General features: G+C 38.4%; 4 protein-coding genes, 2 long non-coding RNA genes, 1 other non-coding gene and 3 pseudogenes across 32 annotated transcripts; 6 read left to right on the top strand and 4 right to left on the bottom strand.

Annotated features, from left to right (window-relative positions):
* The first annotated feature begins 24,171 nt into the window (after positions 1-24,171).
* LOC147820880 (uncharacterized) lies at positions 24,172-32,641 on the top strand. Its single transcript, XR_015448039.1, has 3 exons — positions 24,172-25,410; positions 26,456-26,535; positions 27,596-32,641. It is a non-coding gene; the product is annotated as an uncharacterized LOC147820880 (long non-coding RNA).
* A 9,761-nt stretch (positions 32,642-42,402) lies between these two features.
* Positions 42,403-50,171, top strand: LOC101717904 (importin-7 pseudogene; annotated as a pseudogene).
* Positions 50,172-111,433: 61,262 nt separating this feature from the next.
* Positions 111,434-369,164, top strand: Ankrd31 (ankyrin repeat domain 31). The gene is made up of 25 exons (XM_021252381.2): positions 111,434-111,882; positions 128,211-128,284; positions 134,500-134,609; positions 143,345-143,385; positions 146,730-146,806; positions 156,405-156,448; positions 159,186-159,749; positions 161,751-162,025; positions 162,631-162,728; positions 165,008-165,163; positions 170,223-170,365; positions 222,783-222,927; positions 255,382-255,434; positions 256,566-258,063; positions 258,581-258,751; positions 270,289-270,453; positions 271,278-271,420; positions 297,221-297,383; positions 299,021-299,136; positions 304,750-304,837; positions 308,877-308,973; positions 317,836-318,820; positions 328,329-328,469; positions 346,705-346,807; positions 368,839-369,164. The coding sequence occupies exons 1-25, from the start codon at positions 111,779-111,781 to the stop codon at positions 368,982-368,984; spliced, it is 5,700 nt and encodes a 1,899-aa protein (XP_021108040.1). The 5' UTR covers positions 111,434-111,778; the 3' UTR covers positions 368,985-369,164.
* Positions 253,497-253,603, bottom strand: LOC147820879 (U6 spliceosomal RNA). The gene has a single exon (XR_015448082.1). It is a non-coding gene; the product is annotated as a U6 spliceosomal RNA (small nuclear RNA).
* Positions 300,335-303,772, bottom strand: LOC147820878 (uncharacterized). Its single transcript, XR_015448038.1, has 2 exons — positions 301,133-303,772; positions 300,335-300,675 (listed from the first exon to the last, which is right to left on the bottom strand). It is a non-coding gene; the product is annotated as an uncharacterized LOC147820878 (long non-coding RNA).
* Positions 333,304-335,706, top strand: LOC106008666 (signal recognition particle subunit SRP72 pseudogene; annotated as a pseudogene).
* Positions 369,165-371,197: 2,033 nt separating the features above from the next.
* Positions 371,198-372,460, top strand: LOC106009404 (endogenous retrovirus group K member 5 Gag polyprotein-like). Its single transcript, XM_087203173.1, has one exon. The coding sequence runs from the start codon at positions 371,198-371,200 to the stop codon at positions 372,458-372,460; it is 1,263 nt and encodes a 420-aa protein (XP_087059299.1).
* Positions 372,461-394,489: 22,029 nt separating this feature from the next.
* LOC101715387 (WASH complex subunit 2) lies at positions 394,490-415,191 on the top strand. Of its 15 annotated transcripts, none has more exons than XR_015448054.1 (9): positions 396,518-396,647; positions 396,731-397,164; positions 399,115-399,279; positions 403,455-403,517; positions 404,442-404,591; positions 408,669-413,702; positions 413,944-414,060; positions 414,141-414,211; positions 414,657-415,191. XR_015448054.1 is itself a non-coding variant. In XM_021252376.2 (4 exons), the coding sequence occupies exons 1-4, from the start codon at positions 396,567-396,569 to the stop codon at positions 403,473-403,475; spliced, it is 369 nt and encodes a 122-aa protein (XP_021108035.1). In that variant the 5' UTR covers positions 394,490-396,566; the 3' UTR covers positions 403,476-403,518. The 15 variants fall into 15 exon arrangements, 2 of the variants coding, with proteins under 2 accessions (XP_021108035.1, XP_004875121.1); XR_015448051.1 differs by having other exon boundaries at positions 396,519-396,647; positions 408,669-408,726; positions 413,594-413,702; positions 413,944-414,211; XR_015448053.1 differs by having other exon boundaries at positions 414,141-415,191.
* LOC101702041 (ankyrin repeat domain-containing protein 26) lies at positions 410,033-446,635 on the bottom strand. 11 transcript variants are annotated; one of them, XR_015448048.1, is made up of 15 exons: positions 446,496-446,634; positions 442,405-442,444; positions 441,431-441,573; positions 437,217-437,331; positions 436,885-437,058; positions 431,220-431,326; positions 426,822-426,894; positions 424,136-424,196; positions 423,877-424,034; positions 417,162-417,217; positions 414,612-414,705; positions 412,710-412,766; positions 412,104-412,132; positions 411,939-412,011; positions 410,033-410,307 (listed from the first exon to the last, which is right to left on the bottom strand). XR_015448048.1 is itself a non-coding variant. In XM_087203169.1 (13 exons), exons 2-13 carry the CDS (start codon positions 442,426-442,428, stop codon positions 410,279-410,281), a joined length of 1,080 nt encoding a protein of 359 aa, XP_087059295.1. In that variant the 5' UTR covers positions 442,429-442,444; positions 446,496-446,633; the 3' UTR covers positions 410,033-410,278. The 11 variants fall into 11 exon arrangements, 4 of the variants coding, with proteins under 4 accessions (XP_087059295.1, XP_087059298.1, XP_087059297.1 ...); XR_015448043.1 differs by lacking the exon at positions 417,162-417,217 and having other exon boundaries at positions 412,685-412,766; positions 446,496-446,635; XR_015448044.1 differs by lacking the exon at positions 417,162-417,217 and having other exon boundaries at positions 446,496-446,635.
* Positions 446,636-456,890: 10,255 nt separating this feature from the next.
* LOC101715789 (glomulin pseudogene) lies at positions 456,891-461,736 on the bottom strand (annotated as a pseudogene). Its single transcript, XR_015448037.1, has 2 exons — positions 457,333-461,736; positions 456,891-457,207 (listed from the first exon to the last, which is right to left on the bottom strand). The product of XR_015448037.1 is annotated as a glomulin pseudogene (transcript).
* Positions 461,737-485,147: the final 23,411 nt, after the last annotated feature.

Below are 485,147 nucleotides of genomic sequence, written 5' to 3'. Positions count from 1 at the left end.
AGGAGCCTGGGATGGAGGCAGGGAGCTTCCTTCTGGGTTCTGGGACCAGCTGAGCTTCTCTCGAGATTAAGCAAATTTTGTAAGACAGTTATTTCTCGCAGGAGTGAGCTGTTACACAGCAAGGTCACCTCATGTGCTTAGTCCTTCCTTCATGCAGCTGGCTCCCTTTCCACTTCTCCCCCATATTGTGATGTATCCAGAATCAGCCCCCTGTTCTTTAGACTTTCCAGCTACCAAGATCATAAGCCAATTAAACTTTTTTTTAATATATTATCTAATGTCATGTATTCTGTCACAGCAATACAGACTGGCAGGAGGCACCCTGATTTTGTCAGGCCTTAAATGAAGCATCACTTTTCACTTTCTCCCCCATAGACTATAGGTTTTAGTCTTCTCTCCAAGCAGGGCTGAGTGTAAAATTTCAACCTATTTCTTTCACTGATTCTATTAGTCCTCTTGCATGAGTTGTACTGTCTTTTTTGGGTTCCCCCAAAATCAAAGAATGAGTTTAAAAGCTAGGGTACAATAGTTTATTTGAGAGATAATCCCAGGAAGTTAGAATAATAATTCAAAAAAGAGAAAGAAAACGGCAGAGTGGTGATCAGAAGTAAAATTCAGCCTCTTTCAAATCCAGAATCCAAACACTGGAAAATAACAACTTGTCAGTGAGCAAAAGAGCAGCAGATCACTAGGAATCAGAAAGGAACTGACAGGAAAAATTAGTTGCTACAGAGAAGTTGGAAAGACAGTCCACAATGCAGAGAAATGAAACAATTTGGATTCTCTCTCTAGGTCTTAGAGCTTACATGGAAGAGAACCAAGCTCCTTAGAAACAAGGTGAGCACACAGGACTGGAAGATCCAGGGAGAAATGGCAGCAGAGCCCACAGCCTTTATGAACTGCAAAAACAGCATGGAGTTTTGCTCCAAGGGCTCTCCTTGCAATGCAGGCAAGAGACTGGTAGGGATTCAAGTGTGGGTGCCAGCCATACCACCAGAGAGTGGTTGATCATGTCCCATTTGGGGAATGGGTTGATTATTTAAATTACTTCAGGACTCTCAGTATTACCCTCTCACAGTGTGACTGGGTGAGAAACAGGAGATAGCCATGGACAAGAGGTGGGCTAGAAAGAGATCCACTGAAAAGTTTAAACTCAGGACAGAAGAACAAGGGTGCCACACCCCACAGTGAGAATCCAGCCCCAGCTTGAGTTGCACTCAGAAACAGCTGGCTCTGAAAGTGTCTTCTGGCATTAGTAATTTTAATGCCATTGCCCTGTTACCTACATCCAGCACCGATCTGAGGTCTGATTGCCTTCCATATCCACCAACTTGAGCAAGGACATGTCTCAGCATAGATATTGCCACAGCCTAAGTTACACAGAGGGGCTTCTGAAATAGTTGGTGCACTTTGCAAACTGACAGGCCATAATATTGGTGGGAAAGACCAAGACTTGCTAGACTCCAAAATTGTGGATCCTAGAAGGAAAGCACTCACTCAAAACATTTGTTTCTTTTTTCTTGGACTCTTATCTTTTTTTATTTCTTTCTTTTTATTACTCCTTTTTTTTCTTTCATTATTCCTTTTAATATTTTCTATTTTTATTCTCCATATTATTTTTTCTCCTTTTTCTCTCTTTTATCTTCCATTTCTCATTGGTTTTTTTCTCTTACCTTTATCTAATTCTATAAATCTATTTTACTCTAATAGCAACCTTTCTGTCAGTTTTCTCTCTTTCCCATCTCCCATTGTTCAGTTTTTCAAATTTTTCTTTTTTCATTGTCCTATTTCCAGTACCCTATATCTTAAATAGCATAACCATTAAGCTTTATTAATCTTTATATAGTTAACTCTGTGTTACTACTTATTTTCTTTCACTAGTGAAGGTATAGTTATCACATTTAGAAAAAATTAAAATACTGATATTTGCAGTATGTCAAATTTAGTTGTCTTAGGATTTATACTATAATTGTAGAATTCTAAGGTTATGGATGTTACATTATTAGTTCTTATGGTATGTAAGTATCCAGTTTGTCTTGGATGATATTACTGTTGCTGATTTACTTGATATTGCCAGGGATGCAGGAATGTTACTATTAACAGATTTTCTCTGTATGCCAATACCTGCATTACCTTTATGACATTAACAGTACTGTGGTGCATCCCTGGAGAAATGGGTGCTAGGTCAACTACACTACATCCCTGCCCCCATATTAATAGGGGTGATTAGATCTTAGGACACAGGTAGAGGACAATGGTTAGCCATACCCTGAGTGCATCACTGCAAAGTAGACTAAAGAGATCTCCATACTATCAATAAGGTATCTGCACTGTGACCAAATATGTAAACACAAAACAAATAAACAAAAAACAACAGAAACATAAAAAGACAAGGCAACAAAATGCCTCCAAAAATTCTCAACTCCCACAAAGATGATCTATAGGCTATTGAAGGGGAGGAAAGCAAAAGCCACACAGGTGAATTTTTCATAGGATAACAGAGGAGATTTTTTTAAAAACCCAGATTACTAAAGTGCTTTGTTGGCTCACAGAAAATATAAGTAATCAGATAAAGGAGGTAATAAAACAATCAGTGAGTTAAAAAAAGGACACTAATACAAAGCACTGAGTAAACAAAATGACACAAAACATTAATGACCAGTTAGCAAAGAGGAGTACCTGAAAAGGTTCCAAACAGAAACCAGGAGATTAAAAATTATATTGAAAGTATGAGCAGCAGAAGTGACTAATGTGAGGACAGAATATCAAAATGAAAAGATAGGGATGCTTTTAAAAACCACTCAGAGGTACCTTAAGAACAAGAGAACATGAAAAATGGATTCAACAGCTACTGGATGATGCAAAGATGACTAATCTAAAATTAATTGGAATTAATGAAAAATCAGAAACAGCACAAATGGCATTTTAAAAAACTGCATACAAAAGTAATAGCAAAAAACTTTCAAAATACTGGGAAATAAGTATACAGATAAATGAGGCATATAGAACCCCAAATAGCCCTGCTTAAAAGAGAACCTCTCCACATCACGTCATAGTCAAAATCCCAGAAGTCTAGTACAAGCACAGATTCTTAAAATCTGTCAGAGAAAAGCAATGAGTCAAAACTGTAATCCTATTAGAATTAAAGCAGGCTTCTCAGCAAAAATTTTAAAGGCCAGGAGAGCTTGGAGTAAAGTATTACAAGCCCTAAAAGATTGTAAGACCGTGGGGCCTTACCAAACGCTCCGAGGAGCTGACTGTAGTGAAGCACACCCAGGGATCCCAGCGATGCCTCCAGAATGTAAGACCAAGAGCCTTACCAAACGCTCCAAGGAGCTGACTATAGTGAAGCACACCCAGGAATCCCAGCGGTGCCTTCAGAATGTAAGACCAAGAGCCTTACCAAATGCTCCAAGGAGCTGACTGCAGCGAAGAACACCTGGGAAGGAACACACCGGACAAGTTGGAAAATAAAACAGACCTTTATTAGTCTGGCCAGACGGCACTCCCAAAGCGAAATAGCTTAGAGAGGCAGCTAGCTCAGAGTCTGAGGCTGTTTTTATAGGGGTTGAGGGGGAAGTTAACATATAGAATTAAAGAAAAGGGGACAAAGGTTAGTGGTCGACTGTCACATATTGATGGTCAGCAGACATTTGCAGCTCGTTCTAAAAATTGTGGTGCCTGGAACATCAGTTCCGGGCAAACAAGGAGTTGAGTAGTTTACTTTGGGATTTTAGGTCTGTTACAGATTTTTATCTAGTGTCCCAAAACTAACAAGCATCTTTATCCATTAACTCACATTTAATCACAATGGGGCTGGAGAAAAGGAACAAAGGTTATGCAGTCTCACAAGATAATAACTTCCAACCCAGATTATATACCCTGAAAATTTTTCTCAAAATTGATGAAGCAATAAGGTACACTGGTACCTCAGTTCATGAACTTATTAGTTCATTTCATCAATTCATATTCATATGGGAAAGATGGCTGCAATTGTGTTTGCCACCCAATGCAGAATTTTAGAATGGAAATTTTAGAATGGAATCTCTTTTTGAACTGAATTGTTTGTGAGCAGAAGCATTTGTGAACTGAGCTGTTACTCTATTTCTATGACAAAGAGCACCTTAAGAAATTCATGACCACCAAATCAGAACTACAAAAAATTCTCAAGAATATCCTAGAAAGAAACAATGAAGCTCCAATGCCAGTACTCTTCACATTCTTTAATGAAGCTGAAAGGGAAAGAGTACTCCCAAAGTCATTCCTACAAGCTAGCATTACCCTGATTCCAAAACCAGACAAGGATCCAACCAAAAAAGAGAACTACAGGCCAATTTCTTTAATGAACATAGATGCAAAAGTTCTCAACAAGATGCTAGCAAATAGGATGCAACAAATTATCAAAATATCATGCATCATGACCAAGTAGAATTTATCCCAGGGATGCAGAGATGGTTCAACATATGCAGATCAATAAATAATCACATAGAAGGAAGGACAAAAATCACATGATCACCTCAATGGATGCAGAAAAAGCCTTTAACAAATCTAATATCCATTCATGATTTTTTAAAAACCTGAAGAAGATAGTTATAAGAAATAGAAGGACCTTATTTCAATCTGATAAAAGCCATGTTTGACAAACCAATGGCCAATATCATCTCTCTCTCTTTTTTTTTGGTGCTGGGGATCGAACTCAGGACTTTGTCCTTGTGAGGCAGGTGGTGGCACCACTGAGCTAAATCCCCAGCCCTGGGCAATATCATCTTTAATGGGGAAAAGTTGAATCAGAAACAAGGCAAGGATGTCTGTGATCACCACTACTATTCCATACAATTCTTGAAACATTGACCAGAGCACTCAGGCAAGATAAAGAAATAAAAGGGACATTTATGGGAAAGGAAGAAGTCAAGTGACCATTATTTGCAGATGACATAATTCTCTACCTAAAACACTCATATAATTCCACTAAAAGTCCCTAGAATTAATAATAAAATTCAGTAGTGTAGCAAGATAGTCATCACTCAAAAATCAATAGTGTTCTTGTATGCTAGTAATAAAATTACTAATAAAGAAATTAGGGAAACCATGCTTTTCACAATAGAACCAGGAAAAATTTAAATACCTAGGAATTAACCTAACCAAGGAAGTGAAAGACTGCCTCAAAAAAGCTACTGTCAAAAAAAAAAAACTACAGTCAGTGAACCCTTGACTTATGAACTCAATTCATTTCCAAGGGTTGGTTGTAACTCAAGTTGGTCAATTGCCTTCAAAGTCTCTCTCATATATAAATTTAGGCCATGCCTTCTTCCAGGTATATCTCAGTGTCCTTAGAGTGACATTGGCCCAGGATTTCTCAATTAACCCCACACAGGAAAGGATGTTGAAATGTTCCTTCCAGAGCTCTTTAAGGGTTAAACCTGTATCAGACCATCTGGAAGCACAAGTGACCACATTCTGGTCATAACTCAAGACTTTGATCATAAGTTAAAACCAAAATGTTGGTCATTACCCAAGTTGTTCATATGTCAGGCCAGTCATAACTTAAGGGTCTACTGGACTCTGATAAAGGATATCAAAAAGGACATTAGAAAATGGAAAAATATCTCCTGTTCTTGGAAAGACAAAACCAATACAATGGTGCTTCAGTTCACGAACTTAGTTCTTTCCATGATTCTGGTCAAAAATTGAATTGGAGGAGAACTGAATCAAATTCAATGGTTAGCTTCAATGTTGACCTTATGCAGAAATTTGATCAAGAAAATCAAAGAAATAAAAGATAATGACTGATTGCCTTGAACCCACTCTGATAGAAGACCTCAAGCTGTGCAACAGCTCCCCTCCACAAGAGGCTCAGATCAGTCACTAGGAACCTGACATGTGTCACATGGGTCAAGACTTGCCCATGTGCTAACTACCAAAAAATGAAGATATCCTCCAGTTCTCAGAGATTGCCCTGATGCTTAAGGAACAGGAACTTGATGAGATGGGAAGCTAGGCAACTAATAACCAAAAAATAAGCTTTATGGAGACCTCCTGAACTCCATCAGCACAGCTTGAGGAGGAACACATGTCTTCCAACACACAGACCATCACCTGTGTGAACTTGGGGCAGGCCCTCTACCACCTGTGGAAGGAAGTCATTTTTGACTCTGTGAAGGAGTGAGGACCCCAAGCAACCCACCAAGAACCACCATCAGCCATTACTAAAGAGAAGACAGTGTCTTAGGAATAGGATCCGACCTCAAGAACCCCTTGAATAATTAGGAAAACCAGATTTTTAAAATATTTGCTAGTCCCTCTTCCACAATTTGCATGGTTTTATTTTTTCTCAATAAAACAAATGTACTTGTTTTAAAAATGCAAATAAAATGTATGGGAGAAGAATAAACCATTATAGGATATATTACAGCCAGTTACCATGTGGGCAACTGGGCCTCAACTCTGCACACCCTGAAGAGCACTGTAGAATGCATCTGAAGGTTGAGGGAGGGGTGAGATAGGACATCTACCCAATCTCTGTCCCTCTTGGATTCAGAAATGCCTTTTTGGGCATACTTCCATTTTTATGTGTGCAAGGGCTGAGATACTGAGGCAGGAAGGCTGAAAGACATTATAGTGAGCACTTGAATGGGGGAGCCTTCAGTTGACCAGTAACTGTCTACCACACCGGCAGTTGAAGATGAGGCATGACCTGGAGAGTGGCAAAGGGGCACCTTTTCTGCTCTAAGGACAGCATTATGGCTCAGTGTGTCACACTCCTTCCCTTTGGGTCTTGATACAGGAGATAGGGTGAGGCAAAGCTGGCTGGGAAAACAAACAGGACCTGTCAGTCACAAGATCCCAGGGCAACTCCGGGACCCTGTTATGTAAAACTCACAAGTTCCCAAGAGATATGGAATGCATAAAAAAGAGCGGCCATCATGGAAAGCTGCTATCATGTGTGAGTTTGCATGGTAGCCTGTGCCTTGTCTGAACACCATGTGTACTTTTCCTTTTACCCTCTTTTTCTCTTTGTCCACTCAAGTTAGCTCTGCAGAGCTGGTTTCTGACATACCTGTTTACCCCACACTTTTCAAATAAAATTTTTGGCACTGTTATTGACTTGTCTGATCCAATTCTTTGTTTGATGCAAGAAGAACCTGGGATACTTTTGATTGTCAAGCTGTTTCTAAAGAAACGACTCTATAACAGTTGGCAAAACAGTCAAGAATTAACATTTTGGTGTGGCCAGGCATCAGAGTGAAGCTCAGGTAACAGAGAATAAGGTAAGACCTATATGGGCACACTTTTTGTTTTTCTCTCCAAGATTTTTTCTTCTCTCTCCTTCTTTCCCTCAATCCTCTAGGCTGGGAAAGCAGGGGACTGTTCTCAAGGGAGCTATTCACTGCTTTTCTTGCTGTGAAGATGGAGGAAGGAAATGTAAGTTTTTGTTTTTCTTTCTAGCTGGTTGCGGTCACTCCATAGGTATGCCTTGTCCAGAGCATTTGTTTATTGTGTATTTTGCTTAATTAGCCTGGTCTCCTTGTAACGTACTTTGTAAATGGCTTTTTTTTTGGTTTGTGTTTTGGTTGGGGATGCTTCAGTGTTACCTTGCTGCATAGCTAGCAGCCATGTTACCTTGCCAGTCGGCCAGTCACCATCTTGTCTTAAGTCACTTCGTAACTTTTAGGTAGAGGTGCATCATCAGGTGCCACCATCCTTTTTTTCCTACTCTTTTTTTTTTTGTAACTGACTCACAAGCTATGCATATGAGCTTCTGGGTAGCAAGAGAAAGAAACTTTTTCTTTCTTCCCACACAAAAAGTGAAAATAGTGTGCTATCCCTTTAAGCACTTTTATGGCTGGAGGACCCAGCTGCATCCTTCAGCCCTGGGCAAGTGTGGATTGTGGAGGGGTGGATGCAAGTCTGCAGACAAAATGGAGGCCTGCTTACATCCCAGAGGGGCATTTTAGTCTTACCTAGCTCCATGGTGGGGGAAATGGAGACTCAAGAAAAAAAAAATTGTTCATTTTAAAAGCAAAACTCAGGGCCAGCAACACTGCACTCTGGTCCAAAAGCCCACCTGAGGCCATCATCACCTAGCTTTTATACTTCTGTTCAAATACAAGTAAGTGAAAGACCTATGCCCGATGCTTAAACTGAACAGCTAATTAATGTAACTAAAACAAAAAACAGAGCCATCCCAAATCTTAGTACAGTACTTCTTCTGTCAGAGTAAATGCAAGAGGTGCTTTTCTCATATGGTTTCTGAGTGCAAGTTGGACTATCAAGAGGTTCAATGAGGTGGTTAAAAGAACTTTGCTTGGGAAAGTTCTGCCATTATCTCACAAAGTTTGGATTAGATAAGGCCAACCCAGCCCCCTTCTCCCTAATGAGTTAATGGTTCCAAAAGGGGGGACAAAAGCCCCTGGATGGCGGGGGGGGGGGCTTTCTTCTGTGGTCCAGGGTAAAATGATGCCAGCATCACTCTAAGGTTCTCAGATAGAAACAGCTATCTAGGTTTTGTAAAGTTGCACAAGGGGCACCTTATGGACTTCGGGTCTCCTCTTTTGCGTGGGACACTGCCTTAAGGAGCAGAGACCTAGTTGTTTCCCTTCTCTCTCTAGGTCCCAAGACAAGCAGATGGAAAATTGATTGGATCTCATCACCTGTAGATTTCAATAACTTCACCACTAGGTCATATCTTCGCTGAATGGGACAGATCTGATCCTGACAATTTGAAACAAGAATAGCTTATCTACTATTGTAATATGGCCTGGGTTCAATATGAACTGGGAGGTGGCAAAAGATGGGTATGGGATGGCACTGTAGACTATGAGCTTACTGTCCAATTACAGTGTTTCTGCTTGAAACATGAAAGGTGGAGTAAGATGTCTTATGTTCAGGCTTTTATAACTCTTTTTAAATGTGTGAGACAGGGTCTTGCTGTGTAGTTCAGCCAGGCCTTTAAATCACTATGTAGCCCAGCCAGGCCTCAAACTCATGGCAATCCTCCTGCCTCAGCCTCCCAAGTGCTGGGATTACAGGTGTGCACCAGCATGCCCAGCTATAACTCTTAATCTAAGGGAAAGTTCAAAACTATGGTAGTTAGTACAGGCTCTGAGGAAGACAAAGGTATCCTGGATGAACCTGTTCTAAGACTCCCATTTGTCTCTCAGGAGGATATGGGTCTCTGATCTGCCTGATGATATGGGGAATTCTCTTCTACCTCCTCCTTAAAGTTCCCAGGCTAATAAATCAGCCTCTTCTTTAGTTACAGATGTACAAGAGGCTAGGAACTGTGCAAATGAACAATGTTTTTAAAATGAAAGGAAACCACCTTAGAAAGGTTATTCCCCCTTCAACAGAACCAAATGGACTATAATACTAGTCACAGACTAGAAATGATATCTGATATGCTAGCTGCTCTTACCAGGGAAATAAAGAGGGTATGTTGAGTCTTTTGTAAGTATACTAATATAGGTCCATCTTCTAGGGAGGGAGAGGCGACAACATTTCATCTGTCAATCAGCTCCAGATATTCAGCATAAGCTACAAAAACTTCAGACAGGGCCTCAGACACCTATAACCGAATTGCTAGATATGATCTTTTTTGTGTTCAACAGTCAGGACCCAGAGGAGAGAAAACAGAAAGTCTGGTTATAGCCATTGCAATTGGTAATGCTTTAAACCTACCCAGGTCATCTAAGGAAAAACCCAAGGACAACTAAGAAAATGATTCCTGTTTCAAGAGTAAAAAGACTAGATACTGGGCACAAGATTACACCAAACTTGCACCTAGGCCCTGTTCCTGTGTCACTGGAGGTTTGACTGTCCCCTCTCCCAGACAGGGGCTAGGCCAACCAAAACCCTCATTTCCTGCTCAGGACTGAAGTGGCCCAGGGGAACCTGCAATGCCCTTGTCCATAGATATCACCATCTCCTCTGAAGAACTCTGGGTAACCTTAGATATCATGAGTGAGCCAATTCAACTGCTTATAGTTACAAGGGCAGTTCATTCTGTTTTGATTTCCTTCTCTGGAAAACTCTAAGTCCATATTTGGGCTCGAAGGAACCCCTAGTCGGAGATTCTTTACTCCTCTGATGTGTCACTTTGAAGGTCAAATGTTTAACCTTGAGTTTCTAATTGTCCCACAGTATCCTACTCCCTTGCTAAGAAGAGGTTTATTAACAAAATTGGAGGCAAGTCTCAAATTCCAGCTAAGGCCAAAATGGAGTTTACTTGCTGGGACTACAGGAGTTCTCCCTGACCAAATTAGCCAACAGGTAAATTCTGCGGTATGGTATAAGGGAATTGCTGGTAGAGAAAATTCAGCTATGCCAGTAATTATAAGACTAAAAACCTAGAGGTAGTCCATCTTCCCAGACAGATTGCAGTTATGCATTGTAAAGAGGACACCAGAGAGACATGTCTACAATCTCCTTAGAAAACCAAAAGGCTGGTAGGCAAAAAGGGCAGGCCTACAGCCCCTTAAGACTACCCTTATTCTCAGTTCCTGAAGAACCATTAAAACCAGTTAAACCCCCTCCCCCAGAAAGATAAATGGGCTTTAGGACAAGGAGGAATTAAAAAGAGACTGGTGATACTTAGGAACAAACATCCTTCCCCAAGGGATACAGTGAAAAGCTATAAAAACACTTCATGATTCCTTCCATATGGAAAGAGATGCTGCATTGAAAATGGTCACTTGAGTTTACACAGAATTAAGACTAGTGGCAACCACTAAACAGGTCTGCAAAGCTTGCCCACTTTGTGCTTACAACAACCCAGGCAAACCCAGACTGCCTCCTTTATTAGAACCTGTACAGAGAAGGACATACCTTGGAGAGGACTGACAATGAGACTTTATGCATATGCCACCATGTGAAGGATTTAAACATATGTTGGTCCTAATTAACACCTTTACAGGCTAGATTAACCTTTCCTACCCATTCAGAAAAGGCTACAGAAGTAGTCAAGAAGACTTCTTAAAGAAATTATCGCCAGATTTGGACCTCCCCAGTCTCTCCCGAGTGACAATGGACTTCTTTTACCTCACAAGTAACTCTGGGAGTGGTAAAGGCTTTAGGAATAAAGTACCATCTTCATTCCACTTGGTGGCTTCAATCTCCTGGAAAGGTAGAGAGAGCCAACAAGACCCTAAAGCAAGCTCTAACAAAACTTTACCAAGAGATTTCTGAGTCCTAGCTTCAATTGCTGCCAGTAGCACTCATGAAGGTTCATAACATACCCAAAACTGGGCTAAGTTTGAGCCCATTTGAAATGTTACATGGAAGGACATTTGCATCCTCTGATACGACAGTAGACCGGAAGACCATGAGAGTCTTACAATAGCTCATCAATCTGGGCCAAGTACAACAAGCTATCCAAATATATGGGAACAGAGTCATGCCAGCTCCTGGCCAAGGAAGATGACCTAGTGTCCACCGTGGAGACCAAGTGCTTGTAAAAACTTAGAGAAAACACCAGCAGACCAGTTAAAGTTAAAATAAAAGGGCCCCTTTTCAGTGATCCTGCAACAACCACTGCAGTAAAGATGACAGAGATAGATAATTACATTTATCTTTCTAAAATAAAGCCAGTCCCACCCAAACTGTCTAAATAATAAGACAGGACAAGAGACCTAATGGGTGGGTTAGGTAGGAACTGATGAAGCTTCTATATATAGGTGGAGTTACTATTTCCAGTGTCTCACATCTCATTTTTGTCGGACAGAGGAAGCATATTGTTTTCAGGAGTTAGGCTCTAAAATCAGGGTAAAAAATGGAACTCCAGCAGGATCTCAAGACTTTTCTTAAAAAAAAGAAAAAAAAAACCTAAGGAGAGAAAATGTCAGAGGTAAAAATACTCCTGAAGTCTCTTTATATTTCTTAAAATAGAGTATGCACATTTTATTTGTAGAGATTAGACAAAAACTCATGCATGGCAGGTTTGAAATCTCATGATAATTGGAAAGAGTCTCTGTAGATAGTTAAGTATTCCAACCTTCCTGCTGTTAAGATTTAATTGTTAAGTCCTAAAATGAATGGAGGCTAGATAGGTTGCTAACATATTCCTGCTTCTAACAGGGTTGCTATGATTGGTGTCACTATGATTCTTCTTTTTACTATTAGATTGAAGATTTCTGTGTTATGAGCCCATTATTTATGAAGTTTTGCAAATATTTGTCTCTTGTCTCTTTTAGCTGGCTGAGGAGTGGGCTGGTTGTGGTGTTGGAGATGGAATCCAAGGCCTTGTGCATACTAGGCAACCACTCTATCACTGAGCTACACCTTAGACCCATGGCAGTGAACCTATGGCAACCGTGCCAAAGTGGGCTATTTGTATCATTGAAAGATCTAAAAGGTTTGCCATTACTGCCCGCCTAGACTGTTGTCTTTTGACTATGCTTGTGGTAATTTTTGCTATATAGTAGTAGTAGTAATAATAATAATAATAGTAGTAGTAGTAGTAATTGTATTTGAAATTTGAATTATAGTTATCCTTTTCCTACACTCAGTTTGTAAAGAAATTCACCTACTTTCTTTTAGTACTTATTTGATTTCACTCCTTAACATCTCTAATCCCTTTAGTCTATTCTTATGAGATATAGGTCCAATTTTATCTTGTGTCAAATGGCTTTATCCTGTTTTTGTACACAGCCCACTGTGTTCTCTGCTGCCACACATTTATACTCTCTCATGGTGAATCACTTCTCTCCATACTGAATCACATTAGTGTTTTTGTTTGTTTGGTTTCAAAGGGTACTATTTTCTGAAACTGTTTATAGATTCTGGGAATGTACCTTATTTGGAGCCCTAAAGCCTCATGAAAAGAATACTGTATTTAAAAAACACTTTTCTGATTGTCCAGCCCTGTTCAGGGATTGTATTTTAAATAAAGTAGATGATTTTCTTCCCTTGATGAAGGAGTTCAACTTGTGGAAGTGTATGGACAATAATTTTTAAATGTTTTAACGAGCATAAAACTAGTCAAATTTACATTTCAAGTTACTATTTAAAAACTGGCAAGTATTTCTCTGGACTAAGGCAATCAGGCTTTATGGAGGAGTTGCTTTTGAATTATTCATTTCAGCTGCAAATACTTGAAAACTTAACTGTTCCTTAAACCTTCATTTCACTCTCATATCATGAAATCTGGAAGTAGGTTGTTCCTGGGAATGGTTCAGCAGTTAACAGTGTCAGGAATAGCACCTCTACAGTTCTGTTGGTCTTCCCCACATGGCTCCAAGATGGCTGCAGAAGCACCAGCTACTGCATCTGAGTTTAAAGTAGGAAAAAAGTGAAGGAGCGGATAATCTGCACCTCTCTCATTTATCAGCAAAACAATTTTCCCCCACACTTCTTTAGAAAACTGCATATGTCTCCTTGGCCAGAACTCTGTCATCCCTAAATCCAGGAGAGGCAGGGAAATAGAATATTTAAATTTTCTAGTCCATATGAGGTGAAACAGCAAAGGGTAGAGGACTGGGAATAGTGATTCATTCAGCCAGCCAGTGGAGTGTGCCACCTGAAAGTGTGCCACAGGAAAGTGCCTTGTTTCTGCTTCCTGAACACAGTGCCTGGTATGGCATAAGACTGAAAACAGTAGGGGCTGGGGATTTAGCTCAGTGGTTTTGCCGCCTGCTGTGCAAGCGCAAGGACCCGAGTTTGATCCCTGGTACCAAAAAAAAAAAAAAGACTGAAAACAGCACATGATCTTATGTAATCTAAGGAAAATGCATCATAAGATCTGACATGAGCTTATGTATCAGGGATGGTAGGGACATAAGACTGTGAGTTTAGAGGCATTCAGGACCAGAGTCAGTCTCCAGAAAGATCATGCTAGATAGAGAGGTATGACTAGAGGGTTGGATTAGACTCCAGTTTCCAAGCTCTAGGCAAAGAAGAGCCAGTGGATATTGAGTTAATCACTAGTGACCAATGATTTAATCATTATGTCCAATTAATGCAAACTCCATAAAACCTGCTAAACAGTGGACTTTGGAGAGCTGCTAGGTCATGAGCATGTCAATAAACTGGGAGGGTGGTGTGTGCAGAGAGCATGGAATCGCTATACTCCTTACCACATGCCTTGCCCATGAATCTCCTCTGTTCAGCTGTTCCTGAGTTGTATCCTTTATAATAAACCAGTTATGGTAAGTAAAGCACTTTCCTGAGGTTTTTTGAGGACTCTAGAGATTTATCAAACCTGATGAAGGGATATGGGCACTCTTGAATTTATAGCCAGTGAGTCAGAAGTACCAGTGTCAACACAGGGCTTGTGATTGGCATTTGAAGTGGAGGCAGTCTGATGGGATTTAGCCTTAACTGGTGCAATCTGAAGCTAACTCCAGGTAGTGACAGAATTGACTGGAACTGCAGGGTATCCAGCTGGTGTCAGCTTTGGTAGGGTGGTATAGGAAAAGACAACAAACATTTGGTGTCAGAAGTGTTAGGAATAAAAGCATCTTGGAGGTCCCAACAGAACAAAATGAGGAGACATTGAATTACAATGACAGCCACCTTACTCAGGCAGAGGGCAGAAGAGTGGACCCAGAAGAGTAGAGAAAAGAGGCAGGTATTGATAGAACTAAGATCAACCATGAGTATCAAGGAAGAGAAAGACAGTGATCCAGAGGGACCCAGGAAGATAGCTATGGATAAAAAAGGGTTTAGAAGGGCTTACAGCATGGCAGACAAGTTGACGAATGACTGAGGTAGATGATTTTGGCCAGCTGTTGGGCTGTCAGTGGCCTGAAACATAGACTAGGTGCTAGGACAGCTTAGGAGCATCAGAGCCCAGGGTGAGTGACATCCTAAGGGTTGGAGTAGGTGATGAAGATCCAATATTAAGGACAGACCCATATTGTGGTTCTGACCATTTAATTTAGCCAGATCTTCTCAGCTACTTTGAGTGAGTTAGTCACTTACTGAACTTCAAGACATGTGTAATGGCAAAATTATTTTTTGACCAACTGATGCCAATTTATACATATTGAGAAATTCACAGAATTTCTTTAAATTTTTGGAGCCAAGTAGGAAGAGGAGTGCTTATAAGATGCCTGAGGAGAAAAGCGCTGATGCATTTCCTTCCTCTTTATCTCCACTCCCTTGGCCCACACCCCCACAACTGTCTATCTAACTGTCTAACTGTCTATCTGCCAGCGTTACATTCCCTCATGAGCTACAGCTGTGGAGGCAAAGCCAATAAGCCAGAGGCAGATATAGACTGGCACTTGTGGAGTTGGCCCACGGCTGGCTGTGGAAAATGGGTATTTATGTCTGGCTGCTAGCTCTGTTTACTCAGTCTAGCAAATTGCAGAGAAGTTGCAAATGCAGTGTGCACAGAGAAGACAGTGTTTTTGTGGCTTTTTCCTCTCAGGACATTTTGGCTCTTACTGGAGGTGTCTGTTAGGCATCACTCTCCTCAGCCTTCTTTCCTGGACCACTATCATGAAGACTGCTTGTTGACAAAGAGTGCCCTCAGTACAAGATTGTTTGTGAATTTGAGTGTTTGGAAGGTACAAAACTCTCATTGGTGACCAAAGCATGCTGTTTGCCATGCATGTTTGAAGGAAAAAAGATTGGATTCTGAAGTACAGAAATTTGTGGGTTCCTTTGTGTGTTTTGAAAACTATGAGAAGGATACTGATCAGGAAGAGAACACAGTGAGCTGAGAACAGAGACCCATACCCACAGAAATTGAGGAGCCTAATGAGCAAGGCAGAAAAGGCTTAGATTCAGACATCTTTCGCCCTCCTCTCATCCAATGTCCTTGCTCTATAAATAGCTAAGAAAGCTAGATGGAATTAGATAAGGATGATCTCAGAAGTAGAATGGATTACAGAAGGAGAAACATTGAACACAATCTCTGAAGTAGCTATGAGCTAAGGGTCAATCCCTAAAGGCCCTATTTCTATTTCTCACCCCAATTTACCTGATTGCTTGGACAAAAATCCCATCTGACTCATCTGTTTCAACATTGATTTCATCCATTTCTTCCTGGTTAGGTGATACTTATAAGTTCCTTCTAGGAATCTCTTCATCTGATCATGATTGTCGCTGATAGCCCTCCTCATGGTTACCTGTGGGGAATTTCCTCAACCTAGTGTTTCTTCCTTGCTCTGACTTTGTAATCATCTAAAATTAATAATAAATAGCCAGGAAATAGAATATTTGGTCTGGGATATTCTAATACTTATTGCAACCAAAAATGTCTCCAGACATAACCAAATATTGTTTGTCCAAGGGCAAAATCACTGTAAGGCAAGAATAACTGCTTTAGAAGATAGACATATTGAGCCCACTTTAGCTATAAGCAAAAATCAAAGAAATGGCAGGCCAGTGAGATAAACATACAATACTAAAACAACAGGTGAATTTAAAAAACAAAGTGAGCAAGCCAACAAAAAGTGGGCAATGACTGTACTCTAGAAGAACTCAAGGACATAACTCAAGGACAAAGAAAACTTCAAAGTCTATCTCATTAACTAATTTAAATATTATAAATTCAGCACAAGTGTAAAGGCTAGGTGGTAAAATAACAAAATGGATTGAAGAGAGAGATTTTTTGTGGCTGTGTTGTGTCTTGCTGCTTGCTTGCTGTCTTCTCCCTGTGCTGCTTTGCCATGAGCTGTTTCTCCTCTGCAATGCCCCTCTGCCATGCCACCTTACTTGGAGCCAAGTATGAACTGTATGCCAAATAAACCTTTCCTCCTTTAACTTTGGGTGTTGGGTATTTTGTCTCAGCAATGAGAAAAGTAACTAAGACATGCTATTTTGGATTTTGATTATGCTTTCTTTAGTATTGCCTCTGTATTCCTTTAGTGTTCCTTTAGAGTCCAAGGACCAGTCCACTTTCACTTGAAATTTTCTGCCAGACCACACTGGTTTCAAATCCAACTGCCAATGGAGTCCTTGTTCCCAAATGAAACATGAGTCTGGTCTTTATCATCTGCATTTATGTCAGCATTCTGGTCTACTGAGCTCTTAGTAGAATCTTCCATCAAGCTAGACTTATAGCATTCTAGGGATTCTTTACCTAGCATTTCCAAACCTTTTCAGACTCCTCCCATGAACCAGTTCCAAAGGCTTCTAAACCACATGGTTAGTTATTCACAGCAAAGACCACACTCCTGCTACCAAAATCTGTCTTAATCACTTTCTCATCACTGAGGTACAATACTTAGCGTGTGTAACTAAAAGGAGGAGAGATTTATTTGGGTTCATGTTTGTAGTCCATAGTTGGCTAGTTCCAAGGCAGACATAGTATGGTGGCAGCACCAGGAAGAGGAAAGCTGCTGATGTTATGGAGGCCAGGAAGCAGAGTGTGAAGGGAAGAGCAAGGAAGGGAAATATACACTTCCAGATCACACCTCCAGTGACTCACCTCTTCTACCAGGTCCTACCTCCCAATGGCACATTTAGCTCTAATTGGAGAATGTAAAACCTGGAGGAAGGAGTGGAGAATAGGGAGAATTGTCCTCTAAACCCTAGGAAAAGTAATACCATTTTGCAGTGGACTGCTGTTTAGCTGCCTGGGGGGACCTGTGTGCATAACATGTTCATCCATCATGGTGGGTTGATTGTGCTTGCAGAGATTGACAAAATTCCTGAGGATGGGATGGTAGCATAATACACTTAACTTCTCAGGGACTTGTCTTTGATCCTGGTTTTTGCTATTTTAACAAGAGCTATAACACAGTAGGTTAATTAGTGAAGGTAGTGAGATCAATAGGACAGCTGGCCCTTGCTCCATAAGTAACCCCTAGTAAACCCACTAACTTGCCACACTGGACTTGTCATTCTTGCTCTTTCAATGCCATCCCAATTTGAAGGTAGACATTTCTTTTACTTCTCCCTAAGAAATTACAGACCTTATCAACATGCAAAAGAATGAATTTGGATACCTACCTCATATAATACAATAAAATTCACCCAAAATGGATCAAAGTCCTAAATGTGAGAGCTAAAAACCATAAAACTCTTCAAAGAAAATATTGGAGTAAAATATCTGTGGCCTTGGGTTAGAGCACAAGCAATGTTACAAATAATAATACATTGTTATTTGGAAACAAATATAAATATATTTAGAAAAGGCTTTAGACATGTGCTTTCATTTCTCATAAGCAGAAAATGTCTGCTAGCACATGGTTGAGTCATATGGTAGACAAGTGCTTAACTTTTTAAGAAACTCAAATTGTTTTCTAAGATGGTAGTAATATTTTATATTTTCATCAGCAGTGTTATAAGAGTTCTAGTTCCACTTCCTCACCAATCAGATATCACTTTTTAAAAATTTAGCCATTTTAACAGTATGCAATGATTTTTCATGGTGGCTTTAATTTACATTTCTCTGATGATCAGTGATATTGAATATCTTTTCATATACTTTTACTCACATATAGCTTCTTTGTAAAGTGTCAGTTCAAATATTTTGCACATTTTTATTGGATTGTTTTCTTAGTACTAAATTGTAGCAGTTTTTCTTTTAAAAATCATATTCAGGAAAAATAAATAAATAAATATCATATTCAGAATATAAGCACTTTGTATGATACATGTGTTGCAAATAGTTACTTCATGTTTGAGGCTTGGTCTTTCATTCTTTAAAATAATGTCTTTCAAAGAGCAAAGATTTTTATTTTTATCTCTCTATATATTTTTGCTTCATGATTCTTGCTTTATGTGTATATTTAAGAAACTTGTTTGCCTCAAACTGGTAAAGATTTTCTCCCTTAAGTTTTATAGCTTTAGAATTTAGTTGTAGGTGAATAACCAATTTTGATTTATTTTTTAAGCACAATATTCAGTTTTTCCAGGCTTATAGCCTATTGATTAAGTATTTGTTGACAAGATATTATTTTCCTCCATTGAATAATCATGTTACCTTTGTCAAAAATGAATTGATCCTACATGTGGAGATTTATTTCTGGGCTTTATTGTTATATTGGCATCAATGTTTTCACCAGTAACCAACTCTCTTTATTACCATAACTTTATAGTAAGGTTTGATAACAGGATAAATATGACAAATTCGTTGTTCTTCTTTTTAGTTGCTTTATTTGGGACTTTTGAATTTCCATATAAATATTTTTTCCATATAAATGTTTGCGTTAGCTTGCTGGTTCTAATTTTAAAAGCTGGTGGAATTTAGGTAGATAAGGGGTTGTGTTAAATCTATAGATCAACTTGGAAGAATTTTCATCTTGACAATAGTATAATCTATGACTATGATCATTCTACTATGTACTTTAGGTCTTTAAATTCTCTTAGCATTGTTTTGTAGTTTTCAATGTTGAGACCTTTTCTATTCTTACCTCTGTCTTGCTTTCTTTATCTCTCTTTCTCTGTTCTGTCTTTCTCTTTCTTACAGTACTGGGAATTGAACTCAGGGCCTTTGTATTGCGCTATACCCTCAGCCCTTTTTTTTTTTTGTATGGGGGATCAAACTGGGGTCCTTGCGCTTTCAAGGCAGGCAGCAGAACCACTGAGCTAAATCCCTGGCCCAACCCCCAGCCCTTTTTTAAAAATGTTTTTTTAAATCTTGAGACAGAGTCTGTTATTGCTTGTGTCTAGATGTCCCCCTAAAGCCTCGTGCAGTCTTAGGTGGGGCTTTTTCAAGGGTTGCTGGATCTAGAGTATGTGGCTGATTCATGCTGCAATGCTAGGCCCTAGAGCATTAGAAATAAGGGTGTGAATGCTACCTACCCTAAGTAGTCTGGATAAGATAAAAGGGGCAGAAAGATGCTGTTAAGGTCTCTTGTTGCTTTTGCTGTCTTCTGCCATGAACTGTTGACCCTTTGCCGCCCTGCCTTGGGGCCAGCCAATTATGGACTAAAACCTCTGCAAACTGAGCTGAATAAACTCTTTCGCCTTTAACTTTGGGTGTTGGGTATTTTATCTCAGCAATGAGTGAAAAATAACTAACACAGGGTCAAGGCACTAATTTGCCCAGGCTAGGCTGGTGTTTCCATTCCTCCCACCTCAGCCTCAGTGCAAGGATTACAGGCATGCATCATATTTGACATTGTTTATTACATTCATTCCTAAATAATCTTACAGTTTTTGAGAATTAAAAATTTTCATTTTCCAGTTATTTTTACTGTAATAAAAATACAATAAATATTTTTATATTAACTTTGTATTTTTGGACCTCAGAGTTCATTTATTCAGGAGTTGTTATAGAGTTCTTGGGATTTAAAAAATATAAACCACCATATTATTTCTAAATGGAGATAATTGTACTTCCTTAGTGATTATTAATGCTTTTTAAATCTTTGTGTTAGTATCTGCAACAAAATGTTAATAGAAATGGAGAAAACAAACATTTTTGCCTTGTTCCTTCATCAGCATTAAATATGATATTGTAATTTTCATAGATATTCTTTATCCACTTAAAGCATTTCCTATTGATTTCTAGTTTGCTAGGAATGTTGGTATAGTTTTGAAAAATAAGAACGTATATCTCCTTCAGCCCAGAAGTTCCACCTTTGGTAATAAACCAAAGTTATATACATGCATATGAAATTATCTGTGTATGAGGTTAATCATTGCATCATTATATTTAATAGCAAATCATTGACAAATATATCCACTGTTCCGCCCACAGAAAACAATACTGTGTGAATGTCTGGAGAGGAGAACAAGGTGTGCTCTACATACTGAAGAATATTATCAGTTGGTTTAATGTAGCAATTTTTGCTTGAATTCTGGAGCCAGATTACCTGGTTTCATCTACTGACTCCAATACTTAGCCTCAGTTTCCACCTCAATAAAATAAGGAGCATTTAGAAACAGTTTCTGGTATCAAATAAGCACTATATACTTTTGTGTGTTAATGTTATAGTGTAGCAAGATATCCAATATATACTGTTAAGTAACCTCAAAACAATCAGTGGAAAAACTGCTAGAAATAATAGAATTTGGTAAAATGGTTGAATTTTATAAAGCATTAAAAATAACTTTCCTCTATAAGAAAATACAAATAAAAGTAATTTTATTCATGATAGTAATGAGGCAGGCGGCAGAACCACTGAGCTAAATCCTCGGCCCCATCTTAAGTAATTTTTAAAAGATGTGTGCTATGAAGAAAACAGCAAACTTCAGAAATTATACAAATTATAAATAAATATCTATTATTTTCCTTATGATAATCTCCTAGTTTTTCAAGATAATACAAATAAATCTTTGCTCCTTATAACTAAGTCCTCTTGATATTCATGAAAAACCTGAAAGGTATATAAATATGCTAAATGCAGCCTACATTAACATGTAACCCCTATTAAATTTCCAACAGGAGGGCCGGGGATTTAGCTCAGTGGTTCCGGCGCCTCCCTCGCAAGCGCAAGGTCCCAAGTTTGATCCCCGGTACCAAAAAAAAAAAAATTTCCAACAGGAATTGTTTGGAGAAGGGAGTACTTGACAAAGTAATTCTAAAATTCATGGGACAGAACTGGTAAGACTGGCAAGAAAAATTTTATAAAAAACATTTAAGGAGACTAGGAATTCCAAATATCAAAATATAGTCACAATAAAAGTTTATAAACAAGACAAGATCCCATTCTTACGTGGTCTCTTTACTCTGTTGGTTGTTTCCTTTGCTGTGCAGAAGGTTTTTAATTTTACATGATCCTATGTGTTGATTCTTGATGTTATTTCCTGTGCAGTTGAAGTTTTGTTCAGAAAGTTCTCGCCTACACCTAGTCTTCAAGAGTTTTACCTATTTTATTTTGCAGTAGATTGTGTTTCAGTTTTAACATTTAGATCTTTGATCCATTTTTATTTTAGTTTAATATATAGTAAGAGATACGAGTCTAGATACAATCTTCTCTATGTGGATAGCCAGTTTTTTCAGTATCATTTATTAAAGAGGCTATCTTTCCTCCAATGTATGTTTTTGGGCCCTTTGTCAAACATTAGGTGGCTGATGTGCCTAGAGTTGTTTCTCAATCCTCTATTTTGTTCCATGGATCCACATATATGTTTTTGTGCCAGTATCATGCTGCTTTTATCACTGTAACTTTGTAATATAAAGTGGACTCTCTAGTTAAGACCAGCCTGACATATGAACCACTTGGGTTATGAATGGAATTTTTAATTTAGCTTACGAACAAAGTCTTGAGTTACAAACCATATGTCAGCAGCTTGTGCTTCCAGGTGGTCTCAGATACAGATTTAACCATTAAAGAGTTCTGGGAGGAACATTATAATATCATTTCTTGTGTGAGGCTAATTGAGAAATCCTAGCCCAAAATCTCTCTAAGGACACTGAGATCTACCTGTACATAGGAAAGAGACTTTGAAGGCTATGTAGATGAGCCTGAGTCTTCAATTGACCAACTTGAGTTACAACCAGTCCTCAAGAATGAATTGAGTTCATAAGTCAAGAGTCCACTGTAACTTGAAATTCAGGATGGCAATGCCTCCTGTTTTGCTCCTGTTACCTAGGATTGCTTTTGCTATTCTCGTTCCATATGAATTTTCAAATTTTCTCTACTTCTGGGAAGAATGTTGTTGGTACTTTATGAGATTGCATTAAATTTGTGTATCAGTTTTGGAAGTATGACCATTTTGACTATATTAGTTTTATCTATCCAGGAACAGGGAATATCTTTTCATTTTTAAATGCCCTCTTTGGCCTTCTTTTCCTTGTAAAGGTCTTTCACTTCCTCAGTTACATTAATTCCTAAGTATGTATTTTTTCTTGATGCTATTATGAATAGTATTGTTTTCTTAATTTCTTTCTCAGTGAATTCATTATTGGTGTACAGGAATACTATTGATTTTTGTGTGTTTGTTTTGTATCTTGCTACACTGCTAAAGTTTGTTATTAATTCTAGGAGTCTTTGCTGGATTTTTTGGGGTAATCTATGTAGAGGATCATGTCATCTGCAAACAATGATAATTTGACTTCTTTCTTTTCTCTACATACCTCTGTCATTTCTTTCTCTTGCCTGATTGCTCTGGCTTATCTTTCAAGGGCTATATTGAACAGGGCTGGTATGAGTGGACATTCTTGTCTTATTCCTGATTTTAGAGGGGAAACGTTCAACTTTCCCCAATTTAATAAGATGTTGGCAGTAGATGTGTCATAAATGACTTTTATCAGATTGAGTGTCCTTCTATACCTATTTTCTTCAGAGTTTTTATAATGAATAGATGTCGGATTTTGTCAAAGGCTTTTTCTACATTTATTGAGATGATCATGTGATTTTTGTGCTTGATTCTGTTTATGTGGTGTATTACATTTATTAACTTGCATGTGTTGAACCATCCTTGCATCCCTAGGATTAAGCCTATTTGGTCATAATGTATGATCTTTTCGATGCATTCTATTTTCCAGTATTTTGTTGAGGATTTTGGCATCCATGTTCATTAGAGAGACTGGTCTGTAGTTCTCTCTTTTGGTTGGATCCTTATCTAGTTTTAGAATCAGGGTAATGCTTGCTTCTAGGAATCACTTTTGGAGTACTTTTTCCCTTTCAACTTCCTTAAAGTGTTTAAGGAATATTGGCATTGGAGATTTCCTGACATTCTTATACAGATTTGCTGTCCACTAATATGTCTGCTTTGTCAACCAATATTTCACCACTATTATTCTAGGATTTATTAGTGTCTCCTATAATGTAAGCTCTCAAAAGTACATATTGAATAAATAAATTATCCAAGCATGACTTAAAACAGGATTCTAGAATATACAAAGATTTTAGTAAGACCAGGTATGTGGTATAGAGCCCTGAACATCCCTTTAAAGCTTATAAAGAGACCCAAAGGCAATCTTAAGGTCTTAAAACATGTGCCCTCATAATTAGGAGTTTATATTTAAGAAGAATTTCACCAGACATACAGAATTCCACAGTACAGTTGCCAAAGGTTATTCAAGATGCTTGGGAAAACCTACTACATGGAACCTAAGACCCTTTAATATCAACTTGTAGTCATTTTATTGTTTTCTGTGAAGCAAGTGGACCAACATTATCTGCTGTTCTTAAGCAAAACATGTTAAAGTCTATGTCACTTTGCAGATGGATAAGTAGGAATGCCTACAAATCCCCTGCTAAAAATCTTTTTGTTGAAAAGTCATACTTCATTATTATTATAGAAACTGGGGAGGAGCTTGACTTTCAGTCTCCTAAAGTAAAAAAGGATATCCTTGGATGTAATCATGGGTCCACATTTTATGCTATGTTTGAAACTGTGTTTATTTATTTAGCAAAGCTGAGAACTGGTGCAAGGGCCTTGTGCATGCTAGCCAAGTGCTCTATCACTATGCTACATCTCTGACCCTGAAGCTGTGTCATTTGACACTATTGCTTTTGGAATATATGGCTGTCAGATTAAGTTCAAAGAGTTCAGCTGTATAACAACTAACTTTGGGGTCTAAAACAACTCAAAATTTGAAGAACCACACCTTCAGGCAGAAGGCAAGAATAATGTGAATAATATCTAGGTTTCACTTGACACTGCATTTAATAGGGAAAGGATAATAAAACCTTACAACAACAGATCCCTGTCATTTAATCCTAAAACTTCTATCTTATTGTGGTGAGAAGGCTAGCAATATGGTTTTGCTTACAGAATAGAAGCCTACTTAATTTTGGTGGTGTTTTTTGTTGTTGTTTGTTTGTTTGTTTGGTACCGGGGATCAAACTCGAGACCTTGCACTTGCAAGGCAGGCAGTGGCACCACTGAACTAAATCCCTGGCCCCAAACCTCCTTAATTTTGGCAGGTTACAAATAATATATCATTAGGAAAGCAGCAAGCAAGAGGGAAAAATAACAAGCATAGGGTGTGTAGATGGGCATAATTTTAATGTACTTAGAAGATTCTTTGATTTGGGGTTTGGAAGGAAAATATACTCATTGATTTTTTTGTCACCCAATCATATGACCATGTAAACATTACATCTCTTGAGCAGAGATGTTGCTTTCACATCCCAAAAACATTTAATACTGCACCCATCCTGTTCAAAGCACTTTACAGAGTGGTGTAAGGACACCAAAAAGCAATAATTTAATTTCACTAAATTTACAATTTAGTGAGAAGACTAGGTATAGGTGAAGGACAAGACAAATGCAGTAATTGAAGCACCTCATGTTTATCACCTAAGGCAATAATGCATTATGACTAATGCAGACAGCATGTACGCATGCCTTAGTTCTAGCAAGTCCCTTTATCAGTCTTGAGATGTATTTAATTTCAGTTTAATACTGATTTTTAAAAGGGGAATAATAAATTTCACTTACCTCAAAACATTTTTTAGAAATGAAAATAATGCAAGCTGTGTGTGGTGGCGCACACCTATAATCCCAGCACTTGGGAGGTTGAGGCAGGAGGATGGCCATGAGTTTGAGACCAGCCTGGACTACACAATGAGACCCTGTCTCAGAAGAAAATAAAGGAAGAAAAGAAATGAAAATTATGTAAGTAGAGCACTTAGCATAGCATCATATATTGAATTCTGCATTTATGTTAGCTATGTATATACTTTTTTTGTTTTTGGTACTGGGGATTGAACTCGGGTCCTTGTGAAACCACTGAGCTAAATCCCCAGCCCTATATACTTTTTTAACAAGATGAGGGCAAAGGTGGAGTTCAGTGGTAGAGCACTTCCCTGCCATTCATGAAGTCCCAGATTTCATCCCCAGAACCACAAAAACAAAAAACAAAATACAAAAACAAAGAGCAGTGAAGGAATTAATTCATCTTAGCTGGTAGGTCTATTAGCACTAATATAGAAATTCATTTATCATACATTAATTTTTCTTTTAAAAAGCAAGTCTCAGGACAGTATATATAATTGTAGTGTGCTCTAATTTCTAAATTTAAAAATATCTGTCTAATTTATATATACAAAACTGTTATCAATGCTTATCTGTGATTAAATTGTGAGAGTTTCACTTTGTAAATTGCATTTTCTTAAATAGTTGAATTTTTAAACAAGCTTATGTTAAGTTTATGGTTAGAAGGATACAAGATTTTTGGAAATCCACTACACCAAACAACTAGGAGCAGCTCACAAATACCAGGTTTGAGATTCAAGGCTGAGCTGCCTTTGAGCTTTAAGGAATACAAGTTACCCTTAACAAAAGTGATAATGTTACCACCCTTACTCTAACACTTGGGAGTGATTCTGTCAGAAAGATTATTTCCTCTACTCTGGGTTTTTCTTTTTAGTGTCAGGTACCAGATGACTTGTGGGACACTTGTGTTTGAAATTCAGGGAAATACCACACCATAGTTTAAAGACAGTGTTAATAAAATCAATATTAGTGAAGCCTCAAACATAAGAAAATGAATGTACTTGGAATTATCTAAAAATATAACACAGGGTAACAAAAACAAATTTTACCTAAGATATTGATAAAAATTTCTAAAACATAAATTAGATGATTAATTTTTTTTGGCTCTCAGAAGTACAAAAACATGGGAATGCTATACCCCAATATAACACTGATTTTTTTCTAGGGGAATGAAGGGGTCATCTCATGTACAGATAAGAATTCAGGATGAAGAGGTGATGCGCCAGGAAGCAATGTTAAAGGGAGGTTAGTTACCCTCTCAGGCAACTTGTGATTTCTAGGCCTGCTTAACTATTGTTTCTTTCCCTCCCTTCCTTGCTCCTTCCCTCCTTCCTTCCTTTTTTGCGTCCTTACTTTTTTCCTTCTTCCCTACCTTCCTCCCTTCTAGTCAAGCTGATGTTGGAGTATGTTTTTCTTTTTATATTTTGCTTACAATGATATCTTGTTACATCTCTTGATATACCAATTATATCAGTAAGAATACTAGAATATTAAAACTGATATCTGTTTTTTAAATTTTCTTTTTGTTTTTTGTTTTGTTTTGTTTTTGAGACAAGGTCTCACTATGTACCCTAGGCTGGCCTTGAACTCATGATTCTCTAGCCTCCATCTCCTGAGTGCTGAAATTATAAATGTGCCTTGTTATGCCTGAAACACTGATATCTGCATCACCCATTGCATTCAAATTCCTACATCCTAGCTGGGCATAGTGGCACATACCTATAATCCCAGCATTTGGCAGGCTAAGGCAGGAGGATCACCACAAATTCAAGGGCAACCTGGACTACATAGTGAATTCAAAGTCAGTCTGAACTACACAGAGAAACTCTGTCTCAAACAAAACAAAACAAAACAAAACTCACATCCTTGCAGTAGGGATATGTTATTAATAAATTACCATAAATTTAGTGGTTTAAGACAACACTCATTTATTATCTCATAGTTCTGTAGGTCAAAAGTTTGGATCAGCCTTAGCTGAGATTTCCTTTGGGGGTCTCATAAAACTAAAATCAAGCAGCAACCATGGATGGGCATTTATCTATACTGTGGAAACCTCTTCCAAGTTCATTTGGGTTAGTATCATTCAATACCTTAGGGTTGTAGATATCTACATTCAATACCTTAGGGTCCTGGATTTCTTGCTAGCTTCAATTGGTGGCCATTCTCAGTTCCTAAAGCCTGTCTGCTATTCTCTGCTCTGTGCCTTCTATAACATGGCAGTTTGTTTCTTTAAGACCCTTAGAAATATTTACTACAGCTTAAAATCCTGTCTTCTTGCATCACTGATTATTAAGACTTCTCTCAGGGACTTCTGGGAAGATGGCAGAATGGTAAGCAGTCACAAAGCAGCCTCTCCAAGATTCAGAATGCAGACACTGGAAAACCTTAGAAAGAAAAGAAGAAGAGAGGTGGATCTCCGGGACCCAGGAAGAATCTGGAGGGAAAATTGGAGCCTGCAGAGAAATTGAAGAAACTGACCACAATGCAGAAAAAGGAAGGGGAAATCTGCACTCTCTCCCCAGCTCTTGGCTCATGAGAAGGGAAGATTGACTCTACAGAGACATAGTGGAAGTGGGGAACTCCAGAGGCCTTCAGGAAGAAATGCACTAGTGGAACAGAGCAGTGGATGCTGTGTGCTACAACAGTTGGTAAGTGACTCCAGTTCAAACATCTGGTATATCCCTGGAGAGGGTTCTTGGTTGGATTCCACTTTAGGGAGTAACCAACTGAACCTGGGACTCAGAGCAGCTGCATGTTGGCTTCATTTCAGGGGTTAAACTCTCACAGTGACTAGGTGAGGGCCAGCCATAGAAGACATCCATGGTTAGGGACCTGTGGTCAGGCTGGCAAGAGATACCCAGAGTGGTATAAGCTAAATGACTCATGCCCCACCCCCATGACCAGAGAGGTCAGGTTCAACCTGAACTTCTGTGGATTTGAAAGTCCCAGAACTGGCACCATGCCCTAATCTTTCTTACTGTGGGTTTGCTGCTGATTACTGAGCATGAATCTGAGCTTTGGCTGCCTACCTTGTCTACCAGCAAGAGCAGAGTCACTCCTTGAATTGGACATTGCCACAAAACTGTAGATTCCAGGAGATAACCATAAAATTGAAATCACAGAGAATTTTTTTCTTTTATTTTGATTTTTAAATTTTATTTTATTTTTGTTAAGGTTTTTTTTTTTTTTGACTGTTTGGTTTTTTGTGAGTGTGAAAATTGATTTTAGTTTCTTTGTTTTGTTTTCTTCTTTTTTTCCCTTCTTTTCTTCCCTCTTGTCTTTCTCACCAAGTTTTCTGAGGCTTGGGAAATATTCCTTTGTCCTTCAGCCTCATTTCTAATCTCTTTTTGCTCTTTCATTTCTCTATTTTTTTCTTTTTTCCTTTTTAAATTTTCTTCTTCTAAGGTAAACTTACTCTATGGCGTGGATATTTACTGTATATATTTTTTTCTGATTTGTCTTAGATTTTTTATATAACTATGAGTCTTGTACCTTTGGTTAAAGGTGGCAAATTATTAGCTTTTACAGTTTGTCATTTTTCAGTCTGTGTTGGATGCTATTGTTATTACTGATTGTACCACATTAGCCAAGGTGACATAGTTGTTCTAATCAGTTGATCTTCCTGTACACCAATACCTAGGTTGTCTGGGGGTCATAAATAATATTATAGTACAGTACCAAAGAACTGTGTGCTAGACCAAACAGACTGCAACTTGCATCCCTAATGAACAGAAGAGGCAGGATCCCAAGAGATACTCAAAGGCCAAAAGTCAGCTACACCTAGAAGACATCTCTGAAAAGAAGTCATATCCTAAAAGTAGTCATATACTATATATAAAATATCATAATAAAGCTGCACACCATAAGCAATTTATAAGCCTCAAGGCAGGAAACAAATATTCACCAAAAATAATAATAATAAAAAGAGAAAGGAAAGAAAATGAGAAAACATGGAAGCAAGATGCAACCCAACAACCCCAACTTATCCAAGGCAAAGACGGGGCATTGATATGAAAGAAATCAAAAGCCACCCAGCTGAGTTTTCTGAAACAGGAACAGTGGAAGTAACAAAACATAGGAATAAGTCTCCTAAAAAAGCCAAAACAGAAACAATTACACAGATGATTAAAAAGGTGCTAACTATAATAAAAGAAATGATTAGTGAATCCAGAGTAGATATCAATTAAAAAATAGAGGAGCTTTTATTTAAAAAAGCAAAAACATGGAAACAACCAAAGCCCAACATAAAAAAGAATTGGATTCTATAAAACAGACTCAAATACAAATCCAGGAGGTTAACATTTCTATTGAAAATATACACAGCAGAATCAACCAATGTGAAGATAGAATATTAGATCTAGAAGATAGGGCTGTGCTTAGTGATTATCAGATGAAAGACTTCTTTAAAAATACCAAGGGACCACTGTACCACTACCCCAGAGCACCAAGGAGGTGAGCCACTCAGGCACCAGGACATCCCCCCCCCCCCGCCACACCCAGCTGTGCCAAACCATTACCTGGATCCACACTGCAGAGTTGCAGGGGTCATAAAGGACACTGTTCTGAGCTTGAGAAGATAGAATAGAAGTGAACATCAGAAAGAGGGCCTCTCTGAGGCCCCTTGATGAAAATTAAAGCCCACCGGAAAAGTGAAGAAAATCTCTGCAATAAAGGCACACCAGACCACCTTAGTTGGGGGAGCAGAAGTGTGGACCAGAGCAGCGCAGCTGCAAGCAGATCCCAGCTAGGGCTCTGCCCTGACCCCAGAGGCTGGGGCACACCAGCCCAAGCCAAGGGCCTGCCTGAAAAACAGCTGCACAGGCACACAAGCAACAGCCAGAGGTTCACCCCAATGCCATCAGTAAGTGCATGAGACCCTAGCCAGAAGCTTGCTCACACAACAGGAACTGGGGTGCACAGCCCCCAGCCAAAGACCCTCCAAGACAACAGCTACATAGGGGCCCTAGCCAGTGGCACACCTAGATATCACCCCAAGTGTTCACAGGCCCCACTCAGAAGCCCACCCAGACAACAGGTCAGCTCGGGGATCCAGAAGGCCACCTTTCTTAACCCAGGAATTAGTGTACTGGTCAGCAGTAGAGTAAAGGCAGCTCTGTGGCTTGCTGAGAATTGAAGACCACTGGGTGAGCAAAAAGTTGCCTCAACAAAGGCATAGCAGGCTGCATCTGTTGAAATGCAAGTCTCAAAACCAGACTTCCAGATCACCTAAGGCAACCCCAAAGGGTAATGAGATGGAACAATCTGGTACTCAACCACCTGGACTCCCAGAACTGGCAACAAAAGAGGATCTGGAAAAAATGAAATCACGAAAACAAGTCTCAAAACCAGACTTCTGGATCACCTAAGGCAACCCCAAAGGGAAATGAGATGGAACAATCTGGTACTCAATCACCTGGACTCCCAGAACTGGCAACAGAAGAGGATCTGGAAAAAATGAAATCAGAAATAATTTCTCAGATAACAGCAGAGATTGTGCCCATAGTGCAAGACATGATTAATAAATCTAGAGAGGACACCGGGGATTAAGCTCAGTGGTTTCGCCACCTGCTGCGCAAGCCCAAGGACCCAAGTTCGATCCTTGGTACCAAAAAAAAAAAAAAAAAGAATTTGGGCTGGGGATTTTTAGCTCAGTGTTTCCGCCGCCTGCCTTGGAAGCACAAGGACCTGAGTTAGATCTCCAGTACCAAATAAATAAATAAATAAAAATAGAGGAGCTGAGGAACATGATGGAATCCTAACATAGGAAACAAATGGAACCATAAAACAGATGCAAACAGATCTCCAGGAGATTAAAAACTCCATTGAAAGTTTATGCAGCAGAATGAGCCAATGTGAGCACAGAATTTCAGATACAGAAGATTGCAATTAGTAACCATGAAAAGAAAAATTTCTTTAAAATACTAAGGGACCATGATAAATCAATCCAGCAGCTGCTAGATGATGCAAAGAAGAATAACATAAGACTGATCAGAGTCCATGAAGAAACAGGAGAGTGCAGATGACGTAAAAAAAAACTGTTCACCAAAGTGATGGCAGAAAACTTCCCAAGGAGGGGGGAAAAACTTGACATACAGATAAGGGAGGCATATAGTACTCCAACTATCCATGATCAAAAAAATCTACACATAGGCCTATAATTGTTAAGATTCCAGAAACCCAACAGAAGAACAAAATTCTACAAGCAGTTAGAGAAAAGAAACAAATCACATACAAAGGAAAGCCCATCAGAATCACAGCAGACTTCTCAACTCAAACCCTCAAGGCAAGAAGAGCTTAGAATGACATATTTTAAGCCCTGAAGGAAAACAACCTCCAACCCAGATTGATGCAAAAATATTGATGCAAAACTATCTTTCAAAATTGATGGAGAAATAAGATACTTTCATGACAAAGAGTACCTTAGGAACTTCAAGAATACCAAACCAGCACTCCAAAAAATTTTAGACAATATCCTAGGAAAAGACAATGAGGATCACAACCCTAGGAAGCCCAGAAGAATGAATCCATTGGGCATGACAAGAAATGAAATGCAAAGGGGGAGACTCTAACAAAAAGAAAAAGTCATGACACTGATAAGTCAATATGTATCAGTTATAACTATCAATGTTAATGGTCTCAATACACCAGTCAAAAGAAATAGACTGGCAGAATGGGTCAAGAAGCAAGATCCAACAATATGCTGCATACAACAAACACACTTAATTCAAAAACTCATAGACTGAAAGTTAAAGGATGGAAAACAATACTCCATGTGACAGGAACCTGAAAAAAAGCAGGAGTAGCTGTCCTCTTTGCAGATGAAGTGGATTCCAACCCAAAATCTGAAACACTTCTGGTCCCAAGAATTTCAGATAAAGGATAGTCAACTTGTATGTGCAAATCTATTGTGAACATGTGTTGTCATTCCTGTTCAGTAAAAACTTAAGAACAGAACTGTTGGTTCTTAACAGTAATACAAGAAATTTCTATATTGTTTTCCAAAATGGTTTTATCATTTTATATTCACATTAGCAGTATTAGAAAGGTCTAACTGGTTCACACCTAAGCTGACATTTGTTCTTTTAAAAGCTTTAACTTCATCTCCCTAATGAGTGTATAATATGATCTTGTTATTGTACTGATTAGTATTTTTCTGATTCTAGTGTTGCACACCTTTCCTTGTGCTGTACTGGCTATTTATCATCTTCTTGTGTCTACTTTTTAATTGGGTTGGCTATTAATGAGCTGTAAGAGTTCTTTATATTTTCTGGTCATAGGTTATATGTATTATAAATATCTTCTGGTTACGGACTACTTTTCATTTTCTTAATGATGTCTTTTAAAGTTCTAAATTTTGATGGAATCTCATTTATCATTTTTTTCTTTTATACATCATGTTTTTGTATCCTAGCAAATTCTTGCCTATCCTAAATTCATGAACATTTTCCCTTATAATTTCTTCTTAACGTTTTATAATTTTAGTCTTTCATATTTAGGTTCATAGATCCTTTCAAGTTATTTTTATGTATGGAAATAAAGGGTTGAGGTTAATTTTTTCCATACGGATACCAGGTGTTCTTGTTCCATTTGTTGAAAACATTATCTTTTCCTCTGCTCTTGAGTTGAATTTATGTTCTATAAAATGCTAATGTTAAATAATCTTTCAAAAATAAATGGACCAAGGGCCAGGGATTTAACTTAGTGGTTCTGCCACCTGCCTTACAAGCGCAAGGTCCTGAGTTTGATCCCCGGTACCAAAAAAAGAAATCAGTAGACCATATGTGTGGTTCTATTTCTAGATTCTCTGTTTTATTCCATTGATCTACGTCTTTCCTTTTGCCAACATTGCCTTGATTACTGTAGCTTTAGAAGAAGTCTTAAAATTAGGTAATAAATGTCTTCTAACACTGTTTTTTTTTTTCTTTTTAGTTTTCCAGGCCCTTTTTACTCCTACATAACTTCTAAATTTCACTATCCAATTCTTCACTTATAGCAAGTATACATAGATCTGAATTTTTTTATATACCTTGTGTTTTCTAATCCTGCTAAATTCAAATACAAATTCTAGGGTCTCTTAGAGATTTCTTAGTATTTTCTCTGTAGATGATCATTTCATCTACATATAAAGATTTTACTTCTACCTTGCCAATCCTATGCTATTTGTTTATTTTTATTGCCAGACTATTTTGGTTTGGGCCTATGTTTCAAAGTTTAATGGACAGATGAAGAGTAGGCACATCTTCCCTCATTCCCTACCTTAGGGAGAAAGCATTGTATCTTTTCCATTAATAGAAGGTGTTTTTGCTGGAAGTATGTCTTATCTGTTGAGAAGGTTCTGTTCTACTTCTAGTTTCCTGATAGCTTTTACCATGAACAGCTATAGAATTTAGTCCAGTACTTTTTCTGCAGGATCATATGGTTTTTTCCTTTCCTTTGTTAAAATGATGATTTATGGGGGTGGATCTTCCAATGCTGAACCAACACTACCATCCCTATAATAAAACCACTTACTACATACTGCCAAAAAAAACCCCAAGGGGCCATGAAAAATCAATCCAACAGATGCTACACAATGCTAAGAACTATTATAAGATTAATTGAAATTAATGAAAAATCAGAAGGCAGCACAAAAAGGATTAAAAAACCTATTCACAGGGGTGGGGATTTAGCTCAGTGGTTCCACTGCCTGCCTCAAAAGCACAAGGGCCCGAGTTAGATCCCCAGTACCAAAAAAACCCCAAACAAAAAAACCTATTCATAGAAGTAATACAAGAAAACTTTCCAAACATGCAAAAGGAATTTGACATGCAGATAATTGATGCATATAGAGCTCTACCCAGCCATGATCAGAAAAACTACACCAAGGCATATAATAGTCAAGATTCCAGAAGTACAACACAAGAACAGAATATTAAAAGGTGTTAGAGAAGAGAAACAAGTCACCTATAAAGGAAATCCCACCTGAATCACAGCAGACTTCCCAACACAAACCTCTAAGTCTAGGAGAACTAGAAGTATTTCAAACCCTAAAAGAGAACAACCTCCAACCCAGACTGATGCATCCTGCAAAATTATCTTTCAAAATTGATGGAAAAATAAGATACTTTCTGGATAATACCTGAAGAAATTCAAGACCACTAAACCACCACTCCAAAAGGTTCTGAAGAATATTCTAGAAAAAGAAAGCAAAGACAACAATTCCAAGTATTCCAATAGAATGAATCCACAAGTCAAAGAAAGCAATTAAATAGAAAAGAAAGAAAGAGAACCAACAAGAGGAAAATAATATAATGACAAGGACAAGGCAATACATATCCATTGTAAACATCAATGCGAACAGTCTTAATTTACCAATCAAAAGAAACAGAGTGGCAGAATGGATCAAGAAACAAGATCCAACAATATGTTGCATTTGAGAAACACATTTAACTCAAAAAGAATTCATAAACTGAAAGTCAGTTAATGTAAAACAATACTCCATGCTACAGGAACCTGGAAAAAAGTAGGAGTAGTTATTCTATTTGCAGACAAAGTGGATTTCAAGACAAAACTCAGCAGAAAAGACAAAGAAGGTCACTACATAAACACATGGAAATTAAATAATTCCATCCTGAACAACCAATGAGTCAAGATGAAATTAAAGAATAATTAGACACTTTATACAGTTACATGATAATGCCAGTATAACACACCAGAACTTTTGGGACACAATGAAAGCAATCCTATGAAGAAAATTTATGGCAGTGAATTCCCACATCAGAAAAACCAAGTGAGCTCAAATAAATAACCTAATATTGAACCTGAAGGTTTTAGAAAAAGAAGAGCAAGTTAAACCCAAAGTTTGTATGAGGAAGGAAATTATAAAGTTCAGAGAAGAATTTAATGTGGTTGAGATTAAGAAAATGATACAATGAATCAAAGAGTTGGTTCTTTAAAAGGTTAGACAAACCCAAACATAGCTAACCTTATCAAAACAAGGAAAGAAAGAGACTATGCAGTTAGGAATGAAAAGGGTGAAATTACAGTGCATCTTGCAGAAATCCAGAAGTTCATCAGTACCTACTTTGAGAAGCTTTACACTAATAAGATGGAAAATTCAGAGGAAATGGGAAAATTCCTAGATACATATAAATTATAAAAGCTGAATCAAGAAGATATAAAAATGTTAAATAACCCATATCAGTCAATGAAATGGAAAAAGTAATAATAAAACCTACCAACAATGAAAAGCCCAGGTCCTAATAGATTCACTGCTCCTGAATTGTACAAGCAGTTTAGAGAAGAACTAATGCCACTACTCCCCAAACTCTTTAATGAAATTGAAAGAGAAGCAATACTACCAAGTCTATCCCTGGAAGCAAACATTATCCTGATACAAAAAACATAGAAGCATGCAACCAAAAAAGAGTTCTACAGGTCTATCTCTCTAATGAACATAGATGCAAAACTCCTCAATAAGATACTGGCAACCAGAATTCAGCAAATCATCAAAAAGAGTATATACCAAGTAGGATTCATCCTAGGGATGCAGGGATGGTTCAACAAACACAAGCCAATAAAGGTAATATACCGCATGAACAGAACTAAGGTCAAAAATCACATTATCATCTCAATAGATGCAGAGAATCATATGACAAAGTTCAACACCTACTCATCATAAAAACTCTAAAGAAAATTGGAGCAGAAGTTCTTTATCTCAATCTGATAAAAAGTCATCTGTGACAAACCAACAGACATCATACTACATAGTCAAAAACTGAAATCTTTCACTCTAAAATCAGGAACAAGACAAAGATGCCTACTATCACTACTTCTATTCAATACAGTTCAGGAAACATTAGCCAGAACAATTAGACAAGAGAAAGAAATAAAAGGAATATGGATAGAAAGAAGTTAAATTACCATCATTTGCCAATGACCTGATACTCTCCATAGAAGACCCCAAAAACTACACCAGAAGACTCCCAAAGTCAGAAGCATAGCAGTATACAAAGTCAGTACTTGAAAATCAATAGCATTTTGGTACATAAATAACAAACTCAATGAAAGAGAAATTAGGGAAACAGCACCTTTCACAATAGCATCAAAAAAAGTGGAATACTTAGGAATCAGTTTAACAAAAGAAATGAAAACTCTTACATTGAAAACTACCTTACTCTGAAACAGACGATCAAAGAGGATATCAGAAAATGGAAAGATATCCTCTGTTCTTGGATAGGCAGAACAAATATAGTTAAAATGGCCATACTTCCAAAACTGTTATACAGATTTAACGCAATCCCCATCAAAATACCAACAACATGCCTCACAGAACTAGAGAAAACAATCCTAAAATTTGTATGGCACCAGAAGGGTTGCTTTTACAATAGTAAAAGCAATTCTAGGCAACAAGGGCAAGGGGGGGGGGCATCACAATCCCCAATTTGAAGTTATAGTACAAAGCTACCATGATAAAAACTACATGTTATTGGCAACAAACAAACAAAAAAGACCCAAGAATCAATGAAACAGAATAGAAAATACAGAAACAACCCCATGCACAATCAACAACCTTATTTTTGACCAAGGGGCCAAACACCTTCACTGGAAGAAAACCTCTTTAATAAACAGTGCTGGGAAAACTGGCTTTCCGTATGTTAAGATTGAACCTAGATCCATATCTCTCACCATGCACTAAACTAATATTAAAATGGGTCAGAGATCTAAGTATAAAAACACAAACAATCTGCTGGAAGATAGAATAGGTAAAACTATTGAAGGTATAGGCAAAGACTTTATGAACAAAACCCAGATTACACAGAAATACTACAAAGAATCAATTGAAAATTAATTGAAAATTAAAAAGCTTTTTCACATTACCTATTATACATTTTAGTCCTTATTTACACTTTCAGTTTCTCACACCAGAGAAACTATTCGGTATTTATACATGTGTGTCCTATTTATTTCACTTAAGAGTATCACCTCAATGTGCATCCACTTAGCTATAAATGTCTCTAATTTCTCACTTTTTTTTGATAATGCAAAATAGGAAGAAAAGGTCCAAAGGGGTAGGGGTAGTGGGAGGGGCAGCGGAAAGGAAAGAAGGGAAAGGAAAAATGATGAGAAATGGAAAAATGGAAATAAAGTCTTTGTAAATAGGGAAGGGTGGAGGGGGTGAAGGGAGGGCTAGGAATGGGGAAAAAATAAGAACCAAGATGCATTATGTAAAGGTCCAATTCCCAATGAGAAATGTAATTGTGTTGTATACCTACAATGTACCAATAAAAGAAAAAAATTAAAAAGCTTTTGCAAATTAAAAGAAATCACCAATAGAGTGAAGAGACAACCCACAGAATGGGAAACAATCTTTATCAGTTATTCTTCAGACAAAAGATTAATATCTAAAGTATAGAAAAAACTTTTTAAAAACTCAAATCCCCCAAATTTAAAGACCCAATCTAAAAATGAGCATCTGAAATGAATACACACTTCTCAGATGAAGAAATACAAACAGGAAATAATGTTGAAATATGAAATATGAAAAAATGTTCAACATCACTGATTATTCAAGAAATGCAAATTAAAACAACTCTGAGATTCCATCTCACTCCAGAAAGAATGGCTATCATCAAGAAATTAACCAATAACAAATGCTGATGAGGCTGGGAAAAGGAAGCCTTCTCCATTATTGGTGGGAGTGCAAATTGGTACAACCACAATGGAAATCAGTATGAGATTTCTCACAAAACTAGAACTAGGAATTCCATTTGACCTAGCTGTTCCACTTCTAGGTATCTTTCCCAAAGTGTTAAAAGCATCATACCATAGTGCTATATGCATACCCATGTTTATAGCAGCACAATTTATAATAGATAAATCTTGAAAACAGCCTATATGTCCATCAAAAGATGAATGAATAAAGAAAGCGTAGTATTTACATACAATGGAGTGCTTCTCTGCCATAAAGAAGGATAAACTTGAGTCATTTTTAGGTAAGTGGATGCACATCAAAACCATAATTTTAAGTAAAATAAATCAGAGGCAAGATTAAACAAAAAAAAGCATTTCTTTCAATAGGGATTTGCTTAGATTCACCCTTATTAATATCCATTTTCTCTAACTGAAAGTCAATTGATAGGGATTCTACACCTGAAAAATTCATTTCACCAAAGTGATAATATTATCATGGAGTGCTATTCCAACTTATTCACTAATTCTTCCTGTAGAGGGGAGGGGTTTATAAGTGCCATATATACACTAAGCAGTAAGAATATATGGGCCATCTCCAAATTCTATCTTTCATAGTCCATCCTCTGTCTCTAGTGATATGCTTCCTCCTCAAACACTAAATAGATTCATCTTTTCCCAAGGTTCCCAAGAGTATCAGTGACATTAAGATGTCTAAAGTATAATTATTAAGGTACAGTTCTTCATTGACCCTATTTTTATATGTCATTTCACTTAATGATAGATTGCTGCCTCACATCTATGGCTTATTAATACATCTAAAGAACTTGCTGCTTCTTTTATGTCAGACTAATAAATACAATTACTGTGGTGGATTACAGTGATGTTTTATGAAATTCAAGACAATCAAGTTCTCCGCTAATTTTGGCAGAGAACAAGAGAGTTGATACAGCCATGAGGGAAGACTGAGAAGGTATACTGCTAGTCCTGCCAGATAAAAGCAAAGTACTTCTTATAGTACTTGTAGGTTATTTTTTAAATTTGTAAGATTAATCACTGCGTACTAGGTACAGTGGCTCTGTGATTTATTTTAATGAAGGTACTACATTAGGAAGTACCTGCAACTGAAGTCTGGTTAATTGCTTGATTAAGTTTGTGACAGTCCATAGACATTTTCTGAGATCAAATAACTGTTTTTTTCACTGGCCGTACAGGTCAATGGTAAGTATCATCACCTATGCATTATTTAAAATTTTAATGATAGTAATGCATTAGATCACTCTCTACAAAAGCATGTTGTTGCTTTTGTTTTCCTATAAGAAGGGAAAGTTCCAGGGGCTTCTGCTTGATCTTTCCTATTACGATGGGCTTTTTTCCACAGGTTAGAAAGCCAATATGGGAATTCTTCCAGGGTCCCAGTGTGTTTACAATTTTAGTATATGTGCTGTCGTAGTGAGCACAACAGAGTGTTTATAATTGCATATTCAGAAGCCATGGAAACATCACATGGTAGGTATGTGGACCTTCTAAGGACATTGTAATAAGAACCTGAGCCAAGATTCTTTTTATGCTCCAGCTGTATAAGCACTCAACAGTGGCCCATAGTGGCATTTTGAGTCTCTTCTTGATATCATATCTGAGCTGGGTCTTTTAATCCCTGAAAAGTCTAGCCATTTCTTATTCCCAAGTGCAGTCACTCTAGTCACAGATCCCTTTGGGAGAAGTTTGGCAGAAGACTTAGAATACAAACTCATGGCTGTGCTGCAGTGTCCTTCCTCATACAAAGGGGGCTATTCTTCAGCCAAAAGGTTCTTAATCTATGAACTAATTTAGATCTGAAAAGTGGGAAATAGGTGACGACTCCTCATTGTGGCAGCTAAAATCAGGTCTGTGCCCACCATAAATGGAATATTTCCTGTTTCACAGGTCAAGGAATATGTCACAAGCTGTCTGTCAACTTCATTCTTACATACAGGTTAAGTATCCCTAATCAGAAAATTTAAAATCTGAAATACTCCAAAACCCGTAACTTTCAACATGATACCACAAGTGGAAGATTCCACACCTGACCTCATAAGGCAGGTCACAACCAAAACATTAGCATACTGTTATGGTTTGTGTCTAGATGTCCACCTAAAGCCTCATGAAATCTTAGATGGTTCTTTTCAGAGGTGGCTGAATCTAGAATGTGTGATGCTGGGATTAAGGGTATGTGATTCCTAAACCAGTGCACTGATTGGTTTGGCACTGCCCTAATCTTGGTAGTCTGTATAAGATAAAAGGGGCAGAAAGATCCTGTTAAGGTCCCTTATTGTTTTTGTTACTTTGTGCATGCCATGTTGTTTTTCCTCTGTGATGCCTGTTTGCCATCCACCCTGCCTTAGAGCCAGCTGATTGACTGAAACCTGTACAAACTGTAAACCAAATAAACCCTTTCTCCTTTAACTTTGAGTGTCAGGTATTTTGTCTCAACAATGAGAGGAAAGTAAGTAAGACATGTACTGAAAGTGTTATACAAAATTAACTTCAGTCTATTGTGTAAGTCAGGGATCTCCAACCCCCAGACCATGGACTGAAATTGATTTGTGGCTTGTTAGGAATTGGGCCACATGGTGAGATGTGAGTGGCAGGCAAGCCAATGAAGCTTCATGTGTATTTACAGCAGCATTGCCACATGAGTTCTGCCTCCTGTCAGATCAGTGGTGGCATCTGATTCTCATAGGGGTGCGGATCCTACTGTGAATTGTGCAAGTGTAGGATCTAGGTTGTGTGTTTCTTATGACAGTCTAATATCTGATGATCTGAGGTGGAACTGAGATGGTGACAGCACTGGGGAGTGGCTGCAAATACAGATTAACATTGGCAGAGCCAGATACCAGAATAAATCAACTGCTTGTAGACTCATATAAAAACCCTGTCAATGAGTGGCAAATGATACTTAAGCTGTACTTGATGGTAGGCCTTGTAATGGCAAGTGAGTTGATGTACTTCAATTGTACAGCTGCACTTGGTGGCAGGCTTTAAGCCAGAATATAATACTTATTTTAGTCCATGTGTGGCCTACCCATTGTTTTATTGACTATTTCCATCTGCGCCTCTTTCCCACACTGTGCATTTGTCTTAGTCACAGCTTTGGTGAGCCTGCAAGTTAATCCTAGCTGAAATGAGTGAAAAACAAATGTCACTGGAGAGCTTCTTTGAAAAGGGAGAAAGACCCAATGAGATAGCAAAAGACTCTAAGACTGCCAACAAAAAGAAACCTTCATTCAAAAGAAAATACCAAGAGTGCTATTTAAATTACAGGTTCACTGAAACAGGTGATTTACATTCTCCAGGCCCACACTGTCTAATATGTGGTGACTGGCATTCCATAGAAGCCATGAAACCTTCAAATCTGCTTTGCTACATGGAGACCAAGACCCTGCCTTTGGAGTTTAAAAAAAAAATGTGACCATGAAGAACAGAAGCAACTATCAAAGGCCACTTCTTCATCAAATATGTGTTTTCACTGAGAGTATCATTCTTAGTGGCCAGCTTCATAGCTAAAGCTAAGAAGCCAAACTGAAATTATGGGAGTGATGAATAAACATTGGAATTTTTGACACATTTCAAACATTACAAGACATTCTGAAAGAGACTGAACTAAGGCCTTTTTTCTCCTAGCTGGTGTATGACTATTGATCTCAACTTGCAAAAGAGTTTAAGCATTACTTCCCAACCACAAAGATAACTGAGTTGGGAAAGGATGGATCTGTGACCCATTTATGACTAAGCCAGATGAATGGACTTTGTGCTAGAAGAGGATTAAATGCTTGAGACAGAAAATGATGGTGGCCTTAAAAGTATGTTTGATATAACTTCAAGTCTCTATTGTGTTCTGGATTAAAGTCAAAGCAGAATATTCTGAGATTGTCATAAAAGCACTGAAAAGCCTGCTTCCATTTCCAACATCCCATCATTGTGAAGCAAGTTATTCTACAGTGACATCAAAATGTGATTACATGGACATAAGCAACACATTTTGGGTGTCACTGTCTCCCATCGCGCCCAGATAGGGCCATCTAGTTGCAGGAAAACAAGCTCAAGGCTCCCAGTAATTCTGTATTATGGTGAATTGTACAATATATTTAATGATATATTACAATGTAATAATAAAAACAAAGTGCACAATAAATGTAATGTGTTTGAATCATCCCCAACCCACCTGTCATCTCCCACCTCCTACCTACTCCACCTCTGTCCATGGAAGAATTATCTTCCATGAAACCAGTCCCTGGTGCCAAAAAGGATGGAGACTTCCAGTATAAGGCATATAAAAAATATAAATGAGCCTTTTCGCGCTGGTTGCCACTGCGGAGTGCAGCAGGTCCATGTGCGCAGTGTGTGGCGCTGTTCCTGGCCCAGTAGCACCCGTGTCCCGGGTTTGAATAAATCCGCGCCGCGATGGGCCCCGCCACCATTACCATAGACCCAGCCCCGCGCGAGGCTGCGGAGCGCCAGCTCAATGAAGCACACAAGTCTCTGAATTTTGTTTCGGCACTGCTCCAGATTACTATGTCAGAATAACTGAATTTACCTGTAAGACAGGTAGGTGTTATCTATTTGAACAATATGATAACACAGTATTGGCCTGATCGGGAAATAGCACTAGGGGATATATCGCCTTATACTATACCAGAGGAAGATCAACATTACATTCGAGAAAATATTGTAGAAGCTATTATCCGCTCTCCTGAGCTCATGTATTCATCACATCATCAAGCATGATTATCCAAGCCGCTAGACTGACATTGTGGACAAGATTGGCTTTTATCTCCAGTCTGATAACAGTGCTTGTTGGCTAGGAATTCTCCTGTGTCTTTACCAGCTTATGAAAAATTATGAATATAAGAAACCAAAGGAGCGGAGTCCTTTGGTAGTGGCAATGCAACATCTTCTGCCAGGTCTAAAGGATCATTTTATCCAGCTTCTTTCAGGTCAGTCTGATCAGTCTGTTCTCATCCAGAAACAAAGATTCAAGATCTTCTATGCTCTCGTTCAGTATACATTACCACTGAGCTGATAAATCAACAGAACCTGACAGAGTGAGTAGAAATTTTGAAGACTGTTGTGAATAGGGATGTACTTAGTGCAATACTTCAAGTTGAAGAAGATGATAGACCTGAATTACCGTGGTGGAAATGTAAGAAGTGAGCTTTACATATTTTAGCCAGGCTTTTTGAAAGATATGGAAGCCCTGGCAATGTTTCCAAGGAGTATAATGAATTTGCTGAAGTATTTCTGAAGGTATTTGCTGTTGGTGACCCAGCAAGTTTTATTGAAGGTGTTATATCAGTACAAGGAGAAGCCATATATGGCTCCTCGAGTTTTACAGCAAACATTAAATTACGTTAATCAAGGAGTTTCCCATGCCCTTACTTGGAAGAATCTGAAGCCTCACATACAAGGCATTATCCAAGATGTTCTTTTTCCATTGATGAGCTATACACATGCTGATGAGGAACTTTGGCAAGAAGACCCTTTTGAATATATACCCATAAAGTTTGATGTCTTTAAAGATTTCATTTCTCCAACCACTGCTGCCCAGACACTTGTTTACAGCCTGTAGTAAGAGGAAGGAGGTATCGCAGAAGACTATGAATTTTGTTACCAGATTCTTACAGAATGAAATGCTTATCCTCAAAAAAAACAGATGGACCCTTGGATATGATTGGCTCTTTAGCTGAATACTTCTGAAGAAAGAGATCTATAAAGATCAGATGGAATACATGTTGCATAATCATGTGTTTCCTCCCTTCAGCAGTGAACTAGGCTACATGAGAGTAAGGGCTTGCTGGATACTTCACTATTTTTGTGAAGTGAAGTTCAAAAGTGATCAGAACCTGCTCAGTGGTTCCGCTGCCTGCCTCGCAAGTGCAAGGTCCCAAGTTCAATACCCGGTACCAAAAAAAAAGTGATCAGAACCTATAAAGAGCATTAGAGCTGACAAGAAGATGTCTGATTGATGACAGAGAAATGCCTGTTAAAGTGGAAGCTGCCATTGCACTCCAGGTGTTGATCAGCAATCAGGAGAAAGCTAAAGAATATATCACACCATTTATCAGGCCTGTAATGCAGGCTCTTCTTCATATTATAAGAGAAACAGAAAATGATGATCTTACCAATGTAATTCAGAAAATGATCTGTGAATATAGTGAAGAGGTTATTCCTATTGCAGTAGAAATGACACAACATTGGCAATGACATTTAACCAAGTAATCCAGACTGGGCCAGATGAAGAAGGAAGTGATGACAAAGCAGTTATGACCATGAGAATTCTTTTTTTTAAATTTTTAAATTTTTACTTTTTTTATTTTTCCCCATTAACTTTATTGGTACATTTTAGGTATAAAATACAGTTACATTCATCATTGGGAACTTGTACCATTACATGAGTATCTTGGTTCTTATTTTTTTCCCCTTCCCCTGCCCTCCATTCACCCCCTCCACCCTTCCCTATTTGCAAAGACCTTGTTTCCATTTTTTTTCCTCTTCTCATACTCTTTCCTTTTCCTTTTTTCCCTTCCCCTAGCCCTCCCAATTCTCCTGCTCTTTTAGACCTTTTCTTCGTGTTACACAATATCAGTTATACATTTTTTAAATTATAATATTAAGATCTAGGAGACATTACCACAGATTTTACAGAATTTAAAAGGATATAGAAAGCATATTACAAAAATAGTTTTTGAAATAAATTTGACAACTTCTAAGAAGTACCTTAGAAGACAAATTAATGAAACTAACTATGGAGGAAATATAGAATTTGAATAGCACCTATTAAAGAAAGTATATTCCTAGCTTGAAAACCTACCTACATGACAACACCAGGCTCATAAACATTTTAACTGATAAATTATATCAAACATTTAAAGCAGAAAAAAGAAGGAACACTTCTCCCCTCATTTTAGGAACTCAACATTGTGCTAATCCTAAAACTGGATAAAGATAATAGGAGAAAAAAGTATGAATATAGATAGAAATTTTTTAACAAAACAAACTCTTAGAAGTCAGATCAGGCAGTATGTAGAAAGTGGTTTTATTATAGGGATGGCAGTGTTGGTTCAGCATTGGAAGATCCACCCCCAAAAGTCATCATTTTAACAGAGGAAAGGAGAAAGCCATATGATCCTGTCACTAGTTGGAGAAAAAGTATTGGACTAAATTCTACAGCTGGTCATGGTAAAAGCTATCAGGAGACTAGAAGTAGAACAGAACCTTCTCAACAGATCAAAGACATGTACTCCATACTTCCAACAAAAACTCCTTCTATGAATGGAGAAGATGCAATGCTTTCTCCCTCAAGTGGGGAACAAGGGCATATATGCCTATTCTTCATCTGTCCATTAGACTTTGAAACATAGGTCTAAACCAAAATAGTCTGGCAATAAAATGACACAACTAGGATAGGATTGGCACAGCAGAAGCAAAATCTTTATATGTGGATGAAATGATCATCTACAGAGAAAATACTAAGAAATCTCTAGGAGCCCCTAGAACTTGTATTTGAATTTAACAGGATTAGAAAACACAAGGTATATATAAAAATTCAGGTCTGTGTATACTTGCTATAAATGAAGAACTGGATATCGAAATTTAAAAGTTATGTGGGAGTACAAAGGACCCAGAAAAGCCAAAAACAAAAACAAAAACAGTGTTGGAAGACGTTTAGCACCCAATTTTAAGACTTCTTCTAAAGCTACAGTGATCAAGGCAGTGTTGGTGTAAGGAAAGACATATAGATCATTTGAATAAAACAGAGAATCTAGAAATAGAACCACACATATGTGGTCCACTGAGTTTTGAAAGATTATTTAACATTAGCATTTTATAGAATATAAACTCAATTCAAGAGCCGAGGAAGAGACAGTGTCTTCAGCAAATGGCACTAGAACACCTGGTATCTGTATATAAAAAATTAACCTCAACCCTTTTTTTCCATACATGAAAATAACTTGAAGGGATCTATGAACCTAAATAAGAGAGCCTAAAAGTATAAAACTTTAAGAAGAAATTATAAGGGAAAATATTTATGAATTCAGGGTAGGCAAGAACTTCCTAGGATACAAAAAACATGATGTATAAAAGAAAAAAATTGATAAATGAGATTCCATCAAAATTTAGAACTTTAAATGACATCATTAAAATGAAAAATAGTCCTTAAACAGACCATATTTACAGTGCATATAACCTATGACCAGAATATATAAAGAACTCTTACAGCTCATTAATAGACAACCCAATTAAAAAGTAGACACAAAAAGATGATAAATAGACAGTACAGCACAAGGAAAGGTGTGCAACACTAGAATCAGAAAAATACTAATTAGTACAATAACAAGATTTAATTATACACTCATTAGGGAGATGAAGTTAAAAGTTTTAAAGGCCTTGTCATGACTTTTTCTTTTTGTTGGTTTCTCCCGCTTTGTGTTTAATTTGTCATGCCCAATGGATTCCTTCTGCTGGGTTTCCTGGGGTTGTGATCCTCATTGTCTTTTCCTAGGATATTGTCTAAAATTTTTTGGAGTGCCGGTTTGGTATTCATGAAGTTCCTGAGGTGCTCTTTATCATCAAATTATCTTATTTCTCCATCAATTTTGAAAGATAGTTTTGCAGGATACATCAATCTGGGTTGGAGGCTGTTTTCCTTTAGGGCTTGAAATACATCACCCCAAGCTCTTCTTGCCTTGAAGGTTTGCATTGAGAAGTCTGCTGTTATTCTGATGGGTTTTCCTTTGTATGTGATTTGTTTCTTTTCTCTCACTGCTTGTAGAATTTTATTCTTCTGTTAGATTTCTGGAATTCTAACTATTATATGCCTATGTGTAGATTTTTTTTTGATCAAGGCTAGCTGGAGTCCTATATGCCTCACTTATCTGTATGTCAAGTTCTTTTCCCCTCCTAGGGAAGTTTTCTGCCATCACTTCTGTGAAGAGTTTTTTTATGTCATCTGCACTCTCTCCTCTTTCTTCATTGACTCCAATCAGTCTTATGTTATTCTTCTTTGCATTGTCTAGCAGCTGCTGGATTGATTTCTCGTGTTCCCTTACAATTTTAAAGCAATTTTTCTTTTCCTCCTCACTAATTGCAATCTTATCTTCTATATGTGAAATTCTATCCTCACATTGGTTCATTGTGCTGTGCAGACTTTCGATGGAGTTTTTAATCTCTTGGAAATCTGTTTGTATCTGTTTTATGGATTCCATTTGTTTCCTATATTGGGATTCCATCATGTTCCTCAGCTCCTCTGTTTTTTTATCTGTACCCTCTCTAGATTTATTAATCATGTCTTGGACCATGAGCAAAATCTTTGCTGTTATCTGAGTAATTATTTCTGATTTCATTTTTCCCAGATCCTCTTTTGTTGCCAGTTCAGAAAGTCCAGGTGGTTGAGTATCAGAGTGTTCCATCTCATTTCCCTTTGGGGTTGCTGTAGGTGATCTGAAAGTCTGTTTTTGAGGCTTGTTTATGTGTCTTCTCATTTCCATGGGGAGTGGGGTGCTTCTGGTGCCCATGCGGCTCACCTTCTCTGCCCTAGGAGCTTGGGATGGCAGTGGAGGAGCTTCCTTCTGGGTGCTGGGACCAGCTGATCTTCTCTCGGGAATTCTTAATATAATCGACACGCTTCTTAGTGTAGTTGAAGATCATAAAGAGATAACCCAGCAGCTTGAGGGAGTCTGCTTACAAGTCATTGGCACTGTCTTACAACAGCATGTCTTAGAATTCTATGAGGAGATCTTTTCATTGGCACATAGTTTGACATGTCGTGTCTCCACAGATGTGGCAGCTACTGCCCCTTGTATTGGAGGTCTTTCAGCAAGATGGCTTTGATTACAGATATGATGCCTCTTCTGAATAAGTATGTAACAGTTGATACAGACACACTTCTATCTGATACCAAGTATCTTGAAATGATATACAGTATGTGCAAAAAGGTTCTTGCCAGGGAAGATGCAGGGTGTCATGCTGCAAAATTGTTAGAGGTCATCATTCTACAGTGCAAAGGGCGTGGCATCGATCAGTGCATTCCCTTATTTGTGGAAGCAGCTTTAGAGAAACTGACGAGAGGTTAAGACAAATGAACTTTGAATGGTGTGCCTGCAAGTTGCAATTGCAGCTTTGTATTATAATCCACACCTGCTACTCAATACTTTAGAAAATCTTCGCTTCCCTAAAAATGTTGAACCAGTTACAAATCATTTTATTACACAGTGGCTTAATGATGTTGACTGTTTCTTGGGGCTTCATGACAGAAAAATGTGTGTTCTGGGTCTCTGTGCTCTTATTGATATGGAACAAATACCACAAGTTTTAAATCAGGTTTCTGGACAAATTGTGCCAGCTTTTATTCTTTTGTTTAATGGATTAAAAAGAGTGTATGCCTGCCATGCAGAACATGAGAATGACAGTGATGATGATGATGAAGCTGAGGAACTGGTGAGTGATGAAGACAATATTGATGAAGATGGACAAGAATATTTGGAGATTTTTGGCTAAGCAAGCAGGTGAAGATGTAGATGATGAAGCTTGGGAAGAAGATGATGTTGAGGAAACTGCTCTATTCCACAATCATTGATGATTGAAGACAACCCTGTTAATGAGTATCAGATATATAAAGCTATCTTTCAAACTATTCAAAAATCATAATCCTGTGTGGTATCAGGCTCTGACTCATGGTCTTAATGAAGAACAACAAAAACAGTTACAGGACATAGCAACTCTGGCTGATCAAAGAAGAGCAGCTCATGAACCCAAAATGATTGAGAAGCATGGAGGATACAAATTCAGCGGTCCAGTTGTACCAAGTTCTTTCAATTTTGGAGGCCCAGCATCAGGGATGAATTGAGTTATCATTTTCTTTCCTGCTGTGTGGTTGTAGTGAAGAGCTTGTGTTCCTCCTTGTAGTGGTTCCAGAACTGGTTCGTGTTATCTACTCTAAACGAATTGATCAATAGATGGACAAAAAAAAAAGAAGAAGAAAGAAACCCAGGAGTTGGGACCTGATCATGCAACCTGGCACTGGATGAGAGACCCGAGGGATCAGGGTGGGGGGTAACTAGTGAGGTTTTTTTTTTTGGAAGAAAGTAAGATCCTGACTGAAGCCTCAAGTGACACTGTGGAAATCTGAAACGAGGGGATGTCATGAAGGCAGCTTTTCTTTTTCTAAGGAAATAAATAGGCATGGGCTACAGGACTATTTCAAATGTCTCATTTACAGTATAAAAAAGCTCAAAGATAAATGTAATTTTTACACCTATGAGCATTTGTCCAATTTCTGTCTCCTCACCATTGGATATCCTTTATATGTAAATAAGATAAGGTAATGATAGCCTTATTCAGTCTTCATCATTTTCATTTATCAAAGATTCCTATATAGATTATTGGACATTTATTGTAGCACTACATAACTGATTTAAAAATCTGTAAATGAATTAGCACTTTCATATTGTAACAAACCGGCTAGCCCATGTATAAAAGCAAAAATGTTTGCTGTTTATAAAAGGGATATAATGGGGTGGGGGCAGGGGTAATTTCAAGTCATTAATTTAAAAATGAGCTAGCAATTTTGTACCTAGTGATTTTGTGGTACACTCACCTCTGATAGTGACTTGAATTCGGTATGTAAAAAGGGGTTAGTGATATTTCATTACTGCTAAAAATGGCAACTCCATTTCCTGTTTTTTTTTCTTAAAGCTCTCAGTGTACAAGTGGATTTTTGGATGCAAAACCTTACTGTAACAAATAAGAAAGGTGGTATCTAAAACACGTAAATTGGATATAAAGTTCTGCATTTAAAGAGTTGATCTTAGAGGATGGCTAAACATCTATATATGCAATCTATTAAAAAGAACTTAATTTGGCTATTATGTCTTGATGTGGTTACAGCTTTGTTCCTAATTATAATTTCCCCCTTCATTGGCCTGTTTTTATCCTGCACCTAGAAAGAGTGCATAATGCACACTTAAAATTTGATATTTTAACACCTCCCCACTCTCCTTTCCCTATCCCCTCTACCCTCTTGATGATTGTGGTATCTGATCATAACTAGATGGGCTGGAAGCACATGGTTCCTTCCAAAAACCACTGTTGATACCACTGCAAAAACAAATCAGCAGCAAGACAGTATAGAGAGGTTGGATTGCTTCCCTTTCTTCCTGACTGCATATTCAAAAACAAACCTTTATTGATCTTTAAATGTTTATCGGGTTATTTTTTTATACACATGTGTTCACAATATTTCAAATTAAAAGCAACATTTCAATCGATTGAAAACTATTACATGCTGTTGTCTAAAACAGAAAATTTATAACTGTAAAAATTAAATGCACATATTGATATTTAAAATGCATAATTAAGAAAACCTGTTGGGCCCGGGGATTTAGCTCAGTGGTTCCAGCGCCTGCCTCGCAAGCGCAAGGTCCTGAGTTCGATCCCCGGTACAAAAAAAAAAAAAGAAAACCTGTTGGTGTTGTGTTTTTCTTGTATACTAATAATTAAGCCACTATTGTTGGCACTGTTCTGTTTTCTATTTTAACACTGAAGAAATGAAAGTATTTCTTAATTTATGAATTTATTACTAAAATCTCAGCAAAAAGAAAAAATTGTCTAAAATGTATGGGTAAAAAACTGTTAATCAAGTGTTTCTACTCCTTCCCCCCATGCTGGAGACCAACTGTATATTCTAGGTTGCTTAAAGGGATTTCATTATTATACAAAATCAATAAAATAAAAATGGAGTAGTTGTATATATACAACATTGTGTACAGAGGGGAACTATTGAATAGTATTAAGATTCTTGTCTTCCCCTTCTTTTGGTCCCATAATAGTCTACTTTTAAAAATTTCAGACTTCACTGCTCTTTGAATTGATGCTTCCAATTTTCACATTATTGTTATTTGAAAACCATATCTAATAAAAGTTTTAGTTATTCCCATGCACAGAAAAAAAGAGAAATATAAATGAATTTTGCTTTTAGAGTTGAGTCCTATCCCAAAGATAGCTTATCATGTATATGTAAATATTCCAAAATCCAAAAAATATGATATCTGAAACAATTATGATTCTAAGTATTTTGGTGAAGGGATATTCAAACTGTACTGTAATTCATTAGTCATCACTAAAGATCCTTGTAGATAAAAATATTTTGATATCACTTCTTCGTTGGTACCTATGTGGAGAACACCTTGTGTTTAGCCATCAAGTGCCTCCACTTGGTCTGTGCTACTCCAGGATCCTGTTATCTTCATTGAATCAGGAAACTGATCTCAATGGTAGCATTTGTTCTATTCCTATTTGACCTTCAAAGGATGTTTTTCAAAGATACTTGTGCTCCCTACAGTAATCTATTTCTCAATGTCTCAGAATTTGGTCAGCTTAGAATTCAATATCTGAGTCCTTTTAGGGCATGAAAAGGGAAGGGGTTGCGGTTAATTTTGCACATGATAATTAATTCTAACATCTCTCCAATCCTTCATATACTTTCAATATGTCAGGGAAGTTCTGGCATCCTAACCTCATTAAATGTAGGCCACATCCTGGAGTGAAATTATAGTCAGCAAATCCAGTGAACTGTTATGACAACTTTTAGCAGAATATGTTAACTCAATAAATCCAAAATTCTTATTAAGTATACCTCTATTATTACATTTAGTCCTATCAAGGGTTAGTAATTTATTCTCTTTTGTGAAGTACTCTTAGAACCCATCCACCCACATATTCACTAGTTTTGCCAATATAATGTGGTAAAATTTGGCAATTATTTTGAAGAGTAAGCTATTCCCCTGAAGTGGACTTTGTGCTTTCTCCGGAAAACTCTAGGTGTGGATCTTGTGGCAACAAGTCTTAGAGCAGATTTAGACGTGAATGGGCTTCTCCTTGCCAGGCAACTGTTTCAGATCAAATTATTACAGATTATTCCAGTAAGAAAATGCTACCTTTATTTAAAATTGAAACTTTACAGAAGCAGAGAGGATAGTGATTGTTGCTATGTGTGGGGGTGGGGAAGTTGAGATATGTTAATGAAAGCCCAATGTTTCACTTGAGTACAAAAAATTGGCATAAATTTTATAGTGACTACAGTGAATAATGCAATGTCACATCAAATTACAATTTGCTAAAAGTTGTATTCAGTCTTTTCCCATATATCCAAAAGATAACTGTGTTAGGTGATGCAAATGCTAACTAGGAAGAATGTGATAATAATTTCACAATATAAACATAGCAACAAATAGTACTGTACACTTTCAATACATGATTTTGCTATTTTTTTGTTTCGTGAAATGAATTCAATTAAATTTAACAAAAATTTAAAACATAATATGCTAGCTTCCCCAAACAAAGGAGAACAAGCTAAGAGGTGGTGATTTTTTTTTTTTCGGTATGGGGGATTGAACTTGGGACCCTGCACTTCCGAGGCAGGTGGCGGAACCACTGAGCTAAATCCCCGGCATGAGGTAGTAATTTTTGACAGTCACATAAGGTCATACATCAGAACTGCAAATGTCAGAAATGCATAAAGTTAACAGCAAGTCAGTAACTTATTAATTCTTGCTGCCTTTTCCAAAAGGCTAAAAGTTTCAAGACCTCAACAGAGTATTCCTAGTTTTGTTCATTTTGTTTCTTTTGGTTTATCTTCAGGTGCAGACTTTCTGCCTGAATGTAAAACATGATATCAATATTTACCCCTAGTGGAAGTAGCCAAGTGTGTCAGTTTTGCTTCCAAAAGGAAAAGTTGATTAACATTTCATTGTTTAGAGAGCTAAGGAAACCTACAGTACTGTTCTTCAGTTTTCTTTCTTTTACTCATCTCCTCCCCTACCAAAACAAAAAGGAATTATTTTTTGTTGGTAGAGGCCAAGTTTGTCTAAATAATAAAGGAATGAAAACAGTGGTGTAGTGGGGTGAGGGAAAATAAAGTCATTCAGAGCTAGGACAGAGAGTGTCTGGAACTTTCTCAGGATGTAAGCAATTGCAGAGTGGAGAGAGCCGAGAAGGGTCATGTGGATTATGAATTGGGTCCTATTAGTGTTCTTCAAACACCTGAAGTAAATAATTGAATCCCTTATTAATCATGTTTGGCTACTTAACAGTGATTCTTTAAATGTGACTCAAGTTTATAGAGGTTGATAGGGGTCCCTATAATTTCGGGAGTTGTACAACTTTGTTCACGTACGTCAATCCTAAATTGGGTTCTCACTTCCTTAGGCTCTTTGGACCTGTGATTGTAATTCTCCAAGACAGATTATTGCAGTCACCTGTTGTAACTAAACTGTCTCTTCTCACACAACTTGTAGCTCTTTGGAAATTAAAATAATTACTTTTGCAAGCAATGTATTAGGTGAGGTAAGTAGAGCAGCTGCTAGCTATTCTGATGAAGCCAGTGTGATTATAGGGTGACCTCTGCTTCAGTTCTTTCACAATACCACAGTCAAAGCGTCAGGCTGTAGTTGGCTAGGAGGAATCACTTCCAAGCTCACTCTATACTTGCTAGCAACCTCAAGCTCCTCCCTGACTGTTGGTCTGAAACCTTAATTCCTCTTAAGGTGCTGGCAGAAGACCTACTTCAATTCCTTGCCATGTAAGCCTTTCCATAGAGCACTTCACAATATGGCAATGGTGTCATCAGAGTGAATGAACAAGAGGCAAGAGGTGTAGTCTGGCAAGAAAGTAGTCTGGAGCCGGGGATTTAGCTCAGTGGTTTCGCCGCCTGCTGAGCAAGCGCAAGGACTCAAGTTCAATCCCCGGTACCAAAAAAAAAAAAAAAGTCTAACCATGAAAGTGACATGCCTCTGCTGTTGCCATAATTTACCCATTAGAAACAGGTCCCACTCAAGGAGGGGTCCCTCTCACATGGAGGGCATTCACAGGGACAGGAGTATCAGGGACTAGGGATCACTGAATGTCATTTTAAAAGCCTGCTTCTCACAGTGGGCTGGAGGAGGCACAGACAGGAGGCATAGGAGGGAAAAAGGAGCAAGGGCAAGGGAATTCTAGTTACTGAAACTCCTTGTCTTGTATCTGTGATAATAACTATTGTTAATTATTATAGATAATAATGACCTGACAGAGTAAGATGAGGAAATTAAAAATTAGGCTTCATCTCATAAAAATACTGATTATTACAACTAAAGTGAATTACTCCCATTTATGCCTAATTATAATCAAGCCTAAAAATGAGTATGATTATCATACAGATGTGATTTTCATTATGAGTTATTTTATTGAAATCATATTCTTTTTGTAATGTAGATGTCAGTAATGAAGACTGTTCATGTAATTGTAACAGAGAGGCTCTTATCATTAGTTTGGTATAAAATGAAGTGAAAAAAATCAGAAATTTGGACTACTATTTTGTGGCCTTTTTTTTAGGCCCCAGAAAACCTACCCCAGGCTCAATTTATAAAAATATTTTTCGTGTGCGTGTGTGTGTGTGTGTGTGTGTGTGTGTGTTGAGACTGATGTATTGGAGAAGTAAGGGAAATGTTTTCTTTGTTTATGATATGCCCTTCCTTGTAGAGTCATTTTTATTAGAATAATATTTTTGGCTCTTTCTGTCCCTTCTTTTGTTCCTGGATCCAGTAGCTTGGTAGGATGGGAAGTATAAATTGTTCATGATCAGCTACCAGCCTTTCCCTCATGGGAGGAAGCTGCCCACCAGAAGCATAAATTCTACCCTTGTCCCTCAATCCATATGTTTACTGAGGGACTGGAGGTGGGTAGGGGAAGGATGTTATAGGAATCCAGTGCTTGATGAGTAAGCCCTTTTATTTATCTGGTTCTGTAGTTGGAATTTTCTTTGCTAGTAGCATCCTAATACTAGTTTTATCACTTAAAAAGTGGTATGTGGCGTATAGCTCCTAATTGCTAATTAGCAGAGCACCTGCTTAGCATGTTTCAGGCCCTCTGACATATTCTTTAGTTTTATTCTTTAATTATTCAGAATATGATTAAATAAGACAGAAATGTTTTACTGAGCTCCTTCAAATTCTAATGTTAAGTTTACTTTCTGAGTCTCATAACCTTCTTGTGAAGGAGTCAGGGGTACATCTTAAGCTCCAGTTTACAGAGGAGAAAACTGAAACCCAAAGAAGTCAAGCCCATGCTCTAATAGAATGTTTTTTCCCTTAGAATTACAGTGGAATTGGGCAGTCAGAGGCAAGGCCAAATATAAATAAATCCCCAAAAACCTGATTCTAGAGACTTAGGATAGGAAGTAACCCATTCAGTGGCATGATTGTTTATGTTTAGCTCATCCCTGTTAATCTTGTTACTGCTTACTTTTTTTTTGCTACTGGGGATCGAACTCATGTCCTTGCGCTTGTGCAGCAGGTGGTGAAACCACTGAGCTAAATCCCTGGCCCCATTACTGCTTACTTTTTTCAATGACACATTTAAAGAACAGGTTTCTAACATGACTTTTGTCCCTATTTATCAGTAAATATTGTAGGCTTTGAGGTGCAATCATACCACTATTTCTCAAGTCCAAACCCACTGATAGGGAAAATTCAGAAGATATGTCAGTAAATAACAGCAGAGCTTTATTTATTTCTAAAACAATTTTGTCAATGAGAGATTTCAAAATAACAGGTGGTGCTCAGAAAACAATTTTCTAATGTATGGCATTTTGACATGCTGGGTTACTTTGAAGTAAAGAACTAAGGTCTCTAACCTATGCCTGACCTCCAGCCTCTCACTTTTCTTGCTGCCCAAAAGGACAGTAAAATACAGTCTTGATCCATTGGGACCTCAATTGCTTAGGTCTCTTAGAGCCTCCCCTTCCCCTTACTATCTCTATGACTGCGGGCAAGTTGCCTACCTCTTCTGAGTCCTTTTCGTCATCTGAAATTCAGATGATTTACCTTACAACATCGTGTAAAGCAATTGGCATGTGTGTTCAGCAAATATTGTTAGCTATAACCATCTTAGAACATTTCTGAGAAATATCTTCAGGATTTTCTACAATCTAGCTACTTGGCAGCTTTCAAACAATGTCTCTAACCTTTGCTTCAACTTCAAGACATTTCATGCAGTGGCAGACCCAGTAGGATAAGTAGATTTATTTTCATGTTCAAACAAGTTCTATTGTGGTGCAGCAGAGGACCTTAGGGAACTAAAGATCTGTGGCAAAAATAAAACAACTCCTCCTCAACCTAAGGAGTTAGGGCACCAAAGCTTGTTCTGGAACTAGGCCTCTTAGGAATGGGCACTTCTTTTTCTGTTTCTTTTTTTTTTTTTGGTACAGGGATTGAACTCAGAACCTTGCTCTTGCCAGGCAGGCATGGTCCCACTGAGCTAAATCCCTGGGCCAGGAATGGGCAATTCTGAATTCAGCAGATGTGCTAACCTGACCACTTCCAAAGACTTGTGGAAGGATGGTAAAGGAAAAAACAGTGCTGTTTTAACCTAAATGTCTCTCCCAAATTTATAAAACATTAGGTGAAATGGAGTGACAGTTGGGGTAGTGTCAAGGATAGAGGACATGACAGTTGAACAGTGGCTGTGACATCTACCAGAAACCTGAAAAGGCCTCAGAGACCTGGGGTGGACACAGTGGGAGATGATGTCAGGAATGGCCTAGGATCCATCAGCCCACAGCCCAAGATGATGCTCTATACTATTTGAAGGGCCTTTTAACTGATAGAAGAGAATAATTCACCCAATTAACCAAAGAGCCAAATGGAGGACTCCTGTTTGAAATCATTTTGGCATTGCTCCTAGCTAGCATGATTTGGAGAAGGTGGGTTTCACCATCAGTAGATAAAGACACAAGTGCAAATAATCCCATGGCTGCCCATTTCTTTATCATGCTATAAATCTGACTTGAAAATAGCACACAAATGTACAAATCTCTGTTGCAATGACAATTTGGATACCTGCCTTCAGTTTTTACCCAGATAAATGTTGAAATAATAATAAACCTGGTAATTTACCTAACTGTCACATCCAAATTTATAAAACATTAAGTAGAATGGAATGACAGAGGTAGGGTAGTGTCAAGGACAGAAGACATGCCAGCAGTGATTGGGACATCTGTGCAGTGAACATCAAAAACCTGAGAAGTTCTCAAAAACCTGAGAAGAAGCCACATGGTGGCAGGCCATGTCAGGAAGTATCTCTTTATATAACTATATATCTCTATACAGTGGTAGTTTGGTAATCATCGTTAATTGTTTCCAGAAGTCATGAAGAGTCCTCAAAATAATGAGTACCAAACAAATTGTTTTGGTTCTAGGAGGCATGACAAGTACTAAAAATGATGATTACCAAATTGTTTTGGCCGGAAAGGATAACAAGTTACAAAACAGATTGTCATGCAATTGTCATGACCTGACAAATTCCAGCTTGCATGTCCCGTACCAAACAAACGATGAGTACTGGAACAAAATTTTGCATTAAAATGTGTTGAATGTCAAATTCAAGGAGTTTCAAAGCAGTGAAGTACTAAGATATGACAGTATATAGTTTATTTTCTTCATCAGCTTTTTCATGTTTAGGCCGGAATTGCCTAAACTACCTGATGATAAAATTCATTTAGAATGTTTGCTAAAAAGGCAAACTGTTGAGCCCTGGATAGTTAAGCCTTATTAGCTGACACAGGAGAACTAATAATTATATATTATAAATGCTTTACTAAAACCTAAGGTATATTTTATAACTGGGTTGGATCATACAAGCTACCAGGAAACAAAAAACTCTAGAAAAATATCACCACCACCCCCACTTCACCCTTTTTCAAAGATTAAAAATTATATTCCATCACATGATATCTTAATGTGGGAAGAGGGGTAGAGAGAATGTTTCTCATTTCTTTTTGCCCCAGGGTGGGAGTGCCCTCTACTTTCTATATCTTTTCTTGAACAATGTATCAAAAATCTACTTGGTATTTCTACATTCATTTTCTTTGACCCTCTATTTCTTTCATACTTAGGTCATATGATTGTCAAAGGACTCTCTCCTAAAAAGATCAAATAGAGAGATATATGTTATGATGTCTACAAGGATCTGGATTTAAACCAGAACAATTAGAAACTGAATCTTCACTATTTTGGTCTATTGTTTGAACCAAAAAGGCCCCAGTTCTATTCAACTTGTCCAAGATCCAGTGTAAAACTGTAGCACTCAAAACTGGAAGCAAAGTTTCCTACAAATGACTCATAGTGTTAAATGAAATAAGTCAGGGGCTGGGGATTTAGCTCAGTGGTTCCACCACCTGCCTCACAAGTGCAAGGTCCTGAGTTAGATCCCCAGTACCAAAAAACAAAACAAAAGTAAAATAATGAAGTCAGACACACAAACTTAAATATCACATTGTTTCTGTTGTATAAGAAACCCAATATAAATAAAGACTAAAATAAAAGATAGATGATAGGAAATAGGGAGATAGATCCTTTTCAAATGGGAAGAGGACCAAGAGATGGAGGAGAGGGGGAGTAGATGGAAAAGGGATGAAAAAAGATGTGTTATGTATATGTACAAATTCAACAAAAGAAATGCAAACATTATGTACTGTAAATGTGTACTAACAAAAATTAAGAAAAGAAGACCAAGTTTTAGAAGACCCCCATTTGCCTAACTTCTCATAGCCACTTTCAACAGAAATCTCTTTGACTGTATGTGCCTACATTCATGGCGGGTAGAGGTGGGAGCTATTTGAGTCATGCTGAAAATAGCAGGGCTTGGAATTGGTAGTGTAGCTCAATGATACAGCACTTCCCTACTTCCCTGGTATGCACAAGGTCCAAGGTTTAATCCCCAACGTCATTTAGAAAAAACACAAAACAAGCTTGTCAGACTTTTGTGTGTCCAAGAATATGCTAGAGAAGAGTCATTTAATATGCAGATTACTGGCCCCTACTCCCAGATGTTGGCTGATTAGGTCTAGAAGGATCATGAATAATTTCCATTTTAAACAAAATATTACCAATGATTTTAGTACTGGAGATCAATGGACCTCAGCACGGACCAGCAGTCCTGACAGAATGCATGGACCTGTGGGCTGGTCCCCGACCAACTCCACAACTGTGGATTCCATGCTTGGCTCAGCCACCACCAACTTGGAGCTAATTCTACATTGTTTCCCCACTCCATGAGACAGCAGAAGTGCCAGCCAAAAAACGGACCCGATCTTAGACAAGGCAAAAGTCTGAATAGGGCATTTAACATGCCTGAGTAGAGGAGAAATAATATCATAGAAGCTGAGGAAAAATCCACTGAAAAGGAAGATACAAAATGGCTGATTAAAGGAGGAGCCACATTGGAAAGATTCAGAGAACTTCAACTAAAAACACAGAGAAAATTCTATCATAAATGGAAAGAGACACAAGAGATGGATTAATCAAACATAATGTGGTAACCATGTCTAAATTCAGATTTGAAGATTCTAATCTGAAGAACACTATTCAGAGACAACTGTAGAAAATTCCACAAGGAAGAGAGAACCATATAGGGACTGAGAGATTCAGCAGCAATTGGAACCTGAAAGGAAAATGCAGGACGCTACTTCCAGACTATCCTTTCTTAGTCGATAGTTGGAGAGTGACCTTGGTCCAGTGTCCACTGCCACAAATATGGAAGAAGAGCTAGCAGGAACACCATTGTAGGGAAGGGACTAGTGTTCAAACCTGGGTCACAGAGCAGACCCTTGGCTCCAAGCCCTGTCAAGTTCCCAGAGTGGCTGAGGAAAGGATAGTCATTGAAAAAAGTTGGCAATTGGAGAGTACCAGGGACCCCTGCAAAGGATCCCAATCTTCTACTTGGTGCTACAGTGTAAGGCAAGAAAAAACAAACAAACAAACAAACAAACAAAAACCCCTCAAAAACAGAATCAAAATGAAATGGGAAACTGGGATGGTCAGAGCTGAATTAGCAGCAAAGACCCTGAACAGACAGAACAGCTGATATTTATTGGTTACACAATCATTAATTAAATTGTGGTGAGGGGGCTACATGTGGTTGCTAGAGATAAAATTGCTGACATAGACAAAGCTTGTAAAAGAATAAACAAAGCATTCTTTTTTTGTGTACCCTTTTATTGGTACATTTTAAGTGTACAATATAATGCCATTCATCATTGGAAATTTGCACCTTTACATACTCTCTTGGTTTTTATTTTTTCCCCCTTCCCCAGCCCACCTTTCAAGCCCTCCATCCCTCCCTATTTACAAAGACTTTTTTTCCTTGATTTTATTTTCTCATATTAATTCCATTCCCTTTTTTCCTTTCCCCTACCCCTCCCATTTCCCCTTCCCCTTTGCCCCTTTTCTTCCTATTTCACATTATCTATTATACCTTTTAGTCCTTATTTACACTTTCAGTTTCTCACACTAGAGAAACTATTTGGTATTTACACATGTGTGTCTTATGTATTTCACTTAAAAGTATCGCCTCAATGTGCATCCATTCAGCAATAAATGTCACTAATTTCTTCTTTTTGATGGCTGAGTTGTACTCCATTTTAGAAAAAAAAACCCCAAATTTTCTTTTTTTTATATACTGGTGCATTTTTATTTTTTTTGTATATCCTTTTATTGGTACATTTTAGGTGGGCAATTATAATGCCATTCATCATTGGAGATATGCACCTTTACATACTCTCTTGGTTCTTATTTTTTCCCCCTTCCCCTGCCCACCCTTCAAGCCCTCCATCCCTCCCTATTTACAAAGACTTTGTTTCCTTGTTTTCATTTTCTCATATTAATTCCATTCCCTCCTTTCCTTTCCCCTACCCCTCCCACTTCCCCTTCCCCTTTGCCCCTTTTCCTATTTCACGTTATCTATTATACCTTTTAGTCCTTATTTACACTTTCAGTTTCTCACACCAGAGAAACTATTTGGTATTTACATATGTGTGTCCTATTTATTTCACTTAAGAGTGTAGTCTCAATGTGCATCCATTTAGAAATAAATGTCTCTATTCTCATTTTTGATGGCTGAGTAGTACTCCATTTTATTTAAAAAACCACATTTTCTTGATCTAGTCTCTAGTTGATGGGCATTTGGGCTGTTTCCAAGTTTTAGCTATTACAAATAGTGCTGCTGTGAACATGGGTGCACATATATCACTGTGGTATGATTCTTTTAATTCTTTGAGGAAGATACCCAGCAGGGGAATAGCTGGGTCAAATGGGACCTCTAGCCCTAGTTCTTTGAGGTATCTCCATACTGATTTCCACAGTGGTTGCACCAGTCTACACTCCCACCAGCAGTGGAGCAGTGTTCCTCTTTCCCTACAGCCCTGCCAGCATGTTATTGGTTGATTTCATGATAGCAGCCATTCTTCCTGGAGTGAGATGGAATCTCAGCATTGTTTTCATTTGCATCTCTCAAATGACCAGTGATGTTGAACATTTTTTCATATGTTTATTTGCCATTTCAACTTCTTTGTCTGAGAAATGTCTGTTCATTTCAGATGCCCACTTTTGGGTTGGGTCTTTAAATTTGGGGGATCTGATTTTTTAAAGTTCTTTATAGATTCGAGATAGTAGACCTTTGAGGAAAAGCAGGTGAAAATTTTTTCCCACATAATGGGTTGTCTCTTCACACTGCTGGTGGTTTCTCTTGCTGTGCAGAAGCTTTTTAGTAAGAAGAGATCCCACTTGTTGATTGTTTGTGCTAGTTCACGGGCAACTGAGGTTTTGTTCATAAAATCTTTTCCTACACCAATGTCTTCAAGAGTTCTACCTAACCTCTGTTCCACATGGTTCATCATTTCTATTTTATTATTTAGATCTTTAAACCATTTCAATTTTAGTTTAGTGCATGGTGAGAGATGTAGGTCTAGTTTTAATCTTTGGCAAGTTGAAACCCAGTTTTTCCAGCACCATTTATTACAGAGGCTGTCTTTCCGCCCGTGAGGGTGTTTGGCTCCTTTGTCAAAGATGAGGTGGGTGAGTGTATCTGGAGTTGTTTCTGCATCTTCTAATCTGTTCCACTGGTCCTCAGGTCTGTTTCTTTGCCAGCACCACCATGCTGTTTTTCATCACAGTAGCTTTGTAATATAGTTTCAAGTTGGGGGTTGTGATACCCCCTGCCATGTCTCTGTTACCTAGAATTGCTTTTGCTATTCTGGGTCTCTTCTTGTTCCAAATGGATTTTTGGATTGTTTACTCAAGGTCCATGAAGTATGCTTCTGGGATTTCAATTGGGATTGCATTGAATCTGTATAGCAATTTTGGCAGGATGGCCATTTTCACTATGTTGATCCTTCCTACCCAGGAGCAAGGGATGTCATTCCTTTTTCTGATATCATCTTCAATCTCTCTTTTCAGAGTGCTATAGTTTTCAGAGAAGAGTTTTTTGATTTCTTTTGTTAGGTTGATTCCTAGGTATTTCAGTTTTTTGGATGCTATTGTGAAAGGAATTGTTTGCCCTATTTCTGTCTCAGTGAGTCTGTTGTTCGTGTAGAGGAAAGCTAATGATTTTTGTGTGTTGACCTTATATCCAACTGGTCTACTGAATTTGGTTATTAAGTCTAGAAGACTTTTGGTGGAGTTCTTGGGGTTTTTGATATACAGTATCATGTCATCTGCAAATAATGACAATTTGACTTCTTCATTTCCTATATTTATTCCTTTTATTTCTTTCTCTTGTCTAATTGCTATGGCAAACGTTTCCAAAACTATATTGAACAGGAGTGGTGATAGTGGACATCCTTGTCTCGTTCCTCATTTTAGTGTCAAGGATATCAGTTTTTGACCATTTAGTATGATATTGGCTGTTGGTTTTTCATAGATGGCTTTTATCAGATTGAGGTAAAGACTGTCTATTCCAATTTTTTGTATGGTTTTTATCATAAATGGGTGTTGGATTTTGTCAAATGCTTTTTCTACGTCTATTGAGATGATCATATGGTTTTTGTCCTTGGCTCTATTGACATAATGTATTACATTTATTGATTTGCATATGTTGAACCATCCCTGCATCCCTGGGATGAATCCCATTTGGTCAGCGTGCATGGTCTTCTTGATGCTCTTCTGCATTCTATTTGCCAGTATCTTATTAAGGATTTTTGCATCTATATTCATTAGTGAGATTGGCCTATAGTTCTCTTTTTTCGGTTGTGTCTTTCTCTGCTTTGGGGATCAAGGTGATGCTTTCTTCCAGGAATGAATTCAGGAGTATTGCTTCCTTTCAATTTCATTGAAGAGTTTAAACAGTAGTGGCAGTAGTTCCCCTCTAAATGTCTAATAGAATTCAGCAGTGAAACCAGCAGGACCTAGGCTTTTCTTGGTAAGTTTTTAATTACATTTTCAATTTCATTGATTTATATTGGGTTGTTTAGAATTTTTAGGTCTTCTTTGTTCAACTTTGGTAATTCATACGTGTCTAGGAATCTGTCCATTTCTTCTGTGTTTTCCATCTTATTGGCGTATATGCTCTCAAAGTAGTAATGATAATCCTCTGGATTTCTGCTGGGCCTGTTGTAATTTCACCATTTGCATTCCTAATTGCATGGATTTGGGCCTTTTCTTTCCTTTTTCTGATAAGGTTGGGTAAGGGTTTGTCGATTTTGTTTATTGTTTTGAAGAACCAACTCTTGGCTTCATTGATTTCTTGTATCATTCTCTTAGTCTCCATTGCATTGATTTCTGCTCTGATCTTTTTAATTTCCTCCTTTGTATGAGCTCTGGGGTTGTCCTGCTCTTCTTTTTCTAGAAGCCTGAGGTTCAGCATCAGGTTGTTTATTTGGGCTCACTCTGTTTTCCTAATATGAGTATTCACTGCTATGAATTTCCTTCATAAAACAGCTTTCATTGTGTCCCATAGATTCCAATATGTTGTACTGTCATTGTCATTTAATTGAAGGAACTGTCTGATTTCTTTAATTTCCTCTGTGACCCATTGGTTATTCAAAAGTGTGTTGTTCAATTTCCAAGTATTTATGAAATTCTAGTGGTTTCTTTTGCTATTGATTTCCAATTTCATCACACTATGGTCTGATAATATACAGAGGATAACTTCCATTCCTTTGCACTTACTTAAACATGTTCTATGAGCGAGATTGTGGTCTATTTTGGAGAACAACCCATGTGCAGCTGAAAAGAATATGTATTCTAATTTGGTGGTATGGAACACTCTGTAAACATTTGTTAAGTCCATTTGTTCAAGAGTTTGATTGAGTTCTAGTATTTCATTACTTATTTTTCATCTAGTTGATCTATTTATTCATGACAGTGGGGTATTGAGGTCCCCCACTCCAATTGTATTAGTGCATATATGACTTTTCATGTCCATTAGTATTTGTTTTATATAGTTAGGTGCACTAGTGTTTGGTGCATAGATATTTATGATTGTCATCTCTTCCTCTTGGATTGTTCCCTTTACAAGGATGTAGTGTCCTTCTTTGTCTCTCTTAATTAGTGTTGGTTTGAAATCCACTTGATCTGCAATGAGGATAGCTACTTCTGCTTTTTTTTCCGGTTCTTGTCACATGGAGTATTGTTTTCCACCCTTTAACTTTCAGTCTATGAGTTTCTTTTTGAATTAAATGTGTTTGTTGTATGCAGCATATTGTTGGATCTTGCTTCTTGACCCATTCTGCCAGTCTATTTCTTTTGATTGGTGAATTGAGACCATTAACATTGATGGTTATAACTGATATGTATTGACTTATCATTGTCATGACTTGTTCTTTTTGTTGGATTTTCCCCCTTTGCATTTAATTTCTTGTCACACCTGATGGATTTGTTTTGCTGTGCTTCCTGGGGTTCTGATCCTTGTTGTCTTTTCCTAAGATATTGTCTAAAATTTTTGGAGTGCTGCTTTGGTATTCACGAAGTTCCTAAGGTGCTCTTTGTCATGAAAGTATCTTATTTCTCCATCAATTTTGAAAGATAGTTTTGCAGGGTACATCAGTCTGAGTTGGAGGCTCTTTTCCTTTTGAGTTTGAAATATGTCACTCCCAGCTCTTCTTGCCTTGAGGGTTTGCATTGAGAAGTCTGCTGTGATTCTGATGGGCTTTCCTTTGTATGTGATTTGTTTCTTTTCTCTCACTGCTTGTAGAACTTTGTTCTTCTGTTGGGTTTCTGGAATCTTAACAATTATAGGCCTATGTGTAGATTTTTTTTGATCATGGCTAGTTGGAATCTCATATGCCTTGCTTATCTGTATGCCAAGTTCTTTTTCCCTGCTTGCAAAGTTTTCTGCCATTACTTCTGTGAACAGTTTTTTTATGTCATTCACACTCTCTTCTGTTTCTTCGTTGACTCCAATCAGTCTTATGTTATTCTTCTTTGCATCATCTAGCAGCTGCTGGATTGATTTCTCTTGGTCCCTTACAATATTAAAGCAATTTTTCTTTTCCTGGTCACTAATTGCAATCTTATCTTCTATATCTGAAATTCTGTCCTCACATTGGCTCATTCTGCTGTGTAGACTTTCAGTGGAGTTTTTAATCTCCTGGAAATCTGTTTGCATCTGTTTTTTGGATTACATTTGTTTCCTATGTTGAGATTCCTTCATGTTCCTCAGCTCCTCTCTAGATTTATTAATCATGTCTAGATCTATTAATCACTATGGGCACAATCTCTCCTGTTATCTGAGAAATTATTTCTGATTTTATTTTTTCCAGATCCTCTTTTGTTGCCACTTCAGGGAGTCCAGGTGGTTCAGTATCAGAGTGTTCCATCTCATTTCCCTTTGGGGTTGCTTTAGGTGATCTGGAAGTCTGTTTTTGAGGCTTTTTACATGTATTCTCATTTTGACAGGTTTTGTGTGTGTGTGTGTGTGTGTGTGTGTGTGTGTGTGTGTGTGTGTGGTGCTGGGGCCTGTCTGGCTCATTTCCTCAGTGCTTGGAGCAGGGGTACGGTGGTCCAGAAACCTCATCCTCTGTGCTGGGAGTGGTGCTATGGCTGCCTGGGAGCCTCCTCCCCTGCGCTGGGACACTTGGCCTTTTTCTTGAACAAGAACTTTAAGTCTTCTATGGGTTCACAGCAGTATTCTGATGGTTGTTTACATTTATCAACTGTCTCTGATTCCCAGGGCTTGAGTCAGGTGTGATGTATCCAGGAGTCCAGGCCTGCTCCTTTGATAGCTGATGGAGTTGACAGGATCATGGTATATGGTCCTTCCCCAGTTTGTCTTAGGTAAGGAGATGAGGGAAGAGACTTTATGAGTACTAAATCTCTGGATTGGAATATAGGACTTCATTTTTCTGTAGGCTGAGCTTCTGGTAGCTGTTGAAGTGTCTGTTGGAATTTAACCAATGAAGTGACATCTTTTAGTAAGGCATCTGTTTCTCTATCAATAAGAAAATCATTAGTGAGAAAAAGCATGTCCATAAAGCATTTTGAATGAACTTGAGACCCAGAATTTGGAATCTATTTCTTCTTTTGATAAGAGCTAATGGTAGCGAGGCTATTGTAGGTGAGTTTCTTGAGCCATTTTGTGAAGATGTCTCTTTAAGATCTCATTTTTTTCCTGCCTTTCCAGATGATTGTGGCCTCCAGGCACAATGGAGGTGATAGAGGATTCCCAGTGCCTGAGAGATACCTTGGGTGACTATTGCTTTAAAAAAAAAAAGGCTCATTATCACTCTGTAAGCTCTTAGGAAATCCAAATCTGGGGATAATTTCTGAGACCAAAATCATTGTCACCTCTTGAAACTTTTCTGTTCTGCAAGGAAAGGCCTCAACTCAGTTTGTGAAAGTATCTACCCAGATCTGTAAGTAGGAGTCCATTATTCTTTGGCATATGATTAAAATTGAGTTGCCTGTCTTCTCCATGATATTTACCATGTCTCTGTATACCTGGAGGGACCATGGTCCAGTTGAGAGGATTGTTCTTTTGGTAGAGCTCACACATCTAACTATAAGTTGTATTGTCTGAGAGAGTCCTTTTCCCGAGGCTATTTGGTAGGGTTTTTTCTCTCCCTAAGTGAAAGGTTTAATGTCTAATAACTTTCTATTGACTAGAACCAAGAAGGTACAATTTACCATCATTTGTATCTATTCTAATAGAAGAAATTAGCATCTATGAGAGAGAGCCCACTGGACTTCTGACTGAGAATATTTAGGTCGAGCATGATTGAGGAGTCCTTCCCAGATCAGGGAAGCCTCAAGGAGGGTCCCTTGAGCAGCTTCTTTTGCAGCTGCATCAGCCAGTTGATTACCTTGAGATACTATGTCAGTTCCTTTTTGGTGTCCTCTACAGTGAATTACCACTACTTCAGAGGGCATAAAGACAGATGATAAAAGTTTATCTATCTCCCTATGATATTTTATGGGAGATCCACTGGCTGTCAGATAATTTCTGTTCTTTCATATGGCTGCATTTGCTTGTTATCCTTGGAAGGCATACTTTAAATCAGTATAAAATTTTTTTTGAGACAGGGTCTTGCTATATAGTTCAGTTGGCTCTGAGCTTACTACAGAGCCCAGGCTGGCGTTGAACTTGTAGCAATCCACCTGCATCATCCTCCCAAGTCCTGGGATTATAGGCATGCACCATCATGTCTGGCTTTGAATCAGTATAAATATAGACTTTTGACGTTTACTGAGTTGTAAAGCTCTGGTGAGAGCTATGATTTCTGCTAGCTGAACACTAGTCCCAGGTGCAAGTGAGGAACTTACAAATATCTTGTGTAGAGTTACTACCACGTATCCTATCTTTCTAGTCCCATTTTCCATGAAGGAACTGTCATCACAGAAAAGGGTTAAATCAGGGTCAGTAAGGTGAGTATTTAATAAGTCTTTTCTGGCTGTGTATGTATGGAGAATTACCTGTTCACAGTCATGTCTGTCAGTCTCAATTTCCTCCTTTTCTGGTAGAAAGGTGGCAGTGTTTAAGGAGAAATATGTACTTATTTTAATGGCTGGTCCTTCTAGAAACAGAGCCTGGTATTTAAGATGTCATTTTTCTGAAGACCATAGGCTCCCTTTGGATGAAAGAAGTCCTGCCACATTGTGAGGTATATATACAGTGAGATCTTTGTCTAAAATCAGCTTGGATGCCTCTGGTATTAGGAGAGCTACAATGGCTATAGCTCTAAGGCATGCAGGCCATCCCTTTGCTGCAATGTGCTAATTCATGACTCAGATACCATACAGGCTGTTGAGCAGGTCCTCAATCCAGTGTGAGCACTTCCAAAGCCATGCTCCATCTTTTATTAACAGGTAGATTGAAACAGTTTCCTGTTGGGAGGTTCAGTGCTGGGGCATTTAGAAGTGCTTGTTTGAGCTTCTGGAATGCAGTTTGGGAACCAAGTTCCCAGGTTAAAATATGAGTGTCTACCTTTTGGGCTTCTTTTATAAGCTGATAGAGAGGTCATGCAATCTCACCATACCCTGTTATCCAAAGGCAACCAAAGCCTGTAATTCCTAGGAATCCTCTTAACTGATTTAGGGCCTTGGGGTCTGGTAAGGAAAGTATTGGTTTAATTCTCTCTTCCCCTAGTCTTTGGATTCCCTGACATATGATAAGGCCTTGTTGTGCCAAGTGAGCTGATAAATCACCAAACACTGGGACCAACGACAAAGTTAAACTGAAAGGAGTTTATTCACATGCGTGGACTCCACTCTCTAGGAGAAGTGAAGCCCCGAAGCAGGGGACAGTACAGGTTTATAGGTAACTCAAACAAAGAAGTTCAGGGAGAGGCCACTATGTCCTTCATCCAGCTGTGAAATATCTTTCACAACCCAGTTCTTTTTCATCCCACCTATCTTGCCAAGATAGGGCCTTCTGTGGCTACAGGGTTTGGTGGTTACAGGGAGGCACCGGGCACCATCTGTTTCAGGGGAGCAATAAAGCATGTTTACAGAAGCAGAGCAAGTGGCTGTCTTGTGGGGAATTCCAGCACTCTATAAGGGGAGAGGTATGAGGGGAGTTCATTTACAAGCCAAGATGGCCTTTCTTAGGTTCACTTTGGTCTCACAGGCCTAAATATTTTATCTCAAGTCTACAAAGTTATGTCTTAGATCTAGAAACCTTATAACCCCTGTCTGCTAGAAAATTCAGCAGAGAATGAGTGCCTTCACTAGAGAGCTCTTCTGAGGGGGAGCATAACAGTAATCATCTACATACTGCAAAACTGTGACCTGGGAAAATTCAAAACAACAAGGTTGTGGGAAAGTACTTGTCCAAAAAGGTGAGGACTGTCTCTGAACCCTTGAGAAAGTACAGTCCAAGTGAGTTGAGAGGGCTGGCCACAAGAATTCTCAAAAGAAATTGAGAATCTAAGTGCAAAGGAATACAAAAGAAGGTGTCTTTTGGATCTAACACTGAAAACCAATCGAGATCTTCCAGGCTTTGAGAAAGGAGAGTGTGTGGGTTAGGTACCACCAGGTTAATTGGCACTACTGCCTTGTTTATCAATCTAAGGTCCTGTACTAATCTTCATTCTCCATTGGGTTTCTGAACTCCCAAGAGTGTAGTGTTGCATGAGCTATTACAGACTTTAAATTTGTGCTCTTAAGTTGTCAATTATAGGTAATAATCCCTTTTTAACTTTAGGCCTTGAGGGTATTGTCTCTGGTGAGGAAAAATAGTAGGATCTTTGAGATGTATCTCTATTAGGACAGCATTTGTTGCCCTTCTTATTCTATTTTTAGTCACTCATACTTCAGGATTTGTTTCCACAAAAGGGAGGCAGCATACCTGACCAGGGTGCATGTAGATTATGGTATTTAACAAGACATCTACCACCAGGAGGGTGCTGGGATTTTGGATGTAATTAAAAAGGAATGGGACTGGGGATTTAGCTCACTGGTTCTGCTGCCTGCCTCGAAAGTGCAAGGTCCTGAGTTTGATCTCCGGTACCAAAAAACAAAAAAACAACAAAAAAACCCCAAAACAAAACCAAAAAAAGGAATGAGTGAAGAGAAAGCCAACCAGCTACAGCCTAAGGGTTGTAAAAGTAATGAGTTACCTCCTTTCTAGTGATTCCTTTTACTGATGTATGGTGGCTGGAGGGAAGGCCAAGATTGAAAAGGACTGAGAGACAGGCACCAGTGAGCTATCTGGAGCAAAAACCATCTTGTGTAACTTTTTTCTAATATTTGGGGCTGACTTTAATAAACTTGTATTTAAGAATAATCTGTCTTTCTATTGAATCAGGAGCCAGGAATGTATGCTTTACCAATTCCTCTTGTAAGCAATCCAAAAAGGCAGAAGGGTTTTCTATTTCCTCCTCTTGAATAGTTGATAATTTAAAATAATTGAAGGATTTTGTTCTTGTTCTTAGACCTTCAAGAATATACATCTGGGCCGGGGATTTAGCTCAGTGGTTCCACCGCCTGCCTCGCAAATGCAAGGTCCCAAGTTTGATTCCCAGTACCAATACACACACACACACACACACACACACACACACACACACACACACGTATATACCTGAAAATGCCTTTATTCCAATCTCCTATCTGGTTAGTAGGCCAGTAGGGATCTTGTGTAGGGACTGCTTGGGCTCTGGTAGGAACCAGGTGTTTCCTAGGCTGCCCGTTTTCTAGTCTTTTATTTTGTGTGTGTGTGTGTGTGTGTGTGTGTGTGTGTGTGTGTGTTAGTACTGGGAATTGTACTCAGGACCTCGTGCTTGCCAGGCAGATGCTGCACTGCTGAGCTACATCCCCAGCCCTTCTTTTCTAACCTTTAAAAATTAACTATGATATTCATCTCTAAATGTAACCAAAGCTTATAATGCTGCTTGTCTTTCATTAGCAGTCAATGTTTGATTTAGGAGTAACGTTACAGCTTTCCAGTATAGTTCATAGGTTTGAGTAAGTCTCCTAAAGACATCAATGTTCTTATCAGGGTCATCTGAAAACTTTCCCAGGTCTTGTTTAATTTGTTTGAGGTTGTGGACAGAGCATGTCTGAATTCATTATTTACTTCTTGTAAGGGATATTGCCCTCAAAGGGCTTGAACAAAATTATCTACAGGTGGATATAGTCCCATAGGGGCTTTAATTATAGCTAGCTTAGAAGCCTCACCCCTAGACTCTAAAGTGTAAGAGGGAGGGGCCTCAGACTCCATAGGGCAAGTGGGGAAAACCTTAAGCTTGGTAGGAGGTGAGGCTTTGATTAGGGTTGCCTTGGAAACTTCATCCTCAGGATCCAAGGGTTATCTCTTAATGTAAAGAAGGGCTGAACATAAGGCAATTCTGACCATTTCTCCCTCCCTTACAGTACAATTCTCATAGTGAAATAGCATCATAATCCATTCTTCCCTCTGCATTCTATTTTGGCTCTAGAGGATAGGCAGGACATGCACAGGTATAGAAGAATATTAAGCTGCTTTTCCTCAATACATAAGGGTCAAACCTTTGCCAGTGTTTAAGAATGTATTCCAAAGGAGTAAGATGTTTTGATATTGAGTTCCCCATGTTGAAATGCAAAAAGAAAGAATCAGCATCCCTATAGTTTCTGTTTGCTTTTGGAACCCTGAAGGCTTTGGGGACCTTAAGTTGATTCTACTCCAGGGCAGGTGGCTGCTGTCTGGAGAGAGAGCAAAAGATAAACCCAGCCAGACTATCCACTGTTGTACTGGTGCACAATCTTATCTTTGATCTTGTCTTCATAAGGAGCTTGTGTTCTTACTCCCATAGGTATTTTGAAAAGCACAAGTTAAAACTGATTTTAGCTGTAAGGTCACATTTTAAAGATGGAAACATTGCTAGCCAAACCAATAATCAAGAGATCTAAACCATTGCTTTCTAAATCCTTGAGAGAGAATAAGGCAGATATATCAAAGGGCAGCACTTTTCATCTTGCAAAAGAAATCATTTCTAGAGATAGGCAGAAGCAAACAAATGGCTCAGAGAAATTTTGCTTTCAACGAAGCCTCTAAGACACCTGTGTTATATGCCTAGTCACTTAGGCAACCTTCATTAGCAGCAAAACAAGACTACACATCATTCAAAGTCCATTCCAAGTCTCTGAAGCAGTTTGTTATAAGCTATTTCTGTCTGAGGCCTCCTAGAGTGGTGTTATCTAGTAATAAGGTAGCCAAGGAGTTCTAAAGTTAACTCCCAATGAGCTAGAGAAAAGCTTGGAGTTTTTAACCTATCAAGGATTGTCAAAGCATCCAAAGAGTCACTGTTTCCATTTGTGCCTGGTCAGGGGTCTACCTTACTAGCAGAGAGAGAGAACAGTCCAAACCTATAGCTCAACTCTTAACAGAGGCTTAAGAAAGGGTCTTATCAGCATTGTTTTACATCTCTCTGAGACAGAGTGATCACTGATAATCACTGAAAGAGTTACCTCTCACTTTGCTGAGGAGTGCAGGTAGGGATGATAGATATGTGGAGATTTTCTTCTGATTACTTGATTGGGGCATTGGAACCCAGCTTCCACTGGAGGATCTTTTGGTATCTGCCAGAAGTAGTCCTGGACATGACCCTTCAGTTGTCACTTCAGTTTTCAATAGTTCCACACAATCAGAGATCTGTCTCCGAAAATGAATCTACCTGCCATCTGGTCAACATTCAGTCTATAATTTTTTTAGTGAAACTATTTTCCTACACATATAAATGATAAGAATCAGACCAATGGTGGGGGAGTCAAGAGGTTGGAGATTCTCCCTTAAACTAAATGTGTTTTGGTCCCTTAAATGTAGCGTTTATGGAAATAGCTCCTCCTAGTTTCACCCAGAAGTTGGTTCTTTCCACAGGGTCTCAGGTTTAGTCTCCCAAGGAAAACTGTTGCCAGAGCACTAAGTGGGGACATCACTTTCATGTGCTCTCCTGGATGGGCAAAATCTCGATGTCTCATCAGACCATCCAGGGGTTCTTAGGAGGAGAAGGTTGGGACACTTTAGAGATCCTTCTTTTTCTAATCTTACATGCCTTTATAATGTGACAGAAAAGATCAGAAATGAGATAAGTTTGTCCTTCCTTCTCATATTCACCATGAGGTATTGAGACAGCTTGTCCCTGAGTCATCACTCTCATCCTAGGGAGGTAAGCATGGGAAATCTCAAGAGCTAATACTGCCTCCCCACCAATGGAAGATCAGACCAGAAAGGAAACTGAGGCAGAGCAGGCTCAACATTTTCTCTATAGAGAAGGATTGGACCAGACTGCTCAGTGAAACTTGTCCACCAAGTCTTAAGAATGACAACTGACCTATCATCTTTTAATTGGTGGTTGGGGTCCTGTGGTTTATTAATAGGCATGTATATTTCTCAAATATAAACAATAAGACCTATTTTACATTTTCTAAATTTACTTGTAGTTACTGGTACAGTCCACTAGAAGGCACTTTAATACTACTTTTCCTTAGTACTGTCTAACCTAATCTGTAAAGTAATTAATATAGAACGGAAACATAAAACTTTGTCTGCAAAAGTAAAATATGCCTTTAAAAAAAATCACAATCATTTTAACAAAAGGCAATGTGTAAGAACCCAAGTCATAAAGCAATTCCAAAAGGCACAAGCAATGACAATAAGAATGACAATTTTGGTTACCCGATATAATTCAGCAATCAAGAAACAAAAGCAAACTCTTACTTCCTGTTAATTATTAATCTTGGTAGGACCTCCAATAATGATACAGGAAATGATACCAGAGATTAAATATGTTTTTGTTTTGTTTTGTTTTGGTACTGGGGATCAAACTTGGGTCCTTGTGCTTGCAAGGCAGACGGAGGAACCATTGAGCTAAATCCCTGGCCCCAACCAGAGATTAAATATGAAATATTATATCTCCCAACCTGTTAGATGTCTGATATGCCAAAATCGTGTTCGCTAAAAATTGAAGAATGAATTCTAGGAAAAATGGAGGTTAAGAGCACTAAAATATTTATTGATAGGATAGCTCCTTGAGAGGATCCAAATGGATAGCCAGGGACTCTACTTTATAAGAGAGTTTTGTAGAACAAAACCCATCATGAGTACAACATAGGCCACAGCCATGATCAATCAATAAGGTTACAAGCATAGTCACTTAGATAGTAGTGGTCCATTTGAGAAACAAGTCATGTCATAAGTGTGGATGGAAAGAACAAAGACTTGTAGGAAATGGAGGGTCCAGAGGTCCTGGTCACCCACCAAGGCTGCTAATGTCTATCTAGACTTCATTAGGCCCAGTGTTTGTCCTTCAAGGAAGTATGTAGGTCTGATCATCTTGTCTTTATCTTGAGCCTTGGTCTCTAACAGATGTGTCTCCAGCTGCAGTTGTGATGTGTTTCACTTTTGTCCTGACTTTCTCAAGGACTTAGCCCTATTGAACTGCGTGTAATATTTCTACCTAATTCATCTCTCTATAATACAGTGGGGAAGCAGGTCATGTAGGAAGTGTACATGGAAAGGACAAAGACTTTCTTTAGGAAGGGATGGATCAGAGGTCTTGGTCAACCACCAGGGTGACTGATGTATATCACGACTTTATTGGACCAGGTGATACCAATCATCCTATCTCCTGGGATAAGGTATGTAAGCCTGGTCATTCCATCTTTATTTTGAGGCCTGACCTTCAACAGATGTGCCTCCAGCTACAGTTGTAATGTGTTCTCATCTTTTTTTTAGTATATGTGCTGCCGAAGTGAGCACTGTGTTCTCATCTTTTGTGTTGACCCCTTGAAGGGTATCTGATTCACTATAATATTTCTACCTGACTTAGCTGTCTATAATTCTGTGATTGTCAATAAATGGAGCTACTTACTATGTACTGTGGGGTGTATACTTGGCATTAATTTCCTTCTCATACACAAGAACCTGGACTATTTTTGGCCCATTCAACTGTAATGACTGATGAGCCAAGCCAGCAGGACTTTACCAAACCTCAGGAGACCTCACTGGACCACAAGCCAAGGGACTTCATTGCATACCAGCCTAGAGACTTCACCAGACATCAAAGGCATCAGCAACTCAGAGACCTTTGGAGTCCTCAGCAAAAGTGGGTAATCAGACAACCCAGTCATCAAGGAAGGTAACTCCCCACTTCTTGGGGGAAACCCTCTCTCTTCCCCTTCCCTGGTGAAAAATGGATTACTGGGAGGAGAGGAGAATCAGTCGCCACTTGAGAAGACTAGGTTGTGGGACAAAAGGCTGCTATCTTTATGGGGGACAGGCAGGACCCCACCAATCAGTTGGGCTTATATTCTGTTTTTGATCCACACAATGTGGAAAGTCTACCTTGGAGGCTGTGACACATGCCTTAGCAGAGATAGGTGTAAGCTGAGTGGAGCAAGGGAAAAGGCCACCAGAGCAGGGGAGAAGGCTGCCAATAGACAAATGCTTTGGCATAGCTGCCCACAGCAGGGGACCAGGACAATAACCTACTGATATTGGTTTGCTGTCCTTTTTACTGTTTTGCTTTTCTTGCAATAACTGTGGCTTTAAGTTTATACTGCTGTCTAAATAGGCACAATGCCTGACTTTTGAGATTCTGTCATCACATGTGTATGTTGTATGGCTTAATCTAGTGAGTAGAGTTTTCTCTAGGGATGGGTCTTGTTCTCTTTTAATTGATAGGATAGCCTGAGATGCAAGAGAGAACTTGAATAGGTAGCCAGGAACCCCACTTTACAGAGGAGTTTTATAGGGTGAAACCCACATGGATACAATGTGGGCCACAGCCATGATCATCCAATAAGGTTACAAGTATAGTCACTTAGGTAATAGTGGTCCAATTGGGAAACAAGTCATGTAACAAGCATGGATGGAAAGAACAAAGATTCCCCTAGGAAGTGGTGGGTCCAGAGGTCTCTGGTCACCCACCGGAGTGGTTGATGTCTATCTAGACTTCATTACACCCAGTGTTTGTTCTTTGAGGAAGTATATAGGTCTGGTCATCTTGTCTTTATTTTAAGGCCTAGTTTTCAGCTGCTGTGTCTCCATTGCAGCTGTGGTGTATTTCACCTTTGTCCTAACCCTCTTGAGGACCTAGCCCTTTCTGACTGCTTATAATATTTCTACCTAACTCATCTGTCTATAATATTAGCAGGTTATAATTGGTCCAAGCTTCTTGTCCCTACATAATTTGGCTATATTGCATTAGAAGTAGCAGAGCCTTGCTAAGTTCACATCCAACCAAGGTCAACTTGACTCCAACTAAATTATCTTCCTCTAAATTACCTGTTTGTTCTATTCAGTAAGAAATGCTAGTGCATTCCTTTTATAGTCCTGCCTGCAATACTCACCAGCAGCAAGTGTCCAAGCTCTACCCTGCTCCCCTCCTTCCCACAATTGTTTTTCTTCCCCCCATTAAGTTTATTGGTACATTTTAGATATAAAATACATTTACATACATCATTGGGATCTTGTACCATTACGTGAGTATCTTGGTTCTTATTTATTTTTCCCCTTCCCCTGCCCTCCCCTCACCCCCTCCACCCCTCCCCATTTGCAAAGACGTTGTTTCCATTTTTCTCCTTTTCTTATATTTTTTCCCTTCTTTCCCCTCCCCTACCACCTCCCCTGGCCCCTTAGACCTTTACTTCCTATTACACAATATCAATTATACATTTTTTAAACTAAAATATCAAGACCTAGGAGACATTACCACAGATTTTACAGAATTTAAAAGGATATAGAAAGCATATTTCAAAAATCTGTTTTGAAATAAATTTGACAACTTCTAAGAAGTATCTTGGAAGACAAATTAATGACACTAACTCTGGAGGAAATATAAAATTTGAATAGCACCTATTAAAGAAAGTATATTTCTAGCTTGAAAACCTACCTATATGACAACAACAGGTTCATATACATTTTAACTGATAAATTATATCAAACATTTAAAGCAGAAAAAAAAGGGAACATTTCTCCCCTCATTTTAGAAAATCAACATTGTGCTAATCCTAAAACTGGATAAAGATAACAGAAGAAAAAAGTATGAACATAAATAGAAATTTGTTTAACAAAACAAGCTATTAGAAGTCAGATCTGGCAGTATGTAGAAAGTGGTTTTGTTATAGGGATGGCAGTGTTGGTTCAGCATTGGAAGATCCACCCCCAAAAGTCATCATTTTAACAGAGGAAAGGAAAAAGCCATATGATCCTGTCACTAGTTGGAGAAAAAGTATTGGACTAAATTCTACAGCTGTTCATGGTAAAAGCTATCAGGAGACTAGAAGTAGAACAGAACCTTCTCAACAGATTAAAGACATGTACTCCATACTTCCAGTGAGAATGCCTTATATGAATGGAGAAGATACAATGCTTTCTCCTTAAGGTGGGGAACAAGGACAGATATGCTTACTCTTTATCTGTCCATTAAACTTTGAAACCTAGGCCAAACCAAAACAGTCTGGCAATAAAATGACACAATTAGGATAGGTTTGGCAAGGTAGAAGCAAAATCTTTATATGTAGATGAAATGATCATCTACAGAGAAAATACTAAGAAATCTCTAGGAGCCCCTAGAACTTGTATTTGAATTTAGCAGGATTAGAAAACACAAGATATATGTAAAAGTTCAGGTCTATGTATACTTGCTATAAATGAAGAATTGGATATCAAAATTTAAAAGTTATGTAGGAGTACAAAGGACCTAGAAAAGTTAAAAAAAAAAAAAGAAGTGTTGAAGACGTTTAGTACCTAATTTTAAGACTTCTTCTAAAGCTACAGTAATCAAGGCAGTGTTGGTGTAAGGAAAGACATATAGATCATTTGAATAAAACAGAGAATCGAGAAATAGAACCACACATATATGGTCCACTGAGTTTTGAAAGATTATTTAACATTAGCATTTTATAGAATATAAACTCAATTCAAGAGCCGAGGAAGAGATAGTGTTTTCAGCAAACAGCACTAGAACACCTGGTATCCATATATAAAAAATTAACTTCAACTCTTTACTTCCATACATAAAAATAACTTGAAAGGATCTATGAACCTAAATATGAAAGACTAAAACTATAAAACTTTAAGAAGAAATTATAAGGGAAAATGTTTATGAATTTTGGGTAGGCAAGAACTTCCTAGGATACAAAAAACATGGTGTATAAAAGAAAAAAAATTGATAAATGAGATTCCATCAAAATTTAGAACTTTAAATGACATCATTAAAATGAAAAGTAGTCCTTAAACAGACCATATTTACAATGCATATAACCTATGACCAGAATATATAAAGAACTCTTACAGCTCATTAATAGACAACCCAATTAAAAAGTAGACACAAGAAGATGATAAATAGCCAGTACAGCAGAAGGAAAGGTGTGCAACACTAGAATCAGAAAAGTACTAATTAGTACAATAACAAGATTGAATTATACACTCATTAGGGAGATGAAGTTAAAAGTTTTAAAAGCCTTGTCATGACTTTTTCTTTTTGTTGGTTTCTCCCCCTTTGTGTTTAATTTGTCACACTTAATGGATTCATTCTGCTGGGCTTCCTGGGGTTGTGATCCTCATTGTCTTTTCCTAGGATATTGTCTAAAATTTTTTGGAGTGCTGGTTTGGTATTCATGAAGTTCCTGAGGTGCTCTTTATCATCAAATTATCTTATTTCTCCATTAATTTTGAAAGACAGTTTTGCAGGGTACATCAATCTGGGTTGGAGGCTGTTTTCCTTTAGGGCTTGAAATACATCACTCCAAGCTCTTCTTGCCTTGAGGGTTTGCACTGAGAAGTCTGCTGTTATTCTGATGGGTTTTCCTTTGTATGTGATTTGTTTCTTTTCTCTCACTGCTTGTAAAATTTTGTTCTTCTGTTGGGTTTCTGGAATCCGAACTATTATATGCCTATGTGTAGATTTTTTTTTGATCAAGGCTAGCTGGAGTCCTATATGCCTCACTTATCTGTATGTCAAGTTCTTTTCCCCTTCTTGGGAAGTTTTCTGCCATCGCTTCTGTGAAGAGTATTTTTTATGTTGTCTGCACTCTCTCTTCTTTCTTCATTGACTCCAATCAGTCTTATGTTATTCTTCTTTGCATCATCTAGCAGCTGCTGGATTGATTTCTCATGTTCCCTTACAATTTTAAAGCAATTTTTCTTTTCCTGGTCACTAATTGCAATCCAATCTTCTATATCTGAAATTCTATCCTCATACTGGCTCATTGTGCTGTGCAGACTTTCGATGGAGCTTTTAATCTCCTGGAAATCTGTTTGCATCTGTTTTATGGATTCCATTTGTTTCCTATGTTGGGATTCCATCATGTTCCTCAGATCCTCTATTTTTTATCTGTGTCCTCTCTAGATTTATTAATCATGTCTTGCACTATGAGCATAATCTTTGCTGTTATCTGAGTAATTATTTCTGATTTCATTTTTCCCAGATCCTCTTTTGTTGCCAGTTCAGAGAGTCCAGGTGGTTGAGTATCAGAGTGTTCCATCTCGTTTCCCCTTGGGGTTGCTTTAGGTGATCTGGAAGTTTGTTTTTGAGGCTTGTTTATGTGTCTTCTGATTTCCACGGGGGGGGGGTTGCTTCTGGCATCTGCGCGGCTCACCTTCTCTGCCCTAAGAGCATGGGATGGCGGCCAGGGACCTTCCTTCCAGGTGCTGGGACTGGCTTAGCTTCTCTGCCCTAGGAGCATGGAATGGTGGTGGGGGAGCTTCCTTCTGGGTGCTGGGACTGGCTCAGCTTCTCTGCCCTAGGAGCTTGGCATGGCAGCTGGAGAGCTTCCTTCTGAGTGCTGGGACTGGCTCAGCTTCTCTCCCCAGGAGCATGGAATGGTGGTGGGGGAGCTTTCTTCTGGGTGCTGGGACTGGCTCAGCTTCTCTGCCCTAGGAGCATGGAATGGCAGTGGGGGAGCTTCCATCCAGGTGCTGGGACCAGCTCACCTTCTCTGCCCTAGGAGCATGGAATGGCGGTGGGGGAGCTTCTTCTGGGTGCTGGGACTGGCTCACCTTCTCTGCCCTAGGAGCATGGAATGGTGGCGGGGGAACTTCTTTCCAGGTGCTGGGATTGGCTCAGCTTCTCTCCACAATTGTTATGAATAAACACTGGATATCCTTGGTGCCTTTTGCCTTTGCTACCCAGCACAGCTTAGATCAGCCCCAAGACCCAGCTTCTTCTCTCAAGCCTCCATATCTGTGTCTTTGTTCTCTCTCTTTCTCTTTCTCAGCTTGTGTCATATTGTCTCACAGGAGATTAAGACCCGTTGCAGGGCTCATCGATAATGTCTCACATAATATCCTAAAAGCCATCATTTCTTAGCTGCTGTTTTTGTTAAGGACTCTCTCCTGCTAGCTCCTCCTTCTCACAGATTATCTCCCCAATAACCTGCTCAGTCAGTATCCTCAGGAGATAAAGGCCTGAGTCCACCCTCTACTAAGTCTGGGTCAACTTGCCATAGGACTATAGACTCAGGAACCCAACATCTAAGCACAGCACTGCTCTACACCTTTGAGGAGTGGCAAGCACTGATGGTACAGCCCACTTGGTAATTCCTTTTTCATTTATGGATATTCACCAATGCAAGGAAAAATTGGGTAGATTCTCTGAGGATCTTAAAAAGTTTGCTGACAGTTTCTAAACCCTAATGATAGCTTTTGATCTGACCTGGTGAGATGTCTAATTCATCCTTATTTCTCATTGCACAGCAGTAGAAAGGAAAGGGATTATTCAAAGCAGGTCAATGATAAAGCTTTTGCAGCTTCACCCTCTGATAATCATCCAACTGTGGCATCATTCGGGTCTTAACACAAAGCAGAGATGGGGCCGGGGATTTAGCTCAGTGGTTTCACCACCTGCTGTGCAAGTGCAAGGACCTGAGTTTGATCCCCAGTACCCCCAAAAAAACACAAAACCACAAATCAGAGAAGCTAAACAAAAGTTATACATCAAGGCCATTTTAGCTGGTATGTGTCAAGGGATGCCCAAACCTGTGAACTACAATAAGCTCAGGTCTGTTAGTTTGGGCCCCATTGAGAACCTAGTTGGTTTTCATCTTCGGATTGAAGAGGCCCTCTGTAAAAACACTAATTTAGACTCTGAGTCTAGAGAAGGTCAGATTATCCTAAGACAGTACTTTATCAGTCAGTCAGCTCCAGATAGATATTAGGAAAAGGCTCCAAAATCCCCAACTGGGCCCATAAACTGAAATAAGTCAATTGGTTGATGAAGCTTATATGGTGTTCAATAACCATGATGAAGTGGAGAAGAAATGAGAAGAGCAAACCTGGGCAAATCCCTTTCCACTACAAATGGGTCTGCTTACTTCCTCTTACTTGCAAATAATCCTCTTTCACCCATAAATGGACCACCCATTTGGGATTTTCCATAAGAATAGACCATTATCTCACAAGGGGTGGGTTATCCTCTCCCACTTACTAAGACTGGACTATAAATTATTGAATTCCACAGATTTCCACCTCCTCAAACACATAAAGTTTCCCCCTTTCTAAACTTGCCTCATTTCTTTGAGCACCAGCACTTCACTCTTGAGTGCATTCTCTGTCTACTTCCAATGTATCTTTCTCATGTCTCTTTCACTGATGCATCCTAAAAATTCTTTTTCCATGACAGGAGTCATTGTATCTGCATACATATTCTAAAGGGATTGGTTAAGTTCCTTATTTCAGCCTTGGGGACCCTCAGACCCAGGCCATGGGAGAGCCTTAGGAAAATATTATTAATACAAAATCTCACAACCATATTAACCACTTCTGTCATTAAGATACAGGAAGTAGTTGGATTCACCTTTACAGAGTAAAACTCAAACTGTCTGAGACACCAAAAGATGAAGAAGGAACACAAACTTCATATATACATGAACCAATAGACAACCTCAAGTTTATTTTCAGGAGAGAAAACACTGATCACACTAGTGAACCAGAAAGATAAAATGGTTTGAACCTTCTAAGCAGATTTTGTGAACAGTCTCATTACTGTCTTGCTTACCACACTTACTAAAATAATAGTTTTGCCTGATTCATAAAAGGGCTTATGGCCAGATACATCCAAATGCATTCTGATTTATAAACAATTGTATTATGTGTGCTGGTCTGGCTGTCTATCCAATTTGCACAAATGACCAAATGCAACACCTATAGCTGTTTTGTTTGAACTCAACCATTTCTTTTTTCTTCTTTTGGCTTTTTTGAGATTTCCATGGAAAACAGTTTTTATAGGTTAAAATATTTATGTCTACAACTTAAGTCAGCTTATAGAAAAAATAAATATCATTAGAGTTAAGGACATGCTTCCACCCAGGTTGCCAGCCAATCAAAATCTTATCAAGACTGGTTTTACAAATGCAATGCCTATTGCTGTCCATGTACAATAACTTGGGAGTCTTTCATTGGTAAGAAAAATATTTATTATGATCCAGTTCTCATACATCATCTAAAAACAAAATATTCTGTTAAGATAATTAAATGGGGATCCTTTGGGCTTGAGAAAACTGCTGGATAAGACTCCTATTGGTGAATAAAGGCATGACTGCCTGGAGACATTTATTAGTCTTCATTCACTAATGGAACCTCCCAATAATTTTCACTACCTTATGGGAGACACACCCCAAATAACATTACTAAACACACCCCAAATAAATATTGCTAAATATATTATTGTGATATGTTTACATTGGTTATATCAAAAGGTAAAATTTTCTGTGAGTAAAACAATAAAGTTTTCTTATTAAAAGATGCTCTTGGATTAAAAGAATCATACCACAGCGATATATGTGCACCCATGTTTATAGCGACACAGTTTGTAATAGCTAAAACTTGGAAACAGCCCAATTGCCCATCAACTGGAAACTGGATAAAGAAGATGTGGGGTTTTAATAAAATGGAGTACTACTCAGCCATAAATAATGAGAAACTAGAGACATATATAGCTAAATGGATACACATTGAGGCCATACCCTTAAGTGAAATAAATAGGACACATGTGTAAATACCAAATAGTTTCTCTGGTGTGAAAAACTAAAAGTGTAAATAAAAGATCAAAATGTATAATTGATAATGCAAAAAAGGAAGAAAAGGTCTAAAGGAGTAGGGGAAGTGGGAGGGGTAAGGGAAAGAAAAGAAGGGAAAAGAAAAAATATGAAAAAGGAAAAAATGGAAACAAAGTCTTTGTAAATAGGGAAGGGTGGAGGGGATAAAGGGAGGGAAGGGGAATGGGCAGAAAATAAGAACCAAGATTCATCATGTAAAAGTACAAAAATCCCAATGATGAATGTAACTGTATTATACTGTATACCTAAAATGTATCAATAAACTTAATGAAAAAAAAAAGATGCTCTTGGTACAAAACTAAATTAAGGGACAAAGGTTTCCAAATAGCTGTGACACTCATTGTTGCTGATTTCATGGTGTACTAAGTATATTTGTGCTTTCTGGGTATACAGGTCTTCAAAGATGTAAAACTAGGGTTGTTTATGGTGACAGACTTTTCTTTTAGACTCAGATATTTGCTTTTCTCTTATTTGTGTTCAAGCTACTTGTCATAAGAGGTGCATGTCAAGCCAACAGGAGACCATCAATCATGAACAATGTTATACATGTGTCCTGTCATGTACATATGGTTTCTCTAGGAACAGAGTACTGAGTTGTAGGATGCATTCTCAATTTCAGAACCATTGCCATTAATCAGTTGATGGGCATATAGGCTGCTTCCAAGATTTTGATATTATGAATTTTGCTGAAAAAAAGAATTCAAAATGAAGCCTTAAAAATAGCCTGTATATTCCATAGAGATTCAACATTATATTTAGAAGAATCACTCTCAATCTGAATATTTAAAAAAGCATTAGGTTAAGAACAAAAATGCTGGAAGAGTTTTTTAAAAGTCCTGTTTTATAAAAAATTGCTAAGAGTAACCATGTACAAAAGAAATCATTGTCCTTTAGTATTCACTGAGCATCTATGACATGTTTGGCACTTTGCTGGCCACCGTAGATAGTAAGGTGAAATTAACATGTCCAGGTTCCTTAAAGAATTCATCTCTTCAGAAGACAAAACTGACCCCATAAGGCTTTAATGATATTATGTCACCCCAATTAGCTTCTGTCTCAAGTGATGTGGAAGTTTGGAGATGTAAGTGTTCAGTGAGAAAAGCCTCTGCCTTACTGTGGATTTGTCTACACATGGTATTCAAACCCTGAGAAATGTGCTTGGGGGAAAGGGGTCCCAAATACTGACTGACTAACTCAATAAGTCTCTACTATGAAATCCATGTCAATCATGTCTTCCTGATAGAGAAGCGCTATACAATAAGACAGGCCCTTGCCTTGCCTCCATTTATTTTTTCCACAGAAATGTTTTGTTTCGGAAACCTAAGTTTGTGCTGATGGGCTGCTGCCCAATGTATCAAAATGGTTTGTTGCCACATCCTGCGCGGTAAGGGTCAGGGGTCTGAGTAGGGCACTGGAAGATGCAGAAAACAAAAGAGAGCTAAAGCGGGACTGGGCGGGGCCTCCCTGCCTGCTGAGCAAGGCCTCTGAGGCCTACGTGTCACTTTATTTAAGGCATGAGGAGGGGAAGCACAAACAAGGAGATGGGGCAGTGTGTCCTTGGTAATTTATTGTTCTAATACATTCTGAGAATAGCTGAGTGATAAGGCTGGTGGGAACAGGGACATGCAAGTTTGCTGTTCCTGGGACCGTGTCAACTAGGACTACAATAAACAAAGTACAAGGAAGAGGGCTATTTTGGCAGGGTAATTCAGGGCACAAAGGGAGGGAAGTCATGAAGTGCAGGAGGTGGGCAAGATGCTTCCTCATTGTGGTCTGATCCTGAGCTGGCAGCAGACAGTTTGTGACTATTTGAACTGCATGACCTTTCAGGAATGTTCTGTTAAGCTCTGCCCCCTCACAAGAAGGTTCTGTCAAGCTCCACCCCCTCTCAGGAATGTTCTGTAATTCCACCCCTCTGCTTCAGGAATGTTCTGTAGCTATATCCCCCTTGCTTCAGTGAGCATGCTCACATGACGTGTTTCAGGAATGTTCTGTTATTCTGCCCCTTTGCTTCAGTGAGCATGCTTGCCTACCCTGTAGATTCCTATATAAGGAGGCTCCCATTTCTCTCCCTTTTTTTTGGTACCAGGGATGGAACTCAGGACCTTGGGCATAAATCCTTGGCCTTAGGCTCTCATTTCTGTTAGAGTGCTAAAACTCTTCTGAGCCCGCTGGGGCTTGAGGTGTAATAAAATTTTTTTTCCACCTCTCCAATTGACCATCAGATTCTTGAGTCTTCAAATTATGAGAACTGTGTTCCAGAGCTGTCACACTGAGCTGTAAAGGTCAGCTGTGCCTCTGAGCTGTGGCACTTAGCTGTGACACTGAGCTATAACACTTGGCTATAGCACTGAGCTGCTCTGCTCTGCTGCAACATTCTGGGAGTTTCCTACTTTTAAGACAACGTTCCCAAAGCCTGGGGATGAGGATGTGGCCACCACTCAGGTTGCAATCTCATATATCCCCTCATGGTCCTTCTTGCCCCAGAGAGTGCTCTTTCTTTATTCAGTAAACACATGATGAGACCTACTAGATGTGTGTACTCAGAGACCCATGGTCTGGCTCATAACCTAGGAGGAAAATAAACACATTAACTACAGTACTATATGAAGCAAACTAAGGTGGGGGATGAATTCATGCAAAAGTCCTTGGAAAAATGAAAGAGCTTTCTAAGAATAAATATAATGGAAGATAATTTTTTGAGTGATGATTGAACTTGTGGTGATCCTCCTGCCTCAGCCTCCTGAGTGCTAGGATTACAGGCATGCACCACCATGCCTGGCTGATGGAAGATATCTTTAATGAACAGGTATGACTTTAAATGTTTTATTTATGAAAAGTTTATATAATAAACATATATCTATCAAATTGCACTAAATAAATATTTGTATTTGACCACATAAGACAATTTAAACATCTCTCCATCAGGAATTGTGCCAAGCAAAATTGATATCAAAGATAAAGAGTGCTGTGGAGTGTCCCTCAGAAACTCATACTGAAGGCTCCATGCCCTGTGCAGCACAGTTCAGGGATGGGGCCTGGGAAATCGATTGTAACATTTCCATTCATGAGTGGATCAATCCGCTGTGAGGTCATAATTGGATGGCATTACTGGGAGGGATGGAAACAGAGGGTGGCACCTTGCTGAAGGGAGTGGGTCGTGGAGGCCGGACCTTGAGGACCACATCTGGTTCCTGGTCCCTTCCTCTCCATCTCTTGCTCTCTTTGCCTCCCAGATGCCGTGAGGGGAGCAGCTTTCCTGCACCACCCCTTTCCTGCCTTTCCACAAGCCTAACACAATGGAGCCTTCTGAAGATGGACTGAAATCTCAAAACCGTGACCCTAAACAAACCTTTTTTCCTTTAAGTTGTTTATCTCAGGTATTTGCCACAGAAATGAAATGCTAACACAAAAAGTAAAGTATATTTTCAAACCAATATGATAAAAGGTTTATATTCTTTTAAAATTATTATTTTAATTGCACAAATGTAGAAGATACAGAGTAATGATTTAATATGTATCTACAATGTGTAATGACCAAATTGGGGTAGTTAACATTTCCATCTCCTTAACCATATTTTAAAATTTTTTGAATAACACATAATTGTACATCTTTACATAACAGTGTGATACTTCAGGGCATATGGAGACTATGCGCTGACTGAATCAGGATAATCAACATTCTCATTGAAATGGCAAGGTTTCTGTTTCATTGATAAAACTCCTTACTACTAGTCGGAAAAGATGGAAGGCACACCAGGAGCCTTGGAGACAAAGTAAAGCTTTATTTACTAGGGCGGGCCAGCCTGTGTTCGCACGAGGGAGACTGGCCCCATCCAACGCTTGAACAAAGTAGATATACACTTTGGGAGGGGGCGTTACAAGTGAGTTACTCTCAGTATACATTCATTGGTTACAGAATTTGATTATGCATTAACAGGCAGAATCAAACACAGCGTTGGCTCACATATAATACTGGCAGCAGGTTCATTGGGTAATTTAAAATATGGGGGTTAATACCTGATTTGTATCTAGGCAGAAAGACAAAACTACTTTAGAGACAAAGATATTCCTGAGATGCGGAATTTGGCTCGGGCATGTCCAGGCATGTGAGGTGGGACAGGCCTGGACATTTTGAACAAAGAAAATTTTAAGTAGGGAATTTCCAGTAGTAAGTCCTGCTTGAACTATGGAGGCAAAATTTCCCTTTCATCATCTTCTTATCATTACTTTGTGTTTGGAGACTTTGAGCTCCTCTGTTCTACTTACTCATAAATTACATAATAGGTTATTGTGAACACTAGAACTTATTTCCCCTGTGTTCAGGTCCAACCTGCACTTGTCCCCTACTCTTTCCAGCCTCTAATAATTACTATTATACACTCCAATAGACTCTTTTTAACATCTGCATATGAGAGAGAACATATGGTATTTGTCTTTCCATGTCTGACTTATTTCACCTAATGTAATGCCCTCCAGTTCCATCCATTATCCTGAAAATGATAGGGTATCATTTTTAATGGATGAATAATATGCCATTTTGTAAACATACTACATTTTTTATTCAAGAATTTATAAGTATCTAAGTTGATTTTTTGTTTTCTATTGTGAAAAGCAGCAGCAATAAATATGGTGTGTAGATGTTTCTTAATATGTAGAGTACTACAAAGTAAGGAAAAGAGTAACATCTAATACAAAGTTAGGCATACACAATTAGACAATTTTCAGAAAAAATTAACTGATTATAGGCACATTAAAAATTTTTAGCTTTATTAATTACCAGTAATTAAGCATAGGTGTGCAAATTAGATAGCAATGAGCCAACGGGATGCCAGAGAGAGTCACAAGGGGCTCTTCCCCCATGATTACAACCTTATCATATATCTCAAACATGAAAATTTTTTTTCAATTTTCTTCTCTGGTTGTGGATTAAAATATGTCCAATGCTCAGTGAGGTATTTTCTTTTATTACTTCTTCCACCCTGGTAGCAGCTCTGTAGCAGAATTCATGCAGGATTCTCTGTCATTCTCTGCCTTCCAGCTACTCCTTCCCAAGGGCTACACTCATCCACATTCACAGCCTGTGTCTCACCTGGGACACCAACCAGGGCTCTCAGGTTGAGGCTGGACTCCTGAGCATCACTGGGCAGCAGTCTGTGTCCGAAGGGAGAAAGATCACCTGAGTCCCATAGCATTCCTCTCTCAAAGAGGAGAAGGAGAAGGAGGAAGAAAAATAGAAGAAGTAGGAGGAGGGAGGAGGAGGAGATCGAAGAAGGGAAAGAGAAGTGAAGTAGTAGTATGTTGGTTGGCTTAGGAAGAATGATAGCACATCAGTGTGTGGCCCTAGGGGTAGAGGAGCCAAGTGTGCAAAGCTAACGCTTCTGTTGCTGAAGTCCCTAAAGCAAATCTAACCAGAATCAACCTTCAGCTCAAGGCCCACAGAGCCCCTCTCACTATGGCTTTACTCTTGGCTTCTGTTGCTTCCAATGTCTTCCCTGATCTCCTGACTCCTGATCCCAGCCTCTGCTCACAGTCCCATGCGGGTGTCTACACGGTGACAACCAAACTCCTGATCTTCCATTTAAACCTGCTCCTCCTGAGGTCTTTCTCATTTAGTCAGTGGCCACCCTTCCATTTTGATTGTGTAGGCTGAAAATATGGAGTCTTTCCAAATTCCTGTCTCTCACACACACTCCCATTTAAATAGTTGGCAAACTCTTCTGGATTTTACCTAGGAGATCGACACAGGTGCACCCTTTTTAAGCACGTGTACTACTAGCTGTCTGTCCCAACCATGATCATCTCTCAAAAGATTGTGTCTCTAGTCTCCTAATTGGCATCCCTGATGAGTCCTTGCCTCCAACACAAGTCAGACCATGTCACTCTTGCTCAAAACCTTCTATCAGTTCTTTATCTCCCTCAGAATGCCAAGTTCTTATCTTGGCTCACAGGGCCCTACAGGATTTGCTCCACTTCCCATCCTCTCTTCCATTCCCCATCATACTCTCCACCCTCTGGTCTCATTTCATATCAGTCTCCCTACTGCTTGCTCATGTTCAGCCACTCTGTTTCTTGAACACACACCTCAGGACCTTTGCACTTACTGTTTTTTCCATCTGGGATGCTAGTTATCTAAATATCTGGATGTCTCTTTCACTTCACTCAAATCCCTGTTCAAATGTCACCTGTGAAAAAGGCCTTTCCTGACCCCCTTATCCAAAATAATGCTTTGGCTGCTTCATTATCTGTTGCCCGAGGAGCGACCATGTGCCATTCAGAATGTGCATTGTGTGGTCATCAATGTCTTGTTATTAATTAAGACACTTCCGCCAATAAAGTACCAGGAGGAAGAGGTATCTTTTTTAAGGTGTGCAAAGGTGCTCTACAGGGTAGCAGCAGCATGGCCCCCTTTCTTCCTTTGTCATCTTTTCAGGTCTTCTCACCCGGAAGTATGCTGGCTGCCTCACGTCCACTATGCTCTGTGTGATCAGGCACTGTACCCTGATCTGTCCCCCACTATTTCCAGTGTTTAGAGCAGTGCTCAGGATATACTGAGTACTCAAGATTTTCAAATGAATCAAACAACCATTATTAATTAATGATCAATTGATACTATGCTTTCAGAGAAAACTCCCTTTTTCAGCTCCCTTGAATGAGTTTATCATCCTTACATCCACAAAATCCAGAATCATATCAATAGTAAGCTAGGCTGGTGTTACATATTTTAAAAATTGTGTTCCTAGATGATCAATAAACTGCCCAAGGTCTGACAGCTAGTAAGTGGGTCCTACTGCTCCAAAGGCCACTTTTCCTAAACACTATCTTACCTGGAGAGAACAACTACAAAATAAAAAGGAAGGAACATTTATTAAATAATGAAGCTTAACACAGAGAAGAAATTACATGCTTTAATGTTTTGCAGCAATAAATCACAACATTTATTAATAATCATTCCTTCATAATGGAGAATTACAGCAATCTCCCTTTTAACATTGCACCAGAGGAATAAAGAAATCAACTTTTATTTTAAATGAACTGATGGAAAATGTGTCAAGAAAGGTAATGTTTACAAGTGAAAAATAGTCACAGAGAGCCGGGGATTTAGCTCAGTGGTTCCGGCGCCTGCCTCGCAAGTGCAAGGTCTGGAGTTCGATCCCTGGTACAAAAGAAAAAAAAAATAGTCACAGGGAAATTAAAATCTGAAGATTTATGTATATATTAAAAAGAAGTGGAGGAAATAAGCAATTATAATAGAGAAAGCTCAGATGAGATAATGGTAGATGGCTTTTCCAGCTATTTATTTAGGAGAAACTGCAGGCTACTAGAGCTGTTTCAAAGCTCTGCTGAATACAAATGAGGATGGCACATTACAGCACTGTTGATCCAGCAGCATAATATTTCAGTATTGCCATTTTCAAGGGACGGAGGAACTGCTTTCCAAACACAATGACATGCCACTCATTACCATGTGGATGTCGTACACCCTCAGCTTTGCAGAGATTGGGAAAGAACCTCTGAGCATGGGAAGCAAGCACAGTAGCCAAGGGACAGAAGCCAGGCTGTGAGTGACATGCCCACTCCTACAAAGGCTCCTTGCTGGCCTAGCTGGGAATGATGACAAAAACCAGCATCAAAAACCTATAAAAAAGTGAAAACAGACTGGGAGATTTTGTATAGACACTGTCAGTACCACCTGAATAAGTGAAGGAATACACACCAAGGCACATGCACACTTGCACATTATAAACATAATTGTTTTCTCTCAAGTCTGGAACAAGTGATCTCTTCAAAATTACAATGGAATCACATAGGAAAATGAGTTTGGCAAACACCGTATGTATCCATCTGGAATCTCTTTAGGATAAGAAAGTCCCTTAACAAAGAAACGTACTTACCATAGTTTGTTTTTTGTTTTTTGTTTTTTTGGTACCGGGGATTGAACTCAGGTCCTTGCACTTGCAAAGCAGGCGACAGAACCACTGAGCTAAATCCCCAGCCCCTACTTACCATAGTTTTATACTCAGTTGTTATTGACTGAATTATATTCTCCCTAAAATTCCTAGTTGAAGCTGTAACCTCAGAGAGACTGTATTTGGAGTAGGGTCTTGAAAGAGGCAATGAAGTCATAGGGTTGAAATCACTGAAGTCATAGCACTAATCCAATAGTACTGGTGTCCCTATAAGAACAGAAACACTGGGATTGCAAACACCCATAGGAAAGTCCATATGAAGACACAGGGAGAAGATGGCCTCTTGCAAACCAGAGAGAATGCCCTCACCAGAACCCAACAATGTTGATACCTTAATCCTGTATTTCCAGCCTGCAGAGCAAAGAGAAAATGAATCTGAGGTGTTTAAGCCATCCTGTTATGAGAGCCCAAACAAACAAATACACCAGTATTTCCAAAACTATCTAAACACAGGACAAACAGGTCCTCTAGCTCATAGTAGTATCTTTCAAAATGGCTCAGAAAATGTTATCTAGAATAAGTCAAAGAATGAGCTTGCAGCTGTGCCTACACACCCTGGGAGTAAACAACTGAGCCTTCGCTCCTTTTAGAGTTTAACAAAATCTGATACTATTGTTTTCTCAATGGCACTCCATTATGAAGGCAAGTAAGAAAAGTATATCTCAGAAGTAGGGTTTGGCTTGGTTTTGTTTTTTGAGAGGGTTTCCCTAAATTTTAGGACTTGAACTTGCATTCCTCCTGCCTCAGCCTCCCAAGTTCTGAGACCACAGGTATGCATAACCATGTCCAGCTAGAACAGTTTACTTTTTACAGCAATGCTTATAAACAATATTTATTTATTTATTTTTGTTAAAATCTTTTATTGGTACATTTTAGGTATACAACACAATTACATTTCTCATTGGGAATTGGACCTTTACGTAATGCATCTTAGTTCTTATTTTTTCCCCATTCCTAGCCCTCCCTTCACGCCCTCCACCCTTCCCTATTTACAAAGACTTTATTTCCATTTTTTCCATTTCTCAGCATTTTTCCTTTCCCTTCTTTCCTTTCCCCTGCCCCTCCCACTACCCCTACCACTTTGGACCTTTTCTTCCTATTTTGCCTTGTCGATTATTCATTCTAATCATTGGTACATTTTAGGTATACAATATAATGACTTTCATCATTGGAAATTTGCACCTTTACATAATCTCTCTTGGTTCTTATTTTTCACCCTTGCCCAGCCCTCCCTTCAACCCCTCCATTCCTCCCTATTTACAAAGATTTTGTTCCTATTTTTCCATTTTCTCATATTAATCCCATTCCCTTCTATCCTTTGCCCTAGCCCTCCCACTTCCTTCCCCTTTGCCCCTTTTCTTCCTATTTCACATTACCTATTATACATTTTGGTCCTTATTTACACTTTCAGTTTCTCACAACAGAGAAACTTATTCGGTATTTATACATGTGTGTCCTATTTATTTCACTTAAGAGTATTGCCTCAATGTGCATCCACTTAGCTATAAATGTCTCTAATTTCTCATTTTTTATGGCTGAGTAGTACTCCATTTTATAAAACAACCACATTTTCTTTATCCAGTCTCCAGTTGATGGGCATTTGGGCTGTTTCCAAGTTTTAGCTATCACAAACTGTGCTGCTATGAACATGGGCACACACATATCACTGTGGTATGATTCTTTTAATTCTTTGGGGAAGATCCCCAGCAGTGGAATAGTGGGGTCAAATGGGACTTCCAGTCCTAGTTCTTTGAGGTATCTCCATACTGATTTCCACAGTGGTGGCACCAGTCTACACTCCCACCAACAGTGGAGCAGGGTTCCTCTTTCCCCACAGCCCCGCCAACATTTGTTATTGGTTGATTTCATGATAGCAGCCACTCTTTCTGGAGTGAAGTGGAATCTCAGCCTTTTTTTCATTTGCATCTCTCAAATGACCAGTGATGTTGAACATTTTCTCATGTATTTATGAGATTTCTACTTCTTTGCCTGAGAAATGTCTGTTCATTTCAGATGCCCATTTTCGGATTGGGTCTTTAAATTTGGGAGGTCTGATCTTCTTAAGTTCTTTGTAGATTCGAGATACTAGACCTTTTTCTGAGGAAAAGCAAGTGAAGATTTTTTCCCACATTGTGGGTTGTCTCTTCACACTGCTGGTGGTTTCTCTTGCTGTGCAGAAGCCTTTTAATAAGAAGAGATCCCACTTGTTGATTGTTTGTGCTAGTTCACAGGCAACTGAGGTTTTGTTCATAAAATCTTTTCCTACACCGATGTCTTCAAGAGTTCTACCTAACCTCTGTTCCAGCTGGTTCAGAGTTTCTATTTTAATATTTAGATTTTTAATCCATTTTGATTTTCGTTTAGTGCATGGCAAGAGATGTAGGTCTCGTTTTAATCTTTGGTAAGTTGAAGCCCAATTTTTCCAGCACCATTTATTAAAGAGGCTATCTTTCCTCCAGTGAGGGTGTTTGGCTCCTTTATCAAAGATGAGATGGCTGAGTGTGTCTGGCATTGTTTCTGCATCTTCTAATCTGTTCCACTGGTCCTCAGGTCTGTTTCTTTGCCCATTCCATGCTGTTTTTATCACAGTAGCTTTGTAGTAGAGTTGCAGGTTGGGGATTGTGATACCCCCCTGCCATGTCTCTGTTACCTAGAATTGCTTTTGCTATTCTGGGTCTCTTTTTGTTCTAAATGAATTTTTGGATTGTTTTCTCAAGGTCTATGAAGTATGCTTCTGGGATCTCAATTGGAATTGCATTAAATCTATATAGCAGTTTTGGAAGGATGGCCATTTTCACTATATTAATCCTTCCTACCCAGGAGCAAGGGATGTCTGTCCATTTTCTGATATCATCTTCAATCTCTCTTTTCACAGTGCCATAGTTTTCAGAGAAGGGGTATTTGATTTCTTTCGTTAGGTTGATTCCTAGGTATTTCAGTTATTTGGATGCTATTGTGAAAGGAATTATTTGCTCTATTTCTCTCTCAGTGAATCTGTCATTTGTGTAGAGGAAAGGTATTGATTTTTGTGTGTTGACCTTGTAACCAGCTACTTGACTGAATTTGGTTATTAAGTCTAGAAGACTTTTGGTGGAGTTCTTGGGGTCTTCTATATAGAGTATCATGTCATCTGCAAATAATGACAATTTGACTTCTTCATTTCCTATCTTTATTCCTTTTATTTCTTTCTCTTGTCTAATTGCCATGGCTAATGTTTCCAGAACTATATTGAACAAGAGTGGTTATAGTGGACATCCTTGTCTTGTTCCTGATTTGAGTGTGAAGGATTTCAGTTTTTGACCATTTAGTATGATATTGGCTGTTGGTTTTTCATAGATGGCTTTTATCAGTTTGAGGTAGAGACCATCTATTCCTATTTTTTGTAGGGTTTTTATCATAAATGTATGCTGGATTTTGTCAAATGCTTTTTCTGCATCTATGGAGATAATCATATGATTTTTGTCCTTGGCTCTGTTGATAGAGTGTATTACATTGATTGATTTGCATATAGTGAACCATCCCTGCATCCCTGGGATGAATTCCACTTGATCAGGGTGTATGATCTTCTTGATGATCTTCTGCATTCTGTTTGCCAGTATCTTATTAAGGATTTTTGCATCTATGTTCATTAGTGAGATTGGCCTACAGTTCTCCTTTTCGGTTGGGTCTTTCTCTGCTTTGGGGATCAAGGTGATGCTTGCTTCCAGGAATGAATTTGGGAGTATTGCTTCCCTTTCAGTTTCATTGAAGAGTTTAAACAGTAGTGGCAGCAGTTCCTCTCTAAATGTCTTGTAGAATTCAGCAGTGAAGCCATCAGGGCCCGGGCTTTTCTTAGTTGATATTACATTTTCAATTTCATTGGTTGATATTGGGTTGTTCAGAATTTTTAGGTCTTCTTCGTTCAACTTTGGTAATTCATATGTATCTAGGAATCTGTCCATTTGTTCTGTGTTGTCCATCTTATTGGCGTATAGGTTCTGGAATTAGGTATTGATGATCCTATGGATTGCTGCTGGGTCTGTTGTAATTTCACCCTTTTCATTCCTAATTGCATGGGTTTGGGCCTTTTCTTTCCTTTTTCTGATAAGGTTGGCTAAGGGTTTGTCAATTTTGTTGATTCTTTTGAAAAACCAACTCTTGGCTTCATTGATTTTTTTGTATCATTCTCTTAGTCTGCATTGCATTGATTTCTCCTCTGATCTTTATAATTTCCTCCCTTGTATGAGCTTTGGGGTTGTCCTGCTCTTCTTTTTCTAGAAGCTTGAGGTTTAGCATCAGGTTGTTTAATTGGGCTCATTCTGTTTTCCTAATATGCATATTCACTGCTATGAAATTCCCTCATAAGACTGCTTTCATTGTGTCCCATAGATTCCAGTATGTTGTATTGTCATTGTCATTTGATTGAAGGAACTTTCTGATTTCTTCTTTAATTTCCTCTGTGACCCATTGGTTATTCGGAAATGTGTTGTTCAATTTCCACGTGTTTATGAAATTTTTTGAGTTTCTTTTGCTATGGATCTCCAATTTCATCGCACTATGGTCTGATAATATACAAGGGATAACTTCAATTCCTTTGCACTTACTTAAACATGTTCTATGTGTGAGTATGTGGTCTATTTTGGAGAATGACCCATGTGCCGCTGAGAAGAATGTGTATTCTGATTTTGTGGGGTGGAAGACTCTGTAAACATCTGTTAAGTTCATTTGTTCAAGAGTTCAATTGAGTTCTAGTACTTCATTACTTATTTTTAGTCTAGTTGATCTATCTGTGACAGTGGGGTGTTGAGGTCCCCCACTACCATTGTACAGTGCATATATGACTTTTCATGTCCGTTAGTATTTGTTTTATATAGTTGGGTGCACTAGTGTTTGGTGCATAGATATTTATGATTGTCATCTCTTCCTCTTGGATTCTTCCCTTTACAAGATTGTAGTGTCGTTCTTCATCTCTCTTAATCAGTGTTGGTTTGAAATCTACTTGATCTGCAATGAGGATAGCTACTCCTGCTTTTTTTCGGGTTCCTGTCGCATGCAGTATTGTTTTCCACCCTTTAACTTTCAGTCTATGAGTTTCCTTTTGAATTAAGTGTGTTTCTTGTATGCAGCATATTGTTGGATTTTGCTTCTTGACCCATTCTGCCAGTCTATTTCTTTTGATTGGTGAATTGAGACCATTAACGTTGATGGTTATAACTGAAACGTATTGACTTGTCATTGCCATGACTTTTTCTTTTTGTTGGGTTCTCCCCCTTTACATTTAATTTCTTGTCATGCCAGATGGGTTCATTCTGCTTTGCTTCCTGGGGTTGTGATCCTCAATGTCTGTTCCTAGGATATTGTGTACAATTCTTTGGAGTGCTGATTTGGTATTCACGAAGTTCGTAAGGTGCTCTTTGTCATGAAAGTATCTTATTTCTCCATCCAGTTTGAAAGATAGTTTTGCAGGGTACATCAATCTGGGTTGGAGGCTGTTTTCTTTTAGGGCTTGGAATATGTCACTCCAAGCTCTTCTTGCCTTGATAGTTTGTGTTGAGAAGTCTGCTGTGATTCTGATGGGCTTTCCTTTGTATGTGATTTGTTTCTTTTCTCTAACTGCTTGTAGAACTTTGTTCTTCTGTTGACTTTCTGGAATCTTAACAGTTATATGCCTATGTGTAGATTTTTTTGATCAAGGCTATTTGGAGTCCTATATGCCTCACTTATCTGTATGTCAAGTTCTTTTCCCCTCCTTGGGAAGTTTTCTGCCATTACTTCTGTGAAGAGTTTTTTTATGTCATCTGCACTCTCTCCTCTTTCTTCATTGACTCCAATCAGTCTTATGTTATTCTTCTTTGCATCATCTAGCAGCTGCTGGATTGATTTCTCATGTTCCCTTATAATTTTGAAGCAATTTTTCTTTTCCTGGTCACTAATTGCAATCTTATCTTCTATATTTGAAATTCTGTCCTCACATTGGCTCATTCTGCTGTGTAGACTTTCAGTGGGGTTTTTGATCTCCTGGACATCTAGTTGCATCTGTTTTATGGATTCCATTTGTTTCCTAACTTGGGATTCCATCATGTTCCTTAGCTCCTCTCTAGATTTATTAATCATGTCTTGTACTAGGAGCACAATTTCTCCCATCATCTGAGAAATCATTTCTGATTTCATTGTTTCCAGATCCCCTTTTGTTGCCAGTTCAGTGGATCCAGGTGGTTGAGTATCAGAGTGTTCCATTTCATTTCCCTTTGGGGTTGCTGTAGGTGATCTGGGAGTCTGGTTTTGAGACTTATTTACGTGTTTTCTCATTTCCACTGGGGTTGGGGAGCTGTTGGCACCTGCATGGATTACCTCCTCTGAGCTGGGAGAGGTGGGACAGGGGCCGGGAGCAGTGGTAGGGATGGTGGCCCAAAAGCCCTTTCCTCTGGGCTGGGAGCAGCGGGAGGGATGGTGGCCGGGAAGCCCCTTCCTTTGGACAAGGAGCAGTGGCACAGCAGCTCAGAAGCCCTTACCTCTGGGCCGGGAGCAGCAGGACTCAGTACCGAGGTCTGGTGGTCTGGTGTCCTCTGCATCTTTGTAGTGTGGAACTAGGTGGCTGTACAGAGGACTGGGCGGGGGGGGAGGTGTCCAGTGGATTGTTGCCAGGGCATGGGCTGATTGGGCGTATTCCTTGTGACTTGCAACATCGATAGGGCGTCTGCAGACCTGCCTGTCTGCAGCGGGCTGATTTGGCATGTTCTGCGTGACTCGCGACCTCAGTAGGGCGTGCGCAGAACTTATAAACAATATTTATAAGAAAGGACTTTCTTATCCTAAAGAGATTCCAGGAGGATACATATAGTGTTTTCCAAACTCATTTTTCTATGCGATACCTTTGTAATTTTGAAGAGATTGCTAGTTACAGACTTGAGAAAAAACAATTATGCTTATAGTGTGAGAGTGCGCATGTGGCTTGGTGTGTATTCCTTCACTTATTCAGGCCAAAATGAAAGGGGTGTGCAAGTTAAAGGATGATCAGGTAAAGTGAGGGCCATGAAGGAACTGAGACTGAATTCTATAGGTAATGGGGAAACAGGCAAGGATTTAAGGAAGGAAAAGAATAGCTTGATCATATTTATGCTTCCAAAGTTAGGCCAGGCATAGTGGCACACGCTTGTAATCCCAGAACTCTGGGAAGCTGAGGCAGGAGGATTGAAAGTTTGAGCCTACCCTGACCAACATAACAACTTAATAGAATTATAACAAAAAGAAAAGACTGAGGATGCACTCCATGTGAAGGCCCTGGGTTCTATCTCCAGTAGACATAAAGTTACTTAGTGCAAGGATTTAATTATATAAAAACAAAACCATAAATATGCTAGAAAAGATGGGTAAACAGATAATTTTAGGGAAAAGCTATCAATGAACGGCATAAAAGTAAAAACCATACTGAAAAAAGGCAGATAGAATTGCATATAGATTTAAAAGTATGCCACAAAATGATATTCAAAGTTCAAAGTACAAAAGTTTCTTTAAAAAAACTTTTAAGATGTTAGGACAAATTATGAAAAAGTTTATTTTAAAAAAACTTTTTAGAAGTTAGGACAAATTGTGGAAAATTTAAAAGCCTTGATCAACAAAAAACTGTCACACATAAATAAGAAAAATAATACCATATAGAAAATGGACAAAGAACATGAATAAGACATTTGTAGGAAGAGGCACTCAAATGTTAAAACAAATAAAGGTGAAAAATGTTCAAATTCACTAGCATTCTAAAAAAAATTTACAACAGATAGATAGCTATCCTGGAGGTTGAGAAAGAAGACTGCAAGTTTGAGGCCAGCCTTGGCAATTTAACAAGACCCTATCTCAAAAAACAGAAAAAGCTGGAAGTTTAGCTCAGTGATAGAACCTTTTCCTGGCAGGTGGAAGGTCCTGGTTCAATACAAATAAAAACAAATGATTAATTTTTTACTTGCCAGATGGAATACAGATTTTAAAAAGTAATAATGCCAGTATTGATACAGGGATAAAGGAACAGGGATAATGAAACACTCCTACCTTGATATTTTATACCATGCATCAGAATTTTTTTTTTAGAAATAGCTCATTTAATGAGCTGCCTGGATCACTGTCTGTCCCCACATTAACCACGTCTCACTGTGAGTGGCTGTGATCCAGACAAGAATACAGGGAGCAAGAACATCAACCAGAGGTGGACAGATAAGGTTTACAGTCAGCACCACAAGTCCATCCAGAGCTGGTCACCCTCAGGTTCACTTCATATAATGGGAGACTGGCACTTTAAAAATTATCAAATGAAAGTAATCTCACCAGTCTAAATTGCCATCAATAAAATACTTTTCTGAATTACTAAAGGAGTCTTTTTGAAAGTACTTTGCCTTAACAAATTTTTCCTGAACATGTTTGCTTCTGCAAAACCAAATTATCTCAGAAGAACCACTTCTCAGCTAACATTGTTTGTGCCCATAAGGATGAGAGGAGAACTTTCCATATCCTGAGTAAAGGATGTTTCCATCTATTCCTATTTGATTCTCTCTCTCTTTTTGGGGGGGTGGGGGTACCGGGGATCGAACTTGGGTCCTTGTGCCTGCAGAGCAGGTAGCGAAACCACTGAGCTAAATCCCCGGCCCCATCTATTCCTATTTGACCAGTAAAATCAATAGGTGGTTTTTTCTGGAATACTCTTGTCCCAATTCATTTTTATGGTCCCAAAGCCCCAGCATTCTGGAAGATATGGACACCACCCCTCCATCCAAGGCCATCATCTTCTGGTCTCCTCCCATCTCCAAGGTCCACCTGACCGGACACCTCCTGGTCCTGGGCACCCACCACCCACTGGCAGCACTGCCTGGGCCTAAACCTGTGCCCCTCCACAGGCCCATGTGGTTCATGGACCATGGGCAACTTTACACGATCCATACATGTTACGCCACATCAAGGGCCCCAAATGGGCAGCAAAATGCCAGGTCTTCCTTAACTTTCCAGTTTATTGACCCCACTCCAGGCCCAGTTACACCTCTGCATGAGACGCCCCACTGTGGGGAGTGGACTAGAGCTGCTCCATCATCAGCCACCTTCCCCGGCCTGACCGCGAGCCCGGGAGGACCTGAGTTCTGGGCTGCTTTTCTCTAGCTTGGACCTAGCCTGACACCCACCACTCCTTCCCAGTGACCACTTTCCCCTACCTCTTTGCCTCAAGGGCTGTTATATTCCTCCCATTATGTACATAAAATTTGGTTTTTAAAAAATCTGCCCATGTTCACATGTCTTCTTTGTCTTTTTTCCAGATATTTTTTATATTACTACATGCTTGCAGTACACAATGTTTACACTCCTTGTGGCAAGTTGGTACATGTGCATAACACATCCCAATTCCTTTTTCATCCCCTTTCCCTCCCCTGCCCCATCCTTCCATCTTTTGGTCCCCTTCCCCTTTGCGAAAGGACTACCCCACACTTCTTAGTATCTATTTTTTATTTTGCTCTTTGTTAATACTTTGAGTTTTTCATATAAGTGTTTTTCATGTGGTATTTAAGCCTGTGTGTCTGATTTATGATCCTTAACAGTATGGTCTCAGGCATCCATTTTCCTAGAAATGCCTCAATTTTATCCTTCTTTATGGCTGAGTAGTACTCCACTGTCTGTGTAAATACCACATTTGGTTTTTCCATTCATCTGTTGATGGACGTACAGAACACTTCCAAAATTTAGCTATTATAAATTATGCTGCTATAAACATGGGTATACATGTATCACTGTAATCTGAAGTCTTTAACTCAGTAAGATACCTAGAAGGGGAATGGGTTGAATGGAATTTCTAGTTTAAGGTTTTTTTGTTTGTTTGTTTGTTTTGTGGTACTGGGGATCGAACTCAGGACCTTGTGCTTTCAAGGCAGGCAGTGGAACCACTGAGCTAAATCCCTGGCCCTCTTATTCTTAATGTATAAAGACATTCTCTTGTGTCAAACTAGAAACTTTGAATGGGCAGGCCAAAATATAGATGTTATATATTATAATCCCTTGTGAGATCAACTACTTTCTGGGAGTTTAATGCAGGATGGCCACCAACCTTATCTACACAGAGGGTATTAAATGTTTAAGAGAGAAGTGGGGTGTACACAGGATTTTTAAGAAAATAATTTCTGAGGCTGTTGGTAGACTACAACTCATCTTTTTCTTCCAAATAAGACTAGAAAGAGGGGTTTCAGTGGGGCTTCTTGAAGGGTTGGCACATGTCCTTTGCACTTAGGGCCATAGAAGACTGGCACCTAATTCATACTCAGTGTATCTAATGGGTGAGAAATTCTGATTGGCTCTGATGGTAGAGCAAAGGGAGTGATCAGTATGAATTATCTGAATTTGCTCAGGAAAAAAGTTTTTCTTAGGAGCTAGGTATGAGATATTCTCAAGAGAAAACCAACCTGGTTAAATCTTGTCCAAAGGGCAGTCTAACAGTATCTTAGTTACTTTCTTGTTGCTGAGACAAAATACCCAATACTCACAAGTTAAGGGAGGAAATTTATTTAGCTCACAGTTTGTAGAGGCTTCAGTCCATAATTAGCTGCCTCCAAGGCAGGGTGGATTGGCATAGGAGCATTGCAGAGGAGAACCAGTTTATGGCTAGCAGAAGATAGCAAAAGTAAGCAAACAAGGGGCTTAAGAGCATCTTTCTGCCCCTTTTATCTTATCTAGACTACTTAGGGTGGGTAGCACTCACACCCTTAATAATAGTGCCCCTGAGCTTAGCATTGCACCTTGAATCAATTCCAGCTTCACACATTCTAGATCCAGCCACCTCTGAAAAAGCCCCACCTATGACTACATGAGGCTTTGTGGGGACATCTAGACACAAACCATAATAAATAGGTAAACAGTCCTCGGCAGAGAAGATGGAATAGAGTTTTATGCTTTGTATTCCAAAGATGAAGGAACCATGGAAATAGGGTAAATTCTTCCGTATTAAGGGAATTGCAGGTAAAGGATCACCAGGCATGGGTCAGGTCTCCAAAACAAGACAAGATCACATAGGAGAGAACTAACTTTAAACAAATGACAAACCCAGAGGGTGCAAAGCTGCCTTAGAGCTTAGATCTAAACTAAGCTCTGCACTTAGCTGTGTACTGGTAAATATTTAACCGCCAGCCACTGAGGGTGAAGGTGGAAGGTGTTAAAGAAAAGCATTATTTAATGGTACTTGTTAAAATACAATAGCAAGTAAACATTTTTTCAAGACCTGATGTTGATAGGTATAGGAACCATTGCAATCAAGTCTTTCTCTGGGGAAGAGAGACTGGGCTGAACTCGAAGGGTAAATTAGAATTTATCACCAAGAAGCAGTGTGGGCATCAGTGGACAGAAAATTACTGAGAGATAAAACATTAGGAGTAAGAGGGATTTTGGCTAAACTAATTTAACAGTATTCTTGTTGAAGACAGGCCAGTGTGATCAAATACCATCCTGGAGGAAGGTAAAGGATGAGAAATTTGATGAGATATTTAGTGTGATCAGATATGCTTTTGAGGGTTCTTGCTAAATTAGGCTCTTTGCTAAAACTGGATTTTTCAAGAGAAGGTTAAGAAGCCCAACTAAAATTTGTCCAAGTAAAGAATCTGTCAGAGAGAAAGCCTTGGCTTCCAGATTTTGAAGATTTTGCTATGGAAATAACTTATCCTAAAACTTATTCTACATATTGTTTTATTCTTTCTTGCTTCTCCTCTTCACTGAAGTTGTAGTAAAATGTAGCAAAATAGGAAGTGCTAAGTTTTTAGTGTGTAATTTATTTTAATGTGATTTGTTTAATTATAAGTTTATATACTTTAATGGGCACATGTAATAAGTGAATTTTAAATTCCAGAAAATCTAATAATTGCTCTTGCAAACTGGTAAGAGCTGGGTCTAGTACCACATCAACATGAGTATAGGAAGAAATTTCCTGCCTCTCTCTCTGTCTTCCTTGCACATCAGTCCTCAAAGGGTCAGATTTTGTAGTTAGCAAAATAGAGAAGGAAAATTAAGCTAGAAGAAATCATAATAATGTGTCAAATGAGTTTTTGGAAGTCTCAGTTTAGAGAACTGGCTCAGTTGAAGGAAAGTGTTAGTCTATGCAATAATGTAGGCTTATTAGGGAGAACACATAAAAAGTGGAAGACTGAAGGAGGGTAGAAAAAAGAAAAATACAAGGTCAAATGAATGTTGAAAGAGAAAGATGACAAATGAAAACTGAGTACACTCTAGTTGGGCTTATATTCATTATAATTGCACTGCTTATGAATGACCTACCTCAGCCAAAGCCCACCAAATTTTATCAACTACTGCTTTTTTTGGGTGGTGGTGGTGGTTGTACTGGAGATTAAAACCAGGGTCTCTGCACTGAGTTATGTCCCAGTATATTTTTCTTTTTTATTTTGAGACAGGGCCTCACCAGTCACCTGTGATGTTCCTGCCCCAGCCTTCCAGAGTGTTGGGATCTCAGGTGTGCATCCCATCCCTGGCTATTGCTTCTTAACTCAGGTAACTAGCCTCTAAATGATTAATTAGACCTCAACTTTGCATTGCCATAAAGAAATCACATTATTTTTCTCTATGCTAGCATATACTACTAAAGGAAAAGCCAGTTTTAGTTTGCTAGCATTTGGTGCTTGTGCCATCACAGTCACTCTTAGTTATATGTTGCTCAATAACAGGGGTATTTTGCAGGTGCTTTCTCCACTGTTTGAATATAACATGGTTGCACAAATTTCAGTGGTATAATCCACCACACTGAGACTCTGTGGTATGGCCTATTGCTCCTAGGTACATGCTTGTATAGCATGTTACTTACTGTACTGAGCAATGCAGGCAGCTGGAACAAATGCTAAGAATCTGTGTGTCTGAACTTATCCATCTAAACATAGAAAAGGTGCAGTAAAACATGATATAAGCCATGTAAAAGTGTGCCTACATAGGCTACTTCTCATGAATGGAGCTTGTTCGACTGGAAGTTGTTCTGGGTGAGTCACTGAGTGGGTGGTGAAGGAATGTGAAGCTGAGGATGTTACTGTGCACTACTGTAGACTTAAACAATGTACACTTAGGATACACTAGATTTATACAGATATTGTTATTTTTTAATAATAAATTAACCTTAGGTTATTGTAACTTTTTTCCTTCATGTGGTGGATTAACTAATGGTCAACTTGGAATACCCAGCTGAACTGAATCAGCATGGTTTGGGGATGGAAGACCCACTTGGGGATTGTCTCCAATAGCATAAAAAGAGAACTGGTGGGAAAGATTGTTGGCTGTTTATTTTCTTGGAGAGCTCACCGTGGGTGGTTTTCCTGATGTGAACTTGGTGTTCTCTTATCCTAGGAGGACCTTGGTCCTTGCCATTGTTGGGAATGCCTGCTGTTCTCATCAGGGGAGCTCTGATCTTTGCTGTGAGCACCACTTCCTGGCTCCAGATCCCTCAGCCTGGGGGCACAAATCCTTTACCCTGCCAATGCAGGCTTTCTAGCTTCCACCACTGGCCTTTAGGCCTTCCTGGTGCAGATCCTCTATAGGGATAAGTATGAGACCTTGTCTTGGGCTCTAGGCCTTCAGCTGGACTTGTACAGGACACTGCTGTGGGATCAAGGCCCTTGACTGGATTCTTTGGGTCTCTAGTGTGGGGCTAGATCTCTTGCACTCCTCTGCATTTGACTTTTAGGGTGACTATTATACAATAATCCTATAAATTATGTGTCCTGTGTTAAATCTATTTCCCTTGTAAACCCTGGCCACAACACTTCATAAACTTCAATTTTTAAAAACTCTTGACTCTTGTAATAACATGTTGCTTAAAACACACAGTGTACAGCTCTGCAAAAAATATTTTCTTTCTATATACGCTTACTCTGTAAGCTTAGTTCTACTTTATTTATTTTTTGCATTTTAAACTTTTTTGTTGAAAATTTACGATGTAAACACCTGCATTATCCTGGGCCTATACAGGGTCAGGGTCATCCATTTTACTGTCTCCCACCTCTACATCTTGTCCTTCTGGGTATCATCAGGGGCGTGACATACATGGTCATCTCCTGTAATAATACTGCCTTCTTCTAGAATCCTTCCTGAAGGACCTGCCTGAGGCTCTTCTTGAGATGTTACTCTTATCAGAAATTTGCCCAGGGTGATTTTCTTGGTTTCTTTTTTTCCTTCTAGATGTGCTTGTGATGCACCATGAACATTCCTCTCTATTAGTGAAAGTCTCTCATTAATGGATACCCAGTTGTTCCAGCACCTTGTGTTTAAAAAAAAGTGTTCTATTGGGCTGGAGACTTAGCTCAGTTTTCCCAAATGGAACTAGGCTGATCTCATCGGAGAAGGAACGTGGGGCCTCAATGCTGCTGGGAATGGCTGCTGTTTTCATCAGGGGAGCTCTGATCTTCACTGTGAGCATCACTTTGACCAGGGTAGGTTTTCTGGCTTCCACCACTGGTGTTTGGGCCTTCCAAGTGCAGATCCTCAATACAAACAGGCATGAGAGACTGCTGTGGGTTCTAGGCCACTGGCTTGACACTTGGAGGATATTGTCTTGGACTCCAAGCCTTTAGCTGGACTTGTGTGGGAAACTGCTGGGATCCAGGTCCTCAGCTGGATTCTTTGGGCCCCTAGTGTGCGGTTAATCTCTTGCACTTCTTTGCCTTTGACTTTTTGGATAATTATCATAAAATAATCCTATAAACTATGTGTTCTGTAGTAAATGTATTCTCTTGCGAAAACTGTGACTACAACAAAATATGACCTCAAAAGAAGAGGAGAGACAGAGGAGAGACCCTGAGAGAGAACACCAGGTAATGATGAAGGTAGTGGTCAGAGTGGGAGATCTATAAGCCTAGGAATGCTAAGAATTGCTAGCAATGGACAGCAGCCTCATATATCTTATGTTCTCGGCACTACTGGATTTCATCAAGAGGGCACACTGAGTGATTGACTAGAATCATAGTGATTGATGTCTAGGTTTGTGTAAGTACATTCTATGATGTTTGCAAAATGATGATATAAATCTCCCAACTGGACATTTTTCAGAATGACTCCCTGCTCTTAACTGATGCAGATTATACTGTCAAAAACCACTGAGCTGTGTTATTTTACTACACCAAAACTGGTTGGGCTGGGATATTTTAATTTCTTTTTCTACATCTGTATACCTACAAATACATTAGGTCTCACTAAGTCACCCAGGGTGGCCTCAACCTTGAACTTCTCTTGCCTCAGCCTCCCAAATAGCTGGGATTACATGTGTGTGCCATCGTACCTGACTGAGCCATGATATATTTCTGTATATATTTCTTAAACTAGCACACATAATCCTACAGCAGGAGAATGAGAATTTTAGGTGGACAAAAGATAATGTACACACAGCAGTTTGAGCCTTAAAAGTGTGATTGACATAAATACATAATACTAATAAAAATTGAAATTTTAATGGTTTCTGTTGATTGCCAAAAAATGAGACATTTGTATATAGCTAAAACTCCCATGTAAATATGTTTAAACTAATGTATTTGTAGGTGTACAGATGTAGAAAAAGAAATTAAAATATTCCAGCCCAACCAGTTTTGGTGTAGTAAAATAATACAGCTCAGTGGTTTTTGGTTTTTTGTTTTTCTTTTTGGTACCGGGGATCGAACTCAGGACCTTGTGCTTGTGAGGCAGGCAGTGAAACCACTGAGCTAAATCCCCAGCCCTAGCTCAGTGGTTTTTGACAGTACAGTTTGTATCAGTTTTCCTACTTATACGCAAATGAAGCAGTGTCTTGAACCTTAATAACAATGTGTGACAAGATTCAACTTGTTTGGTGCAGTTGGTTGTTGAGCTACAACTGTTGTGTTGTTTTAAAGTGTGCCATAAATCACAGATCGTGAGCAACGCATTTCATAGAAATTGTGAGATCCAGTCACTTCACATTCTGTCAAATAAAAACATTATGGTGTGTCCTCATCCACCTTATTCATTGGATCTGGCACCCTGTGACTTCTGGCTCCTCCCAAAGTAAAAATGACCATGAAAGGTAAATGTTTTGAATCAGCTCAAGACAAAGAAGCAACCTTGACAGCTCGACTAAAGACAAGAAAGAGAACTTCCAGAAATGCTTCAAAAGTGGCAAGAAAAATGGGAAGAGTGTGTTTGAAGCAAGGAGAGTATTTTTTTTTTTTGGTACTGGGGATCAAACTCGGGACTTTGCACTTGCAAGGCAGGCACTGGAACCACTGAGCTAAATATCTGGCCCATGAGGGGAGTATTTTGAGGGGGGTTAATGACAATGTGTCTTTTACTATAATAATTTTTAAAAGGTTTAAATAGTCACTGTATTTTTAATCACAAATCAGTTTTATGTATTTATAAAACAAAAAAATATATTTTAAATATATATTTTATACATTTGTAAACCACACACATATATCAAATTGAAAATTAGTGATTTTCCATTTCATTATATATGAAGTATACCTCAACAAGGAGAAGCATTGTAAAAGATGATGCTATTATTCAATAGCTGGTTAGGTACATCTTGATTTGTGTGGAGGATTTTATCCATCCTTATTTCCTTATCTCTCCTAAAAAACCCTGTAAAAACTACAATCCAAGGTAAAGCCACAAATTCACTATGTAAGCAGCTAACAGAAAACAGTGTTTGCTATCCAAATGCAGTCTTTATGGAGGTTCCATAGCGTTCACTTCCAAGGATAGTTCAGGTATGTCTCTGCTACATGAAATTCCAGAGCTGTCACTGCGGTTCCACTTTTTACTTTATTCTATAAACAGTGCTGCACAGCTATACATTCGCAAGTGTAGAGCTAGACTTCATGCTTTTCAATAACGATAGAATATTTCATTGCATAATCTCCTAGTGATGGATATTTAGGTTGTTTATAGCTTTTTAAAATTCAGTGAGGCATGATGCTAATACAGGAATAAATTCCTAAAAGTGTGAAATATTTTATTAAGTGTTGCTAAACTGTCTCCAAAAAGAAACTGAACTAAATCTATTCTCCCTCCAAGGATGTATGATAGCATTTATTGTCCCCATTGAATATTGTCAATTTTTTCCCCCCATTTTTGTCAAACAGACTATACTAACAAACCTGCAAACAGCTCACTGGCTTTATGAACTAGGTTTAACATCTTTTTTTTTTTTGGTATTGGGAATCGAACTCAGGACCTTGTGCTTGTGAGGCAGATGGTGGCACCACTGAGCTAAATCCCCAGGCCTAAGTTTAGGATCCTTTAAAATCTTGTGTTTTAATAAGTTATTACTACAGAAGCGGGGAGGAACAAGCATGGAGAAGAGAGATGAAGAGACAGACATATAGACTTCTTAGCATTTGAGCCATCGTTGAGTGCTACAGTACTTGTCTTGAGGCAGGCAAGAAGGAATTTGTCAAACTAGTTGATAAAATCAAGGTCATCTCCACAAGGATGTTGCATTTGAGTTTCTAATTCTTTTGAGAGTCTGTCATGGCCTTATCTATTACTTTAATCATCAGTTTTTGATACCAATATTATACTGTGTTTACAGGGGGAAAAACCCTTAAAAATCTTTACAAGCCCTTAATGATACATGATAATAGCTCAATATGTTTCCAATATTGTAGCTCTTTTCATGTCTTCATAATTTATAAAACATTTGAATGCATTTCCTCTGAGAAAATGTATATGGTTGCCTCTTACCTAGGACCTTTTGTATTTCTGCAAATACATTGCAGTGCATTATTTAATGTCTAACAGACTAAACCATGAATAACTATAATAGCAAAGATCATACAGAATAGCAATAACATCTTGCAGGCAACCTGGGAAAATGGGCTACAGAGGGCTATTGAAATTGTATTTTGGCGAGTATCGTGTACTGTCTTATTTTTCCAATGCCAAGTGTTTTTGTAATCATCTTCTGCTGGTTTCATAGACTTCATTATATCTTTTTATCAATTGTCAGAATAAGAGGCTATTAGCTACTCTTCAGAGTATTAATTATATAGTAAAATTATTATACTTTTATATTAATATAATTATATATTAATTATGTAATACGCTACCATCTTAAATTGCATGCATTGGTGCTTGATAGTATCTATCACAAAAAACTGCCGGAACCACAACTTTGCACCAAGGCAACTGCAATCTTACACAGAACTAATTCTACATCCATCTAGGAACTGTTCAGTTTTGATTGGCACCACCCTCATCATTGGTTCTTGTGACCAAGGATTATTCTTTTAAAATATGTAATCCTCCTCGGTTTTGCCTTTAAAAACTTTCTCTTACCTCAATCTTTTAAAATATGCTCTTTGTTTACTATGGTGTATTTATTTCCATTGCAGCGCTGTGCCATTCCCAAATAAGTATTATTATTCTTTGAGAAATCTCTCACTGATAGTTATTTGGGTTGTGGTGTAAAATGAATATAAATGCTTTTCTCCCAGTTTTTTGACTAATGCATTCTTTATTATTACATTATTATTTTATATTAGCTATCAATATACCTTTCTAACTACTTGAATTTTTAAATTTTCTTTTTCTAAGAGTTCTCATTCTATTATTTATCCCATGATAAATAATTGTCAAAAGAAACCAGCTTATTTGTCCTATGAATCTCCCACATTCTGTATTTGGTTAAATTTATCCTTTTGATGTTGTTTTATAGACTCTTCTGCATTCTTTTCCCATATAAATAACCTGTAGTTAGGTCTAAGATTTGCTTAGACACAGGTTCTTGGCTTATTAATCATAGGCAATACCATGTATATATCTCTATTGTATCATTCCAAGAAAAACATATCTGGTTGTCTCACTTTTAGGAAGATTCAGATTGATCGGTGGGTTTAATTGTCTGATCATTGTAAAATTTCCACCATCCTTCTGACTAATGATTTAGCAGCTATGACAATCATTGCCTAGATTGACTGTTTCATGGGTGAAAAGTGATTTTCTAAGTCTACCACTTCTCTTAAATTTGTTAGTTGTGATTTTTCTATAAAAATATGTAATATATATACAAAATATAATATTTTCCTCATCAATTCTGGCTATCCTGAATGGATAACCATTCCTGAATGGATAGGAATGGCAGGAAAAATGGTTTATTTTTCTCCTTTATTAATTTTAGAATAAAATTAATGGTGCCTAGCAACCTCCAAAACTACTTAATTACTATTTTTAGTGAAATACTAGGTTTTTAATATTTGACGTGTTTCAACATATTAAAAAAATTTTCCAGTTAATTAAAAAGAAAAATGAGTTCTATTTCAAACACTGAAACCTGAAATGTCTGGGTAGCCTGATGGTTCAGTTTCATAACTTAACACATCCTGGTTAAAATAGTTTGAATTGGACTGGAGCCTACATTCCTAGTAAAGTTGCCCTATCCATTTTTCCATCTCAGCCCTGAACTGAAATTTTGAATTTTGTAAAAACAAATTTTTCTTTACAAATTAATTTTTTCAATTGTGATTTTTTTTCCTTTTAAAGTCAGACTGGTATTATGAGGTTTATCTCTGAAATTCCTCCTTTATGCTGGGACCATCACCAATGTGGATGAGCAGGAGAGCAAATAGGAATTTTGGTGCGATTTAAATTTGCAGGATACAGTATAGGTGAACAAGTGTGACAAGAACAGAGGTTCTTTGCCTATTTATTATTGCTCTGCTTACTTACAGAGTTGAGGTGAAGAATGCTTTACTAAGTTTAAAAGTCAGGAACTACTAATCATGTGGTTTTTGTCTGACCATGTGTTTTAAACATCAGTGACTTAAATAGGATTTAAATGATACAAAGAAAAAATAATGAGAAAGTCACTCCAGGCAATGATAAGGGGAGTGAACCATGGAGTCAGAAAACCCTAGTTGTATTCACTTACTTAACAAAACTTTAAAGATTGTAATATGTGCTAGACACTAGAAATTCCAAGGTGAATACTAAATACTGGCTACGGGAAAGCAGCCCAGTCTTGCCTTGATCTTTCTCTTCCTTGTCAAGTTGAAGCTCACCTGGCTTTGTTTTAAATTAGTGTAACGCAGGAACATATGTTCTCTTGAGCGATTTCGTAGATGCGTTGCACTTACACATTTAAGACATCTGATGACACTAGGCAATTGAAACTTTTATTGACTGAAATGTCCTTATGCGAAGCTTGAATATAGTTTAAAAACTTTCAAGTAGATTGAAACACATCAAATATGCAAAATTCTAGTACTGCATCAAAAAATTATTACTTTGGAGGTTGCTAGGCAGCACTGTTATTTCTAAAAATTGATAAAGAGGGAAAATAAAGCCATTATACTGTTTTCCCGACATAATATGGGTTTCAGGATTGAAGAGAGAAAAATACAAATGCACCCATTAGATTAATTAGTTTGTCTACCTTCTCAGATCCTTGGGGATGAAGTGTCAAAGGTATTCAGGTGGAAGGAAGAACTCGGTGGATTGGTGGACTGCAAAAACATTTTGGGTCTACCACTATATTCTGCCTTTAGAAAGCCTAAGACTAGGGCTGCCAGAGCGAGCAGGCTGACAGTCCTAGATCTGGATCACAAGCACCAGGTAGGTACACTACAGGTGATGTGACATCTGGGTTTAGCCTGGGGTATGACTGAGACACAGCTGTCTTTCTGGTCCCTTCGACAGCAAACCCGGTTCCCTTGTCACCCAGAGAAGAGGGCAAAACAGACCGGGAACCACAGAGCCATCCCCAGAGGTGGACCGGAAACCCAGAGCTCAAAACCACCAGCCAATTCCGGCTGCAGGGGCCAGAGGGCGGAGCCTCGTGTAGCGAGGCTCCGACGTGCGGTGCGTGCGCTGCTGCTGCTGCTCCCTGCGGGCGATGCGGGCGACGCGGGCGACTCTGCAGAGCAGGAGAGCGAGGCCTTCGACCTCTTGACGCTTTTGGTCAAGGCCTAGCTATTGCCACGAGTTTCATTAGTATTTTTAAACTCTGAATTCCTGCTGGCCCGCAAAGCATCCTTTTGTTTTCAAGAAAGGGGAAATTCAAGGAGAGTTTTAAAAGACTTTGAATTCGAGGCCAAGATGGAGGAAGACGCCCAGGCTCCAGACTGGGACAGTGATGAAACCGTGATTGAGGGGTCGGTGGCAGAGAGCGACAAAGAAGACGAGGAGCTGCCCTGGACAAGGTGACTACTGCTCGGCTGTGGCCACGGCACCGAACCTGACCCTGGGATTTTGGGGTTGCGTGGAGGCGGCCTGCAGCGTAGGGACGGGCAGTGTCTGCACGTGGAAAATGTAAAGCAGCAAGCACTGTTGACCCTCATCCTGGTGAGGAGGGACGACGTGAGGTACACAGTGGGTGGCTTTTTGGCGTTAACGAAAAGCCTTTACTCGTAGGTTGGGCCCAGGAGTCCTGCTGCACAGGCAATCTTGGCTCTAAATTCCTAAAATACATGCTGCTTCAAGTTGATTTACAGAATTTCTCTCAGGGAAAATGTGTGATAGTGAAACTGGTTCCTACCACTCTATTATGGATGTTGTATTCGATTAAAGTTGATATTTATTGAGTATGTTCTCTGGGATACATGAAGGAAGAAAATTTAAACGCTGAGGTTACTACCTCCGAGAAATGTTGAGGACAGGAAAAAATACTTCAGCAGATTATTTCAGTATAATGTGGGAAGAGAAGTGTGCTCGGGCTTCTTTGGGAGCCCGAAAGGACTCTTAGTTCAACCTAAGTGGTTGTCAGAGTTTCCTGAGGTTGACTTCTGAATAGAAGCTAAGAGGTGGGTCAGGAATTAGCCAGAGGAGGAAGAGACTGTGTTCTTGGACAAGAAACTACATGGGAAAAGGTATAGAGGTGAGACCAACACTTAAAGCCTATAGATTTGTAAAATGTGTGGTAGGGAGTAGCAAAAGAGAAAGTGGGGTGAAAATGTGTTTGTGCCACTTCTTCATACTCAAGCTTCACTGCACCATTTCATTTGAATTACTGTTCTCTTTTTTTTCCTCTGCTTTAAAAAAAATTTTTCTCAGACATTTGATTAGGATGGGCACAACTTTCTTTGTGTTTTTCCTCCTTTCATGGAGCATGTTGAATCTGTAAATTCACGTCTCTCATGTCAAGTTTAGGAAGTTTTCTGTCATCTTTTTTTTTCTGTACCAGTTTCTCCTTTCCTTCTGATACTTCAGTGACATAAATGTTAGATCTTCTGACATTGTTCGCCAAATCACTGAGTCTCTATTTACTTAAAATTTTTTTTCTCTCAGTTTATAACTTCTAATGCTATATTTTCAAGTTCACTTACCCTGTCCTTTGTCATTTCCATTTTGTTGTTGAGCCTGTTTGACAATTTTTTTTTTTTAATTTCTGATGCAGTTTTTTTTCTTCTAAAATATCCATGTAGTTCTCTTGGTTTAGGGTTTATTTCTCTCCTGAGAACCTCAATATTTCCATTTTGCTAATGCTCACTTTTATCCTAAGGAGGATAGTTATAAAGCTGCTTTAAAGTCTTTGTCTTGTAAGTCTGACGTCAGGGATGTAGGTTAGGGGATCTTTTTCATGTTGAGTAATTTTGGATTGTATCCTGGAAATTTTGAATTTTATGTTGTGGATTCTTGGCCTTGTTAAAACCCTTGCAGGGACGTCTAACCTTTAGGCTTGCCTGGGCTACACTGAGTGAAGAGGGATTGTCTTGGGCTGCAAATAAAATACATAATATAGTTAATGTATATAAGTAACAAAATTTTCTTTTAAAAATATTTGTTATACAACGTTAAAGAAAAAGAAGACCACAGGTTTCGCATGCCTGCTGGATAGAGTGTTGTTTTTGTTTTAACGGGCAAGTCAATGTGACTAGGTTCAGACTGTACATTTTGTTTTGCCTTCTGTGTGAGGTGGCTATGTCCGTCTTCCTTATGCTGTTTGAGCCTGATGCTTATACTTCTCAGGGATTTTAATCCAGGTCTTGGGCAGTAGATAATATCATAGTTCAGTTCCATAAGCCTTTGTTATATTTCCTTGGCTGCACTACATGTGGACAGCTCAGAGTTTTGCTTAGGACTTTTCATTGGTTCCCTTTTCTTTTGCCAGGATTTTTTTTTTTTTTTTTGAGACAAGATCTTACTATGTAGCTAAGGCTGGCCTTGAACTCACAGTGATCCTTTGGCCTCTGCCTCCTGAATGCTGGGATTAACAAGCATGTGCCATGACAGCTGGCTTTTGCCAGGATTCTTCCTACTGATATCTTCTCTAGGATTCTTATTTCTCCTTGTACCCATTTGCTGTTTCATATGATCAGAAAGACCCGTTTTTCTCAATGTCAGCCTTCTCATTAGAATAGTTCCCTAAACCTGGAGCAACCTTCAGGGCAGTGTTAGGAAAAGAGGAAGGAGAAGGAGATTCTTGCCATGTTCTTTAGGCTACACAGACTTTAAACTGCTGTGGTTATTGGCAGTACAGCTTTGATGCTGGCAGTAGCCTTAGGCAGGGTTGAAAGGTAGGAGAAGAACAAAAGAAAACTTGGGATTTTTTTGCATGCCTTCTAGCAGGCTCCCCTTTCCTTAGTCTTCTGGATAGAAACAGGCTTTTCTTTTTGTTTTCTGTGTTCTCTGTGTAGTTCTGGGATTAGGCCTTCAATCAAACCTAAAACACAGAAAAGGGAACAAAAGACAAAACAAAAAATAAAATGAAACTCACATCTATAGATGGTTATTCAGATTTCAACTTTGGCCCTCAATCTACCTGTTTTTTACTTTTCAGAATTCTGAGGTAGCTTTTAAGACATACTTCCCCGAAGTATTTAGTTGTGAGTGGAGAATTAGGCTATAAGTGGTTCACTTTGTCTTGACAGACTAATCTTTTTCTTTTATTGATTTTTAAACACTTGTTTGCAGTGTTGTAAAACATTATTTTTTAGACCTTACAGCCCCAAGTTAAAAATTAATGTTCTTTCATTTGCACTGAAATACAGTCAGAGTCTAAGCCAGTGCTTTTAGTTTTTGTTTTCTTCATCTTCTTTGTTAACTTGTATGTAGTTCATTCTGTTTTTCATGTGTAAGTTCTCAATTTTGGAATGAGAAATGCAGTACAGTAGAGCTCTCCAACAGGCAGGATATTATATAGTTGGATACAGCTAAACAATCCTTAAGAAGTATTGTAGCTACTAAGATCTTTTTGCAGAGAACTGAGAATTGGTGCCCTTTGGGAATAGAAAGGGCAAGGCTTTCAGAGACTCAAGATGCAAGGTGTTAACTTTGTGTGAGGAAGTGCTCAAGAGCTTGCACTTGGTTGTTTTTACTGCTGCTTCTGGAAACCTTGTTCATTTAGTCCACAGTGGGGTTCTGTAGGTGTTGCTACAAATCTTCTGTAAATATTCAAGTGGGTAATACTTTTTAGGGGGATGGTTAATGGGAATTGAACCCAGGGAACTCTACCACTGAGGTACATTTCTGGCCTTTTTTATTTTTTTAACTTTGAGACAGGGCCTTACTAAGTTGACCAGACTGGCCTCAAACTTCTAATACTCTTGCCTCAGCCTCCTAGATCATTGGAATTATAGTCACTATACCAGGCTAGTAGGGTTTTGTTTGTAATTTATTTTCTAAGAGGCAGGATTCATTTTTCTTAGATGTCCTCTAGGAATTTAACTACCAATCCTTATTTTCTGTCTTAACCTCTGGTGATGTTAACCACTTAATAACATTAAGACATATGTTTCAATTTAATCTCATTGAGGATTAACTGAACTACTTCATTGTTATGTGGATTTGAATGTATGTTAAGGTCAAAGGTCTTCTGAACACTATAATTGCATAAATAAAAAAGGCTAACTCAACATAATTACCATGAAAAGTGCGAAGTCTGACTCTCAAGAAAGACTAACACTGTACACATATGAATTGTTTAAAAAGAAAATATCTTACAAAGGATATAAGATAACTTGAGCGATGATAGGAATAGAAGGCAAGGGATGAGAGATACAGAGTTAATCATCAAATTATCTAATAGAAGCAACAATTTCAGAAGGAGCTATGTTGAAATAGAGGCTTTTCCCTAAGGTAGAAGGTGCCAAGTACTATGTTTAGAACCAATATTTGGATAGGATATTTTAAATGGATTTTTATGAGTCAAAGGCTTAGCATGACATTAGGACCTTGTTGCTGTCAACATTTTGATCATGTCAAACAGAAATCCTAATTGTCATAAAACATTTAATTTTAGGGCTGGGAATTTAGCTCAGTGGTTCCGGTGCCTGCCTCGCAAGCGCAAGGTCCCGAGTTCGATTCCCCGTACCAAAAAAAAATTTAATTTTATTGGGCTGAGGATTTAGCTCAGTGGTTCTGCCACCTGCCTCGCAAGTGCAAGGACCTGAGTTTGATCCCTGGTAGCAAAAAAAAAAAAAAATTTAATTTTACTTTTAACAAAGCAGTGAAAACTGCTTCAGGTCTTAAATCATATTTCACCTGAAGCTTTTCCTTTTAATCCAACCAGTTAATTTCCCTTCCCTGTTTCATAGTTAATACTTCTCAATATTTCATCTTCCTAATATTCCAAAGTTATAGTTCATGATTGAAGTACTGAACCCATCAAAAGTAATCAGTGACTTTTGGGGTATTAGTTATTGATGTAGAATAATGGTTTGACTAAGCATCAGTAAATTAAGGTTGTGTTTTTAGTTGGTTTGTTGACTAAACATGAATAAGTGATTTTTCTGGATCTCACTTATTAAGGGTTATATCTGGTTGTCTCCCCAAAGCTTCGTGCACATGTAGAAGGTGATTGAATTGTGGGGCGCTACGCCTGCCTTGGTGTCCACAGGTGAGAAGAGGTGGGTCATTGTCAGTGTGACCTAAAAGGGTTTATCTATCTCCCTGGCTTGCCCTTCCTCTCTGCTTCCTGTCCACCATGCCCCTCTGCCATGCTGTCCTGCCTTGGAACCAGCTGACTATGAACTGAAAAATGAGCCAAAATAAACCTCTCCTCCTTTAAATTCTGGATGTTGGGCACGGTGTTTCAGTGATGAGAAAGTGACTAAGGTACCACTCTTCATTTTCCTTTAAGGACTAAATATAGCCCTAACTCCTTCTTTAAGAAAATAGTGAAAAAAGCCCCAATAATTTACATATAAGGAAATTATCTCAGAGATAACGTGCAAAAACAAGAATTTAAAAATGTATACTAATTGAGAATCATAATGCTGAAATTATCATATAGTCTTCTGATCAGTATATCAATATTTAATGCTTTGGGGAGGAATTTTAATAAGAAGACACACCAGACCACTTTAGTTGGTAAGTTGGAGGGATCAACACCCCCCATCTGAACCTGGACTATCTTCAGGGGAAGGGCAGCTGGAACCTGCAGTAGAACCTGGTAGAGTTCACCCGTACAGGAGGTCAGGGAGCTCAACTTGGGCCTTGCAGCCAGAAATCAGCCTGAATCTCAAGGGTCTGCTACTGGCTTGCTGAGACTAATTGACTTTGATCTACACACTGCAGCTCACGTTGTCTATTGTGACGGCAGAGACATACCCTGAAGGAGACCCTTCATTTTTATTTTTTTATTTTCAGAATTATTTTTTTCTTATTTTTATTTATTTTTTATTTTTATTTTTTATATTCATTTTTTTCTCTACTCAATTTCTTTCTTTCTTCTTTTTCTTTTCTTTTTTTTTTTTACTTTTCTTCCTCTCTTCCTTTCTTGCTCTCCCACATTGTTCTTTATCTCCCTTTTTGTTACAGTTTCTAGCTTCCCTATTGCTGTTGGTTGTTCTGTTCTTGTCTTTGTGCTTTCATTCTGTCTTTTCCTCTTGTCCTCCACAGTTCCCTGGAGTTTGTGTGATCTACTTGTATCCTCTGCCCTCACTTCTAACCTTTCCCTATCTTTTTTTTTTTGTTAAATTCTTTTATTGGTACATTTTAGGTATACAACACAATTACATTTCTCATTGGGAATTGGACCTTTACATAATGCATCTTGGTTCTTATTTTTTCCCCATTCCTAGCCCTCCCTTCACCCCCTCTACCCTTCCCTATTTACAAAGACTTTATTTCCATTTTTTCCATTTCTCATCATTTTCCTTTCCCTTCTTTCCTTTCCCCTGCCCCTCCCACTACCCCTACCACTTTGGACCTTTTCTTCCTATTTTGCCTTGTCGATTATTCATTCTAATCATTGGTACATTTTAGGTATACAATATAATGACTTTCATCATTGGAAATTTGCACCTTTACATAATCTCTCTTGGTTCTTATTTTTCACCCTTGCCCAGCCCTCCCTTCAACCCCTCCATTCCTCCCTATTTACAAAGATTTTGTTCCTATTTTTCCATTTTCTCATATTAATCCCATTCCCTTCTATCCTTTGCCCTAGCCCTCCCACTTCCTTCCCCTTTGCCCCTTTTCTTCCTATTTCACATTACCTATTATACATTTTGGTCCTTATTTACACTTTCTGTTTCTCACACTAGAGAAACTATTTGGTATTTATACATGTGTGTCCTATTTATTTCACTTAAGAGTATCGCCTCGATGTGCATCCACTTAGCTATAAATGTCTCTAATTTCTCATTTTTTATGGCTCCATTTATACTCCATTTATACTCCATTTTATAAAACAACCACATTTTCTTTATCCAGTCTCCAGTTGATGGGCATTTGGGCTGTTTCCAAGTTTTAGCTATCACAAACTGTGCTGCTATCAACATGGGCACACATATATCACTGTGGTATGATTCTTTTAATTCTTTGGGGAAGATCCCCAGCAGTGGAATAGGGCAGTCAAATGGGACTTCCAGTCCTAGTTCTTTGAGGTAGCTCCATACTGATTTCCACAATGGTGGCACCAGTCTACACTCCCACCAGCAGTGGAGCAGGATTCCTCTTTCCCCACAGCCCCGCCAACATTTGTTATTGGTTGATTTCATGATAGCAGCCATTCTTTCTGGAGTGAGGTGAAATCTCAGCATTGTTTTCATTTGCATCTCTCAAATGACCGGTGATGTTGAACATTGTGTCATGTATTTATGTGCTATTTCTACTTCTTTGTTACTTTTCAGGAAGTGCAGTAGAAAAGTTAAGAACCAGAGTCTTTTTATTGTTAATTTGTTGTTCCTGAGACCTTTTAAGAAGTTTTTGGATTTTTTAAATGGGGACTTTTTTCTAAGTAACCTATTTTTTTTCTAATTTATGTGATGTATATTTATGTTTGGGAATGGAAAATATAAGATTTACCTCTATAAATTTTCATGTCCTGGAAATCTATTTGCATCTGTTTTATGGATTCCATTTGTTTCTTATGTTGGGATTCCATCATGTTCCTCAGCTCTTCTGTAGATTTATTAATCATGTCTTGCACTAGGAGCACAATCTCTCTTTTTAGCTGAGAAATTATTTCTGATTTTATTTTTTCCAGATCCCCTTTTGTTGCCAGTTCAGTGGGTCCAGGTGCTTGAGTATCAGAGTGTTCTATCTCATTTCCCTTTGGGGTTGCTGTAGGTGATCTGAAAGTCTGGTTTTGAGACTTATTTATGTGTTTTCTCATTTCACCTGGGGGCGTGGGGGGTCCTGTTGGCTCCCATGCACCTCACCTCCTCTGAGCTGGGAGAGGTGGGACAGGGGCCGGGAGTGACGGTAAGGATGGTGGCCCAGAAGGCCCTTCCTCTGGGCCAGGAGTGGTGGGACAGAAGGTGGCCCAAAAGCCCTTTCCTCTGTGCTGGGAGCAGTGGGAGGGATGGTTGCCGGGAAGCCCCTGCCTCTGGACCAGGAGCAGTGGGATGGCAGCTTAGAAGCCCCTTTCCCTATCCTTCTACCTATCTCTCCCTCCCCAACTTCTTCTAAGCCCCTATCTGAAGGGTGAAGTTACTGTAAGTTTATTCATTATAAACATTTTGGGCTGGTTGTCAATTTTGATTTAATTCACATTTTTTTTTTGGTACTTGGATCAAATTTGGGACTGGGGACCTTGCCACTTGCAAAGCAGGTGGTGGAACCACTGAGCTAAATCCCTGGCCCTAATTCACGTTATTAATGGTGATAGATTAACAACTACCAGAAATTATCATTTTCTAAACTGCTTGGTACTATTGTTGTTCCTAATTTTATCACTTGGGGTAAGCTGTTGTGATTGATCTAATCAGTTATCCTTCCTGATATAATAAAAATGAGATTGCCTCAGAGTCACTGGAGACTGAAAACCTACAGACCAGCTATATCTGGAAGACAACTCTGAGAAGCAATCATCCCATAAGGGTTCTAAATACAAGCAACAAAGATAGTTACAATAAGCAATATCAAAGTATCAACCCAGGAATTTAACCAAGGACAATACCAACAACAAAAAATAAAAATGAGAAGACTTCTAAGCAAGGGACAATGGCAGACTTCCAGCTCAAAGGCAAATTCTGGGGAAATGAGGTAGAAAAGTCTGTTGATCAACCACCTGGACACCCTGAACTGATAACACAGGAAGTAACAAAACAGATGAATGAGACTCTAGAAAAATTCAAAGCAGAAATAATTTCCCAGATAACCACAGAGATGGGGAGCAGAATGAAAGACATGATTAGAGACTCTAGAACAGAAACAGATAAAAAAATAGATGAGTTCAGGACCATGATGGGAGACATGAATGCCCAGCATAGGAAAGAAATGGAATCTATGAAACAGATTCAAATTGATATACAGGAGATTAAAAACTCTATCAAAAGTATACACAGCAGACTGAGCCAGTCTGAAGATAGGATATCAGATATAGAAGACAGGATGGCAGTCAGTGACCATGAAAAGAGAGATCTCTTAAAAATAGTAAGGGACCATGACAAATCAATCCAACAGCTCCTAGATGACACAAAGAAGAATAACATAAGACTGATAGGAGTCCATGAAAAAGCAGGAGAACATACAAATGACAAAAAAAAATGTTCATAGGGCTGGGGATTTAGCTCAGTGGTTCTGGCGCCTGCCTCGCAAATGTAAGGTCCCAAGTTCGATCCCCGGTACCAAAAAAAAAAAAGTGTTCACAAAATTAATGACAGAAAACTTCCCAAACAGACCAAAAGAATTTGACATACAGATAAGTGAGACATATAGGACTCCAACTAGCCATGATAAAAAAAAATCTATACCTAGACATACAATAATCAAGATTCTGGAAACCCAGTAGAACAAAATATTACAAGCAGTTAGAGAAAAGAAAACATCACATGCAAAGGAAAGCCCATTAGAATCACAGAATACTTTTCAACACAAACCCTTGAGTCAAGGAGAGCCTGGAGTGAGGTATTTTAAACTCTAAAAGGAAACAACCTTCAACCTAAACTGATGTATCCTGCAAAACTATCTTTCAAAATAGTTGGGGAAATAAGATACTTCCATGACAAAGAACACCTGAGAAACTTCATGAATACTAAACCAGCACTCCAAACAATTCTAAAAAATATTGTAGGAAAAGACAATGAAGTTCACAACTCCATGAGGCCCAACAGAGCAAATCCATTAGGCAAGGCAAGAAATTAAAGGAAGAGGGGAAAAATATAAAAGAGTCAACAACAGAAAAGTAACATGACAATTATAAGTCAATATATATCAATTATAACCATCAATGTTAATGGCCTCAATTCATCGATCAAAAGGAACAAACTGGCAGAATGGATTAAGAATCAAAATACAACAATATGCTGTGTAAGAGAAATGCAACTAGTTTAAAAAGAAACTCATGGACTGAAAGTAAAAGGATGGAGAACAGTTCTCCATGCGACAGGTACCCAGAAAAAATCAGGGGTGGCTATCTTATTTGCAGACAAAGTAAATTTCAAACCAAAACTAATTAAGAGAGACAAAGAAGATTACTACATCCTTGTAAAGGGCACAGTCCAAGAGGAAGAGATGACAATCATAAATATTTATGCACCAAATACGAATGCTCCCAAGTATACAAAACACATATTAAGGAACATGAAAAGCCAAATAAGCACTAATACAATTGTAGTGGAGGACCTCAGTACTACACTGTCACAAATAAACAGATCATCTAGACAAAAAATCAACAATGAAATAATAGAACTGAACCAAGCTTTTGAACAAATGGACTTAATAGATGTCTCTAGAGTGTTCTACCCCACAGAATCAAAATAAACATTCTTTTCAGCTGCACACAGGTTATTCTCCAAAATAGACTACATACTAGTGCATAGAACATGTTTAAGTAAATGCAAAGGAATTGAAGTTAACCCATGTATGTTGTCAGACCATAGTGCAACTAAACTGGAGATCAATAGCATAAGAAACTGCAAGGACTTCACAAACACATGGAAAGTGACTAACACTCTCCTGAACAACCAATGGGTCACAGAGGAAATTCAAGAAGAAATTAGACAGTTTTTACAATTAAATGATAATGCCAGTACAACATACAGGAATCTATGGGACACAATGAAGGCAATTCTACAAGGGAAATTCATAGCAGTGAATGTCCACACTAGGAATACAGAGCGATCTCAAATAAACAACCTAATGCTGAATCTTAAGCTCCTAAAAAAAGAAGAGCAAGAAAAACCCAAACCTCATATAAGGGAGGAAATTATAAAGATCAGAGGAGAAATCAATGCAATGGAGACTAAGAAACCAATACAAAAACATGAATGAATCAAAGAGCTGGTTTTTCGAAAGAATAAATAAAATTGATAAACCCTTAGCCAATCTTATCCAAAAAAAGGCAAAAAAGGCTAAAATCCATTCAATTAGGAATGAAAAAGGTGAAGTCACAATATATTCAGCAGAAATCCAGAGGACCATTAGTACCTACTTCGAGAACCTGTATGCTAATAAAATGAAAAACACAGAAGAAATGGACAGATATCTAGATACATATGAATTGCCAAAGTTAAACGAAGAAGATATAAAAATTCTAAACACCCCAGTTACAATCAGTGAAATTGAAAACATAATTAAAAATTTACCAACAAAGAAAAGTCCAGGTCCTGTTGGCTTCACTGCTGAATTCTATAAGACATTTAGAGAAGAACTATTGCCATTACTCTTTAAACTTTTCAATGAAATTGAAAGGGAAGCAATACTTCCAAAGTCATTCCTGGAAGCAAGTGTTACTTTGATTCCAAAACCAGAGAAAGACCCAATCAAAAAAGAAAACTACAGGCCATTTTCCCTAATGAACATAGATGCAAAAATCCTCAATAAGATACTGCCAAACAGAACACAGAGGGTCATCAAGAAGATCATATACCATGACCAAGTCAGATTTATCCCAGGGATGCAAGGATGGTTCAACATATGTAAATCAATATATGTAATACTCTATATTAACAGTCAAGGACAAAATCCATATGATCTCAATAGATGCAGAAAAAGCATTTGACAAAATTCAACATCCATTCATGATAAAAACCCTGCAGAATATTAGAATACATGGTCTTTATCTTAACTTGACAAAGGCTATCTATGAAAAACCAACAGCCAACATCATACTAAATGGTCAGAAACTGAATATCTTGACACTAAAATCAGGAACAAGACAAGGATGTCCACTATCACCACTCCGGTTCAATATAGTCTTTTTTTTTCCCATTAAGTTTATTGGTACATTTTAGGTATAAAATACAGTTACATTCATCATTAGGATCTTGTACCATTACATGAGTATCTTGGTTCTTTGTTCAATATAATCTTGGAAACATTAGCCCCAACAGTTAGAAAAGAGAAAGAAATAAAAGGAATAAAGATAAGTTAAACTGTTATTATTTGTTGACAATATGATACTCTACATAGAAGACCCAAAAAACTCGGCCAAAAGACTTCTAGACTTAATTGACAGATTTAGTAGAGGAGATGGATAAGAGATAAACACTCAAAAATCAACAGCCTTCTTGTACACAAATAACGGACTCACTGAGAGAGAAATTAGGGAAACAATCTCTTTCACAGTAGCATCCCCCAAAAATGAAATATCTAGTAATCAGTCTAACGAAGGAAGCAAAAGACCTCTCTCTACATTGAGAACTACAACACTGTGAAAAAAGAGATTGAAAAGGACATAAGAAAATGGAAAGCCATCCCTTGTTCCTGGGTAGGAAGAACCAATATAGTGAAAATGGCCATAGTTCCAAAACTGCTATATAGATTCAATGCAATCCTGATTGAAATCCCAACAGTATATTTCACAGAACTAGAGAAAACAAACCAAAAATTCATTTGGAACCAGAAGAGACCTAGAATAGCAAAAGCAATTCTAAGCAACAGAGACAAGGTAGGGGGTATCACAATCCCCAACTTGAAACTATACTTCAAAGTTACTGTGATAAAAACAGCATGGTACTGTCAAAGAACCAGACCTGAGGATCACTGGAATAGATTAGAAGATGCAGAAACAACTCCAGACATACTCAGCTACCTGTCTTTGACAAAGGAGCCAACCATCCTCACTGGAGGAAAGATAGCCTATTTAATAAATGGTTTTGGAAAAACTGGATTTCAACTTGCCAATAACTAAAACTAGACCACTATCTTTCACCATGTACTAAACTAAAATACAAGTGGATTAAAGATCTAAATATTAAAACAGAAACACTAAACTTGCCAGAAGCTAAGTTAGGTAAAACTCTCTAAGACTTTGGCATAGGAAAAGACTATGAACAAAACCTCAGTAGCACAGGAACTAGCAGAAAGAATTAACAGCTGGGATCTCATCTTATTAAAAAGCTTCTGCAGTGCAAGAGAAATCACCAACGGAGCTAAGAGACAACATACAATCTGGGAAAAAAATTTTTACCAGCTGTTCCTCAGACAAAGGTCTATTTTCTAGAATATATAAAGAAGTCAAAAAATTCAGACCCCCCCCCAAATATAAAGACCCAATTCAAAAATGGACATCTGAAATGAACAGACATTTCTTAGGCAAAGAAGTAAAAGCAGCAAATAAACATATGAAAAAATGTTCAACACCACTGGTCATTCGAGAGATGCAAATGAAAATAGTGCTGAGATTCTACCTCACCCCAGAAAGAATGGCTGCTATCAAGAAATCAACCAATAACAAATGCTGGCAGGGTTGTGGGGAGAAAAGAACCCTTCTTCAATGTTAGTGGGAGTGCAGACTGGTGCAACCACTGTGGAAATCAATATGGAGATATCTCAAACAACCAGAATTGGAAGTCCCATTTGACCCAGCTTTTCCTCTGCTGAGTATCTTCCCCAAAGAATTAAAAGAATCATACCACAGTGATATATACTCACCCATGTTTATACTGGCACAGCTTGTAATAGCTAAATCTTGGAAACAGCCCAATTGCCCATCAACTGGAGACTGGATAAAAAAGATGTGGGTTTTTTATAAAATGGAGTACTACTCAACCATAAAGAACGAGAAACTAGAGACATTTATAGCTAAGTGGATGCACACTGAGGTGATACTCTTAAGTGAAATAAATAGGACACACGTGTAAATACCAAATAGTTTCTCTGGTGTGAAAAACGAAAAGTGTAAATAAGGATCAAAATGTATAATTGATATTATAAAATAAGAAGAAAATGTCCAAAGGAATAGGGGAAATGGGAGAGGTAGGGGAAAGGAAAGAAGCAAAAAGAAAAAATATGAGAAAAAGAAAAAAATGGAAACAAATTATTTCTAAATAGGGAAGGATAGCGGGGGTGAAGGGAGGGGTGAGGAATGGGGAAGAAATAACCAAGATACATCATGTAAAGGTTTGAGATCCCAATGATGAATGTAACTATATTGTATACCGAAAATATACAATAAATAAACTTAATAAAAAAAACCAATTCCCTATGTGGGAAACTATAGGAAAAGCAACTCAGTTTTATCAAATAAATTGCAAGGAAGAGGGAAGGAAAGGTAACACATTTTTAGAGACTTAAAAGATATAAAAATCAAGTGTAAGTGTATGCCTTGGATCATGAATTGAATAAAATAATTGTAAGGAGAGAAAAACAGAAATATGGATTTTCTTTTTTCATATGCAGTTCATTTTTTACTTTTCTATTGCTGTGTAACAACTTATTTTTAAATTCAGTTTCTTAAGCCAATAAGCACATTATCTTGTATTTTCTTTGGGTTAAGGATCCAGGCATGGCTTGAGTTATCTGGCTCAGGATATCTCATCTCTCAAAGGTTGTATTCAAGATATTAGTCAGTGCTGAATTCATCTCCAGGCTTCACCAAGGTGGATCCACTTCCCATGTGGTAGTTGTAGGATTTAGTTCTTGCTGACTGTTGTACCGAGGATTTAGTTTATCTCTGGCTGTTGAGGCTCTTGAGCTTCTATACACAGCTTGTATACTTTTTGTGTATACTTTTCCATAGGACAGTTCACAAAGTGGCAAGCTGGCATCATCAGAAGAAAAAATTGAGAGAGTAAGAGGGAGAAAAAGATAGAAGCTGATGTCTTTTTGTGATATAGTCTCAGAAGTAATATCCCACCATATTTGCTGTGTTCTGTTTATTAGAGATATCAGTGGATACAGCCCATACTCAAGGGTATACATACCAGGAGTTATTTTAGAAGCTGCTTGCCAAAGACTAAATTTAATATTATTAAGGGATTATTGACTTTTAGGTGTAATAAAATATGATTATTTTGAAAGATTTGATGGTTATATTGCAAAACAGTTTTATATTTTAGAGTTATACCAACATATTTCCACATAAAATGAAATAATGTCCAAGATTGGCTTTAAAATAATTCAGTGAGAGACCAGCAGGAGGCAGAGTAGGTGCAGATATTTGAAATTTTCCATAAAAATCATGAAAAGAAATATGAATAGGTAAATAAAAATTCTCAGCTCCAAAGTATGTATTACTTAGTATAGATGATTCATTTTTACATTTTGGATTCTGGAAAATCATTTATATTTTCATTGTAAAATTTGCATAAAATTTACTATTTTAACCATTTTTAAGTGTACAGTTTAGTGGCATTAAAGACATTCACATTGTTCTGCAGCCATTACCACTATCTCCAGAACCTTTTCACCATCCCAAACTCTGTGTTTACTAAACTATGAGGAGTCACTCCCTTATACCTTTGCCTATGGTATCCCCTACTTTACCTTCTGTCTCTATGAATTTGATTAGTCTACGTATGTCCGATGAATGGAATCATGCAGTATTTCTCCGTTTATGCCTAGCTTATTTCACTTAGCATAAGGTTCATCCATGTTGTAGCATGTATCTCTATTTCTTTTCTTTTTTTTTTTTTTTTGGTACCAGGGATTGAACTCGATACCTTGCACTTGCAAGGCAGGTGGCAGAACCACTGAGCTAAATCCCCGGCCCTATCTGTATTTCTTTTTAAGGCAGAATAATTTTGCATTGTATTGGCCGGGGATTTAGCTCAGTGGTTTTGCCGCTTGCTGCGCAAGCACAAGGACCTGAGCTTGATCCCCGGTACCAAAAAGAAAAAAAATTGCATTGTACATATATATCATATTTATCCATGTGTCCATTGGTGGACTTTTGGTTTGTTTTCACCGTTTGGCTGTTGGGAATAATTCTATGAACATAGGTTTACAAATTCTGTTCAACTCCCTGCTTTCAATTCTTTTGTGTATATACCCAGAAGTGGGATTACTAATTCAAATGGCAGCTCTGGTTAATTTTTTGAGAAACAGCCATAAATTTTTTTAACACCATTTTACATTCCTACCAGCCATGATATGTGTTCCAGTTTTTTTATATCCTTACTGAAACTTGTTTTTCTATTTTTTAAAAAATTAAAAAAATTCATAATAGTCATCTTAATGCATGGGAAATGTTATCTAATTGTGGTTTTTATTTATGTTTCTCTAATGATTAGTGATGTTGAGCGTCTTTCCATGTATTTACTGGCCATTTTCACTTCCTCTTTGCAGAAATGTCTATTCAAGTCCTTTGCCTATTTTCTAAACAGAAAGATAAAAAGTCTGTTGGGTGGCATATTCATCACAGAGAATCATTGCTATTTCTTAGTTCTGTATCCCTCATTGGATATGAAAAGCCTTGTGAGGGCCAAGACAGTGTTTCTTCTGTCACTTTGGTGTTGCCTTCAACGTAATGATAAGTAAATTTTTAAAAATTAAAGGAATTCTGTTTGTTCTTATATGTTACAAAAATATATACTCAGCTTTAGTCCTGGGATTTTAAGCTAAGTTTTCTGTGGTAAAGAGAAATACAAAGGAAAAAACCACCGCCACTAGTCCCTCAGATAATCTCATTTCATCTCTATTAAACAAAATTAAGGATATTTTATCCTTATCTTCAAATACTAAAAACTAGTAACAGAATACTTAGAAAAATGAATATAATTTATATTAATGAGTTTTTTCTTAGATAAGTTTTTAATTAAAGTACATTTCTGAAATAATACTTTTAAATAGAAATATTAATAGTGATGTAACTAAGAATTTCAGAAAGTCAAGGAATAATAAAAAATGACACTTAAAATGTTAGTTTTTGTTTCTGAAACCTGATAGCAATCTGTGCCCTTTTTTTTGTATTTGAAAGGTTGCTGTTTGATCAAGACAAATCTCTTACATCTGAGTTTTATCTTCAGCCTGGTATAAGTGCTATGTGCAAAGGTGAGAATGATTCTCTTCACTATTCAATTTTTATTTCTATTGGTGCTTGTTTGCAGTACATAATAATTACATTTGTCATAGGAAGTTGGTTACATGTACATTACATTTTAATTCTTTTTATATCCCCTTCCCCTCCTTATAAATATCTTTCTTCATAATTGGTATCATGCTACATATGTTTCTTTCTTTGACTATATTCATCTAGTGTGATTTTTTGTTTGTTTGTTTTTATTTTAAATGAGTTTATTTAAACAAGATGCCTGACTTGAAAGGAAAGCTAGTATTTTTAAAAGGATAACTTAGTCCTACTTAATGAAAGATTGCCCTATATAAAATAGCTACATACAAAAAGTTATAAAATTATTCTTGGTTTTAGAATGACAAATGAAAAACATCAAAATTCTCCAATCAAACAGGGGTACAATAATTTTTATGGATTTTTTTGGTTAAAATGGTGAAAACAGATTAACTTACTAAAATATAAAAATGGAGTAACATGCCACTAACTTAGGAGAAAGTGAGTTTTTTTTTTTTACAAAACTAGTACTTTTTCCCATCCTATCAGTGGTAGGTAGGGTGGAGTTTCAACTTGATTGGCTTTGGGATCCATCTAGGTAGAAATTGGTGGAACTGGCTTCTAGGTTTGTCTGGGTGAATCATGGAGGCATTGCCTTGGGGTCTGTGTCTAATTCCTCTATGGCTTAGCCTATTGATGAATTCATAGATGAATGGGCTCTTAGGAAGTGGTGTCTAGTTGAAGGAAGTAGGTCATGGGGTCATGACCGTGGGGTTTAGATCTGATCCCTGATCCTTCTGCTCTGGTACTCTTTCCCTGCTCTGCTTCTCAGCCACAATGAACTGAGCAGCTTTGCTCTGCCACACCCTTTGGCTGTGATGTCTCAGTCTTGGAGCCAGCCAATTATGGACTAAAACCATGAGCAAATTAAATCTTTCATACTTTAAGTTGTAGGTGTTGGGTATTGTATCTTAGTGATGAGAAATCTGACTAGTACCAAAAAGTGGTGCCCACAGTGGGGTCATTGCTGTGGCTATACTTGATCATGTGTTTTAGAAACCTTTGGAACTAGTTTGCTGGAGGAGTTGGGAAAGGTTTGGAGATGTGAGCTAGAGAAACTATACAATGCTGTAAATAGAGTCTGATGGGTGATTCTGATCAGAGATCAGAACACAAGAATTCTAATAGGAATGTAGACAGTAAAAGTCAGGCTCAAGCAGTTTCAGTTGGGATAGGAGGCCATGTATATTGCTCTGTCGCAGAAAATTTGTCTACATTTTTCCCCATGTTCTGAGACTTTGTGGGAGACTGAGATGAATGAAGAGCAGTGGCTTAATTAATCTGAGTGAGGAAATTTCAAACCTAATATTCAAACTGTGGCATAAGTACTGGCTGCTTTTATCCTTCTTTGTAGTGAGAATCAAGGCAAAATGAAGAGCAGAAAAAATTGAAACACTTAAATTTTGGCTCAGAAGGAACCATGAATAAAGTTGAGATCAAAAGAAGCATGGCTGCTGAAGACATTAGTACCATTAAAAAGAAACCAAGGCTTTGTACAAGGACCAGAAGAAAGATGCCTTGAGTGTATCTCAGGAATCAGAAAGCCTCCACCTATTGCAGGCTCAGGATGTAACAGTGTCAACCTTTCTTAAGAAAAAAAGAGTCCCTGGGACGCCTGCTCAGAAGAAGAAGGGCCCCATAAGTTATTGGTTCCCTGGGAGTCATTTCACTGAGCTGTCATCCAGGCACTTAGAGGCCACTGTAGCTATGGTCCAAAGGCGCCTCAGTACTGCTTCAGCTGACAGTACAGCTTGCCATTGTCCACATGATGTTAATTTTACTGGCTTGTTGAGTCCGGAAGGCTTTCATTCAGATTTGAAAGGAAGAACTCGCTGGAAGCAGCCTGTGAGAAGGTAGTGCATAAAGCTATGGAATGCAACCAGTGGTGCAGTGGAGACCTCAGGAAGTTGGATATGCCAGAAACATGAGAAGCTGCATGCTGTGAAGAGAGTCACCCCAAGAGAGAGGCCATGTGTGCACCAACTGGGAAGGCTTCAGGGATCAGGCGCCTGAGCCCTTTGGAACTCACATTTTACCACTGTATGCCCTGGATGCCAGATGTGGAGCTACAGCACTTAATGTTTGCCCTGCTGGGTTTCAGTGTTGCTTTGGTCTGATTCTTTTCTATCCACCTATTCATCCCTTTTGGAATGGGAATGTTTACCCTGTGCCATTGTATCTTGGGCTTATGTAACTTGTTTTGGATTCTACATAAGTTCAGGGCTAAGAGTTTGCCTTGAATCTCAGAAGAGATTGGAGTTTTGGAAAAGGTTGGAACTATTGACCCTTTGGTGAAGGGATTATTGCTTTTCTAGTTGTATGCAGGACAGTTGTGTTTTGTTAGGTGGAATTATGAATTTACCATTGTCTTTATTTGGAGCTTAGATATGGTTTGAGATGTGTTTGTGTACCAGATTGAAAAAGGATGAAATGTGGCAGTTAGGGTTGAGTTTCAACTTGGTGTCTTAGTTACTTTCTTCATTGCTTGGGCAAAATACTGAACACTCATAGCTTAAAGGAGGAGGTTTAGTTTGGCTCATGTTTTAGAAGTTTCAGTCCACTATCGGCAGGTTGAAATGCAGAAAGCAGCATGGTGGAAGGGCTGGCTGAGGATGAAAACTGCTCATGTCATGGCAGCCTAGAATCAGAGAGAAAGGAGCCAGGGAGGGAGGTATACCATCCCCCAGTAACTTGCCTTTTCTGGCTTTCAGCAACACACTCAGCTGCTAAACTCACCACTAGATGATTCCACTGATGAGTACAGCACACCCATGAATCAGACACCTTCCACAAGCTGCACCTATGAGTGTGAGACCTTTGGGGGACATTCTTAATCTATACCATACAATTAGCTTTGGGATCTATCCTGCAGATTGGTGGAACCCACTTCTAGGTGTGTTGGGATGGGTCTTATTAAGTGTGGCCTTGGGGTCTGTGTCTGGTTCCTCACCCCTTCTGCTCTGGCACTCACCCAGGTCTTCTTCCAGAATGCCAAGAACTAAGCACTTTTGTTCTGCCACACCCTTCTGCCATGATGCCGTTGATTGGAGCCAGCCCATCATAAGTTGTGGGTGTTGGGTATTAGATCTTAATGATGAGAAAGCTGCCTAATACACCAATTCCATCTGTTTTTTATCAAAGTACACATTGGCTATTTAGTTAAGAAAAACATTATGCTTCTGTATAGGCATCAGTTACTTTATATACAGTAAAGGATTGGAGAAGGGGAAAATGAAAACCAAATTTTAAAGAAAATTATAATGTAATTGTCAGGATGTGGTGCAACAAAATTGCTTTTTTTGAGGGGGAGCTATTAAGGATTAGACCCAGGGTCTTTGCACTGAGCCATATCACCAACTCTTTTTTTTTCTAGAATTAATTAATTTTTGTTTTTTTGAGATACGGTCTGACTTTGTAGCTCAGGCTGGCCTCAAACTCACAGCAATCCTCCTGCTTTAGTCTGCTTGGATTACTGGTGTGTGCCACCATGCCTGGCATTTGAGGCACAGTCTCACTAAGTTGCCCAGGCGGGGCTTGAACTCACCCTCTTCCTGCCTCAGCCTCCCAGAGTGCTGGGATTACAGGCATACACCACCACACCCAGCCAAATTGTTGTTTTTTAAAAAAATTAACTTTATTGATACATTTTAGGTATGCAATATAATGACATTCATCATTGGAAATTTGCACCTTTACATAATCTCTCTTGGTTCTTACTTTTTCCCCCTTCTCCTGCCCTCCCTTCAACCCCTCCATCCCTCCCTATTTACAAAGATTTTGTTTTCATTTTCTCATATTAATTCCATTCCCTTCTTTCCTTTCCTCTACCCCTCCCATTTCCCCTTCCCCTTTGCCCCCTTTTTCCCTATTTCACATTATCTATTATACCTTTTAGTCCTTATTTACACTTTCAGTTTCTTACACTAGAGAAACTATTCGGTATTTACACATGTGTGTCCTATTTATTTCACTTAAGAGTATGGCCCCAATGTGCATCCATTTAGCTATAAATGTCTCTAATTTCTCATTTTTTATGGCTGAGTAGTACTCCACCAAATTGTTGCTTTTTAATTGAGAAGTACATTCTTAGTCTGTAAGAGTAGTGTTGTATAGTAAAGTAGCAAGTTTTCTTTTAAGTAAACTCTTCCTGTCTGCCACTGATATTCAGTTGCATCTTTATCCTCCACTTGTACCAGTCCAGGTGTGCCTCTTTCATTAAATGGGTGTTTGAATGTCTACCCTGTTCAGAATAGGTTTTCATGAATTTACTAGGTCAGGTATACTTTAAGCTGCATCACAGAACCATCCTGTTCCACCAGCATCAAATTAGTAAGATTGTGGTTCTTACTCATGACGCCTTCCTTGGGCTTTTTTTGCCATGGCAAATGGCATATTCTCCCCAGTTGCTGCTGTATAAAAAAGGTACCAGGGCCAGGGATTTAGCCTAGTGGTTCTGCCGCCTGCCTCGCAAGTGCAAGGTCCCGAGTTTGTTCCCCGGCCCCCCCACCCCCCCAAAAAAGGTACCATTTCTGCCATGAAGGACCAAAGGAGTCTACCTCAACTTTTAAAATGGATTGTACCAGCCTATGATTGTACCTTATTTAATGAATTAATGATATTTATGTGTTTCCCAAATATCTCTATCCTAATACTTGTACTGTTGCTTACTTTTCTGATTATTATCATCGAATAACCATCTGAAAGATTTGCTGTTAAGGGGTATAAGCATGGCAGCTTTTAATATATATGGCCCCTAAAACGATGGCTTTTGATTCCCTATGTCCAACACCAGACATATTCATGTCTATCAATATATTATTTATAGTTTTTTGTATTTCAATTGCCTACATCTTTCCTAAGTATTTTCACTTTATTATTGATTTATAGGATCATTTTATGTATTAAAGATAGCAAACTTGTGTCATGGTTTATTGTAGACACAGTAATTTCCTGGTTATCTTTTAATGTTATGCATGGTATATTTTATTGTGAAGAAATTTTAAGTATTTACATAGTCTAATCTGTTTGTCTTCTCTCTGAAGTTCCCTTGGTTTTTGTCAAACAAAACTATTTTACCCACTTCAGAAACATAAAGTATGTTTTTATTTTTATTTTCATTTATTATACTTATACATTTTACATTTATATCTTCAATGTGTTTGAAATAGTTTGGCATATGGGAAAGGCAAGGCAATGGTTAATCAGTTACTTCAGTATTACTGAGTAATCCATAATCTGTCTAAAATCCCATTGTTGTCATACATTACATTCTCAGATGCACACACACATGTAAACACACTTGTTTTCCGAGTTATGGAAGCTGGGAAGTGCAAGATCAAGGTGCTGCTGAGAGTTTCAGTTCTTTTTTTGTTTTGTTTTGTTTTGTTTTTGTTTTTTATTTTTGTACCAGGGATTGGACTTGGGACCTTGCACTTGCAAGGCCAGGCTACAGAACCACTGAGCTAAATCTCTGGCCCAGTTCTTTTTTTTTTGTTTGCTTTTTATTGAAACAGAGTCTCACTCTGTAGTTCGGGCTGGCCTTGAACTCACTGTGTAGCCCAAGCTGGCCTCAAACTTGCCAAGATCCTCCTGCCTCAGCCTCCCAAGTGCTAGGATTACAGGCACGCACCACCACACCCAGTTCAAGATTGAATTCCTTTTGTTTTTTTGGTACCAGGGATTGAACTCAGGACCTTGCACTTGTGAGGCAGGCGGCAGAACCACTGAGCTAAATCCCCAGCCCCTCAAGATTCAATTCTTGATGATGACCTTTCTGGTTTGCACACAACTGCCATATTGCTGTACGCTCACATGATCTCTTCTTTGTGCTAACAAGAGAGAGAGCTCTAGCCTTTTCTTTTCATAAGGATACTAGTCCCATTATGAGGGCTCCATTCTCATGAACTCATCTAAACACAATTACCTCTTCAGCCCCTACAGAATTTTTTTGTGTGTGTGTGATACTCAGGATTGAACCAGGAGGCACTTTACCACCAGCTAATATTACAGGCATGCTTCATTGCACCCAGCTACAAAACAATTTTTAATGACATTTTGCATTGCCATTTGAGTGTCACTGAGTCATTGTAAAAGCCCATCAATAAAACTAGTGCAAGTTTATGATTATATTTCATTCTAGGCACACCTTCTCCTGAGATTCAACTTGGATGCAAACTCAGAGAGGACTCACAAGAACAAATTAATAAAAGTAAAATGATGCCCATTCTTAGTGAGGATTCAGGATTACAGGTATGTAGCATGTTGGCTGAATAAGTATAAAAAACCAGAAATGGTGTTTCTCAATGTGGCAAATTATTAATGATAATTCTTTTTGTCTAGTATTTTTTTTCTTGTCAGTTTTTTACCTCTGTTTCTTTGCTTTACCTTGATAAAGGCTAGTTGTTTTAAAATACCTCCCTCCCGAATGGCTTTCTTTTTCTGGTTGAGTTGTGAAAAGGAAAAGAACAGAGGTTAAAATATTATATGATAATTGTGGTTTTCATCCTCATTTTATGTCAGAAATCATCTTAAATTTGTGAAGAAGACAAAGCTGTGTGGTATAATTTGAGATGTGGGCCACTAAGTTGTGTGAGTATGTGTGAATATAGATACACACATGACTTAAAAATTTTTGTTTCTTTTAAATGCAAACACTATAGAGAAAAGTAAGATATGTTACATATGCCAGTTAGCACTTTAGCATAATTTTGTTAGCCATCCAGAGATATGTACTTAACAAAACTGAGAGCAGTTCCATAGAGTGACTCTGAGAGACTATTTAATATCATAGCCAGGAAGGTTTATCACATGGGTATCTCTGATAAAAAGGAAAAATTCACCAAGTTTAAAAAAACCTGATATTTATATTTGGCTTCTAATAGTATGTTTTGCAACTCTGTGAAGATAAATATAACATTTTCCCTCTGTCTTCAGTTACTGTATCAGTCAGTATAGGCCACCTATAGAGTCAGGTGTAGAGGAATGCAAGAAAGCCATCTGTGCACTGGAGAGCTGAAGGATCCAGTCAAAAGTGTAGGCCTGCAGCTCACTTCAGAGTCCTGTGTGAGTCTGTATCAGGAAGCCAAAGGATCTATGCTGAAAGGTAGAAGAGTCCAGGCTGAAAGCCCGCCTATAAGTGGACGTCCAAAGGAAGTGGCAAAGACAGGCGTTCCTCCAAAGAAATAGAAGCAAGACTTCTTTCCTTTTTTATTCCATCCAGGATACAAGCCTTTTGGTTAGTGCCACTCATACCCCAGGGTGGCTCTTCCCTTTTTAGTAAATCCATTCAGTCATGCTCTCAACTATGCTAAACCAATCAGCTAGGTGGTCTTTCTTTTTAATTCATGTTGACACCACAGTTAATTATCACAATAACTAAAATGAGAAACATTTTTCCATGTGTTTTATAAGCATTTGCCATGTAATTATTGTACCATGCTCTCAGTTGCCCCTCAGAAAATGGTTCTGAATACTGTCAAACTGCTTTGGGTTACTTTTTTAAAATAAGGATTCCCAGATCTGTACTTGGATAGAACCTAGGAATGTCCATTTTTTGAAATCCTCCCAAGTAATTTCTAGTGATGGGTCAGTGGGAACAATTGTCTGGATTATTGAAGAGTTAATGAATTTATCAAGACAACTTGAAGAGTAATGTGTCTTTCAGAAGTTTATCAGCAGATAGTAGATAAGTTATCTGGTGTGTTATGGCTAGTATCTAGATGTCCCCCCAATGCCTCATGGGCTCATAGGTGTGGCTTTTGGGAGGTGGCTAGATCCAGGTTATATATTTTAGTATATGTGCTGCCAAAATGAGCACAATCCAGGGTATATAAATTGGTTTAGCACAGTTCTGATCTGGGTGTGGCTAATGGAAGGCCCAACCTGGATGTGGGTGGCACCAATCAATAGGCTTGTAGATTGAATGGAATATAAGGGACCGAAAAGAAGGCAGACTGCTGCTTGCTGCTTCCTACCTAACCTATAGTAGATTGTTTCCCCCCTGTGATGCCCCTCTGACATGCCACCCTGCCTTGGAGTCAGCCAACTATGGACTAAAAACTCTACAAACTGTGAGCTAAAATAAACTTTTCTTCCTTTAACTTGTAGGTGTTGGGGGTATTTTGTCCCAGCAATGAAGAAATAACTAAGAATGGTGATTATGGGTTTGTTGTAAAATTAGAATGAGAAGTATAAATGAAGCACTTAAAGTTTGTCCCTCTTTTTTTTCACTTTCATTGGGAAACTAGATACATCATTTAACTTTCCCTTATACCCCTGTTTTCTTTTCTGGCTACAGTAAAAATTAGTGTAATAGTGTTTAAACATCTGTAACAAATTTTAGTATTATTTTCTAAATTGACATGTTGTTACTTTCACCCACGTTTTACTTTTATTTATGACAATAAACCCTTTGAAGTTTATATGAGAGATATTGATCTTATCAGCTATGGAAGTGGAAAACTCTGAGATGGCACTTTTTCAACAGTTATTTGAAGGAAAAGATACATCTTTATAACAAACCAGATTTCTAAATAAATTCAGTTACTAAGATTTGTAAGTAAATTCTGCCTAACTACTTAGATACCAAATGACATTTCAACCTCAAAATAAAGCATTTTTAGAAATAATGTGCCATTTTAAGTAAGGATAAATAAGAAGAAATTGGGGATCTTTGGCTTGATGTATACTATGCTAATGTCTTAAAATTCAGGAAAATGAATTTCATATTCATTATTTTATTTTGGGGATCTTGCAATACCTTTTCTAGTTTTTTTTACATGTGCTATATATAGCAAACAGTTTTAAAATTTTATGTGGATAAATTTAATTTTCTTTGCAGAGTTTAATGATATGTCTGGACAGATAATTGGAAACATTGAATCTATCAAAATAGTGTATGTGATGGTTAATTTTTTGTGTCAACTTGGCTCAGCTATGGGATATCCAGATAATGTTTATACAGATAAACATTCTGTAAGGATGTTTTGGATGAGATTAACATTTAAATCAGTGGTTTTGAGTAAAACAGATTGCCCTCCATCTTGTGGATGGGCTTCATCCAATGTGTTGAAGGCCTGAATTGAACAAAAAGACTTGCTTCTTCCAGGGAGAGAGAATTTTTTTGAAAACTGCCTTTATACCTCATCTGAATCATCAGCTCTTCTGGGTATTTTTGAATGCTGGTCTTCAAGCTTCATCTATCATCAGCTATTCTAGTTCTGTCTGTCAACCTTGAGATTGTAATGCACCTTTGGCTCTGTGGATCTCGAACCTAACAGCTTACATGGCAGATTTGGGCTTAGAATCCATAATTGCAAGAGCCATTGCCTTATAATAAATCTCTTTTTTTGGGCCAGAGGTTTAGCTCAGTGATGCCGGTACCTGCCCGGCAAGCGCAAGGTCCTGAGTTCTATCCCCAGTTCTGCAAAAAAAAACAAAAACAAAAAAAGAAACAAAAACTTTTTCTGTATATACATATCCTGTTGGTTTTGTTTCTGTGGAGAACCCTTAATAAAAGTAGATATTTCTGGTCCTATAATCAAAGATTATCTAAAAGATAATTGTTTGGCAGGGAATAATGATTATTCAGTCCTGCAGTAATTACGAGCAGGCCATTTCTTCCACCTTATACTCTCTGAAACTCTGAAATACAGGACTTTTTTTTACCTGAGAGATGTGAATCCAGGTTGAATTCTTTCTCTTTCTGGAGCCTCTTTTATTCACCCTTATTAGTTGTGAGGTTGGAATCACTTACAATAAACATTAAAGGAAACATGAAAAGGATAATCAGCAACCACAGACTTGTTTGATTAGTGTGTAATGGAAGAAGGATCAAGGTTAGAGAGGCCAGAGTTTGTGAAGAGCTCACATGTATATGCATAGCATATATCTTAACATACCTACTGGTATGAGTATCTTTATTTAGTTGTACTATCATGGCTAACTTGATGTCCTACATCAGTTCAAAATGTTTACCTTTAATGGTTATTTTGACTTTGGGGAAGAGCCAGAAGTTGCAAAGTGGCAGATCCAGTGAAGAAGGTGTGTAAAGACACACTGTAATGTTTCTGCAAGCCTCCCTTTCTGTTGAATGGCACTTGGCAGCAGCATTCACTTTATTTTGAGCACACCTTGTAAAGATATTTATCAGAGACCCCTTCAAAGGATCCTGATCTCCTGCTCAGTGCTATGACACAAGGCAAGAAGAAAGACTGATGCCGGGGATTTAGCTCAGTGGTTTTGCCGCCTGCTGCGCAAGCGCAAGGACCCGAGTTCGATCCCCGGTACAAAAAAAAAAGAAGAAAGACTCAGAGACAAAATTAAAATGAAACAGGGAACTGGGATGGTCAGAGCAGAGGAAGCAGCAAAGACACCGAACAGCCAGAACCACTGATATTTATTGGTTGTACAGTCATTCATTAAACTGGTGAGGGGGCTATATGTGGTTGCTAGGGATAAGTTGCTGACCCAGGCAAGGCTTGTAAAAGTATGAACAAAGCATTCTTGCATTGGGAACAGAACAAGTATAGATTGTGGTTAACAATTAACCTGTCTTTTCAGTTAAAGAAAGTTTCAATTCTGGGAATGGAGTTTGGGTATGAGTCATTCTGACCTAAGCTTTTATGTTATCCCATATCAGAGCCCCACAGCTTTATGGACCATATCTCTGACCTCTGCTGTGTCGACTGGTGAGAGGATAATTTCTAAAACGCATGCCACCACAATGCCCCTATAAGTCACATAGGCTTCAGTCAAACTTACTTTTTAAAACAAGCCAATTGTGAAGTTAACTCTTTACAGCCTGCACTGCTTAGAGCCTGCTTTGGGCATAATCAACAGGGTGGTCTCCCACAGATACTTATGAAAGAGGACTTCCAGAACTGCTTCAGAAAGTGGCAAGAACAGTGGAATAAGAGTGTTCAAAGTGAGAGGGTATATTTTGAGGGGAATTAATGGCATTGTGTCTTTTACTGAAATAATTTTTTAATCTAAACATGGCATTTTTTTTTTTGGTACCGGGGATCGAACTCAGGACCTTGTGCTTGCAAGGCAGGCAGTGGAACCACTGAGCTAAATCCCCAGCCCACACACCATATTTTTGATAGCCCTTGTAAACCCTGTTGGATTAATCTTTGGGAATTTCTAGGTTTATTTGATAAATTTCTTATCTGAGGGTCTCTTAAGTTTTGTGACATCTGAGAGTAACAGGAGTAACAGTTCTCTTAAAAGTGATGAAAGCTAGTATGCTTTGAAATTTTAAAATGGAAGCATTGGGCTGGGGATTTAGCTCAGTGGTTCCGGCGCCTGCCCTGCAAGTGCAGGGACCTGAGTTTGATCCCTGGTACCAAAAAAAATAAATAAATAAAATGGAAGCATTTTATCAGTGAATTTCACATTTTTTGGAAAGAGACACAACAACTTGAGATTTTTTGACATGATTTGAGAACTTGGCAAAATTAGTTTATCATTTAATGCTATTACCATTAAGGTGGTATAATATCTGATTCTTAGAAAAAGTATTAAACTTGACAAGAATGGCTCCTCAGAATTATGCGTCACGAAGAGAGGAAAAACTAAGAATAAAAAAGGAACACTTAACTTTCTCTTCACTTGAGTCACAACTTTTATAGAAAAGAGTTAAGACAAAGACCTAAGAGGCAAAAATAGACAACTCTTAGAAGAAAACGTAGGGGATAAGTATCATGACATTGAACTTGACAATGATTTATTTCTTCAATATAATACCACAAGCAGAGACAATAATAAAAGAATAGGTAAGTGAGACTTAATGAAAATGAAAAACTTTTGTGCACCAGAGGATTCTATCAAGAGAACAAAAATGTTTCCATGGTATAGGAGTAAATGTGTGCAAATATACCTGGTAAGAGATTGATATCCAGAAAAAGCATTTTTATAATGCACCACAAAAAACAAATCAACCAAAAAATGGACAAAGGAGTTCAATAGGTATTTAACCAGAGAAACCATACAAATGGCTAATAAACACAGGAAAAGATGCTCACCATATTTAATCATTAGGGAAATGTAAACAAAACCACATTAAGATAACATTTTGCACTTTTTTTTTTTAAGGATGACTTATTTAAAAAGGAACAGAACATAAGTGTTGGCAAGTGGGAGAAACACACTCAACCAATTTTAAAGAAGGTACTTGGAGACAAAGAATGCAGTGAAAGTGGAACTTTAATCTCAGTCTTGCAAGGCTGGATGTTCACCATACTGCAGGCACACTGGAAGGGTTACAAGCTTTTCATTCATAAAGCGCAGGTCTCTCCCCTAGTTCCTCATTAGCTGAGTACTAGTAGTGAACAATCTTCCCAGACATCTTCTAAATCCCCTTGTCTTCCCTTATCCCCTCCCCACCTTTACCTCCTTTGGCTAATGGTTGTATTTTTCAACAGAGGAGACTTTCTTGTTCGTTTTATCCCTACCCCATTATTCTCTCAAGGTGCGTGAACTATGCAGTTTTTCCCATCTGCAGTCTGATAGCTACTAATCATTTTTCACTCAGAGCTAACTATGTTGCCTTGAAAATGAACCAACCACATTAAGTTTCTTACAGCAAGGATGTGGTGAAATTGGAACCTTTGTGTTTCAGAGGTAGGAATGTAAAATGGTACAGCCATTGTGGAAAATATTATGACAGATTCCTCAAAATATTAAAATAGAATTACCATGTGACCCAGCAGCTCCATTTCTCAGTATATACTTGAAAGAAGTGAAAGCGTGGGCTTAAAGAAGTATCTCTACACTCATACACACAGCTGTATTATTCACAACAGCAATAAAAAGGGCAGAAATAATGCAAGGGTCCCTCAATGATGAATGGATAAATAAAAATGTAGTATATACCTGCAAAGGAAAATTATTTGGCCTATAAAAAAAAAGAAATACTAATACATGCTACATATGGTTGAATCTTGAAAATGCAGTTTTACCTCAGTTTGTGAACTTAATTTGTTCCACAATTCTGGAAAAGATGACCATGTTCATGTTCATGCAGGAAAGATGGCTGTGGTAATGTTCATCACTTGATGCAAAGTTCACAAACAAAATTTTGCCAAAAGCCTCTGTTTGCAAATCAAATTGTTTGCAAACAAAAGCATTCACAAACTGAGGTACCACTGTATGTACTATATGAAATAAGCTAATCAAAAAATGATGAAATAGCATATGATCATCTTACATCTATTTTGCTAAGGTTAGATTGCTCTTTGTTAACCAAATCAAAGGAGGCTATTTATTTTGGTAAAAAGGAGAAAGAATTTATTCAAAGCTACCTGCAAGGAGATGGAGGGGCCTCATTACCCAAATCACCATATCAAGGTATACAGGTGTGTTAAAGTCTTTTATAGCAAGGAACAGTAGAAGAGATGAGGAACAATCGGGGAGGGAAAACAGTGAAGCAGTAGATTTGTCCAAGCTTATTTCATCCCTTCCTGGACCCAGGTCTCCTCTTTTCCCTGTGGAAATGAAACTGGACTTTTGATACCACATGCTGGATCCAACAGATAGGCTCTTGTGTATGACAAGCAAGAAATTGCAAGTGTAGACCCAATGGTAAAAAGCAGCTACATTTGTTGAAAATAATGGGAAGATTTCCTCAGGGCAGGTCCATGCCAGCAGAAACAAAAAGGATGGCATGTACAGAAAAGTGGTATAAAGGGCAATAGAATAAAAAGCACAGCACACAGATAAGTCAGGCTTTTGGATTTTAAAAGATGTGGGTTCCTCTCATTGGGTGTCTAGGAAAGATTGACAGGAATGATTGCTGAGGTGTTTAGTCATCTCAGGGGCTTTCAGCCAGCATGCATGTCCCAGAGTTCACAGAATCTAATCAAATTACTTGTATGAGATGCAGTCTATATTAACTTTTAATAAGGTTAGAGTGGGGAAGGTTACTGAAGGTTAGGCGAGGAGACCTAACACATACGTCCCTGGAGCCTCAGAGATTTCCCCGTCTTTGTTATTGTACAGTAAGTCCCTGACTTATGAACATTCAGGTTGTGAACTTTCACAGATACGAATGGACCCTGCATTACAAACATTCATAGATGCAAAGAAATTTAGGAACCAGCTCATGTGTCTGCCAGACATTGTCACAGTTGTGCTGCCATGTGCTTACTTATATAGTGTAATGGTGTACAGTAATACAGTGCTCAGTTAGGGCCCAGGATGAAGATGAAGCAAGGAAGAGTATTGGTAATGTGGAGGGGACTGCTAGGAAGCACAAAGCAATGTACATTATATGTTTGTGTCAAAGATGTATAAGATTCACTTTGTTGGACTTAGGAACGAATCTGACTTACAAATGTCCCAGAATGGAACTCATTCATAAATTGGGGACTTAATGTATTTTCTGCTTCCTTCAAAACAATAGAAGGAAGATTGGCTCTGGGCTGTTGCCCAAATTCAGGTGGTAGAAGGGAGTGACCTTCCAGCCCCCATTGTGCTACCTGTACTACCAGATGTTGTCAGCACCAGCATATTCTGTCCATTCATCTGGGCTGAGGAGAAGTAGGCGGGACAGTTTATACCCGGTTTAAGGAAGTTTGAAGAAGCCACTTATCTCTAAAGGAAAAAAAAAAAATCTAGCTTTTAAAGTTTAATTTTTCCGTGCTGGTTACACTCATATAATATTCCTAGAGACACAACATAGAATGGTGGTTGCCATGGGTGAAAGGTAAAGGTAATGGGTATTTTATGTTTAACCTGTATTGAATTTCAGTTTGGGAAGATGGAAAAGTCCTGGAGATGAATCATGGTAATGGTTTCACAACAATGTGAATTAATGCAGTAAAACTGTACATTTAAAAATAGGTAAGATGCTAAGTTTTATGTATATTTTACTGTAACAAAGAAGCTAAGTGACACATGAATAATCTTAAATGTTAATTTTTTAGCCTGTTGCATTAGATTAGCATGTATTGATTGGAAAAACAAAAAACTGTTTTTCTTCCTAGCAACTTCAAGATGAAACAGCACAAAATCAAGGTGTGTTGCAGTAAGTACACACATTTTTGGCTTCATTACATTGTGAGGTTTTTTTGGTTATAAAATTATTGTCTATTTTTGAATACCTTTAGTAGCATAAGTATGTGTTGTTTTACAGATGTTCTAGATTAGTTTCATTCATAAGAAAGATTGAATCAGTAAGTTGATTCTGTCTATTAATATTACTGAAAGAACAAACTTAGAGTACAGCATAAAGGAAGAATTTGTAGAGTTTACTGAAATTAGACTTAGTGCACCCACTATATTTCAGGAGATTTTATTCTTTCAGTTCTTTTAAAAACAATGTTTTTCAAAGTATAGTCTAACATTCCCTGAGATTCTTTTAGAGCGCCTATTAGGTCTAAACTATTTTCATAATGATAGTAACATTATTTGTCTCTTTTCATGGTGTTTACCTTTGCACTGACGGTATAAAGCAATGATAGGTAAATTGCTGGAGCTTTACTAGGAATCAGGGCTGTGGCACCAAACAATACTAGCAGTCATCTTCTTCTTCACATGTACTGGCAGTTTAAAAAAAAAACAGTTTCACTTAAGGATGTGTTTGATAAAGCAGAAAAATTACTGGTTTTTCAATCATTCACTTTTGAGTATGTATCTTTTTAATATTGGGTGTGATGAAAAGGTCCTTTTGTTGTTAGCTTGAGGCCTAGCCTCCAGCTGATGTATCTCTGGCCACAGTTGTAGTGTGTTTTTACCTTTTGTCCTGACTTTCTCAGGGCTCAGCCCTGTCTGACTGCCTATTATATTTCTGTCTAACTTAGCTGTCTATAACATTTCCCCCTCTGAAGAGGTAATCCTGAACTGCTGTGAGGGGGCTACTTACGGCAGAAGGGGGTCATTGTTGTGATCAGTAGTCAAAGATACTTTCCAGAGGGTCTATCTAAAGGCCCTTGATAGACATCAGTTGTTCTTGTCATGGGTGGACCTATAGCTTTAAGTCTGGAGGAGACAAAACCAAAGAAACAGTTAAGTATACATGGAACAAACAATAAGATCAACAAGGCTATTATGAATACAACCAACAACTAGCTCTCCTATTTTCACCAGGAGAGCCAGTAATAGCCTCTCACAAAGAAGATAAGGAGAAGGCCCAGGGGATTTTAGAATCTGACATGGCCTTAACTTGTCCTTTCCTAAAAAGCCAAAGAGTTATTAGCAGAAGTATCAGGAGTGTATACACAACCTTTAGCTTTTAGAGTTGCATAAGTATCCCCTTGTGCTGCTGTCAGGATGTCTAATGCCATCCAATTTTGAAGGGTGTCTTATCAGATTAACTTCACTTCTTTATTTAGGAGAGAGAAACCAGTTGAGGTGTTGTTTAAGGCCCATTGAGTATAGTTAGTCAAGGCCTTGATATATTGTATGACATCTTTTAATCTTAGGGAAGGGACAAAGATAGAAGCCAAATGATTATACCAGTGAAACATACTTTTAGACCATTGATATAGACAGGGTAATTTTGCAGGTTTGTTGATATTTTAATACTCCTGCCTTGTAACCATGTATGTCTCTCTAGTTTTGGTTGTAAGAAGGTAGAGAATTTAGTGTTTTTGTTTTGGGGGGTTTTTTTGGTACCAGGGACCAAACTCGGGACCTTGCACTTGTGAGGCAGGTGGCAGAACCACTGAGCTAAATCCCTGGCCCCTGAAGGACAATTTTAAATGAAGAACTTAAAGGCTCTTATTGAGGTTTTACAGCTTTTATCATAGTTTTTTCTCATTGAACCATAACAGTGGTCAGCTACCAGTGTGGCTGGAAACTGCCAGAAGGGATCAGTGATTGGAGCCCCTTTTTATATCTAGCTTTTAGTACTGTGATATTGTTTTTATATCTCTTTTGGTTATACTTTTGTCCTGGGTGTTTAAGACCAAGTTAAAATGAGACCTGTGTTAATTAAAATTAACCTTTTGCTATCTATCAAGGTCAGGTAGGTCTCCTCAGGCATTACTTTTGGAACTATGTACAGAGCTGCTCAGCTCCTCTGACACAGTCATCTCAGGGGGATCATAACATGCATGTGTGTTCCAGAGTACACTCTGATTCAGTTACATACATGAGATGCAGTCCATATTTATGAACCTTTGACAAATGGGAAAAACTTACTGAATGTCAGGCCAAGAGCTCCAACAGGCTTGTCCTCTACTGGAGCCTCAGAGATTTCCTGGGTCTTGGTTATTTTCTTTTCTACTTCTCTCAGAACAATGGAAGGAGGATTGGGCCTGGGGTATTGCCCAAATTCAAGTGAGTGGAGGGGAGTAGCCTCCCACCCAGTTGTGCTACTTGTACTAATTGGATTTCATAACTTGTTTAATCATTCATCTCTAATTGGACATTTAGATTATGTGCAGTCTTGTCTACTATAAGTAACTATTTAAAATGATTTGGATAAAGCTTTGCTGTATTTTTAGACATATCTTAAATTGAAATTCAAGAAAAAAATTCTTTCATTGATTTATACTGTGCCTTTATTTTGTTTTCGATCAGCTTGTGGTTTTCAAAGAATCACATATTAGGAAATGGTCAATGTTGTTTCCTGTTTGCCTCAGAGGCAGATCATTCTGTGTGAGTGATTTCATTTCAATTTGCAAAATTAGTTACATTGATCACTTTTCGTTTTGGACAGAAGAGAATGCTCAGTTTATTATTCTTGCTTAGGATTTAGGTGTCTAAGACTAGTGCACAAAAAGCTATTTAAAAAAAAATAACGTGTCTTAATTGCATTAATGCAGTAAATTAGGCTGAAAAAATAGCTGATTGTCTTTCTTCAATAAACTTATAATTATCTAAAGATGGTGGATGAAAATTACAGATTAGGCATGACCCTTGTTTTGCTTTCAGCCTCTTTCTTTTTGTACTTGTGCCTTTTCTTTGCCTGCTGTGAAATACAATAATGATAAATTAATATCAGAAATTTCTTATTAGTGACTTTCACTTATATCTAAAACTATAATACTTATATACAAAACTGTGACAGCAAGCTGTGTTTGAAGATATGGATAGCCAATCTACATTATTCAGTACTATTTTCTCTTTGATCCCACTACTGCCTGACAGTCATTTTTAAATTTGCTTTGAGACATACAGCTTAGCTTGTTTCTACACTTGAATTCACCCATTCGTTTTTCAGCTATGTCTTTCATTTTTGCAGTCATTTGAATCATAATTGTTAACAAGTTGATACTAATCAACGTTCGAATGGTGTAGCCAAAAAAAAGGTCTGATTTGAAAAGGTCTTAAATTAAAAAGTGGTTTAAATTGTACTTCAATGAGAAGTAGTTTTTTTTCTTTCTATTTAACAGTTTATTTTTATTAATTATTTTGATTTTGTAGGACTAGAAAAAATTTTGCAATGTCCCCTGTGTCATTTCCTCAGGCTGGATTTTCATTGAACCAGCAAAACATTGGAGGTAAGTGTGTACAGTAGAGGTGTTTTAGGAGATGAAATAGGACCTCTAAATGATACAAGGGAAATATTATAACCCTCAACCTGTTTGATGTCTGATACGCTGAGTTCATGTTCTCTAAAATCGAAGAATGAATTCTGGAATAACAGAGTTAAGAATAGGAAAATATTTATTGAGAGGATAGCTCCTGAGGCAGGAAGGGTCCTGATTGGATAGCCAGGGACCCCACTTTATAGGGAAGTTTTATAGATCAAAACCCATGTGGGTACAATGTGGATTATAGCTATGATCAACCAATAACGTTACAAGTATAGCCACTTAGGTAATAGTGATCCAAAGGGAAAGCAAGTCATGTAGCAAGAATACATGGAAAGAACAAAGAACTTCTCAGGTAGGTGATGGATGTGGGGGTCTTGGTCACCCACTGAGGCAACTGATGCCTATCTAGACTTTACCAGACCAGATGTTATCACTTATCTCTTTCCTTGAGGAAGTATGTAGGCCTGGTCCTGTTGTTGTCATCTTGAGACCTAGTCTCCAGTTGATGTGTCTCTGGCCAGTTGTAGTCAGGACCTTTTGTCCTGACTTTCTGAGTGCTCAGCCTTGTCTGACTGCTTATAATATTTTACCTAACTTGGCTGTCTATAATAGAGATATGGAAAGAAAATTATTTTTGCATAAAAATAGATTAGCCAGACGTGAATTGGTTGTTTATTTATTAAGTAGGCTGGGCTACTGTACATTTAAAATATGAAATCAGTGTTGCTTTTGACCTTGGATTGTGCCACATGGAGTTACCCACGGGAGAAATAGGTCATTTGCAATCAGTACCTGCTACTCCAGATGTCTACTCTTTTCATTTGTGACTTAGGGGCTAAAATTTGAAAAAAAAAAAGTTTGTTTTCTCTGTTTATAACATTAATATGACTGTCATGCTCCTCTTGACTGGTAGTCACACAAGTCGTTTTTACCTTTGTTTTAGTTTTATTAGAGAAGCACTGCCTTTTCTTTGAGGTGTCCTGTAGTGGCTCCTGCAGAATGAGTTTTTGTGTCACAGTGTAGTAAATATTCATAGTTGTCAATGAAGCCTTGTATTATAAGGAAAGGGTGCCAGGACATGTTAAAAAATTGACAAACATAAAATTTTAAAAGCTCTACTTTCTGTTACCACTTTTGTCCATCATCATTCTTACACGCACTCCTAATTAGGCTTTTGGTGTGAGACAAGTTCTTGCTATGTAGTTTAGACTGGCCTTAAACTCACAGCAGTCTTCCTGCTGTAGCCTTCTGAGTACTTGGATGACAGGCATGTGCCACCACATCTGGCTTTTTTATTTTTTAACAAGTACTTATTGCACATACTATGAACCAGGTGTATGAGTACTATGGTTGTTTGAGTTCTAAATAAACCAGGGATTCTTAAAGGATAGCTGATCTGTCTTGTAGAATCAAGATATCAGGATAAGTCTGAACCATCATATCATTTCTGAAAAGCAAGAACTTTTTCAATGTCTAGGGCACGGCTGACAGAATAAAGTGCTAGCTCATTGTTATTTTTACTGGCCAAGCTACGACACATTAAGTAGAGGGAAAAATAAGTTTTAGTTCATGGAAATAGTTGTGAAAGGATCATGTGTTCATGATAATACTCAACAAATGTTAAAAATATACAAAAGTTTATCTTGATAAAAAAATAAAATGACTTTTAAAAGAGGGAACCTGTTAATATATGTGCATTTTATTTTTTTCAATATATGCCTGTATTTAAAGCATGGGATATTTTTGTTTATCATTGTATAAATATAGATAAGAAAACAGAGAACTATAAGTAAGTCAAGTAGTCTTCGAAGAAGTAAGAATTGTACTAAGGAAGGGAAGGACTACCTCTGCAATACCAGCAGTGACACATAAAAAATATGTAAGCAGTGAGGTCTGATATGTCCCAAGATTACAAATACATGGTATGATATTGGGTACTCTGGCCTTGAGCCCTGATCTCCTGCCTAGGTGATATGATGCAAAATGAAAGAAAGACACTGAAACAAGACTTAAACAGAAAATGAGGATCTGGGACAGTCTGAGCTGAGCTGGCAGCAAAGACACCAGGCACCCAAAGAGCTCCAGAATTTATTGATTACACAAGCATGGGAAGAAATAGGGCAGAGTATATGTGAGACATCTGGTGATAGAGTGTGAGGCATCTGGCAGTAGGATGCCAACACAGGCAAGGCTCGTAAAAGGGGGACAAGGCATTCCTGCAGAAGGAACAAAGGGAGACCAAAACGAGGTCATAATTAACCAGTAACCCATCAGGACAGTGGGGGGAGGCCATAATTCAGGGAAAGGTATTTAGTTGTAGCCACACTGTCCTCAGCTGTGATGTTATCTCAGTCAGGGCCCTGCAGCTGCACAGACCAGGACTTAAGTCTCTGGTACAGCTGTTGGTGAGGGGGAGGATGGCTGTGCTCACCCACGTGCCATCCAGCATGCCCACACAAGTCAAGTAGGCTTTGGTCAGACTCCTAATATAATACAGCCTAATCATGGGGAAGCAAGAAGCCTGTGCCACTTAGAGCCTGCCAATTTGGACAGAAGGATCAGCTACAGTGTCCATTTATGGAAAATTTTCTGTAGTGGCTAGATCTTGTAGCTCTTAAGAAATAAAAGCCTTAAATGGCTCTGCTTATCATGATAAAATACTAGTGGGAGGTATAAGTTTACAATAATACTAAGAGAACAGATCAATGTATGATAAACGAGACAAAAGTTTTTCTAACAGTGGTCAAGTAAAAGTTAAAGATGGAATTCTGGGGCAAAATATTAGGTTATAAAAATAACTGAAGTTTTGTTTGTTTTTTTTTTTTGGTACCGGGGATATGAACTCGGTTCTTGTGCTTGCGCAGCAGGTGGTGAAACCACTGAGCTAAATCCCCGGCCCAAAAATAACTGAAGCTTAAGGTGTTAACTTTTCAAGATAGCTAGATAATTGGCTACTCAGGTCTTAATCCTCTTGGGAGAAACAGTCCCATGTACCACTGAAACATCAGATAGTTAATAACCCACCTCCTATAACCTCAGTTGGTCAAAAAAATTACTTGTTTTACGTGGTGATATAATTTCTGTAATCCTGGGAAGGTATCAAAATAAGTAGTGGTTTATTTTTTATGGAAAAATATATATTTAGAATTAGCCGGCTAGACTCAGTTAAATGGTGCTAGTTTTGTTGAAACATCCAGAATATCATGATCTGAAGCCAGTTGGAAATGTGCCATCGTTTTTTTTTTTTTTTTTTGGTACCAGGGATCAAACTTGGGACCTTGTGCTTGCAAGGCAGGTGGTGGAACTACTGAGCGAAATCCCTGGCATGCCATCTTCTCTTAAACAGGCCTGATCAGAGTATTAACCTTGGCCATGTCAATATCATAGAGCTCCTTCACAACCTGTTTGATCTGAGGCTTGTTGTATATTGTTTTCTTCTACCTTCTTCATGGCAGAGTCAGTAGTTGGGAAACTTGGTGGTAGTATAGTGGTTAAATTTGTTTCCCCAGGAGGTGCTTTCCTGAGTATATTTGGGCTTCCTCTCTTGCTGTAGTGTCTGTATTGCTTGGAATGTGGGTGGATCATTATTTGTTTCTTCCCTTTGACTGCTTTTCAGCACTGTATTCTTGACCTTCAAAGCTTTGGCTTTGGGAGGGGCAAGAGCTTCCTTCTTCATTTCTGGTGATCTCTTGGTGAAAAAGAGCCAAAATAAGTATAACTTCACTCTTTAGAAGTTATAGGAACAAGAATAAAAGTAATTAAGAATGAATCTCAATGTGCTATTATGAATTGATTTATTAGCAGTAATAAATTTTACAACTATTAGGGTGTGCTTTTACAGAATTTTTATTGGTACATATTTACAGTGCATAATGATTACATTCATTGTGGGGAGCTGGTACATGTACACAACACATCTGAATTCTTTTTACCTTCCCATCTCCTCCCCTTCCTCCATCTCTTGGTCCCCTTCCCATTTATAAAAGATCTATCTTCCTTTTTTCATTATTTGTCTTTTATTTTGCTCTTTAGATTAGGTATACTTTGAGTTTCTTATATAAGAAAAACCATGTGAAATTAAGCTTGTCTGATTTTTTTACTAAGCATTATTGTCTCATGGTGCATCCATTTTCCTTCCAGTGTCTTAAATTTCTTTCTTTATGTTAGAGTACCATTGTGTTGTGTACAAATACATTTTCTTTATCTATTCATTTGCTAATGGAGATAAAGGCAGCTTACAGGATTTAGCTATTATAAGTTGTACTCCTATAAACATGGATATGCATTAGTATAATGTCTGTGACTCTTTCAGGAAGATACGTAGTAGAGGAATAGCCAGGTTGAATGGAATTTCTATTTTTAGTTTTTTGAGGAATATCTATACTGATTTCCATAGTGGTTGTACTAGTTTACATTCAATTCCTACCAACAATCTACATGGCTTCTTTTTTTCCCCATAGCTTTTTCGGCATTTGTTATTTGTTTTTCTTAACCACATAACAAGAGAAAAGCAATAGTTATTACACTGTGTATTGTTATCTTCAAAGTAGTTGCTTAATACAAGACATAAACCAAAAAGATTCTTCACAAAAAAGAAACATAATAACACAAACTTTCTTTTCAATGAACTAAAATAAACAATTAGTATAAGTGAAACAAATTAGGATATATACTGAAATATTTTTAAAACAATGGAGTATGTAACTTGGGGAAGTATTCTAACTTTCCTCTATTTTCTATTTCTCTCCTATTTTTCTCTCTCTCTCTCTCTCTGTATGTGTGTGTGTGTGTGTGTGTGTGTGTGTATGTGTGTGTGTATGTGTATATATGATTCCTCATATAAGAAAACCAGGTGATATTTGAGCTTGTGTGGATTATTTTACTTAACATGTTCTCAAGTTGCATCCATTTAACTATAAATGTCCAAAGTTTATCTTTATGGCTGCAAAGTACTCCATTATGTAAAATAACACATTTTCCTTATCCTTTCATCTGTTGATGACCATATTCCCTATTTCTAAGATCTTGCTCTTATAAATTGTGCTGCTATAAACATGGATATGCATATATCCCTGTAATATGCTGATTTTAACTCTTTGGGGAAGATACCCAGGAGGTGGATAGCTAGGTCAAATGGAATTTCTATTTTTAGGGTTTTTTTTTTCTTTTTTCTTTTTTTGGTGCTGGGGATCGAATTCAGGACCTTTCACTTGGGAGGCAGGTGCTGGAACCACTGAGCTAAATCCCCAGCCCTACTTTTAGTTTTTTGAGGAATCTCCACATTAATTTCCCACCAAAGAGTTCCTTTTCCCCATATCCTCACCACCATTTGTTATTATTAGTTTTTTGAGGATAGCCATTCTTTCTGGGGTAAGCTGAGATACCCCCTTTCTGGACTATCTCAGTGTAGTTTCAATTTGCTTTTCCCTGGTGGCCAGTGATGTTGAACTTTTTTAATGTATTTATTGACCATTTGTACTTCTGAGGAGTGTCTATTCATTTTGGTTGCCCATTTTTCGATTGAGTATTTTATTTAGGGGAGTCTAATTTTTTTGTTTTTTATATATTCCTTATACTAGTTCTCTGTGGCAAAGCTGGCAAAATTTTTTTCCTTTCTGCAGGTTGTCTCTACTCTCTTGATTGTTTCCTTTTTTTTCTTAATTTGGCATGATCCCATTTGTAGATTCTTGGTATTATTTCATGTGCCATTGGAGTTCTGTTCAGAAAGTCCATGCAAAACTATCTTTCATAATTTATGGCCATACTTACAAAGCTGATACATAGATTTAATGTAATCCTAATTCAAACACAAACAGCATTCCTCACGAACTAGAAAAAACAATCCTAGAACTCATGTAGAACCAGAAGAGACCCCAGAATAGCAAAAACATTCCTGGGCAAGAAGAGGCATTATAATCCGGGATATATCAAGTCTTACTACATGTCTATTGTGATTTCAAAAAAAAAAAAAAAAAAACCCCAGCATGTGCTGGCGCAAAAACAGACATGTTAATCAGTGGAACAGAATTGAAGATGCAGAAACAACCCAGGGACATTCAGCCATCTGTTCTTTGACAGAAAGGCCAAAAACATGTTGGAGGAAAAGATAGCCTCTTTAACAAATGGTATTGGGAAAACTGGCTACCCATGTGCAGAAAATTTTTATCAATTATGAAAGATACTTTTGCAAGATGTATTAATATGGGTTGGGAGGTAAGGTTTGTTTTGTTTTGTTGCCAATCTCTTCTAGCCTTTACAGTTTGTGTTGAGATGTCTGTTGTAATTTTAAATGATTGGCCTATTAAGTGATTTGTTGCTTTTTTCTAAAACTTTTAAGATTCTGACCTTGCATTGAACTTTAGGGATTTTGACTACAATGCATGGTTGAAAAATCCTTTTCCAATTGTGGCTATTTGGAGTATATGCCACAGTTTCCTATATTTTAAATTTTTCCTCATTTGGAAAGTTTTCTGTTATGATTTCTGTACATAGATTTTTCATGCTGTCTTCCGATTTTTCACTAATTTCAATTTTAACTTAGTCTTCCTTCCATCATCTGGCAGCTATTGGATCTATTTCCCATGATCTCTTGTTATTTTTAAGTTATGCCTAAATATATTGTCACTTGCATCATCCCTATACTTTTATTGCTATTAATTGGCTTTTAACATATGCCAACATATGGTTTGTCTTTTGTGTCATTAACATTACTGTAGTTCTTCTCCAGGGAATTGGATGCTGGGCCAGTTACACTGTACCCTCCCTCTGTTCTCAGATTGGTCACTTTTGCTGCCCATACTCTCAATAGAATTTTTTATCTCCTGGATTTCTGTTTGGTACCTTTTCATGGACTCTCATTCTTCACTAAACTAGTCATTTATGTTTTGTATTGTTTTGATTAGCTCAACTAGCTTTTTATTAGTGTCTTTTATATCTCACTGATTATTTTATTTAGTACATTGTCTGCTTAGTTATATCAATTTTGAGCTCCCTGAGCACCTTATCAACCTGTTTTTTTGTTGATTTCTTCCTTTATCACTTTATATAATTCATTTGTTTGGCTTTTGATTTTTCTTCCAGTAGATGGCCCATGGATTAGCTTTGGGGGAATTTGGAATTTTTGGAAGCATCTTGTTGCCTTGTCTTCTCGTGGTTCTATTATAGTTTTTGTTTTTTTGTGTTTTAGGGGCTTGGGGGTTGATAAAAATTGGAAAGACTTTTTGGTAGTATGGAGATCTCTTTAGTCAGTGTTTGCTCTCCATTGTTGTACTCTGGATGTTTCTAACTAGAGGCCTTTGCCTCTGTCCTATGATGTGGCCACTTCTGTTAATTTGCAGAGGGTGGGTATAGTTTAATTGGCCCAGTGCCCTGTTCTCTGTAAACAAACTGCAGTAATGTTGATGACACAAAGACAAATCATGTCTTTGCACACAGTGAAAAACAATAACAACTATGCCACCACTGGAAATAACAAAGAAATCAGCAGCAATAATAGACTCAAATACAAACTGTAATCAATGTTTAAATTTTAAAGTAACAGTTTTCAAGTTTTTGTGATTAGATATGGAAGTTTAATAAAACAAATAGAACTTTTATTTATTTTATCAAGCCATTAAATATAAACACAAATGGTAATTGATGTTCCTCTCCAAATTCAAAAGATTTTAAGCTGTCAAATAAATATCAGTATAAAATTATATTTCAGATTATACCAAATTCCAAACTTGGAAAAAACCTATTTAACATCTTTCATAAGATACAGTTATTAATAAACCAAAAGAGTCATGTTTATAAAGCTGTAGAGTTTACCATCTTAGAGATTAAAGTCCTTTTTTTATAAGGATATCTTAAACAAGTTGATACAGATGTCTTAGGTGATATGTCTTGGACATTTCTTTTCTTCCTTGGATCTTAACTGTGATAACAGGTGTCAGCAATAATACATAAAAGATCCATTCCCATTTTTGTTGTGCCCAATCCCAATATTTGTAGAACAATAAGGTTTCAGAAGGCCTTGCATTTCTTTCTGCCTGCCCACATGGCCATCTGAGAGTCAGTAATCCTTTGTGATGCTGTTGGCATCTGTGTACTGTTGTCACCACCCTCATTGAACTTCTAAGTCACAGGTCTTGTTGGCTGTTGCTTTAAAAGTACCATGCACACCAGGGTTAACACTGTGGTGTTTCTTGCTGTCCTGAAGCTGCTGTGACTAGAAACCCATAGAATTGGTAGTTCCCTACACCTCTGGTACTTCATTGCAACTCCTTCTTGCTTTTCTTTCATCCAGAATGTTCACAGTAGGAAAATTATTATCCAGTACTCTAGGTTAAATCTCATATAAGTAAATTGTTAAATTGTTAGCTTTTGTAGTTGACTCTGTTCAAATATAGTCCTTTCCTTTCCCAATTCAAAGGGTAATTCCAAATTATGGTACTTTGCATTGGTACTTTAGAATTATTTTTTATATATATCATTATATTTTGTCTCTTTCAAATGATAAGTAGAAAATATACCAAATTTTAAAATAATTTATTAAAGGACAGTTAAGAATTCAGGAAGGATTCTTTGTGTAATTGTAAATTTAAAGAAAAATTTTAAGTTAGAAAATGAAAATTCCTTCTAAATGTTTATTTTTAATGCAGTAGTTAAATTGTAAAATATTTTATTAATTTATCAAGTTTTAAAAATAATGTCTACTGCCATAAAAGTAATCATTCTGATAATGAAGTTGTTAAAGACAGTGTGGGAAAAGAGGTCTTCGAGGGCTCTTTCTTTACATTTCAGAGGAAGAAGAAACCGAAAGAAAGACTCAAATGTTCTTGAAATGCCAGTGAGTCCTAAATTCCTACCCAAGTATGTCAAAATACCTGGGTCTTTAAGGTGAAGGTAGAAGGCAAAAGGAGAGTAGAGTAGGAGAAATGCCTTTTTTCCCTCATCCTTCCCAAGCCCAACTTTATATAAAGTGCTGTAACCCACCTCAATTCAGAAGGGTAGAGTGAAAACAGTGGAGTTGAAGACGCAGAGGTAAGGCAGCAATCTTCCCAGTTCTCTAGGCTGACCTCCTGATTTCTGGCCCTAGATGGAGTGTTCATGCCGAACTTTAGGTAGCATGAATTCACTTAAGGTCTATTGCTTGTAATGGAGGAAACAATGACATTGTATAGCCACAAATACTTAAAATAAGAAATAGATATTAGCCAATATAGTTAAATTGCTTGTTAGCTAAACTAATTCCAAATAGTAACAATTTTATTTAGGCTGGTATAATTTTTTAAATGAAAGAATTTTATAATTTCATCTCCAAAATAATATTTTTGTGTCAATAAATTGTTATAAAATATTTGATATGTCACTTGAATTGTCTGAGGGAGTTCAATTTATGTGATTATAAAATGCTTATTGAGGGCTGGGGATTTAGTTCAGTGGTTCCACTGCCTGCCTCGCAAGCGCAAGGTCCTGAGTTCGATCCCCGGTACCAGATAAATAAATAAATAAATAAATAAAATGCTTATTGAAAGGGTATATTTCTAGTGCTTTAATAAAACATATTATTTTCTTCTAGGGCCTGAAGCTGAAAATACTGAAGTTTTGCCATACCTAGAAAAGGTTGGTATGTATAACAGATTAGCTAGATTAGCTATGTGGATTTAGATTTTTTAAAAATCATGCTGATTAAAGTATCAGCCTCATTTAGACTCCCTCCTGGGAAGAAATAAGACTAATTATTTCAGTAGATAGAAGTATTTTCTTTTTTTATTACTATATGTTTGTAAAGCATAATAAATACATTATCATGGAGAATTAGTATAGACAGACACATATCACATCTTTTTTTTTTTTTTTTTTTGGTACCAGGGATTGAACTCGGGTCCTTGTGCTTGTGAGGCAGGCAGCAGAACCCCTGAGATAAATCCCCGGCCCTCACATATCACATCTTGATCCTCTTCTCCTTTCTATCCTCTCCCACCTGTCTCCCCCTCATTCCTAGATCTCCTTCCTAACTCCACAAAGACTACCTCTGTGTTCCTTGTATTTTATTTTGCTCTTTAAGTTGTTTATACTTTATGTTTTTCAGATAGGAGGAACTATGCAATATTTAACCTTTCTTTATTTTGAGTAGTATTAGAGAGTATTGAGAGTAGTATTGAGAGTAGTATTTTGTTTTTTGTAAATACCACATTTTCTATATTCATTCTTTCATCTGTTGATAGACACATAGGCTACTTCCAAGATTTATTATAAATTGTGCTGCTATAAACATGGATATACATGTATCACTGTAATACAGTGTCTTTACCTCTTTCAGGAAGATACTTAGAAGAGGTATAGCTGGATCAAGCAGAATTTATACTTTTAACTTTTGAGGAATCTCCATACTGATTTCCATAGTTGTTGTACTAGTTTACATTCCCACCAATTATGTAGGAGGAAAGGTTCCTTTTTACCCATAACTATACCAGTATTTGTTATTTTTTGATTTCTCGATGATAACCAATTTTTTCTGAAGATGGAATCTCATTGTTTTATTACATTTCTGTAATGACCAACTATATTGAACATTTTTCATGTATTCATTGGACATTTGTATGTCTTCTGAGAAGTATCTGTTCATTTCAGTTGCCAATTTTATGATTAGGTCTTTTATTTTGTGTGGGTCTAATTTTTGAGTTTTTTATATATTTTAGATATTAGCCCTATGTCCAAGGAGTAGCTTGGAAAACATTTTTCCTGTTCTGTAAGTTGTCTTTTCCCTCTGGTGTTTGTTTCCTTTGCTGTGCTGGATTTAAATTTTATATAATCCCATTTGTTTATTGTTGGTATAGTTTCTTGTGCAATAGGGACTCTTCAGAAAGTCCTTGCCTATGCCCATGTCTTCAGTCATTTTGCCTATTTTATCTTCCAGAAGATTGTTTCCATTTTAATATCTGGTCTTTGATTGATTTTAGTACAGGGTGAGAGACATAGGTCTAGATTCATTCTTCTGCATGTGGATACCCAGTTTTTTCAGCACCATTTGTTAGAGACTGTCTTTTCTCCAGCATGTTTTTTGGCCCCTTTATTGAAGACCAGATGGCTGAAGGTGCATGGGATTATTTCTGCATCCTCAGTTCTGTGCCATTGATCAACATATTTGTTTTTGTGCTAGTATCATGCTGTTTTTATCACTGTAGCTCTGCAGTATAACCTGAAATCCGGGATTGTGATGCTTTGTGTTTTGTTCTTGTTGCCAAGGAATGTTTTTCCTAGTCTGGGTCTCTTCTGGTTCCATATGAATTTTAGGATTTTTTTCTGTTCAGTGAAAAATACTTTGGTATTTTGATTGGGATTGCATTAAATCTATGTATCAGTTTTTGTAATATATCCTTTGACAATATTGGTTATTGCCTGTCTAGAAACAGGGAATGTTTTTTCCTCAAGAGATAGAAATATATTCTTGTCTAAAACTTCTTGGAGAATTTACTCTTTCTTATCTTAATAAATAGTGTTTTCTTGATCTGTGTTTCATCTTCTTATGCACATTTCCAGGCTTTTTTGTTGTTGTTCAAGTTAGGAGTCAGAAAGCAGGCAAAAGAGCATAAAATTTGGAACCAGATCTAGGTTCCAAGGGTAACTCTGTTTCTTATATCTGTGAAATATGGACAGTGTTATCTGTTTCACACAGTTATTGTGAAGACTGAGAGCAATGATGATTCATGGTATGTGGCACCTAATGGTGCTAAATAAATACATATTCTTCCATTCAGTCCTTCAGAAATCTTTTAAGGGCTGGCTAAAGTCCTTTCTCCACTGTGGATTTGTTTCAGATGACTCTGATAATCTTGATGAAAGTAATTGTTCCTTTTCTAGCATTCATTTTTCACTAATTATGATGCAGTATTTCCTAATCACTTGCACTTTCTGACATTAATAGATCTTCTGAGGAAAAGGACTATTTGGATAAAAAGTTCAGGGAGCACTATATCTTATAGGATTCCCTCTTCTGTTAACACAGCTTTTCCTTTTTTTTTTTTTTTTTTTTGTGGGACTGGGGGTTGAACTCAGGACCTTGCGCTTGCAAGGCAGGCATGGCACCGAGCTACATCCACAGCCCCCTGCACAGAAATTAAATACAGTTGAACGGATGATTTACTATCTGTAAATATGTTGCAGCCAATGTTGTTCTTGGTTCACTGTTAATGTTTAACCATATATCAGTCACTGGTGATTTGGTATAGGAAAGAAAGTTGATGAAAACTTTTTGAGGGTAAGCTACAAGCAAAATAAATTTTTAAAACTAGTGGTTCATTTTACAGGTTTTCTTATTTATACTACAATTTTGAAATTTCTCTTTGGAAATATACAGGAACTAAGTGAAGACAGAGACTCCCCTGAAATTAGCCTGCTCTCAAATATTGCTACTACAGTATCTGGTATGGTTGCTGTAGAAGAGAAATCATTAATAGAGACAGAGAAGATCTCAGCAGCACCAAAAAAATCTTACCACCCTGGAAAGGAAGTCACATTGACCATGATTTCTAAAGAAACCAACAATGAAGAAAGCTCACTTGAAACTTTTGTGTCTGCTTTAGAAAAGTTACTAAGGTCACCAGAAAGCACCCAAGAAAAAAGACTGTTTAAAACAATGAATGATTTTGATACTGGAGAATTGATGAACGCATTGAGCAATTCATCGAGTTCCATGTCAGTATCTTTGAGTGCTTTGTCACCATATTGTAGAGATTTACTAGAAAATGCAGAGGATGATGCATTGCCACCTGAGTTGTTGGCAGCCCTGAACACATTGTCAGAAGACAAGACAGAGCTCATCTGTCACAGAAAAAAGGAAGGTGGCAGTCTCAGGGGTAGAAATGAATATTTGGAGCCTGATTCATCTCAGACAAATGAAGATTGTACGCAAATAACAGAGGTGAGTTTTGAGTGTCTTTGTTCTCCTTGACCATTTAAACACAGTTCTAACTTAGCTGAGCTGCAGGACAAAAGTGTTTTCAGTAGAACAAGTAGGTGCAAGTATGAGTCTGATTGTACCACTGATAGTAACTTTTAATGTCTTCATTATATTAAATTCAAACCTTCTATGCAGATGTCAAACCTGAAGCATTCAGTGATCTTTATAGAAGTTCTTGGTAAAGGTTTCAAAAGGTCATAAAGTTAAAATAAGTTTTTCTCCAACAGACCTGAGAAGTTTGCTTGTATGCTAAGGAAAAAATTCTTTACCAGAATTTTCTCTGATAGCTCAGAAAAATCACTTTGTTTCCCTGGGTGCAGAACAGATATGGGATATCTCAATTTATAGTTGTAAATAGAAAATATGCAATTGGGGCTGCCAGATAAGGGAAAAATTTATGCCTAGCTTAGACAGAACTTTGTATCTGCACCTGAGAATGCTGCCAGATATAACTCCTGGGTTTAGAATTCCTACAGCAGTATGCCTGGAGGCCCCGCTGGACTTACAATGTGCCAAGTTCTTTTTCATGTTGATAATTTGCATCTTCCTTATAAAAAATTCAAACATTATAGAATTATGTAATAATCAACAAATAAATTGACATAATAAGTAACAAAAAGTACCCCTCATTTCCACTCTCAAAATAACTGGTAACATTTGGCATATTTGTCTCCAATTATTTCTGTTATATTCTATGTAAATTTATTTTATTCAAGTAGGATTATGTTATACAAGATATTGTGCAACTTATTTTTTAAAAATAATATATCTTGATTATCTTTCAGTATCAGGAAATGTAGCACTACTTAAATCTTTTAATTTGATGAATGGCATTACAGTGTATAAATATACTTTAACTAACTCACTAATGATGATTATTTGGATTCTTTTCTCCCCTCCCCTCACTGCTTCTCTTCTCCCTCCTCCAGTCCCCTCCCCACCAGTCTCTTTTCTTTCCTTACTTTCTCCTTTCTGCCCTTTCTTTACCTCTCTTTTCCTCCCCTCCCCTTCTCTGTTACCAAATGCTCCTTTGAACGTCCCAGAGAAGATTAAAATAACATGATGCTGAGCTCATGCAATATACACATCTGGAATAATATTGCATGCAGTTCTGGTTAACAAATCTCAAACAGATGTAACAGGACTGAAAAAATTCAGAAAAAGAGACAGTAATCATGGATATGAGCATGAAGATTAAATATTGCAGTGTTCTAATCTGGAAAGAAGGAATGTGGATAAAGTGTAGGAAATTATGATTGGCATTAATAAAGTAAACACAAATTTAGCAAGTCTTCAAATAAAAGAAACCTTTTTAGAAGTAGAAAGATTTACTTAGATCAAGTTAAATGCTCTTACTCAGCTGTGATAAAATATGGAAACTTAGCTTGAGAAGGTTTGAAAACTGGATACATAAATCAGCTAAAGAAAGTTTCGATGGAAGGTGAAAATATAAGTATCTTCATGGAAGTTAAATCTGTAATGGATTACAAAGGGTAAATTAGAGCAATTCATGATACTATTTACCTTTTAAAATCAATATAATGGAGGTTATAATCTTGTCTCAAAATATCACTTATTGCTTCTGTCAAATAATGAAATAGGGTGAGTAGACCAACTAACTGGCCTTGTATGACATTTCTAATGTTTTTATGGGTCTTATTATTCTGTACTACCTGTTTCCTGCAAAATTAAAGCACCAGGAGTGACCGTATGTTTTCCCTTGAATTTTTAAGGATAAAATTATTTTTGCTAATGATCTTCTTAAGATTTTAAATATGTGTTTTCTTTTATTAGAATAATTATTATAGAATTTTTCATTATGGCCACATGTTTTTGAATTCATTTATTTTCATTTTATAAGAGGCACTTTTCGTTTCATATAAGAAAAAAAAATTTAATTTCTTCTAGTTTTAATATTTTTTATTGCTATAATTCTTTATGGATGTATTTACATCTTTACAGACTGTAAAAGACTCAAATCCATTTGAATCTCCAAGTTTGGCTCGTCAAAATGTCACCTCTTGTGATCCACTAAACAATAAGAATCCAAATCCCATGGATAATGGTTCTGACCAAGAAACTCCATGTGTGTTGCGGAGATCATCTAGACTGGAAGAACTGAAAATAAGCCGAGATGCAGAGTGTACTGATGACATGTATAAGATGCCAGAAAAGATTGTACCAAAAATGCATAGCTGTGAGGATCAAATAAATAATAAATCAATTGAGAATTTCAGGTATGCATCAAATTACATCTTTCTCTCTAGGCATTCTATAGACCTAGCAGATAATTATATGCTGGGGATGATAGGGTCATTTTAAAGTTACCTCTAAATAAAGAGCTTTTTAAACTGGCTTTTTTTTTTTTTGTACTGGGGATCGAACTCGGGTCCTTGTACTTGCACAACAGGCAGTGAAACCACTGAGCTAAATCCCCGGCCCAGGTTTTTTTTTTTTAATCTACAGTTTTTCACTAGTGTCATGCCATATCATAAACCCTTTATTCTCATGAATAGCTTGCCTCTTTTTCCCTAGTAGATGTATAGGATGGATAGAAGTGCACCAACTTGGGGAGTGAGGAGCAGGAGTCTCATAATACCCATAGCTGTAAGTGACTACACCTAAGGGAGAGAACCACAAAGAGCTAGAAGCCACCAACACTGGGCATGTCTGTCACAGAATTATCTACAGCTTACTCTGTGTTTAAAACTACTTCACCCCTTGAGAACAGTTCAGTAAAATAGCTTTGAGTTTTAAAAGCTTAGTCAAAATTTGGTAGGGTTCTCCATGAATGTTCGTAAAAAAAAATTATAGTTATTTTAAAGTACATTTAATTTTTAAGAATGCAGGATCCTGTTTTAATGATTGAAGATAAAAAGAATATATCCAGATTCAAGGGTAAACAGATCAGGAAAAATGAACGACTTATACTAAAAAAAGGTGAGGCATATTTTAAATATTTCTCTATTTCTTTGAGTTACTTATAGAAACAGAATTTTGGTAGAAAATGTTCAAAGGTTATCTGTTCTCCTTTACTGATAAGGAAATGGAACTTCAGAGATGATAAGGTTTTTACCAACATCACACAGCTTATTAGCAGCATAACTGGGATTTGATCCTGAACTTCTGTCTCATAGGCTGGTATTTTTTTCCATAATTCTATTTTGGAGAGAGTAGCAGTAGAATTCTTTTCAAATTTAGGTGTATGAATAACCTAACAAAAAGTTCTAAGAAACCACAATGAACACTGGAGGGAAGAATAAAACCGAATTATTTTTACGTCTTATTTCTGTTCTTATAAAACCTAGAAGATTGAACTAAAAACTCAGTTATAATAAGAAAATCTAGAAACGCTGGCTAAAAAATAATTTTGAGACAGTGGTGACAATTGAAATATGGACTATATATTGTATTATTGTTAAATTATCTGAATTTGATGACTAATATAATAATATTTTTATTCTTAGAATATACACACTTAATGTTAAAAGGACATATATAGAGTTATTCATTTTCTGTACTTACATTTATATGTATGTGCTGTGTATGTGTGTGTATATATATATATATATATATGTATAAAGAGAGAGGTGGAAGGACCTAAAGTTATGGCAAAAATGTGAACAATGAAGGAATCCTTTATTTTTTTATCTTACAGTACTGGGAATCAATCCCAGGGCCTTGTATATGCTAAGCAAGTACACTACCACAAAGCTATAGCCCTGCCCACTTTGTTTGTTACAACTTTTCTGTAAGACTGAATTTATTATATAGTAAAATTTATAAAAATTCAGTAAATCAAAAGAAAAGTTTTAAAAGTTAATACGTTTAATATATAAATATAAACTAAATGATATGAGAAGCTCTCATTCATAATTGTTACAAAAGAAAAAAATGTCTACTTTTATAACTAACAAAAACCTATAAAAAGAAAGTTTAAAATTTCTGCTGAGGGACATTTTTAGAAAAGGAATAAATGAACAACTGAATAGAAGAAACTTGTTCTTGACTAGAAATATTTCAGCATTGTAAGCAGTTCACTTCTCTTTATAAAAAAAGATGTTTATTCATTTTTTTTTATAAGGCTGGAGGATCAGTATGAGAATGTTATAAAATGACACTAAATCATTTATGTAAAGCCTGTTGTGATGATGCACTCCAGTACTCTGAGCTATTTAGAAGGCTGAGGCAGAGGATTACAAGTTGAAGGCCAACCTGGGCAATTTAGTGAGACCCTGAAATAAAAAATAAAAAGGGCTGAGGATGTAGCTCAGCGCAAGGCCCTGGGTTCAATCTGCAGTACTGCCACACAAAACAAAGTTAAAAAAAAAAAAAGACAAAAAATGGTTAATTTAATTTACTAATATTTAAAAACTAATTACATTTATCTCTTTGTGGTGGATTAACTGTAATGGCCAACTTGTAACACCCAGCTGAACTGAGTCAGCGTCTTCTGGGCATGGAAGATCCACCTGAGGATTGTTGCCAATAGCATAAAAAGGGAACTAGAAGGGAAGATCGGGGCTGTTCTAGAAGCTTGCAGTGATTGGTTTTCCTGATGCGAACTTGGCTGTTCTCGTTGGAGTGGGAGTTCAGGTCCTTACTGTGTTTGGGAATGTCTCCTGTTCTCCTCAGGGATCTCTGATCTTCATGGTGAAAGTCTCTTCCTGGCTCCAGTGTAGATCTTTCAGCCTGGTGGTACAATTCCTTCACCCCACTGGCATGGATTTTCTGGCTTCCACCACTGCCTTTGATCTTTGCTGGAGCAGATCCTCCTCGATATGGACAAGCATGAGACATTGCCATGCGTCTAGGCCACTGGCTGGGCTCGTGGAGGACATTGGCTTGGACTCTAAGCATTCAGCTGGACTTGGTGTGGGACATTGCTGTGGGATCCAGGCTCTTGGCTGGATTCTTTGGGTCTCAAGTGTGCAGCTAATCTCTTGCACTTCTGTGCATTTGACTTTTTGGGTGACTATTATAAAATAATCATATAAATTGTGTCCTATATTAAATCTATTCCCTTGCAAACCCTGACTACAACACTCTTTCTACTTTTTGTATGTAAATAACATTATAGTTGGATTAATAGATGAAATACTCTCTCATAATATAATACAGTATTTCTTCCAGAGTGTTGACTGGATTTATCCAATTACTTCTCTTCATCCTGGTTTTCAAATAAAAATTCTTGTCTTGTGTTTATTTTCTCATTTCAGAAAAACTGAAGATTAATAAAATGCCTCTCTCTGGTATAAACCGGAGAAACGTTTTTGGAGAAACCTTGCTGTATAGGGCTGCTCTATATGATGATGCTGATCTTGTTCAATGTTGTATTAAAAAAGGTGCAAATGTTAATCAGCCAAGTTATGCCGGTAAGTTAGGGTTACCATCCATTGTTTTATTGAGATGTGGTTAGCTGAATCACCCTTATGAAAGTATGGCACAGTGGGCCTGAAGTAAGTTCCAGACAAAAAGCTTTTGGATAATTTTCCTGCTTAAGAAGCTCTTCAAACATTACTATTATCTATCTCTCAGGGAAGAGATAAAGAGGGTGGTGGGCAGCAGGAGAAGAACATTATATTTCTCCTTCAGAGATTATGCCAGATGGGCTATGTATAAGACGCTGCAGGAAGGAAGGTGGTTCCTGGGGATAGCATCACATGGTCATTATTTGTGAAATTCAACCTTAAGTGGAGGAAGAAACTGATGGTACACAAGGGAAAATTCATGATACAATGGGAGAACTTAACTCTGAGGTTATACTGTATAAGCAAAAATAATGGCCAGGGAAATGGAGAGAATAGAGTATGAGGTAGAAATGGTGGGACAGGGAGCTCAGAAATAGAGCAGTCTTTCTTTAAGGGTGTATCTCTGGTATAGTCTGCCTTGTGGGAAGAACCTCACATGTTCTGGAGAAGAGGAGTAATTCCTTAAATATACTAAAGTACTTAAATGCATTGCACTTCACTGAGCCAGCCTGGACATTTTTTCTTTTATTTCTAGATTTTCTCACTTTGTAAAATAGTGCAAAAAGTCTATAGCGCAGAATTGGTATAGCACAGTCCCTGAACAAGTGATTATGGGTGTTCTTCTAGTACCTGTGTTAACAAGACTGTGTTTTACACTATAATTAAGGTCTTATCAGGATGTTATTTTAAATCTACATGTGGCTACCACCACCGTCCTACAATGCTCACTTTGAATACTTATTTGTAACCAGAGCATTTGCTCCTTTGATTTTAAGAACTTTGTATTTCTTTCTGTTAGCACTCTTTGTCTGCTCATTGAGTCCAGGAGTTGTTCTATATGCAGCCAGCTTTGATTATGGATTTCCTAGTCATCTCAAAGTACTTCTTTTCATTAGCTTCTGTTTTTCTGTGCTAGTTTTATATCCTCCGTAGCCATTCCTTGCTTGTCTTTAGCCAATTTTCTCAGTGTTTTAGGTACTTCTGTGACCTTCATGAATTCTCTATTCTTATTTCCCAGGCTTTTTGAACTTTCTTAGTCTTTACTTTTTCTTCTCATTTTGGATCTTACCTATTTTTTCTTATTTCTAGCTACTTCCTCCTTCACAGTTACAGAAGGCAGTCTTCCACAGAAACATCTGCAAACCATTTTCATCAGAATTACCTACAGAGTTTGTATAAAATGCAACCATTGTTTCACCTCCACATACACCTGTATATGTGTGAACATATATGAACATACAGTCAATCAAAATCTATAGATTAAAATGTGGAAATCTGTATTTTAACAAGTTTACCTAGTTGATTTTTATGCTCTTGAAACTTAAACTACTGATAAGAGGTATAAAACTTTCATGTAACATATCAGCTCGATATAGTGAGCTTTTTTGTATTGTTTCCTATGTGCCAGATGCTTTATCAACAACAAGATTAAGAATTTCTACTGAAAAGGGTTAAACATATTTTTACTATACACCTCCCTTCCAGAAAAGCTAAATACCTTGTAAGAAATGGACAAAATATAGTAATAACAAACTCACTACCTTTTCATAGGTACCATTTGTATTTTATAGATACTTACTTACTTTTTATAATATCTTTGCTTTTTTTGACATAGATCTGTGTTGCCTAGGCTGATCTCAGACTTCTGGGCTTAAGCTCCCTGGTTCACTCTCCTGAGCAGCTGAGACTATAGTTGTGTCCCACAGCACCCAATTAATATTTTTCCTTCTGATTAAAGGTTTTTTGAGTAATTCTTTACTTATCCAAAAACAGAGGTGACAACCAGGAAATTGGCTAGAACAAAACTCTAAATACTCAAAATGGATCTCATAAAGCCTCTTTACTAAACCCCCCTCAGACTAGTATGCTGAGCTTTGTTTTATACAGAATTCTGTTTTTTACACTTATAACATGTTAGGACTGAAAGAACAAGAATTGACACAGTACATGACATTGATAAGTTTAAGCCAATACCAAAGCAAGAACCAGGTAACAAAAAATGGGGAGTAAAATTTTTGTGGACCATGTGTTATAAAAGATAGTGTAGTTCATACTTTTGTGAGTATTGACAGTTGCTTGCATTATGACATATATCAATATTGGTTTTCTTTGGATTTTTTTTGGTACCGGGAATCGAACTCCAGACCTTGTGCTTGCAAAGCAGGTGGCGGAACCAGTGAGCTAAATCCCCGGCCCCTATGTATCAATATTGTAATCCTGCATCTTTAAAAAATTTAAAAATTTTATTTCTTACTTTGACAGATCACATTATATGTACTTATTTTGTAGAATGCAATGTTTAAAAAAACATTGGTGGTTATAACTGAAAAAAAGAATGCAGTGTTTTAAAATATACATACATTGTGGAATGAGTAATTGTAGCTAATTAATATATGTCATACCTCACATACTTATCATTTTTTGTGGTGAGAACTCTTTATACTCTCTTTATTCAAGAGTACATTATTACCTATAGTCACCATGTAGACCCCTTGAACTTAGACTGTCATACTGAAATTTTGTATTCTTTGACCGACATCACCACATCCCTCTCTACTAAACACCTCAGCCCCTGGTAATCATCATTCTATCCTCTACTTCTGTGTTATAAACCTTTTTTGATTCACATAAGTGAGATCATGTGGTACTTGTCTTTCTGTGCCTGGCTTATTTAACTTAACATAATGTCCTCTGGATTCATCCATGTTTTCTCAAATGACAGGACTTCATTCTTTTTATTGTGGATGAATTATATTCTATTATTAGAAATATAATACATATATATGTATGTATATTCTTGCACATTTTCTGTATCCGTTCATTGATGGCCACTTTGGTTGATTCTATATGTTGGCTGTTATGAATATGCTACAGTAAACATGGGAGTGTAGCTATCTCTTTGATGTGCTGATTTTGTTTCCTTTGGACATATACCCAGTGGTTGGATAGCTGGATCATATATTAGTTGTGCTTTTCATTTTTTTGAGGAACTTCCATTTGTTCTCCATAATGGTTATACTAATTTACATCCCTACCAGTAATATATAATAGTTCTCCTTTCTCCACATCCTTGAGAGAATTTGTTATTTTTGTCCTTTTTGATTGTCCATTATGACTGGAGTGAGATTATATCACGTGGTAATTTTTGACTTGTATTTCCCAGATGATTAATGATGGCTGAACATTTTTCACCTGCCTCTTAGCCATTTGTCTGCCTTCTTTTGATACATGTTCATTCAGAGCATGAGTATGTGTGTGTGTGTGTGCACGTGCACATGTGGGTGCATGTGCATTTGCTGAGGATCAAACCTAGGGCCTTGCAAGCACTCCAGTACTGAGCTATATCCCAAACCCATCATTTGCCAATTTTTCTTTTGTCAAATTTTGTGATAAAATGATTCTTTTCATCATTGTGAAATGTCTCTCTTTATTGCTAGTAAGTACATTTTTGTCTTGAAGTCTGCAATGATATAAATACAGATATCCTAGCCATCTTGTGTTTATAGCTTGTTAACTCTTTTCATCCTCTTATTTTCCACCTGTCTTTATATTTAAAACGTTTCTTCTCATTAACAGTTTTGCTTTTTTTATTCATTCTGCCACTCTTCCTTTTAATTGAAAATTAGTCAATTTACATTTAATATAAAAGGTTGGATTTAAGACTGCCATTTTACTAATTGTATCATATATGTTTATTTTGTCTTTGCCTTTTCCCTCTGGTTTTTGTAAGGATTATATATATACCTCTAATATTTCAGCCTTCTTAGAATTAATATTATAATAACTTCATTATAAAATGAAGAACATTGATTCCATCTTATCCTTTATGCCATTAACTATTATATGTATGGGACCTCTATATGGTATAAATACCAAAGCATAATGTTACAATTTCTTTCGTGAATAGCCATATGCATTTAAAGGAACTGTATAGGGAAAATAAACCTCTACTAACTATATATTTATCATTTTGGTGGTTTTCATTTCTTCTTTAAGACTTTATAAACAATCTTGTAGCAGAAACTCCTTCAGTATTGTTTTATGGTAGTGATTTTCATCTAGATTGATTTTGCCCTCCAGGGAACATTTGGATATATATATTGCATTGAGGCCAGGGATGCTGCTGAACATTCTATGATGCTCAGAACAGCAAATGTCATGCAGTCTAACATGTCAGTGCTAAGATCAAGAAACCTAGAAGAAGGTTGTGAAAAGACCAACTGAAATATACTTTTTTAGGTTCTCATATCTATCATATTATTTATTAGAATTTAACAATTATCTGTACCTTATATCATCTGTGGGTAACAAAGCAAAGGATATTTTATATAAGGACGAAAGATTTTCTTGGAGCAATTTATGGTTTTTAGTTGAACTATATAAATATATTTACAAATAAGGAGAAATAAAAATAATATACATTTGAACTGACTCATAATGTAGTCTTTCTACCTCAGTTACTTTAATGGAAGTACAATGAAGTAGAAATAAAGCCTTTCCCTTTTTCTCTGCAGAAAAGTAGCCTGCAGCCAGTATACTTTATTAGCTAAAAATTGACCTATACAGCTTTTTATATGGCAGTCAGGAGCACTTTAAATATTTGACTTGTTTTCATAGTTTTTATAATGGAGATTAGGGTTAAGAATTTGATTTGTTAGGGTGGGGATTTAGCTCAGCACCACAGTACCTGCCTGGCAAGTGCAAGGTCCTAAGTTCGATCCCCAGTCCCCCCCAAAAAAAAAAAAAAGAATTTGATTTGTCCCTCAGATTTATTGAATCTACCAAATTATACAGAGTGCATTCATGGTAATATTATATATGATATGTAAATATACTTTTTATATTTTTATATAATCAAAATATTTTTAAAGAAACCTTCTAGAATTAAAGTTTTTTAAAGGGTAAGTACAAAACAGTGTTAAGATGCCAAATATAAACAAATATGATTTACTTTTTTGTATAGGTTGGACAGCACTTCATGAAGCTAGTGTTGGAGGATTTTATCGGACAGCAAATGAACTATTAAAAGGGGGAGCAGATGTAAATATCAAAGGAATGTACCAGATCACTCCCTTACATGATGCTGTTGTAAATGGACATCATAAGGTATTATAATGCTTTTGTTTGCAGGAAAAATCCTATATTCTGTAAATATTGGATAATACTAGGACTACACAATAGAAAAATATATAGGAGTTTCAGTTTCAGTTCATTCTGGTAATGAATACTCAGAATTTAAAACAAAATTTACAGGGTGATAGCTTTGTCATGCTGCGCCTAATATGGTAGATGCTTTTATATTTTCTTTGTTAACTTGCTTTTTTTTGAGGTGGGGTCTTGCTATGTTACCCAGGTTGGTCTTGAACTCCTAGGCTCAAGAAATACCCCTGCTTCACCCTCCCAAGTAGCTGGGGCACATGTACATACCACAGTGCCTGGCTTGTACATGCTATTCTATGTATTATTTTTATTAACTCTACAGAGTATCTTTGTTTAAATATATTTTTCAACTTGTCCTTTAATACTCTTCATATGGTGCTTTATAGGCTTTCGAAGAATATTTCCCCCTTATGTAGAGTGTTACACAATGATGTCTGGTCGAATAGGTTTATAGCCTCCTGGAGTTTAGTGTCATTTTCAAAATCAGCATTAGTCATCATGAAGTACATATCAGCATAGCTGTATGCCTGGTTAAAATACGACTATTCCATATAACTATAAAATAAATTATATCATGAAATAAGATGATGAATTCCAGTATACATGATTTATCTCAGAAACCATATATGCTCTGAGCTTCCTGCATATTTTTTCTTGTCCAGGCACTACATTGCAAAACTGAGGCACTTGCTAAAGACTCCCCTCCTCTTCCATCTCTTTTCCTCTGCTGTGCTCTGCTCCCCTTCTCTCCCCTCTTGGGGTACTGGGGATCCATGTACTTGCTAGGCAGGCATTCCCCCAGTTTCTAAAGAAATCTTATTGTTTATTTCATATATTAGAAATTGCTTGTCTGTTCAAACTAGGGTGGAAAAGGAGGTTAATCAGCTGAGCTCAGGAGTTCTGTTCAGAAGAAATACATAACATTGGTACAGGTGAGGAAGACTTCTGGGAGCCTTGGGCATGGACAGGGCATATTTCTTTGTAATATGGAAAGTACTTTAGGAGAGTTTTGACAGTTCTGCTTATTTTGATAATGTATTGTTTTGTGGTAGGCAGAGATACATTTTATAGAGGGCTGCAGGAAGAGATTCCTCCTGGGACCCAATTTAATGGCCAGAAGAGTGCAGAATCAGACGAGTGATGTGAGACAGACTCTCTGTCCTTTTCCCTCTTTTAAGATCTAACCTCCATCAAAGAAACCACGTGTCAAAGCACTTCTTTCCTGTCCTTGTTGTCATCTGCTCCCTCACTTGCCAGGGCTGCCCTATTTTAGTCAAGTCTTTTTTCCTTTTAGGTAATGTAACCCTGAGCACTTTACTTTTTCTTCTTTTCTTTCTCTTTTCTTCTTTGTTCTCCTTGGTAACTCTACTCAGTTTTTCCCTTACAGGCTAACACTGCTATCTACTCTCTGTCTACTATTTATTCATATATGTCCTTCTCTGGTTCCCTCAGTAAAGTAAAATGGATCGAAGACACAAGCCTCCTGTACCAGAGTCCAGCTTGTGTGTCTCCCTCTCCCTTGCCAACCCCCAGTCTCCCTATGCCTCATGTACTCCTGGCACCAAGGCATATCTTGACTAATGATGGGAGAAAAGAAAATCATTAGACTGGATGACTAGGCAACAGTAAGGAGAATTAAAAGCTGAAACCCAGTGGATGTGGCGGGGGTGGATCACAGTATTTTTTAGCTTCTCTTTCTGCTTAGCTGAGAAGAACCACCAAGTAACTTCACCTGGTCCAGGAGAGATGGATAAAACCCCATTCTGAAACTGTCTTAGCAAACAGCCTTCAGAGTCAAAGGGGGACAGGATGTGATTTGGGAGGATGGAGTAGGAATGGTGATAATGTCACGGGAAATATGAAACATTATATCTCTCAACCTGTTAACTCTATGATACGCCGAGTTTTTGTTTTTCAGAAATTGGAGAATGAGTCCTAGGAACAACAGAGGTTAAAAACAGGAAGATATTTATTGATAGAAAAGCTCTTGAGGGGCAGGAGGGGTCCCGAGTGGTTAGCCTAAGGACCCCACTTCACGGAGAAGTTTTATAGGGTGAAACCCATGTGAGTACAACGTGGGCCACAGCCATGAACATCCAAGAAGGTTATAAATATAGTCACTTAGGTAGTGGTGGTCCAGTTGGGAAGCGAGTCATGTAGCCAACGTGAATGGAAAGAACAAGGATTTTTCTAGGAGGTGGTGGGTCCAGAGGTCTCTGGTCACCCCCAGGGTGGTCAATGCCTGTCTATACTTCACTAAGCCCAGTTCTTTGAAGAAGTATGTGGGTCTGGTCATCTTGTCTCTGTCTGGAGGCCTGGTTTTCAGCCAATGTGCAACTGTGGTGTGTTTCACCTTTGTCCTGGCCTATGGAGGACTTAGCCCTATCTGACTGCCTGTAGTATTTTTACCTAGCTCATCTATCTATAATAGAAGCATCAAATGAAGAGCTCAACCTATCTTGGGAGTCTCTTAGTTGAGGCTAAGATGGTCAGAAAAATGGTCTGGATCCTGGGTATTGATCTGATGCCTTAGCTATTAGGACTATGGATACTGACAGGGAAGCCCTGAGAGTCTGATCCTGGCCTAGCGAGTATGAGCTTCCTTGAATGTTCCAGCTACTTGACAGGACCTCTGAGATATGAACTTTTTTTTTTGGTATCAGGGATCGAACTCAGGACATTGTGCTTGTGAGGCAGGCAGCGGAACCACTGAGCTAAATCCCTGGCCCTCTGATATATTATTGTATAAGAATTCACTATGCTTGTGGAGAAAGAAATACTAAAAGCTAAATAACTGTATTTTCTAAAAAGTGGGAAAGTATCCAGCCTCTGCACAAAATTATTTGATTCCATTTATTTGAAATATGGCTGTTACGGCTTGAATCTAGATGCCCCCCTGAAGCCTCATGTGCTCATTGGTGAGGCTTTTTGGAGGTGCCTGTGATATAGGGGGAATAGATGTAACTCCCAAATCTGCTAGATATCCAAAACATGAGAGAAATATGAATTTCTCTAAAATTGAAAAATGAATTCTAGGAACAACGGAGGTTAAGTGTAGGAAAAATTTATTGAAGGATAGCTTCTCTCTAAGAGAGAGGGGGGACCTGAAAGTGGCTTGCCTGCACATCCCAGTTTTCAAGGCATTTTATAAAGCCATGAGATGAGGTGGGTACAAAGTGGAACAAAACTATAAGACGCAGAGGGAAATTTCAAGGTGGGTATGAGGTAGAACAAAACCATGATCACCCAAGAACAGTACCAGTACAGTGACCCAGGTAATATTTTTTTTCTTAAATTCTTTTATTGGTACATTTTAGGTATACAATACACTTACATTTATCATTGTGTGCTTGTACCTGCACATGATGTATCTTGGTTCTTATTTTTTCCACATTACCCGTGCGCCCTTTGCTACCTCCACCCTTCACTATTTACATAGACTTTGTTTCCGTTTTTTTCTTTCTCACAATTTTTCCTTTCCCTTCTTTCCTTTCGCCTTCCTTGCCCACGTCCCCTACCCCTTTGGACCTTTTCTTGCTATTTCAAATTATCAATTATTCGTTTTAATTATTTTAATCCTTATTTACACTTTCAGTTTCTCATACCAGAGAAACTATTCGGTATTTACACATGTGTGTCCTATTTATTTCACTTAAGAGTATGGCCTCAATATAGATCTATTTAACTATAAATGTCTCTAGTTTCTTGTTCTTTATGGCTGAGTAGTACTCCATTTTATAAAAAAAAAACCCCACATCTTCTTTATCCAGTTTCCAGTTGATGGGCACTTGGGCTGTTTCCAAGTTTTAGCTATTATAAACTGTGCCGCTATAAACATGGGTGCACATATATCACTGTGGTATGATTCCTTTAATTCTTTTGGGAAGATACCCAGCTGGGAAATATCTGGGTCAAATGGGACCTCTAGCCCTAGTTTTTTGAGGTATCTCCATACTGATTTCCACAGTGGTTGCAACAGTCGACACTCCCACCAGCTGTGGAGCAGTGTTCCTCTTTCCCCACATACCCACCAGCATTTGTTATTGGTTGATTTCATAATAGCAGGCATTCTTTCTGGAGTGAGGTGGAATCCCAGAATTGTTTTCATTTGCATCTCTCGAATGACCAGTGATGTTGAACATTTTTTCATATATTTATTCGGTGCTTCTACTTCTTTGTCTGAGAAATGTCTGTTCATTTCAGATGCCCATTTTTGAACTGGGTCTTTGAATTTGGGGGATCTGATTTTTTCCAGTTCTTTGTATATTCTAGATAGTAGTCCTTTGTCTGAGGTACAGCTGCTAAAAGTTTTTTCCCAGATTGTATGTTGTCTCTTAGCTGTGTTTGTAGTTTCTCTTGCAATGCAGAAGCTTTTTAATAAGATGAGATCCCAGTTGTTGAATCTTATTGTGCTAGTTCCCGTGTTACTGAGGATTTCTTCATAGTCTTTTCCTATGCCAATGTCTTCAAGAGTTCTACCGAGCCGGGGATTTAGCTCAGTGGCTCCGCTGCCTGCCTTGAAAGCGCAAGGACCTGAGTTCGATCAGTGGTACCAAAAAAAAAAAAAAAAAAAAAGAGTAAAGTCTTAGGCCAGGGATTTAGCTCAGTGTTTCTGCCACCAGCCTCACAAACATAAGGTCCTGAGTTCGATCCCCAGTATCAAAAAAAAAAAACAGTTCTACCTATCTTCCAGTAAGTTTAGTGTTTCTGTTTTAATATGTAGATCTTTAATCCACTGCAATCTTAGTTTAGTGCATGGTGATAGATATGGGTCTAGTTTTAATCTTTGGCAGGTTGAAATCCAGTTTTTCCAACACCATTTATTAAATAGGCTATCTTTCCTCCAATGAGGGTGGTTGGCTCCTTTGTCAAAGATGAGGTGGCTGGGTATGTCTGGAGTTGTTTCTGCATCTTCTAATCTATTTGACTGATCCTCAGGTCTGTTTTTTTGCCAGCACAATGCTGTTTTTATCACAGTAGCTTTGTAGTATATTTTCAAGTTGGGGATTGTGATGCCCTCAGCCATGTATGTCTCTGTTGCCTAGAATTGCTTTAGCTGTTCTAGGTCTCTTCTGGTTCCAGATGAATTTTTGGATTGTTTTCTCTAGTTCTGTGAAATATACTGTTGGGATTTCAATCGGGATTGTATTGAATCTATATAGCAGTTTTGGAAGTATGGCCATTTTCACTATATTGGTTCTTCCTACCCAGAAACAAGGAATGGCTTTCCATTTTCTTATGTCCTCTTCAAACTTTGTTCAGAGTGCTGTAGTTTTCAGTGTAGAGGTCTTTTGCTTCCTTCATTAGATTGATTCCTAGATATTTCATTTTTTTGGATGCTATTGTAAAAGGAATTGTTTCCCTAATTTCTCTCTCAGTTTGAGTCTATTTGTGTATAAGAAGGCTATTGTTTTTTGAGTGTTGACCTTGTATCCAGCTACTCTACTGAATCTGTCAGCTAAGTCTAGAAGTCTTCTATGTAAAGTATCATCTTGTTAGCAAATAATGACAGTTTAATTTCTTCCTTTTCTATCTTTATTCCTTTTATTTCTTTCACTTTTCTAATTGCTCTGGCTAATGTTTCCAGAACTGTATTGAACAGGAGTGCTGATAGTGGGCATCCTTGTCTTATTCCTGATTTTAGTGTGTAAGTTCAGTTTTTGACCATTTAGTATGATGTTGGCTGTTGGTTTTTTATAGATAGCCTTAATCAGGTTGAGATAAAGACCTTCTATTCCAATTTTATGTAGGATTTTTATCATGAATTGGTGTTGGATTTTGTCAAATGCTTTTTCTGCATCTATTGAGATGATCATATGGTTTTTGTCCTTGACTCTGTTAATTTAGTGTATTACATTTATCGATTTACGAATGTTGAACCATCCTTGCATCCCTGGGATAAATCTGACTTGGTCAGGGTGTATGATCTTGATGATCCTTTGTATTCTGTTTGTCAGTATCTTGCTGAGGATTTTTGCATCTGTGTTCATTACGGAGATTGGCTTGTAGTTCTCTTTTTGGGTTGGGTCTTTCTTTGGTTTTGGAAGCAAAGTAACACTTGTTTCTAGGAATGAATTTCGAACTGTTGCTTTCCTTCAGTTTCCTTGATGAGTTTAAAGAGTAATGAAGATAGTTCTTCTTTAAATGTCTTGTAGAATTCAGCAGTGAAGCCATCAGGACCTGGGCTTTTCTTTGCTTGTAAATTTTTTCTTACATTTTCAATTTCACTCATTGTAATTGGGGTGTTTAGAGTTTCTATATCTTCTTCATTTAACTTTGGCAATTCATATGTATCTAGGAATCTGTCCATTTCTTCTGTGTTTTCCACTTTATTAGAATACAGGTTCTTGAAGTAGGTATTGATGATCCTCTGGATTTCTGCTGAATATATTGTGACTTCACCTTTTTCATTCCTAATTGAATGGATTTGAGCCTTTTTTTCCTTTTTTTTTTTGATAAGATTGGCTAAGGGTTTATTGATTTTATTTATTCTTTCGAAAAACCAACTCTTTGATTCATTGATATTTTGTATCATTCTCTTCGTCTCCACTGCATTGATTTCTTCACTGATGTTTATAATTTCCTCTCTTGTATGAGTTTTGGGTTTGTTATGCTCTTCTTTTTCTAGGAGCCTGAAGTTCTGCATTAGGTTATTTATTTCAGTTCTCTCTGTTTTCCTAATATGGGCATTCACTGTTGTGAATTTCCCACATAGAACTACTTTCATTGTGCCCCATAGATTCCTATATGTTGTACTGGCATTATCATTTACTTGTAGAAACTGTCTAATTTCTTCTTTAATTTCCTCTGTGACCCATTGGGTGTTCAGGAGGGTGTTCTCAATTTCCATTTGTTTGTGTGGGTTTTGGAGTTTCTTATGTTATTGATCTCCAATTTTATTGCATTATGGTCTGATAATATACAGGGGGTAACTTCATTTCTTTTACTTTTACCTAGAGATGTCCTATGAGCTAGCATGTGGTCTGTTTTGAAGAGTGACCTGTGTGCAGCTGAAAAGAATGTGTATTCTCATTTTGTGGGGTGGAACACTCTATAAACATCTGTTAAGTCCATTTGTTCAATAGATTGGTTTAGTTCTAGAATTTTGTATGATAGTAGGGTATTGAGGTCCCCCACTACAATTGTATTAGTACTTATTTGGTTTTTCATGTCCATTAATATTTGTTTTGTATAGTTGAGGGCATTCGTATTTGGTGCATATATATTTATGACTGTCATCTCTTCCTCTTGGATTGTTCCCTTCACAAGGATGTAGTGACCATCTTTGTCTCTCTTAATTAGTTTTCCTTTGAAATCTACTCAGTCTGCAAATAAGATTGCTACTCCTGCTTTTTTCTGGGTTCCTGTCGCATGGAGAACTGTTTTCCATCCTTTTACTTTCAGTCTGTGAGTTTCTTTTTGAGTTAGGTGTGTTTCTTGTATATAGCATATTGTTGGATTTTGCTTCTTAATCGTTTCTGCCAGTCTATTCCTTTTGATTGGTGAATTGAGGCCAGTAACATTGATGGTTATAATTGATAGATATAGACTCATCCTTGTCATGATGTTTTCCTTTTGTTGGCTCTTTTATTTCTTATTTTCCCCCCTTTCCCTTTAGTTTCTTATCTTGCCTCATGGCTTCCCTCTTTTGGGCCTCATGGAGTTGTGACCTTCATTGTCTTTTTCTAGGATATTGTTTAGAATTGTTTGGAGTGCTGATTTGGTGTTCATGAAATTTCTCCTGTGTTCTTTGTCGTGGAAGTATCTAATTTTCCCATCGATTTTGAAAGATGGTTCTATGGGATACACCAGTATGGGTTGGAAGTTATTTTCTTTTAGGGCTTGAAATATTTCACTCCAGGCTCTCCTTGACTTGATGGTTCATGTTGAGAAGTCTACTGTGATTCTGATGGGCTTTCCTTTGTAGGTGATTAGTTTCTTTTCTCTAACTGCTTGTAGGATTTTGTTCTTCTGTTGTGTTTCTGGAATCTTGACTATTATATGTCTAGGCATAGTTTTTTTTTTTATTGTGGCTACTTGGAGCTCTATATGCCTCACTTATCTGTATGTCCAATTCTCTACCTCTGTCTGGGAAGTTTTCCACTATTACTTCTGTGAACAGTTTTTTTTTATGTCAGTTGTACTTTCTCCTGTTTTTTTGTGGACTCTTATCAGTTTTATGTTATTCTTTGCATCATCTAGCAGGTGCTGGATTGTTTTCTTGTGCTCCCTTACTATTTTTAAGAAATCTCTGTTTTCATGGTCGTTAACTGCAATCCTGTTTTCTATATCTGATTTTCTGTATTCACATCCCCTTAATCTGCTGTGCATACTTTCAGTGGAGTTTTTAATCTCCTGAATATCTGTTGGAATCTGTTTCATGGATTCCATTTCTTTCTTATGCTGGGCAATCATGGTTTCCATTTCTTTCTCATGCTGGGCATTCATGGCTTCCAGCATGTTTCTGAGTTCATCTATTTTTTGATCTGTTTCTATTCTAGAGCCTCTAAATCATGTCTTTCATTCTGCTCACCATTTCTGTAGTTATCTGGGAGATTATTTCTCCTTTGAATTTTTCTAGAGCCTCATTCATCTGTTTTGTTACTTTCTGTGCTATCAGTTCAGGGTGTCGAGGTGGTTGACTATCAGACTTTTCCACCTCGTTTCCCCCAGCATTTGCCTTTTGTGGGGTGGAAATCTGAGTTTGTGCCTTGCTTAAATGTCTTGTCAGTTTTGTTTTTGGTATTGTCCTTGGTTTAATTCCTAGGTTGATACTCTGAAGTTGCTTATTGTAAGTGTCTTTGTTGCTTGTATTTAAAATCCTTATGGAATGATTGCTTCTCAGAAGTGTCTTCCAGATATATCTGGTCTTTAGGTTTTGAGTCTCTAAAGACTCTAAAGCTATCTCATTTTCATTATACCAGGAAGGGCAAGTGATTAGCTCAATCACAACACCTTAGCCCATGTGATAGAATCAGCAACACCATAGCATCAAGTACATCTTAGAAAATGACAATTTGTGGTAGTTATTAATCTATCACCTTTCACTGTGTGAATTAAATCAAAATCGAGGACCAACCCAACATATGTTCATAGTGAACAAACTCTTCAATATAGCAACTTTACCCTTTGGGATGGGGAGTTAGAAGGAGTTGGGGAAGGAGGGATAGGTGGGTAGAAGGCTAGGGGAAATTTAGCATTGAGGCCTGAGGATACAGGTGAGAGAAAGAAAAATAAAGAGGAAATATGAATTAGGGCCAGAGCAGGAACACAAAGGGAGATGAATAACAATGTGTGTCAGAAAGGGAATGAGTGAGAGAGAGAGATAGAAAAAAGAAAAGAAAGAGAAAAATAAAAATTGGATGAGTACAAAAAAATTAGAAATAAGAGCAAAAAAATACTAATAATAATTGTGAAAATAACAAAAGATAAAAATGAAGGGCCTCCTGCAGGGTATGTCTCTACTGTCACAATAGACTATGTGGGCAGCAGTGTGCAGATATAAGTCAGTGAGTCTCAGCAAGCCAGTCACAGACCCGTGAGATTCAGGCAGATTTCTGGTTGCAAGTCCCAAGTTGAGTTCCCTGTCCTTCTGCAGGGTTGAACGCTGCAAGGCTCTAGTGCATGTTCCAGCTGCCCTCCCCCTGAAGATAGTCCAGGTTCTGGTGGGAGGTGATGTTCCCTCCAACTTACCCACTACGGTGGTCTGGTGTGCCTTTATTGCAGAGATTCTCTTCACTTTTCCAGTGGGCTTCAGTTTTCATCAAGTAGCCTATGAGAGGGCCTCTATCTGTTGTTCACGTCTGCAGCTCAGGACAATGGCCTTTATGTCCCCCTGTGGCTCTGTGGTGTGGAACCAGGTAGGGGCACAGCCAGGCCAGAGGGGGGAGGGGTGCGGGGGGTTGCAAGCGCCCCTGCTTGCCCATGTGCATGCCAAGAGTCCTCACTATCTGGCTAGTAGCAGGTGGGCATGGGTGTGGTGAGCCAGATGGAGTGGAGCTCCAGAAGGCCAGTGGCCTCTCAGCCTGCGAACCTAGCTGCTTCTCACCCAGACAATATTGATTAAATGGGGGTCAAATGGGAAAACAAGTCATACAAGGAATTTCCCCATTTAGATTATCAATCACTGCTATTCATCTATAGGGGAAGTATCTCTTTATAATGGTAACCTTTTTTTATAATGCTAACCAGTGAATGTGCCTCAGTTGATCTCTATAGTGGCTCCTTGATTGTTCTCCAAGTTGGACAGACCTCTGTGTTGCCTATGTGAGGGTGGCCCTGTCTAACTGCCTACAAGATATTTAATTAACTTACCTATCTACAATACCTGGAGCTAAGATGTGTGGGTATGGATTGAGGTTGTGTTAATATAGATTAAAGGTATGTGATAACCAAATCAGCACACTGATTGTTCAGCATCGTTCTGGGTGTGGATAATGGAAGGCCCACCTTGAATGTGGGTGGCACCAGCAAATTGGCTTGTGTCCTAGCTGGAATGTAAAGGGAAAAATGGAAGGCAGGCTTTCTTCCTTCTGTCTGCCCTACTATGAACTATTTCTCCACTGCACTGCCTGTCTGCCATGCCACCCTGCCTTGGAGCCAGCCGACTATGGATTGAAACCTCTATAAACTGTGAGCTGAAATAGACCTTTCTTTGTTTAACTTTGGGTGTTGGGTAGTTTCTCAGCAACATGAAAAGTAACTGAGACAATGTATGAGAGATCTACAGAGACAGATTAGGGATGGGAGGTAGAAGGTAGAGAATGAAGGGTGACAGCTAGTAGTTAAAGGATTTCTTTAAGGGAAGAATGAAAATATTCCAAAATTAGGTTGAGGTGGTAGTTGTACCACCCTCTTAATATACTATAAAACATTGAATTATATTCTTTAAATAGATGGATTGTGTGGGCTATGAATTATATTTTAATAAAACTTAAAAATAAGTACAATTTTTAAAAAGTAGAAATTTTGGGAAACTACAGATGATCAGCTCAATGTGATTCCTTAAAATAATCTGCAACAAATTATTGTAGTAAGTGTGTGGTTGGGAGATACAGGGAAGAATGTAGTGATCTTTGAGAAGCTATATGCATCACTAAGAACAAGTCATGCCAGATTTAACCTTTGTTCCTTTTATTAGGCTTATGTCGTTACTGGGTGAAAGAAATGGCATTGATATAAGCTATCGGGCTTTTAACAGAGCTTTTATTCAATGAAGTATCCTGTGGTGTGTGTGTATAAGATGTTCAATTGGAGGTTTGTTGGCAGTGTTCTTGGGGATTCACGTATATTGAAAACATATCCCTTACAATGATGATTACTTATTCTGTGTACGTCTGGAGTAAGCCCTTGGACAGAGACTGATTAAAATCCTCTCAATGCTGTAAAATGTGGAAAAATACCTCTTTAGGTTGAAAAACAGACCATTTTGTTGTTGGAGGGTTTTTTTGTTTGTTTTTGTTTGTTTTGTTTTGGTTTTTTTGCGGTGCCTGGGATTGAACTCAGGACGATGAGCCTGCCAGGCAAGCAGGGTGCCCCTGAACTACATCCCCAGCCCATGTTGTTGGAGGATTTTTAAGAAATCTCAGATATCATACCATTTACCCATAAATACTCAAGCTTGCATCTCTAAGAGATAAAGGTTTTTCATACCCACAGGATCATCTAACCTAATAAAAATTAAGTTTCTTAATACCATATGCAAAATTCCCAGTGTTTTATAGCAAGGGTTTGTTTGAATTATGATCTGATGTTCATGCATTACATGTGTTCATTATGTCTCTTAAGGATATTTTAATCTAAAACATTCCTTCCTATGTTTTATATAGGATTGTTTTCACGTCTACTATTTGTTGAGGAAACTGCTACTGACATAAAATAACAACTCTGCCTTAAAAGAAACAGGAAAGTGCTCGCTTCGGCAGCACATATACTAAAAAAGAAACAGGAAAATAGTTTATTCTGAACCAAACCTTATTGGGCTCGAAACACAGATTCAAGTTACCCTGAATTATAAGTTCTCCTAAATGACATGCATTATCTGGGAAGCACTTACACTTACATGAGCTTTTATAATTACACAACAAAAGAAAGTACTGTAGATGGTATTAACAAGTAGCCCACCTACCAACAGGTGAGGAAATCTCACTCAGGTGTTTTCCTTTTTATACAATCTTAGCTTTAGGGTTAGTGGAGTCCAGAGGTTTGTCAGCCTATGTACTAAGAGGCTGTTTGTTTTTAGGGTATTAGGAATTGAACTCAGGGCCTCAGGCCCACCCCTCCTTTTATTGAGACAGAGTCTCACTAAGTTGCTAAATTTTCCAGCCTAGGCTGAACTTGTAACTCACCCACTTCAGCCTCTCAGAATGCTGGGATTACAGGTTTTGCCAACATGCCTGGCTTCCAAAAGTTCTATCTAGTAATCATAAGGATGATGGGTCAGTTAAGAAGTTGGTAATAAATGGCTAATAAAAGGGACTAATAGTAGCCCAAGATAATTTTGGCTCTTTATGTGCAGCATTCCATCTGCTAGTCAGCTAAGGTCAGTTTACAGGATCTAGAATGTAGATGTGGCTTCTTCAGAAATCTTCAGTTTACACTGCATTATTTGTCCTATGGAACTTCCCAATTCTGGATTTGGCCAGTTTTATCATTGTGGTATTGATTAGTTTTTTTTGCCCCGTATTTTCTGTAAATGGTCATATTTTAATGGAAAATTTACTTGGAAACCACAGGCTCTGTGCTAGGTATGATCATTGCTATTGGCTATCATTGCTTTTAAGCATTTTCAGCAGAATACCTATTTTTAGAAAGAAAAAGAAGTCATGAGTCATATAATATTTAAATAGTATAGATTTATACTTCGTTTTTTATACTTTTATCATTTTTTCTTATGTTAGGCAGTTTTCTTAATACATTAGTTCTTTATCATATAATATACTTAAAATACTACTACCAACAGTGCAGATAGTATCAACAGTGAAACTACTGATGACTTTTTTTTGGTAATTCTTTTTATTCTTAGGGTATATCCTGTTAGGAATGAATAGTCAAAATACTATCCTGTCTGGTATTTAAAGAATTTTATTTTCTGTCCTGCTGGTTTCTTAAACAGCACATCATCTGATTCTAAAGTAAGGAAAGTACTTGATTCAATAGTGTGAATAAAAGTGAATAATCCACAGGCAAGCTGTAAAATACGTCTGCAAATTCTTTAACATTCCTTCCTCAAAAACTGAAGCATGATTTCCCCTGCTTGGGAGTGTGAGCAGAAGTTTTAGTGACTTGCTTCTTATAAATAAGATATGGCAGAAGAAGTGACAATATGTGATTGCTAAGACTAGGTTATAAGTTATTCTATCTTCCTTTTCGTTCTCTTTCTTGTTTCACTAACCTCTAAGGAAAGCCAGATGTCATACTGTGCAGACACTCAAGCATCTCTCCATTGATCATGGTTCCTGCCTACAGCCATGTTAGGGAGCCATCTTCAAAGCTATCCATGGCCCTCGTCAAGCTTTTAGTTGATTGTGGCCCCAGCCAGCATCTTGACTACAATTTCATGTGAAACCTTCAGAGAACCACCCATCTATGCCATTTTCAAATTCCTGACTTATAGAAACTGTGAGATTACAAATATTTGTTATTGTTTTAAGCCACTAAGTTGTAGACTAAGTTGTTAAGTAGTGGTAGTTAAATAATACATAACCTAAATGTGGGTTTAAAGTATGGGTGAAAAACTCAATGAAAGTCTTTTATTTACTGCTTTGATGAGAAAAGCACTTTTTAAAGTTAGAGGGTTTACATAAGATAGCTTCAGAATCCCTAGTATTGAGTGGGGGGTCCAGCTCAGGGGTAGAGCATTTGCTTAGAATGCATAAGGCCCCGAGTTCATTACCCAGAGGGAATTGATATAGTTGCCTATTTGGCAGTGCAGACTATTGGCTATAACAGAGACTGCAGAGTATGCATTCAGACCCTTGAGATCACTGACTTGAAGTTCCAAAGGAGTAAGGCTCTAGCTTCTGCCTTTTCCCCTTTTCGAATTCTTTTCTTATTCTCCTTTATTCTGAGCCATTCTCATACTGCATGATTTATTACGTGATTTATTATTTGACACAAAACAAGAGTTAAACACCATAGTCTTTTTGGCCGATTGCCTATAAAAATTTTTCTGAAAAAAAGCACATTCCGTATTTTCTTTGCTAAACAAAATGTGAAGATCCTGGTATAAATTCTGTATGTTCTTGTGTGTGACTTGTGTATAAATTATAGATCTAATTGTACCCACTATTGCTTTCTGCTTTCCTGCCTGGCATTAATATCCCATTATAAAGTAGTTTGAAAAGCAGAAATTGGAGCCAGGGATATAGCTCGGTGGCACTGCCCCTTTCTGGCAAGCCCGAGGTCCTGAGTTCAATTCCTGGTACCGAAAAAAAAAAAAAAGCAGAGATTGTTGCTAAATCTTTAGAACATTTGACTAATGTCTCTGTGTGTGGTATGGCATTTTTCTCTTCTACACATTATACCTTTTCCAATTAGACTGTATCCTCTGTTGTAACTCAAATGTTATACTTTCAGGGTTTTAAGTTTTTGTACCACTTTCACAGTATGGACCATTTGATTATAAAGTCTTGAGGTGATGACAGACATAGAGTTGGATAGATAAATATTGGCAGAGCATGGGGTTGCCTAAATTTTCTAGAGCCAGACTTTAGAAAGTCAGATTGGTTTGCAAGAAGAGTGTTTATGTTTTTCATTGTAATCACTGTTATAAATGCTATTACTGCCATCATTTTGTTACCTGTAGCACATGTGCATCTGATGATACCATTATTTGAAATAAGATAATTATTTTCTTTGTTTAGACTAAACAGAGAAACTTCTCTTTTTACTTTGGGTTGATACTGTCAACCCTTATATCTCTTCATAAATCAAAACATAAAGGCTAGTTTTTCTTTAAGACAAATATGAGGTATAGATCACATCTATCTAGCCACTCCAGCCTAACTTCCACTTTACAGGAAAAACAACAAAAAAGTTAAATGTTCACAGAAAGAACTGATCAGCATTCAGAATGTAGAACATTCTATAGGAAAAATTGGCCTGGAGTCTACAAAAAGTGAATACCTTAAAAGAAAAAAAAGTGGGAAAACAATATGTGAGCTATGATTGGATCTGAATTTCCTCATAATAGCAGCTATAAAATGTTTGTGGACAATTCGGGAATATGAATATGGGCTAGATATTGGATGATACAGTATTGTGTAAGTACAGTTAATCTAAGATGTGATGATGTTATGGTTAGTAAAAATATATTCTTAGGAGGTGCACACATATATTTCGGATGAAGTATCATTGGATTCATACTCTTTTCAAATAGTTAAGCATTTTTGTTTATACATGTATAGTCAGACATATTCCTGTATGTATATAGAAGAAAAACAAATGTTAATTGACTCTAGGTGAAAGTAAATAGGTGTTTATTATATTCTTTCAGCTTTTTATATTTTGAAAAGTTTGCTTTGTTTTGTAGTACTGGGGATTGAACCAAGGGCACTCTCCCACTAAGCTACATCCCTATCCCTTTTTAAATTTTGAGACAGGATCTTTCTAAGTTGCTCAGATAAACTTGAAATGTCTAGTCCTCTTAGCTCAATCTCCTAAGTAGCTAGGATTACAGGGATGCACCACTGTGTCTGACATGTATTGGAAAGTTTTAAAGTAAAAATTTGGAAAAAAAATTAGATATGAAGAAAAAACTATTGGGATTCATTTAAAGATGTATTTATATAAATCATGTACCATAAAATTCATTCATGTGAAGTATACAATTCAATTATTTTTATGTATTCATATAATTATGTAACCATCAACATAATATACTAGACATTTTTATTATTCCTAAAGAAAAATCATACCCATTAGCTGGCAGTCCCCATTGGCTTTCAACTCTTTCAGTCCTGAGATACCATTAATCTACTTTTGGTCTCATAATTAGACCAAGGTTGAGAGTTTGAGGGAGGAAGACTACACAGGTAAAATGGCATTCTCATCATATCATACATATCAAGGGTACATGCTGTCAACATGACTTTAAAATTTGCACATAATGGATATTTAATGAATGCTTACATAAGAAAAATATCTTGACTTGCAATAGCAGGTCAAGGAGCATTGCATTTGGTTTTAGTAAACATTAGGGACATGGGTTTTACATTCAAATTCCCTCAAAGCAATGAGCTAAGTTTTTAGTTTTATATAACTATAGACCAGTAAACTTATTTAGTAGCCAATTACTAGCCTAGTGTTAGAAATATGAGGACTTTAAAAATCCTAATTGTTTTAAAGAAATACCTTCTAATTTCTTCTACCTTATTTCCCATGAGACATTTTAACTAAGACTTCTGATGTTCACATTTTAGTATTCTCATTATTTAAAATGTAATCAAGCACAGAAATATATAACCATAATCTGCTTGAAATTTTTGGTTGATCATTTTATGTGGTTTTTGACGATTAAGGTAAGTTCTTTTAGAAAACCAAGAACACGTATGTATAGAATAGGCTGTGCCCTGCTCTTGATAAGGGAAAAATAATTTCTAGCCTATTAGATGTCTGATGTGCTGAGCCCATGGTCTCACAACATTGAGGAATGAGCAAAAGGAGAAAGGTGAGTTTTATTGGAAATGAGGAGAAGAATAGCTCCTGGATTTCCAGGAAGTGTTTCAAGTGGGTGGCCACCATGGCTTTTTGTTAGGGGAATTTATGTAGCAAAGGCACAACATGGGTACAACCTGGGTTAGACTACAATTAACCTATAGGATTACAAGTATAGTCCCTTAGCTAATATTGATCCAGTAGGGAAACAAATCACTTAGCAAGGATATGGGGAAAGAATAAAGGCATTCTTGGAAAGGGATAGCTGGGTCCAGATGTTCTGGTCACCCACCTATGCATCTGATGCTTACCTGACCCCACTGGACCAAGTGGTGCTAGTTACAGTATAATCTCAAATTGCTACTTATCTTTAGTGTTACTTCCAGGAGTAGACAGCTTGCCACATGTGCCATGCCATGTCACACCATGCCATGTCACGCCACGCCAGGCCATTCCATTGTTCTGAAAAAACAGCTCCCAACAATCCTAAACCTGGCACTAAGAACTAAAAAAAAAAGGGTAAAGTTTAGTATAATAAAAGGTAGTTTATTTTGAAGAAAAGATGGAAAAGAAAGAGGAGAGACAGCTGCCATAAGGTGATGGGGGGCTTCAGAGCTGAAAGCCCACGAGCTCTTTTCCCTGGTTCCTTTTATTGAGCACTGGTGTCTTTCCCATCCCCCAGGTGAGCATCTGATCTGTTCTGTTGACTGTCTTTGGTCCTCTAGGCATGTCTGCCTACATTCTTTCTGGCCATTTGGTTTCTTCTTGTCCCTGTGTAATGAATAAGTGAACGGAGAGGGTCTATTAGGAAGGCATATTATTTAATGATTAAGTAAAGGGGACATGTGTACATGTGTATATCTGGTGTACTATTATACTGGTGTTAAAGTGATAATTGTGTGTGTGTGTGTGTGTGTGTGTGTGTGCGCGCTTTACATATTAACAGACCTTAGGTGGCCGTCTCTTATCACCCTTGCATTTTGTCAGGGAGTTGTGGGGAGCTGGCTTTCCTGGTCTTTCATTTTTGGCTTTTTCATTGTTATATATATATATACAGGAAAACTGTATTGAGAGAGATAGCTCCTGAGAGACAGGAGGGGTTTTTTTGCTTAAATTCTTTTCTTGGTACATTTTAGGTATACAATACGTTTACATTTATCATTGGGTATTTGTACCTGTACATGATGTATCTTGGTTCATATTTTTCCCCATTCCCTGTGCTCCCTTCAGTCTAATTTTAATCTTTGGCAAGTTCAAACACAATTTTTCTTTTTGTATATCCTTTTATTGGTGCATTTCAGGTGTACAATATAATGAAATTCATCATTGGAGATATGCACCTTTACATACTATCTTGGTTCTTATTTTTTCCCCCTTCCCCTGCCCTCCCTTCAACCCCTCCATCCCTCCCTGTTTACAAAGACTTTGTTTCCTTGTTTTCATTTCCTCATATTAATTCCATTCCCTTCTTTCCTTTGCCCTACCCCTGCCACTTCCCCTTCCCCTTTGCCCCTTTTCTTCCTATTCACATTATCTAGTATACCTTTTAGTCCTTATTTACACTTTCAGTTTCTCACACTAGAGAAACTATTTGGTATTTACACATCTGTGTCCTGTTTATTTCACTTAACATTGCCGCAATGTGCATTCATTTAGCTATAAATGTCTCTAATTTCTCGTTTTTGATGGCTGAGTAGTACACCATTTTATAAAACAACCACATTTTCTTTATCCAGTCTCCAGTTGATGGGCATTTGGGCTGTTTCCAAGTTTTAGCTTTTACAAACTCTCCTGCTATGAACATGGGTGCACATATGTCACGGTGGTATGATTCTTTTTAATTCTTTGGGCAAGATACCCAGCAGGGGAATAGCGGGTCAAATGGGACTTCTAGTCCTAGTTCTTTGAGGTATCTCCATACTGATTTCCACAGTGGTGGCACCAGTCTACACTCCCACCAGCAGTGGAGCAGTGTTTTTCTTTCCCCATAGCCCCACCAGCATTTGTTATTGGTTGATTTCATGATAGCAGCCATTCTTTCTGGAGTGAGGTGGAATCTCAGTGTTGTTTTCATTTGCATCTCTCGAATGACCAGTGATGTTGAACATTTTTTCATATGTTTATTTGCCATGTCTACTTCTTTGTCTGAGAAATGTCTGTTCATTTCAGATGCCCGTTTTTGGATTGGGTCTTTAAATTTGGGAGGTCTGATTTTTTTAAGTTCTTTCTAGATTTGAGATAGTAGACATTTGTCTGATGGACTGCTGGTGAAAATTTTTTTCCACATTGTGGGTTCACACTGCTGGTGGTTTCTCCTGCTGTACAGAAGCTTTTTAGTAAAAAGAGATCCCACTTGTTGATTGTTTGTGCTAGTTCACGGGCAACTGAGGTTTTGTTCATAAAGTCTTTTCCTACCCCAGTGTCTTCAAGAGTTCTAACTAACCTCTGTTCCAGCCAGTTCAGCGTTTCTGTTTTTATATTTAGATCTTTAATCCATTTTGATTTTAGTTTAGTGCATGGTGAGAGATAATAGGTCTAGTTTTAGTCTTTGGCAAGTTGAAACCCAATTTCTCCAGCACCATTTATTAAAGAGGCTATCTTTCCTCCAGTGAAGGTGTTTGGCTCCTTTGTCAAAGATGAGGTGGCTGAGTGAGTCTGGAATTGTTTCTGCATCTTCTGATCTATTTCACTGGTCCTCAGGTCTGTTTCTTTGCCAGTACCATGCTGTTTTTATCACAGTAGCTTTATAGTATAGTTTCAAGTTGGGGGTTGTAATACCCCTGCCATGTCTCTATTACCTAGAATTACTTTTGCTATTCTGGGTCTCTTCTTGTTCCAAATGGATTTTTGTATTGTTTACTCAAGGTCTGTTAAGTATGCTGCTGGGATTTCAATTGGGATTGCATTGAATCTATATAGCAGTTTTGGAAGTATAGCCATTTTCACTATGTTGATCCTTCCTACCCAGGAGCAAGAGATGTCTTTCCATTTTCTGATATCCCCTTCAATCTCTCTTTTCAAAGTGCTATAGTTTTCTGAGAAGAGGTCTTTGATTTCTTTCGTTATGTTGATTCCTAGGTATTCCAGTTTTGTGGATGCTATTTTGAAAGGAATTGTTTGCCCTATTTCTGTCTCAGTGAGTTTGTTATTTGTGTAGAGGAAAGCTATTGATTTTTGTGTGTTGACCTTGTATCCAGCTACTTTACTGAATTTGGTTATTAAGGCTAGAAGACTTCTGGTGGAGTTCTTGGGGCCTTCTATGTAGAGTATCATGTCATCTGCAAATAATGACAATTTGACTTCTTCATTTCCTATCTTTATTCCTTTTATTTCTTTCTCTTGTCTATTTGCCATGAGAAACGTCTCCAAAACTATATTGAACAAGAGTGGTGATAGTGGACATCCTTGTCTTGTTCCTCATTTTAGTGTTAAGGATTTCAGTTTTTGACCATTTAGTACGTTGTTGGCTGTTGGTTTTTCATAGATGGCTTTTATCAGATTGAGGTAGAGACCGTCTATTCTAATTTTTTGTAGGGTTTTTATCATAAATGCATGTTGGATTTTGTCAAATGCTTTTTCTGCATCTGTTGAGCTGATCATATGGTTTTTGTCCCTGGTTCTATTGATATAGTGTATTACATTGATTGATTTGCGTATGTTGATCCATCCCTGCATTCCTGGGATGAATCCCACTTGGTCACCGTTTATGATCTTCTTGATGATCTTCTGCATTCTGTCTGCCAGTATCTTAGTAAGGATTTTTGCATCTAGATTCATTAGTGAGAATGGCCTATAGTTTTCTTTTTTGGTTGGGTCTTTCTCTGCTTTGGGGATCAAGGTGATGCTTGCTTCCAGGAATGAATTTGGGAATTTTGCTTCCCTTTCAGTTTCACTGAAGAGTTTAACCAGTAATGGCAGTAGTTCTTCTCTAAATGTCTTGTAGAATTCAGCAGTGAATACATCAGGAACCAGGCTTTTCTTCGTTGGTAAGCTTATAATTATGTTTTCTGTTTTCTTGATATTTAGTTGTTTAGAAATTTTAGGTCTTCTTGATTCAACTTTGGTAATTCATGTATATCCAGAAATCTGTCTATTTCTTCTATCCTTTCCATCTTATTGGCGTATAGCTTCTCAAAGTAGGTATTGGTGATCCTCTGGATTTCTGCTGGGTCTGTTGCAATTTCACTGTTTTCATTCCTAATTGCATGGATTTAGGCCTTTTCTTTGGTTTTTTTGAGAAGGTTGGCTAAGGGTTTGTCAATTTTGTTTACTGTTTCAAACAACCAACTCTTTGCTTCATTTATTTTTTCATACTGTTCTTTTAGTCTGCATTGGATTGATTTCTGCTCTGATCTTTATAATTTCCTTTCTTGTATGAGCTTTGGGTTTGCCTTCCTATTTTTCTAGAAGCTTGAGTTTCAGCATCAGGTTGTGGAACCAATCTTGCTCTCTGTTCCTCATGTGAGTATTCAGTGCTATGAATTTCCCTCATAAGACTGCTTTCATTGTGTTCCACAGATTTCCATATGTTGTGTTCACATTGTCATTTAATTGTAGGAACTGTCTGATTTCTCCTTTAATTTCCTCTGTGACCCACTGGTTCTTCAGCAGTGTGTTGTTCAATTTGTGTTGTTTTTTTTTTTTTGATGTTCTTGTGTATTCTGTTGATCTCCAATTTCATCGCACTGTGATCTGATAATAGACAGGGGATAACTTCAGTTCCTTTGCATTTACTTAAACATGTTCTATGAGTAAGTATGTGATCTGTTTTGGAGAATGACCTGTGTGCATCCTAAAAGAATGTGTATTCTGATTTTGTAGGGTGGAACACACTTTAAACATCTGTTAAGTCCATTTATCCAAGAGTAAATTGAGTGCTAGTATTTCATTGTTTATTTTTTGTGTGGTTGATCTGTCTATTTGTGACAGTAGGGTATTGAGGTTTCTCACCTCTGTTGTGTTAGTGCTTATTTGATTTTTCATGTCCATCAGTATTTGTTTTATATAGTTGGGGGCATTTGTATTTGGTACATATATATTTATGATTGCCATCTCTCCTCTTGAATTGTTGTCATTACAAGGCTGTAGTCTTCTTTGTCTCTCTTAATTAATCTTGGTTTGAAATCCATTTTGTCTGCAGATAGGATAGCTACTCCTGCTTTTTGGGGGGTTCCTGTTGCATGGAGTATTGTTTTGTACCCTTTAACTTTCAGTCTATGAGTTTCTTTTTTAATTCAATGTGTTTTTTGTATGCAGCGTATCCTTGGATCTTGCCTCTTGAGTCATTCTGGCACTCTATTTGTTTTAATTGGTGAATTGAGACCATTAACATTGATGGTCATAACTGATATGTGTTGATTTATTTTTGTCCTGACCTTTTCTTGTTGTTGGATTTTCCCCCTTTGCATTTAATTTCTTGTCTTCCTAATGGATTCATTCTGCTGGGCTTTGTGGTGTTGTGACCCTCGTTGTCTTTTCCTAGTATATTGTTTAAAATATTTTGGAGTGCTGGTTTGGTATTCATGAAGTTTCTCAGGTGCTCTTTGTAATGAAAGTATCTTATTTCTCCATCGATTTTGAAAGATAGTTTTGCAGGCTACATCAATCTGGGTTGCAGGTTGTTTTCTTTGGGGGCTTGAAATACTTTGCTCCAGGCTTTTCTTGACTTGAGGGTGTGTGTTGAGACTTCTGTTGTGATTCTGATGGGCTTTCTTTTGTATTTGATTTGTTTCTTTTCTCTAACTGCTTGTAGTATTTTGTTCTTCTGTTGGGTTTCTGGAATATTGATTATTATATGCTTAGGTATAGATTTTTTTTTGTTTTGTTTTGATCACAACTAGTTGTAGTCCTGTATGCCTTACTTACTTGTATATCACATTCTTTTTCCCTGATTGGGAAGTTTTCTGCCATTACTTTTGTGAACAGTTTTATTTATGTCTTATGCACTCTCTCTGGTTTCTTCATTGACTACAATCAGTCTTATGTTACTCTTCTTTACATCATCTAGCAGTCACGGAATTGGTTTCTCATGGTCCTTTGGTATTTTTAAGAAATCTTTCTTTTCCTGGTCACTAACCACAATCTTGTCTTCTATATCTGATATTCTTTCCTCACATTGGCTCGTTCTGCTGTTTAAACTTTCAGTGGCGTTTTTAGCCTGCTGGATATCTGTTGGAATCTGTTGGAATCTGTTTTATGGGTTCCAATTTTTTCTTATTCTGGGATTCCATCATTTTCCTGAACTCCTCTATATTTTTATCTGTTTCTGTTCTAGAGTTATTAATCATGTCTTTCAGTATGGTCACCATCTCTGTTTTCACCTGAGAAATTATTTCTGATTTCATTTTTTCTAGATCCTCTTTCATTCCCAGTTCATGGGGAGTCCAGGTGGTTGAGTTTCTGATTGTCCCATCTTACCCCCTGGATTTCCCTTTGGTGGTCTAGAAGTGTGGGTTTTCATCTTGTTTAGATGTCTCTTCATTTGTATTTTTTTGTTGATGTTGAAGTTTTTTTGTTGGTTTTATTTGCTGCTTGTATATTGGTTATTGCAAGTATCTTTATTGCTAGTATTTTGAGCCCTTATGGAATGGCTACTTGGATTGTCTTCCTTGTATAGTTGGCGTTCGGATTTTGAGTCTGTAATGGCCTTTTAGTGAACTCAGCCTTGGTATAACAGTAAAGACAACTAACTAGAACAATCACATCACCTTGGTTAAAGTACTACAGTCAACAACAACAATAGCATCAATCACAGCTTAGAAAATGACAAGTTGTGGTAGCTACTATTCTGACACCTTTAATTGCAAAAACTAGGCTTGTGGTTATGTATCAAAATCAAAGACCAACCAGAAACATGTTTACAATTAATAAACCCTTCAATATAGTGGCTTTACCCTCTGGGAAGAAAACATAGAAGGAATTGGAGGAGGGGTAGATAGATAAAAGGAGATGTGACAAGTAGGGCTAGAGGACATAGGAGGATCATGCAAACTTTGGGAAACTGGTGAAGACAGGAGGAAAAGAGAGAAGAAAGAAACAAAAACAAGAAGAACAAACTAACAGCAACAGGAAATCTAGAAACTATTCACACTCTTTTAACATTAAGAACAATCAAAAAACAAAACAGGACAAAAACATGAATAAGAAAGGAGAGAAATGAAGAAAAGAGAGGTAAGAGAAAAGAAAAAAGGAAAAAAAGAAGGAAGGAAAGAAAAGAATGAATGAACAAAAGAAAGAAATGGTTTGTTCCCCTTTGAGGTGAGACTCTGCTATTGGTGGTACACAACGTGGGCAGCAGCGTGCAGTTGATTAATCTCAGTAAACCAGCTGTAGTCTAGTGTGATTCAGGTTGTTTTCTGGCTGTGGGGCCAGAATTGAGCTCCCTGACCACCTGTGGGTTAGAATTCTACAAGGTTCTCCTGCAGGTTTGAGCTGCCCTTACCTTGTAGCAGGCCATGTTTGGTAGGAGGTGCTGGTCCCAGTAACTCACCAATTGCTGTAGTCTGCTGTGTCTTAGCTCTCCCAGTGGGCTTAAGTTTTCTACAACAAACCTCGGAGAGGCCCTCTCACTGCTCCTCATTGCTGTAGCATCTTCCCGAGCTCATAGTAATGGCTGTCTGGCCCCAGGTGCCTGTGCTGCCCAGATCCAGATCCCCAGGATGCCCTTGCAGGCACGGGGATGCCACATGTCTCACAGGGTCTGGGAACCAGACCTGTGAGTTTGTCAGACACATTAAACCAACAAATGATGTGAATCTCTCACCTGGATCATATATTGTAGAAGAAGTAGCACCCAACACTGGGTTGCAGTAGTGACACACATGCTGAGCTGTCATGGTGAATGAATCAAGAAATCAACAGATAACAAATGTTGGCTCTCTGTCCCTGGCTTCAGCTCGGCTTAATCTCCCTGCTTGATGTGGTTCATTCAAACTTCCTGCCATTAGAACCTGGACTTTGAACTATCCTTGGGCTCTCAATAAGCCCTGTGTCTCAAGTGGGGCCCTGCCTTGTCTGTAATCTTAACTGGGCATTGCTGTATACTTTTCCAGGTGAAATGGCTCTAATGAAGAGTCCAGTCTTCACAAAGATGGTCACTTGTAGCATGGGCCCAGAAATAACAGTTATGCCCTGGAGGTAGTCTGCACATGGCTGACAAGCAACAGCAGACATCTCTTGAGATGTTTTCTACCCCCTCTTGCCCAGTCCCTGTTGAATAATAGGATACATCAGTGTCTTTCATTGGCTTCATTTTCTCCTGTCATTATGAAGGCCCTGGAGTTTCCAAAACAGGTCACTCTTTCTTGAGAACAGTGGGCATAAATAGCTGTAAGTGTCTGAGGATTCTGTTTGCTTTGCTGCAGATGAAAGTGCAGATGTAGATGTTTGCAATCTCCCTGGATTCATTTCCCTGGACTTCTTGACAGCCAGATTCCTCTTGATACATACATAAACAGATGGTTCCTCCAGTGTGGACTAGGTCAGATCCATATGTTCCTCAAAATTGGGCCTCAGCTCAGCTCTTTTCCACAGGCCACCTTCCTCTGAATATGTGGTACTTTGAGGGTGAAGGGATATTTCAGACATTTCAGTAAATAACAACATTCTTCTGTCCCCCAAGAGGCTCGATTCTATCTCATTATTCAAAATGTATTTAGTCCTTCTCTAAAAGTTGTCAAATTCTTCACAGTTCCAGCATTGCTGAAAAGTCTAAATTTAAAATCTCCTTTGAGACTCAAGACAAACTCTTAGCTGTGAGACCCTCATTGCATCCTGGGAGCAAAGAACTAAAGACATTTTTATCTTTGGGTTTCAATATTCTGACTGGTATGTCCATCGATGTTTGTCCTCTTTAGGATTTGTTGAACTTTTTAGATGTTTAAATTCATGCTTTTCATCAAATTTGAGATTTTCAGCCATTCTTTTCTCTTTCTTTCTTCCTCTCTCCCTCCCTTCCTCCTTTCTTCCTTTGTTCTTTACTTTTTCCTTCCTTCCTTCCTTCCTTCTTTCCTTCCTTCCTTCCTCTCTATGGTAGGGTTCAAACCCAGGGGTTCACATGTGTTAAGTAAGCATTCTACCTCTGAGCTACATCCCCAGCTCAGCCATTATTTTCTTGAATATTTTTATGCCCCTTTTGCTCTCTTCTCCTTCTGAAACTTCCATTCTGTATATATAAATATCCTACATTTTTCTGATCCTCTGTTCTTGTGATTGTATAATACTTAATAATCTCCTGATTCTTTATTCTGAAATTTAAACCTACTATTGAGGTCTTGTGAGTTTTTCATTTTGGTTATTATAATTTTTAACTCCAACATTTCCATTTGGTTCTCTTTGTTTGAAATTTGTCTCTTGAAATTACTCTTCTTTGATGAATTGTTGTCACTGTCCCTTTTTTATGCATGGTTTCCATAACTCTTTTTTTTTTATAGTGCTTCTTGGTAATACAGAATAATGAAGTTTGTTTTGGTATTTTGGCACATGCATACAACACATTTTGATTATTCTCATCCCATTACCTCAGTCTCCCTTTTCCCTAACCCTCTTTACCATCTCTAAAAATCTACTTTCTCGTTTCCTGTCATTCCTTCTTTATTTTACATTCCTCATATAAGAGAAAACAACTGGGCTGGGGATTTAGCTCAGTGGTTCTGCCGCCTGCCTCGCAAGCACAAGGTCCCGTGTTCAATCCCTGGTACAAAAAAAAAAGAAAACAACTTTCTGAGACTAGCTTAATTCACTTAACATGATGATCTCCAGTTTTATCTATTTTCATGCAAATGGCATGGTTTTTTTCTTTATGGTTGAATAATATTCTGTAGTGTATATATATCTCATGTTTTCTTTATCTGCTGATCTGCTGGTAGACATCTAGGTTCTTTCCACAACTTAGGTATTGTGAGTTGTGTCACTATAAACATGGATATGCATGTATCACTATAGTGTGCTGTCTTTAATTTTTTCTGGAATACACCAGGGCATAGGTGGATCCAATGGAATTTCTATTTTTAGCTTTTTGAGGAATCTCCATACTGATTTCCATAGTGGCTGTACCAGTTTACATTTCTACCAACAGTGTAAAAGCCCCCCATGCCACCATTATTCACCAGCATTCATTGTTCTCTTATATTCTTGATGATACCCCTTCTTCCTGGAATCTCAATATAGTTTTCATTTCCCTAGTGGCTAAAGACATTGAACATTTTCCCCTATACTTTTTGGCCATTAGCATTTCTTTTGAGATGTGTCTATTTAATTAATTTGTCAATTTATTGATTGGGTTTACTTGCTTCTTGGAGTTAATTTTTTTAGCTCTTTACATATTGTAGATATTTAATCCTCTATCAGAATAATAGCTTGCAAAGATTTTTCTCCTACTCTGTGAGTTGTCTCTTAATGCTGTTGTTTTATTTGCTCTTCAGAAGCTTTTTGATTTGATGCAGACTCATTTGCTTTTTTTAATATTATCTGAATAGGGCTATTGGGCCCTATTCAGGAAGCCTTTGCCTGTGCTTATGGCTTCAGGATTATCCCTATGTTTTCTTCCAGCAGTTTTGCGGTTTCAGATCTTATATCTAGATCTTTGATTTTATTTTAGTATAAGGTGATTGAATGATAGGGATGTAGTTTCCATCTTCTGCTTATGGATGTCCAGTTTTTCCAGCACTATTTGTTCAAGATGCTCTCTTTTCTACAGTGTATGTTTGTGGCCCCTTTGTCAAAAATTAAGTGGCTATAGGTCCCTGGGTTTCTTTTTGTGTCTTCCATCCTATTGTGTTTGTTATGGATTAGATGTAGGATGTCCTCCTAAGATTTTTATGCTCAGAGGTATGGCTTTTGATTAGATCACAGGTTGCTTTACTCATCAGTAAATTTGTCCACTGAGTTTAGTAGCTGAGTATGCTATTAGGAGGTGTAGCGTTGTTGGAAGAGGTGATTGGAGGGGTGTTTGACCTGGAAGGGTATCTCTCCATTCCCAGCTCTTCTCTCTTCTCTCTCTCCCTGCCTCCTGGCCATCATGATGTGAGCAGCTCTTCTCTGCCCAGGCCCTTCCATCATGCCCTTCCTGCATTGGAGCCAGTTGACTAAGGACTAGAATTGTAAGCCAAAATAAACCTCTCCTCCTTTAAGTTGTGGGTGTTGGGTATTTGTCCCAGTGTTAAAGAAATTGACTGAGACAATATTGACTTGTCTGTTTTTGTGTCAGAACCGCACTGTTTTTGTTAATAGGACATTGTAGTGTAGTTTGAAATCAGGTATTATGGTAGCTCCACCATTGCTCTTTTTTGCTCAAGACTTCTTTGGCTATTTTGGGTCTTTAGTGCTTCTGTATAAATTTTAGGATTGTTTTTTCTAGTTCTTTGAATAATGTTACCTTTTTTTTGGTACCAGGGATCGAACTCAGGACCTTGTGCTTTTGAGGCAGGTGAGGAGCCACTGAGCTGAAATCCCCAGCCTTATTATTGGTATTTTTTGTTGTTGTTGTTATTGGTATTTTTAATAGGGATTGTATTGAAACTGTAGCTCACTCTTGGTAAGACATATTTTTACATTAGTTCTTTTGATCCATGAAAAAGGGGGTTCTTTCCTTTTTTATTGTCTTTAATTTCATTCTTTAGCATTCTATAATTTTCACTATAGAGACCCTCAACTTGATTAGATTGATTCCTAGGTGTCGTTTTTCTTTTGAAGCTATTGTGAATGTAATTTCTTTCCAGATTTCTTTCTCAGCAGTTTCATTATTGGTGAATAGCAAAAAAAAAGAAAAAAAAAAGCTACTGGTTTCATTTTCTAGATTGTCTTTTAATTTTGCCCTCTTTTCATCTTTAATTTGTATCTTCTCTCTTGATAAGTTTGGCTAAAGGTTTACCAGTCTTGTTTATCTTTTCAAAGAACCAACACTTTGATTCATTAATCCTTTGTATGTTATTAACTTCTGCTCTCAGCTTTATTTCTTTTCTTCTACTAGTTTTAGGTTCAGATTGTTCTTGTTTTTCTAGGACCAAGATGCATCATTAGGTTATTTATTTGGGATCACTCCCATTTTTCTAGTGTAGCTACTCATGGATATAAACTTTGGTCTGAAAACTGCTTTCTAAGATATGTGCCCCTTAGATTCTGATGTTATAATTTCATTATTGTTTGATTCTAGAAATTTTTAAGTTTTTCCTATGAGTTTTTTCAATAACAGTGATTTTCAAAAGTGTATTTTTCTCTTTTTTTTATTATATTGAACTTTTTGTGAGCAGATATCAGTCACTTATTAGTACATGTTTGCAGCACATAATGATCACATTCATTATGGGAGATTTGTACATGTACATAACACATCTTGATTCTTTGTTTTTGTACTATTCTCCTCCCCTCTCTGCAACCCTTCTTCTGCCTTCCCATTTGCAACAGCTCTATTTTTATTTTTTCCTCAAATTCATTGTATTTCTTTAAATCCCTTTTCTCTTCCTTCACTTCCCCTCTCTCATCTCTTATTCTTCACATTTGAAAAAGTTCTTCCTAATTCCTAATATCTATCCTCTGTTTAACTACTGATTTACAGTTTGGATTTCTCAAACCAAAGAAACAATGAGATATTTAAACTTGTGTGTCTGATTTATTTTACTTAAGATTATGGTCTCAAGGTGCATCCATTTACTTAAAAAATGCCTCAAATTTACCTTTCTTTATGGCAGAGTAGTAGTACTCCATTGTATATAAAAACCAAATTTTTTTTATCTATTCATCTGTTGATAGGCATATGGGCTGTTTCCAAGATTTAGCAATTATAAATTATGCTGCTAAAAAACATGAATATGCATGTATCACTGTAGTGTGATGACTTTAACTCTTTAGGAAGACCTCTAGAAGAATAATAGTTGGGTCAAATGGAACCGCTAGGTTTATTTTTTGAGGAATCATACTGATTTCCTTGGTGGTTGTACCAGTTTGCACTCCCACCAACAATGGGGAAGAGTTCCTTTTTCCCCACAGCCTCACCAGCATTTGATATTGGTTGATTTCTTGATGATAGTCATTCTTTTGGGAGTGATATGGAATCTCAGTGTTACTTTAATTTGTATATCTCAAATGGCCACCAATGTTGAGCATTTTTTCATGTACTTATTTGCCATTTGGAATTCTTCATCTGAGAAGTGTCTGTTCATTTCAAATGCCCATTTTTGGATTGGGTCTTTAAGTGTGGGCATTCTAATTTTTTTTAACTCTTTCTATAGCCTGGGTATTAGTCCTTTGAGGTGTAGCTGATGAAGTTTTTCCATTCTGTAGGTTGTCTCTTCAGTCTCTTAGAGATTTACTTTGCTGTGCAGAAGCTTTTTAATTTGATTAGATCCCATTGGTTAATTCTTGGTATTAGTTCTTGTGCAACTGGGGTTTTGTTTATAAAGTCTTTGTCTACATGTATGCCTTCAAGATTTTTACCTATCGTGTCTTCCAGCAGATTGTTTCTGTTTCAGTGTTTTTGTTTGTTTGCTTTTTGAGACAGGGTCTCACTGTGTAGTCCATGGCTGTCCTTGAACTCACTATGTAGCCCAGGCTGGCCTCATATTCACAGCAATCCTCCTGCCTCAGCCTCCCGAGTGCTGGGATTATAGGCATACACCACTACACCTGGCTGTTTCAATGTTTAGATCTTTGATCAATGTTGACGTTAGTTTAGTGGGTGGTAAGAGATGAGTCCAGGTTCAGCATGTAGATAGCCAGTTTTCCCAGCACCATTTATTTTCTCTTATTTATTTATTTATTCATTTCCCCTATTAAGTTTATTGGTACATTTTAGGTATAAAATACAGTTACATACATACATACAGTTACAAGATCATTGGGATCTTGTACTGTTACATGAGTATCTTGGTTCTTATTTTTTTCCCCTTCCCCTGCCTTCCCTTCACCCCCCCCCACCCTTCCCTATTTGCAGAGACTTTGTTTCCATTTTTTTCCTTTTCTCATATTTTTTTCTTTTCCCTTCTTTCCTTTCCCCTACCCCTTCCCCTACTCCTTTAGACCTTTACTTCCTATTATACAATATCAATTATACATTTTTTAAATTACAATATCAAGACCTAGGAGACATTACCACAGACTTTACAGAATTTAAAAGGATATAGAAAGCATATTACAAAAATCTTTTTTGAAATAAATTTGACAACTTCTAAGAAGTTCCTTGGAAAACAAATTAATGAAACTAACTCTGGAGGAAATATAAAATTTGAATAGCACCTATTAAAGAAAGTATATTCCTAGCTTGAAAACCTACCTATATGACAACAACAGACTCGTATTCATTTTAACTGATAAATTATATCAAACATTTAAAGCAGAAAAAAAAGGAACACTTCTCCTCTCATTTTAGGAAATCAACATTGTGCTAATCCTAAAACTGGATAAAGATAATAGAAGAAAAAAGTATGAACATAGATAGAAATTTGTTAAACAAAACAAACTCTTAGAAGTCAGATCTGGCAGTATGTAGAAAGTGGTTTTATTATAGGGATGGCAGTATTGGTTCAGCATTGGAAGATCCATCCCCAGAAGTCATCATTTAAACAGAGGAAAGGAAAAAGGCATATGATCCTGTCACTAGTTGGAGAAAAAGTATTGGACTAAATTCCACAGCTGTTCATAGTAAAAGCTGTCAGGAGACTAGAAGTAGAACAGAACCTTCTCAACAGATTAAAGACATGTACTCCGTACTTCCAGCAAAAATGCCTTATAAGAATGGAAAAGATGCAATGCTTTCTCCTTAAGGTGGGGAACAAGGACAGATATGCTTACTCTTTATCTGTCCATTAAACTTTGAAACCTAGGCCTAAACCAAAATAGTCTGGCAATAAAATGACACAATTAGGATAGGATTGGCAAGGTAGAAGCAAAATCTTTATATGTAGATGAAATGATCATCTACAGAGAAAATACTAAGAAATCTCTAGGAGCTCCTAGAACTTGTATTTGAATTTTGCAGGATTAGAAAACACAAGGTGTATATAAAAGTTCTGATCTATGTATACTTGCTATAAATGAACAATTGGATATTGAAATTCAGAAGTTATGTGGGAGTACAAAGGACCTGGAAAAATAAAAATTAAAAAAAAACAGTGTTGGAAGACATTTAGTACCTAATTTTAAGACTTCTTCTAAAGCTGCAGTAATCAAGGCAGTGTTGGTGTAAGGAAAGACATATAGATCATTGGAATAAGACAGAGAATCTAGAAATAGAACCACACATATATGGTCCACTGAGTTTTGAAAGATTATTTAACATTAGCATTTTATAGAATATAAACTCAATTCAAGAGCCAAGGAAAATATAGTGTTTTCAGCAAATGGCACTAGAACACCTGGTATCCATATATAAAAAATTAACCTCAACCCTTTATTTCCATACATAAAAATATCTTGAAAGGATCCATGAACCTAAATAAGAAAGCCTAAAAGTATAAAACTTTAAGAAGAAATTATAAGGGAAAATGTTTATGAATTCAGGGTAGGCAAGAGCTTCCTAGGATACAAAAAACATGATGTATAAAAGAAAAAAATTGATAAATGAGATTCCATCAAAATTTGGAACTTTAAATGACATCATTAAAATGAAAAGTAGTCCTTAAACAGATCATATTTACAACGCATATAACCTATGACCAGAATATATAAAGAACTCTTACAGCTCATTAATAGACAACCCAGTTAAAAAGTAGACACAAGATGGTAAATAGCCAGTACAGCACAAGGAAAGGTGTGCAACTGTAGAATCAGAAAAATACTAATCAGTACAATAACAAGATTGAATTATACACTCATTAGGGAGATGAAGTTAAAAGTTGTAAAAGCCTTGTCATAACTTTTTCTTTTTGTTGGATTCTCCCCTTTTGCATTTAATTTGTCACGCCCAAAGGATTCATTCTCCTGGGCTTCCTGGGGTTGTGATCCTCATTGTCTTTTGTTAGGATATTGTCTAAAATATTTTGGAGTGTTGGTTTGGTATTCATGAAGTTCCTAAGGTTCTCTTTACCATGAAAGTATCGTATTTTTCCATCCATTTTGAAAGATAGTTTTGCAGGGTACATCAGTCTGGGTTGGAGGCTGTTTTCCTTTAGGGCTTGAAATACATCACTCCAAGCTCTTCTTGCCTTGAGGGTTTGCATTGAGAAGTCTGCTGTGATTCTGATGGGCTTTCCCTTGTATGTGATTTGTTTCTTTTCTCTCACTGCTTGTAGAATTTTGTTCTTCTGTTGGGTTTCTGGAATCCTAACTATTATATGTCTATGTGTAGATTTTTTTTGATCAAGGCTAGTTGGAGTCCTATATATGCCTCACTTATCTGTATGTCAAGTTCTTTTCCCCTCCTTGGGAAATTTTCTGCCATCACTTCTGTGAAGAATTTTTTTATGTCATCTGCACTCTCTTCTGTTTCTTCATTGATTCCTATCAGTCTTATATTATTCTTCTTTGCATTGTCTAGCAGCTGTTGGATTGCTTTCTCGTGTTTCCTTACAATTTTAAAGCAATTTTTCTTTTCCTGGACACTAATTGCAATCTTATCTTCTATATCTGAAATTCTGTCCTCACATTGTTTCATTCTGCTGTGTAGACTTTCAATGGAGTTTTTAATCTCCTGGAAATCTGTTTGTATCTGTTTTATGGATTCCATTTGTTTCCTGTGTTAGGATTCCATCATGTTCCTCAGCTCCTCTATTTTTTTATCTGTGCCCTCTCTAGATTTATTAATCATATCTTGGACTATAGGCACAATCTTTGTTGATATCTGAGAAATTATTTCTGATTTCATTTTTGCCAGATCCTCTTTTGTTGCCAGTTCAGGGAGTCCAGGTGGTTGAGTATCAGATTGTTCCATCTCATTTCCCTTTGGGGTTGCTGTAGGTGATCTGAAAGTCTGTTTTTGAGGCTTGTTTATGTGTCTTCTCATTTCCACGGGTGTGGGGCAGTGTTGGTGGTACCCGTGCCACTCACCTCCTCTACCCTAGGAGCGTTGGAATGGTGACAGGGAGCCTCCTCCTGGGCGCTGTGATTGGCTCACCTCCTCTGCCCTGGGAGCGGTGGAATGGCTGCAAGGGAGCCTCCTACTGGACCCTTGGATTGGCTCACCTTCTCTGCCCTAGGAGTGGTGGAATGGTGGCAGGCGAGCCTCCTCCTGGGCGCTGGGATTGGCTCCCCAACACCATTTCTTAAAGAGGGTATCTTTTCTTCAGCAAAGATGTTTGGCCCCTTTGTCAAAGACAAGGTAATTGAGCATGCCTGGAGTTGTTTTTGCATCCTCCATTCTGTTCCATTGCTGCAGAAATCTTTTTTGGGGGGTTTATTTTCTCCCTCCTGCAGTACCATGTTGTTTTTGTCTTTGTAGCTTTGTAGTATAATTTAAAGTCTAGGATTGTGATTCCCCCTGTCTTGCTGTTGTTGCCCAGAATTGCTTTGTCTATTCTAGGTCTTTTCTGGTTCCATATTAATTTTAGGATTGTTTTCCCTAGTTCTGTAAGGAATGGCATTGGTATTTTGATGGTGATTGTATTAAATCTGTGTAACAGTTTTGGAAGTGTGGCCATTTTCACTGTATTGGTACTGCCTGTTGTCCAAGATCAGGAGATGTCTTTCCATTATCTGATATCTTTGATTTACTTTTTCGGAGTACTATAGTTTTCATTGTAGAAGTCTTTCACTTCCCTTGTTAATTTCTAAGTACTTCATTTTTCTTGATGTTATTGTGAAAGATGTTGTTTCCTTAATTTCTCTCTCCATGAGTTTATTATTAATGTTCTGGAATGCTATTGATTTTTGAGTGTTGACTTTGTATCCTGCAGTGCTACCAAATTTGGTTATTAATTCTAGGAGACATTTGGTGGATTTTTTTGGTGCTCTATGCAGAGGATCATATTATCAGCAAATAATGATAATTTAACCTCTTTCATTTCTTTCCATATTCCTTTTATTTCTCTTGTCTTATTGTTCTGGTTAATGTTTCAAAAACTATATTGAACAAGAGAGTGGCCATCCTTGTCTTCCTGAAATTAGAAAACTTTCAGCTTTCCTCCACTTAGTATAATGTTGGTTGTAAGTTTACAAAAGTGGCTTTTATCAGATTGACATAAAGACCTTCTAGTCCAATTTTCTTTAGGGTTTTTTTTTTTGGTACTGGGGATCTTTAGATTTTATCATGAATGGATGTTGGATTTTGTGAAATGCTTTATCTGCATCTATTGAGATGATCATGTTTTACCTTGGTTCTATTAATGTAGTATATTATTATTGACTGTGTATGTTGGACCATCCCTGCATTCCTGGAATGAATCCTACTTGGTCATAGTGTATAATCTTCTCGATGATTTGCTGCATTCTCTTTGCCAGTATCTTATTGAGGATTTTTGCATCTGTGTTCACAAGAAAGATTAGCTTATAGTTCTCTTTTTTGGTTGAGTCCTTTTCTGGTTTTGAAATCAGGGTAGTGCTTGCTTCCAGGAATGAGTTTGGGAGTACTACTTCCCTTTAGATTTCATTAAAGAGTTTGAGGAGTATTGGCATTAGATCTTTTCTAAAGTTTTACAGAATTCAGCACTGAATTATTTGGGACTGGGGCTTTTTTCTTGGTTGTTAGCTTTTTTTTTATTACTTCTTCCTTGGACTGATATTGGATTATTTAGGATTTTATTTTGGTACTGGGGATCGAACTTGGGTCCTTGCGCTTGTGCAGCAGGTGGTGAAACCACTGAGCTAAATCCCCGGCCCAATTATTTAGGATTTTTATATCTTCTTCATTCAGTTTCAGTAGTTCTTATGTATCTAGGAATCTATCTATTTCTTCTGAATTTTCCATTTTATGAGAGTATAGGTTCTCAAAGTAATTACTAATGATCTTCTTATTTATGCAGAATCCATTGTGGTTTCTCCCTTTTTATTTCTTTTTTTTCCCCCCATTAACTTTATTGGTACATTTTAGGTATACAATGGTTACATTCATTATTGGGATCTTGTACCATTACATGAGTCTCTTGGTTCTTTTTTTTTTTCCCCTTCCCTTGCCCTCCCTTCACCCCCTCCACCCTTCCCTAATTGCAAAGACCTTGTTTCCATTTTTTTCCTCTTCTCATATTTTTTCCTTTCCCTTTTTTCCCTTCCCCTACCCCTCCAAATTCCCCTGCTCTTTTAGACCTTTTCTTCCTGTTACACAATATCAGTTATATATTTTTTAAATTATAATATTAAGATCTAGGAGACATTACCACAGATTTTACAGAATTTAAAAGGATATAGAAAGCATATTACAAAAATCTTTTTTGAAATAAATTTGACAACTTCTAAGAAGTACCTTAGAAGACAAATTAATGAAACTAACTCTGGAGGAAATACAAAATTTGAATAGCACCTATTAAAGAAAGTATATTCCTAGCTTGAAAACCTACCTATATGACAACAGCAGGCTTATAAACATTTTAACTGATAAATTATATCAAACAATTAAAACAGAAAAAAGAAGGAACACTTCTCCCCTCATTTTAGGAACTCAACATTGTGCTAATCCTAAAACTGGATAAAGATAATAGAAGAAAAAAGTATGAACACAGATAGAAATTTGTTTAACAAAACAAACTCTTAGAAGTCAGATCTGGCAGTATGTAGAAAGTGGTTTTATTATAGGGATGACAGTGTTGGTTCAGCATTGGAAGATCCACCCCCAAAAGTCATCATTTTAACAGAGGAAAGGAGAAAGCCATATGATCCTGTCACTAGTTGGAGAAAGAGTGTTGGTCTAAATTCTACAGCTGGTCATGGTAAAAGCTATCAGGAGACTAGAAGTAGAACAGAACCTTCTCAACAGATCAAAGACATGTACTCCATACTTCCAACAAAAACTCCTTCTATGAATGGAGATGATACAATGCTTTCTCCCTCAAGTGGGGAACAAGGGCATATATGCCTACTCTTCATCTGTCCATTAGACTTTGAAACATAGGTCTAAACCAAAATAGTCTGGCAATAAAATGACACAACTAGGATAGGATTGGCACAGCAGAAGCAAAATCTTTATATGTAGATGAAATGATCATCTACAGAGAAAATACTAAGAAATCTCTAGGAGCCCCTAGGACTTGTACTTGAATTTAGCAGGGTTAGAAAACACAAGGTATATATAAAAACTCAGGTCTGTGTATACTTGCTATAAATGAAGAACTGGATATTGAAATTTAAAAGTTATGTGGGAGTACAAAGGACCTGGAAAAATAAAAATTAAAAAAAAAACAGTGTTGGAAGACATTTAGTACCTAATTTTAAGACTTCTTCTAAAGCTGCAGTAATCAAGGCAGTGTTGGTGTAAGGAAAGACATATAGATCATTGGAATAAAACAGAGAATCTAGAAATAGAACCACACATATATGGTCCACTGAGTTTTGAAAGATTGTTTAACATTAGCATTTTATAGAACATAAACTCGATTCAAGAGCCAAGGAAGAGATAGTATCTTCAGCAAATGGCACTAGAACACCTGGTATCCATATATAAAAAATTAACCTCAACCCTTTTTTTCCATACATGAAAATAACTTGAAGGGATCTATGAACCTAAATAAGAAAGCCTAAAAGTATAAAACTTTAAGAAGAAATTATAAGGGAAAATATTTATGAATTCAGGGTCGGCAAAATCTACCTAGGATACAAAAAACATGATGTATAAAAGAAAAAAATTGATAAATGAGATTCCATCAAAATTTAGAACTTTAAATAATATCAGTAAATGAAAACTCCTTAAACAGACCATATTTACAATGCATATAACCTATGACCAGAATATATAAAGAATTCTTAGAGATCATTAATAGACAACCCAATTAAAATGTAGACATAAGATGATAAATAGCCAGTATAGCACAAGAAATGGTGTGCAATTCTAGAATCAGAAAAACACTAATCAGTACAATAATAAGATTGAATTATACACTCATTAGGGAGATGAAGTTAAAAGTTGTAAAAGCCTTGTCATGATTTTTTCTTTTTGTTGGATTCTCCCCCTTTGTGTTTAATTTGTCACGCCCAATGGATTAGTTCTGCTGGGTTTCCTGGGGTTGTGATCCTCATTGTCTTTTCCTAGGATATTGTCTAAAATTTTTTGGAGTGCCGGTTTGGTATTCATGAAGTTCCTGAGGTGCTCTTTATCGTGAAAGCATCTTATTTCTCCATCCATTTTGAAAGATAGTTTTGCAGGGTACATCAGTCTGGGTTGGAGGCCGTTTTCCTTTAGGGCTTGAAATACTTAACTCCAAGCTCTTCTTGCCTTGAGCTTTTGCATTGAGAAGTCTGCTGTGATTCTGATGGGCTTTCCTTTGTATATGATTTGTTTCTTTTCTCTAACTGCTTGTAGAATTTTGTTCTTCTGTTGGGTTTCTGGAATCTTAACAATTATATGTCTATGTGTAGATTTTTTTTGATCAAGGCTAGTTGGAGTCCTATATGCTTCACTTATCTGTATGAGAAGTTCTTTCCCCCTGCTTGGGAAGTTTTATGCCATCACTTCTATGAACAGTTTTTGTTATGTTATCTGCACTCTCTTCTGTTTCTTCTTTGATTGTAATCAATGTTATGTTATTCTTCTTTGCATCATCTAGCAGCTGCTGGATTGATTTCTCTTGGTCCTTTACAATTTTAAAGAAATTTTTCATTTCCTGGTCACTAATTGCAATCTTATCTTCTGTATCTGAAATTCTATCCTCACACTGGTTCATTGTGCTGTGCAGACTTTCGATGGAGTTTTTAATCTCTTGGAAATCTGTTTGTATCTGTTTTATGGATTCCATTTGTTTCCTATGTTGGGATTCCATCATGTTCCTCAGATCCTCTATTTTTTTATCTGTGCCCTCTCTAGATTTATTAATCATGTCTTGCACCATGAGCAAAATCTTTGCTGTTATCTGAGTAATTATTTCTGATTTCATTTTTCCCAGATCCTCTTTTGTTGCCAGTTCAGAGAGTCCAGGTGGTTGAGTATCAGAGTGTTCCATCTCATTTCCCTTTGGGGTTGCTGTAGGTGATCTGGAAGTTTGTTTTTGAGGCTTGTTATGTGTCTTCTCATTTCCACGGGGGACGGGGGTGCTTCTGGCACCTACGCGGCTCACCTTCTGTGCCCTAGGAGCTTGGAATGGCAGCAGGGGAGCTTCCTTCCAGGTGCTGGGACCGGCTGAGCTTCACTGCCCTAGGAGCGTGGGATGGAGGCGGGGAGCTTCCTTCCCAGTGCTGGGACCAGCTGAGCTTCACTGCCCTTGGAGCTTGGGATGGAGTCTGGGGAGCTTCCTTCTGGGTGCTGGGACTGGCTGAGCTTCACTGCCCTAGGAGCCTGGGATGGAATTGGGGAGCTTCCTTCCGGGTGCTGGGACCGGCTCACCTTCTTGACCCTAGGTGCCTGGGATGGAGGCGGAGGAGCTTACCATCCCTTTTTATTTCTAATTGTGTGGGTTTGCAGGTTTTCTCAGGTCACATTTTTGGTTGACTGTCGAACAAAGTTACAAATACTGAGCAGATTTCTTTTCGAACTTTGCCAAAGTTTGGGCTTGGAGCTTTCCGACAACCAAAGTATCACTGTATTTAAGCATCTACAGATTCATAAAGGTTAGTGATTATTCTAGTAAGGATACTGGTGTAAGAATGGGAGCATGAAAAAATAGAATTTGAAAAATTAGGTAATGGAAATGAGGTGACAAAATTAAAATAAAAGGTTCTATTAAGTTTACAAAAGAAAACTATTAGTATTAGGTCACTGTAACAGAAAAAATCCAACTAAGAATAGGGTAAAAAGCAATAGAGATTACAATAGAGGGGGAAAAAAGAAAAAATACTAAGAAGACAAATTGCAGGTTGGATAGCAAAAAAAGTGAGAGGAAAAAAGGACCAATCAAATCAATAAAAAAGTAATATTAAAAAATGAGGAACAAGCAAATGGATGATAAAACACCAAAGTGCACACACAGACACACAAAACATGAAAAAAAAAATACCAAGAGAGGAGAAAAACAGAAAAATGAGTTAAAATAAGGGAGAAAAAAATTTTTCCTAGGTATTTCCAGAAGAGTTTTTAGCAAGTCACATTCCCCTCCACCCCTCTTTATAGTCTGTGGGCTTGTGTGGTGACCCCTCTGTTCAAGGGGTGCCCCCATCTGTAAACCCATGTCCATGGCATTTACCCAACCTGGAACACAGGCCTGGGAAAGGTGTGGGGCTTTGGATTCTGGGGGAATGATCTAGCAGGCTTGGAGGGTCTGCCATGGATTCTGGCTGGTTGGGTACCAATGCCGTGTACCTGATGGTTACTCCTGTGTCCATGTGACCAGCTCAAAACACCAGATAGAGTCCAGCCTGGGGCGCTTAGTGGAAAACTAGGTGTATCCAAAGCTGACATGGGGGAGATTCTGGCAGGCCCAAGGGAAACACTGAGTGCTGAGTGGAGTCTCAACATAAGTCCACATCACCAGAGAAATTGGGCAGACCTTTAACCAGTGCTGACATCCGGACATAGCTCCAGTCTGCATGGGACTGAGTGGGGCCCCTGGCAGGCCCAGGACTCCATGCAGAGACCCATGTGGGACTGGGGCAAATTATAGCAATGAGATGTGGATTCCAAAGGGCTTGGGGGGCCCTGTCCCTACAGCATTGCCTGCCAGTGGCTGCAGCTCTCTGCTCACTTCCTGCAGCTTTCCTTAAACATTGCATATTCCCGACTTCAACTCCTTAAGGGTCTCCATTGAACTTTCAGCTTTACTGTCACAGCTTCTCTAAGGGTACATTGCCTGGCCTCCCAAGCCTTCTGAAATCTGGGTAAATACCTCCTCAACCCCTCAATTCTTGGATTTTGCAGACCTATAAAACTAGCACCATGTGGATGTTGCCAAGGTCTGCTGTCAACTTGAGGAGTAGCCAAACCCTTTTACATCATGACTGCAAGGACCTCTGAGTGCCTGGACGGCTGAGCACTGTGAACAGAATTCCAGGGAGCCAATTTCCTAGGAGACCTTTCACAAGCAGCATACCCTGGGACTCACTTCTTAAAGCAGAGTCTTAATTTTTTTCTCTAGAGTTCAGTGAAGGGTGGGGGTCTTCCTTTCATGGAAAGGTATGCTTTCCATGCCCTCGAGCCATTTTTCCCATTGTTCCTTTATAAAGTACTTAGCTTCTTTTTAATGCTGATATTTTTAGCAGCCAAGATTTCTTCTGCTCCATCATTGCAGGCCCCAACTTTGGAGCCCCCAACTTTATTGAAGCTTCCTTTTTGGCCAAACTCAAAACTTTAAAAATTATTTAGTTACGGTCTTTGCTTTTGATTTTCCACATAAAGCTGGCTCAAAGCCCCCAGCAGTATCCATACCATAGCCTGAATGTTGGGTTGCCTCAAAATTCCCTCTGCCAGATTAGTCTTCTACCTTTAATTTCAGTCTTCAGCAGAGTTGCCCCAAAATGTAGACAAACTTTGTGCCTGAGCATAACACACATGACCTGGAGTAAAACTTCCAATGGAGTCTTCTCCTGAAATCTCCTGAGCCTTGTTTTTATAGTCTGTATTTGTATCAGCATTCTGGACTGAGCTTCAACCATAATCTCCCATCATCATCAGCTAATTGTCTCTTAGGGCTACTTCTCCAGCTGGCATCTCCAAATCTTCCCAAACTCCTTTCATGAACCAGTTTGGAAAGCATTTAAAACACATGGTCCAGTACAGTCACAGCAACAACCCCACTTCTCTGGTACCAAAATCTGTCTTAGTAACTTTTCTGTCCCTGAGACATAATACCTGACACCTGCAGCTCAAAGAAGAGAGGTTTATTTATGCTCACATTTGAGATAGCTGGCTCTATGGCAGGACAGCATTGCAGAGGTGCACGCAGACAGGAAGCAGAGCATCAAGGGAGGAACCAGGAAAGAAGAGATAACAGTGACCTGTCTCGTCCAACTAAACCCACCCTCCTAACAGCAAGTCAGCTGTAATGGCTCTATAATTCCATCACCTTCCAAAAGCCATAGCTGGGGTTCCATGAGGCTTTAGGAGAAGATCTAGATATAAACAAAAACAGAAAACAAATTGTTTAGGGTCATCTAAAGGCTGAGTTCCACCTCTTTGTCATCACAGATGTCAGTGGTGGGCCTCAATCCACACCTAATATCTCAGTTGTATTTTTTTCCTGTACTTTAAAATGAGTGCACAGGTAGAGTTGGGCTTTTCTATCAAACTTTTTGTTCACTTTGCATGTGGAGAGGTCTTAACTGTGGGCCCCAATTCTAGATACTGTTAGTATGTGTTCTTGGAGGTGTGCCTGGCAGCATATATTCTAAACATTTCTGAGCAGGGGTGAAGGACTGGGCATACAGGATCTCTGTTGTTGATTAGGATCAATGTACCAGAGCAACTAATCTGTGCTGCTGCTTGTAATCTGCCATGATTAGGAGCCACCAATATTCTCAGGACAATGCTGGAGTGCTTACATGGCTCCCTCCAGTCAGTCTTAGCCTTAGGTTCCTGCACTGCACCTCCACTGTGGCCTCTGCCACCAATAGCATCCCTGACCCCACAACTCTCTTTGCCCTCAGTGCTTCCAGGCCCCAGCCTAGCCTCAGCAGACTTGGTCTCTTTCCAATTTGCAGTTTGAGCAGCACCCAGGTTATGGAGGTAACATCCCTTCCCTGGCAAATACCACAGTCCCTGCCTGGCATGGAAGATGGTGGTGACTAGGCCAAGTGCCAAGTGGTGGCTGCACCCCCTGACTTCTTTCTGATAAGGCTTTTTTTGTTAGTAGTACACATTTTTGATTCATAATGAATATGCATTCATCACAGGAAATTGGTATATATACATGTCATATCTTATTCCTTTTTACTTCTCCTTCCCCTCCTCTTCTTCCATGGTGCTCCTCCCTAGATTCCCTTTCCGTACCCACAAAGTACCTCCCTGTTTCCTGTCATCTTTGTTCTTTAAATTATTTATGTTTTACATTTCTCATAAAAGAGAAAGCAATGTTTAACCTTCTGTGTCTGATTTGTTTCACTTCTCATTATGGTCTCAGAATTCATCCACCTTCCTACAAATGCATATTTATCCTTATTTGTGGCTGAGTAGTACTGCATTGTGTATCTGTACCACATTGTCTTTATCCACTCATCTGTTGATGAGCATTTAGGCTGCTTCCAAGAGTTAGCTATCATGAGTTGTACTGCTATAAACAGAAGTATGCATGGATGGCTGTAATATGATGTCTTTACTCTTTAGGGAAGATACCCAAAAGAAATATAGCTGTGTCAAATGGAATTTCTATTTTTAGTTCTTATGAGGTTTTTAATAATTCTTGCAGGATGTACTCAAAACTTGCACATCCAAAAGTCCTGGGGTAGCAGTGGCAGCTTCACTTTTTCTAAATACCAATATTTCTGGGTTTTACCTGGTCACTGGCTTACTACAGTGATTGTTCCCCCATCTGAGACCTCAAGCAGCTAGCTGTACTACCAACTTGGATGAGTATCCCAGAGCAGCTTGTGAGTGCTGCTTGTCTCTAGTCCACCATGATGAGCCCCCTTCTCTTAATGCTTTGAACATATTTGGCTGTATTTTTGGAGTGCTTGTCTGCAAATAGAAGCCCTCTTTAAGCAGCTTTTAATGCTACTTTTTAATCCTGTATTTGAGCCATAGTTTACTATATATAGTGTCTCTCTCTCTCTCTCTCTCTCTCTCTCTCTCTCTCTCTCTCTCTCTCTCTCTCTCTCTCTCTCTCTCTCTCTCTCTCTCTCTCTCTCTCTCTCTCTCCTGAAAAGTGGACATTTTGAATAATGTAGGATAACAGTTCTGGGTAGAAATTTCCCCTAAATCATATGCCTAGCCAGGCCTTTTATTTGTTTACTTGTCTAGTGACTAAATAAGGGCTAAATCAGTGCAGTGTATGTCCTCCACATTCTGAAGCCTTATAACCCTATTCAAAATGTTTTCTTATTTTTATCTTCGACCTGACTTCCTTGGGGACATTTAGTAGTCAGTTATTGATTTGCCAAAGGTTAATGTTTAAACTCTCTGAACCAGGAAGGATTTCACATTTTATTGTTGAATCTGGTGTGGCTATGTAGACTACATGCACTTTTCAGGAAGTTTTTTAGTTTGACCTGCATTCAGCTGATCTCTTTTCTTATGGAGCACAGGAATGACTTACCATTTTGGCCAGACGTTTTGCCTGTCCTATCCCCCATCTCCCTATTAAGCTTCTGGCTAATCTGCCTCTGTTATAACACAGCCAGTTAGTTTCCACTCTATACTAGCTGTTGACCTGAGGCTCTGCTTTTGGTGTTATTCTTCCTTTTCTTCTAAAAGGATAACTAACATATTTGCAGATGTGTGGTTTTATTAATCTATTTTCCATCTATAGAATTTTGACAAATTTTCATTTTATTCTGTCTGTTTCAATCTAAAGGTGCAGTGTTTCTGCTGATAAAGCATTTCGAAAAGAGCTTTGTGAATCTCCCAGTTTCCAGTCACTTTGTGAATCAGTTTTTCCAATCAGGATAGAATTTCCCAAGTTATGAAATGCTGCTTCCTTTTTGCCTACCAGTTATTTGCTTAATTTACCTTTTTTTCCTCATACTTTACTACTGTAAGCATCAAGAAGAAACTAGATTGTACCATCAATACTTTACTTGGAAATCTTAGCTAAATATCCAATTCATCACTTGCAAGTTATACTTTTCATATGTTATAGTTTATATCTAAAGTCCTCCAAAAGTCTCATGTGTCAGAGGTGGAATTTTGAATAATTGAATTATGGAGGCACTAAACTCATCAATGGATTAGTCTGTTGATGCACTCTTAGCTAAATGTAATTTAGGAGGTGGGACTCAGAAGATGAGTCACTGGGGGCATGTCTTTGGAGAATATGTGTCTCTCTGTGGCTCTTCCTTATTCTCTGCTTCCTGGCTGCCATGGATTGAGCAGCTTTCCTCTGCCAGACCTTTCTGCCATGCCATTTCTGCCTTGGAGCCAACCAAACATGGACTGAACCCTCTAAAAACATGAGCCCAAATAAACCTGTCTTCAAGTTGTGTGTTCCACGTTTTTGATCCTAGTGATGGGAAAGTTGACTAATATGCCACACAACTGTAATTCCTCTAGGCACTTGATATATATAGATATAGATATAGATATAGATATAGATATGACATATATGTGTATATCATATACATATATATATATATATATATGATATACATCCATCTGGTTTCTAAAAGCATGCTTTGTTTCCTTCTGAGCCCTTTTCAGAAGGGCCCTTCCTTCAGCCCTTTTATGTTTACTTTCCTACTTCAGCATTTTGTTTATGATGATATATGCATTCTTTAAGATGATGCAGGTTTTCTCTATTGCACTTCTCTTGTGCCATCACTGGCAGAGCCTTTAACATCATATTTCTACCTAATAACTTTATGGTAGTCCAGGCTTTTTTCAAATTCTTTTAGTCTATATCTATTCAATTAGTCTAAATCCATCCAATTCAAAAAACATTCTTCATCTTAGGTACATGTTACAACAGCACCTCACTTCCTGGTACAAAAATTTCTATTGGTTTCTCTCAACTGCTGTGATTACCACGGGTTAGGTGACTGAAAGCAATAGAAGTTTGTTCTCTCACACTTCTGGAGGCCAGAAGTCCAAAATAAGTACCACTAGGCTATGATCAAGGTGTAAGTAAGGGTTTACTTTCTCCAGAAGTACTTGACGCTATGTCACTCCATATTCTTTCTTAGTCTTCACATCACCTTTTCCGTTGTGTGTGCTTGTGAAATCTCCCTCTACCTCTCTTATATAAAGACATCTGTGATGATATTTAAGATTCAGTCATATAATTGAAAATAATCTTACTGCCAAATTCTTTTTTTTTAAACAGGAAGTTTATTTAAACAACAAGACACTTGACTTAAAGGGAAAACTATCTAGGATTCTTTTTCTTTTAAAGAGTAATTTACTCCTACATAAAGACAGATTGCCCTACATGTAAAAGCTACGTACAAAAAAGTTATAAAATTGTCTTTGCTTTTACAATGATAAATGAAAAACATTAAAATTCTCCAATCAAACAAGGTACGCAAGGATTTTTATGTTGTTGTCTTTTCTGTTAAAACAGTGAGAGCAAAATAACTTACTAGAATATAAAGATAAGAGCTGATGAGCATGCCACTAATGGAGAGAAGGAATTATTTTCACAGAACCAGTATCTCCCCATCCCATCTCCATCTGATGTCAATCAAAACATATTATTGGCCATTTAGTTAAAAAAAAAAAAAAAGCAATATGTTTGTGCACATACACCAGATACTTTATGTACAATAAAGGAATGGGGAAGGGATAAATGAAAGAATAGAGAAAACTATACTGTAGTAGTCAGGATGTGGTGGAACCAAATTGCAGTTTTCTAATTGAGAATGTATTCTTGGTCTGTAAGAACAGAGTTCTGGAGTAGAGTTGTTGTAGGTTCCCTTTTTAGTAGACACCTCCTGTCTGCTTCTGGAACACATCAATTGTATCTTTGTCCTCCATTTCCAACTGTGCAGGTGTGTCTGTTTCATTGATTGGCTGTCCATCAAATCGGAATCTGATCTGCCTCATTGACAAACTCTGTTGTTCACAATAGGCTTTCATTAGTTTACTAAGTGGTGTATGCCCCTTAATCTTAAACTGCACCACAGAACCATCCTGCCCTGCCACCTTCAAATTAATATGATTGTTGTTCTCAGTCTTGACTCCTTCCTGGGCTTTTCTTCGGCCATAGCGAGTGCCCGAGTCTTCTCAGCTGCCGCTTCACAAAAGAGGTACCAGGTCCACACTGAACGAGCACACAGGCAGCTCCAGGAGTGGCAGAAGGAGGCGGCCACCAAATTCTTAATGTAATCACATTTACAAAGATTTTATTTTCAAACAAGGTAATATATATAGGTTCTGGGAATGAGGACATGGATATCTTTGGAGAAGGGAGCTTTTTTTTTTTTTTTCCTTACCAAGGATTGAACTGGGGACCTTGCATTTTCGATTTTGAGGTAGGTGGGAGCGGCCCCACTGAGCTAAATCCCCTGCCCGAAGGGAGCATTTTTAAGCCTACCTTCATAAGTATGTAAAAGATTTTTACTTTCCACTTAATACTTTCCTGTAATTTTAACTTTTTTGTAACATGCAAGTATTGCTTGTATGTTTTTCAGACCTTAACATTGATATGTTAAAGGAGCACACATGTATATCCCCATACACAAACACACAGCCCAGAATACAGACATGATTCAAAAGTAGTATAGAAAGAGTTGTATTATACCTGAGATCATGTGCTTATAACCTTAAAAGAGAGATTGGTAACCTCTTTAAAAGGCTGATATTTATGATTATTATGAGACCAAGAAATAGAAGGGAGATAGGCAGATTAGGGTAGATTAGGGTAAAAAGTAAATAAACTAGGGCCGGGGATTTAGCTCAGTGGTGCCACCGCAGCCTCACAAGCACGAGGTCCCAAGTTCGATCCCCAGTACCAAAAAAAAAAAGTAAGTAAACTAAAAAAGTGAGTAAACTAAATGTTAGGACCTAAACCGGCTAAAGGTAAGCCTTGGGAAAGTAGGGTGCAAAGGACAAAGAAGGAGTTCCTGACTAAACTTTAAAAAGCCCCAGAGTGCTGGAATGGAAAGAACAAAGAAATAATGCAGGCTGCTTTCTGGACAGCAAAAGCCTCGAATTAGTAGCTGCAATTGTTTACTTGCTTCGTGGATATTTTCCTGCATTGTTCTGCCAAAGACTGTATAAAAGTCTCTGGATTTAAACGTCTGTGGTATTTATCTTTTGGCGCCCCTCTAGACAGCAGGAGCTTTCCTTTTTGTTCTAATAAGCCACACCCAGTTGTTTCTCACTGCTTGCTGTGTCCTCTTGCCTCGACATTTATCACCCTCAGGACAAGAACCCAAAGGAAGGGAGCTGGCTACAATTATCTAATTATTATAGGAAAATGGCAAAAGGATACCTGTTGTGTTTGTGTATAGCACACATTTGGGTGGCTCACTAATATCAAAGGTGAGAGAAGATTCAAACTGTTTTAGTCAGAATATTTTCTTATAAAAGGAAAATGAATATATTTCTAAGGTTTTTTTTTGGTACCAGGGATTGAACTTTGGACCTTGCACTTGTGAGGCAGGTGGCGGAACCACTGAGTTAAATCCCAGGCCTTCTAATTTTTAAATACAATACAATTTTAAATACAATAAACAGAAATTTAGATCATCTCATTCCAGACATTATCATAGAAATTTCGTCTTCTTTTATTGTAATGTTACACTTCGTACCTGCTTCCCACATTCTCCCTGTCCTACAGCCATTTGTTTTATTAAACAACACTTTTGATCATTTACTCTGCACCAGATACTGAGACAGATACTAGGAATATAAAGACAATTAAGACATTTATCTGTAGCTAAAGATTTGAAGCAAATTAGCATTCATCAATAGGGTACTGGTTAAATAAATTATAATACATATAATAGACTTATTCAATTGCTAAAAAGAATGAGGAAGTGGCCAGAAGGTCCCCCCCCCACACACCATCAGTAAGGGCACGCAGTTCCCAGCCAGAGGCCTGCCCAGATACCATCTGTAAGTGTGCAGCCCCCAGCCAGAAACCCACCCTCTTGACACCATCAGAAAGGGTGTGCAGGCCCCAGTGAGAGGCCCCTTAGGCCAGCAGCACAGCACGGGAATCCAGAAGGCCATCATTCTGAGCCCAGGAATTGCCACAGTGGTGAGCAGTAGAGAGGCCTCTCTGAGGCTTGTTGAGAATCAAAGCCCACTGGAAAAGCAAAGAGTCACCTCAATAAAGGCGCAACAGACTGCAGTGGTTAGTGAGTGGTTGGGGTCAATACCTCCTACTGGAACAAGACTTGTTTTGGGGGAAGGGTGGCTCAAACCTGCAGTAGAATTGTGCAGAATTCAAACCTGCAGAAGGTCAGGAAGCTCAATTCCAGCCTCACAGCCAGAAACCAGCCTGAACTTCAGTGGACTACGGCTGATTCGCTGAGATCAGTCAACACAGATCTGTACACTACCCATGTTCTCAACCGGGGGCAACAGAGACATTCCTTGAATGGGACATTTTTTTCCTTCTTTTCTCCTTCATTCCTTGCTTTTGTTCCTGTTTTTGTTGTGTTTTTTCTCGATTGTTATTTTTATAGAAATAGAATACAGTTTCTAGTTTTTCTGTTGCTGTCAGTTTGTTCTATTATTGTTCTATTCTTTGTTCCTTCCTTCTCTCTTTACCTTCTGTCTTCGCGAGTTTCCTAGAGTTCTCATGATCTTTGTCCTCTAACCTTATTTCTACCCTTTCCCTCTCTTATTTTTCTACCCCCCCCAACTTCTTCCAGATCTCCCCAGAAGGCAAAGATAGCCTCTTTAATAACTGGTGTTGGATAAATTGGGTTTCAACTTGCCAAAGATTAAAACTAGACCTACATCTCTCACCATGCACTGAACTAAAATCGAAATAGATCAAAGATCTAAATATTAAAACATAAACACTAAACCTGCTGGAAGAAAAGTTAGGTAGAACTCTTTAAGAGATTGGCATGGAAAAGACTTCATGACCAAAACTTCAGCCACATGGGAACTAGCACAAAGAATCCACAACTGGGATTTCATCTTATTTAAAAGCTTCTTCACAGCAAGGGAAACCACCAACAGTGTGAAGAGACAACCCACCATGTGGGAAAAAATTTTTACCAGCTGTTCCTCAGATAAAGGTCTAATATCTAGAATGTATAAAGAACTTTAAAAAATCAGACCTCCCAGATTTAAAGACCCAATCCAAAAATGGGCATCTGAAATTAACAGACATTTCTCAGACAAAGAAGTAGAAATGGCAAATAAACATAATGAAAAAATGTTCAACATCACTAGTCACTGGAGAGATGCAAATGAAAACAATGCTGAGATTCCACCTCACCCCAGAAAGAATGGCTGCTGTCAAGAAATCAGTAACAAATGCTGGCAGCATTGTGGGGAAAAAAAGCAATCCTCCACTGTTGGTGGGAGTGTAGACTGGTGCAACCACTGTGGAAATCAGTATGGAGATTCCTCAAAAAACTAGGATTAGAAGTCCCATTTGACCCAGCTATTCCCCTGCTGAGTATCTTCCCCAAAGAATTAAAAGAATCATACCAGAGCAATACGTGTGGCACAGTTTGTAATGGCTAAATCTTGATAACAGCCCAAATGCCCATCAACTGGTAACTGGATAAAGAAGATGTGGTTCTTTTATAAAATGAAGTACTACTCAGCCACGAAGAATGAGAAACTAGAGACCTTTATAGCTAAATGGATGCACACTGAGGCCATACTCTTAAGTGAAATAAATAGGACACACGTGTTAATACCAAATATTTTCTCTGGTGTGAGAAATTGCAAGTGTAAGTGAGGATCAAAATGTATAAGAGATAATGTGAAATAGGAAGAGAAGGTCCAAAGGGAAAGGGGAAGGGGAAGTGGGAGGGTTAGCAGAAGAAAAGAAGGGAAAGGAATAAATATGAAAAAAGAAAAATCAGAAACAAAGTCTTTGTAAATAAGGAGAGGTGGAGGGATTGAAAGGAGGATAGGGGTATGGGGGAAAAATAAGAACCACGATATCTCATGTAAAGGTATAAATCCCCAACAATGAATGTCGTCATACTGTGTACCTAAAATGTACCGGTAAACTTAAGGAATTAAAAAAAAAAGAATGAGGAAGTACAATCTACATTAATATGAAACTAGCTGTAAGGACTGTTGTTGGGAGGATGGGGGAAAAGAGGCAAGATACAGTGTGGTGTGTCTAACATATGACCACTTGTGTAAGAAAATCTGTGTACATGTATGTGATACATACATATATTCATACTTGTTGGACTAGACTAATGCTGGAAAAATTCAGAGGAAACCATAACCAGGGCTGACCCAGGAAAAAATAAGATTTCTGGAGGACAGGCATGGAGGAGGCAAATTTACTTTCACTACATACTTTTTTGAGCTCTTCTGAGCTATCAGGTGTCTGAATTTGAACTATATCCATTAATTTCCTATTCAAAAATTACAGATTAGTATGAAAGGAAAAACAATTCCACCTTCAAGAAACTTAACAGTGCAATAGGAAAAACACAAAAGTGTAATATAGAGTTTACTGGGTTTTATAATAAAATACGTACATTAAAGAGGGAAGCCCCATTTTACCTGGGGCAGCAGTGGGTGGAAAGTGGTCAAGAAGAGCTGCATTGATTAGATTATTTGAAAATGAGAAGAGTAAGGATTGACCAGTTTCTTTCTGATCATCTGAGGAAGAACAGCAGTATCATATGTACCTATACACAGATAGAGAAGATGTAATTATCTACTGGAACCTGTTAAATTAATTTGCCACTGTAATGGCCATTTCTGTACAAACCGAGCTTGTTGTCCCATGAACAATGAGGAAGGAAGTCCTGAACCCAAGGAAGAAGTAATTAGTTTTATTGGCAATAATGTGAAGAGAAAGCCTTTGGTGAAGATGAATCAAGAGGGGAAAAATGTCCAATATACTTTCTTTGTCTTAGCCTTATATACATAGGGAGAGCCTGAGAACTTGTTTCAAAGATGATGAATTCAAAAGAAAACTAGTTATCTTGCATTTGTTTGCCTGGGGTCCAGAGGCAGAGGAGACATGTAAAGCTGTTAACTGGATAAGCCTTCTTCCTGAAAGGGAATAGTCCTTATTTTTCTAGTCTCATCCTAACATCTTATTCTCTCTTCTTTTGTTTTCTTTTATATTTCTAAGCTTTAGTGGCTGCTTGGTTAACCAGCTATTGATTAAATTAGTTCTTTTATCTGACCCTATTGTTAGACTGCTCTAAGTGCCTACACATAATAACTATACTAAACTACCACACTACTGCAGAACCCAATCCTAATTCCTATTTGCTAGCTTCAGTTCACCAGCAGCTGAGCTGCAAACATTTCTAGCCTCTCTCCCTTTCTTTGTCCTTTCCTCCTCTCCCATTCCTGCTACTGGGGATCCCAGTGGACTGTATTCAGTCATCTACCACATTGGGAGTAAGAGAAAAGAGAATGATGAAAGGAAAATGGATTTATTTACCGTTTGGCCAAATTAGAATGACAGCTGGTCTGCCTCTTGGAACCCTCAGAAGCAGTAGGATAAATGGGAGAAGAGTAGAAACAAGAAGCCCAGAGATATGCATATGCATCAAACTATGAGGGGTTACCAATCGTGTTTTGTTTTGGTTTTGGTTTTTTGGGGATCTTCCTGGTGCCAGGGCGCCAGGCCTTTGGGGGACTGTTGCCATTCAGTATCAGTTTTCAGCATTACATGTTGCCTGTTGGAACCTGGGATGGAGAAATAACTTAAAAACAAGTGAGCTAGGCAATGGTTTTGTCTCCTTTAAATTTTTCAGTTAAAAAAGGGAACTGCTTCATTCTCCCTTCCTTTCTTCTTTTCTTTTTCCCCCTTCCACTTTTTTTTTGTAAGAAAAGGAATCTGTTTTAAGGGATCTGTTTTAAATTAAGTTTGAGTAGCAACTACATTAATTTTTTTGTTGGCTAAAGATGTTACAAGTAATCCTAGAGATATTGTTGAAAGCACACATTTAGTGTGTGCTAGCACTTGTTTGTCTGGACTTTCTTACATAAACAATCTTTTTCTAGGTTGCAGAGTTACTTCTTTTGAGTGGAGCTGACCCACTATTTAGAAGTGACAATGGAAAGTGTGCTTTGGATGAGGCCAAAGATTCACGTATGAAACGTCTCCTTGAGAAATATGTTCCTCAGTGTCAAAAACATCTTACGTCAGGTAAGATTAAAGTTCCTTGTTATAGTTGTTCATTATGTTGGTAGAAAGTTATAGGAATTGAATTTAGAATTCCAGAAATTCAATCTTTTTCTTGTAAAGATAAATTCTTATAAAAAGCCAATTCAGTAAAGTCTTTGCTCCATTCTTTTAAAAAAAAGCATACTGACTTTAGTACAGTTAGAATCGAAGGAGCTGAGTGAGTCACTCCCTTCCCTCATTTGATTGTAAACAGCACCCAGTGGTTACTCCTGCTTTCTTTATCCTAAGAGAGGTAGAAAATAAAATAACAAAAGTCAGTGGGATCACAGATAGCTTAGGGGAGAGCACATGTGCCAAAGCATTTGCTGACTAGGGAGATTCAGTGGGAGGCATCTAAAGGAGTGGTGTCTGGTCTTTAAATTCTGAAAGCCTCAGTTATTGATCCTTTTTCCTGTTGCTGCTGCTACCTTTGACCTGTGTGCAGGTCACCCTTTTTCTTTCACCACGGTACCTTTCTTGGCCTATGTTATACCACTGTTGGCATGGTCTGGCCCTGAGCACAACTTCCTGTGATCTTCAGTAAACTTAGTACTACTACTTACTACTGGGTGTACACTTGGGAATTCTTTGTTCCTCATATACAAGAACCTGGACTATTACTGGCCCATTCTACTGTACAATCTGGTGAGCCAGCCAGGAGGATATCATCAAACCTCAGGAGACCTCATTAGACAGGGAGCCAAGGTACTTTATTGCACAGCAACCTAGAGACTGAACCAGACACTGTAAGCTTCAGTAGCCCAGAGACCTTAGAATACCTCAACAGAAGCAGTCAGCCAACAACTCAGCCAGCAAGGAAGGTTAACTCCCCACTCCCTTGGGAGACTGTTTTTCTTCCCCTTGCTGTGCAAAAACCCAGATTCCTGGGAGGAGAGGTAGACCAATCACCACTAGATTGAAAAACAAAAGGCCCTTATGGAGACAGTAGGACCCCTACCAATCAACTGGGCTTATATTCTGTTGTTTGTCCACACAAGGTGGAAAATCCTATCTTGAAGGCTATGACATAGCCCTCAGTGGGGGCTGGGCCTAAACTGAGCCAAGCAGAGAAGGTCACCACCGATAAACAAGTGGTTTGACATAGCTGCCTATAGCAGGGGACCAGGAGACATGGACCTGGCCCACCTGAATTGTTTCTTTTCTCTGTGGAGTACTTGGTAATTTGCCTGGACTCAGGCAGCTTTTGTTTAACACCAAGGATGTTTGTGCTTCCCCATGGGTCATAGGCTCTGAATAAGTGTTTCCTTTTCATCCATTTTAGCTTTTTTTCCTCTCCTTATCTGATTCCCCCTCCCCTTCAACCTTTCAGCTATCAGAGTGTTTCATTTGTTTAGTTGTTGGTTCTGGATTACTCAAAAAATAGAGTTAAGAGGTGCAGTGTCTTCTTACACAGGACTAAAAAAAATTTGTGCATTTTAAAACTCCTGCTGCTGCAGCAGCCACTGGCAAGAAGCACCCAGCTCTAGTTGACTCGATTTCCTCGAGGTTCTAAAGCCCATCTGAAACTGTTGCTTCCTGAAGTAGTTTGCTAATATTGGTTTACTCTTCTTCTTACTCAGTTTTACTTTTGTTGTAATAATTGTGGCTTTAAGTTTTTGCTGCTGTCACAAAGGATGTATAACCTGTACTTGCTGACTGAATTTACATGGTGCCTGACTTTTATTTTGAGATTCTGTCATCAGATATGCATGCTTTATGGCTTGATCTAGTGCGATGAGTTTTCTCTTGGGATGAGTCTTATTCCTTTTCAGTTGGCTAAAGAATATCCAACTAATAAGACATCCTAGTTCTGCAATCTTCAACTAAAAGATGAGTTGTGTTTATAGGAAAAACTCCAATGGATCCAAAGAAAGTAACACTGGTGCTCACTGAAGGCTGGAGACATCCAGCCCCAAAAGGTCCAGCTCTACTAGGGGACACCTGACACAAGAGCTAGACAGGATCTCCAGGAGATACCCTGCCAGGTTCCCACTAATGGAGACTGAACCAGGGAGAGGCCTGCTAGCAGGAGATGCACTGTCAGATCCCAGCTATTGGAAACCAACCCAAGGACAGGCCTATGGAATTCTAGAACCTAATTTTTACTCTTCCTATCTGCAGATGGGAACAACCTCATCTATTCTTTCTGAGTGCCTGGTTGGATTTCTTCTTAACCTTTGGGAATAGTTCCACACTAAGACCCTTCAAAGAGATCCATCTTATATTCCTGTGTAATAAAAAAAATGATCCACTTGGAGAAAATGAGATGTGGCCACTCCTGGGCAGCCTAAAATATAATGCCATATTTCAGTTATATCTTTACTGTAAGAATAAAAGTGTCAGAGGTGCCTTATGTTCAAGCCTTTATGGCCCTCTACCAGATGCCTCATCTATAACCAAGAAGTCTGCAACCCTCAGGAGAGGATTCCCTCCTGTCAGCTTCTCCTCCTCACGGGCTATGACTTTAGGATTCTGCTCAGTCATCACTCTCAAGATAAAGGCCATCTCCTAAGTCCACTCTATACTATGTCTATGCCCACATACTGTAGGGCCCTGGATTCAAGGAACTCAACATCTAAGCCCACCACTGCTGTATTCCTTTAAGAAGTGGCAAGCACTAATGGTATTATCCAAGTGCTAGTTCTCTTTTCAGTTATGGATATTCAGCAATGCAAGGAAAAATTGGGTAGATTTTCTGAGGATCCTTGAAAGTTTGCTGACTGTTTCCATGCCCTAACAATGGCTTATGTTCAGGCTTTTATGACCCTTTATCTCAGGAAATGCCCAGAAACTGGTATATAGAGGGGCCTCTGAGGAAGAGAAAGATATCTTTGATGATCCTGTCCTCAGAGCCCTACCTGTCTCTCAGGGTCTCTCCAGGCTGTTTAATGATGACAGGTCTCTTTGACCTCCTCCTTATAATCCTCAGGCCAGTAAATCAGGTCCATCCCTTCCAAGTGAGTCAGGAACAACACTAGAGTCTAGTGCCCCAGAGGAACCCAGTATTCCTCAGTCCTTTCATCATGTCCTTCAGACAGCCTTAGGTCGCACTGATTGCACACAGATAGCTGTAAGGCCCACAAGACGAACCTGAAGTGGTCCTTCTTACTCCCCTAATTCACAACTTGCCCTGCCCTAAGAGAGTCCCAGAAGTAGAAAGGAGTACTTCGAGTTCAGGTCCCTTTTTCAGTTGCAGATATCCAGTAGTGCAAAAAACGGCTAGACCAACTATCCAAGGATCCTAGTAAATTTCTAGATGGGTTTTAAACTTTGATCCTTGCTTTTGACTTATCATGGCAAAATGTCCAGTTCATCTTGGCCACTTGCTATACCCAGGATAAAAGTCAAAGAATCCTACAAGAGACTATGCAGATGAGCATATGCTTTAAGAAGGTTAAGAAACCACCCTGAAGAGGCTATTGTCCTTTTAATGGAACCAAACTGGAACTGTAATACTAGAGAGGGACTAAAAATGATGCATGATATGACAGCTACTCTTACTATGGGGATGAAAAGGTGTATTAAGAAATCTGTTAGTTATGGTAAGTTGAGTGGGGTCATACAGGGCAAAGAGGAAAGTGCAGCTGTTTTCTGTAATAGATTAGTAGAAGTCTTTCATAAATATACTAACAGATCCATCTTCCATGGAGGGAGAAGCAGACATTGCATTTGTCAGCCCCAGATATTCGTTGTAAATTACAGAAACTTCAGATGGGGCCACAGGTACCTGTGACCTAATTGCTGGACATGGCCTTTCTGTCCATGTTCAGGATCCAGAGGAGGGTCAAAAGAGAAAGGCAAAGATTATAGCTGACACAATTGGCAGTGCTTTAAACTCACCCAGGTCATCTAACATAAACCCAACGACAACCAAGGAAAGAGTTCCTGTTTCAAATGCAAGAAGACTGGACACTGGCACACAACTGCACCAACCACCAACTGGGCCCTGCTCCAAATATGAGGCTTCCAGTGTGCCCGAATCATGGTACTGTAGGAGTAACTCTCCCTGCTCCCAGAGAAGGGACTATGACAGACAAAACCCACATTTCCTGCTCTGATGATTGAAGAGGCCCAGGAGAACCTACAGTGCCCATGTCAATGGACATCACCATCCCCTGCAAGGAACCCTGAGTGATCTTAGATGTCATAGGTGAGCCAGTTCAGTTACTTATTGACACAGAGGGAGCTCATTCAATTTTGACCTCCTTCTCTGGAAAACCCTCCTCTAGACCTATAACCATAGTTGGAGTTGAGGGGACCCTTACTCAGAGATTTCTTTACTCCTGCTCTGACGTGTCACTTTGAAGGTTACATGTTTAACCATGAGTTTCTAATTGTCCCACAGTGTCCTACTCCCTTGCTAGGAAGAGATTTACTAGCAAAACTTGGGGGAAATTCTCAAATTCTGACAAAGGCCAGAATGGATTTTACCTGTTGGGACTATACCAGGTCTCCCTAACCAAATTAGCCAACAGGTGGATCTTGCTGTATGGTGTAATCACATACTTGGTAGGACAAATTCAGCTCTGCCAGCAGATATAAAACTAAAAGACCCCAGCTAGTTTCCTAACCAGAGGCAGTATCCAATCAAAGAGACACATAAAGGCCTCGAGCCCATCATGGACATTTTCTCAAATACGGCTTTCTGAAGCCTTGTCAGTCCCCTTGAAATATTCCCATTCTCCTTGCAGTAAAGTCCTAAGGAGAATATAGGATGTTACAAGCCCTCCACCTCATTAACGAAGCTGTCATCCCAGTGTAGCCTCTGATGCAATTCTCTCCCAAATTCCAGGGAACAGTAATTGGTTCTCAGTCTTAGATTTAAAAGATGTATTTTTTCCATTCCCCTACATTCAGACTCCCACTTTCTGTTTGCCTTTGAATGGAAAAGTCGCATTTCAAGAGAAAAGCAGCAGTATACTTGGACAGTTCTTGCACAGGGGTTTAGAGACAGTTCTCACCTTTTTGCTTCAGTACTAGAGAAAAACTTAAGAATCTAGAGCTTAAACAGGAAACCATCATACTATATGCAGGTGATATTCCAGTTTGCAGACCAACTTGGGAGTTATCCAAATATAATACTATACAAACTGTCAGATTTCTAGCTAAGAAGGGATATAAAGTCTCCAAAAAAAAAAGCTCAGATATCCCTCCAAAAAGTTCAGTATTTGGGACATGTTCTTACACCTGGGGAACGACAGCTATATAGGGACTGGATCCAGGCTGTGATCTTGGGCCTCCTGCCACCAAACAACAGCTTTGTTTCTTCCATTGAATGTCTGGGTTTTGTAGAATCTGGCTACCAAATTTTGGACTAATGGCAAAGCCTTTATATGAGGCTGTCAAAGGCCCTGCATCTGTGCCCTAGAATCAAAAAATGTGACTGACAATGCCTTTAGAAAAATAAAGCATACTCTTACTCAGACTCCAGCGCTGGGAATACATTGCTTTAAAAACCTTTGTGCCTCTACATATCAGAAGAGACAGGAATTGCTTTGAGGGTTCTTTTTTTTAAATTTAATTTTATTGGTACATTTTACGTGTACAATATAATGACATACATTATTGGAAATTTGCACCTTTACATAATCTCTCTTGATTCTTATTTTTTCTCCATTCCCCTGCCCTCCCTTCAACCCCTCCACCACTACCTATTTACAAAGACTTTGTTTCTATTTTTTCATTTTCTCATTAATTCCATTCCCTTCTTTCCTTTCTCCTACCCCTTCCACTTCCCCTTCCCGTTTGCCGCTTTTGTTCCTGTTTAACATTATTTATTGTACCTTTTACTCCTTATTTACACAGTTTCTCACACTAGAGGAACTATTCGGTATTCACACATGTGTGTCCTATATCAGTTAAGCGTATCGCCTCTGGCTCGGGATTTAGCTCACTGGTTTCGCCACCTGCTGTGTAAGAACAAGGACCCGTGTTCGATCCCTGGTACCAAAAAAAAAAAGAGTATCACCTCAGTGTGCATCCATTTAGCTACAAATATCTCTTAATTTCTTTTTTTGTATGGCTGAGTATTCCATTTTATTAAAAAACCACATTTTCTTTATCCAGTCTCAAGTTCATGGGCATTTGGGGTGTTTCCAAGTTTTAGCTATTGCAAACTGTGCTGCTATAAACATGGGTGCGTATATATCACTGTGGTATGATTCTTTTAATTCTTTGGGGAAGATCCCCAGCAGGGGAATAGCTAGGTCAAATGGAACGTCCAGTCCTAGTTCTTTGAGGTATCTCCATACTGATTTCCACAGTGGTTGCACCAGTCTACACTCCCACCAGCAGTGGAGCAGGGTTCCTCTTTCCCAGCAACCCAGGCAGCATTTGTTACTGGTTGATTTCATCGTAGCAGCCATTCCTACTGGGGTGAGGTGGAATCTCAGCATTGTTTTCATTTGCATGTCTCAAATGACCAGTAATGTTGAACATTTTTTCACATGTTTATTCGCTCTGTCTACTTCTTTGTCACAGAAATATCTGTTCATTTCAGGTGCACATTTTTGGAGTGGGTCTTTAAATTTGGGAGGTCTGATTTTTTAAAGTTTTTTATAGGTTCTAGGTAGTAGACCTTTGTCTGAGGAAAAGCAGGGGAAAATTTTTTCCCACATTGTGGGTTGTCCCTTCATTTTGTTGGTGTTTTCTCTTGCTGTGCAGAAGCTTTTTAGTAAGAAGAGATCCCACTTATTGTTTATGCTAGTTCATAGGCAACTGAGGTTTTGTTCATGAAATCTTTTCCTACAAAACTGTCTTCAAGAGTTCTACCTAACCTCTGTTCCAGCCAGTTCCACGTTTTTGTTTTAATATTTAGATCTTTAATCCATTTTGATTTTAGTTTAGTGCATGGTGAGAGATATAGGCCCAGTTTAATCTTTGGCAAGTTGAAAGCCAATTTTCCAGCACCATTTATTAAAGAGGCCATCTTTCCTCCAGTGAGGATGGTTGGCTCCTTTGTCAAAGATGAGGTGGCTGAGTGTGTCTGGAGTTGGTTCTGCATCTTCTAATCTGTTCCACTGGTCCTCAGGTCTGTTTCTTTGCCAGCACCATGCTGTTTTTATCACAGTAGCTTTGCAGTATAGTTTTAAAGTTGGGGGTTGTGATACCTCCTGCAATATCTCTGTTACTTAGAATTGCTTTTGCTATTGTGGGTCTCATCTTGTTCAATTGGATATTTGGATTGTTTTCTCAAGGTCCATGAAGTATGCTGCTGGGATTTCAATTAGGATTGCATTGAATCTATATAGCAGTTTTGGAAGTATTTTCACTGTGCTGGTCCTTCCTACCCAGGAGCAGGGGATGTCTTTCTACTTCCTGATATCATCTTCAATCTCTCTTTTCAGAGTGCTATAGTTTTCAGAGAAGAGCTTTGTAATTTCTTTTGTTAGGTTGATTCCTAGGTATTTGTTTTTTGGATACTATTTTGAAAGGAATTGTTTGCCCTATTTCTGTCTCAGTGAGTCTGTTGTTCGTGTAGAGGAAAGTTATTGATTTTTGTGTGTTGACCTTGTATCCAGCTATTCTACTGAATTTGTTTATTAAGTCTAGAAGACTTTTGGTGGAGCTCTTGAGGTCTTTGATATACAGTATCATGTCATCTGCAAATAATGACAATTTGACTTCTTCATTTCCTATCTTTATTCTTTTTATTTCTTTCTCTTGTCTAATTGCCGTGGCTTACATTTCCAAAACTATATCGAACAGGAGTGGTGATAGTGGACATCCTTGTCTTGTTCCTGATTTTAGTGTGAAGGATTTCAGTATTTGACCATTTAGTATGATATTGGCTGTTGGTTTTTCATAGATGGCTTCTATCAGTTTGAGGTAGAGACCATCTGTTCCAATTTTTTGTATGGTTTTTATCATAAATGGGTGTTGGATTTTGTCAAATGCTTTTTCTGCATCTATTGAGCTGATCATATGGTTTTTGTCCCTGGTTCTATTGATATAGTGCATTACATTGATTGATTTGCATATGTTGCACCATCCCTGCATCCCTGGGATGAATCCCGCTTGGTCAGGGTATATGATCTTCTTCATTCTGTTTGCCTATATGTTATTAAGAATTTTTGCATCTGTTTTCATTGGTGAGATTGGCCTATAGTTGTCTTTTTCAGTTGGGTTTTTCTCTGCTTTGGGGATCAAGGTGGTGCTTGCTTCCTGAAATGAATTTGGGAGTATTGCTTCCCTTTCACTTTCACTGAAGAGCTTCAACAGTAGTGGCAGCAGTTCCTGTCTAAATGTCTTGTAGAATTCAGCAGTGAAGCCATCAGGACCCGGGATTTTCTTAGTTGGTAAGTTTTTCATTACATTTTCAATATCATTGATTGTTATTTGGTCGTTTAGAATTTTTAGGTCTTCTTCATTCAACTTTGGTAATTCATACGTATCTAGGAATCTATTTCTTCTGTGTTTTGCATCTTATTGGCGTATAGGTTCTGGAAGTAGGTATTGATGATCCTCTGGATTTCTGCTAGGTCTATTGTAATTTCATCCTTTTCATTCCTAATTGCATGGATTTGGCTTTCCTTTTTCTGACAAGGTTGGGTAAGGGTTTGTCAATTTTGTTTATTGTTTTGAAGAACCAACTCTTGGCTTCATTGATTTTTTTTGTATCGTTCTCTTAGTCTCCATTGCATTGATTTCTGCTCTGATCTTTATAATTTCCTCCCTTGTATGAGCTTTTGGTTTGTCCTGCTCTTCTTTTTCTAGACCTTTATGTTCATCGTCAGGTTGTTTAATTGGGCTTGCTCTGTTTTTCTAATACGAGTATTCACTGCTATGAATTTTCCTTGTAAGACTACTTTGTGTCCCATAGATTCAGATATGTTGTGTTGTCATTGTCATTTAATTGAAGTGACTTCTTATTTCTTCCATAATTTCCTCTGCGACCCATTGGTTATTCAGAAGTGTGTTGTTCAATTTCCATGTGTTTATGAAATTTTTGCAGTTTCTTTTGCTGTTGATCTCCAATTTCATCACACTATGGTCTGACAATATACAGGGGATAACTTCAATTTCTTTGCACTTACTTAAACATGTTTTATGAACGAGTATGTGGTGTATTTCAGAGAACGACCTATGTGCAGCTGAAAAGAATGTGTATTCTGATTTGGTGGGGGTGGAACACTCTGTAAACATCTGTTAAGTTCATTAGTTCAAGAGTTTGATTGAGTTTTAGTATTTTGTTGCTTATTTTTTTTGTCGAGTTGATCTATCTGTTTGTGACAGTGGGGTATTGAGGTCCCCGACTAGTATTGTATTAGTGCTTATTTGATTTTTCATGTCTGTTAGTATTTGCTTTATATAGTTGGGCACACTAGTGTTTGGTGCATAGATATTTATGATTGTTATTTCTTTTTCTTGGATTGTTCCCTTTACAAGGATGTAGTGTCCTTCTTCATCTCTCTTAATCAGTGTTGGTTTGAAATCCACTTGATCTACAAAGGGGATAGCTACTCCTGCTTCCTGTCACATAGAGTATTGTTTTCCACCCTTTCACTTTCAGCCTATGAGTTTCTTTTTGAATTAATTGTGTTTCTTGCATGCAGCACGTTGTTGGATCTTCTTCTTGACCTCTTCTGTCAGTCTGTTTCTTTTGATTGGTGAATTGAGACCATTAACATTGATGGTTATAACTGATACATATTGACTTATCATTGTCATGACTTTTCCTTTTTGTTGGATTCTACCCTTTTACATTTAATTTCTTTTCATGCCCGATGGGTTCATTCTGCTGTGCTTCCTGGGGTTGTGATCCTCACTGTCTATTCCTAGGATATTGCCTAAAATTTTTTGGAGTGCTGGTCTGGTATTCATGGAGTTCCTAAGTTGCTCTTTGTCATGAAAGTATCTTATTTCTCCATCAGTTTTGAAAGATAGTTTTGCAGGGCACATCAGTCTGGGTTGGAGGCCGTTTTCCTTTAGGGCTTGAAATATGTCATTCCCAGCTCTTCTTGCCTTGAGGGTTTGCGTTGAGAAGTCTGCTGTGATTCTGATGGGCTTTCCTTTGTATATGATTTGTTTCTTTTCTCTAACTGCTTGTAGAAGTTTGTTCTTCTGTTGGGTTTCTGGAATCTTAACAATTATATGCCTATGTGTAGGTTTTTTTGATCACAGCTAGTTGGGAGTCCCATATGCCTCACTTATCTGTATGAGAAGTTCTTTTCCCCTCCTTGGGAAGTTTTCTGCCATCACTTCTGTGAACACTTTTTGTTATGTCATCTGCACTCTCTTCTGTTTCTTCTTTGATTTCAATCAATGTTATGTTATTCTTCTTTGCATCATCTAGCAGCTGCTGGATTGATTTCTCTTGGTCCTTTACAATTTTAAAGAAATTTTTCATTTCCTGGTCACTAATTGCAATCTTACCTTCTATATCTGAAATTCTGTCCTCACATTGGTTCATTCTGCTGCATAGACTTTCAGTGGAGTTTTTAATCACCTGGATATGTTTTATGGATTCCCTTTGTTTCCTATGTTGGGATTCCATCATTTCTTCAGCTCCTCTATTTTCTTGTCTGTATCCTCTCTAGATTTATTAATCATGTCTTGCCCGATGGACACAATCTCTGCTGTTATCTGAGAAAGTATTTCTGATTTCATTTTTTCCAGATCTTTTGTTGCCAGTTCAGAGAGTCCGGGTGGTTGAGTATCAGAGTGTTCTATTTCGTTTCCCTTTGGGATTGCTATAGGTAATCTGGAAGTCTAGTTTTGAGGCTTGTTTACATGTTTTCTCATTTGCATGTGTGTGGGGGGTGTTGCTGGTGCCTAGGCGGCTCACCTCTGCACTGATAATTGTGCTATAGTGGCCTGGAAGCCCCCTCCTCTGCTCTGGGAGTGGTGGTATGCCGGCCGGGGAGCCTCCTATTCTGCACTGGGATTAGTGGTAAGGTGGCCCAGAAGCCACCTCCTCTGCACTGGGAGTGGTGGTATGGTAGCCCAGAAGCCTCTTTATCTGTGCTGGAAGTGGTGCTAAGGTGACCTAGGAGCCTCCTCCTCTGTGCTGGGTGCAGTCACTTTGGGGATTCTTAACCCAAATGCTAGGATAATAACCACCCAGTGGCATACTTTTCAAAAAAGTTAGATGGAGTGGATGCTGGATGGCCATTCTTCCTGAGAGTAGCAGCTACAGCTATGCTGACAGAAAAAGCTTCAAAATTAACTTTGGGACACAGATTAGAAGTATTGACTCCCCATCAGGTCAGAGCAATTCCAGAGACAAAAGATTGCATGTGGTTAACAGGGGAATGAGTTATCAGTTTTCTGCCCATGCTCTTATACACCCCTGAAGTTCTTATAAAAGCTTGCACTACTCTTAATCCTGCCTCCTTTATGTCTACATGCACAGAAATTTAGCTACCCCTATGAACAAGTGATCTCCCAGGCCTATGTAAGTAGGCAGGACCTCAGTGACCTGCCCTTCCAAGACCCTCAGTAGTTGTGGTTCACTGATGGAAGTAGCTTTGTCTAAGAAGGACATTGAAATGCAGTTTATGCAGTTGTCAGTTCATAGTAAGTCATTGAAGCCAAACCTCTTCCCGTTATTCAAAAGGCAGAGCTAATAGCTTTTATTTGGGGATTGATACTGGGAAAAGGCAAAAAGCTAAATAGCTACATAGACTCCAAATAGGTCAACATGTCCATGCAGCAATCTGGAAAGAAAGAGGCTTACTAACCAATAAGCAATCATTTATCAAGCACAGGCAGCAAATTCTGCAACTTGTAGATTCAGTTCATCTTCCTAAGCACGTCACAGTCATGAACTGAAAGGGGCACTGAAGAGATATTTCTGAAGTCTCCTTGGGAAATTAAAATGCTGAAAGGGAAGCAAAAAGGTCAACCTTACAGCTCCTTAAGACTCTAGCCTTATTCCTAGTTCCTGAGGAACTATTAAAACCTATACTCCCCGGGAACATAAATGGGCCTAAGGACAAGAGGAAATTTAAAAGGGACTCTAGTGGTATTTAGAAAGCAAACTGGCTCTTCCTCAGGGGATACAGTGGAAGGGCATAAAAACACTTCATGATTCTTTGCATATGGTATGAGATGCCACATCGGAAATGGTCGCTGATTTTTTTTACAGGACTAGAACTAATGACAGCCATGCAGTAGCTCTACAAAGCTTGCCCACTCTGTGCCTACAATAACTCAGGCGAGCCCAAACCACCTCCTTTATTAGAACCTGTACAGAGGAGAGGGACATACCCTGGGGAGGACTGGCAATTAGACTTTATCCACATGCCACCATTTGGAGGATTTAAACAAATGTTGGTCATAATTGACACCTTTACAGGCTGGATTCAAGCCCTTCCTATCCATTCATAAAAGTCTCTGGAAGTAGTCAAGGTGTTTCTTAAAGAAATCTCCTGATTTGGACTACCTCAGTCCCTTCAGAGTGACAGTGGACCTTTTACTTCTCAAATAACTCAGGGAGTGGCATAGGCTTTAGGAATAAAGGACCATCTGCATTCTGCATGGAGGCTTCAGTCTTCTGAGAAGGTTGAGAGACCTAACCAGACCCTAAAATGAGCTCTGGCATAATTTTGCAAAGAGATATTGGAGTCCTGGCTTCAGTTATTGCCAATACCTCTCATACGAGTTCAAAACACACCTAAAACTGGGCTAAATTTGAGCCGATTTGAGTTGTTATGTGGGAGGACATTTCTATCCTCAGATGTGATAGTAGACTTAGAGACCACAAGACTCTTATAATATTTTATTAGTCATGTCCAAATACAACAGGCTATCCAAATGTATGGGAAGAGTCCTGCCACCTCTTGATCTAAGTGGACCACCTAGTGTCCACCCTAGAGACCAAATGCTCATAAAAACTTGGAAAGAATAGACTCCTGCAGACCAGTTAAAAACAAATGGAAGAACTCCATTTCAATGATGCTTGTCATACCCACTGCAATAAAGGTGGTAGAGATAGATAGCTGTATACATCTTTCTAGAATATAGCCAGTTCCACTTCAACTGCCCAAAGAAGAAACCAACCAAAAGGAAAAAGCTACTCCTGTGAGCCTCTGGAAGACTTGAGATTTCTCTTCAAAAAGCAAGACTCCAGTGCAGGATAAGTAAACAGGATCTTGCTAAGCCATGATTCTCAGGCTCTTGATAATTTATCTGACATACCTCTCTGACATACTTTCTCCACAGGAGAATATGCTCCAGATATTTTAGCTAATAATAGTTTCTTTCTTCCATCACACAGGAAGCACAATGGTCACTGATTCTTTTCTCATTGTCTCTTAATAGTTTTTCTCTTCAATCCAGCCAGTGAGCCACAATACCCCAAGGTAATTGGAGAGCCTATTTTCCGCAGTAGGTAGGGTCTAAAGCCCCTTCTGGCTGGAAGAATATATGGAAGACAGAGACCTCTACTCCCTCCACATCCCATAAAGAATTATGGAGATTTGTGTCTCTCAGGGGGAAATGAGATAGGAAGTTAGGATGTATCGAAAACTAGCTGGGAAGGAGCTGACAGGATCTTGGAACATGCGTGCAGAAGAGTTCTCAGAACCTTGCATGTGGACTTCTTTCGAGAACTCAAGCAGGTTATTAACAAGATGACCTGGATGTGATGTAAGTACGAGAAATATGAAAAAGAAACAATTGCCATTAAGAGCTTGCTATTGTGGCTCCTCATAAGAGCCTACCATATGATCTATGGTATATTTTTATTTTTCCTCCTCTTTCACCCAGCCCAAATTCACTCTGCAGAACTAGTTTGTCCCCTACCTTCTTTTTATTTTTCCTATCTCAAATAAATGTGAATCATTGCCACCATTTTTGCTTGTTTTATTCAATTCTTTGTTCAGGACAGAAATCACCTCTAAGCAAAGACTCCAGTGTCGCAGAATCTGGTAACACAATTACCCTAATATTTAGTAGCTTAAAACATCAAGAATGTATTATCTCACAGTTTCTGAGGGTCAGTAATCTAGGAGCATTTTAGCCAAATTGTTCTGGATCAGGGTCTCATAAATTGCAGCTATCTCAATGCTGGACTAGGGCAGGTAAATTGACTTTCAAGCTCACTCACATATTTGTTACAGGCCTCTGTTCCTTGTTGATTGGTGGTTGGAGACTTCAGGTACTTGCAACATGAATTTCTCCATAGGACTACTAATGACCTGCCTGCTAGCTCAAAGCAAGCATCCAAGAGAGAATACACTCAAGACAAATACTAAGATGTTTTATAACCTAATCTTGGAAATGATATACTGTCATTTTTGCCATATTCTGTTTGTTAGAAGTGAGTCAGTCGGGCCAAGGATTTAGCTCAGTGGTTTCGCCTCCTGCCTAGCAAGCTCAAGGACCCGAGTTCGATCCCCGGTACCAAAAACAATAAAAAAAAAAGTGAGTAAGACTCATACCCACTGAATGAGAGAATTAAGCTCCATTTCTTGAAGAGAGTATCAAAAATCTTTTAAGAAGGCTCCAGGCCACCACTGTCCCACTGCTACTGGCCCAGAGGAAGGGGTTTCCGGGCCACCACCCTCCCACTGCTCCCAGCTCAGAGGAGGTGAGCCGCACAGGCGCCAACAGCATCCACCCCTCAAAATGAGAAGACACATAAAAAAGTCTCAAAACTAGACTTTCAGGTCACCTATAGCAATGCCAAAGGGGAATGAGATGGAACACCCTTATACTCAACCACCTGGACTCCCTGAACTGGCAACAAAAGAGAATCTGGAAAAAATGAAATGAGAAATACTTTCTCAGATACCAGCAGAGATTGTGCTCATAATGCAAGACATCATTAATAAATCTAGAGAGGAGCTGAGGAACATGATGGAATCCCAACATAGGAAACAAATGGAATCCATAAAACAGATACAAACAGATTTTCAGGAGATTAAAAACTCCATTGAAAGTCTACACAGCAGAATGAGCCAATGTGAGGACAGAATTTCAGATATAGAAGATAAGATTGCAATTAGTGACCAGGAAATGAAAAATTTCTTTAAAATTGTAAAGGACCAAGAGAAATCAATCCAGCAGCTGCTAGATGATGCAAAGAAGAATAACATAACATTGATTGAAATCAAAGAAGAAACAGAAGAGAGTGCAGATGACATAACAAAAAGTGTTCACAGAAGTGATGGCAGAAAACTTCCCAAGGAGGGGAAAAGAACTTCTCATACAGATAAGTGAGGCATATGGGACTCCCAACTAGCTGTGATCAAAAAAACCTACACATAGGCATATAATTGTTAAGATTCCAGAAACACAACAGAAGAACAAACTTCTACAAGCAGTTAGAGAAAAGAAACAAATCATATACAAAGGAAAGCCCATCAGAATCACAGCAGACTTCTCAACACAAACCCTCAAGGCAAGAAGAGCTGGGAGTGATGTATTCAAAGCCCTAAAGGAAAACGGCCTCCAACCCAGATTGATGTACCCTACAAAACTATCTTTCAAAATTGATGGAGAAATAAGATACTTTCATGACAAAGAGCAACTTAGGAACTTCATGAATACCAAACCAGCACTCCAAAAATTTTAGGCAATATCCTAGGAATAGACAGTGAGGATCACAACCCCAGGAAGCACAGCAGAATGAACCCATTGGGTATGAAAAGAAATTAAATGTAAAAGGGTAGAATCCAACAAAAAGGAAAAGTCATGACAATGATAAGTCAATACATATTAGTTATAACCATCAATGTTAATGGTCTCAATTCACCAATCAAAAGAAATAGACTGGTAGAAGAGGTCAAGAAACAAGATCCAACAATGTGCTGCATGCAAGAAACACACTTAATTCAAAAAGAAACTCATAGGCTGAAAGTGAAAGGGTGGAAAACAATACTCCATGTGAAGGGAACCAGAAAAAAAGCAGGAGTAGCTATCCTCTTTGCAGATCAAGTAGATTTCAAACCAACATTGATTAAGTGAGACAAAGAAGGACACTACATCCTTGTAAAAGGAACAATCCCAGAAGAAGAGATGGCAGTTATAAATATCTATGCACCAAATATTACTGCGCCCAACTATATAAAACATACTTATGGATGTGAAAAGTCGTATATGCACTAATACAATTGTAGTGGGGGACCTCAGTACCCCACTGTCACAAATAGATAGATTAATTAGACAAAAAGTAAGTAATGAAATAGTAGAACTCAATCAAATTCTTGAACAAATGAACTTATCAGATGTTTACAGAGTTCCACCCCCACCAAATCAGAATACACATTCTTCTCAGCTGCACATGGGTCATTCTCCAAAATAGACCACATACTCACACATAGAACATGTTTAAGTAAGTGGAAAGGAATTGAAGTTATCCCCTGTATATTATCAGATCATAGTGCAATGAAATTAGAGATCCATAGCAAAAGAAACTGCAAAAACTTCATAAACACATGGAAATTGAGCGACACACTTCTGAATAACCAGTGGATCACAGAGGAAATTAAAGAAGAAATCAGACAGTGCTTTCAATTAAATGACATTGCCAGTATAACACATTGGAATCTATGGGACACAATGAAAGCAGTCCTATAAGAGAAATTTAGAGCAGTGAATACTCATTTCAGGAAAACAGAGGGACCCAATTACACAACCTGATGCTGAACCTCAAGCTTCTAGAAAAAGAACAGGACAAACCCCAAGCTCATACAAAGGAGGAAATTATAAAGATCAGAGCAGAAATCAATGCAATGGAGACTAAGAGAATGATACAAAAAATCAATGAAGCCAAGAATTGGTTCTTTGAAAGAATCAATAACATTGACAAACCCTTAGCCAACCTCATGAGAAAAAGGAAGGAAAAGGCCCAAATCCATGCAATTAGGAATGAAAAGGGTGAAATTAAAACAGACCCAGCAGAATTCCAGAGGATCATCAATACCTACTTCCAGAACCTATGCGCCAATAAGATGGGCAACACAGAAATGGACAGATTCCTAGATACATATGAATTACCAAAGTTGAACGAAGAAGACCTAAAAATTCTGAAAAACCTAATATCAACAAATGAAATTGAAAACGTAATTTAAAACTTATAATCTAAGAAAAGCCCGGGCCCTGATGGCTTCACTGCTGAATTTTACAAGACCTTTAGAGAGGAACTGCTGCCACTACTGTTTAAACTCTTCAGTGAAATTGAAAGGGAAACAATACTCTCAAATTCATTCCTGGAAGCAAGAATCACCTTGATCCCCAAAGCAGAGAAAGACCCAACCAAAAAAGACAACTATAGGCCAATCTCACTAATGAATATAGGTGCAAAAATCCTTAATAAGATAATGGCAAACAGAATGCAGAAGATCATCAAGAAGATCATACACCCTGATCAAGTGGGATTCATCCCAGGGACGCAGGGATGGTTCAATATATGCAAATCAATCAATGTAATACACTGTATCAATAGAGCCAAGAACAAAAACCATATGATTATCTCCATAGATGCAGAAAAAGTATTTGACAAAATACAACATTCATTTATGATAAAAGTCCTCCAAAATTTGGAATAGATGGTCTCTACCTCAAATTGATAAAAGCCATCTATGAAAATCCAACAGCCAATATCATAATAAATGGTCAAAAACTGAAATCCTTCACACTAAAATCAGGAGCAAGACAAGGATGTCTATTGTCACCTCTCTTGTTCAATATAGTTTTGGAAACATTCGCCATGGCAATTAGACAAGAGAAAGAAATAAAAGGAATAAAGATAGGAAATGAAGAAGTCAAATTGTCATTATTTGCAGATGACATGATACTCTATATCAAAGACCCCAAGAACTGCACCAAAAGTCTTCTAGACTTAATAACCAAATTCAATGGAGTAGGTGGTTACAAGGTCAACACACAAAAATCAATAGCTTTTGTCGACATGAACAACAGACTCACTGAGACAGAAATAGGGCAAACAATTCCTTTCAAAATAGCATTCAAAAAATGGAAATACTTAGGAATCAGCCTAACGAAACAAATCAAATAGCTTTTCCATGAAAACTATAGCACTCTAAAAAGAGAGACTGAAGATGATACCAGAAAATGGAAAGACATCCCCTATTCTTGTGTAGGAAGGATCAACATAGTGAAAATGGCCATACTTTCAAAACTGCTATATAGTTTCAATGCAATTCCAGTTGAAATCCCAGCAGCATACTTCATGGACCTTGAGAAAACAATCCAAAAATCCATTTGGAACAAAAAGAGACCCAGAATAGCAAAAGCAATTCTAGGTAACAGAGACATGGCAGGGGGTATCACAATCCCCAATCTGCAACTATACTACAAACCTACTGTGATAAAAACAGCATGGTATTCACAAAGAAACAGACCTGAGGACAAGGGGAACAGATTAAAAGATACAGAAACAACTCCCGACACACTCAGCCACCTCACCTTTAACAAAGGAGCCAAACACCCTCACTGGAGGAAAGATAGCCTCTTTAATAAATGGTGCTGGAAAAATTGGGTTTCAACTTCTCAAAGATTAAAACTAGACCTATATCTTCCACCATGCACTAAACTAAAATCAAAATGGATTAAAGATCTAAATATTAAAATAGAAATGCTGAACCAGTTGGAACAGAGGTTAGGTAGAACTCTTGAAGACATTGGTGGAGGAAAAGATTTTATGAAAAAAACCACAGTTGCTCGTGAACTAGCACAAACACTGAACATGTGGGATCTCTTCTTATGAAAAAGCTTCTGCACAGCAAGAGAAACTACCAGCAGTGTTAAGAGAGAACCCAGAATGTGGGAAATAGTCTTCACGAGTGGTCCCTCAAAGGCCTAGTATCTCAAATCTATAAAGAACTTAAAGAGATCAGACCTCCCAAATTTAAAGACCCAATCCAAAAATGGGCATCTGAAATGAACAGACATTTCTCAGACAAAGAAGTAGAAAGGGCAAATAAACATATGAAAAAATGTTCAACATCACTGGTCATTCGAGAGATGCAAGTGAAAACAACACTGAGATTCCACCTCACTGTAGAAAGAATGGCTGCTATCATGAAATCAACCAATAACAAATGCTGGCGGGGCTGTGGGGAAAGAGGAACCCTGCTCCACTGCTGGTGGGAGTGTAGACTGGTGCAAGCACTGTGGAAATCAGTATGGAGATACCTCAAAGAACTAGGACTGGAAGTCCCATTTGCCCCAGCTATTCCACTGCTGGGGATCTTCCCCAAAGAATTAATCATACCACTGTGATATGTGTGCACCCATGTTCATAGCAGCACAATTTGTAATAGCTAAAAGTTGGAAACAGCTCAAATCCCCATGAACTGGAGACTGGATAAAGAAAATGTTTTTTTAATAACATGGAGTACTACTCAGCCATACAAAATGAGAAATAAGAGATATTTATAGCTAAATGGATGCATATAGAGTTGATACTCTTAAGTGAAATAAATAGGACACACATGTGTAAGTACCAAATAGTTTCTCTAGTGTGAGCAAGTGAAAGTGTAAATAAGGACTAAAAGGTATAATAGATAATGTGAAATAGGAAGAAAAGGGGCGAAGGGGAAGTCAAAGGGATAGAGGAAAGGAAAGGAGGGAATGGAATTACTATGAGAAAATGAAAAAATGGAAACAAAGCCTTTGTAATTATGGAGGGATGGAAGGGGTTGGAGGGAGGCCAGGGGAAGGGAGAAAAATAAAAACCAAGAGATACTATGTAAAGGTGCAAATTTGCAATGGTGAATATCATTATATTGTATACCAAAAATGTACCAATGATTAAAATGAATTAAAAACAATTTCACCATCTACATTCTCTGGGTAATGCAGAGCACAAAAGTAGTATTATGGATTTTAAATTATCCATGATCTCTGGGGCTGTTGGAGTTCTTTGGTAGAGTTTTGCTTATAGTTCTGATGGCCATCGGATCGGGTTAACTCCCTCTGGAACTCAGACTATTTGCTTTATGAAATAATAACTAAAAGATCTATGTGGTTACAAACCTTTTATCAATCTGAGTCAACCTTGCTTCATCAGATATAATTAGATACTGTTAAAAACTAACTCATCTTTAAGTTCAAAAGCCTTCTCTAAAAACTCACTCTCAGAATCTCTCCCCTCTTTCAGCCTGAAGAAAGACTACTCTAAAAAATACATCAATAAAATTCTTTAGAACTTTCTAACAAATGACCCTGCAGTTAAATTTTGAGGTGGACCTTTGAGTAAAAAGAAGCTCATAGAAGCTCAATTCTTAGCATAGAATTCTAGGCTAGCAATTATTTTCTCACAATTAATTTGAAAAGTGCATTGCACTATCTTCTGGTATGATTGCTACCATAGATATCTACTGTTAAACTATTCTTTTGTGTATAGTTTTTCTCTCTAGTAGCTCTCAAGGTCTTCTTTTTATCTTCAGTGTTCTTGAGATTCACTATGATGTTTTTATGTTTGGATTTACTTTGACTATACACCGTAAGGACAAAGATTTTGCTTTAGTTAACTGAAAGTGTAAATAAGGACTAAAAGGAACAAGAGATAATGTGAAATAGGAAGAAAAGGGGCAAAGGGGAAGGGGAAGGGGGAGGAGGAGGGAGAAGGAAAGAAGGGAATGGAATTAATATGAGAAAATGAAAAAATGGAAAACAAATCTTTGTAAGTAGGGAGGGATTGATGTGTTGAAGGGAAGGCTGGGGAAAGGGGGAAAATAAGAACCAAGAGAGATTATGTAAAGGTGCAAATTTCCAATGATGAATGTCATTATATACCTAAAATGTACCAGTAAAATTCATTTTAAAATCTTTTAAGAAATATTTTTGGAACCACTGCACTCATTCCAGCCCTTTCCTATAACATTTAGTCTGTTATCACAGTAAGAAATTGACTTAATTTTTACAGTAGTACCTCGGTTCATGGATACTTTTGTTTGTGAACAATTTGGTTCACAAACAGAAGCATTTGACAAAATTTTGTTTTTGTTTGCAAACTCTGCATTGGCTAATGAGCATGACCATGACATTCTTTGCCACATGAACACAAATGTGGCCAGCTTTTCCTGAATTATGGAACAAATTAAGTTTGTGAAATAAAGTATCAGTGTATTTTCTGAAACATAAGGCAAATTTTTTATTTTCTGTCTACTTACTATAAAATTTAAGCTCCATGAAGGAGAGGTTTTTTGTTTACTGATAAATACTGAAGAGACTTGTGCATTAGGCATCTCACATGAATAGATATATGTCACTTCTCTTAAAAACACCAAATTCTTTCCATTCAAGAGATACATGTGGGTTTATTCACTTTTATTAATCATTTTAATTTTCAAATGTCTCTATGTGTGTTTACAAAGACTTTTGAGTATTATCTTTAACAACAGAGGCTTCTACCTTTGGAATTTTCCTTTTTTGCACAGAGAAGTTTACTCTGACAATCCTTCTAGATATATGGTGAGTGGGTATCCCTGCAAGTCCCTGAAATTCCCTCCAGTGGGAACCAAATTTCCCTGGTAGTGGAAATCTATCCTCTGCTGAAGCTTAGCATCTTCATGGGAACAAATAATACAACTGTTAACAGGTTTTGGGGTGCTGGAGTTTTCTCTTAGAGATGATTTCTAGGTCCTTTCTGTTCTGGACAAAGAATTGAATCAAAGAAGCATAAATGGTGGCAAGGTTTCAAATTTATTAAAGGCAAAAGAAAAAAACCAGAAAGGTAGAGGGAAAATCCAGTCTGCAAAGTAAGTTTGGCCTAAGTGAAAAAGGAGGAAAAATAAAAAATAAAAACACACCCTACTCTAACCCTAACCCTAACCCTAACCCTATTGTGCAGAGGAATGATAGCAAGTGTTTAATGGTGATTGTCTCCCTTTTTATATTTCCCACACTAGCATCATATGAAGGTCAACGTGTCAAAAACCTACTCGAGTTTTCACGAGAAGTCCACATGCAGGGTTCTGATAACTGTTCTATGCATGTGTTCTAGGGTGTTGTCGCACCTCATTTTCTAACCAGTTTTTTTGTTTTCGGTACTGGGCATCGAACTCAGGACCTTGGGCTTGCGAGGCAGGCAACGGCACCACTGAGCTAAACCCCAGCCCCCTAGCCAGTTTTAATCCTGCCCTACCTTCCTGCCTCACAGCTGTGCCTGATATTCTTTGATACAGCTATAGGTGTTCTGTTTTAAGAATTCTTTGGTGGCAAGAAATCAGCTTAAGGCAGTAAAGGGAATTTCTGGGTATGGCATTTTAATAATTAAAGGAAAAGGTAAAGATCCAGGCCCTGCCTGAACAGATCCAGAGTAGAAGCAGCCCCAGGAATCTAGGCAGGAGGAATCAATAGACTTTCTTTAGAGTCATACCTATTAACATGAGTGCTGGGCAGGCAAACAGTGTCCACTAAACCACTCCACTGAAATTTATTTGCTTTCTGTGAAGATTCATTCATTCAGGGACTGCTGATACAAGCACCATATAGTACTAGAGCCTAATAATTCAAAATGAGTAAGAAACAAGTTTAGCAGTTACAATTAAAGTGATTTTTAAAAAATGCTTAGGCCCTATGGGAATACCTAAAAGATAGGTAACCAGGCTTCTTCAAGTCCAAGAGGGTAACATGACAGTGGATGTTACATGTATATCATGGGTAGTAATTATCATCATAAGCTCTTTGATAACTCTGTTGGGAGAGATCTTTTCCTAACCTTAATAATTTTAAGTAAAGTTTTAAACACACCCTTCTCCCAATTGGGTTTTATTTAATTTCAAACAGTTCTTCCAATTATTATTGACCGTATTGGCTACTGAATATTAGGAACAATATAGAAGTCTGACTGCAGGGTCATGAGACTGGTTTTCCTTTATGACCAATAGACGTGTTATGGCTTATGTCTAGATGTACCCCCAAAGCCTCATGAGGTGACTGGATCTAGAGTATATGATGCTGGGATTAAGTATGTGATAATGAGATCAAGGGTGTGTGGTTACTAAATTAGTGCACAGATTGTTTGGCATAGTTCTGGATAGGATTAAGGGTATCCCACCCTTGCTATGTGTGCTGCCTGCCCTTAGGGATGAAATACAAGGGACAGAAAGAGGGCTGCTGTTGTTGCTTGTCACTTCCTGCCTTGCTTTCTGCCTTCTGCTTGCCACAAACTGTCCTCTACCATGTCCCTGTGCTATGTCACCCGCCTTGGAGCCAGCCAACTGTGAGCTGAAATAAACCTTTCCTCATTTAAGTTTGCATCTCAGGTATTTTGTCTCAGCAATGGAAAAGTAACCAAGACAAAACCCATTTTGTATTTCATAATGACTTATTTCTATAAGCCATTTATTTGCTCAAGAATTATAACTGTTTGAAAGATACTAACAACTAAGACCTAGATCAAAATATCCTACCTTTGTAATAAAGAGAGAACCTCACTGATTTTTGTTGTTTTTGAGATGGGTCTTACTCTGTTTCCTCAGCTAGTCTCAAACTCCAAGGCTCAAGCTATCTTTTGGCTTTAGTCCCATGAGTAGGACTTACATGTATGCCACAGTACCCATCTTTCATTAATTTTTAAAAGCCTGTAAGAAGCAATGAAAAAAATTTCTCCTCTAGAAGCCAAATTATACCAGAAGGAAGATAAGAGATAAGCAATAACTTGTTGAGGCCAGACCTATAAAAGCACATTGAAACAGATTATTAAATCAATCAGTTTTACATTTTAAGCTGAATAAAAATTGCAAATAAAACATCCCATTGGAGGCAAAAGCTTATGTATGTTAGATTTTTTGCTTTGATGATCTGCTTTATTGCTTAAATTCTCTATTTTATGACGACTTCCATTGTTTTGCTCTTCTGAAAGTACTTTTTCTAGCATTCTCTTTCTCCCAGTTCAGAATCTCTTGTTCAGTAATGGCAACTTCTAACTTGTAACATACTCAAGGCAATTTCCTTCTTGGAAAGGAATTCCAAACATTTCTTTTTTTTTTTAATTAAATTATTTTATTGATACATTGTAGGTATACAACACAATTACATTTCTCATTGGGAATTGTATCTTTACATAATGCATCTTGATTCTTATTTTTTCCCCATTCCTAGCCCTCCCTTAACGCCCTCCACCCTTCTTTATTTACAAAGACTTTATTTCCATTTTTTCCATTTCTCATCATTTTTCCTTTCCCTTCTTTCTTTTCCCCTGCTCCTCCCACTACCCCTACCCCTTTGGACCTTTTCTTCCTATTTTACATTATCGATTATTCATTCTAATCATTGGTATATTTTAGGTATATAATATAATGACATTCATCCTTGGAAATTTGCACCTTTACATAGCCTCTCTTGGTTCTTATTTTTCACCCTTGCCCAGCCCTCCCTTCAACCCCTCCAGTCCTCCCTATTTACAAAGATTTTGTTCCTATTTTTCCATTTTCTCATATTAATCCCATTCCCTTCTGTCCTTTCCCCTAGCCCTCCCACTTCCTTCCCCTTTGCTCCTTTTCTTCCTATTTCACATTACCTATTATACATTTAGTCCTTATTTACACTTTCAGTTTCTCACAACAGAGAAACTTATTCGGTATTTATACATGTGTGTCCTATTTATTTCACTTAAGAGTATCACCTCAATGTGCATCCACTTAGCTATAAATGTCTCTAATTTCTCATTTTTTATGGCTGGGTAGTACTCCATTTTATAAAACAACCACATTTTCTTTATCCGGTCTCCAGTTGATGGGCATTTGGGCTGTTTCCAAGTTTTAGCTATCACAAACTGTGCTGCTATGAACATGGGTGCACATATATCACTGTGGTATGATTCTTTTAATTCTTTGGGGAAGATGCCCAGCAGTGGAATAGGGTCAAATGGGACTTCCAGTCCTAGTTCTTTGAGGTATCTCCATACTGATTTCCACAGTGGTTGCACCAGTCTACACTCCCACCAGCAGTGGAGCAGGGTTCCTCTTTCCCCACAGCCCCACCAGCGTTTGTTATTGGTTGATTTCATGATAGCAGCCATTCTTTCTGGAGTGAAGTGGAATCTCAGCGCTGTTTTCATTTGCATCTCTCGAATGACCAGTGATGTTGGAACATTTTTTCATGTATTTATTTGCCCTTTCTACTTCTTTGTCTGAGAAATGTCTGTTCATTTCAGATGCCCATTTTTGGATTGGGTCTTTAAATTTGGGAGGTCTGATCTTTTTAGGTTCTTTATAGATTCGAGATAGTACACCTTTGTCTGAGGAAGAGCCGGTGAAGATTTTTTCCCACATTGTGGGTTGTCTCTTCACACTGCTGGTGGTTTCTCTTGCTGTGCAGAAGCCTTTTAATAAGAAGAGATCCCACTTGTTCATTGTTTGTGCTAGTTCACAGGAAACTGAGGTTTTGTTCATAAAATCTTTTCCTACACCGATGTCTTCAAGGGTTCTACCTAACCTCTGTTCCAACTGGTTCAGAGTTTCTATTTTAATATTTAGATCTTTAATCCATTTTGATTTTAGTTTAATGTGTGGTGAGAGATGTAGGTCTAATTTTAATCTTTGGCAAGTTGAAGCCCAATTTTTCCAGCACCATTTATTAAAGAGGCTATCTTTCCTCCAGTGAGGGTGTTTGGCTCCTTTGTCAAAGGTGAGGTGGCTGAGTGTGTCTGGCTTGTTTCTGCATCTTCTAATCTGTTCTACTGGTCCTCAAGTCTGTTTCTTTGTCAGTACCATGCTGTTTTACTCACAGTAGCTTTGTAGTAGATTTGCAGGTAGGGGATTGTGATACCCCCTGCCATGTCTCTGTTACCTAGAATTGCTTTTGCTATTCTGGGTCTTTTCTTGTTCCAAATGAATTTTGGGATTGTTTTCTCAAGGTCCATGAAGTATGCTGCTGGGATCTCAACTGGAATTGCATTGAATCTATATAGCGGTTTTGGAAGTATGGCCGTTTTCACTCTATTAATCCTTCCTACCCAGGAGCAAGGGATGTCTGTCCATTTTCTGATATCATCTTCAGTCTCTCTTTTCAGAGTGCCATAGTTTTCAGAGAAGAAGTCTTTGATTTCTTTCGTTAGGTTGATTCCTAGGTATTTCAGTTTTTTGGATGCTATTGTGAAAGGAATTATTTGCTCCATTTCTCTCTTGGTGAGTGTGTCATTTGTGTAGAGGAAAGCTATTGATTTTTGTGTGTTGACCTTGTAACCAGCTACTTGACTGAATTTGGTTATTAAGTCTACAAGACTTTTGGTGGAGTTCTTGGGGCCTTCTATATAGAGTATCATGTCATCTGCAAATAATGACAATTTGACTTCTTCATTTCCTATCTTTATTCCTTTTATTTCTTTCTCTTGTCTAATTGCCGTGGCTAATGTTTCCAGAACTATATTGAACAAGAGTGGTGATAGTGGACATCCTTGTCTTGTTCCTGATTTTAGAGTGAAGGATTTCAGTATTTGACCATTTAGTATGATATTGGCTGTTGGTTTTTCATAGATGGCTTCTATCAGTTTCAGGTAGAGGCCATCTGTTCCTATTTTTTGTAGGCTTTTTATCATAAATGCATGCTAGATTTTGTCAAATGCTTTTTCTGCATCTATGGAGATAATCATATGGTTTTTGTCCTTGGCTCTATTGATATAGTGTATTACATTGATTGATTTTTGTATATTGAACCATCCCTGCATCCCTGGGATGAATCCCACTTGATCAGGGTGTATGATCTTCTTGATGATCTTCTGCATTCTGTTTGCCATTATCTTATTAAGGATGTTTGCATCTGTGTTCATTAGTGAGAATGGCCTATAGTTCTCTTTTTCAGTTGGGTCTTTCTCTGCTTTGAGGACCAAGGTGTTGCTTGCTTCCAGGAATGAATTTGGGAGTATTGCTTCCCTTTCAATTTCGTTGAAGAGTTTCAACAGTAGTGGCAGCAGTTCCTCTCTAAATGTCTTGTAGGATTCAGCAGTGAAGCCATCAGGGCCCATGCTTTTCTTAGTTGATAAGTTTTTAATTATGTTTTCAATTTCGTTGGTTGATATTGGGTTGTTCAGAATTTTTAGGTCTTCTTCATTCAAATTTGGTAATTCACATGTATCTAGGAATCTGTCCATTTCTTCTGTGTTGTCCATCTTATTGATGTATAGGTTCTGGAAGTAGGTATTGATGATCCTCTGGATTTCTGCTGGGTCTGTTGTACTTTCACCGTTTTCATCTCTAATTGCATGGATTTGGGCCTTTTCTTTCCTTTTTCTGATAAGGTTGGGTAAGGGTTTGTCAATTTTGTTTATTGTTTTGAAGAACCAACTCTTGGCTTCACCGATTTTTTTGTATCGTTCTCTTAGTCTCCATTGCTTTTTTTCCTGCTCTGATCTTTATAATTTCCTCCCTTGTATGAGCTTTGGGGTTGTCCTGCTCTTCTTTTTCTAGAAGCTTGAGGTTCAGCATCAGGTTGTTTAATTGGGATTGTTCTGTTTTCCTAATATGCATATTCACTGCTATGAATTTCCCTTGTAAGACTGCTTTCATTGTGTCCAACAGATTGTGATATGTTGCATTGTCATTGTCATTTAATTGAAGGAACTTTCTGATTTCTTCTTTAATTTCCTCTGTGACCCATTGGTTTTTCAGAAGTGTGTTGTTCAGTTTCCACGTGTTTATGAAATCTTTTGAGTTTCTTTTGCTATGGATCTCCAATTTCATCACACTATGATCTGATAATGTACAGGGGATAACTTCAATTCCTTTGGACTTACTTAAACATGTTCTATGTGTGAGTATGTGGTCTATTTTGGAGAATGTCTCATGTGCAGCTGAGAAGAATGTGTATTCTGATTTGGTGGGGTGGAAGACTCTGTAAACATCTGTTAAGTTCATTTGTTCAAGAGTTCGATTGAGTTCTAGTATTTCATTACTTATTTTTTGTCTAGTTGATCTATTTGTGACAGTGGGGTGTTGAGGTCCCCCACTACAATTGTATTAGTGCATATATGACTTTTCATGTCCGTTAGTATTTGTTTTATATATTTGGGTGCACTATTGTTTGGTGCATAGATATTTATGATTGTCATCTCTTCCTCTTGGATTCTTCCCTTTACAAGGATGTAGTGTCCTTCTTCATCTCTCTTAATCGGTGTTGGTTTGAAATCTACTTGATCTCCCAAGAGGACAGCTACTCCTGCTTTTTTTTGGGTTCCTGTCACATGGAGTATTGTTTTCCACCCTTTAACTTTCAGTCTATGAGTTTCCTTTTGAATTAAGTGTGTTTCTTGTATGCAGCATATTGTTGGATTGTGCTTCTTGACCTATTCTGCCAGTCTATTTCTTTTGATTGGTGAATTGAGACCATTAACATTGATGGTTATAACTGAAACGTATTGACTTGTCATTGCCATGACTTTTTCTTTTTGTTGGGTTCTCCCCCTTTACATTTAATTTCTTGTCATGCCAGATGGGTTCATTCTGCTTTGCTTCCTGGGGTTGTGATCCTCAATGTCTATTCCTAGGCTATTGTGTAAAATTCTTTGGAGTTCTGGTTTGGTATTCACGAAGTTCGTAAGGTGCTCTTTGTCATGAAAGTATCTTATTTCTCCATCCATTTTGAAAGCTAGTTTTGCAGGGTACATCAATCTGGGTTGGAGGCTGTTTTCTTTTAGGGCTTGGAATACGTCACTCCAAGCTCTTCTTGCCTTGATGGTTTGTGTTGAGAAGTCTGCTGTGATTCTGATGGGCTTTTCTTTGTATGTGATATGTTTCTTTTCTCTGACTGCTTGGAGAGCTTTGTTCTTCTGTTGTGTTTCTGGAATCTTAACAATTATATGCCTATGTGTAGATTTTTTTTGATCAAGGCTATTTGGAGTCCTATATGCCTCACTTATCTGTATGTAAAGCTCTTTCCCCCTGCTTGGGAAGTCTTCTGCCACTGTTTCTGTGAGGAGATTTTTTATGTCATCTCCACTCTCTCCTGTTTCTTCATTGAGCCCAATCAGTCTTATGTTATTCTTCTTTGCATCATCTAGCAGCTGCTGGATTGATTTCTCATGTATATTCCCTTATAATTTTGAAGCAATTTTTCTTTTCCTGGTCACTAATTGCAATCTTATCTTCTATATCTGAAATTCTGTCCTCACATTGGCTCGCTCATCCTGCTGTGTAGACTTTCAGTGGAGTTTTTCATGTCTGGAAAATCTGTTTGTATCTGTTTTATGGATTCCCTTTGTTTCCTATGTTGGGATTCCATCATGTTTCTGAGCTCCTCTCTAGATTTATTAATCATGTTTTGGACTAGGGACACAATTTCTCCTGTTATCTGAGAAATTATTTCTGATTTCATTGTTTCCAGATCCCCTTTTGTTGCCAGTTGAGTGGGTCCAAGTGGTTGAGTATCAGAGTGTTCCATCTCATTTCCCTTTGGGGTTGCTGTAGGTGATCTGGAAGTCTGGTTTTGAGACTTATTTGCATGTTTTCTCATTTCGACTGGGGCAGGGGCCTGTTAGCGCCTGCACAGATTACCTCCTGTGAGCTGGGAGAGGTGGGACAGGGGCTGGGAGCAGCGGTAGGGATGGTGACCCAAAAGCCCTTTCCTGTGGGCTGGGAGCAGCGGGAGGGATGGTGGCCGGGAAGCTCCTTCCTCTGGGCCAGGAGCAGTGGGATAGAAGGTGACCCAAAAGCCCTTTCCTCTGGGCTGGGAGCAGCGGGAGGGATGGTGGCCGGGAAGCCCCTTCCTCTGGACCAGGTGTAGTGGGACAGCGGCTCAGAAGCCCCTACCTCTGGGCTGGGAGCAGTGGAACTCAGTACCGTGTTCTGTTGGCCTGGTGTCCTCTGCGCCTTTGTAGTGTGGAACCGGGTGGCTGCCTGTCTGCAAAGGGGTGATTCGGCATCTTCCGCACAACTCGGGACCTCGGTAGGGCGTGCCCCAAACATTTCTCATGAGGACTTAGATCCCACTTTTCCTACGTGAGAGAATTTACTAAGCTGAGTTGCATTATTATGCTTTACTAGATTGTTTAAATATTTATGAAGTTTAAACATTCAGTTCTATATTTAATTATAAGCCTACTTTTGAATATAAGTGGATTTTTTATTTTACTTAAAGATTAATACATCATATTCATTTTAAAATTTTTGTTGAAGCACCTCTTTCCTTTTTCTGAGGTGTTAGGGATAGAAACCAGGGCCTTGTATATGCTAAGCAGCATTCTGCCACTGAGCTACACCCCTAGTCCTGAAGAGCTTTAGGGATAAGAATTATGAATAAGAAACTTTCTTCATATAAAATATACTTGCTGCTTTCTCTCTTAGATTAAAATATATCTACTTTGGTGTTAGATGGGGGATTATTCTTACAGATTTACAGCCTTGGGTAAATTAACATCCTCAATTTTGTCATCTATAAATTTGGGATTTTTGTATCTACTCATTTAAGTCCACATCTGTGGGGCTGTAACTGTGAGGACTGGAATTTATTTATATATATATACCTCAGCACAGTACCCGGCACATGACAGGAGCTCAGAGTGAGAGAGGAAGAAATACAGCTGTTTCCCAGAGCTCACCATCTCATAATGTATATCAGTCAGTTGGTTTTACTAGAAAATGGAGTCTTAAAACTGAGAGGAAATAAAATCATCTTCTTTCCATATTCTTTTTTTTTTTTTAAATATGGAACGCTTCACGAATTTGCGTGTCATCCTTGCTCAGGGGCCATACTAATCTTCTCTGTATCGTTCCAATTTTAGTATATGTGCTGCCGAAGCGAGCACTACATATTCTCTTAAGAACTATGCCTGGCAGGAAAATAGTACTTTCTGGAAAATAGTACTTTTTGCTCTTTAAGTGCCAAATTTTAGAAAAAGCAGTGTGCCATATGCTCTTAATAACTACAGTAGTAATAATGGAGTATTTTCTCTTTGCCAGAAACTCCTCTAAACTCATTACATGGATTTTGTTGTTTAATCTTAGCATTTATAGAAGCCAGGAACTATTATTAGCATTCATTTATGGATATTTTATAGAGGCACAGACATTTAAAAATTTGTCCAAGGTCAGCCAGCTGGTAAGCAGATGAGTCAACATTAAAAGTCAGGAATGAGGCTTCAAAGAATGTACTTCTAATCCCCTTTGTTTGATAAAATGACATTCTGTGCCTTTCCTCACCTCAATGAAGTAAATGATGCAAATAATAATTTTATTGCTATTGTGAAAATTATTTCCAAGAAATAAGTTAAATCGCTCCCAATTATATCCTTGTTAAAGTATTTTAAACCTCTAATATATAATAAAATCAAGGATATTTTTTATTTTTTGTGTATCACATCTAAGATATTCATTTATTCATTCATCTATCAACTAGTCACTGAGTGCTTTCTATGTGCAAACATTGTTGCTAGGCTTTTTTTTCATGGCTAAATGGATATATAGGTAATTATAATTTCCACTTTCAGTATTTAAAGGATGCAATGAAAGACTTACTAAAAACATTTTTTTATTACCAACCTAAGTGTTCTGGAAATCGTGGAAAGAAAATACACAGAGATACAGAATTTGGGTAAAATAATGAAAGTTTTACTTGCAAGCAGGTGGGACCGCCAGAAACTGATCTGGTCAGTGTCTGCCCTGGTTCTCCTTTGGTCCCCTATTTTATACCTTTGTTAGTCATTATCTCATCCCTAGTGGTCTTTGATGTGTAAATACAGTTCCAGTTCCTATTTACAAGACACAGACACAAGATAAGCACATATACATTGTAAATTTACCCAGGCATTGTAACTTTATTAAGTTAAAATGTTATCTATAATGAAGTTACTAGTTAAAGAGTCAGATAACCCTCACCTTATACAACAAGAGTTACAGGAAAAACAAATCTTAAAGGAATACATTACTTATTTTGCTTCTACAACTACCTTAATATTCAGTGTATCGAGTTATCTAGAACTTTTCCCTATCATTAGCTTTTTAAAAAAAAAACACCATTGTCCCCCTATACATTCATAATGTGATTGCCTTTTCCATGCAGATATGTTTTACTTTGCAGAAAATGCAACAACCAAACTACTATATTATTAATCAGACATATTAGAAAAAGATGATAATATAATTGATTGAAAAAATTTTTTGTTGACTGAGGATTTAGCTCAGTGGTTTCGCTGCCTGCCTCGCAAGCACAAGGCCCTGAGTTTGATCCCCGGTACCAAAAATAAAATTTTTTTTGTCTTATAAGAAAAGGTTGCATAATCTACTGAATGCAAAAAGCTTACCTGGATATACACATGGAGAAAATAAAAAGTACTGAGTTCAGTGCTCATCTTTTAGTATTAGTTATTTTGTTGGATCTATTTGCTTTTCCTATAGAAATGTTACTATGCATCAACATAGCATTTGGTTCCTAATAAATGTGAAATATAAGAATGATATTGTACCAATTTTAATATAATGATGCATAATTTTACCTGTTCCTCTTGGTTTTTCTCGTGGCAAACCTTGGGAGCTTTAGATGTCTAGAATCTGAGCACTAGAAGCTATTTTCTCTTTTTGTTTATAGATCAAAGGAAAAGGATTGACACAAGAGATGTAGAGGATGTACACCAGCACAAGGTATATCTATGTTTAGTAATAAATATTTTTATAGGATGGAACTACTAGCTATTTGTAGATTATCAGACAAAAAGAAAGGCTTTTGAAGCACTAGCCAGGAGCAGTGATTTTTCCCTGTGGTTTTAAGACACCATAGAATAATTACATGAGAATGAGAGGGTTCTAGGCTGTTTATTTGAGATGCCACTGAGTAAATGTAGCATATCTGGGCTCACTAATGTATTGGTAGTCATTTCCTTTCTCTTTTTCTTCATCGAGCTTGAGGTTTATTGACCATATCAAATTTCCTCTGGTGTAAGCACAGTATAAGAATAAAAGATATCATTCCATCCTTTCAAACTTTACATGGTGGGTGGTTACTCTTTGTCTGTGACAAGTGATAGGAAGCAGTGTTACTGTAATCTTAGCAGCCCACAATAAATTTTCCATACACATCGATTTAGGAGTATATCTGTCCTGTACTTATTAAATTCCTTTTTCATTTTTCTACCTGTAGTTCTCCTGGATAACAGAGGAAGAAACTCTCCTAATTCTAGCTATCTAACAATTGGTAGAGGAAAATACTTCCAAAGCATTTTTAAGATTTTTTTTTTTTTGGTACCAGGGATCGAACTCAGAACCTTGTGCTTGCGAGGCAGGTGGTGGAACCACTGAGCTAAATCCCCAGCCCTACAAAGCCTTCTTATAAAGCTTCCTTTTAAAGGAAACTTTGGTCTGATTTAGTTTTAAAGACTATAGAAATCAAGTAGCTGGGGCCGGAGATTTAGCTCAGTGGTTCTGTCACCTGCCTCGCAAGCGCAAGGTCCTGAGTTCAATCCCTGGTACCAAAAAAAAAAAAAAAAAAATCAAATAACTTACAATGTTTTATTATATATTTAGTATTACATATTAGTGGTGCTAAAATGCTAGCAAAAAGGAATTAATATGTACAGTAAAAGATAAAGATTAATACAGAGACTGAATCTAATTCCATTGTATTTTTCTTTCTTCTATTTAGTCTCCTTCTTTGAAATGTCAGTTTGTATATACTCCAGCAGGCCCTGCGTTGGAGAATATGATAAAATTGGATGCAATAATAATTGTGGATCTATACCTGAAAATTAAAGCTAATTATATATTTTGTCTCTATAGAAAACAAAATTCAGTCCTAAAAATCGCACTGGGTTTGTTTGTAATGAAAATTCCAACAGGCAGAAGCCAGAACATGTAGAAGTCAATAAAAGAAGCAAAGAGGGTTTCTTTATAAATGAAGATATATATGAATGTTACCCCCAAAATTCCAAAATCACAAGATTTGGTAAATCCAAGCATAAGCAATCAACTCTTTACCAAACATACGCTACAGGACTCAAAAAGGGCAATCTCTGTAATATCAAAGATACTAGTACAAATGTGTCTGAAGGTAAAGGAAGAAAGAACACACAAGATAAAAGGACTCAAGCAAATGATGGAGACTGCACTTCAAGACAGGCAATAGCTATCTCTTCTTCCAAGAGAATAAACACATTGGTTACTTGTCAGCAGCATATTCTCCAAACCCTTGATGACCTTTCAGAAGAGTCACATGAGCCCTCCAGCCCAACTCTGTCAAGCCTGAAAGATGGATTAGTTAACAGTGTCGCGATTTGTTCAGTTTCCAAAGAGGCACATACCCGCCATCTCGATTTATCAGAGGGTCAAGAAATGCAGTTCTTTGGGTTAGAATACATTGGCCAAACTGAATCTGGTTCTTTCTCTACACCTTCATTACATAAAGAAGTCAAGTTACCACTTGTTTCTACAGATCAGCCTCATGTTTACCAAGAACAACAGTGTAGTCCTTATATATCTCATAAGAATAGTAACTCTGGTAAAAAAGTTAAGACCTTTAATAAATGGGAGAATTCTTTCCTGTCCTTTGTAAAGGAACATTCCTATAATTATAATGGTGATTTCTGTATCGCCGAGACAGCTATAACATCTGAAATGGTGACATGTTCTACAGAATGCAAAAACTACTATCAAGAAAATTTAAGAAATAGAGAAGAAAGGGATTTTCAACAGCTTTTACCTTCTGAAGACCATTTTTTACAGGAAAGTGAATTAAAAGAAAGCAGCCTAACCACATTTCCGCAACAGGAAGCTGTTAATATTTCTAATTCAGATAAGGCTGTAATTTCTGAACAACATGTTGCCAATTATGAACAATGCATATATGGAACTTCTTTTGACCACTCATTTGGCAATCGTGAGCAAACTTCTCTGGCATGTACAAGAACAGTGTCAACACATGAAGTGTCAAAGTTGACTAGTCATGTGGAGAAATTAAAAAAGCCCCAAGATAATAGCCCCAGAGAATCAACTCCTTTAGTGAATCAAATAGATACACATATTATGGAAAAAGTGTATGTGGAACTGAAAGAAGAAACTGAAAGGAATTCCAGTGACAAAGGCCAAAAACCGAGGCTTTTCCCCACTGTTGTTCATTCTCAAAAAATAGAAATAATTAATGTTGAAAAAAATAATGAATACCTTCCAGAGAATGAGCTGATACCTAATAAAAATTTTTGTTCTACTAAGAATATGAATAAAGAATTGACTAACATCTCAGAATTTAATCAGCAAGAGAAGGAAATTTCTCACAAACCAGGTATTCTTAGTATTGCTCAATCTGTATCTTTCCTATAAATTTTATTATTTAAATTTATTTTTATATAAATTTTCAACTGAATCCCAGTTAGCCAATGCCCAAACTGACAGCAATGAGACCATGTGGGTCATGATTTAGGATTCCACTAAGCCTAGTTAGTAGTTAAGTAATAATATTTACTTTGAAAATCACTTATTATAAAAATGGCTGCTCAACTGATAATGTATAGAAGCTAGCAAATAGGATATCTATTAATTTTATAATTCTTTTTAACATAGCACTTATTTAATATTAGGAAACCTTACAATATTTTCACAGTAGGAAATTGTTAGCCATGTTTATTTCAGCTTTGCATTGCAACCAGCAAACTTTGTTATATAAAAACATTTTAAAAGTTTCCATTCTCTTAAATAGTACAATTTGAAACACATTTCTAAAAATGTTTAAATTTTCTTTTTTAGGTTATATAACCATTAAGGAGAGCTACAACACTGATACTCTAAAATATTTGTTTCAGATGAAGAATTGCCTAATATTATCATTGAAGATGAAAACATTGTAAGAAATTGTGAGGAAAAAAAAGAAAAAATTGATTCAGAAATTTACATACCTACTAATACCCAAGAATACAGAAAAGATCAGAATTTCGGAAAAAGACAAAGTTTCTCAAAAGCTACTTGTAACCAAGGTTTGTGTAGTTGTTTAGGTAAAAGGTTTTTGTGAAACCCAATGACTCAGTCTCTCTTTGAGAGAATTTCTAAACTTTCCAGTTGCACTATTTTTTTTTTAAAGTCATTCTCTGTTATAAGATTATTTTAGCTATATTTGTTGTTCGGGCATTAATTGAGAACCTGTTAGACTTCAGATATGTTCTTGTCATATTGCTGACTATGATTTCTAGTTTGTTATGTTAGAGTAGGTAAGATAAACAGCAGAACCATCAAGACTATTCATTAGGAGTAATAGTGGTGAACTATCTCAGGTTCTTTAGGTACTTCCATTCACCCATTTTAACATAAGGAATATTAAAGAAGCATGGCCACTAGATTCTTTGTGTCAGATAAATGATTTGCAGTATGGACAAGCTAATTCTCATTTGATGGTCTTTAGAGCTGGTTCTGTGTTGAAAAATAAATCTGATAAATAAAATAAGTAAATTTTTTAAAAAAGAAAATAAACCTGGGCCACTTCAGGTTAAACATTAAGTGATGAAAAGTTGATTTACAGTGTTTGTTAAGAGGTAGGAAAGCCACTAAATTAGGCGTTCTCTGTGAACCTTCTCCTGAATTTCCCCTTTTATGTAAATGGAAGCCCTTCTTACATATCCTGTAGTGGGTTGAATGATGGCCCTCAAAACAGGTCTACTTCCTAACACCTAGAACTCATGTGTATTACTTTATATGGTAAAAGATTAGATATTAACATTTTTTGGGAAAGAATCCTTGCATATGTAATCAATTTAAGTACGTTGAGATGAGGTAGATCATCCTGGATAATCCAAGTCATGCTAAATTTAATGATAAGTAGCCTTGTTATAAGAGAAAAATAGAGGAATATTTGAGATATAGAGATGAGAGAGGCAAAGGAGTGATGTAGCCATAAGCTAAGGAAGCTGAGGAATACTGCCAGTCATCACAAGCTGGAAGGAGCGTGGAGAATCTGTGAGTGCTTCTACAAGGTATGCAGCCCAGCTGACATCTTGGTTTTGGACTTCAAATTTCTCCTAATTGTCACAAAATAAATTTCTGTTTAGGCCACTCAGTTTACGGTAATTTGTTACAGGTGCCACAAGAAATTAATATACATCTCTAATAGCACTTCATCATATTTAAGTGTAATTTTTTTATATGTCTGGCATTCCACTAAGCCACTTAAGCAGAGAATTGAACTTCCTCAAAAGTAACAATTTGAGATATGATACTGGGGCATTCCATAATACAAAGGTTAATTTATTTCCTTATAACCCAACAGAGAATTCAACCAGTTTCTGATCTCTGTTGCATTCCCCTCACCCTTTATAGATTTACAATCAGTATTTCAGTTTCTCTCATTGAAACAGACACAGCCAAAGATCAACAAGTATTTGTGGAAAGCCCCAATATGAAAGAAAGGTAAAAGTAAGCTAAACAGACCAAAGGAATCCAGAAAAAAGAAATGAAAGGATAAGAAAGTTGGGAGATCATTCACTCCAGTAAATGCAGGGAGAACAATGAAAAGAAGAAATCTTCAAAGAAATAATACAAGCACCGAAGGACTGGAGTTTCTATATTTAAAAGCCTATTAAGCATCCAGTATAATGAACTATGTACTTCACTATAGAATTTCAGAACAAAAATTAAAAGGAGATTCTAAAACCTTCCAGAGAAGAAAAATAGATCATAAATAAAGAAACAAATCATAGTATTTCTTAATAGCATTGTACTTATTAATAGCACAGTGTGAATCTAAACTACAGGAAACTTTACAAAGAGGTTCAGTGTGAGTACTATTTCCTTTTGAGTTTCTGCCAGATTTTTTTTAAATTTCAGTTAAATCCTGTGAAGACTTGATTATAGTAACATTCAGTAGTTTTAAAATTTTTGCTCCAGAATCTTAATCATATGGCCATCCTCTTTGCTGCATATATACCAGAAACAAGGTAATAGGATTTGTAGGATCAATAAGAATTTCTGGGAGAGATTTTCAATGTAAACTTGTAATAAGCAGGCCTGCCATCTTCGATATTTTCTAATTTTAAAATATATTCTCTCTCTCTCTGCCACTTTCTCTGTCTCACTCTGTGTGTGTGTGTGTGTGTGTGTGTGTGTGTGTAGTATATCTTCTTCCAGTAAAGAATTTGTGTGATTGTGTGAAGAATTTGTGAGTGTGATTGTGCAGTTCTCTTTTTTTTTTCTTTTATTGGTACATTTTAGGTATACAATTCGTTTACATTTATCATTGGGTGTTTGTACCTGTACATGATATATCTTGGTTCTTGTATTTTTCCCCATTACCTGTGTGCCCTTCACCCACTCCGCCCTTCCCTATTTACATAGATTTCATTTCCATTTTTTTTTCTTTTCTCATAGTTTTTCCTTTCCCTCTTTTCCTTTCCCCTTCCCTACCCTTCACTTTTTCGTCTTTGGACCTTTTTTCCTATTTCAAATTATCAATTATTCATTTTAATCATTTTAACCCTTGTTTACACTATCAGTTTCTCACACTAGAGAAACTATTCGGTATTTACACGTGTGTCCTATTTATTTCACTTAAGAATATGTCCTTGATATGCATCCATTTAGCTATAAATGACTCTTAGTTTTTCTTTCTTTATGGCTGAGTAGTACTCCATTTTATAAAAAAAGCACATCTTCTTTATCAAGTTTCCAGTTGATGGGCACTTGTGCTGCTTCCAAGCTTTAGCTATTACAAACTGTGCCGCTATAAACATGGGTGCACATATATCACTGTGGTATGATTCTTTTAATTCTTTTGGGAAGATACCCAGCAGGGGACTAGCTGGGTCAAATGGGACCTCTAGTCCTAGTTCTTTGAGGTATCTCCATGCTGGCTTCCACAGTGGATGCACCAGTCTGCACTCCCACCAACAATAGAGAAGGGTTCCTTTCTCCCCACAACCCCGCCAGCATTTGTTATTTGTTGATTTCTTGATAGCAGCCATTCTTTCTGGGGTGAGGTGGAAGCTCAGTATTGTTTTCATCTGCATCTCTCGAATGGCGAGTGATGTTGAACATTTTTTCATATATTTGCTGCTTTTACTTCTTTGTCTGAAAAATGTCTGTTCATTTCAGATGCCCATTTTTGAATTGGGTCTTTGAATTTTGGGGGTCTGATTTTTTTAAGTTCCTTATATATTCTAGATAGTAATCCTTTGTCTGAGGTACAGCTGCTAAAATTTTTTTCCCATAATGTAGGTTGTCTGTTAGCTCTGTTGGTGGTTTCTTTTGCAGTGCAGAAGCTTTTTAATAAGATGAGATCCCAGTTGTTGATTCTTTCTGCTAGTTCCGGTGCTGCTGAGGTTTTGTTCACGAAGTCCTTTCATATGCCAATGTCTTCAAGAGTTCTACCTAACTTATCTTCCAGCAAGTTTATTGTTTCTGTCTTAACATTTATATCTTTAATCCACCTTGATCTTAGTTTAGTGCATGGTGATAGGTATGGGTCTAGTTTTAATCTTTGACAGGTTGAAATCCAGTTTTTCCAACACCATTTATTAAATAGGCTATCTTTCCTCCAATGATGGTGCTTGGCTCCTTTGCCAAAGATGAGGTGGCTGAGCATGTCTGCAGTTGTTTCTGCATCTTCTAATCTATTCCACTGATCCTCAGGTTTGTTCCTTTGCCAGACCATGCTGATTTTATCACAGTAGCTTTGTAGTATAGTTTCAAGTTGGGGATTGTGATACCCCCAGCCATGTCTCTGTTGCTTAGAATTGCTTTAGATATTCTAGGTCTCTTTTTGTTCCAAATGAATTTTTGGATTGTTTTCTCTAGTTCTCTGAAGTATATTGTTGGAATTTCAATTGGCATTGCATTGAATCTATATAGTAGTTTTGGAAGTATGGCCATTTTCACTATATTGATTCTTCCTACCCAGGAGCAAGGGATGTCTTTCCATTTTCTTGTATCCTCTTTGATCTCTTTTTTCAGAGTGCTGTAGTTTTCAGTGTAGAGGTCTTTTGCTTCCTTCGTTAGATTGATTCCTAGATATTTCATTTTTTTGGATGCTATTGTAAAAGGAATTGTTTCCCTAATTTCTCTCTCAGTGAGTCTGTTTGTGTATAAGAAGGCTGTTGTTTTTTGAGTGTTGACCTTGTATCCAGCTACTCTACTGAATCTGTCAATTAAGTCTAGAAGTCTTCTGGCAGAGTTTTTTGGGTCTTCTATGTAAAGTATCATCTTGTCAGCAAACAATGACAGTTTAACTTCTTCTTTTCCTATCTTTATTCCTTTTATTTCTTTCTCTTTTCTAATTGCTATGGCTAATGTTTCCAGAACAATATTGAACAGGAGTGGTGATAGTGGGCATCCTTGTCTTGTTCCTGATTTTAGTGTGAAAGTTTTAAGTTTTTGACCTTTTAGTATGATGTTGGCTATTGGTTTTTCATAGATAGCCTTAATCAGGTTGAGATAAAGACCTTCTATTCCAATTTTCTGTAGGGTTTTTATCATGAATGGGTGCTGGATTTTGTCGAATGCTTTTTCTGCATCTATTGAGATGATCATACGGATTTTGTCCTTGACTCTGTTAATATGGTGTATTACATTTATTGATTTACAAATGTTGAACCATCTTTGCATCCCTGGGATAAATCCAACTTGGTCAGGGTGTATGATCTTCTTGATGACACTCTGTATTCTGTTTGCCAGTATCTTGTTGAGGATTTTTGCATCTATGTTCATTAGGGAGATTGGCCTGTAGTTCTCTTTTTGGGTTGGGTCTTTCCCTGGTTTTGGAATCAAAGTAACACTTGCTTCCAGGAATGAATTTGGAAGTATTGCTTCCCTTTCAATTTCCTTGATGAGTTTAAAGAGTAATAGCATTAGTTCTTCTTTAAATGCCTTGTAAAATTCAGCAGTGAAGCCATCTGGACCTGGACTTTTCTTTGTTGGTAAATATTTTATTACATTTTCAATTTCACTTATTGTAATTGGGGTGTTTAGAATTTCTATATCTTCTTCATTTAACTTTGGCAATTCGTATGTATCTAGGAATCTGCCCATTTCTTCTGTTTTCCATTTATTGGAGTAGAGGTTCTCGAAGTAGGTATTGATGATCCTGTGGATTTCTGTTGGATCTGCTGTGACTTCACCTTTTTCATTCTTAATTGCATGTATTTGTGTCTTTTCTTTCCTTTTGTTGATAAGGTTGGCTGAAGGTTTATCAATTGTATTTATTCTTTCAAAAAACCAACTCTTTGATTCATTGATTTTTTTATATTGTTCTCTTAGTCTCAATTGCATTGATTTCTGCCCTGATCTTTATAATTTTCTCTCTTGTACGAGTTTTTGATTCGTTATGCTCTTCTTTCTCTAGGAGCTTGAGGTTCTGCATTAGGTTATTTATCTGAGTTTTCTTTGTTTTCCTAATATGGGCATTCACTGCTATGAATTTCCTGCATAGAACTGCTTTCATTGTGTCCCATAGATTCCTGTATGTTGTACTGGCATTTTCATTTACTTTTGGAACAGTTTAATTTCTTCTTTAATTACTTCTGTGACCCATTAGTTGTTCAAGAGGGTGTTATTCAGTTTTCATGTGTTTGTTGGGATTTTGTGGTTTCTTATGTTATTGATCTCCAATTTTATTGCACTATGGTCTGATAATATACAGGGGGTAACTTCAGTTCTTTTACATTTACTTAAACATGCCCTATGAGCTAGCATGTAGTCTATTCTGGAGAATGACCCGTGCGCAGCCAAAAAGAATGTGTATTCCGATTTTGTGGGGTGGAATACTCTGTAAACATCTATTAAGTCCATTTGTTCAGTAGCTTGGTTCAGTTGTAGAATTTCCTTGTTAACTTTTTGTCTAGATGATCTGTCTATTTATGATAGTGGGGTATTGAGGTCCCCCACTACAATTGTGTTAGTGTTTATTTGGTTTTTCATGTCTATTAATATTTGTTTTGTATAGTTGGGGGCATTCGTGTTTGGTGCATATATATTTAGGATTGTCATCACTTCCTCTTGGATTGTTCCTTTCATAAGGATGTAGTAACCATCTTTGTCTCTCTTAATTAGTTTTGGTTTGAAATCTATTTTGTCTGCAAATAAGATTGCTACCCCTGCTTTCTTCTGGGTTCCTGTGGTGTGAAGAACTGCTTTACATCCTTTTAGTTTCAGTTTGTGAGTTTCTTTTTGAGTTAGGTATGTTTCCTGTGTACAGCATATTGTTGCATTTTCCTTTTTAATCCATTCTGTCAGTCTGTTTCTTTTGATTGGTGAATTGAGGCCATTATCATTGAGGGTTATAATTGATAGATATTGATTTATCCTTGTCATGATGTTTTACTTTTGTTGGCTCTTTTATTTCTTCACTTGATCTTAGCCAAGAGGCCGAGAAGCGATCTTTTTTTCTTATTTTTTCCCCCTTTCCCTTTATTGTCTTACCTTGCCTGGTGGCTTCCCTCTGTTGGGCCTCATGGAAATGTGACCTTCATTGCTTTTTTCTAGGATATTGTTTAGAATTGCTTGTAGTGCTGGTTTGGTGTTCATGAAATTTCTCAGGTGTTCTTTGTCGTGAAAGTATCTAATTTTCTTATTGATTTTGAAAGATAATTTTGCAGGATACAACAGTCTAGGTTGGAAATTGTTTTCTTTTAGGGCTTGAAATACTTCACTCCAGGCTCTCCTTGATTTGAGGGTTTGTGTTGAGAAGTCTGCTGTGATTCTAATGGGCTTTCCTTTGTAGTTGATTTGTTTCTTTTCTCTTAACTGCTTGTAGGATTTTGTTTTTCTTTTGGGTTTCTGGGATCTTGACTATTATATGTCTAGATGTAGATTTTTTTTGATCATGACTAGTTGGAGTTCTATATGCCTCACTTATCTGTATGTCCAATTCTCTACCTCTGTCTGGGAAGTTTTCCACTATTACTTCTGTGAACAGTTTTTTTATGTCAATTGTTCTTTCTCCTGTTTTTTCATGGACTTCTATCAGTCTTATGTTATTCTTCTTTGCATCGTCTAGCAGTTGTTGGATTGATTTCTCATGGTCCCTTACTATTTTTAAGAAATCTCTATTTTCATGGTCTCTAATTGTGGTCCTGTCTTCTATGTGTGATATTCTATCTTCAGATTCCCTTAATGTGCTGTGGATACTTTCAATGGAGTTTTTGATCTCCTGAATATCTGTTTGAATCTGTTTCATGGATTCCATTTCTTTCTTATGTTGGGCAGTCATGGTTTCCATTCCTTTCTTATGCTGGGTATTCATGGCTTCCAGCATGTTTCTGAGCTCATCTATTTTTTGATCTGTTTCTGTTCTAGATCCTCTAATCATGTCTTTCACTCTGCTCACCATCTCTGTAGATACCTGGGAGATTATTTCTGCTTTGTATTTTTCTAGAGCCTCATTGATCTGTTTTGTTACTTCCTGTGCTGTCAGTTCAGGGTAACCAGGTGGTTGGTTATGGGACTTTTCCATCTCATTTCCCCCAGGATTTACCCTTGGTGGGGTGGAAGTCTTGAGTTTGTGCCTTGCTTAAATTTCTCCTCATTTTTTGTTTTTGGTACTGTCCTTGGTTTAACACCTGGGTTGATAGTTTGAAATTGCTTATTGTAGGTATCTTTGTTGCTTGTAATTAGAACCCTTATGGAATGATTGCTTCTCAGAGGTGTCTTCCAGATATAGCTGTTCTTTAAATTTTGAGTCTCTAATGACTCTAAGGCTATCTCATTTTCCTTATACTAGGAAGGTTCATTGACTAGAGCAATCACAACACTTTAGCCCAAGTGATACAATCAGCAACACCATTGCATCAAGTACATCTTCAAAAATGACATTTTGTGGTAGTTATTAATCTATGACCTTTAGCTGTGTGAATTAAATCAAGATCGAGGCCCAACCCAACATATAGTGAATAAACTCTTCAATATAACAACTTTACCCTTTGGGATGGGGAGTTAGAAGGGGTTGGGGAGGGAGAGACAGATGGGAAGAAGGATAGGGGAAGGTTAGCAGTGTGGCCAGAGGACACAGGTGAGAAGGAAAAAGAGAATAAAAAGAAAATTAAGAAGAATGAGGACCAAAACAGGGACAAAAAGGGAAGATGAACAATGTGGGAGAGCAAGAGAGTGAATGTAAGAGAGAGAGAAAGGAAAGAGAAAAGAAAGAAGAAAAGAAAAGAAAAAAGGAGAGAAAAATATTTGCAAAGAGTAGGAAAAAAATTAAAGATAAGAGGAGCAAAAGAAAAGAAAGAGAAAAAACCCCAAACTAATAATACTAATTTTGGGAAAGTGCAAAGACCCGAGTTTGATCCCCGGTACCAAAAAAAACAAAACATGAAGATGAAGGGCCTCTGTCAGGGTATGTCTCTGCTGTCACAATAGACAACGTGGGTAGCAGTGTGCAGATATAAGTCAATGAGTCTCAGCATGCTAGTCGCAGACCTGTGAGATTCAGGCAGATTTATGGCTGCAAATCCCAAGTTGAGCTCCCTGTCCTCCTGTAGGTTTGAACTTTGCAGAGTTTTATTGCAGGTTCCAGCTGCCCTTCCCCTGAAGATAGTACTGGTCCTGGTGGGAGGTGAAGATGACTCCACCTTACCCAATACAGTGGTCTGGTGGACCGGTGTCCTCTGCGTCTTTGTAGTGTGGAACCAGGTGGCCATACAGAGATGAGGCCAGGGGAGTGGGGCGGGGGGTGGTAAGTGTTCAGTGGATTGCTGCCGGGGTACAGGCTGATTTGGTGTGTTCCACATGACTCGTGACCTTGGTACGGCATCCCTGTGCAGTTCTCTTTTAAAAGCAGTGTCTTTTAAAAGCAGTGGAAGATAGCTGTAGTCTGCCCTGTGATTCTCCATTTTTTTGTCTCTTACCCTAAAATTGTATGTGTGGCTTCTGGCATTTAGGAAATACAGTAAGAAAGTTTTCATGGTTTAATGCAGTGGATTTCTTTTCATCTGAGGTGGAGTGGGTGTCCATGCTACCCAGGTTGGCCTTGAACCCAAGATTCTCCTGCTTCAGCCTTTCTGGTGGCTGGGACTACAGGTGTGTGCTAACACACCCATTTCAATGCAGTGGTTCTCAAACCTTATCTTGTGTCAAAATCATCTGTAAAGTTTAAACACAGATTTCTGGGCCCCACCCTCAGAGAGTCTGATTTAGTAGGTGTCTTAGTTGTCTCTGTTGCTACATGACACATTATCACAAACTTAACAGTTTTAAAACAACACCCATTTATTATCTCATGATTTCTGTAAGTCAGGAATTGAGTATGTCTTAACCAAGTAATCTACAGGTTCTCAGGTAGGTTGCAGTCAAGGTATTGATTAGGACTGCAAGCTGGCCTGGGGAAGGATATACCTTCAACCACATATTGTTGGGAGCAATGCTACATAATTCTAGGGATAAATCATTTGGTTAGCCTAGTTCTCTTGCCTACAGCCCAGCTACAGAATAACTCCAGTTTGGCCTCCGGTCACAACTGAGACTTCAGTGATCCAGTGATGCTGTGATTCTCCAGGACAAGAAACATCCTGGGAGAACAAACATCTGCTCAGTTCCTCATTGTTCTTGGACTGATTAACATCTTGTTTGCCGGAGATGTACTGAACTCTCTGCAAGCCTTCCCTTACACCTTGTTTATCCCAATGTGAACTATTGAACTCTCTGCAAGTCATTTGTTACATTTGTTTCTCCGGATGTACTGAATAAAAGGTGTGGTAAGCTGGGGGCTTTGTCTTTGCCGCCCAGAGCAGCACTGATCAGACCCAAAGCTCAGCTTCTTCTCGGTCTCATTTTTCTACCTTTCCTGTAATTCGCCGTGTGCCGCCGTGGCTCGCAGGAGACCAGGACTAACTGCAGAGGTTCTGGTAACGTCCCCTTCCCCTGTCCCCTACAACATATGGTTGTTCACAAGAACTTACTTTCTTGAGGGTAGTTGGCCTGAGGGCCTCAGTTCCTTACTGATCATTCTGCAGGGGGTTCTCCATCATCCCTCCATGCATTATCAAAGCATACAAACTAAAAGCAATAGAGCAAGTCTGCAGCCAGAGGGATGTGTTAAAATTGATCAAGGAAGTGAAATACCTTTAATATTGAGGTAGTGTTGGTTAGAAGCAAATTATTCATGAAGCCACAAATACCAAAAAGTGAAGATCATTAGAAGCCATTTTATTTATTTTTTAATTCATCCTCCTGAGGTGTTCAGAAGCAATTTCTTAATTCAGCGCCAAGACCACAGAAACAGTTTATGACTTTAAAAAGTAAAATGGCTAGAAGACCCAGCATGAATATGCTGACACATCCTGAGATCCTAATTAATGAGTGATATAGGTATTCAGGAATAAAAGATGGTATTTCAAGTTGTTACCTTAAAAGAAATTATTTTTTAATAGAAATATGAAATTTCATCCTATAATACTTAAATGATCACTTGGCATTTCCTTCTAGTCACTTATGATTTCATCCCTTATTTCCACGCAATAAATACTGTAATCTGGCAGATGAGACTTTTATCCTTCAAGATAAGTTTCTGCATTGGTAGGAGCCATTTTAGAGTGTGCCTTCCAAAGTAGGTTTGGGGCGAGCTGGGAAATTTGCATTTCTTGGAAATTTGCTAGGTGGTACTGGTGCTGCTGATTTAATGAATGTTCTTTTCTGTTTCATTACCCTAACTCTGTTTTGCCTTACATCTCAGTCCAAATCTTCTCTGATGCAGCTCCTACAGAAAATAAATCTCCATGTCCCTAGCTTTGGGATGAGGATCTGGAATAAGAGAAGTGATTGCCCGTCAATTCAGAGCTGGGAAAAGGAACTTGGAGTGCTAACATTTCTATATATAAATTTTAATCAGTCTCTCTGCTCTGTTCCACACACTTGCCTTTCAAAAGTGCCGACTGCCTGGGATTAGACTGGCTCTCTTCCTTTTGTAGACACTTACGTTGGAGTATTCCACACTCTGTTAAGTCAGTTCATACTCTGTTCACCGGTGACTTTTCAACTCCCCCCAAATTGTTGAAGTTTGTCTTTTATTCTTTCCTTCTCTATTTTCTTTATATGATTCTTTAAATATATATTGTACTATCCTTTTAGCAGGGATCAGGGAGAAAAATGGGGGAGGGTATATGATCTGTTCATTGCTTTAATGTAAGTTTCTCTAAGTAGCACTGCAAAGAAAAAACTAAAAAAAACCTCTTTGGACAATGCTATTGTACTGAAGTTTTTGTGAAAAAAAAATAGAGAACCCAAAAGACCCATGTTTAGTATTTGGCACCTTATGTGATAGGAACACACCTCCTGAGGTAAAGACTAGCTGTATACAAAGGATTTTTATAGTATCATAATTTGGATAAGAAAACTTTTAGCCATTGCTGAAGGACTGCTGAGAATGAGATGACTGTATAACTGAAACAAGTTTATCAAGTGTTTGACCAACTGTTAGAATGAATCCAAAGTATGTGCTTAAATACTCTATAATTTTTTTACAAGTTCTAGTGAACAATAGAGCAGTTACTATTAACTGATGTGATGTGTTTACACTATTTTGGGGAAATTGTTCCAGACTCAGTTTTGCTTGGCAAATTTGCTGAAATGAAGACAACTGGGATCAGTAAGAGGAATGCCAGAGGGGAAAGCCAGCTTCATTCAGCTGCCAGAAGAGGAGATTTGTCCCTAGTTCAAATTCTGATAGAATCTGGAGCAGATGTGAATCTGAAAGACAATGCAGGTTTGGATACTTTTAATCTAATTGTTTATATCATTTGACCTCCCTGAAATTAACATTTTATCCCCTTCTCCAATTTCCATCCTGGCTGATATAACTAACTTTGAGCAATCTTTTTAACACTATGTATTTTTCAATTTAATAGTATGATTCAGCATTGCTAAAGTAACATCCTTCTTTGAAATAGCTTTTGCATCCACTTGAGAGCATTCAAAGGGGGATAGAGAATGAGAAGTAAAAGACTTAGACCTTTTGCTTGGGAAGCTTTAATTCCATTCCCAGTTTGAAGCTGATGCAAAATATTCTCATTTTCCTATCCCTTCCTTTCCTTCTTCCTTCCCTTATAGTGTTCTTTTTTTCTCTTTTCTCTCATTTTTATTCTAAACTACCAGTTTAGAAATTGATCTTCTAACATTTTGCTTATGCACAAAAATCTTGTATGATGAACTCCAGAGGGAAAACACAATGGTTAATAGAGCAAGATGCCATTTTTAAGAGCAATGTGACAGTGCAAAGAAATGAATATGAAAGCCATTTTAATAGCTGTGTTGAAACAAATTGAAATGATTAGCATTTACTCTGGTTCCATTATATCTTATATCCTTTTAATCTTTTTCATCAATATTTATGAAGAGATCAATTAGTTTTTAAAAATGAAACTGACACATTTTAAGGCTATGGTTTTCAATACTGTATTATTTCTTGTCAATACTGGGATATACATAAAGATTAATTCCACTGATGCAAAAAAATTTAATAATAAAGACATTACATGAATGTGGTAAGGAACAGCTTGTTCTTTTATTTTTCTCTTTTTCCCTTTTTAGGTTGGACACCACTTCATGAGGCATCTAATGAGGGATTTAGTGATATAATTGTAGAATTATTAAAAGCTGGTGCTAATGTTAATTGTGAAAGTATACATGGAATTCTGCCCTTACATAAGGCTGTTGCAAGCAATCATTTAAAGGTTAGTACATGATAAATTAGGTGCTTATTACTTTTCTTAGGAAAATGAGCAGAGAAAATGTAGATATTTTAAACTGAGAACTAAAGTGATTCCTTAAATCAACAAATGATTTTGATGCCTGCTAAAATTACAGATGCAAGTATATTGTGTATGGATTGGAAAATCAATAATATATATCTTGATGAATCATTTTTCATGGTTTTATGATATAATTAATATAAGGCAAAAAAACCCCACATTCTATAAATCTGATACATTCCATCTTTACTTATATAAAATGACTTTTCTGGTTTGCACAAAAGAACCTGATTATAGTGATTATACGTGTACCAGCTAGATTTTCTTATAATTTCCCAGTGGGTATGGGGTAGAAACATGAGTTCCTTCTTCAGAGTTTTTTGCATATTGCTTTTCTCAGGTGTAGTCATAGTAAAAACTAGCACAAGAAAAGATACTAAGGTAATTTTTTCAGTAACACAATTCCAAATATGGACTTTAAAACTCTTCAGAGTTTTAGACTCACCTTTTTGTTTGACAAAGCTAGGAGGAAATTTATTGTTATCAATAGATAATGTAGACTTCAGCAATAATTATTCATCTTGAAAATCAGTAAAGGAAACCACCAAAAAACAGTATAAAGTCAAGTTTCATATTAAAAAAATTCCTTGGATCTCTCAGTATTTACTTATCTGTCTTAATATTTTTAAGAGCCTACTGAATTTTACTTAATTTTGTGTCAGTATTCCTGCAATTTTTAGCCTACATGGAGTCATGCGATGGAATAATGTTACTGATTGTATAATTTACAGATATAAGAGATATGGACTAATGATGAAGAATAACACCAAATGGATAGTCTAATAATGTTCATTGTAGCTTATCTTTGGCCTTTAAGATATTTAAATTAAAATAAGGCACTATTTTATAAAATTAATATATACTAAAATTAACATATACTAATAAAAATATACTTAATAGACAAATTGTCAAAGTTCTGTGGTTCTGAAATGGGAGAAAGCAAACAAAGAATAATTAAAGTAATGAACCTACTAGTTATTTATACAAGGAAAATGTCATTTAACATGAAATCACTTAAGTGAAGGCAAAATTTCATTGTGGAAAAATCACGCTTTTGGACATTATCCTGGAAAATGTCCCATTGAAAAAAGTTAGATCTTATATTTGTGTTGGGAATCACCATCATCAAGACTTAGACAACCTGAGTTGCACTGAAAACACCGAATCAGCCAGCTGCAGACAGGCAGGTCTACGGGATGCGGTCCCAAGGTCCCCAGGTTGCCCGTTGTGCTGAAACCACCGAATCGGCCCACTGCAGACAGCCACCTGGTTTCACACTACAAAGACACAGAGGACACCAGACCACCAGACCACTGTACTGGAGCTAACCAAGTTCTCAGCATTTAAAGAATTCCTGCCCAGAGGTAGGGGCTTCTGAGCCGCAGTCCCACTGCTCCTGGTCCAGAGGAAGGGGCTTCTGGGCCTCCATCCCGCCACTCCTGGCCCAGAGGAAGGGGCTTCTGGGCCACCATCCCTACTGCCAATCCCAGACCCTGGCCTACCTCTCCCAGCTCAGAGGAGGTGAGCCTTGTGGGTGCCAACAGCACCCCCCTGCCCCCCAAGTCGAAATAAGAAAACACATAAATAAGTCTCAAAACCAGACTTCCAGATCACCTACAGCAACCCCAAAGGAAAATGAGATGGAACACTCTGACACTCAACCACCTGGACCCACTAAACTGGCAACAAAAGGGGATCTGGAAACAATGAAATCAGAAATAATTTCTCAGATAACAGGAGAAATTGGGCTCCTAGTGCAAGACATGATTAATAAATCTAGAGAGGAACTCAGGAACATGATGGAATTCTAACATAGGAAACAAATGGAATCCATAAAACAGATGCAAATAGATTTCCAGGACATGAAAAACTCCATTGAAAGTCTACACAGCAGAATGAGCCAATGTGAGGACAGAATTTCAGATATAAAAGAGAAGATTGCAATTAGTGACCAGGAAAAGAAAAGTTGTTTCAAAATTATAAGGGAACATGAGAAATCAATCCAGCAGCTGCTAGATGATGCAAAGAAGAATAACATAAGACTGATTGAAGTCAATAAAGAAACAGGAGAGAGTGCAGATGACATAAAAAAACTCTTCACAGAAGTGATAGCAGAAAACTTCCCAAGCAGGGGAAAAGAGCTTGACATACAGATAAGTGAGGCATATAGGACTCCAAATAGCCTTGATCAAAAAAAATCTACACATAGGCATATAATTGTTAAGATTCCAGAAACTCAGCAGAAGAACAAAGTTCTCCAAGCAGTCAGAGAAAAGAAACAAATCACATACAAAGGAAAGCCCATCAGAATCACAGCAGACTTCTCAACAAAAACCATCAAGGCAAGAAGAGCTTGGAGTGACATATTCCAAGCCCTAAAAGAAAAACAGCCTCCAACCCAGATTGATGTACCCTGCAAAACTATCTTTCAAAATGGATGGAGAAATAAGATACTTTCATGACAATGAGCACCTTAGGAACTTCATGAATACCAAACCAGCACTCCAAAGAATTTTATGCAATATCCTAGGAACAGACATTGAGGATCACAACCCCAGGAAGCAAAGCAGAATGAACCCATCTGGCATGACAAGATATTAAATGTACAGGGGGAGAACCATTAAATGTAAAGGGGGAGAACCCAACAGAAAGAAAAAGTCATGGTGATGATAAATCAATACATTTCAGTTATAACCATCAACACTAATGGTCTCAATTCACCAATCAAAAGAAATAGACTGGTAGAATGGGTCAAGAAGCAAAATCCAACAATATGCTGCATACAAGAAACACACTTATGTCAAAAGGAAACTCAGACTGAAAGTTAAAGGGTGGAAAACAATACTCCGTGCAACAGGAACACAAAAAAAAGCAGGAGTAGCTATCCTCTTTGCAGATCAAGTAGATCTCAAACCAACACTGATTAAGAGAGATGAAGAAGGACACTACATCCTTGTAAAGGGAACAATCCAACAGGAAGAGATGACAATCATAAATATCTATGCACCAAACACTAGTGTGCCCAACTATATAAAACAAATACTAATGGACATGAAAAGTCATATATGCACTATACAATGGTAGTGGGGAGCCTCAACACCCCACTGTCACAGATAGATCAACTAGACAAAAAATAACTAATGAAATACTAGAACTCAACCGAACTCTTGAACAAATGAACTTAACAGATGTTTACAGAGTCTTCCACCCCACCAAATCAGAATACACATTCTTCTCAGCTGCACATGAGACATTCTCCAAAATAGACCACATACTCACACATAGAACATGTTTAAGTAAGTGCAAAGGAATTGAAGTTATCCCCTGTACATTATCAGACCATAGTGTGATGAAATTGGAGATCCATAGCAAAAGAAACTCGAAAAATTTCATAAACACGTGGAAATTGAACAACACACTTCTGAATAACCAGTGGGTCACAGAGGAAATTAAAGAAGAAATCAGACAGTTCCTTCAATTAAATGACAATGACAATACAACATATTGGAATCTGTGGGACACAAAGCAGTCTTACGAGGGAAATTCATAGCAGCGAATATGCACACTAGGAAAACAGAACAAGCCCAATTAAACAACCTGATGCTGAACCTCAAGCTTCTAGAAAACGAAGAGCAGGAAAACCCCAAAGCTCATACAAGGGAGGAAATTATAAAGATCAGAGGAGAAATCAATGCAATGGAGACTAAGAGAACGATACAGAAAAAAATCAATGAAGCCAAGAGTTGGTTCTTCAAAACAATAAACAAAATTGACAAACCCTTAGCCAACCTTATCAGAAAAAGGAAAGAAAAGGCCCAAATCCATGCAATTAGGAATGAAAAGGGTGAAATTACAACAGACCCAGCAGAAATCCAGAGGATCATCAATACCTACTTCCAGAACGTATACATCAATAAGATGGACAACACAGAAGAAATGGACAGATTCCTAGATACATGTGAATTACCACATTTGAATGAAGAAGACCTAAAAATTCTGAACAACCCAATATCAACCAATGAAATTGAAAACGTAATTAAAAACTTATCAACTAAGAAAAGCCCAGGCCCTGATGGCTTCACCGCTAAATTCTACAAAACATTTAGAGGAACTGCTGCCACTACTGTTTAAACTCTTCAATGAAATTGAAAGGGAAGCAATACTCCCAAATTCATTCCTGGAAGCAAGCATCACCTTGATCCCCAAAGTAGAGAAAGACCCAACCGAAAAGGAGAACTGTAGGCCAATCTCACTAATGAACATAGATGCAAAAATCCTTAATAAGATACTGGCAAATAGAATGCAGAAGATTTTCAAGAATATCACACACCCTGATCAAGTGGAATTCATCCCAGGGATGCAAGGATGGTTCAACATACACAAATCAATCAGTGTAATACACTATATCAATAGAGCCAAGGACAAAAACCATATGATTATCTCCATAGACGCAGAAAAAGCATTTGACAAAATCCAACATGCATTTATGATAAAAACCCTACAAAAAATAGGAATAGATGGTCTCTACCTCAAACTGATAGAAGCCATCTATGAAAAACCAACAGACAATATCATACTAAATGGTCAAAAACTGAAATCCTTCACACTCAAATCAGGAACAAGACAAGGATGTTCACCATCACCACTCTTGTTCAATATAGTTCTGGAAACATTAGCGATGGCAATTAGACAAGAGAAAGAAATAAAAGGAATAAAGATAGGTAATGAAGAAGTCAAATTGTCATTATTTGCAGATGACATGATACTCTATATTGAAGACCCTAAGAACTCCACCAAAAGTCTTGTAGACTAAATAACCAAATTCAGTCAAGTAGCTGGTTACAAGGTCAACACACAAAAATCAATAGCTTTCCTCTACACGGATGACAGACGCACTGAGACAGAAATAGGGCAAACAATTCCTTTCACAATAGCATCCAAAAAACTGAAATACCTAGGAATCAACCTAACGAAAGAAATCAAAGACCTCTTCTCTGAAAACTATAGCACTCTGAAAAGAGAGATTGAAGATGATATCAGAAAATGGACAGACATCCCTTGCTCCTGTGTAGGAAAGATTAATAGAGTGAAAATGGCCATACTTCCAAAACTGCTATATAGATTTAATGCAATTCCAGTTGAGATCCCAGCAGCATACTTCATGGACCTTGAGAAAACAATCCAAAAATTCATTTGGAACAAAAAGAGACCCAGAATAGCAAAAGCAATTCTAGGTAACAGAGACATGGCAGGGGGTATCACAATCCCCAACCTGCAACTCTACTACAGAGCTACTGTGATAAAAACAGCATGGTACTGACAAAGAAACAGACTTGAGGACCAGTGGAACATATTAGTAGATACAGAAACAATGCCTGACACACTCAGCCATCTCATCTTTGATAAAGGAGCCAAAGACCCTCATTGGAGGAAAGATAGCCTCTTTAATAAATGGTGCTGGAAAAATTGGACTTCAACTTGCCAAAGATTAAAACTAGACCTATATCTCTCACCATGCACTAAACTAAAATCAAAATGGATTAAAGATCTAAATATTAAAATAGAAACTCTGAACCAGTTGGAACAGAGGTTAGGTAGAACTCTTGAAGACATTGGTGTAGGAAAAGATTTTATGAACAAAACCTCAGTTGCCCGTGAACTAGCACAAACAATCAATAAGTGGGATCTCTTCTTATTAAAATGCTTCTGCCCAGCAAAAGAAACCACCAGCAGTGTGAAGAGACAACCCACAATGTGGGAAAAAATCTTCACCTGCTCTTCCTCAGACAAAGGTGTACTATCTCGAATCTATAAAGAACTTAAAAAGATCAGACCTCCCAAATTTAAAGACCCAATCCAAAAATGGGCATCTGAAATGAATAGACATGTCTCAGACAAGGAAGTAGAAATAGCAAATAAATACATGAAAAAATGTTCAACATCACTGGTCATTCGAGAGATGCAAGTGAAAACTATGCTGAGATTCCACCTCACTCCAGAAAGAATGGCTGCTCTCATGAAATCAACCAATAACAAATGCTTGTGGGTCTGTAGGAAAAGAGGAACCCTGCTCCACTGCTGATGGGAGTGTAGACTGGTGCAACCACTGTGGAAATCAGTATGGAGATACCTCAAAGGACTAGGACTGGATATTCCTTTTGCCCCAGCTATATCACTGCTGGAGATCTTCCCCAAAGAATTAAAAGAATCATACCACAGTGATAATATGTGCGCCCATGTTCATAGCAGCACAGTTTGTGATAGCTAAAACTTGGAAACTGCCCAAATGCCCATCAGCTTGAGACTAGATAAAGAAAATGTGTGTTTTTAAATAAAATGGTGTACTACTCAGCCATAAAAAATTAGAAATTAGAGACATTTATAGCTAAATGGATGCACATTGAGGTGATACTCTTAAGTGAAATAAATAGGGCACACATGTTTAAATACCGAATAGTTTCTCTGGTGTGAGAAACTGAAAGTGTAAGTAAGGACTAAATGTATAATAGGTAATGTGAAATAGGAAGAAAGGGGGCAAAGGGGAAGGAGGTGGGAGGGGTAGGGGAAAGGAAAGAAAGGAATGGAATTAATATGAGGAAATGGAAAAATAGGAACAAAATCTTTGTAAATAGGGAGGAATGGAGGGGTTGAAGGGAGGCCTGGGCAAGGGTGAAAGATGGGAACCAAGAGAGATTATGTAAAGGTGCAAATTTCCAATGATGAATGTCATTATATTGTATACCTAAAATGTACCAATGATTAGAATGAATAATCGATAATGCAAAATAGGAAGAAAAGATCCAAAGGGGTAGGGGTAGTGGGAGGGGCAGGGGAAAGGAAAGAAGGGAAAGGAAAAATGATGAGAAATGGAAAAAATGGAAATAAAGTCTTTGTAAATAGGGAAGGGTGGAGGGGGTGAAGGGAGGACTAGGAATGGGGAAAAAAGTAAGAACCAAGATGCATCGTATAAAAGTACAAGTTCCCAATGAGAAATGTAATTGTGTTGTGTACCTAAAATGTACCAGTAAAAGAATTTAAGAGAAAAAAAAAAGACAACTTGATATACAGTTGTATGCATGGCTAAGATTTTTTATAGCCAGTATAGTAAGGACACACACCTGGATCATTAAGAGAAAAATACTGCTGGAATTTGGAGGAACCCAAGTGAAAGTTTTCTCTGCTCTCTTCCTAGTGACAGGTCACACAGAGCTTATTCTCTGTACCATTTCATTGTAGTACGAGTGATACATATATATATATACACACACACACATATATATGTATATATATGTATATATATATGATGTATGTATGTGTATGTATATATATGTGTGTGTGTATATATATATATTTCTGCCCAAGGAAGCCCTTTTTACAGACTCAGTGCCCAAAGTTTTTGTTTTTGTTTTTGTTTTTGTTGTTTTTTTGGTACTGGAGTTTGAAGTCTGGACCTTGTGCTTGGGAGGCAGGCATCAGCACCACTGAGCTAAATCCTGGGCCCTGAGAGTATTTATTGTAAACACCTAGGCTTAGCACATACCAAAATTCCAGACTCCCTGAAACCACATAACATAAACCACATTGTTTGAATAGATAGTTTAAGTGTAGTGAGTGCATCAGTTTTATATCAGTTGCAGAATACTGCTCAATAGCCAAGTTCACAGATGCCAGCTTAAGTCCAACCAACATTTTTTTTTTGTACCGGGGATCAAACTCAGGACCTTGTGCTTTCGAGGCAGGCAGCAGAACCACTGAGGTAAATCCTCGGCCCCTAACCAACTTTTTGGATAGTAACTTTAAGCCTGATGGGTTAATACTTTTCTAAACACTATTATACTGACAATTCCTGCTTTATGATTTGTTGACATTATAATGGTTCAAAAACAATATATGTTCAACAGAAACAATATTAATTCCAATTTTTATATTTTCTTGGAATAGAAATTGTCCTGTCCCGCGGGTAAGTCAACGGAGACCCTAGAGGGGGAGTGAGAATGACAAAGGACAGGGGACACGAGAGATGGAGACAAGACAGGTTTCTGATCAAGTCTTGTTTATTGCGGAAGCTGCTACAGCATATATACCGTAGGGCTAGAGGGAAGGAGCAAGGGGAGGGTACTGGGGCTACTTCCTTGTTGCCGGGTAGACTTGCAACAGGCCTAGACTTGCAACAGGCCCAGACATGCCCGTAAAAGGCACTCAAGAGTTCTAGCGGGGGGGGGGAGGCCCCCACAAGAAATATGTAGTATGATATGCTTGTTTGAAGCAGCAGCAGCAGTGAGCCACAGTTCTATCAGCTACAGGATCACAAGCGTAAACAGTGGTACTGTACAGTGTACTTTGTTGCTGAGCTGTGATGTTTGTACAATTAAGTGTGTTAAATGTATTTTGACATAGGTATTTTCAACTTTACAGTGGCTATATTGGCAACTGTAACCCATCATAAAACAAGGAATGGGCATATTAAGGTTCTAATCAAAACATACTAATTCCTAGAGCTGCAAAAATGGAATGGAGTGGGGTTCTTTTGCTTCATTTTTATAGCAACGTTTTGTTGCAACACATAGGACATCCTTTATCTCACAATTGATTTTTGCATCATGATCTCAAGGAGTATCTTTCTGAAAAATTGTTAAGAGGCATCACACGTTTTCTTTAGGTCCTGTACTAATCTATTCATATGTGATTCTGCCAAGTCATTAAGTTGCTGAGTTGTCTTGATTGGGCTCAGACTTGCACACTTCGTACCTCAGACTCCCAGACTGTTGAGATATAGGTACCACATTATTTTTTTTAATTTTATTTTTTTATTAGTATGTTTGCTATATATAATAATCACATTCACCACTGGGAATTTGTACCTATACATAATATTACCCTGCTTCCTTTTTTTCTCATTCCCCTCCCTTCAATCCTCTACCTCCCCATTTACAAAAGTTTGTTTCCATTTTTTCCTTCCATTTCCCTTTTTTAAAAATTCATTTTCTCTTCTTTCCCTTCCCCCTCCACCCTCCCTTGTTCCCCTTCCCATTTGAACATGTTCATCCTACTTCTCAATATCTTTACTCCATTATGCTCCTTGTTTACCTTTTGGGTTTCTCACACAAGAGAATCAATGCCATGTTTAAACTTCTGTGTCTGATTTATTTCACTTAAGATTGTGGTCTCCAGGTGTATCCATCTACCTAAAAATGTCTCATTTATCCTTCTTTACACCAGAGTAGTATTCCATTGTGTATTAATACTATATTTTCTTTATCCATTCATCTCTTGATGGACATATGGGCTGCTTCTAAAATTTAGCTGTTATAAATTGTGCTGCTATAAGGGGAATGCATATATCAGTTTATGATGTTCTAGCCAAATACCTAGAAGGGGGGGGGGATACTCCATCAAATGGAACCTGTAGTTCTAGTTTTTTGAGAAATCTGCATATTGATTTCCAAAATGGTTGTACCAATTTACACTCCCACCAACAATGGAAAAGGGTCCCTTTTTCACCTCAGCCTCACCAGCATTTGTTATTGGTTGATTTCTTTTTTCTTTTCTTTTTTTTTTTTTCATTTGGTACTGAGTATCAAACTCAGGATCTTGCACTTGGAAGGCAGGCATGGTGCTACTGAGGTAAGTCCTCAGCCCTGCTGATTTCTTGATGATAGTCATTCTTTCTGGAGTAAAATGGCATCTCAGTGTTGTTTTAATTGGCATTTCACAATTGACAAGTAATGTTGAACATTTTTTCTTATATTTATTTGCTGTTTGTACTTCATTTTAGAAGTGCCTATTCATTTCAGATCCCCAATTTTGGATTGAGTCTTTAAATTTGGGGTGTGATTATTTTTTTTTTTAGTTCTTTTTATATATTCTAGACATTAGTCTTTTATCTGAGGGGTAGCTGGCAAAATTTTTTTCCCATTCTGTTGGTTCTTTCATTCTGTTGTTAGTTTTCTCTTTTTTTTTTTGGACCAGGGATCAAACTTGGGTCCTTGCACTTGGGCAGCAGAAGGCAAAACCACTGAGCTAAATCCCCCGCTCTGTTGGTGGTTTTCTTTGCTGTGCAAGAGCTTTTTAATTTGATGTGATGCCAGTTGTTGATTCTTTGTAATATTTCCTGTGAGATCAGGGTTTTGTTCATAAAATCTTTCCCTATAACTATGTATTCAAGAGTTTTACCTGTTCTGTCTTCCAGCAGATTAAGTGTTTTTGTTTGATATTTATTTTTTTGTTTTAAATTTAGATATTTAATCCATTTCTATTTTAATTTAGTGCATGGTGAGAGGTATGGGTCACATTTAATCTTCAGCATGTGGAAAGCCAGTTTTTCCAGCACCATTTATTAAACACCTGTCTTTCTTTCAGTTAAGCTGTTTGGTCTCTTTATCAAAGATAAGGTAGCTGAGTATACTTGGAGTTCTTTTTGTATCTTTTGTCTGTTCCACCGAGCCTCCAGTTCAGTTTTCTTTCTTTGTTTCTTTCTTTCCCAGTACAATGCTGTTTTTATCATGGTAGCTTTATAGTGTAACTTCAAATCAGAGATTGTGATGCTCCTGCCTTGCCCTTGTTGCCCAGAATTGCTTTTGCTATTCTAGTTCTCATCTGGTTCTATATAGATTTTAGGATCATTTTCTCTAGTTCTGTGAGATATGCTATTGATATTTTGATTAAGATTATATTAAATCTGTATAACAGTTTTGGAAGTATGGCCATTTTCACTATATTGGTTCTGCCTATCCAAGAACAGGGATATCTTTCCATTGTCTGATATCCTCTTCAGTCTCCTTTTTTAGAGTACTATAGTTTTCAATGTGGTATTTCACTTCCTTTGATAGATTCATTCCTAAGTATTTCATTTTTCTTGATGCTATTGTGAAAGGTGTCATTTCCCTAATTTCTCTCTCAGTGAGTTTGTTATTAGTGTATAGGAATGCTATTGGTTTTTGAGTGTTGACTTTGTATCCTGCTATGCTGCCAAATTTGGTTATTAAATCTACAAGTTTCTGTGGAGTTTTGGTGATCTCCTATGTAGAGCCAGCCACATGATTTTTAAGTACTCACAGACTATTGACCAGTATAGATCATATCCTGGACCATAAGACAAATTTGAGTAAGTTTAAGAGACTTGAAATTACGCAGTTTATTCTCTAAACAAATGTAACTGCTATGTGCAATTATTACCAAAAGGTATCTGGAAAATCCCCAAATATTTAGAAACTTGACTGTGTACTTCTCTATAATTCATAGTTCACAGAAGAAATCATTAGAGAAATTAGAAAATATTTTAAATGAATTTTAATATGAATGATATTTAATGATGAATGATTTAATGATGAATTAAAATAACCCGTGCATTTTTTTCTTTTTTTTGGTACCGGGGATCGAACTCAGAACCTTGTGCTTGCAAGGGAGGCGGCAGAACCACTGAGCTAAATCCCCTGCCCTCCCATGCATTTTTGACATATGGTATTTTCAACTTGCAGTGGATATCTTGGGATGTATAACCCATCAAAAATCAAGAATGCAGCTAAAGCAGTACATAGATAGCAATTCAAAACTTAAAATCCATATGATATCTTGGGATGTATAACCCATCAAAAATCAAGAATGCAGCTAAAGCAGTACATGGATAGCAATTCAAAAGTTAAAATCCTTATGTTAGAAAAAATAAAAATACTAATTCATTGATTCCAGATCCTACCTTGAGAAGCTCAAAAAACAATAAAAGAGCAAAGTAAATAAGGATAACAAATCAATGAAATATAAAATAGATAATAAAGTTAACAAAGACAAAAGTTGAACTGAATAAGCCTATACCAGATTTTTAAACAAGACATGAGGAGAAGACACAGTTCCTAATATCAGGAATCAAGGGACATCACTATAGATCATATAGACATTAAAAGATTGACAGGGACTATGCCAGTAAATTCATTAATTTAAATAAGAGAGACAGTTTCTTTTTAGTATATGTGCTGCCGAAGTGAGCACAAGAGAAACAACTTCTTTTAAAGAAACTACCAAAACTTACAAAGAACTGACCCTCATAACCCAATATGTATGAAAGAAAATGATAAATTTTACCAAATATTGTAGGAGAAAAAAATCCAGCCGTATGTGAACTCTTGTAAAAAGAATATTCTTAAGCATTGATACCAAGATCAGGCAAAGGGAGTTGGAAAAACGTTATCACCTATTTGTGATTTAAAAAGCTCTCAAGAAACCAAGAGTAGAAATGAACTTCTTCAGTTCAGATCAGTTCAGTGATAAAGTTGACCCCTCAAAAAACCTGTGTGTAACTTCGGACTTCATGGTGAAAGACTGAATTTTTTCTCTTAATATTAGGGACATAACAAGATACCTGGTTTTAATGATTCTAAATAACATTGTACTGAAGGGTTTAGCTATTACATTTTAAAAAAGGCATACATCCAATTTTCAGAGGAAAATGTAAAGCTGTCTATTTCATATAACATGACAAAGAAAATTGTTCCATAGGATATGATTTTAAAAACCATGAGAAGTATAAGTAATTCTAACAAGGATTCAATTGTATTTCTGTATACTTGCAGTGAAGAGTTGAAAGTTTAAAATAACATTCATGATTATATAAAAGTATTAAATGTTTGGGAACTAATTTTGTAAAATGTATCAATACCATTACACCTTTATAATTCATACTACAGAACATTGCTGAAAAAAGGAAGACCTGAATAAATTGAGAGATATACCGTACTCATGGCTTGAAAGACTTGGTATTGCTTATATGTTCGTTCTAACCAAATTTAACTGAAAAATTCAGTGTAAATTCAGTCAAAATATCGCCAGGAGTTTTTGTAGAAATTGATAAGCTGGTTCTAAAATTTATATTGGAATCAAAGAGCTTAAAATAACTAAGAATATATTTAAAAGAACAGTTTAAAGGACTTACCACTACTTCAGTGAATACTTATTCTAAAGCCATACTAATCAAGAAGTGTGTTACTCTAAGTTAGACCATGGTTTCTCAACATTGGTACTATTGACATTTTAGACTGGATGTTTCTTTGTTATGGATTGCTGCGCTGTATAATTTTTAGGATATTTAACCACAGCTCTGACCTCTGCCCACTAGATGCCAATAACACCCTCACTTCTCATTTGTGACAACTAATAACATTTGCAGTCCATTCATTGCTATAAATGTCTTGGAGGACAAAATAATCCCTGATTAAGAGCCACTGAGGGGTTTTTTGTTGTTGTTTAGTTCCTTTCTTCTTTTAAAAAAATTTTTATTTTATTGGTATATTTTAGGTATACAATATAATGACATTCATCATTGGAAATTTGCCTTTACGTAATCTTTCTTGGTTCTTATTTTTCCCCTTGCCCAGCCCTCCCTGTTTACAAAGACTTTGTTTCCATTTTTCATTTTCTCATATTAATTCCATTCCCTTCTTTCCTTTCCCCTACCCTTCCCACTTCCCCTTCCCCTTTGCCCCTTTTCTTCCTATTTCATATTGTCTATTATACCTTTTAGTCCTTATTTACACTTTCAGTTTCTCATACTAGGGAAACTATTTGGCATTTGCACATGTGTGTCTAATTTATTTCACATAAGAGTATCTCCTCAGTGTGCATCCATTTAGCTATGTCTCTCATTTCTCATTTTTTATGGCTGAGCAGTACTCCATTTTACTAAAAAACAACAATTTCTTTATTCAGTCTCCAGTTGATGGGCAATTGGGCTGCTTTGAACTTTTCGCTACTACAAATTGTGCTGCTATGAACATGGGTACACATACATCACTGTGGTATGATTCTTTTAATTTTTGTGGAAGATTCCCAGCAGGGGAATAGCTGGGTCAAATGGGACTTCCAGTCCTAGTTCTTTGAGGTATCTCCATACTGATTTCCACAGTGGTTGCACCAGTTGACACTGCCACCAGCAGTGGAGCAGGGTTCCTCTTTCCCCACAGCCCCACCAGCATTTGTTATTGGTTGATTTCATGACAGCAGCCATTCTTTCTAGAGTGAGGTGGAATCTCAGTGTTGTTTTCATTTGCATCTCTTGAATGACCAGTGATGTTGAACATTTTTTCATGTGTTTATTTGCCCTTTCTATTTCTTTGTCTGACAAATGTCTTTTCATTTCAGATGCTCATTTTCGGATTGGGTCTTTAAATTTGGGAGGTCTGATCTTTGTAAGTTCTTTATAGATTCAAGATAGGCCTCTGTCTGAGGGACCACTGGTGAAGGTGTTTTCCCACATTGTGAGTTGTCTCTTCACAGTGCTGGTGGTTACTCTTGCTGTGCTTATTCTTCTTAATAAGAAGAGACCCACTTGTTGACTGTGCAAGTTCACAGGCAACTGAGGTTTTGTTCATAAAATCTTTTCCTACCCCAGTGTCTTCAAGAGTTCTACCTAAGCTCTGTTCCAGCCAGTTCAGTGTTTCTGTTTTAATATTTAGATCTTTAATCCATTTTTATTTTAGTTTAGTGCATGGTGAGAGATACAGGTCTAGTTTTAATCTTTGAGAAGTTGAAACCCAATTTTTCCAGCACCATTTATTAAAGAGGTTGCCTTTCCTCTAGTGAGGGTGTTTGGCTCCTTTGTCAAAGATGAGGTGGTTGAGTGTGTCTGGAGTTGTTTCTGCATCTTCTACTGTGTTCCACTGGTCCTCAGGTCTGTTTCATTGCCAGTACCATGCTGTTTTTATCACAGTAGCTTTGTAGTATAGTGTCAGTTTGGGGGATGTGATACCTCCTGCCATGTCTCTGTTACCTAGAATTGCTTTTGCTATTCTGGGTCTCTTTTTGTTCTAAATGAATTTTTGGATTGATTTCTCAAGGTCCGTGAAGCATGCGGCTGGGATTTCAGTTGGGATTGCATTGAATCTATATAGCAGTTTTGGAAGTATGGCCATTTTCACTATGTTGATTCTTCCTACCCATGAGCAAGGGATGTCTTTCCATTTCCTGATACCTTCAATCTCTCTTCTCAGAGTGCTATAGTTTTCAGAGAAGAGGTCTTTGATTTCTTTCATTATGTTGATTCCTAGGTATTTCAATTTTTTGGATGTTATTGTGAAAGGAATTGTTTGCCCTATTTCTGTCTCAGTGAGTCTGTCATTCGTGTAGAGGAAAGCTATTGATTTTGGTGTGTTGACCTTATAACCAGCTACTTGACTGAATTTGGTTATTAAGTCTAGAAGACTTTTGGTGGAGTTCTTGGGGTCTTCTATATAGAGTATCATGTCATCTGCAAATAATGACAATTTGACTTCTTCATTTCCTGTCTTTATTCGTTTTATTTCTTTCTCTTATCTAATTGCTGTGGCTAATGTTTCCATAACTATATTGAACAAGAGTGGTGATAGTAGAGATCCTTGTCTTGTTCCTGATTTGAGTGTGAAGGATTTCAGTTTTTGACTATTTAGTATGATATTGGCTGTTGGTTTTTCATAGATGGCTTTTATCAGATTGAGGTAGAGGACTGTCCAATTTTTTGTATGGTTTTTATCATAAATGCGTGTTGGATATTGTCGAATGCTTTTTCTGCATCTATTGAGATGATCATATGGCTTTTGTCCTTGGCTTTATTGATATAGTATATTACATCAATTGATTTGCATATGTTGAACTATCCCTGCATCCCTGGGATGAATCCCACTTGGTCAGGGTATATGATCTTCTTGATGATCGTCTCCATTCTGTTTGCCTATACGTTATTAAGGATTTTTGCATCTGTGTTCATTAGTGAGGTTGGCCTATGGTTGTCTTTTTTCGTTGGGTCTTTCTCTGCTTTGGGGATCAAGGTGATGCTTGCTTCCAGTAATGAATTCAGGAGTATTGCTTCCCTTTCAATTTCATTGAAGAATTTAAATTGTAGTGGGCTTTTTCTTTCCTTTTTCTGGTAAGGTTGGCTAAGAGTTTGTCAATTTTGTTTATTCTTTTGAAGAACCAACTCTTGGCTTCATTGATTTTTTTGTATCCTTCTCTTAGTCTCCATTGCTTTGATTTCTGCTCTGATCTTTATAATTTCATCCTTTGTATGAACTTTTGTTTTGTCCTGCTCTTCTTTTTCTAGAAGCTTGAGGTTCAGCATCAGGTTGTTTAATTGGCCTCGCTCTGTTTGCTCATATGAGTATTCACTGCTATGAATTTCCCTCATGAGACTGCTTTCATTGTGCCTCATAGATTCCGATATGTTGTATTGTCATTGTCATTGAATTGAAGGAACTGTCTGATTTCTCCTTTAATTTCCTCTATGACCCATTGGTTATTCAGAAGTGTGTTGTTCAATTTCCATGTGTTTATGAAATTTTACCAGTTTCTTTTGCTGTTGATCTCCAATTTCATCACATTATGGTCTGACAGTATATAGGGGATAACTTCAGTTCCTTTACACTTATTTAAACATGTTCTATGAGCGAGTATGTGGTGTATTTTGGAGAATGACCCATGTGCAGCTGAGAAGAATGTGTATTCTGATTTGGTGGGGGTGGAACACTCTGTAAACATCTGTTAAGTTCATTTGTTGAAGAGTTTGATTGAGTTCTAGTATTTCATTACTTATTTTTCATCTAGTTGATCTATCTGTTTGTAACAGTGGGATATTGAGGTCCCCCACTACTATTGTATAAGTGCACATATGACTTTTCATGTCCGTTAGTATTTATTTTATATAGTTGGGCACACTCGTGTTTGGTGCATAGATATTTATGATTGTCATCTCTTCCTCTTGATTTGTTCCCTTTACAAGGATGTAGTGTCCTTTGTCTCTCTTAATCAATGTTGGTTTGAAATCGACTTGATCTGCAACGAAGATGGGCACTCCTGGTTTTTTTTGGGTTCCTGTCGCATGGAGTATTATTTTCTACCCTTTCACTTTCAGCCTATGAGTTTCTTTTTGAATTAAGTGTGTTTCTTATATGTAGCATGTTGTTGGATCTTGCTTCTTGACCCATTCTGCCAATCTATTTCTTTTGATTGGTGAATTGAGACCATTAACATTGATGGTTATAACTGATACGTATTGAGTTATCATTGTCATGACTTTTTCTTTTTGTTGGATTCTCCTCCTTTGCATTTAATTTCTTGTCACGCCTGACGAATTCATTCTGCTGTGTTTCCTGGGGTTGTGATCCGTGTTGTCTCTTCCTAGGATATTGTCTAACATTTTTTGGAGTGCTGATTTGGTATTCATGACGTTCCTGAGGTGCTCTTTATCATGAAAGTATCTTATTTCTCCATCAATTTTGAAAGATAGTTTTGCAGGGTACATCAATCTGGGTTGGAGGCTGTTTTCTTTTAGGGCTTGGAATATGTCACTCCAAGCTCTTCTTGCCTTGATGGTTTGTGTTGAGAAGTCTGCTGTAATTCTGATGGGCTTTCCTTTGTATGTGATTTGTTTCTTTTCTCTAACTGCTTGTAGAACTTTGTTCTTCTGTTGAGTTTCTGGAATCTTAAAAATTTAATTTTTTGGGGGGGTACCGGGGATCGAACTTGGGTCCTTGCACTTGCACAGCAGGCGGTGAAACCACTGAGCTAAATCCCCAGCCCTGGAATCTTAAAAATTATAGGCCTATGTGTAGATTTTTTTTTTGATCAAGGCTAGTTGGAGTCCTATATACCTCACTTATCTGTATGTCAAGTTCTTTTCCCCTACTTGGGAAGTTTTCTGCCATCACTTCTGTGAACAGTGTTTTTGTGTCATCTGTACTCTCTCCTGTTTCTGCATTGACTGCAGTCTGTCTTTTGTTATTCTTTGCATTGTCTAGCAGCTGCTGGATTGATTTCCCGTGGTCCTTTACAATTTTAAAGCGATTTTTCTTTTCCTTTTCACTAATTGCAATCTTATCTTCTACATCTGAAATTCTGTCCTCATATTGGCTCATTCTCCTGTGTATACTTTCAGTAGAGTTTTTAATCTCCTGGAAATCTGTTTGCATCTCTTTTATGGATTCCCTTTGTTTCCTATGTTGGGATTCTCCATCATGTTCCTCAGCTCCTCTCTAGATTTTTTAATCATGTCTTGCACTGTGAGCACAATCTCTGCTGTTATCTGAGAAATTATTTCTGATTTTATTTTTTCCAGATCCTCTTTTGTTGCCAGTTCAGGGATTCCAGGTGATTGAGTATCAGACTATTCTATTTCATTTCCCTTTGGGGTTGCTGTAGGTGATCTGGAAGTCTGGTTTTGATACTTGTTTATGAGTCTTCTCATTTTGACGGAGTTGGGGGGGTGGGGAGGTTGAAGAGGGATGTGTGTGTGTGTGTGCTGCTGCTGCCCACATGGCTCACCTCCTCTGCACTCGGAGTGGTGGTACGGCAGCCTGGAAGCCTCCCCTGCACTGGTAGTGGTGCTGTGGCAGCCCGGAAACCTCCCCTGCTCTGGGAGCAGTCACCACTGAGTTTTATAAACAGCAAAATAAAGCATCTAGAAATTGACCCACAAATACATGGTCACCTAATTTTTGACAACACAACAAAGGCATTTTCAATAGAGAAAAGGTATTCTTTCAACAAATAGAGCTGTAGTCTTGAAATTTCCCTTTGTAAAAATATAAATCCTTTTCACCATATATAAAAGTTAATTTAAAATGAATCATAGACCTCAATGAAAGAGTCAAAACAGTATTCTACAATACAACTTACTGAATTTTGAGGTATGCAAAATTTTCTTAAATAGAACATAAAATACATGAGTTTTAAATTGCATTATTAAAATTAAAAAGCAAGCCTCTCAGACTGGGAGATCATATTTCTCCTAAATCATTTATCTGGTAATAGCTTGTATCTTGCATGTATAAAGAATTCTTTGAACTCAAGAATCAGATTAACAGCCCAATAGAAAATAGGCAAATGATTTCAGCAGGTGCTGCACCAAGAATATATATGATATATATGATGGCAAAAAAGTGCTTAGACAGATACTGAGCACCATTCAGCATTGAAGTCATGCAAACCAGAACCACAATCAGATGCCATTGCACACCCACTGGAATGATTCCAGTTAAAAAGATTGTTAGTGCCAAGTGCTGAGGAGACTGTATAACAACTACAAGTATGATATAGATTGCTGATAAAAATGCTGAATAGTACACTTGGCAAAATAGTGTGGCATTATTTTCTTACATTAAAAATACACTTAGTGGACTGGGGATGTATTTCTTTGGTAGAGCACTTGGCTGGCAAGCATGAGGACCTGGGTTTGATCTAAAATTCACTGAAATGCACACACACACACATTAAAATTTATACATATAAAAATATAACATGAATTATTGGTCAACTCCTAGCTGTTTACCCAAGAGAAATGAAAAATTTTTTGTTTACACAAAGGTTTACACTAGAATGTGCAAGCCCCAGACTTTTGGGAAGATGGCAGAATGGTAAACAGAAGAGAACGAGGCTCTTTGAGATTTGGTGTCCAGATACTGGACTATATCAACATGAGAAAGACGGAAGTGGGTCCCCGGGACCCAGGAAGGATCTGAAGCAAGAATTGAAGCCCATGAGGAGATTGAAGAGAGATTTCAATAAAGAAGAAGGGGAGATGGCAAGCAGTGCTTTCCTCCTGAGCCCTGACTCACTGCATGGTAGAGGCGCCTAGATGTACTATGACTACTGGCGACCCCTGAGGTTTCCCCAGAGAAATGCACCAGTGGAATGGAGCAGTGGATGCAGTAGACTGTAGTGGCTGGTGAGGTATTTGGATTCAGATGCCCTCCCCACGAGAGGGGTCAACTGGTAGCCATCTTGGGGAGAGGGAAACTGAGCTCAGAACTCTGAGAAGCTGAGGGCTAGCTCCATCTACCAGCTGCCAGTGTCAGCTAGAGCTTGCTGAGTTCAATTAGGAGGAAATGAAGGAGCTGAGTTCCAGCCAGAAAGGAGCTGGGTTCCAGCTAGCAGGAGGCACACACAGTACCTGGAACAAATCAGGTCCCAGCCTCATAGCCAGAAACCAACTTAAACTTCAGGGGAAATAAAGATGCACACTTGCTGGGACAATCCACTAACCTGGCATAAATCTACAGCTGGTTTATTTGGATTAATCAACATGGATCTGGACTCTGCTCATTTGTTCCACTAGTGATAGCAGAGACACACCTTGAAGTGAACATTTTTTTTCTTATTTTCTCTTCTTTTTGTTTTGTTTTGCTTTTTCTTCATCGTTCTTGTTTTTATATGAATGTGAACATTCTAGATTTTTATTGTTCTTCTGTTTTTATTTCTTCTTTCTCTTTTCCTGCTGTTTTCTTCACCAGTTTCCCAAAGTTCTTCTAATCTTCCTGTGTCTTCCAGCTTTGCTTTTAATCTCTTCCTCTATTTTTTCTCCTTAACTCCTTTAAAATTTTCTTACCTGAGGATAAAATCGCCATACTGGGGGCTTATTTGCTATATACAATTTTCTGGTTTGTTTGTTAAATTTTTTTATATAACCATAAATCTAGTTCATATGCTCATAGGTGGAAATTAATAGTTACCATAGTTTGTCATTTTTTAGGCTGTGTTTGATGATATTGTACTACCTTAGCCAAGGTGACATAATTGTTCTAATCAGTTGCTCTTCCTGGTATCCCAAGATTGCAATTGCCTAAGGGTCATAAACAATACCAGTGCCAAAGAACCAGGAGCTGGGTCAAGTAGGCAGCAACTTCTCATCCCCAGTGAATTGAAGAGATAGGATCTTGCAACAGACTCAAAACCCAAAACCCAGCTATACCTGGAAGACATCTCTGAGTAGTCAATTCCTAAAGGTTCTAAATATTAGCAGTAAAGCTACTTACCATAAGCAGTTTATAAGCATCAACCCAGGAATTAAACTTTAAAAAAAGAAAGAAAATGAGAAGTTACAGAAGCAAGATGCAACCCTAGATTTCCAGCTCACCAAAGACATATCCAGTGAGCAATGAGGTAGAACAATTTGAAAGCCACCCACCTGGACTCTCTGAAATGATAACAGCAGAAATAACAAAGCAGATGAATGAGGCTCTAGAAGAATTCAAATCAGAAATAATTTCTCAGGTAACTACAGAGATGGTGATCATAATGAAAGACACGCTTAGTGACTCTAGAGCAGATACAGATAAAAATAGAGGAGCTCAGGAAAATGATGGAAACCATGAACACCCAGCATAGGAAAGAAATGGAATCCATCAAACAGATTGAAACAGCTATCTAGGAGATTAAAAATTCCACTGAAAGTATACACAGTAGAATGAGCCAGTGTGTGGACAGAATATCAGATATAGAAGACAAGATCACAGTTAGCGATCATGAAAAGAAAGATTTCTTAAAAGTATGAAGAGACCACAAAAAATCAAACATTTCCTTGATAATGCAAAGAAGAATAACAAGATTGATTGGAGTCAGTGAAAAAGCAGGTGATCACACAAATGACATAAAAACACCTGTTCACAGAAGTAATGGTAGAAAACTTCCTAAGCATGGAAAAAGAATTTCACATATGGATAAGTGAGGCATATAGAACTCCAATTAGCAATGATCAAAAAAATCTACCCCAAAGCATATAATAGTCAAGATTTCAGAAATTCAACACAACAGAATTTTAAAAGCTTTTAAAGAAACAAATCACCTATAAAGGAAAGCCCATTAGAATCATAGCAGACTTCTCAACACAAACCCTCAAATCAAGGAGAGGTTGGAGTGAAGTATTTCAAGCCCTAAAAGAAAACAACCTCCAACCCAGATTGATGTATCCCACTAAACTATCTTTCAAAATTGATGGAGAAATTAGATAATTCATGACAAAGAACACCTGAGGAAATTCAGGACCACCAAACCAGCACTATAAAATGTTCTGAAGGATATTCTAGAAAGAGATAACAAGGATTACAACTCCATGAACCCCAACAGAACGAATCCACCAGGCAAGGCAAGCTATTAAGTAGAAGTGAAAAAAATGAAACCAACACAAGAAGAATAGCATGACAAGGATATTCAATACATATCAGTTATGGCCATCAGTGTTAATGGTCTCAATTCTCCAATCAAAAGGAACAGGTGGGCAGAATGGATCAAGAAGCAAGATCCAACAATATGCTGCATACAAGAAACACATTTAATTCAAAAAGAAATTCATTGACTGGAAGTCAAAGGATAGAATATTCCATGAGACAGGAAGCTGGCAAAAAGCAGGGGCAGCTATTCTCTTTGCAGACAAATTGGATTTCAAGCCAAGACTGAATAAGAGAGACAAAGAAGGTCATTACATTGCTGCTCGGCCTATTGGCAAAGATTAAGTGTAAAGAAGGACAGTACATCTTTGAAAAGGGAACAATCCTAGAGGAAGACATAACGATCATAAATATATTTGCACCAAATACTAGTGCTCCCAACTATATAAAATATTAACAGACATGAAAAATTAAATAAACTCTAATACAGTTGTAATAGGGACTTCAGTATCCCACTGTTATAAATAGATCAACTGGACAAAAAAATCAACAATGAAATACCAGACTTTTGAACAAATGGACTTAGTAGATGTCTGCAGTGTGTTCATCCCACAACATCAGAATACACATTCTTCTCAGCTACACATTGGACATTTTCCAAAATAGACCACATGCTAGCTCATAGAACATGCTTAAGTAAATGCAAATGAATTGAAATTATCCTATACATATTATCAGACCATAGTGCAATGAAATTTGAAATCAGTGGCAAAAGAAACCACAAGAACTTCATAAACACATGGAAATTAAATAACACCCCCTTGAACAACCAATGGGTCACAGAGGAAATTAAAGAAGAAATTAGTTTCTACCATAGGACATGCGAGCTCCCAACTAGACCCCAAACATCTGTCACCTATAAATTAATTAAATTGTTTAAAAAAAAAAGTAGACTTTCACACATCAATATGGGTGCATCTCAAAAGCATCATGTTAAGTCAAAGAGACCAAACACAAAAGAGTACATTATAGTGCAAATGGAAAATTTTAAAGTGATAGAAACTGATTATGGGTTGTCTGGGACTAAAAGCTCTCGTAGGGGTTGGATATGGGATTTGACTACAGAGAGGCAGAGGAATTTTTTTGTGCTGAAGGAATGTTTCTAAGTCACATTTGTAGTTATCACTTCGGGAAGGCTGAGGTTTTTTGCTTTTTTTTTTTTGGTACCGAGGATCGAACTCGGGTCCTTCCACTTGTGCAGCAGGCGGAGAAACCACTGAACTAAATCCCCGGCCTGGCTGAGGTGTTTTTTTTTAACAGGCTTAATTCTTGGTCATCTAATCTTTGCCAAGTTTTTTGGCCCTTAGGTCTACTTCATCATGTTACCTGGACCTCTCTCCCAGATTAACTTTAGCTTTTCCTGTTTAGTACTTTGCTGCCCTAGACAGCCTTGTTGTTCTCCTAGAATTTTTCCTACTAGTGAATATAATAGAAAAACAGTTTAGGGTCTCAGAGTCTCTGACATAAGTTCTTTGTGTCTTCCAAAGTAATACGTTCAATAAATATATCCATGTTAATAGTTTTAAAGGCAAGACCCAGAGAAGGCTTCATCCTAACACATTGGCAAATTAATATGGGCTAACTTTTAAAAGTACAGTCAGGCTTCCTTTTAGGAAAATAACACTCTCTATCTCTCCCATATAATGCTGGAAATAAATTTCTGAAGATTAAGGTCTAGATCTCCAGTTTGCAAAGTTAACCTCTGGGGATGGTTTAAAAAAAAATCTGTATTTTTAAAAACTCCACAAGTTACTTTAGTGATGAGTCAAGCTTAGAAACAACTGGATTAAGGTACTGCTAACACTCTTTCCAAGCAGGTGAAATTTCCTTTCATGCCTTTAGACTTCACTAAGGTATGTATGTGCTGGTTTAATCAGAAGTCTTTACAGGAGAATTTTTCATATGCTCCAGTATGTCTGCCGTATCCACAGTTGGTCTTTTCACTTCTCTAAAGGAAAAATGAGAAGTTAGCTAGTTTTACTAAAACCTTTCTGTGTGCCAGATACTATATAAGAGCTCACATTTAGTCTTCATACATGATTTTTAAAAATGAGATCAGAGGTAGTAAGAAACTTCCCTAAGGACAGACCTACTAAGTGGCAAGAGTTTTGTATGTTTGACTTTAAAACAAGGGACCTACCTCTAGATAAAATGAAGAGCTGTCCTTTGTCTTTTCTGATGGCTCATTTGCTCCTGAATTTCTCTTCCTCTCTATCTCTGGACACAAATAGGAAAACAAAAAATGTACTGGTATGCTAGGCATACCTATAATCCAGGTGAGGCTAAGGCAGGAAACACTCCTATAATCCAGGTGAGGCTAAGGCAGGAGCATTGCAAGTTCAAGGCCAGTATGGGCAACTTAGTGAGGGCCTGTCTCAAAAACAGAAAAGGCTGGAACATAGGTCAGTGCCATGGGTCTTCATTCAGTCCCCATTACCATGAGAAAACAAAACAAAAACTACTGGTACATACTATGCTTGGGGTAGGTAGTTTCTAAGTTTTTCTGTATCTTTAGTATCATGTGACTATTATTTAGAATATATTTACATAGGAAGAGTATTAGAATGAATATTCAGTTGCTAGGTTGAAATATGTCCAAATAGAACGATGTCTCATGGTATGTTAGTTTTCCATCACTATGACACAATACCTAATATAAATCAAGTTAAAGAATGAAATACTTATTTTGGTTTATAGTCACAGAAGTTTCAGTCCATGGTCATCTGGCTCCATTGCTGTGGACTTAGGGCAGTGGTGGCAAACCTGTGGAAGGTGCTGCAGCTGGCTGTTGTCACTGAAAACTCTTAAGAAGTGTGCCATCACCTATGGCAAGGCAGAATATCCTAGCAGCAACCAGGAAGGAGAGAGAAGGGCAAGGAGTTAGAGAGGAAGGAGCAGGGACTAGCTATAGTCCCCAAAGTTACACCCCTATGATCTGCTCCCTTAGCTAGGCCCCATCTCCTGTTTCCATCACCTCCCGTCAAATTATGACCTTATTAATGAATCAATCCACTTGATGAAGTTAGATTCCTTGTGATCCAATTACTTCCCCCAAAACCCATTAGCTGGCAACTAAGCCTTCACCACATAAGTTTTAGGGACATTTCAAATACAAACTGTAGTACTAATTTATAATACAGTTCATAATAGAGTCCTGAAGCAGTTCTTGCCTTCTTTATCCTGTCCACTAGCAGCCTGGAGAAGGACAAAATTCTCTCTTAATGAGATAGGGTAAATAACTCTGGGCATCAGCAATTCTGCATTTGCCTACAGGTGGCTGAATCTGCACTGCATCTAGGCCTGTACTGTACAATAAGCTAGCTGTAGGTTAAATTTTACTATTTAAAGTTGAATTAAGTAAAATTTAAAATTTAGTTCTTCAATCACCATGGCCACATATCAAATGCTTCATAGGCATTTATGACTAACAACCACTTTATTAAATAGAGCACATAGAATATTTCATCATCACAGAAAGTTCAGCTGTGCCGAACTGATCAAGAAGAAGTGGACCTGCCTGTGCACAACTGTTACTGGGATGAAGGCAGCACGTTGGGCTTTCATGTTAGTATGTTTTTATGGGTTCTCTTATGAGGACCAATCAGCCCAAATCAATGGATCAGTTTACCATTGATATATCAAATTTAACTTAAAAATTTTTTGGCCAGAGTTTAAAAATTTTTTTTGATAATTTCTAATGCTTAGTAGTGGTGTCTTGAGACAAAAACATGTATAGAGATAACTTTGAAAAACTACATTGTAGGCAGCTGAGATACTACTACAACATGGAGCAAACCCTAATCAAGAAGATCAAACACAGAAGACTGCTTTGGATGAAGCAGATAATGAAAAAATGAAAGAGTTGCTAAAATCTTATGGTGCTATTGAGACCAATAATAGAGATGAGAGTAATGCTGCAGTCACTGGTATGTATGCCAGTATCACTTGCTACTTTATCAGATGTATTTCTCTTCTTAGAAAAATAAAATCTTCACCATTGTATAAATTGTTTCAAAACTGGAGAGATATTTCTTAAATTCTTGAAAATCCATTCTGTACTGTTAGAAATTAGCATTTTCAAATTTTGTTTAATTTATAGATTATATGATCCTATTGGGTTGCAATTGCATGTTGAATTGATATCATTTTATTAAACATTAATCTCCCTATGTCTGAGATTGAGATAAAAACTTAATTGAAACCAGGCAGATTAGTTTACTTGTAGTGGGACTAGAAAAATGTGACCATTATGCTAATGCCTTTGCAACTAAGATTTTATTACTTCAAAAATCTGTAATGACACATACATTTATTGAGCTCATGTCAACTTTTTAAGAATCTAATATTCTAATATTAGAATATTAACTTGTAAAGCAAATATAGTTGTATATATGAGTGATATGTATTATAATTTCAAAGAAATGTATAGCCAGGCAAAATTTTATGGATTTTTTTCTAGCAGTAGTTTGCATTTCACTAAGTTTTGAGGAAAGGGAATTGTTCTTCCTTTTTTCCTCAAGCTTGAGCCTTTGCTTATAGAAGCAGCAGCCCAAGAACATACCTGCCTTCAGTGTGAAGGAAATTGCTGGGAATGAGAACCCCTGTCATGCTCTGCCCCCTCAGCCTACCACCCTCCTCACCAACCTGTTGATTTTCAAGGGAGGATAATTACTGATATGACTGGACAGACCAAAGATATTTATTGTGTGATATTTCACTAATCAGCTAGATCACATGGCCAGGGTCAAAACGGCGAAAAGTTTTCTTTATATTGGTTGCCACCATATACTAAATATATAGGGTCAGGGCCTTTCTTAGGGTCACAGCCATTTCTTTGTCCCTCTTCAAGCCATACATGAAGGAAAGTGCAGGTCCAATATTTAGCTGATCTCACAGTGTTAGAGAAATCTTGCATTTGGAGTTAATAGGACTCTGTTATAAAGTGCTATATTTGTTTTCGCATGCATTTTGTTTCTTACATGTACATTTAATTGGTCAGATATCCTAGAAAGATGAGGGGTATAGAATAAATGGTATTATGGGCCAGGGATTTAGCTTAGTGGTTCTGCCTCCTGCCTTGCAAGCGCAAGGTCTTGAGTTCGATCTCCAGTACCAAATGGTATTATGGAGAAAGAGAATCCATAAAAGGAGGATTCAAGAATACTTTACAGAGCAATGAATCATAGTTATAGAGGTTAAGGGCATAGACCTACAGTCAGTAAGATCTGGTTTCTGCTAGCCATGTGACATTGAGCAACTTCCTGAACTTTGCTGAAGGAAGCCTCACTTTCTTCTATAAAATAGTTGTAATATACTGCCTACCTCAAATGATTCACAGGAAGATTAAACAAGATGATTCACAGAATATGTTTGTCAACTAGCATGTGGTAAGTGCTTAGTAGATGTTAGCCATATTATTCAGTAATAACAGTGAAGTACTAATTAGCATTGATATAATTGTAGACTTAATTTATCCTTCCCATACCTGTCATCATTAAAGCTGATAAAATGAAGCTAAATTTTTGCACATTCTTACTGTATTTTCTAACTTTATTTTTTCAAGTAAAAAGTCCTACTGTTTGGTCAAAAAGATACAAACAGTGTTTGGGTGTTGAGGACGAAACTGTTGATCCACCTACTCCTTCACACCAAGAAGAAAGAAGAGAAAACTTTCCCGTGGTGAGTGAAATTGAAATTCTTTCATTCTTCAGTCTAGAAAATGCCATTCGTTGAGCCAGGCAGCCATTGGCTCTTTGCAGCACTTTCCATTTTAAGGACACACAGATTGACAGTGTTTTTTGTCATAAAAAAAATAAGATACCATAATTGAGCAGAATAAACCAAGAAGATATACTATGTGGTTAACTCTCAGTTATGTGCTGGAACTATCTATGGAACTATTTCTGCTGAGCTTAACACCTAGTTTGAGTTGTTTGGCTATTTATCCCCCAGACACTGCCGCTATCATTGAGTGTCTTCACTCACTCCCAAAGTGTCTAAGCTAAGCAGTATATAGAAAAGACTCTGGATCCCAAGCAGAGAAAAGGAAACCTGGTTTAGCTGTCCTGGACCCCACTAGATTTGTAGTAACAAAGTTTTCTTTTTCTTTTTATTATTCCTTAAGTTTATTGGTACATTTTAGGTATATAGTATAACGGCATTCATCATTGGGAATTTCTACCTTTATGTGATATATCTTGGTTCTTATTTTTCCCCCATTCCCCTACCCTCCCTTCAACCCCTCCAGTCCTTCCTATTTACAAAGACTTTGTTTTCATCTTTTCCTTTTCTCATATTCCTTTCCCTTATGAAACCATCATGTAAAGGTAATTTTTGTAAAAAAATACCCTAGTAATTAATTGCTCAATAAATTACATATTTATTGGTAAGATATTCTCAGTTTGATAAAAAGACACAGCTTACTAGACACAAACTTCTTAAGGTAGAATCCTTAATGCAAAACTGTTTTGAGTAAGTCAGCACATTGTAGTTAAAATTGAATACATCCACAATATAGGCAAGACAGAAAGAAAGTTGGCACCAGAAGATATTTTCTTTATCCTAACTTGTAGGTAGAGCCTTGGCCTAGGCCCAAGTTTAGCCTTTAGTTTTCTTTTATAACTTTTCTTTTTTGTAAGCCATGCACTATATAAAGAAGTAAACCTTAGGGGTTTTTTTGTATTTTAAGTTTCACTTTGATGTATTTAATAAATGACAACATAAGGTTGCTTTACCAGATAATTAGGTGATTTTATTGTGTGCATTTTCTTATGATCATCAAAGTAAAATTTCATAGCCATGTATTTCAGGTTTTGAGCACCTACACATTTTAAAGATGAATGTATATTGAGACTTTATGAAAGGATAGATAAGTCAATCCATCAGTCATCCTTTATTGAAACAACTGTGTACCTAGCAATGTATAAATCATACACAAATATGAAAACTGGTCCTACCTACAAGACCTCATTGTCTTAATGAGGAAAAATATAATACAACATATATATTGTTATGGGTTAGATCTGAAATGTCCCCCAGAAGTCTTGTGTTCAGAGGTCAGGGTTTTGAAAGGTGACTGGATGATGGAATGGTATACTCATTGCGGTGTTAATCTGTTGATGAGCTCATTGCTGCATGCTGTTAGGAGATGGGGCTGAGTTAGAGGCACTGGGTAACTAGGAGCATTGATGGAGCCAGCTGTCACTTGTCGAACAGTACCTGAATGGGGGAGTGAGGATGAAGAAAAAGAAAGACAAAGAGATAGAGTCAGGAGGGCTCCCAGAGACCGAGCGCCCAAGTTTATTTTTCTCCTCTCTTTTATACAGCAGGTGAGTTTGGTTGTTAATCATGACCCTTATCCAGAGACACCTGCTTCCTTGTTCTCTAGTTCTTTGGGAATTCCCCACCCTCATGGGCTTCCTTGTTTCTCGGGGTTACAGAACGTTCATCACGTTCCAGGGCAATCTAATTCGGCAAGGACGCAGTTCCTCATAACATAGTCTCCTTGCTCTATACAATGGCGTGTGAGATTCAAAATGGAGCCTCTTTGGCTAACACCGCTCTCCACACACCGCTCTCCACATCTCCCCCTGTTTTATATATTATGATCAAGGTCCCTTGATCACGCAGATAGACTGTGCCTGTCTTAGGCGAGGAATATAAAGAAATCCCTTACCTGTCATGGAGTCAAGAGCATCACAGTACTCTTGCTTTGTCTTAGGTTGGTGATTTCCTATACTCCTCTTACCCGTCATTGACTACCAGCCTCTGCAGGGAATTACACCATGGGTTTAGGCGGTGTAGCATGTGATTATAGACCATGAATACTTCCAGCCATCCACATTAAAGAATGCACAAACATCTGCAGTAGAACCGGTAGGATCATGCATCTAAGAGGCAGCCCTCCTCCAATAATTACTATGGAAATGAGTTACCACATAAATGCAGATGTAGATGGCAGAACTTTTCTAATTTGTTTGATAAAATCCTGTGCAGCCTGGGTTGCATCAAATTCCAGGGGTTCTGCATTTGGGGGATCTATAATATCCAAATCTAAGAACACATTCGCAGAACCATTATCTGATTTTCTGTTCGGGTGACACAACTGCTTATTTGACAATTAAAGCAAATTACACTATAATAATCATAACCTTTCTGACCACTAATATTTCTTACAAGCAATACATAAGAGTGCATGACACATGCAATGACATTTCTCTTGGGATGACAAGAATTTTCAAACCCGTCTAAAACATAAGTATCAAGTCCAGTAATATTATATCTCACAGAGGCATCTGCCACACATCTCTTCCATGGAATAGTCTTATTGGAGCATTAAAAGTTGGAGGCACTACACCAGTGGTCTCTATACCCACAGGTAGATGTAGATGGACTCCAGTGATCCCACCTTTGCATTGGTCTACCTGCCTTCCTGTCAGGGTGTGAGCACTCAGTCTTATACAATCAGTTCTGTTGATTTTGAAGAAACATATGGGGATTCTGGTTTCTGATCCCGTACAGTTGAACAATCAGACCTCGTTCTTATCAGGTGCCACCGGCTCATCCAACAGCCTGGTATTTTTCACCCATACCATTACTTCTCTATTTTTTCAGCTCGTTGGATGTACAACAGGTGGGTCAGGTACATAAGTCCAATAAACCTTCTCATTAAGCGTCATCATTAGATTTATCAGCAGGACAGTTGTCAGGATCATCCTAAGGGGCAGGAGAATTTCCCACAAAACGGACCAATCTTTCAGGCAGCCACCTGGCACCTTCAGCGTCCTTCGGGAAAACACAAACATGCCCTCGTCCCCATATTAATACCGGGTCAGGGCCACTCCATACACCCGTGAGGGGATCTTTCCACCTCACTTGAGCATATGATGATTTAGTTTTAGGATGCCACAGCTTTTCTGCTGCAGTCAATCCATAAGCATCCACAATTTCCCTTTGCCAGGGGTCCAGGAAGCCCAGAATGAGCCCTAATGTGACCCACATAACAAGGACAGGTCCGGGCATGTATGCACTGTTGTATCTGAGCAAAGTAATTGATTGGTGAGGTCCGCATATTGCCCTTCTCCTGCCAGCATGTCATGATCAGTATCATTTCTATTAGCCCGATTTAATTCAGCTGTTCTTTGACACTGCTCAGAAAATTCTGTTTTCCAAAGGAGGTAATCTCCCCCAGACAGGCATGCCTTAGCAAGCTGTTTCCAGTCTCCGGGAGGCAGCGCCTCCGTGCTCAATGATTCTAACATAGCCTGAGTAAAAGGTGCGGTAGGGCCATATTGCGCACATGCCATTTTTAACACCTTAAGTTGCTTAAAAGATATTGGCCGATGGATTCTGACCATATTCCCTTGAGCGTCAGCTTCCTCAAATACTGGACAAGCTAAATGAAAGCCCTGGGTATCTTCCCCTCTGTCAACCGCATGTTGCAGGGTAGCTTGTAATGGCGACAGAGACCGAGAATTGACAAAGGCCTGAGTCCTGGGGGATGTTTAATCGTGGCTATAAGAGGGTCAGTTTTTTTCATTAATCTTGGACCTGCAACCGGCAGGGGATCAAAACCAGCAATTATACTAGGAACTATTCCTCCCTCGCCCTGAGTCTTCTATAGGAGGCAGAGGGACAACCTCGGGAACACCAGCCTTGTCAGGCTCCTCCGAGGAAGGACTTGAGGAGGGTCCTTCAACCCTCTCTCCCTCATACCGAGAATCCAAACTATCTCTAATTAAAGCCCATAAACTAAAAGCATCTATAGGGATTTTAGTGGGTCCATGACCATCGTAACAGTCCTGAAGTCGCTTTCCCACCTTATTCCATACTTCTAAATCTACTGTGCCTTCTTCAGAGAACCAAGGACAAACTTTCTCTACGAATTCTAAAAATTACATAATTATTGATGCCCTACCTTTGCTCCATGAGACCGAAGCATTTTTTTAAGCATATGTACAAAAAGCAGCCAGCTATTACCAATACCCATCTTGCTACTCCCGAGTGCATTCACCGCCCTTAATTTACTTATCCAAGCTCACGATCTGTGGTGTCCTTCACTATGGTCCCCCGTATTCAGGTCCCTATTCGGGCACCACTCATGACGGAGACAGCCGTCACTTGTCAAACAGTACCTGAATGGGGGAGTGAGGATGAAGAAAAAGAAAGACAAAGAGATAGAGTCAGGAGGGCTCCCAGAGACCGAGCGCCCAAGTTTATTTTTCTCCTCTCTTTTATACAGCAGGTGAGTTTGGTTGTTAATCATGACCCTTATCCAGAGACACCTGCTTCCTTGTTCTCTAGTTCTTTGGGAATTCCCCACCTTCATGGGCCTTCCCGTTTCTTGGGCTTACAGAACGTTCATCACGTTCCAGGGCAATCTAATTCAGCAAGGACACAGTTCCTCATAACATAGTCTCCTTGCTCTATACAATGGAGTGTGAGATTCAAAATGGAGCCTCTTTGGCTAACACCGCTCTCCACACACCGCTCTCCACAGAGCATGATCTGGAACGGTCCCTGGCTCCTCCTTTCTTTCTGCTTTATGGCTGCCATAGGCTGAGCAGCTTGCCTTGCCATGCCACTCCACCATGCCATTCCACCATGCCATTTCTGCCTTGGAGCTAATCATGCATGGACTGAACCCTCTGAAATTATGAATCAAAATAAGCCTCTCCTGGTTTAAGTTTCAGGTATTGGGTATTTTGTCCCAGCAAAGAGAAAGTGAGTTAATATACATATTAATACTTACAATACTGAATTACACAGCTTTGAAATTCTTATCTCTGAGAAAAGAAAAATCAGTGTGTATTAATCAGAGGTTTCATATATGGAATGAGTTTTACATAACAATAATAACCAGTATTTGTTGAGCTCTTACTTCGTGCTGGCATTGTCCTTAGCACTCTGTATGTGTTGCTCATTTCAGGCATAGTAAGGGTAAGTAATTTGCTGGAATCACCCAGCTAGGAAGAGTTGGATCCAGGATTACAACCAAGTGATCTGGTTCTTTAGCCAACTCCATGATTTTCTCTCACAACAAAGAGAGGTATCTGGGCAGAGTGAATTAAATCCACTGTAGACAAGAAGAGAAGTATGAACACAGCATGAAGGGGTGGAATATATCCCCTTGGTAAGTTTGCAGTATTTATAGAAATTATACAAAACATGAATACATTTTGACCATATGGAGAATTGAGCATTTTTAGCAATTATTTACTGTATGTTTGTCAGTGACGTATCAGGGAGCACATCTACCATAATAATAAAGTTTTTAATATTTTTATCTGATAGCATCAGACCATCAGTGCTATTTTACAAGATATAGAGGAAAACCAAGAAACATTATTAGAGTTTGAAATAAGAAACTCTAAGGATGCAGGTAAGTATGTTCTTATACTCAAGTGTGGTTGTTTCAGGGATTGAGGGTCATTGCTACCTCATTCTTAAGGTACATGTTTATTTTAAAGTTCTCAATGCCTGAAAAATGGTCTTTTTTTATACGAGAATATTTAAGGCATGAGGAATTATTAAGTCAGTGATACAAACCAATAGTTGTGTAATTGTTAACAAAGATCTATATTCAAGATGGTATGAATAATTTGAGGTTCACAGCTGTGATCAAAGATAAGCAACTACAAGTGATATATGTAGACATATATGTGACAAAAAGTGTAGGATAATGACTAGAGATGAAATTGTGTTGCTCCTTGGCTCCTTAGCTTCATTCAGCTATGGCAGCCTTTAAAAATAGATCAAAATAGCAGTGTGTAGTGATGACACGGACAGAGCAGATCCTCATACTTTTTAGATGAGCACATAAACCAGGTGGATATCTTACTGCAAAACACTGATTAAAAATAGCAAATTAGACTCTGATTTCTAACCCAATAATCTTAATTTCTCAAAACTTTAGCAAACATTATTTATAAACACTTGGTGGTTCATAGCTATATTTTCTTCAGTTGTGAAACTCTGATGGAAAGTAGCTCATAATAGATTCAAATCTGAATTTTTAAAATTTTTATAATTAGTACAGTGTTTGCAGTACATAATGATTAAATCCATTGTGCAGAGTTGATATATGTATATAACACAGTTTAATTCTTTTTACATCCCTTGCCTCCATCTCTTCATTCCCTTCCCATTTGCAAAAAAGAAAAGAAAAATAAAAGATTATAGGAGTCATATCTATATCTTAAAAGTTAAAACTAGTTTTAACTTTTTGTTATGGTAATAGGGATTGAACACAGGGCTGACCTACATCTTCAGCCCTTTTTATTTTTTATTTTGACAAGGACTTGCTACATTACCCAGGCTCGGCTCAAACTTTCAAGCCTCCTGCCTTAGCTCCTACAGTGCTGGGAAAAGATATGCACCACCACACCCAGCCTCATCAGTCATTTGTACAGCAGGATGGAACCATTAGTTCACTTCTTGTTGGTTGTGTAGCCTTTTGAAAAAAAAAATCATTTCATTTTAAATTAGATCCACCTACTTTTTATCCTGACCTAAAATGTGATACATATTATATTTTGAAGAAAATGATATAAAATAATTCATATTCCCAAGCTCATAGTGTACTGTGTATTTTACTTATAATACCTTATGCATTTAAGATCATTTTTCTAATTTTGTAGTTTTTATTATAAAATACGTACAGAGTAGACATACCAAAACTAATATAGAACAAAAAAAGTTAAAATTACCTCCTGTCTCCCACTACTTTTTTATGTCATTCTTAATGGTTACATGGTATACTGTTCAATAAATGTTTGTTTACTAAATTTTCCCTTTTTGTTGAACATTTAGATTATTTTCAGTTTTTTGCTATTATGTTACAACATGTAGCTTTTTCTAGGTACATGATTATCTTCTTTGGAAAGATTAACAGAATTAGAATTAATGGGCCAAATTATATAAACATTTAAAGATTTATTGATTTATATTGACAAATCTCCTAAAGAATTATGTACTAATTTTCACTTTGACCAAGACATTCTAGTGGCTTTTGTGTGTGAGTGTGTATGTAGTAGCATCAATACTTTCATTTAAAATAACCTTACTAGTTTAATTTTAAAATGCCTCATACTTTTGCTAGCCTTGTGATTTTTTTTTTTTTTTTTTGGTACCAGAGATTGAACTTGGATCCTTGCACTTGCAGGGTAGGCAGCAGAACCACTGAGCTAGATCCCAGGCCCACCTTGTGATTTTTAATGCTTTTTTTTTTTTAATGCTAGGAATTGAACTCAGGGCCTTGCACTTGCCAGGCAGGAGCTGCACCACTGAGCTATATCCCTGGCTGTTTTATTTCTTATTTTGTGAATTGACTATTCTATGCTTCATTTATTTATCAGTCAGAGCCTGGTTATATAATAAAATTATTGATTCCTTTTTCACCACAGTTGCTACAAATACTTTCAGCCACTTTTTATTTGTGATGAATGTTCATTCAGATTTTAATACATACATTTAAAATTATGGATAGTAAAAATCTATGAGCCTTTTTTTGCATTCCTATTTCTATGAATGCTTCTAAGATTAGAAACTTTTCTTCCTCCCTCCCAGATTTTATCATTTAACTTTATTGTTATAACTTGTATACCAAGTAATCATGACCCCTTTATTTTTGTTTCACTGCCTCTTAAGGGAAGAGAGGTAAGGTGATGAAACTCTAGTGTTCTTGGCCTGTGACTAAATGCTAACTATGCTTGGCCCTGTTCCTCTCTGATGGATGTTCGAATCTCAGTCTCTTGAAAGCAGTTTTCTGAGATTCTTCTGAAACTTCTATAATCCTGTCAGGCTGGAATGCCTATGTTGCAGGCAGTGTACATTTCCCTTTCTCTCTGGCCTCTTAGTCTTCTCTTGGCTGCTGTTTTTTATTGTTGGTGGTGTGCTGGTGGTGGTTTGTTTGTTTTTCCTGGAAGTACATGCTATGCAGAGGCTTTCAGGCAGAAGCCTTCACAAGCAGACCACAGGGCAGGACAGATTAAGCCATTGTAGGCAGACCACCCTTCCACCTTGGACCCAGGCACAGGGTACACAGTTACTTTCTGCCACAACAGTGACTTTCTCTTTACCCTGCTTCAGAAGTTCCTCACTCATGACCCACAGATGTTCAGGGAGAAACCCAGATACCAATTCACTGTAGATCCCCCCTCAGCGCGCGCGCGCGCGCGCGCGCGCGCGCACACACACACACACACACACACACACACACACACACACACATTCTGAAAAGTAGTATGCAGATAGGTTTTGGCAAATCCAAGCATTTAAAAATTACATAGGGTAACATTTTTATTTAAGGAAATTAAATGATTGGTCATTTTGTTAAAAGAAAAAGAGGAAGGGAGGAAAAGAAGAAAGGAAGGAAGTACAGAAGTGAGAAGAAGGAACGAAGGAAGGAAGAAAGAACTGGAGTAAGAGAGATGGGAAGGAAGGCAGGGTGAGAGAGCAAACTAGCTAACCGTAGAGGTTGTAGAGGTTAATCCAGGCTCCCAGAGCTTAATCAGTGGAGCAGAACAATTAGAATTTAGGTGGGCTGCTCTTTCTGGTGCATTGTTCTTACCTATACTGTAGGAGACATCCCTGCCCAGTACTAGCAGGCTATAAGTGGCACATACTTCTTGCCTGCCCTAATTCGGCTGTATTGTTTTATATCAGGAGTCAGACCAAACAGGCTCAAACAGGCATGTCAGCTAGCAGAATTGGGCTACTATTGCTCCTTTGCTAATGGCTGTCACCGAGGCCTAAGTCTTGGTCAGTGACGTGGCAGGGCCCTGCTAAGTAATGTGCAGCTGAGGTCAGCATGACCCCAATTAAAATTCTTTTCCCTGAGTTACTGCTTCTCACTGACCTTGTGGGTTGCTTGCTAATTGTCCATGGTCCCAGTACCAGTTTCTTCTATCCCACCAAGATGAGCAGTGCCTACTCCCTGACAGCCTTGGCTGGTACCATCATGCCAGGTGTTCTGCAGTAGTTCACTAGATGACTTCAAAGCTCCCTTCCTATGCCTTCTCACGATTGTTTACAATAAATACTGGAAGTGCTTGGGGTCTGGGGTCTTTGTTGCCTATAGCAGCATTGATCAGGACCCAAGACTCAGCTTCACTATAAGTCTTGTCTCTATTCTTTAACCTTTCACTGGTGCTGTGGTGGCTTATAGGAGGCTAGGACCTACTGCACAGGTCTCCAGTGACTTTCACTTCTCCTGACCCTTACATTATACTATACCTTAGGGCATTTCCTTAGAATTATGTAATTAAATAAGCCTTATTTAGATATCTGAACCATTAATATTAGAGAAGTGAGTAGGTAATAATGGCTTTTTAAAATTCATCAGTAAGGCAGACCTGTGTGGCTGAATTTAAAATTCGTTATTCTTCAGTTAACTAACTTATTAATTACCATCTTTGTAGAGCAATACATTAAAAGGATGTTGGAGATAAAAGAGATTATGGATAATGTACTTTCCAAACAGAAAGCAGAAAGGGATGATTTGGCTAAAAAATACAGGTGAGTAAAAAAAAAATTGGAGTGCTTGAGAGTTTCTATAGTGAATCCATTTTTAATTACAATACTGCTGTAGTTAAGATCGGGAATGTCTCCCAAAGTCACATGTGTTCAAGCCTTAGTGTCCCAGTGGGCAGGGTTGGGAAGTGGGGGAAACTCAGAGGTGGGGCCTAATGAGGTCTAGTCACTGGGGAAACTGCTCAAAGGGATGCTAAGACCTTGGTCCCTTTCTTTTCCTCTGTTCTTTCATGGCTTGACCTTGAAACAAATGGTAGCTTTGCTCAATCCCCTGCTCTGCCATAATGCACTGCCTCACCACAGGCCCAAAGCACTGAGATCAACTGACCATGAACTGAAGCCTCTAAAACCATGAGCCAAAATAAACCTTTTCTCTTTAAAAGTTGATTATCTTGGGTATTTATTGCAGTAAAAGAAAGGTGACTAACAAATAGTTAGACCTAGGATTTCTTAAGAATACAAACATTGCTAAGGACCCAAAAATGACTTCATGTGGCTGTCTAATCTGTTACATCTATGGGGAACTGTACTTTCCAGAAAGATATTTTTCTACTTTATTACTTAAATATTCATAAAAGAATATTTTAATATCTGAAAAAGTTGTCTACAGTGAAGAATTTAGTGAAAGCCTTCCTAGTTCTGAATCTCACAAATAAATGTGTCTTTAGCACATTCAAGTTTTCTACATTAATTTTTTTTCTTATTATTACAAATGTCCTAGGAAGTTAATTGGTATATATGTGTGTAGTGTTTATAGTGTGTGTGTGTGTCTGTGTGTGTGTACGTGCACGTGCTTTCAATATTATTTTAGGCTCCTTTAAGAGTTTTACCCTGATAATACTGTATTGGTTATATGCCTCTTCTCATGCTTTTTTTTGAGAAAATTGTTCTGTATCTGTTTCTGGTTTGGGCATGTTTTATTAGTTTTTCATAGACTTAGTTACATACGTACTCCATTATTTGTTCACATTTAATTTTTCTGTTTTCTTTATATTCTTGTCTGATGATCACTTAACATTTAATACATAATTTTTTTCTGAACTTATTTGAAGATCACTTTTAATTTTTATTTATAAACCCACTGTCTTTCGTCTTCATTTTGCCTTTCTCTGCAGTGAGTAAATATCTTAAGTTTCTTTTTCCTGAATTGTTTTTCTGGCTCCATCAAGTGAGTGAGCATTTATGAGCTACTAATAGGTAATTGGCCGTAGAATACTTTGTAGGATTTTTAGAGAGTGTAGCTTCAATTTTCCTTTATTGTCATTCTTTTGTTGTTGTTGTTGTTAAATTCTTTTATTGGTACATTGTAGGTATACAACACAATTACATTTCTCATTGGGAATTGGACCTTTACATAATGCATCTTGGTTCTTATTTTTTCCTCATTCCTAGCCCTCCCTTCACACCCTCCACCCTTCCCTATTTACAAAGACTTTATTTCCATTTTTTCCATTTCTCATCATTTTTCCTTTCCCTTCTTTCCTTTCCCCTGCCCCTCCCACTACCCCTACCCCTTTGGACCTTTTCTTCCTATTTTGCCTTGTCGATTATTCATTCTAATCATTGGTACATTTTAGGTATACAATATAATGACATTCATCATTGGAAATTTGCACCTTTACATAATCTCTCTTGGTTCTTATTTTTCACCTTTGCCCAGCCCTCCCTTCAACCCCTCCATTCCTCCCTGTTTACAAAGATTTTGTTCCTATTTTTCCATTTTCTCATATTAATCCCATTCCCTTCTATCCTTTGCCCTAGCCCTCCCACTTCCTTCCCCTTTGCCCCTTTTCTTTCTATTTCACATTACCTATTATACATTTTATTCCTTATTTACACTTTCAGTTTCTCACACCAGAGAAACTATTCGGTATTTATACTTGTGTGTCCTATTTATTTCACTTAAGAGTACTGCCTCAATGTGCATCCACTTAGCTATAAATGTCTCTAATTTCTCATTTTTTATGGCTGAGTAGTACTCCATTTTATTTTTTAAAAACACATTTTATTCAGTCTCCAGTTGATGGGCATTTGGGCTGTTTCCAAGTTGTAGCTATCACAAACTGTGCTGCTATGAACATGGGCCCACATATATCACTGTGGTATGATTCTTTTAATTCATTAGGGAAGATCCCCAGCAGTGGAATAACGAGTCAAATGGGACTTCCAGTCCTAGTTCTTTGAGGTATCTCCATACTGATTTCCACAGTGGTGGCACCAGTCTACACTCCCACCAGCAGTGGAGCAGGGTTCCTCTTTCCCCACAGCCCCGCCAGCATTTGTTATTGGTTGATTTCATGATAGCAGCCATTCTTTCTGGAGTGAGGTGGAATCTCAGTGTTGTTTTCATTTACATCTGTCAAATGACTAGTGATGTTGAACATTTTTTCATATATTTATTTGATATTTCTACTTCCTTGTCTGAGAAATATCTGTTCACTTCAGATGCCCATTTTCAGATTGGGTCTTTAAATTTGGGAGCTCTGATCTTTTTAAGTTCTTTATAGATTTGAGATAGTAGACCTTTGTCTGAGGAAAAGCAGGTGAAGATTTTTTCCCACATTGTGGGTTGTCTCTTCACACTGCTGGTGGTTTCTCTTCCTGTGCAGAAGCCTTTTAATAAGAAGAGATCCCACTTGTTCATTGTTTGTGCTAGTTCACGGGCAACTGAGGTTTTGTTCATAAAATTTTTTCCTACACCAATGTCTTCAAGGGTTCTACCTAACCTCTGTTCCAAATGGTTCAGCATTTCTATTTTAACATTAGATCTTTAATCCATTTTGATTTTCGTTTAGTGCATGGTGAGAGATATAGGTCTAGTTTGAATCTTTGGCAAGTTGAAACCCAATTTTCCCAGCACCATTTATTAAAGAGGCTATCTTTCCTCCAGCGAGGGTGTTTGGCTCCTTTGTTGAAGATGAGATGGCTGAGTGTGTCTGGCATTGTTTCTGCATCTTCTACTTTGTTCCACTGGTCCTCAGGTCTGTTTCTTTGCCAGTACCATGCTGATTTTTTCACAGTAGCTTTGTAGTATAGTTGCAGGTTGGGGATTGTGATACCCCCTGCCATGTCTCTGTTACCTAGAATTGCTTTTGCTATTCTGGGTCTGTTCCTGTTCCAAATGAATTTTTGGATTGTTTTCTCAAGGTCCATGAAGTGTGCTGCTGGGATCTCAATTGGAGTTGCATTAAATCTATATAGCAGTTTTGGAAGTATGGCCATTTTCACTCAATTAACCCTTCCTACCCAGGAGCAGGGGAGGTCTGTCCATTTTCTGATATCATCTTCAATCTCTCTTTTCAGATTGCCATAGTTTTCAGAGAAGAGGTGTTTGATTTCTTTCGTTAGGTTGATTCCTAGGTATTTCAGTTTTTTGGATGCTATTGTGAAAGGAATTATTTGCTCCGTTTCTCTCTTGGTGAGTGTGTCATTCATGTAGAGGAAAGCTATTGATTTTTGTGTGTTGACCTTGTAACCAGCTACTTGACTGAATTTGGTTATTAAGTCTAGAAGACTTTTGGTGGAGGTCTTAGGGTCTTCTATATAAAGTATCATGTCATCTGCAAATAATGACAATTTGACTTCTTCATTTCCTATCTTTATTCCTTTTATTTCTTTCTCTTGTCTAATTGCAGTGGCTAATGTTTCCAGAACTATATTGAACAAGAGTGGTGATAGTGGACATCCTTGTGTTGTTCCTGATTTGAGTGTGAAGGATTTCAGTTTTTGACCATTTAGTATGATATTGTCTGTTGGTTTTTCATAGATGGCTTTTATCAGTTTGAGGTGCAGACCATCTATTCCAATTTTTTGTAGGGTTTTTATCATAAATGCATGTTGGATTTTGTCAAATGCTTTTTCTGCATCTATGGAGATAATCATATGGTTTTTGTCCTTGGCTCTATTGATATAGTGTATTACATTGATTGATTTGGGTATATTGAACTACCCCTGCGTTCCTGGGATGAATCCCACTTGATCAGGGTGTGTGATCTTCTTGATGATCTTCTGCATTCTATTTGCCAGTATCTTATTAAGGATTTTTACATCTACGTTCATTAGTGAGATTGACCTATAGTTCTCCTTTTCGGTTGGGTCTTTCTCTACTTTGGGGATCAAGGTGTTGCTTGCTTCCAGGAATGAATTTGGGAGTATTGCTTCCCTTTCAGTTTCATTGAAGAGTTTCAACAGTAGTGGCAGCAGTTCCTCTAAATGTTTTGTAGAATTTAGCAGTGAAGCCATCAGGGCCTGGGCTTTTCTTAGTTGATAAGTTTTTAATTACATTTTCAATTTCATTGGTTAATATTGGGTTGTTCATAATTTTTAGGTCTTCTTCATTCAACTTTGGTAATTCGTATGTATCTAGGAATCTGTCCATTTCTTCTGTGTTGTCCATCTTATTGGCGTATAGGTTCTGGAAGTGTAGGTTTTGATGATCCTCTGGATTTCTGCTGGGTCTGTTGTAATTTCACCCTTTTCATTCTTAATTGCATGGATTTGGGCCTTTTCTTTCCTTTTTCTGATAAGGTTGGCTAAGGGTTTGTCAATTTTGTTTATTGTTTTGAAGAACCAACTCTTGGCTTCATTGATTTTTTGTATCATTCTCTTAGTCTCCATTGCATTGATTTCTCCTCTGATCTTTATAATTTCCTCCCTTGTATGAGCTTTGGGGTTGTCCTGCTCTTCTTTTTCTAGAAGCTTGAGGTTTAGCATCAGGTTGTTTAATTGGGCTCATTCTGTTTTCCTAATATGCGTATTCACTGCTATGAAATTCCCTCGTAAGACTGCTTTCATTGTGTCCAACAGATTCTGATATGTTGTATTGTCATTGTCATTTAATTGAAGGAACTGTCTGATTTCTTCTTTAATTTCCTCTGTGACCCATTGGTTATTCAGAAGTGTGTTGTTCAATTTCCACGTGTTTATGAAATTTTTCAAGTTTCTTTTGCTATGGATCTCCAGTTTCATTGTACTATGGTCTGATAATATACAGGGGATAGCTTCAATTCCTTTGGACTTACTTAAACATGTCCTATGTGTGAGTAAGTGGTCTATTTTGGAGAATGACCCTTGTGCAGCTGAGAGGAATGTGTATTCTGATTTTGTGGGGTGGAAGACTCTGTAAACATCTGTTAAGTTCATTTGTTCAAGAGATCGATTGAGTTGTAGTATTTCATTACTTATTTTTTGTCTAGTTGATCTATCTATTTGTGACAATGGGGTGTTGAGGTCCCCCACTACAATTGTATTAGTGCATATATGACTTTTCATGTCCGTTGGTATTTGTTTTATATAGTTGGGTGCACTAGTGTTTGGTGTATAGATATTTATGATTGTCATCTCTTCCTCTTGGATTCTTCCCTTTACAAGGATGTAGTGTCCTTCTTCATCTCTCTTAATCAGTGTTGGTTTGAAATCTACTTGATCTGCCAAGAGGATAGCTACTCCTACTTTTTTTTGGGTTCCCGTCACGTGGAGTATTGTTTTCTACCCTTTAACTTTCAGTCTATGAGTTTCCTTTTGACATAAGTGTGTTTCTTGTATGCAGCATATTGTTGGATTTTGCTTCTTGACCCATTCTGCCAGTCTATTTCTTTTGATTGGTGAATTGAGACCATTAATGTTGATGGTTATAACTGAAACATATTGCCTTGTCATTGCCATGACTTTTTCTTTTTGTTGGGTTCTCCCCCTTTACATTTAATTTCTTGTCATGCCAGATGGGTTCATTTTGCTTTGCCTCCTGGGGTTGTGATCCTCAATGTCTATTCCTAGGCTATTGTGTAAAATTCTTTGGAGTGCTGGTTTGGTATTCATGAAGTTCCTAAGGTGCTCTTTGTCATGAAAGTATCTTATTTCTCCATCCATTTTGAAAGATAGTTTTGCAGGGTACATCAATCTGGGTTGGAGGCTGTTTTTCTTTTAGGGCTTGGAATATGTCACTCCAAGCTCTTCTTGCCTTGATAGTTTTTGTTGAGAAGTCTGCTGTGATTCTGATGGGCTTTCCTTTGTATGTGATTTGTTTCTTTTCTCTAACTGCTTGTAGAACTTTGTTCTTCTGCTGAGTTTCTGGAATCTTAACAATTATATGCCTATGTGTAGATTTTTTTTGATCAAGGCTATTTGGAGTCCTATATGCCTCACTTATCTGTATGTCAAGCTCTTTTCCCCTGCTTGGGAAGTTTTCTGCCATTATTTCTGTGAAGAGTTTTTTTATGTCATCTGCACTCTCTCCTGTTTCTTCATTGACTCCAATCAGTCTTATGTTATTCTTCTTTGCATCATCTAGCAGCTGCTGGATTGATTTCTCATGTTCCCTTATAAATTTGAAGCAATTTTTCATTTTCTGGTCATTAATTGCAGTCTTCTCATCTATATCTGAAATTCTGTCCTCACATTGGCTCATTCTGCTGTGTAGACTTTCAATGGAGGTTTTCATGTCCTGGAAATCTATTTGCATCTGTTTTATGGATTCCATTTGTTTCCTATGTTAGTATTCCATCATGTTCCTGAGTTCCTCTCTAGATTTATTAATCATGTCTTGGACTCAGAGCACAATCTCTCCTGTTATCTGAGAAATTATTTCTGATTTCATTGTTTCCAGATCCCCTTTTGTTGCCAGTTGAGTGGGTCCAAGTGGTTGAGTATCAGAGGGTTCCATCTCATTTCCCTTTGGGGTTGCTGTAGGTGATCTGGAAGTCTGGTTTTGAGACTTATTTACGTGTTTTCTCATTTCCACTGGGGTTGGGGGACTGTTGGCACCTGCATGGATTACCTCCTCTGAGCTGGGAGAGGTGGGACAGGGGCTGGGAGCAGCAGTAGGGATGGTGGCCCAAAAGCCCTTTCCACTGGGCTGGGAGCAGTGGGAGGGATGGTGGCTGGGAAGCCCCTTCCTCTGGACCAGGAGCAGTGGGACGGCGGTTCAGAAGCCCCTACCTCTGGGCTGCAAGCGGTGGGAGGGATGGTGGTGTGGAAGCCCCTTCCTCTGGGCCAGGAGCGGCAGGACAGATGGTGGCCCAAAAGTCCTTTCCTCTGGGCTGGGAGCAGCGGGAGGGATTGTGGCCAGGAAGCCCCTTCCTGTGGACCAGGAGCAGTGGGACTGCAACTCAGAAGCCCCTACCTCTGGGCCAGGAGCAGTGGGACTCAGTATAGTGGTCTGGTGGTCCTGTGTCCTCTGCGTCTTTGTAGTGTAGAACCAGGTGGCTGTACGGGGGCGGGGGGGGGGGTGTCCAGTGGATTGTTGCCAGGTGGCTGTACAGGGCGGGGGGGGGTGTCCAGTGGATTGTTGCCAGGTTGCGGGCTGATTTGGCATGTTTCGAGAGACTCACGACCTCGGTAGGTGGTGTGCAGACCTGCCTGTCTCTCTTTTTTTGGTCGGGGGGGGGGTACCCGGGACCAAACTCACGACCCTGTGCTTGAGAGGCAGGCGCTAGAACCACTGAGCTTAATCCCTGGCCCTTAATTGTAATTTCTTTTTTTTTCTTTTTTGTACCAGGGATCAAACTCTGGACCTTAATTTTCCTTTAATGTCCTGTGGTGAACAATGCATTGGAAGTTTGAAAAATTTCTGATCAGTTGGGGTTGTAGGTTGTAAACTCTTACTAATGTTGTTGTAAGACTCCAAATCTTGGCATGGGCAATCTAAAGAGAGCATCTTTTTTTTTTTGGTCTGAACTCTGTTTCACATAGGTTTAAGTGTGATGTTATTACTGGTTTTACTCCTTTATCCAGATTTTTGCATTTTATGCTACCTATTGTTTGCTAATTTGATTTCTTCTTACTCCTTTTTCCACTTCAGTACTAGTACTTTTAAAATACAGTTTCCGGCAGTTCAGTGCCAACAACTGTAAACTTTAATAGGAAAGGCAAAATAGGTATACTATCACTTTTCTTTAAAACACCAGCTTTTACAGCATGACCTAGAGATTCCTGGTGGATCTGTGAAGTGTTTTCAGGGAATCTGTGAGGTCAAAATTATTTTTTATAGTCATGCTAAGATGTTATTTCCTGATGAGTATACAATGGAATCTTCCACAGGCTACCTTATGGTCAATGGAATGCATGCTTATATATTCTTGTATTTAAAAATTTTTCAGTTTCAATACTTAAAATAGTAAATACTAATAATTATAATCTATATGAACAAAAACCCTTTGAGTTCCTCAATAATTATTTAAGTATGACTAGGTCCTGAGGCTAAAAAATTTGAGAACAGTTGGAAACAAAGTGTTCAATATACTGATGTTTAGTGTGGGATAGGTAGGCTTAACCAAAAGACCAAAAGATGTGGAGGTGTGATGAGCCATTTGCTCTGGACTGCAAAGTGTCTTTTACAGCTTCAAAGTACTAGTACAGTAATGACTTAATGAACTAATATTTCTTAGGTCTAGCTGAAGTATGACTGTTGACAAAATAGTCTTGTTCCTCTATAGCTAAGGGATCCTGAATGGAACTTACTCCCAAATTGTACTTCCTAATATACCATTCCACTTAAACAGGTAATCAAATGCCAAACATAATGAATGAGGGTCCTCCTCTGTCACAAATTTCTTTGTACCTTTCAACCAAAGATAGCAATCTAGGTAGACAACCCAAATTTTATTCCTCTTTCATGGTTGGCTCAAAACTGATAAATAATGATATGATTATAAATCACATACTAAAAAATGGCACACTCACTATAAATAAAGGAGTCAGTTTCCTCTCAAAGGTTAAATACATTGTGAAGGCAGACTTTTATATACTTCAAGCTGATTAAAATTGAAAGAATATCTTTAACATCTAAATAACTGCTATAAAACTTTCTGCTGTATTTATATTTTTTCCTCTTTCTGTTTCTTCTTTTAGGGTGTCCGTAGAGTCATTTAAGCATGGAGTTCTGAGAGAACAACTGGCCAATTTGGCCACAAGACAGAAGAAACTTCTGGTGGCAGCAAAAAAACAGAAAAATATAAGCCTGAAAATTCAAAATTATAAGAATGTCACATCCTTGTCTGGTCTTCCTTCAAGAAAGTTATCATCCAGCTTAGACATCTCCAGTGACAAGGAGAGCCAAGAGCTTACCAGGCTGGAAAATGTAGTGCAGCCCCAATTAAGTCCATTTTCTGCTGTCAACCTTGATTGTGGAAGCGTGGGAGAAACTCCATTGTCTCCAGAGACTTGGAATGATGGCCAAAATACTAACATTTGTCTAAATTCCAAAAAATTTTCTAGAAGTGAGATGAATTTGAAACAAAATGAAAGTGATTGTACTTTGGATGGTTTTTCAAACTCCATACATTCAGATACCACTGAGAAGATTAAATTATCATCCCAACAGGCTACTTTTATTGCTCAAACAGAACACTCACAAAAAGAAAATGATCTTATAGAAATGATAGCCAAAGATCATGAATTCTGTAGTCCTTCTGCCACAACAAGCTCGTTAAATATTTCTGAATGCACAAGTAGCCTTTCCCAAAATGATCCCTATTTATCAACTGTTATTTCAGATCAAGACCTTTACCATTGTGATCCCAAAAGAAGAAACAAGAAAACAGCTTCCCAGCTGCCACCTGGTGGGGTCTCAGAATCTGTGGCACATCAGAGGAGTGCTGTCTTAGGTACTTATACTGGACATGCCCTAAAACCTTGTCTTAAAAAGGCAGCTTCTGCTATTCCACGTGCAAACGACAGGCAGATCTCTTCTTCCTTTGAGTCTAGTCATCAACATACTATAAAAAATCCTTCAAGTTTCAGCACAACTCCTAAAAAGAAATGTATGGAGATAAAAGACTTGATGTTACTAGGAAGAATTAACCCAGGAAATAACATTTTGGAGTTCAGAACACAGGTATTTTTTTTTTTTTTTTTTTGGTACCAGGGATCCTTGTGCTTATGAGGCAGGCGAGTGGAACCACTGAGCTAAATCCCTGGCCCCATAGGTATTCTTTTAATCTAAAATCATGCAAGATTTATAATAAGTAAGTGTTGCTGTCACATAGTGTAGGTATTTAGAGGTTTGGTTGGGCTTCCTGAGTGGAGGAACACAACCACTGTATTTTTTTTTTTTTTTGTACTGGGAATCAAACTCAGGACCTTGCACTTTTAAGGCAGGCACTGGAACCACTGAGCTAAATCCCTGGCCCAACCACTGTATTCTTAGCAAGTGAAATCATGCTTCTGGAATTGTCCTGTTACAGTTTAGTCGCAAGTACCTGTGTTTTCTCAGACTAGAAATAGTTAATTATATTACCACAGAAATGATTTCAAAAATGACCAATAAACTCCTAATGCCTCCCCAAAAGGGGCAAGTATAAATTCATCTTCTATAGAAGCTCAATTTAGAACCAAAGAGTGAGTTGTAGTTTAGGTAATATGACTCAATTAAAATAGTATCATTTATTCATAAAAGTGGAGGGAAAAAAGATTCTGTTAGATATACCTATTAAAAATGCTTCCTCTCATCTTTCTTCACATTCAGTTTTTGAAAGAGGAATTTAGAATGTCAAGGATTGAAGTCCTTGAATCCTTTTTTGCTTATGGATCAGTCTAACAGAAATTGGTGCAGGCAAACCAGACTTTAATTTGAATGATCCCTTTTTCCAACACTTCTCTATTCTGGATAACAAAAATCTGTACTTATAAGTTAGCATAAAATATTTTAATTTTAAAGCACCAAATTAATTTTATGACAATCAATGACTTGATCTCAGATCTCTCAGTGTTCTGACTTGCTCATCTGTTGGCCAACTTATTGCTGGATACTGCCTATCTTAGATTAGCCAAAGAAGCTCAAATTTTAGTAGATTAGTTATATTAACTTAAAGTTTGACAATTACTTCTCTGAATCAGCCATACACAATTTTAGTAGAGTTTTTGATATTTAAGCTATTTTTCTTTCTTCAGTAGCTTTATGAGATATAGTTTGCATACAAAACACTGAATATATTTAAAATGTTCACTTTGGGAAGTTATGACATATGTACACATCTATGAAGTCATGACAAAAAACAAGATAATGAACTATCCATTGGCCCCAAAAGTTTCTTTTTGTATATCTCCTTTACATCCCTCTTTTCCCTTGGCAGTCCCCAGTTGATTACTGGTCTGCTTTCTGCATCTGCACACTAGATTTCATTGCTAAGAATTCTCTGTAAGTGGAATTATAGATCATATATTCATTTTATTTGACTTCTTTCTCTGAATATAATTATCTGAGATTCATCTTCTGCATATCAATACTTCATTCCTTTCTTTGTTCTTGGGTAGTATTCATGTTTTATCAGTTCACCTGTCATAGACACTTTGGTTATTTCTAGTTGTCAGCTATTACATATAAAGCTACTATGAATTTTGGTGTACAGATTGTGGATGACATACCCTTTCATTTTTCCTGGGTAAATATATTGGAATAAAGTTGCTGAATCATTGGCACCATAGATATCCATTGAACTGTATAAGAAATTGCTAAAGTTGTTTGTAAAATTTTTTATAATTTCATCAGTGACAGATGTATAGTTCTATATCATCACCAATGCCCACGATGATCAGTCTTTCAATTTTAGGGATGCTAACATGTAGTGTAAATGTGTGTCATGTATATTATGGAACAGGTATATATGTGTAGTGAGTTATCATTGTGGGTTTAATTTACATGCCCATAATGATTAATGATGCTGAACAGCTGTATTATTTGCTCTGCATAGTTATTGTTTTAGTAAAGTTCAAATTTGTTGCCCATTTTTAAATAGAGGCTTATTGTGTTTTGAGATATACACACACACACACAAATACATGTCTTTTTCAAACTTTATTGTAGCATGTCTTCATTCTCTTAACATTTTTTAAATTTTTTCATGTTTAATTGATTTACTGAGAGACTTTTTAAATTTTTTTATTAGTACATGTTTGGAGTACATAATGTTTACATTCCTTGTGTGGAGTTGGTACATTTTCATAACACGTCTTATTTTCTGTTTTCATCTCCTTTCACTCCTCTCCATCCACCTTCCTCCATCTCTTGATCCTCTTCCCATTCAAGAAAGATCTGCCTCTCTACTTCCTCTTCTTTTATTTTGCTCTGTACTTATAATTTGAGTTTCTTATATAGAAGAAACCATGCAATAATTAAGCATGCATGTCTGACGTATTTAACTTAATGTTATGGTTCCAAGGTGCATCCATTTTCTTACAAATAACTCACTTGTCTTATTTCTTGACTGGATCTTTAATTATAGATAGTCTTTAATTTTTTTGAGTTGTTTATATATTCTAGATAATAGTCCTCTGTCTGAGGAACAGCTGACAAAATATTATCCTATTCTGTAGATTGTCTCTTCATTCTACTAATTGATTCTTTTGCTGTGCAGAAGCTTTTTAGTGTGATATAATCCCATTTGTTGACTTTTTTTTTAAATGTAGAACCATACTGAAAAGTGTGTGGGGAGGGTTGTACTTTTTAAATTAATTTTATTGGTACATTTTAGAAATACAGTTACATTCATCCTTGGAAATTTGCACCTTTACATAATCTCTCTTGGTTCTTTTTCTTCCCCCATTCCCTTGCCCTCCCTTCAACCCCTCCATCCCTCCCTATTTACAAATACTTTGTTTCCATTTTTTCATTTTCTCATATTAATTCCATTCCCTTCTTTCCTTTCCCTTACCCCTCCCACTTCCCCTTCCCCTTTGCCCCTTTTCTTCCTATTTCACATTATCTGTTATACCTTTTAGTCCTTATTTACACTTTCAGTTTCTTACATTAGAGAAACTGTATTTGGTATTTACACGTGTCCTATTCATTTCACTAAAGAGTATGGCCTCAGTGTGCATTCATTTAGCAATAAATGTCTCTAATTTCTCATTTTTTTATGGCTGAGTACTCCATTTTATAAAAAAATAAACCACATTTTCCTTCTCCAGTCTCCAGTTGATGGGCAATTGGGCTGCTTCCAAGCTTTGGCTATTACAAATTGTGCTGCTATGAACATGGGTGTACATATATCATGTCTGTTCATTTCAGATGCCCATTTTTGGATTGGGTCTTTAAATTTGAGAGGTCTGATTTTTTAAAGTTCTCTATAGATTCTACATTCTAGACTGTGTCTGAGGAACAGCAGATGAAAATTTTTTCCCACATTGTGAGTTGTCTCTTCACACTGTTGATGGTTTCTCTTGGTGTGCAGAAGCCTTTTAATAGGAAGAAATCCCACTTGTTGTTTGTGCTAGTTCTCGGGCAACTGAGGCTTTGTCATAAAATCTTTTCCTACACCAATGTCTTCAAGAGTTATACTTAACCTCTGTTACAGCCGGTTAGTGTTTCTGTTTTAATATTTAGATCTTTAATCCATTTTGATTTTAGTTTAGTGCATGGTGAGAAATATAGGCCTAGTTTCTAGCACCACTTATTGAAGAGGCTGTCTTTCCTCCAGTAAGGGTGTTTGGCTCCTTTGTCAAAGATGAGGTGGCTGAGTGTGTCTGGTGTTGTTTCTGCATCTTCTAATCTATTCTACCGGTCCTCAGGTCTGTTTCCTTGCCAGTACCATGCTGTTTTTATCACAGTAGCTTTGTAGTATAGCTTCTAGTTGGGAAATCTGATACACCCTACCTTGTCTTTATTGCCTAGAATTGCTTTTGCTATTCGAGTTCTCTTCTTGTTCCAAATGAAGTTTTGGATTGTTGTCTCTTCACAGGTCTGTGAAGTGTGCTGCTGGGATTTCAATTGGGATTTCATTGACTCTTTATAGCAGTTTTGGAAGTATGTCCCATCATTGAGAATTTGTAGCTTGACATGATATATCTTGGTTCTTATTTTTTCCCCATTCCCCTGCCCTCCCTTCAACCCCTCCACCCCTCCCTATTTACAAAGACTTTGTTTCCATTTTTTCCTTTTCTCATATTGTTTTCCTTTCCCTTCTTTCCTCTCCCATCCCCTTTCCAGTTCCCCTTCCCCATTAGACCTTTTCTTCCTATTTCATATTATCTATTACACATTTTGATCCTTATTTACACTTTTAGTTTCTCACACCAGAGAAACTATTTGGTATTTACACATGTGTGTCCTATTTATTTCACTTAAGAGTATGGCCTCAGTGTTCATCCATTTAGCTATAAATGTCTCTAGTTTCTCTTCACGACTGAGTAGTACTCCACTTTATAAAAAAATACACATTTTCTTCATCCAGTCTCCAGTTGATGGCCATTTGGGCTTTTTCCATGTTTTAGCTATTACAGTCTGTGCTGCTGTAAACATGGGTGCACATATATCTCTGTGGTATGATTCTTTTAATTCTTTTAGGAAGATACCCAACAGGGGAATAGCTGGGTCAAATGGGACCTCTAGAACTCTAGTTTTTTGAGGTATCTCTTTATCAGTTTCCACAGTAATTGCACCCGTGTGCATTCCCACCAACAATCAAGAAGGGTTCCTTTCTCCCCACAACCCAGCCAGCATTTGTTGTTGGTTGATTTCTTCATAGCAATGAAGTGGAATCTCAGTGTTGTTTTCATCTGCATCTCTCAAATGACCAGTGATGTTGAACATTTTTTCATATATTTGTTTGCTGCTTTTACTTCTTTGAGAAATGTCTGTTCATTTCAGATGCCTATTTTTGAAATGGGTCTTTAAATAGGGGGGATCTGATTTTTTAAGTTCTTTATATATTCTACGTAGTAGTCCTTTGTCTGAGGTACAGCTGCTAAAAATTTCTTCCCAGATTGTAGGTTGTCTCTTAGCTCTGTTGGTGGTTTCTCTTGCAGTGCAGAAGCTTTTTACTAAGATGAGATCCCAGTTGTTGATTCTTTGTGCAAGTTCCCGTGCTACTGAGGATTTGTTCATGAAATCTTTCCCTATGCCAGTGTCTTCAAGAGTTCTGCCAAACCTATCTTCCAGCAAGTTTAGTGTTTCTGTTTTAATATTTAGATCTTTGATCCACTTCAATTTTAGTTTAGTGCACAGTGAAAGATATGGGTCTAGTTTTAATCTTGGGCAGGTGAAATCCAGTTTTTCCAGCACCGTTTATTAAAGAGGCTATCTTTCCTCTTATGAGGGAGTTTAGCTCCTTTGTCAAAGATGAGGTGGCTGAGGGCTGGGGATTTAGGTCAGTGGTTCCACCACCTGCCTCGAAAGCACAAGGTCCGGAGTTTGATCCCCTGTACCAAAAAAAAAAAAAAAAAAAAAAAAAAAGATGAGTTGGCTGAGTATGTCTGGAGTTGTTTTTGCATCTTCTAATCTATTCCACTGATCCTTGGGTCTGTTTCTTTGCCATTACCATGCTGTTTTTATCACATCCAACACCATTTATTGAAGAGGCTATATTTCTTCCAGTGTATGTTTTTGGCCTCTTTGCCAAAGATCAAATACTTGAATGTGCTTCCAGTTGCTTCTGTATCCTCTATTCTGTTTCATTGATCCTCATGTCTGTTTTTGTGCCAGTATCATGCTGTTTTTATCCCAGTAGCTTTGTAATATAACTTCAAGTCCAAGATTGTGAGGCCCCCTTTTTGCTTTTGTTATCCAGAATTGCTTTTGCTATTATAGGTCTCTTTTGGTTCCATGTGAATTTTAGGATTGTTTTCTACAGTTCTATGAAGAATCCTGTTAGTATTTTGATTGTGATTGTGTTATATCTTTATATCAATTTTGGATGTACGGAATTTTGACTCTATTGGTTCTATCCAGGAACATGGGATATCTTTCCATTTTGTGATGTCTTCTTTGATTTTTTTTTAAAGTACTATAGTTTTCATTATAGAGGTCTTTCAGTTCCCTAGTTAGATTAATTCCTAAGTACAGTAAATCCTTGATTTATGAGAATAATTTGTTCCACTTATAATCCAAACCACTTATATATGAAAGAAGGCACGGGGGAGAGAAGAAGCAGTTGTGATTATGTGACATTGGGCATGATGTACTACTCATATTGCAAAACATCACTCGTTTATCAAGTTAAAATTTGTTAGAAATGTTTGCTCATCTTGTGGAACACTCACCGACCAGGTTAATTACAATCAAACATTTGACTGTATTTAATGTTTCTTGGTGATATTGTGAATGGTATTTTTTCCTAATTTCTTCCTCACTTGGTTCATTATTGTTGTACAGGAACATGGTTGATTGATTGATTGATTTTTGGTACCAGGGATCAAACTCAGGACTATGCTTGCAAGGCAGGCGCAGAGCCACTGAGCTAAATCCCCGGCCCACTATTGATTTTTTTCTGTTGATTTTATATCATGCTACATTACTGAATTTGGTTTTTAATTCCAAGAGTCTTTTAGTGGGTCTTCTACATAGAGTATCATGTCATTTGCAGACAATGAATTCAAAGTCTTCCTTTTGAGTACATATCCCTTTTACTTCTTTTTCTTGCCTAATTGCTTTTCCTAATGTTTTGAGTACTATGTTGAACAGGTTTGGTAAAAGTGGACATCCTTGTCTTGTTTCTGATTCCCTCCTACAGAGAAAGCTTTCAATTTTTCTCCATTTAATATGATATTGGCCATAGGTTTATTATGTTTTTGTTTGTTTGTTTGTGTGAGACAGGGACTCACCATGGTAATTCAGACTAGCCTTGAACTCACTATGTAGCCCAGGCTGGCCTTGAACTTGCTGTGATCCTCCAGCCTCTGCCTCCCAAGTACTGGGATTACAGGCATGCACCACCACACCCAGCTTGTCATAAATGGTTTTTATAGGATTGACAAAAAGTCCTTCTATGCCTATTTTATTCAGTTTTTTAATCACGAAAGGATGTTGAATTTTATCAAAGGCTTTTTCTGCATCTATTGAGATGATCATGTGATTTTTGTCTTTGCTTCTGTTTATGTGATGTATTACATTTATTGATTTGTGTATAGAGCCTTCCTTGCTTTCCTCAGATGAAGCCTTCTTAGTCATGATGTATGATCTTTTTGATGATTTGTTGCATCCTGTTTGCCTGTATTTTATTAAGGGTTTTTGCATTTAAATTCATTAAAGAGATTGGTCTATAGTTCTCTTTTCTGTTGAATTCTTGTCTGGTTTTAGAATCAGGGTAATGGTAGCTTTCAGGAATGCCATTGGAAGTACTCCTTCCCTTCCAGTTTCATTAAAGAACTTGAAGAGTGTTGGTGTTACATAGTTCCTAAAGTTTTTGTAGAATTCAGCCGTGAATCACTCAAGACCTGGGCTTTTCTTGGTTTGTAGGTTTTGTGTTAGGGCCTCTATTTTATTGCCTGTTATTGGATTATTCAGGGGTTTTAAATCTTCTTGGTTCAGTTTTTGTAATTCATAAATATCTAGGAAGCTATTTCTTTTGACTTCTCCAACTTATTGATATACAAGGTTTATGAAGTATTTGTTAATAATCTTTTATTTTGGTAGGGTCTATTTATGATTTCATTTTTTTCATTTCTAATTGCATGGATTTGGGTCTTTTCTCTCCATTTTTGGTTAGATTTGGTTTGTCTATTTTGTTTATTCTTTCAAAGAACCAACTCTTCAATTCATTTGCTTCTTTGTATTATTTTTTAGTATCAATTTCATTAATTTCTTCCTTGATTTTTATAATTGGCATCATTGTGTTAGTTTTGGATTTAGATTGTTCATGTTTTTCTAGGACCTTCAGATATATCATTAGGTTATTTATTTGGGCTTATACTGTTCTTTTAATGTGGGCATTCACATCTATAAAAAAGTGATATAGAGGAACCCTACTGATACCTAAAAGGAAACTAATAATATTAGAAAACAGTCACAGAAAAGAATGAATTCAAAAAAGGAGAGAAAAGAAAGATGGCAAAATATAGGATATAAAAGATTGATAAGAAGGCAGGGAAAAAAGTTGAAAGGAGAAAAGAAATGGAATAAACAAAAAAATAAAAGTCAAACAAAAAGGGATAAAAAACATAACCCCCCCCAAAAAAGCCCCAGTTAAGCAGAGAAAATAATAAACTATAAAAATCAAAGTATCTTGAGTCTAAGAAAAAATTCCTCTGTTTTTGAATGAGTGGTCTTTCCAGGATCTGCAGTCTTGGGTTCCATCCAGTCACAATATCCTCTTAGCTCTAGGGCCCTATGGGTTTTTTTGGTAACGGCAATCAAACTTGAGACCTTGCACTTGGGAGACAGGCAGCAGAGCCACTCAGCTAAATCCCTGGCCCACCCTATGGGTGCCTATTTGACTTATATACCTTCTTATTGAAAGTAGAACATTGACATTCTCCAGCTCTTATTGTTGAATTATTTATTTCTCCCTTCAGTTAATTGTTTTAGTTCTCTTTTATATTTTAAGTGTATATGTGTTTATAACTGTTTTATGTTCTTGATTCAGTGACCTTATTAGCATTATAAAATGTCCCTCTTTGACTCTAGTAGCGATATTTGTTTAAAAGTCTATTTTGTATGATACTATATTAGACTATTTACTCCAGTTTTCTTGCAGTTTCTTTTTGTGTTATACTTTTCTGTTTACTTTCAGTTGATCTGTTTCCTTGAATGTAGTGTCTGTCTCCTGTGTGAACTATGTCATGGGAACTTGTTTTTAAATCCAATTAGACAATATTTGCCTTTTGATGAAATTGTTTAATTCATTCACCTTTTATGTTAATATTATTTTATTCAAGATTCTTGATTTTTTTAATTGGATCCCACACACTGAAATTTGCCTCATTGAATGCTGGATATTTTTATATTCTTGTATTTTTAGAAATTTGTCCTAAAGTATCTTTAAATTACTTGGAAGTAGTTTGATCCGTTGAGTCTTGTTATTAAGATTTGTTACACAAAATTGGAACTGTGAAGGACTATTTTCTACTGTTGAGGCAAGACTGTTATGTACCCTGAGTTTTTTCTACTCTTGTTAAGGACATTACTTCCTTCTCTCAAGGAGTATCCCGGTATCATTGCCTCTAATCCTTTCAAGTGGTTCTTTTTTTTAACCTTGCTCAATTTCCTCACATATATACATGGATCACTACTCTGCTCGACACTTGAGGATCTTCTGAAGAGCTACAGAGTTCTTTTTTATTTCTTTCTTCTTTAGTGCTTTCACCTGCAGACGCTAGCCTCCTTTGTCCCTAGGCTTTTAGCTCTATCTCTTCGCCTTTGTGAGTCCACCTTTCCCTACACTGTGACCTGGAAACTCTCAGGGCAGTAACCAAAGACAGTTTTCAGCTTACCACATTAAATTCCTGCCACACAGGGATTACTGTACTTTGTTGCCTCATATTTTACGTCTTGCAAACCATTGTTTCATATATTTTGTCAGATTTTGATTGTGTTAGACTAAATTTGGTCCCTGTTATTTGATCATGGCCAGAAACAGTTCACTTCTTTTAGCAACTTTTATCTTAATTTTTGTTCTTGTTTTTCACTGTAGGAGACTACCCACAAGGCCAGTATTTTAATGAGTGGTAAAATTAAGGTAGAAAATGGTCAGATTTATCAAAACCCAGTCACCTGGCTCAAGGATCTTCTGGGAGGTGACAGTTACGTGACCTGGAATTATGCTTGGAGTAAGGTGGGTCATTCTTAAATTTGTCTTTAATTTCATATTCAAGTGGAAAGATGCATATTTTTGATGATGAAATATTTTTTCTAAAAGAAATGTGAAAGATCTCTAAGATAGTTTTGTGCTTATGTCTCTGCTATGATATGCTATGTGCTTTTACCCACAAATGTACTTGCCGCCATTTCTATGAGCATGGCTGAGCAACTGTGACTGCACCTCCTCTTCCTTGGTCTTTATCTCAGCTCAGAAACTTTATTTCCCCTAGTTTTCCTTTTTTCTCTCAGTGGATTTCAGGTCTTTGTGACTCCGTATACAAAATTTGGGACTACTGATGCATTAATAATGTAGTTAATACATGTTACTATTATTCTAATAAAAATCTTCCCCTAAATACAAAAGGAACAGGTAAGAAGCCTGAGACAGAAATTACACTGAACTTTCATTTCTGCACATAGCAATATCCACAGATTACTAAAGGAAATATTTTTCTCAAAAAGAAATGTTTTCATTCAGGCCCCCTCATTTCTGGCTTCTGAGTTACAAGCCCTGTCAGTGCTGACTGACACCCTGTGATCCAGTGTTCATCCACATCTGTATGCCCATGGCAACACTCAGGAGCAGTCTTACAGTGATCACTCAGAAAAGTATGTACTATTAGTCCTCCATTACTGCTTCAAATAATAAAAGATACCATTAATCTCCACTAGCCATTGCAGTAAGCCTCAGGGCACCAATGTTAGACACAGTTTGTTTTCTTTTTTTGTCCAACCTAGCTTTGCCCCCTGCCATCCTCAGCCCGAGTCTGCCCCAACTTTGTGTACTGATCTCCTAGACCAGTGGTGACAAACCTACGAGACGTGTGCCACAGCCACACTTTGTTATTAAAAGCTCTAAAAGGTTTACCGTCACTGCCCTAGACCTTTATGGTAGTTGCTGGCAGTAGTGTTTCAATTCCTTCTGTTATATCAGCATATTCTGAATTTTGACTCTTGTATAGTTTTTTTTTTACCCCCTAAAGTTTTTCCCCGTCTCTAGAATCCCAGGTCATCTGCTTTCAGTTCACCCTAGCCCCTTTGCTCAATCCTTATCATGTATTCATAATTCATAATGAATGTTAATCATTAACATTTGCTGGTGAAAAACTTTTCACTATTAAGAGTTTTTTAAATTATGATAGATTATACTGTTTTGCTGACACTGAATATCTTTGCTCACAGCAAAGTTTTGTTACTGATTGCTGTGGCTTAGGTTCTTTTGACCTTGGCATCGCCATGGTGCAATGTGCCCAATAACAACTCAGTTCTTCCACTCTTTGGGCATGTTCTGGTTCTGCATTTCCTGGCTTTGAATAGCTGCTATAACATCATTAGCATACATACTACCTCATTTACATATCACATTGCTTAGTGTTTTCTCATCAGCGAAGCCAATTACAGACCTACTGTTTAGCACCGCTATGGTAGTGAAGCCAAATCCAAATATATACACTAAAATACAGGAAAATTCTTGGATATAAGATATTTCTATAGATTTTTGAGCAGGCTTAGATGATTTTTTTAAAGATTATCCCCCCAGAAATGAAAGCAGAGCTTTAAAAACTTCTATGAGACACTTATTTACTTTTATTGAATACCTCAGCCTTGAAAACAACCCCAGTAAGTTTCTTACAATTATTTAAAATTTCTTCCAAAGTCTTCTCTTTTAAAGTTTACCCCCAAAACTTCTGCCTCCTCTTGTCTCAAAGGACATTCATAGTTATTTCTTGATGAAAGGAGCTTTTGGCTGCACCAGTAAATGAACACATTTACTGATTAGTTCTGAGAATTATAGTGAGGGTGTAGGGTCAAGGATGATTAGTTGTCAGGCATGAAATGCCAGAAAACTAGGTCTTGCTCTACATCAGACAAAACAGTACATCAGACAGAGCACTACATCAGATGAAGCAGCACAATCCCTAGTCACAGATGTGACTCATCCTTCCCACCCAAGTAGCTGGGTAGCTGTGCAGCTTCACCAAGGGAATCTTGGAGCTTACTCTCAGCAGGAATCCCTGACTTCTCCTACTGCCACTGTCTACTAGCTATGAGGCATCATTCCAATATGGCAGTGTAACCTCTGGATGGAAGGCCAGACTACTTCCTGTTTTCACTGTTTTAAAGTTATATGATCTAGGCAACAGTTTTTAATCATGGATATACATTAGAATCACTTGGGAGGATTTCAAAAACCACCCATGCCTAGTGGACCCCAGATCCAGAGCCTGTGATAGTCTGGGCCAGGGACCAAGTCGCAGTAGTTAAAAAGCTTGCCAAGCAATTCTAAGCATCACCTTAGAATGAGAGTCATTGACTTAGATCAAGTCATTCATCCGTTCTGAACCTCAGTTTTCCTATACAGTATATGAAATAAAGAGTGCTAGATGATCTCTAAAGAGGCTTCCATCTTGAAGATTATAGGACTTGCATCTCCGTTGTGTGGTATATAAAGCACTTTTACACAGTATCTTTGTGGATCAAGAAGATTCAATTATTATCCCTGTTTATGGATTTGAAAATAGTAGGAGATTAAGTGAAATGATTAGCCACAAGGCCAATAAATGCCAGAGCCAGAACTAGAACCTGGTCTTCTAATTCTCTGCATTCTATTTTCTGCACTTAGAACAATGTCACACAGTAGGCCCACATTCCTTTCACTGAAAGTGGGGATTACTGTGAACTTGAATACCCAGTGTCATCTGGCCAGCTTCATGAAGGTATGCAAATCCTCAATCACAAGCCACAAAAATGGCCCACTTCTGAAAAAAAAATGCCTTTGTAGCCTATGGCCATACCACCCTGAACATGTCTGAAAGAGTTCATCTAATTTCAGAAGCTAAGCAAGATTAAGCCCTAAGCCCTATTAGTACAGGAAGAAAAATTCCTTTATATGATAAAACTGTCATATGAAAATCATAAGAATCCTAACCCTCCCAATGACAGTTGATTTGGGAATGCCCAGGAGTAAACTGATGCAGATGAAAGTAGACTGTCATTTTAGGTAGTGACTCAAGGAACACTAAACCTCTTGTATAAACATATATCCCATCCAGAAGCCTCACTAAATTTCCACCCTAACACATTCGTTCCTTTGGATTTAGTGATGAGTTTTCTCTGTGGTTCCCCCCATGACCACTTTTACAAAGAAATTCCTCCAACAGCCATGATTAGGAATATCAAGGTATAGAAAAGTTAAAGCAGGACTATAGAAAGTGATGAAAATTGTTCATCTGGACAGATGGCCTCATTTACTCACTCTCAAAGTGTCTAATGCTCAGCCATGTTACAGAACAGTCAGAGGAGATGGCTACAGATGTGAACTTCTAAAATGCAGAGAGCCAGGAGTTGTGAATCCTGACTCATGAACAGTGTGCAAAGTCTCTTCATGCATTGTTGGGAAATGGGAAGAGTTTGCAACTGGGATGTTAGGAGATGAATACTATAAAGATAAACTTCACCTGTTTCATCATTTCCCTAGAAGTAGTTATTCCAAGGCAGTAATTGTACTTTGAAATAACTTTGTCTTGTATTTTCAGTTCCTAAAGAAATCATTTATTTGAGAAGCAGTTATTTTCTTAACCAAAACATCTTTCATTTCACAATGAACCTAAAAAGAAACCTAGTTTCCTCTTATTTCTTTGTCATTTTTTCCCACCAGAAAATTTTTTAAAAAGTTATACTTTCTTCTTTTGGGATAGTGAAAATTTATGACTTGCTTCTTAAAAGTTGTAGTGCAATTAAAACAGTCCATTTGATCATCCGTGAACAGATTCTTATTAGTCAGTACTAACAAATATTTTTCTGAAGACATGAAAAATGGGCTGATATTTTCAAATAAAATGAACTCTGAATAGGGATACTATTTGATATTCAAAGGTACATTATGTTTTATATTTTTTCTTGGTGCATATTATTATGTAACATGTTGAGAAACATTTGTTATGACAATTACTTATGATTGTTAATATTGGGCTTTGTTTCTTTAAAAGTTTTTTTTTTCAGTTTTCTTTTTTGGCACCGGGGATCAAACTCAGGTCCATGCGCTTGCGCAGCAGGTGGTGAAACCACTGAGCTAAATCCCCAGCCCCTTATTATTATTATCATTTTTTTTTTTTTTTGGTACCAGGGATTGAACTCAGGACCTTGCACTTGCAAGGCAGGCGCGGTGCCACTGAGCTAAATCCCTGGCCCCTTTTCAGTTTTTTGAGACAAGATCTCACTATTAGTTCAGGCTGGCATTGAACTCACTATGTAGCCCAGGCTGGCCTGAAACTCACAGCGATCCTCCTGCCTCAGCCTCCCCAGTGCTGAGACTACAGGTGTACACCACCACACCCAGCTGTTTCTTCAAATCTTACTAAAATAAAGTTAATTGATTTAATCTCATTTGTTTCACTAAATAAGGTCCAGAAGACCAGCTGGCTGAATCATCCACCTCACACATATGTGTGCACATGCACACACAGTGCACTCACTCTGCTTCTTCCTCATTGTGCTATTAGGGAGTCTGATGTCTGAAGATTAATGGTCTTTTTGGTATAAGAATCTCAGGGAAAGCATCAGTGGCCATAGAACAAAGCACCCCTGCAGCTCTGGCTTTTAGAAAAACCAGAGCACAACAATCTACAGATATCATCATAAAAGGCAGCTTGCACTAAGTTCCATCTCCTTCACTTATTTTTATTTGGGAAGATGCCATCCCATCAGCCATCCCTCACCACCATAGGTTTTGGATGGAAAAGTTGCTGAGAGCACTGTAGGCCATGAAGTTGAAGTACCTAACAAACTAGCCTCCAGCTCTGCCTGCCATGCCTCTGTCAGAGAAGGCATGTGAGTGAAATTTGGATCCGGTGAGATTTTAAGAATCAAGATTTGAGTCATAAGCAAATGTGATAACTATTGGCTCTTACGCTTCAGCCAACTAGAACACAGACACTAATATGAAATGCAGTTTCCAGTTGACCTAGTGCCTGTTTACTATGAGGTCTATTCATTAACCTAGTCAATAAATCACCCCTTCCTTGTGGAAAATGGATTTTAATTAAGTGAATTTTCTTAAACTATGTTTTTGCATGTCTAAATTACCTCCAGAGGTGTGTGCAAGGCACTTTATATTACTACCGTATATTACCCAGCACTAAGTGATAAAAAATGTGCTTTTTATTTCAGAACTGGGGATCTTACCCAGAACTATCCTAGATCCCCTGCCCTTTATTTATTTATTTATTTATCTGTTTACCGGGGATCAAACTCCGGTCCCTGTGCTTGTGCAGCAGGTGGCAAAACCACTGAGCTAAATCCTCCGCCCTTATTTTTTATTTTGAGGCAGAATCTTGTTAAGTTGCCCAGGGTTGGCTTGAACTGTGATCTTCCTAGCCTTAGTCTCCCAAAGTGTTAGAATTACAGGCATACATCATCTCACCCAGCTGAAATATTCTTTTTTTTTTTTGGTTTTTTGAGTCAGGGTCTCCCTTTGCAGTTTAAGCTGGCCCTGAACTCACTATGTAGCCCAGGCTGGCCTCGAACTCACAGCGATTCTCCTGCCTCAGCCTCCCGAGTGTTGGGAATACAGGTGTGCGCCACCACACCCTGAAATATACTTTTAAAGTATGAAATATAGGTGCAGACATACTAAGACTGTACCTTTTTTTTATTCATTAATTTTATTGGTACATTTTAGGTATTCAATATGCTGACATTCATTTTTGGGAATTTGTACCTTTATATATCTTATCCTTATTTTTTCCACATTCTCTGCCCTCCCTTCAACCCCTCCACCCCTCCAAAGACTTTGTTTCCATTTTTTCCTTTTTTCATATTTATTCCTTTCCCCTACCCCTCCCACTTCCCCTTTCCCTTTGGACCTTTTCTTCCTATTTCACATTATCTATTATCATTTTGATCCTTATTTACACTTTCATTTTCTCACTCCAGAGAAACTATTCAGTATTTACACATGTGTCCTATTTATTCCACTTAAGAGTAAGGCTATACTTTCAGGGATCATTTCTATAGTTGGTGAAGATTATACTTTAATGAGTGTGTAAGGTGTGTTGGGCATTGTCAGGGTGTAACATATATAAAATACGTTGTTTCTAGTCCTCCAAGATGGCAGCAGTGGCAGTGGGGGTGTTTCGGTGCCTGCACTGTGGAGTGAAGTGAACCATTATAGACAGAATGGCGACTTCACACAAGCTCTGAAGACCATCAACAAGATCAACAAGGACAATATAACTGCCCTGCACTGTAAAGTGGTCTGCCTTATTCAGAATGGAAGTTTCAAGGAAGCCTTGAATGTCATCAATATGCATACCAAGGTTTTAGCCAATAATACTGTCTCCTTTGAGAAGGAACATTGTGAGTATAGGCTCAACAGAATTGAAAGTGCCTTGAAAGCAACAGAAAGTGCCAACCAGAAAACAGAAAAGCTAAAAGACCTGTATGGAAAAGTGTTATACCGTTTGGAACGCTATGATGAATGCTTAGCTGTATATAGAGATCTCATGCGAAAGTCCCAAGATGATTATGATGAAAAGAGGAAAACAAACCTTTCAGCAGTTGTTGCAGCTCCAAGCAATTGGGAAAAAATGGTTCCAGAGAACTTGGGCCTCCAAGAAGGCACCCACGAACTGTGCTACAACACTGCCTGTGCACTAATTGGACAAGGCCAGCTGAGCCAGGCAATGAAAATCCTACAGAAAGCTAAAGATCTTTGCCACTAGTCCTTTTCAGAAGACTCTGATGGAACGGAGGAAGACCCACAGACAGAACTGGCCATCATTCATGGTCAGATGGCCTACATTCTGCAGCTTCAGGGTCATACAGAGGAGACTTTGCAGCTTTACAATCAGATAATAAGACTGAAGCCAACATATGTGGGATTACTAGCTGTAATTGGAAATAACATCATTACCATTAATAAGGACCAAAATGTCTTTGACTCCAAGAAGGTGAAATTAACCAGTGCAGAAGTAGAGTTTGATCTTTCCAAGAAACAACTGCACGCTATAGAATTTAACAAAGCTTTACTTACTATGTACACAAACCAGGAGCAATGCCGCAAAATATCTACTGGTTTACAGTCCCAAAGTCCTGAGCATTTCCTGCCTGTGTTAATCCAAGCTGCCCATCTCTGCCGGGAAAAACAGCACACAAAAGCAATAGAGCTGCTTCAGGTAAAGACATTATTCTTGACTTTTTAATGAAGTATCAGGCACCTTTGTTTCATTTCCTTGTACTGTACTGTAAACTTTAAGTTTGATGGGAAAGCTAATAGATACTCTAATACTAGATAAATTCCAGTGTCATTTTAGTTAATCCTTAATTTATAGCTTTGTTTTATATAGATTTACATTAGCCCTAAAGAATGTTTTCATTTGATGATGCATTTAATATGAGTTAGGGGCTGGTTTTAGGCTTATAATACCAGTACTAAAGCCTCTGTTTCAATAGTGTATTCTCTGACAAGTCTTACCTACTCCAAAATCTCAAACAATTGTGGAGATACTTAATTTTTATTAACCCACACCTGCTAATATTACATGTTTGAATTTCTTGAGTAGAGACTATGTTGGAAAGTTTGACAGGGTAATATTAGGACCATCCTAAGAGGCAAAGTTGCCTATCAAGGACCTTCAATAAGGAGGCACTCTTTGAATGTCTTCCTTTAAAAAAAAGTTTATGACTAAACTTGCTGGAAGATAAGTTAGGTAGAACCCTTGAAGACATTGACTAGGAACAAAACCTCAGAAGCGCGGGGACTAGCACAAAGAATCAACCACTGGGTTCTCATCTTAGTAAAAAGCTTCTGCACTGCAAGAGAAACCACCAACAGAGCTAAGAGACCATCTACAATCTGAGAAAAAAATATTGAGCAGCTGTACCGCAAAGGATTACTATCTAGAATATATAAAGAACTGAAAAAATGGACCCCCCCAAATTTAAAGACCAAATTAAAAAATGGGGATCTGAAATGAACAGATATTTCTCAGACAAAGAAATAAAAGCAGCAAATAAACTTATGAAAAACTGTTCAACATCACTGGTCATTTGAGAGATGCAGATGAAAACAACACTGAGATTCCACCTCACCCCAGAAAGAATGGCTGCTATCAAGAAATCACGGGAATTTAGCTCAGTGGTTCCACCACCTGCCTCAAAATCACAATGTCCTGAGTTCTATCCCCGGTACCAAAAAAAAAAAAAAAGTGGCTGGAAAGAAATCAACCAATAACAAATGCTGGCAGGGGTGTGGAGAGAAAGGAACCCTTCTCTATTGTTGGTGAGAATGCAGATTGGTCCAACCACTGTGGAAATCAGTATGGAGAACAAGGACTAGAGGACCCATTTGACCCAGCTATTCCCTTGCTGTGGATCTTCCCAAAAGAATTAAAAGAATCATACCACAGTGATATATGCTCACCCATGTTTATAGCATCACAGTTTGTAGTAGGGAAAGCTTGGAAACAGCCCAAGTGCCCATCAACTGGAAACTGGACAAAGAAGATGTGGTTTTTTTAATAAAATGGAGTACTACTCAGTCATAAAGAATAAGAGAGACATTTACAGCTAAGTGGATGCATATTGAGGCCATACACTTAAATGACATAAATAAGACACGTGTAAATACCAAGTAGTTTCTCTGGTGTGAGAAACAAAGTGTAAATAAGCATTAAAATGACTAAAAGGAATAATTGATAATTTGAAATAGGAAGAAAAGGTGCAAAGGAGTAGGGGAAGTAGGAGGGGAAAGGGAAAGGAAAGAAGAGAAAGGAAAAATTATGAGAAAAGGAAAAAATGGAAACAGTCTATAAATGGGGAAGGCTGGAGGGGGTGAAGGGTGCACAGGAAATGGGAAAAAAATAAGAACCAAGATACATCATGTACAGGTACAAGCACCCAATGATAAATGTAAACATATTGTATACCTAAAATGTACCAATAAAAGAAATTAAGAGAAAAAAAGATTAATTGGAATTAATTAAAATATCATAAAGAAGGATAAACTGGAGGCATTTTTAGTTAAATGGATGCACCTTACCATAATCTTAAGTGAAATGAATTAGACGTACACGTTTAAATATGACACTGTATTTCTTGAGTAAGAAACCCAAAGTATAAAAAAGGAGCAAAAATAGAGGATAGATATTAGGAAATAGGGAGAACTTTTTCAAATAGGAAGGAGAACAAGAGATGGGGGAGGATAGGAAAGGAAGGGAAATGGGATTTAGAGGAAAGAAAAAGAATTGAAAAAAAACTGGAAATAGAGGTTTTGCAAGTGAGGAGAGAAAGATTAGGAGGGAGAAGAGGGTGACCAAAAAAAGAATTACAATGTATTATGTACTTGTACAGATCCTGTATGATGAATGTTATCATTATGTACTGCAAATATGTACTAATAAAATTAAAATTACCAAAAAAAATACATTGTTTCTAATAGTTGGTTGTTCGGAGAGGCATTCAAGGGCATCTCATTTCCCTTCCATGACAAGTGAGGGATTGGCACACTGGGCAGACCAGGTATGTTCCATGTCATCTAAAAGGCTTTTTTTAGCCCAGCACAAAGGAGGCCTCTGGGTCAGCATGCCACGGCTCCCAACCCAGAGGAGACTTCCAGGTCAGCATGCCACAGCTCCCAGCCAGGAAGAGGCATCCGGGTAGGCGTACTGTGGCTCCCACCCTAGAGGGGGCTTCTGGGTAGGTGTGCCACAGATCCCAACAGAGAGTAGGCCTCCAGGTCGGAATGCCTCAGCTCCCAGCCCAGAGAAGAGTTCCAGGTCAGCGTGCCACAGCTCCCAGCCAGGAGGAGGCTTCCGGGTACGCGTGCCACAGCTCACAGCATGGAGGAGGCTTCCAGCTCAGTGTGCCATGGCTCCCAGCATGGAGGAGGCTTCCAGGAAGGCATGACAGCTCCCAGCACAGAGGTGAGCCATGCGGAAGCTAAGAGCACACACACACACACACACACCTTGTCGAAATGAGAAGGCACGTAAACAAGCCTCAGAACCAGACTTCCAGATCACCTACACCAACCCCAAAGGGAAATGAGATGGAACACTCTGATACTCAACCACCTGGACTCCCTGAAGTAGCAACAAAAGAGGATCTGGAAAAAATGAAATCAGAAATACTTTCTCACATAACAGCAAAGATTGTGCCCATAGTGCAAGACATGATTAATATATCTAGAGAGGATACAGGTAAAAAAAAAATAGAGGACCTGAGGAACATGATGGAATGCCAACATAGGAAACAAGTTGAATCCATAAAACATGCAAACAGATTTCCAGGAGATTAAAAATTCCATTGAAAGTCTATTCAGCAGAATGAGCCAATGTGAAGACAAAATTTCAGATATAGAAGATAAGATTGCAATTAGTGACCAGGAAAAGAAAAAATTCTTTAAAATTGTAAGGGAACGCGAGAAATCAATCCAGCAGCTGCTAGATGATGCAAAGAAAAATAACATAAGACTGATCGGAGTCCATGAAGAAACAGGAGAGAGTGCAGATGATGTTAAAGAACTGTTCAAAGAAGTGATGGCAGAAAATTTCCCAACCAGGGGAAAAGAGTTTGACATACAGGTAAGCGAGGCATATAGGACTCCAAATAGCCTTGATTAAAAAAAAATCTACAAATAGGCCTATAATTGTTGAGATTCCAGAAACCCAACAGAAGAACAAAATTCTACAAGCAGTGAGACAAAAGAAACAAATCACATACAAAGGAAAGCCCATCAGAATCGCAACAGACTTCTCAGTGCAAACCCTCAAGGCAAGAAAAGCTTGGACTGAAGTGTTTCAAGCCCTACAGGAAAACAACCTCCAACCCAGAATGATGTACCCTGCAAAACTATCTTTCAAAATTGATGGAGAGATAAGATACTTTCATGACAGAGAGCACCTTAGGAACTACATGAATCCCAAGCAGCACTCCAGAAAATTTTAGACAAAATCCTAGGCAAAGACAAAGAGGATCACAACTCCAGGAAGCCCAGCAGATTGAATCCACCGGGCATGACAAGAAATTAAAAGCAAAGGGGGAGAATCAAACAGAAAAAGTGATGACAATGATGCCTCAATATGTATCAGTTATAACCATCAATGTTAATGGTCTTAACTCACCAATCAAAAGAAATAGACTGGCAGAATGGGTCAAGAAGCAAGATCCAACAATATCCTGCATACAAGAAACACACTTAATTCAAAAAGAAACTCATAGACTGAAAGTTAAAGGGTGGAAAATAATATTCCATGTAATGGGAATCTGAAAAAAAGCAGGAGTAGCTATCCTCTTTGCAGATCAAGTAGATTTCAAACCCACACTGATTAAGAGAGACAAAGAAGGACACTATATCCTTGTAAAGGGAACAATCCAAGAGGAAGAGAAGACAATCATAAATATCTATGCACCAAACACTAGTGCACTCAACTATATAAAACAAATACTAACAGACATGAAAAACCATATAAGCACTAACACAATGGTAGTGGGGGACCTAAATACCCCATTGTCACAAACAGATCAACTAGACAAAAAACAAGCAGTGAAATACTAGAACTCAATCGAACTCTTGAACAAATGAACTTAACAGATGTTTACAGAGTCTTCCACTCCACAAAATCAGAATACACATTCTTCTCAGCTGCACACGGTTGTTCTCCAAAATAGACCACATAGTTGCTCATAGAACATATTTAGGTAAGTGCAAAGGAACTGAAGTTATCCCTTGTATATTATGAGACTATAGTGCAATGAAATTGGAGATCAATAGCAAAAGAAATTGCAAAAACTTCATAAACACATGGAAATTGAACAACACACTTCTGAATAACCAATGGGTCACAGAGGAAATTAAAGAAGAAATCAGACAGTTTCTTCAAATAAATGACAATGGCAACACAACATATTGGAATCTATGGGACACAATGAAAGCAGTCTTATGAGGGAAATTCATAGCAGTGAATATGCATATTAGGAAAACAGAGTGAGCCCAATTAAACAAGCTGATGCTGAACCTCAAGCTCTTAGAGAAGAGCAGGACAACCCCAAAGCTCATACAAGGGAGGAAATTACAAAGATCAGGGCAGAAATCAATGCAATAGAGACTTAAGAAAACAATAAAAATAATCAATGAAGCCAAGAGTTGGTTCTTCGAAAGAATTAACAAAATTGACAAACCCTTAGCCAATCTTATGAGAAAAAAGAGAAAGCCCAAATCCATGCAATTAGGAATGAAAACGGTGAAATTACAACAGACCCAGCAGAAATCCAGAGGATCATCAATACCTACTTCAAGAACCTATACGTCAATAAGATGGAAAACTCAGAAGAAATGGACAGATTCCTAGACATGTATGAATTACCAAAGTTGAATGAGGAAGACCTAAAAATTGTAAACAACCCAATATCAATCAATGAAATTGAAAATGTAATTAAAAACTTACCAACCAAGAAAACCCCGGGTCCTGATGGCTTAACCACTGAATTCTACAAGACATTTAGAGAGGAACTAATGCTACTACTCTTTAAACTCTTCAATGAAATTGAAAGGGAAGCAATACTTCCGAAATCATTCCTGGAAACAAGCATCACTTTGATCCCCAAAGCAGAGAAAGACCAAACCATAAAAGAAAACTATAGTCTAATCTCACTAATGAACACAGATGCAAAAGTCCTTACTAAGATACTGGCAAACAATGCAGAAAATCATCAAGAAGATCATACACGCTGATCAAGTGGGATTCATCCCAGGGATATAGGGATGGTTCAACATAGGCAAATCAATCAGTGTAATACACTGTATCAATAGAGCTAGTGACAAAAACCATGTGATCATCTCAGTAGATGCAGAAAAAACATTTGACAAAATCCAACACGCATTTATGATGAAAACCATACAAAAAATTGGAATAGACAGTCTCTACCTCAATCTGATAAAAGCCATCTATGAAAAACCAACAGCCAATATCATACTAAATGGTCAAAAATTGAAACCCTTCACACTAAAATCAGGATCAAGACAAGGATGTCCACTGTCACCACTCCTGTTTCATATAGTTTTGGAAACATTAGCCACAGCAGTTAGACAAGAGAAAGAAATAAAAGGAATAAAGATAGGAAATGAAATCAAATTGTCATTATTTGCAGATGACATGATACTCTATATCAAAGTCCCCAAGAACTCCACCAAAAGTCTTCTAGACTTAATAACCAAATTTAGTAAAGTAGCTGGATACAAGGTCAACACAAAAATCAATAGCTTTCCTCTACACGAACAACAAACTCACTGAGAGAAATGGGGCAAACAATTCCGTTTACAATAGTATCCAAAAAACTGAAATACCTAGGAATCAACCTAACAAAAGAAATGGAAGACCTCTACTCTGAAAACTGTAGCACTTTGAAAAGAGATTGAAGGGGATATCAGAAAATGGAAAGACATCCCCTGTTCTTGTGTAGAAAGGATCAACGTAGTGAAAATGGCCATACTTCCAAAATTGCTATATAGATTCAATGCAATTCCAATTGAGATCCCAGCCACATACTTCATGGACCTTGAGAAAACAATCCAAAAATTCATTTGGAACAAGAAGTGACCCAGAATAGCAAAAGCAATTCTAGGTAATAGAGACATGGCAGGGGATATTACAACCCCCAACTTGAAACTATACTACAAAGCTACTGTGATAAAAACAGCATGTTACTGGCAAAGAAACAGCCCTGAGGACCAGTGGAACAGATTAAAAGATGCAGAAACAACTCCAGACACACTCAGCCACCTCATCTTTGACAAAGGAGCCAAACACCCTCACTAGAGGAACGATAGCCTCTTTAATAAATAGTGCTGGAGCAGTTGGGTTTCACCTTGCCAAAGACTAAAACTAGACCTATATCTCTCACCATGTACTAAACTAAAATCGAAATGGGTTAAAGATCTAAATATTAAAACAGAAATACTGAACCACCTGGAACAGAGGTTAGTTAGAACTCTTGAAGACATTGGGGTAGGAAAAGATTTTATGAATAAAACCTCAGTTGCCCATGAACTATCACAATCAACAAGTGGGATCTCTTCTTACTGGTAAGCTTCTGCACAGCAAGAGAAACCACCAGCACTGTGAAGAGTCAACCCACAATGTGGGAAAAAAATTTTCACCAGTGGTCCCTCAGACAAAGGTCTACTATTTCAAATCTATAAAGAACTTAAAAAAATCAGACCTCCCAAATTTAAAGACCCAATCCAAAAATGGGCATCTGAAATGAATAGACATTTCCCACACAAGTAGAAATGGCAAATAAACATGTGAAAAAATGTTCAACATCACTGGTCATTCAAGAGATGCAAATGAAAACAACACTGAGATTCCACTTCACTCCAGAAAGAATGGCTGCTATCATGAAATCAACCAGTAACAAATGTTGGCGGGGCTGTGGGGAAAGAGGAACCCTGCTCCACTGCTGGTGGGAGTGTAGACTGGTGCCACCACTGTGGAAATCAGTATGGAGATACCTCAAAGAACTAGGACTGGAAATCCCATTTGACCCCCTATTCCACTGCTGGGGATTTTCCCCAAAGAATTAAAAGAATCATACCACAGTGATATATGTGTGCCCATGTTCATAGCAGCACAGTTTGTGATAGCTAAAACTTGGAAACAGCCCAAATGCCCATCAACTGGAGACTGGATAAAGAAAATGTGGTTGTTTTATAAAATGGAGTACTACTCAGTCATAAAAAATGAGAAATTAGAGACATTTATAGCTAAGTGGATGCACATTGAGGCAATACTCTTAAGTGAAATAAATAGGACACACATGTATAAATACCAAATAGTTTCTCTAGTGTGAGAAACAGAAAGTGTAAATAAGGACCAAAATGTATAATAGGTAATGTGAAATAGGGCAAATAATTCCTTTCACAATAGCATCCGAAAAACTGAAATACCTAGGAATCAACCTAATGAAAGAAATCAAAGACCTCTTCTCTGAAAACTATGGCACTCTGAAAAGAGAGATTGAAGATGATATCAGAAAATGGACAGACATCCCCTGCTCCTGGGTAGGAAGGATTAATATAGTGAAAATGCCCATACTTCCAAAACTGGTATATAGATTTAATGCAATTCCAATTGAGATCCCAGGAGCATACTTCATGGACCTTGAGAAAACAATCCAAAAATTCATTTGGAACAAGAAGAGACCCAGAATAGCAAAACCAATTCTATGTAACAGAGACATGGCAGGGAGTATCACAATCCCCAACCTGCAACTATACTACAAAGCTACTGTGATAAAAACAGCATGGTACTGGCAAAGAAGCACACCTGAGGATCGGTGGAACAGATTAGAAGATGCAGAAACAATGCCAGACACACTCAGCCATCTCATCTTTGTTAAAGGAGCCAAACACCCTCACTGGAGGAAAGATAGCCTCTTTAATAAATGATGCTGGAAAAATTGGGCTTCAACTTGCCAAAGATTAAAACTAGACCTGTATCTCTCACCATGCACTAAACTAAAATCAAAATGGATTCAAGATCTAAATATTAAAATAGAAACTCTGAACCAGTTGGAACAGAGGTTAGGTAGAACCCTTGAAGACATCAGTGTAGGAAAAGATTTTATGAACAAAACCTCAGTTGCCCATGAACTAGCACAAACAATCAACAAGTGGAATCTCTTCTTATTAAAAGGCTTCTGCACAGCAAGAGAAAGCATTAACAGAGTGAAGAGACAACCCACAATGTGGGAAAAAATCTTCACCTGCTTTTCCTCAGACAAAGGTCTACTATCTCGAATCTATAAAGAACTTAAAAAGATCAGATCTCCCAAATTTAAAGACCCAATCTGAAAATGGGCATCTGGAACAGACAGACATTTCTCAGACAAAGAAGTAGAAATAGCAAATAAATACATGAAAAAATATTCAACATCACTGGTCATTCGAGAGATGCAAATGAAAACAACGCTGAGATTCCACCTCACTCCAGAAAGAATGGCTGCTATCATGAAGTCAACCAATAACAAATGCTGGCAGGGCTGTGGGGAAAGAGGAACCCTGCTCCACTGCTGGTGGGAGTGTAGACTGGTGTAACTACTGTGGAAATCAGTATGGAGATACCTCAAAGAACTAGGACTGGAAGTCCCATTTGACCCTGCTATTCCACTGCTGGGGATCTTCCTCAAAGAATTAAAAGAATCATACCACAGTGATATATGTGCACCCATGTTCATAGCAGCACAGTTTGTGATAGCTAAACTTGGAAACAGCCCAAATGCCCATCAACTGGAGACTGGATAAAGAAAATGTGGGTTTTTTAAAATAAAACGGAGTACTACTCAGCCATAAAAAATGAGAAATTAGAGACATTTATAGCTAAATGGATGCACGTTGAGGTGATACTCTTAAGTGAAATAAATAGGACACACGTATAAATTCTGAATAGTTTCTCTAGTGTGAGAAACTGAAAGTGTAAATAAGGACTAAAATGTGTAATAGGTAATGTGAAATAGGAAGAAAAGGGGCAAAGGGGAAGGAAGTGGGAGGGCTAGGGCAAAGGATAGAAGGGAATGGGATTAATATGAGAAAATGGAAAAATAGGAACAAAATCTTTGTAAATAGGGAGGAATGGAGGGGTAGAAGGGAGGGCTGGGCAAGGGTGAAAAATAAGAACCAAGAGAGGCTATGTAAAGGTGCAAATTTCCAATGATGAATGTCATTATATTGTATACCTAAAATGTACCAATGATTATAATGAATAATCGATAATGCAAAATAGGAAGAAAGGGTCCAAAGGGGTAGGGGTAGTGGGAGGAGCAGGGGAAAGGAAAGAAGGGAATGGAATTAATATGAGAAAATGAAAAAACGGAAACAAGGTCTTTGTAAATAGGGAGGGAAGGAGGGGTTGAAGGAAGGGCAAGGGATGGGGGAAAAAATAAGAACCAAGAGAGTATGTAAAGATGCATATCTCCAGTGATGAATGTCATTGTATTGTACACCTAAAATACCAATAAAAGGATATACAAAAAAATAAAAGGCTTCTTTTTTTAGTTGTGGGTTTGAGCCTGAATGGTTTCTCCTATACTTTACACATCCCTTATACTTTTCTCATGCTGTCCAATTTAACAGGCCATCAGGATATGCTAGACAGTATAACAAATGCTTTTTGTGCATTATCTCTTTTAATACTCAGTACTTGGTAAACTGAATGTTCTTTTTTGACAGACATACAAATCGAGGCTGGGAATTTAGGGATTTTGTTTAAGTGTTTGTACTTTAGTCTTTTACTGAATAATGTCGGCACTCTGAACTGCTAAAGGTATAAAACTGAACTTGACACATCCTCAAGAACCTTATAGTTTAATGGAAACAAGACACATTAAAATATAATTTTATTTAAATGGGATAAATATTATGGCAGCGATAGGAACACAGAAATAAGAATTTAAGAAATGACACCATTCCTCATTGTGTGAGAGCCTAGAATATGGCCATTAAGCTTAGCAGTTACGGGAAGATAAGGAAAGGATGTTCATGTTGAGACTTGATGTTCTGCCCACACTGAACCTACCCAGTAGACCAAAGGGTGAGAATTCAAAGACCTTTGGGTCCAGAATGTTTTTGGCAGTTATTTGCCAGCAGCCTTGGCCTTGCCCATTCATGTACAGATATTTTTTAACTCTAGCCTTTGGGGCTGGTAATAATATTTATGTTCACAAACAATTTTTAAATGGCTGTCTAGTCCTGAAATGTTATCAGTCTCATCAGGTTACTGTTTCATTTCTTGAGGAGTACCATTACTTGTATGGCTTAATTATATTAACGTACTGTTACTTTTTTGAAGTTTATAAGTATTCGATGCTATATTAATGGTTGTTGAACAAGTGAATGTATGAGAGAATTGATATACAATAGAGAATCAACAAAATTTTTTGTGAAGGGCCAGATAGTAAATAATATTTCATAGACACATAGTCTCTTTCACAACTTCTCAATTCTGTTTCTTCACAAAGCAGCCAGAAATGCTAAGGAAATGAGTGTCACTCTATTCCAATAAAATGTTATTTACAGAAGGATGACAGGCTGGATTTGGCTGTAAGCTATAGTTTAGTGTATAATAGTTTACAAATTACTGTTTTTAAAAGATAGATGTATTTCCCTCTTACAGAATGTATGATTTTTCAGTTGTGTTTTAAATTATGTGCAGGTAACATATCTGGGGAAGGAGCTTTTAAAGTATGTTTCTGAGGAAGTATCTGTACCTCCAGAGCTAGACGTAGTACCTCAGCTACATCAACCTTGTCTTCCAGGTATGTGTTTTGTCTTGTCTTGTCTTGTCTTGTTTTCCTTTGCTTTGTTATATGCTTCAAACATTTTAATGATTATTGTTCAGCATACATTTTGGTAACTTTTTACTTCAAACTGCAACAAGTTAAATAAATGTTTATAATATACAAAGACAATACAACCAAACATAAAACTTGGCTTAAGTGTTCCTTGCAACTAGACCAGTGTTTCCCTCCCCTTAACGTATCTTTTTTTTGAGCTGCACAAACACTTAATAATTTGATCATTGCATTATGAAATAAAAATATACTCCCACCTCAAAGAAATAAAAAGATTGTGCATGATGATATGCCAAACAAAAGGAAAAACACTAGAATAATCTGATAGTGCAGGCATCATTAAAAAAGAAAAAAGCTTGAGATGCTTATTAACTCTCTGTGTTTTAAGAAGAAAGGATTTTTGACCAAGTAGCTTAAAAGTCAGCAAATTGGGGATCAATGATGGCAGCTGTACTGTATTGAAAATGAAATTACAAACTTTACACACTGGGGGCGGGGGATTTAGCTCAGTGTTTCCAGCGCCTGCCTTGCAAGCGCAAGGTCCCAAGTTTGATCCCCGGTACCAAAAAAAACACACACAAAAAACCAAACTTTACACAAATACACTATTAGAAATTTACCAGCAAATACTGAATCTGAGAAGCTACTCTTTGGAATACTCAAGTAGGACTATTTACTCCAACCACATAATCAACATAGTGTTCTGTACAATAGACCCATTTCTTAGTTGTGCAATTAAAAAAAAAATGTACTGAAAAAGCACTGGGTTTTTTTTCCTTTATGGCAAAATTTACAATTAATTGTTGTAATTAACAATTACAATTAATTGTTTTAAAGTGAAAAACTCAGTGGCATTTAGTACATTTACAATGTTGTGCAACCATACTTCTGTGTAATTCCAAATTGCTTTCAGTACCCCAGAAAGAAACCCTGGGCCCATTTAGCAGTAACTCTCTATCCTTTACTATCCCCTGTTGGCTTCCTGTCTGAATGGGTGTCCCTATTCTGAATGTGCTATATAAATGGAATCAAAATATATGACCATCTGTGTCAAACTTCTTTGACTTAGTGTAATATTTTGGTGTCAGAGCTCAGAAAACCAAAATGATAATTTAAAAGGCAGATGATAAAGACCAGGTTCAGGAATTTTCAGTTGGGAACAAGGACTCCAGTGGCAGTTGGACTCCAGGCCATGTATTATGCCCTGGCAGGAAATTTATCTACATTTTGTTCATCCTGAAATTGAGAGACTGAGATTATATGTGATAAACTAATTAATCTGATAGGGAAAATTTCAAGGCAGCCCCAGTGTTTGGGTTGTAACATGGTTGTAACATTGCTGCTTTTAACCAGGTTTATGCTAAAAAAAATAGGAACAAAAAGCTCATTTTTTTTAATTTTTTATTTATTTAGGACCTTGCACTTGCAAGTCAGGTGCACCACCACTAAGCTAAATCCCTGGCCCCAAAGAGCTCATTTTAAAAGTTTTTAGTTTTGCCAAAAAAGAACAGGCCTATAAAGTTGGAACAGAAAAGAGTTTGGTTGCTGAAAAGATTAAAATTAAAAAGAAGCTATGTACTTATATCGGGACAACAGGAAAGATGCCTTGAAGGCATATGAGAAATCTGAAAGACTCCACTGATCTCAGGCTCAAGGTTGCCAAGCTGTGAAGCTTTCAGTTGAGAACTCCAGGGCCCTTCACTCTGCTTCCTGGTTACCATGAGATGAACAGCTTTTCCTCTGCTGTTTCTCTGCTATGCTGTTTCTTCATTGAAGCCAGCTGACCATGAACTGAAATGTGAGGAAAAATAAACTTCTCCTTTAAGTTGTAGGTATCAGGTATTGTGTCTTAGCAGACGAGAAAGTGACTAAGACACTTGTAAGACAATCTCAGAATGATGGAAGAGCTTTATTCTGAATTCTTCACAAAAACTAATTTAATTAGTAAGTGAGGTGAATGTTTTGATGAATTCCATTGTTAAGATGTGGTATGTGAACACATTGAGAGTATGTGTTATTTATAATTAAGGATGTTAAACATAAAAGACCTCCCCTTTTTATTTTTGTTTCTGAGAATTTAAACCCATGGCCCTATTCACACTGGGTAAGGACTCAAGCATTGAGCCACAACTCTAGACCTTTTTATGGGTTGTTTTTTTTTTTTGATACCAGGGATCGAACTTGGGTCCTTGTGCTTGCGCAGCAGGCTGTGAAACCACTGAGCTAAATCCCCAGCCCCTAGACCTTTTTATTTTTATTTTGAGGCAGAATCTCGCTAAATTGCCCAGGCTGACCTCAGATTTACAATCCTCCTTCCTTAACCTCCCAAGTAGCTGTAATTACCACCATGTACCACCTTGCCTAGTTTAAAACAGAAACCTTTTAGCCATTGAATACCTAGTGTTCCAATTTCAGAGCACCTATTATAGGTGAACATACTGAAATTGTTTCTCTTCAAATTCTTGTTCCTTGAATTTTTCTAGGTAACATATGAATTTCACGTAAAAATTCAAAAAATTGCAATCCTCTGCATAAATGGGTTAAAACATAGTTCTGTTGATGAAACCTCTGAAGTATCTATGATCCCAATGTACTTTTAAACTTTAAAATGAAGTGAGTCTATGATGCATTTTCCCTTGAAATGTCACAGCTTCCTCCCAAGCCTCTTTCCATGCCTATGCACCGGTATCATTTAAGGACTTTTCGCTGGTTTTTCAGTACAAACTAGAAAGAAAAAATGAGCATTCCCAAACTTCTACATAATTTTGTGATTATTGTATATGAACATATTTTTACAAGTTTCTTTTAAATGATGTATTAGAATAGATCACATTTTACTGTTTATTTGGAATCTAATTTTACGTAGTACCAAGGTACTTAAAACACATTAACATAAATGAATTTAAGCAAAAAAGAAAAAAATATTCTCTGAAGTCTTTTCCCACACCACTCAAGACATACTAATTACATATTTTATGGAGACCTATCATCATTTGTTCCTTTGAAAATAGAATGTACTTTTCCAGTTTTAATAAAATGATGGCTGACCTCCTGCTAGTCTGTTGTAAATAATGACTTTAAGGACAGTTTTCTTCATTTTGGTGCCATTACTATGTTTCTTTTCTCTGAAAGTATATGTAATAGAGCACATTCACAGTTGCTTCTCTTTGATGTGGCTGAAAACAAAAAACCTAAGGAAGATGGGTAACTGAAAACAGAGCAGAGGGTATTTATTTCAGCTCTTATTTACAACTGTTGGCCCTTTATCTTCTTGTAATCATATTTTTTTCATTCTGTCATCATGACTAACACTCCTTTGACCTAATTTATAACATAACGAATACATCTATTAATAAGAGAACAAGAAAAAAAATCACCTGCCATGTGCCAGGTCCCATGCTAGGCTATTTTACATATATTAGGTTATTTAGGAGGGCTTTTTTTCCCCTTCCCTTTTTGGTGCTAGATATCAAACCTAGGACGTCATACATGCTGGCCAAGCACTGTGTCACTCAGCTACACCCCTAGCCCTTTTTAAATTTTTATTTTGAGACAAGGTCTTACTAATTTACCTAGACTAGGCTCAAACTTTTTTTTTGACATCTGTAAAAATTTGTTTTCAGTGTTCAATGAGATCTCTGCCACATAAAGCATTCCCAATTGGTTGCACTGTTTATCCCTGTGAATTTTTTAGTTTTCTCTAAACTGACCTGGGTATAAATATGATGATATAGGTTTCTCTCCTATGTGAATTTTCTGATATATGAGCACTGGAAACTTATCTTGAGAACCTCATACAGTGTGTTAGCTTCAGCGTGTTACTGAAATGCAAACAGGTCACAAAAACAATGGCTCAACAAAGCATTTCTCACATGAAGTATAAATGAAAGGTTTGGGGATGGGGTAGGAAGATCTTTGATCTCTTCAGTCAGTTCCTTCTGTCTTAAACCACAGTGACCTTCTCTGGCATGCAACTCCCAAGTCCACTCAGTCCCATCACCAATGCCATCTCAAAGATTATGAGAAATCAGGGCGAATCACAAGGATACGTTTTTATTACCTGGCCTGGAGGTAACCGTCATTAGTTTCATTGATATTGTGCTAGACAGAACTCAATTTCACGTTTTTGGCCATGAGAAGGAAAGGCTGAGAAATTTGAGTTAGCCATGTGTCCTATAAAAATGGAGAATAGTTTGTAGAGAACAGAGTCGGTCTCTGCCACACAGAACTTCTCCTTGTGAATCTTCTGAGGTGTGACTTCTGGCAAAAGGCCCTTCTACACTTACATGTGTAGGGCTTTTCCCCCATGTGAGTTCTGTGGTGTTTAGTGAGGGCTGACTTCAGGCTAAATGTCTTCCCACATTCACATTCATGGGGTCTCTCACTGGTGTGAGTCCTCTGGTGAACAGTGAGATCTGACTTAGGAAAGAACATTCTTCTGCATTCTTTACATTCATATAGTTTCTCCCCAGAGTGAGTTCTCTGATAAGAGCTGAGGTTTGATTTCACACAAATGTTTTTCCACATTCATTGCACCTGTAGGGCTTCTCACCAATGTGAATTCTCCCATGCTTGGTGACCTCTAGTTTCTGGTAGGAGGCCTTCCTACACTTGGTGAACACAAAGAGCTTCTCCCCTGTGTGAGTGCTCTGGTGCCTCCTTAGGTTTGTCTTCTGGCAAAAGCTTTCTTCACATTCATTGCACTAATAAGGCTTTTCCCCTGTGTGAGTTCTGTGATATATAGTGAGATCTGACTGCATGCAAAATGTTTTTCCATACTCATTACATTCAAAGGATTTTTCTTTGGTGAGAATTTTCTGATGGACGGCAAGGCCTGACTTCTGACAGAAGGTTTTCTTACATTTGTTACACTTATAGGTCTTCTCTCCTATGTGAATCTTGTGATGTGTAGTCAGGGCTGACTTTTGGCAGAAGGTTTTTCTACACTTACAACATTCATAGGGTTTCTCTCCTGTGTGAATTCTCTGGTGTATAATAAGACTTGACTTCTGAGAGGATTTCTCACAGTCATCACATGCGTAGAGCTTCTCTCCTGTTTATGTCCTCTGGTGCAGTGTAAGGACTGATTTCATAAAGAAGGATTTCTTCCATTTACTATTTTTATAGGGTTTCTCTGAGGAATATTATGGAAAGTTCTCCCACATGCATTACATTCAACAATTTTTCTCCCTATCTGGGACTTCTCTTGGGCAATGACAGCTTCACAGGTGCCCCCACAGTCACTGTATTTATGGGAGGTCTCCCCATCAACTGTCTTCTGTGACAGTAACATTGCCTCTCAGCCACTGTGTTCAGTGACCACTCCACTGCTGCCCAGTTTGAGCCCTGTGATTCTGATGAGGATGCTCACAGGACCAGAGCACTTTCCCAGGCACCTCACAGTCACCAGGCTTCTCTCCAGCACACATTGCCTCAGGTACTTTAAGGACAAGTACTTTGTTTGGATATGCATTCACCGCCTTAGGACTCACTCCAGAATAGTTTCCCTTATTTCAAATCAGATCTGAAATATGTTTGAGCTCAAATTAGTTTTTCCTAATTCAACTCTTTCCTTAGTTGATGTGTTACTTCTGATAAGAACTTGACACAAGTGTCTACTGTGACTTCCTTGATGTTTCTTAACTAGGCCATCAACTATCTGGACATCTGGGAGGCTCAGATCTGATGGTTCTCTCATCACCCATGGTTCTACTGCCTGCTCTAACTTGAAGATCACCTGAGGTTTGGTCATGAGACACCCTGTTGATGAGAAATAATGGAGGGTTTTGCCAACTGCTGACTCAGGTCCTTTGAAAACTGTCAAGAGCTCAGACTGAGGAGCTATACCATGAAGTTGCCAATCTGATCTGCTCAGAGGGATGACACATTCTTCACAGTCTGGAGCAATATGAATTCTTCACAGTAGGAAGGAATATGAATGGATCCTGAGAAGACATTGGCTCACCCAGTGACAGCAGGCTGCAGTAGGTCACTAGCATCACATCCCTGTACAGGGCTCTCTGAGCATTGTCCAAGTGCTGCCACATCCTCAAATGACACCAGTTCCAGAGACTGAGTCATTTTTTGGTGCTCATGGGAACATAGAGCACTGTGGAAGCTAGGGGAAAGGTGAATGAAGCAGAGTCACAACCACATGTGGCTTGGTCCTGGCTCCCCTCTGTAAGCTCTCCAAACAGGTGTAATCCCAGCTCTCAGGAGGCTGGAGCAGGCAGATCGCCTCCAGTTCAAGATGAACCAGGGTTACATAGTTTAAGGGCAGCCTGAACTTCATAGAAAGACCAGAACATATTGTGCAATCATCCTAAGGCCATGCAGAGCTAGGATCTTCCCCTTTCAAGAATGCTTTTGCCTCTGTTCCCAAGGACTAGTGACAGAATTCAGGCCAGATGGGCGTACCTTCAGGTCGGATTTCTAATCGTGGGGTGCTTCCTCTCAAGTGCTGCAGCATCTACTTTACTGGAAAGACAAAGGGGCCATCATCTAGTGTACCAATCTCCTTTCAGAATTCAATTTTCTCTAGAAACCAGGTCTCATAAAAACCCCAATAAACTCAAAAAGGCATTGTTAGGCAGGCTACTCAAAGAAGGCACTAGAAGCCCTGTGTGCGTAAGTGACACCAAGAAATCCAGTTAGTACAACTGCCACACAGGAAAACTGGATGTGCACAGACATCAGTTATTTCTTCAGGAATCAAGAGTACCACTAATGCTGTGGGACGCTGAATATGAGAGATGAGGACCAAGAACCTTCCCGTCCTTGCCACTGACACCTGAAGTGACCTGCCCGCAAAGCTCACAAACCAACCCTAAATAATTGTTGGGCCGGGGATTTAGCTCAGTGGTTTCGCTGCCTGCTACGCAAGCGCAAGGACCCGAGTTTGATCCTCAGTACCAAAAATAAAAAATAAAAATAATTGTTAGTCATTTTTTTTTGCTTAAATTCTTTTATTGTTACATTTTAGGTATACAGTACATTTACATTTATCATTGGGTGCTTGTACTTGTACATGATGTATCTTGGTTCTTATTTTTTCCCCATTTCCTGTGCTCCCTTCACCCCCTCTACCCTTCCCTATTTACAAAGACTTTGTTTCCATTTTTCCTTTTCTCATAATTTTTCCTTTCCCTTCTTTCCTTTCCCCTTCCCTTCCCACTTCCCCTACCCCTTTGGACCTTTTCTTCATTTTTGTTTGATTGGAATTATATTTCTGATTCAACACACGTGGTATAAAGGTTCTTGATCTTTGTCCTTGGTTCCTGGCACAGAGCTCCTAAAGCCCTTGGACATTTCTAACTGATAAGAGCATCTTTTTCCTAATGAGAAACTTGTGACTGGCCCCTATATAACTTCAAAATGGGGAGTGGTCACCAGAAAGACCAAACTTTGATTACAAGCTTTAGCTCTCAGTTGTCTCCTTTAGCCAGTAACATCACCCTGGGGACCAAGCCTTCGGGGAATATTCAAAGTACAAACCATAGCATCTAGGTGGAGTGGAGAGTTGATCAAGTGGTTGATGATATGGGAGAGAATGCACAAATTGGATGTCAATAATGTTTTGAGTAAAAACAGCCCATTAACAGACCCAAGAACCAGTGACACAGATTAGAAGATGCAGAACAACTCCAGACACACTCAGCCACCTCATCTCAACAAAGGAGCCAAACACCCTCACTGGACAAAAGATAGCCTCTTTAATAAATGGTGCTGGAAAAACTGGGTTTCAACCTGTCAAAGATTAAAACTAGACCCATATCTCTCACCATGCACTTAACTAAAATTGAAATGGATTAAAGATCTAAATAGTAAAACAGAAACACTAAACTAGCTGGAAGAGAGGTTAGGTACATTGGCATAGGAAAAGTTTTCATGAACAAAACCTCATTTGCATGTGAACTACCTCAAAGAATCAACAAGTGGGATCTCTTCTTATTCAAAAGCTTCTGCACAACAGAAAAAACCACCAACAGCATGAAGAGACAGCCCACAATGTGGGAAAAAATTTTTACCAGCTGTTCTTAAAGATCTACTATCTAGAATATGTAAAGAACTTTAAAAAACCACACCTCCCAAATTTAAAGACCCAATCCAAAAATGGGCATCTGAAATGAACAGACATTTCTCAAAGAAGTAAAGGCAGAAAATAAACATATAAAAAAATGTTCAACATCACTGGTCATTCTAAAGATAAAAATGAAAACAATGCTGAGATTCCACCTCACCCCAGAAGGAATGGCTGCTATCAAGAAATCAACCAATAACAAATGCTAGCGGGGATGTGGGGAGACAGGAACCCTTCTCCACTGTTGGTGGGAGTGTAGACTGGAACAACTACTGTGGAAATCAGTATGGACATTCCTCAAAGAACTAGGACTAGAGGTCCAGCTATTCCCCTGCTTGGTATCTTCCCAAAAGAATTAAAGGAATCATACCATAGCAATATATATGTACCCATGTTCATAGTGGCACGGTTTGTAATAGCTAAAACATGGAAACAGCCCAATTGCCCATCAACTGGAGACTGGATCAAGAAAATGTGGTTTTCTTTATAAAATGGAGTACTACTCAGCCATTAAGAATGAGAAATTAGAGACATTTATAGCTAAATGGATGCACATTGAGGCCATACTCTGAAGTGAAATAAATAGGACACATATGTAAATACCAAATAGTTTCTCTGGTGTGAGAAACTGAAAGTATAAATAAGGACTAAAAGGTATAATAGATAATGTGAAATAGGAAGAAAAGGGGCAAAGGGGAAGTGGGAGGGGTAGGGGAAAGGAAAGAACAAAAAGGAAAAAATATGAGAAAAGGAAAAAATGGAAACAAAGTCTTTGTAAATAGGGAGGGGTGGAGGGATTGAAGTGAGGGCAAAGGAATGGGGAAAAGATAAGAACCAAGACTCTGCCTGCCTCACAAGCGGAAGGTCCTGAGTTCAATCCCTGGTACCAAAAAAAAAAAAAAAAAAAAAAGAACCAAGATATATTATGTAAAGATACAAATTTCCAGTGATAAATGTCATCATATTGTATACCTAAAATGTACCAATAAAATTAATTAAGAAAAATAAGGATGTATTTCTTTATAACCCAAGGAAGTCAATTTCCATGGCATAATCCTAATAAAATACAAAGTGTTTAGTTTACAAAAACAAGTCCAGGAAATCTGACTTTGAAATGTTTAGATTAGAAATGAAGCACATATACAAGAATCAACTGTCTTAGGCATATTTTATAATGATGAAACTCTAAGCTATAGAGCCACAGTGGGTTAAATGAACCAGTTCATAGGTTAACGATATTTCAGAATTGAACCCTCAAAATTACAAATCTGATTATTTCTGCAATTGATCTATTAAGTAAAAAAAGTAAATGTTAGAGGAAAAAAGTAAAGATAATTTTGGGGGGGGGTACCAGGAATCGAACTTGGGACCTTGCACTTGTCAGGCAGGCACAGTACCACTGAGCTACATCCCCAGCCCAGAAGCATTTTAATTTTATAGAATCCAATTTGTTAATTCTTGATATTATTCCTTGTATAATCAGGGTTCTGTTTAGAAAGTCTATGCCTATGTCTTCAAGATTTTTACCCATTTTAGCTTACAATTTTAATATTTAGTTCTTTGACTCATTGTGATTTTAGTTTAGTACATGGTGATTCAGTCATCTTCATATGGACAGCTAGTTTTCCCAGCACTATTTGTTGAAGAGGCTATCTTTCCTGCATTGTATGTTTTTGACCCCTTTGTTAAGGAACAGATGACTAAATGTGTCTGGAGTCATTTCTGCATCTTCTATGCTGTTCCATTGATCCATATGTCTGTTTTTAGGCCAGTACCATGTCATTTTTCTCACTGTAACTGTGTAATATAACTTGAAATCTTGGATTGTGATGCCTCCTGTTTTGTTCTTACTCAGGATTGCTTTTAATATTCTGGGTATCTTCTGGATCCATATGAATTTTTGGATTTTTTTTCTAGTTCTCTGAGGAATGCTTCTGTTATTTTAATTGGAATTGCATTAAATCTACATATGAATTTTATAAGTGTGGCCATTTTGACAATATTGATTCTGCCTACCCAGGAATAGGGGATATCTTTCCATTTTCTGATATCCTCTTTGATCTCTTTTTGTAGAGTACTGTAAGTTTTCATTATAGAGGTCTCTAACTTGCTTAGTTAGGTTAATTCCTAAATATTTAATTTTTCTTGAAGCTATTGCAAATGGTATTACTTTCCTAAATTTTTTCAGTGGGTTCATTATTGGTGTACAGGAACACTACCAGTTTTTTTTGGTCGGGGGGTAACCAGAGATTGAACTTGGGACCTTGTGTTTTTGAGGCAGGCAGTGGAGCCACTGAGCTAAATCCCCAGCCCACACTACCAGGTTTATATGTTGATTTTGTTTCCTGCTACCCTGCTAAATATATTGGTTCTAGGAGTCTTTTGGTAGAATTTTTTCAGTCTTCTATATAAAGGATTGTGTCTTTCCTGAATAACAAGTTTGAATTTTTCCTTTTCTATATGTATGCTTTCAAAAGTTTCAAGCACTATATTGAACAGGAGTGGTGAGAGTGGATATCCTTGTCTTGTTCCTGATTTTAAAGGAAAACCTTTCAACTTTTCCCTATTTAATATGATGTTGGCAATAATTGTGTCATATATGGCTTTTATCAGATTGATATAGGTCCTTCTATACCTGTTTTCATCAAGGTTTTTGTCCTGAACAGATATTGGATTTTATAAAAGGATTTTCTGTGTCTGTTGAGATGATCATGTGATTTTTATCCTTGCTTCTATTTGTGATGTATTACATTTATTGATTTGTGTATGTTGAACCATCCTTGTATCCCTGGGGTAACACATACTTCATCATAAGGCATGATATTTTTAATGATTTGTTCCATTCTGTTTGCCAGTATCTTGTTAAGGATCTTTGCATCTGTGTTCATTAAAAAGATTGGCCTATAGTTTTCTTTTTCAGTTGTGTCTTTATCCAATTTGGAATAAAGATAATGCTGGCTTTCCAGAATGAGTTTGGCAGTACTCCATCCCTTTTAGTTTCATTAAAGAGTTTCAAGTGTATTGGCATTCTCTCTTCCCTGAAGTACTTGTAGAATTCAGTGGTAAATCGTTCAGGTCTTGGGCTTTTCTTGGTTGGTAGATTTTTTAAATTACTGCCTCAATTTTGTTGACTGTTCCTGGATTATTCAGGGTTTTTATGTCTTCCTGATTCATTTTTGGTAATTTTATATTTATCTAGCAATCTATCTATTTCTTCTGGCTTTTCCAATTTATTGGAGTACAGGTTTTTGAAGTAGTTTTTAATAACTTTCTGGATTTCAGTGATGTCCATTGTCATTTCATGTTTTTTGTTTCTAATTATATTGGTATGGGTTCTTTCTTTTTTTCTTTCTTTCTTTCTTTGGTAAGATTGGCTAAGTGTTTGTATATTTCATTCATTCTTTCAACAAACCAGCTCATTGATTCTTTGTTATTTTTTTAGTCTCTATTTCATTAATTTCTGCTCTGATCTTTGTATTTTCCTTCCTTGTACTAGCTTTAGATTTGGATTGTTTTTGTTTTTCTGGGACCATGAGTGTATCATTAGATTTTTCAGATATAGACATTCATGGCTATAAATTTCCCTCTTAGGGACTCCCTCATTGTGCTCCATAGGTTCTGGTATGTTGTACTGGCATTTTCATTTGATTCTAGGGACTAATTTCCTCCTTGGTTTTTGTTTGTTTGGTTGGGTTTTTGGTGGTTTTTTGTGACCCACTGACTGTTCAAGAGAATATTTAATCTCCATGTGTTGACATAGTTTCTTTTATTCTTGATTTCTAGTTTCTGGTTCCTGTTCTAGGCCTGTAGTCCACTCCGGCAGCTCCCAGTTTCCATGCTCCTCTGTGTGCCCCAAACCACTGCTTTCTCCACCTAGCTTATGGCCTGTGGGTTTTCCATGTACTCCCCTTCCCTATTCCAGAGGCCCTTATGACTATACACTCCAGGCTGTGGCCACTGTCCAAACCAAGGTGTATCTCTGATCACATTGGCAGATGGGGAAACAGACCACCGAGCTCTATTTGGATACAGGCAGAGGGGTAGACTGGGATCAAGCAGTCCCCTAGAATTAATGCCAGCTCTTTTTTTAGGGCCAGCCCCCTCTGAAAATCACACACAAGTGACATGGCTTGTCTCCATGGAGGGCAGTACCCCAGGTACTTCCTAGCCTGAGCTTGACTTCTCAGGGTGTCTATATCTAGCCCATCCCCTTTATGCAGTGGTCTTTTGTGGCTATCTCCCACTTAGTTACTGTAGGAAGTTAACTCTAGAAATCCTAAAGTGTCATTGTTTTGTAGGTATTCTGTAGCTCAGTCTTAAACAACCCCTTCCCCAATGGCTCCTGATTAAACACTTTCAATTATGTCAGTGTTGCACTAGATTTCTTCTCCAAAGCTAGCCTTGTGTTAGCAGACAGGCCCTGCCTCCTGGAAGCCAGATCTAGCATTCCAGCTTGCTTCATTCTTTTCTCTGCTTTGTACTCCATTTCTCCAGATTCTCTGTGTTTTCTTGTTTTCCTGTCACCTTCCTCTCAATTTCTGGAGACCTACATTTTTCTTTATCAAGTTTTTTTTTCCAGGTGTCTCAGTTCCAGGTTGTGGAGAAGCTGTAGTTTGCTACCAATTTTTCCTCCACCATTTTTCCTTCCTCAAGTAAAAACAATTTTTTATCTAAATTAGCATGTCATTTTGAGTTATTAATTTGGGCAACTAAATAACATTAATATGCAGGTGCCCATTCTTTTGCATAGTAATGAATCTGACAGTAAAGTCTCAGTAGACTTTTAGAACATTTAACATTTTAAGATATTACTTGATAGGGCTGGGGATTTAGCTCAGTGGTTTCGCCGCCTGCTGCGCAAGCGCAAGGACCCGACTTCAATCCCTGGTACCAAAAAAAAAAAAAGATATTACTTGAGGAAGTTTTATTTCTATGACCCAAATAGTTCCTTAGCTATGTAGTCCATGTTACAAGTGAGAGGCAGTAAGAAAAGCCAAGCATCCATATAAATGGTTATTTTCCTAGTTATGTTAAATGTCCTACTATATGGAGATTTTGTTTACATATCTTAGAGGCTATTTCCTTTGCCTAGGCAGTCTACCTCTAGTAAAAATGAAAATGAAAGGGATAAGGATTCTAGCCCCTAATTAGATAGACTCACTGCCTTCAGTTTCTGATGGAAAAATTCTTTGTCACAAAGCTACAAGTGTATATCCTTGGTTATTGTAAAAATAATAATAATATTTGACCTAAGAAGAGATTAAGTGACTTCTCAGGGTTCAATTTGTTTTCCCTTCCTCATTCACAAAAATTCTTCAGTGATAGAATTTCTTTTTTAAATTATCCCCCTCAGGTCCCAGAGCCAGAAGGTGCCTGGGCTCCTTTAAGCACTATTATACATAATCATCTTTACAGTAAGGACTATTAATATTACAGGGAAAAATAATTAACATTTTGTCAGACTATATGAGTGTGTATGTATCTTTGTTTCTGGTCTTAGAGAGTTTTACCTGTCAGATTATACTGCTGCAGATCACAATAGCATAATTTTTCTAAGATCTTCCCATGGGCCAGTAACAGTTATTAATGGACTATATTGGTTAGCTTTCCATTGCTGGGATAAACTACCTAGACATACACAATGTAGAGGAGCAAGGACTTATTTTGACTTACAGTTTCAGGAGTTCAGTCCATAGTTGGTTGGCTTTAAGCCAGAAACATCATAGTAGAATATTATAGTGGAGGAAAGGTGCAAACCTCATGGCAGCCCAGAAGAGAGCAAGGGGAAGAGCTTTAGAGAGAGGGAAGGGGCTGCAGACAGGATATACCCTTCCAAGGTGTGCCCCAGTGACCTCTTCCTCCTATTAAGTCCCACCTCCTACTAGCCATTTATCTAAGAGACCCATCTATGGATCCACTCACCTCTCTAGGCCCCACTTGTGAACATTGCTACATCAGAAATAATTGCCTTCAACTTGTGAGTCTTTGGGCCATACTTCATACTTCAGTCATAACATGGAGCCAGAGAAAAATCTCCTACAAAAGATATTGAATTTAAACATTTTACATGCAGTATCTGAATCTCACTGCTTCATTTCTTCTTTCAACCTTATTTCCCCCAAATAACTGTCAAAAGTGGAAGCAAAATTCTACTATTGGGGAGCTTTCAGTATGGAGGCAGAGCTCTTTATATGTGACCTGCTCACAGTCCTTTTATTTGTACACATCTTTCTTCATGAGCCCAACCAGGAATTTAGCTCAGTGGCGCTGCACCTGCTTCGCAACCACAAGTTCCTGAGTTCGATCCCCCGGGATCACAAAAAGAGAAAACCTTTTCATGAGCCCAAAGCTTGGTAGGAGTAGTAGTATCTATCCTCTTGTAGTAAGAGGATATACTGGATTGGTGGGGAAATTGTTTTGCTTAAGTTTCTATTATATAACAGTATATTCAGTATTATAATGAATTATTAAGTCAAGAAAATAAGATTTAAATGTTTCCTAATTAGATTCTTGCTCTTTCTTGTCTCACATATTTAAATGTCAAAAAGTGCTAGGCATATATGCAATATTATCAAAATACAGAAACAAATTATAGATAAGACATCTAGATTGTAACCTGGGCAGGAGGGGGTAAGCAGGAGACAATGGGGAAAGTCTATACTGCAAGCCACACCTGGAGCATGTACAAAGGTAAAATGATAAAAACTCAGTGACAGAAGGCCTGAAACTAGAAAGGGACATCCTAGGATACACTGAACAGTGAGCCCCTACTTGATCTCACAGAAGAACAGCTCATTTCTGGAACTGTGTCTTTGACTACATTATATGACTTTTATTTATTTTTCAGAAGACTAATAATACAACCACAAAATATTTTCACTTATTCAAAATAACTATGGCAAACTGCATATAGTTCAATTTTAAGAAAAAAAAGTTAATTTTAAAATTTTACTAGTATTTATGCTGTTAGTTAGAAATATGTAGACATAGAACAAAGGTTTGCTCAACTTCAAAAAAAGGAAGTTATAAAGGTTCTTTGGCTCTAACTTTGCTGAATGTTGTTTGCTTGCAATGATTCAAATAAGTTTGAAGCTCATACTATTATATAATAAAACAACCTAGAAATTTTAGTTATTTAGAAAGTCAAACAGAACATAAATTTGAAATTAACTTGCTGTATTCTTAAATTTACTTATAAGGGATCACTCTGTTTACCTCAGTTTTCTATGTGTGTATGTTTTGTTGGTCCCACCCCTCCCCTAGATAGGTAGAATGTTTTCTTATAGATAGCAAGAAAAAAAAACTGGAAGCTAGAATTAGCAGTTAACAAAAGGTGCAGGATCCTGAAGCTGAAGATTCAGGGCAGCACTGGCTGGAAGGAAATAGGTAGGTAATGCCATGGTGGAAGAGTGTGGGGAGACCTAGTGGAGTGGAGGTGGAGATGAGGAGCATAAAGTAAGAGACAAAGGAGATGAGAAAAGTTCTGTTGTAAGCTACTTTTTTTTTCTTTCAGTCTGATCATTATGGAAAAGCAGTTGCTCTGTAAAAAAATTGTAAGGTTTTCTTTTTTAAAAATTGTTGGTCTGTATTTCCAATACATAATAAATTCATTGTGGGGTATAGGTACATCTATATAATCATATTCTACTATAATGTGTGCTTTGATATGCATACTCCTACAGTTGGATTTTCATGGGTTTACCCTGGAAATGCCTGTTGCTGCCCTGCCTCTGTCACTTTGAAAAAGAAGCCTAGGCATGGCTTCCAGCTAGAATATCAATTATATGAAGTATTCATGGCTAATCTGTTGAAAAGGATATAAATCAAAACTATCACACCCTATGAATTTTAGAATAAAGTCACCCCTGCTTAAAAAAAAAAAAGGATGTTAAGTCTAAAGTGTTTTCTATATGTTATAAGCTTAAGGGGGTTAGCACCAGGACAAGCTAGTTTGCAGTGCAAAGTAGTACTACTTCTTAGTTACTCTTCTCATTGCTGGGACAGAATGCTGAACACCCAAAGTTAGAGAAAAAGTTTATTTCCTCACAGTTTGTAGAGGTTTCAGTCCATAGTCAGCGGCTCCAAGGCAGGTGGCACATGGCAGAGGGGCATCACAGAGGAGAAACAGTTCATGATGTTTCAGGCAGCAGAAGCAGCAAGCATCCTTCTTTCTGTCCCTTTATATTCCATCCGGGATACAAGCCTATTGATTGGTGCCACTCACACCCAGGATGGGGCCTGCCATTACCCATACCCAGAACAACACTGAACCAATTTAGTTATCATATGCCCTTAATCCCAGTGTCATACAACCTAGATCCAGCCACCTCCAAAAGCACCCACCTATGAGCACGTGAGGCTTTGGGGGCAAGGAATCTAGATACAAACCATAACATACCAACACTTTGCAATTTTACAGATAAACTTCACATATGTGGTATTTTCTCATTTGACAAAGATGAATGATGGGAATGGTAAGGAAAATGGGAGATAAAAGGTTTAACATTATCACTACTTTATAGAAACCTCTGCTTCCAAAAATTACTAGATTAACAAATGTCTATATGAAAGTGCTGTTTTTCAAACAATTTCTTGTTTTAATCATCTTAAGTATCCCAATTTGGGGCAACTCTGTTTTTAGTATAATAGGAAGACAGAAAATTGCTTCCTCCCAAGCCTACTGCCTACTATTCTGTAGCTTGATAGGTGATCCCTATATAAATAACAATGATTTCTTACAAATAAAATGAAGCTCATCTTATTTGGAATGCTCCTGATCCTTTCTTTAGGTACAATTTTTTTTTTTTTTTTTTTTTTTTTTTTAGTACCAGGATCAAACTTGAGTCCTTGCTCTTGCAAGGCAGGCAGCGGAACCACTGAGCTAAATCCCCAGCCCTTAGGTACAACTTTTAAGTCAAGGTTTGCCCTTTGGAAAAAGATTCTAGTTTTCTTTTGTTTCATTTTGTTTTGTGTGTGTGTATATACACACTTGCTCAGGTTTTCCCCAGCTTTCCCTATTTCCACATAAGCAAGAGGATCAAATGAGATGATGTATATAAAAGTTTCTGTAGGGGCTGGGGATTTAGCTCAGTGGCACAGTGCCTGCCTGGCAAGCGTGAGGTCCTGAGTTCAATCCCCAGTACCAAAAAAAAAGTTTCTGTGGGACAATAGGGATTATCATAGTTATAAAGATGGTTATATTTACATAAATTATACCTTGCCATCCAAATACCAACACCTTATAGATTTCTCCATGTGTATTAATATTTTCAGACATCCACTCAGTTGCCTTCATGTATTGGAAGTTCTTAAAATGTCCTTATCATGGTAAAAGGAAATCAAAAGTGGCCTACTGCATGGTTTTATATTTTTTCATGTCATATTTCCCCATGTGCGTAAATATTCAAGACATCAGACCAGTTGGAAGTCTAGAGCTTTGCAAAAATGTTCTATTTCAGTTAAGGTTTGCATTGTGTAGGATTAGGTTTGACTGTGTGCAACAAAGTCCAAAATAACAGTGGTTTAAACACAAAGATTTATTCTTTCATGGAAAAATTTGAATGTTGGCCACTCAAGGCAAGCGTAGCAGTACTTCAAGTTGTTCTGTCTTTCTGTTTCATCTCCCCCAGCACTGATTTGCACCTTTAGGTCAATTCATGGCCTAAAACAGTAATTGAATCTCCAGCCTTCTCATTGGCATTCCAGGCATTAGAGAAAAATGGAAAGCAGGGAGCCAAAAGAGGACTTTCATAGCTATTTTTCCCTTTAAGCAACTGTCCCTGAAGTCTGACATTTTGGTTGACATCTATTGGCTAGAATTTACTCATATGTTACCCCTAGCTGCAAAGGAAGGCTGAAAAATAGTTTTTCCACTTGACATGTTGCTCCAAGATTCTGTTAAATGGGAGAGAGAGAGAGAGAGAGAGAGAGTGTGTGTGTGTGTGTGTGTGTGTGTGTGTGTGTGTGTAAAATGGAGCAACTAATAGTCTTCCTGAAGGTCCTTGTTAGGCTCTGTAAATAAGGAAGCTTAATTTAGACATCATAAATTACGTTGGGTAATTTGTCACATTAAAGGAAAGTTTTATACTGGAAACTCAGGCATTGGGCCGTCTCTAAACACTGGCTTAACAGCAGAGTGGTGGAATTCGAGTTGGGCTGGCTCTGAGGAAGTCTGTCATGGAGCCCAAGTCAAGAGGCCACAGAGCACTGTGCCTTGTGGTCAGTGTGTGCCTCTCAGTTGAGGGCCCTTCTGCTCTGCCCCTTGTGCACCACATACAGGAGTCCCAGTGCCAGGGGTCAGCAGAGCCCTGCATTACCCCTAATCACTTCTGTACTTTATTAAGAACAGTTTTTCTCAGATGTCCATTAAAACTGTGTTTGAATTAAGCATTATGAACTTGCTGATTTTGCTAACAGTCTCAGATGACAGTGTGGAAATCAATAATCAATAGTACTGTGTCTACTTCTAGCAGTCATTTCAATGTGTTGCTAAATGTATGTATTATTAAAATATTTAATGTATTTTAAAGTAATAAAAATGAGATATCTCAAAACCTTACTTTAAGCCAGGCATGGTAATGCACACCTCTAGTCTCAGCTATGTAAGAGGCTTTCTGAGGTGGGAGGGTCATTTGAGCCCACAAGTAAGAGACCAGCCTGGGCAACATAGCAAGAGCACATCCCAAAACAAAACAATAAAACTGTTTTAGTCTTCATAGAATAAAAACTTTACACAGTGATTCTCCGAAATAGTTGTTGAGTTAAATATTCAATTTATACATATTTTCAGTTAATCTGTTGTTACCAAGACAGGAGCTTTTAGCGTTCTCTCTCAGACACCAGATTTAACTAAACATTACAGTTCAATGAAGGTACCTGGTAAAGAATGCAGTTCTGGAGCTGAATTTTGATCCATAAATAAATTACTCCTGACCTAATTTTTTTTTTTGGTACCGGGGATCAAACTCGGGCCCTTGCACTTTCAAGGCAGGCAGCGGAACCACTGAGCTAAATCCCCTGCCCTACTGACCTAATTATTGACATACTCCGATTAATATGAGATCAAATAATTTCAAACAATCTTTAATAGGCACTTTCCAAGTTGAAGGAATTTTAAAGGACATTAAGACTACAAAAAAGTGCTCATGTCAAATAGTAATCAGGAAGATGCAAAAAAGATAAGCATTTTATCAGCAGAGTGGGAAAGCTTAGGAAGATTGATAATATTCAGTGTTGGCAAGGATGTGGAGGAAAAAATAGACAGACTGTCAGGTACTCTTATGCACTGTTGGCGGTAGTATAAAAGGATGAACTGAGGAGGGCACTCTAGCAGAACCTTTCAAAATTTTAAATGTAGGGCCGGGGATTTAGCTCAGTGGCACCGCACCTGCCTTGCAAGTGCAAGGTCCTGAGTTCAATCTCCTGTACAAAAAAAAAATTTAACTGTGTGTAACCCTTCAACCTAGCAGTCCTCCTTTCCTCCCCATTTCTCCCTCCCTTCTCAGTATTGGGAGTTGAACCCAGAAAGCACTGAGCTACATTTCAATCCTTTTTAAATTTTTTTTTTCTTTGAAACTAGGTCTCAGTGACTTGCTCAGACTGGCCTCAAGCTTGAGATCCTCCTGCCTCAGCCTCCTGAGTAGCTGGATGTGTAAAACCATGATCAGTCAAACCATGATCACTCTCTGAATAGCAATCCTATAGAAATATTTGTTCCTGCCAGGGCTGAGGATTTAGCTTAGTGATTCTACTGCCTGCCTCACAAGTGCAAGGTCCGGAGTTCAATCTTTGGTACCAAAAAAAAAAGATTTGTACATGGCTAAAGATTGAAAAATTAGGGGCCAGGGATTTAGCTCAGTGGTTCCACCCCCAGCCTCACAAGTGCAAGGTCCCGAGCTCAATCCCCAGTACCAAAAAAAAAAATTTTTGATTAAAAATAAATTGAGAATTATAAATAAACTGTAGTAGATGTGTTGCAGAAATCTCGGAAAGAAATACACAGAGACACAGAATTCAGATAAAATAATAAAATTTATTCTCACGAGCAGGCGGAAACCATTCTGACTAGTATCCGCCCCCTTTGTTCAGCATTTCCCTTTTTATATCCTTTTTAGGCATTATCTCATCCCTAGCTGTCTTTGATGTGTAAATATAATTCCAGTTCCTATTTACAAGTCACAGACACAAGATAGGCACATATACATTGTAAATTCACCCTAGCATGGTAACTTTGTTAGGTTAATGAAGTTACCCTTAGAGTTAGATAGCAGGCACCTTAAACAAGGAGTTATGGGAAAAGCAAATCTTAAAGGAACACTTACTTATTTTGCTTCTACGACTACCTTAATAATCTATTAAGTTATCTAAAACTTTTCTGTATGAGATGCACTAAGTTTTTCAGATCATAACTGAAGTAGAGTACCTTTAAAAAGAAAGATTAGTATAAATGATAGTGCTTAAATGATGAAACTAAACCAACTAAATAAATTTAAATATGTAAAGCCGTATTTCTGAAGGTTTTTCTTCAGAGAAAAGTGTTCCCTACACCAAATTTTGTGGGATGGGTTTGTCTCAGAAAGTCTATAAAAAGCAAAGTTGTTTATATGTTGACCTTGTGTAAAAAGTTAAAATTCTTTGTACTATAAGCGACAAATGTCCAAACAAAGACTGATGAATATCACAAAAGGCCAGGAACAGGTCAGGCTTTTACCAAGGTTCATACAGGACTACCCAGTTTCTCTTCTTTCCAATTAGTGCCTCCTCGCCAACTGGCTCAGGTGTAATTAAATCGGGAGGTTGATAACACTTCCACCAGCAGCACAGGGGCCAAGTAGGGGGGGAGGGGACAGTCACACAGAAGCAAATGAGGGTGGGTCATCAGGGGAAGGTTACATGGGTACTGCCCTGCAGATGGCTAATTCTATAAAATATTTATATTGCTGAGAATCATGAGCAGAGCTCTTGGACTAATGTGGTGTGTCTAATAAAACTTTCTGGTTGAGGTCATATTTTTTATCAGTGCTATCTATGGAATAAGATTCAAATTGCTGAATGATGAATACCTTGTATAGCTGGTGATTGAGGCTGTCAGGGAGCTTGAAGAAACCAGTTTTAGGATCACTGACACCTTAGACTAATAGAACTGAAAGAACCTTCTTGATCACCAACCCTCTCACTTCTTAGAGAAATGAAAGACTGGAGAAGCAGTGTAACATGCTTCAGATCACATGCCAGGTTTGTGGTAGAGGTAAGACTAGAAAATTGGTCGTTCATCTTCTAACCTAATACTCTTTTCAGTAATAATGATAGTGTTGGGCTGGGGATTTAGCTCAGTGTTTCCGCTGCCTGCCTTGCAAGCACAAGGTCCCGAGTTCGATCCCCGGTACCAAAAATAAATACAGTAATAATGATAGTGTTAATAATAATAGCCATTCATATTTATTATTGCTATATGCCAGGCAATATGCTAAGCATTAGCATTACATGTGCAAAATCTCATTTCATCTTCACAGTTGCCTTTTCTTAATTTACTGGAAATAATGACAGAGAGGATCTTGTTCAGTTGACTTCAAATGCTTCTCCCATCCTTTTCTACCTGTTATTGTAGGCTGCAAACAGGCCTTTTTCTCCCCAGGTCAGTGAGTGCTGGTTTATTGCTTTGTCTCACGTACAAAAAATGGAATGAGTGAAGAAGTCTGATCACAAAACCTGTTGTGTGTGCCTTCGTATAGACTTCACTAGATTGTAGGCTTTATAATGACTAAATTTAAATCAAACATTATAAAAGGCAGTCTTTAATTTTTTTTTTTTTTTGTACCGGGGATCGAACTCAGGACCTTGCACTTACACAGCAGGCAGCAAAACCACTGAGCTAAATCCCCAGCCCAGTCTTTAATTTCTTTATGTCTTTAAACAGGTACTTCCAGCAAGTCAATGCAGAACATTCCGTATTATTTACAAATCAATGAAATACTTTTAACCAGCGATCAAGAATTTCTCCCATGCCACTTAATGGATCAACATTGGAAGTTTTATGTGGAATGTGAGGAACTAACTTTCTAAAGAAGCCTTGTTTTCTTAACAATTTTTTAGATATTTGTTCATGTTATCAACAAACCTTCATCTTTCATCTTGTGTGGACTTGTTTAACATACACTTTATATGTTGCAACTTAAGATGTGTATTTACTGTTACAAGAAAAGTACAACTCCAAATGTTATTTGCCATTGAAATAAAGGCATTTCTGAGCTATAGCCTGTATTGGCTCTCTGATTTTCCTTTTACTAATATAAACTTAAAACTAACCTTCCAGTCAACACTTCTACCTTTGTATTAATAACAGTTGTTGCCTAAGGAAAGAAAGGACACATGGAGTGATTCATGGATAATTGGCCTGGAAAAGACCCAGGTAAAGTGAACCCACTTAAAATAAGAACTTCAATACCCGGTGTCTTCCCCATTTACTTTGAAATTTATCTCAAAAATTAAATGTTAGGGCCGAGGATTTAGCTGAGCAGCATAGCGCCTTCCTGGCAAGCCAAGGTCTTGAGTTCAATCCACTGTACCAAAAAAAAAAAATTAAATGTAAAATTATGAATGAAGTTTACGTTGAGTTTCATAAAATTTAGTGTAGATATAATTGTAACTGTGACAAGCCTTAGACCAAAGAATGAATTAAGTGCTTATTTGGGATTTAAAAAAATATACTTCACCTTTTGCTACATTGTCATGAAGATTAAAAAACATATTCAAGATTTTATCAAGGCTGCCTCTTAATCTTTTTTTTTTGTTAAATTCTTTTATTGGTACATTTCAGGTATACAACACAATTACATTTCTCATTGGGAATTGTACCTTTACATAATGCATCTTGGTTCTTATTTTTTCCCCATTCCTAGCCCTCCCTTCACCCCCTCCACCCTTCCCTATTTACAAAGACTTTATTTCCATTTTTTCCATTTCTCAGCATTTTTCCTTTCCCTTCTTTCCTTTCCCCTGCCCCTCCCACTACCCCACCCCTTTGGACCTTTTCTTCCTATTTTACATTATCGATTATTCATTCTAATCATTGGTACATTTTAGGTATACAATATAATGACATTCATCATTGGAAATTTGCACCTTTACATAATCTCTCTTGGTTCTTATTTTTCACCCTTGCCCAGCCCTCCCTTCTACCCCTCCATTCCTCCCTATTTACAAAGATTTTGTTCCTATTTTTCCATTTTCTCATATTAATCCCATTCCCTTCTATCCTTTCCCCTAGCCCTCCCACTTCCTTCCCCTTTGCCCCTTTTCGTCCTATTTCACATTACCTATTACACATTTAGTCCTTATTTACACTTTCAGTTTCTCACACCAGAGAAACTATTTGGTATTTATACATGTGTGTCCTATTTATTTCACTTAAGAGTATCACCTCAATGTGCATCCACTTAGCTATAAATGTCTCTAATTTCTCATGTTTTATGGCTGAGTAGTACTCCATTTTATTAAAAAACCACATTTTCTTTATCCAGTCTCCAGTTGATGGGCATTTGGGCTGTTTTCAAGTTTTAGCTATCACAAACTGTGCTGCTATGAACATGGGCACACATATATCACTGTGGTATGATTCTTTTAATTCTTTGGGGAAGATGCCCAGCAGTGGAATAGGGTCAAATGGGACTTCCAGTCCTAGTTTTTTGATGTATCTCCATACTGATTTCCACAATGGTGGCACCAGTCTACACTCCCACCAGCAGTGGAGCAGGGTTCCTCTTTCTGTAGAGAGCAGTGTTAGCCATAGAGGCTCCATGTTAAATCTTACCCTCCATTGTATAGAGCAAGGAGACTATGTTACGAGGAACCGCGTCCTTGCCAAATTAGATGTTTACCTTCAGAAATTGTCCTGCAACATGATGAACGTTTTGTAAACCCGAGAAACAAGAAAGCCCGTGAGGGTGGGGAATTTCCAAAGAACTAGAGAACAAGGAAACAGGTGTCTTTGGATAAGGGTCATGATTAATAATCAAACTCACCTGTGATAAAAAAAGGAGGAGAATAAAAAAGTGCGGCGGCAGTCTCTCTGAGAGGCTCCCGACTCTATCGCTGCATCTTTCTTTTTCTTCATCCTCACTCCCCCATTCAGGTGCTGTTCGACAAGTGACGGCTGGCTCCGTCACGGGTGGCGCCCGAACAGGGACCTGAATACAGGGGACCATAGTGAAGGACACCGCGAATCATGAGCTCGGATAAGTAAATTAAGGGCGGTGAATGCACTCGGGAGTAGCAAGATGGGTATTGGTAATAGCTGCCTGCTTTTTGAACATATGCTTAAAAATATGCTTCGCGCTCGTGGAGCAAAGGTAGGGCATCAACAATTACGTAATTTTTTAGAATTTGTAGAGAAAGTTTGTCCTTGGTTCTCTGAAGAAGGCACAGTAGATTTAGAAGTATGGAATAAGGTGAGAAAGCGACTTCAGGACTGTTATGATGGTCATGGACCCACTAAAATCCCTATAGATGCTTTTAGTTTATGGGCTTTAATTAGAGATAGTTTGGATTCTCGGTATGAGGGAGAGAGGGTTGAAGGACCCTCCTCAAGTCCTTCCTCGGAGGAGCCTGACAAGGCTGGTGGTCCCGAGTTTGTCCCTTCGCCTCCTATAGAAAGTGAAACTAAGCCATCTGCTCCGCCAGTATATGCTGATGCAGAGCCTGCACCAAGGAAGGGTTTTTTTCCGGACGAGGGACCCCTAAACCCGGGAGATGCTGATGATTTGGAAGAAGAGGCTGCTAGGTATAACAATGAGGACTGGCCCCCCCTCCCTATCGTAGCTGTGGCCAGGAAAACCGAAAAATCCAGACAGCCAGTGAATGAGGACGTGACCGAAAGGATTACTAGATTGGAAAAGAGATTGGAGCCTCTTTGTCAGCAGTGGCAGACAGGCTTAACGGTGGAAGAGGAAGACCAGAAGACTCAGGGCGAGAGAGGAATAGTTCCTAGTATAATTGCTGGTCTTGATCCCCTGCCGGTTGCAGGTCCAAGATTAATGAAAAAAACTGACCCTCTTATAGCCATGATTAAACATCCCCCAGGACCCAGGCCTTTGTCTGTCAATTCTCGGTCTCTGTCGCCATTACAAGCTACCCTGCAACATGCGGTTGACAGAGGGGAAGATACCCAGGGCTTTCATTTAGCTTGTCCAGTATTTGAGGAAGCTGACGCTCAAGGGAATATGGTCAGAATCCATCGGCCAATATCTTTTAAGCAACTTAAGGTGTTAAAAATGGCATGTGCGCAATATGGCCCTACCGCACCTTTTACTCAGGCTATGTTAGAATCATTGAGCACGGAGGCGCTGCCTCCCGGAGACTGGAAACAGCTTGCTAAGGCATGCCTGTCTGGGGGAGATTACCTCCTTTGGGAAACAGAATTTTCTGAGCAGTGTCAAAGAACAGCTGAATTAAATCGGGCTAATAGAAATGATATTGATTATGACATGCTGGCAGGAGAAGGGCGATATGCGGGCCACCTATTTCTCCAGCCAGAGTGTTAACTCCCTATTATGAATCTGTGGCATGCCTAGTTCATATGGCACGGGAGGAATCTCGAAAATATTTTGGAGCAGAGCCTTCCTTAATTGGAGTCCCGTTTACCAAACAACAGTTAGATTGGCTATTCCAAAATGTGGACATGTGGGCCATTGCTTTTGCACATTACTCTGGATGTATAGATAACCATATCCCCAAGGATAAATTATTGCAATTTGTTAATATTCATGCTTTGGTTTTTCCCAAGATTATGAAACAGGAACCCATAAAAAATGCTCAAGTGGTTTTCACTGAAGGGTCTTCCAATGGTATTGTGGCATATGTTATTCAGGGAAAGCCACAGATTGTTCATACAGCCCCCGCCTCCGCTCAGATTGTTGAGTTTCACGCTGTCGCTGCAGTATTTGAACTTGTGGCCTATTATTCTTTTAATTTGTATACAAATAGTCATTATATTGTTAAAGCTTTACAGGTGCTTGAAACAGTTGCTTATATTGATGCTGCCAATAATCAAATACAGGAGCTCTTTGCTCAGATACAACGGTGCATACATGCCCGGACCTGTCCTTGTTATGTGGGTCACATTAGGGCTCATTCTGGGCTTCCCGGACCCCTGACAAAGGGAAATGATCTTGCGGATCAGGCTACAAGGCTAGTAGCTTTCAGTCAATTGGAATTAGCTCAGCAGTCTCACGCTCTACATCATCAAAATAGCCACAGCTTAAGGAAGCAATTCCATATAACTCGAGAAGCCACTCGACAAATAGTTAAGCAATGTTCTGCCTGTCCTATACATCATTCTGTCCCTCATTATGGGGTAAATCCTCGCGGCCTTAAACCTAATCAATTATGGCAAATGGATGTTACCCATATTGCCGAATATGGAAAACAGAAATATATACATGTAAGTATTGATACCTTTTCGGGATTTATTATGGCCACCGCACAAACTGGAGAAGCTATGAAACATGTGATAGCCCATTGTTTAAGATGCTTTGCCACAACTGGGGTCCCTATCGTTCTTAAAACTGATAATTGCACGGGATATACTAGTAAAGCTTTTCAAATCTTTTGTAAACAGATGGGTATCACCCATAAGACAGGTATTCCTTATAACCCACAAGGCCAAGGGATTGTGGAAAGAGCCCATAGTGCCCTAAAAAATCAATTGCAAAAAAATAAAAAAGGGGAAGTTATATCATTTATCCCCACAGAATTATTTACATCATGCTCTCTTCATCCTGAACTTTTTGATTGTGGATGCTTATGGATTGACTGCAGCAGAACGGCTGTGGCATCCTAAAACTAAATCATCATATGCTCAAGTGAGGTGGAAAGATCCCCTCACGGGTGTATGGAGTGGCCCTGACCCGGTATTAATATGGGGACGAGGGCATGTTTGTGTTTTCCCGAAGGACGCTGAAGGTGCCAGGTGGCTGCCTGAAAGATTGGTCCGTTTTGCGGGAAATTCTCCTGCCCCTTAGGATGATCCTGACAACTGTCCTGCTGATAAATCTAATGATGACGCTTAATGAGAAGGTTTATTGGACTTACGTACCTGATCCACCTGTTGTACATCCAACGAGCTGAAAAAATAGAGAAGTAATGGTATGGGTGAACAATACCAGGCTGTTGGATGAGCCAGTGGCACCTGATAAGAACGAGGTCTGATTGTTCAACTGTACGGGATCAGAAACTGGAACCCCCATATGTTTCTTCAAAATCAACAGAACTGATTGTATAAGACTGAGCACTTGCACCCTGACAGGAAGGCAGGTAGATCAATGCAAAGGTGGGATCACTGGAGTCCATCTACATCTACCTGTGGGTATAGAGACCACTGGTGTAGTCCCTCCAACTTTTAATGCTCCAATGGGACTGTTCCATAGAAGAGATGTGTGGCGGATGCCCCTGTGAGATATAATATTACTGGATTTGATACTTATGTTTTGGACTGGTCTGAAAATTCTTGTCATCCCAAAAGAAATGTCACTGCATATGTCATGCGCTCTTAGGTATTGCTTGTAGGAAATATTAGTGTTCAGAAAGATTATGATTATTATAATGTAATTTACTTCAATTGTCAAATAAGCAGTTGTGTCACCTGAACAGAAAATCAGATAATGGTTTTGCAAATGTGTTCTTAGATTTGGATATTATAGATCTCTAAAATTTGATGCAGCCCAGGCTGCACAGGATTTTATCAAACAAATTAGAAAAGTTCTGCCATCTACATCTGCATTTACGCGGTAACTCATTTCTATAGTAATTATTGGAGGAGGGCTGCCTCTTAGATGCATGATCCTTCCGGCGCTACTACAGATGTTTGTGCATTCTTTAATGAGAATGGCTGGAAGTATTCATGGTCTACAATTACATGCTACAACGCCTAAACCTATGGTGTAATTCGCTGCAGAGGCTGGTAGTCAATGATGGGTAAGAGGAATACAGGAAATCACCAACCTAAGACAAAGCAAGAGTACTGTGATGCTCTTGACTCCATGACGGGTAAGGGATTTCTTTATATTCCTCACCTAAGACAGGCACAGCCTATCTGCGTGACCAAGGGACCTTGATCATAATATATAAAACAGGGGGAGATGTAGAGAGCAGTGTTAGCCATAGAGGCTCCATGATAAATCTTACCCTCCATTGTATAGAGCAAGGAGACTATGTTACAAGGAACCGCATCCTTGCCAAATTAGATGTTTACCTTCAGAAATTGTCCTGGAACATGATGAACATTTTGTAAACCCGAGAAACAAGAAAGCCTGTGAGGGTGGGGAATTTCCAAAGAACTAGAGAACAAGGAAACAGGTGTCTTTGGATAAGGGTCATGATTAATAACCAAACTCACCTGTGATAAAAAAGGGAGGAGAATAAAAAAGCGTGGTGGCAGTCTCTCTGAGAGGCTCCCGAATCTATCTCTGCATCTTTCTTTTTCTTCATCCTCACTCCCCCATTCAGGTGCTGTTCCACAAGTGACGGCTAGCTCCGTCATCTTTCCCCACAGCCCCACCAGCATTTGTTATTGGTTGATTTCAGGATAGCAGCCATTCTTTCTGGAGTGAGGTGGAATCTCAGTGTTGTTTTCATTTGCATCTCTCAAATGACCAGTGATGTTGAACGTTTTTTCATGTATTTATTTGCTATTTCTATTTCCTTGTCTGAGACATGTCTATTCATTTCAGATGCCCATTTTCAGATTGGGTCTTTAAATTTGTGAGGTCTGATCTTTTTAAGTTCTTTATAGATTCGAGATAGTAGACCTTTGAGGAAAAGCAGGTGAAGATTTTTTCCCACATTGTGGGTTGTCTCTTCACACTGCTGGTGGTTTCTCTTGCTGTGCAGAAGCTTCTTAATAAGAAGAGATCCCATTTGTTGATTGTTTGTGCTCGTTCACGGGCAACTGAGGTTTTGTTCATAAAATCTTTTCCTATCCCAATGTCTTCAAGAGTTCTACCTAACCTCTGTTCTAGCCAGTTCAGCATTTCTATTTTAATATTTAGATCTTTAATCCATTTTGATTTTCGTTTACTGCATGGTGAGAGATGTAGGTCTAGTTTTAATTGTTGGCAAGGTGAAACCCAATTTTCCCAGCACCATTTATTAAAGAGGCTATCTTTCCTCCAGTGAGGGTGTTTGGCTCCTTTGTGGAAGATGAGATGACTGAGTGTGTCTAGCATTGTTTCTGTATCTTCTACTTTGTTCCACTGGTCCTCAGGTCTGTTTCTTTGCCAGTACCATGCTGTTTTTATCACAGGATCTTTGTAGTATAGTTGCAGGTTGGGGATTGTGATACCCCCTGCCATGTCTCTGTTACCTAGAATTGCTTTTGCTATTCTGGGTCTCTTCTTGTTCCAAATGAATTTTGGGGTTGTTTTCTCAAGGTCCATGAAGTATGCTGCTGGGATCTCAATTGGAACTGCATTAAATCTATATAGCAGTTTTGGAAGGATGGCCATTTTCACTCTATTAATCCTTCCTACCCAGGAGCAAGGGATGTCTGTCCATTTTCTGATATCATCTTCAATCTCTCTTTTCACAGTGCCATAGTTTTCAGAGAAGAGGTCTTTGATTTCTTTCGTTAGGTTGATTCCTAGGTATTTCAGGTTTTTGGATGCTATTGTGAAAGGAATTATTTGCCTTCTTTCTCTCTCAGTGAGTCTGTCATTCATGTAGAGGAAAGCTATTGATTTTTGTGTGTTGACCTTGTAACCAGCTACTTGACTGAATTTGATTATTAAATCTAGAAGACTTTTGGTGGAGTTCTTGGGGCCTTCTATATAGAGTATCATGTCATCTGCAAATAATGACAGTTTGACTTCTTCATTTCCTATCTTTATTCCTTTTATTTCTTTCTCTTGTCTAATTGCTGTGGCTAATGTTTCCAGAACTATATTGAATAAGAGTGGTGATAGTGGACATCCTTGTCTTGTTCCTGATTTTAGTGTGAAGGATTTCAGTTTTTGACCATTTAGTATGATATTGGCTGTTGGTTTTTCATAGATGGCTTCTATCAGTTTGAGGTAGAGACCATGTATTCCTATTTTTTGTAGGCTTTTTATCATAAATGCATGCTAGATTTTGTCAAATGCTTTTTCTGCATCTATGGAGATAATCATATGGTTTTTGTCCTTGGCTCTATTGATATATGTATTACATTGATTGATTTTTCGTATATTGAACCATCCCTGCATCCCTGGGATGAATCCCACTTGATCAGGATGTATGATCTTCTTGATGATCTTCTGCATTCTGTTTGCCATTATCTTATTAAGGATTTTTGCATGTATGTTCATTAGTGAGATTGGCCTATAGTTCTCCTTTTCGGTTGGGTCTTTCTCTGCTTTGGGGATCAAGGTGATGCTTGCTTCCAGGAATGAATTTGGGAGTATTGCTTCCCTTTCAGTTTCATTGAAGAGTTTCAACAGTAGTGGCAGCAGTTCCTCTCTAAATGTCTTGTAGAATTCAGCAGTGAAGCCATCAGGGCCCATGTTTTTCTTAGTTGATAAGTTTTTAATTACATTTTCAATTTCATTGGTTGATATTGGGTTGTTTAGAATTTTTATTTCTTTTTCGTTCAACTTTAGTAATTCATATGTATCTAGGAATCTGTCCATTTCTTCTGTGTTTTCCATCTTATTGGTGTGTAGGTTCTTGAAGTAGGTATTGATGATCCTCTGGATTTCTGCTGGGTCTGTTGTCATTTCACCCTTTTCATTCCTAATTGGATGGATTTGGGCCTTTTCTTTCCTTTTTCTGATAAGGTTGGCTAAGGGTTTGTCAATTTTGTTGATTCTTTTGAAAAACCAACTCTTGGCTTCATTGATTTTTTTGTATCATTCTCTTAGTCTCCATTGCATTGATTTCTCCTCTGATCTTTATAACTTCCTCCCTTGTATGAGCTCTGGGATTGTCCTGCTCTTCTTTTTCTAGAAGCTTGAGGTTCAGCATCAGGTTGTTTAATTGGGCTCATTCTGTTTTCCTAATATGCGTATTCACTGCTATGAATTTCCCTCGTAAGACTGCTTTCATCGTGTCCCATAGATTCCAATATGTTGTACTGTCATTGTCATTTAATTGAAGGAACTGTCTGATTTCTTCTGTTGGGTTTGTGGAATCCTAACTTTTATAGGCCTATGTGTAAATGTTTTTTGATCAAGGCTAGCTGAAGTCCTATATGCCTCACTTATCTGTATGTCAAGTTCTTTTCCCCTGCTTGGGAAATTTTCTGCCATCACTTCTGTGAAGAGTTTTTTTTTATGTCATCTACACTCTCTCGTGTTTCTTCATTGACTCCCATCAGTGTTATGTTATTCTTCTTTGCATCATCTAGCAGCTGCTGGATTGATTTCTCATGTTCCCTTATAATTTTGAAGCAATTTTTCTTTTCCTGTTCACTAATTGCAATCTTATCTTCTATATCTGAAATTCTGTCCTCACACTGGCTCATTCTGCTGTGTAGACTTTCAATGGAGTTTTTCATCTCCTGGAAATCTATTTGCATCTGTTTTATGGATTCCATTTGTTTCTTATGTTGGGATTCCATCATGTTCCTGAGCTCCTCTCTAGATTTATTAATCATGTCTTGTACTAGGGGCACAATCTCTCCTGTTATCTGAGAAATTATTTCTGATTTCATTTTTTTCCAGATCCCCTTTTGTTGCCAGTTCAGTGGGTCCAGGTGGTTGAGTATCAGAGTGTTCCATCTCATTTCCCTTTGGGGTTGCTCTAGGTGATCTGGAAGTCTGGTTTTGAGATTTATTCACGTGTTTTCTCATTTCAGTTGGGGGTGGGTGGGGTGGTGCTGTTGGAACCCATGAGGATCACCCCCTCTGAGCTGGGAGAGGTGGGACAGGGGCTGGGAGGGGTGGTAGGGATGGTGGCCCAGACTCCCCTTCCTCTGGGCTGGTTGCAGTGGGAGGGATGGTGGTTGGGAAGCCCCTTCCTCTTGACCAGGAGCAGTAGGATGGTGGCTCAGAAGCCCCTACCTCTGGGCCAGGAGTGGCGGGCAGGATCATGGCCTGGAAGCCCCTTCCTCTGGGCTGGGAGCGGCAGGACAGAAGGTGGCCCTAAAGCCCTTTCCTCTCGCTTGGAGCAGCAGGAGGGATGGTGGCCAGGAAGCCCCTTCCTCTGGATCAGGAGCAGTGGGACGGCAGCTCAGCAGCCCCTACCTCTGGTTCAGGAGCAGCGGGACCCAGTACTGTGGTCTGGTGGTCTGGTGTCCTCTCCGTCTTTGTAGTGTGGAACCAGGTGGCTGCCTGTCTGCAGTGGGCCGACCTGGCCTGTTCCATGTGACTCAGGACCTGTCTCTTAATCTTTGATAAGCAAATTATTATTTACTCATCTTTCATTATCTCAGGTTCCCAAATATGCTATTTGGCTTGGTGGCCTTATTCTATCTCTTTTCTCTCATTTGAATAGAGAAGTCAAAATTGCAACAAAAATTACCAGAATCTTTGGGGGGGGGGGTTATGGTGCTACTTTTGTATATTTTCTTATAATAAAGGGATAGAATAAGAAATATCTTTGGCATATACAAGAAACTAACAGTTAATTCTGGGGAAAGAAGTTAATAGAGCTTGGAAACTTAAGGGGAAAGGAACACCTCCCCTCCTTGTTTTGGTGGTACTGGGGATTCACCCCAGGACCTTTGGATGGAGTATGTCAAGCACTTTATTTTTCATTTTGAGACAGCTCTCCCTAAGTTACCAAATTGGCCAGGGTGGGCTTGAACTGGCAGTCCTTCTTCCTCAACCTGCCAAAGTGCTGGGATTTCAGGCATCACAGAAGATAAACAGTCTGAGGCAAAGGAGGGCAGGCAGAAGGCAGCAAGCAAGTGACAACCCGCTTTCTGTCCCTTATATTCCACCCAAGCTACCCACCCTTAGAGCAGGAGCTCTGAGACCCAGGATGGGGCACCTTTAATCCTACCCAGAACTATGCCAAACCAATCAGTGGACTAATTTAGTAATTATACACCCTTGACCACAGCATCACACACTGTAGATCCAGCCACCTCTGAAAAGCCCTTCCTATGACCACATGAGGCTTTGGGGGACATCTAGACACAAGCTATGACACCCATAAGTTAAAGGAGGAAAGGTTTATTTTAGCTCACACTTTGTAGAGGTTTTGGTTCATAGTCATCCGGCTCCAAGTCAGGATGGAATTGCAGAGGAGAAACAGTCCATGGTAGGGTAGGCAGGAGGCAGCAGCAGAAAGCTTTCCTTTTCCTTTTATCCCATCCAGGCTAAAAGCCTGATGGATGGTGCCATCCATATTCAGAACTATGCTAAACAAATCAGCAGACTAATCCAGTTATCACACCCTAACCCACTATCATACCTCCATCATCCAGCCACTCCTAAAACCCCCACCTGGGAGCACATGAGGCTTTGGGGGACATTTTAGATATGAACCAAAACAGACATTCACTAAAGAGGATTTCCAGAACTGCTTCAGAAAGTGGCAAGAACATGGAATAAGTGTCTTAAGAGTGGGGGGTTAATGGCAATGTGTCTTTAATAATTTTTTAAAATTTCAACATTCTCCATATATTTTGATGACTATATATGGAAAGGGTTAGGATAAGAGCTAATCATTTTGAGCACTTAATATATTCCAGTAATTATAAATACTTGATATATTATCTCATTGAATCCTTACCATACCCTATGAGGTAAGAAATATTATCCCCATTTTACTTATGAGGAAATTCAGATGCAGGAATGAAGTAACTTGGCTACTGATAGAGAAAAGTTTTAGATAACTTAGTAGATTGAATATTAAGGTAGTTGTAAAAGCAAAATACGTAATGTGTTCCTTTAAGATTTGCTTTTCCAGTAACTCTCCTTGTTTAAGGTGACAGTAATCTGACTCTTTAACCAGTAACTACATTAACCTAACAAAGTTTCAATGGCTGGGTAAATTTACAATGTATATGTGCCTATCTTGTGTCTGTGACTTGTAAATAGGAACTGGAATTGTATTTACACATCAGAGACCACTAGGGATGAGATAATGGCTAAAAAGGATATAAAAAAGGAAACGCTGACTGAAGGGGCGCATAGATATTAACCAGACCGGTTTCTAGTGGTTTCTGGTGGTCCTGGCTCCCTTGCAGCAAGTAGAAATTTTACTATTTTACCCAAATTCTGTGTCTCTGTGTATTTCTTTCTGAGATTTCTGGAACACTACCAAGTGATAGTGCTTGGAATCAAACCTGGTAATCAGAATTCAGAGCTCATGCTGTGAGAGGCCATGTATTTTTCTCAACCAAAAGTTACCTACCTCAAAAATACATGTTAAATGATTAGACAAATGTTGGCATCATTCTGGGTGATTTAACTGTTGGCTCCTTTCACCTACACATTTCTAATGGAGTCAGCTTGCTCAGTGTGATGAATGCCAGGCCAGCAGGGCAGGCATACCTGAGAGTAGGCAGCAGTCCAATGAATGAGTTCTATGAGCACATTCGTATCTGCTCTTCTGGGTCTCTTTCATTCTAAGGATTCCCAGGTATTGCCCATGCTCAGTTTGCACTAGGAACTATCTGCTGCTGTAAATAAAGGCATATGTACATAGGACCTGGGTTTAAAGGACATTGAGTTTTCTGTGCTATTGAGGGTTAATAGTACATATCTATGTACTATTTCTTTGGATTTTTTCTCCTGCTTTTTCCCATCCCATGTCTGTTGAAGCCTATTTTAAGGAGGAAACGTATCTTTCTTAAACATACAAAAGTCAAGAAATGTGGTTTGCTTCTGCTTAAACTTGAACATAATGTTCTCACATCCTTAATTCTTTTACCACCTAATTTGAAGCCATATCAATTCAACTTGCCTTAGCCTTACATTTCAAGTATACCACTTGTGGTTAATTTCCAAGTTCTTTGGACATATTTGTGAGTTCATATTCTTTCATTTAGGCTACTTAGCCAGGGACTGTGAGGTAGGACTAGTAGTTACAAACATTTGAATCTGCAGTGTCAACATTGGTACTTTTAGATCGGTGATGGCAAACCTTTTAGAGATGAGTGCCAAACTGCAACCCAAAACTCATTTATTACAAAGTCCCAGTACTGCAATTAAACCTGAATACTGGGGTTTTAGGTTAGAAAAAAATAACTCATACATTAACATCTTCTGTCTTAAAAGAAAAATAACACCTGTGCCACCACTGTTCTAGATGATAAAAACAGTCAACATGTATGTTTTTAGCTGTTCACAAGACATCTTCAGGTTCCATGACATATGCCAGTTTGGCTGAGATAGGAAGTTGGGTTGTATCCTTCAAAGCTGGAGCCAGGGAAGTGGTAAGGCAAAGCGTCTAGCTGGTGGGAGACCCTTGCCAGTCACTAACATTTTTGTCTCAGCACAGCTTTTTTGTTCTCTGCTCATTATTGCCTACACAATAACTGTCATGAAATAATTCAACAGAATAAACCAAAACTGTGGGGTTTTTTGTATAAAACTTGTCCCCAGAAATGCTGATGATGGAAATGAAAAGTTTCAAGAAAATGTTAGCTTTAAGGAGAAAAAAAAATAAGAGTAAGAGCCAAAGTTGGAAGATCCCAGCTCTGTTCCATCAATGACTTTCTATATAATAGTGCAAACCCAGAGAGGCCCTCGCCTCTAGAATTATGGACCTTATTTTCCTGTACAGGCCACATGGGATGGTTTGAGTCTCTCAGTTTATATACAAGTCTACTTGCACCACAGTGTAGGCACACTCACCCCTATTTCTCTACATTTCCAAGAAGGGACCCATTCTCTCACTTTTCTATGAAACTTTCCATCAGCCTACTGGGCAGTGTGGTCCCAGGGCATTGCTCTCAGTCACTAGTGACTTCACTATCTCCCACACCCCCCTTCCTCATACTGACCTCATCCCACCTGGCTTTTTTTCCACTCCCATTCACCAGACATGTAGATCAGGCTTTACTGTCAGCTTGCTGGTGAAGAGGAAGGGGTTCTAGCACAGCACAGCAAGCAACTTTAAATGGCTGACATGACCCATACCACAGGGCATTTTTCCTTGGTGTTCTCCTTCAGACTTGCCTTGGGTTGAGAAAGCAGAATAGGACAGGGATATGAGTGCAGGCTCTAGGCTGACATCTGGCCTCTGCCACTTGCCAGTTATGGAGCTTTGTAAGCCCCCTAAGGTCTCATTCTGTGTCTGTAAATGGGGCTCCCCAGGTTTTGTGTAAGGATTGAGGTAATTGTACAAAGCCAGTATCTCAATGGCTAGCACATAGTGACTGCTCAGTAAGTGATAGTTGCTGTACTTAGGATTATGTTGGATTCTTCCTTCTTTCTAATGACCCTGCTGCACTGCAAGTGCTTGTACACACATATGTACACACACTATAATGTTAATGCCTTAAATTCCCAGGTGATTGTAATAAGCAGCCAGGCTGAAAAACACTGCTAGAGACTCCAGATCTTTCACTTTTTCTTTCTTGGGGCACCTGTCACCTTTCTTCAGGCCTGAGAAACTCAGAATTCTCTTGTGCCCTACCCCCACCCCATGCACACATCATTTTACTATAATAAACATAGCCTTTTTGTTCTCTCTCTTCCAACTAAATTTTTTTCAGATTCCTAGGTGAATCTTATCAGGAATCAAGTTATCTTTTTTCCTTTAAAATTGTCCTCAATTGTACATATTTATGGGGAACAGTATGATAATTTAATACATATATAAAATGTTTAATGGTCAAGTCATTGTAATTAGCATTTCCAGCTCCTTAAGCATTTATCATTTGTTTTGGGAACCTTCACACTCCTCTTCATAGAGTAAATTCTTGCAAACTATGGTCAATAGCCCTACTGTGCTATAGAACACTAGAACTTACTGCTTCTATCTATTTTGGTACCATTTTCCAGCTTCTCTCTATCCCTCCCCTCCATTTTGCCAACTACTTCTTAGTGGCCACCATTCTCTGCTTCTATGAAATCAACAACTCAAGTCTTAGTCAATTTTCAATTGAATAATATATATCTTATTTATTTAACAACTGTTTAATGCAAAACTAATATGTGCCTACCATAATCTGTCAAATTATGCCTTTTGATTGGAAATTTTAGACCACTGACATTAAATGTTATTGAAATATATGTGCCAGTTCCTGTCATTTTGTTGTTTAGCTATTGTTTGATTCTTCTGCACTGTTTATCTCTCTCCCAATGAGCTTTACTTTTTTCCTCTGTCTAGTAGTTGTTGTATTCTTGATCTGAGTTTAGATGTTACTTAAGTATTTTCTATAATATTGGCATGATGGTCATGAATTTCTCTAGTTCATACTTATCATGGAAGGTCTGTCTTTGCAGAATAAATTATTCTGGATTGGCCTTTTTTTTTTTTTTTTTACAGCTTGAAAAACTTTATTTCAACCTCTCCTGGCCTTTAAAGAGTCTGTTGAGAGATGTGCTGTTATAAATGATTGAATACTTCTCTCTAATAGGTTTTATTTCTCCATCAATTTTGAAAGATAGTTTTGCAGGGTGCATCAATCTGGGTTGGAGGCTGTTTTCCTTTAGGGCTTGAAATACATCACCCAAGCTCTTCTTGCCTTGAGGGTTTGCATTGAGAAGTCTGCTGTGATTCTGATGGGCTTTCCTTTGTATGTGATTTGTTTCTTTTCTCTCACTGCTTGTAGAATTTTATTCTTCTGTTGGGTTTCTGGAATCCTAGCTATTATATGCCTATGTGTAGATTTTTTTTTATTAAGGCTAGCTGGAGTCTTATGTGCCTCACTTATCTGTATGTCAAGTTCTTTTCCCCTCCTTGGGAAGTTTTCTGCCATCACTTCTGTGAACAGCTTTTTTATGTCATCTGTGCTCTCTCCTGTTTCTTCATTGACTCCAATCAGTCTTATGTTATTCTTCTTTGCATCGTCTAGCAGCTGCTGGATTGATTTCTCGTGTTCCCTTACAATTTCAAAGCAATTTTTCTTGTCCTCCTCACTAATTGCAATCTTATCTTCTATATGTGAAATTCTATCCTCACATTGGTTCATTCTGCTGTGTAGACTTTCGATGGAGTTTTTAATCTCTTGGAAATCTGTTTGCATCTGTTTTATGGATTCCATTTGTTTCCTATGTTGGGATTCCATCATGTTCCTCAGATCCTCTATTTTTTTTATCTGTGTCCTCTCTAGACTTATTAATCATGTCTTGGACCATGAGCAAAATCTTGGCTGTTATCTGAGTAATTATTTCTGATTTCATTTTTCCCAGATCCTCTTTTGTTGCCAGTTCAGAGAGTCCAGGTGGTTGAGTATCAGATTGTTCCATCTCATTTCCCTTTGGGGTTGCTGTAGGTGATCTGGAAGTCTGTTTTTGAGGCTTGTTTATGTGTTTTCTCATTTCCATGGTGGGGGGTGGAGTGGTGCTTCTGGCACCCACGCGGCTCACCTTCTCTGCCCTAGGAGCCTGGGATGGAGGCGGTAAGCTTCTTTCCGGGTGCTGGGACCACCTGAACTTCTCTCTCTAATAGGTTTTAATATTGTTTCTTTGTTCACAATTTTTGGCATTTCAACTGTGATGTGATATGGGGAGGTTCTTTTCAAGATGTATCTATTTGGGGTTATAAATACTTCCATTATCTTGATATCTATCTAAATTACCAGTCTGGGATTTTTTGCAGTAATTCAGTGAATTGATTTTTGAGCCATAGAGCATGTATTTCAATGCCTTCTTCTGGGAAAGTGAGCATGACTTTATTTCTTTGAGATATATCTAAAAACTCCTGCATAGTTTGTTAATTCTTTTTTCCCCTTTGTTCGTGTTTGAATGTTCTAGCACTTCCACACTGTCTTCAACTTCTGATATTCTCTTTTGTGACTAATATTTCTACTGCCAGAACTTTTGACTAAACCTCTTGACCAATGATGAGGCCCCAGGGAAACCTTACTATATTGCCCAGAGCAAAACACACTTTTCTACAAGACACTCCGTGAAGGAGAGAAAGAGACATGGATGGGAGCACTGCAATCTAAGGAGTCTGGCTTCATTTGGAAAACACATATTTTCAGGTCTAGGGAAACAGGCAGCTGAAGGCTGATGTGTGAGGAGTGCCAGGATTGTCCACTGTCCCCTGGAGAGGGACACATGAAGACCAATTGCAGTGCAGAACTCATGCTGTGATGTTCACTTATGTTTATGTTTGTCTCCTCCTTTAAATATCTGTGTGCTTTGTAATCAGCATTCAACCCCTGAAAATGTACTTAGTAAATTTAAACAACACACATTTATAACTGTTTGCTCAAGAATGATTTTACTGCTAGGTAGGGCTATTTTATCACAGATTATTACAGGCCAAAAGATGAGGAGGCATGTGCAGGGAGTACACAGTTCACTGGAGGACATTAAATTACCCAAGCATCCACAGCGCTAAGTTTTTGTGAGTCTTGAGGATCCACCATGGTGTAGCTGCAGTTTTTCTTGTGAAAAATTTCAGTGCACCTGATTCTGTCATAATTTCTTTTCTTTCTTTCTTTCTTCTTTTTTTTTTTTTTTGGTACCTGCAATCAAACTCGGCACCTTGTGCTTGAGAGGCAGCCAGTGGAACCACTGAGCTAAATCCCCTGCCCTGATTCTGTCGTAATGCACAGGTATTGCAGCTCTCTCACCTAGAGATGACCGAAGCTGTACAAGGACACCAGCACAACTCAATATCTAACCTGTAAAAATATCCTAGATGCTTAACAATAGAGAAATTGATTAAAAAATACATGTGTATGTTCAGTGAAATATTACTAAGCAATAAAAAGAAAGAAATCTTGTGATTTGCAGGAAAATGAATAAGCTAGAAACAATTATGCTAAGTGAAATTTGTCAGCTTCAGAAAGGGGATGCTGACATTCCAGGATGCTGAGATAGAGGCAAAGGGGACAGAGGGTAGGTCTCTGCCTTTGCTCACTTCTACTGTGAATCTAAACCTGCTCTGCAAAATGATGTGTATGAGAAATACCAGGACATCACATTCTATTTCTATTAAGTACAAAAATAAATGGAATTAACCTGTGATACTAGAAGTCTGGTGATAGTTACTGTTGGGTGAGAGGAAGGTCAAGCATGGGTAGGGTCAGAAAGGGTCCCCTGAGGTGTTGGTCTGAGTCCTGGTTATGTGGTTGCATTCCTCTCTGAAAATTCACTAAGTTGTACAGTTGCAATGGCTGTGGTTTTCTGTAAGTATATTTAATTCAATGAGATGTCTCTTGAAAAGAATTCTGTTACTATGGGCAGGGTGTGGAAGTTGTTAGGTTCTTTTGATTTGTTTTCTACAAGGAAGGAATGGTAAAAGGTTTTACTCTGTGGCTTTTGCAATGAAAACACAGATAATTATTTTTACAATTATTTTTCTGACCTATATATGGCCAGAAAATGGGACAAGACAAAAACTAAAAAGATAAGAAGTTGAAGGCAGGTGGCAAATTAAAAAAAAAAAAGAAAAGAAATACAGTTTGTATAGAGAGAAAGATGAGTAAGAAAAAGATCAAAAGAAGCAAAACATCCCCCCCCAAAATTAAGACAGAAACATATTTTTCTCTCCATACTGTAAGAATGGGCTGTAACAATCCCTCACTAAAGGTTAGAAGCTTAGGCATTCATGAAATGACCTCTTTATTTTCTAAGTTCAATGAGTAAAAGTTGTCTCATGCTCAAAAAAGAAAATTTCTCTTAAGGAACCTTCAGGTCAATTCCAGTTTTCACAAGGAGGTATATCTCTTTACAGCATTGTGTTCCGTCTTGGGGCCTTTCATTGTACCATTGTTTGAGGGCTAGACCCAAGTCTCAGATGGGAGGGTCCCCACTCCTGTTGTATGATTACAAGGAGGGAAATTCTAGATTGACTTATTAGAAATTAAGTTCAGAATTTTTACTGTATCAACACTCAAACATTTACTGCAATAAATTACCAAACAAGTTCAAATGGTATTTGCACGTAGGCACCCACCTACCCACCCAAACATACATACATATCTGTGTTCTCTGAGCCCATGTCTGACATTTTCTTCTTTCCTAAAATCATAGCCTTGCTAAGATTTTTTCATGTAACTTAGATATTTAAGATTTGTATGTACGTGCCAATATAAACAGAATCCAGAATTGAGTACAAAAATCACATGATCATCTCAAAGGTTAATAAAAAGTTTTGGACAAAAGCCAAAACACTTTTACAGTAAAAAAAAAAACTTCATGAAAACAGGTATAGAAGGACTTGACCTCAAACTGATAAAAGCCATATGTGACAAATCCAAAGCCAACATCATATCACATGGTAAAAAATGAGCACATTCCCTCTAAAATCAGAAATGAGAGAACAGTATCCATTCTCACCACTCCTGTTCAATATACCACTTGAAATTTTATCCAAACAAATCAGGCAAGAGAAAGAAATAAAAAGGATATGAAAAGAAAAGGAAAAAGTTGTTATCCCTATTTGCAGATTATGTATGATCCTTTGCAGAAAAGCCCCAAAACATTTCACCAGAAAAATCTTAGAACTGATAAATTCAACAAAGTGGCAAAATACAAAATCAACACAAAATCAAAAACATTCTTGTACACCAATAATGAATCCAATAAGAAAGAAATCAGGAAAATAATTCCATTTATGCTAGCTTCAAAAATTAAATAGCTAGAGGGCCGGGGATTTAGCTCAGTGGTTCCGCCACCTGCCTTGCAAGCGTAAGGACCTGAGTTGGATCCCTGGTACCAAAAAAAAAAGAAAGAAAGAAAGAAAAAAAAAAAGAACCAAGACAGGCATGGGCTGGGGATTTAGCTCAGTGTTTTCATCACCTGCTGCGCAAGCGCAAGGACCCAAGTTCAAACCCTGGTACCAAAAATAAAAAATTAAAAATTAAAAATTAAATAGCTAGAAATTAATCCAACCAAGGAAGTTAAATACCTCCATAGCAAAAACTGTACTACTCTGATTAAAATGAAATTACTGTCTATAGAGTTTGCCTTTAAATTATGAAGAAGAGCCCCTGAAAAGACAGAAAACAACAATGAAGCACACCTTCCCCACCTCCTAGAAAACATATGAATAGGATGCCATGGGAGAAATCATGACCCAGGTAACAAGCCTGTGCTCACATGGGAATGTCATGGAGTCCCAAGACTAGGGTGGAGAATTCTAAATTGGAAGATTACAGTGGAGAAGGGTCAGATGGTTCAGGAAGAGCATTGCCATGAAAAGAAAATAACTGAACACATGACAGATCATATACATAACCAAAGGATTAATTAGAACAAGTACATTTAATATCTTCACAACACAAAGCAAAATAAAAGCAAAGAATTATGGAAAAAGCCAATTACAGGTCTCAAAAATGAAAGCACAAACTGTTGAAAAACTAAACTGAAAAGATAGGCTGAAAATAGCATGCACTCCTTGAAGTATAAATTAGCAAGATGAGACATTAGACTGAAGGAGTATTCCAGAAAAGATATCAATATCAACAAAGACATTTGAGTTTTCACTTGCTAGAAATTACAGAGGGAAAGAACAAAGGAAATGGGAGACAGCAATAGTTAAACAATATCTAAAATTTCCCCAGAAACAAAAAAAGCTATGAAACATCAAAATAAGGGGGAAAATGTTAGAAGCCATGAAAGCAAAAAAACTAAATGTAAAGGAAGAAGGATCAAATTTTCACTATAAATTTCATTAGAAATACTAAATATTGCCAGGCATGGTGGTGCACACCTATAATCCCAGCCCCAGCAGGCTAAGGCAGCAGGATCACTATGAGTTCAAGGCCAGCCTGAACTACATAGCAAGACCCTGTCTCAAAAAACAAAAAACAAAACAAAAGAAACTATTAGATACAAAATGGCAATGCGGCAATGTCCTCAATGAGCTATTTGAAAACAACTGCCATTTTAGAACTCTATAAACGAGCTATAGTATCATTTAAGAGCATGAGTGAAACAGAGGCATTTTTTACCATTAAGGACTTAAGAAAGTTTACCACCAATATATCCTTTCAAAAATGTTTCAGATATACTCATGCAAGGAAAAAAAATAAATATAGAAGTGTAGAAAAAAATACTTATCCAAGTCATCAGCCCATACTAATAAGACTAAATAAACATTGATTTCCAAAAATGCTTAAAATAACAATTTAGAACTAGAATTGTGGATATCATCAACAAAGGATTTCAGAGGAAGGAAATAGAGAGAAATGAACATTTATTATCTTGTTTGGGAAAAGTCTATATTTGCATTTCATCAAGTAAACTCAACTTCATGTATAGATCTACAGAATTGAGACTAGTAGAAAAATAGCAGCAGAAAATGTATAAATTTCAAACTAATAGAAGAAAGGGCAGAGCAAGGAAAATTTAATCAACCCCACCAAAAGTAGGACTAGGTACAAAAGAAGAAACATAAAGAAGGCATAGTTCAGATATTCCTCATTTAACAACCTACCTGTTGAACAACTGTTAGGACTCATGACTGAGACGCACTGTTTCGTTTTACCACCCACCACTTGAATTTAAGACCCATCTTTTTTTTGTACAGTACACCTTGTTTATACAGTACTGTAATTTTTGCTGATTATGATTTATGTTCCATTATACATTATAGTATTGTATGTAAGAGTTACAAAAATAAGAGCAAAGTCATCAAGCTGGAGTTTCCTTTGACCATTTCTTTTGTTCTGAGTATTGATTGTAATGAACATACTATATACAGTTCATCATTTGGTGACCAACTCATTTAGCGACCTAGCTGCAGGACAATACTTTAGTGGTTGTTTTGTGAGTAATGTGCATAAATAGGAAACAAAAGTAATAGTATTTAATTAAATCCAAACAAATGAGTGTTTGGATTAATAGTCAGTGAGGAAAAACAAATCACCTAAGTAGAAAATGAGCAATTAACACGAAAGCACCAAAGAAAATTAACATTACTGATAAAAACTTGTAAAATGTTAATTTTTGCCAGCTGCCAAAGAGATATGAATAGTACTGCGTTGATATGGAAAGAGCTGTGAAAGGTTAAACAACAAACTCAGTTCAGATTGCTTCTGAGGAGGTGGCAAGGATAAGGAGGGATGAGTGGCATGTGTTGGCCTAGGAAACAGTTTGGAGGGCAAGAAACAAGGGATTTAGTCATATATGTGAAGTCTCATTTTATTTTCCAGTCAATTATTTCTGTCTTATTGACTGAATGAGTCTGCTTGAGGACCAGGCTCTCTCTCCTCTGGATATGCTGGCCTTTGCACAGATTCCCATTTGCTAGTCTAATCTAGACCTGGCTAGGTATTCAAGAACAGGCTGTGTAGACCTATCCCTCTCCAGCCCTTGTACAATAGGATCAAAGACCTTCCCTCCCTTCCCACCCTTCCTTCCATCCAATAGTACTCAGCAGACGCCAGAACCTTAAGGCATGTAAAAGGTCTGCCATCCTGATATGTGAGTTAATGGTAGTCATACCCACTCTTTACTAAGCAGGTTCCTAGCACTCTGCAAAGCATGCTGTGTGGGTGTGGTCTGCTGGGAAGTCTTCCTCCTATGTGACAGGAAAAATAAATAAGGAACTCTCTAGACTAATCAGTTGAGGTTTTTGTGTGGCTTCCTTTGAGCTATCTACTTTCTCAGTTCTCACATATACCATCAAGAAAAGAGGAATGGGTTCCCTCTGCTCCAGTTGGAAACACATTCAGAGGAACTCATGTCAATTCTTCCTAAATATTCACAGATATATGCATTTTCGTACTTAAGGGTTAATACATCTTCCTATTTGGCAAACTGGAAACATTTAATTAGAGACATTCTAAAATGTTATAAAAGCGAAATCCTCATGGAACTAACAATCCTTTCCAATGATCTCAGTTCTACACTACAAATTCCAGTGTATTTCCTTTCTCTGATCCCCACGTCCCTTAGAGTTTTCTGCATTCTCTGAAATTGCAGCACTAAGTTAAAGACTGCAGGATCTATTTGGTGCTCACTACTGAATTCTTGCAGCACTGTCTGTTGTGTTGTGTCACTTATTCTCTATATTTCTTTCTTTCCCTTGAAGTTCCTAATGCAGTGGTTGGTTGGTGACTTAATCTGTTAGCATATGGAAGTAGCTGGCGTGTAATCCTCACAAATCCTTGATTCCCTTAGCTAGTACTGATGTAGTGCCCAGGCCAGCCTCTGGGAAAACCCCATATTTTCTCTGTTATCCATTTTCCCTGAATGTTGCAAGGAAACTGTGAGTCTGGGACAGAGCTGGTTCCTTCTAGGTGTGGCCTCCCAGAAGCCAGGAATCCAAGGGAAGGCAGCTTCTGCTTCTAATCCTAAGCACTGTTCTGCCCATTACCACTCAGGGGGAAGGCCCAAAATACACACACACACACACACACACACACCTAGGATCAGCTACATAATTTGTGTGCCCAATGCCGAATGAAAATTTGGGAATCCCTGTTCAAAAAGTTTCAAGTATTCAAGATAGCAAGAGTAGAGAATTAAACCAAATGGAGCCATTCTAAGCAAAGCCTTGTGAACCACACAAACTGCAGACCCACAGAACCCACCATGTCTCTACTGGGCCTCCAGGAACAAGGCTTGGCCCTTCTTCCATGGTGACTCAGCTTTGTCCTACTGTTCTCCCCACAACACAGACACAGGTTGAACCCAAGGAGAGCCCCACAGAGCAAGAAACTCAGCTTGGCACTCTGTGCCCACCTGCCTTGGCACCAGAAGCCTGTGAGCCTGTCAGAAATGTGGGCTCTGACTCCACCTCAGAACCACTGAACTGGCATCTGCATTTTAACAAGTCCCCAGAAGACTCCTGCGCACATTAAATTTGGAGAACACTGGGTAGAGCTCTGTATTTGATACTGCCCTGTTTTGCTGACTTCTCAGATACCCTGGCAAGAAGTTCCTCTAGGGTTCTCAGTGGTTGACAAGTTTAAGCCTGTAGGGAAAGGAAGACAGTGACCAGAAAAGAGACAAGAAATAATGGAGTTGGTTAAGTGATGTCTGAGGCATGTCACAGGCCTTCAGGCAAATGCCACCAGTAGCACAGCTGCAGTTGAACAAGTTGAGTTTTAAAATGATACAAATGAGAGGATGCACACTACAAAAGCAGTGGGAGCATGTTTTAAAATGGGAGTTAGAAAGGATTCAGTATAGGAGTTGGGATTGTGGTAGGCAGTCTGTCTTTATACATTAAAATGTATCAGTTGTTTCTTTTAATGTCTCTGGATTTTGAATCACAGGTTCTCTCTATTCTAAAATTAAATAGGAAGTCATTTATGTTTTCTGCTAATATTTGTATCTCCTCTACATTTATATCTCCAGTTCAGTTGCATTTTATTTTGATGTAAAGTATTAATAAGGATCTTTTATATTTTGCAAATAGCTACTCATTTTTTTCAGCACTGTTGAAGTCTTTTATTTTTTTGCTCCAGTGATTTGTGGTTGCACCTTGAGATGCCACCAGTATACCAAGTTTCCAAAGGCATTTCTGTCTATTCCTAGGCTATTCTGTTTCACTGGTCTTTTGAGATATTCATGTACCAATACTACTGTTTTAAATGCACAGACTTTATAGTGTGTTTTAATGTCAAATAAGGTTAGTTTCTTCAGTGTTTCCAGTTTTACTGTTTTCCTAGCTATTCTAGAACATTACAGTATACTCTCTCAAAGTCACAGTTCAGAGTTCATAGCCTCAGTCGTTCGCAGATTTTTCCTTAAAATCTAACTAGCAGTTTTTCACAGAAACCCCCACAATTTCGTAGAAAGTACAAATATCCTCTGCAATTCTTTTTTTGGCAGGAGGTTTCCAAGTAGCCAATCTGAGAGTGTTATTCAGTTCTCCTTGCTGCTGATTGGCTGCTGCCCCGTAACTCATCTCTGTACCACCATTCCCATCATAACAGGTTGATGTATCACATGTAGCTATCTCCAGTGTTCTCAGTTTTGTTCTTCTTAAATCCCTAATATCCCTATGATGCCACCAAAACACCCTGCACCTTCTAAGGCTTCATTAGTACAGTATTTTATTAAATTAAATTACATAACTGCGGGAGACATAGCATATTTAGGGTTTTTACTACAAAAATAGGCATTTTTCTGACCATATATGAAGTTCTTGGTTTTTCACAATTTGTGGGTGCTCTAGGCATAACCCCCGCAAATTTGGGGGGGTCCACTGTATTTCTTTTCTACATTGTACTTGCCAAGCATGCATAACCTGAATTTAATCATGAGGAAATATAAACCCAAACTGAGTGACATTCTATAAAAGAACTGGCTAATACTCTTCAAAGGAGCCAAAAGAATGAACAGAAAGAATCAGGAATTATCTCAGATTAAGGGAGACTATGGAGACAACAAATTCACTGTGCAGTCCTAGATGGAATTTTGGTCCATAAAGGAGCTTAGCACAAGTGATGAAATGTGAATGAAGTCTGTAGATTAGGTAATAATAATGTTTCAATATTAACTTCCTGGTTTTAATTTTACTGTGTTCATGTAAGATATAGACATTTGGGGAAACAGGACAAAGGAAATAAATAAATTTTTTATTTTTGCAATTTCTTTGTAAGCCTGAAATGATTTAAATTTCAAAGGTAAACAAAATAAGATGAAGAACATCCAAGCATAGTGGTGCCTTTCAGCACTCAGGGGAGTCTGAGGCAGAGGGATCAAAAATTCAAGGCCAGCCAGGGCTACATAGCAAGACCTTGTCTCAAAAAATTTTGAAAACATTTTAAGTCAGATACAATATATATATACATTATAGTTTACTTAGCAAACATCTAAATATTTCATATACAGTAAATCTCTTTGCCAAGTGGAGTGGCGTACTTGCTACAGACAAAATCAAAGAAAGCAAATGGATGAGCAAGACATCTTGTTGTGGCGGGGGTGGGGGGAGACTTGTGGGGACATTTCATACAGCAGTGGCTTTGACTGAACTGTCAGTACAAGAATCAGGCTCTTAGTAAGTCTACTGAGTCTCTTATGAGGACCTGGCAACCATGTCTAGGTGATGTGGGGCTCATTTCAGATGGCAAGCAGGATGTCTGCTATCTTAGTCTGTTTTGCCCAGGTGAAAAGATCCATGGCGGAGGATGCACATTATAGTCATTGATTATCAATGATGCCAGAGTCATCCACACAGCTACTGAAGTTGCCCATGATGGTGTGAGTTAAGATGCAAGTTTAGTAGCTGGTTGAACTCAGTTTTACCAAGTTGTATTTTTTTTTTAATGAATGTGGAAGAATGACTAGGAGATTATTAGATGGCAACTTAGGTAACAGTGTGGGACCCTGTTTCTGCTTCTTGTTTAACCAGGAGTGTTATCTTTTCTGTGCCTCAGTTTCCTCGACTACACCTTGAGATAACAGTCTCTAAGACATAGGCCACTGTGAGAACTAAATGAATATACAAAAAGTGTGTGGTAATACTGATCACATCATAAATTTAGTTGTTACTATTAAAGAGACCAGTATATAAATCATTACAACAAAATATTTTAGCAATATCGTACAAACACAGAAAAAACTGACAAATCACTTAAAACTGTATCTAGGACTATCCAAAGTCTTCAGTGTTGAGAGCTGAGGTGACTAATAAAGCCCCAAGCCAGGTGTAATGCCAGCACTATGGGAGATAGAGACAGAATGACAAGTTCAAGCCCAGCTAGGGTAACTTAGCCACTTAGCAAGACCCCTCAATCTAAAAAAAAAATTAAATAAATAATTTTAAAAATTAAAGGGCTAGAAATGTAGCTCAGTGAAAAGGTCCTGGGTTCAATCCTAATAACAACGGCAGCCCAAGATGTGGGATGAACGCTCACCATATGCTAGGCACCGAGTCAGCAATTTCACAGGTAACTGTTACAACTCTGGAGCATGTGTCCTTTCATTCTGGAAGAAAGCTCAGAGAAGTTAAACTTGCTCTGTGGTAGGCACACATAAATGAAAAGAAACTGATTCTTTTTTTCTCCCCTGCTGTCAGGAAGGGAGAAAGTCGGGGTCTGCAGCACGGTAGGCAAGCGTTCTAACACCAAGCTACATCCTTGGGCCTGGAGTTGGGATTTCTAAAAGTCAGTGGATCTGGCAGGAGAGCGGCTAGGCAGACGGCTCTTCAAAGGCTGTGGTAAACAGTGGATCACTGAGTGCGGGCGGGGCTGGGTGCTTCCAGACTGCTTTATCTATGGATTTCTGCTGGGCACATTTGGCCTTGAATCCTAGGGCAAAACTGGGGTAAAGGATTTTAAACAGAAGGTCAGAGTGAGTGGAAACCTCAGGTCCTCAGGAGAGCAGGAATGGCGGCCAGTCCCAGGCAGGGACAGCGCGCAGGGTGACACGGGTCCCACGAGGCCCTTCTCAACTTCACCGTCCCGGGCCGGCTCCCCACAGGTTCCGCTGGACCCCTGAAGACGAGATGGGGAGCCGCCGGTCGCAGGCTGCTGACACGCCACCGCCTGCAGGGCAGGAGCCACCAGCCTGATGCCAACCCTCTGCACTCTCAGGGTGGGGTGCCCCAGCTCCTGTCCGGGTGCCGCCCTTTGAGTCACGAGCGGACTGTGGTCATGCGACTGTAAATCACATGACCGCGATCACGTGAGCCTGTCCCATGGGGGCTGAGACAGGGCCTGGGCTTCAGTCTCTGAGGTCCGGGGAGGCTGGCACTGTGGCCCCGGAGCAGTCGAGCACGGTGAGATAGGGCTTCGGGCTGGGCCAGTCCAAGCAGGAGGGTCCGCCCCCGGGGCCAACGTGGTCTCGTCCTTCCCGCTGCAGATGAACCAAATGACCCCGGACCGGGAGCGGGCACCGGCGGTCGTCAGAGGCCACGTGGGAGCGACCCTAGTCCGTGGAGGAGATCCGCAGGAGCACCCAGAGCTGGTCGCTGGCTGCTGACGTGGGCTTGAGAGGCGGGCCCGGCATGCAAGGGAGGGAGAGCAGGCCCGGGGCCTCGGCGTTCCCTGCTCCGGGCCATCCCTGGGAAGGAGGTCACGTTCTCTGCGAAGCCCTCACGGAAGTCCCCAGGCACCAGGAAGGGAAAGGGCCGTGGGCCTCTGCCCCGGAGTACTCGGTCTCTGGCCTTGACTCAACTTATTTGGATGTTCTAGCGATGTGCCCGACTCCATCCCAATGGGCAGATCCATTTCTGCCAAGCTGAAGATGCCTATGGCTCTGTTGAGGCGATTGCGTTTGGACCTGGACCGAGTAGGGTAGGAGATGAGCCAGTATGTAGAGATCCCTGAGACTCTTCCAGATTAGACTCTATAAAGCCCAGAACTCTTTTTTTTAAATTCTTTTATTGGTACATTTTAGGTATACAACACAATTACGTTTCTCATTGGGAACTTGTACCTTTACATGATGCATCTTGGTTCTTATTTTTTCCCCATTCCTAGCCCTCCCTTCACCCCCTCCACCCTTCCCTATTTACGAAGACTTTATTTTCATTTTTTCCATTTCTCAGCATTTTTCCTTTCCCCTGCCCCTCCCACTACCCCTACCCCTTTGGATATTTTCTTCCTATTTTGCATTATCGATTATTCATTCTAATCATCAGTACATTTTAGGTATACAGTATAATGACATTCATCGTTGGAAATTTGCACCTTTACATAATCTCTCTTGGTTCTTATTTTTCACCCTTGCCCAGCCCTCCCTTCAACCCCTCCATTCCTCCCTATTTACAAAGATTTTGTTCCTATTTTTCCATTTTCTCATATTAATTCCATACCCTTCTTTCCTTTCCCCTAGCCCTCCCACTTCCTTTCCCTTTGCCCCTTTTCTTCCTATTTCACATTACCTATTATACATTTTAGTCCTTATTTACACTTTCAGTTTCTGACACGAGAGAAACTAATCGGTATTTACACATGTGTGTCCTATTTATTTCACTTAAGAGTGTCGCCTCAATGTGCATCCATTTAGCTATAAATGTCTCTAATTTCTCATTTTTTATGGCTGGGTAGTACTCCATTTTATTTAAAAAACACATTTTCTTTATCCAGTCTCCAGTTGATGGGCATTTGGGCTGTTTCCAAGTTTTAGCTAATACAAACTGTGCTGCTATGAACATGGGTGCACATATATCACTGTGGTATGATTCTTTTAATTCTTTGGGGAAGATCCCCAGCAGTGGAATAGCGGGGTCAAATGGGACTTCCAGTCCTAGTTCTTTGAGGTATCTCCATACTGATTTCCACAGTGGTGACAGCAGTCTACACTACCACCAGCAGTGGAGCAGGGTTCCTCTTTCCCCACAGCCCCGCCAGCATTTGTTATTGGTTGATTTCATGATAGCAGCCGTTCTTTCTGGAGTGAGGTGGAATCTCAGTGTTGTTTTCATTTGCATCTCTCGAATGACCAGTGATGTTGAACATTTTTTCATGTATTTATGTGCTGTTTCTACTTCCTTGTCTGAGACATGTCTATTCATTTCAGATGCCCATTTTTGGATTGGGTCTTTAAATTTGGGAGGTCTGATCTTTTAAAGTACTTTATAGATTCGAGATAGTAGACCTTTGTCTGAGGAAAAGCAGGTGAAGATTTTTTCCCACATTGTGGGTTGTCTCTTCACACTGCTGGTGGTTTCTCTTGCTGTGCAGAAGCTTTTTAGTAAAAAGAGATCCCACTTGTTGATTCTGCTAGTTCACAGGCAACTGAGCTTTTGTTCATAAAATCTTTTCCTACACCGATGTCTTCAAGAGTTCTACCTAACCTCTGTTCCAACTGGTTCAGCGTTTCTATTTTAATATTTAGATCTTTAATCCATTTCAATTTTAGTTTAGTGCATGGTGAGAGATACAGATTTAGTTTTAATCTTTGGCAAGTTGAAACCCAATTTTTCCAGCACCATTTATTAAAGAGGCTATTTTTCGTCCAAGGCCCAGAACTCTTAATTCCCAAGTCCAATATGAATAAGAATGACCACCCAACAGGATTTCAAAATTCCTCAGAAAGGAAGTAGCCTATAAGTGCCTATGGACTCCATGCCACTTGTTCAGTGAGCTTTCTTAATGTTTTGCGATGCCAGTATCATCATAAGCATTCATCCGTTTACATCCTAACACGTGAAGGTGAAAGGCTGTGGGTTCTTTTTGTTTTGACACACTTAATAGATGTGTGTAATACCAGTACTATTGTGTGTTTATTTTAAAAAACAGCTACTGCAGTTTCTACGGGAATTTTCACAGCAGACCATCTCTAGGACCCATGAAATCAAGAAACAAGTGGACAGACTGATTCAGGAGACGAAAGCCACGGATTGTCACCTTCATAGTGTCTTCAATGACTTCCTCATGCTGGCCACTACCCAGTGTATTGAGACAGTGAGTTTTTACTTATATTATACTTACAAATAATACCTTTTGGGGAGCAAGAACTATTGTCATTCTAAGCTCTCTCCTGAATTTTAGTGGGCAGTTCTCAGTAAGCGAAGCTTCTTTCTTTAGGATCAATGCCTGTTCTTATTAGTAAAGTTTGCATTTTTTTAAGCCTCTATGAGAAATCTAATGATGGTCTGGGGATTTAACTCAGTGGTTCTGGCTCCTGCCTCGCAAGCGCAAGGTCCCGAGTTTGATCCCCAGTACCAAAAAATAAAGAAGAAATCTAATGATAACATTTCCTCATATTCCAGTCTTTCCTTTTTTTGTTTTGAGAGTATTTAACTGTCATGCTGAAACCTGTTGTAGCACATTCTTTCTCTTGAGACTGTTAAATGTAAAATCCTAAAAAAGACTCTCAAACTTAGAAGATTCTAGAAAGCCCATGATTTAGGATTAGGAGGATACCATGAATGCCATATGGGCAGCATGTGTGTACATATTTTAGTAGCTCAGGTTGAAATCCCATTTCTATCCTTTTTGCAGGGAACTGTATGTGAAATGAGGACCTTAATAGAGATCTCTTTGCTTATTATTTTCTTTAGTGGCAAAGGGAAATTTGTGAGTTTGAAATACAACAACTATTCAAGTAAAATCATTGTATGTTGAATGTCCTTTATCTGGAACACTTGGGACCAGAAGTGTTTTAGATTGTAGGCTATACTAATAGACTATACTGATTCAGCATCCCTAGTCTAAAATGCTCCGGAATCTAAAGCTTTGTCAGTCTCATGTCAGTGCTGAAAAGGTTTTGGATTTCAGATTTTCAGGTTAGGGATACTCAACCAGAGATGGTTTTCTGGTCATCTACACAGGATGTCCATAATTGGTCCTGAGCATTTCCCATCCTGGAAGAGTCAGCTTAGGGGAGATTGGTCTCTAGTTCCCTGGTGAATGCGGCCCTATGGCAGAATTTGGTGTCCTTTTAAATATTCCTGTTGCTGGATCAGGTGCTGAGCTCTTCTCTGCAGTCAGTGAGTGTTGCACCTCTAGACCTGGTAAGGAGTAGATTTTGGAGGTTTTCCTTGTCACTCAGCTTCACCACACCAAACTGGCACTGGATTGGTACTGGATCAGTCTAATAGTGAGAAAAGGAGTGTATCATAAACTTCATTTTTGAAATTACAGTCTTCAGGTGGCCTACAGTGATGGGGGCCTTTGGTTTCATGGCAGTTTGTTGGAAAGAGTATTCCAAATCAGATGGGCTTCTGGGTTTTATTAATTAGCCTTAGAGGCAGCTGCACAGTTGCAAAACACATTTGAGAGTTACAGAAACAATGTGGAATTTGTAGGGCAAGAAAACTAGCACTTTGGTAAAGGCTCAAGGGGGGACCCTGAAGAAGGAGAAATGCTAATTAATGTTGGCAGTGTTTCCGGTCTAATTAAATGGCACAGTTCTTAAAGATTCATTAATCTGTTAATTTAGGACCTTTATCTTGAAATGCTAAGTGCCATGATAATCATTTAAGTTAGTTAAGAGATATCGCAAAGGATTTTTTTAAAGTCATTCGTTTCAAACTCTTTAGCATCATAAAATTGAAAATTTTTTTTTTCAAACATAAAACTTCAATTAATTTTCCAGATCATCTTCCTATTAATTTATAAAAGCTGTTTTTTGGTCATTTTTTTTCCTTCTTTTTCTACTTTTATGTTGAAGAAACAGATGCACTTTCCAAAAATTTTAGACACGTCAACAATCTGGGGGACGGAGCTTAGGGCCTTCTTGACTGTAACTTCTGTCCTCCCTCCCCCATCCAGAGCTAGGAGGGAAACTCTGTGTTTGGCACACTTATAAGTCCATCTTCCTGTAGATACTGTGCTTTAAAAAATTAGACCTATAGGAAAATCAACTTAATCTCACCACCCCAAATTAACCATCCAGTAAACATTTTGGTAGATTTTTTTTTTCTGGTCTGGGTGACTGTATGTGTTTATAACCTGCATTTTCCTGAACTTTTCAGCCTTTAATACATCTTTGAAACTTTTATGAGCTTAATTCTTATTAGATCCATTATATGACTATATTATACTTTAGTAATTCTCTATCTAACATGAAAATTTCATATTTAAAGAAAAGTAGAGAGCCACAGATGCTAAGAATAAGCAGCACCTAGCATTCCTTAATAGATTTTAATATTTTATCACACCTTTTTCAAAGGCACCAGCCCTCTCTCCCCCATATTTTTCCCTAAGTATAAACATTTGGGGTGAGGACCCCCTTGTATCTCTGCTAGGAGACTCTGTGGATATGTGTGAGCACATGTATGTGTAATAATAGAGATTTCATTTTTTCCATATATATAACCTTTATTGTGTAGCTGTCCTTTTCCTCACTGACTGAATAGTGTGAATGTCCTTGAGCATGAATGCATGTTTGTGTGAATATAAAGTCAGGCCTGTATGTAACTGGGTATTTCCAACCCAAGCTCCTTATTGTACACCAGCATCATTATTAAACGCCGCAGATTACTAGTGTGTCTTCACAAGCCAAGTCCCCATAGCTTGTTTTTATCCACAACTGCCATAGTTATTTAACTTTGGCCTTTGACTTTTCTGTGTGGATTTGAAGATTAACTTGCAATTTTGTTCTGCAGAAAATCTTGCTAGCATTTTATTGGAATTGCATAGAGTGGTAGATTTGGTATACGTGACTTTCCACTACAAATTGTGATATCACGAGCATCCTCTGGGAGGTAGGATTCTTGGGTCAGGGGATACATTTAAAATAATATTGTTTGATGAGATTGGCTGATATTTTCATGAAAGTGGACAACATCCCCTGTTAGTGAAGGCTTGGGACACAGGTTGGTACACCGGTGATGCCAGTGAGTTGTGACACATTTCTTCATAGGAGTCTAGGTGTAAGCATGAAGGTTGCAAAAACTCTGTCCTTTGGTTTCGTAATCCTCTTTAAAGAAGCCTGCAGAAATAAAAGGACAGGTGCCTAAGAACATAGGTATGGGTGGGTTCAGAGCAGCTTTGTTTTCAGTAGCAAAAATTGGAAATCTTAATATTCACCCATGGGAGATGAACTAAATAAAAGGACTGAATCCCATCTCTATGTATTGATCTAGAAAGTGGTTTATGAGAACACTAAGTGAAAATACAGGCCAGAGAGATGTGTATAATATGAGTGCATTTTTATTTAAAAGCAGGAGGGTATTTGTGCATCTGTACATATATATATTTGTAAAAGAGCCTTAGACCCCAGGAACACACACATCAAACTTAACTTGCGTATCCCAATGGTTAGGTTGAAGTAGGGCAAGAATCATGCATCTCTCTTACATGTATCTTTATACACATTGATCGTCCTTAATCCAAAACCCTGAAATTGAAAAGGCTTTCAGATTTTGAAGCATTTTGGATTTCAGATTTTCAGGTTAACAATGCTCAACTGGTAAAACCTGTATAAATATTCCAAAATCTCTTCAACTTTGAGGTACATCTAATCCTAAGCTTTTAGGTAAGTGATACTCAATGGCTGTTGATTTAAAATTTCCTAAGTTGAGCTAGGATTCACGTACTATATGACTCACTCTTCTAAAAAAAACATGCAGTTCAGTAGGTTTTAGAGTATTCACAATGTTTTATAGCCATGGCCACTGTCTAATTCCGGTGGAGTTGACTTTCTGCTTTCGTGTGAAAGAGGTACAAAAGTTTATCAGCCATGTTAAACAACAGAATGAAAATAAATTTTCCTTTTCCTTTTCCATTGCTGTAGGTGTTAGTATCTTGTGACCTTCTTGATAGGTTGCAGCAGGTGACATCCTCCATAGCCCTGGGGAAGAATACCTGTCCCTTTGTTCTGTAGCATGTGTATTAGGTTAAGCACAGTGTGAAAACCCCTGTCTTAACTGTTTTTGCAACTCTCAGGCCAACCATGGGACTGAACTCTTCTTCATGTTTCCTAGTCATTTGCATCTTTTTTCTTTTAGCTGTGGACTGACTTCTGTCCTTTCCCGATTGTCCATGGCGCACTGGTTGTGGCCTCAGCCATTTGCTGACTAATCATTTCCTTCTGCATCTTGCCTTTTTATGACTGAATATTGAAATCATACATTGTGGTTTACCTCAGATCCTGGTTTGACCTTTGAACCTGACTTTGCTTGCCTGTTTAGCAGTGCACGACGAAGAAGTAGAGGAGCCTGGGGCTCAAGGTGGAGGCCGAGAAGACAAACCAGGTACTTGGATTCAGTCCCTCTTTGCACAAGTTCTTGACTTGGAAAAGAGCAGCAACTGAAACTTGTGATGTGTCTTGTGGGGGTGGTGGGAAGGGATGGACACAGGGAAACGAGGTGACTCTCTTGACAGCAACCCAATTGAGTGCCTTCATTTCTTCCTCAAAGTTAGCATATTGAGTAACAGGTAGATTGAATTCCTGAATTCTGCCTTAAAAATAGAGAGAAGTCAGTGGACTTTTTCCACAAAGGGGCAGATAATAAATCCTATAGGTTTCATAAGCTGCAAAATCTGCCTCTTCCTCCCTGTACTCCTCTTCACTTCCTGCTTCCTTCCCCACCTATCTCTCCTCTTCCCCTCATCACTTTCCTCCTTCCTCTTTCTTCCCCTTTCAACCCTTTAAAAATATAGCAGCCGTTCTTGACCATTACTAAAAGAGGCTCTGGGCTGTAGTTTGCCAACTTCTGAAATAGACTATTATGCAGGTGAGCCCTTTAAACCAAATTTCTCTGTTCCTTTCATGCCTGCTTTGACTCTTCCATCTATCAAAGTGACTGGAAGGTGACTGAATCTGGTTTAGTGTTCAAATGTGATTACCTCTGGTGTGCCACAGGATGTGTTAGTGCAGATAGTGTGGACTATGTAGGGAGCAGTTACTCTAGTGACGCTGAGGGGGCTGGTGATATAGGACACTTTGACTCTTTGTAGTTTGAGAGAGGGTCTTCCTGAGTTGCCCAGGCTGCCCTTGAACTTGTAATTCTCCTGCCTCAGCCTTCCAAGTAGTTGTGATTATAGTCATCTGCCACCACACCTGGACTGTCAGTATTTTTAATTGGGATTTGTTAATAGTATGAGAACATTGCAGTGTTTCCATGGGGTGCTGTCAGTATGCTGGACATCCACACTGAGTGATGTTTTGTTTATAGGAAAAGACCCAGGAACAAAAAGAAGTAGATCTGATTCCTAAAGTCCAAGAGGCCGTGAACTATGGTTTACAAGTACTGGACAGTGCATTTGAGCAACTTGACAGAAAAGCAGGGAACTTGGACTCTGAAGATGATGATGTTAACGAGCAGGTGGGCCTGATTCTTGAACGTAAGGTTAGCACATTCAGCAGGTATTTCCTGCTGCACCATGCTTCCTATTATGTCTGGGGCACTTTACTTAGGCACAGGATTGGGAAGAGCTGGACTTCAGCTCTAGGAAGTGCATGTGTCACTTAGAAGTCCTGTGGTGACCCTGTTGGAAGACTGGCTGTGCACAGGCTCTGATGGAGCACTCGAACACAGCACTAGCCAGGCTAGGGTCAGAGTTGCCGGGCATGGTAGGAGGGAGGAGGCATTTATACCAGTGACCATCACACATGGTCAGAGACTCAACCTCTGAGTCATCAGGGCAAAGCCAAGATTCAGATTGGGTAGGGCTTGTGCTTTTTTAAACTTCAGAAGTTTTAAAAAGGTTATGTTTATTTGTCTGGTACAGCATGTTTTGAAATACATATACATTGTAGGATACCTCCATCTGACTAACTTAAGGATTCCTCATGTAGTTACTTTTGTGGTGATTTTTAAGGGTACAATCTACTCTTAGTCTTACTCCTCTTGTCCAACTGAAACCATGTCCCCTCTGCCCAGCATCTCTGTAACCTCCCACTCCTCCAGTCTGAATTGGGATGAGAAGGATGGTGAGGCTCACGAGAGCTCTGGAGTTGTTGGGAACCTAGGACTCTGAGCACAGAGGGTTGAAAGGTGTTTGGGTTGTTCCCATTCAGCGGGTACAAGAAAAGCCACTGTGAGGTTTCCTGTGTAGGCTTCCTGTTCACCTCACAGGTGTGTACATGTTGCATATTCTTGTCAGATTATTAAAGGAGAGAGTGGGCAACACAGTCACTCAGTAGGGCTGCTATTGATGAACTCATGGTAAGTATTTCTATACATAAAAAGCAGGATAAAGCAGTACTGGTGAGCCAGACATACATATTTTTCATACATAGAAATACACATTAATATTTTTATGTTTTATTTAAAAGATATATTAATGTATTTTTCATATGTGTCTATATGTGTATATATAAGTGATATGTATCTGTAGTGAGAGACATACCTACACTTCAGGTGCAAGGTGCCTCACCAAATACTGTGTTTTAGAGGAGTGAACTGAGGGTGGGATTTCTCAGAGCTTCCCTAAATTTTCGGTTCCTTTCCATGATTCTCCTTTGGAATGCTTGTGCCCTTTTCCTTGTTTGTTTCCTGCTGATAAATTTCTTTTACAGCCCTTTGCCATTTTTGTTAACAGGTACTTGGGAGGGTTTCGCTTTACCTTGCTATCTTTACCTGGGATTTGAATTTTTTTGGTACAGGGGATCAAACTCGGGTCCTTGCGCTTGTGCAGCAGGTGGCGAAACCACTGAGCTAAATCCTCGGCCCATGGGATTTGAATTTTTTAAATCAGTGATTTTAAGAATTCTGTTCTTCTATTTTACTCTCAGTCCTTCTGTTTCTTACTGTCTGCGTTCATTACATAGCTTGTTTAAGGTAGTGAGACAAAGCAGTTGTTCAGGAGGATACTTGGCTTTTTTGACCAAACCATTCACGGCTGTTCACTTTTGCTCTTTGCGGGACCTGTACATCGACCACCCCTTGCCCTACCTCATTGGCTCCAAGCTTTTCATGGAGCAGGAAGATGTAGGACTTGGAGAGCTCTCTAGTGAAGGTGCTTGTCTTGTTTACTTTCTGGTCACTGGGACATGATACTCAACAACTGTAAGAAGAGGTTCATCTTGGCTCATTTGTACAGGTTTCAGTCCATGGTTGGCTGGCTCCAACGCAGGACAGCATAGCAGAGGGGCTTGGCAGAGGACTGTTGCTCATGGTTTGTCATTAGGAAGCAGAAAGCAATCAAGGGAGGAGGAAAGAGAGAGAGATAGACCCTTGTAGGCCACAGCTCCAGTGACCCACCTCCTCCACCAGGCTTCCCCTCCCAGCATCACATTTATAGCCATAAACTCACCAGTGTTCTAATCCACTGGTGAGTATCGTGCACCCATGATCCAGTCACCTCCCAGAGCCCCACCTGTGAGCACATGAGACTTTCAGGGGACATCTAGATAAAAACCATAACAGTGCTTGTCTTTAGCAAATACTCTTGTTACGGTTAACATATAGAAAGTACTTTCAAACTTTACATTAACATTGCAGAAATAGTTCAGAGAACTCACGTATACTCTTCACCCAGCTTCACCAGTTAACCTTTCACCACATACATTTTATTTTTCTCTCTATATGTGCACATAATGTTCTTTCAGAACTCTTTGATGCAGCATGCCCCAGTACTCCTAAATAGTTCTCTGTGTATTTTCCAAGAACAAGGGCATTGTCTTATACAGTATAGCCACAGTATAATGATCCAAACCAGGAAACTTTACTGGATGTAATAGCATAATGCTATTCCCTAATCTCTGGTCATACTTGAATTTTGCCAGTTGTCCTCATGATGCCTTCTCTTGTCTCTCTTCTTCCTCTGGTCCAGGACTCAGTCCAGGACCTGGGAGGGCATTTAATTGTCAAATGTCTCTGTCATCTTTTAGGGTGATGCAATTTCTCAGCCTTCCTTCCTTTTCATGACCTTGGCATCTTTGAAGAGTACAGCCACGTTTTTTTTTCCCGTTGTAATGAACAATTTTTTAATCATATGGAGAGATGCTTTGAGACTGTATAAATATCTGGTTCCTCACTATAATGGTATTTTTAATTCTCATAAGTGGATATATATGGCTTTTTCAGAGCCTCTGTGATCCTGTTGTGCAATATTGTGCAACTTAGAAGGAACCAAGGACATTCTCTGGTGTTGTTGGTGCTCACCTTTATCCTCTTCTCGCAGAAGGCTCTGTGGGCCATGATCAGGGCAGCATTGTGGACAGTGAGGAGGAGGAGGAGGTAAGGACTGTAGTCTGACCAAGTCATGGTGAGCGGAAAACCGAGGTGTTCAGCAGACAAAGTCCATATTTGTGAGTTTTCCATCCGAATTCATAAAACTTCTAACAATGATGGAAGCCACACTGAAGGTTTTCCTTGGAGTTAGATTTCCTCTTTGTCTTGTGTACAGAAACAAGGAAAACTGATCCCATTTCCTTTAGGCTTAGCTTCCTCTCATCTTGCCACCAAATCCCTCCTCTTGCCAGTACATTTGAGGGCAGCTTAGATCTCTGCCTTTGATCATAATCTTTGAGTATATTCTATCTCTGAATGGTTCCAGGGAAAAAATATCTGCATCTAACATTTTTATATAAAGCTTCTAGAGCACAAGATGCATTAAACATTGCTGTCACTTGAGCACGTTGGTGTCCACAGAGTATAATCTGGCTGCCCAGGCCTTAGGGGGGCATTGTGAAGGGCAGAGACACCATGAGGGGTGGCCCCTTGAGGGTAAGAGTTCTGAAAGGAGATAGATTTGTGTGTGTGGCCCTGTCCTTATCCATCCTGGTTTCTGCAGTCCCCTCTGCTGCCTGCCTTCCTGTAGCACCCAAGCAGAAATCTTAGCAGAAGGAAATGAGCCTTCCTTCGGTAACCGTGCCAAACTCAGTCGCTCACTCCCTCCTCTGTTTTTAACCATCAGCGTCACTCTTCACCAAATAACCGGGAGCAAATACTAATGTTCCCTTGGGTCCGATAAAGCAGTTATCCTACATAGAGGAAGTAGAGAGTAGAGTCCAGAATGTGAAATAATAAAACTGAACGTGTGGCTCTTACTTTGAATTCAGAAGTCAGAATCAAAAGTGCAGTTGTCAGGAAAAACTGGGTGGAGGTGTCAACATGGACCACAGAAGCCAGCTGTGACAGCCTTCATGCCCCATCCACCTCATCTGCATCTCTGTCCTTGTGGTGACCCGTGATTGGTGCTGCAGACTGAGTGTTATCAGTGAATGATTCACTTACCTCAGTGATTGTTTCTTACCTTACTGACTTCTTTCATCCTTGTATTTAATTCCTGTACAGCCCCAAATTAGTTGAGTCTGTCTCCATCGGCTTCACTTTGCATCTGATTGTCAGGCAGAACAATGAACATGAAGCTTCGAGTTTTATAGGGTCCTGAGTCCTTGAAGTGTGGGTGCACTTCCCCTCCCATGTTCATTTCTTTGTATCTGTTTCACCCAGAGTGACCTCTTCAGGGAGGCGCCCCAGGAATGGCACACCCCAAACCCCGTGAATGAAGGTAAGCTCCCCTTTTTCATGTGAGAGAACTCCATTCCCTTCCCATTAGCAGGTGGAAGCCCCAAGTGGTTCCCAAGCTAAAGGCTGTGGTGATTGCTTTGGACCAGTTGCAGACAGTTTGTCTTCCTATGTTAGCTTTCTGTTCTCTCAATCTAGTGGCAGAGCACCTGAGATAACTTACAAGGACAGGACGACAGGGTTGTTTGGGCTCATAGTTTCAGAGGCTGTCAGCCATGGACACTTGACACCATTGCCTTGTCCTGGGTGGCACAGCCCACTGTGGGGGAGGGTGGGTGGGTGAGGCTGCTCCCCTCTTGGCAGCCAGGAAGAGAGAGGGGAAAGGTCAGATCCCAGTGTCCCCTCAAGGGCACCCCTAGTGGCCTAACCTTCCTAAAGCAGTGATGGCGAACCTGTGGCAGGTGTGCTGCAGCCAACTGTTATCATTGAAAGCTCTAAAAGATTCACCTTAATTGTCCTTAAAAATCCAGCACCTATTGGTAGTGACACAGGCTGGGGACAGCCTTCAACAGATGGACCCATGGGGGATATTCCAGAGACACACAGCACTTGACTAATTTGACTCTTGGTAAAAACAGTACCACCTATAAACTCCTTCTTCAAGAATTCATAAAAGGTCGGACAGGAAAAGTATAGCAATATGGAGAATTTTTTTTTTGGTACCAGGGATCGAGCTTGGGTCCTTCCGCTTGCAAGGAAGGGTGCTAAACCACTGAGCTAAATCCCCGGCCCTATATATCTTTTAAATGATACAATACTCCTACACCAACACTCCTTGCGTACTACTGACTCATGAGGACATGACTGAGGAGATCCTATATAGGAAATTCTCAATGATTTCCATTAATATTGTGAAAATCAATCTATACAAACACAAAAATTGTAAGGAATAATTAAATACATGGTTATGGAAGGTTCTTTTGACTTATACATAGTTATAAAAAATACTGGTGAATTCAGAGATGTAAAAATAAAGAAGTGTTTTGTCTGAGTAGCAATCTGTAGATCTCTACTTAGTTTTTCCATCAACTCCTGAAGCTCTAAGAGTCTTGGCACCCACTCTCAAGTTTATGCTAAATACTTGTATGAACAAAACTACTCTGTCTCCTAATTTTCCTTATTATTTGTACCTTACTTTGGTTAGAGAATGAATACAACTGCTTTGTGAAAACATACTGTTTGCTTGTTGGTTGCTTAGGAAGAATAACACACAAAGCCAATTCTACCACCAAATGATTTCTGCAAAGTAAGAACTATAGTATTATAAAATCATGCAGAGGTCCTCCTGGTTGAATTCTCTAGGCTTCTTTATTACTTTCTTTATGCTGTTTTTTTGATTGCTGTGATTCACACAACATGGTGTACAATTCCTTAACAGAAACACATTCCAATATTCATCTTCTTCTTACTTATTGAGGTTGTCTTCCTGAATTCTGTGGATGGTGACAGATTTTTAGTCACTGATTGTGTTGTAAGTGGATATTTGCCATCATCTTTCAAATTCGCCGATCTCTGACAAGTCTTATCAAAGAGGTTCAAACTTGTAGAACTCCAATCAAAAAATCTGAAAATAGTTTTATTCATTAAGATGTAAATGATAATAAAAATGTAACTAACTTGTATACATTCCTTCCTCAGAGGCACTCCCAGCCCCACAACACACTACTGCCTAGGGCTTATTGCACTTTGCAGGTCCCGTGAGTTTGATCCATCATCGTCATGTCTCATTCTTTTGTTTTCCTTTATTAGTATTACTTGGATGTATCCAGCAATCTTTTATATACTTTGTTTCCCCTATTGTTCACGGTTAAGTCTTTAAGGATATGAATTTTAAATTAAAAACTGTCTACCTCAAATATAAATATCCATAATATTCTTTGTACATTTTAAAGACATTTAATGAATATGCTACTTTAGATTTTAAAAAAACTACAATAAGATATTCTTCCTTCAATATCCCAATATCTTCAGAATTCACTTTTTAAGGCTTGGGTAATACCATAATTTATACAAAAAAATGGTAGCTTTAAGTGACCCAATTGTTCCCATGTAAAAACTGCGTTAGCCTAGGTCAGTGGTGGTGAGCCCATGGCACATGTGTTGCAGTGGGCTGTTTGCTCTCATTGAAAGCTCTAAAAGGTTCGCCATCACTGGTCTAGGTCCACATTAAATTCAAAGATTACAGAGTGCCAGGAGACAGGAAATCAAAGTGTAACAAAAATATTTCCATTTTCCTTTATAAACAAAATTGTCAGATTTACACTTTTTAAGACAAATGAAAGAAAAAGGAAGTATAAAGGCTAACAGTCAGTTGTGGCTTTCATCAACCTTGTCTGTTGTTTAAATGGTAGTTTAACAGTGGGTTAGAATCCCTAGAATTCAAGATCCATTCACAGGGTCTAAGAGAACAAACAATTACCAAATGTTGTTTGCCAGTGGTGTTTTCAGAGCTGTAATGTGTCACACGTCTGAATTCTAATGATTAGTGATTCATAGCTCTAATGGGTATTGGAATGTGTGACTGCATGCTTGTATTTTACCTCCTTCAGATTTAATTTCTAGTAGAGTAAATGTCAATAGATCCAACATATTTAAAACAAAAGCTCTGTCAAATCTATACTAATTTTTAATACTATAAAAGGACTTACGGCTAAAAAGTTGCAGAATCACCGTTTTGAAGTTTGTCTACCAAACAGTCATTAAGAAATGATATTCTCCTTTTAATAAAGATATGAGATACCATACATACGTACTCATACAGTCTGTTAATGAGAACATCTATCTGCTTACGATCATCAGTATATCGAGACTGAGATCTCAGGGGCTGGGGATTTAGCTCAGTGGTTCCGGTGCCTGCCTCACAAGCACAAGGTCCCAATTTCAATCCCCGGTACCAAAAAAAAAAGAAAGAAAACATTTTGGAATCTTGTAAAAAGCTCTGTGGATCCCTAAACAAGTATAAGGATCCAAGCTGGGGACATTAGGGTATTAAGTAGAAACAACACATTACATTTTTTTTTCTCTTATGCTTGCAAACACCTTATTTGCAAATATGGACACCAACAATCATATCTGCATTATCTATGTCAAATCCTTTCAAAAATTTGGGAAAAGAATATGAGAAGACTCCGGGCAACTCAAAACATTTTAATGTAGCTTACTTCTTTCCAGAGTAATCTGAATTGCAAAATTTACCTGATTTGCATGTCTGTAAATCCTCCACTGCTACTGCTTTATTCGGAACAGAATCTTTCATTTCAATGGTGGGCTGAATGGGGTTTGAAGTGAGATATTTAATAAATACTATGTATTTCATGAGCTGTATGTAGTTAACTCAAGATACAAATATAAAGCTATTACCTTCAGGTGAAGACATTTCTCAGGTGATTCTAAAAAGCAAAAGGAAAACATAATCAATTACATGTAAATATGAGAAAGTCAAACACACATTCATGCAGAGTTAGCATGGAGCTGAATCCTCATGCTCTGCTTTGGAAATGATTACTTTAGGTTTTGGGTTTTCTTCCCCTTTGATTAGGACAATACGATGGGAAAATCAGAATACAGGTCTAATAAGACACGCAGTTAAGATTTCCAAAGTGAGATTATGCTTCCAAAGGCCATATCTGAAATAGAAAAGTCAGCATCTATCCAAACACACATACATGCCAAGTGATGAAGTGATCTCAGCAAGCCACGACCCCAAGAGGATGAATGTCAAAGCTGATGGTATACCATTATACTACAAGTATTTCATTGTGTTCTTCAATCTGTCCTGACATTGTCAGAATTTGTCCTGGATTTGTCAAAATATACAAAGTTGTGGTAACATTTCGGTAGAATATATCATTTATTTCTTATCAAATAAAGGTTTTGAATTGATTAGCCTGGACATACACTTGTAGAATAATAGTTCATAAAAATGTTCATTTTTTCCATACTTTTGTGGGCTACTGGTATGCCTACATTTCCTGTATCCTCCAGTTTAGCCATCTTAAAGTTTCTTGATCCACTAAATCACATCTAAGAAATAATGCACAGTAAGTTTTCAATATTGAAATATGGTTATCAAAAAGGGAAAGATAAGCTGAATTGTCATAGAATTATTTAATACTAATAACCTTTTATACTTCAAAATCAGCATAATATTTACTAAAAAGTAACAATTTTGGTATTCAAGGAATGAACTCTATGTCTCTTGTTTCCAAAACTGGTTTGGTACATTCTGCTAGTCTTTAAAGGATTTGTATGAATATCCTTTATTGTATCAAAACGCTATTGTATCAAAAAAGTAGTTATCTTAAAAAAAGGCAATGATTCTCTATGCAGGTTAATCTCACTTGAATAACCAATTACCAATTCAACCTAAAGCTTTGATGCCTGATGGTTACGTACAGAGAGGAGGTGAGGGGCTACAGTTCAACCCAATTCTAGCACTCCTCCCTTCTCCTAATCATCTCTGGAGCAGCAACAATCTACCCTTCCACTTGTGCGCACATACACTGAGGCCATGGGAAGTGAGTTCTCTCAAGTTTCCCCATCATTAACTCCAAAATTACCTGTCTACTTTCCCTCTTTCATCTCTTTTTCCCCCTAAACAATCCCTCTAACTTTCAAAAGTGACCTCTAGATCTATGGTCTTGATTCTGTCCATTTACTTCTTTTTATGGATTATTCTTACTACTTATTTCTTTCTTTGGCAGCAGTATCATAGAATTGTAATTTCTATTTCTTCATCCTCTTTGCTCCTTCTCCTGTGGCTGGAAACATTTTCAGAAATAAAAACAAAATTTATGCTTTCCCTTGGCCCTGTTTTGTCTTGAACTATCATCCAATGGCTCTTTGTCCAGCTTTCTCTAAAGGGAAGTTGATACCCAGCCACTCCCAGGGGTCTGAGGACAAGAAGCGTTGGCGTCACCTGAGGACTTAACACAGGATCCCAGACCTGCTGAATCACAGGTATGGTTTAACACAGTCCCCAGTGCGGGGCGTCATTGCAGGTGAAAAGCTCTAGCCTATACACCAAGTCTCTTCTAAATCCCCTTACCGAAACTTACCTTTCGGAATCTAGCATCAAGTTCCTCATGTCCCACAAATTGAAAAGGCATCAAAAGTCGTAAACTTTCTAATGGACTTTTTAATGAGGCTATGATTTTTCTGACCTCTCCATAACAAATCCTGTTCCTTTCTTTTTTTCAAGGCTTATTCTGAATATACTACCTGGTGAAACAGCAACCTTTAAAAGTGGCAACATTTTATATGAAATTCGACAACCAGGACTGGACCTTCATGAACCAAGGGACGACTGAAAACACATGTATGGCTGACCATGAATGTCTATATTTTTCTGTAATAAATGAAACACAGCTCTGCATAATCTGGTACTTCAATCCTCAGTGCCTTCCTTCCCAATGATGAGAAGACAGAAAAAGTGCAAAACTGCGGCTCTACTTCTCCATCAAGATTTGGTACTGAAAGCTCATTTTATATCCTTCCTACACTTCTCATACCCTGCTCTTCCTTTCTCTAAAAAGCTAATTTTCCCACCCTCCTTTTTTTTTCCTTCATTTATCCCTTGCATTATTCTTCTTTCTTATTCACTCCTGTCTCTCCTGTCTTATTTTCTAACTTCCCTCAGACCTTACAAGAGCTGAAAATGAAATAATTAGCTCCTTTAGTGACTCTCAAATTCAGCCCGTTGCTGGACCTTGATTTATGCAACTTATTATTATTTTACTTCTTTTTCCTTTCTATGCACTTAATAGGTAATTTTCTTTGGCTATTAAAATATAGCAATGCTCTGGTTTTAAATAAACATGCTGTCAAATAACTTCTCTAAAAAATTATGTATTTATATATATTTCTTACCTTCTACTTGTATATTTCTGGTATGTTTTCCTTTTTCATCTGCAGCCCCAGATAAATGATCAACAGACTTCTGTGGAAGATTCTCAAAGATACTCTGTTAAAATTAGTATATCAGTAAGGAGTTCCATAAAGATTTGCTAATCCTGGTCTATGAAGACACCTGATTTTTCTATCTTAACAGCAATTAGAGCCAGGCATGGTGGCATACACCCATAATCACACCATCAGGAGGCCGAGAAAGAAGGATCAGTGTGAGTTCGAGGCCAGCCCGAACTACAAACGTAGCGAGACCTTGTCTCAAAAAAAGGAAAAACGCGATTAGATTTAATAATGGGAAGCACATACTGAAAACCAGAACATTTCAAGGAGAACCTGATGTCAAGCCCATTTTGTTTCTCCACGTGGGTGCTGACTCTGTAAAGCAAGCATGGAAAGCCACAGGAGAGATTTATACACAACATACTGTCTGATGTGCATTATTTGAATCTGGCTTTAGAATGCCTAACTCTACTTTACATTCCCCAACAAGGATAACTTTATTTAAAAATGCAGATTTAAATGAAGTATTTTCAAACTGTAAGATGTTTTTATGAGTGTATGTTTCGGCGAACTGGTACGTATGTTATCATTTCTTGATCTCCTTCCTTCCCTTTACCCCTACTGACCCTTTCCCTTCACTGATTAAACAGATTCTTGTAAGTACATTTGCTATAATTCAGCCTTAAATATTTCCAGTCACACAAGTCGTTTTAGTGTTAAAATACTTGGCAAGCAGAGAGACTTTAGTGCTTCAGGAGTACAAACGACATTTTAGAAGCTGCTCCATTTATACAAACAAAGGCTTCAGAAAAAAAATCTAATGTTTTTGGTAAAAATTTTACTGATAGGGAAAATGGATGAAAATATAAATGTACTACTAGTAAGTTTATGTTACACTCAAATAATAGCACACAATTCTTAGACACTACGTGCAACTCTTAAAAATTAAGAATGTCAAAAAAGTTTGTAAAAAGCCTTAATGAAAAGGGCAGCATAAGAACTGTTCTTACATGTCTAAAATGTGCCAAGTACTTATTTATACACTGTCTTTTCTGTAAGTGATTACGATGACAGTTACTGTACTTCCTGCTTCCTGCTCACTCTAGGACGTGAAAACGATGGACAGATGTGGCTCACTGCTCTCTGTCGAGAATATGTCCTCCTACACTCGGACACGCCTGGCTTCTCCTCATCCTTAATTTGACAGCAATTCACTCTCTTTCCTAGCCTACCTACAAACCCCCGCAAAATTCTTGAGCCTCCTCAGGCGATACAGCAGCTGCTCACACCTGAGAGATCAGGCCTTCCCCACAATGGTCCTCTTAAAGTAAGCTGTCATTAGTTACACGTTTGTCACTACAGGCATGGCTGCCATAAAGGGGGCACTCAATGCATTCCACATTCAAAACTGGTTTCAGCTTTTTAAAACATGACAAAACCCAACTGTGACTATAATCCTATGTATTTACAATTCCCCAATCTCTTCCTTCTCCTGAACTGTTCCTTGCGGATCCATACTTGCTGTGTTAGTTACTTCTCTCTCATTGCTGAGACAAAATACCCGACACCCAAAGTTAGAGGGGAAGGGGCTTATTTTGCGCACAGTTTGTAGAGGTTTCAGTCCATAGCTGGCTGGCTCCAAGGCAGGGATGGCCAACAGGCATCGCAAAAGAGAAACAACATGGCAGCCACAAGATAGCAAAAGCAACAAGGGACCTTCACCGCCTCTTTCTGCCTTTTATCCCAGTCAGACTACCCGAGATTAGGGCGGTGCTAAACCACTCACATGTGGCGCTTTAGGAATCACGTGCCCTTGATCCCAACATCACACATTCCAGATTCAGTCACCGCGGACCTAATGAAGCTTTGTGGGGGACAGCCAGACCCAAACCCTAATAGTTGGCAATCCAAGTATAGTAACGCTTTCAACTCCCACTCATTAACTTTTCAAGTTACACGCTGTAAAAATTATGATCCAAACATTTTCTCTTGAATTTCACTGGCCGTAGGCCGATCTGGAGTAATTCTTTAGTTTTTACATCAACTCAATGTCAGAATCCAACCTGTTTGTGACATCTAAGCCTTAATTTCTAACTGCACTGGCTTCACTAAATGAATCCTACAAACCAGCAGAAATGTACCGTGTAGCAGTACTGTACTTAAGACTTCATTCATTCCTTCATCTGCACTACGGGGTATTAAAACCAGATTCTCCATACTGAGCTACAACACTAGTCCTTTTACTTTTTGAAACACAGTCTTACTAAACTGCTAAACTGTCCAGGGTTTGAGGTTGGGATCCTCCTGCTTCAGCCTCCCAGAGTGCTGGGATTATAGACACGTGCCATCTTGTCCAGGGGGTTACTTTATTAAATACAGGTTAAAAAATGTGAGGACATAATTTCTAACAGGCATGTGCAGAGGTGAGCAAGTCAAGTCCAATTATTCTCCTTCATACTTAAGTCTCACTTAATGCTTATTTTAAAAATAATTATAAACAATAGACAATACCTCGGAATCCCAAGGTGATGATTCATCATCTCCTAATCCCGGGGCAGACACCACACCTATAAAATGTACCCACAGACATATTAATCCGAACACTTATTGCTGTGCATTTTAAATATATGTACAAATCTATCTGCATTCATGAATATTGTCTTGTCGTTTTTCTTTTGTGGTGTTTGGGGAACTCGGGACCTTGTGCTTGCGAGGCAGGTGGCGTGCATTCATGAGTATTTCAAGAACATAAAAGTTTAACAGTAAAAAAGAACTTCTGAGGGTTGAAGCAATTTCAGGAAGAAGTTTGTGGAAGGAAAACAGGAAAAGAAAAATTTTTAAAGAAATGGGTATCATGTTTTTGGATCTACAGACTTTAAAAAGTACTAGTATATAAACAAAGAACTTTCACAGATGTTCACTAACTTAGCACTTTTATAATCTTTGCACCCTTTGTGAACATGCGTCAATTTGTCATTTGTTTGCTCTTGTGAAGCATTTTTAAAAACACAAGTCCCATTTCCTTCTTTTCTGACTGCTGCCTGGGTTGCTTCTTCCTATATAAAAAAAGGAAAATCATGGAACGTGAAAAAACACAAGACTTTTGCCCACCCACCCAGTCAGTCAGACAGTAAGTCAAATGGAAACAATCACAGACAGCAATCAAATCACAGGGATTGCTCTGGGAGAAGTGAAAACCGAGAACACATTCTGCTCTATGTGCAAGCAGATGCAGAGATATATGAAAACGAGAACAGAAAATTGAGAAAACTGTCGAAAAATTCATTTGGAACAAGAAGAGACCCAGAATAGCAAAAGAAATTCTAGGTAACAGAGACATGGCAGGGGGTATTACAATCCCCAACTTGAAACTATACGCGACAAAGCTACGGTGGGTGAATAAAAACAGCATGGTACTGGCAAAGAAACAGATCCGAGGACCAGTGGAACAGATTACGAGATGTGGAAACAACTCCGGACACACTCAGCCGCCTCATCTTTGACAAAGGAGCCAAACACCCTCGCAGGAGGCACGATAAGTCTCTTTAATAAATGGTGCTGGAGAAATTGGGTTTCACCTTGCCAAAGACTAAAACTAGACCTATATCTCACACCATGCACGAATCTAAAATTGAAATGGGTTAAAGATCTAAATATAAAAACAAACACTGAACCGGCTGGAACAGAGGTTAGGTAGAACTCCTCAAGACACTGGGGTAGGAAAAAGACTTTATGAACAAAACTTCAGTTGCCCGAGAACTAGCACAAACAACAAATGGGATCTCTTTTTACTAAAAAGCTTCTGCACAGCAAGAGAAACCACCAGCAGTGTGAAGAGACAACCCACAATGTGGGAAAAAATTTTCACCAGCGGTCCCTCAGACAAAGGTCTACTATCTCGAATCGACAAAGAACTTAAAAAGATCAGACCTCCCAGATTTAAAGACCCAATCCAAAAATGGACATCTGAAATGAACAGACATCTCTCACACAAAGAAGTAGACATGGCAAATAAACATACGAAAAAATGTTCAACATCGCTGGTCATTTGAGAGATGCAAATGAAAACAATGCTGAGATTCCACCTCACTCCAGAAAGAATGACTGCTATCCTGAAATCAACCAATAAGAAATGCTGGCGGGGCTGTGGGGAAAGAGGAACCCTGGTCCACTGCTGGTGGGAGTGCAGACTGGTGCAACCACTGTGGAAATCAGTATGGACATACCTCAAAGAACTAGGACGGGAAGTCCATTTGACCCCGCTATTCCCCTGCTGGCTGGTATCTTCCCCCAAAGAATTAAAAGAATCATACCACAGTGATATATGTGCACCCATGTTCATAGCACCACAGTTTGTGACAGCTAAAACTTGGACACTGCCCAAATGCCCATCAACTGGAGACTGGATCAAGAAAATGTGGGGGGTTTTTTCTTTATAAAATGGAGGACTACTCAGCCATCAAAAATGAGAAATTAGAGACATTTATTGCTAAATGGATGCACACTGAGGCAATACTCTTTAAGTGAAATAAATTGGACACACGTGTAAATACCGAATAGTTTCTCTAGCGTGAGAAACTGCAAGTGTAAATAAGGACTAAAAGGTATAATAGGTAAGGTGAAATAGGAAGAAAAGGGGCAAAGGGGAGGGGGAAGTGTGAGTGCTAGGAGAAAGGAAAGAGGGAATGGAATTAATATGAGAAAACGAAGAAAGGGAAACAAAGACTTTGTCAAAAGGGAGGGATGGAGGGGTTGAAGGGAGGGTAGGGGAAGGGGGAAAAATAATAACCAAGAGTATGTAAAGGTGCATGTCTCCAATGATGAATGTCACTATGCTGTACACCTAAAATGTACCAATAAAAGGCTATACAAAAACAAAAAAAAACCAAACAGAAAATTGTATTTCACTGGTTCTACAACTGGGGTCCAAAGCAAGGAACAGTCAGCTCTACCTGGGAAGCTCAAGAAAAGCCACAAACCTTTGGTCCTATTTTGGAAGGGAGAGAAAGTGGACAGGAAGCGTGTGAAGAGCATTCCAAACAGGGCAGCATAAACAAAAGGATGAGGGATGAAACCACACAGCAAATGATGCCCAAGCAATGTGACAAAACCGGAATACAGTTCCTCCAACGGCATGGATGGATAAGACAGGAGCATCAGGGGCCCTTTGTGTAATGGGGATCCAATATTCTGCAGAAAAGGCCAACTTGGCAGCAGTGTTAAGGTAGATGAGCATAATGGGGGAAGGAGGAGCAGAAAAAGAGTATTATTTCAAATTAATAGGGAAGAAAATGAATGCAGATGTGAAAATCTGTGAGCAGGTAGGAAACACTGATTGTGAAAGCCTGGATGGGTGACCAGAAGGATGGCCAGGCTCCAGGATTTTCCCAGCTTCAGAGATTCAGTGCCATTTATTAATACAGTCAGGAAAAGGTCAAGGTCAAGGTTTTCGGGGTGGTACATCAAATTTGAGGGGCCCAGAGGACTTAGAAGACAGGACCGAGTAAACACGTTCGGAGAAGGAGTAGATGAGCTTATTCAGGAAAGCCTATGGGCTCAAGAAGGTAAGTATTTGTTAAATACATTAAACTGATGTAAGAACGCTAACCTACACAGAACTCTGAAATTCTTGTAAACCAAAGGGGGGAAAATCCAGGGGATTCAATTTTTCAATTATATATATATCAACATCTGGTTCAAGGACATAAACATATACGGATATTAATACCTGCAAATATTTATTTCTAGGATATTATGCTAATATGAATCCAAAATTTTAATGAAGAAATTTAGTTCTAAAACACCAATTTAAGATTTTGCGAAAACATTCTCATTTAAAGGCAAATCTTCCAAGTTTTCAATGTAAGTCAGGCATGATGATATGCACGTGTGGTCGCAGCTCTGTGGGGAGGCTCAGGTGGGATGGTCTCTTCAGCCCAGGAGTGTGAAGTCCACCTGGGGAGCATACTGAGACCCCCCATCTCAAAAAAGGAACAAAAAAGGAACCGGGGATTTGGCTCAGCAGCACAGCACCTGCCTTGCAAGCGCGAGGTCCTGAGTTCGATCCCCCGTGCCAAAAAGAAAAAGGTTTAAATCGTAGAAGAGAAAGGCTGATGTGTTTACAGAGCTAGCCATTTTGAAGTACCACTATGACACAAGAAAGAAATGTAAAACCCTATTTTCAAATTCATATTGCTTTCCTATTCCCCTATAAACAGCAAATACCAATAGTTCTAACTTCCTATTATTTCTAGTATATGGGATGGTAGTTAAAAATTGAAGAAAGGTTGCCAGACAAGGTGGTGCACGCCTGTAATCCCAGCACACTCAGAAGGCTGCGACAGAAGCATCAGTGTGAGTTTTGATGCCAGCCTGGGCTACACAGTGAGCTCAAAGTCAGCCTGAACTACATAGTGAGATCCGGTCTCAAAAACCAAAAATTGAGGAAAGGACCTAGTATATATATAAAAAAAAGCCATCATTATCAAGATTGAGGTTTTCCAAGTCTTGAAATACTTTTCAAACACTGTTCAAGTATCTGTCAATCAGAACTCAACATCCATATGAAGAAGGGTAAACTAGCTCATCAACAGGATTCCTGAGTTTTAAAGATGAGAAAATCTAACTGGAAGGATTAATAACTATAAATGCTGAGGCTCGGGTACAGCAAAGCAGCACAGCACTTGCCTAGCATGTGGTGAGCTTGATCCCAAGCACCAAAGTGGGAAAAACAAAGCCCCCAAACCTATGATTACTGAATTTAATAATGCTTCCTTAGAATAACATGAAATGTTCCCATTGCTGGAGATACTTTAAAAATTAAAAACATCATCTTCCAGAGATAATTTTGCGTACTCTTTTTTTTGTTTTTTTTGGTACTGGGGATCAAACTTGGGACCTTATGCTTCCGAGGCAGGCGGTGGCACCAGTGAGCTAAATCCCCAGCCTCATAACTTTGCATACTCTCATCAATCTTTTCTTCCCAATGATTCTATATAACAGGAAGTTTATTTTAGGAAAAAAAAACCCCACAAATTGTGATTTCATTCATTTGATGTGTACATATGCATGTCCATTACAGGAAGAGATTATTAGCAAAAGATGTAACAAGAGTCATTCCAGAAGGAAATTTTTTCTACATTTTTTCCCTTTAACAATGGTGTAGCTGGGCCAGGGATTTAGCTCAGTAGATTCACCGCCTGCTGCGCAAACTCAAGGACTTGAGTTCGATCCCCAGTACCAAAAAAAAAAAAAAAGAATGATGTAGCTTACAGTTTGTAATAGCTAAATCTTGGAAACAGCCCAAATGCTCATCAACTGATGAATGGGTAAAGAAGATGTGGTTTTGTAAACAATGGAGTACTACTCTGCCATAAAGAAGGATGAGCTTCAGACATTTATAGCTAAATGGATGTACCTTGAGACCATACTCTTAAGGGAAATAAATTGGACATACGTGTTTAAATACTGCATTGTTTTTCTGATGTGGAAATAAGTATCAAGCGGAAATAAGGACGAAATGTACAATAGATATTGGGAAATGTGAAGAAAATGTTCAAGTGGGAATGGGAACAAGGGAAGGGGGAGGAAGAAAGGAAGGAGCAAGAGAAAAACTGGAGACAGAAGGAAAAAATGGAAACAGAACTTTTGTACATAGGGAGGGGAGGGGGCTTGAGGTGAGGGGAATGGAAAAAAAGAGGTAGGATGTACCACCACTAGGTGCAGATTCTCTATGCTGACTGTTACCATTATGTATGCCTAACATGCACCAATAAATGTTTCACTATAAAAACAAGGAATGGTGCAGCTTAAAATTTATTTTCTCATGTAATGGATACAGATTAAAAATCATAATGAGGGCTAGGTGTAGCTCAGTGGTAGGGAGCTTTCCTATCATGCATGAGGTCCTGGGTTCCCCAGAGTTGGGGAATGAGAGAAGACTCTCAATTATGTAACTGGGAATTTTAATTCATGAGACAATGAAATACAATGTTCACTGATTTTCTCTTTATTCTCAAAAAGATCTAAAGCATTTGCCAAGATTATACACCAACAGTCATATGTTAAACAAACATACACCAGGCACCGAGTTAAACTAGAAACCATAAGAATAAAAGAGTCAAATATTAATAATTCATAATAAGTTTAGTAAGGTTTAAAATGGATTTCATTTTGCATTATGTCCTGTAGCAGACAACTCTGCCTGGTATTAGCAGGTTAGAAGTCCCACAAGCTTCTTGCCCCTCTATAATTCGGCTCTATTATCTTAGGAGTCTGACCGAAGTTTTACATGACTCAAATGGGCATGTCAGATAGCAGAGTAGGCCTAGTGTTGGTCCTTTGCTAATCACTGCTACCAGTACTTAAGTCCTAGTCCATGAAGTAGCAGGGCTTGGCTGAGTTCACTTCCAGCCAAGGTCAACTGACTCCAATTAAATTCATCCTCCCTGAATTAACCATCTGTCCTCTTCAGTAAAGTCATGCTAGTGCCCCTGCCTGCCTACTTGTTAGCAGCAGGTGTCCTGAGGCCTGCCCAGTTCCCCTCTTTCCCACACTCATAATGAATAAATACTGGATGTCCCTGGTGCCTTTGGTCTTTGCTGCCTAGGGCACCTTAGATCAGCCCAAGACCCAGCTTCTTCTCTGGAGTCTCTGGGTTTGTGTCTTTTGTTCTCTCTCTCTTTCCTATCTCCCAGGCAACGTATTTGTCTCTCAGGAGTTGGAGACCCACTGCAGGGATCATTGACAATGTTCTCTACAATCTATGAATATGAGATTTGCAGGATTAAATAGGATATCACTTTATTAAATGTAGCAAAAATGAAGATCACATTTTCAGTTCTTGAAAACCAATTATAGGTAATTGAAAAGTATGTAATTTCTAACATATAATAGAGTTTCTACTCTCATTTAACTCGTTTTTATACTGTTTGATTTTGACTCTCTTATTCAGTCTTATTAGGAAGTCTTATCCTGCCTTGTAAATGAGTCTTCTCATTCAATCTCAGCTTCATATTTATATTTTTTATTGTTTTCTAATTCTTTCCTTCTAAAATGACATACCTAAGAACATTTTACTCCCAGCAACTTTTATAAAGCTCAATTCTGTACATAAATCTCTATTATATGTGTTTTCTAGGATGATCTTATGGCCCTATATTTCTAAGATCTTTGCCATCATATGTGACTAAAAGCATGGGGATAAGTATTTAAAGAAAGATCTTACCTTTGGGTCAGGTGCTGATGATGAAAAGGAAGACTGAGAAAAGCTCTGGATTTTGAGTGATGTTTCAGAAAGGGTTTTAACCACATCTTTGTTCTCACGATCAGAAATAGTGTCATCAAGCAAGGTTCTGTTTCCTGGTTCCCCAATGCCATATTTTGCTTTGACGACAATAAAAACAAAGTCAATTGTACATAAAAATACCTACAACTTCAAACCAGTGAATAGCACAGGAGTAGGCAGTCATTATCAAATAGCTTACGATTTTTCCTGGATTGCTGAGGAGCAGCCCAGCGCTCAGTTAGGTTTATTTGGGGGACATTCTAGAAAAAAAAAATAATAGCTTTAAGAATCACAAGTATCAATCTGATAAAATAATATTCACCATCACTGCTTGATCTAACACTGAGAGCACAGGTTTTGGAATCATTCAGATGTACATTCAAACCCCAATCTGCCATTTACTAATCTCCATCTTCTTCATGGGGTGAAGGCTATGAAAGATGACAGAGATGGCCCAAAATGTTACTCTCCCCATACCTCTAGTTAATTATATAAATAGTAGGACATTTAGCAGACTATTTTCTTAACTAAAATAACCAAAAACAAATATTTATCCCTCTGTAGTTTAGAGTACTTTGAAAAAACTAACATTTTATGAAATAAAAATTCATTTTGTTATATTTTGAATTTGTTTGCATGATTTATATTTCCATGAATTACCTCACAAGGAGAAAAATTAAGAGGTGAGTTTTTAGTAGTATCTTATTTAATGGGTTAGAATTACAAACAGTATAAGTTGTTTCTATTCTGTATGTCAAATAGATAATGACAAATGATTATATCAATTCAGCTCCTTCCAAGAAAGACAGGAAAAAAGACAAGAATAAATCCTGTGGAGCAGTGATTGATAAATCGAAGCCACACAATCACTAAATAGAAAGATGTAACTAAATATGTCCTGAAAATGAAGGTAGACTGAAAGAATAGACACTGCATAAGTGTTTTCTGCAAAGAAAAATTTAGGGTTAGAGGGAAATCATTTAAAGCAGGTAAGAAAGGACACACACACACACACACACACACACACACACACACACACACACACAGAGGAGTGGGGGCAGAAGAGAGAAGGCAGAGAAGAGAGAAGGGAGAAGAGAGAGATGACCAGTCAACCAAATACCAACTTAAACCAAGGAAGAAAAGGAAAAATATTAAGAATAAGGTATGTAAAGAACTAGACTTTTGTTCACTCTTAAAAAATTACCACTTTGTATTATACTATAGTTATTTTTATAAATACTAAAATAGATTAATTTAATTACTATAACATAATTCAATTAAACATGCCATCTACCACTACCTGAGAAATGCAGCATAATACTAGAGAAGAAAAAACAAAAAGTTACACCAATTTTCTATTTAGAGAAAGAATTGCTAATGAGAATACTAAAGAGAAATGTACATCTTGAAAACATGTATCTAGTACAACATGGAGCATGCTGAAAAAAAGGTTAAGATATTTTAATATAAAATCCTAACCTAAGTTCAGAGTTAAAGGATACTAGAATGTACTGGAACCTTCTTTCCTATTTATATACCTCTAATTTGTTTCCTTCTTATTTATGACATATTTCTTCAAGATAACTCACCCAAAATTATATATTCTAAACATTAAAAGGGAATATAATTTAGGCCATATTTTTAGAAATTTAATAGACTTGGCTATTACATAAATCAAGCATACACTACTTGTAAAATTATAAAAATGCACTTATTCTAGAAATCCACTTATTGACATTAAAAGTATTGCTTAATACAAAACACCTTATTCCAAGTGTTCAGGATAACCACAAACATATTTCCTAATCTCTAGTAGCTCACAGTAATGCAAGAGTTTAAAATGAGTATTTTGAAGTAAAAAAACTTCTAAAACTTGAAATGTTAGAGTGAGATACAAGGATTCTGATTGGGTATTTTTAAAAACCTTTTATAGAGCAAAAAATTTCTTAAAGCTTTACCATATGGTATCGAGAGTATCTAGTCCTAGAACTGGTTATTATTTTGGGTAAAACATGAATTCTTCAATCAGATGAAGAATTTTAAATACAGTACCCTCTTAACGGAAGAATGACTTAGAAAACACAGTGTAGTCAGCTGTGGTGACACATTAATTCTAGCACTCCGGAGGTGGGCCAAAAGGACCCAATGTTCCAGCCCAGCTTGGGCAACTTAGTGAGACCTTGACTAAGATAGATAGATAGATAGATAGATAGACAGACAGACAGACAGACAGACGACTGAGGATGTAGCTCATTGCAAAGGCCCTATGATCAACTCCCAGAAGCAAAGTAACAACAAAAAAGAACTGTAATTCTTTAGTAATACAAATTTTAAGAAACAGATTTAAAATTTCTAAGTTTAATCAATTTCTAGTATTATTTTAATCTAAAAACAGAACCAAGAATAGAAAAAGCTCTCATAAAAACTGTATGATACTGAAATAAACTACCTAAGAAAAAAATATATTTATGTGCTCTAAAGTTTTGAAAATAAAGGCACCCAAATTCCATGATTATTATAAAGACTAATAGGATCCATTTTAAGATTTATTTAGGCATGAGTATTATAAAAGCCATGGTAGTATGATTTAAAACTCACAGTAAAGTATACTTATCCAAATAATCCTTGACCAAATTTTATATTTCCTCTATTGTGAGAAAGTTTTGCCTAATACAACTTTCCTGTCGTTATGTATTTTCTAGCCCATTACTTTTTTTTTCAGTCCCCAGTACCTCAGAGTATGGACCAATTATTCACCAAAGGAAAAAGAAAAAACATTTTCATATAAAACCATGGTAGGTAGGCCACTGCTAAATTTTAAGACTAAGCCCTATACAAAGCAAAACTAAGAGGAAGAAAATTAAATTCACAAAAGAGCACTTTACCTTGTTATTAAAATTACAGTCATCCTCATCCAATCCAGGCTGCAGGTCACCAGGACCAGGTTTACTGGAAAACCTTTAAGGTGAAAACAAAAGAAAAGCATGTGAATTTTGTCCTTAAAAAAAGGTGAAAGATTAGCTATCTGTACAGTGAATGACGTCTCTTGGTTGGTCAATTAAAATTTGACCTCTGCTTTTAAAAAGCTTTTAGTTACTTTTTTCTATCTCCTTCCAATTTATGAAATGGTCAGTGGAGATTCACTTCCATTCCCACATCAGAGAGAGACAGCCAACGGACTGGCAGAGCCTGAGAATAATTTCTCTTTACAAATTGCCTGACCTGAATGCTGAACTGAAAATGGAACCAATGGCTGACTTAAGTTTTGCTGCTCAGACTAAAGCAAACTTGATAACTTTAATGTAGAAAGACACACCATCCCCTTTCCATAGTCTATCTCCGATTCAATGACTAAGCAGGATGTGATGATTTAGATTGAAAATGTCCACTGTAATTCTTCTGTGTAGAAGGTGTTTGGATTATGGGGATGCTATACTCATCAGTGCACTCTTCCATCTGCAAGTTCAGTAGCTGAACATGCTCTCAGGAGGTGGGGCCTGGTTGGAGACAGGTCACTGGCCCATGAGCTGGAAGGGTATATTCGTGTCCCTGGCTCTTCTGCCCTCTCACTGCTTCCTTCGAAATTTTACCATGCATATTATCAGATCACAGTGCAATGAAACTAGAAATCAATAGCAAAAGAAACCACAGAAACTATGCAAACATAAAGAAATTAAGCAACACACTTTTGAAAAATCAGTCACAGAGGAAATTAAGGAAGAAATAAAACAGTTCCTACAATGAAATGAAAATAGAATTTATGGCACACGATGAAAACACTCCTATGAGGGAAGTATATGGCAGTGAATGCCCACATCAGAAAAATAGAATGAGCTCAAATAAACAACCTAATGGTGCAACTCAAGGTCTTAGAAAAAGAAGAACAATCCAAACCCAGAGGGAGTATAAAGAAGGAAATTATAAAAATCAGTGTAGAAATCAATGAAATGGAAACTAAATAAGCAATACAAAGAATCAGTGAATTCAAGAGCTTTGAAAGAATCAACAAAATAGATTAAACCCATAGCCAATCGTAACAATAAAAGGAAAGAAAAGACACAAAATAATGCAATCGGAAATGAAACAGGTAAAATCACAATAGACACTGCCAAAATCCAGATAATTATTAGCAACTACTTTACAAACAGATACGACAAAAACTGGAGAGCTCAGAAGAAACAGAGAGATTCCTAGATACATATGAACTACCAAAATTGAACTAAAAAGATATAAAAATCCTGAATCATCCAGTCTCAGGCAAGGAAACTAAAGAATTAATGAAAAACTACCGACTACGAAAAGCCCAGGACCTGATGGGTTCACAGTGCAATTCAATAAGAACTTCAGGGAAGATCTCACGTCAATATTCCTCAAATTTTCTAATAAAATTGAAAGATGAAGAGTACTTTGAAAATCATTCTTAGAAGCTAACGTTATCCTGATCCCAAAATCAGACAAGGATCAACCAAAAAAGAGAACTATAGGCTAATTTCTCTAACAAAACATAGATGTAAAAATCCTTAACAAGATACTGGAAGACTGAATGCAACAAATCATCAAAAAGATCATACACCATGACCAAGTAGGTTTCATCTCATGGAGTCAACCCGATAAATGTAATTCATCACATAAACAGAAGCAGGGACAAAAATCACATGATCATCTCAACAGATGCAGAAAAAACCTTTGACAAAATACAACATTCATTCACGATAAAAACTCTGAAGCAAATAGGTATAGAAGGCCTTTATCTCACCATGATAAAGGCCATTTATGACTAACCTACCGCTAACATCATATTAAATGGGGAAAAACTGAAAGCCTTTCCTTTAAAATCAGGAACAAAACAAGGAGGTTCATTATCACCACTCTTGATCAATGTATCCTTGAAATATTAGTCAGAACGATCAGGTAAGAGGAAAAAAAGGGATATGTATAGGAAAGACAAAGTCAAAATATCATTATTTGCAGGTAACATGATTCGTTATTTGCAAGACCGCAAAACCTCCACAACAGACTCCTAGAATTGACAGTCAAATCTAACAGTGTACCAGGACACAAAATAAACACAAAAATCAATAGCATTCCTGTATACTAATAATGAACACATTGAAAAAGCAATTGGGAAAATAATACCATTCACAATAGCATCAAAAAATTAAATCCTTAGATATTAACCCAACTAAGGAAGGAAAGACCTCTACAATGAAAATTACATCACTCTGGAAAAGGAAATTGAAGACATCAGTAAATGGAAAGATATCCCGTTTCTGGAGAAGTATAACCAATATTGTCAAAATGGCCTTACTTCCAAAACTGATATACAGATTTAATGCAATCTCAAGCAAAACACCAGTGTCATTTCTCACAGAGCTAGAGAAACAACTCTATATGGAATCAGAAGAGACCCAGAATAGCAAAAGCAATCCTGGATAACAAAAGCAAAGGAGGTGGCATCATATCCCAGACTTGAAGTTATACTATACAGCTGTACTGATTAAAAACACATGGTACTGGCACAACAACAGGCATGAGCATCAGTGAAACAGAACAGAAGAAACAGAAACAACCCCAGGCACACAGAACTGTGTGATCTTTCACAAAGGAGCCAAAAACATACATTAGAGGAAACACAGACTCTTTTTTTTTTATTGGTACCGGGGATCAAACTCGGGTCCTTGCGCTTGCACTTGTGCAGCAGGCAGCGAAACCACTGAGCTAAATCCCCGGCCCAAAGATAGACTCTTTAATAAGCGGTGCTGAGAAAACTGGATACTTACATGCAGAAGATTGAGTCTACGTTCATATATCTCACCATGTTCTAAACTAAAATCAAAATGGATCAAAGATCTAAATGGTAAAACAGAAACAATCGGATGGAAGATAAAACAGGTACAATTCTTGAAGTCATGGGCATAGGCAAGGACTTTCTGAACAGAACCCCAATGGCACAAGAAATAATATAGAGAATCAACAAATGGGATCATATCAAACTAAAAAGCTTCGGTACTGCAAAGGCAACAAACAACAGAGCGAAGAGACAACCTTCAGGATGGGAAAAAATTTTTGTCTGCTATTCCACAGGCAGAAGACTAACATCAAGAACATATAAAGAACTCAAAAAAATGAGACCTTCCAAAATAAAAGACCCAGTTGAGAAATGGGCAACCGAAATGAAAAGAAGACATTTCTCAGAAGAATAAATGGCCAGTACATATATGAAAAAATACTCACTATTGCTGGCCATCAGAGAAATGCAAATTAAAACTACATTGCAAATACCATTTTACCACAGAAAGAATGGTTATCATCAAAAAAATCTAATAAATGTTGACAAGAATGGGGGAGGAATAAAAGAATTTAAGCAAAAAAAAAAAAATGGGGGGAGGTGAGGAACTTTTCTACATTGTTGGTGGGAATGTCAACTAGTCCAACCACTAGGAAAATCAGTGTGGAGATTCCTTAAAACACTAAAAATAGAAATTCCATTTGATCCAGCTACGCTCCTTCTAGATATCTTCTCAAAGAGTTAAGATCATAGCACAGGGATACATGCATATCCATGTTTACAGCAGCACAATTTACAACAGCTACAATTTTGAAACAGTGTACATGTCCATCAACAGAAGAATGCATGAGGAAAACGGTATTTATATACAATGGAGGACTACACTGCCATAAAGAAAGATAAACTTTAGGCATTCACAGATTATTGGATGCAATTTGAGAATATAATGTTAGGTGAAATAAGTCTGACACACAAGTTCAAATATTCTCTTATATGATAAACAATATATATACAAAATAGAAAGTAGGGAGAAGTTCAAACACTTCCCCAAACTACCTATTTCATTGTTTCAAAAATATTTTAATATATATACTAACTGGTTTCATTTATATTACTAGTTTATCTTAGATCACTGAAAAGAAAGTTTTGTGTTACATGTTTCTTTTTTGTAAGAATCCTTTTGGTTTATGTCTTGTACTCTGAGGAAGTACTTTGAAGATAACAATACACAGTGTATTAACTGTTGTTATTCTCTTATTATTCATAAAAATAGCAAACATCAGTCAATATTACTGTATAACAGAGCATGAATCCTCCCATACAGTGTTCTTTGTGTTGCCCAATAAAAATAATTGCTCTCTGATGGTTGGTGTTGATTTTTTTCATCATATCCCAATAATTTTAAGTTAGCCTTCTTCATGTGACTGTGCATTATTTATTACTACTCTAGAACACCACTAAAGTCTTGTTTTAAAAAAAGAACAAACAACTATACCTTTCCACCTCATCCACCGCGTGAATATTTGTTTCTGCCTTTATAAACAATTCTGCTACTTGCTGTCTGTTTTCCCTTAGAGCAAGCAAATATGGTGTGAGGTCATCCTGTGAATGAGCAGAAACAATTTAGAGTCCACACAACCACCTACTTCTCAACTGAACTTGTAAAGGACCCTATCACTCTAACCTAGTACCGTAGACCCTAGACTTACAAACTCCATCAGTTCCGAGGGCTGGTTATTAACTAAGTCAATACAGCAGAGATCTGGATGTTTACCTGGGCACACACTATAGGTAACAAGAAGCAGATGAATCTTCCATTAACCTCATTAAGCAAGTTGTTCATATGTCAGGCCAGTCATGACTGGAAGGTCCACTGTATAGAGAATAAATACACAGCAGTCTCTTCCTCCTCATTATGCTTCCACAGGTGCTGTTCCTGAAAGGCACTACCTCTCCCTAGGGTTGCTACATGAGCTCAGTGTCAAAACTCGCCCCAGACTTTCGCTGACTGCAAGGATCTTTCCTTCTATCACAGCATTTATCATGGTACTTTGGAGTTATGCAGTGTCTCCCACCTAAATCAAAAGCATCTTGAGGGCAGGGGCTGTATCTTTTATCTCAGTAGCCCCAAGCCCTAAAGCATAGTAGTAAAAGACTGAAGTATTTTTATTGAATTGATGAGCTAAGTTATCCCTAGTGCAGGGTTCTCAGTCTATATTCCAAATAATAATTTGCTACAAGTTCTATGCCTCAACAGATTCACTGATCACCTGTTTGAGAAATTATTATAAAACTGTGCATTATTTATTCAGTATTAAAATCTCTTTAACTTTGCTTTATTCCTATTTGACAATACTTTTTTCTGGCAAATATCAACATCTGAGGAATTAAGTGTTTCAGGGATACAGTGTTGAGAGCTGCCCAGGAACATGGGAGTTTCTTCTGGGTTATGGAGGAAACATGCTGGATTCCAAGTATGGTGTCAGGATCCAAATACATATGTCAGCCAATCCTGCTCCAAATGAGTCCCCGGGACATGGTCACTCAATTGTGAAATAGGCTCCAAATGAACTTTGACTGCTTGTTACTAAACTGTCTACGGGGTTTTCTCCTATTATTAGAAGAAAATTTTATCTTAGCTGATAAAAAGCCCAGTACCAAACTTTGATTCTCACTTATAATGATAATCCTGGGATCCACATGCATATCTACTGTTTTTAATAAGTTTTCATTCTGTTTCCATTCTGATTGCTAGGGCTATTTCTTTGTTTTAGGGAAAATACTTATAAATCAGAGGAAAAACTATGATGGTTTATCAATTAAAAGTCTAATACTGCCCAATATGGATTAATTTTATTATAATTAAAACCATTAAGTCACTCATTTTTTTCGGGGGGTACCAGGGATTGAACTCGGGATCTTGTGCTTGGAAGGCAGGCGGCGGTACCTCCGAGCTAAATCTCTGCCCCAGTCACTTGTATTTTTAAGGGACAATGCTGAAGAGAAAGAATATTGGTGGAAACAGGCAAAACTTACCCAATTGTAATCATAATTAACCTAATAATGCTTGTAGACATTCTAACAGGAACACGATAATTTACAGTATGAGAAAAAGCTTTTTAAAACAACTTCTAAATTCAATTCCATTTCTAAGAGGGTACTACAAAATATAGATGACATTCTTATACATTAATATAAAATATCATGAAACTCCTTACTCTTTATTAAAATATACCATAATTCAAGAGCTGTAAACTCATAAAGGCACAGTAGTGGACAGGAGGAAATACAGAGGTGGGTCAATAGCAAACTGGAGAAAACAGGAGAGCTTCAGATACAGGGGGCACGCTCCAACAGTCATATGGGCTCCAAAGAGACTAGTTCTCCTTTCAGAGAATCTTGAAACCCCAAGTTCTGGTGGAGTTTCGTGAAATTTCAACGTGGAATCTATGTACGGAGGCAAACTGAATACAGCTAAGAGCCATATTTGGTCCACAGTCTTTTGCTATATCTCTGCTGTGCATGTGATTCCAAATGGTTGTGTACAAAGCAAATGTCTGCCTGTAAAAATCCTTCTTTAACATCATGTTTTTCCAAAAAATGAGGTCCAGAGCCTGGGGATTTAGCTCAGTGGCACCATGCCTGCCTGGCAAGCATAAGGTCCTGAGTTCAATTCCAGGTACCAAAAAGGGGGGGGGGGTCCCCCACAATGTAATGAGAAAGATTCATTATACCTATTTTAATAATTTTGCAACTTTAATTTATCCTCCATTTCTATGTAATTCTCCCCCACTGTTAATTAAATAGTTTCATAGGCGTGCTCAAACTAAATTACCAAAAGAATTCCCAACTGGGTGCGGTGAGGCACACCTGTAATCTCATCACTCTGTAGGCCCAGGCAGGAGAATCCAAGTTGGAGTCCAGTCTAGGCAACTTAGTGAGACTGAGTCTCAAGTTTTAAAAAGGGGCGAGGAGTGCTGAATTCTGGGGATGTAGGCCAGTGGGAAGACCCTAGGTTCAAGCCTTAGTACCACACACAAAAAATAAATACAATTTTTAAAAAGCACTGTCATCTACTTTCTTACTAACTTCACTGATTTCTGCCAGGGCTCACTGAACTTAACACATTGAGACAGTCTATCACATGCCTTCAACTAAAAACAGGTTCCTGGTTGCTACTATTCAGCTGAGAAAATCCTACAAATAATTAACATCTGTTGACCTCATCCTCTGAACGATAATAAAGAGATGTAAAACTCTTAAAGATTCAGCCTTGGCTTAACCATAAGCAAATTTCTGCAGAGCTTCTCAATGGCAGTGAATGACTGCAGGCTGGCGGGAGAGTGGTGGTATCCTGCAAGGCAACAGCTTGATACTCCTTTTCACTTCCCATTGACAGAGGTAGAGAAAGACAAGTGAAAGTTGAGCTAACACAACGTGTTGGAAAGGAGAGACTGGAAGAAAGTGGTATTTAATCTAACTCTTCCACAGATTTCTTAAGTTTCCAAGATTTGGGTATTCACCATTCTACTTATCTATTAAATGGTTCTGAGCTATATCAGGATCCTGGGGAAATATTTTTCAATATTCATGTCCAGGCCTTAATAGAATTACTGATTCAAAATCTCAGGGGAGAGTCTCAACTTGTACATTTTCAAAAGTTTCCCCAGACCACTGAGAAGCACAAGTCTAGACGAGAACTACAGAACCTAGAAAGTCACTTCAGTCTCATCTCTCATCCACACAGCCAGTTCTTTTCACCATTTGGGGATTTGGCCAAAAGGAGGGAAAGTAAGAGATAGTTACTCTCTGAAAGCTCCATTTAATCCTCTTCGGTAGGAGCAGAACAGGGACTAGTAAATTCAAAATCCAACTGACATCATTATATAAACCCCTTATCTCCCAGCTCCCAGCAAGACATTGTGAGACCTAACTAACTCCATTTTAAAGTTTGACTCCATCTTCGAATAAGACAGTAAAGTGGCCTTGACATAAATTCCACTTCACTGAAGTCAACTATTCCTCTAGTCTCCTTTGTGCCCATAAAATAATGATAAAATGTCCTTGTTCTGTGGGACAACAGATAAAAAAAGGACACAGCTCCTAACTCAATCCTCTGTCTGCCCAGAAAACAGACGCTCCCGGGCCCATTATCTATAGAACATTCTGTCAATTTGCTGATTGTTCCTTTTTCCCATAAAATCTACATGTAGCCACCCCTCAACCCCTGCCCCATGTACACCCCATACTTGCTAAATATCAACCAATCATGTAACTGCTAAATGGAAAATCCCCAAACCTTGCTGTAGCCACAGTAAAAACCCTGATTTGAAATTTGGGGCTCTCAATCCTGATCCGCTGTGTCGGTGACGGTTGAGTGGCCCTGCTCGAGCTTGAATAAACGACCCTCGTGTGTTTACATTGGAATCGGCTCCTTGGTGGTCTTTGGGGACTTCGCGATCTGGGCACAACAATATTATAGGTTTGAAAGCAGAATATACAGTGTTACAGGGCAGAGGATTTAGCTCAGTGGTTCCATGCCTGCCTCACAAGTGCAAGGTCCCAAGTTCAATTCCTGGTACCAAAAGAAAAGAAAAAAAAAAGAACAGACTGTTCCATTGGTTCCTGTTTCGGCCTGAGAAGAAGAGAATGTCTGTTAATTATTTGTTCATTCTCCCTTGTTTTCCACCTAATCACCATCCAGCCAACGCCAATCTGGCTTCCTCAGAGTTCTCCTAAAATTGCAGGTTTGCAACCATACAACATTTTTCCTAACTAAGAATTTTTATTCCCAAGCCAGGTACGGTGTCACATGCCTGTAATCCCTGCACTGCAGGAAGCTGAGGCAGGAAGACTGCGAGTTCAAGCCCAACCGGGCCAACTAAGCGAGACCCTGTCTCAAAATAAAAAATAACATAAATGGGGCCGGGGATTTAGCTGAGTGGTTTTGCCACCTGCTGTGCAAGCGCAAGGACCTGAGTTCGATCCCTGGTACCAATAATAATAATAATAATAATAACAACATAAAAGAGCTGGAGATGTAGCTCAGTGTGAAGGCCTTGGGTTCAATCTCCAGTATTAAAACAACAACAACAACAAAGAATTTTTATCCTCAGAACTGAAAATCGGACACACTTAAATACTGCATTGTTTCTCTGGTGTGAGAAACTGAAAGTGAAAATAAGGACTAAAATGTGTAATAGATATTGGGGAATGGTAAGAAAAATGTTCAAACGGGAAGGGGAACAAAGGAGGGGGAAGGAGGATAGGAAGGAATGGAAAAGAAAAAAAGTGAAAACAAAAGGAAAATAGAGAAACAAAGTTTTTGTATACAGAGAGGGGAGGGAGAGTCAAAGGAAAAGGGGAATGGAAAAACACAAGAGGCCGGATATATTAGCTAGTGGGCCAAATTCCCTATGATGAGTGTTATCATTTGTATATCTAAAATGTACCCATAAATATTTTGGTTCAAAAAAAGCCCAAAACCAATCGAAGAGCAGCCTGTCTATATACATAAACCAGAAAAATATTTTTTCAAAAACAAACAAACAAACAAACAAGGGGCTGGAGGTTTAGCTCAGTGATGCCACACCTGCCTGGAAAGCACAAGGTCCAGAGTTCGATCACGGGGACAAAAAAAACCACAAAACCAAACTAAAAAACCAAATAACCCCCACTGGCCTGCATATTCACGTTCCCTTTCCATTTTCCCAATTAAGCGAGACCACTGAAAAATGAGTTGCTTTTATGACTTATCAACAGCAACAAGATTTCCACGTATTATAAGATGCTGTTGTTCTGTTTAAGTTTTAAAATAAAGCCTACTTCCAAGGCAAATTTTGCTGTCCTGGGTTGTTTTATACTAATTAAGGGGAAGAAAAAAATACTTTGGTGACTATAAATCAGAAAAAAGAAAAGATTTACTTTTTTAAAATCCAGTGTTTTCACAAATATTGTTATAAATCCATAAAAGAAAGCTGTACCCTCTAGTATTTCTTTACAATTATCAACATTTAAAGTGAAATCTTTAAAAAGTTATTTTAAATACTGTATTTTCATTCATGGAATGCTTGAGCTTAGGAACAACTGACACTACCTATATGTCACTGTTAACATGAATCTACTTCAAATATTTTGGAAAAAAATTGGTTGATCTATACCTTATTTTTGGCCTCAGTATCTGCATGGTGTGAAAGCAGTTTTGCTGCTATCGATGTGTTTTCACTACAGACAGCATAGTGGAGAGCAGTGTTGCCGCTGGCATCCGCAACATTCGGATTGGCACCATGTTCCAAGAGAACAGTCACACACTCCTCCTGGTGCCATTGTACAGCCTGTGGGTATTGGAACAAGAGACTTGTCAACCAAGGAACTCAAAAGAGACCTTCCACACGCCTCACCAAGTAGTGATATTTAAATTATATCGATTCACTGTTATCTTCAGTATTTAAATACAATCCATCTCATGCTGAAATTGTTGCCTGCTACCTACCTTAATCAGAGCGGTACTGTTCTCACTGCCACAGGCGTTGATGTCACACTTCCTCTTCACCAGGAGAGTCACCACTTTCGGATGGCCGGAGGCACAGGCAAAATGCAAAGCAGTCCTATGATAGTGAGAAAGATTATTAGGAAATTACAGAGCTCTACTTCAAAATGCACCATTATTCTGGTAATCATGAACATTAAACAGCTTTCAAAACAAGTATTTAATTTTCTTCTAAAATGTACAACACTTATTACTCATCAATTAATGGAAGCACAGCCAGGTGACTTTGTGTTGGGGGGTCGGGGCAGGCGGGGATGGAAGCCAGGGTCTTGCACATACTAAGCAAGCGCTCTACACTGAGCCACACACCACCACTCCCATCCCAGAGCAGCCTGCTATTACAGGAAGAGCACGCTTTGGATTGAGCTCAACTTGGATTTAATTTCTCCTTTAAGCTCTTACTCTCTAGCTATCTTTTACCCTTTCTATGCCTCAATTTTCTCACCTACAAAATGGTGACTGAAAACAGTTGTCTCACAGGACACTACTGTGATGGTTAAATAAGGATTCATGCAAAATATTTAGAACAGTTTCTAGAATAACTCAATAATTACCAGATATTGTAATTACTACTTAAAAAAGACAAAGACAACATTTCAATTCAGTAAATCAATTGCATAAGAAGGTGCAACTATGGCAGGTTCAGCACTCAGCCTTTGGATATGAAGCCCAATCTGGTGAGTCAGTGCTGGCACAAATAAAGTTGGCTCCTGAGAAAAAGGTCTCAGTGTCTCATCTCTCTACACAAAAATCCTGCAACAGCAGTGGCATTTAAAAATTGTTCTTCCTATAGAGTCATCACACAATCCATAGTGCTTTATACTAAGTACAACATGACATAGCAACAGGTCTATGGCAGCTGTGGTCACACGGTTGGTATTTGAAAACTACTACAAGGAAAGAGGCCTGAATATCAGTAAAATAAGACAAAATAAAATAACAAGCCTTACTTTGATTTTCATTTTAAGCTGAATAAAACCCAGGATTCAAATGGGTAGGTATGGCCCATTTTATTCAGTATTATATTTATAGAATGCACAGAATCAAGTATTTTAATGCTTAATATTAGCACTAGTACTGTTACACATTTTCAAAAGAGCAGTTAACGAGTCTTTCATAATTTCCTATCTTCAGAGCATGTTTTTATTCGAAAAGAAAGAGGAAAAGCTTCAACTGAAATTGAGTTCTTACTTCAGTTTTGAATCTCTCAACTTGCTAGACTGAACAGGTAAGCATGATAACAGGTATTCAGGTTATGTTTGGTAAATAAATGGACTGAAAGAATGGATACTGTGGGGGAATATAAATTAAACCAATATTTCTGCAATAGTAATAATCATTTATATTTGATACCTTTTACTTCTATAAAGGTACAGTTAAAATGATCTGTACTTGCACATATGCACTGAGTCTATACTAAAATGCATAAAATTAAGCGTATGTATAATAAAATATATAAGCACAGATGACTCCTTTACTTCCAAAGCAGCTAAGAGGTGGCAAAAATACCAATGCACACACATACACAAAGTGAAAAATTATTATCTGTGCTAATCAATATTCCTCTTGTTCTCCTGCTTATTCACAGTGAACTTTGATTAGGATTTTATACATAGTCGCTGTAGAAATCACAGGTAAGAGAAGGGAAACAAGGGCACACACGACTATTGACAAAACTAATCACATGATGATCCAAAAGGCAAGACTCAAAAAACATCAAAATACTGAATGAATACTGAGTATGTTTTCTGGTGTCAATGAAAGTAAAGTTAGAAACAAAAAGAGAAACCCTTGAATATTAGGAATACAACAAACTTCTAAATAATAACAAAGGAACAGAAAACTTCACTTATCATTCAAATGCCTGAAAATAAATTTTACCCCATTTTGTACAAGTTTTTTGGACAACGCTTTAGTCTATTTATGTATATGAAAAATCAAGCTGACGTTTTTCTCACTTGATATACCAGACTGCATCTTTCCATGTCAACATACGTCAGTGTCTATGCCACCTTCAATGGTCATATATTATTCTATCCTATGAATGCACTACAATTGATGCAATCTCTGCGATGGAGTCTCCTTAATACATTGCTATTTTAAACAATGCTGAAGAAAAGCAAATTACATGTGTATCTGTGTCCTAAAGATATTTTAGTATCATGGAATTAATGGGTAGAAACATGCTTTTTAAAAACGTGGTACAGTACTTACATCAAATTATTTGAAAAAGTCATTAGCCATCTTAAAAGTTTAAGCAGCAATATAAACTGTTCCTCATCTCCACAAACTTTGTAGATGTGAAACAGCATTTCATTCCCTTTTAAAATTAAATTCCCTTTACCAGGGACTCTATTTTTTTTCTATGTTTATAGGTCACTTGTCGAGCTGCAAAAGAGTACTTTACCTAATTTAGAGTTCAGTATAGCTTAGTGGTAATCCCCACCTTCAAAATAAATAAATTAGAATTCTGTATTTTTTCTCTGATGATTTGAAAAAAAAATCTCTCTGTAAAATGAAGATACATTTTTCATCTGATGTATGTTGTACACGTTTTGCAAGTATGTTGCCTTTCATCTTATCTTTTTTCTAATATAAAGGAGAGTTTAATTTTTCTTTTGATAGTCAAACTTCAGAATGCCTGCTTTTTTACAGGTGGTGTGTTTAGCATGCACCAAGCCCTGGGCTCAACCCCCACCACATAAAAAGAAAGAGTGCTTGCTTTTGAGGTCATTCTTAGGAAAGCACAAATAGGCATTTGTGTTTTCTTTTGGTACTTCTCTCATTTCGTATTATTTAAAATTTTTTATCTATACTCCAGGAATGTTTGTGAAATAAAAATCTAGCTCATATTTTTCAAACAGTTCACAGCCATTTCATTCATGAGTAATTCTGATTTTTCAACTAATACAGATGTCACCTGTATCAAGTTCTACATTCTTGCAGCTATTTGAGTGTTTCTGGATATTCTCTTAAGTTACATTCATCTATCTGTCTTTTTGGCTGTTAGTAAACAATTTGTGAAAATAGCTTGTTTTGATACCTAGGAAGGCAGGTCTTCACCACATTTTCTTAGTGACAGCACAATACCAAAACAGGGTATGTGAAATCAAGTGTTCTGTGACATTTTTATTGGGTTTACATAAAACTGCTAAACAGAAAGCTCACATTTTGGGACTAACAAATCTTTCGAGTCAAGAACATGGAGCCATGTTCCCATTTCAGTTTCCATGTAAGGTTCCTCAGTAAAGAACATACATGCACGGGTGAATACTGATAGAAAATGGATACTAGATTTTATCAGAATAAGTTTTAGCCCTGAATTTGATATATTATGGAAAATATCTCCTACCGTACCATTTTCTTTACAATGTATACAACAGTTCTCTCAATGTGATTTTAAGAATAAAATACTATATTCACATTTGTTACTGTGGTTAAATCACTTTTAAGTAGTCAAAAAAGTAATCTATAACCTCTCATTGAACGTTGGTTTTATTTTGCTGCTCATAAATATTTTGCTGCCTGGGGATAGACCCCCTCCAAGGTTTCCTCTCCTGGTGGTGGAAGCCTCCCCTATCCCAACCCCTGCCCGCCTGCCCTCCAGCCCTCCCCTATGGCCTCCTCTTTCCCTCGTCACCCCCTCCGGCCCTCCCTTGGCCTGCCTCTCCCACTCCTTTCCCTGTCCAGCCCTCTCAGTCCTTGGACCTGCAGCACCATCCTGGCCCCACCTGCACGCCCTTCCCCGCAGCCCCATACCTGTGCTTCTTGTCTCTGTCAGTGACGAGACATTTCCGCAGACCGAGGAGATACATCATCTTGCCTGTGTCGCCCACGCTGGCAGCCTTGTGGAGCTTGCCCACGGGCCTGGGGCGGACCCTGCGCTTCAGACCCCCGCAGCTGCCCTGAAGGCCTGCGGGGCCCGAGGGCTCCTGGCCTCTCCTGCTGAGGCCAAAGAGCTGCCTCACAGCTGAGACGTCCGGCATCCTAGCAGCTGCCCCTCCCCTTCAGCTTTTTTCTGCCTCCGAAGTGAAGCCAACCTCCAACCTCACAAGCCACAGTGTCCCAACCACTAGGCTCTGAGGCTAGGTTCCAACTGACTGGCATCTGCCACCAAGCAACGAGGCAGGAGCCTAACTGCCGCTGCGCATGCTCACCAGGTTCTCAGTATGCAGGTGCACCTGTCCACGTGGGTCCTGCAGGATGCTGAGCTCCAAAGCCGTGTGGGCAGTCTTAAGGCCCAGCAGCACACGAGTCCACCAACCAAGGCAGGAGAGAGGCGAAGACCACGAGGATCATCCTTGGGGGAGGACGAGGAACCATGGGTGGTGCTTCAAGGTGGTGGGTATCATGGTCAGAACCTGCCTGCCTCTGCCTCCTCCTGTAAAATACGTCTCTTGGATCCCTGGATTTTAGCTTTTTGTGTGTGTGTGTGTGTGTGTGTGTGTGTACGTTAAAAGAAAAACACACTAAAATTTGAGTCTGCTCCATCCCGTATTACTAAAAAGTCTTTCCCCTTGTAAATACTTCATAGCAGGATAACAAGATATAATTTACAAAGATGACCTGTACAAACTATGCCTCGGGTATGAGTAGCAACAGGTGTTTTTTCAATACCTGAGGGGAAAAAAACCATCAAAACTGTAATTATGTACTGAAAGGATGACCTATTAGAATATATAAAAATGCAAAAACTACTCTAGCTTTCACATGACTCTACCACTACACTTATATCAAGTACAAACTGATGTTTCCGTACTTATATCAAGCTAAGAAAACAATGTCAATGTCCTTTTCTAAACTATAAAATAACTCCTTTAATATTCATTTCTCACATTTCCATTTACCCTGAGCTTTAGAAAGTGTTTTTGCATTTTTATCTGGAGTCTCTCCCAATGTGTTAGGAAATAATGCAAACATTACCATCCCTATTTCATGGGTAAGGAAACAAGAAAGAGGGCCATACAACAGCACCCTCAGTATTCATGCCCAACAAAACCAGGGACAGTGGTGGCATTAGAACCAGATCTAGATTTTAGAGCTGGATAAATCTTCACTTATTCTAGGTCTCACACAGGTATATCCATCCTTAATTGTATCTCAAACACTGATAATCAGCTCAATTTCTTACCTTCAGAAGTGCTTGCAAAGGCATCTTTCAAAGAGTCAATCTAAAAGAGAAACAGATTAAAATCCAATGTTTCAAGCTATTTTTTTCTGCTTATGGACTTATTTCATTGACAAAAAAACTAACCATTCAAATTTCATTAAAATTTACTTTAAAAATGAAAAGTTTATGTTACAAATTTAGTACAGTATGAGAGCCTAAGAATCTAAACATCTAATATGCTACAGTTTTACACTGAAATTTCCTGGTATTTTATCCTCAGCCACCAACTCTCTTCATTTTTCACCTTGCTCTTTACTTCAACATGTATTTGCTGATTAATCCAAACATGTAACTTGAGCTCCCCAACTTCTATCCTGATTTCCAAAGCTCTATATCCAAAGAACTATCCCAACTGGACGCCCCATCTAATTTCACACCCAACCTATCCCAAAATGAATCTTCCTGTTCCCCAGTATTAGTCCCTCTCTAGATTAATGGCAATAACAATTCAGTCAGTCACTCTAGGAGAAACCTATCTGGTAGTAACAATTTTTTCCTATCCCTCATCAACTGCTCACAAAGCCTATCAATTTCAAGTTATGAATGACTCAGAACTGTCCTGTCCTTTGCAATACCAGGGCTATAGTTCAGGACTTCATTATGTTTAACATGAATGATTTCAAAAGCCTCCTTGCTAGTATCCCTCCTCAAACTATAGCCTGTCTAAACACTTCCTCCCTGAAGACAGAATGATGCTTCCAAATCACAAACTGTACCACCGCTTTACTTAAAAAGAAAAAAAAACTTAAATGGTTTATCAGTATATAGAATACAAACTCACAAACTCTTCAATAACATATATTGCTCATACTGAACATGCCATTTTCCTTCACACCTTTTTTTTTTTTTGTACTAGGGATCAAACTCGGGACCTTGCGCTTACAAGGCAGGCGGCAGAACCACTGAGCTAAATCCCCAACCCCTTCATACCTGCTTTTTTTTTTTTTTTTTTTTTGGTACCGGGGATCGAACTCGGGTCCTTGCGTTTGCAAGGCCCTTCATACCTGTTTTTTACGTGCTTTCCTCCGAAATGCCTATTAATCCTTGCCACAGAACCCCCACCTAACCTTTAAAAGTCTTTCTCTGCTGTATACCTCCAATAATCGATTTCAAACAATGCAACAATGGACCATCTAGTTCTCCCATGTGCATAAGAACCATATCTTTGTATGCTCAATTACACATTATCACAGTACCTTCATTATAAACCACCATCCATTCATTCATCCATCATACATTTACTGATTTATATTAAATAAATCATGGCCTTCATTATACATAAGGGAAGAGCAGATTTTCTACTTTCCTTGATTTTATTATATTTCATAACTGCTAAACGAAATCTGTATACCTGAGGAATTTAGACAGTAATATAAAAGAACAGGGGCTTATTCTGAAGTCTGAAGTTCCAAATACAGAAAAAGACCCTCAAAATTAATCCTTTACATACTTATATCACTTGTTATTCTTAAAAACATGAATATGTGGGCTGGGGATTTAGCTCAGTGGTTCCACCGCCTGCCTCGCAAGCTGAGGACTCAGGTTCGGTCCCAGGTACCAAAAAAAAAAAAAACAAAACACAAAACCCATGAATATTTTTCATGCAAATAACAAGCACAAATAATTCCCCCCCACAGTACTCCTTCCCCACATCGGTCTCTGAAATGCATGTGCATTTACAGACATATTCAATACTCATTAAAAACATACTCAGATATGCATATACAAAACTACAACTGTAATAACTAACACAACCAAACCCCGCACAGAAACAGACTTTTGGAATTCAAGCAGTGGGGCCATATTTTAAGTAACATCAAGTTTCACAAAACATAATTTTAGACAAGAATCTGGTTAAGTCCACTGAGTTCAGTATGAGACCCCCCCTTCTCCTTGCAGGATATCTAACATAGGCAAAATCTATTCATTCTATAGAGACCTAGAGCATACAGCATCAAACCTTCCACCAAACCTTCATAATCTTTAACCTACTTCTAATTCGACTTCTAGACATTTATACGCACAAGGAAATAATTATATATGTACACAGATTCATATACAAATGTGCCTGTCCCTGGACTACAGAAAAATGTAAAAGCCGGCAAAAGTCCTATGTTAAATAATGATACCTATATATAGGGTGCTACTATTTGACAATCATGATTTAAAAGAGTAGGGCTATGGAAAATGTTTCCATTATTCTGATAGCCCGTAAGACGCTTCACCATTCCTATCCAAGGAATACCGGGGAAAATGGGATCCAGACCCGAGCCGCACACCACCCGGGGGATCGGGGCTTCATTCTCCTCCCTTCTGCGGAGGCGCAGGCCGCCGGAGGCAGAGAACGAATCAGGACAGAATTGCAAAGACCCGAAGAGGGGGTGGAGTGGGGCGGGAGTACTCTACCTCTTCCCAGGTGGCTAAAGGCACTCCAGGCGTCAGGGCAGCGGAGACCGGGCCGTGCGGGTCGGTCGGCGAGCGCGCGGGCTGAGGCGGGGCGGGGGCGGGGGCGGCTGCTGCGACGCGGGGTCCGCGGGTGGGGGCGGGCGGGGTCCGCGGGTGAGGGCGGGCGGGCTCCCTCCCAAGATGGAGGCGCCGCGCACCTGGCCTGTGCAGGCCCGAGTTGGACGGGGGACGCGGTGGACTCGGCCCAGGCCTCTCACCTGGGACGGAGCGCACGAGCCGCTGCAGCTGGCCGGAGGCGAGGCCGCGCGAAGAAATGGAGGCGCCGCCGGCCTAGCCGCGCCTCTTGGTCCAGATGGGCCGCAACCCAGCGCTCGCTCGGTGACGCTTGAGATGCTTGAGATGCACGGGACGCACGGGACGCAGGCGCCGCAGCACCGCCCCGCGCGCCCCCGCCGGCCCCGCCCAACGCGCCGCTGGCTGCCCGCAAGTGCGCGACCCTTCTCAGGGCGCCCGCGGGGGATTAGAGGGTGACTTTGGTTTAGGCGCAAAAATAGACGCGGCTCAGCTGCGGGCGCCTGCGCCGAGCCCTGGCGTCCCCTCAGCGTCCACCCTGCGGATGGAGCCCGGAGCGCCCCAGTGGGCGTGGCCTTCTGGGATCCCGGGACTGGATGCAGAGGCGCAGGCCGCCGGCGTCAGAGAACGAATCGGGACAGAATTGCAAAGGCCCGAAGAGGGGGTGGGGCGGGAGTACTCTACCTGTTCCCAGGTGGCTAAAGGCACGCGAGGCGTCAGGACAGCGGAGACCCGGCCCTGCGGGTCGGCGAGCGAGCGGGCTGCGGCGGGGCGGGGGTGGCAGCTGCGATGCGGGGTCCGCGGGCGGGCTCCCTCCCAAGATGGAGGTGCCGCGCACCTGGCCTGCGCAGGCCCGAGTTGGACGGGGGACGCGCCGGACTCGGCCCAGGCCTCTGACCTGAGACGCAACGCACGAGCCGCTGCAGCCGGCGGGAGGCGGGACCGGCGGCTGCTCGCGGGCGACCCCGCCGGCCTAGCCGCGCCTCTTGGTCCAAGTGGGCCACAACCAAGCGCTCGCTCCAGGCGCCTCTGCCAGCCCCATACACAGAGCACTGGTTCTTGTTTCCATATTAAAAATCCAGAGTCCTGGGTATCCTTCCTCTAACAATACCAATCCAGGAGATCAAGAATACAACCAAAGACTACATTTTAAAAAAGCTTTATATTCTTTTTTAATTGACACATAAGTCTATGTTTGTGGGATATGATGTGAGACTCTGATACAAGTATACATTGTATAACGAATCAGGATAATTAGCATATCGAGCATCTCAAACACCATTTCTTTTTGTTGAGGATATACAAAATCTAGCTATTTTGAAACAATACATTATCATTATCCACATTACCCTATTGTGCAGTAGCACATCCAAACTTACTCTTCCTAACTGTAACCAACCTCTCCTTATTTCCCCTCCTTCCCTCTTCAACCTCTGGTAAAGCAGAATATTCTGTTTTCTCCACTGTGAGACCAACTTTTTTAGATTTAGATATCGTCTTGGTTACTTTCTTGTCACTAAGACACAATACTTGACACCCACAACTTAAAGGAGGAAAGGTTTATTTTAACTCACAGTTTGTAGAGGTTTCAGCTCATAGTTAGCTGTCTCCAAGGCAGAAAGAAGGGCACGGTGCGGGTGTGGGGCGCAGAGGAGAGACTGCACTTATACCCTGGCAGGCAGGAAGTACCTAGAGACAGATCCACCCAGGCCACGCCCCCGTGACCTAACTCCTCCCAACAGGCATTTAGCTATAAACTCATCAGAGTGCTCCACCTATGAGCTCATGAGGCTTGTGAGCGGGGGGACAATCTGGATATAAACCATAACACATATGAGCCAGATCATATCATATTTGTCGTTATGCATTTGCTTATTTCACTTGAATCTGATCTTCAAATAAGCGCCATGGGTGCTATCTTTATCAAAACTCTTTATAACTGATAAGAAACTAGGACAAAAAAAGTCATATATCTATGGCAAAGTAAAGAAATTTCAACTTACAATTTTTCCTTTGGTATTAGTCAAGTTTTCTGTTGCTGGAAACAATAAACAACAGGCACAGCTTAAAGAAAGACAGGTTTAATTTGGCTCACACTTTAAGGAAATTCAGTCAATGGTCAGGTGGTTTCAAAGAAAACGCATCATGGCAGAAAAGCTGCTTAGTTCATTGTGGTTGGGAAGCAGAGCAGGGGAACAGTGCCAGAGAGGAAGGGTTAAGGGACCAGACTTAAACCCCAAGGCCTCCATGACCCACCCAAACACACACAGAAATGTGCTCTAATCCCCCAGGTGGATCTCAAAGCCAATCAAGTTGAAACTCCACTATGTCAGGTCCCAGCCCTTCACTTCATACCTAAACACATCTCCTTAAATCATACTCAGTGCTCCTAGTTCTCTTTCCTTGTGTCTTTTTTATCAGAGTAAAACTGGCTTCATAGAATGATTTAGAAAGTATTCCCTGTTCTACTTTTTGGCAGAGTTTGAGAAGGACTAGCGTCGATTCTTCTTTAAAAGTACAACAGAATTCACCAGTAAAGCCATCTGTGCTGGGATGTTTTTTGCAAGAAAAGTAGTTTTTGACTATTAATATTTCTTTTTACTTGTGATTGATCTATTCAGATTTTATTTTTCTTAATTCAGTTTTCTTAGTTTCTATGTTTTTAGGAATTTTTCTATTTCATCTATGTTATCAAATTTCTTGGTATACAACTGTGTGTAGTACTGTATTCCCTTATAATCCTTTTCATTTCTGTAAGACCAATAGTAATGTCTCCTCTTTTATTCCTGATTTTAGTAATTTGAGTCTCCTCTTTTTTGTCTTGGTCAGTATATCTAAAGGCTCATCATATTTGTTGATCTTTTCCAAAAAGCCACTGTTTAATTTTGTTGATCTTCTGTATTGTTTTTCTACTATCAAATCTGTTATTTATTTCCTTCTTCATGCTCTGCATTTATCTTGCTTTCTTTTCCTACTTTCTTAAAGTGGATGGTTAGGTTGACTTGAGAATTTTCTTTTGTGATGGAGGTATTTATAGGTATATATTTTCCATTGTGCAGTATGTTTGCTCTATCCCATAAGGAATATTGCTTTCATTTACTTCAAATCATTTTTTTTAAATCTGTTGAAATTTCTTTTCTGATCCCTTTTTTATTTAGGAATTAATTTGCATATAATTTGCATTCTTCAATTTGCATATATTTGTGAGTTTTGCAAATTTCAGATGTTATTAATTTCTAATTTCATTCTATGTACATCAGAGAACATACTTTGTATGATTTTAATATTTTACAATTTATTGAGATGTAGGCTGGGGATTTAGGAGTTCCAGTGCCTGCCTCAAAAGCACAAGGTCCCGAGTTGGATCCCGGGTACCAAAAAAAAAAAAATTATTGAGATGTGTTTTAATGCCTAAAATACAGTCTGTCATGGGACTGCACTCAGGATCCCCCTGGCACCAAGGGTACTAGCCCATTTTACAGGTATGGACCCAACTTTTTTTGAACAGGTAATTTAAACATTCTTTAGATTCTCTCAACCTGTTTCTTTCTCTTCAGATCAAGTTCCTGCTCTTTACTTTCTCAGTTAAGCCAATTTATGGACTTTCAGTATTCCTGAGGAATTTGGAGTATGATGGGTCTTGGAAGGGAAGGCATCTAAATAGATCACCTTGGGTCATTTTGTCTAGTCCCAGGAGCTGCAATCTTCCTAAAAGTACAATTCTTGGCTGTACTTTCCTTCTCTCCTTTCTACCATCTTTAGTTTATTCCATCCTACCTCATTCATATCATGGAATATTCCATGTGTACTTGAGAATATGTATTTTCTGTTTTGGATGGAGTTAGGTTTAGTTGATAGTGTTTTTCAAGTTTTCTACTTCCAGGCTGATTCTAGTTGTTTTATTCATTATTGAATGTGAAGTATTTAAATCCAACTATTGTTTTTGACCTATTTTGTCATTCAATTTGGTCAGATTTTGCTTTCTGTACTTCTTTTTCTTCTTTGATAGGGTTGTTCTATGTGGTTCAGGCTGGCAACTGACTTTATAGCCCAGGCTGCCCTCAGACTTCTGTTAATGCTCCTATTTCAGCCTTGCAAGTGCTGGGATTATAAGAATGCACCACCACAGATGGCTTGTGGATTTAATTTTAATGACCCTTTTGTCATTAAGAAGTATGTTCATTGTGGGCCAGGTTTTTAGCTCAGTGGTTCCGCCTCCTGCCTCACAAGCACAAGGTCACAAGTTGGATCCCTGGTACGAAAAAAACCCAAAAAGATTAAAGTCTACTTTGATATTTTAGCCATTCTAGTTGTCTTTTGCTATTTTCATGGTATCTTTTCCCATTCTTTTATTTTCAATGTATTAATTTCTTTATGAACATCACCCTGATATGCTTATTGGACATCAGATTATCCTCTTATGTGAAGTGCCTGTTCAAGTCTTTGCTCTTTGCTTTTTCTTTTGGTGCTACTTGGGATTGAACACAGGGCCTCATGGATGCTAATCAAACACTCTACCACTGAGCTACAACCCTAGACCTTTGCTCATTTTTTACTTAAAGTTTTTTTTTCTTTTTTGGTACTGGGGATCACATTCAGGACCTTGAGCTTGTGAGGCAGGCACGGTGCCATGAGTTAAATCCCCAGCCCCTGTCTTTTTCTTCTGATCTGTAGAAGTTCTTTATATGTCCTGGATACAAGTCCATTTCCAAATTTATTGTTTAATGATTTTTAAAAAGTATAGTCTACATGTAAATATACACCTTGTACAAATGCATGCACTTATATATAATTGACAGTCAATAAATACAAACATAAACCCAAATGGCTAATAAACATGCATATATTCTTAATCTCTTTGTAGTTAGGACATTATACACTAAAACCACAGTAAAAATATATTTATCAGCATTTCAAAAGTGTAATTTTGTCTAATAGGGGAAAGATGTGAGCAATGGAAATGTTAAAAGCCTGCTGATTTTGATATAGGGCATATGATATATGAACCTCCAAATAACATAAGGGAGATAGTATAACTCCCAACCTGCTAGATGCTTGACATACCAAGTTCTTGTTCTTTAAAACTGAAGAATGAATTCTAGGAACAATGGAGGTTAAAAGTAGGAAGAACTTATTGAGAGAAAGAAAGCTTCTGTCTAAGAGAGACAGAAGGGGGAGGGCTTGGAAAGTGGGTTGCCCATGAGTCCGACTTCCCAAGGGAGTTTTACAGAGCAAAACCATGAGGTGAGGTGGGTACAAAACTACAGTCAACTAATAAGATTACAAGTATGGTTGCTTAGGTATTATTGATCCAATGGAAAATCACAAGGTGGCTATGAGGTGGGACAAAACTATGGTCAACCAGTAAGATTATAATATAGTTGCTTAGTTAATATTGATTAAACAGAGATCAAGTCAAGTGTACATGGAATGAACAAGGACTTTTCCAGGAAGCAGTGGGCTAGTGAGACTTGGGTTTCCCACCCAAGGTGACTGATGCCTATTTAGAATATCAATCACTGTTGTTCATCCCTAGGGGGAGTATGTAGGTGTAGTCAGTTTTCTTTGTCTTGAAGATTGGCCTTCAAGGAATGGGCCTTCAGCCACAGTTGTGACATGTTCTTATCTTCTGCACTGACTTTGAAGGCCCAGCTCTGTCTGACTGCCCATAATATTTCTAACTAACTTAGCTGTCTACAATAATTTGAGGATACATTAGTACAACTAATGTTTGAAGAACAAGTAGGCATATACTAGACAACCATTGCCATAATAATGCAGTGTAATGCCAGGCATGGTGGCACACGTGTGGTGGCGCATGCCTGTAATCCCAGCACTAGGGAGGCTGAGGCAGGAGGGTTGCTGCAAGTTCAAAGCCAGCCTGGGCTACATAGTGAATTGAAGGCCAGCCTGAACTACATAGGGAGACTGTCTCAGAAACCAAAAATAAAATAAGATAAAATAAACATTGCTACAATATTGGTAGAAGGAGGAGGACTTAAAAAACCAGCCAAATGACCAAATGAGATTGTGAGAATCCCTGTGAAGTCTTTGATCTTTCTTTGGTAAGAGAGTTCAAAGGAAATTCCCTTGGGGTGCAAGTCAAGGACACAGATCAGTAAATCTTTAACCCTGGCTGCCTGCTGGTATCACCTGAAGAAGTTTTAAAATAAGGACTTATTTAGGTTAAGGGAGACAGAAAAGTCTCTCTCAGCTTCTCTCTCAGCTTCTCTCTCAGCTTCTCTCTCTCTCTCTCTCTCTCTCTCTCTCTCTCTCTCTCTCTCTCTCAGGATAGGGTTGGCTTGGTGCCTAGGCTGGCCCCAACTCCTGGACTCAAAGGATCATCTTGTCTTAGCCTCCCAAGTTGCTAGGACAACAGATGGCACAACTGCACCTAGCAATTACCGCTTTAAAAAGCTTTCTATCTCAGAATAAGATACATTTTTTATTAGTACATGTTTGCAGTACATAACGATCACATTCATCATGGGTCCTGTGCTTTTGAATGACTTTCATTGAGAATCTATGTGTGACAGTCTTGTGTGAGTCTTTGTTTTCTTTTTTCCTTTTTTGTTTGACTAAGAAATGGTTCTTAGGGGCTGGGGATTTAGCTCAGTGGTTTTGCCGCCTGCTGTGCAAGCGCGAGGACCCGAGTTGAATCCCCGGTACCAAAAAAAAACCAAAAAAAAAAAAAAAAAAAGGTGGAGAAATGGTTCTTACCTTCAAAGTTGTTACAATCCATTTGAGAGATATAAGTAACAAGGAACACAATAGGACAAGAAGCAATGTCCTTGAAGAAACGAAATGGTTTCGGAAGCTGAGGATTGGAACTCAGCCTTGAAGGACCAGCAGTATCTTAGCAGGGGGGAGAAGTTGGGGTGCTGGGTGGACTCTTGAAGGAGAAGTTCAGGTCTGGCTGAGTCAAGTATGCTGCACTCCAGTCTCTTGAGCATGCTCAGAGACAAACACAGAGTTGAGCAAGCTCACTCCAGTGTGTAGAAACTAGATCAAGTCGACCATACCTCCTCACTCCTTGGGTCGTGACTCCTTAGCCTCACCCAGACAATCACCCTATATGGTTTAGAATAAATTCAATTAATAAGAGGATGTCATATGTTCTCCATTGTGTATGATTGTATTCCTTTCTGTATCCAATCAAATTATGCCAAGTCTAAATTTGTCATAACCCCGCCTATGTAACCGCCCTTTTAATCTGCTATATAAGCTTGTGTAGTTCCTCAATAAAGTGGAAGCATTCCTGAAACCTCCCTGGAGTCGGCTGGTGACCCTGCGCCTTACCCTCCCGGTCCAGGCTCCTGAACCTAGGTCTGCGAGCGGGCTTGCGGACAACAGACTCCAGGTTTGGGGAACAGCAGGACCAAGGCCTCTGCGGTGAAAGCACACACCACTCGTGTCTCATTCTCTCCTGGATCTACTCCAAGGCCCTCTGGCCTTATCTGCAGCCTGTCCCCACCACCACCCTCCTGCAGCCTAGCTGCTTCCACCCCTGCCTCTGCTGCCACAACTCCTGGAAACATCAGATATTTCCTTAAGATTATAGACTCTGTTAGCCTGAGTTTGCCTGACAGTCTAAAGATTTTATGCTTTTGAGGTTTTATGTATGCTCATAGCAAATTCAAACACTATCAAAGGCTATAAGATAGCAACTGAAAGTCCTTCTCCAACCCAGCCCTCAGAGGAAACTGCTGTTGATAGTTGGGAATGTGTCCACACCGTTCCTCCATCTCTCTGTCTCTGTCGCTGTTTCTCTATGATTGTTTTGCTTTGTGGCCGTATATAGGTATGTTATATGCAGATGTACATATATAATACACACATATGGGTATCACATTCTTTGTATATACATGTACACCAATGTACCCATATGTATATTCAACTATAATATATATATATTCAATCCTTAGGAGTAAATTAAGCAATTATTTGTGTATATATTTTTATACATACTCGAAAAATCTACCTGGTGTGACTACATATAAGGGATCTATCTCCACATGTGCACATATGCCTACGTGAGGCTACGTCCCTGCTTTCCAGTGTGGTGTTTTTATTCAGAAGGTGCACACCCCCTCGCCTAGCGCCTTTTGCTGCATCCCAGACCAGGTGAGGTGCAAGCTCTGCACCCGCCATCCAAGCCCTTTGTGTGCAGGCCTCTGCCTACCTCCGCCTCTAGCCTCCTCTCCAGCTACTCTGGCCCCTTTTCAGAGAGCTCTACAGCAGGAAACCAAAAGGAAAAGTGCTCCTCCTAAGCATATTCTTCCAAATGGTGTCCTTTCAGCATAGTTTTTCAAAATTATGATCTCAACTTTATTACTCACAGTGATAAGGAAAAGACCTCGGGGAAGTGGTGCAGAAGCAAGATTGTGACCACCCAGAAGAGTCAAGGGCTAGCACCCGGTTTGTGTGTCCCTTCCCCACCGCCCAGAGACAGACTCCATAGTGTCAGGCTGACTCCATAGTGTCAGGACTTGGCCTTGACACTGCTGCAGTCACACCCAGAGCTTTATACACTGCCCATCTGTCCTCGCACAAGCCCAGCTGTTTCACATCACTGTGCTTTTAAATATTTCATTACTTGGCTCAAAAACTCTCACCTGCCACAGTCTGCTGGGTGAACTCCAACTGTCTTTCAAAACTTGCTCACGCAAGGCTCTTTTTTCTATATGGAGGTCACACAGAGATGTCTACAACCAGCAATTTAGAAAGAGGGCTGCCACAGAATAAAACAAGCCAGCTGCATTCACCATGGTTGAGTGGGATTAACCTTCTGAAGGAGAAAAACCAACCAATTGTGTATAAATATGTGACTGAGGAATATGGACAGTCTCAAAATGAAAATGTTAGGCAATCTCAGTAACAAATATGGGAATAACTAATTTTATAAATAAATACAATCAATTGTGCATGCCTTATTGACAGTGAGATCATATATAATTTTTTTGGTAAGACCAGGGGCCACAGGCAATGAGTGGGGTGAGTAGAGACACACGCTGGCAGGTACACATCATTAATTTCCATCACGGTAGATTATTCTAGCATTTGAGTTGATTACAACTTGTCTCCTTGTCTTAGTCACTTTTGTCTTGGCTGGGACAAATGCCCACAACTGAAAGATGTTTATTTGGACCCACATTACAGTCCATGGTCAGCTGGCTCCCAGGCAGAATGGCATGGTGGAAGGGCCCAGGCAGAGGACAGCTGTTCACATCTTGGTGACCTGAAGCAGACAGAAAGGGAGGAGTCAGGAAGGGAGACGCACCCTTCCAGGTCATATCCCCAGTGACCTGTCTCTTCCAATTAGACCACACTGCCCAATAGAAGTCAGCTCTATTGCCCCCGTGATTCAATCACCTTTCTAAAGTTCTGCCCGTGACAGCATGAAGCCTTGAGAAATATTCTTGACCTAAACCCTCACACTTCTAGAGGCACAAATTAAGATGGGTTCAATAGGTAGTCATCATAAACAGTGTTCAACAGCCTTTCTCATCCATGTGTCCTTGTGCTCATGGGCTCATATTTTCTAGACATATGTTGAGCAGTGAATCTAGAATGTCCCCCAAAGGCTCATGTGTTGAAAGATTTATCCCCAGCTGGGAGCACTATTAGGAACTGGTGGAAAGCTTAGGAGGTGCGTCTAGTTGGAAGAAGGGGTGTGTGTGCCATGAAAGGGAATATTCTGAGCCTGTACCCTTCCTCCCTCTCTCTCTACTCCCTGACTGCTCTGAGGTGAGCAGCTCTGCTCTACCACATGCTTCCAGCTATGATGTTCATTCAGCCTCACTAAAGGCCCAAAGTAACCAAGGCAAGTGACCGTGGACTGTAACCACTAAAACCATAAGCCAATGTAAATCTTTCCTCCTTTCAAGTTGTTTATCTTGGATATTTTGCCACTGAGATGGAGTTACTAAATCATAAGAGTCACCTTTACTAAATAAGGCAAATTGTTCTTCAAAGTGTGGCAATTAATGCTGCCACCACCATGTAATAATGTTGCAGTTGTTCTTCATTCTTACTAACATTTGATATTGTCATGCTTACATATTTGATAGTCAGATGCAATGGGAATGTTATCTCATTATTGTTCTGCTTTGCATTTCTCTAATAGTAGTGAGATTTCACATCTTTTTTATGTTTACTGGACACTTGAGTTTCCTCTTCCTTTCATATCCCTTGCTCATTAGCTCATTTTTCTCCTTTTTTTCTAGTCTATGTATTGTTTGGCAGGGCCTCTGTGTGTGTGTGTGTGTGTGTGTGTGTGTGTGTGTGTGTGTGTTATTCTCCTGGTCCATAGCTTATATTTTTAACTTAAAAATTTATGTTCTTCAGTTTCCTCATCTCTAAAATGAAGGTAATATTATCAAACAAGTTAGTATACGTAATGTACTTAAAATATTGCCTAGGGCTAGGGGTGTATCTCACTGAACAGTGCTTGCCTAGCATGTGTAAGGCCCAGGATTTGATCCCCAGTGCTGGCACAAAAAACGAAAACCAGTACCTAGCAGGTAGGAAGCACTACTCATTTTACTCATTTTCTTTTATTTTTATCTAGTTTCCTTTTTATGGCTGTTTGTTTTTTCAAATGCTAATGTTTTACATGTATTCCAGAATTATTCTTCTTTTGCTTTCATAAAGCTTACCAGACCCTAACAAATGAATTTTTTACCAAAGACTATGTATGTTCAGTGAACTGAGTTGAATTGCTGTTCTGTGAAATAAAACCCTACCAAGCACAATAGCTAAGTATTATAGTTATCTTGCAGCATAACTCTTAGGGATTAAAATCACTTCCAGGCCCCTCTGTGCTTGATTATTCCCTTCTGCTCTACTGAAGACATTGTCATACTTGTTGGGAAATTTTCCTGACTGTAAAAGGAGCAGCAGTCACTATTCAGGGAAAATTCTGGCAAATACAGAGCGGCCCTGTCCAAACCCAGGGAGATCAAGATGGGCTCTAAGCCACAGAACTTCATGAGACAGCTGAGATAGCTAAGCCAGATGCTGGGAAAGGTCCAGAGCTGCTTCCTGGGGAAAAGTCCTGCATTCTAGATAACCCTGGGACTCCCTTCCACATGGAGTCCAGCAGTCTCCTGTCCAGCCAAGAACGTCAATTAAGCATGTCAGCTTTCAAGAGTAGCTTTTACCTTATCACTTTCTTGGGAATTACAGAGAATGATTTCACCTTAAACCCTTCCTGAGAGATACATGTAGCATTTATTTATATCAGAATACCAGCCTAATGGGAATGTGGCTCAGTGGTGCTATGCTTGCCTAGCAAGTGCAAGGTCCTGAGTTCAATCTCTGGTTTGGCAAAAAAAAGAAAAAAAGAAAAAAAGAAATCCAGCCCAGGAAAATGATACTTGGGGAAGATTACCTACAATGTTTCAAAAAACGTTTGATCATGAAATACTCCAAGATGTTTACTCAGAAGTTACTCTACTAGAAATAGGAGGGGGACAATGGGAACTCCAGTTTCTGGGGTTTTTTGGTACCGGGGATCAAACTTGGGTCCTAGAGCTTATGAGGCAGGTGGCGGAACCACTGAGCTAAATCCCCAGTCCGTACAGTTTCTGGTTTTGAAACAAAAGATTTTTATAATTGAATACATTTATCCTGAGTGTTGACATCATACACACAGAAACTTCATGACTACATAAAAGTGCATGTGTTTTACTATTTTCAAACTGACTCAATAGGTCCCTTTACACTTTTTATGAAAAAACATTTTGTAACAAAATAATAAGAATAACAACAGTTAAAACTCAGTGTATCATAATTTTAAAAGTAGTTACTCAGAGTTCCCTTTCTTGTAGGATGGCTATGCTAACCTCTTTCCACAAGTGAGAGGCATGTGATACAATATATGTATTTTTTTTGGTATTTTATTAATTTTTATTTAGGAAGTAGAACTTTTCCTTTATTCCAACATTTTCTTCAGAGATAGACTGTTCTTATTTCAATGAGTTCTTCTACTCAAGCTAGAACACTTTCAATCAAATCAAATGTGAAAAGAGCTGAATGTAAGACCTTAAGCTGCATTTCAGGAGGCATATTAGCGATCTCTTCTCTACCTAGTGTTACAGAACAAAGGTCCTTAGACTTTTGAACTACTTGGTTATTTTCTTGGCTATTTTTAATTTCTGCTTCATAGTGTGCTTTTGACATATTAAACCTATATGAAGTGGCTTTAAGAAATTATTCTGTCTTTCCAAGTTCTGTCCACAATCCAGTTTGATTGTCATTTTCATTATCTTTGATAGCCAAATACCTCAATAAATTTAGCAATTTCTTTCTTTTTCTTTCTTTCTTTTTTATGGTACTGGGGATTGAACTCCAGTCCTTGAGCTTGCACAGCAGGCGGTGAAACCACTGAGCTAAATCCCCAGCTCCTACCTCAATAAATTTAATGCAGCCATAATCCTATCTGAGTTTTGTAGTAAATCTGTTTCAACACCCTCTGGGAGAAACAGTACCAAATCTAAAAGAGAAATCAGCTGTGGTCCTGTAAACCATTTGTTAGGTGTTTTCTTAAATGACATATCAATTTGATTTTTGATATTTTGAATAATAAAGGCCTCCACACCTGAGTGATTACTTGTATTCAATAAGCACCTAAATAATGTATATTTGCCTTGTGACTCCAACTTGCTAATATACAACTGAAGCATGGCTAAACCTTTTTTTCCTCAATGTCTTAATGGGGCAAAGTGTCATTACTTTGACTAAGTAAGCTCTGAGGTACAGTAAGGAAACTCTTGATTTCTAAGTACTGGTAAAGCAGACTGTTATCTTCTATTCTCAATAACCATTCTTCAGTAGTTCCAATCCTTTGGACAAAACAGACTCCCCTGTTCTTTGCAAGAAGACTTCAGTATGCCCCATATTTAACTGCAAAATGTATGAAGGGCTTAAAACCACTGGCAGCTGATCAATTTTGATGCCCTGAACAAATACTAGATACGCCAGAGAGGCCATAGAGTCTGCTAATTGTTTGTCTTCTTCTTCCTCAAATTCATGGTAATTCCATATCCTCTTTTTCCTTCCATGATTAAAAATAATTTTTGGAACAGGGTATCTAATTGCTGATAAAAAACCTATTATTTCAGATGCAAAGCACCTCAAGAGATTATTTCCTGCTTCTTCAGATTGTTCAAGGAATTGTGCTGTCAGCAAAGGGTATTTCAAGCTTTTAAAACAAAATTTCAGTAATTCATCCTTTAATTTTTTTGTTTTCATTTTCCTTGTTTTCTTTATCATCAATGACTTCTTCCACAAAAGGTTTACTGAACTCTATTAAGGCCTTGCAACACTGACAAAGGCCATAGTCATCTGTTTGTATTTGTTCTTTTGAGTAAGGAACAGGAAGAAGAGACAGTTGACTTCAAAGGGTAGATAATGCTAATCCAACTGAATATGCCTTGTTAGGAAGTTTCTGAATCAGTTTGTAATGGCTGAAGTAAAAGAAGAATAATTTGGGATATCTGTTTTCCAGGGGGCTCTTCAATCAGTTCGAGCAAACCCAACAATAATTCCTTTGGATTACCTAACTTTACCAGTAAATCAAGAACTAGAAAATATTTCTTTCTTTTATCATTTTCTTTATCACTCCTTAAAAGGCACCGAACAACAGGACCAACAAAGTTCCAGCCCATAGTTTTGATGACGACCTTACTCTTCATTTTGAATAATTTCTAATAGCGGATCTATGTGCCCTTCTTCTATGCATTTTGGCCTGCTAACTGAAATAGGCCAAACTCTTCTTCCTTAAAGTCATGCTCTTCTAAGATTTGACATTTCTTTACTATGGACTGGAGTTCTTCCACAGCCATTCCTAATTATTTTTCCAAGTTTTGATTCTGAAATACCTAGCGCGCTGGAGAGCTGCATCCAAGGGAAGCCATTTCTCCCGGTTTCCTGCTCCTAGGCGATCAGGCCATTTCCCTGCAGGAGGCCTAGTCGACCCTCAGCGCCGCTCTCTCCACTGCTCACCGCCAACCGCGAGCCCAGAGAGCCCGGCACTTCTGGCGTCTACTTACCCACCAGACCTCGCGGCCCTCTCCAATACATGTATCTTAAGCATGTACCTTATTGCTCTGGTCAGAAAGCTCAACTCTCAATTTAAATTTCAGTCATAGCGTTCTTCTTCCTCTTCCTCCTTTTCTTCTCTTTCTTCTCCTCCTCCTTCTTCTCTTTCCTCTTTCTGTACTGAGAACTTACCCCACTATCTCACACACACTAGACATTCTACCACTAGGCTATATCCCTGGCCTTTTTATTTTTAGTTTGAGCAAGGCCTTGCTAAGTGGCCCAGGCTGGCCTCAAACTTGTAATCCTTCTTTCTCAGCTTCCCAAGTAGATGGAATTACACGTGCGCACCCTCACATCTGACTCAATAATAGCTTTTATGTTAATGTTTATCATTAGCACATATGCATTCTATTTTCCCCATGGTCCTGTTTTCTAGTTCTATTTTCCTAACTTAATTCTTATGTCTCAAATATCTGTCTCCATCCCTGATCACCCTTCAGACATTCAAGACCACTTACCAGTTGCCTTCTCTACATCTCCATTTGGGTGCCCACAAGAAGCTCAAACTCAAAATGTCTAAAACTACATTTAATTCCTCATCTTAAAAAACAAACAAACAAAAATACCCCAGTATTGCTCTCACCCTCCTTTTCCCAACTCCAAAGAATTTTAACACCCTCCATCAAATAGCTCAAATCAGAAATCTTAGTCACATTTGAGTCTTCTCTTTTTCTTGCTATCCATACTTATTAGAATGTGCTAGGTTATGCTGCAGTAACAAACAGACCCATCTCAGTGATTTATTGCAATAGAAGTTTATTTCTCACTGACTATGGAGTTAGAGCTGGGGCTTCTGTTTCACTTTTCCTTTTTTTACTCTAGGACTCAAAAGGACAGAGCAGCCACAGTCTGCAGTACTCTTGGGCCCCAAGAGAGGGGCCAGAGCTCAGAAGCAATGTGATGCTCAGCAGGGGTGAGACATGTATCATTTCTCCTAGCCCTGTTAACTTTGCCCCACCCCAACCACAGGAGGCCAGGAAATACCATGTCACCATGTACCCAGAAGGAAAGTTAATAGGTGGTACTAGGGTCTACTCTACTGTGTGAGGACAGACTCCACTGAAGCAGTCCCTGAAAAGAGGATTCATAGGAAATGATTTATTGGGAAGCATCACCAGGTAAAAATGATAAGGGAGTGAGGGCGAGTGACAGGGAAGAGAAAGAAGCCAAACGAGTACTGAATATCAAACATAGGTCCACAGGAGGTAAGCTAGGCTCAGTTCCATGGAGGAATTCTGAGCTAGGCAGACCTTGAGGCAGTGTGGATCCATGACAAGGAAGCTGGAGTATTCACACTTCTATCTCGAGAGTAATTTGCTAGGGCCCTCCCCAGAGCAATGTAAATCTTAAGTGTTTCTGTATCTCATTATAGATGTTGGCTCTTAGAACAGAAGACAGAGCATGAACATAGGGCCTAATCGTGGCCCATTGACATCAGCTGCTACACAATCACATGACCCAGTCCATTCCTCACCCTACTAGTTCTATCTCCCAAACATTTCCTAAGTTGCTCCATTTCTCTCTGGCCTCTATTCTCCTTCCTGTAGGTGCCTGCCTGTGAGTGCACTATTCTTGATCTTCAGCAACCAGTGCACTGATCTGTACTCTCGACATCACTAGTTTTCCCACAACAGGCAGGTGGTTCTTTTTGATTCAGAGGAGGCCTTTCTCTGGTGACACCACAAACTTGTCATGCGTGCTTTCTGTTCAAGACACAATTCTCACTTTGTCACGGAGAAAACTGAGGCTCAGAAAACCTACGTTAAGTAACTTGCCAATGGTCATTCAGTTAGTAACTGCCAGAACTGTAATAAGAATCTAGTAGTATGTGTTAACTCCAAAGCCTTTCCCATTATATTTCCGTGTTTCTGAATCATGATTCATCTGCCCACTCTGCTTTACTATCCAATTCTATAAACTTCAAACTCAATTTGTTGAAAGCCAAATGTGTCATCTTCCTTAGCTCTCTCACCAACTGTCCTGTGGCTGAGTTCACAATGTCAATAATGACCCTGCACTCTTTAATGTCACTCTTGACTCTTCCTTCTCAGTTCTCTCTGTATTACAGTGATTCCCACAGTTATTGGACTTCTGATGCCTAGGCGCCCATCACTGCAGGCAGGACTGGCTTTAAGGGCCCCAAGCTGTGGTATACAGAATATTTGACAAGTACCCGTTTGTGGGAGGTCCTGGAGCTATGCCCACAGACAGCTCATTAGTAGTGGGTAGTGTTCCAATGATAATCTGTGCCAAGGAATGAGATCACAATCCAGGGAATGAAGCCCAAGTTGTCCAGTCCATTTGCCAACCTGGAAGTTCTTAGACACCATTATAAGCCAAGGAAAAGAAGTCAGTAGAGAGGGTGATTGACTGATGATAAAAATGAAAGAAGCAATGGCGGCTTGAGCAGGGTCCTGGGGGACACATAAAAGGGACCACCATGTGTCTCTTTGGGAGAGAGCAGGCTCTGATGATGGGGGTACTGGGGACAACGAGGTATAAGTCTAGCATACAGCAGATGTTCAAAATAGTGTTAGAAGATCATAACAAGAATGCATCCTCTGTTACCCCAGAAACAACTATTTTTGATCTAATTTAGCTTGGTTTTTAAAAACTGGCATTTATCTTCATATTTCTTAGTAATATGCTTTCATTTCTCTATTTACTAATTTGAAACTATTAATTTCCTACTAGATAGGTGATGACTTAGTCTATGATTATCTCCCACTTTCTCTCATTCTTCCAGACAAATCAGTAGTCACTGTATCATTATGACTGCAAATAGGCTTAGTGACGATCTTATTTGTTACGTATTGTATTGTATTTCAGCTAAACTTTTTTCTGGAATTAATGATTTTTAAAATTCTATGTTCTATCTGCAATGTTTTCCCAAGTGGCTCACCTGCTCTATCAAATAATTTCAGTCAGTGGCTGGGATTGTAGCTCAGTGGTGCTGCTGCACCTGCCTCGCAAGCGCAAGGTCCTGAGTTCGATCTCTGGTACTGCCAAAAAAATTTCAGTCAGGGTTTTGTTCATTACTCAAGCATATTAGGTAATCTTTCATTTCCTCCTTTTTTTGTTGTTTTCCTTCTGGGAGGCTCCCTCCAAGCACTTCGCCCTACTGCAGCCTGGCCAGGTTGGTGAGCTTTCTGCATAGCTGCTGTCCCACAAATTCCCCTCTCTAGTCAGCTGTTTCTTCTCTTCAGGGACCCAGTGGTGTTTTCCCCCTGGTTTCCTGTCTGTGTGTACCAGAGCACAGCCCTGGGAAGCTGCAAGAAAGGAAAGTGTCTTAGTCTCTCTCATACTTACTTCATGGTTTGGCTGGGTCATTATACAGGAGTTACGTATTCCCTCCATCAGGGGGTGTTAAGAAGTCTCAAAGCACTCCGATTCTCTTCATTTTATATTCAACCTGTTTGGTCACTGCAAGGGTTTAAGGTTGCCTATTTATTCCTGAAGTTCTGAAATACCCATGATGCTAGGCATTCAGAGAGCCTTTTCAATCTGGAGATTCTGTGTCCTTCAGTTTTGGGACATTTTCTTACATTTTTTCCTTAGAATAGTTTCTGTCTTCCATTTTCTTTCTTTTCTCTTTCTTGGCTTGATTCTTTGTGTTCATGTAACTGGCTCTTTTCTTTCCTTTTTTAATCTGTCTTTTTCTCCCAGAGGTTAGAAGGTAACCTTAACTTGACTTCCCAACTCTTCTATTAAGATGTTTTATTTCAGTCAGATATGATGGCTAATGCTATAATCCCAGCACTTGGTAGGCTAAGTCAGGAGGATTGCTGTGAGTTCAAGGCCAGTCTAGAGTACAAAGTGTATGCAAGGTCAGCCTGAACTACATAGTGAGACGCTGTATCAAAAAGAAAAGAAAAGAAATACAGGGCCAGGGATTTAGCTCAGTGGCACCCTGCCTGCCTCACAAGTACAAGGTCCTGAGTTCAATCCCCGGTACCAGAAAAAAAATACAGACTATATTTGATTTCAGTTTTCAAATTTTTAAACTTCTAAGTATAGGTCTTTATTTATTTTTCATAGTACTCCAGTCATTTTTATAGAAGCAAAATTTTCTATTATTTCCAAGAATATTACTTACTAGTTTTTTTGTTGGTACTGGGGATCGAACTTGGGTCCTTGCGCTTGTACAGCAGGTGGTGAAACCACTGAGCTAAATCCCTGGCCTACTTACTAGTTTTTTTTAACTTACTATTTTGTTTTCTTCTATATCTGTTTGTTTCCACTGTAAGAAATGATCTCACTTGTCCAGACCCTCCCCCAAACAGAAATTGGGCTCCGAAGGCAGTGAAAGTGAGACTTTTTTTTTTTTTTTTTGGTACCAGGGATAGAACTCAGGACCTTGTGCTTTTGAGGCAGGCCCTGGAAACACTGAGCTAAATCCCCGGCCCTTAAAGTGAGTCTTTTAATCCAAACTCATGCAAGAGTGGTGGCCATACAGAGACAAGCACACTCCAGGTGAGAAGCTGTCTGCCTTTATTCCTAACTTGCAGGAGTCCCTGTCCCCATCTCCCATGGCCTGGGATCTGGGGTTCACAGTCTATCCCAAGCAATCTACTTCATCCCACACCTGTTGTTTCCTTTCCCCCTTTTCCTTTTTGTCCCCTCCTCCCTCTGAATTTCTCTTTGTAGTTATCTTTATCTTTTTGGCTTCTGGGATTTTGGAAGACTTGTTTGCAATTACCTCTCTACCCCAGGACCTTATTTCTAGAGTGAGTGTTTGTACAGCCCACAGCGTGTCCTTGTCCACTGGTTGGTTGAGCTAAGTCTAAGAGTAAGGGCTTATTAGAGCAGTTAATGAAATGTGGACCAATTAAAAATATTTTTACCTCCTACACCACCAAGTTTCCTTTTTCTGCTTGTTTTGTTCCATCTTTCTAGGTTGGAAGTTTTATCAAATGTTTTATTTGTTTCTAGTATGTAGCACGCAGAATTCAAACAGTTGCTATACTAGTCACATTCCCATTGCTGGAACAAAATATTGATACAATGTCTGAAACTTAAAGGAGAGGTTTGTTTGACTCAGTGTTTGAGTGGGTTCAGTTCATGGTTGGCTGGCTCAAGTAGAAATGGCATGGTAGAGTGGCATGGCAGAGGAAAGCTGAAAGCTGCTTAACCCACGGTGATCATGAAGCAGAGAGGGAAAGGACGAGCAAGAGATGAGAATGCACCTTTTCAGGTCACAGCCCCAGTGACCCACCCCTTTCTTCCAGTCAGATCACCTCTGAAAGTAACCTAAATCACAACAGCTGCTATCTAAATCTTTGTATGTATTTATGACCTAAAGGAAAAAAACCCAAAAAGATGAATAGATACCAAATGATGAATTTCAAGGAGGGTTAATGAGAATAATGTATGTGTGGTGTAAGGGTGGGAAATATGTGATACCTTCTCTTACTTATCAGAAGGGTCACAGTTGACACTCCTGTAACAAAAGGCAGCTTAGGAAGAGAAAAGCACAACAACTCTATTTAATCAATGTTTCACATGACATAGGAGCCCTCAGAAATGAAGACTGAAAGACTCAGAAAGCCAGATGTGGTGTATGCCTGTAATCCCAGCACTCAGGAGGCTAAGGTAGGAGGATGGCCACAAGTTCAAGCCCAGCCTGGACTACATGGTGAGTTAAAGACTAGCAAATGTTCAGAAAAATCTTTATGGTGAGTTTTGATGGAGAATGGACAAAAAAGGTGTCATGGGATAGAAAGGGTATGAGCTAATAAAAACAGACTGACAGGGAAACCCAGCACAGACGTCTGTTCAGATTCTTCTGGGCCTCTTTGTATGGCATTCTTTCTCCCCAACATAGGGCAGGATCCCTTCTGGAATGTGAGTCTAGTGATCGCCTATCAGACAAAGCAGTAAGATGATTTATGACCAGTTCTTACAAAGAAAGGTGGGGGCAAGGTTAGAGTAATATTTCTAGGTCTTGTGGCTGTTTTTGGAGGAAAGGGATTCCAGTTTCTTTGATTCATCTTAGGAAAAAAGGAATCCTTAGATTCTATGATTTGCCTTGGGGAAGAAAGTGGACCAGGAGAAAGAAAGGCAGGAGAAGGTCAGAAAGAGATTTTGTTTTTTTTTCTGGTACCGGGGATTGAACTCAGGACCTTATGCTTGCGAGGCAGGCAGTGGGAGATTTTGTTTTTTGATGCCCTTCCTGTGTCCTTCAGTTCAAAGTACTCAGCATGTCAATGCACCAAACTTTGGGTATCATTTTCTGAGCTCCAACACTGAGGGAAATCCCTTGCAATCTTATTAAAATAATTTTAGAGCCATGTAGAAAGACAATTACAATAGCTTAAGAAAGTCAGAGAAATGCAACATCTAAATAGGAAGCAACAGATGCAACCTAGTGGAAGGTGAGAAGGGGTAGCAGATTCAAATCAGACAGAATAGGAAATGTGTGACCCAAATCAAGGGGATATGCTAGCCCAAGAGCTCTCCATTTAAGGCACAGAGCGCTATATAAAGGGCTCATGATGTTCTACTAGTGATGTATGAAAAGAAAAGAAAAGAAAAAAAACCCACCCAAGCCCTAGCTTAAAAGAAAAAAATTCTCTGTTTGATATACAACCTCATTAGGCTGAAATAAAGTAAGAACCTCAAGCCAGGCATGGTGGTGCACACCTGTGATCCCAGGATTTGGGAGGCTGAGGCAGGAGGATCACTGTGAGTTCAAGGCCAGCCTAAATTACATAGTGAGACCCTGTGTCAAAAAACAAACAATGACAACAAAAAAGGATAACTTCGTATTTCTTAGATAGTATAATTGCTTTTCTTTTTTTTTAGTACCAGAGATCAAACTTGGGACCTTGTGCTTGTGAGGCAGGTGGTGGAACCACTGAGCTAAATCCCAGGGCCAGTATAATTGCTTTTGTCCCTAGGAAAATTAGAATTTAGTATAAAGTAAATTATATCTATTTAAAATATATTTGTTTCCTGTTGTTATGTAAGCAATCAACACAAATACAGTGCATTAAATGGCATGCATTTATCACTTCCTGGTTGCCGAGGGTCCAGGGATCTGGCTGGGTCTCTCACACCCCTCTAAACTTGTGAACAAGGCACCGGCTGGCTAGTTTCTATGTAGAGGCTCATCTCAGGAAAGTACCACTCTGAGCTCATTCTGATGGCTGGCAGAAGTGCTTCCTGCACTGCTATGTGGCTGAGGACCCTGGCTTTTTGTTGGCTTCGGCTAGAGGACCCTCAAGGTCCAGGGGAACCCCATAGTTCCTGGCCCCACAGTCTTTAACATGGTTGCTTCCTTCATCAGGTCAAAAGGATTATTTCTCACTTCAGCCTGATGAAACAAAATCTTACAGAATGTAACATAACCAGGGGTGCGACATCCTCCCTTTCCCACATAACACAAGCTAATCATGACAGCAACATCACATCCCCTCTGCCTTATTCTATGCGTGAGAAACTGTCACAGGTCCTTTCTCAAGGGTGAAGGGAGTCCACAAAGCAAGAACACTATGAAATGGGAAACCCATGAGGCTGCCTCAGGGCTTGTCAGTCACAAGGAATAATCTGTACATACCTGATGATTAAAAGGTTGTGATGTTTAAGAAAATGTGACAAATTCGGAGATCTAACAGATTCACTTTGTGATTTCAATTCAAAATGAGTGAGCAATGGATTCAAGTTTGGAATGTTGATGTAAGAGTTATAAGAGAGTTTTGATGAGTTTGAAAATTACATTGGACAATCCAAACTCACTTAATATCTACCATAGTATAAGTTTAATATTAAAATTATTAAAGGACTGGAAAGGCTGCCAGCCATCTCCAAAGATTGCTGCCATCAATTCATTCTCTCCCTATCTGTGAGTTCTGTTCCTCATACAAGAAGAGTTTATTTTCCCTTCTGAGGAATTTGGGCTGGCTCTGTCACTGGCTGTGCACAAGAGAATGTAGAAAAAGTGACCCTGGTGAACTTAAGTCCAGGCCCTGTGAAGGCTGGAAGCTTCTGCCTTTGGCTCTTTTGAATGCTCTTTCTCAAAACCTATGCCCTGGGCTATGAGGGAGCAAGTCATATATTTATTGTACCTAATTGCAGAAGGTATGAAGACCTCTTAAAAGCTGATAAGAAGACAAACAACCCAGTTTAAAAGTGGGCAAATGTTGGAATAGATACATGGATAATGAGCACAGGAAAAGAGCCTCAGCATCTTTAGCTATTAGAGATATGCAAATGGAAACCATAAGGAGGCACCGCTTTCTGCCTAGAATGGCTATACTAAAAAAGAGGGACAATAACTAGTGTCTGTGAAGATAAAGAGAAAATGAGACCTTCACTCATTGCAGAGGCAAAGGTAAATGATAGTCACTTGAAAAACAATGGGTAGTTACTTAAAACTATGTAACCTACCTTCTTCCTCTCTGGAATCAAGGTATTTGGAAGTCTTCATATGGCTCTCCTCTGTCACAAGACACCTCGGTGTCTCTCCATGTGTCCAAATTTTGTCTTCTTCTGAGGACGCCATTTGGATGGAATAAGAGCCCACCCTCATGGCCTCTGCAAAGACCCTATCTTCAAACATAGTCATATTCTAAGACCCTGTCTAAAAATTTCTTTTTTTTCCCCCTTTTGGTATCAGGGATCAAACTGGGGACTTTGTGCTTGAGCAGCAGGCGCCGGAACCATTGAGCTAAATCCTGGGCCCTAGTTTTTTGTGTTTTTTTAAAGGGAATGTAGTTCAGTGTGAAGGCCCTGAGTTCAATCCCCTGTATCATAAATAAAATAAAAAGGTAAAAGAAATATCACATTGTACTGCATTAACTTGTATAATTATGTTATCAAAATAAATATTTAAAAGAAAATGACAATAATGTGAAAGTAGAAAAAGATCTGACTAGACATTACAGGAAATATAACCAAATAGTTGAGAAGCAACCTCTCCTATGACAGGAACGCAAGTCTAAATCATGTAAATACCACCAGGCATTTGAAGGAGATGCAGAAGGAGGAGGAGGGAGAGGAAAGAAGAGGAGAAGGAATCTCTGTTCTTCTAAGGACAGGGCAAGTGTCTGAAGCTCTTAAAATAGGAATTAGAAATCTGTCTGCCCCTGATCTGTTGGTACTGAGCCCATCTCCAGATTTGGATACACAGTAGTAATTTGTGTGTTAGCGACCTCTGGTGGCAACTCTCTGTACTTTACAACTCAGGACCAAGACACACACACACACACACACACACACACACACACACACACACACAGTCTCAAAGTGAAATAGTTATTTGGGAAATAAGTACAAATGTCAAAGATGTAAATAAACAAAAATGTGAAAGATGTAAAGAAACATATGGTTGGTACACATCGAAAAATTTCCCATACCTATAGTAATTAATGGAATTTAAATTAAATTAAATTGTGTGTATATTTAGCAAAATTTTAAAGAGGGCTATCTGTAGTGTTGGATGAGGAAAACGGGCCCTCTTGCATTCCTGACAATTGTACTAATTGAGAATTAGTACAACCATTTGGAGGGAGAGAAAAAGTAAAGTCACTCTAGCCTGGTGTGGTAGTGCTCACGTGTAATCCCAGCACTTGGGAGGCTGAGGCAGGAGGATTGCCAAAAATTTGAGGCCAGCTTGAAATACATAGTGAGTTCAAGGCCAGCCTGAACTACACAGTGAGACCCCATCTCACACACACACACACACACACACACACACACAAATAAATAAGAAAATAGTCGCTCTAAAGTGTTCACATTTCCTAGTCCACTAATTCCATTTCTAGGGAACTTTCCAATGGAAAAGGTTGAAGATAGAAATAAGTTTTGCTTATTAGGATTTTCACAAGTTACATAGTAAGAAAAAAAGAGAAATGTGAAAAAATAGGGAGATAGCTAGATAAGTGACAACATATCCATATGAAGAAATGTTATTTAACATTAAAATTGTTTCAAGTAAAATTTATTGAAGTGGAAGAATTGATATAACACTGAGAGTAACAATTACAATTCTACCTATTGTCTATCTATCTATCTATCATCTATCTATCTATCATCTATCTATCTATCATCTACCACACATGGAAGACTGGAAGGGAAGGAACAGGGGAGGGAAAAAAGAAAAGATGAAAGAAAGAAAGAAAGAAAGAAAGAAGAAAGAAAGAAAGAAAGAAAGAAAGATTGAAAGGAAATCTACCCAAATGCCAAGAGTTATCATTTCTGTGAGGAAGAGTTATGAGTAATTTTCAATTTTCTTCCTTAAGCTTTTCTGTATTTACCAAAATCTAAACAATGAACATTGCTTTAAAAATTAAGTAATACAGGTATGTTTTTATAAAACAATAGTTTGGGCTTTAAATTTTTAAACTTTGTTCTACCAAGTGTGTTCTAACATTAGCTTTTCTCATTGTATCGTTTGAAGAAGTTTTTGTAGCAGCATTCATAGTTCAAACCTACTTAGATGGATATTAATTTTTATTTAGAGGAAGAGATTATAATTGTAAACTAAAAAATGGTTACTATCAATTTGAAGGGAGATACATGACGTCAGAAGAAATACTTGTTTCCACCAAAGAAGAGCTGTGAAATGCCATGAGCATGCCCACTTCCTCTCCAATGAGAACGGGAGACTTTATCTTAGAAAGAGCCGTGCTGCCTACACCACCTGGACAGAAGGAGCTGGAAGGTAGAATGCTAATGTCCCCACCCCCCAGGACTCTGGTTAACCCTTGGCACCTTGTTCAGGTGAAGCCTGAAGCTGCTTAAAGCAGTAAATGAGTTCATTATAGCAGAAGGCTATATGGACCCCAAGCAGCATGATTACATAGACTTTATTTGGTGCATTTTTCAGTGGAAAGATAGAAGTTGAAGCCCCTTTCAAGAACTTTAGATTTTTAAAATTAAAAACTATACACACATGAAGGATAAAATATCCAACCAATATAAAAAAGCATTGTGCTCTTATCTCAGACCTCAAGCCCTCTATTTTCTCTCTCCAGAAGTATTACGTTAGCAATTTTGGTATATTTTAGTAGTATCCAACTCATATCAAAGTAGTGAATATAAATCCATATCAGATCCCCTTTACTAAGATACAAGTAGAAATATATTCTCTACCTACTCTGAGGCTGTATGGGTCTCATTTGTGCTACTATAATGAAATAAATGAGGCAGTTAACTTATAAAGAAGAAAGGTTTATTTTGGCTTACAGTTGTGGAGACCCCAGTCCAAAACTGGATGGTTCCATTGTTGTGCACATGAAGCAAGGACAGCAAATCATTCACAGAAGTGAGGTCTGCGGATGTTCTACTGAGGTCGCGAGTTGCGCGGAACATGCTGGGTCAGCCCGCTGCAGACAGGCAGGTTTGCAGATGCCCTACCGAGGTCATGAGTCACGTGGAACATGCTCAATCAGCCCGCACCTGGGCAGCAGTCCACTGGACACGCACCCCCCTGTTCCTCTGTACAGCTACCTGGTTCCACACTACAAAGACGCAGAGGACACTAGACCACCAGACCATGGTACTGGGTCCCGCCGCTCCCGGCCCAGAGGTAGGGGCTTCTGAGCCACCATCCCACTGCTCCTGGTCCTGAGGAAGGGGCTTGCTGGCCACCATCACTCCCACTGCTCCAAGCCCAGAGGAAAGGGCTTTTGGGCTGCCTTATGTCCCACTGCTCCCAGCTCAGAGGAAGGGGCTTCTGGGCCACCATCCCTACAGCCACTCCCGGCCCCTGTCCCACCTCTCCCAGCTCAGAGGAGGTGATCCTTGTGGGCTCCAACAGCATCCACCCCGTCCCCCAGTCGAAATGAGAAAACATGTAAATAAGTCTCAAAACCAGACTTCCACATCACCTACAGCAACCCCAAAAGGAAATGAGATGGAACGCTCTGATACTCAACCACCTGGACCCACTGAACTGGCAACAAAAGGGGATCTGGAAAAAATGAAATCAGAAATAATTTCTCAGCTAAAAAGAGAGATTGTGCTCCTAGTGCAAGTCATGATTAATAAATCTAGAGAGGAGCTCAGGAACATGATGGAATCCCAACATAGGAAACAAATGGAATCCATAAAACAGATGCAAATAGATTTCCAGGAGATGAAAACCTCCATTGAAAGTCTACACAGCAAAATGAGCCAATGTGAGGACAGAATTTCAGATACAGAAGATAAGATTGCAATTAGTGACCAGGAAAAGAAAAATTGCTTCAGAATTATAAGGGAACATACATGAGAAATCAATCCAGGAGCTCCTAGATGATGCAAAGAAGAATAACATAAGACTGATTGGAGTCAAGGAAGAAACAGAAGAGAGTGCAGATGACATAAAAAAAAACTCTTCACAGAAGTAATGGCAGAAAACTTCCCAAGCAGGGGAAAAGAACTTGACATACAGATAAGTGAGGCATAAAGGACTCCAAATAGCCTTGAACCAAAAAAAATCTACACATAGGCATATAATTGTTAAGATTTCAGAAACTCAACAGAAGAACAAAGTTCTACAAGCAGTGAGAGAAAAGAAACAAATTACCTACAAAGGAAAGCCCATCAGAATCACAACAGACTTCTCAACACCAACCATTAAGGCAAGAAGAGCTTGGAGTGACATATTACAACGCCTAAAAGAAAAGAGCCTCCAACCCAGATTGATGTACCCTGCAAAACTATCTTTCAAAAGGGATGGAAAAATAAGATACTTTCATGACAAAGAGCACCTTAGGAACCTCATGAATACCAAACCAGCACTCCAAAAAATTTTAGACAATATCCTAGAACAGATATTGAGGATCACAACCCCAGGAAGCAAAGCAGAATGAACCCATCTGGCATGACAAGAAATTAAATGTAGAGGGGGAGAACCCAACAAAAAGAAAAAGTCATGGCAATGACAAGTCAATATGTTTCAGTTATAACCATCAACATTAATGGTCTCAATTCACCAATCAAAAGAAACAGACTGGCAGAATGGGTCAAGAAGCAAAATCCAACAATATGCTGCATACAAGAAACACACTTAATTCAAAAGGAAACTCACAGACTGAAAGTTAAAGGGTAGAAAACAAAACTCCATGCAACGGGAACCCGAAAAAAAGCAGGACTAGCTATCCTCTTTGCAGATCAAGTAGATTTCAAACCAACACTGATTAAGACAGATGAAGAAGGACACTACATCCTTGTAAAGGGAACAATCCAACAGGAAGAGATGACAATCATAAATATCTAGGCACCAAACACTAGCGCACCCAACTATATAAAACAAATACTAACGGACATGAAAAGTCATATATGCACTAATACAATTGTAGTGGGGGACCTCAACACCCCATTTTCACAAATAGATAGATCAACTAGACAAAAAATAAGTAATGAAATACTAGAACTCAATCAAACTCTTGAACAAATGAACTTAACAGATGTTTACAGAGTCTTCCACCCCACAAAATCAGAATACACATTCTTCTCAGCTGCACATGGGTCATTCTCCAAAATAGACCACATACTCACACATAGAACATGTTTAAGTAAGTGCAAAGGAATTGAAGTTATCCCCTGTACATTATCAGACCATAGTGTGATGAAATTGGAGATCCATAGCAAAAGAAACTTGAAAAGTTTCATAAACACATGGAAATTGAACAACACACTTCTGAATAACCAATGGGCTACAGAGGAAATTAAAGAAGAAATCAGACAGTTCCTTCAATTAAATGACAATGACAATATAACATATCAGAATCTATGGGACACAGTGAAAGCAGGCTTACGAGGGAAATTCATAGCAGTGAATACGCATATTAGGAAAACAGAACTGGCCCAATTAAACAACCTGATGCTGAAACTCAAGCTTCTAGAAAAAGAAGAACAAGACAACCCCAGAGCTCATACAAGGGAGGAAATTATAAAGATCAGAGCAGAAATCAATGCAATGGAGACTAAGAGAATGATACAAAAAAATCAATGAAGCTAAGGGTTCTTCGAAAGAATTAACAAAATTGACAAACCCTTAGCCAACCTTATCAGAAAAAGGAACGAAATGGCCGAAATCCATGCACTTAAGAATGAAAAGGGTGAAATTACAACAGACCCAGCAGAAATCCAGAGGATCATCAATACCTACTTCCAGAACCTATACGCCAATAAGATGGAAAACACAGAAGAAAAGGACAGATTCCTAGATACATATGAATTACCAAAGTTGAACAAAGAAGACCTAAAAATTCTGAACAACCCAATATCAACCAATGAAATTGAAAACATAATTAAAAACTTATCACCTAAGAAAAGCCCGGGCCCTGATGGCTTCACTGCTGAATTCTACAAGACATTTAGAGAGGAACTGCTGCCACTACTGTTGAAACTCTTCAATGAAATTGAAAGGGAAGCAATACTCCCAAATTCATTCCTGGAAGCAAGCATCACCTTGATCCCCAAAGCAGAGAAAGACCCAACCGAAAAGGAGAACTATAGGCCAATCTCACTAATGAACATAGATGCAAAAATTCCTAATAAGATACTGGCAAATAAAATGCAGAAGATCATCAAGAAGATCATACACCCTGATCAAGTGGGATTCATCCCAGGGATGCAGGGATGGCTCAATATATGCAAATCAATCAATGTAATACACTATATCAATAGAGCCAAGGACAAAAACCATATGATTATCTCCATAGATGCAGAAAAAGTATTTGACAAAATCCAACATGCATTTATGATAAAAACCCTACAAAAAATTGGAATACATGGTCTCTAGCTCAAACTGATAAAAGCCATCTATGAAAAACCAACAGCCAATATCATATTAAATGGTCAAAAACTGAAATCCTTCACACTACAATCAGGAACAAGACAAGGATGTCCACTATCACCACTCTTGTTCAATATAGTTCTGGAAACATTAGCCACGGCAATTAGACAAAAGAAAGAAATAAAAGGAATAAAGATAGGAAATGAAGAAGTCAAACTGTCATTATTTGCAGATGACATGATACTGTATATAGAAGACCCCAAGAACTCCTCCAAAAGTGTTCTAGACTTAATAATCAAATTCAGTCAAGTAGCTGGATGCAAGGTCAACACACAAAAATCAATAGCTTTCCTCTACATGAATGACAGACTCACTGAGAGAGAAATAGGGCAAATAATTCCTTTCACAATAGCATCCAAAAAACTGAAATACTTAGGAATCAACCTAATAAAAGAAATTAAAGACCTCTTCTCTGAAAACTATGGCACTCTGAAAAGAGAGATTGAAGATGATATCAGAAAATGGACAGACATCCCCTGCCCTGGGTGGGAAGGATTAATAGAGTGAAAATGGCCATACTTCCAAAACTCCTATATAGATTTAATGCAATTCCAATTGAGATCCCAGAAGCATACTTCATGGACCTTGAGAAAACAATCCAAAAATTCATTTGGAACAAGAAGAGACCCAAAATAGCAAAACCAATTCTATGTAACAGAGACATGGCAGGGAGTATCACAATCCCCAACCTGCAACTATACTACAAAGCTACTGTGATAAAAACAGCATGGTACTGACAAAGAAACAGACCTGAGGATCAGTGGAACAGATTAGAAGATGCAGAAACAACACCAGACACACTCAGCCATCGCATCTTTGATAAAGGAGCCAAACACCCTCACTGGAGGAAAGATAGCCTCTTTAATAAGTGGTGCTGGAAAAATTGGCTTTCAACTTGCCAAAGATTAAAACTAGACCTATATCTCTCACCATGCACTAAACTAAAATCAGAATGGATTAAAGATCTAAATATTAAAATAGAAACACTGGACAAGTTGGGGCAGAGGTTAGGTAGAACTCTTGACGACATCAGTGTAGGAAAAGATTTTATGAACAAAACCTCAGTTGCCTGTGAACTAGCACAAACAATCAACAAGTGGGATCTCTTCTTATTAAAAAGCTTCTGCACAGCAAGAGAAACCACCAACAGTGTGAAGAGACAACCCACAATACAATGTGGGGAAAAAATCTTCTTCTGCTTTTCCTCAGACAAAGGTCTACTATCTTGAATCTATAAAGAACTTAAAAAGATCAGGCCTCCCAAATTTAAAGACCCAATCTGAAAATGGGCATCTGAAATGAACAGACATTTCTCAGACAAGTAGAAATAGCAAATAAATACAAGAAAAAATATTCAACATCACTGGTCATTTGAGAGATGCAAATGAAAACAATGCTGTGATTCCACCTCACTCCAGAAAGAATGGTTGCTATCATGAAATCAACCAATAACAAATGCTGGCGGGGCTGTGGGGAAAGAGGAACTCTGCTCCACTGCTGGTGGGCATGTAGACTGGTGCAACCACTGTGGAAATCAGTATGGAGATACCTCAAAGAACTAGGACTGGAAGTCCCATTTGACCCCACTATTCCACTGCTGGGGATCTTCCCCAAAGAATTAAAAGAATCATACCACAGTGATATATGTGCACCCATGTTCATAGCAGCACAGTTTGTGATAGCTAAAACTTGGAAACAGCCCAAATGCCCATCAACTGGAGACTGGATAATGAAAATGTGGTTTTTTAAAAATAAAATGGAGTACTACTCAGCCATAAAAAATGAGAAATTAGAGACATTTATAGCTAAGTGGATGCACATTGTGGCGATACTCTTAAGTGAAATAAATAGGACACACAATTTATAAATACCAAATAGTTTCTTTGGTGTGAGAAACTGAAAGTGTAAATAAGGACTAAAACGTATAATAGGTAACGTGAAATAGAAAGAAAAGGGGCAAAGGTGAAGGAAGTGGGAGGGCTAGGGGAAAGGATAGAAGGGAATGGGATTAATATGAGAAAATGGAAAAATAGGAACAAAATCTTTGTAAATAGCAAAGAGTGGAGGGGTTGAAGGGAGGGCTGGGCAAGGATGAAAAACAAGAACCAAGAGAGGTTATGTAAAGGTGCAAATTTCCAATGACGAATGTCATTATATTGTATTCCTAAAATGTACCAATGATTAGAATGAATAATCGATAATGTAAAATAGGAAGAAAAGGTCCAAAGGGGTAGGGGTAGTGGGAGGGGCAGGGGAAAGGAAAGAAGGGAAAGGAAAAATGATGAAAAATGGAAAAAATGGAAATAAAGTCTTTGTAAATAGGGAAGGGTGGAGGGGGTGAAGGGAGGGCTAGGAAAGGGGAAAAAATAAGAACCAAGATGCATCATGTAAAGGTACAATTCCCAATGAGAAATGTAATTTTGTTGTATACCTAAAATATACCAATAAAAGAATTTAACAACTACCACAAAAATCATACACAGAAGTGTGTGTTGAAGCCAGGAAGCAGAGGGAGAGGATTCACAGAATCCCACGTCCCCTCAATGGCATGGCCCCAAAGACCACAGGGCTCCATCTCTCAAAGCCCCACCCCTTCCCAGAGGCACCCTGGTCCAAGCCTTTACTACATTGGCCTTGGGGACACTCACTCAACCACAGCAGGGGTGTGCGATTCCAGCAAAGTCCAATGGTAAACTGAGACTTCAGCAGAATTTAAAAAATACATTGGGAAAACTTGCATTTCTGGCAATACAATAAACAGATATCCTGAAACACATTTCTGCTGTAAAAACACTAAAAGTTTGTAAAAGAAAAAAAAAGAAATATACATATATAATGTTTATTTATTTATTTTTATAATGTTTATTCTTCTAGGGTCGGGGATTTAGCTCAGTGGTTTTGACGCCTGCTGTGCAAGCTTAAGGACCCGAGTTCGATCCCTGGTACCAAAAAAGAAAAAAACAGTTTATTCTCTTAGCTGTATAGTTGTGAGGGTAAAGGGAGGAAGAGGCAACATGGCCAGGAATCCACAGGGGTTTATCAGAATACTTGCTCCTCCTGTGCCCTAGAGCTCCTGATGGCTTGGTTTTAAAAAATTGTGGCAGCCAGGCGTGGTGGTGCATGCCTGTAATCCTAGCACTCTGGAGGCTGAGGCAGGAGGACTGCTGTGGGTTTAAGGCCAGCCTGGGATACACAGTGAGTTCAAAGACAGCCTGGACTACATAGGGAGACCCTGTCTCAAAAACACCACACACACACACACACACACACATACACACGCACACAAAGATAGCTCATGTAAGTGGAATCATGTGACCTTTGTCCTGTGTCTGGCTTATTTTATGTAACATAATGCTTTCAAAGTTCATCCATGTTGTAGTGTGTATTAGAAGATTAGTCTTGTTAAGGTCAAGTAATATTCTGTTATATGTCTACATTACATGTTGCTTATCTGTTTATCTGTTGATGGATATTTCAGCAATTACTTTAAATGTCAGAAGTTGAAATACATCAACTCAGACATAAATTAGCTGAGTCAGACATTGTGTTGTGTGCCTGTACTATCAGTGACTCAGGAGGCTGAGGCAGGAGAATATCTTGAGCCTAGGAGCTCAAGGCTAGCCTGGGAAACATAGTGAGAACTTATTAAAAGAAGAAGGAGAAGAAGAAGGAGGAGGAGGAGGAGGAGGAGGAGAAGAAGAAGGGGAAGAAGGGGAAGAAGGGGAAGAAGGGGAAGAAGGGGAAGAAGGGGAAGAAGAAGAGGAAGCAGCAGCAGCAGAGCAGCCAGGAACAGTAGTGCATGCCTGTAATCCCAGCACTTGTGAGACTGAGGCAGGAGGATCACCATGAATTCAAGACCAGCCTGAACAACAACAACAACAAAACCAAAGGCAACAACGACACTAACAACAAAAACAAAAACAAAAAAAGAACTAGACATAAGCCAGGTATAGTGGTGCAGGCCTATAATCTCTGAACTCTGGGAGGCTGAGGCAAGAAGAGAGCAAGATTAAACCCCACCTGGGAAACTTAGTGATTTAAAGAGAAACTTTCTATAAATAAATTTTAAAAATTAAAAATGGGCTTGGATGTAACTGAGTGTAAAGAGACCAGGTTAAATCTCTGCTATGAAAAAAAAAGATGACAGATTACCTGAATGGATTCTCAAAATAAGATCATATCTATATGCTGTCTACAAGGGACTCACTTTAGATCTGAGGACACACACAGGCTAAAAGTGAAGGGGCAGAGAAAGAGTCCACACAAATGGGACTCTAAAGAGCAGGGTGGACAGACTTCTGTCAGACAAAATAGACTTTAAGACAGAAAAAAAGAAAGAAAGAAAGAAAAAATGGCCAGGGATTTAGCTCAGTGGCACCGTGCCTTTCTCTCAAGTGCAAGGTCCTGAGTTCAAGCCCCAGTACCACAAAATAAGAAAAAAGAAAAAAAAGAAACGACAGAACACGGTGGGGCCGAGGCAAGAGGATTGCTGTGAGTTCAAGGCCAGCTTGGACTATATAGTGAGTTCAAAGCCCGCCTGAACTACACAGTGAGACGTTGTCTCAAAAACAAAACAACCAAAAAAACAAGCCAACAGAACAATAATAATTATTTATACCAGAAATATAGTAACAACATTAAGCCTTACGGGCCATAAGGACAAGGTCAGGACAACTCTAGCACAGTAGCTCCCATTACCCTCTGCTTTGCTTTCCAAGGCTGCTGTTGGCTAAGTCAGCCGTAGTCGAACACAACAAATGTGAAACCCCAGAAATTGACACGGTTGGATGGAGTGCGATGAAGTCTCCTGCACCCTCACCAGCCCCCCGGAGTGGAGCCTCCCCTGTTCCCACACACCCACCGCCCTTCAGTCCCGGGGCGCTGTCTCGGCGGTCAGCTGGGCTGCGGGGCTCCTCAGTGACCCTCATTTCACTGAATAATGACGGGTGTTAGCAATCCACATGTGCCAAAGAGAAGCCGCTAAGTGCTTTCTGGACGTGAGCAGGGGAAGGTGCAGTAGTGGACAGCAGGTTCGGAACCGTCCATGGTTTCAGGCTCCCACCAGGGTCTTGGAAGGGGTCACTTCCAGGCCAGAGGGGTGCTGGATCCTCGAAGTTCACTTTGATGGTGTTGCTTTGTTGTTACTGAGCACAATCCTGCATTCTGCCCCGCGCTTCTTCATAGACACAAACCAGACACAAAACGACCAAGGCCCCACACAGCACTGTCTTTCTACCCTCCCAAGAATTTGAAAAGAATGAAGTATTATCTGAGTCAGTCAGCAATCCCTGGGCTAAGACAGAAAGGGCTGAAAGATTTGTTCGGCCACGGCAATATTTTTTTCACCGCTAGGTGGAGCAGCTAAAAGTATAGTAGCTTGTTTTGGGGGGATTAGCAAAATGAGGTGATTTGTGATACCTTTAGATTTACTTTTTCTGCATGACCAGGTAAAAGGCATTCCTGACCTTATTTTTTTTCTGGTATCTGGAATCAAACTCAGGACCGTGTGCTTGCCAGGCCCTGACCTTATTTATTACCAGTTGCTTAGTTTATTTCTTATTGTATTTACCTTTGACCTACAAGAGTCTTAATAAATACGGAAGGAAAATGTTACTAAACACTCCTACACTCCTAATCATCATTTTCTACTAGATTCAATTGGTTTAAAATTTTAATACATGATGAATGTGATCATTATGTATACCTAATGTACCAATAAACAATTTCAAAAAAAGAAAAAAGTTTAATACAAAATAATTATTTTAAATGATATAATAAATATTTTGGAAAAAGTTTTGGCTTAAAGTAATTTGCCATTAAAATCTAATAGAGGGCTGGGGATTTAGCTCAGTGGTGCTGCGCCTGGCTCGAAAGTGCAAGGTCCTGAGTTCAATTCCCAGTACAGCAAAAAACAAAACAAAACAAAACAAAAACCTAGTAGAAACCTCTCAGTATAATTCAATATAAATGATCAAAATATTAACATTCTTTTTTTTGTTGTTGTTACCGGATCAAACTCGGATCCTTGGGCTTTCGAGGCAGGCGGTGGAACCACTGAGCTAAATCCCCGGCCCAAAAGATCAAAATATTAACATGGGTCGCTAAACTTTTTCTGTAAAAGACCAGATAGTGAACAGTTTAGGCTTCTTCCTAGCACAAAAGCAGAATAAATAATATACACACAGGCAGATGAGACTGTGTTTCTATAAAAATCTGATTTACAGAAAGCTGGAGGGCCTGGATTCCTCCCAGCTTTCCTTTATTGATTCCTGCTGTTTATGGTGAAAGCCTGATTTAATACATTAGGTCACCATCTAAGGATCTAATGTTTAGATTTTAATGTTCCTGGCATTATTATTGGTCATTATATTCCTAATTCATTATTTTCTTTTCAGTCCAGTAAACATTTTTGAAAACAAAAACAAACTCCAAACCTGGATGTGCCTGAGCCCATTAGGGGACATAGACACTAGGGCTTTTGGGAGACATGCAGGTCTGTGCACACCCTACCGAGGTCCCGAGTCACGCGGAACACGCCGAATCAACCCACTGCAGACAGGCAGGTCTGCAGACGCCCTACCGAGGTCGCCAGTTGCGTGGAATACGCTGAATCAGCCCACGACCTGGCAACAATCCACTGGACAACCCCCTCCCCCCCGCCCACTCCTGTGTACACCCACCTGGTTCCACACTACAAAGACACAGAGGACACCCGACCACCAGACCACGGTACTGAGTCCCACTGCTCCCGGCCCACAGGTAGGGGCTTCTGAGCTGCCATCCCACTGCTCCTGGCCCAGAGGAAGGGGCTTCCCGGCCACCATCCCTCCCGCTGCTCCCAGCCCACAGGAAAGGGCTTTTGGGTCACCATCCCTACCGCTGCTCCTGGCCCCTGTCCCACCTCTCCCAGCTCAGAGGAGGTAATCCGTGAAGGCGCCAACAGCCCCCCGCCCCCCGTCGAAATGAGAAAACACATAAATAAGTCTCAAAACCAGACTTCCACATCACCTACAGCAACCCCAAAGGGAAATGAGATGGAACACTCTGATACTCAACCACCTGGACCCACTGAACTGGCAACAAAAGGGGACCTGGAAAAAATGAAATCAGAAATAATTTCTCAGATAACAGGAGAAATTGTGCCCCTGGTGCAAGATATGATTAATAAATCTAGAGAGGAGCTCAGGAACATGATGGAATCCCAACATAGGAAACAAATGGAATCCATAAAATAGATGCAAATAGATTTCCAGGAGATGAAAACCTCCATTGAAAGTCTACACAGCAGAATGAGCCAATGTGAGGACAGAATTTCAGATATAGAAGCTAAGATTGCAATTAGTGACCAGGAAAAGAAAAATTGCTTCAGAATTATAAGGGAACATGAGAAATCAATGCAGCAGCTGCTAGATGATGCAAAGAAGAATAACATAAGACTGATTGGAGTCAATGAAGAAACAGGAGAGAGTGCAGATGACTTAAAAAATCTCTTCACAGAAATAATGGCAGAAAACTTCCCAAGCAGGGGAAAAGAGCTTGACATACAGATAAGTGAGGCATATAGGACACCAAATAGGCTTGATCAAAAAAAAAAATCTACACATAGACACTAGGGCTTTTGGGCCATGATACAAAAAGTAGTTGAGTTCTGAGAAAAGTCCAGATTTCCATCTTCTCTTAGGTAAAAAAACAATACAGGGCAGGGGATTTAGCTCAGTGGTGCCACTGCCTGCCTTGAAAGCGAAAGGTCCTGAGTTCGATCCCTGGTACCAAACAACAACAACAAAAACAAACTATACAAACAAACTCAGTGAAGACGTGGAAACAAACCTAAATAATGATCGGGGGCTAAGCATTCTGTCCCCTTTCTAGGAAGAGAAGGTGCCCGGTGTTCAGGCCCCACGCCCATGCAAGCCAGTTCACTTGCCTCCTCCGGGGTTCGGAGCATTGGAATTGAACTGAGGCCTCTTAGAAAATCCCATGCTAATTCAGTTCTCTGACATTGTTTAACAAAGCTCTTCCAATGAATATCCATTTGTCTTCTACTTGACCCTACATTTTTCTATACTTCAACTCTCAATGTTTTCATTTCCACGCACCAAAATCCCTGAAAAATAACATAGTAGCAATGTTTGATTTTTTGTGACACATTTTGTTGCAAATGTGAAAACAAGAACCCTAATTCATCAAAAATCTTCCTTTTTACTAACTTTCTCCATATATCCTAGGAATGAAATCCTTTTACAGTGTCTCATATACAAACCAGGGAACATTTAAATCTTTACAAATCTTCATTGAAAAAAAAGAGACTGCTCTTGGTAATCAAAACTAATATTTTGAAAGCAGTCTAAATTTTTTTCAAAAAAGATTTTGTGTGCATTGATTCATTTTAATCAATCACAGGTTTCTGGAAAATTGGAGTTCACTAAGTGATAAATCTGAATAATGTTAAGCCTCTCAAATTGTAATGCTATCCTGTTTATAGATTTTTTTTAAAAGCAAGATCTTGTTATGTAGTTCAGGCTGGCCTCAAACTCATGGCAATCCTCCTGCCTCAGCCTCCCAAGTGCTGGGATTATGGTGTGTGCCACTACACCCACCCCTGTTTATAGATTTTTGTTTGAATTTATAAAGACATGTTTGAGTCAGTTGGAGACATGAACTGCAGATTGATGTCCTCATTGGCCTCATGGTGTGTAGATTTCATGCTAATTTGCTCCTGTATTTTATCTTATTTTTACCTTATCTACTCATGTACTTTCCTATTTCTTTCTTCTCTGAATACAGAGGAGGAAATACAAACAGTTATCTCTCTCCAAGGCATCTTTCCCTCCCTGTTTTGAGTTCATACCCCAGGTTCGGGTTTCAGTACTCAACATCAATTGTCTCCTCCTTCACTTTTGAAATGAGATATATTTTGAAAGAAACCTTTGGTTTGCAATCCCTTGGTTTTGATGTGAGTAAACTATGTTGAGCCTTTGTTGCGTGCCCCTGTCGTTTCTGGGTCCGTTGCCGTAGCTCATCAGTGGTTTCCCAGTGGAATTCTGTGCTGTCCACTTGAGCTCTTGGGAAAAGTGGGTCAGCTTTAATTAGATTTTAAAATTCACTTTAAGTAGACAAGAGAAGCTCATGAAAATCAAAGCAGATGTGAATGTGTATAGACCCCGAGGAATGGTGTTCCTTTGCCTGCCTCTGTCTATACAACCCCACACTCTGCCCCAGCTAATCACTTTTATTAGTTTCCTACATTCCACTGTTTCTCTATGCAAACACACACATAACACAAAAAATGTATATTCTTATTATCCCGTTTTCTTACACAAAAGCTAACATACTATATTCTGGATATCTTTTATCAGTACATATAGAGCTGCTGTTTTTCTATTTTACAGCAGTAAGTTTTACATTGTCCAATTGTTTTCTATCTTTAGTGCTCTGTTTTCAAATGAAGAGTGTCCATCATCACTGTAAAAGCTGAAGCTTTTGCAAGGCATGATGAAATGCTTCGAGTTAGAGATTTAATTGATGATGTCAGAGCCATCTGCCAATTTGTACATTATCCAGCTGAACTTTGCTATTTTAAAGTTGTTTGTTATCTGATGTTTCCCTCTTGGGTTTGAATGCATGAAGGGTGCTTGTGCATCACTGTGTATTTCTGGAGGCAATGTGTTCATTCACTAAGTGGGTTCTTTATTGGAAATTTGTCAGGTTGGAGGAGTGAATATCTTTGGAAGGATGGTGGTTCAAAAGTGGTTGAGATTTTTCTGTTTGCAAGATATGGAAACACAATTTGAACTTGCTTAGTAGAAAAATAAGTTTGTCAGCTCATATATCCAAACTGGAAACCTGAGGACAATGAACATCAGCAGTTCTTGGAAACAGTCTTCAGTGCAGCCCAGTCTCTCTCTGTGTTTCTCATCGTTGCTTCTCTTTCACATCAGCCTCATTCTGTCAAGGCAGCTTCTTCCATAGGCGTGGAAATCCGAAGCCTTTTTTGACACCAGAGATCTGTCATACTTCTCTCAGTGCAAAATCAAAATCATCTAGGAATGACTAGGATTGACCTAGATTTTAGTATATGCTCAGCCTGGCCCCTGTGGGGAGGGTGCTATGACTACAACTGATGGTTTGCAGCAGATGCTATCAGTACCCATATCCCATCAAGCTGGCTGGGAAGTTACTGGCAGATTGTCCTCCACTTACCTCCAACTTCCTCTCTCTCTTCCTGAGAGCATCCTCTGACTCAGGAGCATTCTCAGCCTTGTGTCAGATCACAAGAACAGAGAGTTAATATGCTTTCAGCAGCCTTCAACAAATGACAGCTGTGCCCTGGGAAACAACAATCCCAGCTTTTCACCTTTTGGTGGGACAATTCTGGAAGTTCTAGTTTCAGAGGATCCCAATGGGAGTGAGTCCCAATTACGTATAACAATGACTCCTCACCTGATAATGCATTCTTTGTTGGGCTTTCCCCCTTTCTGTCTCACTTCCCTGCTCCTTTACCATGTGTGTAAATCAACTTTCCGTCACTGTGGCAAAATACTGTGAGGTCCCTGGGTCTGGTGGTGCACATCTGTAATCTGAGGAGGCTGAGGCAGAAGGATTAAAAGCTTGAGGTCAGCCTCAAAAGTCTGAGACTCTGTCTCAAAAAATGGAAGGGAGGCTGGGGATTTAGCTCAGTGGTTCCACTGCCAGCCTCGAAAGCGCAAGGACCTGAGTTCGATCCCCAGTACAAAAAAAAAAAAAAACAAAAACGGGAGAGTTGGGAGCGCAGCTCACTGGTTGAACACTTGCCTAGCACACAAAAGGTCCTGAGTGCAATTCTTTAATCCCTCGGACTGCACAATGACAACAATTTGAGATAACCAACTCAGAAGGGAAAAGGTTTATTTTGGGTGAGAATTTCAGAGGCTTTGGGCCGTGGCTAGTTGGTCTTTTGTTTTGGTGCTTGTGACAAGGTGCTCCATCATGGCACCACTTCCTAAAGGTTCCATTATGTCCCAATATTGCCTCATCCTGGAGACCAAGTCTTCTGTACATGGGTCTATGTAGGAGGCATTCAAGATCCAAACTATAGCATCGAGTCATCTGTGCTCCTCTCCCATACACACTACATGCATGGGAGTCTTTGTTTCAGGATGTTCTTCTAAGAAAACTAAACTAAGATGCAGCTCTGAACTACAAGTAGCATGATAGATGTGGAGGGAGGAACAGTTATTCAAAGGGATGAGGGGACAGTTCTCAGAAGAGGGGACGGGTACTGTAGACAAACAATAGTCATGTAGACTTCTCCCTTGTCAAACCAGTGAATAGATGGGTGCATCATTGTCTT

This window comes from Heterocephalus glaber, unplaced genomic scaffold (assembly GCF_053883595.1).
Source record: "Heterocephalus glaber isolate CG9 unplaced genomic scaffold, H.glaber_assembly_v1.0 deba00001788, whole genome shotgun sequence".
NCBI classification, from domain to species: Eukaryota; Metazoa; Chordata; class Mammalia; order Rodentia; family Bathyergidae; genus Heterocephalus; species Heterocephalus glaber.
This window is presented reverse-complemented; position numbering and strand designations above follow the sequence as displayed.

Bases quoted from the DNA above. Each gene is read 5' to 3' on its own strand.
- Ankrd31 (XM_021252381.2), top strand. From the start codon at position 111,779: ATGGAGGAAGACGCCCAGGCTCCAGACTGGGACAGTGATGAAACCGTG. The intron at 111,883-128,210 runs GTGACTACTGCT...TGTATTTGAAAG, and splicing joins GAGGAGCTGCCCTGGACAAG to GTTGCTGTTTGATCAAGACA. The intron at 128,285-134,499 runs GTGAGAATGATT...ATTTCATTCTAG, and splicing joins TATAAGTGCTATGTGCAAAG to GCACACCTTCTCCTGAGATT.
- LOC106009404 (XM_087203173.1), top strand. From the start codon at position 371,198: ATGGGTATTGGTAATAGCTGCCTGCTTTTTGAACATATGCTTAAAAAT.
- LOC101715387 (XM_004875064.4), top strand. From the start codon at position 396,567: ATGGGGGCTGAGACAGGGCCTGGGCTTCAGTCTCTGAGGTCCGGGGAG. The intron at 396,648-396,730 runs GTGAGATAGGGC...TTCCCGCTGCAG, and splicing joins CCCCGGAGCAGTCGAGCACG to ATGAACCAAATGACCCCGGA. The intron at 399,280-403,454 runs GTGAGTTTTTAC...TTGCCTGTTTAG, and splicing joins CTACCCAGTGTATTGAGACA to CAGTGCACGACGAAGAAGTA.
- LOC101702041 (XM_087203169.1), bottom strand. From the start codon at position 442,428: ATGCCTTTGCAAGCACTTCTGAAG. The intron at 424,197-426,821 runs GTAAAGTGCTCT...TTTTTTTTCTAG, and splicing joins ACTGTAATTTTAATAACAAG to AATGTCCCCCAAATAAACCT. The intron at 412,133-414,611 runs GTAAGAAATATA...TTTGCTTTTTAG, and splicing joins CAGAAATATACAAGTAGAAG to AATCACCTGAGAAATGTCTT.